At 44.7% G+C, this 576,716-nt stretch overlaps 14 protein-coding genes across 38 annotated transcripts; 12 read left to right on the top strand and 2 right to left on the bottom strand.

Annotated features, from left to right (window-relative positions):
• Positions 1-10,289: 10,289 nt before the first annotated feature.
• On the top strand, positions 10,290-12,104 carry HOXB13 (homeobox B13; the record flags this gene model as incomplete). Its single annotated transcript, XM_080679355.1, has 2 exons — positions 10,290-10,890; positions 11,851-12,104. The coding sequence occupies 2 exons, from the start codon at positions 10,290-10,292 to the stop codon at positions 12,102-12,104; spliced, it is 855 nt and encodes a 284-aa protein (XP_080535481.1).
• A 52,842-nt stretch (positions 12,105-64,946) lies between these two features.
• HOXB9 (homeobox B9) lies at positions 64,947-69,958 on the top strand (the record flags this gene model as incomplete). Its single annotated transcript, XM_080679114.1, has 2 exons — positions 64,947-65,463; positions 68,050-69,958. 2 exons carry the CDS (start codon positions 64,947-64,949, stop codon positions 68,283-68,285), a joined length of 753 nt encoding a protein of 250 aa, XP_080535240.1. The 3' UTR covers positions 68,286-69,958.
• A 3,642-nt stretch (positions 69,959-73,600) lies between these two features.
• Positions 73,601-78,798, top strand: HOXB8 (homeobox B8). Of its 2 annotated transcripts, none has more exons than XM_080679328.1 (3): positions 73,601-73,659; positions 75,846-76,819; positions 77,651-78,798. In XM_080679328.1, the coding sequence occupies exons 2-3, from the start codon at positions 76,396-76,398 to the stop codon at positions 77,953-77,955; spliced, it is 729 nt and encodes a 242-aa protein (XP_080535454.1). In that variant the 5' UTR covers positions 73,601-73,659; positions 75,846-76,395; the 3' UTR covers positions 77,956-78,798. The 2 variants fall into 2 exon arrangements, with proteins under 2 accessions (XP_080535454.1, XP_080535453.1); XM_080679327.1 differs by having other exon boundaries at positions 77,648-78,792.
• A 1,299-nt stretch (positions 78,799-80,097) lies between these two features.
• On the top strand, positions 80,098-83,561 carry HOXB7 (homeobox B7). The gene is made up of 2 exons (XM_080679222.1): positions 80,098-80,589; positions 82,735-83,561. Exons 1-2 carry the CDS (start codon positions 80,190-80,192, stop codon positions 82,986-82,988), a joined length of 654 nt encoding a protein of 217 aa, XP_080535348.1. The 5' UTR covers positions 80,098-80,189; the 3' UTR covers positions 82,989-83,561.
• A 7,398-nt stretch (positions 83,562-90,959) lies between these two features.
• HOXB6 (homeobox B6) lies at positions 90,960-94,848 on the top strand. 2 transcript variants are annotated; one of them, XR_013961074.1, is made up of 3 exons: positions 92,114-92,941; positions 93,939-94,259; positions 94,356-94,848. XR_013961074.1 is itself a non-coding variant. In XM_080677759.1 (2 exons), exons 1-2 carry the CDS (start codon positions 92,527-92,529, stop codon positions 94,196-94,198), a joined length of 675 nt encoding a protein of 224 aa, XP_080533885.1. In that variant the 5' UTR covers positions 90,960-92,526; the 3' UTR covers positions 94,199-94,848. The 2 variants fall into 2 exon arrangements, 1 of the variants encoding a protein (XP_080533885.1); XM_080677759.1 differs by having other exon boundaries at positions 90,960-92,941; positions 93,939-94,848.
• A 1,916-nt stretch (positions 94,849-96,764) lies between these two features.
• On the top strand, positions 96,765-99,346 carry HOXB5 (homeobox B5). Its single transcript, XM_080677757.1, has 2 exons — positions 96,765-97,422; positions 98,108-99,346. The coding sequence occupies exons 1-2, from the start codon at positions 96,861-96,863 to the stop codon at positions 98,353-98,355; spliced, it is 810 nt and encodes a 269-aa protein (XP_080533883.1). The 5' UTR covers positions 96,765-96,860; the 3' UTR covers positions 98,356-99,346.
• A 12,920-nt stretch (positions 99,347-112,266) lies between these two features.
• On the top strand, positions 112,267-115,149 carry HOXB4 (homeobox B4). The gene is made up of 2 exons (XM_080677758.1): positions 112,267-112,785; positions 113,637-115,149. Exons 1-2 carry the CDS (start codon positions 112,338-112,340, stop codon positions 113,933-113,935), a joined length of 747 nt encoding a protein of 248 aa, XP_080533884.1. The 5' UTR covers positions 112,267-112,337; the 3' UTR covers positions 113,936-115,149.
• Positions 115,150-116,673: 1,524 nt separating this feature from the next.
• HOXB3 (homeobox B3) lies at positions 116,674-141,285 on the top strand. Of its 6 annotated transcripts, none has more exons than XM_080681087.1 (4): positions 116,674-116,827; positions 134,496-134,583; positions 137,507-138,105; positions 138,953-141,285. In XM_080681087.1, exons 3-4 carry the CDS (start codon positions 137,658-137,660, stop codon positions 139,804-139,806), a joined length of 1,302 nt encoding a protein of 433 aa, XP_080537213.1. In that variant the 5' UTR covers positions 116,674-116,827; positions 134,496-134,583; positions 137,507-137,657; the 3' UTR covers positions 139,807-141,285. The 6 variants fall into 6 exon arrangements, with proteins under 6 accessions (XP_080537213.1, XP_080537216.1, XP_080537217.1 ...); XM_080681090.1 differs by lacking the exon at positions 116,674-116,827 and adding an exon at positions 121,538-121,637; XM_080681091.1 differs by lacking the exon at positions 116,674-116,827 and adding an exon at positions 126,122-126,377 and having other exon boundaries at positions 137,656-138,105.
• A 3,689-nt stretch (positions 141,286-144,974) lies between these two features.
• On the top strand, positions 144,975-147,440 carry HOXB2 (homeobox B2; the record flags this gene model as incomplete). 2 transcript variants are annotated; one of them, XM_080681084.1, is made up of 2 exons in its annotated part: positions 144,975-145,602; positions 146,345-147,440. In XM_080681084.1, the coding sequence occupies 2 exons, from the start codon at positions 145,221-145,223 to the stop codon at positions 147,028-147,030; spliced, it is 1,068 nt and encodes a 355-aa protein (XP_080537210.1). In that variant the 3' UTR covers positions 147,031-147,440. The 2 variants fall into 2 exon arrangements, with proteins under 2 accessions (XP_080537210.1, XP_080537211.1); XM_080681085.1 differs by having other exon boundaries at positions 145,221-145,602; positions 146,348-147,434.
• An 8,847-nt stretch (positions 147,441-156,287) lies between these two features.
• HOXB1 (homeobox B1) lies at positions 156,288-157,768 on the top strand (the record flags this gene model as incomplete). Its single annotated transcript, XM_080678772.1, has 2 exons — positions 156,288-156,947; positions 157,440-157,768. Exons 1-2 carry the CDS (start codon positions 156,380-156,382, stop codon positions 157,766-157,768), a joined length of 897 nt encoding a protein of 298 aa, XP_080534898.1. The 5' UTR covers positions 156,288-156,379.
• A 79,776-nt stretch (positions 157,769-237,544) lies between these two features.
• Positions 237,545-504,503, top strand: SKAP1 (src kinase associated phosphoprotein 1). 5 transcript variants are annotated; one of them, XM_080682150.1, is made up of 13 exons: positions 237,853-237,993; positions 254,796-254,901; positions 282,269-282,294; positions 305,017-305,133; positions 455,867-455,944; positions 457,010-457,093; positions 459,770-459,894; positions 462,204-462,267; positions 464,372-464,566; positions 473,467-473,517; positions 481,100-481,200; positions 501,441-501,549; positions 504,116-504,503. In XM_080682150.1, the coding sequence occupies exons 1-12, from the start codon at positions 237,945-237,947 to the stop codon at positions 501,540-501,542; spliced, it is 1,098 nt and encodes a 365-aa protein (XP_080538276.1). In that variant the 5' UTR covers positions 237,853-237,944; the 3' UTR covers positions 501,543-501,549; positions 504,116-504,503. The 5 variants fall into 5 exon arrangements, with proteins under 5 accessions (XP_080538278.1, XP_080538280.1, XP_080538277.1 ...); XM_080682152.1 differs by lacking the exons at positions 237,853-237,993; positions 282,269-282,294 and adding an exon at positions 237,545-237,639; XM_080682154.1 differs by lacking the exons at positions 237,853-237,993; positions 459,770-459,894 and adding an exon at positions 237,545-237,639.
• An 11,306-nt stretch (positions 504,504-515,809) lies between these two features.
• SNX11 (sorting nexin 11) lies at positions 515,810-525,632 on the bottom strand. 3 transcript variants are annotated; one of them, XM_080682147.1, is made up of 7 exons: positions 525,309-525,632; positions 521,377-521,431; positions 520,839-520,925; positions 520,431-520,531; positions 518,654-518,749; positions 517,985-518,197; positions 515,810-517,320 (listed from the first exon to the last, which is right to left on the bottom strand). In XM_080682147.1, exons 2-7 carry the CDS (start codon positions 521,398-521,400, stop codon positions 517,047-517,049), a joined length of 795 nt encoding a protein of 264 aa, XP_080538273.1. In that variant the 5' UTR covers positions 521,401-521,431; positions 525,309-525,632; the 3' UTR covers positions 515,810-517,046. The 3 variants fall into 3 exon arrangements, with proteins under 3 accessions (XP_080538273.1, XP_080538274.1, XP_080538275.1); XM_080682148.1 differs by having other exon boundaries at positions 524,971-525,384; XM_080682149.1 differs by having other exon boundaries at positions 521,377-521,401; positions 525,309-525,381.
• Positions 525,633-531,760: 6,128 nt separating this feature from the next.
• CBX1 (chromobox 1) lies at positions 531,761-550,607 on the top strand. Of its 2 annotated transcripts, XM_080678833.1 has the most exons (6): positions 531,767-531,982; positions 543,874-544,050; positions 544,551-544,728; positions 546,436-546,530; positions 546,621-546,706; positions 549,081-549,218. In XM_080678833.1, exons 2-5 carry the CDS (start codon positions 543,911-543,913, stop codon positions 546,697-546,699), a joined length of 492 nt encoding a protein of 163 aa, XP_080534959.1. In that variant the 5' UTR covers positions 531,767-531,982; positions 543,874-543,910; the 3' UTR covers positions 546,700-546,706; positions 549,081-549,218. The 2 variants fall into 2 exon arrangements, with proteins under 2 accessions (XP_080534958.1, XP_080534959.1); XM_080678832.1 differs by lacking the exon at positions 546,621-546,706 and having other exon boundaries at positions 531,761-531,982; positions 549,081-550,607.
• Positions 550,608-556,613: 6,006 nt separating this feature from the next.
• Positions 556,614-569,293, bottom strand: NFE2L1 (NFE2 like bZIP transcription factor 1). Of its 10 annotated transcripts, none has more exons than XM_080678821.1 (6): positions 569,141-569,286; positions 566,673-567,679; positions 561,438-561,653; positions 560,959-561,048; positions 560,576-560,734; positions 556,614-559,609 (listed from the first exon to the last, which is right to left on the bottom strand). In XM_080678821.1, exons 2-6 carry the CDS (start codon positions 567,180-567,182, stop codon positions 558,338-558,340), a joined length of 2,247 nt encoding a protein of 748 aa, XP_080534947.1. In that variant the 5' UTR covers positions 567,183-567,679; positions 569,141-569,286; the 3' UTR covers positions 556,614-558,337. The 10 variants fall into 10 exon arrangements, with proteins under 10 accessions (XP_080534947.1, XP_080534950.1, XP_080534949.1 ...); XM_080678824.1 differs by having other exon boundaries at positions 561,438-561,620; positions 569,141-569,275; XM_080678823.1 differs by lacking the exon at positions 569,141-569,286 and adding an exon at positions 568,736-568,890.
• Between the last annotated feature and the right edge of the window lie 7,423 nt (positions 569,294-576,716).

Here is a 576,716-nt window from a genome sequence, read left to right as displayed (position 1 = left end):
GGGAGTGGGCGTGACAATCGCCCTCTACCGGATTCCATTGAGCAGATTAAATGAAAGGCACATACCTACAGGTTCCTGGCACAGCCATTACGATGATGAGGACTCTGAATGGGCCGCCCCGACAACCCCCGGGATGTAATGTAAGAGTCTGGGCGCCAGGTGCTGGGCAAAGTGGCGTCCAGGGAGCGCCCGCCCGGGTGTTAACTGGGTCCGCAGGAGGGAGGGTGCCTCTCGGGTGTTAACTGGGTCCGCAGGAGGGAGGGTGCCTCTCGGGTGTTAACTGGGTCCGCAGGAGGGAGGGTGCCTCTCGGGTGTTAACTGGGTCCGCAGGAGGGAGGGTGCCTCTCGCAGACGCACTAAACGGGATTTGGTCCAGCAGGCACACCCGCCTTGCGGTGGGACCTCCGCCTCAAGGTGAGGGGTCCCTGCAGGGTAGGGTGCACCTGCTGGCCTAGAGGGGGTCTCTGGGTGTGTGGAGGAAGGTCTGGGAGGAAGCTCCAGCACTCTCCAGCTGCGCTGCAGTTAGAGAACTCACCTGCCCCCAAGGACAGACCGCTTTGCCATCCAAGAGCCGCGGTAAACCTCGCGGGGTGCAGAGTCTACGGTCGCATTACTGACAAATCTGCCCGGCCTTCCTTACACATGCGGAAGGAAGGGAAGTAAAGCTTTTGGACACAAGGGGGAAGGTCCTTAGGCCGCCCCTCATCTAGATGGAGAGTTGCTGTGGTCTCCATAGTTCCTATGAATTCTCCTACCCTGGACGGGCCGCCTAGCCGGCCGAACATGCACGGATCTAGGGCCACGAAGGGCCTTGGGGTGAGGGGCTGGTCCAGGGTCCACGTGCAGATGGTCTGAGCAGAGGACAAATGAAGCAGAATCTGAAGGTAGCCCTAACCTGTTTGGCTCAGTGGATAGAGCGTCGGCCTGCGGACTCAAGGGTCCCAGGTTCGATTCCAGTCAAAGGCATGTACCTTGGTTGCGGGCACATCCCAAGTAGGGGGTGTGCAGGAGGCAGCTGATTGATGTTTCTCTCTCATTGATGTTTCTAACTCTCTCTCCCTCTCCCTTCCCCTCTGTAAAAAATCAATAAAATATATTTTTAAAAAAAATAATCTGAAGGTAGAGTGGTGTGGAGGATTCCAAGTCAGAGAGCATCCCAACCCTTTCTGCACCATCTCCAAACACACACACACACACACACACACACACACACACGCCCCTGAGATATGGCTGGGCCTGTGCCAGATCCCAGGGTTATTGAGAGGTTGGAGGGGACAGAGAGATGGAGTCTGCTTCCCACGGCTCTTCCCAGGCCTCCATGCTGTGGAAAGTTTCCAGTTTCCAGGCTGACTTTAGGGATAAGAAACTGGGAGCACTGGCCTGGTACAGTGGAGCTGGAACAGCTAGACCAACGGTGTCTGGGAGGGGGTGCCGTTGTGACCAAGCTTTGGCCCTGTAGGACCTGGTAGACATGGAGCTGAACGTGAGGAGCTTCTACACACTCATGTCCCAATCTGTCTGACTTTTGGGAATCCCCTGGGAAGGACAGAGCATCCCTGGAAGGCCCAACATCGCATCCAGCTGCCATGGTGTCTACATGTTGTGTGCTTCACCCCTCCTCCTGTCCCACTATGGCATTTTGGAACTGCCTGGAACCACAGAACTGACCACTGGTTTCTGGATGCCAGTTCATTCTGACTTGGACAAAACAGCTTATTTCCCTAGATATCTGCCACCCAGCCACTCGAGCACATAGCTGATTAGAAGGGAATGATCTGTAAGGACCCTCCCAACCCCAAACACCAGTTGATTGGCTTGCATAACTGGGGAATTTGGGGCTTCCTATTCTTCAAAAGAAGGGAGAAAGGGGGAGCCCCACAGATCCCCTCAATCAGAGACAGCACTGCTCTAATTAATTATTTCATTGGAGAATTTTTTTTTTTATTCTTCTAAGCTTCTAGATTCTTAGCCCCTGGTGTTAGTAGCCTCCAAGATGGGAATCTCTTCTCAAGCCCTATCACAATGATATAAGCCACACAAAGGGACAGCAAAGATCTTAATGTATTTGGGGAAAGAGTTCTGGCACCCAGGCCCAGTAACAGCTACAATCTCCTCTAGTCATGGATAAAGCTACAGACTCTCTGGAGATTACTTAAAAATTTATTTTCTGGGTGATTTTCTGGTTTAAAGTGAAGGGCATTCTTAGGAAATCTCTGAAGGATGCTGGATGGGAAGAAGTACTAGTTTAAACTCAGGCAGTCCAGAGCCAACACAGAGTATGAGCCCAGAGCTCTGCTCCAAATCTCACTTTGATAAAAGGGTTCCATGTGTATGGCTCACTATCAGCTCTGGACATTTAGGGTCAGTGTAGACAGACTGCAGACAATCAGTCAGACTCCTCCCGTCTCATAAGGTGTTGGATCTGGGGTAAATGGCTGGTCCAGAACCTTATGCTAAGATAGACTTCCCTCCAGGTCAGAGTCCTCAGGTAGTAACCGGGAACAGCCTGGCTCATCTCAGGCTAGAGCTGAAATTCAGAAAGGCACCCACAGATGGATCTCGTGTGTGTGAGACGTCTGCCTTTCTCCTCTCCCAACTTTGTTCCTTGGAACAGATAACTTAGTGGGAAGAGAAGGGAAAACCTTTCGCTGTGGGAGTGGGGAAGAGACAGAGAAGGGAGAGATGGTCAAGTTCTGGGCCAGTGGAATGGTCTCAGGCTTCTCAGCAAGGGAAATGGGGGAATCAGAGCAAGAGATCAAACCTCGCAAAGTGTACTTTCCTCCAAGCCTCCAAGCTCCACTTCAGGCCAATTAGGTGGGTTTGGGACTCAGGGGACCAGGGCCTTGGCACCAACATTCCTCTTTATTTAAAGAGTAAAAACTCAGTCTTTGTCCCTAGTAACATCTATACAAAGAACAGCCCTAAGAATAGTCAGTATTTATCCTGATAATTATCACCCACCTCTACATTCCCTGAGGGGGTGTGTAATAAGGTGGAGATGGGAGCGGTGGTTGTAAGCAACTTGAATTGCTTTCTTGAACTTGTAGGTAGTTTTTTTCATATATTCCTCATTTCTGAGTGCCAGCCAGGATCTCGGGGGCTGGAACAAAGGAAGCTGAGTCTCCCAGGACCCTGGAAGCTGCTACAAACAACAAAGACCTTGGTTATGGGTTCCATTTAAGAATCCCATCCCCGCCCTGGCTGGTTTGGTTCGGTGGATAGAGCTTCAGCCTAGGGACTGAAGGGTCCCAGGTTTGATTCCGGTCAAGGGCACATGCCTCGGTTGTGGGCAGCCAGTCAATGATTCTCTTATCATTGATGTTTCTACCTCTTGCTCTCTCCCTTCCCTTCCTCTCTGAAATCAATAAAAATATTAAAATAAAATAAAAGAATCCCACCCCTGTTACTCCATTTCCAAGTTTATGTGGGTGGGTGGGGGGAGAGCTGGAAGGTTCCTCATGGAATTATGGAGTGAGAACGGACCTCTTTAATGGGTACTTTGGAGTTCATGCCCTGGAGCTGATGGTTCAACGGAGCCATGATGGTTGCCTCACAGATGCCAGGTGAAGGGGCTGGGCTCCCTCGAGGCCCTAATAACTGTGCCACACCCTAAGTCTACGTGGAACACTCAATGGTGAGCTTAGTGGTCTCCTTGTGGCTCCTTCTGCAGTCTTCCTCCACTCTGACACCCTCAGCCTCTAGTAACATCCCTGCCTCTGCCTGCTTGCCTCCCTTCTGCCCAAAGTGAGTGCTGAGGAGGACTTAAAGGGCAGCTGGCCCAGCCTGCCCTCCTTACACAGTGCAGACAGGAAAACGGAGGTCAGAGAGGAGAAATGACTTTGCTCATCACACTGAGCTGAACAAAACCTTGCCTAAGACGTGGGCTCTACAGTGCAGCCCTCTAGCTCAGAATTCCTCATGGTTGGGGCACAGTCCAGGCCTCCCCAGCAAAGCCCAGGGTCAGAAGAGGAGCCAGGGGACTCAGGGGGACTTCCAACTCTGACAGCTACACACGTGGCATGCAAGGAACAGCCCCCTGGCCTGCCCAGAGCTGCAAGACCAGAGACCAGGGGCCTTGGTGTCTGTTCAGTGACCCTCAATTTTGTCTCCCCTTCCCCACTCCCTCCCTCTGATCAGGACCCCACTCACAGTTGGTGGTCTTGGCTAAGGCTCTTGCTGTTTCTAGGCATTTCATAGTGAGGGAACAGTGTGGTTGGAGGTAGGTAGCCTCTCCCCTTAGCAGACCATCTTTTCATTGCTTCATGGATACACTTGTACCATGATGGAGTCCGCGGTTGATCAGTTCTAACCTCATAGCTGGCTCCCTCAAATCTCAGCCTCAGAAGCGCTTGGATTTGTCCTGAGAGGGTCCTAATGCCAAGGATGTTGCAGGGCTGCCCAGATGGGGAGAGCCGAAGGCGATAGTGGCCTCCTCCTACCAGCCAGGCCTTCACTGTCTGGTTCTTGTAGCTCTGGGACCCCTCCTTCATTTTGTCCAAAAGCTTTCCCTCTACAGCCAGGAGAGGCCCTGTCTGACTTCACTTCAGGGCCCTGGCGCCTCTCATCCCCAACTGGGCCTCGCAGTTCTAGTCACCAGCAGGAGCTCGGAGGGTGGCAACACCGATGGAGACCTGCCCGCAAGGCTGCCCCCTGCCCAGGCAGACAGCTGCCCCGCAAGCCCTTCCCAGACTTCGGAGAACAATGGCAAGTGGAGAGGGCTGGAAGGAAAACTGAGGGTGTATGTGTGTGTTGAGGGAAAGGGGGTAGAAAAAGTGAAACGGAGATAAGGGAGAAAGAAATAGATGTAAATTAAAGAAATAAATGCAGGGGGAAGAGAGAAAAGCGGGGAGGAAGGGAAAATTGAAAACGAAAGGAAGAAAAATGAGAGGACGAGAAGCAAACGAAGGAAAAATAGTGTAAGTGAAAGGGAATGAGAAAGGAACCAAAGGGGGCTAGAGGAACGGGGCGGGAGGGGAGAGAAAGTAAGCAATAAATCCGGAAAGAAACAAAACAAGGAAGGACCCACAAGAAGCAAGAGAAGGAAGACGGGAGGGAAGAAAGGCAGGAAGAAAAAATACAAATATAAGAAGGAAAAGAAAGATAGCAAGAGACTGAAGACAGACAGGATAGAAGAACAGACGAGAGAAAGAAAGAGCGCACCCAATGAGGCCAAGTTCATAAAAGGCAGAGCAGGAAGGAAGCGATCCCAGCCGTTGGGCCAGGCCCGGTGCAGTCTGGCGGACATCGGAGCCCCGACTTTTCCAGAAAAAGCAGCAGCGCCACAGCAAATAAATTCTCATTCTTCATCACCACCAACCCGAGCGCCTCGGGGGTCGCGACCACGCACAGTTGCACGTGGGAGAATGAAGTAACCGGGTGCAATCTTTGCTTTACAAAGAAGTAAAACAGAATTTAACAAATGCCGCAACTGGGCGGTGGGCGCCTCTCGCCCCCTCCCTTTGGTTGCGGGCCGGAGCCCGGGCGGGGGCGGGAGCTGACACCGAGGTGCCAAGTCCCCGTGGCCAGAACCCCCCGGGGGCGCGGCGGCCGCGCTCAAAGGCCCAGCAGTAAAGGTCACAGGCGGTCTGTGGGGCCGCGCTGAATGGGCTCCCGGTGATAAACAGACTCTTAACTTTCAACTTGGCCTTGACCTTCCTGGAGGTGTCTGGCCGGTATGTAAAGGAGCAGATGAGGCTTTCAGCGCGTTTGGCTGGGTCGCTAAAGGGGGCTGGGAAGGGGGAGGCTCAGGGTCTGGGAGGGTCTGCCTGGAGGCTCCCAGCAGGACACAAAGGATTCTGTGGGGCTGGGGGAAGGGCTGACTCAGCCTGGGCTGGCGGGGCGGTCAGACGCCTGGCTTATCCTGAGACCTCAGCCTTAACCTCCTGTAGAGCCCTAGGGAGGTTTGGGGGGTGTGGATCTGAACCTCAGTTTCTCCATGTGGGAACCTCAGGCTGACTCAGGGCCTAGAGAGGCAAAGACAAAGTGACCCATATTTTTTGGGACAGTCGTCCTTTAATTTTAAAATAAAAACAGGTGTCTTGTAGTTCATTAGAAATAGATACGCATGCAGAAACACAAATGTAACTTAGACTTACTCAATTTATAAAATGCTTTCATATGCAAAATCTCAATTTAATCTGCCCAGCATTCCTGTGAGGTAGGGATTATTGTGCCCAGGAGGAGACAGATACTTTTTACAGATGAGACCGAATCCTACTTTATCTGACTCAGGTTGAGGTCTAGGATATGTCACGGACAGCTGCCTATACGTATGCCTTACTGGAAATGGGAGCACGTGTTCATAGATATGACATTCAGAGCTGTTCCCTGGGACCTAGTAGTTGCTAAATAAATGGTAGAGCAAAACAAAACCAAAGCCAACAAACCCCATCATTTTTATTTGTATGGAAATGGATCTGTTTGACCGCCGGTGAGCTGGTATTCCACAACGACGCAGAACTCTGTGAGCCTCGCTGCTTATTTTCATAGACACGAATAAGGAAACCATGTATTCAAAAGGCACAGCGGCGAGCCATGTAGTTATGAGTCTTTAAGTCTTTGTACTTACAAAACAGATAAAACTGATAGTGCAGAAATACCCAGTTACAGCTTGAATTTTCACCAAGTGAACACCCCATGTAACCGATTGTGCAGATTGAAAATGAGAAAGCTTCCTTCTGGCACCTCCCACTCAGGAGCCCCTCTCTCCAGCGTCATCTCTTCTAATCTAATTCTGCCTGTTCCTGAACTGCATAGAAATAGTCAGACAAAAGTTAATCTTTTGTGTCTGGCTTCTTTCCCCCACATACCTTTGTGATTATTCATTTTGTGTGTAGCAGTAGTTTTTTATTGCTGTGTAGTACTCTAATTTTTAATTATAGCACAATCTACTTACCCATTCATTATTGATGGACATTCAGCTTGGTTTCTGTTTTTGAGCTACCATGAATAAAGCTGTTTTGGACATTCCAGTACATGGCGTTTGATGGACAGGAACGTTTTCTGTTGGGTATATGTCCAGGAATGACTGTGATTATTTATTTTTTAATTTAGGGATTTATTCATGCTTGTACTACCAAGTAAAAAGCAGTGAAAAAAAAAACTTTGTCTTTAGGTAAAAATCCTGATATTTCTGTCTTTCATAGTGAGACAAGCTAGAAGCTCTGATAAGAAACTGGGAAGCGCCAAAGAGTGTGCTCAAGATTTTCACCATAAGCATCTTTGCCTTCGGCATCTTTGCTGAAAGCATTTTTGCCATAAAAATTTCACCACATAAGTAATTTACCATAAGGCAATTTTGCTGTAAAAAAAAAAGAGAGATAAAATAACTGGTTGACAGTTTGATTTTTTTTTTTGCTTGGTTTTATTTCTCTATTGACAAACCAGTTAACTGCGTTGAAGACAATGTACTTAAGCTAGTTGTTACTTTGGTTTCATTTCTGCATTGACAAAGTTCTCACAGTTACTTCCATTTTTATATTATATATAAAACTTAGCTAGCCCACATAAAGGTCAATACAGTGAGTAGCTATGATGGTGGTCTTAAAATAGTTAGCATTTATTTCTTCCAGAGGACAATAATTTGCCCCAAGAGTTGGTTTCTTATTTTGAAACACACTACAGGCATGTTATTATTGCTCTTTGTTCTATTGCACTTCGCAGATACTGTGTGTTTTACAAACTGAAGGTAAGACTCTCCACCAGCAAAAAGACTAAACTCACTGAAGGCTCAGGTGATGGTCAGTATTTTTTTTCCAGCGGTACAGAATTTTTAAATTAAGCTATGTACTTTTTTTAGACATAATGCTATTGCACACTTACTAGGCTACAGTCATGTAACATAACTTATATGCACTAGGAAACCCCAAAATTCATGTGACTCACTTTTGTGACACTCTTTTTATTGCAGTGGTTTGGAACCGAATCCAAAATATCTCTGAGTAGACCTGTACATTGGGAGGAGAAAAGAGTCTGAGGGCTCTCTTTGAGGGCACCCAGTCGAACCCACAGTTCCCATACAATGAAGACAACTGCTTAGATACAATCCACAAAATAAAATCGGCTATTTGCACAGGATTGCCATGAATCTACACACGTTTGAAATATATGCAAGTGTTTTGTATTTCTCAATAAAGTTTTTTAAAATTTTGTTATGTCTGTTTTTTAACATCCCTCTTTTATTTTTTTGTGTGGTTTAATCTTTTTTAATGGCAAAATTGCCTTACAGCCAAGGAGTTATATGGTGAAAATGTTTGCAGCAAAAATATTTGCGCCAAAGATGTCTACAGGCAAAGATGCTACAGCAAAGGTACCTAGACTTGTTGAAGAGACACCTCCATTTTCTCTAATGTGGTTTTCAAAGGCAATAAAATACAGAAAGAGAGAGAGAGAGAGAGAGAGAGAGAGAGAGAGAGATCTATTTGTTGTCCCACTTGTTGTTTATGCATTCATTGGTTGCTTCTTGTATGTGCCCTAACCAGGGATCAAACCCACAATCTTAGCATATCAGGATGATACTATAACCAACCGAGCTACTTGGCCAGGGCAGCAATATTTGTTATAGGTGATCTATAATTTCCCCTATAGTCCTGCAACTCCAGTTTGCATGGGCCCAGTCTGGAAAGATGGCTCAAGATCAGGTTCAAGTTGGTGAGTGGGCATGACTGAAACCACCGAGAGCTCAGGGTGGTCTGTTCTAAAGAATTGCCATGACCGCTATGCAAAGTGGAATCACTCCTGTCTTCTCCAGAAAAAAAACTGGGGTTCTAGAAAAAGTGGACTTGGACAGATTTGATTTGGGCGGGGTAGTGAAGAAACACAAAACCTCAGATTTGTGAAACAAAGCAGTTTCAGTTTCTTGAATTACACCGCACAATAGGCCCCATCAGAGGGGCCTCCAGCAATTTCTCCAGTGGTTGGGGGCCCCCTCCCCCATCCCTCATCCCCTTTCCATCTAAGAAAATGTAGAGCCTGTAGGGAGTGGACAGGTGCTGGACTTTCTGGCCTCTCAGCCTGAGTGGACGTGTGCCAGAGGCAGGGAGGAGGACTGCAGGCAGAGAGGCATCGGCACACAGGCCAGGCTCCTGTGCTCTTGGGGTCCAGAACCCCACAACTAGTTCATGGCCAGTTAGATAACCAGGCCCGACTTCCTGGAAATCCCTTAGTTCTCCAAGAAGGGGGGAAGGAATGATCTTTTCCCACTGGTATTCCAGGGTTTTATAAGGTCCTCTCCCATCCCCTCCTTCAACGTGTCTCTGTCCCTCTTCGTGCTGCTATCCCTGGGTCTCCTCTTTCTGTCTCTGCCTCTGCCCCTCTCTCTGAATACATGTCACGTGCGCCTTCTCTCCTTACCTCTTTCTCCATCCTTAAATGGAAATCCAGAGCCCCTCTCACGGGCCAGGTCTAGAAGCCCCGTTTGCCCCTAGGCTCCAGATCTCTCATCGCTTTCTCTGGAGCTCTATCCTCCTTCCTCCTTCTCTGCCCCAACCCAATCCCGGAGCCAGCCGAGCTGTGTGGCGCAGTAGCTGGGGTCTCTGGGGAAGGGGCGTCCCAGGCACTTCCCGGGACCAGGAGCCGCTTATAGTGCATCCAGGATGGGAGGGGCATCTGGGGTGAACTGGGATGCTAGCACCCAGGACCCAAAGGAAAGGGCCCCCAGAAATACCCTTTCATTCCCAGTGGCTTGCTTCCGCTGGCCCAGGCGCACGCACTCCCAGGTTCCCCTTGCAGGCCAAGTGGCCTCCCGACTCCACCCCCGACTCCCCTTCCCCCACGAGGGAGACACTTTATAGGGAGAGCTTTATTCTCTCGTTAAACCGGCCAAAGCGCAGGAGACAGAGCCAGGGAGGGAAAGGAGCAACGGAGGAGGGGGGAGCTGCTTGTCCGCTCTTCCTTCGTCTCCCACTTCTCCCCTCCCCCCAGGAAAGCAGCGAAAGGACACCTATCATCTCTCTCACGGGGGGAGAGAGAGAGAGAGAGAGAGAGAGAGAGAGAGAGGAAGAAGAGAGGAGAGGAGAGGGAGAGGAGAGGGAAAGGGGGGAGTTAAAGTATTTTCGCAATTTCTGCCACGAAGATTTTATTAGCTTCTCCCCCAGACGGCGGCCAATCAGCGCGAGTGCCCGGGCACCTGCGTCTCCTGCGTCAGGACGGCCGGGCCGAGCCAGCGCTGGCGCCCTTGGCGCTGGGAGTGATTTAAAACGCTTTGGATTCCCAGGGCCCGGTGGCGAGAGCGAGCTGGGTGCCCCCTGCATCCCCCGCTCTCAGCACCCCATGAGCCGACCCTCGGCCCCATGGAGCCGGGCAATTATGCCACCGTGGATGGGGCCAAGGATCTGGAGGGCTTGCTGGGAGCGGGAGGGAGCCGGAATCTGCTCGCCCACTCCCCGCTGGCCAGCCACCCGGCGGCGCCCACGCTGATGCCAGCTGTCAACTATGCCCCCTTGGACCTGCCAGGCTCTTCGGAACCTCCAAAGCAGTGCCACCCGTGTCCCGGGGCGCCCCAGGGGGCGTCCCCAGCTCCGGTGCCTTACAGCTACTTCGGAGGCGGGTACTACTCCTGCCGACTGACGCGCAGCTCTCTGAAACCCTGCGCCCAGGCCGCCGCGCTGGCCGCCTACCCCGCGGAGCCTCCCGCGGCCGCCGAGGACTACCCCAGCCGCCACGCCGAGTTCGCCTTCTACCCGGGGTACCCGGCACCCTACCAGCCTATGGCCAGTTACCTAGATGTGTCTGTGGTGCAGACGCTGGGCGCCCCCGGGGAGCCGCGCCACGATGCCCTCCTGCCCGTGGACAGTTACCAGCCCTGGGCCCTCCCCGGGGGCTGGAACGGCCAGATGTGTTGCCAGGGAGAACAGAACCCACCGGGGTCCTTCTGGAAGACGGCCTTTGCAGGTAACTTCACTCACGCCTCGGGGTCCCCTTGGCGCCAAGCGTGGGGTTGCAGACCCCGCTGGCACTTGCCTGAGAGGAAGAGGGAGACCTGGGGCTGCGGAGGAGGAGTTTGGTGATCCTCTTGGGCTATTAGGACTCTGAAGGAGGGTCCAGGTAGTCAGAGAGCCTGGGTGGAGGTCCCCCCAGGTCAGTGTGAGGGGCCGGAGCTGGGGACCATCTGCAGCCAGAGGCCACCAGGCCCCTTCACAGAACCCCGGAGGCCTTGCCACAAGCCTCTCACTATATCCCAGTAGTTGGCTGTCTTTGCCGTTGGATGGGGCTTAGCGTGTCCCTACCCAGCAGAGCCCAGTTTAATTCCACAAAAAGGCTAAGTAACTCGCAATTCAGTGAGTGTGGGGGTGGGAAGGGGTGGGAACAGTTATTGGAAATTCTGTAAAGAATACAACCCCTCACTTGCTCTTTGATGAGTTTTTCAGTTTCCAAAGGAAAAGTTAGATTTCCCTCAGTCATAACTTAGGCATGTGCATTGGTGTGTGTGTGTGTGTGTGTGTGTGTGTGTTTTGTGTGTGTGTGTTTGTGTTGAGAATGGGAGCAGAAACGTGTTCCCTTCTGTACAGAATTTGCCTGTAGAATCTATAAGGGTGGCCAAGAGTCTCGAATTCGTGAGGGTGGATGTATATGACTGTGGGCAAAGGTCTGGCTGTATGTAGTGGGTGTATTTGCAGACTCGCTGGTGTGAGGGCAGGGATGGTGAGGGTGGCTTATAGGAGCCTGTTCTTTCCAAGGCTGAGAGGTGATCAGAGAACCAGCCAGAAGCCCAGGTATCCCTGGGTGCTTTGGGGGGGGGTGCACGTGGGACTGTAGGGTGGCCTGCAGGGTGCCTTAGTTTCTGGGGCCTGGGTCTGTGTGTAGGTGGGGATCCGAATGTGTCTTTCTCTTCTTCCCTCTCCCATCGGGCAGACTCAAGCGCTCAGCACCCTCCAGAAGGCTGCACCTTCCACCGAGGCCGCAAGAAGCGCATCCCCTACAGCAAGGGGCAGTTGCGGGAGCTGGAGCGAGAGTATTCAGCTAACAAGTTCATCACCAAGGACAAGAGGCGCAAGATCTCGGTGGCCACCAGCCTCTCAGAGCGCCAGATCACCATATGGTTTCAGAACCGCAGGGTCAAGGAGAAGAAGGTCCTTGCCAAGGTCAAGACCAACACCACTCTGTGAGGAGGGTGCTCGCTGGCTGGGGAGGTGGTGGGGGAAAGTGGGCCGTGTCCTGGGGAGACCAGGAACCTGCCAGGGACAGGCTGGGACCCAGGACTCTGTTGAGGGGTCCCCAGAGGTGACACTTTTTCCAGGCCATGGCTCCTGTGCTGTTTCCCAGGGACAGCCTGCGTACCCCATATGTCCCAGTGAGCCCCGGAGGCCCAAGTTAAAGCCTCATCTGCCAGAGTGACAGGACCCAAAGGACCTGGCCCAGTCATTGGCATTCACCCTGGCAGTGGCGATCAGCACCATGACCGGAACTAGTTGCCATGATAATTAGTCTCATTCTTTCTACTAGAGCTCCGCGGAGCATTACAGAAACCGCTTTCATGGAATGAACTGATCACGAATAAACTTGGAAGAAGATGGTGACCGGGAAGCTTCCTGTGGATCCCCTTCCATTTCCAAAGCCCATCCCTCATCCCAGTGCCAGCAGGGCAGAGGCGATAAGGCAGGGTCACCCCTCTGGCTACACTGCCATTTAGCATTTTTCTAAGATGACAGAAGGATGGACAATGCTGGAGGGCGCCTCTCTCTCCCTCCCTGCCCACCCCATAGGTTGTACTTACTGGGTCCTTGTGTGAAAAGGAAGCCAGCAGGCTGCCCTCCCTGGTCTATCTTCTTCTTCCAGAGAAATGGAGTTTGGGCAAGTGCCTCGATAATTCACCCTTTCTCACTTCTGCCCCCAAACTTTCCTAGTCTTCTCCTAAGGTTCCTGTGGTTCTGACCTAAGCAGGTCATGGCTCATTGGACATTTGGGAGCCGTGTGAAACAGATATCTGTGGTCTTCTAACACTGCCCCTTCCAGGCACAAAGAGTAGAATCCTACCCTACTGGCAAGTATGTCCCAAGCATGCTAGTAGAGCTGGCCAGGAGCGAAAACCCCAGAAAATGGCCCCATTTCCCACCCTTTCTCCTCTGCTTGCCTCCTCATGCCACCCAGAGGAGCTTGGGGCCATCAGCTGGTCAGCTGGGGGATGCACTAGGCCCTTTTGTGGGTGCAAGAACTGAGGTGGGCAAGGTGACAGAAGCCCAAAGATCCAGGCTCATGGTGGGGACACCATGCGGCCTTGGCGACAGTGGGCACAGACTTCCTTTTCTTTTCACTTTTCAGTCCCTGTTTCCTGAACCCCGGGTGGGTGGATGACGGGTTGGTGCCAACTCTGTTTTCCCTGGGCCCTGCAGACAGAGACCCATAGTGCGGAACCCCAGAAACCTGGGGCAGACCGGTTGTTTGGTTGTTTGGGGGGCCAGAAACTCTCCGCCTCTGTGCCAGCTCCCTGATGTCTTGCACCAAGGCACAGGGCCTGGTGGAACTTGCTAGCTTGGCTGCGGCAAAGCCAGCAGGTTCATGCTAGATCTTCCTGCAGCCTGGGCTGGGGGATCTAGGTAGATACCCCCACAGTCCAGCGCGCAGGAGTGAAGTGAAGAGGACCCGTGGGACCCACTTCCAAGCCACCCAGAAGCGCATGAACAGCCAGTGGAGGGCTGCGGCCAGGATCTTGGCAGTTCCCTCTTGGAGCCAGCTTGTAGTTCTCCTGGAAACCTCAGGATGACGGCTGCAGGCTGCAGCCGAGAAATCCGGGTATTTCCACCCTTCAGTCCTGGCTCCTCTCCAGGGAATGAGTTGGGAAGCGACTGGGACGCTTCTAAATCTGTTTACCACAAAGCAACCAGGGCTAAGGAAAGGGCCCCCAGGTGGGCGGTCACCCTCCCTCCTGGGTCTCTTAGAGTGTGCATACTGGGGGGCGGTGTGTGCCAATTTGGTGATTAAAAAAAATCCATCCAAGCCCCGTGGCCCAATTTAAGCTCCTCCGTAAGTAACACTCCGGGCTCAGAGGAGGTTGCTTTCTGCCTCTCTTGTTCCCCTTCAAGTGAAGCCCCAAGCAAGTAGCTTTTAGTATCAGTTTCTCCAGGATAGTGTGTGCAAACCCCTCTCTCGCTGCTCCAGAAATGGAGAGACTTCAGCGCAGACAGGCGTGTGGGTAGGGTGTGGGACAAATGACCGGGAGCGCCATGCTGCGGGTCCCCACGTGCAGAGGGGAAAGGCCACAAGAGGGGTTGCCTAGGTAGAGAGGCCTGAAGGAGACTATGGACTTCCTCCACTTCACTATCAGGGACTTGAAATTTCTGGGTTCCTCTATTATTCTCTGGAAACAATTTCGGAACGAACAAAAGAGTTGAGATTTTAGATTTATTTCGCTACTAATGCGAGTTTGGACGATTACAAAGACAAGGGCGCCCCCTTCCGGCTGAAGCTCGTCATTCCAGGGAAACCCGCGGATCCGCTCCGCTGTAACCCGCAACCGAGCGTCTGGCTTCGCGGTGCCGGGAGCCTCGGGGTTGCCGAGTTCCGGGCTGCGCGTCCTGCAGAGCGCGAGCACCCGGAGTCGCCTGGAATTGGGCCAGGGTATCGACGTGTCTGTCCAGACGCCAAGAGACCCAGGAGGGAAGCCAGGAGGGCAGTACTGGCGATCTCGAAAGGAGAACGAACAGGGCGGTCCGGACTCCGGGAGCAAGGCTGCGGCGCCAGCTACCCTCGGACCGGGTCCTCGTCCCACTGGAAGAGGAGAGTTCTCTTCCTCGCCAGAACAGTTCTCCGCGGACCGCCCACTGTTTTTCTGAGGGATTTATTTGTATGGACCCTGAGCAAAAAGAAAAGAAAAAAAATTGTTTTAAGTGTTGTTTTGTATTAAACCTTCTTTTTAAAAATCACCCATCACCAGCTTTACTTCTGAGGCGAATTATAACTGCCCGCCAACAAGACCGACCGTTTAAAAATCTCTAATTCGTGTCTAAATTGCAACAAAATTCACCCATCTATATTAACTTGCCTGCAGCTTTGCTTTTAATTGGGACCCTTTTAAGCTGTAAGAGAGAGGGTGTTGCTAAAATTATACAGACGAAAGCCTGTAAACCCAACGTGTACCAATAGGTAAATTCAGACAACCATCTCAAGGCCAAATACACGCACAGGTGCACACACACACACACACTCTCCGGAAAACCCACCCGGCGTCTTCTCACCGACAAGCGGTCATTTCACTCGGCGCTGCGCTCCCCGCCCTCCCGCTCCCTCGGAGTCAACCCGCTGGGCCTCGGCAAACGTGGGAACAGGGTCGTGGCTCGCGCGTGCGTGGCTCCGGGAGCGTGGTCACTCCGACCTGCAAACCAGGTGGATTTTATTAGGCTCCCAGAGGCCGAATTAGGGGGTCAGAGGGACAAGGTGCGCAGGCGCGTCCTCGGGAAGCGTTTGTTTTTGGAATGTCGGTGCCCGCAGCGGCCCCGCGGAGTGCGCCCCTGAGGCTCCAGGCCCGGGAGCCTGTGCTCACCCTGGCAAACGCGCCGGGCCTGGCCGCCCTGGAACTCGCGAGGCCGAGGCGGCCGTGGTTCTATCTGCACCGCCGCCCCCCACCCCGCCGCACTGGTCACCCAGACTCTGAACCAGGGCCAGAAGCCCTTCCAGCGGAAGGAAAAAGGCCCCGATCGAGCCCCCCAGTTCTCTGGCTGGCGCCGGCTCCCTCCTCCAAGGCGAAGCAAACTGCCTTCCTCTCCTCCCCTTCATTAAAGTTTTATTCAAGGTCCTAAGTGCTGCACGTTAATTAGGTTTTCTTGAGTGGGGGTTGGGGTGGGGGGGTTCCTTGTGCCCTCGCCCCAAGAGTGACAATCCTGAATGAAATGAATGAATCGGTTACCATCAACTTGAAATAAAGCGCAGAGGCGACTCCTGCGGAGGGGGCTAAAGGAGGTTCCCTTGTTTTGGAAAGAGATGTGTATCATATCCCCACCCACCCGAACTGGGAAAGGGGGAGAAGGCACCAGAGCGCCCTCAGCCTCTCACCCCGTGGGACCCCCGCGGCCGCTGAGCCAGGGCCTGCAGATTTTAAAACATCCAAAGGGGATGCCAACCTTTCTTCCTCTCTCGGCTACTAGTTGTTTCTGCGTAGAAAGAGGGTGGGGTGGTCGGAGCAAAGGGAGAAAAAACGAGTTCCACCGCTGCCCCCTCCCCTCCATTGCCCCCCCTAAATGAGAGACGGACAGGGGGCAACAAGAGTTCAATCGTCCCCAGAAGGACGGAAAGGGAAAGGCGGCGTCTAGCCGGCGCCCAGAGGGGAGGGGAGGGTCAGGGACATTGCCATTGAACTTGAAGCTTCAGGCCCCCACCCCACTCCGCTAAAAGCTTTATAGGAAGAGGGAAGGTGGTGAGGGAAGGAGGGGGGCGCACCTCTGGCCTTGGGAAGGAGGGAGGAGGCCAAGCGGCCAGAGTGACAGGGAGACAGACGCAGAGGTCGGCCGAGAGCCTCGGTCTGCCCTGGAGGGGGGACACTGCAGTCTTCCCCCGGCTCGCAGGCTCCCTGACCTCGAGGTGGGGAGCCGCGGACTAGGGCGCCCTCTCGCTCAGCCTCTCCTCAGACTGCCGTGACGGGGTGGGGGTGGGGGGCACCCAGAGCTGCGTTCCTGTTCTTCCTCCTCCAGCTTAAGGCGCGCGAGCAGAGCCCTACGCCACGTGGAGGCTGAACCCCAGGCCAGCCGCGCGGGGCTCAGGGTCTGAGGCAAACTGAATTCGGTCCTGGCCTTTGCAGGGAGAACAAGAGTGCTATGCGCCCATTTCTCAGACCAGAGACCGGCCGGTTCACTACCTCCAAGAGTGCTTTACTCCCTAACAAGGTAAACTGCCTGATCCGTAGACCACGGCCCCTGGAGGGGTCCCCTTAGGAATCTGGGGGCCTCAGCTCTCTGGTAGGCCAGGAAAGGCGGTAGTCAGGCTCTCCCAGCGGGGGGCCCTTCTTGTTGGTTCCTGGAGAGGCGAGGCAGGCGCCAGGGCGGAGACAAAGAAAGCGCTTCGCAGCACGCGGGCCGGCGCGGCCTCGGCAGGGAGAGCAGGCGCAGCGCCAGGCCCCCACATAACTTTGTCTCCCACTTGGTGGAGTCCTGGCGCAGACACAATTAATATCGTTTGTTATTGTTATTATTCTTATTTAAAGGTATAACAATACAAGTCACTCACTTTGAAAACTGGGTGAAAATGAACTGAAATGATAATGATTTATAACTCACCCTTAAATAAAAAAGGCTCTGGCCCTTGAAGAAATCAGTGCAACTCAATCTCCGAGTCCCTACATTCTTTCCCCCATTCCTGTGCCCCCTTCAGAAGCTTGGGGAGGGCCAGGATCTGAGGAGCAACTGGTACATGTGCACAGCGGGTCAGAGCCTGGCACAGAAGTAGTGTGGGGCCACATGCCCACGTCCTTAGCCACTGGCACTGCTAACTCGTTGGTCTTGGGATGGCAAGGTATTCTACAGACACTCTTAGGGCTCACCTAACCCTCCCCTCCACTCAGCTCCTGCCCACGCCCTCTCTGAGTTACTGCCTCAGATTGACAAAACCTGTAACTGAGTGAGCACGTTACAGAATTAAAAAAAAAAAAATGAGACTAAGTTACTGGAGTGGTATCAAGAGACAGTGGCAGAGCCAGCCCCCAAAGCAGGAGTGTGTAAGGGTTTAGCAGCTCCTGGGTCTACACTAAGGGAAGAGAATAGGACCCACAGCCTCTTCCCTACCCCCAACATAGTCTCCTCACAAGATCCCCCCAGACGCTGACAAACACCTGTTTCCAGCTGGAGCCAGCCCCGGATGTCACACACGTGCAAACTCCCTGGGCTGATTTACATTTACGTAAGTGCCACGCGGGATTAAACACAAGTGCAACGTTAGTTCAATCCGCTACTCAACGTTGCATGCAAAACCTTCCCTTGGGGGTGGGAGACTGCAGGAGAGACAGTGGAAATACCATCTCCCTTTCCATCCAGCCCTGCCTCTCCTCCTACCTAGAGCTTGGGGTCTGCTGCTTCCTCAGATGTGACCTGAGGCTGGTGGGCTATATTCCTTCAACTCTGATATTGTGAGGTGGAGCTAAAGGGGAACCGGGAGTGAGAAAGATTCCCCCCCCACACACACACCCAAGGCTGGACAGGCTTCCCAGAAAAGACTTTGTTGAAGAAGGACTTAGAAAGATGCTTAGACCATCTAATGAGGGTGGGGATGGGGAGGGGGCAGGGAAACGCAGATCCTAGAGGAAGAACGTCTGGCCTCCGGCTCTGGCTGGGCCAGGGAAGAAGGCAGGGGCGTCTCACCGAGTCCTGAACACCTGGAGAATGTGGCTCTGAGAACAGACATCCTCTTGCCCATTCAGACTATGATCGCCCCCCTCCCACCCAGGTGGGCATGCACCGGATGTTGGTGCGGGAGCTAAGGGCCGCACACCGCAGGACACAGGCTGGGTGGGGACAGGGAGACAGGATCCTGGGAGGGCAGGATCCGTGCACCCCGCTCCTGCAGACCCTGGGCTCCCTGAGCCTAGGTGGCCTCAGCCTGTCGCCCTCGCCTTAGACCTGAGCCGGGCCTTTGTCTGGTTGATTTTTGTTGGTCGCTGCCCTTCCCCCTCCAGGCAGGGTTTTGTCGTTGAACTTGTCAGGCCATAAACATTCCTTCACCTTTCGGGGAACTGGACGGGGACGCAGAGGGGGTGGAAGGCAAGGGCGCGGAGGAGGGTGGTGGAAAGAGCCGGAACGCGAGAGGCAGGGCCTCTCCCGAGCCGGCTTGCATTGCGGTATCAACGAGCTTCGGATCCCCGCCTCCCGCGGAGAACTCTCCAGGTTTGCATTAAAAAAAAACCCAAAAACCCGATTTTTGAGGCCGTACGGCAAAGGTGGACCAATATTTTAGTCAGGATCAACATAATGTAACTTTTCACTTTCGCTCATTAGTAATTAATCTTTTCATACCTTATCGTTAAGGCACTACACATTCCCTATTTAAAAAAAAAAAAAAGACCAAATGCATGAATAGCAAACAAATAACAGCTAAAGCAGATGAAGATGCAGTAAATGATCCCGAGGCCGCCGCCTCTATTTTAAAAGCGCCCCTCGCGACGCAGTGGGGTGGTGAGGGTCTGGGGCGCGGGGGGTGGGGGGGCGAGGGCGGGCTGGAGGGGTCGATGGGGGAAGGGAAAGGGACTTATGTAATATTTTCAACAATAAAGATTTTTAAAAATTTTAAATAAAAGCGCCCCTCCCTCGGCGGAATAATCCCAGCGGGCGGCGGAAATCCCTCGGAGCCCCGGAAAGTTAGACGGGGTGAACCGCACCTCCTCCCCGCCGCGCCTTCCCCGGCCGAGGAAGTCGGGGCTTGAGCTGGAGCCGCCAGCCCGGGAACCTGGCGCGTCCCCGCCAGCGACTGGCCCACGCGGCCGCTGAGACGGTATTGATGTTTTTGTTTTCTCTTCCTTTAAGAATTTGGGATCCTGGAGCGAGGGCGCATCCAAGACTCGATCCGGGGTCTTCTCCTGGCTCTTTAGAGTCCAGGCTCGGGGCACCGGCCGCACGGGGCGGGCGGGGAGACGCGGAGACTTTGCAGCGTCCGGGGCGGGGCAGGGCCGGGCCGGGTCGGCGCGGCAGCCTCGGCTCCAGCGAACAGCCCGGGCGGGCGGCTCGGCGACCGGCTGCTGCACCCACCCCGGCCCGCGAGCCTCCTCCTCTGGGGCCGGGTAAAATGCCCAGAGGCAGGTCCGTAGGGGCGAACTGGCGTAGAGGCCGGAGAGAGCTGTCAGGACAACGCTCTCCAGGTTCTACCTGCTCCCGTCCCCCAATTTGGCTGTTACCTGCTGCAGGGTTTGGACCAAAGGGGTATGTTGTCTTACCCAGCCTTGATCCCCAGGCCTCCCGGGCCCTGGAAAGGACCCAGCCTGTGTGTGTGGGGGGCGGGGGGGGGAGGGGAGGGGGGAGTGTGGGCGCCTAGGTCAAGTTCACGAAACGGCACGCATCTTTTAGGGCAAATGAGGCCACTTTTTTTCATTCGGACCAGGAGGGTCCTAAGCAATAGGGACTGTGTGTTTTTTTTTGTTGTTGTTTGGGGGGGGGGGGGAGGACAGAAACTGCAAGAAGGTTTTCGATTTTAGTTTGCGGGTCCATTATTACTACAGCCCCGCGCTCCCCTCCACTCAGCTCTGTAGAGAACAAATACTTCCGTCGGAAAAGAAAGGAGAAGGTTTCCCAGAAATGGTCTTAAGTGTTGGGTCGTTTTGCGTTCGTTAAGCCCTGGCGTTTGTGAAAGTTAAGGGCTGTATTCGTGTTTCTGTGGAATCTGAATCAGAGTAAAAGAGGCCACATCTACACCGCTACCCAAAAGCTTCAGAATAAGCACATTGAAATAATTACCCCCAACATTCCTAATCTTAAAAAAGAAAACGCAAAACGCCACAAGAAACGTATCCAGATCACAGAAAATAGAACGGGGGGCTTTAAACACATGCATAGTGTTAAAACTTTCATTAAACAACCTTCTTTCCATTTTTCCATTCTTTATTCCAATGCTCATGTTTTACAATTTGCAACCATTGTTACCAGTTACTTTGGTCTCTCCCCTCTCCAACTTAGTTTTTTATGCGTTCTATTCTGGGTTTAAAGCACTATGCGTTTACTATGCCATAAGCAATTTCTCAAGTTACTGCAGTCTTCTAAACGCCATTTAAAAAGGCATAATATGCAACAAAACGAGTTGTAATTTAGAAAACCAGCGCCCTTATGTTGGTCAGATAGGCTAACCCACATTTAAAAAGAAAACGTTTTTCTGCCTGATTAGAAAAGTAACACATTCTCATTGTGATGAATTGCAAAAATATTTTAAAACATTGTAAAGAGGAAAATGAAAGCTACCCCACATCCTACCATGCAAAATTGACCAAGGCTAATCTTAGGTTGTATTTTCTTCCGTTGTTTTCATTGCACAGTGTATAACTTTGAAATTGAGATTTGGCATGAGCATTTTTGTCTTTTGCCTTAAAAAAAAATATCCTCACCCAAGGATAGGTTTATTGGTTTTAGAAAGAGGACAGGGGAGAGAGAGAAACTTTGATGTGAGAGAGAAACATCAGAGAAATATCTTCCCTCCCAGAGGCACCCCGACTGAGGATCAAACCTGCGATATAGCGATGGGCCCTGACCAGGAATCGATCCTGCGACCTATTGGTGTTCAGGATGAGGCTCCAGTCAACCGAGCCACAAGGGCTGTCTTTTGCCTTTTACTTTAATATTGGATTATGAACACTTCTGTGTCATTAAATATTCTTCCAAAGCACAACTTTAATGCTTGCGTAGTATCCAGTCCTCCAGGTGTGCCATCATTTGGAAAAACATTGCTCTAATATTTTGATTATTTCCATGTTTACTTTTAAAAATAATTCATAAGTAAGAGAATATTGCTATGCCACTGTGTGTTTGATAGGAAGGTGAGAGTTGAATCTCCCTAGAATAGAATGCTTCGATTTTTTTTATTGTCTAAAGTTTTACATATGTCTCCTTTCCCCCCAATTGACCCCCCCTCCAGCCATTCCCACCCCGGGCAAGCCCCCACTGCCCCAGTGTCTGTGTCCATTGGTTACGCTAATATGCATGCATACAAGTCCTCTGGTTGATCGCTAACCCCCTCCTCCCCTGCCATTTGTCTCTGGATCTAGTCTTGTTCGTCAAATTATGTTGATCATTATATCCCACATATGAGTGAGATCACGTGATATTTACCTTTCTCCGACTGGCTTATTTCACTTAGCAAAATGCTCTCCAGTTCCATCCATGCTGTTGCAAATGGTAAAAGTGCCTCTCTCTCTTTTTTTTTTAATAGCGGCATAGTATTCGAATGCTTTGATTTTTTAAGGTTAAAAAATTCCCCTTCCCAGGTATTGATTGCGAGGGAACAAAAGGGGACCTTCTAGGGTGCTTGAAATGTTCTATGTTTTGATGTGAACATTTTAAGTTGAGCATTTAAGATTTGTGCACTTTCTTTTGCAAATTTTAACACTCCCACAGGCCTACATCTGTTTACATAGAAAAAGAACAAGGCAGAAAAAAAGGTGGAGGACTTGAGGAAGGGGTGGGGACGACCCAAACTGGATTGGTTCACTCCCTGTTAGGATATTATCTTTGGTTCATAGAGACCAAAAGTAAATATTTGACAGCTAGTAATGTGTGTGTGTGTGTGTGGGGGGGGGGAATGGGAGGGGAGCCTGTCCCTTCTCTTCCCAACCCAGTGCTAACCCTGGCTAAGTAAAGAAGGTCCTTCTAGCCCTAGCCAGTTTGGCTCAGTAAATAGAGCATCGGCTTGTGGACTGAAGGGTCCCAGGTTTGATTCCTTTTTAAGAATATATTTTTTAAAAAAGGTTTTTCTATTGTAGTTATATTCATGTGGCTTTGAATTTTCCTAGTGAGTAGAAGATGAATAAAAAAGGGTAGCTGAGGTTTACAAAGAGTTAAAATTAACATATAAATAGCTTAACTTATCTAACAGTTCATGTGAAATAGAAGTGGGGTGCTTTATACATGATGTAAATTTTTTTTTAATTTCAGAAAAAGATTCATTTTGGATTCATTTTGTAATATTTTTAATTTTATTTTTAATATATTTTTATTGATTTCAGAGAGGAAGGGAGAGTGAGAGAAAGAAACATCAATGATGAGAAAGAATCACTGATTGCCTGTCTTCAGCACATTCCCTATTGGGGATTGAGCCTGCATCCCGGGCATGTGCCCTGACCCGGAATCGAACAGTGATCTCCAGGTTGACGCTCAACCATGGAGCCATGCCAGCCGGGCTTGAATTTCATTTCTACAATGAACTTATTTTGAAGTCTTAATGATCTGGATCCTTGGGACAGCAGAAATGTGAATTTGCTGATAGCAGAGCATTAAAACTCAAGGCTCCGATTCTCCCTGCAGTCTCCCTCTACCGATCCAGTCCTGGGACAGAAGTATTTGCAAATTATTTCTGTGTGGATCTGACCAAACTCCCCCAAATGCAAGAGCACTGAGTCAGGGCAAAGAAGAGCTATGACTGAGGTCAATAGTCAGCATTAGCATGGTCCGATGGCCCTGGGGTTAGTGCTAGAAGATGGAAGTGATCCTCCCGAGTCCTGACTTGGAAACTGAGATATGACTCAGGAAATTTATTGTCCTGTGGTCCTTTAACAAGATGTGATCGATCTTTTCAGGCAGAACGTCCATTATTGGTGACAGGTGCCTGGAGCCAGTTTATTAAAAACCATCATTTCAACTCCCCAAGTGAAGGTGCCACAGTGTGTTGGAAAAGAATGCTAATTTCTGGCTTTATATCATAATCTGGGACATGGAGAGAGCATTATGAGGCATTTTAATGTTCAAGAGGAAGGAAACTCGGTGCTATTTCGGTAGCTCTACTCTAAGTCCAGGGAGTATTAGGATCTGCCTTTGTTTCCCAGGTCACACTCCCCATCCCAGCAGGTTAACACAGCTCATAGGCTTTCTGCTGCCTCAGGCTGGCCCTGGCCTGGCTGGAGACAGAGCTTACCTGGATGCTCAGCAGCTGTGGTGGACTAGAACGGGCACTGGACTTGGAGTCGGTGGGTTAGCTTCAAGTCCCAGCTGTGGCATGAATCATGTGCTTTTATCTGTCCAAGTACCTGTGTACATTCACATCTCTCCTGATCCTGACCATTGACCCCAGTCATCCGAGGATATGTTTTTATTGATTTGAGAGAGAGAGAGAAACTACGATCGGTTGCCTCCCAACTGGGGATCAAACCTGCAACCTACGTATGTGCCCTCGCCAGGAATCGAACCCATAACCTTTTGGTGTACTGGACAATGCTCCAGCCAACTGAGCCACGGCTACATTCACATCTTTTATCTCACATGGTTCAGTGAGGTCCTGGGAGCAGGAAAAGAATCTGCCCATTTTATGGAGAGGGTAAGTGAATACCCTGGAAGCAGCACCTGGTTGTCGTTTTTGGAGATGAGAGCAGCTTCTTCTCATTGGCGTTTGTCACTAACTCCTCCTGGTGCAGCTTTAAGAGGAGGCCTATTTGGGTGGGGAGGGGGAGATAACGCATGGAAATCTCTCAGGGTTGAGCCTGTTTTATGTCCCCACAGAGCTGCTCTGCCAACCTCTATTCTTCCAGGTGATCTTCCTGGTTGAATTAGCCATGAACTTCCTGTGTTATGCAGGCCTGGATGTACCCAGGCCAAATAAAAGGGAAATCTAAGGAAATGGCCTGAATAGTCAGATCAAGAATTAGCCACAGGATTGAACCAAGCACAACTGCTTTACAGCCCAGCCTGTTAGTAGATATCTCATCTAAAATGCTTGGCGTGGGGGCATGGGGATTGGGGAACTGATTGCTCAGACATGATGGTGGCAGAAGTGAGGTTGAAGAGTCATTTCAGCTGATCATAGCAAAATATTCATAGTTTTTGAGTTTATTTTTTTAATATGTTTTTATTGAAACCCACGCATGTGCACTGACAGGGAATTGAATCAGGGAACTCTTGGTTCACAGATCAATGCTCAACCACTGAGCCACACCAACCAGGCAATAGTTTTCTGAGTTGAGATGTCTATCTTAATATGTACTTTACATAGTTGTAAAATATGTATTTTACATGGAATCTCAGATGTTTCACAATATATGTGGCCGATTTCACGTACTTTTGTGGTCTATGTCACTTAAGTTACCCTAGAAATCTTTGTCCCTCCAGGAATGTGGGGGGCACACATTATGTCCTTGACCTTCCACCTGAAGACTATTTCCTTTAGTCTCCTCTGCCCTTGATTAACATATTCAGACAAACAAAATGAACTAATGTAAATTCCCCATTGTTTTAACATCTCAGTGGCCTGTAGGAAAAATATCTTTGTGCCTACTTAAATTTTTCATCTGGATGTTTGGTGCCATGTTGTATGAGGCATGGGAGATCTGAAAAGTTGGTGTCAATTGTGGAGAGTGGCTACAGCGTTTGGACAGGTTCAAGCCTGGGACTAATGAGAGGGCACGATCCTCTCATGGCAAAGCCACATGCAAGTTCCAGCACAAATATAACCAGGGCTGTAGTTATAAGCTTGACCTATGGTCGAACCTGTGGTCCAATGTGGCTGAGTGGTATGAGCTGCGGGAGGTGCAGCAAGTAAACAAAGCTTGATCAGGTGCGTGTAATTGAGTAGATTCTACCCCCCTCCCCCCAGAATGTTGTAAATATCTTGACCACGCCCTTACTTTGCCTCGTGGAATCTGGCTATAAAATAAAGACTTGGGTTGCAGGCAGTGGCACTGTCTCCCCATCAGAGAGCAGCGTCCCACCTAGACCCAGCCTTATTCTCTTGTCTGTCTTTTCTCAATCCTTCACTGCCCCCTCGCAGGTTCCCCCATGGCTGTGCGGCTTGGCACAGTCAGGGACCTTTGTGGAGCATGTGTGGAGGTGACAACTAAAATGACAGTGGCCTTCTTCCCAGCGTGTCCGGAGATGGAGCTTACTAGTACTTGGCCTTGGAGGCGGAACTACTTCCTGGGCCTTGGAACTGAGGATCCCCCGTGTCCTTTCCTGATGCTGCTTTCCTGGGCAGTAGGCCATGGCTCTACTGCAGGGTTCCCCATTCACGTGCAAGCAATGCAGCTCTTTTAACCCAGGGGTGAGTGACTGGGACTGATTGTTTTGTTGCAGAGATGATTTGGATGATGGAGGCAAGCCCTTACCCAGTAAAAACATTTCATTTGCACCTGAGAAGGTGTCCTTGGAAGCATCTCAACCTGCTCCATGTACTGTTTTCACTCTGAATGTTTCATGGCCCAGGATCATTTTGGGCATAGCTCTTGGGCGGAAGCGTGACTCTGGGCTGAGAGGTCTGCCTCCGAGTTGCCAAGGGGGGTTGTCTAGTGGTTGGGCTGAGGTGGGTCATCCCTGCCGCCTCGGTTTAGTATGGAGGCTGCTGAGGTTTGCTCTGCAGCTTATACCACACCTCAGTCCATATCTTCTGTAAAAGCAGGAAACTGCAAAGCTGCAAGAGAATCTGAGGAGAAAGCCAAGTGGGAATGAGATTCCCTCCCACCCCCCGACCCCCTAGTCTTGAACCTCCATCAGAGAACTGAGTTAGCTAATGATACACCACCCAGTCCCAATTACCTGCAAGAGAATTTCCTGCCCTGGGCTTCTCTGGGCTAATCTTATGTTCCACACTGTTGATGTCATCACTTTCCCCTCTCATCTGGACTCTGGTGTGGTCCTCATTCCATTTGTTGTTCCACATTCCACTTATTTATGCATCCATTGGTTAATTCTTATATGTGCCCTGACCAGGGATTGAACCCGCAACCGTGACATATCGTGACGATGCTCTAACTAACTGGGCTACCTGGCCAGAGCTCAAACCACTTTGAAAGTAAAACTATAAATCATTTTCATAATAAAGTAAAAGTTTGACATGTGGTTGCCTTTCATTGGTAACGGAGAGATAAGATTTTAATGCTATCTTACAGCACTTAATGAAATGCCTATCATTCCATGCCATCCTCCTTCTCTTCTCAGTCCTTCAAGTCACTTCTTTACTCCAAACTCTTCAGCATTCCCTTCTCTAAGTCCATCTGAACAAGGCCTAAACTCTGCATTATGTCCCTCCAAAGGCCATATAAGGTCAAATTCCTATTCACATTTGCAGCCTTAACAATTCACACAGTATAGTCCTTAAACTCTGTGGCTTTTTAAAAACCACACTATAAGTAAATCGGGAGCAATGAGAGCATAGAAGAGGGAGGAGACTACATGAATCCTGATGAGGGTGAAGCTGACCTGAACTCTGAGAAGTGGGTAGGATTCCGAACACAGAGTTGGGATGGAGGGGATTCCATGTGCTCAAAGATCTAGAGGTGGGAACGTTCTGGCACATAGAAGGAAGTAAAAGGTTGATGGGGTGGGAGAGGATATGAGAGGGGAGGTAATGTGTGCATAGGAAGCATACAGAATGTGGGGTGTACATCCCGGCTTCAAGTCCTGACTCTACCCCCTAGGTTCTTCATCTGTTAAATGGAGATTAAGATTATTATCTCCCCGCATTGTGAGAAGGATTGCATGAGGCAACATTAGTGAAAACTCTTAACAGAGTAGTAGTTATTTGTGGATGAGCCTGTCAGGCTCTTTCACTAGGACTGGAAGATCCTTGAATATGTTACATTCACCTGTGTACGTCCCACAGTGCCCAGCACAGTGTTCCGCACATGGTCATCATTCAATAAACATTTATTAATAAAGTTAATAGTTTTGTTTTATTAATAAGAAGTGGTTTCATTGTTAAGTGAAAAAAATATCCAATAGGATTATAGTAGTTACCTTTTGTTTAAAAAGGGGGAGGGGAGCCCTGGCTGGTGTGGCTCAGTTGGTTGAGCATCATCTCATGCACCGAGAGGTTACTGGTTTGATACCCAGTCAGGGCACATGCCCAGGTTTCTGGCTCGATACCCAGTAGGGGGCGTGCAGGAGGCAGCCTATCAATATTTCTCTCCCTGTCCCTTCCTCTCCTCTCTCTCTAAAATCAGTTAATAAAATGAAACATTAAAAATTAATACAATGGGGGAAATAAGAATATATTATCACAGTAATTTTCATTTGCATAAAGAATCTGGGAGGACATATCAGAGACTAATCACAAGGGTTTCCTCTAAGGCAGGGGTCCTCAAACTTTTTAAACAGGGGGCCAGTTCACTGTCCCTCAGACCGTTGGAGGGCCGGACTATAGTTTTAAAAAAAAAAACTATGAACAAATTCCTATGCGCACTGCGGGCCCGGGACGAGTCGGCTGCTAAGCAGGACAGGCAGCGGCACCCGGCGGGCCAGATAAATGTCGGGCCGCAGTTTGAGGACCCCTGCGAGTCTAAGGGGATGGGGTGTTGGTGAGAAGGGGAGAGATGCAGACAGTGTGGGAGGGGTATTTTCCACTTTATACATATATTTTAACCATGTGAGTATATTTCTTTTAAAAAAAATAAAGTTGCTGAAGTGGGTTTAGCCACCAGGGACTAGTACTAATGGTGTCCCTGAACTTGTGAGGTGACAACAGCCACAAACTGTCATCAGCCCACCAACTCTGTGGCAGGTGGCAGGGCTGTCCCTGCAGATGGTGATAAAACTCTACTTGATATATGGAAGGCCAGGGGCTGGGGCGGGCGGGCGGGAAATAGAAAAAGGGATTTTTCACTTTTCTTTTTAATCAAGTAAATGGCAGCTCTTTTTGTTATATATAAAATTTTTTTAAAAATGAAAAACTAGAAAAATATAGAAATTTTTTGCAGGAAAAATTTAACTGGCCACTAACAATACAAATTTAAGGACCAAAGCCTCATCTCTCAGAGAATCAGCTCTGAGAAGAAACTGTTTCGGAGATCATATAAAAAAGAATGGGGAGAGAGAAAGAAATTAGGGAAAATTATGGAGGAAATAAAGAAAATCATACTTTAAAAGATTAAAAAAGAAAAGGTGAGAATGAAAAAGGGAAAGAGCGAGACAGAGAGAAGCAGAGAAAGTGCCTGGGACAGGCATGGAATGTAACTCCAAAACCAGGCTGCCAAAGGGCTCACACACCAGCGCAGGAGTCCTCAAACTACGGCCCGCGGGCCACATGCGGCCCGCCGAGGACATTTATCCGGCCCGCTGGGTGCCACTGCCTGTCCTGCTTAGCAGCCGAGTCGTCCCGGGCCCGCAGTGCGCATAGGAATTTGTTCATAGGGGTTTTTTTAAAACTATAGTCCAGCCCTCCAACGGTCTGAGGGACAGTGAACTGGCCCCCTGTTTAAAAAGTTTGAGGACCCCTGCACCAGGGTATACCAGCCCATGCTGCCAGGGGCCTGCTAGACTCTGAGGTGAGGAGGCTCCATGTTCCTGGAGCAGAGTTTCATCAAAGGTTTGGTCCCAGCTGCCCTTCAGGTGTGTGTAGGCCCTTCCCAGTCCCACCTCTGAATTCCCCAGGGCAGGTAACCCTACTGGCCTGACTTGGGCAGTCTCTGGGCATAGTGTCATCCAGCCGGAACGTATCTGTCCTGCTCTTGGCAGTGGGCGCCGTTGCCAGGGACAGTCTAGCCTCCACTTCCTTAACCACTGGAGAGGTGGGTCTGGTGTAGCCTTGGCTCCAGGACCCCCCTTCCTAGGTGGGAAGGAGTTAAAGTTGGTGGTAGAAGAACTTTGACCTTGAGTTTAGCTGTGTCCCCATGACTTGGGCCAGAGATGAGGGGATGATGTCCAGTTCCAGCCAGAATGAGGCTCTCTCTTCCCCGCTCTGGACTGCTTCCACGTCATTGGTAGAATACCTACAAAGGAGAGGAATTCACTAGTACCTTGTTCAAGGAGAGAGGGAGAATAGCATGCTGATGTTTTTCCAGGGTGTTTTCCCTAATCAAAACCAGCTGATGAGGAGGGCCTATTCTGTTACCAGCCACCTGGGTTACCAACCGCCTGATTTCTATCCCTGTCTTTGACACATTTCTCCCATTTAGCGTCCTGTCCCCCGGCTTCAGTCCTCTGTCTCTGTTCTTGCCTGTGGAGAGATCTAAACTTCTGAGACCATATCCACCCTAGACCTCTGGGAGGCTGACACACACATGTCTCCTCTGAAATCCCTCTCCAGCGCCTGGCCTGGATTTCCTGCAGCCCCTGGGACCTCCTGCTACGCTTCTTGGCTACACTTCTTGCTCTCCTGTGAGGTCTGCTAGGGAGGTACTCCACTCTGAGGAAGGAAGGATTCTGAGTAATCAGTATAATTTTTCCTTGGAGATAACCAATCTGCCTGTGTAGACCCAGCTACCAAGGGCACTGTTGTTTCTGGATATGAGCTTCATTTGCTGTGGTGCAGCGTGAAGGGGGGCTGGGGGGAGGATGTGGGAGCTGTGAAGAGGAAGCAGGCACCAGGAGCCAGAGAGGCTAGGCAACAGACTCACTGCGTGAAGTTTCTATCTCCTCTCTAGGCCTCTGACCAGTTAGACTCAACATCTGGATATACACTGAGAAAAGGGGGAAAAAAAACAACCCTAGTTCACAACCTAGACATTTGGTTTGCATGCCACTGAACATCTGGACACTGGAAAATATCTGGTTTGGGAACTATAATTTTAGTTTCCTTTCAAATTTTGGAACCTATGGTCATATTTGATGGCCATAAGACCTTAAACAAACACGTCTTTCACTCTTGCACATCTTGAAGAGATCTCTGTGTGCACAACATCATAGATAACTCACCCTTTTCAAGGCTTCACAGAGGGCAAAGGAAAAATACACAGAGTCCAAGAGATCCAGATAACTGAGTGTGGTTGGGGAAGTCTGTGTAGACATGACTCTATTTACATCATAGAACACAGGAATCTCTGGAGAGCTTTATTCCCATCCTCTCCCCCCGCCCCCACCACTCAGGATGTGTGCTGGAGCACATCCTCCTTTGTCCATCAGCAAATGAAACCCCAGACGGACTGGTGCTTGGATACCATGGCAGTGACGCGGCCCAAGCTCATCAATTTTATAAGCTCCGCTTTATTGGTCATTTAATAACCAGCTGAGGAGCCAGTCAGGAAACAAGGCCTTCTTTTTCCAGGAAACTACTTGTCTTGGCTTTGGAATAGCTTTCCCAGCCACCTCTGGGCTGAAGAAGAACACAATCATAAACTCTTTGTGCCAAAATCTCCAGTTCTGCCACATCAGCATGATTTGTCTCCCGCTCTGGGAGGGTCCAGGCTGCCGTGGGGGTGGACCCTGTCCACATGGCCCTGGGAGACTTGAGCCTGGTAGAGAGATGCTGAGGGGGGTCATATTCTGATTGTAAGCCAGCTGAATGGCCCTGCAGAGGTGACAGCATGCCTGAGACTGTTCAGTTTCCTCTCCTGCTTCATCTCAGAATCTCAGAAGAACCAGCGACATTGTAATTCTTTCCCTCATTTTGCAGAGGAGAAGGCTGAGGCTCAGAGAAGTGACCGAACTTGCCTAAAGTGATGTAGCTATTTAGTACTAGAGCTGGGGTCTGAACTCAGACTGTCTGATCCGAAGCCTTGTGCTCTCCGCTCTAACCCAAGGCACATAGTATCCACTGCAGAGACAAAACCAGCCCTTATGAAGCAGTAGTTGACAGCGGAAAGGTGGGCAGAGCTTGCAAAATGAAGCTAGTTGGAGCAGTCATGGAAGGCTTCCGGGAAAAGGGGCTACATGAGCCTTGAAGAAAGGGCAGGATATGGTGCAAGGAGGAAGGAGAAGGCATTGCAGCCAGTGAACAGCATGGGCAGGGAATGCAGAACTGGGTTTGGATGGCTCATGGCCCAACAAGGGGAGTTGCTTAATTATTGGTATTCTGATTTTAAATAATAGCCAGATGGGAGAGGGCTCTTAAAACCCCCACGAAAGTGCCCCATTAGAAAGAGCTACTCTTGAGACATTGCCCATACCAAGAGAGCTCCAACAGTTGATTAAAACTGTACTGGTCACATAAGGTTTTTCTGCCTCTGTCTTTCCTTGCCCTTTCTCATTCCAACACTGATGAGGGCAGTACAGGAGTAAGGTGGGGAAATAGTAAAAAAGCTAAGACCCCTTTTTATACCATAGGTGGGCCCCAAAGTAGGCCTAGGCGTTGGGAGGCAAAATTTATATTGGACAAAAGTTTAGCGTATTGATGTTAATCTGAACACACACACACACATGTTTATAACTGGAATTGACTGAAAAAGCTGTGAATCCGCCTGACATTTCATCCACAAGAAAAATGAGGCCCAGATGAGATTGAAAGACAGACATGAGAAAGAATAAAATGGCTCTCTGCTTGCTCCCTCTAGAGTTTGGCTTGTTTAAAAACAAGAAAGCGAAGAATTCCACTCCTGAGAAAATGGAGGAGCTGTACTTTTCCCCATCCCTCCCACTAAGTGTAACCAGAACCTAGGCATTAGCGGTAAGACAACAGCAGGAAGACTTGAAAGGTGGAGAGAAGGCAGGCTGGCCACAGACCTCGGTGATGACACAGCGGGGAGTTCACTCAGTTTGCTTTTTGTTCATGTATCCCAGGCTTGGAACAGCAACCCAGAAAAGCCAGTGGGTGCAGACAAAGCCCCAACAAAAAGCCTGCTCTCACTAGCCCAAGGACCAGGAGAGGGACAGCCCAACAAGACAGGAAACCGGTGTGGCTCAGTGGATAGAGCATCAGCCTGTGGACTGAAGGGTCCCGGGTTCGATTCCAGTCAAGGGCATGTACCTTGGTTGCGGGCACATCCCCAGTAGAAGGTGTGCAGGAGGCAGCTGATCGATGTTTCTCTCTCATTGATGTTTCTATCTACCCCTCTCCCTTCCTCTCTGTAAAAAATCAGTGAAATATATTTTTTTAAAAAAAAAGACAGGAAACTTTTAGAAAATAACCACTCTACTCCAGCCAAACCCCTCGGGACAAACTGCGGCCCCATCCATGTTAGCAAAGGTTGAGTGAGGAGCCTGGACTTCCACTCTTCCGAGGGTGAGGCTGTAACTAGGCCCCCTTAACATGCCCACTGGGGTGCTATCAGTAAAGGCCAAGTAGGGATCAGGGATTTTCATTCCTGCGGCTAATGACATCCCTGAACCCCTCCACCTGGCAGTAATAAGCTGCTCTTCCTCTCCCCACTACAGTGCTATCAGAGGAGGCCCAGTGGGGTGGCAGGGCTTTCCCCATTACCCAGTGATAACAAGGACACAGTAATAAAGAATAACCCCCTTTTGGGTATCAAGAGAGATCAAGTGAAAAACCTGGACTTTTACCTCCACCTGGAAATAAGCAGGGATGCCCACCTTTCTTTCCCTAAGCAGCGTGGGTGAAAACCAGCTAAGACAGAAGGATTAAATCAGAGTCTCCCAATTTGAAAATATTTAGGTATCAATTAAAAATCAGTCATCACCCCATATAGGTAGCAGTTAACCCCCTAATGGATGAGGTTTTCTAATGACACTTCCCAACAAAAGGGAGGGGGAGAAAATGGAAGTTGGTGACAGACTCTACCAAAAGTTCAGGGGAGAGCAGCAGCAGCAGCAGCAGCAGCAGACCTCCCAACTGGAATAGAAGGGATGTCCCGAGAAGTAGGGAGAAAACCAGGAGAGCGCCGCCCCCATTCAGAGTTTAAAAAGCAAACAAACCGAGAGGCCAAGCCCAGAAGTTGGCTGATTCGGGACTCAAATCCAGGCCTCTGTTCTTGGCACCGCACCACTGCCCAAACCAAACCAGACCCAGGCATTTCGGTTACTCCGTGGTGGTGGTTTAAAAATGGGCTTTCAGGGGGACAGTTCGTGTAGACAGCCTGTTTCACGTCCCAGTGTTCCTCTTGAGCCTGTGCCTGGCTTTGGACTAAAGCTGCCTTTGCTCTGCTCTCCTGCTGTTGCCTCCTATTGGTCAATATTCACACGTCTGGCTAGGACAGGGGTCCTCAAACTACGGCCCGCGGGCCACATGCGGCCCGCCGAGGACATTTATCCGGCCCGCCAGGTGCCGCTGCCTGTCCTGCTTAGCAGCTGACTCGTCCCGGGCCTGCAGTGCGCATAGGAATTTGTTCATAGTGGGGTTTTTTTAAACTATAGTCCAGCCCTCCAACGGTCTGAGGGACAGTGAACTGGCCCCCTGTTTACAAAGTTTGAGGACCCCTGGTAGGACTTGGTATTTTAGGCCTCCTCCTTGATCAGCATCACAAGCATCAGGGTCCTCCAGATGCTTTGGACAGGACTAATGGATTATTGAGGCAGGGTGAGGATGGAGATGAGGCTGAGAGTCTTGGAAGCCCTGGGGCCACATGGGAGAGAGAGCACTGTAGGACATTTGGAGCCACATGCCCACAGCATTTTCCCAGACTTCCGTTTTATCGCATCTGTCATTTCCCCACATTTTATTCTCAATGGCACTGGTCACAAAAATGAGTCATTAAGCTGGTTTACTTAATTTATCTTGTGAACATACTAATAAAAAGACTGTTATCAAATCCCCTTGACTTAGGTAATGGAAAGTTGGTAGGAGTTTCAGGAGATCCAATAACCCTTTTAATTAAATTAGATAATGGCCATTAGAGCTAGTAATTAGTGTCGCTTGCCTGGTAATGGAATGGTTGAAATGAAAAATGGCTCTATATTAGGATGTGTCTGGGAATGAATTTAAGAGGTGTATAAATTTATAGACTCTGCCATATTTACTGTGCATCAGGAACTACGTTGAGCAACAGGCTCAGAGCCGTGGGCAAGACGGATGAGGGCCCTACCCTTCTGGAGCTTGTATTCCAGTGGCTGGTTTCACAAGCCCACCGACAGGGGACGTTTCTAACAATTGAAAAATGCCTTCCCCTACTTCTCTTCTTAGTAGGAGAAAGCACCCACCAGGATCCAGGCCAAAGTGTCAGGGAGAATAATCATAAAAATGTCACATTGCCGAAACCGGTTTGGCTCAGTGGATAGAGCGTCAGCCTGCGGACTGAAGGGTCCCGGGTTCAATTCCGGTCAAGGGCATGTACCTTGGTTGCGGGCACATCCCCAGTGGGAAGTGTGCAGGAGGCAGCTGATCGATGTTTCTCTCTCATCAATGTTTCTAGCTCTCTATCCCTCTCCCTTCCTCTCTGTAAAATATCAATAAAATATATTAAAAATTTTTTTCACATTTTAATTCTTACTATAGCGCTGCAAAGCAGGGTAATATGGTGGAAAGGGCCAGTCCTGGGTTCAGATGCCGACTCTGCCACCTCCTGCAGCTAATTCTCTCTGAGCCACAGTGTCCTCAAATTAAGCCCTGAGATGATAATATACAGAGCACATGGCATATAAATCTTGGGCGCATGGCATAAGAGCTATTCTTTTTTTATTATTTAAATTCTTTATTGTTTAAAGTATTACATGAGTCTCCTTTCCCCCCTATTGACCTCCTCCGGCTGCTCCCACCCCCCCCCCAGCACATGCCCTCACCCCCCTACTGTCTGTGTCCATCGGTTATGCTCATATGCATGCATACAAGTCCTTTGGTTGATCTCTTACCCCCTCACCCCCCACCTTCTATCATAGGTTGGACAGTCTGTGCAATGCTTCTATGACTCTGGTTCTATTTTTGTTCATCAGTTTATGTTGTTCACTATAATCCACAAATGAGTGAGATCATGTGGTATTTATCTTTCTCTGGCTGGCTTATTTCGCTTAGCATAATGGCTCTCCAGTTCCAGCCATGCTGTTGCAAATGGTAAGAATTCCTTTTTTACCGCAGCATAGTATTCCATTGTGTAGATGTACCACAGTTTTCTAATCCACTCATCTGCTGATGGGCACTTAGGCTGTTTCCAAATCTCAGCTACTGTAAATTGTGCTGCTATGAACATAGGGGTTCGTATATCCTTTCTGATTTGTGTTTGTTTTCTTGGGATATATTCCTAGAAGTGCGATTACTGGGTCAAATGGAAGTTCCAATTTTAATTTTTATTGTCATTAGCTCATTTTTGAAGACAAGAAACTTGACACAGAGAGGCAAAGTGGTTTGCCCAAAGTCACACAGCTGGTAATTGACAGAGCAGGAACCTGACTCCAAGCCCCACCCCCTTTCCAATTTGGCACCACTGTGTAGCATGAAGCCAAGAAGTAATTATCCATCGATGGAGTGACTTATGCTTATGGAGGGGTGCAGGCATCTTTACTTGGGAGGGACAGCCCGGGAAAGCCAGGAAAGATGTGGGGTCTCGCTAGGTGAGAACACAGATAATGGTGGGTGAACAAGTCCAGACAGATAGGGGCAAAACCCAGCTGGAGGAACCCGATGCAGCAGCTGGCTGCTGCCCGCTCACGTGCGGCCGAACACTGACCCCTGCCGGCCGCCTGAGTGGCTGAGGCACCCTGCCCCGGCTGGAGCTCGCTGCACAGGCAGAAGCCCTGGGGACCACGCCCCCTCTCCCGTAACAAGGCAGAGGTCTGGAGAAGTGGCCGCATCTCGAGACCTCTGTGCCCACCTGGGCCACCTAGGGTGAAGTCGCATCTCCCCTCTCACTCACTCAGCTTTTGACCAGAAGGGGCCAGAGCTGAGGATTTTGCCTGCAGTGTTCTCCCACCCTGGGCGTCTCCTGGGTCTCCCCTTGTCGCGCAACCTCTCACCCTGTTTGGGGACCTAAGCACTGCCAGCCTCACCCCGCTTAGGATGCCACCCACCTGGGAGCTGAACCTGACTTTGCGTGGAGCATCTTAACCAATTCTGGACCAAAAGCCACTTGATCTCCGGCCGAGGGGACACTGTGGCAGATGCCACTAAATGCAGCTGCATCTGGTTCCTCCTCCTGGCATCCACGGCCCTGGATCTAGAGGGGTTAATCCTGCCAGCCACTCACCACTCTTTAGGCCGATAAGCACCAGGTTTGGGGTTTGGGCTTCTCCCTACTTCATCTCATCCCCTTCCTCCCTGCTGTCCACCTTCCTTGGCCAGAACTGCTAAAAAATGAGTTAAAAGTTAGTATTTCAGCTTTCGGTTCCAACGTGGCCCTGCACCTTCTTTGCTCTCTGCAAAATGAACGGAGTTAAATACTCTGAGAACCTAAGTGAACAGCATATCTTAATATACCCATGCATTTCTTAATCTCAGAGGATCCCTTGGGGTAGCAATCTGCAGGAGACCTTTTTTGCAATTTAGCCAAACATCAGACACAGCCAGGGAGCAAGCTGGAGATGTGACATATGTCTTGCACAATCATTAGAAGCTGGTGAAACGACAGAGGACACGCCCAGTAGCATCTGGAGGGAGGGCTGGGGCGGAGTGGAGCGGAGGGGGTTCTCTAGCCTTGTGTGCAGGGCTTTGCATTTTACTCTATGACCTGGATGAAAACAAAGGAGACGGGTCTGTTAGCAATTCCACTGTATTGATTTAGGAGGCAGGATTTGAAAAAATGTCAATGAGCTAGGATTACCATTAGAAAGGAGGGAGAGGTTTCCCATGTAGGGATTGGTGTCAAGTCCTTTTTCTTATTCTCCTCAAATCAAGAGTCCTCATCTGGCCCTGGCTGGTTTGGCTCAATGGATAGAGCGTCAGTCTGCAAACCAAAGGGTCCCAGGTTCGATTCCAGCCAAGGGCACATGCCTGGGTTGCGGGCTCAATCCCCAGTGGGGGGCATGCAGGAGGCAGCCAATCAATGATTTTCTCTCATTATTGATGTTTCTCTCTCTCCCTCTCCCTTCCTCTCTAAAAATCAATAAAATATATTTAAAAAAAAGAGTCCTCATCTGGAAGGGAAGAGCTCTGACTCAACTAAGATTTCCTTGAAAAAGGAGGGAGGGCAGGGGGGTAAGTTGGCCGAGTTGGCCTTGCACTGGGGCTGAGAGAGCCTGCAGCCCAGTTGTCTGCAGGTGAAGGTAGCTGAGCCTGATGAATAGGCCACACTCACATTTAGAGCGTAAAGAACTTTCCAGTGCATCTTTCGTCATCTGAACTCCACTCTGACCGAGGCAGGCCAGGCAGCTCTTGCCCTCCTCATTTTCGATAAGGAACTTGGAACTTGAAGCTCAGAGAAGTAAAGAGTATAGCTTGCCCAGCTGGTGTGGCTCAGTGGTTGAGCATCGACCTATGAACCAAGAGGTGATGGTTCGATTCCCAGTCAGGGCACATGCCTGGGTTGTGGGCTCCATCCCCAGTGTGGGGCACGCGGGAGGCAACCAACCAATGATTCTCTCTCATCATTAATGTTTCTGTCTCTCTTCCTCTCCCATCAGACTATCTCCTTTTTATTATCAATTAGATCTCCACTCAAATGTCCCCTCTGAGTGGTCTTCCCTGACCTTTCTAGTATTGTCTCCATCCCCAGCGATATACCTCCCCCTGTGGCACCATCACCTGAACAGGTCTTGTTTATTTGTGCCCATGTGTTTACTGTCTGTCTCCCCTCAAGAATGCCAGGCATTTCTCGTTTCCCCCGGTGTCCTAGGGCCTAGAATAAGACCTAGCATTACATCAGGTGCTCCATTAAAATGTTTGACTGAATGAATGAACTGGAACAGTGGTTCTCAAATCTGGCCCACAGACTCTTTGGGGGCTCTAGACTTTTCCAGGGGGTCTGTGAAATCAAGCACTAAGTTATAATGTGTCTTTTTCACTGCATTGACATTGGCACAGTTTACAATGATGGGACAAGAGCAGTGGTGGATAAAGCTGCTGTGGCACCAAATGGAACTAGTAGTCATTGCATTCTTCACCACCATGCACTGACAGTTTCCCTTAAGAATGTCCTTGATGCCTGGCCGGCGTGATTCAGTGGGTGAGCGTTGACCTATGAACCTGGAGGTCACAGTTCGATTCCCAGTCAGGGCTCATGCCAGGGTGTGGGCTCAATCCCCAGTGGGGGGCATGCAGGAGGCAACTGATCAATGATTTTCTCTCATCATTGTTGCTTTTATCTCTCTCTCCCTCTCCCTTTCTCTCTGAAATTAATAAAAAAATATTTTTAAATGCTGCTATGATGGATGAGTAAGACACTGCCCAAGTTTTCTGGAAGGTCACAGCCCAGCTGAAAGTCAATTGGTGAAAGTTGGGGGGAGCCAGATTTCTGCTAGATCAGCCACTTGCTGTTCCCTCCTAATTCTCTCAAAATCCTTAGTTTCGGAACCAACGCAGCAGCTTACTGCACTTTAAATCAAGGGAAGGTTTCAGAACAAGCAGTCCAGACTCCCTGGCAGAGTTCTCTGCACCTGGAAACATGTGGCTTTCTGAGCACGGAGCTCCCTCTAGTGTCTGTTCACAGTACGGCAGGTCCAAAGAGTAACTGCAAAGATGCCTACTGATGGCTAAGAGTTTCTTCCCTTAGGTGAGCGCTGCTTATGGCTAAGCTACTTCAGGTCTCTGCTGCAAGAGACAACACTGCCCGTTTACAAAGAAATAAATAACATAGTTGCCAACATTTCTGAGCACTTACTCTATCCCAGGCCCTATATTAATTACCTTACCTTGCTTACCCAAGAGGCAAACACTATTATTATTGTTGTTGTTGTTATTATTATTTTTATTTCCAGTATACAGGTGAAGAAACGCAGGCAGGTGAGACAGCCAACTAGAGGCAGAGCCAGGATTCAATCCAAGTGGTCAGACTCCATAACTATGCTATTATTATTATTATCATCATTATTATTATTGGCTTATTGTCAAGGAGAAGCACTAGCCACAGGCAATACCAAGACAATTCTAGTGAAATTTCTCCTGTTTACTTGTGAGAATTTTAATTTATGTAACTCTGGAAGATTTATGTTGAAATATCAAGGATGGGATGAGAATGAGCCTTTCTTTGGTTTATAATGAAAGGGATATAAAGAATCTAAACTGGAGTTTTCAAACTGAGGTTGTAACTCATTGATGAGCTGTATAAAACTTGATATGCCATAGATCAGAAAACACTAGAATGTACTGTCATGACCCAGTATTCTCCCCCTGACATGAGTATGAATATATATGGGACTGATAAAACACATTGGAAAACTTCCGATCCAGCTGTGTTCCTGTGCACCCACAACGAACAGTCAAGCCATTTCAGTCCAGGTGAAGCTTCCTTTTGTGTTCTGAGACCCCAATAATCTGACATCACAACCTCTTTCCCCTCTTCTTGGTCATTAGTTTTCTTTGAGTGACCCACACTGCCAAAAATGTCATCTTGGATCTAAATTAATTTCTCCATGCCATAGTCCCCCCCCCCTCTTCTGTTATGGAAATGAAGAACTGAGCTCTTTTATCCTTTTATGATAGGACCTGTGTTAAAAATAGCAAGTTTATTTTTAAAATCTAATTTGGTATCCAGTAACTATTTTTTCTCTAAACTGTAGGAGTTGGAGTTAGCCTCCTCTGTGATGGTACATTGAAAGAGAGACATCAACTAGTCCTGATTTGTATTTATATTTTAGAGAAGATAAGAAATTTGTCCCAGTTCATATAGTTAATAAGAGGAAGACCTGGGATTAGAACACAGGACAGTCTGACTCCAGGACAGCAAGCTTTCAACCACTATGTTATGCAAAAGAATCAGAGCTGAGAGTACACAGACAGTGTCTGGGATGCTGATGAACTGGGTCGAGCAAGAGTGTGTGCTGAGTTGTATTGTAAGAGCTGCTACGTTATAGAGATACTTGTCTTCCAGCGTGTTGGAGGCCCGTGACAATGGGCTGGGTGATGCTTGGTGTTTGTGCCCTGATCTGTGACACGGAGGCTATATGTGTTGCCGTGTGAAACACGCAGAGGTTTCAGAACAACTCTGAGATGTTTATTATTCACATAACAGATGAAGAAACTGAGGTTCAGGTTGGTCCACAGAGAGTAAATAGCTGAGATGTAAATCGGGTAATAAAAAGTATAACAGTATTTGAAGGCTTACTACATGACAGGAACTATGTAATGATATTTCCATATGTTATCTTATGTAACTGTCTCAAGGAATTATCTGAATTTGAAAGCGAAGGAAACTGGGGTTCAGAGCAGTTGATTCAGATGCCTGAGGTTACACAGTGAGTGCAGAGCCATAAGTCAAACTTTGGTCTCCCTGACTCTAAAGACCTTTCTTTTCACCACTCTAAGATAATACCAGAGAATGTCTGACCTTCTCCTGAGTCACAGAAACAAAGTAAATTATAAATAAATAAATATAGATAGATAGATGGGTAGATAGATAGATAGCGAGGCTGGCGTGGCTCAGTGGTTGAGTGTTGACCTATGAACCAGGAGGTCACGGTTTGATTCCCTGTCAGGACACATGCCGGGGTTGCGGGCTGGAACCTCAATGTGGGGTGTGCAAGAGGCAGCGAATCAATGATTCTCTCTCATCATTAATGTTTCTATCTCTCTCTCCTCCATTCCTCTCTGAAATCAATAAAAATATATTTTTTGAAAAAGGGAAAAAACCTCAAAACCATAAAAGAGTCAAAGTGGTAAAGTGGTATGGTGGTTAGTACTCAATAAATATCGGCTATTATTTATTCCAGTTTTCTATTGCTGCATAACAACTCACCCACAAGCTTGGCATGGCCATAGACCTCCTTGCTAAAATGAACATGATATCTACAGGACAGATCAAAACTTGATCTAGTAGCGTATACCACCTGAAGGAGGGGGTAGCCTCCCCTGCCCTCAGTTCCTGGCCAAATAACCACAATACTGAAGGAGGTCCTTTCTCTCCCAGCCCCCTTGGCTACTTGGGGAGCCCCTTGGAATCAACTGAGTGAACAGCAAAAGGGATTCATATATTTTAAGAATGGCAGTACAACCATCATATCTGATAAGCCTTGCTTTCTATCTGTGCCTCTCACCCCTTAAGAGACATCTCTGATAAAGGACAGTTCTCAAGGGCCCACACCATTAGCCAAATGTCAACAGTCATCTTAGCAATAGAGGATGCCTTGACCAACAATTGGCATCATCCGCACATTTTTTTTTCAGACCTTCAGGCCATTGCCAGTGACCTAGCTGTCTGGTCCAACAGTGAGGACAATAACAACAGCTCTTTATTCAAAGTCACCCCCTTTGGGGTAAAGAACTATTGGAATGTTCTTGTTTCACAGATGCCCGAAAATAAAAATCAAGGTCAGACATCTCTTTGCACATACTAAAGCCTCAATACACTATCCTCTTCAGAGTTCCAGACATTGAGAGTGACCAGGGCATTCATTTCTAAAAATACATAACACAGAGTCCTTGAACAAGGCATTCAATAGAATTGTCACCTCCATTACTGGCTTCAGGCTGTAGACCTCATAAAACATCATAATGGCTTATGTAGAAAAGTTCAAATTTAATTAAATGAAATGACACATTTTAGCTAGTCAAACATCAGGGGTGAATTGTAATAGAGTCCATGTTTGTTAATGGGCTTGATCATCTTTTCATATGATTATTGGCTCATAATGTAGGCAATAAAAGAATTCTCAATAAATTTAAAAGGATTGATGTTATACAAAGTATGTTTTCTGACCAAAGCAGAATTAAAGCCAAAATCTATAACAGATTTGACAAATCATTAAAACTTGTGAAAATTAACATACTGAGCCTGTATCTTTTTAAAAGTATGTTTGTGTTGTTGACAGTATTACAGATGTCCCCCATTTTCTCCCCTTTTGCTCCCTCTACCAAGCCCCTCCTTCCTGCCCCCCCCCCCGACCTTTACCTCGCTAGTGTCTGTGCTGATGGGCTATGCATATACATATATAAATTCTTCAGTTTACCTCTTCCTGTCCCCCTCCCCTCCCCTCTGAGATATATCAGTCTGTTCTATGCCTCCATGACTCTGGACTTACTTTGTTGGTCAATTTATTTTGTTCATTAGATTCTACAAATAAGTGAGATCATATGGTATTTGTCTTTCTGTGCCTGGCTTATTTCACTTAGCACCATAATCTCCAGGTCCATCCATAGTATCTCAAAGGGTAAACGAACCTTCTTTTTTATAGCTGCATAGTATTCCATTGTATACATGTACCATAGCTTTTTTTTTTTTTTAACCATCTATTGATCGACACTTGGGCTATTTTCAGATCTTAGCTATGTAAATAACACTGCTATGAACATAGGCATGCATATATTCTTTTTGATTGGTGTTTTATGATTCTTAGGATATATTCCCAGAAGTGGGATTGCTGGGTCAAACAGCAGTTCCATTTTTAATTTTTTGAAAAAACTCCATGTTGTTTTCCCTGAGTTTATATCTTAAGAAGTTAGGCCCTGGCCGGTTTGGCTCAGTGGATAGAGTGTTGGCCTGCGGAATGAAGGGTCCCAGGTTCGATTCTGGTCAAGGGCACATGCCCAGGTTGCGGGCTTGATCCCCAGTGGGGGGCATGCAGGAGGCAGCCAATCAATGATTCTTTCTCATCGTTGATGTTTCTGACTCTATCTCCCTCTCCCTTCCTCTCTGAAATCAATATATATATATACATATATATATATGTTAGGAAAAAAGTAAAAGAGTAAATTATACTTAGAGTAAACTGAAGGAAGGAAATAATAAATATAAAAGTTGAAATCAATTAAATAGAAAATGTATAAACAATAAAAAAATCAGTGAAACAAACACTAAAAAACAAAGATCAATAAAACCTTATAAGGCAAAAAGGGTTTTGCAAATGTGATCAAGGACATTGAGATGGGGAGATTATCTTAGATTATTCAGGAAGGACCAATCTAATCACATGGGTCTTTAAAATTAGAGAAACTTTCCTGGCTGAACCAGAGAGATGAAACCGAAGAAGAAAAGGAAATTGGCCGTGGCTGGTGTTTCTCAGTGGTTATATTAGCCCATGCACAGAATGGTCTCAGGTTCAATTCCCAAAGGCACATGGATTCGCTCCCACCCCTAGTCTGGGTATGTGAGGGAGGCAACCAATTGATGTGTCTCTCTCACATCGATACTTCTCTCTCTCCCCCTTCCACTCTCTCTGAAAAGCAATGGAAAAAATATTCTCATGTGAGGATTAACAAAAAAAAAAAAAAGGAAATTTGAAGCCTGAGAGGTACTTTAATGGCCACTGATGGCTTTGAAGATGAGGAAGTGAGGCAGGATAATAAGAAGTCAGGAAAATTCCCTGGCAAGTGGAATGGGGAAACTGAGACAGATGGCTGATTCACATTGGTTATTGATTAGGAGGAGTTATAAGGGAGACTTCTGGTAGGCTAGAAATATGGCTGGAAATAGCTTGATGTTATACATGTGTATCTATGCAAAAATACATTAAGTCATACACTTAATATTAACACCCTTTGCTGTGTTTATATTATCCATCAATAAAATGGAAAGAAAATAGAAAAATAGGTTCAACCATGGAAATACAACTTAACTTTACCATATTTCTACCTTCAGATTTAAGTGGCTATAGAATAAAATCACCATCTGGATGCTTTTTTCCCCTCCTGGCAGTACAGGCTCACCATAACCTGCAAACCAGATCAGGATGCAAAGACAAACCATCACCCAGCCCGCTCCTCCTCAGAGGAAATAAACGGAGACCAGAAGAGGTGCGGGCTGGAGTTCCACAATGAGTTAGTGGCAGAACCAGCCTAGAACTCAGATCTCAGACACACCCCATTCTACTCCTGGGCAACTGTTTGCAAGAAAGGGCTGGGTAGGGTGGGTACGGGTGGGTCGCCAGGCCAGTCCATGCTGGCAGAGGAGGAAGAGGTCAGGTCTCAGGCCAGGCAGGCAGCGCAACTCCTGGAGACCAGCCAGCTTGGAGTCAGGGAGGCTGGAACTCCAACAATCGGTGGCAGTGTCGCTGATTGTAAGTAAGTTGGAACCTCTATTTGGGTCCCAGAGAGAAATAAAGAGAAGAGCCCGCGGTTTCAAGATGACACTCAAGGAACCCCAAGGGCCAAAAACAAACAAACAAACAAACAAACAAACAAACCGAAAAACAACCGCCATGGGGACCTAGGGGCTCGGATGGAAAGTGAAACTTGCAAGCTCTTCCTTTGACCTTGGCCAAGGTCGGTCCCTCTGGACTCACTGCTCTGTCATTCAGTGGAGGATGATCCCATTTAAGGCCCAGGGAACAGAAGAAAGGAACAGGTTGAAGGGCGGTCCTCAGCCTGGTGCTGTCCCCCGGCAGGACGGAGCCCCAGACAAGGGGGCGGCAGGGAGGGCGTGCAGGAAGTCTCTTCGTTGCAGCATCAAACAGGAGACTGGCTACAACAGGGCGAGGAACCTGAAGGGTGGGGGTGGTGGGGGTGGGGCGGGGGAGCACAGAGACGGAGGAGGGTCCCCGGCTCTCCCCCTCCAGGCTCTGTGTTCTCCATGGGGATCGGTGGCCTCCAGCGGAGGGTCTATGCGCCCCCTCCCCTTCCCAGACTCCACCCGCCTCGCCCCTCTCACATTTCCAACTCCCAAGGACAACTTGTCGCTGGCTTCCGAAGCTGGGGCTTCTTCCTGTCCCCCAGACTCTGCTTTCCTTTTGTCTGTTTCTGCATTTGACGGTTTCTGAGATTGACTTCTCTCTCTCTCTCTCTCTCTCTCTCTCTCTCTCACACACACACACACACACACACACACGCATACACACGCATACACACGCATACACACGCATACACGCATGCATACACACCCTCTCTCTGCCGGCCATCTCGTCGCCTTTCCTCCGAGGCGCTAGCCTTTCACAGCGCGCCAGGCCCGTTCCTGGAATCTTTACGCAGCGATCGGATGGCGCCCCAGGGAGGGGGCAGGTGAGATTCGCAGGAGCCCCGCCCGGGACGCCGAGAAAGGTGGCGCCAGCGCCAATCCGCCGCTGGGGGCCCTGTCCTCGCCCTGCCCCACCCCCCCACACCTCCTGTTCTCTGGCGCCAGTGGGACGGAGGACGCAGGAGTCCCTTTGCGCCCCCAGCGCCTGGCTGCGCCCCTGACCTAGACGCTGCGCCCAGAGGCCTCAAGGGGATCGGGCCGGCGACCTGGAGCCGCCCAGTCCTCAGGCTCCCCAGTGGCGGTCACTTTGGTCCCTGGACTGTGTGGCGCCTAAAGGCCCGAGTTCCTGCAGCCTGTGAGGACGCGCTCGGAAGACCTGGCGGTTGGGAAGGTAGGTGAGGCACTCCCCGCCCTTTCTCTCGCTGCTGGGGACCGCGACCATGCGGATCAGAGCGCGGGCGGGAAAGACCCCCTCCTGGACTGGGCAATCCCCGGCCGCGCATTGAGGACTGATGGCCGCGGCGGGCGTGAGCTATGGGACCACAGTTAACCTTGATCTCCGACCGATCCCATCTCCCTGGGGCGCCCGTGCTCTCCCGCCCCATTCTCCTTCTCCAAGCCAGGGTGTGTAAGGGACAGAGGGTCGCCTCCCATCCCTCCCCCACGACTTGGGCTCCCCAGAGCCGGTGTTGAATGTGCAGCCTCAGCCCCGTCTCCACGCACAACCCGGAATTCCAATGAAGGCAGCAGGAGAGACAGGGATCTGCTACCCTGAGCAGCCTCGTGGGTAGGGGTCGCTTAGAAAGGGCTGTTACTCTTTCTCTGTGGAAACTAGGAATTGGTCTGGAACTCTGGATCCATACAGGAGCCCCAGATCCCCACGGTGTGGAATCACCCATCTCTCTAGCAGCCCCTCCTGAAAGGGATGGGGGAAGTGCTAGGGGAAGCCTCTTGTTTTCCACCACCTTTCACTGAGGGAGGAGACCTGGGCCTCCTTGCCTTCTGGGCGGTGCTGGGGCTCGGTGGCCTCCTGTCTGGAAGAGCCGTATCTGAATCTGCAGGGATGCCAGGCACCGCCATCTTGCTTGAAACTCATACTCACAAAAATCGAGCGAGTGCTTTTTTGTTGTAAGAGGGCCGATGTTTGTAGGAGGAGGCAGGAGGCAGGGAAAAGTTCCCCATCTGTATGGACGGGGCCAATACAAAATGGGATGGATTTTGAAAAGGCATGCGTGTATAGGAGCCTGCAGGGAAGGGTACTGTGGTCACTTAGGAATGAGTGACCCTCAGGAGTCAGCCAGGAACCCTGTATCAGGGCAGCGGTGCCTCTCGGAATATTAAGCATCGTGTAGAGATTGAGGATTTGTACAAACATGTAAAGGATTCATGGAATTATGTGCTCCCGATTCTGCTCAATAATAAAGGTAGCAGGTGGGAAATTCATATCGTCACCTATATGCCCTCATTCCAAAGTACAACAGTGCACAATATAGTTCCCATATTACACATGTCAAATGTGGAAGCATACAGCATAGAATTGCACTTTCTAGAATCAAGAGAAGCATAAAGATACGTAAGTGGAAGTTTGCATTTGTCAGTGTGCGTCCCTGATCCTTGCAGAAGAGAGTCAGGGCTTTTCCTGATATAATCTTCCTTCCAAATCCCCCTTTTTATAGAGCGAGACAGAGAGGCCTCCTCACTCCCCCAGCTCAGGAGGGGGGAAGCCTTCTTCCACTCCCAACCACATTGCCCTGGGCTTCCCAAGAGGCAAGTTGCCCACCCCCTGTCAGGGCTTAGACCCACCACCCCAACACACACATACACACTGCACCTACACACGCATACTGCCCTAGAACAAATGTGAGAAAAGGCTTTCCTAGCCCCAGGCCAGGCACTGTGGGAGACCTCAGAGGCCCTTAAGAGAGTCCCTCACTCGTTCACACTGCAAATTGGACACCCAGTCCCCCACCTCTACCCCCAGCAGATGGCTGGCAGTTCTGCCTTATCACCCCTCAGAAAGCACTGATCCTATGACAAGAGCATCTGTTAGGCCGGGAACTTAGTCTCCAACCCACCCTGCCTCCAACTTCTCTTCCTGGCCTGATTCAAACCAACAGCAGGCTGCAAGTGCTGCTGGATGAGAGCGTTTGATTATTTTGATCTAGTGGAGTTTTCTCTTGTTTTCTCCTCCCTCATTGCTCTCTTGCTCTTGGGTTTTGACTTCTGTTTTGAGCATAGAAAGACAGAAAATCCCAACTTCTCTGGGCTTGGAGAGAAGGGATAGAGAAAGGAAGGAATAGTTGACCCACCCAGGAAGCGCCCAGAACTGTGATTGCAAACATGAAGTCATCATAGTAGACCCTTCCCTCCAAGGCTGAGAGGCCATGAAGTTCCACAATCACCCCCTAACCCCCACCCACAATCAACGGTAGCATCTTCTCTGAGAGGCACTAAGAATGTGGGGCTTCTGCGGTTTTCAAAAATAGGAAGAGGAAAAAAATTCCTGAGGTTATTCAGGTGGCCGGATGAGGAGGGAGTCTGCAGTTTGCCCGGGAGGCCTGGGCTCACAGAAAAAATGAAATCCTCGGGGCTGACGGCATTGGGGCAAGTCCTGCTTACTGAGCCTTGGGTGCGGGCAGGCTTGGCCCTGACCTGGGCTCCACAGGGGAGCTGGGCTGTTCCCCAGGAGGAGGTGAGATCAGGGGACTGGAGGTCCAGGTCCCTCTCCTGCCTGGATGCCTCCTGGGCCCCAGAACCTATTCCGAGACAAAAGCAGGAATAGCTGAAAGAAAAAACAATCCTGAAAACATCCAGATGTGTCAGCTGCTTAGACGCCCAGAGCCATGCTGAAAGCAGTGGGGATAAGTGTGTCTCCTTGACCCTAACTCACCTGTTTGGATGAGGTCGGCTCGAGGTTCAGATCTTGGCCTCTGGAGCACAGTGTCTATGGAGCTAGTTTATAGGGTTTGGGGCTTCTTACCTCCTTTCCCGGTGGCGCCCCTTGCTTCCTTCCCCTTCCAGAGCTTCTCAGAAGGTGACCAGGGCTTTCAGTAGAGCCATGGATCCCACAGTTTCCGAGGGTTTAGACCCCTGAGGCAGCAGGTTAAAAACTTCTCTTTGGATTGATCAGCGGAGTTCATGTCTGGAAAGTGCTGAGAACAAATACGAATGCTCATGTGGCTCTCCACTTTCTGCTCTTGAGCTGATGCCCGGTGCTTACCGGGTCCACCGCCTGTGAAAGCACCCGGTGGAGGTGTTCCTATCCGCCCCCCAACTGTCTGGAAAGCAAAGGGCAAAAGACACCCGGACCTGCAAGGTGGTCACAAATCTCAAGCCTTTTCCTCGGGACGATGCCTGAATGGACACCCTCACGCAGCTCCTTCTCCATCCTTCCCCATCCCTCTCCTCAGCCCCTTACAGCACTAACAGCCTTTACCACAGGTAAAGCGCCCCTATCCCCATCCCATCGCCCCTCTTGGGGTGGCCTTGTTGCCCCCTTCTGAGCCCTCCCTTTTGAAGTCTTCCTGGGCTAGTGTTCCAGGCTGAATCGGAGGCAAGGGCTTAGTTTGGAATAAACTGGGTGTAAAATAATAATGATGAGAAAAATAACCATGAACTCCAGAGCCTTCTCCATCCTGCGAAGTTTCTCCTTAAACTAGGGCCGAGGCCGGTGCCATGGCCCAGCCCTCAAGGACTGACCCGAATGCCCCCAACTCTGTTAGAGGGAGAGAAGCCAATATCCGGAGACCCCATCCTTGAACACATTGGAAGAGAGAGGATCCCCATGTCTAGCTAGTAAACTTCTTACCTCTTCCGCAGTCTGTCCCTCCTCGCCCCGGGACTGGTCTCCTGGGCTGGGTGGGCCCCAGGGAGGGAACGAGGCTACTCCTGGGCGCTGAGACTCTCCGCCTGGCCGCTCCGACGGCTCCGGCTCCGGGAGAGAGCGCGTCACTGCGTCGCTGCCGTGGGTCCAGGGTGCCTGGGGATTGGGGTGATTGGAGAAGTCGTGGTGAGGGGGTTTGAGACCGCTGCGTCCTTCAGTCCCCAACTCTGCCCGCTTTTAGCAATGCGCCCCACGTCCCAAGTCCTGTCTAGGGTGCCCTAGCGCGGGGCCAGCGCTGTGGTCCCCCACGGCCGCACCCCGAAGTGCTTTGCCGAGGATCAGCACCTTTGCCGCCCGGCTGGCCGCAGAGTGAAGCTCCCTGGGCAAGCCGCTGGCCTGCACCGCGACTGTCCCCCGCTGCGGCAGGAGGACAGGAAGATCACGGGCAGGGCGGCGGCTGAGTCGGAGCCTCAGAGTTGGGGGCACCTCGGGACTGCACGTCTCCAGCCCCATCTGCCTCCCGCTCAGCCGCATTAGAAAGGGGGGTTTGACATCGAGCTGCAGTGTCCGGAGCGACAATCACGCGGCGAAGGGAGGTCGCAGTGAACACAGGTGTCCCTTCCTACGCTGTCCTTGCAAGCGCTGCTGTCTAAGGAGGAATGGGCTGGGCTGGGCGCTCTGTCCAGCCACCAGCGTAAGGAGAGGCTGAGCCAGCGCCTTGCCCCAAGCGGATCCTGGGTCCTCCGTGGTGCGGGGACCACGCAGGCTGGGCGGGGGAGGGGGTGGGGGCTTTCCCAGTGAGTAGCTTCTCCCCGCGGTCGCCCCCGAGGAGAGTGGGTCCTGGTCTCTGGGCCTCGGCTCTCCCTCCAGGCGGGCCCCGGCGCCAGCACCACTGGCCCCATTTCCCGGCTCTGGATTTCCCTCCCAGGTGCGCCTTTCCTCGCCACAAGCCGGCCCGCTCCCCCGCGGAGAGGCACCCCTGTCCTCCTGTACCCACTAATTAATCAGAGAGCCCTGGGGAGGCCGAAGAGCTGTAAATGGGAGGTTTAGAGCGAGGGGGCGCTGATGAGGCCAGTAATCTCCCGGTAAAGACACGAGCCCGAGGCGCCCTTCTCAGCACGCGGGTTTTGGCCGCTCCGCCTGCCCACCCACCCAGCGAGCTCCAGCGCCCGCCTCCTGTCGGGCTGTTTCACTTCGCGCTGTCGTTCCCCTTCCCTCTGGCAGCCTTGAAGGACCCCGGGTTTGCTTCTGTCTGCCAGCCCAGGTGTCTCTTGCGCCCTTTTCCGTGCCCAACCCCGACCAAGAGAACTTGCAGGTCGGGGCGAGAGGTCTTGGCTGGCGGCCTGGCTCCCGGATCTCAGACGCAGCACCGCAGGCTGGGCTGGAGCTGCGAGAGCTAGAGATCTGGGGAAATATATGCCCACCCCCACCCCCTAGAGCGAGGACCTTTGCAGGAAAAACAGACCCTGAAACTTTTGGTTCTCTTCGGGGTGGACCAGCACAGGACAAGGCGGCAAGTGGCAGGAGTGATCCAGGCCCCAGGGGAGAAAAGTTCTGTTTTATTTTTGTTAGAGACATAGAGGCTTTGTACGCGCCTTCTTTGTGTGGACAAGGGGGACAAGGTAGGGCCTTCTGAGCCGCCTTGTCCCTCCCTTCCTGGCGTCCTCAGCACAGTGGACCCTGGGAAGGCCTGGTGAGAGGATCACCCAACTCTGTTATACACACAATTGTTAGTCCTCTCTTTTCATTGCGGGAGACCCAAGTCTATTTTATTGCCTCTCTCTGCATCCCATTTGTGATATCTGTATGTGAATGGTGAGTGAACGGTTCTTAACATTTGTGGGGGGGTGTCACTCATTGATCCTTTAAATCTGATGAAAGTTATTGATTCCTACCTCCCCAGAAAAAAAAAATGCACTTATGTAGTACTCACCAAATCCCACAATTTCAGAGGGTTTCAGACCCTTGGACCCCAGGTTAAGATCTCCTATTTGGATTGATCCAAGAAGCTGGTATCTGGAAAATGCAGAGACCAAATATGGTTCTTTAATGTAGGTCTTCAACCACCACCACCCCCCGCCCCCCCCCCCGCCCCCGCAACCTTCTGTGTCTGATATCTTGGTGTTTGCCAGGTCAACCTTCACCTTTAAAAGTACTCCTCTCCCCACCACTACTAGTGGGGTCTGGTTTCCCTGTGGGGGTCAGTCTTTCCTCCCTTCCCAGGACAAGGGGGCTCAAGCAAGTGGGAAAAGCTTCGCTGGGGAAAAGTGATTTGGGGATGGGACCATCTGCTGGAGGGAAGTTGGGCTTGGGCAGCCTCCCAGGGAGTAAAAAAAACACTGAAACTCCTGGGAAGGGAAGGCTCTCTAGAGACAACCCCCTAGATAATTTTGTCTGTGAGTCAAATAAGGGGGACCAGGCAATAGAATGTTCTCATCTACCTGTTTAGTTTCCACAGAGATTCTGGGCTTGGCCAAGGTTAGAGGCTGCGGGATACCAAACTCCGGGCTGAAAGGGAAAAGATTTGTTCCGAAACATTTGTGTAACTTGTTTGTGGGAGCCAAAAAAACAGGTGGCCCCTGACAAAGCAGGGGGAAGGGATGGAGGTTGAGTGGGAGTGGGAGTAGGAGTGGGAGTGGGTGGGAGGTTTAGGAACCTCCTACTCCCACCCAGCCCACTGTTTGGCTCACGTAGATGTAGTTCTTCCTCCCCAGCCAGTACTAGGAAAAGCTCCTGACCTTCTGCCCACAGTCCTGTGAACTGACCAAGCTAGGTCTTTCAGAAGAAAAGTCAGGTTTCCTTGGGGCCCATGATATGAATAAACTTCCTTCTTTTAGGACTATATTCAGACAAATGAAGGGAACTGGAAATTATCTGGTTTATTGTATCCTCCCCCTACACACACAGACATTCACATGCCAAACCCAATCCCGTCTGGCTGGTCCTTAATCGCCTACACCTCTCAGGCAAGTGTGACTTGGGGCAGGAAAGACCCACACCCATTTCTGCCTGCCCCTCTCTGAGCTGGCTCAGCCTCCACCTACCAGCCCAGTAGTTCTGGGCTGTAACAAGAAGCCAATGATTGGTTGGCTAATAGTATTCAGAATCCTGCCTGGAAAAAAGAAAAGAAAAGAAAAAAAAACAACACAATTTTCTGCTTGGGACAACTTAAACTGAATAATTCTGGCTGTGAACACCTTGCCTAAATGCTTTTAATCAGAGCAGAACTATATGTCTATTTGTTCCCTACTTTCCTAATTAAAAAAGTTAATTGGTGTTCTCAGGAACTTCCCATTGAGGGTCAGAAGCCTCTCTTTGCCCCTCCCACCGCAAGGCCATCCCCACCGTGGAGTTGGCCTCTTTCTGACAGACAGTGGGAGGGGGTGCCCTCAGACCCTCTGGCTCCACCCTTGCACCAGGACTTTGGCCCTGAAAAGGCAATGCTGCCATGGCCAGAAGTTCTTGCCCAGCAGGGTCGCCCACCGCCCCCCCCCCAGGGTTCCTGGACTCCTTTCCGGGGAGCAGACACCTCTCCCTGGCTGCAAGTCAGCACTCTGACCACTGGTGGGGTGCAGCTCCGGCTGGAGCCCTGGAGCTTAGCCCGCTGCTGGGCACACAGTAGGCACTCCACTCGGGAAATGTTGTTGAATGTGGAATGAAAGTTCCCACCGGGCAAAGGTCAAAAACGTGTTTGGGGAGTCTCTGAGGCTGATGCACTGAGAGCTCCACGGCCTCCGGGCTGCCCAGGAAATGAGCAAAACCTCGATGTTTTAATTCCAGCTCCCGGGGGGGCCCCTGTTTCTTTTCTACTCATTCTCTAAGGCGGGATCTTGCTCCTCTGGCAAAGGGAAAAGGCTCATTGAGAATCTCCATGAGAATATGCTGCCACTCCCCACACCTTTCCCCCACCAGATCCAGATATTTCAGGCTAAAGGAAGTTTGAACCTGAAATGAGCCAGATAATTGCCCCAATTCTCTGTTCCTCATTGAAGAGGGAGTTACAGGCCAAGGGGTTCAAGTGGCCTCGCTTTTATGGACATTGCTCTAAGTCAAAAGAATTCATTATACATATACAGGCTGAGAGGCACACACTCCAATCTAGACTGGTTCTCTGGGAACAAAGCAGGCTTCTTCCTCTCCCCCTCTGCCTCCTCCTCTACCTCTTTCTCTCTCTTCCTCCCTCTCCCCCCTCCTCCTCCTTTTCGTTATTAATAGTTACTATTTACTAAATGCTCCCTGTTTACCTGGCATTGTGCTAAACCCTAGACACATCATATATTAATTAATCCTTACAAGGATCCTAAGAGTTAAGATAGCCAGATTTTGCAGATGCAGAAGCTAACTTATTTTTCCAGGCATGAAGCTCATGTGTGTGTGTGTGTGTGTGTGTGTGTGTGTGTGTGTGTGTGATAATGTTGCTGTGATACTGGCAGATTTGAATGCTCAAGAGGTATAACATGGAATGGAATGGGAATAAAATAGACAATGAAAAGCTCTTAAAGTTTTTGAAATATGGAATGTTTTAATAGAATACAGAGAGTTTCTCCTGTCTTAAAGTGAACAAAGAAATGATGCAATTAACTGGCTAATTCTGAGCCCCAAATGTTTTCCCTTGAAATGGGCGGATAATGAGGCTGACAGAATGTTCCCATTTGGATTTGCCTGATGTTGTTCCGTGTTTCCCTCCCAACTTGTGAGGCATATAGATGCGCGCACACACACACATTCACCCACACAGGAATGCTGACACACACAGACCTAGCTCTATCCTGCCTGCAGTCTTTTATGACTCAGCCCTGGGAATGAAAATAGGGTTTGAGCAGAATACCATGCCCAAGGCTCCCGATGTGCACTCAGCAATCAGGCACCCCACCCGGGACAGCCCCTGCCAGGCTGGGAAGGACATCTCTCCAAGGCCCCAGCCCTGGGCAGGCCCTGCACCCTCGTCTACCATGGTAGGCAAGTGCCCTTTGCTGGCCCTCTATCCCTTTCCTCCCCTTCTTCCCCTGCAGACTATTCTCCTCTGGGACCACTGTCCTGAGAAGAACTTTGGAGAAACGTCTGGAAGAGGGCTGTGAGGTATAAAAAGGCATCTCTGCCTTAGGGGAAGGGAGAGAGGCACCCCCATTTTTCCTACCCCACTCTTCTCAGATTCTGGATGTTTCTGAGCTCAGAGTCAGAGGGGCTGAATGCAGAACAAGGCTTCTTTTTCCCTACCCCACCCTATCACTCGGCCTCCATTTGAGTCAAGGCAGTGACCCCACTGTCTGCCCTAAATGACCTTCTCTTTTTGGTTTATGGGACAGTCTTGTATTCAACACCTTCTCTTAGTCACCAGAGCCTCTTCTATAAAGCATTCAAACTTCACAACAACCCCTTTAAAGGTCTTTTTCATCTGGGCCTTTGAGGGCCTCAGGCGCTTGCCCGCAATCAAACACAGCCAGGGAGGTTATAAGCTGGCCGTGTCCTGGAAGGGAGGGGGCCGTACTTGTCTTGGCTCCCAATCCTAGCTGAGCTGCTCCTATAGTGGCTTCCGATTCCCTTATATGCTCCCCCAAATCTCAGACCCAGAAACCCCTTAACTTCCAACATAGACATCCGACAAAGGCTGCCTTTCTGGAAATGAATTTTGCTTACAAAAAAGACATTGTTGCTAAGGTCCTCAGAGTTTGGGGGTGAGAACATTCCATTCGAGGAGAGGACACATCCTCCAGTTCTGCTTCACCACTTGTAATAGCTGCTCTGATCTTGGCCAACCACTTCATTTCTTGGGGCCTCCGTGTTTTCTTTTGTAGTTAGGGAAGGGGGATGTTGAAGATTCTGGCGCTGCCCTTGAGCTGGCTACTGTGGGGATCAAAGGAGATTTGGTCTGTGGAAGGCTCCCTAAAGGATGGGGGTAAGGGGTAGGGAGAGGATGGAGTGATTCCTTTCCCAGCCTTCACCGGTTTAATGGTGTTTCTTTCGCTTGGCAGAGGTCGCCAAAGGCGCCATACCAGCGGCCAGCTCCAGGCCAGCGAGTCTGCAGGAACCAGACCCTTCACCCTTCACCTGGCTTGGGACCCGGAGCTGCAGGAAGATCTTTCTAGTTCAGCGTAGACTCAACGCCAGGGCGCCGCCTAGAGGTCAGCCGCTGCCTCAGCGTCACCCGCCAGCGACCATGGAGCTACTCCAGCCTCGGTCAGAAATTGGGGGGTAGAGGGGGAATCCAGCTCGTCGAGTCTCAGGGATGTGGCTTCTGGCACCTCTGACTTCTCTGAGACACCCCCCAGCCCCCACCAACGAACCCTAAGCAGGGATCAGGAAGGCCCAGAAATATTTATTCTTGTGACTCTTACTAAATGGAAGGGAGTGTCCATTTCCGTTTCTTTGAGGATCCTGTGTTTTGCACTCTGTGTCTATATTGCCTCCTCTCACCATCCAAATTGCCCAGCCCCCTCCCGTTATGCCAAACTCTGCTTTATCTTCACGGAGGGAGGGAGTAGGGAACCCTCACCCCTAAATCTGACAGCGTGGTTACCTTCATTTTCAATTCTCTGAATATTTGAAGATCGACGTGCTTTTGGAAAAGCAGTCAGAAAACTTTTGAGGGTGAAAAACACACACCATTGTCTAAGTGGCCTTTACTCGCCGCCGACTGGCCATCAGCTCACCTAGTGTATGAATGACAGTCTGGAGGGTGCTTGTGGGCACTGGCGCCCCTGTCGGTGGCTGTCTGTACTGACCATTTGAAAGTTGACTCCTTCGGAATGAGAAGGCTGGCTGACGCCTCTGGGAACGGGTTTGAGCTGTTGTTCCACCACATGCAGCGAGCTTCCTTTTTAAAACTGGGATCCATGGCCTGGGTCCTGAGAATGGGTGTAGGAGGAAGCCACAGAGCCCCTGAAAAGTGTATGCAAAACTTATATGTCCTTCGAAGGCCGTGGCCTCTTCAGATTTTCTAGGGTCTAGGACTAAAATAGTTCAATCCCCTTTCCTCGGCCCAGGGAGCCACTGACCTCCCCCTTTCCCCCCACCATACACACTGCAGGCCCTGGGGTGGGTCAGGGCCTGGGTAATAACAGTCTTGAATGGTGTAGAAACTGCTGGTCCCTCAGTTCTGCCCTCTGCCCATCACTAACAGTTCCCAGAGGCAAATCCTGAGAGGAGGGGTGAGTGCCAGTAGCTGCCATCACAGTATTTTTAATAAAAATATAGCATGATAAAGTGCAAAGTGAGGGAGTTCGGGCAAATAATGAGGGGAGCTGGAGGGGCCTCTTCACACATATCCTAGAATGTTGGGATGGAAACAGGCTACTTCTTGTCCTTCAGCTGTTAATTACTTCCCCTCTTCCTCCTTCTTGGTGCAAGGAAGGGCCCCTTGACTGCATCAGAGGTAGCCTTTCAGAAAATTCAGGAACTGTAGACCACAGCCTAGTATTTTTCTGCCCATTCCACTTTTTAACCATTGAGAAAGAAAGCCCCAGCTATTCTCAGGCACCTGTTTGCTGTGTGTGTGCTTTAAGGAGGGGGCACGGAAGGCCACACCTGAGTGTGTGTGGCGGTGGGGCGGGGGAGGGGAGGAAGGTGCCTTCCGGGCACCAAATCCCCACCTGAGTCTGCAGCTGGGTCCCACTCTTGTACCCAAGCCCAACCTGAGCCTGAGCTCCCGTGCCTCTGAGACCTGCCCCGTGGGTGTTTCGCGGGTGAATGACTGTGAGGTTTGCTCAGATTCCTTCGCTCTGCCACCCAGCAGCGCCCCTAACCAGCCCCTCCGCAGACGAGTGAGCAGGAAACCAGTAACTTTGCTCCCAGTTATCTGGAGCCCAAGGCGCACAGGGGTTTTTCCTAGTTGTGGTGTCCGATGGCCTAACAGCGATTCCAAGTGCAGACTCCACAAAGGGTTATAAAAACCAAACCGGAGTAGAAAAGAACCATGGCGCTCTGGAGAGGGTCCTGGGCCGCCAGGTAGCGGCTGCTTTTGTTTGATCTGAGGCTTTTTGAGAGCCGGGGAGAGGAGCCGCGCACTACTCAGCGTGGCGGGCCCTCCACTTCCCCAAGACCAGACCATCGGGTTCCTCCAGCAGCCCCTGCCCACGCAGGCCCCGACCCCTCTCCTCTTCTCGCAAGTACCTGGCAACATACGGGCAGGCGGGGCAGGACCAAGGTCTGGCCGCTGGAGGCGGAAAGAGAAACACAAAAAACCCGCTTTCGGCGGACAGATGCAAAGAACGGAGGTCCAGGGCATAGCTGGCAGAGCCGGGGCCTTAGCTTAGAAGGGCCGGCCGCCTAACTGCGTTGGTGAAGATCCGGGAGTCCCATTCGGGCCGGTGAGCCCAAGCAGTGACGTGCGCGGGGCCCGGGACTGTCGTGCGGGCGGTGCATCCCGTCCGGGCCGCCTGGGCCACCGCGCCCGCCGGCGGGGACAGGGACAGCGCGGCGGCTCCTCCGAGCGCAGGGCCCGCCTGGCAAAGCCCAGGGACCGGGGCTGCCTCTCTCGACGCAAAGTCTGCTGCAGCCGGTGGGGGGAAAAAAGGGGGGGACCGAGGCGGGGGATTTTGCGGCTCGTAAATTTGTTTCCCCTGCCTGTTAACCCGCCCCCGGCCGTCTGTCTTTTCAGGACGCGAGGGGATGTAAACCGTTTGAAGTTCATCAACACGGTGAAGTTTTATTGTATTTCCGGTCCCCAAGATTTATACCCGGGAGGGGGAGTGGGCGGCCAGGCAGACTTCTTCGCTCCCTAGGACTTCCCCGCCGGACACGTGGCCGCTCGGACACTCACCTCCCGGGCGAGGGCGGGAGGGAGCCGGGCGGGACAGGACTCGCATCCGCCGCACCTTCCCGCAGCCGCTCGGGTCCAGCACCTCCGCCTCCGCCGCCGCCCAGGTAAGTCCGACGCCACGGCCAGCTCGGCCGCCAACCGCGTGTGGGAGAGTTTGCGTGAGCACCTGTGAGGACGCGGGTGTCTGGAGAGGTAGAGGTGGCGGTTAGCGGGCATCGGTGGGGGCCTGGAAGCCAAGGGCCCAGGCTGAAGGTCGGGAAGAAAGAAGCAAATCTGTTCTCCGAGTTCGCAGCCTCCCTCCCGGTTTCATTTGTGAATTCGGAATAGATTGTCTTACCTGGGACAGCTCCGCCTCTGCGGGGCCAGGGGCCTGGGACCTTCCCAGCAGCGTGACTTCCCAGCGACTGATCAGGTCAGCAGCCGGCCTTCCCTTCCAGTCGGTTCTTCTGTTTGCTGATAACTTTCTCGCACTCTCGCCCACCGTTATTTCTCAGCACTCCTCTCCACTCTCCTGGCTGCATCCCAGCCCTGAAACTGGGGCTTGGTGTCCGGCTTGAGGATTTGGCTTCTCAGAGCTACCCTGGGCGACCCTGGAATAGAGCCTCACCTTGGTAACAGTTTGAAGTTGAGAAATCTTTTTATCTGCGGAGACCTCCGGCTGCATAAACAGAGGTTGATAAGCCAAGCAGGAATATCAACCCATCCAGGAGGCCCTGTCCAGGTCTGGGCTTGGGCCCAGGGCCCCTCCGGCCAGGGCTCCTGAAAGACAGCAAAAGTTCCTGGAATCTGAGCTGCCAGGACGAGCGAGCTCCAGAATGGTTTTGCCTGGAGTCCTGCCTCCAGTTCTTTGGATATGTTGTTTAATGGCAACTGTGTTCTGTGAGGGAAGAGGTGGAGGAAAGTGAATGAAGTTAGCTGGCCAGCCGCCGTTTTGGCCCACAAAATGGCTGCAGGGCCCTGCCCCCAGTGAGCCCTTGACCCCCGGAGCCTGAACTGGAACTGCTGGGTGAATTAGGTAGTTTCATGTTGTTGGGCCTGGATTTCTGAACACAACGACATTAAACCACCCGACTCACGGCAGTTACTGCTCCTCGCTTAGCTGCAGGAGTAGGGGCGTGGGGAGTGAGGCAGAGTCAGGACTATGCAAAGCAGTGAAGCGGTCTGAGGTCCCTCAACCGGGAGCAGCCAGGATGTTCCACAGAGAAGAGATCCCAGAAGTTCTAGAGTGTCTCCCCACTTCTGCATTTTTAAAATGTGTGTTGGGAGGGACAGGAAGAATGGGGAGCACTCCACTCTCCCAAGGGCACATTGCTGAGCTGTTCTGCAGAGCCCAGCGGTGGTAGTTGGGGCTTTGAGCTTCCCTCCGTGGGGTCTTGGGCTCCTGTCTGCCTTCAGATTTTCCAATAAAAGTTTCCCCAACTTGGCAAATGCTAGCTTTCAAGAGACACAGGGAGTCACTGAGGTCTTGGTAACCCCTTGAGGGGCAGGGCTCCAGGCAGCGTTAGGTCCTTGAAGACCGTATAGTCCATCCCGAAAGGGAAACATCAGGATCCTTTGCAATTTCAGCCTCTGGGCCTCCAGGCTCCTTCCTAGAGCCCCCTAGTGGGACAGGGTGGGTTAAAAATCCCACAGTTGGCTCCTGCCCTACAGAGAGGCCAAGGCTTCCTCATAGACCCTTGGTCTGGGCTGCAGGTTTTACCTAGATCTTGAGGGCCAACTCCTGGGACAGGGGTCTGACTTGTAGGCTAGTGGGGAGCTCAGACTTGGACAGTTCCTTCAGACTGATAGAGTGACCGGTGATGGAGCAGGGGGTGGGGCAGGGGCAAAGCTGTGATACCCTCTTTGACCCCAGCCCGCTCCAGGCTCCTGGCTCTCTGCCCAGGGAAGGAATAACTAGAAGTGCTGGCGGAAGGCAGGCGTGGGACGGTCCAAAGCATAAGCTAACTTTTGTTCCCAAACTCCCCCCCGCCCCCCTTGAGGCAGAGGAAATGTAGAAAGGGGCCCAACCGGATGGGGCTCCGTGGCGCCAGGCTGACTTGGATGGCAAAGGAGGGGCTCTCTGAACAACAGGCCTCTGCTAGGGTGGAGGGGCCCTAGGAGACCCACCCCCGACCCAGAGGAAATGCAACCTTCAACGTGCTGACCTGGTGAGCAAGGGCCCAGTCTGCGGCCCCCTGACATTTCCTTGTCCTCGGTCTGGGTGAAGATGGTCTGGAGCGTCCTGTTGCCTTACCTTGCTTCTCCCTGGGGCTCTCCCAAACCTGCCCAGCCACTCGGAGCCTCACTGTCTTCCATCCCTGGCGTCCCTTGCTCACCCCCTCCCAGGAACAGTGCTGTAAAAAGAAAAAAAGGGGGATGTTAGAGAGAAAGGAGGAAATAAAGTCTTTGGAAAGCAGAGAGTTTTACAACAGCCACAGGTTTTATGGAAGCAATTTCGTAATAACCTTCTACCTGCTCAGCTCCTTTCTGTCCCGCCTGCTGCCCACCCCGTTTGGCCTCCTGGATGCTCCCTCCCAAAGAGTCAGCCACCACCACCACCCCCCCACCTTCCAGATCCCTGATGGCTGTGAGTTGGTAAGAGGAGATTCCAGAGATCTGCCTGGGCCGCTGACCTCTCAGTCCTTCCTTTCACCTCTGACGCTTGGGGAGGGAGGTTGAGCAGAAGATTTCGTTGCTTTTCAATGAAAATCCTCACTCGCAGGGCGTGGAAGCACTGAGGTTTGAACTCCCGTGCAGAGTCGATATGACTCATTTTGGAGGCCGTTTTGTATAAAGGGTGAGGGTTCTGGGGTCCTTGATTTCTCCACCCCCTGGAACGAAGTGTCTCCACATCTCCTTTCCCAAAGGGGGACTGGACTCTGATTGTGGGTCAGAAGAAAGATCTCAGGGTGCTTGGGGACAGAGACTCAGGGACTTTTCTGATTTCATTGAACTCAGCAGTGTTTTGGTGTGACCGCCACAGTTACCTGAGAGCTTTCACATTAAACTCGGCGCTACCTACTGGTCCAGTGCACACTTGTGTGGAACATACTCATGCACAACTAATAGTGTCTTCATCTGGTGCCCATCACCACCATGAAATAAGGATCACGCGACGCACACTGCCCCTGCAGCTTTGGGAAAGACACGCAGTAAAGGATTTCATGGTCGGACAAAAAAGTCACAAAATTCCATGACCTCCCTGAACCAGTTTGAGGCATTTCCTTCACCTTCCAGAGAAATATTTTAGAAGGAAGTTGTAAAAGAATCCAGATTTAAGTCACATGCATTTGTTGGAGAATACGGACGGTATATATTGTGCCTGAATATCAAGTCAACAGGCAGATTTTCAATGGAAGCTTCCGAATCAACTAATGTTTTATAGCTACAATTCAAGTACACAAATACTCAAGTTTTTGCCCTTTTCATAGGGGTGTGATGGTTATAAAAACGTACACAAAAGCTTTTGGATCATAGATCTTCTTATATGAGTAGAGCTGTAAATCGACATCACAGGCGTTATTCACACATCCACATACATACCACTAGATCTTACATACAAATGCTTAAGCAATCCAGTATTATGGTTGGGCAGATTTACTCATTACATATTCTATATGCAGCATAGAGTACAGTATATTTGCACACTAGGTTCAATATTGATTTGAAATATACATACAGGATATACACATCTATTCAAACACAGCATGCATAAATTTCAGCTTAGCTTATCGATTAAAAACAATCTTTCCCCCTTTATTATTTTTGTTTTTACTTTCTTCTTCCTCCTCCTCCTCCTCTTCTTCTTCTTTTTGGTTTATTTCCCCCTGTTTAAAATTTTCTCTTACTGACGAGGACCCTTCTAAAAGCCACCCCTCCAGCTAGGCACTCACCAGCTGGTCCAGGCCAGGCTTGGCCTCTGCGCTTCCCACCTCGGCCTCACTCATCTGCGCTCAGGGCCCCAGTGTGACCAGGGCCGCAGCTTGTCCCTGCCTGCTCTTCCTGGAGCCACCAGATACCAGCCCAGCCTGTGCTCAGGCGCGCTCCTGTGCAGGGAATGGCAAGAGGCTTGGAGGGAAAGCAGGGTTTCCCTTCTTCCTCTTTAGGATTGGGGGTGGGGTGGGGTCCAGTTTGCTCTCTCAGGACAAGGTGACCCTCACTCAAGGAACCCCTCTATTAGGCATCTTTAGAAACTGGGCATCACTGGCTGAAATCCTGTTTGCCTCCCTCGGTCAGGGTAGGTACCATTGTCTGGGTGAGAAAATAAGGGTTTTGTGGTTTTTTGGAAGCGTGGCGGGGGGGGGGGGGGAAAGGCCTTCAGAACACCCAAACAAGGGGCTCCCTCTCAGCCAACCCTTTCCTCATTTGTCTGAACTGGACTTGAGTTTCAATTTGGAGCAACAGTGTTTTCTAGAAAGCCTACCTGGGTGGGGCTCAGTGCTTGGTTGCACCAGAGTCCCCACCTGGAGGGAGCTGAGCTGAGGGGGCTAGTTCATTCTTTTCCTTTCAGAGTCCCCTCTCTGAGGAGACTGAGACCCTCAAAGCCTGTCATCTTGACATCGTTCCCATTTCCCAGCTTCTTTGTGAGCTAAGGCTAAGTTCTGGTGGCAGGAAAGAGCCTGGGTCCCCTCCTTTTTCAGCACCCAGGAACCAGGGTGAGGGGCAGCTCCTCAGACAGACAGCAGCCCACAGCCTAGCCCCTGTCTGCTGGGACACTGCACCCTGGTAGGGCACAACCCAGGAGCCCAAACACTCTTCCTCCTCTAACTTCTCCCCTAAACTAAGTGGCCCTCTTGACTTCTCTCTTGCAAAGGACAAACCCCGAGTGGGGAATGGCAACTGGAAGGGCTGCAGGCAGAGTTCAGCGCCTGCACAGCCTGAGTCTTAAGAACAGGCCAGTGCTGTGACTTTTCCATAAATAAGTAAAAAAAAAGTCTCTGCCCAGCGTTCAAATGTCCTTTTGGACCCTAATTTATATGCTACAGAAAGCCATGTCCGAAGCCCACCATGCTTCATAGCACCATTATTTATGGCAGGAGAGACTTTTCCCCTGAAGAATATATTTATTACAGGTGAAGCCAACAGTGGACTCCATACAGCTGGCAAATTCAGGACAGGTGCTGCGCCTTAACTGTGATTCATCCACTCTGCGCGCCCAGCTTCTCGCTGGCCAGTCCAGGTAGCTCTCTCGACTTCCCCAAGCGCCCAGCCGCTACTTAGAAGAACTGGCATCGGGGTTTATTATTATTATTATTTTGTCTCCGCCGCACTTGGGCCCCCTGGAAAAAGCAGATCTTCCTGCTGTTGGTTTCGGATATGCCTGGCTGTCACCCTCGGAGAGCTGGGGTGGGAGAGGAGGGGGGCGGCTGGGTGCCCGCATTGATCTTTAAAAAATCATTTTGAAATCGCCATAATGTGAAGAAATATGGCGCTTTGCCCTCGTATTTCACATGTAATGACACGAGATGGCTTCATTTGGAAGGAAAAGCTGGCGGGAGGGTGTGTGCGCGCGCGGAGGTGATCTGCAGCCTTCTGCACAGCAGAGGGGTCCATGGGCAAAAATGATAAAACCTCAAATTAGAATCGCCCTATTTGTTAAAGTAATGGGGCTGGGGGCGGCCTATTTCATCAGGGCCCGGGGGTGGAGAATGCCGAGAAAATCAGCCCCAGCCAGCCTGCCCCTAAACCCAACCGGAGGAGAGGAGGGCGAGGGGAAGAGCAGAGAATCCTCTGTCCGGGGCTGCCCGCCCTGAGTGCTCGCAGGCCACTGCACCCCGGCAGAAGCGGGAAGAGCAAGGGCTGGGAGGTGAGCTGGAAGGGAAATCCCAGCTCAGGGCCCCACGAATTGATTCCAACAAAACAGGGGATTTGGAAACTCCAGCGAGAGAAGGCGGCGGGTGGGCGGGAGACTGACCCCACAGGCTCTCTGCCTGTGCTGGTTGGTGCCCAACACTAGTGTTTGGAGATCTTTCTGGACGACAGTGAGGGGTGAGAGGAGTGGGACAGGGGAGCCTTGAGAGGCTCCATCCTCCCTGGGTGGCAGGGGAGATAGCTGGACCCCTTCCCACACCTCTGCTCCCTGACACCTTAGGGAAGTCCCCTTAATCCTTTGTCACATCCAGCTCTCCCATCTGGGCAGTTTTAAGGGCCTGGCCTGTTATTCGGTGGAGGGAAGGAGAAATGGCTGTGCCCACGCGCCCCCCCCCCACCCCATACTTCCCTCTGGCCAGGGCCAAAGAGAGGTCCAAGAAGTGTGAAGGAGCTTTGGCTAGTTGTATTAAACTGTTCCAGAGGCTCAACTTCCCAGGGCCTGATGAATCCCTTTAAACTCATGCAGGTTCTAATTTTAGGACAGCTAAATTTTAGGACAGGATTTTTGGACACTCACCCCCTTATATTCCCCTCTCTCGGCTACTGAGGGGTCAGGAGAAACTCCCAGGGCAGTAACCTTCCTCAGATAGTCACAGAGAGCCCCCTCCAAAGAGGACACCGTCTTTAAAACCCCCAACTCCTCTCCCCACCACCTCCAATGAATTGCTGCTGCGCAGTTGTTTAATAAACATCTTGTGACAAGAAGACAGAAAAGAGGAAAGGAGGGCCCGAGGGATGGAGTGAAGGTGTGTGTATTGGGGCGGGGAGGGGGGTGGTGAACACTTCCTCGTTCATTACGCCGTGGGCCCTCTGGCTGCTCCCAAGCTGGGGCTCTGTCCCTCCCACTGTCCTGCTCTCCCTCTCTCCCTCCCCGACCCGCCTGGGGAGAGGGCTCCGCAGCCCGCGTCCCTCCAGAGGCAGCCCGCTGCTTTCCCTCCGCCTCTCCTCCGCCCCCGCCACCCCCCCCCATCGAGAACTCCACCCCCCTTCTTGCAAAAGGCGGAGGGACCGGGCGGCCGGCTGCTCTAGCTGAGGTTACGTGGCCGCCGGAGCCCTGACGTGATAGCACATTGCATCAGCATAAAACAATCCATCCTCGATATGGAATGCGGTGCGGACGGCTGACAGAGCGAGCGCAGCCCCCTCGCCGGATTGATTTATGTCGGAGCTGACGCTTTATCAGGCAGTCGGAAAAACTTTGACCAATCATTTTGCAAGGAGCGCTGAGCCGGGCTGCTCCACTGTACTTTGTTGGCTGAGAAGTTGAGCAGGGGGTGGGGGTGGGAGGGTGGGGGGCTGGGGGGGTCGTGTCCGAAAGCCCTCACCCCGGTCTGGGTGCCACCTCTCCCTGCTTGGGCGCCGCCGCGCGAGCGCTTCCCTTCCCCCTGCTAGCGCCCGGATAATGTCTGAGAATGTCCATTTCTGGGACGCTTAGCAGCTATTATGTCGACTCGATCATAAGTCACGAGAGTGAGGACGCGCCTCCAGCCAAGTTTCCTTCCGGCCAGTACGCGAGCCCCCGGCAGCCGGGCCACTCGGAGCACCTGGAGTTCCCCTCCTGCAGCTTCCAGCCCAAAGCGCCGGTGTTCGGCGCGTCCTGGGCGCCCCTGAGCCCGCACGCGTCCGGGAGCCTGCCGTCCGTCTATCACCCCTACATCCAGCCCCAGGGCGTCCCGCCGGCCGAGAGCAGGTACCTCCGCACCTGGCTGGAGCCCGCGCCGCGCGGCGAGGCGGCTCCGGGGCAGGGCCCGGCGGCGGTGAAGGCGGAGCCGCTGCTGGGCGCGCCGGGGGAGCTGCTCAAACAGGGCACGCCCGAGTACAGTTTGGAAACTTCGGCGGGCAGGGAGGCCGTCCTGTCTAATCAAAGACCCGGCTACGGGGACAATAAAATTTGCGAAGGAAGCGAGGACAAAGAGAGGCCGGATCAAAGTAAGTTATAAAAAGTGAGGAAATACCCAGGCCGAAGGCCAGGCGAGGGGGAGGGGAGAGGCAATAAACTGCGGACAATGTGAAGGGAAACCGCGGCGCAGCCGGAGAGCGAGCGGGGGAGGAGGGAAGAGGGCGGAAGGAAGGAAGGAAGCCAGCCGGGTGTCCCCGAGGAGAGCCCGAGGCCGCGGGTGGAGCGACGCCCCCACTGCGCAAAGTCCTGGAGGAAACTGGGGAGCAGGGACCAGCTCGCTGCTCTCTCGGCCTCCCTTCCCCCACTTTCCCGGAGGCCCGGCGGAGAGTTCGGGGGGAGGCTGGGGACGGCGGGCCCGGCGAGGAGCTGGCAGGGCCGGCGGCAGCCCGCAAGGCGGAGTGCCCGCGCGGGCAGGGAGGGAGCGCACGCGGCTGCTCCGGCCCGCGCGGCTGGCAGAGCTCCCCGCGCCACGCGCACACCGTAAAAGCGGGCCAAGGGGAAGTGGGAGGGGGCTCATTAGGGTTTTATTTGCGATGCAACAGCTTGGCGGAGGATTGAGCCTCGCAGATTTTGAGCAGGAGCGGCTCAGGGTCCGCAGCCGGCGCTGGGAGGGGCGGGGAAGCCCAGGACCCGGGACTGAGCCCCTCCCCGGGTGCGACGGCCCCTCCCCGGCAGCCTTCCCTCCGGCCGCCTCCTCCTCTCCTCCGCTTCCTCTCCTGGGTTGCGGCTTCCTTTTCCTCGGCCTCCCGCTGCTCCCAGGGCTTCCTAGCCCCAGCCCGCGCTGTCCGCCTGGCGGGGAGTCGGGAATCGCTTCCGAACTTCGGGACGGACCGCCAGAGTGGAAGAGGAGAGCCCGAAGGGACCCCCGGGGAGAGGAAGGGTGGGGGAAGAGAGGCTTACGGGGGGCGCAGAACTTTACCCTCTGACGGCAGTCTCTCTTCACCTCCCACTCCTCCATAAGCACCCCCTCCAGGAACCGAGTCTGGCAATTTCCCGGAGGTGCTGCTGACTGAGGGTGGGGCGGTGGTAGGGAGGGTCCTATTTTTTGTCTTTAAGGTTGAGAAGAGCAAATGGGTTGGGGACTCAGCCCCAACCAACAACCCTCAGGCTGGTGGGGACCAGTCCTCACCCCTTCCTCTTTTTGGAGAGTGGGGGTCAGATGCTTACCCTCTGCTTGCTTTGCCAGATTTCCCACCAACGGGGTGAAGCACAGGCCCTTTGGGGTGTTCCTACGGCCCCACTCCCCTGAGGGCCCTGTGGGGTCCCACCTGCCAGGTTGAATCACAAGAGCTGGCATTTGGGTAACACGGGCTCTTCCCAAACTCTCCCTGCTCACACCCAAATGGAACCCCCCACCCCCAAGCCCCCCAAACTCTGCCTGGAAAACCCATTATTGCAAGGCAGCAGTTTGGCTAGGATCAATTATGAACATTTTTTCCTCTTTCATATTTAATGTGAATGTAGGTCCTATCACAGGCAATCACATTAAGGAAATAGCGCTGCAAATTGGTAAGACATGGTACTTAGTGTAGGATGGACCAGATTATTTTAAAAAATATTTCGTGCTTTTTTTTTTTTATTTGGGGAGAAGGAATCTAGTAGAGGGTGGCTATTATTTTTAATAGCTCTGCTTTCTTTGGCAACTTTTCTGAGTTCCAGGATAGGGAGAGAGACAGTAAGGAGAAGAGAAGCCTGTAAATATTTCTATCCCCCCCCCCACTCAATTACCCTTTCCTCTGTTCCCCTTCACCACATGGAGCCAGTTGGAGTGAAGTGTGCTGTGAAGAGCTCTCTGTTACCCCACCGTGTCCTTATCCCTGGCTCCCCACCTTGGGACTGGAGCAATCTTGCTTCCCAGTTTCCCTGAACTTGCTTTCACCGAACTGCGAGCTGAGCAGGAGCGGAAAAGGAGAGACTATTGCAACCATAAGTTATCTGGGAGCCCCTGGCGCTCCCTCGTCCACAGACTGGAGCTGATAAATGGTTGCAATTGGGTTGCTTGTGAATTGGAGTGTGCCGGATGTTTGCATCTCTAAGTGCGGACACATATTTGTGGTGTGTGTGTGTGTCTATGGGGGGGGGTATCTACATGGACATTACATGCCTGCTACCATGTGGCCAAGAGACTAGAACTTGTGACCAAGGCACGGTGTGCTGGGACTGGGCTGGCGGGCCAAGAGGTCTCTTGTCTGTGGTTGAACAGAAGCTGCTCTCCCCCAGTCCAACCCTCTCACCTCCCAGACCTAGAGCGAGGACCTTCAGATCAGCCACCCCTAGTTAGACCGGTGGTGCAGGGGGGAGGGGGGGTCACCATGCTGGGCTCTGACTTGGTCCTTACCTGTTTGGACCCAAGTGTAGAAAGAGGACCCCAGGTGGGCAAAGCTTTGACAATGCTGGGCAGCCTGGCATCTGGTTGGCTCCCTCCTATCCAAGTAACTTCCACCTAGAGATGTCCATAGCTACTCCTGACCCATGGCTGGGCCCCTTTCTGGGAACTTGAAGGCCCAGGTGCCCCTTTCTCCAATGCCAGATGGGGAGTAGAGTGCCCTCTTGGAAGGAGAACGCTTTATCCCCCCCCCTTCCTTTCTTTGATTCTATCGCTGCTTCTCTTTCAGCCAACCCTTCTGCCAACTGGCTGCACGCTCGCTCTTCCCGGAAAAAGCGCTGTCCCTACACCAAATACCAGACGCTGGAGCTAGAGAAGGAGTTTCTGTTCAATATGTACCTCACCAGGGACCGTAGGCACGAAGTGGCCAGACTCCTCAATCTGAGTGAGAGACAAGTCAAAATCTGGTTTCAGAACCGGCGGATGAAAATGAAGAAAATGAATAAGGAACAGGGCAAAGAGTAAAGATTCCCCCTCCCCTTCCCACTCCTTCCCCATCTCAAGCTTATTTATAAGTGGTGGCTGCAAAGCCAGTGCTGTCTGGGATGTATTCAAGTGGATGGGGAAGGGAGTCTTGCTCTTCAAAGTCCTTTCCCACAATTCTAGAGCCTCCTTTCCTCCGCTCTCACCAGCCCTCTTCTCCCTAGACCTCAGGAGAAAGTTTTGTTAATTTAGAAGGTAGATGTAGTTGGTTCTTAAGAAGGGAATGGGCCACAAGGAAAGAGAGACCCTAGTTGAACCCCTAGCAACGCCCCCCCCCCCCAGTTTTTCTGGGAAGCCCCAGCCCCTCACTTCCAGCCTGCCTGTTTCCCTCTCCACCTATCCCAGTGCCATCCAGGGACACTCCAACTGCACACAGCCCAGCAGATGCCCTCATACGTGAAGCCTGGGGCCCACAGTCGTGACAGGGAGAGCTCACAGCCAACACTCAAAGGAAGTAACCTCCCAAGTGCAGACCATGGGGCACCGCAGATCTGTTGGAACAGCCAGTACCCCATCAGGCAGATTCTACCCCTGATGCAAATACAGAGCAAGATGTCTAGAGACACACTCCTGAACGAGGCATTGCTGCCCAAGGGGCTGACTATCACCATGCCACCCCCACAGAACCCCCAACTCTACCCCGCCGGGCCCAAGGGCAAAGGGGATAAACTCAGCCCCCACCCTGGTGGGCTAGAGGGGGTAAGGGAAGGCAGCGGTAGTCTTAGGAGGGTATCTTAGGTTTTCTGAAGGCATTCCACACATTTTGTTGCAGGAAATGTTTAATTCTGCATGTTGTTTTCCTCTCCTTCCAACAAAAGGAGGTCAAATCGTGGGTCGTAAGCCTTGACAATGTTGTCCATCCGTTCATCTGTGTCCCGCTTGTCTGAGACTGTAGCTCCTCTTGCTCTCCACCGGCCCTGCATCCTTCCGCATCCCCCCAGCTCCGACATCAACTCTGGTTGGCCAAATCCACCTTGCACCAGCGAGTCAAGCCGCCCCTTGTAGGAAACCCTCCGCCCTCCATCCCTCTAGGTCAACCCTGCCTTAGGCTGGAAAGCCAGGGCAGAGAGTCCCGTGGAGAATTGATTGAGAATCGATTCCTGAGCGCCCTTCCGGGATAAGTTGCGGCGGACAAGGCGGAGCAAAGGCTCCCGCGCGGGGCCCGGGGCGCATTCCTCCCCATCCTGCCCAGGTCCCGACCCACTCGGAGGAGTCGCGGGAATTGGCGGCTGCCCGCCCTGGCGCAGAGGGAGACCGGCCCCCCGCGCCTATCTGCGATCTGCTGCGGGCCTGGATGGCGACCTGCACGGCCGCTTCACGCACGCTTCTGGGGATCAGTCCCGCGTGCAAAGGAAAAGGCGGAATGGCACCTAAGCTTCAGGCCGAAGCTTCTTCCTCTCTCCTTCCCTTCCGCCCCGCCCGCCCCCACCTCTTCAATCCCTTCAATTCCATGGACTCTTGCTTCTGCGTCTCCCGCCCTTGCAAGGGGACATTCCAGTAGAACTTTTTTTGCTTTGTCAGTGGCTGTGAAATTGTGCTGTGTTTTGTGATTTCTTTGGGGGTGATTGTCTCGCCTGTTTTCAGTTGTCTCTTCTATGGGAGGGTGGTGGGTGGGAGTGGGGAGGGTAAGGGGCCTAGAGCTCTGATTGTTTTGGAAGAAAAAAAAAAAGAAAAAAGAACAAAAAATATATATCACTAGAAAATAAATCTCTTCTTGTGTCTTATTCTGCGTCGGCTCGTCTCACCTGGCCAGGACTAGAGATTCTAGTTCCAGGAGGGTGGCTTGGGAAAAAGGCAGTTTCTCCTTAGACCTTGCAGAACAGGCTCCTGGTGGAGCTGAGAGCTGGTCAGCACCCAAGGGCCCAAGACCACCGCTTCCATTGAGCAAGAGCCTTCCCACAGGAGAGCTGGGTGATGGGAGGGGAGGAAAGGGAAGAGCATCGGTTTGGAGAGGGGTCTGGTCTTGCTTCCTCCAAAGTTGTACCAGGGACCTCCCCCAAATTCCAGAGCCAGAGGGAGGGCAAGGCCCGGCCCTGTGGCTCCTTGAAGCAGCTCCGCTCTCAGCTGCCTGAGGATGTCACCATGGTTTGGTCCCTTTAAAATCTCATGCCAGTAAGGAAGGCAGTAACTTCCTTCTGCCGTTCCCTGCAGCCGGAGGAACTGGTTAGGCAGAGGCCTCCGGAAGGCTGAGCCCTCCTTTCTTCCATTCAAGAGGATCAAACCCCTTAGGGCTCGCGGTTCCCTCCTGCAATTTGAGGCTCCAATTTGAGCCAAAGGTAGCTCCCTTGGTATAAAGCGGGTGGCGGTTGGTAGGGGCGGCGACCTGGGCAGGCAGCTCCCAACGGCAAGGAGAGAGGATAGGATGTGGAACAGAATTGTCTCAGGAGAGAGAAAAAAAAATGCCCTTTCCAATCAGACCTCAGGAGTAAGTTCTGTCCCTTTCTGTCCCTCTCAGACGGTGGTGTCCCCACTGGCGCCCCTTGGAAGACTGCTATTCTCGGGGCGGTCCTGTCCTTCGCATCCAGGCGTTGGGACTGGGCTTGTCCTGGGCTGGCGCTGGGGAACCCGCCTCCCCGGGAGCCTTCCACCTGGTCACCGCAGCCCGCGGCGGCCTGCGAGGACCCTAAGGGTTCGGGGTAGAGGTGGGGACAAAGCTTAACCTGAGTGAAAGGATCCTGAACTGAAAAGGCCAGGCCTACCCCTCTCCAGCGAACAAAGGGGTGCACTAATCAGAAAGCCAGCCGGAGGCAGGAGGAAACGGAGCTCCTGCACGCGGTGGGAGGGCCTGGCACCCGCCTCATCCAAGGGTTCCATTCGGGTTAGAAAATGAATCTTGCTTTAGGGTTTGTGTAGACTCGGCTCCCTCCTCCTCCTGGTCTCCCCGCAGCCAGCCGGGGCTGAGAGCGAGCCGAGAAGGCCGGGTGCCGCCCAGAGGAAACGCCAGAAGCCGAGGGGCGCGGCGGGGTCGGGGGCGAAGGCGCCGGGCGAAGCCTCCAGCGGCCTTTGCGTCCTCCGCGGTGCTGGCTTCTTTAAAGACAGACAAAGGCGAGGATGCGGAGGCCGGGAAGCCGGAGATGGGGGATCTGTTGCCATAAAAGAAAGCGAGAGATTCGGAGAGGAAGAGCGCGGAGAGTGCCAGACAGAGAAGCCGGGAGAGGAATTCAATGCCGTGTGCGCAGCCATAAAAGAATATGACCGCTATAAAAGTTTATAGCGTATAAATTTCTGAAGGTTAAGAAACTAAACAGCAGCAAAGCAAACAGTGAGCGGAAACTTTCCGGAGCTGAGAGAGCCGCAGCTGGGCCTGGGCCCTGGGCCTGGCGGGGGGCGGGGGGACCGGCTCCCAAGCCCCCACCTTCCCCGCCCAGTACCGGGTTTGAGGTTTCCGGGGGCCCCAAGGGGCAAAGAGGGGAGAAGAGGGAAGGGAGAGGGAAAAACACTTTGTTGTCACCAATGCTTTAGAGAATGCAATTGGAACTCTTGTCTTTGTTCTTCACCCCCCCCCCCACGCTCCAGAATCGGACGTCATAAAGAAGCCCCCTGCGCGGACACACACACACACACACACACACACACACACACACACACGCCCGCCCGGCGGGGCCAGACGTCTGGGCGCGGGCAGCCTCTTGATCCTTTTACAGTCCCATTCCACCCTCTCAGGCCTCCTCTCCCCCCCACAAAAAGCCCAATTGTTTCTTCTCAGAATTTGAAACAATCGTGTTGGGTTTGAAAAGTGCTCGACTCGTTTACGGGCTATAAACGGCTCACCGCTCGGCGGTCTCCACCAGAATTTCGGGTCTTGAAATGGGGGATTGGTGTCAGCCGTGGCTTTTCTTTTTTCTTCCCCACCTCCTCACCCTGGGTTTTGGTTTGTTTGTTTTTTTAGCTTATCTGCACAATTCGATGAACCATTTTCTGATTTCCGATCTCTTTTTCTCTCCCCCTTTTCTGCCAATAACGAAAGTTTCTCCTGGCTTCTCGCCGCGGGTGGCTGGCTCGCAGAGAAACTGGCCGAGCCGGTGGCGACGGCGCCTTTTCTCGGGATGGCCGCTAGATGGCAGCCTTGCTCCATGTGAAAATCCCCGGTGCGGCGGCTGCGGGCGCTGGCGGCTGCACTTCGCACCTTTGGTGGGCCCTGAATCTACGAACTGAGCGCTGCAAAAAGTCATGAATAATTTGTGCGTAATAAAAATATAGGGTTCATTATGGCCATTTCCCCCATTTTATAGATTTCAGATGTACTGATGTTGCCCCCCCCCCCCTTCAAATGGTCAATTTTATGCATTTCCCCCAGGAGGAGGGCTCGGTGCTTCTCATTCCCCCAGTTTCTGTTCTGTGGGGCAACAAACGTAAATAGAACGGGGAATAGTAATGGTGGTGGTGGTAGTAGTAGTAATAATAATAATAATAGGAATAATGGGTCTAAATAAAAGAGAATTGGTTCGGGAAAATGAGAGTTTTCCGGGGAGGGGAGCAACAGGAATGTCTGCGAATGCGGGTGAGCAAGTCAGGTGAGAGGGGAGAACCGGCAGAAGAAGGTCAGATGGAGAGGAAGCTGCGGGAAATCTGCTGCCAGATCCGCAGGAGAGGGACCTGGGTGAGCTAGCCCGGGAGGTGGGGGGGTAGGGGATAGGGGGGACAGTTTTTTGGGGGAAATGGATTCGTGTCTCTGGTGGGATTGGAGGTGCCTATAGCCGGCGAGGTGGGTTCCGCATGGACTGAGGCTCCAAGAGCCTTTGTAAGTGTCGGGGTCCGGGCTGGGCGCGCGCCGGGTCAACCCGGGAGCGGGGCAGGGGTTCCCCGGAACGGCGAGGTGCGGAAGGCTGCCTTGTTTCGCCCAGAAAACGTGCGCGTTTTGCAGAAACGGAGCAGCTCGGTTTAACCCGGGGTCCGTGCTTTCCAGGTGCGAGCTCGGGCTCGGGCTCGGGGCGCAAACGTGGGGGGCACGGGTCCTTTCGCAATTTAGCAGCTGGAGGCCTGGGCTCCGGCTGTTTCTCATTCTGAGACCCATGCACTGTCTGCCCCTAGACTCTTCGATTCCAAATCTCCTATTTCCTCCGGACCCAGCCCGATCCGCGCCCCTCATTGGGACCAACCTGCGCGAGAAATAGACCCCCTCCCTCCTTAAAATGAGCCCTCTCCTCCCCCAGGAGCGGTGCGAAGAGGCGAGCGGAGTTTCTCAACTTGGGTTTCTCTAATAAATCTGCGCTCCGTTGGGTGTTTATAAATTATCTCCTCGCTCTTTCTTGTTGCGTTTTTTTCTTCTTATAACAGAAACATTTTCCTTCCATCAGGAATTTCTGGCACGGTGTAGGGATGATTTAGAACAAGTCATTGAATTTCTACCTCACCGGTGAGTCCTCAAATCCTGACGATAAAATCCGCCCCCCAACCCCCGTATTTGATAAAAATGTTGCTTCGGCAACAACTTAACTCTCTCTCGCTTCCACTGCCTCGCGCCCTCTTCGTCTAGGGTTGAAGATCCAGCACTTTCCCTTCCTCTTCTCCTTTCTCTCTCCCTGTTAGCCCCTCTCCCATTCTCCAGATTCACCTTTGAAGGGCCAAGGGGCCCCTATGGTCACTTCCCCTTAGAAAGGCGAAGGTTTGATTTTTACAAAGGTTGGGGTGAATGGATCCCCGGAATACATAGCAAACCACTCTCCTAAATAAACAACGAATGGAATGTATTTGTAAAACCTCCACTTTTGTTGCTAGAAAATGTCTCTTCTCTCTCTCTCTCTCTCCCTTCCTTCTTTCTTCCCTTCCCTTGGCCAGTGAGCCCCTCCCGGAGCCCATTGGTTCAGACCCTCAGACCAGGGCCACCACCATCACCAGGCCTGGCAGGCCAGGACAGGCCACCCGCTTAAGGGTATGGCACCAAGTCCGTTCGGATCTGCCGTCCATATTTCAGGCCCCAGGTCCTCAGGTCTGGAGGGAAAGCCAAGCCCAATTAAAGGCTCCCCAAGGGGGAGGAGAGAAAATGGGGGACTCGGTGGCCTTGCCACATCTAAAGCCCCTCTACTCCAAGGTCAGTTCAGGCAGTGACAGTGGCTCACAGGAAGCTGAAAGCTAAAAGGTGCCCCCTTCATACACACCCTCTGCAGCCAAGGCCTAGGGCCGAGGAGGGCACACGGCAGTGGCATCAAGGCCATGTGCCAGGGCCTGGTGCCCAGCAGTGGCTCCAGTGCCCTTTGCTCCCTTTGATGTGCTGATGGGCTTGGCGATGCCCTGTCCCCCAAGGATGCTGGGAAGGTTGGGAGGCAGCTGGGCTTGGTTACTGGGTCCCCAGGCCTGCGTGCAGGAGTGAGACAGCCCAGCTGGGTGTCATCCTGCTGGTGGCATCAGGCTCCTCTCCCATCACACGAAGTTGGCCCCCCAAAGCCCTGACTGGGCCCAAGTGTCTTCGAGAGACCTCCTCCCCATTCCAGACCCCCCCCCCCCCCCCCGCATCAGGCTGTGTGAAAACTGCAGAATCCTAGTTGTAGGGGAAACTTTGCTCTGTGCCCATTAACCAGAAAGTTTCTTCTTCCTGTCCCGGTCCCTCCTCATACCCTCCCAGACCCCTTCTCCAAAGAAAAGCCTTGCTGGTTTATTGAATAGGGAAACGTTGGAGTGGTCTGGGGGTGGCAGAGGGGGAGGGTGGTCAGGGGGCTCCAGAGAAGGGGTGGGGACAGGTGCTCTCCACAGCTGAAGGAGGCAAAAAAATCTCGGAAAAGCCACCGTTTGCACCGAAAAAACCCATAATCATTTTCATTTTGGCTTTGCCACCCCCACCGAGCTGCAGCCGTGCAGCGGGCGATGGGAGCTGCAGTTTTATAGCTGTAGAGGAAAGAACTCGTAAAATGCTAACAGCTTTTATGCGCTGCGGCATAAACAACAACAGACTCCGGCTTTATTGCGTTTTATAGTTTGTTAAAGAGTTTACAGGCGTTTTTCTGGGGGGGCCAGTTACCCAGCCAATTCCCTTCACACGTCAGTTAAACCTTTATCAATAATAAGGAAATTGATCATTAAAGCTTTAAAAATGACTACCTCGTTTGTTGGAAAATATGTTTAGGAGAGGAAGCTGTATGATTTGATAACTTGTATTAAAATACCAATTACATTTATCGGACCTTTTAAAACTCAGCGCAATTAAGCCGTGTTCTTTTACATTTTTCCGAAGCGACCCTGACATTTAAAAAGACTCCAACTGCCTCGTTAAAAATCACGAAATTAACAGCGTGCCTGCGTCTGGCGCGTTGGGTCTCTGTGTGTGCGCGGTTGTGTAGGGTTTTTTTATTTTATTTTCGTGACTCCCCCACATCAGTCTTTGGGGGTGGTCTGCGAAGGTATTTGATTTGTTGTGAGGGGAGAGATATCTCATTAATGTAGGTAGTTAAACAGATTTAATCCGTATTCATTCTCTCTCCCCCCCTCTCCCTCTCCCCCTCTCCCCCTCCCTCTCCCCCCCTCTCTCTCTGGGTGTTTTTTTTTTTCTTCCCCTCCTTCCCCCCCCCCCCCGCGCTCTCCTCACTCCCTGGCGCTCGCTCGCTCTAGCTCTCTCGCTCGCTCGCTCTCTCGCTCTCACCCTCGTTCTGCGTTCTGTCCGGGAGGAGTACGGAGAAGCCAATAGGATGCGGGGTCTCTAATGGATGCAAATGATCATGAAAAGACAGTGCAAAATATGAAACAACTCATTTGCAGGGAAGTAAATCACCGAAAACTGTTTATGAACTGGCATCCTTTCTTCGAAATGTAAAGCGAGGACCTCTTTAAGTGGCGGTATATTTTTGTTTGGGGGGTGGGGGGTGGGGGGAGGGCGAGCGAGCCGGCTGCCATGCGAGCGTAGACTTTTGGAGGATTCGCTGTCCTTTTCTATTCCTGGAAATCACAAAAAGTGTGGTGGCTTCGAGATCTTCGTCGCCTTTTTCTTTCTTTTCTTTTTCCCCCTCCTCCCTTTCCCTCTCCTTTCCTGGCGAGGGTGACTAGGAGCCGGCGAATCCGCGTTTTTTTCTCTCTCTCTCCCTCCCTCTCCCCCTCCCCACCCCCTCCCCAACAGCCCCCAACTACAGCCGCCGCCGCCGCCGCCGCCTCAAAATTCAATAAAATGAGCTCTTATTTCGTCAACTCACTGTTCTCCAAATACAAAACTGGGGAGTCCCTGCGCCCCAATTATTATGACTGCGGCTTCGCCCAGGACCTGGGCGGCCGACCCACCGTGGTGTACGGTCCCAGCAGCGGCGGCAGCTTCCAGCACCCGTCGCAGATCCAGGAGTTCTACCATGGGCCGTCGTCGCTGTCCACCGCGCCCTACCAGCAGAACCCGTGCGCCGTGGCGTGCCACGGGGACCCCGGCAACTTCTACGGCTACGACCCGCTGCAGCGGCAGAGCCTGTTCGGGGCGCAGGATCCAGACCTGGTGCAGTACGCAGACTGCAAGCTCGCGGCCGCCAGCGGCCTGGGCGAGGAGGCCGAGGGCTCCGAGCAGAGCCCGTCGCCCACCCAGCTCTTCCCCTGGATGCGCCCGCAAGGTGAGCTCGAGGCCGGGCCGGCGCGGGGGGCGCGAGCCCAGAGGGCCCGAGGCCGGGCAGGGGGCTGGGCAGGCCGGGGGTGTTCCCTCCGCTCCTGGGAGACGCGCTTGCTGCCTTCAGATGGTCCCCCGCTTCTTTCCTTCCTTCCTTCCTTCCTCTTTCCTTCTCTCTCTGTCTTTTTCTTTTTCCTTTTTTTTTTTTTTTGTTTCCCTTGAAGGAGGGTCGCTAAGAGACATTTCCTGAATCCATAAACCCCTCACCCCGCCTGACTTTTCTTCTCCCCCTTCCTTCTCCCCTTTTACTGTTTTATGGGGGGTAGTGGAGAGAGGGTGGTGGGAGTGGGGGCGCTCAACTTTTGCACTTCTCAATTGCTTTATAGTTTAATTACCCTGAAGAAACTTTTCTTCTGGGGCAAAGGCTCTGGGGGCTTTTCAAGGTGGGTCCATTCGTCCCCATCCTGGCATTTTTATTCTTATTCCCCCACCCCCCCCCCTTCACATCCTTCCTTCTAAAGTTTATGGCACTTTTAATAGATTTGAACCACCCCCACCTCACTCTCTGGTGCTTGTTACCAGGGGAGGTGGCTCCCCCCTTTCTGGCTCCCTTAAATTCAGTGGTGTCTGATCCCCCTCACCCCCCACCCCACCCCCCACCTCCAGCTGACCGCGGCCTCCTAGCGCCCCCTCCCCCGCGCGGGGTAGAAGGTCCCCTGCCCTTACTTATTATACTGGTCTCCGAGGCTGGTTCACGAATCTTCCAACCTTCCCCGTCTCTGTCCCCTCCCCCACCCTCCCCTTCCCCCTGTCTCGCCCTTTCCCCCATTCCCAGCAGCCGCCGGACGCAGGCGAGGCCGACAGACCTACAGCCGCTACCAGACCCTGGAGCTGGAGAAGGAGTTCCTATTTAATCCCTATCTGACTCGCAAGCGGCGGATCGAGGTATCGCATGCGCTGGGACTGACAGAAAGACAGGTCAAAATCTGGTTCCAGAACCGGAGGATGAAGTGGAAAAAAGAAAACAACAAAGACAAGTTCCCCAGCAGCAAATGTGAGCAGGAGGAGCTGGAGAAGCAGAAGCTGGAGCGGGCCCCGGAGGCGGCGGAGGAGGGCGACGCGCAGAAGGCCGACAAGAAGTAGGCTCCAACTGGGACTGCCAGGGCCGCGGCCGCCCTCCGTCCGCCGGTCTCCCGACCGCGCCGCCATCGCCCGCCCGCCCGCGCCCGCCCGAGAGCTCTGGTCCCGCGAGCGGGGCCCGGAGCCTGGCCTCCCACCGCAGCGTCCCCACCGCGCCAGTCCCCGCTAGTGGTAGTATCTCGTAATAGCTTCTGTGTGTGAGCTACCGTGGATTTCCTTCCCTTCTATGGGGGCCGGGGGGAAGACAAGGATTGTAAGCAAGGACTCCCTCGCCCAGCGAGGGTGAGCGGTTGCTGCTTGGCTGAGCCCCCCTCCCCGCGCCCCCCTCCCGTGTAAAAAGCCTCCTTGTGCAATGGTCCCTTTTCCTTTGAACGTGCTTCCTTGTAATGACCGAGGTACCGATTTCTGCTAAGTTCTCCCAACAACATGAAACTGCCTATTCACGCCGTAATTCTTTCTGTCTCCCCTCCCACTCTCTCTTTCTCTCTCTTTCTCTCTCTCTTTGCCCCCCCTTCTTCCTCATTTCCTCCTCCCACCTCCTCTGTCCCCGCAGCCCTACCTAGCTCGCTGGCTTTCTCTCTTTGCTTCTCTCTTTCCTCCCCCTTCTTTGATTTGACAATTTCGTCTTAAGTGTTTCTCAAAAGAGGTTACTTTAGTTAGCATGCGCGCTGTGGGCAATTGTTAAAAGTGTTCTTAGGTTTACTGTGAAGAGAATGTATCCTGTATCCGTGAATTGCTTTATTGGGGAGGGAGGGAGGGCTAATTATATATTTTGTTGTTCCTCTATACTTTGTTCTGTTGTCTGCGCCTGAAAAGGGCGGAAGAGTTACAATAAAGTTTACAAGCAAGAACCCGAGACTGGCCGGGCCTCGCTCCTCATTTGCTCCAGGCGCCTTGCAGAGCTGGGGGGAGCGGGTCCCCGGGCTCCTGCGCCCGCCAGGCCAGGACGTGCAGAGGAGGGGGCGGGGGCTGGAGGCAGGTGGTGCGAGTCCCTCGACCCAGGGGCGCAGGGGGTGAGGGAGGCGGCTGCTGCGTGATTGGAGGAGAGAGGAACGAGGGAGGGGAGCCAAGAGACCACCCCCACCCTTTGCGTTCCGAGACGGCGTGGCCCTGGAGACCCCAGCCCTGGCCAAGCAGGAGAGATGCGCCCGGGCTGGTGGCTGTATGCTCACCACCTTCTCCTTTGTTTCTGGGTGCCCTCTTGTGTGTGTGTAGGGGAGGGGGCGGAGGAGGAGTGCAGGGCTACTGAACAAGCTTATATATTTTTATTTTTCCGGACTCTGATGGGGGGGAACAGGAGGAGAGGTGAGATGCTCTTGCCTGCCTCTCCCTCGCTGGGACTTGGCCCCCGAGGCCCAGCTCCGAGGTCTGGGCTCGCCGCCTTCCTTCCTTCGCTGCCTCTGCTTCTCCGGCAGCCGCTCGACGGAGGCATCCGCCTCCCGGAACCAGAAGAGGAGTGTACCGGGCCGCCCTCCTCCGTTCCTTTCTCTTCCCACCCACCCCACCCCCTTCCTTTTTAAAAAACATTTTTAAATTTTCAAACCTTTTTTTTTTTTTAAGCCACCAGAAAACGCAGCATCCAACACCCGTGGGCTGGATCCGGCGCCTCCAGGAACACCCACGAAGTCTGGCTCCTTCCCTGCCCTATGGGGCGCCGAGAGAGCCTGACGCCAGGCTCCCCTCGCTCCTCACTCAGGAGGACCGGGCTGAGCCCCCCGCAAAGGCGCAGCCAGGCCGACCCGGTCCGGATTAATAAAGACCTGACTTGCCCACACCCACCCGCCCCGTGGCGTGCAATCCCTGCATTTGTTTCTCGCTGGGTAGCGGCCTGGGAGGGAAGGGTGGGGGGCGACGACACGGGTGGCTCAGAGGTTATTTATTTCCCCGGCCACTCAACGCCTTTCTCCCCGGACCTCGCCGGCAAGCGGCCTCCAGCCCACGGGGGTCGACAGCGGCCCTGAGCCCCCAGCCCCAACCCACAGAGCTTGTCTTCCCCATTCATTATTGATCATATTTTATAAATCCAACGCCACACAATTTTTTCCACATTACCGGAGCCGTGGGGAGGCGGCCCGGCCATTGGCGGAGGGGACGTCACGTGGGCGGGGTCACGTGGCCCGGAGAGGAAAAAGGGGGTCCTTTTTGGTGTAAATCTGGACTCTAATTCTGTAATATATCAAGGAATCTCGTAAAACCGACACTAAAACGTCCCTGCCTACAAATCATCCGGCCAAATTATGAGTTCATTGTATTATGCGAACGCTTTATTTTCTAAATATCCAGCCGCAAGTTCGGTTTTCGCCACCGGAGCCTTCCCCGAACAAACTTCTTGTGCGTTTGCTTCCAATCCCCAGCGCCCGGGCTATGGAGCGGGGTCGAGCGCCTCCTTTGCCGCCTCGATGCAGGGCTTGTACCCCGGCGGGGGGGGCATGGCGGGCCAGAGTGCAGCCGGCGTCTACGCGGCCGGCTACGGGCTCGAGCCGGGTTCCTTCAACATGCACTGCGCACCCTTTGAGCAGAACCTCTCCGGGGTGTGTCCCGGCGAACCCGCCAAGGCGGCGGGCGCCAAGGAGCAGAGGGACTCGGACTTGGCGGCAGAGAGTAACTTCCGGATCTACCCCTGGATGCGAAGCTCAGGTAACGCCACGCACCGAGCCATCCCGAGCCGCAGTGGCCTGGGCACCTTCCCCGGAAGGCGCCCCCTTCCCGGCCAAGTGCCCCTTTCCGCGTCCACAGTGCTCCCCCGGCTGGAGGTGGGCCCTGGGGACGCGGCACCCCCTTGGCCGCGACCCGGCGCGCCGCCTCCACCCCTTTTTTGCTTGGTGCTCTCAGGCTCGCTCTGCTTCCCGGCGGCTCTCTCTCCGCCAACAGCACAGCGCTCGGATCCCCCAGCTCGCCCCCCACCCTTCCTCTCAGCCTTTTAGCTTTAAATATTTATCAGCCGCGCCCGCAAAGGCCGGAGAAGAGGCCGTTTGTCTTGCGGAGGAAGGCGAGGGTTTGCAGAGAATAGCCATTAGGGTTCTCCCCCCCTCCCCGCCCCCTTTCCCCCGCTGGGGATCTCAGCTCTGGGTGTGTCCCCCAGTCTCAGCTTGGATAAGGTCTAAGGGAGGGGGCTGCAGCGATGAGCAAGTCTCCCCTCCCCCTTCCTTCCCAGCCAACCCTGCTCCCCCATTATTCCCTTCTGGACAATTAGAGGTGGGCTCTAGAGGCCTGGCGGGAGGAAGGGGTATGAGAGATTAGGATCCGGCCTGGGACACAGAGCCAGAGAGGCAGGTGGAGAGAGGGGGCAGGCTGAGGCCAAGAGAGATGAGGCTCCTGACCCCCCAGTGAACTTGGGAAGGGGGAGGCAGGAGAGAGAGAGAAAGGGGCAGAGGCCTCATGGGAGTAAAACGGGCTTATTCAGGTGCCCTTCCTAGGGCTCCCAAGCCCCCCTGGAGAACTGGCCAACAAGTCTGCAGGTATTATTCCAGAAGGGTGCCTGTCCTCTTGGGGGAGGCACCAGGACTTTACAGAGCCAAATCGAGAGTTAGAAAGTACAGGCCACTAAGCGTCCAGGTGCTCCATGGAGTTCCCTGACAAGCCTTTTCCAGACATTCTTCCTAGTGCTGCCCTGGACTCAGCGGTCAACCCCAAGGTCCAGAAGGCCCAACACTTGTGGTCAGATGCTCCCAATCCAGCCAGGGTTGAGGGCCAGGAGAAGACCAGCTCCTACCCCATCAGTATTGGTGGTCACGCTCCCCATTACCTGCTCCATCATTCAACTGCCTTTCCAGTTGATTTATCAAAGTCCCAATTTTTCTGCTCGTAAACATTTCAGCTGGGCTTTTATCTGACTTGAAATTAGGGCCCCTCGTCTCTCCTCCCACCAGCTTCTTCCCTGGAGGGCTGGCACCAGCACCTCCCCCAGTTTCAACCTCCCCCAAGCCTCCTCAGGGTTTGGGGCCTAACCTGGGATGCTCTCCTCTGCCCCTCAGCCCCCATCATCCAAATACTTTATGTTCTTCTACCCCCAACCCAGGCTGCTGTCTGTACTCTCCCCCTGTGCTTTCCTGAAGGCCCCAGGATTGCTTTGGAGAGCTAGGCTGTCCGGCAGGTGAGCAGGCAGGACAGCCTGTCCCTGTAAGAGCCTCTGCCACTCACTGGAAAACAGTCATCAGAGGGCAGCTGCTCTCAGACTAACTCCATGCTCCAAGGAAATCTGTAAATTCTTACCAACTCCTCATGCCACAAGGCGGGGGGTGGGTGGAGGGGGGTAGGGAAGGAGGGGAAGGACTGGACATATGAGGGTTCTTTGTCTCCTGTTCTTTTTGGGAAAAGCACTCAGGCCAGGCCTAGGGCTTTCTATCAGGGTCACTCACATGGTTTCCATTGCCCCCTACCCCAAAGACCATCAGAGCCAGCGTCCAAGGGCTTGAGGCCCCTAGTCCTGAGGGTGGTGGAAAGATTAAGGTCCCTTCATCCCACATACACCCCTTAGGCGCTGGGCCTTTAACAGGCCCCAGTTTAGACGTTGGGTTCAGAAGCCCCGGGCTGGAAGATTTCTTAGCTGGAAAATGGGAATATTTGCCTGCAAAGGCCTGTAGAAATGTCTGCACACGGAGGAAGAGGGTGGGCATAGGCTGGGGGATGGAAAGCGAAAATTTGGTTTAATGGGAAAATGGGCTCTTCCAACCACTGACTCCAAATCACACACAAGATCTAAGAGGGAGATGGGCATTCTCCTGACTTCCCCCCCCCCCCCCCCCCCGCACGCACTGATTTTTCTCTAAACACTGTGCGCAGGGGCCGACCGCAAGCGAGGCCGCCAGACCTACACCCGCTACCAGACCCTGGAGCTGGAGAAGGAGTTTCACTACAATCGCTACCTGACTCGGCGGAGGCGCATCGAGATCGCGCACGCGCTCTGTCTCACGGAAAGACAGATCAAGATCTGGTTCCAGAACCGCCGCATGAAGTGGAAAAAGGAGAACAAGACCGCGGGCCCCGGAGCCACTGAGCAGGACAAGGCTGAGGCTGAGGAGGACGAGGAAGAGTGAGGGATGGAGAACGGGTAGAGGAAGAGAGAGATGAGGAAGGGAGAGAGGGAGAAGCCCAGCTTTGGGAACTGAACCAGGAAACTCAGATCAAATAGGGGAGGAAACCCTATTTCAATGGAAAACAGTTAAAAAAAATTTTTAAGGAGAGAAGGTGAAATTTTGGTTTCTTAACACTGAAAACAAAAAACTACCTATAGAAAAGTCCGCCGGGTCTGTTTTGTACAGTATGGGAAGGACGTCATCTACCTGTTCTACAGCTTTCTGGAATTTGCCTCCCCTTTTCTATGTCGCTATTGTAAGGTCTTTGTAAAATGTTGCTGTTTTGTAAGCCCCCTTCTTTGACGCTGTCTTTTGTGGTCTGTGGGTCTGGACTAACGTGTTGTTCTCCCGCCCTCATGAGCCCACCTTCCCAGTAGAGGCACTGACGGGGCCTTAGGGAGCCCCAAGGACCTACTGACTAGCTCCATTGTCCTCTGTGCACCTGCCCTGCCCCACGCTCCTTGCTCCCGCCAGCCCTGTGATCCTCTTTACAGTCGATGTGTATCTGAAGAATGGAGAAATAAAACACAATTTAAAAACAAACGGATGCTCTATTTTCTGTGTCTCCCTAAGGCAGGGAGGGGGTCGGGGTGAGCCATGCATCCCAGCACCCCTCTGCTGTAACGTCTGATGCTGGCCCATTTCTTTCTGTGCTGGGGTCTGCTCTTTTCCCTGGTGACTCAGCTCTGGGGGGCTGCCAGCTAGCGAACTCCAACATCATACACACATGCCCTTTACATTTTTTACACACGGTGACACACACAAATGCACACCATCCTATATTTATAGGCGGACATCACATATAAAGAAATATATATTGTCATATAAGGTCACAAAGAAACACTCATCTTTATATATTCACAAATGCACGTACAGGCATCCTCACATCCCAACTTCATGCCCAGATACATGCATTCATGTTCACACACACTCACAAGTAAACACAGATTCACACTCACTCCCAGACACATTTGTACATGCCAGTGTACATTCACACATTGGCTTATAAACACACAGATCCACATTTGCCACCCACCTCCCCTCAAGTAAACAGATCCCGGAGCCCACATGCTCAATCACCCACAATCACAAAACAAACCTAACTAAGCCCTCACAGTCCCACACACTTCCTCCTCCAGGCCTTCCCACCAGGCCGAGGGCTGGGCAGTGCCGCCAGGGCTCCAGCTGACTTGCAAAGTGCTGGGCCCCGAGCGCCCGACGGGCGGAAGGAAAGGGAAAATGACCACCCAGTTCCACTGCGATTCTTGGGATTCCTGGGCGGCGGCGTTGGGCTGAGGCCAGACCAGAAGCAGGAATCCGGGGAGGCCTCCAACGCCAGGCGCTGCCAGCTCACTCGGCAGATATTTTCTGCAAGATCTATTCGGCTATTTTATTTCCATCCATTGTAACTTCCATGGACTTTCATTTATATGTTCTAAATTAACACAGTGACCCAGATAAAACGTTAAAAAGGGGGCTGGGGGGCCGAGTGGAGAGAATGAGAGCCTGGGCAGCGCGAATTTACCGGCTGGTGTGGCCGCATCCCCGCGCCCCGAGCCTGCGGCGCCACCCGCCTCTTCGCCGCCGGCTTCTTCGGCGCCTTTCGGCTCGCTTTTGGCGCCGCCAGCAACCTGCAGTCTCCTCCGGAGCTCAGAGAAAGAGAGAGAAAAGAGAAACATTTGCGGGGAAGTTATTTCGTTTCCAGAATTGGGGCGCTAGTAGCTTAATTCAAAATATCGGAGGATTTTAGGGGGGGCTGAGAAACAGGAGGTGGATTGTGTTGTTCTTGGGGTTGCTTTTGCTCCAAAAACCTTACTCCCTAATTGAGGGACAAAGCCTCAGAGGCTGGCATCTCCGAAGCTAGACGTGCGGCACCGAGTTTTAGTATGTATTCGATGATAAAGCCTGGATTTTTATTTCAATGGAAAGAGCAGCAGTCGGCAGACTGAAGGAAGAGGATGGGAAGGGAAGGACGTTTTAAAATCTGTTTGATTGGAATTTGTAAGTAAAAGGCCCCCTAAACCTGCAATTCCCCCCATTAATGACCGCAGAATCCCCTGGAGAGCACATGGAGTTGTCACTGGGAACCTGGGCGTGTGGGCATTTGGGTGGGAGAGGCAGGGATCCCGCTTTAGCCTCCTCCAATTCGTGGGGTGCAAAGGCGAGAATCTGGTTGCTACGCGGCCGCCTAGCCCTCCATCAGGGCCACCTTTCCTCCCTGGGGGAAAACTAGGTCCCAGGGGATCTAGGGCCCCCACACCCACAATGCTGCAAGCCTCACAGATGGGGGTCCCGCCATTAATATAGCTAGGAATGAGGGGGGCGTTCAGAGAAGCAGAGGGGGGCACGGAAGCTTTCATTTTGCCTCGATGCAATTGGCAACTCAGAACACCAGCTGCTGCTCCCGACTAACCCCAAAATTGCCTCGGAACAGTCCCCGTGTGGAGTATTTGGGGTGAGTTTTTACTAGGAGAGGGGGCAGAGCTCCTGTGAGAATAGGGAGGTTCCAAAAAGAACCCCCTTCCCAGCTGGACCCTTGTGGCTTCTCGACCTGATTGCCTGCACCCCAAATATCACCCCTTCTTAGGGTGGGGTTTCCCCAAAAAAGCGAGAAGGAGAAGAAAAGAAGATGGCGACTGAGAAAAGGGTTGCTGGTGGAGCAGCCATGAAGAAATGCAATAAATTCCTTGTTGTTTTATGAAAATTTACAACTTTGTGATAGAAGTTTATGAGTGGTTGAATCCAGCGATTGGCCGGCGCCGGTCATGTGGCCGGGCGATCGTGAACATGAACTTTTTATCATTTCCCTGGTGGTTATAATGCAGCATTCTTTTGGACACCACACCTAGGTCGGAGCACTGTCGTCCTTCAGGGCTCCAGCCTCTTGATATTTTTATACTTCAGTATCAGTTCGATCAAGCAAAAGAGAGAGGGAGAGAGAGGACGAGAGAGGGGGAGAGGAAAGAAGAGAGAGAGGGGGGAAGGAAGGGTGGGAATTACACAAAAGAGAGAACCTAAAATAATTTTAATTCCTAAGTTAATTTCCTTGCTGATCTGGGATTTTAGTCATCATGGAGGGTAAATGGACAATCTGCCCAGGACTGCAGGCTGATACCATTTTTCAAAGCCAGAACTTACTCCATTTTCTATGCCAATATCAGAAAAACGAAACACCCTCTCTCCCAAGTCAGAGAAGGGGAAGCGACGGCTCTCAGGTTGGGACAATATTATCTGGAAGATGAAGAAGAAACCGAACGCTCTTTTTTCCCCCTCCTTCCTCCCCACCCCTTTCAATCGGAGGACAGAAACCTCAAGGTCTGCAAAGGTAAGGGAGATTCTACAATTCTCTTCTTGTTCTTTTGCCTCGATTTTGTAGGTGGGGCTTGGGTTTGTCTCCCCCCTCCCCTGTCCAAGATGGGGCTGAACCCCACCTCTGGGTGCTGCAGGGAGAAGCTTCCCAGGAAATTCGGCAGTAGAGAGAGGGGTGGCTGCTTCCTGGAGGAGGAACGAAGGCAGGGGAGATGGGAGGAGGAACCGAAAGGGGCCACAGAGGCGAGCTCTAAGTCGCCTTTTTAAGCTGGGAGGAGAAGCTCCAGCGAGGGGGCTGCGAAAGGGAGGATGGGGGTGTTTGGGCTTCAGGGCACTCGAAGAAGCCGGTTGCTACAGCCTCTGTGGGTTTGTGCCTCCACCCCCTCCCACCATCCCTCCCTCGTTCTGGCCTCCCCCCAATTGCCCCTATGCTGTTCTCTTGCCCGGTTCGGGTGTGGGCAGTTTCCCGGCAGCATTGGCACGAGGGGCGGTGGCGCTGAGGGACGTCCTGGTCTCTGGAGGGCCTGGAATCTCCGCAGAGGCCATGGAGGGCAAGGAGGCGGCTAAAGAGAGACAGAAAGAACAATTTACGGAGAAACACGCTCATTATCTCTCTTTGGAAACATTTCTGAAATTAAAGGGCTGCAAGTGGAGGCACCTAAATGGAGGTACTCCCCTCCCCCCAGCCGGCCTCAGCATGCCCAGGTCTCTGGCCACTCCCGAAGGAGGGAGCCTTGCTGTGCAGGGAGACAATTTTGTGGTTTTTAACGCGGTAGGTTACAATGTGTTGGTTTCTGTGCGACGCTGATGCTATATTACTTGTGTTTTGTTGGTTGGGGGGGTGTGAATTTCGGTGGAGGAGAAAATTGCCATTTGCATAACTGATGTTGAAACATTTCAAACTTTCCTGCATCTAAACCTGGTGATTGTGAAGAAGCTGTTCAGTGTGTTGTTGTTTAAGGCTTGTAAATAAAAACAACAAAAAGGAGAAGAAAATAAAAAAGAAAACCCACGTAGGGGGGCCTAATGGTGTCCCGGGCTAGAGAGCTGCCTGGCGCTGAGCTCACACAGCTAGTGCTGTCCCTGGGGCGCGAGGTTTCATTCCCCAGCCAGGCCTCCTGGGGGTGAAGGGGAAGCTTTGGGCTGGAGAGGGAGATTCCTAAAGTAGCTGGTGGGGGTGGAAGACGGTGCAAGTCTCTGGGTGTGGACTTAAAATAGAGTAAGAGAGCTTCTGAGGAAGCTGCACGCCAAGAGATAAGCGACTTTGGAGAGATTGATTCAGTTTGGTTTGCACGGTTAGGTGATTGCTTCTCTCTTCTTAAAGACCAGAGGCCGAGCGTTTAGCCTCAGGCCCCTGGTTGCCTACGGAGGTTGTGTACGGGGGATACCGGCCCCCTTGGTCCTGAGCTGAGAGAGAGGGACTCAGCCACTTGTGGCGAGGGAGGGGTCCCTGGAGGCCCAGGTATGGATGCCCTCCCAGCAGGCCGGGATTGGGTGTCTGGAGGGACCCCGCGCTGCGCATAGCCAGAGAAGTTCTCGGCTATCACCCACGGCACTTGGAGCCTATTCTCAAAAGGAAAATCCCCCAAACCCACCCAGACGAAAGGTCTTTTTCTCCTGTAGTCTCGGCGGGGTATAAATCATCCCTTAGTTTGCTGTGATCCAAATTATGCGGTTTGCTGCCATCTACCGTCCGTTCGGAGACATGCGGCTTCGGCGCCGCAAGCCCCGCGACGCTGCCTGTATCGCGCCCGACGCCTGGAGCCCGGTCTGGCGGGATTTGGCTTAGGTTTGGCGGGATTCGGGGACTTCGGGACCCAGATTGCCACTTCCCGTTGGATGCCGGTTCCCGCCCGCCCGAGTGTGGATTAGAGAACAAGTGTCCTGTCCCCGTCGCCCGCCCCATCCTGGCTCCGAACCTTGTGGCTGGCTGGGGAAGCGGCTTTTTCTCAGAATCTATTCTAGGGCATATTTAAAGGGACTGATACTGCCTTCCGCGGGCGGGGGGCCCTGAGCCGGAGAGCCCCCCATCCACCCACCGCGGGCGCTAGAGGGGATCCTCCGGGCCTCTCGGGAGATCCGAGGCCAAGGCTGTTCAAGGTTTATTTGGTTTTCTTTTTTGGCCAAGGGAGGGGCCAGCAGAGGAGGCGCCGGCCCGGCAGTTCCACTCGGTTGTCAAAAGACAACCGGGTCTGTGTTCTCCCGGTTGGCTGGTGGGTCTTGCCAGCTCCTTGGCTGGTGAATCGGTGATGAAGGAATTGAGCCTAATTTTCTGGAAACTGTCGGTGTCTGCAAGTGAGTGTGGGCCCCCTCCCTCATTCTCAATCGTTTCAAGCGAAATAATCGACAAAGATGCTTTGGGGGGGGTGGGGAAATTGGGAGTGGGAGTAAAGATCAATCATTGAGGAACCAAACCATTGTGATTTTCGTTCCTGCCGGACCCCTCACACCCGCTTTCCCAGAAGGGGTGGCGAGGGCGGGGGTCCGCGCCGCTGCCGCCTCGTTTGAATATTGGCCCCAGTCTCTCGGGTTACTGATTAGCTCGGGCTTTCAAGCCTCAGGAGGAAGCTCTGGCCATCCCTTTCAAGGTGCTGTGGCCCCGGCTCCTGGGCGGGGGCTCCAGGAAATTGCCTGCGGTGCCGGGCAGGCCGAGGTGTTACTAGGGTCTGGCCTGGAGCTGGAGGGGCTGCCGACCTGGAGGGGCCCGGCGGGGCTGAGGGCAAACGCCAGGGCTACCGCCCCCCCCCCCTGCGCCCTCGGCGCCTCGGGAGTCTGGGCCGCAGGGGCAGCCCCTTCAGGTTTTCCGCTGCGGGAGAGATTTTCCTGCGGCTGGAAGGCCCGGCCCAGTGCGGGAGGCCCCGAGGGAGCGCGCCCGCCGGTATGGGCCCCTCGGGGATTTTTCTTGTGGGCAATCCAAAGGTCAGGTAGGGAGGAGAAGGTGGCTGGTACAGAGGGCTGAAACACTTCAGGGCTCCTAGAGTGCTGGTGGACCTGGGGGTGGGGGGAGCGGGAACTGAGCAACGAAGCCCTCCCCACCCCCAGATCAGAGACAAGGTGGTTCATTTGCATATGAAAATGAGGTCCTTGCCCCGAGCTCTGGACCGGCCCATTTTAAGGCCCTGTTCCATCTAAACAGCAAAGGTTGGGAGCCATCGCATTGCTTCCTCTGGGAACATTTATGCTTCCCAAACCCAGAGAATCACAGAATTGGGTAGTTATGTTTCAATTTGCCACACCCTGGCCAGAGTTACAAGTGGGGTGGGGGAAGGTGCCCACAACCCAAAGAGCTGGGGCGGGGGTGCGCTTTGTAGCTGAGAGGAAAGGGGAAGCCTGGACAATGTCTCAATCCCCCCTCCCCTCCACACACATACAGGCGGATACCCCTCCCTGAGGTTGCTGGAACAGGAGAATTTCCCTCCTGAGCTGAACACAACTGAAGCATTTCCCTGGAAGCTGGAATGTGTGCGTCCACAGGGCTGCAGATTGGAAGCACAGAAAACTACAATTATAAACCCTGCCTGTGAGGTTTCTGTGCAATCCTTCTGTTGTGTACTCAAGACTTGGTACACATTTCTATCCACCTCTCCATACGCATGCTTCCTGGTTGAAGCAGGGAGAGCCCCCCCTCCCCTAGCCGGGCAGCCGGCTGTGCCCACTGCTGTGTATTTACATATTCCCCCTTGGAGACAGACAGATGGGACAGTGGACTGAACCACAGACAGATTCGTAGAGATCTGGCTCCAGAAACCAGGCGGCCTCTGGCCCAGCTCTGCCTGCCTGCTCTTTCTCCCAAACAAACGGATCAGAGGAATAAACGCTCATAAATACCTCTGGGTTTAGATAAGAGCGATGAGGCGCTATTTCCTTTCATGCTGTACTACAGGCGCCCAGGCCCTGCCTTTTCGGCTCCATCTCACGACAGGCAACCTGCAGAGGTGAGGTTAATTTGGGGCTGTGACTCAAAGGATAAGGGGGTTATTTTCCTGCTTCTATCACAGGGGAATCTTACTTTGTCCAGACTCCACAGGCAAGCCTACATCATCCAGTTCCAGGATAGGGACACAGTGGCCAGAGAGGGGACAGGGAGGGCTGAAACCCAAGGCCCAGCTTCAGTGGCAGGGAGGAGGGAGGTGCACACAGCCACTCTTCCACCTAGCTCCTCGCCCAAATGTTCCACGTGCCTCTGTGGGAATGGGCCCAATCACAGCTAGATTGGGACATTTATGGGCCTGATCACAGCTAGATTGGAAACATTTATGATGCTCCATCCTTAGAGGGCTTGAGTTTGTTTTTCTTAAATCTTGATAAAACGACTGCAGAGTCAGGCTAGGAAGGGATCACCACTTGGCCATGAAGGTGCAACCTGGATGTTGTCCTGAGTTCAGGAAGCCTTGTAGGCCATTTTGCAACCAAACAGGTCCCCACCCTGAGTCACCAACCTCAGCCCTCTACCGTTTTCCCTAGTGTCTTGTCCCATCTTTAGTGGGCAGAGCTGGCCCATAGAAAGGGGTCCAAAAAGCAAGGTAGAGAGGAGGCGAAGCCTGGCCCCTTCATCAGATTTTGTCCCACACCCTGGCCCGTTCCCAGCTCCAGGGCTGAAGGTGGCCGCCCTTTATATCCTCTATGTGAATATGAGAATTGTGAAAACTAATTGTGGCTGTCTTCCAGCCTGGCGTCAATGCTCATTTTCTTTAGACGAGAGAGCAAGAGACATACACTCTCACACACTCAAACTGGTACTGCAGCAAAGCTGGTGCTACAAAAATGAGATGGGGGGGTGGGGGGAGGGATTGTAGAGATGCTGAGAGAGACAGAGGGTGGTGAGCATCTGGAGAGGAGATGTGGGCTGATAGTTCTAAGCTGCCTGCTGAGACCCAAACACTCTTCCCTCCTTATAAAACTAAACCAAAATTAAGTCTTGGGAAAGAATTTTAAAAAGAACTGCCAGAGACTTGGAAAAGGTGTGAGGACCCCTGTCTTTCTTGGTGGTCTCTAATCGCCTCAAATACCAGGAGGGTTTGAGGACCCCAAATTAAAGGAGGACCAATTTCTTTCCTATACCCTCTTTCTGAGACAACCTTGATTCCTAAGAATCTGTAGCCCAGGATATTCTTATGTCTTTGTGGCGGCGGGGGCGGGGGGGCGGGTGAAGGTTGCAGGCAGGATAAGTAATCAGACAAACCTAGGCTGGGGGGGTGCCCCTCACACCTCCTCTCTTTATCCCTAAGCGGAGAGGGCTAGACCCTCTCCCCATTGCCCCTTCCTGTGCCAAGAGCAAGCGGTGCAAACTAGAACCAGGCATGATGTCTAGGGTAGCAGCCATAGTGGTCCAGGAGCCTCCTAACCTAGCCGCAGAGCCAGAGGAGAAGGTTGGGCTCAGACCCTCCTTCCATTTACCGAGGCGGGCTCTGGCCTGCCCCTCAGACCATGAGAGTTGTGGAGAAGCAGGAATAATCCCAGGCTTGGAAGAGACAGAGCAGATCTGAGAAACAAGGGGCGGGGGGCCTTCAAAACCTGGGAAGGAGATGGTTTCTTTTTCGCCTCTCTCTTTCTGAAAGGATGCTAGTTAGCGGAGAACTCTTCTCCCCTTCGACCCACACAAAAACCCTAGGAATAAACCGCCTCTGATGCTCTCCTGGCTAGGTTGAGATTTGAGATTCAGGGATGGCTGCCCACCCTTCCCTTGAGGGAATGGGGCTCAAGCAACGCAGGGGTTAACTTTTCTGAAAACACAATTAACTTTTTCCTATCCTGCGTGGGGAGGGAGGGATATATTTATTTAATCACTGGGGGATGAGGTGGTCTCAACCAAAGCTCCCTCCTCCCGCACAGACGTCTCTCTTGCACATCCTACGTAGATGGAACAGAACGCGTAGTGTTGTTGGGGGGGAGAGAGAGAGAAAGGAGAAGGAGAAGAAGGAGGAAAAAAAAAGGTTGATAGGTTTGTGCGCGGGTCCCTCGCGCGGGCTGCGCTCCTCCTGGGTGCTATTTGACAATTCCTGCCTCTGCCATTGGTCAGTGTTGGATCAGATGGTTGTATTTCCTTCTGGCCCTCACTGGCACCTCGCCATCCCCCCTCAGCTAAAACCCAATCTCAGATATACTACTAATAGGCGCGGCGCTCGGACTATAAAACACAACAAATCATAAACCCGGCGGAGCAGCAGCGGCCGCGCGCGCCTCCCTCCCAATGAGTTCCTATTTCGTGAACTCCACCTTCCCCGTCACTCTGGCCAGCGGGCAGGAGTCCTTCCTGGGCCAGCTGCCGCTCTACTCCTCCGGCTATGCGGACCCGCTGCGGCACTACCCCGCGCCCTACGGGCCCGGGCCCGGCCAGGACAAGGGCTTTGCTGCCTCCTCCTATTACCCGCCGGCGGGAGGCGGCTATGGCCGAGCGGCGCCCTGCGACTACGGCCCGGCACCGGCCTTCTACCGCGAGAAGGAGTCGGCCTGCGCGCTCTCCGGAGCGGACGAGCCGCCCCCCTTCCACCCCGAGCCGCGGAAGTCCGACTGCGCGCAGGACAAGAGCGTGTTTGGCGAACCCGAGGAGCAGAAGTGCTCCACGCCCGTCTATCCTTGGATGCAGCGGATGAATTCGTGCAACAGTGAGTGAGACTCCACCGTGGCCGTGATCCCTGCGGGCACCCACCGGGGAGACAGAACTAGTGAGCCCCCTTCCCCCCCATTCTCTCACTGGGTGCAGGCTGGGCATGTCAGTGAGGATCGAAGGGAAGTCTGGGCGCCTTTACAGGGTCCCCTGCTCTGCCATCTCACCCTCAGGAGTTAGAAAGTTTGCAAAGTCCCAGCCGCACTCTGAGCCAGGGAAGCGAGTGGGCTCTCTGGGGGCAAGGCCAATCCGGGGTTGCGGGTCAGGGGTCGCAGCCACGGGCTTGGCTTTCCCTTGGGCCCCAAGTCCTGGTCGGTCCCCCACCCCAAGACTGTTCCACTAAAAACCGAGTGCGTCACGGGAAGGGGGGCGGTGTGACGCTAGCAAGGGAGAGCGGAGTCTGTCCCGGACTGTTTCCCTGGGGGGTGGGGGGCTGGGGAAAGATGAGGCACCAGGAAAGGGGCGGTCGTCAGAGGAAGGGGGGAGAATAAGGGGATGCAAAAGAGTGGGAGCAGACGGAGGGGGTGAGTGGGAGAGGCAGGCGCCTGGGTCTCAGGGTGGATTATTTGTCGGCCTTAAGTCCCAAATTGATGTCCATTAGCGGGACAAGAAAGTGAGGAGCCGTTAATGCCCACTGTGGATCGATCCACGTCATTACGGATTAAGGGCTGGAATCTATCACCGGGGGTGGGGGAGCCAGATGTAGGAAAAGAAACGACGCAGCTAGGAAGAGACACACCTGGGCGCCGCTTCTCCAGCCCCTCCCCCTCGGCTCAGGTGGGATTTTTAAACTGCTCCTCCCATCCCCCCACGGAAAGGCTGGAAGGGAGGCGCAGGCCCAGGAGGCCCGGAGGGAATCTGGAGGGGGCGCTGCAGGGACCCGGAGAGTGAAGGGCATCCCGGGACAGGCTGGAGTCCATGTGTGAGGGTCGAGTGGGAAAGGGGGCTCTGGCCCCGGTGACCCCAGGCCTCAGCATCTCCTCTCTGCCTCACAGGTTCCTCCTTTGGGCCCAGCGGCCGGCGCGGCCGCCAGACCTACACGCGCTACCAGACCCTGGAGCTGGAGAAGGAGTTTCACTACAATCGCTACCTGACGCGGCGGCGGCGCATCGAGATCGCGCACGCCCTGTGCCTGACCGAGCGGCAGATCAAGATCTGGTTCCAGAACCGGCGCATGAAGTGGAAAAAGGAGAGCAAACTGCTCAGTGCGTCTCAGCTCAGTGCGGAGGAGGAGGAAGAAAAACCAGCGGAGTGAAGGCGCTGGAAAGGCTGGGGGGCGAAGGCAGAGGCCTGTGGGCAGCCGAGGGCATTGGAGAGCTGGAGAAGGCTCTGCGGGCGGGGGAGCCGGGGGACCCGCTCTCCAGCACGAGTCGGGCGGGGCCCAGGGCTCCCCGGGTCGCCCCCGCCCGCAGAGCTCTCGCGGGTGCGGGAAGGCTGTGCAGCCTGAGCCCACCCGGCACCCCTCGCGCCCCCTCTCTCCCCGAGGCACCCGCCTCAGCCTGCCCAGGCTCCCTCCCCCCGCCCCGTGAGAACTGAGGACCGGACTCACTCGATGTTTCCTGGAAGCAGAGCAAAACACGCTTGTCCGTGTCGCATCTCATTTCGTCCCCGTCCCCCGTGCACGGTTCAATGGTAGCTTCGCAGCCCTCCCAGCGGGGGCCTCGAAGACTCCCTGACCCCAGACCTCTGGCCCATTCCCTCCCCGAAGCCACTGGAAGGAGCACATACTACCTAGAAGTGAGAAGAGGAGCCTGAGAAGAAAACAAAGTTCTATTTTATTAATTTTCTATGTGTTGTGTTTGTAGTCTTGTCTTAGCTCTGGACTGAAATACTTCCGTAATAATATTAATATTATTATTAATGATGATGATGATGATGATGATAATAATAATAAAGACATAAAAACTCGCCGCTTGGTCACCTCTGCTCTTCCCGGCCACGCCCCTACCCCCGCGGCTACCCCGCGGTCCCTGGGCCGGAAACGCCGCGGCTCGGGCTGGAGCGCCGTGGGCCCCGGGCCCGGCTGGACTCGGAAGTTACAGTTGAGATAAAGGCTGGCGCCGGCCCTCTCAGCCCCCAGCGCTCCGAACCCCCTCTCTCGGTGCGCACTTGGGGGACCCAGAAGGGCCGGTTCCCTCGTGTTCTGTAGCATCCCCTCGCTTGCCTGTGGCAGGAGGGACGCCACCCAGGCCCCCTGGCCCGGGCTCCTGTAGAGACTGAGCCAGGAGGGTCTCTCGCGCCTGAGCAGCGCTTTTTGGTCCTCCGGGGCCGTGGCCTTTGGCCTGCCCACATGGCCTGATCTCTGCTGGCCTTGGCCCTGGGCTCTTGGCTTGTGGCTCCGGAGACCGCATCAGGGTCGTGCGGTGTCTCTCCCCCCGCAGCTGAAAGCTCCAGGCGCCCTTTCCTGCCTTAAGTAGGAGTTCAGGGACAAGTAGGGGAATGCGAAGCCACGGGCAGGCCAGGCGCCGGCGGAAGGCCACGACTCTCTCCTCCTTGGGAAACCTGAGCAAGCAGGAGGCCAGGTTGGGGGCAGTCTGGTCTCATTCAATCTACCCAAAACGACCCACTCTCTCTTACCCCCACCCGCGCCCAGGCGGCAAGCTGTGGACGCTGTGTTCCTTTCTTCCTCCTCCCTCTCCCTCCCTTTTTTATTTTTAAAGAAAATAGCCTATCGGTGGAAAGGGCCCAGCTGCGGCTGTCTCTGGCCGCCCAGCGTGCTCAGCAAGGCGCCGCTGGTCCCTGGAACCCCTTCCCGGGGAAGGCGTGGGCCGCGGGGCACATTCAGAAAGGACCCAGACGCGAGCGAGGGGCCTCCAAATGCAATAGCAGGCATCCGGTGCGGAGGTGAAAGGCTCCTGCCTTGGTCCCCAACTCCGAAAACCTCCTTTCCACCCAGACCCCAGACGCCCGGTGCCGTCACCGGCTCCGTTTCTCCCTACAACTAGGCCATTTGCCTCAGCCAGGCTCCTCCTGGGGACCCTGTCCGGCTCTGCCATCCCCCAGGCTGGGCTGAGGGTGGGAAGGAGGTCGAGAAGAGGATGGATTCCCAACTTCTAAGGGACGCGGGAGAAGCGAAAGTTTTTCCTTCCAGCACTCGGCCCGGCCCTGCCTGCTCGGCCTGAGCGCTGTGGCCGGGCCACTGCAGCCCCGTAGGAAGCAGACCAGGCCGGGCTGGCGTGTGAGGGTGTGGGTCTTTCGTGTCAATAATTGTCTTTCACACCGATCTTCCAACCCTCTCTCCTATTTCCGCGCCCTACTCGGAGACTTGCAAAAAACCAGAGAGTAAGGGAAAAGCAACTCAATGTCTGATCATCTCCTCCAGAGTTAAAATAATAATGACAGAGCGAAGAACACACATAGAGAGAAATAGCCACACTCCCAAGAAAGTGAGTAAAGACTCAAAAGGGTCCCTCCTCTCAAAGACCCAACCCTGTGGGTGACCCTAGGCCGGGTTTCTTTCTCGCTTGGCGTTCGCGGGGAGCCAGCAGGGAGGCAGCCAGCCTACGCCGCCATGGCGGTCTGCGGCCGGCGCTCCCGCCGATTGCCGGGAGGTGGCGCGCTCTGCTCAGAGGCCGCTGCCAACCTTCTCCCTGCTTCTCCCCCTTCTCCTTGTTTCCCCCTCTCTCGGAGGCTCGCATTGAATCGGCCCTAACGATTCTCGGATCGTCATTATTTGTAACCATAGAGCATGAATTACCTCTTGAGGTCATCAGTGAGAATTTACGACTGGTCAACAAAAGCACGTGATTCCCTAACGCCCCCCCATCCCCCTTCCAACCCCCCCCCCCCATATTTGGCCGCATACATAGCAAAACGAAGTACAGTGCATCGCTATAATTCATTAATACATCATAAATCGTGAAGCACAGGGTTATAACGACCACGATCCACAAATCAAGCCCTCCAAAATCACCCAAATGAGCTCGTACTTTGTAAACTCCTTCTCGGGGCGCTATCCAAATGGCCCGGACTATCAGTTGCTAAATTATGGCAGTGGCAGCTCTCTGAGCGGCTCTTACAGGGATCCCGCTGCCATGCATACCGGCTCTTACGGCTACAATTACAATGGGATGGACCTCAGCGTCAACCGCTCCTCGGCCTCCTCCAGCCACTTTGGGGCGGTGGGCGAGGGCTCGCGCGCCTTCCCCACGCCCGCCCAGGAGCCCCGCTTCAGGCCAGCGGCGTCGAGCTGCTCCCTGTCCTCGCCTGAGTCCCTGCCCTGCACCAACGGCGACAGCCACGGCGCCAAGCCCTCTGCCTCGTCCCCCTCCGACCAGGCGACCCCGGCCAGCTCCAGCGCCAATTTCACCGAAATAGACGAGGCCAGCGCGTCCTCGGAGCCAGAGGAAGCGGCGAGCCAGCTAAACAGCCCGAGCCTAGCCCGGGCGCAGCCAGAGCCCATGGCCACCTCCACAGCCGCGCCCGAGGGGCAGACTCCGCAGATATTTCCCTGGATGAGGAAGCTTCACATCAGCCATGGTAATTCTGGCTCTCTCCTCTTTTTTTGTCTTCTCGGCGTTCCTTCTCTGCGTTTGGGGTTGGGGGGGGGGGGGAGGCGAGGAGAGGTTGGCTTTCCTCAAATATAGATTTATTTTTTTTCAGGGGGGGCAGAAGTCTCTAAGAGAGTTCTCACAGCTCCGGGGACAGAGCCAAAGAAGGTGTTTAGCTGGGGGGGTTGGGGAGGAGTATTTGCAATAATTTGTTCCCAGGCTCGGCTTGGGTTTTATTCGCCCAGCTGTACTAGCTTTGGGATGAAGGATGGGGTTTCTGGAAGGTGGGGAAGGGTCCTGCTTGCTACCGAAATGTTGAGGCTGCCACTGGCAGAGGAGGGGCGAGTAGTCCAGGAGCTTTTCCAGGGCAAAAGTGCAGCCGCTCTCCTCCCTCCCGGGGCCAGCGGGCCGCCTGAGCCCAGCCAAGGGTGAGGCGCAGGGAGGGAGCCAGAGACAAAGCCGGGCGCTTCGCTGCCCGCGGAAGTGGGGGCTGCAGGAGAAGAGGGTGCAGAAAGCGAGCTTGGATTCGGGGCCTCTGGAGTGGGGAGGATTGGAGCTGCAGTGAGCTGGTGGCCGGGGACGCCTGGGTCCTGCTCCACGCCCCCCTCCCACCCAGGGCCCCCCTCCCTTAACTGGAGTAACGTGGCCTCGCGGCTCTCCTCTGTCTGCTCCAGATATGACCGGGCCTGACGGCAAGAGGGCCCGGACCGCCTACACCCGCTACCAGACCCTGGAGCTGGAGAAGGAGTTCCACTTCAACCGCTACCTGACCCGGCGGCGGCGCATCGAGATCGCCCACGCGCTCTGCCTGTCCGAACGCCAGATCAAGATCTGGTTCCAGAACCGCCGCATGAAGTGGAAGAAAGATAACAAACTGAAAAGTATGAGCCTGGCCACAGCCGGCAGCGCCTTCCAGCCCTGAGTCCTCTGGGAGCAGCCCTGGGCGGCCCGAGAGCCCTGGCCGTCCCCAGCCCCGGCCCCTCCGAGCCTCCCCGCGCTGCCGCCGCCGCCCGCTGGGGACTGGATCCCATGCGCCTGCCTCGCCCCAGCCTCGTGTTACCATTTTTCGTTTGGTCTTAGATCTTCCTGTGGCTCCCTCTCTCCTGGACTGATGGATCTTGTTATTATTGTTAATAATAATAATGATAATGATAATTATTATTTCCCCTCCATGCTCCTTGCTCTCCTCCGCGCCCCCCAAATCCACCAGTGTTTCTGAATGTTCGTGTCTGTGGTTGCAGTCCTTCCCCCAGGAAGAAAAGAAACTCGCATGTGTAATGTGAACTTTCCCCTCCCCATCTTGTTCTTCTAACTTATTTATAAAAGGATGATGGCTGTATTTTGAGTTTCAGCTTGAAACTTCTCTAAGGGGCAGCAGTGGAGGTTGGGGTGGTTCCGCAGTGCCGGGCCCAGCTGAGCTGGCCTCGGAGATGGAGTCCATGACTGTGTTTCTTTCCGCCCTCCTCTTCCTCCTCCCTCTCCACTCCCCAGGCCCAAGTCGCTTGGTGGCTTGGTCCTGGGGTGGGACGGGGCCAGGGAGGACCAAAGCGGTGATGTTGAGAAGAGGGAAGGTATATAGTGAGATCTGAGTTCCTGCCGCCTGGGTAGGCCCCACAGGCCTGATCTGGGAGTGTACGGAAACAAAAAGAATCCTCAGTGTAAAATGTCTTGTGTATTCCTCTGTGAATCCATGGGTCTGGTGTAGAGAGGCCCAAAGCTTGTAAATATGGGGATACTCTGGGTAGACCCATCTCCTTCCCCCCTATCCATTTTGCTTCCAAGACTATTTGTAGTGAGCGAGTGGATGCTGTGCTCCGTGTGAAATCTGTCTTTGCCGGGCCTGTCTCAGTGATTCGCTTTTGGTATTTGTTTGTAGCTTTCCTTAACGTCAAATAAATGTTTCCCCTACTCCACTGCCCTTCCACTTGTCTTTTCTCTGAGGGGCCTGCCTCTCCCATCACTGGGCACACCCTAGACCATTCTTGATAGGTCTGGGGAGCAGGGAACGGAAAACAGGGTGCTCGCCAGCAGCCCCTCTCGAGTACCTAAGCCCCTGGCTTGCTCAGCAGTGCTTGGGCCAGAGGACAGGCCTGCACACCTGGGGACTGAGGCCCAGAAACCCCACCTGGGGCTGGGGCGAGGAAAAGCTGAGCTGGACTTCACGCTGGCCTTCCACCACTGGTCAGAAAAGCCCCTGGAAACCTCTTCAGGGAATGTAATTGGGGCCTAAGTTCTGAGCAGGAGGCTCCTGGCCAGTTGGGAGTGGTACTGGGGTACCCAGCTCCCCTGTCCCCTGCTCCAAATCCCAATTCAGTTCTGCCACCCACTAAGGCAAAAAAAAAAAAAAAAAAAAATCTGCTGGATTTCAAAGGTTTCCCTCACCCTCAATCTTCTCTGCACTTATCAAGGGCTCTCTCTCTCTCTCCAGGAGCCTAACTGACCTTTCCTCTTGATTAGGAGTTGGGGGGTCCCTCCTGGAAGACCCCTGGTTCCCCCTCCAGTCAGACTGGCCCAGGGCCAGGGCCCAGTCCTCCTCCATCCAAGTCAGCCTCCACCCTGAGCGCAAGAGTCAAGTCTGAACACTTACCCGCACATCCCTTCCAGCTTGGCCCAACTTCTTACTGGACTTGTGGGGGAGGGGAAGCTGGTGAGGAGGCAGCAGAGGGTCTTGGAGGCTCTACTGGGCCCTCTTTCCCCCTCACCCCTTGACTTTGTCCCCCTTTGTCCATAGCAAACTATCCCAAAAGTCGCTATGACATTTAGATGTCAAATGGATAGGGGTTTTATCTCGAAGTTAGATCGTAAAAATCGCGGAGAAGTCAGACAGATACCCCTCACTGGCTCGAGAAAGTCACGTGAGGTCCATAAAGTTAGTTTTATGGTTTTGGGGAGTTGACACCGCACGGTATATTTCACATTCTCCAGAATGTTAAGTGACACTTTAACTGCTCGCCGTGGTGGGGAAGGGGGCAGAGGTAGGTGAGGGCTCTCCCAGCCCAGAAGGCAGTGGCGGCAGCGGAGGCCCAGCACTCCCGCAGTAAGTGGCTCCCAGCTTTTGCTTTTTCCCCTTGCAATTTTTGGGGCTTGAAACTGGGGAAGGAAATCTTGCCTCCGGCAGGGCTATAGGATAAGTGGGCGAAATTTGGTCTGCTTTTTGCACCAAGATCTGACAAACTGGGTGTCTGAATGGGGGGGGGGCACTCAGTTCAATAAGGCCTCAGTGGTTGGGGTGCCTGGCTTTTATTTGCAATAGTGTCTGACTCTTTGTGGGGGGAAAGGGTCTGTGTGGGTTCCTTCCTTCAGTGTCCTTGGGAATTAGGTGGTAAGAAGGAGGGGTGTGTACTACTGAAAGAAGGGCCCCTTGTGGGGGCCAATTCACTGCTGGATCTTCAGACAGACGTCTCCCACCCCCAGGAAAGAAACTTGATGACATTCATTTGTTAGGGGTGTGTTGGGGGTGCGCCGCTAGGCACTTTTATCTGGATACATCTGAACTGAGAAGAAGCACTCAGAAGGCTAATGCAGCTGCCTTGTACTGGAATATTCTTTGGTTTTCAGATCTTTGAACCTCATGAAAGGGGTACCTCTGATTCTCTACAGCCTCATCAGGATTATCCAAGATGGGGAGCATAGCGCTTCTGCACCCCACTTCAGCCTGTTGGTCCCAAGACTACCCTTCTGCTTGGCTCTAAGTAGGGTCCTGAGATCAGCGTGGGGCGCGGACAGAGCAGCAGTGGGCTGAAGGGGAGAGCTTCTCCCCTTGCCTAGAGGGGTTAGAGGCTTAAGTAGGTCCCTGAAAAGCCTTCCATAAATAAAACTGGCTCCAGAAAGTAGACCCAACTGTCGGGAGGGATAAAAGGGACTCAGGAGCTGGGAGAGAAAATCGGAAAGGTGCTTTCTTTCCCGTCCTCTCCTTTTCTCTTCTCTCTCTACCAGATCCTTAAATGCCCTTTTGTTTTGTGGCACCACACACCAAAGGGGTTTCATTATTTGACCCTCAGGAGCCTGTTATTTCCAAGGATAAGTCACCCTTCTAAAAACCAGAGGCCTCTTCTCCACCAAATTGACCCCCTAATTTTGGGACTTATTGGGTCAACCACCCTGTGACTCCAGCTTTTGCCAGCCTGCCAGCTCTTGCTTCCGCTTACCAATTCCTGGGGATAGTGCCTGGAATTGGACATGTGGCACCTTAAGACGCTTCTGGTCTTTGGGACAAGGAGAGGGTCACAAGATTCCCTCCATTTCCCCTAAAAGGACCTTCCCCCTCTCTCCCTCTGTCCTCTCCCACAGCCACCTTCTGCTTCCTGAGCTCTTCAATCCCTGCACAGGCCTGACTTACAGGAGAGCCTTCACAGGCTCTGAGAGCAGAAAGGACAGAGAGCTTGGGGTCCTCACCCTGATCTGAAGACACATCTCCCCAAGAATGATGGGGCATTTGTCTACTTTGGGAGGGAGGCTCTTCTCCCAACAGATTCCCAGCACCAAATCAAATACTAATAACTGTCGGTCATAGCTTCCGCAGGCTTCCACTTTGGATAAGGCAGATGGGTTGAGTGAGGTGCAGAGGAAGCTGCATCAGGGGCAGAATCCCACCTGGGGCCTCCTGGGGGGCTCTATCCTATTGTGAGCCTGCCCCCCTCTCTCAGAAACTCCAGACCACCAGGCCTGCGTCCCTGAAGATTTTTTGGCCCTCTCCCACGTCAGTTCTGCAAATTCTGATAAAGAGTGTAGGACCTAGGGCCCAGGGACATCTGCTGGGCATATCTAGACAGATTTTCCGGAGTGGTAAAGAGCAGCCCGGAGCAGGCGGATTGCCCATTTCCGCCGCGGAGGCCAAGAACGCTTGGAAGGTCTTGTGCTCTAAGCGGGTCCTGGAGAAGGCGCTCTCTCGCTGGGCTTTCCGCTTCTCCACTTGCGTAACCGTCTCTGGATAACAGTCTTTCTTGAACCCCAACAAGGACCTGTTTGGGGAGGAGACGAGAGGTGAGGAGGGGTCTCTGGTGCAAAGGAGCTCTGTCCTCTGCCCCAGACCCCCACCCTTCCCTCCCACCTTCCTCAAGACATCCTCCAGGTCTCTCTGGGACTTTCCACTCCCGCCTCTCCTACCAGCGGCAGAGGCTTCCTCTCCATTCAGGCCTCAACCTTCTGAGCCGCCGGCTGGTGCCATCTGGCCAGATCCTTGCGCCCAGCCTCCCAGCCAACAGCGCACCCTCACCTCCCGGCAGGGCCCAGGAGGCAGCAGCAGGACTTTGAGGCTAAAGTTTCCCTTTCCCCCTTGGAGGCCAGCCTGACCATCACTCAGTAGACAATTGGATTGTTTTGTTTTATTTGGTTGTGTTTTTTTTTTGTTTGTTTGTTTTGTGTTGTTTCTCCTTGGCCACAGGGGTGGGAGGAAGTATAAAGAAGTGTAAACAGGAAAGCCAGCCAGGCCTGGAGTTCCGAGGGCCCATATTTCATTGGCTTCCTCTCCATAACTGCAGCCGGGACACTTAACCCTTCCCTGGCTGTGAGAAGGTATTCACTGGGGGCTGGTGAGGCAGGGTGTGGGGAGGAGAGCCAAGTTGGAAGTTCCTTTCTGGCCCTGATCCCTTTATCCCTGGGGTCTGGGTGCTGGGGTGGAAGGCTGAGGATTCAGAGCAAGGGAGAAGTCAGGCAGACAGCACTGTACCATCGCCCAAACCCAGTCCCTGCGGGGACAGAGGCTCATGCATTTCACAGCCTGGGGCCAACCTGGGCCAACCAAGGAGGACAGGGCTGACAAGAACCCCTCCCTTCGGATAGGGGAGAGTCCACTGGTCACTCTCTTCATTTTGGGAGATTCTAGGAGTAATCAGATTTCAGGCTGGGCTCTGCCCACAGCGGGATTTATCGATTACTGCAGCACTGTTACACATCCATATTAATTAACCCGGACACCGCCTAGAAACCAAGGAGGGGGAGGGGAGAAATAGGGGCTCCTTAAGGAGTAGGGACAAATCTCTCTAAGTGTCCCTGGGGCGCAGATTGGAGAGTCATTCCCCACAAGAATCATATGGCCTTCCCCAGCTCAGTCCCTGCACTTCTCAGCAGGTATAAGTGAGACTTACTCTCTACAGTCGGACCTCACACCAAATCTCCTGGGGCGGGGGTGGTGGAGGGGGGGAGGAATTAAATACCTACCCTCAGGCCCGACGGACTTTTCCCAGTCAGACTTAGGGTGTCCCAGCCCTCAGATGGCCAGGTTTTTTGATACTTGTTCCCTGCTTGACCTTTATAGAGGGGTTCGTGCCCCTCCCCACCTTTTTTTTCAACTTCCCCAAGGTAGAAGCTTTTTCTGGTCTGGAAGCTTGTTTTGTTTTAGTGTTTGGCAGTGGTGGTAGTGATGGCCTATCCCCTCCTCCTGCCCCTCCCTCCAAAAAGTGATTAAAATCTGTTAAAGGATTTAATTAAGAGAGTGAAATGAAAATGAAGGAGGCGCAAATGAGTTGGGGGAGAAAACCCACACCAAAGCTATTCTCAACGATTAAATCGCCATTTTAACAATATAATGGAGTTTGCATCCTGAAAGGGGAAATCAACGCTCATATCTCATCAATAATTCATAGAGTTCGGGATCACGCAGAGGTCAGCAGACAGGGCCAGAGCGCCGGCCTATTTGGGGCTGCCAGCCGCTGCCGCATACATTATTCGCCGGGTGCCAACCGCTACCTCCACCGCTCAGGCCCGGGCAGGGCCATGCCGACAGGTTTAGGCGGATTTTGCGTTCTTTCATTTTGAGGAATTTACTGAGACCCACATTTCGGGCTCCAAGAGGAAATGGGATTTAGGAGACTGGAAAGGATTGAACCTCAGGCAGTTGGGGATCTGTCCGACTCCCAATAGGACCACCTTCCCAAACTTTAATCTCTCTTCCCCTTATTTCTCCTCCTTTCCTCTGTTTCAGGCATCCTCCTCCCTTTCTCTTCCCTCCTTAACTTTCCTCTTCGAGAGGAAAACACACTCTCTGCAGCACCTTCTAGCTTTTCCTGCTCGGAAACGCTCGCTTCCAGGCTGCCGCCGGCCGTGCTCTGGCCTTGCTCTCTGAGTGGATTGGGGCTGATCCCCCAAGGCTGTGGCCTTGGCTGCCGCCTGGAGCTCGAGCTCGGAGGCCCCACCTTGGTGACAGGCATCCCTGAACCTCAGAACCCTGTGGGCTAGAGATAGATGCATCTGGGGAGAAACGGTGCCTAGCCAAGAGATGATCCAGGTCAGGTGGACAGGAGGGAATTCATCCTGGAAAGCAACATCTAGGGGAGACGTGGAGGGAGAGTCCGAGCAAGTGGGAACATCTCATCTAGGGGACGTGGAGGCAGCAGGGAGGATAATTCCTATCTGGCAGGTTTTCTGCAGGCTTGTTCCATTTTTATTTTTCTCTCTGAGTGTGTTTCTCTAACTCACTCTCTTTTTTTCTATTTTCCGACTCTCAACGGCCCCTAGGGAAAGAGGAATGAAACCCTTCCTTGGGAGAGATGAGGAGGAGCCTGGGAGGAAATATTTGCGCGCAGGGGAAACCCAAAGAGCACAGGTTGTCTGCGCGGCCGCTGCGCTGGCCGAGAGGCACAGGCTGTAACGTCCCCGAGCTGCCAGTAGAGTCCGCCTTAGACCAAGTTCACAGCCAGGCTGGGGCCGCGGAGGCGCCAGCGAGCGGCGGCCGCGCAAGGTGACCCGGAGCCCGCTGGGCCTCGCATGGCCCGGATTCTGAGCTCTCTCTTTCTCTCTAGCCCTGTGGGGACTATCGCCTCCTCCGCTCCCAAGGAGCTCTTGCTCCAGAAATACCCTTCCTTAGGTCAGACCATTCTACCGCTCCCCAAACGTCTCTTTGCCAGCAGTTGCCCCCACTCTGGGGGACAGGAGTGGGGAGAAGTGGGTCATCAAAAGCTCTTCCAGGCATCCTAACAAGAGGCCGGTGAAAATGCGGGAAGGGGGGGGGGGTCAATGCGGGAAGGGCGTTGGCATCTTTTCCCTAGATGTTATTTAATAATCAAAAGACTCCTCTTCCCCAGGTCTAAGGCCCCTAGTGTGTGTGGTGGGGGGGAAATAGGGGGAGGGGCAGGGAAGGCGGTTTGCGCTAGGGTTCCTGCAGCCAGCGAAGCAGAATGAGACCCTGGGCGGTGAGGCCAGTGTTATTGCCGGAGGGGTCGGAAAGTTGGAGGGTCAAAAGTTTACAGCTTGCGTGAGCAGGCGGCGGTGGCGTCTAGCGGCGGGGGCGGGGTGGGAGAGGGGAGGAGGCTGTGTGTGAAGAGAGAAGAAAGCAAGCAAGGGATGCTGGAGGTAAGGAAGGCTTGTGGGCTGTGGGGTGGGGGGAGTGGAAGAGCAGAGTTGGGGAGGGAGGAGAGGCAGATGTTTGGGGGAGGAGAAACTGAGGGAGGATGAAACAGTTCTCACAACAAACAAACAACAACAACAAAACCCCCAACACCAGGCGCTAGTGGAGTGGGGAGCTGTACAAAAGAGAGCGCTGGGGGTATGGCGAATCCTCGGCGCAATTTTCTCTTCCAAAGATAACCTTTGAGTCACCATATAAAATTTAATTATAACCTACTTAGAAGCACACATTTTAAAAATCCAATTACCTACACGTCCTTGCAGGAGGTTTGGTGGGGCCAAGAAAGGCTTCCAAGGTGAAGGCCTGAGCCCCAAGATCAGTCCTACGAAGCTTACCCTAAAGGGGCCAAACAGCTGGTCCCCCAAACCCCTCTTTCTCCTGGCAGCCTGTTCTTCAGGCAGGGTTCGACCCTCAGGCGGGGTACAAACCGCTGAAATGCATGACCATGGGCCAAGACGGGAAGATTTCTAAACTCCCATTCCTCTCTCAAATTGCTTGATTTTTAAGAACCTGGATACTGAAAGCAGCTTAGCTTGTTAATGCTTTCACTCTCCCAAACCTCCACTTGCATGTTCATCCAGATCCTCTCTTCCTATTTGGAGGAGGGAAGGGAAATGAGAAGGAAAAATACTGAATGGTCTCACAGAGAGCTTTTTAAGTGGAGTTGAAACAGGCGACCTGAAATGAACCTTGAATTGATGCATTAAGCTTATCTCATAAGTAAAATGCTTAGAGACTTTGTAATTATGACACCAGGGTATATGTCTATTTTGGGTCTTTAAATGACTGTTTGTTGCTTTATGAGATGTCATCATATTCTCTTCTAAGCATTCGATACAGGAGGTGCACTGTGGGTGTTTGTCCTGCCAGAATAGAGATAACCTAAGAGTTCTCATAAAGATGCCTTTTGAAATATGACAGAGAATGGTTGAATGTCAAATTTCAAATAGGTTTGACCCCAATTTATTTATTTATTTATATTTATTATTATTTTTTTTTACTAAACCAGCTGGGTATGGGTCCCTGTTTCTACTCAGCCTTTAGGCAAGTTTCTCTAGTGAGTCAAGCCAGGAAGGAATTCCTGGGGTCTAGAGGCGGTATAGGTAAAAGCCTGAACTGGAGGATCTGTCTTCTGTCCCCCCTTAGTCTCTTTCTCCTCCATCCCAGGACATAATGTTAGCAAATTCATGGTCCTGTGGGATAGACTGGAGCAGCACAAAGTCCTGGGCCAGAGGGGGCCTCAGGATGGGGAAGGAGAATCCGCTGCCATCCCAGGCCAAGCTGGGTACCTTGGGACTCTCTCCCCACCTCCCTGTACTAGGGGGATACCAGTTCACTCCTCCTAGACTTGAACTGGATGGAAGGGGAGTCACCTGATCTGCCTTTATGGGTCCCTCAGAGGCTGCAGAAAGAGGAAATGTGTTGGTGGCAGTCCACCAGATTCTGATCCTACAGGGACAAACCAAAGACAATCTGAATATTTCTGACACCTCTTTGATTTGCCCCTGAACCTCCTCGTGGTGGGGGTAGGGGTAGGCAAAGGAGTTACTGTATAGATAAGTGGTTTTAAACAAAAACTGCAGGCTGGGAGGGTATTGCTTTGTTTTCAAGGGAGAATTCGAGTCTCTGAAAGCCAAGTCCTCAGCTTGGACCAGTGCATTTCTAGCTGTCTTCCCCAAATTTACTGACCTATGGACCAGATCAACCCCCCCCCCCAGGTGGAGGGGTCATTCCTGGGGCTCTGGGGCCTCCAAAGTTTTGGCGGAAATGGGGGCTATTTCTGACATTGGGGGGTAGAATAAAGTAGATGGAGTATGCATTATGGTTGAGACACTGGCCTGCCAAATCCAGCCATTTATCGGGGAGGCTGTAAGGAAGGGGGCTCTCTGGCCTGCTCTCCGGAACACAGATCCCCAAGGCCACATTTCCACGTCTCCAGGTGCCAGCTCCTTCACAGGCCGCACAGGGAACCCCCACAGAATCCTACCCTCTTCCTCTTTGCTGGGAACCAGAGCTGACAAAAACACAGGAATGACAGAATATTAAAGTGGAGGCCGGGCAGGCTGAGTCCTATCCAAATGGGACCTTTGTGAGATGGGGGTTACGTGGAAGTGAAGGGAAAGTTCTGGCAAAAAGTGAGCTGGAGAGGATGAACTGAACCAAAATTCTGCTCTGTCATTTTTCGCCCAAGTAATGACGGGCACAAAATTCAGGATGACCTAGCGAACTTCACCACTGTATTGTAGTAACTGCTTGTTCATGGGGGAGGCCTGGAGAGGGGTGAACCGCAGGTCACGGCGTCTAAAAATTATTAAAATGTTCGAGAGCCTCGTGACGCGCCTAGTTGTTTAACAAAGACTGCCAAAGTATGAGATTAATACGAAAACTTGCGCTTCAAAAACACACCAAAAAAAAAAAAAAAGTCTTGTTCCGGCCTCCAAGCGGGCCTAGAGCTCTTGTGCCGGCAGCCGCGGTTCGGTTTTCTGGACACACACGGGTGGACAAGAGCGAACTCGGCCGTTGCGGCGCCGATCCCGGGCGGGTCGGTGGCCGGGAGGTTGGGGAGCCGCCCTGTGAGTACCCTGCCCGCTCCCGCCCTGGGCCTTCCACTCGGCGCGGCTGTCAGTGCGACCGGCGGACCGGCTGGAGCTTGCCTCCTGGGCCCTTTGGTTTCCTTCCCTCGCTCGGTCTGTCCCTCCCACCCTGCCGACAAAAGGTAGATGATTTCTCGCTGGCTGGGCACGATCCGGACGACGGAGGGACGCTGAGCAGCGAAAGGTCACTCTAGCAACCTGTGGCTGCCGGGAGAAGGCGGCCCCGCCAGCCGCCGGAGCTCAGGGGAGGTGGCTCGAACGCGCGGAGCTCTGTCCCTTTCTTATTCTTATTATTATGCGTATTGATGTTAGGATTCTTCCGGGAATGGAGGACAGAGGCAGACTCCTGTTCTGGTGAAACCCATCATGGGAATCGCTGATAAACCTTATCCTCTACCCATCGGGGCCGGACTGGGCTGGGGTGGGGGGTACGACACTTGGGTGGGATGGGTGGCATGGGCAGGGGGGCGGCTCCCAGCGCGCAGAGGAGAAAATTTCCGTGCTGTGTACCTAGGATCAGCCATACACAGCCCCTCGGTGGTTCTGTCTCCCATCCCTCTCTCCCGGGCTGTTCGGGGCACCTGGGCCACATCCCTTGCGAAGTGTAGAGCAGCAGAGATGCCCGGTGACCAGCTCAGTGGCCCTCCCATGATTTTGAAAAGCCACGGGTTGGACGCATTTCAGAGAGCTGGGGAGCTGAGGAGGAGGTATGGGGTGGGGGAAGGGCCCAAACAGTTGGAATGGGTTGTGCAGCTCCTAAGTGACCTTTGACAAGTCTTGGAAAGGTGCTTGCTTGATGCCGGGGGGCCTGGTGGAGGTCCTACTTAGACTTCAGTCGCCCTGGGTGCCCAGATGGGGGTCTGAGATTAAGATAACTACTGTAGAATTGTGTGTGTGTGTGTGTGTGTGTGTGTGTGTGTGTGTGTGATTTTTCAAATATATGTGAGTCCAGCCTGGCTGGGAGGGTGTTGGTGGTAGAGAGCAGGCCTGGAGGCCAACATGAGCAATCTAGATTTGGGACAGAAAAGAGAGTCTCTGGACCTAGTTGCAGGCAAATGGGAGCTCTCTTCTTAGCCACCTGCAAGGGTCCCAGGAGTGGGATGGGCAGAGACTTCTGGAGTGTGGGGGGTTAGAGGATCTTTTTTTTGTGTTACTGCAGTATTTGTTAATGAAACTGATATTATTCTGACTAGGGATACAAAATTTTTCAGACCCAGGGAGATGGGTAGGGAGCCTGGGTGGGGAGGCTCCGGCACTCTTTGCCTTACAATGGGGAGGCTGCCAGCTTTCGCAGTCTAGGACTCAGTTCCCTCCGGCTCAGCCCCCTGTCTTCCAGTTTAGTACATTTCCTGGTTGCTGGAAGCCTTAGGAAATTCGTTTGGAAACCCCAGATACCCCAGGTTTCCCAGATCCCCTTTTGGGTCCCACTGTCAGCAGCCCTAGCAGGTGGCAGAGTGAGCAAGTTGAGAGAGAGAGAGAGAAAGAGAGAGAGAGAGAGAGAGAGAGAGAGAGAGAGAGAGAGAGAGAGGGAGAGGACGCCTGCCTGGGGCTAGGGAGGTGAGGAAACGGGGTTCCTCCTCACACTACAGGGATTATCCTCCATTTCTGGCCCCAGGAGGTTTGGGAGGTTGGGAGGGGCCGGAATATCATCTGGCTGCATTTTTATGGTTCTCCATCGCCCTTCATTCGGAAATGAAACGCCTTTGATCTTTTTCTCAGGTTGTAAACGGAATTGCCCGTCGTTAAATACCCAGGGCCCCATCTGCTTGGTCTCCCAGCATTTTCCTTTACTGCTGTTTCTCCCTCATTTTACCATTGAATTTTTCCAAAAGGACTTTATGACACCCCCTTCACACCCAGCCGCCTTTCCCCCCTCCCTTCGCTAAGAGGCGCCTTGAAAAATATATAGATATTCGTTTGATCGCAAACTAAAGGCTGCAAGGGTCACTGGAGGAGCCCATTGGGGTTTTGTTTTTCTTTTTAAAAAGTCCTGGGGGGATGGGAGGGGCGGGCGGGCACCCAGAAGGGCCGGATTCTGACTTGCCGCAGCCTCAGGATGACCCTTCCTCCTTTTGTGTTTAGCTAATGTTTACATCTCATAATTCATGCCCCACCGCGGAGAGTTGCGCAGCGCTGCGATGTTTGCGTCTCTTTGCCAGACTCGCTGCTTCTAGTTCTCCCTAAAAGAAGAGGAAGAGAATGGAAAACCTTGTAATTCCAAGGATGGATCCGCAGTCTCTTTTCCTGTTCCTAGAACTCAAAATCAGAACAGAACGAAATAAATCCAAAGCGTTCAAACCACACCCCAAACGAAGAACACTCGGAAAGTAGGAGAACTGGAAAATTTCTGGGCCAAGAAGATCTCTCTGTCTTCTGTATATACCCTGTAGATCCGAATTTGTGTAAGAAATTTTGTGGTCACAAATTCGTATCTAGGGGAATATGTAGTTGACATAAACACTCCGCTCATTTTTCCCCCCTGAAGAATTTTTTTTTTTTTTCTAAATGAGGACCATGCGGTGACTGGCCATACGAAGACTCCTTCCTTCTTTCTTCTTCCCTCTTTTCCTCCGGAAACTGGTTAGAGAAACCATCTACCTGAAATCTCCCCATGTCTGTCCCTGGGAGCCTTGGTCCCCTGTCACTTCTCTCGATAGGTTAATGTTGGTGGTGTTTTTTCATTTTATCCTCTCCCTCGAGCCCACCTATTCTCTCTTCTGGGTTCAGGGAGGTTTGACTGAAAATCTGGGGGGAAATGACTGTTGTCTTCAGTGTGCAAAGGCAAAGGAAATTCGCTTTTCAAACGGATGTTGATGTCGCCTTTCCGTTTGCGTTGAGAACAAGATGCCCTGGAAATACCTGATTACCAAGGGGTGTTATTGTGTGTGTGTGTGTGTGTGTGTGTGTGTGTGTCACCTCCAGGGCACCTCTCCCCTGCATCACAGGGATGAGAGATTTGTGCTCACTGAGGAGGCTGTGGCATTAGTGGCAATTACCACGTCTCCACCCCGCGGTTAGTATTGCTCCGATGGTTCTGGAATTAGCAAATTGCTATTCGGTGTGCTCTCAAAAGTTGCAGGTTTTTAAGCCACTGCTCATGTTCAGTGTGGGAAACCAAGTTGTTTCTCCCGTGTCGGGTAAGGAGAGGAGTGGACAGGAGAGGGGAACAGACAGACGGACTGACAAAGCCAAATAGCGCAGCTAAATGCGATTTGGAAGGCGAGGTCTCCCCGAATTAGTGCATGAATTTTCTATCGATCCGCCCGCGGTTCCATTCATCTCTGACAAGCCCCTCCGTGCACCCGCCTGCTTGCTCCCCACGCCTCCCCTCTCATTCCCTCCCCCGCCCCATGCAGCTGCCAGAGAAAAGCTCCACGCTCAGTGCCCCTCGCCCCCGAGTGGGTTCCCCTCTCCGGGCAAAGACCCCCGTCCTCCTCTCACTTCACCCCCCACGCAGACGCAGGGTGCACGGGCCTCCTTCCCTCGGGAGGAAGGCAAGGGGCCCACGAAGGCAGAGAATGCGGGCTGAGGCGAGGCAGGACCCGAGGGGCTACACGGGGAGCCCCAACTTCCGAGGGTATCTAGGGGTTGCGCTCTGCCCAGGGCCCCACGAGGCCCTCCGTTGGCAACCCGCGCTCTCTCTCCCTCGATCTCGGAGGCGGCCAGTGGCGCCGGCGGTCGCCCCGCAGGAGCCCTGTGTAAATGCCGGTGCCGGCTGGGTGTCGGTGGGTGGGTGGGGAGGGGGTGCAGAAGAAGGGGAAATAAACCTCTTTGGCTGGAGTAGGGTCCGGGTGAGCAGATTTCCTTATCCGGGAATCGCAGGCGGGGCGGTCATTGGCTCCCAGGATCACGTGGGGCCCTAACTTTGTTCACTTGACAGTAAGTAGGAGGGCTTTCGGAAACAGGAAAACGAGTCAGGGGTCGGAATAAATTTTAGTATATTTTGTGGGCAATTCCCAGAAATTAATGGCTATGAGTTCTTTTTTGATCAACTCAAACTATGTCGACCCCAAGTTCCCTCCGTGCGAGGAATATTCACAGAGCGATTACCTACCCAGCGACCACTCGCCGGGGTACTACGCCGGCGGCCAGAGGCGAGAGAGCAGCTTCCCGCCGGAGGCGGGCTTCGGGCGGCGCGCGGCGTGCACCGTGCAGCGCTACGCGGCCTGCCGGGACCCCGGGCCCCCGCCGCCTCCGCCGCCGCCCCCGCCGCCCCCCGGGCTGTCCCCTCGGGCTCCCGCGCCACCACCCTCCGGGGCCCTCCTCCCGGAGCCCAGCCAGCGCTGCGAGGCGGTCAGCAGCAGCCCCCCGCCGCCTCCCTGCGCGCAGAACCCCCTGCACCCCAGCCCGTCCCACTCCGCGTGCAAAGAGCCCGTCGTCTACCCCTGGATGCGCAAAGTTCACGTGAGCACGGGTGAGTGCGTGGGCACCCCTTCCCCCTCCCACCCCCGGCGCTTTACACCAAAGGGACCTCGGAGGCATGGGGGGGCGGGGGAAAGCTGGGGGAAGCCAATTGTCCCCGCTATAAACTCGCCACGGCCGAGATTTACGGTCGCCTGTTTTCAGAGCCACATAATTACATCCCCCATAAATTTTTATGGCCTGGTGGGCCCCGCGCCTTTGAAGTCGGCTCCCCATTCTCTTTTGCCATTCTCACCAGCGACTTTCTCGCCAGGGACGTGTAGTCTCAGTGAGGCTGGAAGTTGGGGAGGGGGGTGGGAGGTTGGAGAGAAGGAGGAGGAGGTAATCTGTATTTAAGCAGAGCGTTGAGTCAACTCCCACTATTTATTTTTCCCCTTTCTTTCCTCTAGCCCGGCTCCTTGGCTCCAGAAGTGGGCAAAAGTTTTTATTGGGGGCAGGCACTGCTTGGAATCTGAGCAGAGAGGGTGGGAACTGACAGGAGAAAGGTTTAGGGAAGCCCCCTCCCCTTTCACCCCTCATTCTCCCACCCCGGGCCTCAGGCCAAGGCGGGAGAGGAAGGATGAAAACCTTGTGAAGATTTCCTCACTCTGAGCCCCCCCCCCACCACACACACACCCAAACAACATGGAGATAACCTTCCAAAACTCTGAGGTCTCTTTTTCTTCCAGCAGCCCTGCTTTCTTCCCTTTCTCCCCCCACCCCGCCCTCAGGAGCTGGAAGAGGTGGCGGGAGAGGGAGGGAGGGAGGGAGGGAGATAGTGTGATCGCTGGAAGAAAGTGCTCTCCCTCCTCCCTTTTGGGGCAGTAAAACTTTCTCTTTCTCCTTCTCTCTGTGTGTGTCCAGTAAACCCCAATTACGCCGGCGGGGAGCCCAAGCGCTCTCGCACCGCCTACACTCGCCAGCAGGTCCTGGAGCTGGAGAAGGAGTTCCACTACAACCGCTACCTGACGCGGCGCCGGAGGGTGGAGATCGCCCACGCGCTCTGCCTCTCCGAGCGCCAGATCAAGATCTGGTTCCAGAACCGGCGCATGAAGTGGAAAAAAGACCACAAGTTGCCCAACACCAAGATCCGCTCGGGTGGCGCCGCAGGCGCAGCCGGAGGGCCCCCAGGCCGGCCCAACGGAGGTCCCCCCGCGCTCTAGTGCTCTCTTCGCGGGGGAGCCACGGACCTGGGGCGGGGGAGGGTGGCGAGCGCCGGGAATACCGGGGAGAGAGGCGGGAGGAGACCCTGGGGCCGGGGCCTGGGCCTGGAAAAGCCTGCCTACCTCCCCCGCCCCCCTCTATCTATTTACACGAATAAACGCAGAGAAGGGGTAGGGGAAGCTTTATTTATAGAAACCACAATGGGGAGCCGGTCGAGGCCCCCCAGAAGCAAAGCTCAAGTCTCTTGCTTTCTTTCTTTAAAAAAAAAAAAAAATAAGAGGAGAAGAAGAAGGAAGAAAGAAAGGACAGAAAGAGAAATAGGAGGAGGCTGCACGCCTCGTTTTCAGCTGTGGCGAAGATGGATCCACGTTTCATCTTTAATCACGCCAGGCCCGGGCCCATCTGTCTTGTTTACTCTGCCGCGGAGAGGACGGGCCTCGGCGGCGACCATTACCTCGACACTCGGCTAACAAATGAGGCCGGCCCGCCGCCGCCGCGGCCTCTGCTGCTGCCGCTGCCGGAACCCGGCCCGGATTCTCTTTCTTTGTCCCCCATTCCTGACACCCAGCGAAAGCACCCTCTGATTGCCAGAGAGCGCGGTGTGTTGGCCACGGTAACAAACACACACATGACACCTCCTCCCCGTCCATCCATGCCCCTTCGCGGGGACACTGACTGCACCCCCTTCCACTGCGGGGCTGGAAAGGGGAGGCAGCAGGAAGGGGGCCATTGGAGGCTCCGGCGGCCTTGGCAACGCAGGAGCGGGCAGGGAAATGGAGTCCAAGGAGGAAAAAAAAGGAAAGAAAGAGACCCGCAGACCCCGGAGGGCCTTCCTTGGGAAGGTCAAGCTGTTCCTGGCAGGGTGAGGGCCGGTTGAGTTGTGAGCGCACCCCTCTGGCCCATCTAGAGGTGACCTGCTCTCCTAGACTGAAACTGAATGTGAAACTAGGAAATACAATGTTGCGCCCCTCCCGGGAGGTGATGTTCCAGAGACCTCTCCCCTAGTTGATCCTTGTTGCATTGGTGATGATGATTAATAATTAATTATTATTATTTTATGTTATGTGTGTCCTTTCTCCTCTTCTCTTCCTGACATTCCAAACTAGGCCCCCTTCCTAGTTCTGGGGCTGCCTGAGTCTAGAACCCTTCGTTGGAGTGAAAATGTGTGTCCTGTACAGAGTGACAATAGAAATAAATGTTTGGTTTCTTGTGACCAGCACAGCGTGTTTTTGTTTAAGCCTTGATCTAAAGATATGGACAAATGCCCCCTAGCCTCTATCGGAAGCACCTCAGTCCATTTGGATTCCTCTTGTATGTGGCTGAGGATTTTTTTTTTCCCCCAAAGGGTCCGATGGGAATTTCTATCTTCAAGGACTCCAAACGGTGGTAGCTGGTTTGTTTTCTTTTTGGGGTGGCTGTGTTCTTTAAATTTTCCCCCTCCAGTCCAAAAAAAATGGGTAGAAAGGACTAGGAGGGCTGACTCCAATCCCTAATGGGGACGGGCGGGGGGGGGGTGTTTCATTGTAGGACACAAGAGGCTTAAGTATGGCAAAGCCTCTCATATCATGATTTATTTGTCATAAGCAAATAAAATGCGGTTAAGCTGTCTCCTTCTAGACAGACGGCTCTTTGCTTATTAAAGTTCCGAGGGAGGATTCCGTGAGGCCGGCCTCTTTTCTCCTGCATAAGAAGGTATCGTTTTCCTCGGAGGTGTTTAAGGCTTTAATGAGTCTAATTTTTTGCACAGATGTTTCTGGGTGTTTGCCGGTTTTCAGAGTATTTTTATATTACAAAGGAGCTAGCCGGTGCCATAGCTCAAACTCTGACAAGCAAATAGATAATCAAGAAGACAAATGGCCTCTTTTGTGAAGCCCTGCTCCTGTATTAATTTTCATTTTCTTTCTCATAGAAAGTATCGAAAGTACGACTGGGGACCAAATCGCTTTCTGTCTCGGAGGTCCCAGTCACCCCTAGAATGGAGTGGGGGAAGGGAATGCAGGTGACCCTCAGAAGTTCTGTTAAGCTTGGGCCGCTTTTGTGCAGTGCCCAAGAGGAGTTCGAAGGTCTGGGGGCTCCAGCCTGAGATGCCTGGTCCTGTGGTGGCCCAGGGTGTATAGACACTGCCTCCAGAGAGCTCCGGGGCTCCGGAGAGCATATGCAATTCAAAGTGGATGGTTTCTTTGGTCCCCTCTCCCTTTAGAAAATAAAAATAGCCAATTCCACCCACACATTTCATTGTTATTTGTTTATTGTATCCCCCTGGTTTGCAGCACCCGGGAGTTTGAGGCTGGGTAGGGCCAAGGGACAGAGGGGCTGGTGTCCCTAGCACTGAGAAAGGGTTGAGCTGCCGGTTTAAATGCTGCGGTAGACTTGTAAAAAAATCGCCCAGACCTGGAGCATGAGAGCGGCCAGCTTTGTTGGGTCAATTTTGGTATGATGTTTAGCTACCAGAAGATGCGACTGCCCTTAGCAGAGGGAGAAAATTGTTCTTAAAAAGCATATGCCCCCCTCCCCAGGAATGCCTCTATAGAACCAAATCAAAGCTACTCCTTGGAAGGTATGAATAGAATAAAAAAAGATTTCTATGGAGCTTAAAGTTCACAGCCATTCTGTGTAGACAAGAGCTAAGAAAAATGTGAGAATTATACAGAAAACCATTAATCACTTCTTTTCTTTAAATACGTATCCTCTCTCCTTTGTTATTATTCAACAGCAAATCTCCGCAGACCGGCTGTTGGGGGGAAAAAGTGTTAGCCGCCTCTCCCAGATCTGCAAGGGGGAAAAATTTTGGAACCGTAAAGTTGAAAACTTTTTTCTCTCAGTTTGGAAGAAGCCCTTCGCCATGAATGGGATTCGAGGAGTTCGGGCCAGAGGAGGCGAGAGGCGAAAAGGTAACAAAGCCCCCGCCTGGGCTGGCATTTAAAAAAAAAAATCGTTTTATGAGCTTTTTTTTTTTTTTTTTTTTTTTTGACAAGGGAAAGAAGAAACCCCTATCTTGGTGGGGTTTTTATGGTGACTCTGGTCAGGTTTGGGGCCTTTTATGATGACTGATGCTTGGGTCAGATGGGCGAGAGAGGCCTGACACCTGGAGAATGTTTGAACTGCTGGGGACTGAGTGTCAGGGTCCCTGAAGAACCCCAGAGAAGGTTGTTTGTGAGGCAGCGCAGAGTGCTTTCCTGGTTTGGGGGAAATGCAGGTGGGCCCGTGGCACCCAAGCATATGTGCATGTGTGTGTGTGTAGCGCTGCGCACATGTGGCCGGTTGTTCTGCGACTGTTTGTCTACACTGAGGGCTTGTGTCCCATGTATCTGTTTACAGTGAGATGTCACGCCGCCCCTGGAAAAACGGAATGCATTTCTTGGATGGAATGCCCCAGCCTTGGAGCAGGGTCTAGGGTGGATGTCTTCCTTTTTTCCCTTTTTGTGGCAAGCTTGGGATTCTAGACAAATATTCCCAATTCTCTGGGGCAGGAAACTGCTCCGTTCACAGGCAAGGTTCTTGCCGCTGGAATCTTCCTCGTTAGTGCTGTCCCCCTCCCTTTTTCCTGGAGGCTCAGTGTTCGGTTTGGTTTCCTTTTGCTCTCTTAGTTTGGGGGCTGTGTCCCTCCCCCGCCTCCTGCCCCAACCTGGGGCCCTGCTTCTGAGGGTGAGTGAGCCAGCGGGCTCGGCCTCAGACCTGAATGTGCTGGCCCTTTTTCCCTGGGGCTCACTGCGAGTTTGGAGGCAGGAGGTTGGCAGGAGAGAGAGTTCATGGAAAGGCCACGTTTTCTAGGCGATTAGCTCAGTATTAGAACCACAAAATGACCTCGGAAGCCCCTTGACCTCTCTGAGACTGGACATTGTGCTGGCTCCTGCGTCCTGCCCAGGAGGGAAAGTCACACCTCCGCTGGGAGCCGTCCCGGGGCTGCTGTGTGCCCATGTCCACCCCCCTCTAATCCCCAACCCCTACTTTGCTGTTTTGGAATTTCTGGATTGGATTGTTTTTCTATTACTGCGTATTGGGGAGACAAGGAATAAAATCGTTAGCTTGGGTACAGCCAGCGGAGGGAGGGGGTGCTGGTCTGTCTCGCTGTGCCCAGGGCTCCCTCCTTCAGCCAGGCTCCCACCTCTGTCCCCATGGCCAGGTTACCCCTCCTGTCCTGTTTTGCTTGGAGGGAGCTGAGGGGGCACAGACAAAGGGAAGTGGTAGGAGAGGCCCACAAGGCTTCAGGGGGCTAGGGGGACAAGCCTCTGGGTCCGAAGGAGAGAGAGGGCTCACCACCTGAGCAGTTCCTTGGGGATTACTGTGTCTCAGAGTCTGATATCCCAATCCACAGCCCCTCAACCCATTTCCCCCCCTGAAGTTCCTTTGTCTGGGAAGCTATTCCTAGAATCACTTTCACTCCCTTCCCCTGATCCCCAATTTCACTTCAGCTGCTCCCAGAGCCCATGGAATACCTCTCCACCAAAGGCACAAGAGAGCTGGGAGAAGGGCCAGTGCAGACAGGTCTGGCCATCTCCAGGGAGAGCTCTGCCATGTTAACCAAAGCTTCCAGCAACTTTTAATTTTCAGAGCTGGGTGGAGGTTTTCTAAGAGCCTTCCCAAATCTGTATTCTGCTTGCTGTATCTTAAAAATCCCCATGAGCAGCCATCCTCTCAGGAGGAGATGGGACACTCCAGCTGGGAAGAGGAGATGTTCCTTTGGGGTTAAGACTAGCAGAGACTGAACTTTGTTGGGATGTGTTTGGCGTTGGTCTGCGTGTTGTAAATTGTCTGTTGGAACTTGGGGACTTGGTCTTAGGCAAGAAATAACTGGAGTTGGTTGGTATCCTCTTTGTCCCTGGGTGGCATAATAAATGCAGGGGGTGGAAGCCTGGGGAAGGAAAGGGAGTGAGCAGAAAGGGGAGCTGGGCTGCCCCTGGGCTGAGAAGAGCTGGGGCTTCAGGGAGGTGCACCCATTACTTATAAGGGCAGATCACCAATTGTGGGAGCTCTATAGGCCCAGGGGCTTTACCAGCTTCTCTCTGGCAATGTGAGGATTAGGAGTTCACCAATGGGAAGGAGGAGGAAAACAATGGAAAGGGAGGGTTGGGGTTCACGCGAGGATTTCATCCTACAGGTGGGAATGTGGAGATCTCCCTTTCCCTCATTTCCAGACCCCAACTTGAGCGATGCCTAGGGCTCCCCGGCCCTTTTGGGCTCACCTTCTACAGTTCTGGTGGCTGCCTCTAGTCCTCCTCCTCTTTGACCTCTCTTCCCTCCAGGTCCCTGGTCCTCCCCATCTTTCTCTTCCTTCCACCGCCTGGACAAACTGGGGCAGCCCCAGGCCCCGTGGTGGGTCTCCCTGGGAAGCGGCCAGGGAATGGGGTCTGGTTAGAAAACCAAGTGGGGAAGTTTCCCAGCGTGAGTTGAGCGCTGACGGATTTGTGATCAGCCATAAAACCGGCGCGTTCAGATTCGTAAATCAATCTCGCCTTTCTCACAGTATAAACGTTCGCTTTATCGGCAGCAAGAAAGCGCTGGGCGCTCGGCTGGCTCTTGGCGCTTGTTTATTTGAACACGGACATTCCCAGGATCCGAAGAGTGTGGGCATTTTAACAGAACCTGCCCGCATGCCTTCTTGTCAGTTTGCTGTTCTTTTCCTTGTCCTTAAGAAAAAATTTTCTCCGTTTCAGAGATTGCCGCCTTCCCATGCTCCAGCATGTTGTGCCTTCTCTCTTGCTTGCTCATATTTTTCTTTTAGACTTTAGGGGGGCGTTTTCTTTGGGGGACCATTTTAGCGGATCTGTGGTCAGGACCTTGCAGGGAGTTGCACGGGCTGATTCAATACTAGTCTGTGTTTTGTATCCAGACAATCAAAGCCGACCACCCCCCTACAGAGTCTGAGCCTGGCCTGGGCCTGCCGGCGCCCCACCAGTGCATCAGGAGCAAGATTCTGAGGAGGCCAGGCCAGCCCAGTACCTTCTGCAGGGGCCTCGGTGCTGCTACAGCTGGACCTTACCGACACCCACTCATGGGTGGATGTTCCTTTGGGGGTTACTAAACCATCTAGGTTCTCGGCTTTCTCCCCATTGAGTTGCTTTTGGTTCAGAACCCTCCAAGCAAATCAAAAGGGGAAGCCCCGAGCCTCCCTACCCTAAAGCGCATTTGTTCTTCCCCTGTCCCGCCTGCCCTCGGCGGCTGTGGCCTGGCTTGGCTGCCCCCAGAGCTGCTGAAGATAAGGCTGGGAATGTGCAGCGAGGGGCTTCGTCAGGAATGTCTTTTCCACTCCCCTTTGCACCCTCACCTCAGCCCATAGCCAAAGACTCTGATTCTGGTGGTAACTGGTCTGCTCATTGTGGGGTTGAGCTGTGTGGGAAGGTTTGGGGATGTTTTGTTTTATTTATCTCCGAGATGAAGGTTCCTCTCTCTAGGCCTAGGGAATGGCTTTCTCCTATCATCCTGGGTGTTCAACCCTTTAGTATGCAACACCCCCCATCTTTTTCCTATTGACCTGTCTCCATTGTCTGTCGATTGGAAGCTCAGGGTACTAACACCTGGGAAATAGGGACCCGGGGCTGCCAGGCCGACTTTGACTTCAAAGCCTCTTTCTTTCTTTCCCCTGCCCGCCTCCTCCCCCCCTTCAGTTAGAATCTCCAGCTGTCTTCAGTGGAGTTGGGGGTAAGGGGACTGAGACAGGGTGTGACAGAGGTAGAGAGAGGCTGAGAGTCCACTTCTTTTGTTAGAAACTTTAGTCTGGTCTTTGTCTCTGGACGTGCTCTCAGATCAGTCAGTAGGATTCGATTCCCTATAATAGTAACACCACAAACGAAAGAAGTCCCGGTTGCGGTCATTCTCAACTTTGGAAGTCCCAGAGCCTCCTGTTCATCCAGTCCCTTTTTGCCTCTTCAAAAGGTACCACAAGCGATCAAAAAGAGAATGAAAGCCACAAGCCCCATTCTTTATACATAGCTAATGTGGCCTTATGAAGTGTATCTTTTGGAGATGGTCCCTTTAGAAATTTTGCTGATTATTTAGGAAGAGGGGGGTGGGTCCCACGAAAATCAGTATCCTAAGAGTGAGGGAAAGCAGGGAGTTGGGGGGGGGGAATCTTAACCTTAAAGGGTGCAGGGAGAAGAATTGGAAGCTGAGAAATCCAGGGGCTTGGAGAAGGGCTCTCGCCCACCCCACCCCCACCCCAGACGCCCCTGCAGACTATTTCTGCACCTCCACGAACTAAGCAGAAGCAGGAGGAGAAGAGAGAGGAGAGGTGGGCTGTAGGTAAGTGTGTCCGGGTGGAGGTGGATAGGGAGCTGTAGATCTAGCAGGCATAGATGTGAATCTGGAAGAGAGAAGGAGAACTCGATACTATTCCATTGGTGGGTTGTTGGGAGGGGGGACGTATTTTGCAGGAAAATTTCTCCTCCTGAAGGGGAAGGTCATAGTGGTCCTTTGAGCCTGAAATCGAAAGACCCCCTTCCCCCCGGTCACGTGATTCATTAAATAATTAATGCCGAGGTTGCAGAATAGATATGTATTCGTCAGGAAAATCGCAGGCTTCGTCTCCCTGTTTCTGACGTGCAATTCAACTGTCCTTTGAAAAACAAGCCTGTACCCTGAGAAAAAAAAAAGAGAGAGGGGGAGAGAGAGAGAGAGAGAGAAAGAGAGAGAGAGAGAGAGAAAGAGAGGGAGGCAGCAATAAAACAGCCCCGCAGCCGGAGCCACACCACGGGCTGGGGTATTGTAAGTAGAAGGGATTTCTCACTACCTACCATGTCTTATATGTCCATGTAAATTTATTGTTTGTTATTAATGTTATTGTCGTAAACTGTGACAAATAGCCATCTTCATTTCCTGCCATTTCTCTTCACACGGCGCTCTGTGTGTTTATACCCATTGAGGCATTGCATAGAGATTTTAGGAATATTCCTCTCCTCTCTCTCTCTCCCTCTCCTCCAACCCTTTTCTTGATTTATAGCAATATGGGTGTCAGCTTCTCGGGGCCGGCATGCCAGCCATTGTGTGTGTGTGTGTGTGTGTGTGTGTGTGTGTGCTTGCGTCTGCGTGTGTTTGTGAGCGAGTTGTGTTGTTTATGGCCATGTCTTCGATAAATCATTTCTCACGGAAAATGATGTGGAAGCTGGGCTATTTCTGCGGCCGGGAGAGAGTCGCTTTCTCGGAGGCACTTCCTTCCTCTCTGCTCTGCTCCCAGGAGTTGGTTATTTCAGATGATCTACAGTAATATATCAGCAGTTAATATGAAAGCTCTATAGCTGGAGGTCTTAAATTACAGCATCCGTGATTATCAATTAAGGCGAGATTTGTATAAATTTGGTAAACCAGAAATGCCTCATTGGCATATAAACCCAGTCAAAGACCATGACCTAATATAAAAATTCTATTTGTGAGCCTGAATGAGCCAACATTCCTGCAGCAGCAGACACAGCTTCATTTTTCAGCGGTTCCCCACCAGAGTTTGGCTGCTCCAATTCCAGCCACTGGGAAAGAACCCAACTCTGAAGGCAGAAGGAGCCTGGGGGCAAGAGAGGTGGAGGCCGAGGAAGAAGTGACTGGAGTTGAAGGCAAAGATTTTTGTTGTCGATGGGGACCAAATCCAAGTCCCATGCAATTGGAAGTGGGGGGGGGGGGGGGCTGAAGAGATTCAGCTATAGCATTAAAGTTTAACCTATAGGACTGATGTGTATGACAGGGTATTTAGGGTGGAGAATGAGCTGCCCAAATTGGGGGAGACAATGGAGGCAGAGGGTGAAGGGCATGGAGAAAAGCTGAAAGCCCTGGCTCCCCACCCTCCTGGCTAACAAAACAAGGAAATGAATTCACACCCCAGTAGCCTTCCTTCGACCTCCTGAAACAAAGAAAGTTTCCTCAGCAGCCAGGGACTGCGTGTGTGTGGGGCTAAAGCAGGGAGAAGTTCTCCAAGTTTTTCTAGTGAAGAAATGTTCCGGGAATCAGGTGGTCCCAGAAGTTGAAGTGTGTTCCTCTCCCTAAGCCCCGTTTCAAAGAGGAAGCAAACGGTACAGATTGGGAGGGGGAGAGCTAGGGTTTCATATGGGGGTCTCAGTCCCTCCCCATCAGGGAACAGTCTGCTGGCCAAGAGAACATTAGTGGTGGCTTCTGGGGACATGCTATGCTGTACCCCAAAGTTGTGATAGATGAGGGGCAGAGGGTACAGCCTTTGCCAAGTCTGGTCGGGGCTACTGGCTTTTTCCTCCCTGGCTGGAGCTGGGCCAACTGACTTTATAGCTACTATTATCTGTGATATTTAACTCTGCCTGCTAGTGTAAACCTTCGGGTAGGGAAATTAGAGCGACTCTGCACCCAGGTGTTAATTATTTATGGCTAAGCCTCTCCAAGTGGCCGCTTAGGCCGCAGTGGAGCATCTAGGAGCTCGCTCCCACGCTCTACTCCAAGTGGGCGCTGAGCCCTGTCCTTGTTAACAGGCAGATTTGTAGGAGGGTGGTGGGTGAAGCCTCCCAATTTGGGAGTCTGGGTTGACAAGGGTTTAGGGAGAAAGAGAAGGAGCGGAACAAGACCCCAGGCTAGGATGGGTGGGGGCATTACCTGGCCTGGATAAAAGGAAGGTGGAGTCTGGATTCAAGGGCTGGAGATCTTGGGGAGGGTTGAAGGGTTGGGGGGCAGCAGCAAAGAGATCTGAGGGATAGGGGGCTCCGAGCCTTTCAGGCCCTCTATCCTTCAATGTTAGAGAATTCTGCCCCCCCTCATCAGTGTGGGAGGTGACAAGGTGGGTGTAGATGGGAGTTCACCCCGAAACTAGTGCTCCAGAATGTAGGTCAAAGTCTTGGAATCCCTGAGAGAGCGAGGCCGGATTGCCTCTTCCTTGGAGAGGAAGAGGGATGTCAAGGAGAAGGGAGAGAGTAGAGTTGTGTTTATTAGCTTCTGAATTTCGTCTGCTTTGGAGGCTGGGGAACAAAAGGGTGGAGGCTGGAGGATTTGCTTTTGGGGACAGGCCATAGCTACTGGGAAGAGGTGGGGGCCAGTGCCACAGGCTCCTGCCCCCGTGTTGCCAACTCCACCCCTTACCTTGCCCCCTCTGCTGCCTTTGCTTGTGCTTATGACATGGAGGTCTGCTCCCCCCTCTCTTTTCCTCTCCATTCTTTCAGCCCCCTTCAGGTCTTTGTCTCTTCTGGCCCTGGGGATACCCCCTCCCTCTCCCTTTCCCCAACTCTCACACAGACTCTTCCCCAGGAGACAAAAGCCGGGAGACCATCCCTTTCCACCAGCATCTTTCAGTCGCTGGCCCCTGGTTAAATCTCCCTCTGTGAGGCCTGATGCCCTCCACCCAGGCACATAGGCCTACCCCCCAAATCATCAAGTTTGAAAAGACTTTGTTGGTTAAAAAAAAAAAGATACATTTGATTCATTTAACCATGAAGCACGCTGCCTCGTGCCAGTTCTATGCACACACACACTCCGTTTGCTTTTGTGCGTGCTGTTCAGGGGATGGGGTATGATGCATTTGATGGAAGGGGGTTTTAGGAAAGTGCTGATTCTGTGTTCCCCCCAGACTCTGCTGGTGTCCACGTTCTCTGTATAATTATCATGTTCTCCCCGGGCCTTTGAGAAGCTGGGCTGCCACTGCTTAATGACCAGAGGAGTTGGATAGAAAGATGAGGAGGGAGGATGAGGGGAAAAGAGGGGGCCCCAGAGAGAGAATGGGCAGAAGAATCCCTTTCCGAGGGGGGAAGACAAGGCAGAACGCAAGGAGAGGATGACAGGGAGAGTGGAGACAAAGGCCAGTCTGAGAGGCAGGAGGCTGTCCTGGAAGGAGAACTCCACAACTTGGATGAACACACACACACACACACACACACACACACACACACACACACACAGATGCACGCACTCTCCTCCCTCTCCTCCGAGCTAAGTGAGAAGAAGGGAAGTGAAAAGGAAACCACTTCCCTTGCCCCCTTCTCTGGAGGAGAGAATGTCTCCTAGACAAAAGGGTAGGTTTTCCCTGCAGGTGAGAGGGCCCCCGAGGCCCGGGGCTCCACCCTGCCCCCAGGAGAGGGGCAGCCTAAGAAGGCAGCCCAGAAATGGTTTCTGGAGATGCTCCTAGTCCTTCCGACGACTCAATTCCAGTTTACTTCAGACACACTGAGAGGCAGAGCGTGAGAAGACAAAGGGGCTGTGAGAGAGGGACAGAGGCAACAGACATGATTAGAAAATGGGGGTGCAGGGCAGAGAGAGACAGAGAGAGAGAGCACCAGTGAGCCCAAACCCCTTAAACCCCTTAGGGGGCAGGCACAGAGGGGAGAGGGTTGTGGGGTCTGGAAGCTTTTCTAGACTCCCTGCTTTCCTTCCAGACAGCTGCCCAAAGCCGAGACCATCCCAGGAGCATCTGCCTCTAGAGTAGGCCCTCTGGGCTGCTACCTCCAGTGGGAGGCAGCTGGCAGCGACTGAAGTTTCAGGAAATGGCCAAGATGCCTTGGGCACTTCAGTCTCACTTCTGCCACCATCATGAGTAACGTAATGGTTGGACTGGCCCCGAAACAGAATTCCACCACGAGGAATTCTCTCACACCCGGCCCGGGGCTCCTTGTTGGGCTGCTCTTTCCCCTCCTAGGTGCGGTCTGGGTCTGGGTCTGTTCCTCCCCTTAGGGAAGGGGAGAGGTGGATCTTCCAGCTGCCTCAGAACTTTCCCTTTCACCTCCAATCTACATCCCCTCGCAGGGATCTCCAGCCTGAACAAACGGATGCTACCTTCACTGATCTCTTCCCTCCCCCCGCCCCCATCTTTCAGGAAAGAAAAGGGAAAAGGGAACGAAAGTTCCTACCCGCCTAAGCAGCCTGTAAAGACTCCGGGGGAACTGGAAAATGCAACCCTTTTCGCCTCTCCAGTCCCTCTTCCCCCCCCTCGCCGCTGCTCTGCTCCCTCCATGGGGCACCCCCATCCCCGTCCAGTCCTGCCCAGAACTCTCTCCCTTCCCCTCCCTTCTCCGCCGGGCCGGACATATGGAACCCATTTCGCTGGTGACATTGAAGAGCCGCCCGTGCGCCCGCCTTCCCTTCCGCCATGGCGCCCCCGGCGCTCCCGCGCCTCGCCGTGCCCCCCGTCAGTCGCGGCTCCCCTTCCTGGCCACTTGGCCGGCTCTCCGAGCCCCGAGCCCAGCGCGGTGCCCGGCCGGCCCGGCGGAGGGGGACCCCCGGCTTCTCCAGAGAGGGGCGCCTCGAGTGCAGCCCCGCGCGCCCCGCCGCCGCCCCGCGGCCTCGAAGGCCGAACAAAGCCGGGGGCGGGGGCGGGGGCGGGGTGCGGGCCGCGCTTCCGGGCCTCTCCCCGCGTCCGCCCGCCCGTCCCAGGGCCGCCCGGGGTTGAATGACCGGGATGCGGCCGGCCGAGCCCCAGCTGGGGCCGAGGGACCCGAGCCTGGCCGGTGGCTCCCGCGCGCGCCCCGCGCCCGGCGGCCTGGCACGGCCTGCGCCCTAGCGGGAGACGCACAGGTAAGTGTGGGTGCGGAGTCCGTGCCCGGGGCGGGGCGGGGCGGGGCGGGGTGGAGAGCCCGTCCTGGCCTCTCTCCTGGGTCGGCACAGAGGCTGCATCCAAACCGTGGGAGACAAAGATGAGGGCAACTTAAGAGGCGGGTAGGGGCTGCGGGGGTCGAGGGGACCCTGCGTGCAGGGCAGAGTGGAGGAATGTGGGTGTGCATGTGGTGTGTGGACAGGAACGGGGTTCGGGGGTGGGGGAGCTCTCCCTCGCAGGAAGGGTGTTCGAGGCTGTGGAGGGCTTTGCAGGGCTGCGAGGGGCATCTGCTGGGGAGGGGGGCAAACGCGCCTGGGCCCGGCTCCGGCTCGCACAGCCCAGCTGCCACCTCGGCCAAGCCTTTTAGCACCTTGCGGGCTATTTGAAGCTGCGACTACAAGGGGTTGCGCTGAGGCCGGGTGTTAAACTGAGAAGGTAGGAGAGGGGGTGATTTATGGCTGCAGAGAAGCTGTGTTTACTCCCTGCCTGCTCTGGAAACCAAACACCAAACGAGAGCAGAGGCGGGGGCAGCCCCTCTCCTTGGAGCGGGAGGCGATGCCAGGCTGATGCTCTGGGATTTATTTTCTCAGATGTGGGGAGATTGTGGGAACTCCCTCTGAGGCACAGAAGGTGGTGGGTCTGTGTGAGCTATAAGGAGAGTGTGCACCCAGGCACACGTGGAGGTGTGTTCGTGTATGTGTCAGTTCTCGGGATGGGGTTTGTTGGGCACAGCCTGGCTTTGTGAGTGGGCACCCAGGGAGCTGGGGGGGGAGGCCGGGTGTTCTCGGGTCCTGGTCCCCTGGGATGGGGCAGCTCCGCACACACTTGGCTGCTCCGTCCCCTCGCCATGGGGCACTGTCTGGTTCCGCCTGGGTGTTCTTCCTCCCGCGGCCACATGCAGCAGAGTCCACTTGGCCTGGCCCCTGGCCCTCTGTGTCATCTGCCCACACGCCACCTGATAGTCACTTTGAACCTTTAACTTTGCTGTGGGAGACTGAGGAACTAGTGAGCATAGCTGGGTGAGAAGGGGGGGCAGAGAGCAGGAGAAGGCCTGGGGTAGTAGGGGAGATCAGTGGTTTGAAGCTGGGCCTTGGCAGGCTTGGGTTCCACCATTACTGCTCAAATTCCCCTGAAGTTGCTGCTTGGGGGAGGGGGGGGGGCAAGGGAGCACAAAGGGGAACAGAGCAGGATGGTGGGGGTGGGGAGAAATATATTTTTGACCCCCAGATCGTTATTTCCGCAGGCCAACTGGTGGCTCTTGCGTTTCTGTCCAGACGCCCCAGCTTTGCCTGGAAATTGTTTCGCATTAAATTTTCTCAGCCGCAGAATTATCTTTCCTCGCCTCCAGCTAAACTTGCATTTTTCCACCAGACACTTGGGTCCTGCACCAATGAAATCTGAGAGGAAGCGGCTGGGCCCTAAGTGGCCGTAATTTAATTGATTTTATCATAAATCATCAACTTGATGAAGAACCCGAGGTTTCAGTGAAGTAAATTGATATTAATGGGAGTTTCTTGAAATGCAAACTCGCTGTATTGCTGGATTGTTGGGGCATCTTGAGCTGGGGAGGTGGATTACTTGTATCCCAAGAGCAGGGGGCCTGGACCTGGAGCCCAGCACAGCTTTAGGGGGTAGGGAAAGCAAGCTGCAGAGGGCAGCTGCAGGCAGACTGATTTCTAGGCGGGGGGGGGGGGGGGGGGGGCAGGTAGGGAACAGAACTTTGTGGGGAGGGAGCAGAGTCTGACTGGGGGAATCCTGCTGACCATCTTGGGAATGCTGGTCTCCAATTGGGGGGAGGCAGTTGAGAAGCTGGGCTGGTAGGTGTGTGGGCAGAGTTGGGGGTCGGGTGAGAAGGCCAGGCTGGTACAATGGGTGCATTGAATTTTGGTTAAAAATTGCCAGATCGAAGCCTTCCTCCTCTAATTATACAAATTAATTATTTACTGCTAAGGTTCCTGTGTTCAAAATCAGCACTTTTGAGTTGGTGATGAAGGTGGAGAACAACCCCCCCACATAAACACACACAAGCGGGAAAGCAGTAAAAGTCTGTGGGGCAAGAAGGACCGAGATGGAGTTGGTGTTTGGTGGTAGAGGTGTAAGCTTTTAAATCCCCAAAGGAAATATTCTGCCTTATTGTCATTGTCTGAACTTAGTCTATTGTCACTGCTTGGTGTTGTTGCTCACTTTTACATCAGCACACAGAGAAGCACAAACTCTCAGTCCAAAAAGGGCCCTTGGGTCATTTAGCCCACTCCTCCCCTCCACACATCTGCTCTGGCTTTACAGAAGGGTATACTGAGGCCCAAGGAGTTCTCTGCTTCAGCTCATACAGGCAATCTGGAACACCTAGAATTTAAGCCTCCTGACTTCCCCAAGGATGACTTGTCACTTAAGACAAGTCACTTCCCTGGTCTCAGTTTCTGGATCTGTAACAATGACAGGAGCGGACAGGATGGTCCCCAAGTTTTCCCAGTTCTGACCTTGAGTAACTCTCTAGTGCTTGGGAACATCTCCCTTGCATACAAAAGTTACTGCATGCTTATCTGCAATATACAGGGGTTCGTGCCCATCCAGAGCAGTGGATGGTGACTCAGACTGGCTCTAGGAAATCTACTGGAATCTGGACCATTCCTCCTCCTGAAGATTAGAGGAGAATTCTGCTCAGGTCTCGGAGAGCAATGGGAATAGAAGGCAGTGGAGAGGGGCTTGCTAGCTGGATTGGGCTGGAATTGGCATTTGGAGGGGGCGCTAAGGAAGGTGGGCTCAACCTCACAGAGCAAGGCACTCTTCCCCGAGGTGCCCAGCTGGGGCTGGAGTTGTTCAGAATGCAGTTCTTGAAGTCCCTTCTACCCCAGCCAGGGACTGAATTGTGGTTTTAGAATTTAGATTCTATGATGGCAGGTTACCCCACCTCCCCCAGCTTCACCCTGATCCCTAGGTCCTCAGACCCTCTCTTCCTAGGAGAGGGCAAACGTGGTGCCATAGCACTATACCAGATCTTCTGCCAGGGCGGCCAGGATAGGCCTGCAAGGTGGGGGACCCTCTCCCACCAATTCTCGCTCTCATTTTCCATCTCTTTCCCCAAACTGGGAGAAAATAACATTCAAGAAGGGTGGGAGTTTCTCAGAAGTTTAATGGTTATGAGAAGAGAGATTTCTTGTAGGAGTGGAGATATGAGGAGGCCAGACAGACTGGGGGGGGGGGGAGCTCCCCAGACTGCCTTGGGAAGTGTGATCAGGGATATGAGTTGTGCTGGAGGAAGTGGGGAGAGATGGGAAACAACCTCATCTTAGTTCTGGAAATCAGAGTCTCAGGCCAGATATATATATATATATATAGAGAGAGAGAGAGAGAGAGAGAAGAGCGAAGAGCTGGCAGGTCCAGACTCTGGCCCTATCTCATTCGACTTCGGAGTTTTATATTTGGAGGCAATTCGGAAGGCCTTCAGCTGATTGGTCATTAATCCGGTGAGTTATTGTCTGTTAAACAGAGGTCACTGGGAGAGAGACATCCAATCTGTCAGGGGAGACCTGCGCAGTCACTCTCAGCGGCTGGGCCCCTGTTCCTCCCTTGCCTGCGTCTCCCTCCCTTCCCCAGCACCCCACCCCCTGCCCAGCTGTCCCAGATCCGACTCTCTCCCTGGTGCCTTCTCTACTTTGTCCACCTTTTTCTCTTCATGTGCGGGTGTGGGTTAGCTAGGCCAGGACCAGGTTTCTAGATGAGGCGGGACCCCTGATTCAGCATGGGCTCATATGCCAGCAAGGCGCCCGCCTGCCGGTAACTCCCAACTGGGCCCAGGCGGCCCCATCCGCTGCTCCTCAGCGCTTTCAGGCGGCCTCCATGGTCACCGAGGAGTCTTTGCAAATTCTCTTGGTTGCCCTGTTTTCTCCTGCTTCCCTTTTCACACTGTCACTTGGGGTTGTGGGGAGAGTACAGCTTGGATTTTTCTTCAACCCTAGTGGCCTTTTTATTCTTTCGATCCCCGTTTCTGCTGAGCCAGTTCTATGCCCGGTCTACACCGGTCTCTGCTGAGGCGCCAAATCTGCGTTGTGGCTGCCCCTTTGTTCCCTCCTGCTCCAGGCATCTTGGGGTGGGAGGAAGGCAGGTTGGAGGATCCAGATACCAGGCGTGGTCTTTAGTAGCAATTTCCATTTTACAATCCCAGCTTTAAAATTGTTATGAATATTTAGATGGAGATTTGGGTGTGTGTGTGTGAACTTTACAAGACTCTGCCGCTGCAACAAAGTTGGGCAATGAAGCTAGAGGAGTGTGGGTCTGGGAACCCAGGTAGGACCAGAAAGAAACAGATCCCTAGATGCCTCGTTTGGCTTGCAGGTCCGAGTGCCTCCACAATCGGCCTGCGGCGGTCGGAATTTGGGGCAGGCTGAGCTGGGGGCAGAATCCTTGGTCACCCCAAGGCTGACAATCAGAAATCGATTTTAACCGGGCCAGCCAATTTGTGCTTTTTGAGAGGGGAATTTTCGTTTGCTCTTTGATTTTTTGTATATGGTGGTGGTGGGGGGAGAAACGGACATGCTCCCCCAAAGGCCTGGAAGGCTGGACCGCCAGGGATTTCTCAAGGGTGTTTAAAGTGCTCCGTGTCCCCTGGTACTGGGTACAGATTAGGAGTGGGGGAGGGGAGTGCCAGTGCCAGGAGAGCACTCTAGCTTTTCGGAAACTGAAGCAGAGAGAAAAGAATGTCTATGAAGGGGGACATTTTCTCTAATTTTCACCTTTATTGTTAAGTTTTGCCTTTAATTATTAGATTACACTAAGGTCTCTGTGTCTTGATCTTTCTCTCCATTTTTTTTTCAATTTCTCTCTCTCTCAACACACACATACACACACAGTTAAGTTGTTAAGTTTCCCTGCCTTGAGTCCAGGAAGAAATTGTTTCCTCTCCTCTCTGTAGTCTAACCCTGAATCAGGACTCCCCTGGCATCGCTGAAGCCCTCTCCCCTCCTCTTCTCCAGACCCCAACGTCTCCCCTCAGACCCCTCTGGTGTCTCCCCCCCCAAGGTCCCTGCCCACACTCCTCACTGCCTTCCCTTTGTCCCTTGAAGTTTGAAAGGTCCCAATCCTGCATCAACACCTCCAACGAGATGGGAGCCTTCAGGGCCGCCTGTTCTACCATCCACACCCCCCACCCTCCCAGTCCCAATCTGGGGCAACCGGCTAGCCAGAAATCTCCAAGAAAGGAAGAAAAAAGGCAAGAAAGAAATCAAAATGGGATCTAATTGCCTCCCATACATTTCAAATGGGCTCTGCTTTTTAAGAAGTCCCACTTCATCTCCTACCGCATTTGGGGGTGCATGTCTTCTGAACTTTTTCTCCAGGTTAGTTTTCTTGCTCCCCAGTTCTTCTTTTTGCTCCCACCCCACTACACCCCATTTCTTTGAGTAGCTAGAGGCACCACCGTGAGTTGAGGCTCCAGGAGGGGATAGTCCACTGCTGTCCCTGGAAAGCGCCTCCACCCCCAGCTCAGCTCCAGGCCCGATCAGCCTGCAGCCCGGGCCTGCAGGCCGGCAGCTGGTGGGGTGCCCTCCAGGCTCTCTTTTTACTCCTTGATGCAAAGCTTTGGAGCCACAAACAACCAGGTTTTCTCTTCTCTCAATTTCATGATGATCTTCTCTAGCAACAGCTTGGAGAGATGGAGGGTCTGAGATGCATTCTTGGCTTTTTAATTTTGGGGAGTGAGAGAAAAGACCCAAAGGTGCTGGTTCCCTTAAGCCTCTGGAAGCCTCCCTGGGCTGAGTCCCTGACCCACCAGACCCAAAGCTACAGAGTCCCACTCGGCAGGTCTCTAACCAGGGACTAGAGATCTCAGGACAGATTCCTTGCAGCCACACACTCATGCAGCCATAATCACTCTCTTTGAGGGTCATGGCTTGAGCCCCAACATTGGGCCTGGCTTGGGCATTTTCTTTTCTTGATACTATTGATGAACACAGGAAAAATGGCTCCCACCCTCTATCCTCATCTACCCTTTCTCTCAGCCACCATCTCTCTAGGAGGCCGTAGGATCCTTGGGAATATCATAGTGAAAGCTCTCATGCGGTTCAGGGTAGGGAGGCCATGGGTATCCCATTCCTTAATTCAGCAGGGCCCCAGGAAACCTACTGCTGCAACCCAGAAAGTCTGACTTAGGGGGCCTGGAAGAAGTGGGGGACCAGAGGAGCCCAGGAACCATTTCCTATGGGAATAGAGTATTTTTCTCAGCCCAAAGCAGAGCTTGTGAGGATATGAGGGACGCTTTGCCAGACACAACCACCCTCTCCTGGAAGGAAGACAATAGAATAGCTGGAAACAATCTCTCACCTTTGTTCTCCCAGTCCCATCTCTCCTTGGTGCATCCAGATGGGAGAAGGCAAAAGCCAAATATTCTAACCAGGAGCTCACAGGGTAGTGACTGGTTCTATCCACGAAAAGTTAAGAGAATAAGTTTTCCAAGCTGCCTTTGTAGGAAAAAAAGAGACCGTTTGCCTCCTATTTTACCCCCTAAACCCAGAGTCAGCAGTTAGGCAGAGCTGCAAACACTCCTGCTTTTGGGAATGTCCTGGTGCGCTTTTTGTCTTTTTCCTCCACCAACATGACTCTTCCCCACCCCCGAGCCAAATCTGCAGACACCTACATTCTTGGCCCCTGTCTTCCTCCTACAGGCCTCCCCGCCCTTCTCAAACACACCCTAAGAAAAGTTTAGCTTTTATCATCTTCCTTACTTCTGCCAAGAATCATCATCTTGCAGAGCTAAGAGAACAGGTTTGTTCTGAATAATAATAATGATCACAGCAACAACAACTATCCTCTGCCTCTCCTGCCAGCTCACTTAAAATTAAGCCATTTTGCTAGTTCTTCTCATCTTCTTAGAAGTACAAATATCCTTATCACCTCTTAGCCCCTTCTGCCCATCCAGAGGTGAGAATCCCAACAGAAACTTCTCTGGGAAGTTCTTACAGACTACGGCCAGCCCGTCTTGAGCTGAAGCTAAACACAGGGTCCTCCTTTTGTCACCATCTCATCAGCCCCCCTCGCCCTGCAAGATGGTCTGGGTTTTTAAAATAATCACTCACCGCTTGTTGTCTGTTCTCAAAAAAAAAGGGGGGGGAGGGGGCTGTTTAAAAAAAATCTGGCCTCCCCCCCACTACCAGTTGGAGACTGGGTCTGGAAATTTGTGGGGAGAGAGGAAGAATAGAGTGGGTGTGGGGAGAAAAGCAGCAGACCGGGAGACTCAGAGGGAGGGAGCCGGAGCCAGAGGGCGGAAGACCCAGCCACCAGTCCCAGAGGAGTGAAACTACTTAAAAAAAAAAAAAGTCCTAGTGTTCCACTGCAAATGAATACAGAGGGGCGCCAAGCACCCCACCCCCAGGGCGGACGGTGCCTTTGACTAGGCCTCCCAACAGCTACTTCTCAATTAGCATAATGGTTTACTACGGGGTGGTAAGAGCTGGGAACACCAACTGGCTTCGCCTAGCCTTGGCTCCCCCTGCCTCGCCTGCCAAAATCTCCATTTAACAATGTACCTGTTCTTACAAAATGAAAAGACAAAAAAAAAAAAATCCAAAACCTCTACCTTCTTTCCTTACTCACCCTTTTTTGGGGGGTGGGGGTGGGGTGGGGTGTAAAAAATCCCCTCTCCCCCAATACCACCATCACCTTCCCTCCTTATCAGGCATCTAAGCTTGCTAAAGGGGGAGAGGTGGGGTGTGTGTGAGTGTGTGTGTGTGTGTGTGTGTGTGTGTGTGTGTATGTGTCTGTGTGGTTTTTTTTTTTCCCTGTGCAAAAGCAGAGGCCATTGTTACGGAGAGTAGGGCGTACCAGTCTTATAGGGCAACCACACTGTGGCGACTTGGCCGTGGCGGAGCCCGGAGCTGGATTGTCGGCGAGCCCAGCAGCCCAAGCACCTTTCGGTCTTCTCTTTTTTCCCCGCTCCCCCACCCCCTCCCTCCTGCGCACCCCCGCTCCTAAGCCGAGTGAATTGAAGCGGACGCCGCGCGGCACCTCCGGCCGGTCTGCCCCTCGGGCTCCCCAGCCGGGGTGGCTATTGGGGAGGGGGGGCGACGCAGCTTTAAACAGTGGTCTTTTTTTCCTTTGCCTTCAAGGAGGGGAGATTTCTCGCCTGCCGCTCGCGCTGGGGCTCGATGTGAATATATATTATGTCTGCCTGTTCTCCCCTCGTCGGTGGCTAAGGTAAGCTGGACTAAAATAGGCTATCAGTTTGTGAATGGCGGAGAGTATGTCTCAATGATTTATGGCCCATATGACTCCAATCTCGGTTCAAGAAGAGTTCACAAGCTTTAAGCTTCCTTCCACGCAGCGACTGACTCTCTCTCTCTCTCTCTCTCTCTCTCTCTCTCCCTCCCTCCCTTCCTCCCTCCCTCTCTCTCTCTCTCCTTCTCTCCCTCCCTCTCTCCCTCTCTCTTCCTGCTTCTCTCCTTTTCTCTTCGTTTCTTTTAGCAACCAGGTCCTGGGCAGAATTTTTTCTCCCGCTGATGAGAAGAGCCTAACCTTTCTCTTCCTCCCCTGTTTTATTTTTCCTCCCATTCATTTATTTTTTAAGTCCTGGAAGGTGGCCTATCCCCTCTCCCCGGGCTTCCCCCCCGCTATTGTGACTCCCGGCTCTTCCAGCGGTGTGCCCTGCAAGGTGGGGTTCTGGGGGTGGCTCACTCCAGCGAGACCCTGGGGGGAAGCCAGGAGCCACCGGCTCCCTCCCGAGAAGCCATATGGAGTCTGGATTTTTCCAACATGGAGGCAAGGGAAATAGACATGTTTGGCTGGGTAGAGCTGCTCCCCACCCCCACTTCTCCTGGATCCCCAGATCTCGGATGCCCTAGGCACCTTCCCCTCTCCTCACTGTCCCGGCAGCCAGGCCTCGGCGCCCTCCAGCCCGGCCCGGCCAAGTCCCGGAGCGGAGTTGCTAACGCGCCTTTTAATCCGGTTACCTCCCGCGCCCAAACTTGCTGTCGCCCGTAGGGCTCGGCTCGCAGCCCGGAGCGCTTGGAACCTGCCACCGCTAACCGGGTCGGCGTCCCGAACGCTTTCTCGTCGCCTCCGTGGGCCAGCGTAGCTAGTGGCCAGCCTCCGCGGCAGCAGCGGCCCAGACAGCCCGGCGGCGGCGGCGGCGGCGGCGGCGGCCGGGGGCTAAGCCCCTCCGCAACCCTTCCGGGCCCTTTCTCCCCGGCGGCGGCGGCGGAGTCTCCATTCTTTCCTACCACGCGCCAGGCTCCTCCGCTTCCCACACTCTCCTGGCCTCGGTCCTGCAATGGTTTGCGGGTTTATTGCAGGGGGAGCGACAGAAATTTCGGCCTCAGGCGTCTAGTCAAATTATGGTTTTATTATCACCCTCCTCCTCATCATCATCATTACTGCTGTAACAATCATTTAGACCTAAATAAAGCCGGGGCCCAGCCAGCCAACCCCCTCCAACGTTTTTATTTTATTCTTCTATCTATTAATAACAAACTCAACTGATGCCTGTTAATTAATTCCCCCTTCAGCCAGGGCTGCTCCGGAGCTAATTTTGGTTAAATCATCAGAGACTAATGGTAATAATAATAAAGGGGCTGGGTCAGCCTGGTCAATTGAACTCCAGTTTTCCTGAAAGGACCTGCTGCTCTGCAGACCCATGTGTATTTTCCAGGAACAAATTCTTCCCAGAAACCAATCGGAACTTAGGGCCACCCCGGCTTTCTTTTGAGTATAAATCTGTGCGATTAAGAAGGGGATTTATGGGTGGGAGGGACTTCCTTCACCTACACTCCTTTTCTTTTCTTTTCCTATTTTTAGTTTTCTTTGGAGTTTGCCAGCTGGGCCGAATGAGATTTAAGTATTCCAAACTCACATGTCAGAAGAGAGGGTCAGTCTGGAGGTTTTATGAAAAAGTGATGGTGAGGCATTGGGGAAGACAGATGAGGGGGTGGGGTGAAGTCAGAAGTTTCAGAAGAAATATACAAAATCCTATGACAGCTTGAACCTTTATTTTCCCGGCACACTTTAAAAAGGCTGCATGAAAACAAAATGATTTTATTAAAAAAATGTTGCCCCAGAGAACTTTAGTCCTCAGGGGCACCCAGTTTCCAGTCCAGAGAATAATATTGTTCAAATTGCGTTGTTGACTTTTTTTTCCTAGGGAATTTTTTTTCTCTTTTAGAAAGTCTTTTCCCATCTCTTGGTAGAAAAGTCCTGCAGTTATCCAGTTTCTTTCTTCTTTTCTTCGTTGGAAGCAGTCAGAGGAAACAAACTGTCAAGAAAAGGGTGGGAAAAATTAAGTCCCGTGAAAAAAATGAAGGAGGGAGGAGATCTGGGCCAAATGGTCACAGCACCAACCAGCCCGGCCGGAGAATTGAAACAATCCTGCTCCATTTGGGGGCCCCATGGGGGCGGCTGGCCAGGGTCCCAGACTTGGCTGGGCAAAGACTTAGACTGGAGGTGGTGATACCTGGAGCAGGGACACGCAGGGACGCGGGAAAGGCCCAGTTCCTCTGGTTCAGGAGGTTGAAAGTCTTCAGGAAGTTTCTAGGTCAGGCCGTTGTTATTGTCTTTGTGAGAGGAGAGGATCCCTTACACAAGAAGGTTCTCTGCTCACCATGCTTCTTCCTTCTGTCTCTTTCGGAGCTGTTTTTCCTCCAGATGAGCCTCTGCGTGGGTGAGAGGGAGGCAGAGGCAGGAGGCAGGAGGCCTCAGCTCAGAGAAGGGTATTGCTGATGCTTTTAGAGTCTCCCAGTCTCCCCCCTCTTGAGCCACCCTCTCCAGAGTTGGGGTGGAGGAGACAGGGGGAGGAAGGAGGAGAGGTTAGAGGCTAGTGTGCTGGCAGGAGAGAAAGCAGTGACTTTTGCAGTAAGTAATAAGATTCTATACCTAGCCAGACCCCCAAAGGAGTACAGTCCTAATTTTTAAGTGGAAATGAAAACCGGTGGGCTTTTACTTTAAAATTAAAGCGTTGAAATAAGAAAAACCCATTGCCGGCCAGGAAGTGGCCTCAGCATCTGCTGTGAAGATGTTGGGGTTGGGGAGAAGAAAAATCCCTATTGATGTCAGTTCCCTTTTCAGTTCCTAAGATGGATTCGAGCCCCAGTCCTCTTCTCCCCCTTGTGTCTCTTCTCTCACCCCGCAGGTCAGCGGCTCCGAACAGACCCCGGGAGGAGGGGGGCAGAAAGGGGAGGGGGGGTCCGGCGCCTCACGTGACCCCCAGGGGTGCCAATGTCCGGTCGTGAGGGTATCAGGCCCTTGCAAGTTGCCACCCACTGCCCGGGTTTCGCCCAGCGATGCAGAAAGCCACCTACTACGACAACGCCTCGGCTGCACTCTTCGGAGGCTACTCCTCGTACCCCGGCAGTAATGGCTTCGGCTACGATGGTGCCCCCCAACCCCCCTTCCAGGCCGCCACGCACCTGGAGGGTGACTACCAGCGCTCGGCGTGCTCGCTGCAATCCCTGGGCAACGCCGCCCCGCATGCTAAGAGCAAGGAGCTCAACGGCAGCTGCATGAGGCCGGGCCTGGCCCCCGAGCCCCTGCCCGCCCCGCCCGGCTCACCCCCGCCCAGCGCCGCACCTACCAGTACCACTAGCAACAGCAGCAATGGGGGCGGGTCCGGCAAAAGCGGCCCCCCCAAATGCGGTCCCGGCTCCAACTCCACCCTCACCAAACAGATATTCCCCTGGATGAAAGAGTCGAGGCAAACGTCCAAGCTGAAAAACAGCTCCCCCGGCACAGGTACCAGCTCTCTGCCTTCCTCACCGTGCGCTTTTGTCCGGGCCAGGAATGTCACTGTTATTCTAGCACCCAGCCCCTAGGCGCCCAGGCGGCGGCCTGGGAACAATATCAGGTGGAGGTGGCAGCGGGGCAGCTCCCTGACCTCCCACCACCTGATGACCCCTGACCCCACTAACACCCTCTCCCTCCGGCCACCCTCCACCCCAGTCCGAGAGCTCCAGAAGGCCGGGCGCTGGGCCTCAGCCCTTCGAAGGCCGCGGAGCCACCAGACATTCTGCCAGTAGACGCAGAGCCGTCCACGATTGATTATTATTAAGTATGATTACTGTGGGTATTAATCACAATCTCTCGGGCGGCCCGGGGTCCCGGCCTCCAGGCACGGGGCACCCTCTTCGCGCCACACTCCGGTGTCCTGCCCACGGATGTCCTGATTCCTCAGGGGTCTCCCTCGGCCACCCATCCTGGTCACAGACAGGAGCAGGAAAGGGGGGAGTGTCTTCCCAGACCTGGAATTGAGGATGGGGGAGAACGCGTGCGAGAGAAAATCCAGCCCTAAATAAATGGCCATGTGGCTCTGTCTGCGTGACATGATCAAATTTTCATAAGCTGGGGCAGCGAGAGGAGAACAGGTCTCTTAATAAATGCCACTATTATAGAGTGTCCGCTAATGCGACGGGCGTTGGGGGTGGGGGGGAGCAAGGAGGAGGCGGGGACGGGAAGGGGAGGCGGCGGGGGATCCGAGTCCAGGCCTGGATTTATTAAGAAACGATGCATTCAATTTCGGCGTGTTCAGTAATTATCTTTTATTTCATTTTCTCCCCTTCCCACCCCTCCCCCTCGGATCCAGCGGAGGGCTGCGGTGGTGGCGGCGGCAGCGGCGGCGGCGGAGGCGGAGGAGGTAGTGGCGGCAGCGGCGGGGGCGGCAGCGGCGGGGGAGGGGACAAGAGCCCCCCGGGATCGGCGGCGTCCAAGCGGGCGCGGACGGCATACACGAGCGCGCAGCTGGTGGAGCTGGAAAAGGAGTTCCACTTCAACCGCTACCTGTGCCGGCCGCGCCGCGTGGAGATGGCCAACCTGCTGAACCTCAGCGAGCGGCAGATCAAGATCTGGTTCCAGAACCGGCGCATGAAGTACAAGAAGGACCAGAAGGCCAAGGGCCTGGCCTCGTCGTCGGGGGGCCCCTCCCCCGCCGGCAGTCCCCCGCAGCCCATGCAGTCCACCGCCGGCTTCATGAACGCCTTACACTCCATGACCCCCAGCTACGAGAGCCCGTCCCCTCCCACCTTCGGCAAAGCCCATCAGAATGCCTACGCGCTGTCCTCCAACTACCAGCCCTCTCTCAAAGGCTGCGTCGCCCCACAGAAATACCCCCCCACGCCGGCGCCCGATTACGAGCCCCACGTTCTCCAAGCCAACGGGGGCGCCTACGGGACGCCCACCATGCAGGGTAGCCCGGTGTACGTAGGCGGGGGCGGCTACGTGGATCCGCTGCCGCCCCCTGCCGGCCCCTCCCTCTACAGCCTCAACCACCTTTCCCACCACCCCTCGGGGAACCTGGACTACAACGGGGCGCCCCCTATGGCCCCCAGCCAGCACCACGGACCCTGCGACCCCCACCCCACCTACACAGACCTCTCCTCTCACCATGCGCCTCCTCCTCAGGGTAGAATCCAAGAAGCGCCCAAGTTAACACACCTGTGATGGGAGAGGGAGGGCGGAGGGATGAGGTCAAGGGGTGGGGGAGAGCCTGGAGCGGTAGCCTGGAGGTCTGAAGGAAGAGGCAGGGACTTGGCAACCAGGCTTCCTGTGAAGGACGGGCCTGGAGTTCCTTCCCTCCTTGGCCCGAGAGGTTGCTTTTTGAAGATCCTCCAGCCCTTGTTCCATCTGTCTGCCTACCCACTGAAAAGGGACCCCCAGCAGATTGGAGGTGACATACCCTAGGCCTCTGGCAATATGCAGTTGGTACTGCAGGCTTGGGAGTGGGCTAGAGGGAGGAGACAGGGCAACAAGGTAGAGAAGCACATTTTAAAAACACAGACAAGATGGCTAGGCCATCACCAACCAACCAACTTACCTTCAGTCTCTGTGGGTAATTCCCCCAAATCTTGATTTTTTTCCCCCCTTGCCATTCTCCTTTAAAAAGAATTAGAAAACATTTCAAAACCAGGGGCACCAAGCACGAACCCCTCCCACCTCCCTGAAGTCTCAAATGTCCTCCCATCTCTTTGAGGTTAATTGGGCACTCCCTTCTAGCACCATATTTTTCTGCTCTAGGACATTAATATCTATACCCCGACCCCATCAATTACAGTTTTCAGAGGGCTCAGGGATGGTGAGAGATCTTGAAAGTCAAAGCTGTCTATATTATAAATATATATATTTTTTTCTTTTATGGGAAAGCTGGGAGGTGAGGGCAGGCAAATTGTCAGGACCGAGGGTTTGCCCATTCTACTGCCTCCCACCCATCTCAGCTCCAGGTCCATCCCGCTCCTTCCACAAAAAGCAATCGGAGACACGAGGTTCTTCTACACTTTTTCTTCTGTTGCTCTCTTGACTTAACGTGAAAACAGGGTATATTTTAACAAACTGTCTGTCCCAGGCAGGGGCTGCAGCTGGGCCTGTGTGCCTTGCTCAACCCCCTGACAGGACACTTTCGTTGCACTTAGAGTTTACATTTTAATGGATATAAAAACAACTGTGAGAGATGCCTGGGCCTGCAGGAGTCCAGCATCGCTCAAAAAGTGTGTGTTCTAGTGAACATTTTCATATATATTTATTGGTCACAGCCTGTTAAAATATTTTCTTTTTTGTATTATTTATCCCCTTACATTATGTATTTATATGAGGGAAAAAGGAAAAAAAAACTGTACTTTTTTTTTTTTTTTTTAGTATTTACTTGTTATAAAGGACGTGTTTCCTGTCATGTAAAACCAGCTATTTTAGTTATTATTGTACTCTAGAAAAGAGCTGTAGATTTATGTTAAACTCGTACTTATGAGCAATTGTAATTAGTTCTAAAAGGCATGAACTCAGCTCCTAATTGTCACTGTATAGTCCTGAATTTGTAGAATTAGAGTTAATTCCCTCTTGGAACTTTGTTTGTTCTTCCGTAGTTACTTTTTTCCTTACTTAAAAGGGTTGTCTGTCAAACAATTCTTGAATAAACTTTCTGTTATCAATTTTATCTTGTCCTGGTGGTCCAATTTAGATAGCAGAGGGAGGCTGCTGACGGCCAAATTTTCCCCAAGGGAATAAGGACACCGGAGACCCTATCTTGGCCTTTTTGTCCACTGCTCAGGCGCCGACCTCCCCTTGCTGTATCTCATGTTTATATAGCTTTTCTCATAGGAGCCTGGGACATCCTGCCAACTCCTTGAGCTAAGATTTAAGAAACAAGTTGGGAGGAAGGAGGACTCTTGGGTGCTCTCTCTAGGTCTTTCTGTTTGGCTTCTTTGCCTCTCCATTTTTCTCACTCATTGACCTTTTGTCTTTTTGCTCCTTCGGCTTACAACTTCCTTGGCCAGCCCCTGCCTCTACCCCCACGCCCCCATAACAACAACAACAACAACAACAACAATCTGCAGATTACTGCTCCTTCCAAGCAACCTAAACTTCACAGTTCTCTTCCGGAGCTACAAAGAAGTCGTCACGTGACCCGAAGCCCAACCACCATTGGGTCTAAAATGAAAACAAAGGAAAATGATTAATCTAAAAAAAAAAAAAAATCTGAGGCCTGGACTTCTAAGGTCAAACCTTAAAACTAAAGTGAAATTAAATTACTAAATAAAACCGGGGGCGGAGGGAAAGGAGGCGACTTGATTTCCCTAGCCAGGCAGCCAGGGAACGGGGAGAGGAGGAGGGTGGGAGAAGCTGTTGGATCTAAGCGTAAATAAAATAGTCCCCGGGCTAATGTGCGGCTGTTTCCACGATCCTTGGGAAAACTTCATTTCTTAGTCGTGGTTCCATAAAAGTTTTATCACATTGGAGCGAGGATAGAGAGGGTCTGTCAAAGATGAAATGTCACCGCTGCGTCGCTGGAGTCGATAAGAGCGAGGAGACAGGGCGGCTGAAATATGGAGCTAATTCGTTGAAAGGGAAGCGATGGCTGCTTGCTGAAGAGTTGCATAATTCTAATTGTAAGCGATGCGCAGGCATTGCTTAATTAGGAGCATATATTTGGTAGAAGTGATGGGGGGGGGGTTGTCGGTGAGAATCTTTGCAGGCCCTCAGCCTTAAAGAGAGGGCTGATTTTCATTTTTATGTTGCATCCTGGCAGTCCAAGGTTAGTAATTACAGTCTTTATGCAACAATAAATAACAATAAAAAAAGCAACCTGAGTTCTACCCCCTCCCACCCCCCGCCCCCAGTAGGATTTTAACTGGACTCGGCTCATCCAAGCAGCAAGCAATTTAGCATTGGGTCAGGCTATAATTTAAAGGCATAAGAGCGTGCAAAGTTTGATTGGGATCAAATAACGCTCAAGGGTTTTTCTTCCTCTCTTTTCCTCTTCCCTGAATAACATTTTCTGAATGATGTAACTAGATGAAGCGCCATGTTTGGCTCTGGGGGTGCAGCGGATTGATTATTTAGCAGGAGAGAGGTAGGCCAAGAACGAGATTTTAGCTCGAGTTTGAAAACCAGAGCTTTGGCTTAAAGCTGGTTGGCAAACAAGAAAAATAAGGCGGGCTTAGCTTGGTGTCCCCCACCTTTTTTTTTTTTTTTTTTTTTTTTCTTTTCTGCGAGATTCCAGCGCTAGCTCAGCAGGCAAAGTCATGGCGAAAATATCTGTGCTGTAAGATTCACAGCACAACAGGGGGCGGGGGAGCCGTGTCTCCGGGAAGGAGGGCTCTCTTGGCCCCTTTTAACACCCAAGTTTTCTGCTCTTCTCTAATCTGGCAGTAAAACCTGTCAGCAGGGTTAGGGGGAGCCGTATTTCCTGCAGGGACAGGCTTGGCCGGCTGGTGCCGGCAGAAGCCCTCGACCCTGCAGCCAGCTCCAGAGCCCGTGAAAATACTTTCAGGGCTTCTCAAGGGGGTGGCTGAGAGAGAGCGTCCCCATCCACACCTCCCCATGGTAAATTGTGCTTTCTTTGGAGCTGAGCTGGACATAACCGTCTCTGGCCAGTTTGTCCAGTTCGTAGCAGTTCTCTTTGAGCCCTCCAGAGCTTGCCAGACCGGCCACCCCCTGTCCCCGCAGCTCCCACCTCCAACTGGCTCTCCTCCAGCCCCAACCTTCGATTCAGACATCTCGGTCTTTTTTAAATACTCACCACAACCCACGCGGATGAATACTCACCGCCACCCACGCGGAGGTTTGCATTGACAGAAAGTTTCTAGTTCCAGCTCCCGGCTGAGTTGCCATTTCTCTGCTAACCAGCCTTCTCCTCCTTGCTGGGCAGCTGGGAGCCAGGAGGGGGAGGGGAGGCCAGAGCCGTGGGAGTTCTCCAGACAAACTTTCCACCCAACTCAGCGCCCTACCCTCTGTCCCCATTTCCCATCTGTTTCCCCATCTCCCAGAATCACCTTTCTCTTGTGCTAACACCACCCACCCCCAGGCCTTTTAAAGGGATGGGGAATTTCGGCTGTTCCCTCTGCTTTCCCAAAGAGCCAAATTCTTTGATGCCATCCGAGGGAGCTGTCAGGGGGCTAAGATTGATCGCCTCATCTCCTCTCCGTCCCTCTGACCCACTTATTTAAAAATCTTCCCCCAGATCGACTTTTCATTTTCTGCTTTGAGATTTGGTTTACCACCAATTGCTTGGAACCCTAAGTCTTGTGCCTCCTCTCTGCAGTAAATTACAGCACGCCCTGAAGTTCCGACTATCTGGATCCTTTTAAAATAAATAAAAAACAAAAATTCCCTCCGGGGCCAGGAAAGGAATATCATCTCAGTGGCCATTATTCCCACCCCCTCCATGTTCAGGGAATTCTTTCTTGACAGTGATTTTTTTTTTTTAAAACTAGCACAATGATAAAAATAGGAGGGGGCATCTCTTTGTCCTAGGGGAGAAAATCCCCCCCCCCCAACTTTGAGAATGTTTCAAGTTAAATAAATGGGTGGCCACCTTGGTTCTTGTTCATGTTCCTGGGTATAGATACAGATACAGGCTTGAGGCTTGAGTGGTGCTATGCATTTTAGACCCCGGCCCTTGAGGGGGCGTGCCATAGAGGAGTGCAGATGCCTCCAGGTGAGGAAGGCAGGTGAGGTGGGTGGACATAGGGGCAGGGGCAATGCTGCAAACACTGGGCAGAAGGGGGACTGAGACCACACAGCTGTGGAGGCCAGAGGCCCAAAAGGGCCTCTCACCATCTATTTCACTCCTCTGTGTCAGCCTGGGAGTGCCTGTCGATTTCCTGAGATTTATCTGTTGCTTTTGGAGGGTGGGATGGGGATAGTGGTGCTGATGATTGTAAATCTCTTCTCTTCCCTATTGCACCTTAACACCGACTTGTCCCCAAGGCTGGCGGGAAAGCCTCTTTCTACTACCTCTTCCTGTCACATTGAGATCCTCACTCAACCTTCCTTTTTGGGGGATGGGGGAAGATGCTGCTGGCCATGTACATAAAGCAATTAACTCTATTAAAATATTTCGAAAAGAGGAAAATCTATCCCTTAGATACTCTTGTTTTCCAGGCTTCTGGAAGATTTTAATTCTCTGAAGGAGATGAGGGAAATGTTCTCTCTCTCTCTCTCTCTCTCTCTCTCTCTCTCTCTTAAGAAAGGGAGGCATTGGGGAGAGGGAGTGAAGGACTGGGGGGCTCATGGTGTCCAGGTCGGGGGTCCTCTAGAGTTTTTGAATCAATTAAAGCAAATAATGCTCTCTGTTTTCCACCAGGCCCAGACCAGCGATTGGCCGAGTCTGGTCCCGTGACCACGAATTCCCTGCAATTTCGCCAGAGTCCTGGGTTTAATAGAGAGAGTCCCCATACGCTTGTATTTATCAGCAATATACAATTATAAAGGCCCAAAATTTAAAAAAAGAGAGAGACAGCAAAATCCCTCCCTCCCAAAATCGTTCCATCACATAAACCTGGGGGGGGCAGGAGGGGGGGTCCCTTCCGATCCTCCCTCCTGACGCCCCCCCCAGCAGGCCCCCTCCCCCACCATTGAAAGCCATGAATTTTGAATTTGAGAGGGAGATTGGGTTTATAAACAGCCAGCCATCGCTCGCCGAGTGTCTGACTTCCTTTCCCGCTGTCTTGGAGACATTTCAAACTTCATCAATCAAGGAGTCGACATTAATTCCTCCTCCTCCTCCTTTCGAGCAAACCTTCCCCAGCCTCCAGCTCGGCGCCTCCACCCTTCAGAGACCCGGGAGCCAAAAGCGAGCCGAAGATGGGCCCGCTCAGCCGCCGCCGCCGCCGCTCCCCGCCGCCCCCCTGGCCCCCGAGTTCCCCTGGATGAAAGAGAAGAAATCCGCCAAGAAACCCAGCCAATTTGCCACGTCTCCTCCGGCCGCCTCCTCGGTCCCAGCCTCCGGGGTCGGCTCGCCCACAGGTCAGTAAAAGGGGTAGTAGGGGTGGGGTGAAGGGCAGCTAGAAGACAGGGGGAGAAAGAGCGATGGGGGAGGAAGAAAAGGTGGCAAGCCTGTTGGGGTTCCTTGCCCCGTTGATTTCAGTGACAAGGCAGCAGAACAGACCGCTGGGGTTCAGGCCTGGCCGCTGCCAGATTCCGTCCCTCCCGCCTCCCGCCCCCCCAGCAGATTTTGGAAGCTAGTTGGGGAAGAGCTTTTTCTCTGCTAGAAGGGAATTCCATTGCCCTTTATCTGTGAGGAGGGATGAATGTGTGTTGTTGTTGGGGCTGAATCTGAGGACAGGAAAAGATTCGGTCCCATTTCCCCCAGCTCTGACACAGGAGGGGGAATCGAGGAGCTAGGGAGGAAAGGAGGTGAGGAACCATCTTTCTTTATACACCCCCTCCCTGGGTGGTGTCTGAATTAAGGGGTCCACTCGGAGGACCTGGGGGAGGCTCTGAGGTTCCAGGGGCAAAGGGGAGCCGGTTCTAACCCCTGCATGGCCCGTGGGCGGCTCTCTGAATGCTTTGCCCTGACCTGGGCCGGCTGTGCAGGCGAGAGGGACGGGGAAGAAGGGAAAAGCAATGAGAGCGAGCCGCTTTGGTGGGCGGGAAGGAAGGGGTGCAGCTGCTACTGTTTTCGGCGGATGGAACAGTCTTTTATTTCAGCTGAACTGAGGTTGGGAGGAGGATGCGGACCGCTCTGATGCTCCGTCTGCTTTCCCAGCAGATGGCCCGGGGCTGGCGGAGGCGGCCGGCGGCGGGGCGCGCAGGCTGCGCACGGCTTACACCAACACGCAGCTGCTGGAGCTGGAGAAGGAGTTCCACTTTAACAAGTACCTGTGCCGGCCGCGCCGCGTTGAGATCGCGGCCTTATTGGACCTCACCGAGAGACAGGTCAAAGTGTGGTTCCAGAACCGGCGCATGAAGCACAAGCGGCAGACGCAGCACCGAGAGCCGCCCGACGGGGAGCCAGCCTGCCCGGGCTCTCTAGAGGACACTGGCGAGCCCGCCCCGGAACCTGTGGCCAGCCCCGGCCGCCTCTCCGCCTCGCGGGTGGCGCGGGAAGCCTGCTCTCACGCGTCCGAGGTCGCCCCAGGCCCCCTGGGCGCTCCGTGCGCCCCGCCTTTGACCTCTCGCCCGGAGGGCGCGGGGACGCCGAGCCCCGACTGCGCCTTGCGCGGGCCCCGCGGGCTGGAACCGGAGCTGTTGCCCGAGGAGGCCTTCCCTGAGCGGCAGGATTCGCCTTTCTTGCCCGACCTCAACTTCTTCGCGGCCGACTCCTGTCTCCAGCTGTCCGGAGGCCTCTCCCCCAGCCTGCAGGGCTCGCTCGACAGCCCTGTTCCCCTTTCCGAGGAAGACCTGGACTTCTTCACCAGCACCCTCTGTGCCATCGACCTGCAGTTCCCCTAACCGTCTCCTCCTCCCGGCCTTTCTGCCCGCCCCCCCGCCTCCCAGGAGCCCCCAACCCCCAAGTGGTTTAGATTTCTTTATGTATTTTGCTAAAATTCAGGTATTATTGAATTAGCGTTTAACCCACTTCCTTTCTTCTCTCTCTAAAATATTGGATACTCGGGTGTCTTTTTGAAACCACAGAAAAATTCCGTTTGGTAGACTTTTTCCAACGAAATCTCAGGAATAATGACACTGTAGGGGTGGGGGTGGGGGGCTTTTCTTTAAAAAGAACTAGAAGAGCCTATTTTCCACTTTTTTTTTAAGTTTTAGACCGTAGATTATTTATTAAAACTCTTTAATAATAGGAAAAGGGGAAAGTATTTATTGTACATTATTTTCATAGATTAAATAAATGTCTTTATTATACGAAAACGAGTGTTTGTGTTGGGACGCAGCCCCTTCCCCCGAAGCCCTTAGGCCGGTCTGACGCCCTGGGTTCCCCCCGGGCTTGGTCTGGTCCCGGGCGGGCTAAGTCCGGGTGGTACAAAAACGGCCCCACTCGGCCCCCGCTTCTCCTCCCGCAGCTCCGAGCCTGGAGGGAGGTTTGCTGGAAGCTGGGTCACCTCGCCACCGCCCCACCGATAGCCTTTGGCCCCGCGCGCGTGTTCCCGGCCTCCGCGTAGAAAGGTGGGCGGGTGCAGGGAGAGGGGTGCTGCCCACAGGAGAGGGTCCGGGGAGAGGAGGCCTCGGACACGCGGTGGGAGCCTGGGCCGAGGGCCGCAGAGAGGACATGGAATTGGGAGGGGTCCCGGGGTCTCCGGGCTCCAAGCTGCCGCGCTCCAAACGGCTTTCCCCGGCGCGCAGGACGCCTGGGGACGCGAGGCCTGGAGGCTCGGCCCGGCGAAGGCGTGGAGCGGGCTTCGGGCTTTTCTCGGGAAGCAGATCCCCGTGCCCCGTGCCCCGTGAGGATAAAGGGCCTCCACGTGGGAGGGAAGGAAGGAAGGAGGCCGCGGGAGAAACGCAGCGGGGCCGGCACCGATGCTCTTCGTCCCGCAGTCGCTCTGGGGCTGGGACAGCGTCCGGGAGGCGGCGGGCCGACCGGCCCAGGGAGCCCGGGCAGCGCCGGCAGGCGCTTGGCCTGCAGGGAGGGAAGGAAGAGCGAGGAGTGCGGGAGGGAGACGGGGAAGCAAGGATGATGCTCAAAATGGCGCTGGGGCCGGGCGGTGGGGAGGCGAGGGAAGAGCCGCCATGACGGCTCTTTCTCCTTTCTGGACCGTTCAGACACCAGTGCAGAAAGGGAGCCAGGGCGTCTCCTTCCAGTTTTGGTTTTATTTTTAAAAAATGAGCCCAGTGGATGCCGAGGACGCGAGATGGATGGGGAGTCCGCGTGGGGATGAGAAGCGGAGCGGAGGGGAGGGGAGGGGGCGCGCCGGGTCTGCAGGCCCGGGTCCGCCTGGGCGACTCAGGCTTTTGATCCTTCGCTCTGGGATTGCAGCCTGCCCAGAGCTTTCTCCAAATGCAGACCTACCTGTCTTTGCCAACAACTTCATTTGCCATCTCCACACTAGCTCCTATCCCCCACCTCCCAGGCCTGGCCACTTGCACACCCCGTAAGCGGGAAGCCGGGATCGATCTTCCCCATCTGCCTTCTGCTTTCTTCCGGGGAACGTGGAGATTTAAAGGGCCCTGGAAAGCAATCCATCCTCCTTAGGTTTATTTAATATTTCTCGGGCCCAGAAATAGACACCGCAGAGCTACCTCCCTAGCAGATGCTGCCAGTATCTAAAATCAGTTTATTTCTTGGGCCTCCAAGACGTGCCCCTGGACCAACAGGCCGAGGACTTGCAGTCCCGGGCACCAACAGGCAACAACTGTCAGGAGAAGCCAGAAGCCAGCATAGGTCATGACATATAGGACCAGACAGGCCTCTGAATATTTTTTTTTTCAAACTGGACCCTCAGTGTGGGAAGTACACACATCTTATTCAGCTGAAATTTAATCCCTTAAACTGTCTTAATATAGAATCCGCCTTCTGCATTAAATAATCTTATGTCATGTTAAATTGCACTCATTTCTTTCACAAATAAATTAACATAGAACAATTAGATGTGTTATAACAATATCGTGTATCTTATTAGTTTATTTTTCCTCATAAAATATATAGGTATGAAATAAATTCAATATATTAAAGTAATAATACACAGCTTATTGGCTCGTGTGTTTATTTTCCTCATAAATAAGTGAGTATACAATATATTAAAACCACACTATATATTTTATTGGGCTATGTGTTTATTTCCCTACAAAATATGCCCATAGGCAGTGTTTAACATCTTAAAAATCACAGCACATAGCCATTTCCACACTAGCAAAATGAAACAGACATTTCAGCTGGGGCTTTGATTTCTATGTACAGCCAAACTGGATAATTTGGTCTAATTAAAAATGCTCTTTCAGCTATCACAGGTTGTTACAAAGATCAAGAAGGATCAGAAGGATCTTGCTAATTGCTCACCTTCCAGCTTTCTTTGGTCAAAAAGAGAGCACCCTTCATCAATGCCAAAAAAGGCAGGATCTGCTCTGCTGGAGAGAATTCACATCTTGGGATCAGGGCTTGGTGTGCAATACTCAGGGGCCTCTGAGGCTCTGGTTCTGTAAGAGTCTTGCTGCTCTGTGGCCCAGCAGCATCAGCCCTCCCCGTGAGCTAGTTAGAAATGCAGAATCTTAGGCCCCACTCCAAAGAGAATCAAAAACTCCATTTCACAGATCCCCAAGTAATTTATATGCACAGTAAAGTTTGAGAAGTACAGCTAGATCATAGTGCTACCTTGCTCCCTGCCTTCCTCCAATGCTTAAGAATTTTTGACCCACTTTACCTGGCTATTGCCTTCCAAGCTTCCCCAACCCAAATCTCAGCTCCTGCCTGAGGCTGCATCAGACCAGATTCCTTCCTGCCAAAGTGAGTGTGGAGCCAGGAGGATCCAGCCAAAGGCTCAATCTACCAGTCTAGTTCTAGGTACTTAGTGAGTCCTGGGGGTGAAAAGCAGTCAATCCAAGGAAATTGGGAGTTTTAGTATTTCCCTTGGTTGATTATTAGGGAGCAGTTGGACCTCTTTTTACAGGCAACACACAAATATTTCTCTCTCTCTCTCTCTCTCTCTCTCTCTCTCTCTCTCTCTCTCTCTCTCTCTCCTTATACTCACAAAACTCACCATTTCTGATGCTACCACAGCAGAACAAAGAGGCAATGCATTTTCAGAAGGAAATGACTCCTGCTTTCAATCTCCCCACCCAAATTCAAATTCAAAGGAATGCCTGGCAATTTGGGATTCATAAAGAAGGGGGACTCAAGATACCTGTGTTCCAAGTTAGCTCTTCTTCCTTGTCTCATCTCTGGGGTCATCCTCTTTAGTCTGAGTTTCCTGGTTGGCTATGGAGATGGAAGGAGAAGAGGAGGGGTTCCCAGATAAGGCAGTAGACTCCCCAGTGATGGCAGGTTAAAGGACAGTGGCAGTGCCAAGTGGCTGTACTCTCTTATCTCGTCCTGGTTAGGCCAGGACCCAACGTGAGTGGTCTTGTAGCACAAACTGGACATAAATTGACTGTGGTTGGAATGGGAATATTTCAATGCCATCCCAAAAGCTGCTTGTCAGTCTGCCTTGCTTTTGATGAGTCATTCTTTTAAGAAGAATGGCTCATTAATATTATAGTGAAAGCAAAGGGCCATTAGATTGAGGAATTATTTGCAATCACGATAGCACTGAGTCATTTAAAAAATGTAACTTATGCCTGGACAAGTCCCGTCTCCTTTCTAGACCTCAGTTTCTGTAAAATAAATGGAAGAACTAAATGCCTCTAATGTCCTGTACATTATGTGCCAAAAGTATATTCGTTAGTCTTCACAAACAATACATTAAATATTTATTGTAGCTGGTGCTGTGTGCTTTTAAATGGAGGTGGTGACAATTGCCCACCTCCCAAGTGTCCAGTGGAGCCATTTTAACAAATTTTAATTTGTATCTTTACACCAAAGTTGTGCCATAGTCATTATTTAAATGTGTAAGGAGAGAAATCTTTTCAACAGGCATGTAATTGGATGCAGTGCTGTGTGCCAGATGCCAGGTAGTCAATAAGTATGAATATTAAGAAGTGTCCTAGCCGTTTTCTGCTGGCTTTCATCCGCTGCCACCTTCCCCAACACTTGGTTATGTTTACCCTGGTTTGAAAAAGAGTAGGATGTTTTATACCACAAGAGGCAGGCACCACACTTCTTCTTTGACATGGTGTACTCGACTTTAAAAGTCCCCCTCCTCAGATTTCATCTGCTTGCTGGAGCATCAGAGCATTGGTACAAATGCTGGATCTCCCTAAATAGCCCCGCTGAATTGGCCTGCCCACCTTTCCCCCAAGTCTCTGACAAGCACTCAGTGGCCCCATGGTGCATCTTCTTGAAATGTGTTCTAGTCAAATACATTTCCTCAGTTTGCAGAAAGTAGGGCCCCATGTCCTCATCCTCTTTCCCTGCTCCCCCCCCCCCTCATCTATTTCCTCTGTAATGTCACCTCTCTCTCCCTCAGCCTGCCCAGCCACTCCAGCCTTACTTGCCTCCTCTCTCATCCACAAACAGCCAAGGACATTAGTGCTACGGACTGAGCCCTGTGCCTGGAGAGTTCTTCCCAGGAAATTCACACACTCCTTTCCACCTACAAGTCTTTGCTCCAATATTGGTATGGCCCCAATCCTCCAATGACTCTCCAGCTCAGCTCTGTTCTTCTGTCCCCCACCGGGCATCCTCTCTCCAGACTGAATGGTGAGGCAGATATTTAGTGCCTGAAGGACATCTAACAAACTGCTTCCTCCTCGAATGAAGAGTCAACAGTGAAAGAATCCTCCTAAAACCTTCTCTGACCGCCGCAGAAAAATCACAGTCTGGACAGTCATTCATTTACAAATTCAGTTTGATCAGAACTTGCGGAAGTTTCCAAAGTGGATATTTTGGCCACAACTACCACACTTGGATAAACCCAAACCAGTAGGAAATTATGTCAGTTCTTCTTCCTGTCACTCGAATCTTTCCTTTTAGAAAGATCCCAACTCTCTGACTTACATTTTGACCCAGATGAAAGTTTGCATCCTGCTGATCTATCTAGATTCTAGAAGTGAGGTCTAACCTCCCAGGAAGGACAGTTTCTAATGAATCCCTCAAGGAAGAGAGACAATGTCCTCCTTAGAAAACTTTCCCCAAATATTGGTAAGATCAGGAAGTTCTTGTTAATATCCAACTTCAAACCTTTCTGCTGCAATTTTAATGATTTGGGTTCTTTATAGATTATATAATATTGGGTTACAATTATCAGAAAACTCTTCAACTTAGAAAAAAAAAATCCCCTGTCTAAACAGAGCCAACCGTCGCAATTCTCAGTGAAATTTGCATATGATAAAGTACATATTGTATAATATATGATGATATGTTACATGAAAATATAGCACATATGCTATTTTCCTATCACATATTTCCATATTTTAATATGCTAGTTTTATTAAAAAACAGAAGACTGACTCATACTATTTCAGAATGTGCATGTAATGTTAATATCATACCTCTATAGAGTTCTCTATGGCTTATATTTTCTTGTTTACTTTAATATTACTAACAATGCAGTGAAATAAGTACTATTAAACCCATTCTTCTTCTCTGAGGCTGAGACTCAGAAACCAGAAAACTTGTCCAGGGTCATAATGCTAAGAACTGGTCAAGCAAGAATTTGAACCCAAGTATTCTGGCCCCCAAACTAGTAGTATTTGAATTACAATATGCACCACCTATAGTCTCTGGTTCTTAACCAGATTTGTGACAATTTAATTAGCTTGCATTAAAACAAATACCACTGAGTTTAAAACCATCCTGCCCACAAACAGGAGAAATAAGCCTATAGTCCTGGTTTTCGGCCTCTGTCTGATCTTTCACAGAGAAAAAGTTATAACCCTGAATATCTTTTTAATTCTTAAGTTCCAAGCTTTGATCTTGAGCTTGGCTTCAAGATCTGGGCTGAGGAGAGCAGGCAGAGAGACACTTAAATACCTAAGGAAAGAACTGTTCGAATTGCTCCTGCCAATCCCCAGCTAAAACAGCTTCCTCCACAGAAAAGGCCAGAATCAAGTGTAAACTTCTAACACATCCTCCTTCTGATTAGAATTGTTCCCATGTCTGCATACTCAGTGTGCTAAGGACTAGCACCTCTCAAACATAATTTCAGTTCTAAGCATTCCTATGTTCTCCTTGCTCTCCTATACGTCCTATCTAAGTAGATGATATAAATGAGGAAATCAACTTTATTTCACTTGGGTGTTGGGACCATCATACCTTCTCTGGTGAAGTTCATTTGGTCAACCAGAAAACCCTATAGCCCACACGTTACTCCAGATGTGGATTACTTGTCCTTGTTTGTTTTGGTTTGCCCTCAGCTGTGGGATTAGTAGGGAATCCAGGCTCCACAGACTTTCTCCTCAGGTCAGATGGTGAATCTTCTTTCTAGGAGGAAGAGAATTGGGAACCTAGAGAGCCAAGTTGATTTTTCTCCCAGTTCTTTCTGCTGGGCCTGGGAGAGCCAGCAGGGATTTTGGGAAAAGTTTAAATCTTTCTGCTGCATGAGAGAGGAAGCAAGACTCAGGGATGAAGTGGAGATTATAGTGACTTTGGGGAGCTGAGGGTAAAGCAATCACTGACAGCATAACTTGAGGCACTTTTGCCCCACCCCCTTTTCTTTTTGTCACTAATAATGGACTGCTGGAGACTTCAGCTGTTAATCGGGAGACTGCATTTCCCTAGCTCCCACACAGATTTCTGCTGTTTTATTAAACTGATTGGAATTTACTTCCTCCTTAAGACCTCAGATTGTTCCCATAATTAAGAGAGCAAGGAATGAGGTGAGGAGGTTCTCTCTGGGTTGAGGGAAAAGTGGAAAGAGAAGGGTGAGGTCTCTCAGAGGCAGGGCAGCCAGACCTAGCTCAGATTTAGGCCTAACTCAAATATAGGCCTAGCTCAGATTTGGGGTTAAAAGAGAAACCCTAGTTTCCTATACCCTTCTTCTTCAAAGGCCCCTGTGGAGAACATCTTAAAGTCAGAGGAAAAAGCTGGGAACATCTACAAACCCAAAAAGTTTCTGGGAAATAGAAATATGCTTACCCTTACCTCAACACCCTTTTCTCTTCAATCTCCCTGCAGGCCACCCCTGCCTCCCATCTCAGTTCTCCTTTCCTTTGTCTGCCCTCATCCCTTTGGCAGTGAACATTATCTCACCCTCTCCTATTGTATCTCTTAAAGAAGTAACCAGCTGTCCCCCCTCCCCCAACTTGTCCTGGTCCTAAGCAGGGGTCCGAAGTAACATGTGAGGAGGGAAAGGGGCAGGGTCCTGTGAAATGCTTTGAGGTCTTTCTTGGTTGGGGGCTAAGCAAGGCTTACAGTTACTAAGAGAAGAGAAAGGCCGTGTGATTCTGGGGACAAAAATAGAAAGCTGGAGAGGTGACTGTAGAGGAAAGGCAAAATGATGGGGAATGGGAAACAGAAAAATGGAGACACAGAGACTGAAGGATAACTTTGGGGTTTGTTGCAGCGTGGGGAGCGCTCACCCTGCCCTTTTTGTGGGTGGGGAAACCTGAGTAGTTTTGAGGTTTCTCTCGGGACCTGTCCCACCTGCTTCTCTTCCTTTCCTGAGCTCAATTGTTTACAAAGATCCCTCCCTGAACTCTTGCCCTCCTGGACTTGCCCTAGCACCAGCCCCAGGCCTCCAGCCAGGCAGACACCCTGACAGGTTACAAATGAGCGTGGGTGTTGGATTGCACCAAGCTCTTGTCCTCAGAGTCTGGAGGAGGAGAATCAATGGGCTCTACCTAAGAGCTTCTCTTCCAGTCCCAGCCCAGTCTGAAGAGAGTGAAGGAGGCACTTCCTGTTCTCCTCTCCTCCCCCATTCCTGACCCAACAGTCAAACAAGAGCAGAAAGGGCTGAGAGTCCACTCCTGAGCCTCAGGACCTCCACACTGAATCTCCTATTCTCTGAGCAAACTCCCTTGATCTAGTCTAGAAAATTCATTGAAAATTTGAGTAATCTTTAAGATGTATTTGGTATTGAGCTTATGGATTTGAGGCTTGGGATTCTTTTGGGAGGTGGGGAGAAGAAATGGAGGGTGGTGAAGGAGACAGGGGTAGGAGGGAACTAAATAATTCAGGATCCACACTAGTTTTAAATGCTTCAGAAAAAAAGAATAACATTTCCCTCCTCTTCACCTGTAAACATCACCCAGCTCGGAGCTCGTTATGGCTCTCTGGAGAGATACAGGGAGTTATCTGAGTTTGAGTGAGCGAGCCAGCTACAGCTATGGATGGCTAGAGAGAGGATAAATACATCTTGAGAGATGAGTTGATGGATAGGTAGGGAACAAATATAAATATGGAGAGAGATGGACGAACAGAGAGATGGATTGAGACAGAGGGAATATAAAGAGAGGCTGAGGGAGAAAAATGGATGCGTGAATGAGGAGAGAGCATTTATGTGGAGAGATGGAGAGAGAAATGGGGGCATTTCTCATCCTCCAGCCACATTTCTGCCCTGTTTTTCTCCCTGAAATGCCAGTTTCCCACCCTTCATATAATGAATTCAACCTCTAGATTCTAGACCCTGCCTCACACCCTTAGGTGTTTTTGCACCCTCTTCCTTCACAGTCTCACAGTCATCCATTTGGCCCAAGATAACATACCTCACCGGCTGTCCTAGCCCATCACCCCTAGACAAATTGGGAGAAAGGAACTGGGAGTGGGAGCTCTGGGCCACGTAAGGAGGCTGGATTCCCTACCTCCCCATCTACAGCCTTGGGGGGAAGGCTCCTTTGGGGTGTGGGAAGAGTGAGGGGCAGCTGGGTTGAATTTGTCCAAATCTAATAACCCAGGAGCCTATTGAAGGTCTTGGGGGTTGGGAGGGGAGGAAAGTCTTCAATATTCCTCTAACTTCCCCCCCCCCCCTCTGGTCCCTTCTTTCCAAAAGTCTTTGAAGAAAGATGTTTTTGACGCTTCCACGTCGCTCTCAGATGGATGGGCTGCGGGTGATTGAAGTGTCTTTGTCATGCTAATGATTGGGGGGTGATGGATGGGCGCTGGGGCTGCCAAACTCTGGCCCACTGCGCCCATTGGCCTGGGAGAGATCACATGCGCCCCTCCACCCCCACTCTCTACCCCCTTCCTGGGGGAGCGCTGGCCCAGGAGAGCTGGCCCAGGCCATGGATGCAAGCTTCAGCGCTGTGACATACTGCCGAAAGGTTGTAGGGCAAGAGGGTGTCTCCCCAAAACGGGCCGACCCTCCTGCGGCCTCCACGCATGGACTATAATAGGATGAACTCTTTCTTAGAGTACCCACTCTGTAACCGGGGACCCAGCGCCTACAGCGCCCCTACTTCCTTTCCCCCCAGCTCGGCTCCCGATGTTGACAGCTACGCAAGCGAGACCCGCTATGGTGGGGGGCTGCCCAGCCCCGAGCTTCAGCAGAATTCAGGTTATCCCGTCCAGCAGCCGCCTTCGGCACTGGGGGTGCCCTTCCCCAGCTCCGCGACCTCGGGGTACCCCCCGGAAACTTGCAGCCCCAGCTATGGGCCTTCTCAGTACTACCCTCTGGGCCAACCAGAAGGAGATGGAGGTTATTTTCATCCTTCGAGCTATGGGGCCCAGTTAGGGGGCTTGTCCGACGGCTATGGGACCGGTGGAGCTGGCCCCGGGCCATACCCGCCGCCACAGCCCCCTTATGGGACGGAGCAGAGAGGGAGCTTTGCACCGGCCTATGCTGATCTCCTCTCCGAGGACAAGGAATCGCCCTGCACGTCAGAACCCAGCGCCCCCACTGCCCGGACGTTCGACTGGATGAAGGTTAAGAGGAACCCACCCAAGACAGGTAGGGCTCAGGCGTGGCCACCCTCTCTCCGGGGTCCCAAAGCGGCTCCGCTGCTCCTGCACCGAGGTGTCCTGAGCCCAGGCTGGGTTCCTTGCTCTGAGACGCTCTGATAGAGGCAGGTAAGAGCACTCCGCCTGTCTCAGGCCGGGTGGGGACCCCACTGAGTGAGTGCGGGTCTACCCTTCAGAGTAAGTCTCCATCCTCACCCCAACTTCCTGATCTGTGTGCCTAGCACAGCCCTGGACCTGGCGCGCCTAATGGGCGGGGGTGGGGTGAGGTGGGGGGAGCGGGGTGGGGTGGAGGGGGATGGAAGTGTGGGGCAGGTTGCTCTAGATTTGGAGAACACCTTGAGGGTGGGGTGTGCCTGGTGATCCACGAGAACGTTGAGAGCAGAAGTTGGACAGAATGGTGAAAGGGGTGCAGAGTGGCCCGGGAGGAGGGGGCGAGGAGAAAGGTGAGCTAACTGACCTGCCTTCTCCGCCCCGCCCCTAGCAAAGGTGTCGGAGCTGGGCCTGGGCGCTTCCGGCGGCCTCCGAACCAACTTCACTACGCGGCAGCTGACCGAGCTGGAGAAGGAGTTCCATTTCAACAAGTACCTGAGCCGGGCCCGGAGGGTGGAGATCGCCGCCACCCTGGAGCTCAACGAGACGCAGGTCAAGATCTGGTTCCAGAACCGGCGCATGAAGCAGAAGAAGCGCGAGCGGGAGGGAGGCCGGCTGCCCCCAGCCCCTCTAGGCTGTTCCAAGGAGGCCACGGGAGACGCCTCCGACCAGTCCACGTGCACCTCCCCGGAGGCCTCGCCCAGCTCCGTCACCTCCTGAACTAAACCTCCCAACCGACGGGGTCCCCAGCGCCGCCATCCAGCCCTCGCTTCCGCCTCCGCTGTCCCTAACCCGGGCCTGGGCCTTACGGATGGGAGATTTTCACCACGGCCGGCCCGGGGGCGCCAGTTTGGAGCTGCCTTAGGGGGCAGTAGGGAAACACTTTCCTCTGGTCTGGGTGGGATGCTGATGGCTGGGGACCCTGTGCAAGCAGAGGCGTGGGAGACCTCTAACCTGCTAAATGTGCAGGGAAGGGCTTCCTGTCGCCTTTGGTCTGGGGATCAGCCCAGGTGGGGTGGGAGCAAGCGGAATCTCCTGAATTCTGCTTGCCCTTACAACTTCGGTTTGCTCAGTTCAGTGCCTTTGAGCTGCGAGGACTGTCCTCTTGCACGCACCCTGTCCTAACTCCCCCTTCTAGGCCCGGGACGGAGAGAAGGCCTAGGAGTTTCTCGTGTGGGACGTGTTTGGGTGCGGGCCTATCACCAATGCTTCCTCTCTCCAGTCACCACAGCCCTTACAATAGCACCAGCTGCCTTGTGACAGACCAAAAAGCACCCCCCCCCCCATCTAACCCTATTACCCACCCCCCAACATTTGTATTGCACTAATGCAGCCTCCAGAGGTTGTTTCCTGAGACCTGACTCCTCTCCCCAGCGATCTCATCTCTAAGCCACCAAAGTGTTTTGGAACTTGGTTCTGCTGAGACTTATGGAATGTTGTGCGAGGCCTGCCCCCAGCAAGTCTCCACCAGGAAGGCGCAGGCACGCCCCCACTTGTTCCTCCCCTATTTATTGCCTTCTGGAAACCCAGGACCCTCATCCCCATCTCCACCTCTGCCCCCCACTCGCCGGGGGAGAACAGGGAGGCCCAGGAGCAGTGACAGCTTCTAGCAGCTGCAGGCATTTCTCTGAACCTTGGAGACAGTGGAGGCACCACCCGAGTTTCTGGAAACCTGAGCCCCAAGCAAGCTGGGTTCTCTCTGTACCTCCAACTACCTCATTGCAATAAAGTCTGTGTTTTCCCTTCTTCCTGACTGCTTCTGCTCCTCCACCTCAGGGTAGAGAAGGCTTTCTGCTCCAAGGATCCTGAGGAGAGGGGAAGACAGAGTTGGCCAAGGCCGGCTGGGCTGGAAAGAACCGGGTGGATCTAAAGCAGAACCCAGCCCCAGGTCTCCAGGTCTGACAGATGTCAGTCCCCGGGTCATTGGAAGAAGCAAGACAGAGATGGAGGAAAAAGGCATGGGGAGGAAATAGTTGGGAGAAAATCCTGAGAGGAAAGGAGAGCTCTTTGGAGAAAACAGAAAAGGGTATAAAAAGAGTAGGATGTGTGGGGGAAGGCAAAGGCAACCCCCCTCTCCCACACCACCACCCCACAAGGCAAGGCCTGGCATAGAGAGAGAGTCAGAGGATGGGTCGCCCCCAACCCAGCTCTCCCCCACCCAGCCAGGACATCCGTCCAGACATTGGAAGCCAGAGAGGCTAGGACACTCAGCCACAGCTGGCCCACCTCCAAAGTGCCAGCCGCCAGCTCAGTGCCATCCTCCCAGGTTTGAAGGTGAACTCCCCGGATCTTTGGTGCTGGGCCACAGGAAGAAGGCGGCCTCAACAAGGGCCAGGGGGTGAGGGAGAAGGGGAAGGTGGCCCCAAGGGGGCAAGTTGGAGGACCAGGGGGCTGGGGGTGGGCGGAGGAGGCCGAGGTAGGTCCGGATCTGGTGCTGACCTTTTTACCTCCAAGCGCCTTTGGGCTTTCCAAACAAGCCAACAGAGCACCCGCGGGGACAGCTATTGTCTCCAGGGCGGTCCCACCCACAAAACCTTGGTCTGCTGGGGGGAGGGTGGTGGGGAGGCCGGGGCTCAGGAAGCTCCGCGATGGTCAACAAACCTCCATCTCTCACTGGCTCCTCAGTGCACTGAGATGACCCGGGCCTGCGGGCTCTGGGCGCCAGAGACCCACTTTATTGATGCCGGTTCCCCAGGGAGCCCAAATGCCCCCGAGCCAGGACAGCTGGTGGAGGCGGCAGTGGAACCAAGTGTTGGGGGGGGCACTTATCCACCCCATCTATTTAATTTTTGACTATTCAAAGGAAGAGAGGCAGCAAAGAGAACTAACCACTAAGAGGACCAAGAGCATGTATATGAAACGCCCACCATTTGCTTCCTAATGAAATCGGTGCCATTCTAGGAGAGGCAATGTTAGCAGGAATGGCACAGCCCAGCTGCAGAGGGAGAGAAGTGTGTTGCAAGAAGAAGTCTAGCTTTCCCAGAGGCTCCTGTCTTGTCCTCCGTCTTAAAAAAAAATAATCTATTAACTGCTTTTCTGTATTTGATTGAAATTGCCATCAAGATTGGCTTCCCCAAAGGGATCACCTTGACAGAGGGGACAGAGCAAATGTCTGTGGAAACAAACTCCCCCTGCTTGGAGCCGGTCAGTGTAAGCCAGTAGAGCCTTCTGGTTGGGGTAATTGTGGATCCTACAACTTTGGATCAGTGGGCAGGAAAGCAGGGAGGAGCAGTGGTTAGAGCAGGGCCACAAGGATGGTGGATCTGGGCCTCAGGCTGGTCCTGGGGGAGGGGGACATGATGGAAGGGACAGGAGGAAAGGGAAGGCTGCCCATTTGATTTTGGGTCATGGCACAAGGAACCATCAGATCCCCCCAGGGAAGGGTGAGGGTGCAAATCAATTCTCTGTTAACAGAGGCACAGACTCAAAATAATCCCCGATAAATATGAGCCTCCTACCTCCTTAGATGCAAAGCTCCTGACCCCGTCCCACTTTGCTCTCTCCTAAACTCCCACTTTGAATGTAAGGCCCCAGCTGGGTTTACACAGGAGGCGTTTATTTGGAGAAAGAAAAGATCACTGTGTATTTCCCCAGCATAAAGGACAAAGGAGAACATGGTCAAACAAATAAACAAAAACACATTTTGCTGCAGTTAAGTTGATGGTCTTTGTTAAACTTTCCCGTCCGAGACTCCTCCATGCCTTTCAGACTGGTGGGTTTTTCACAGCCCTTGAAGGGGGGAAGGGAGTCATATTCACCAGGGCATCTGAACGTGCATTTCTGCAAAAATTGAAAGCGCTCCCTCCACTCTTACACCTTCATTTTCTAGATTTCAAAAAAAAAATCTCCTGTTTTGAAAGTAAAAATCTTGAGAGGTTTTTTTTCTTTCTTGCTTCTTCAGAAACCTTGACAAGGTTTCTGAGGAGCATCTCCTGGCCCCTCTCCTGAGGGTGGGGGGACAGTCAAGCCTCCACTCCACCCAACCCTCTGCACCATCTGTTTCTCAGCCCCAAGTGTGAACTTTTCCTCTTTCATTTGCCTTTTTCTTTAGCATTTGTTCTCCCAATGCGAGGTCCTTTGATCTTCTGGACAAGAGACAAGAAAAAGAGAATTAAAAACCCCTGAAGTCCTCCTTACTTTTAATGTGGGTTTCTTTGTTATGAACATTCTTTGCACCAATACCACTGGGCTGCTGGGAGGGATTTAGTGGGATGGGGAGTGGAAGAGGGTGCAGGGGGGAAGGCTGGGGACACCTCTGGGTGATGGCCGAGGAGTTGGGGAGATGTCCAGGATACTTGGATTCAAATCCTTCCAGCGCTGCCTCTCAAGCCTGGAGCCCTTGAGCAGGGTGCCTAATTCCCTGTGAAGATCATAATAGTATATATTTCATAATTGGGATTAAATAACTTAATATGTGTAAAATGCTTGGAGCAGTCCCTAATAAATACATGTGAGCTATAATAAGAATAATAGGCCCTAACTGGTTTGGCTCAGTGGATAGAGCGTCGGCCTGCAGACTCAGGGTCCCAGGTTCGATTCCAGTCAAGGGCATGTACCTTGGTTGCGGGCACATCCCCAGTAGGGAGTGTGCAGGAGGCAGCTGATAGACGTTTCTCTCTCATCGATGTTTCTAACTCTCTATCCCTCTCTCTTCCTCTCTGTAAAAAATCAATAAAATATATATTTTTAAAAAAGAATAATAGTAATTATAATTATTACTCAAAGGGACACGTCCTCTCCCTTTTCTATAGTCCGTTATCTATTCCAGAGCACTTCTTGATCCTTTGAGATGTGCACACACTCTCACATCTTGTTTGACCCCAGGTTAGGAGTAAGGAACTAGAGACAGGTTATAAAGCTAAGGACAGGTAAAAGGGATTCCTTCTTAGCAGCTGAGAACCTCTCGATTGGGTCGAGACCCTTCCTTTCCTTCAGGTCTCAGCCTACTCACTTGAGAAAGAGGAGAGTTATCCTGAGCCTCCCACACTCTTTCCCTCCCTTCTCCACTGAGAGGATGGGTAAGAACTCTTGAAGGCAGACACTTTGAGGTCCTGATTTAGAGTGGTGGAGGGCAAGGGTTCTGAAGTATAACTTCGTTATCATCGTGGTCCCCCTCTTATTAGCTGGGTGAGCTTACACCAGTTATACAATTTCCCTGTGCTCCCGTTTCTTCAGATGTAAAATGAAGGGTATTGAAGAACAAATGAGATGTATCAGAAACACTTAGAATGCTGTCTGGCAGTGTTCAGTAGAAATGTTCTGTTTTCTATATTCACACAAGACATTTTTCCTACTACTTTTTCATACCGGGTTGTTTTTGGCATGATGGAAGCAGATATCCTTCAACCTCGTTCCTCCTGCACTGCACCCACAGACCCACCTGGTATCAGAACCATGAAACCTGCTGCTAGGGAATAAATTATGAACGAAAGGGTTCCAGGTGGCCCCACAGAATACTGGTTTACAGTAAGTAGTGTATCATAATGAGACATGCTCTTGGCAGGACAGCCTATTGCATAACTCTGGCAGCACATTCTCATGTAGGGCATGAGATTGGCACCCCCTGCAGGTGTGCCAGGTTTTTTTCTGACGGCTTAGTCCCGGCTCTAAGGACTTCCTTGCATGACTTCTTTGCATGAGTCAACCACAGATGCTTCAGCTTTGGCTTTATATAATCAGAGCGAGTCTTGGGCAGGACAGGAGTTGGAGATGCAAACTATTTAATGTCCATTTCTGGAAGAACAGAGAGGCTCAAGCAGCTGTAGACTTCAGCTCAAAGATAGACCTCTTGGTCCTTGTCCACTATGGTTTGCTTCATCAAAAAATAAATGGATCAGGTACTCCAGAGAAGAAAGAACTTTACGGGAGGTTCCCAGAATGTTCTCGACCAGGGGCCTCTCTGTGTGTCCTCTCTGGGCCCTGCTTTCCCAGTTTTTTGGTTTTTTTAAATATATTTTATTGATTTTTTACAGAGAGAAAGGGAGAGGGATAAAGAGGTAGAAACATCGATGAGAGAGAAACATCGATCAGCTGCCTCCTGCACACCCCCTACTGGGGATATGCCCGCAACCAAGGTACATGCCCTTGACCGGAATCGAACCTGGGACCCCTCAGTCCACAGGCCGACTCTCTATCCACTGAGCCAAACCGGTTTCGGCTGCTTTCCCAGTTTTTAATACAAGTTGAACTGTACCACTGCAGCTTGACTCATTCTTTCCTCTGAGGACAGAAGAAGACATAGGTAAGAAGGAATGCTAAACTTGGTCTAGGATGGAGGTGCAGGTGCGGGGAAGAAGCATCCAGTTGCATATAGTCTACTGGCCTAGTTAGAGCTAATTAAATTCAGTGTCACCCTAACTCCCACCCCACCTCTAGTCCATTTCCTTCAAGCTCTGGAGCTCACTGGCCTGGGTCCAGATGATTCGGAGCCCTGCAGTCCTTTCTGCCTAAAGGGGAACCTAGGAGGGAGGGAGTCCTACAAAACAGGTACCCTCTGCTCCTCTGAGGCCTGAAGCTCCCTTCAGCTTACTCTGGCCTGACAGCTCCATTTCAACCCCCACCTTGGAGATGAGGCGGCTCAATATTTATTCAGCCAGAGAGGTTTGCCTAGAAGCCTTGCTTCCTCCTTAGCCTGTTCCTGCTGGCTCTGCTCTGCCTCCCCCACCCCCTTCCTTTCCTGGTTCATGGAGAGTTCAGCCCTGCAATGGCTTGCCAGCTCCCACCCCCTAGCCCTGGCTAGCAGTCTGTCCAGAGGATTGCTGAGGCCAGTGGGGCGGGGGGGAAGGGTCTTGGTCATGGGGTCATGCCCTGGTCTCTCCACTCTTGCTAGACCAGCAGCCTGGGCCTCCCAGAGGAGAGAAGATTCAGAAAACGATTGTCTTTTTGGGGAAGGGGTGCATGGAGATAGGCTAAAATGGTATTGTTGGGTTGGGGAATGACCCAGGACTGTGAAGGGCCATGTATCCATCTGCATGTTATTAGTATTAGAGATTATGTTGGTAAACTTGTAATAGTTTGGACTCTTTCCAAAGACACCAAGAGTTAATACAGTAAGGAAGTGACACCCGTGTTTCCAGCAACCATATGTGAAAACAGTCTCTCGCCTCCTAACATTCTAGAATGGAAGGTCCATGAAGGCTGAGATTTTTGTCTGTTTTGTTCATTGCTTAATTTCCAATGCCTTGAACAATGCCTGGCACATAGTAGATGCTTAGTAAATACTGGTCGGAAAAATGAGTGTTGGAACAAAATTCTTCTGTCCAGACACCCCCAAAATGGTGCTCCAAAATGATGAGGGCCTCAGATGTTCAATTAGCCCACGGGTGTTACCATAGGCAATGTATTGATATTAATATAAAGATGATGGAAGTAGGGTTAGAGATGGGAGGGAGTTTGGGAGGCATTTTCTTCTTCTCCTCCCTCCCTTGGTTAAAAGTATCTGTCTCAGGCAGTGATAGCTTCAGGGCCAGTGTGCTCCCAGGGTGGCCCACAGTTTCTGTTTGTTTGTTTTGTTTGGGCTTCCTTTAACAAGTGTAAACTCAAGAAAAGACTCAACTTTGGGAATGTAAAGGGTTTGAAGGCCCAGCTGGAGCTTTAGATTGATAGAAAGGCTGGTAGAAAAGGGACAGAGAAGCCATCCTTCTGCAGGGAGATCCAGGCGAGGTGCTCCTGTCACAGACAAGCCTTCTCCATCCCCCAGCTGACCCCCCGCAGAGTCAAGTGTCCTTTATATGCGAATAGACCAAAGTTTCCTTTCATCTTAAAAAAAATATATATTTGGGATGTCTTCCCCTTCTAGGGCCAATAAAGTGAATGCAGGCAGGGTAGTGCAGTGCATGGATTTGTTTGGGTCTAAAGGGGGACAGTAAGGAGCATTACTTTCAATGCTAATGGAACTCAAGGCAAGGAAGGCCACCCCTTGTAAGTGTCAGAGCCCTGATGAATATCACCCAGTCTGGCCTGGCCAGTTACCATCAGTGGAAATTGTTGGGAATTGATGACATCCTGATGCTTATTCCTACTACCATAGATCTACACACATGGATCCTGAGCCCAGAAACAGAAACCTAACTTAAAGCAGGAAAAGGAAAGGGAGACTGTTAAGGAAAAGGGAAAGTTACCTTTCTAGTCTTCCCTACACTTCATCGTGGGGTTAAAGTTCTAGATCACCCCACCCAAAGAACCAAGTTGGGGGAGGGAATTCTTCAGCAGCAACCTGAAGGAAAGCAAAGGTTGGAGGGTCCTGGGCATGGCTCTAACAATTTTGGCCAGAGTTCTTTGATTCTCCATTTTCGTCCAGCCTGCAGCGTCTGCTAGACAGTATTGTTTTTTCTGGATGGGGAGTCTGAACAGATGAAATCTGGACAATCAGCTGTTTAGGGGGAAAAAAACACTTTTGAGGTGTAGGTAAGGAAACATAGGCTGGCAGTTTGCAGAGAGCTATTCCACATTCTTTTCCAGTCCCGAATTTCCTCCTCCTCCCATCCCCTCTCCCAGTTCCTCCAATGTCTGTCCTATTCAGACTCAGTCATTTTCTGGAACTCAATTTTTAATTCCCACCTGTGGGGCTCAGTAGGAGAGACCCTCCCCAGGGAGCCGAAGCTAGAAAGACTCAGAGGAAGACAGGAAGCCAATGTCTTCCCTGGAGGATGGGTGGGATGGGGTGGGGGCAAGTCCCGAATCCAGCATGGGGTCTCCATTCAGCAATTCAAATTCAGTAATTTGGGTGCATGGAAATGGGGAATTGCAGAGATGCCTTTGAAAGGGTCAGCAGGCCTGCAGGCTCCCACCTACAGTGCAAACATTTCAAACCCATTGAAATCCACACCTTGACATATTCCCGCAGACATGCTGGCCTCCCTTACAATAATTACAGACCTATCTGAAAACAAGCATTGTTACTTGTGACCCCGACCAAAAACACAGCTTTGCAGACGGGGCTGCAACAGCTCCATAAAGCAAGCCAGGTTACCTGCGTGCAAAGTCTCTCTTTCTCTTCCACTCTTTCGAGTTTCTTTTGGCTGTAAGTAGTGCAAAACAAAACTTCCGAGCAGTGTGGAGTGGAAAATAGAAGAGTTCTCCACACAGACATAAAAAGTAAGAGGGCCTTTTGTTAAAAATCCTTCAATCTAATCTATTTCTATAGAATTCCCAGAATGAAAAGGAAAGGAGTTGAGAAATGAATCAGCTCTCCATGTTTGGTGGTATGTGGCTAAGCACTCACAAGGAAAGCAAAAATTAAGACCAATCAAACTAAACAAACAAAAAATTCCAAACATAACTAATCTACATTTTCTTCACAGAATACCAAAGATCTGGGAAGCTGGCTTTCCTGGTTTTCATTTGGGTGTTTGGATTCAGAGTTTGGTGTGCTTTACCTGAATCGTTCTACCTTGAGTAGGGAAAAGAAAAAGAGCTTGTATTTATCCTTACAATTTAATGATGAAGAACCATGGGGCAGATACAAACATTTAAAAAAATCACCCAGTTAATGTCTAATACCAGTCCCAACTTTGGGTTCTTTACATCCTCACCTAGTTTTGAAAGACGTCAAGCTTTCAAATGTGCATTAAATGAATCTACCAAAAATAGTCTGAGTGTCTTCCCAAATCCTCCCTTTCTGAAAAACTCTATTTCGCTAGAAAAAGAAATCTGTTTTTAAAAATTCCTCTTTTTGAATAAGAAGAGTTTATCAGCAATAGATAGAGGTCTTTTTTTTTTTTTTTCTTTCTTTCTCTTTATTCTTTCTAAGTGAAAGGGATATAGAAGACTGGAAAATATGCAAAGCAATATTTTTAAAAATATATATTTTTATTGATTTCAGAGAGGAAGGGAGAGGGAGAGCGAGAGAGAAACATCAGTGATGAGAGAGAATCATCTATCGGCCACCTCCTGCAAGCCTCCTACTGGGGATAGAGTCTGCAACCCTTGCATGTGCCCTTGACCAGAATGGAACCTGGACCCTTCAGTCTGCATGTCGATGCTCTATCCAGTAAGCCAAACCGGCTAGGGCTCAAAGCAAATTTTGCTTTATTCTTCCTCTCTCTTCTTCCAGCTCTCTTGTACACAAATCTCTGTGGGGAGTGGGGAAGCAGGATCCTAGGATGGAAGTGAATTGAATCTGTACATAAACCTCTTGCTCTTAAGTCTTCTGCATCGGCCAGGAGCTTATAATGTCAGATTCCTCCCTTGGAAAACAAGAAAGGACCTGATTCCCTCTCCGTCCCAACCCCCACAGATATTTTAAGTTTAGTTTTCAATTTAATTTTTGCTGACAAGTGTAAATATTTGCTCTGTTGCTGAGACATAGTTCAGATTCTTCTCTTGGGTCAGGGAAAGCCTGGAGCAGCACTCTTCCATCCTCTTCCCTCCGCTGAGTTAGGGACCAAGATGCAGACAGTTTTCCTGAAGTCACACAGGGTCTCACTCAGCCCTTTCCTGCTTCAGCCTTGAACCGGGAGTGGTTTCCTGAGCCACAGGGTCCACCCTTCAGTGGGTTCTGAAAACGGTGATTAGGAGAGAAGAGAGAAAAGCTCACAAATCGTTGACAGGTCTGAATAGTAGGTCTTTCTATAGTAGGTGTACCTGAAGAGAAAGGACTCTCTCTCCCTGCACCCCCCCCCCCCGCCCCCCTGCCCCCATGCACACCATGACCCTGCAAGCTTAAAGGAATTTTGTTAAAGGAGAGGAGGGGTAAGTTACTCTGCTTCCAGCAACAGGGAGAGGTGTTTTTCTCCTGGCCTTCGGCAGATGTGGAAAGAAATGCCTGCCCAGTAATGAGATACCAATCCAACTTTCAGATCCACGTTGCATTTGGATATTTTGATGACCATCTAGCTGCTTCTTAGCTCATAGAGGTGAGGAATCTGCATTGCTGAACTCTATTCTATTCCTTCCTTCCTTTCCCCATGCAACTCCTGAAAATAGCCCCAAAGCATTTTATTTCTCCTTCAGGTAAGTGAATTTCCCTAGACATATCAGTGCTGAAGCTGACTATTACTGGGAATTTCTTGCTTTTCTCAACCTCACCAAGTGCACATCTGAGATGGACTTAGAGGATGAGGGTGGGGCAAATCAAAGCAACATAATGATTAAAAGCTTGGAGATGGAAAGCATGTAAAGACCTTGTCCTTTCTACCCTCACCCAATCTTTACTACAACATCCTAGGCTCAGACACCCCTAGCAATAGGGGATCACTATTTGGAAGAGTCTTCCAATGTTGGGCTTCTCTAAATGATAGAAAATACTCCTCCAAATATTTGAAGACAATTGTCCTATGTGGCCCTTCTCTAGAATAATACACATTCAAATTCCTCAATTTGTTTCTTAGGACCCGATTTCCAGATCTTTCCTCATTCTGTATTCCTTCCTTAGTTAATATTTTCCATAATATTAAGTGTCTAGAACTAAACAGAAAACACAAAGTGTAATTGGATCAGTTCAAAGTAGAGTGGAAGTGACCTTTATGTGAGCACTATATTTCTGTTGATACAGGCAGGATAGCTTGGGCAGGGAAGAACAGAGGGCAGATTAGTGTTTGGTGATAAGGGAAGGGATCCTTTTTCTCTTGCAAATTGTGTCCATCCATCCATTTGACCTCTAGTGTTGCATCAGTCACTGATACCATAAGCCACGCAAATCTCCAGGCTCAGGGAGAGAGCTACCAGATTGGCAGTTAAATGTGGGGAGCAAACATTTGCTGAGCAGTTTGTGTAATTTGTGAGAAGGGAAAGGGGCATTCGAGTAGAAAGACAATGTGAACAGGTGAGAAGGAGAGGCCTGTTATCTCAAGGGAAGGAAGTACAGATGATTTTGGCTTAGGCAGCTACTCCAGTTCTGCTCCTTATCATTGCTGCCCGAGTAACTGCTTCTTTCACAGGCCTTTACCCTGACCTTCCTTCTTAGTGGCAGCTGTTCTCATTTTTGTTACCACTGTTGTTGTCATTGACATTTATATAGCACTTTGCTATTAGTTCTTACTTTTCATCATCTCTCTGGAAGGTTAGTATGATCACTACTCCTTATATGAGGAGCCCGAGGCTCAGAGAAAATAACTAATGCGGCCAAGATCACATATCTGAAAAGCAACATGTCATTTCCTTTTTCTGCCTCTGGCCCTCAAGAATTGATACATAAGTCCACATATTTGAAATATGCAATGCATTTTAGATGATGGCCTCTCTCCCACCTCATCCTACCCCCAATTCCACCCTCGCTATCAGACCACCAGTCATTGTTCAGGGTCTGAGGTCACTGTCTTTTTCCTTTCGGAGGAGAAAATCAAACAGACTACCCAAACATTTAAGATAACCAGGTTCAACTAAGGAATATCCCTCTCTATGCAACCCTTAAAGGTTGATATTTCCTGAAAATAGAGTCTAAGTCAGATATTGGTTGACTTGCAGATTCTGTGAAACACTCTAATGGTCCAGGGTTTGGTCACGATGAAAGGTTTTGCTTTAGGGATCTTCCATGTGGGGTGGTCTTCTCCAAGTTTGGAAAGATGTAAACACTTTGAACATGACTGATCTTGAAGTTGAAGGGTTCAGGTTTGGTATATCACAGCAAGCCTGGGGAAACGGGAAGGAGGGTGTTAAAGTGAGTTTGGGAAGGGTTCTCATTGAGGACACACATTTCCAACTTCTTCTGATGGGTATCCGGATGCCACGACTCCCCAGGTACTGGGAGTCATAAAACAGGGAAAGATAAAAAGTAAAAGCTTTCCACATAGTTCAGGTGTCTGCTCTAATATGAATCAGCTTCCCTTCATATTCTTCTCATCACTTTGTTAAAGATCCTGGTCATGGACAATGTATAGGTCAAAGCTTAAAGACTTTGAGGAACAAGCAGATCAAAGCCCAAATCTCCAATCTCTTCCACCTGTGAGCCTCCCAGCACTGGTCTGCAGAGCCAGGCACAAGGCAGATGGAAGGCAGAAACCTGGAGGCCAGGAGCAGCTTCCCATTCCATAACTCAGCTGGTTCCTGGAGACCTGGAGTGTGGTCCTGACAGTATAATTAACATGATAGGAGACAGGAAGAGGAAAACGGAGGGACCCAGAGCCAGATTAGGGGCAGTAGATCACCTGGGTCTGGCATCTACTCTCCTGCTTCATGCAAATGTTGCTTTAGCCCAAGGAAGCCACATTCTGGGACTGGCTTGCTGTTTATTTAAAAATACACAGACTTTGCAACCCATCTGGAAAGCTCTGAAGGGGCTCCTGATAGGGGCATCTGATCATATTCCAGCAGCAGGGCAGCAAATCGAGAACATGCAGAAACATAAAAAAACAACAACAAAAAAGCCCTTCCTTGATCAGATGTAAAGAATTTGCCAAGTCTGCAGATAAGGAGATCACTAGAGAGAGTGCCGGTGTGAGTCCCTCAGAGAAAGCTTATTTATTTTCTTCTTTCCCTTACCTTCTGCTCTCTAGATGAGCAAGGCATGCACAGCAAGGGGGAGGTGGGTGAGCACTGGTTGTGAGGGCATGCAGCCCAAGTCACCAGGTGCTCCAAATGAGCAGTGTAAGGAGAAGCTCGCCTTTCCTTATCGGTTCTGGAACTCAAGGCACCAAGACGCAGAGGCTGCCGAGGTAAAAGGCTATCGCCGAGCAAATACCCGAATGGGAGAGACGTATTTGAGAAAGAACAGATAACATTTTCAACATATTTAGAGATCCTAGCCCTCATCCAACTTCGGTTTCCCTTTACCTGAGCTTTTAGTGGTAAGAAGTGTCAAACAGATTAAATAGTTTATGGGAAGGCAGGAGCCAGGCATCTTACCAGTCTTTTTCTCATGTGCTGGAGCCGGCTTGCTAAAATAATGGGTCTTGGTAATTTTACAAGCGAAGGGTCCCCAAGCGTGCCATATTTCAATTACTCTGCACATAGCCACTCAGTCCCTCCCCTGCCAATGGAATAGCAACTTTTTTGCTGAGAATCAGTTAAAATTATTAAATAGTAGTGAGAATGTGTGGGGGTATTAAATTTCTTTGTATAAAGTTAAGGCTTATGAGTGTCTTCCACTCTCACTTTCATCCCTCCCATCATCAGCCTTGCTTGTTAGCTAAAGAAATGGAGGACAAAGGAATTGCAATTAATTGGAGACAATATTAGAGGAACCAAGAGAGCTCCACACAAGACATGCTTGCAGAGAGCGTCCTGATGGGAGATCCAACACAAGACCATCAAAAGGCAGAATGAGCCCTGACGGGTTTGGCTCAGTGGATAAAGCATCGGCCTGCGGACTGAAGGGTCCCAGGTTCGATTCCGGTCAAGGGCATGTACCTTGGTTGCTGGCACATTCCCAGTAGGGGGTGTGCAGGAGGCAGCTGATCGATGTTTCCCTCTCATTGATGTTTCTAACTCTCTATCCCTCTCGATGTTTCTAATTCTCTATCCCTCTCCCTTCCTCTCTGTAAAAAATCAATAAAATATACTCAAAACAAAACGAATGGTAGAATGAGTAGATGAAGTGTATTTTGAGGAATCAAACATCTGAAATGTACAACCAAAAAGAGACCAATTCCAGGTTGCTATATCTGCAAATCCTCTTAAATATAAGCATAACTGGAAGGAGAGAAAACACTAAAAACCAATTTACTAAAAACTTACAGTGAGGTCACCAGCTTAAAGAAGGAAAAGATATTGGGTCTTAAGAAGGGGGCTGTAGACGTGGGAAGAAGAGAAAAAGGAGGTTGCATGCTTAAGCCTCTCTTTCTCTCTTCCTCCCTCTTCCTCCTCTTAGAGTTGTGACACATTATTGGCTTTTCATATTTCCTTGAGATCCAACCTTACTTGGTTACTCATCCCTCCAAAACATGGCACTCTTTCTATCTTGACTTCTAATAAGCTCTTCCATTTCTCTGAATGATTTTCTACTCATTCTATGTCTGGAAAAAATTGTTATTTACTTTCCAAGATGCAGCTCAGATGTCACTTCTTCAAGGAATCCTTTTTGCCATCCCTGGCGACACCGTGAATCTCTGTCCTTGATTGCTTTGCCCTTGCCTCATTAATATCCCACTGCTGGGCACTTATCTCACTGCTGTTATCATTGTTTATATGTCTATTCATTTTTGTATCCTTAGTACCTAGGGAAAATATATCTTGTAAATATAAATGATGTATTGGAAAGATAAATGAATGAATATAAGAGTAAAGATGAGACAGATCCAACAGTATGCAAAGATGGTGTAATAGTAACAGCTGACAGATAAGGCAAATTTACTTAGTTTTTCGTTTTCTCTCTTCTCCTATCACATAAAGATATTTAAGATTTAAATAACATAATAAGGAGGGTATTTGTCTTGCTAACTCAATCTATTGCATTGCATTCACTTCCAGGTGCCATATTTTAAGAGCATCTTAGACTCTCTGCATTGGAAGGGACCACAAAGATTATTTGGCCCAATCTCCTTTTCGTGACAATGTTTTCACCAAGTGGTTGTCTAGCCTTTGATTGATACCCACCCATCATTGGAGACAGGGAGATGGTCAGTGTTTTCTTCAAACCACTTTGACTGCTTTTCCTTATTTAAGATGAGATTTGTTTTACTGAAGCTTTTACCCTTTGCTCCTATTCTTTCAGCTATCAGAAGATAGTAACAATGCTTTCCCACCCCAGTCTTTCCCATTCCAAGTAAAACAACCCCTTATCCTTCAGCTGCTCATTATATGATACTAGAGGCCTGGTGCATGAAATTTGTGCATGGGTGTGTGTGTCCCTCAGCCCAGCCTGCACCCTCTCCAATCTGGGACCCCTCGAGGGATCGGGCCTAAACGGGCAGTTGGATATCCCTCTCACAATCCAGGACTGCTGGCTCCCAACTGCTCGCCTGCCTGCCTTCCTGATTGTCCCTAACCACTTCTGCCTGCCAGCCTGATCACCTCCTAACCACTCTCCTGACAGCCTGATTGATGCCTAACTGCTCCCCTATCAGCCTGATTGTCCCTAACTGCCCTCCCTTGCAGGCCTGGTCACCCCTAACTGCCCTCCCCTGCAGGCCTGGTCCCCCCAGTGCCCTCCCCTGCAGGCCTGGTCCCCTCCAACTGCTCTCCCCTGCAGGCCTGGGTCCCTCCCCCCCCCAACTGCCTTCCCTTGTAGGCCTGGTCCCTCCCAACTGCCCTCCCCTGCTGGCCATCTTGTGGTGGCCATCTTGTGTCCACATGGGGGCAGGATCTTTGACCACATAGGGGCAGCCATCTTGTGTGCTGGATTGATGGCCAATTTGCATATTACTCTTTTATTAGATAGGATGACGATATCATGAAGAAACCAGAGGAATATTCTCTGAGAACACCCAGATTAACTCCTACATGGTGTTACCACCAGTAGAGAGTCAATTAGGACTTCTTCTTTCTTCTAGTCCTGTACCTCTCACTAAGTGGTCCCAGGCCTGGCACTAGCAGCAGTCAGCCTTGGTTCCCAGGTTGGCCTTGCCTGGGCACCTCCAAGCCCAGCAGAAGTAGCAGCTATCTGCAGATCACTTTATATCTTATGCTGGTTTGCCCCAGGCAGAACAGGTGGTGGCTGACCTTGGCCTGTGCCTCTTGGGAGGCCTCAGAGCCAGCACACGAGGTGGACAGCTTCAGATTGTGTTGAAGCACCACCCAACCACCTTCACAAGCAACATACTCAAGAGGTTTACTCAGCAGGCACCAGAGCCCCACTGGAGTAAATCCTGCTCTGTGGAGTGGGCCCCCGCACAGCTGATCCTCCATGGTGGTCAGTGGTCACAGTCAGTCCTTGCAGCTAATCAGCCTGGGGGTAAATCCCTCCCATTGATGTGCCATCAGCAATCAAAGCTCAACTGCAACAGGAGGGTGTACACAGCCCACATGGAGGGGCACACCTGGAGTGTCTAGCTTGAGTGAACAGAGAAGCTTTTCTTTGTTGGGAAATTTGTTTTTTTTTATATATTTTATTGATTTTCTTACAGAGAGGAAGGGAGAGGGATAGAGAGTTAGAAACATCGATGAGAGAGAAACATCAATCAGCTGCCTCCTGCACCCCCCCCCCCCTCACTGGGGATGTGCCCACAACCAAGGTACATGCCCTTGACCGTAATCGAACCTGGGACCCTTGAGTCCGCAGGCTGACGCTCTATCCACTCAGCCAAACCGGTTAGGGCTGTTGGGAAATTTTTGATTACTGAGTCACTCCCTTTACTTGTTAATCATCTGTTTAGATTTTCTATTTCTTCTTCTTCTTCTTTTTTTTTTTTTAGATTTTCTATTTCTTCATGAATAGTCTTGGTAGGTTGTATGTTTCTAGTAATTTATACATTTCTTCCAGGTTATTCAATTTGTTGGCATATAATTGTTAATACCGTGTTTCCCCGAAAATAAGACAGTGTCTTATATTAATTTTTGCCCCCAAAGACACGCTAGGTCTTATTTTCAGGGGATGTCTTATTTTTCCATGAAGAAGAATACGGTACACATTTATGGTTAAATGAAAATAAAGGAAATTTATTACCTGTATACGGTACGGTAGTACAGTAGTTGTCAACACAAACCAGACAAACTGTGAATCCTACAGTATCAAGAATTTACTCATTTATTCAATGACAATCATGTCATCATCTTCTGGAACATCATCATAACAATCCAATTCCTGAATTTCCTGGTGAATTTCTTGTGACTCCATTTCTTTCAGAATCAGTGGACCAAATCTCTCATGTTTAGCAATAGCACTGTCTTTAAATGAGTACTTCTTGTCAAGGTAGTCTGCTCGCAGTGCATTTGCAATGCAACTGTCAGTGATTTTCTCCCATGAATTCTTCACCCAAGTCACAACTTCTTGAAGTTTAGGTTTCACAAAGTTTCCACGCTGATTTCTCTCCATTCTATTTTCAATGTAGTCATTAATTTCCATGCGCAAATTGTCTTTGAATGGCTTGTTTATTGCAATATCAAGAGTCTGGAGATAGGCCGTCATTCCTGCGGGAATCATTATCTGATCTATTTTTTTGTGTGTGAAGAAATGTCTTCATGTCTTTAGCGTGGTGAGTGCTGGCTGCATCCCAGACTAGCAGACCTTTTTGGCTCCCTCGCATAACAAGCGGCAGCATTAAATCGACCCACTTCCTTATAACTGCTTGTGTGGCCCAGGCTTTTTCAGTTTCAAGAATAAAAACGCCCAAAACACATTCAATCTTTTTCTTCTTGCCCTCAGAAATGACTAAAGGTGGGATTTTAGTGCCATCCAGACGAATTGCCAAAATACAGGAAACACGTGCACTTTCATAAGTAGTGGAGGGAATGTACGCTAAGGAGGCACCCCGCTGTTCAATTGTTGTTTGAGATGATTGGCCCATAAACACTGCAGTTTCATCCATAGCAATCATGTTGGAAAGATTGTATTTAGAGAAGTCAGCATCATCAATAAAGGACTTGAATGCAAGTGCTCGCTTAATAACTTGAGCATCTTCCAACCTAAACAATGTTGTAGATCTTCTTAAAGACAGTTCACTTCGCTGAAGGAAATTATCCAGCCTGTGTTGTGATGCTTTGAAGTCTTCGGGGGCTATGTCAAACTGTGGTGCCATTGCAAGGGCAAATTCTTGAATCTGAGCCCTATTCACAACCAAAGCCTTTGCTCTCCTGTCAACAACCCATTCACAGATCAGGTCTTCCAGCTTGGAAAATAATGGTTGCTGACCTGATCCACACTTGCGCTTTTTAGCATTTCCCTTGTCCACTTGTTCAATGAGGTTACCATACTCTGCTCGCCATTTTCAGACCAATCGGATACTCAACATCTTCTCTTTGCAGAAAGCAGTAAGATTTTGGCCCCAAGAGTCTTCCACGATTCCTTTCTTGTACTCCACGGAGTAGCTTTTTCTTTTTGCGCTCATTTCTAGGGGTAAAAAAAAAGGAATTGGGGTATCAAGGTGGGGGGAGGGGGATCACTCAAAATGACACAGGGGGGATCAGAGGGGGGAATCAAAATGGCACAGGAGAATCAGAGGGGGGATTACCATTTTAGTAACCCCTTTTGATCCTTCTGTGTCATTTTGATTGCCCCCTGTGATCCTCCTGTGTCATTTTAAGTGATCCCTCTCCCCCCACCCCTGTGCCACTAAACACCTTCACCAGACATCCCCCCTACCCCTTTATCAGACATTTACCCCCTGGGGCCTGCCTGGGGACTGTCACTGGGCTTGCTGGGGCCTGGATATGGGCTGGAGCAGGGTCTGCCACTGACTGAGAACCTTCAGTCATCATGAAGGCGGCCGCGAGCATCAGGTAGTGTCACCAGAGACAGACCAGCACTCACCACCTTCGCCGCGTCCCGTCCGCTCTAATCCTCCTGTTCTTCTACACGCATCTGCGAAAGTCTCCTCCTCTCTCCCGCCCCGCGCTCACCGCTCACTCCGACCTCCGCTCCGCCTCCACACAGCAGTGACATTAGGACTCCGCATAACGTCACTGGTCGCTAGACGCCAGTCGGGGCGGCCCGGGCGGCCCTGGCGGCCCTGGCGGCCCTAGCGACCAGTTTACGGTAAATTAATTTTCATTCTGAGACAGAGCCTGGGTGCCCTTATTTTCGGGGGATGCCTTATATTTCACTCAGAAGGAAACCTGTAAGTAGGTCTTATTTTCGGAGGATGTCTTATTTTTGGGGAAACACGGTAATAGTCTCATATGATCCTTTGTATTTCAGTGGTATTATATTATCTTACTTAATCCTCTCAACAGTAGGTGAGGTATATATATTTAATCTCCATTTTACAGAACAAAGAAAGTGAACCTCAGAGTGGTTAAATGACTTTCCTAAGGTTACACAGCTAGTAATTGGTGGAGCCAGGACTTGAACCCAAGTCTTTTCACTCCCAGTTCATTGTTCTTTCCCTGTATAGGGTAATGAGAAAGTAACTGGAAGTGCTGAGCATAGAGAAGAAAAGACTAAAGGCAGACATTATAGATATTTTCAAAGATCGCAAAGAATGTCACATGGGGTTTTTGAAAAGGCTTCCGTTCATACTATTTCCCTTCTATAAAGGAAATTAGGAAAGGAATAGGAGAAACTTTTTAATAATAAAGGCTGTTCAAAATTGAACTGGGCTTCCTAACCAACTCCCTATTACTCAAAGTGTTAAAGCATCAGTATATGACTATCAGTATATTGCATGACTGTCTTAACCACAACCACCACCAAACATGGGCACCACCACTTTGTAGAGAAGTGGATCATGTCTTGCTTTTAAAAGCAAGTACAGAAAACAACTCTGAAGTAGAAGAAATAAAGGCTGGTTCCCTTCAGGAAGTATGCTCCTTCCAAGATGCTTAAGCTTGCAATGCTAAAAAGCCCTCATTCCAATTGGAACCAGGAAGTCAAGATCTTCAAAACTCAAAAGGCGTGACCAAATGGGGATAAGGAGATTGGTTACATTAAGGACAAGGCGGAGGGGACTGCTGAGCAAGACTTTCCATCTGTAGGCCAAATCCTTTTCCTGGAAGCACTTTGAAAATTTGGCTTTCTATTCTTTCTGGGAAAAGGGAGAAGTCAGGAACTTTGAGAGTCAGGATGGGAAATTGTTGAGACATAACCCAGTTGTCAAATGTCCTTCCTACTTCTCTGTCAAGGTTCCTAGGAGATCAGGCGTCCTGACTGCTCAGTGAAGCACCGAGCTCCTGGGAGGAGCGGGTATTGTAAGAATATCGATGTCTGCACATTCAGGATTTAATAATCCAGACGCATATTGTCCTCACCCTTCTGTGAACCCCGACCTTCTTTTCAAGTCCCTGGCCTCCATGTTCATTAAAAAGTCTGCTCATCAGTGACCTGGGCCCCAGTGTAGCTGACACTGCCTCTGTCCTTTCATTTCTGCTCTGGCCCTGACGTGCTCCAGGGATGCAAAACAGCCAGGGCTCAGTGGTGAGAAAATAACTTGCTGGAGAAATCTGTCTACAGCAAGGATTTCAGTGTGGAGCTAGGAGATGGGAAAAGGACAGCCGGAAATAAGAGGTTTTGCCCTGCTGAGCAGAAAAAAATATTGTTTTCATGGGCCACAAGGAGGCAGAGGTTGAGCCAAGGATGAAATTCTGAAATTCTCTTTCAAGGCAAGAAAAACAAGAGAAAGAGCATCTCTGCAGCGACAGCCAAAGTAGCTTTAGGGCCAACCTTTGGGTCAGGTATGCCCTCTGGTTTCCTCTCACAGCTTTAAATTCTGGATCTAAGACCGATCTCCAACTGATTTTTGAAAGGGTGATTTGGGTTATATTCTTGACAGCTTCTTTTTCAAAATGTAATTTTGAGGTCTTGCCCACTGTCTCTGTAATTCTCACTCTGAACCTTAACAGAGATATAGCGCTGGAGATTTTTGACATGATTTGACATTTTCCAGGCTTTGACATTGAACAAGGACATGAGTTATGACAAATGATTCTCTTGGTCCAACAGGATATACACACTGAGGGGCTTCTGTGAAAGTGGGGCTGAGATGCACTGAGTAATCCACTATCTCTGGCTTAGGTGCCTCAGTGATAGCATTTGTAATGTGACCAGGTAGACTCAGAGGTGCAACCTAAGATTGAAGAGCAGGTTTTTCGTAGGCATGACCTAGCACTTAACAACAACCTGAATAAATGTTTGTTGAGCACATACTTTGTGCCACACATAGTGACAGATGGGGCAATAGCAATCGATGTTTGCATAGCACTTCCTTTTATAAGGCCCTTTCACAGACATCTCCTTTCCTCTACATAAGAGCTCTGTGAAATATGTATGGCAAGTTATTATTATTTTCAAGTTTATTTTACAGATGAATAAACTGAGAATCAAATGAATTAAGTGACCTCCCTAAAGTCATACAGCTAATCAAGGGTGGAACATGTTTTCAGACTTAAACTCCCACATTCCCTCTCCTATAACAAAATAACCTACACCTGTGGCCAGAATAGCTAGCTTAAAACAGACTATTTCTAGCCGAAACCGGTTTGGCTCAGTGGATAGAGTGTCGGCCTGCGGACTGAAAGGTCCCAGGTTCGATTCCGGTCAAGGGCACGTACCTTGGTTGCGGGCACATCCCCAGTGGGAGGTGTGCAGGAGGCAGCTGATCAATGTTTCTCTCTCATCGGTGTTTCTAACTCTCTATCCTTCTCCCTTCCTCTCTGTGAAATATCAATAAAATATATTTTTAAAAAAACCCCCCCAAAAAAACCCCAGACTATTTCTTGTAGGTGGGTATGGATAAGATTGGCCTTTATTGTTAGTTGCTGCAGTTGGGGATATGAGAGTCCATTATATTCATATATATTAGTTTATATATGTTTGAAACTTTATATAATAAAAAGTTTAAATAAAAAAAGAATAAACCTGTGCTCTGTGCTCAAATTCTGCATCTTTGAAACTCTTCTTAGATAAATCTCATTTTCCTGTCTTCTCTTCTCTTAATGGCTGCCATTTATTGAGTGTTTATTGTATCCAGCAGGTACTCTGATAAGTGCTATCTTTATGTCTCACTATTTAATCCTCACAACCTCCCCATGAGTAGGAACTACTATCCTTGTTTTTCAGATGAGGAATCTGAAGCTTAGAGAGGTCACATAACTTGCCCAAGATCAGACCTTTAGTAGATATCAGAGCAGAGACTTGAACTCGGGTCTGTCCAGAGTTCAATTCCTATTTCCTAGCTTACAACCAGAGGGGGCCATCCTTCTCTTGGAGGCAATGCTATCTGAAATGTGCTTTCATTCTCACCAGCTTATAAGAAACTCCGAACATGGAACTGGAGACGTTCTTATCCCACCGCTGGAAAAAATAGGACTTGTAAACAGAAAAGCTCTTCCATTTGGCCAGGCCTGTCTGTCCTCACCTCCCTGAGGGGATTCAAGCACTTAACTTTGTTTTGTAATCTCAGGTGCATGAAGCTGGCATCCATTACCATCTAAGCACAGGGGTCATGGTTTCAGTTCCTGCCAGTGAAATTTCTATCAAAGAAGTGGGAAAGCAGGTAGAGCGGAGTGGGGACGGGGACAATTGCCTTCAAAAGAGATTTAGGTTCCATGTCTCTGTGGATTCATGGAACTAACCTTTGGCAGGCAAAGTCTTTCCCGTCATTGGACTGGCCAAGGTTAAAGGACACCAGAACCAGCATAGCAGGGATGGCTCCACCTCAAGCCTTGCCTGATTTCAGCCAAATCTTGAGCTCTGGCTAGTCCTCTCTCCTCTCTAGTGGCAACCTTCCTGTACTAGTGGGAAGAGCCTTGGGCTGTTATCTGGTGTGGTATCAAATATTTAGCTGGAGAACTTTCAGAGCGCTTCAGGGACGCAGGGAACTGTTTAGATATCAGATTCTCTCCTGCCAGGTCAAGCGAACCCTCTGTTGACGAATGGCTGTGTTTCCTCAAGCATCTTTCCCAGCAGCTAGTTATCTTGTGTGCCCTTTAACTTGCTGTCCAGCTGAGAGGCCCCAGGCCTGCAGAAGCTGTTCTTCTAATCCCCATCTCAGGCTCAAACTGCTGCAGTGGGCGATGGAAGATTGTTTACAAAAGATGAAGGCTCGCTGCCTTGCACCTGGTTTCTGTCTGGCCCACGCTGACAGGGATGAAGGATCCTTCATTTATCTCAGTTTCTCTTCTCAGGCAGCTCCCGCTGTCATGGCAAGCTTGGGCCGGTGTTTCATTCCCTGATAAGCAGCTTTCTGAGGAGCTGGGGAGAGCCACTTACAGGCCTACATTCCTCTCTGAAGTCCCCCACCCCGGCCATGGGGAAGCAGGGCTGAATGGGGTAGGGGCTGCTGAGGGTTTATAGAGAAGGTCAAGTGGGCCTTGATTCCAGCTATCTGATGGTCAGGGCATTTTGCTCTTTCTCTAGTTACAGATTTTGGACATAGGTAGCCAAATAACCCATCCGCCCTTTTTGCCTGCTGGAGAGTGAGAGAGAAAGGGCACCTGCTGGCAAACAACATCAGGAACAACCTTGTCTTGTGAAGAATGGGGACAGTGTAGAGAAAGGTCCACGGAGACAGACATCACATTCTAGAAAGAGCGAGTTGGTGTGCAGAGTGTGAAAACCCGTCCCTAAAAGCTCCTGAAGATAAAGAGATGGTTCGTGATAATAACTAACATTTACCGGGTATTTACCATGTGCCCAAGCGCTGTGCTAAGCACTTGATCTCATTTAATCCCCAAACATAAATACTCTTATTATATCCATTTAATATATGAGGAAACAGAGGCTTAGAGAGATTACGTAGACAGCCAATTTGAAGAAGAGCTGAGATTTAAACAAAGGATAGCTCTGCTCCAGGGCCCCAAGCCCAGAGACACATTGTGGGTAGCCAAGTCTGAAGGTACAGAGTTACGTGGCTACTGATGTGTGTTTAGGAACATTGGTGTCTGGTTTTACTTGGTGACAAGCTTAGTACTTGAACCTGGAGTGAGGAAGCAATTGTAGGTGGTGAATTAGGGAAAGCAGATAGCAAGGGTAAGTGTGAATTGGCTTCTCAATGAAGCTGAATTTGGGGAGGGGCAGGAGACCTCTGGCCCCCAAGAGCCTTTGGGGTTTTGAAGAGGCTGATTTCCATGAACACAACTGCTTTCCTCTGACTTGGATAAACCCACTTGCTGCCTTCCACCTTCCTGGGAAAAGTCAGTAACGCGTTGGAAATAATATGTAATAGTAGATCTAACAGTGGTATTTTCTGGGTAAAGCAGAAAGTTAATAATCTCAGTTTTTGGAATCTACTCCAAATAGTTGAATAAAGCACTGACCCTCTAGGAAGGTATCTCCCTTCTTCCTGGGTGACTTGGACAAACCACCACCCTCCTCTGCATTGGAGGCATTGGATTGGTCCACAGACAGGAAGCCCCCGCAGACACACCTGTTGTGCTGATGATCCTCGAGAACCAGGCCAAACAGTGTGGATGGTGCAATTACTCTATGTCCCTGGCTATCAGACAATCCTGTTGAGGAGTCTGGAGCATTTTCACTTTCAAAACTGGTGGTAATATTGGCAGCTGAGTGGAGAAGAAGGACTGAGGCCCTTACCCCAGGCTTCAGTCCCAGGAGGGCTGGTCCAGGACCCAGGAGCTCTGTGCTCCATTTTGATTGCACCACTGAGTTGCTGTGGACATTAAGAAGAGACTTAACAATCCCTGGACCTCCTCTTCCAGAACAAGGAATTTTGTCTCATTTCTGGACATTAGAATATGACAAAGACAAACAGGACCGCTCAAAATATCACCTACAGCCCTAACCGGTTTGGCTCAGTGGATAGAGCGTCGGCCTGCAGACTGAAAGGTCCCATGTTCGATTCCGGTCAAGGGCATGTACCTTGGTTGTGGGCACATCCCCAGTAGGAGGTGTGCAGGAGGCAGCTGATCGATGTTTCTCTCTCATCGATGTTTCTAACTCTCTATCCCTCTCTCTTCCTCTCTGTAAAAAATCAATAAAATACATTTAAAAAAAAATATCACCTACATTCAAGACAAGGTGGCTTTATTAAAGGTAAGTCCATGTCGTTGTTCTCCCTCACCTCTGCCTGCTGAGGTCTGGGCTGCTTCTTTATTGGAGCAGCCCAATCAACTCCCAGGACCTCACTGTCTGGGGGCAGAAAGTATTGGCAGAAGACCTTCAAGCTTCATTCCTACAATTGCAGCTCCTATCTGACCCCTTGAGGACAGACAGTTGGAGACAAGGGAAGATTGAGGTGGGGGAGGGAGGGGACGCTCTGTTTCACACTCTTCCAACCTGATGCCACGGTGAGGACCGGGATGGTGACAGGCCCTGGACTCAGTGTTCAGAGCAGCTGAGTCTTGTGGACAAGAAGCAGATAAACTGCACCAGGCCTCTTAATGAACCCAGCGCCAGCTTCAGATAAACTGTCGCCACTTACTCCTCCTGGCCCTCCCTTCTCCAGGAAAGGAGCAACAGGCTTGGAGCAGGCCCTGGGCCAGTGACTGTTGCTCTCCAGGGAAGTTCCAGGTGGAGCAGACTCTCAGAAACTCTGATTAGAACCTTGCTTGAGTCCCCTTTGCTCCAGCTGAATCCAACTCTCCAGGCCCGAATAGAAGCAGGAAACTAGCAGCTGTCAGAAAAATACAGATAAAAACCACTGGGGGAATGTTAACTTAAAAAAACGTGTTCCCTGGTACCTCAGAGTGTGACTGTATTTGTAGATAGTTCCCTTAAAGAGGCAATTAAGGTAAATGAGGCCATAAGGGTGGGCCCTAATCCAATATAGCCAGTGCTCTTATATGAAGAGGAGATTAGGGCACAGACATGCTCCGAGGGAAGACCTTATGAAGTCACAAGGAGATAACAGCCATCTATAAGCTAAGGAGAGAGGCCTTAGAAGAAACCAACCCTGCCAATACCTTGACGTTGGACTTCTAGTTTCCAGAATTGTTAGAAAAAAAATCCTATTGTTGAAGCAAAAAAATAAAAAATAAAAAATAAATGCATTTGCTTTCTTGCTTTTTACCACTTCTCTTCCCACACAAGAAGTATGTACATTATAAGCCAGTACATTCTGTTCAGAGATGTTGAAAGCCTCATCCCAGATCAGCAGGGCAGTGGCAAAGATAAGACTAAAATCTGGGAGTATTGCCTCCCACCAGGAATATTTCATTATAATATTTCCCCTCCTATTTATCTCAATAATTGCCTCAATTTTATGCTTTGTTTTGGCCCTTGGAGACCTGACCATGCAGGTTCTAAGAAATGGATCATCTCTTTGTAGGTAATTGGGACAAGCAGATTCAAGCTCATTTCTTCCAGGTTGCACACTGCTAGGATAACCCCATGAGCTCATAAGAGTTATACAAAGGTTAACTAAATATTAATGTGTGAACAAGTGGTCATTCTTAGAAAAATTAAGAAGCCTTTTCTGAAGGCATCTGAAAGAGAGGTATATGTTTCTCATTGGGGCAATGTCAAAAAAGTATTCGAACACTAGGATAAGGGCCAAGCCCAGGACTGGGGAGAATATGTTGACACAAATCTCAAGCATATCTATTCCAACAGTTTTAAGATTCTATGGGAATTTGGCAGAAGACAGTTATAATGTGAAGGATATGATCTAGCAAAATCAAGGACCTTCTGATTTTTATCTCAACGTTTTACAAACAGGGTAAATATTTTTAATTGAAGGATATAGGAAAATTCCAATTTTTTCTTTTTGACCTAGCTGCTGAGTTTGGATGGATTGGTATTATTCTCTAATGGTTTCAGTTAAGTGAGCAAAACATACCATAAATTTCTCCTGTTGCCCACACAGTGGCTACTTATCATAGCTCTGATCACTTAGTAGGGCTCTATTGAATTCTGAATGAGTTTTGGATGTTTCCTTAGCTGGTGATGCTCATTGGTATTATCATCCTTTCTATTTGACTAGTAAACAATCCATAGCCTTCCACTCAAAGTGTGATCCATGGACCAGCCTCAGCAGCATCACTTGGAAGCTTGTTAGAGGTTCAGAATCTCAGGCCCACCCATATCTATTAACTCAGAGTCTTCAATTTAGCAATATCTCCACATGATTTATATGCACATTATAATTTGAAGAGCACTTGTTCATATTACATCATATCATTTCATCTTATTTCATTTCTCTTCTATCTATGAGGTAGGCAGAGCAATTACCTCCATTTCATATCAATGGAAACTGAGACTCAGAGGTCAAGCAATTTGCCCATGCTCACACAGCTAAATGGAGGAGTTGGAATTTGAACCCAGGTCTTTTGACTCTAGATCCTAAACTCCGTCTACTATGCCATGATTCAGAAGGAGAGACAAACTGCTGACTCAGTGCAATGAGTTATCCAGCCACTTCATCTCTTTGTGTTTCTGACTGTTTTTCTTGTGTGTAACATGGTCTCTGAAAGAATGTGATGATGACTTTGGTTCTCCCTTCAGTCCTTTTCTCTCCAGCCACCTAACAGCATCACTAACCCTGGCCAACTGCTTCACACGTACAGGCTGTTAGCAATAATTGCCAGCACCTGTCACAGTGCGTGGCATTTAGTAGGCACTCAACAAATGTTTGTTGAGCCAAATAGAATTACCTAGCGTTAGCGTGAGCTCTCAGCTGTTGATTACCAAGGTGCATTGGTGAAGGAGTGCTTTGGGTCATTGTGACTCATCTCTCAAGGTATAGAGAAACATTCAAATCACAGGTCTTCCTGACAAGGATTAGGAACACCATCTTCTTAACCTGAAAGGCAGATTTAAAAAGCAAATTCCATTGTCTGTGTCTGTCTCCTGAGTAGGACCCGAGCCAGGAGCTGCCTGGAGCTGGTGAGTGTGGAATTTACATGCTTACATTGGAAAACAGACTCTGCTGCATTTTCTTGACTGGAAGTATGGAGTGTGGGAAAAGTCAAGAGCACTGACTAAGCCAAGTTTGAAGCCAGGGGTCAGCAAAAGGAGATTACTGGATGACTGTACTGGGATCTGCCTATAAAAATTGGCTAAAACTTGAGGCTTTCTCTAAGATTGTTGATAACGGGAGAAACCAGGCAGGGAATTTCAATGCATCTAAACAGACACAGAGCTGTGTAGGAAACGCCGAGGTTTCATTGCTTGTTTCCCCAAGAGAGCAGAATTGAAGCAAAGCTCTGAGAAGGGTTGAATTGTTATTCAGTAAGAAGTTTTCTGATGATCTGGGCTATGAAGATGAATCCCAGTAGTAAATTTGGCAGCATTTTAGCATCCCTTACCAAAATATAAACAAAAGGAATACACTGTCTTTTACAAGGCACTTCTCACGCCTCACTATCCCTGAGGAGGGCCCGTATTTGTGGTTCATCTACCTGAGTAGGGGTAGGGCTGGTTGTTCTGTTTTAACCATATGCTCTCATCCAGCCCTCTTGGTGTCTGGTGAAATCTGTGAGCCATAAGATAGACAAACTTATAACTCTGTCTTCCTCTGTGTGTCAGATCCTAAACTATAGAGTGAGTGAGCCCCAGATGCAAAAGATGCAGTGTGGCCTTTGATCATCTAAAGATTAAAGAGGCTTGGTTCATCCTCATTCAACTTCGTTAGTAGCCAGCACAGTGACTCTTTTGCTTCCACTTAACAAACTGGGGAGGTAGAGATTAGAAGAAAGTCCTCCCTTTGCCCCTCCCTACCTGCTCCATTTGTTTTGGCCAGGAAATCTGGGATTTTCTAAGAGCCAGATCAGAAAGAAAGACAGCCAGCTCCAAAGTAGATCTATTTCCATCGTTACCTCCTTTAATTTAATTGTTATGCCTGTCTCAGAGCTTCCTTGGGGTAAGATTTCTTTCCCTTCCTGTCATCCTCTTCACTGAAATCTACTACTCCAGGCTGTTTGCTGGTTGATTCCCTTATCTAACAAGCATGGATGTGTAGAGCACTGGGTAGTCATGGGAGAGAATCTACTTCTTCCTCTTTGTCCCTCCCCAGGTGCCCCCTACTCAGACTTCTGTCACAGCACTTACAGCATTTTATTGCATTTATTTGATATGTTTTCATGTAACTCCACTTAAAAGACAATGAACATCTTGAGAGAAGGAGTATTTGTTTCTATCTTAAGCATTTAGCCAAGGTGTCTGGCACATGGGAAATACTCAGTATAGAGTTGATTAAATGGAATGAACAAGGAGGGTTGAAAGGATAAAGATGAGTCAGTCAGAGAGATCCAGGTCTCAGAACGAAAAACAGCAGATTTCAGTTCTTCTGAGTAGCCTGGGCCTGGGGTAAACTTCCAAAATGATTCCAGATTTGGAGATTTGACCTCTTCAATCTTGACATTGCTATAGCCTCGGTGTGGTCACTGTGTCGTTGATAGTGTCATGAAGATATTTGTCAGGATTGAGGACAGCTGCTAATATATCATCATTTTGAATGTCACAGAGAACATTTATCAGTAACAGAGCATTGCTTAGACACTGTTGCAACAATACATTTTATTAATTGATTTCTAAAATTATCGATATACATATTAGTGTTCATATTTTATGTGAAAATTTTTTTTATCCTCACCCAAGGAATGAGGATATATATATATATATATTTTTTTTTAGCGTTGAAGTGGAGGGAGAAACATCCATGTGGCACATTGATTGGTTGCCTCCCACACGAGCAGAGATCGGACCTGTAACCCAGTTACATGCCCTTGATTGGGAATCAAACTCAAGATTCTCTGGTGCACAGCCCTGTGCTCTACCCACTGAGCCACACTGACCAGGGCTCTTGTGTGCATTTTTTTTTTTTAAATATATTTTATTGATATTTCACAGAGAGGAAGGGAGAGGGATAGAGAGCTAGAAACATCGATGAGAGAGAAACATCGATCAGCTGCCTCCTGCACACCTCCCACTGGGGATGTGCCCGCAACCAAGGTACATGCCCTTGACCGGAATCGAACCTGGGACCTTTCAGTCCGCAGGCCGACGCTCCATCCACTGAGCCAAACCGGTTTCGGCATCTTGTGTGCATTTTTAATAGAAATAAAAAATGTCAAAGGTGAAAAGACTGTAGGAGGAAGTTCACCCCCTTCTTTTTACAAATGAGGAATTGAAGCTCAGAGACTGGGCAAGAACACATCACTAGCGAACAGAAGAGCTGGGATTAGAACCAAAGCCTTCCCACCCACAATAAAATGCTTTGAAACTATGGAGAAGATGGCAGTGGCTGTGCAAGAGTTGCTTCTCTCTTATTAGGGAACCTGAGCATTTTCTTCTATTTCCTTCCAGCTGAAACATACACAGCTGTTTCTCTCTCTCTCTCTCTCCCTTTCTCTCTCTCTCCCTCTCTCATTTTTTCTGTCTTACTCTCCGTCCCTTCCTATTGCCAATATTTACTGAGCACTTACTATGTTCCAGGCACTTTGGTATGCATTTTCTCACCTAATTTTCACTATAACCCTGTGAGGCATGCCTAATAACAACAACAATTATTCTTCCCATTTTACAGAAGAGGCACAGGGAGCTAAACAACCTGCCTGGTTGAAATTCAAATTCAACATGTCTCACCGCAGAGTCCGTGTTCTTAGTCATCGCTTTGTAGCTTTTCTCATAGTTTTACACAGATTTAAGCAAACCACACTATGGAGAAATGAGCTCTTTTGCTGTAAAAGGAGCCATTTTTTGTCAAGTACTAGGTACCAGGCTCCACTCCATTTTGTACACATCAGCCACTGTAGCTGTTTACCTATAATTTGTTTTTTTTTAAAAAATATATTTTATTGATTTTTTACAGAGGAAGGGAGAGGGATAGACAGTCAGAAACATCGATGAGAGAGTAACATCGATTAGCTGCCTCCTGCACACCCCCCACTGGGGATGTGCCCGCAACCAAGGTACGTGCCCTTGACCAGAATCGAACCTGGGACCTTTCAGTCTGCAGGCCGACGCTCTATCCACTGAGCCAAACCGGCCAGGGCCTATAATTTGTTTTTAATGCTCATCTCTTCCACCAGAATGGAAGGAGAAGGGGTTGCGTCTTTCATTTTTTAACATTTCCAGTACCTGGCACAGTGCCTGGCACGGAGAAGGTGCCTAATAAATGAACAGATGAGCCCGGTCTGGGTGGCTCAGTGGGATGGGGAGTCAGCCCGTACACCAACGCGTTTCAGGTTTGATCCTCAGTAAGGACTCATTCAGGAGGCAGCCAATCGGTGTTTCTTACATGGATGTTTCTCTCTCTCCCTCTCTCCCTTCCTCTTTCTCTAAAATCAATAGACATACCCTCAGGTGAGGATTTAAAAAAAAAAAAAAAAAAAGAATAGATGAATGCAACTCTGACAGAGCGCACAGGATACAAACACTGGCATAAACACTCAGAGCCCTGAGCGGGGGCACTGGATCCACTACCTCTGCTCTTGGTGCCTGGTGTCCTTCTGGGAGAAAGAACATGCCCTTCAAAACAGAAATGCCAGCGGATAAGCCTCCAATCTCTGAAGCCTAGTGTCTGGCCCAGCCGTGGGCAAACTACGGCCCGCGCGGGCCGGATCCGGCTGTTCTATCCGGTTCTCTTGCTCTCCCCTCCGCTCCTTTACTTTGAATTTATATTAGTTCACACAAACACTCCATCCATGCTTTTGTTCCGGCCCTCCGGTCCAGTTTAAGAACCCATTGTGGCCCTCGAGTCAAAAAGTGTGCCCACCCCTGGTCTGGCCCATTTACTCCTTTGCTGGGTGCCTTCCGGTTGTCCATGTGGGGCGCTGGCCGTGCAGATGGTATCTACAGAACCAGGGGCTATCTGCCTGGCATCGGTAGGTACAGTGTTCCGCATGGGAAGATGGCTTTGTTCTCTGGTCTGCTACAGGTAAGAGGGGGGGGGGGACAGGCAGCGGGGGGCACGCCTCCTCCCTTCGGCAGTACTTCGATGTTGGTAGCCAGGAATCCCTTTCTCTCCCTGATGGCTGGACCCCCCCCCCCCCCCCCCAAAGCCACGAATGACTTAGGTTCGGCAGCCTGGGCCTCATAGGAAGGTTACTGAGGCTCTTGGGCTCCTGCAGATTAACCTGCTGTTTTTAAACAAGGCCCATTTCCCCCAATCCATGTTTCCAAGCTGGGAGCAGCATCCTGATACCTAACCAGAGACCCTGTAGGCCTGCTTTGACTTGAAACCTCTGCATAGGAAGGTGGCTGCTTCCCACCCTGTTCACCTCCCTGGGGAGCCATCACCTCTGCATGCTGCTTGCGTGCTTCTAGTCAAAGCTGGGTGGGATCAGTGTTGGACTCCCCACATCCTGCTCCCTCTTCCTGCTGAGGGAGCTGGCCTGGCCCGGGGAGGCAGGGTGGGTGGCCATCCAGGTCTTTGCGCTTCCTAGTGTCCAGGGGGTTCCAAGCTCCCCTTGGGAGACGGCCTGCTGTTCACAACCCCTCCCCAGAAATGTGCTCTCCAATGGGAAAAGATATGGAACCTTCCACCAGGAGCCCCCAGGAGAGGCGCAGTCATAGGCGGGTGGGGGGAAGTCAAGTCCCCTGGACTATAAATACATCTCACACGTCTTCTGTAAATCTCCAGATGTGTCAGGAAGGCACAAAGAAGCGAGCTTGAATTAGAGGCGATTAGAGACCATATTCTCCCAGAGCAGGGCAAGCCTGCCCGTCAGCGGAGCCCCGTGCGGCCCCAGGGACCACCTCCCGAGGAAGCCGCATTTCCCCACAGCTTTCCCCGCTGCCCCTGCCCCATTCCGGGGCCCTGGAGCTTTGGGAAGGACAGACAACGGCGTTTCCCCTTTGCTCTTCTGCCCTCGAGGAGAAGAGCGCTCTGGCCGTCCGGGTGTGCCCTGGTCCCTGGGACTGGGGGGTGCGAGGAGGAACCGAGATGTGGCGGCCGCAAACTGCCCGGTCGGCGGGTGATTTATGAAGTGCTGAAAAGCATCTTCGAAGCTGTCATTTATCTTACAGCTCTCAGCCTAAATAAACACAGAACCCGCCTAATTATAGTTACAGTGGAAACACAACACCCAAACCTCCTCGGCATCGCTGCCAGCCCATCTCCTGGCCGGCCCCGCCCCGGCTGCCGCGCCGCGTCAGCCCACAGCTGCACCCTAGTGGCTGCCTCTGCACCGAGCGCCCCCCCCCCCCCTCCACCCTTCCAGCTTGGCCGGCCTGGCCCCCCTGCTCTTCTGGCGCCCCTCATCCCCCCGCCCCGCCCTCCCATTTCTCTCTTTCTCACGCTCACTCATGAACAAAAACGACTGCACATCCCTGAAAAGAATTTGCCAAGAGCGAAGGTACCATGTCCATCTTGCCAGGGAAAGGCACCTGCCGGACCCATCCAGTTGCAGCAGGGGCTGGAGAGGACCCTTGGCCTGGATGCTCCTACTCTTTCCCTGTCCTGGCAACTTCCTAGGGTTGTGGCCACTTGGTCTAGCCTGCCCAGGGGACTCCTGCAAGGTCAAGGGAACTCTCTGTGGTTGACCACATCAGGAAAGGCAGCGGGGCCGGGAGGATCTTGGGCAGAGAAAGGAGGAAATTCTTTTTGTTTCTTGGTGATTTTGTGTCCTTCAAGGAGGAGGGGAAGCCTCCTTCTGCTTGATTCTTCTCTCTTTATCCATGTCCCCAGACTTGAATTAGGAACCCTCTTCCCCTTTAGCACGTGGGAGGGCCCCTGCCTTTGGAGACTCTTCTGTCCTGGATGTCACAGCAGAGAGGCAGATGCTTCAACAGCAATCAGGACAGTGATATTACCCGGTGGTTCTGGATGAACATCATTGGGGGCACCCTCTCCCACTTGGTCTTTGTCCTGGGGAGGTGGGGGCTTAGGGTCAGGGCTGTGTTGGGCATAGCATAAGAATAACAACCAAAGGCAGTCAGCCCCATGACTGATGGAATCATAGTCCCTTCAAACCTGCTGAAACCAGTTCCCTAAAAATGGGAATTTCAGGGCCCAAGGGGCCATTCAGGATGTCATCCACGTGGTGTTAACTTACACGCTAGCATATACATTTCACTAGACATATAACTCACCTCTAATTTACTGCTGTCTTTCTGTGTATGCAGGGTCCTGTTCTCGCACACAAATTTGGGGATCTGATAACAAAGTAAAGGAAGGACTGCTCAAGGGCAGGTGTAATCTGAGCAGGCCCCTGGAGGGCCATGGGCCCCCTGGAGGATGTGGGCTTTGCAAAAGGGTCTACATAAAGGGCTGCCTCTTACCAGGGAATGGAAAGAAGTCTTTGAGGAAAGAGGAACCTGGAGTGAGTGAGCACATAAAACAGAACAGGAAGAGGAAGTAACTCTTCTTGCTCACGAAGCGCACAAACCTGGGAATTTTTAATCCTGAATTTGCTTCCTCACTCAGTGCTGGCCGGTTCTGTCAGATGGTTATGGAATGTAGCCTCCCCTGCTCTATTTCCAGTGTTGAAACCAGAGCAGCCAATACCCTGACCCACATAACTTGGAGGGGCTTCGGCAGCTGGATTCAGGAGCGAGGCTCTGGATTCAAGCTTTCTGAGGGCATCAGAAGCCTCTCTGCCAATGTGTGGGTTTCTCCCCTTCCCAAAGAGCAGGAGCCCTTTGGAGCCCCGCCCCGCCCCCCCCCCAGTCTAGTTGGCTCAGCTAACTCTCAGAGTCCAGCTCGAAGGAGAAAGTCAGGGCCCTTTCCACAGCACGCAGAGGAGTGTAACAAAAGAGAGATCCTTTTTTTTTTTTTTTTTTTACTAGTTATACCACTGCTTATCCATTAAAGTGAGATAAAAATACCCGTTCCCTGCCTAGCTCCCAGAGCGCCAATTCCAATGAATGAGGATGTAAAAGCTCACGGTAAGGAAATCTCTCCCCAGGTAGTTCCAGATGAAAGAGCAGCTCTTTAGCACTTCCAGCGAGTTAGACAATGAGGCCTCTCCTTAGAGCCGGCTGGAGTAATCTCGGCATTTTTTATTTTTAGTAATAATAAGGGGGCATCAAGCCTCAGAACAGGTGAATGATGTTCCTGAAGTCACACAGTAAATCACTCTTGAAGACTTGATTCTTTTTTTTTTTTTTCAACCCCTCCCTTTTATCCTCTCCCCCACCCACCCCCACCCCCCTTGAAGACTCGATTCTTTATGGGACACAATAATTTGAAGAATATTTGGCTTGCATTAACTCTTTGAAGGCCAAGACAGAAGAAACGCACATTTTAAAATGGCTTACTTACAAGTTTAAAAAACTATATTTTTACTAGGAAGAAGAGAAAAACTCCTATGGTTTGTTTTGCTGAGTTCCCCCCGCCCCTTTTTTTGGGGGGTGTGTGTGTCTGCCATTCTTTTCCCATTCCCATTTTTCTCCCCTTGCCTCAATTCTCCCTTTCCTCCCCTCCTTCTCAACAGTCCAGTCAGCAGTTTTTGTCCCCAGGATGCTTTGCTTTTTTTGATGCCAGCCCTTTCCTGCCAGCCGCCAAGGCCTCCCCTCCCTCCCCACTTCCTCAGCTGATCCTGTGCAGAAGCCGATAGCTTATCTCCACGCAGCAAGGAGAAAGTGAGATAGTGGGCTCAGATGCCAGCAACCCAGAGCATCTTGGGAAACCGCTTGCTGTTGTGAACAGTCCTGCCCCCCCACTCCATCCCCACCCCCAAGCAGAGATCACCCACAGATACTCCTCTGCTCTCTTTCTGATCTAGTCAGATTAGGGCAGACAAAAGAAAAGGCTCTGGGCAGCAGAGGGTGCATCGTGTCATGCCATATGTTGAACTTCAAAGGGAGTTCAAGTCCTGGTTTTTTGTCTGCTGTGCTGTGCAACATCAGAAAAGTCACTCAGTCTCTCTGGTCTCCAGTTTCTGCAGTCAAGTAAGATCCAATTACAGGGGTTTTAGGTAGTCAATCTCAGGTTGAGAGCACTGGCAGGTCCTTTCTGAGGAGTGGAGAGTAATTGCCATTTCCAGTCACTTCAGATGGGACATGCCCTCACAATTTTCCATTTCTTTCTCCTGTCACTCATTCTGTACCCCAGTGACCTGACAGGAAAATTTTGTCCCAGGCAGGGATTATCTCACCTGGAGTGCTCTCAGTTTCAATTCTGTGAAACCGCAGGGATTGGAAGTATATTACTCATCAGTTCTTAATCTAATAAATATGCAAAGTTTTCCTGTACTAGAAAAATATTTTCCATTCCTGCAAGGCAGTAAAGCATAGAGAAATTCCTTCTTCTTTTGCCTCGGTCTAAGTCAGTAGATCTCAAACGGGAGTGCTTTTTCCTACCCCTCACCCACCCCTGCTCAACACAGATCTTTGGTGTTGTTTGAAGACGTTTTCAGTTGTCATTACTGGGTGACGGTTGCTACTGGCTCCTGGAGGCCAGAGATGCTGCTAAATATCCTACAACGCACAGGACAGCCCCCGCTACCCGAATCAAGTCATTATCTGTCTCAGAATGTAAATGTTGAGAAATCCCCATCTAAGTCATCATTAAGCAAGGTCCCCAATGGCGTTTTGGAGCTCACAGAACATGGAGGTGATTTGCCCTGAGAGGGCTTCCGTATAATCAGGAAACAGTGCCTCTGGCTGAGGAGTCAACCTGTCTGAGAGGAGAAACATCACTTTTAACTCCATGCTTGGGGAGTTTAAAGACAAATCATATAGATGTGTGATATATTAAACCAACGTTTATCCATCCAGCATGTGTTTATTGAGCTCCTACCAGATCCAGGGCCTATGCAAGGTGCTACGAATGACCTAAATGAGTTCTCAATCCATGTGCCCGGAGGGAGTTTCTCTTTCTTTCAGTCGTGTTTCCGGTCATCACTCTGGGCAGGTTTGACCAATATCCTTGTAAATGGGAAGGAAATTCCAAAGAAAAGGCCGTATAGAGAGGTTCTGGGGAGCTGAGGGGTTATGCTGGGTATATTGGGGGCAGTGCTTAGAAAAGTAGAAGCGAAACTTGTGGGAAGAAAATAAGAGCTGGGCCCTTTGCAGCGGCTCACAACCAAGGACGGAGATCACCCCCGGCAGCACCAAGTATTACAATGGCAGCGACGTGGAAAGGGTCAACCGTGTGAAGCAGGCAAAGTTTACTTTGCAGGTCTGAGTTTTCTTCTTCTGCAGCCGGCGCAGGGCTGAGTCAGGAGACCCGAGTTCCAGTTTCTGCTGCTAGCTTGCCTTGTGACACTGGAAAAGATGTCTTCTCTCTCTGGGCCTTGGTCTCCTCATCTGAAACTTGAGCGTTTAGTTCCAAGGGATGTGTCAGACTCCCCTTCCGGCGCGGACCCTGTAGGAGCTTTGAACCTTGGGACCTCTTCGTTCCAGTGCCTCATAAGGGACCTGCTGTGTGGTTTCTCACTCCCTCTGTGTCAGCGGAACTGCTCTGTGCAGGTTCTGATGCAGTCATTCACACAGAAGCACCTTTTCTCCCAAGGGTATTGGCATTTCTGTTGGAATCCAGATGAGAGGGAATGAACCTCTAACTCGAGGGTTCTTTTGGTTGGAAGAGCAAGGCGCTTTTGGAAGGGGGAAGGTGGAGGTGGTGTCAGCACGGAGGAACCTACCCAAGCTGCCAACGGGCAAGGGGCCCAGCCCTTGGGTGGAGATCTTGGCATACCTCTCCAAGTGTGGCACAGCCAGGAACCCACCACGCAGGCAGCGCTTCCTTGTCCAGAGACTCTGCAGGGATGCTGGCAGCGCCTCTGTCTCTGGAGAACTGCATTCCAGCTCAGATACCAATGAGGTCATCGAGACCCCTGTCTGAGCTGGAATTTGGCAACAGGGCCCCCAGGGCAGCTGTCTGTGGTTTCTCTTTTCCTCTGAAGGAAAGTCTGAGCAGATGATCTCCTGGGTGCTGCCTGTTTCCATGTGAGAGAGAAGCAGGATGTGGCTTCTGATCCAGTGGAATGGGAGGGGGGTTGGCAGGGAGAGTCCGGGGGGACACATAAGTGACATATTTTGCGAGATGAAAGATCCCAACTTCTTTCAATAACTTCCTCAAGTCTGCTTTTGTTCTTGAGAACATTTCTCCCCTAATATTTATTCATGAAGAGTTTTGTTTTTGGAGACTTTGAGGAGCAGCTGCTTTGGGTCTGAGGGAATTCACTCCACTGTGAAGGCAGCTTTTCATCTACTCAGTGCAGCCAGGCGCCTCATCAAGAAACATCAGCTCCTTGGGGTGGAGGGGCCTCCAATTCCAGCAGGATTCACTGCAGTTGTGGAGGGCTTGCAGTGTCCTCAGCCCCTGGCCAGGCAGCCCGGGGGCCTGGGGACAGGGCAAGGGCAGCTTCGGGGACACAGGGGAAGCCACATGACAGGACAGGCATCCCTGCCTGGGGACCTCATGGAGCCTGTTTGGCCAACAAAAGGACTATACTGGAGGCTCCGAGAACTAGGAGTTCCAGACGGTCTTCATCTTTCAAAGGCTTATGTCTGATGGAAGAAACCAGGGAGGTCTACCCACCTGAAAACACAGCCAATGTAACATGCGTAAGTGCCCAGCGGGGAGGGCCAGGCTTGTTCAGCAGTGCAGGGGGAAGACAATTAGAAAAAGATGTGCCCAGAGCGGTTTTGATTGAGGAAGTCAGGAATTCTAGAATATCAAAGTTGGGTCCAACCCTCTTGTTTTCCAGATGGAGAAATCGTGAGAAGTGACTTATCTAAAGTCTGCATTAAAGATGAGATTCAAATATAGGTCTTCTGGCCCCAGCCCAGGGCTCTTTCCTCTACAATTGATCTCTAAATGTCTGGTTTGTCCCACATTCTAGGACTCCATGACTCATTAACTTCCCAACCAGCTCTTCCTCGTGCACACCCCCCTTTTTTTTGTGCTGGGTTCCCGCTCACCCCTCACGGGTTCACTGCTTTCTTTGTTGGTGCCCATCTGAGCAAACTCTGCTCTGTCATGAGCCTCTGCAATGGTCATGGAGTTGTGGACAAAAGGCTCCAGATTCCACATGAGTAAGGAGAGTCCTGGGAATATTTTTGTCTAAAAAGGGGACACTGACCTTCTATAAGGAGAGATGTAGGGAAATCAGGACTCCTGTTTTGTTCTTCCTGAGACTCTGGACCAGTTCCTCTCACGGTCCACTGTCAGTTCTTCAACCTGACACCAAGCCCCCTTCTCCAGGGTTTCTAGCTTGACTACCTGGTCACATTCTCTCCACCTCCCACCCCATCCCATTCAAGGACTGCAGCTTTTAACAGTGTTTTTGCATTGAGCACTCAGACATTTGGGTTAATTCTCTTCATTCCACCTGTGCAACTGGCTCTACTTCCCCTTCTTAAGCCCTGAACACACTCCTGATGTCATTCCAAATTCTAAAATAACGTTGAGGATTCTTGGATATCTGCACTAAATCTGGAGAAATGGGAAATAATAGTAATCGAGATCACAGGCAGGGTAATGGAATAAAAATCGATTATGAATCAAGCCATCTGGCTAAGCTTTTCTGCTGCCTTGCTGTGTGGTTTCGGGTAAATCCTTAACATCTCTGTACCTTAGTGCCTTATTTATCAAGTGAAAAAATACTTTCTGACTTATTGGCTTTTATGATATGTTAAAAATCAAGTGGAAGAACAGATTTACACTTTTTCTTAATTTAAAAGAATATTGAAAAAAAAAGAATATTGCAACTAAATAGCATCATTTTTAGGATTTCCCCCCCAAATCTCATTTTATATATATAGATAAAATATACATTTAAAAAATCATCTTCCTTCACCGAACCTCTGAGATACTTTGGTCAGCAGCTGACTGCTAAACCGAGTCTGAATTTCATCTCCTTTAATGTCTTCTTTCCTGGGGAGAGGGCGCTGATGAGTAGTGCCATAACAGAGGACAGGAGCTGTAATGGAGGGCCCACATAATCCAGAAGAGTCTCAGCAACCTCATGCTGAGTGTGAAGAAAAAACAACAAGGGAAGGAGCAGTAGGACAGGGTTCTGGTTCACTCGTCTCATCCTAACAACCCTCACCCACTTGGATGTTGTTAGGATTGCGTTCAGCTTGGGTTTGACTTATAATTAGAGTCTAGGTGAGGATCAAGGTTTGAGTTGGGGTTTCAGTTAGGTTTACATTCTGAGTTTAGATTCAGGTTTAGGTTATAGTTCATTTAGAGTTAGGGTTGGGAAATTAGATTTAAATTCAAATTTAAAGTTAGAGTTCGTATTAATTTAATTTAGAATTGAGGTTAGGTTAAGGTTAGGGCAGTGTTTCTCCATCTTGGCACACTGACCTTTGAGCCTGGATAATTCTGTGGCGGGGGGCTGTCCTGTACTTTTTAGAATATTTAGCAACCCCGGCCTCTACCCACCAGATTCTAATAGCATCTGCTCCTATCCCCATTGTAGGAACCCAAACTATTTCCTGACGTTGTTAAATGATGCCTGGAATGGGTGTGTGTGTGTGTGTGTGTGTGTGTGTGTGTGTGTGGATTTCCCCTGGTTGAGAACCACTGAGTTAAGATAAGGATTAGGGTTAATGTTAGCACTATGTTAGAGTTAGGATTTGGTCCTGGGGTCAAGTTATGTTTAGATTTTGAGTTGGGTTTGAAAAACAAGGTTTTTTAGATAAGGTTTAGAGTTAGGGTTAGGAAGTTATTTAGGATTAGAAGTGAGGTTAAGGCTCAGGTCAGATTTAGTTTAGATTTAAAGTGTGTACACTGGTTATGTTTAAGTTAGCACCTTGCAGAGACAAAGGTATTATAGAAATATTATATAATGGGTTTTGTGTCACTCCATTAGCATTATTGGGAAGTGGTTGTAGTACTTAGGGCACAGACTACAAGGAAAAACCCTCATACTGGGAAGCTTCCCATAGAACCCTGCTGAGTCTGTAGAAAGTGACTTTATTATGGCCTTCAAGTCTAATGAGGTGATTATTTGGGGTTGCTCCTTATCGCTCTGTGTGACTGCAGGAGACTGGCTTTTGTGTACACATGTACTGGCATACACACTGTTTGTGCCAAATGCATATTTATATCACGTTGCATATCTTATTTGCATACTACCGTCACAGAGACACTCGTGCCTAAGGTTAGGAAATCATTGCATACTGAGAGCTCCCCCGCTGTCAAATTGCTGCAGGTACAAGGAAGCCAATCTGGAGGCAGGAGTTCCTAGGAACAGTACAGCAAGATGCCTCAAGGACCCCAGCTATGGGAAGACCTTAGAGCTGGAAGTCAGGACACCAATCCATTTCTCACCTTTATTGTTCTACTGTGAGTGGAATTGCAGGTAAGTTCATCTCCCTACCTTAGTTTTCCCATCTGTAAAATAACCAGAAAAAAACTTACACGAAGCCCTCCATCCATCCTCAACTGCATTGGGGGATGAAGTTAATTTCAACAAGCTCTTGAAGTGTTTGGAAAGGAAGATGCTGTGTCAACCCAGAAGATTTTTATCATTCTGTTTCCAGAAGAAAAGTGTGTACAGAGCTTCTAGCTCAGCATCTGAGTGGTGGCTGGAGCCTGCCAGGGCCTCCATCTGCCCATGTCAGAGAATACAGGGGAATGGTGGTGCCAGAGGCAGATGCAACGGAGAGGGAACTATGCCTCACCAGCTTGTCAACATGTCATTAGGGTGTTCCTGTGGGAGCCAAGAGCAGAGTCAGGAGGCAGGAGATGTGGGAGGGAGGGCGGGGGAGGGGCGAGGAAGAGAGAGAAATGGAAGAGATGAAAGAGTCCATGCCAGTACCGCATTCATCCCTGTCATGAGGAGAGCTCTATCAAACCAAGGCCAGGCCTATAAATCAGGCCATAATTAGTTGCAAAGAGAAAGCTTTAACATCCTCATCAAATTGATTAATACATCTTACAGCTCAGGACAGGCTGGCCCCGCTTTGGAGGAACTGCAAGCTCGCCCAGCTGGGTGGGAATGGAGTGGGGAGAAGAGACAGCTCTAGCGGTGGCAGCACAGAGTCAGGTGAAGCCTTCCCCTTTTGAAGACGGCTTGACAGGTGGCAGGCAAGGCCAGTTCTTAGTCCAGGAGAGCATCATGGGCCTGGATGTTCAAGTGAATGTCCTGGTTTTGCCAGGAATTAGCCCTGACACCTCTGGCAAGTTATTTTTTTTTTTTCTTCTAGGTCTCAGTTTCACCATCTGAAAAAGGCACATGTTGGACCCAGAGGAACTTTGAGTAGTTCTAGTTCAGAAATTAAATATCTATGAGCCCAATGGACAAAGACATTTGCAAATCATGGCCAATGAAGACCTAACTGTAGGTTCAGTTTCTAGGATATTCAATGAGAGGTCAGGAGTTTGGAAAAAGCTGACATTTGGTCTGCCTCAGGCTTGAGACTACCAAGCATTGAGACACAAATTTTCTAAGAAGCAAATACCCTTCATCTTTCAAGGCAGCATAGAGAGAAAATATATAGATCAACTTGGGTTCCCATCCTGGCTCAACCCGTTATTAGCTATATATTTAGGAAAAGTTACTTAACCTCTTCAGCTTCCTCCTCTGTGAGATGGGGATAATAATGTCCACCTTGCTGGGTCATTATGAGTAGATAAGGTAAATTATATGTATATATAACATACTCAGCTAAGAGCCTGACACACAGTGAGTGGTCATCAGGTAATTATTAGTATTATTATTGTTCAGATGACTCTTGATGTCTTAGTAATGGCATCTAAATCACACAGACTCTACAAAACTAAAGTCAGTAAAAAAATAAAGCTCTGGACTGGGTAGGTGGGTCAGTTGGTTGGAGTGTTGTCCCATACACCAAAAAGTTGCAGGTCTAATTCCCAGGCCAGGGCACATGCCTGGATTTCAGGTTTGATCCCGGGTTGAGGTGCATAGGGGAGGAGGGAATGGCTGATCGATATTTCGCTTCCACATTGATGTTTCTCTCTCTTTCCCTCTTCCTTCTTCTCTCTCTAAAAATCAATAGAAGCATATCCTCAGGTGGGGATTTTTTAAAAAAGTAAAGCTCTGATTCCCACAGGATATAACATGAATAGGCAGCATTTTTGTGTACATATGTAAAAAGCATTGGACTTGAAGTTGTAAGATGTGGGTTCTGATCCCACCTTCGCAACTTATGAATTGTTTGGCATTGTACAAGATTCTTTACTTTTCTGAGCCTTGCTTTCCTGAATCAGGAATGTTTTTAGCATCTAATCGGATACTCCTTTAAATGATCCTTGTAAAAGATAAATCATTACTCAAATGTAAAGCATTTTATAAGCAATGTTCTGAGTATCAGTCACTCTTGCCTGCTGCCAACTACTCTGGAGTTCTCTGGAAGAACAAATGAAATAGGGCCTTTTCAAGCCCCTGGGACATGCTCCATTGCTTGAAGGGATCCTTTGTCCTTATATTTTCTATGAATCACACTTTTCTTGTTTCTAGCTTTAACAAAAACTCTGACCTAATTGCTTATAAAAAACTAGAGGCCCGATGCATGAAATTTGTGCAAGAGTAGGCCTTCCTTCCCCTGGCTGTTGGCACCGGCTTCCCTCGTAGCCCCGGCTTCGTCCGGGAGGACGGAAGGATGTCCAGAAGGACATTGGTCTAATAGCATATTATGCTTTTATTAATATAGATGAAGATCCTCTATTTGGTGGTTTGGGGCCACATGCAGGTTGGTGTAGTGATATCTTAAAATCCATTCTTTCTTTCTTTTATGATAATTGAACTGTTGGGCATATGGCTACTCACATAAACATTTCCCAGCCCCCTCTTGTAGCTAGGATGGCCATGTGAATAAGTTCTGAGTAATAGACTATCCCTCTCCCTTCCTCTCTGTAAAATACCAATAAAATATATTTAAAAAAAAAAAAAAGAAAGAAAGAAGCCGAAACCGGTTTGGCTCAGTGGATAGAGCGTCAGCCTGCGGACTGAAAGGTCCCAGGTTCGATTCCGGTCAAGGGCATGTACCTTAGTTGCGGGCACATCCCCAGTAGGAGGTGTGTAGGAGGCAGCTGATCGATGTTTCTCTCTCATCGATGTTTCTAACTCTCTATCCCTCTCCCTTCCTCTCTGTAAAATACCAATAAAATATATTAAAAAAAAAAAGTTCTGAGTAATAGAATGTAAGCAGAAGGGACGTGGGCCACTTATGGGCTGGGACCTTAAGAAATGGATGTGACTCTTCTACACTTTTTATTATTCCTGGGATCCAGAATGTGAGTATGCTCTCAGTCTAGCTTGGATCAGGCAGACAAAGGCCACCATAGGGGATTATGGAAAAGCAAGACAGAAGGAACCTGGGTCCCTGAATGACAGCATGGAGGAAAGCCTCCTGCCAACCTGGAACTCAGGCTGTTCTATCAGAGAAAAACAAATTTCTATCTTTTGGACCAGTGCATTTGAGGAATCTTTATTATAAGAATTTAATCTTTATCACAACTAATTATTTATTTGCATTGCATGTCCCCCAGGAATCCAGACATTTTCTTACCTGTCCCACTATCTCTAGGCACCACAGCAGCAAACCTGCAAAACACTTTCCATTTTTAAAGATACATTAGGAGATTCCCCTGCTTTTGTTGTATTTGAAAGCTGGGTCTGCATCTAATTCAGAGTCATCTCCTGCTAATAATTTTGTTCAGAAGCTCTCTATCCATCTGTATTCAAAACTACCCCCATAAAAATAATCAGTTCCATTTTCTTGTTCTATCCTGCCATAAAAATAACTTACTCTATTACTGGAAAGCAGCTGCAATTGGAAGACCAAAGGGAGCGAAGATGGAGCAGAAAATACAACTGTAGGTGGAGGTTGCCTGGATCCATAGGAATCTGAACTCTGATCCTGGGCCAGGTGAAGAAGCAGGAAGGGCTCAGTGACCACAGACCTGGAGAAATGGAACAGAGGTGCCCAAATGACTCATCACGAGCCTCTGATAGAGGAATTGACGTTTTCAAAGTCTGCATACTGCTTTCTTATGCCTGTAATTCACAAGAAGACTTGACCCTCATTGGTCAATCCATTGGCTTCCTCATCAGTTTGCCATCATCAGTCAAGATTTTTACAAAGCCTGTGACATTTAGAAAGCCTCCTTCCTGACACCCACCCCTTCCCTTTTGGAATGTGGTCCTGGATGGACTCAGAATTGCTCTTTAAAATGTTTTAACTAAGCTGATGGTTTGGGACGTGAGAACTGAATACTCCCTTTCAAAAGTCAAGAACTATGTGAATCTAGCAGACATGGGATTGCAGGGAAGAAGAGAAAATGAAGGAAGAACATCATGCCAAACAGCGACAGGTGGAGGCCAGAGTGGGTAAGAGGGCTGGCCTCACTTTGTCACACCGCTGGCCTGAATCATGGGGCAGAGCCAGAACGGAAGTGCCAGTTGCAAATGCTCCCACCTCATCTCACAGCTCACCAAATATTACGGCCTCACACATAAAAACCAGAGTGTTAAGCTGCCAGGGGTGTTAAACTCAAGGAGCTGTGACCAGAAACAGGTGAGCACTGGGGATAGGAGTGGGGAGGTGGTTGAGGTAGGCCAGCAACTCCCATTAGGCCCTGTGGCTCTCAGTCAGCCACTGAAACAAAGTAGAAAACTTAGTTCTTGCCCCGAAACCCACCTCTGCCTCCTGCCTCTCCACAGTGAGCGCGTTTAGAGGAGTCCTGAGCCTCCTTAGCAGGAGCAGGGCCACCTCTAAGCAGAAAATAATTGCTTTCAAGCCATATAAATCAATGAAAATTAGTGGGAGCCGAGGTAAAAATCCATCCTCTGCCACTTGGATGTTTGAGCCAAGGTTCTTCTCAGTGATTTAGAGCTGTATAATTAGAGTGATCCAATCTCTCGCTTTCCCCCCATCCTCCCTTCCCTTTCCTGATAAAGTCCATGAGGCAAATTCCCTCTAGTGGCTAGCTCCTCTGTTCAGAAGCAGGTGTGTGCACCTGTCAGCACAGCACCATGATGGATCTCTGTGCTATCGTGGTTTCCCTCCTCCCTGCCTCCTCCCTAATGAACAGTCCACCCCAGGCTAGGTATGAGTTGTGGGTGGGGAGCCCACATTCTGAAGAATGTTGCAGAAGTAGAGATTTGTGACTGCTTGACCCCAAAGGAAATTTGGCATCATCCTAGAGGTGGGGGAGGGTGTGCTGGAGTAATCAGAACCCTTGACCTCTGACCTCTGAACTGGGGAGAAGATTGATAATGGCATGAAGTTTTCACAGCCCCAAGGCCTCTGCCAGATGAAGAACATAATCCAGCAGTTGATGGAAGTACGATCCAGAGAGGTTGGGTGCCTGGATTTACCTCAGAAAACCGGGACACAGAGGGACAGCAGAGTATGGGAAATGAAGGTGGAATTTAGAGTCAAGAGAGACTCTAAATCCCATCTCTATCACTTAACACCTAGTTGAACTTGAGCCAGTTTCTTAAACTCTTTGAGCCTAAGTTTCACATCTTTAAATTGAATATAACGTTATTATCTCACAGAGCTGTCCAGAAGACTACGCGAAGTAATCAATGTAACATTCCTGGCAATAGAGCCTAGAACAGGGTATGTATTGATCAGTGGATGTTCTAAAAATACTGAGACCTACCGTGCTCAGTACAGTTGTTGTGTTGTGTAATATAAACTCTTCATCCTCTGCCCCTATGAAATCACTGTTTTTGGTGTACCAACCACATGCATCTAGTGATTTACACACATTCATTCACTGGTTTTTCTGTAACCTTCCACAGATGAAGAAATGGAGGCTCAGAAAACTTGAACAACTTGCTCAAGGTCACACAAGTGGTCTCTGGTAGTGAAGGGATTTGCATGTGTCTAGTTCTGGGTTCTGGGTTCTGTACTATGTTGCCCCTTTGGGCCTCAGTTTTCTGAGGTTAAAACAGTCACTTAGCCTCTCTGGCCCCCAGTTTTTCTATCTTTAAGAAGGAGTGTCTCTATTGTTTCTCTCCTTGATCACACAAATACTTGATAGATAGTAGAGGTACTTCGAGATTTTTTTAAACAAACAACCCTATTGTACCATTAAAAGTACGCTATTATTAATCCCACACCTCACATGCTAAAAGGCCTGTTTAATTCATCCTGCTCTAAGGAGCCAAAGAAAACATTTTCCCCTCTGTTTAATTTACTTTTAATCAAATGCCAAGTTTGTTCCACTTTGCTTTCTCTCCACAGAAACCAGGCATATGGATCCCCCCCCTAAAAGTAAACAAGTCAAAATACCATGACCATCTCAAAAGATCCCTTTCTTCCCATACATCTCTCCAGCCAGACTAACCCCGTGGTGTTTAACAAACAGTTCTCCAGAAGAAAAATTCTGTTCTGTTATGTAGCATTTGCCAGTTTCCTTGGTGTAAATATTCCCACCACGCCTGATTTCAGACTATCATTATAATATAATTGCATGCAAAATTAGGAAGCCATTATATTGTATTTCCACCAACAGATATAAATAACCCCCAAAAGTTAGATTATAGTAAGATTTAGCAAAGCAATTAGGAAGGGGATGTTTTTAGGATTTATTATTTTTGTCTTAAATGTAATTTATTTAATTGTAACTTTATATAATTCTAGGTTTCTTTTTTAAACAAATGTTTTGCAAAACTCTTGAAAAGTTTAAAATTAGTGCTCACATCCCTGGCAGGGTAGCTCAGTTGGTTAGAGCGTTGTTCCACTATCAAGCTTGTGGGTTCAATCTCCAGGCAGAGCACATAAAAGAAGCAACCAATGAGCCCTAGCCCGTGTGGCTCACTGGTTAGAGTGTTGGCCCGCGTACTGAAGGGTTCCAAGTTCCATTCCAGCAAGGGCACATACCTGGGTTTCAGGTTCACTCCCCGCCCCTGGTCAGGGTGCGTGCAGGAGGCAACCAGTCGATGTGTCTCGCTTCCACTCTCTGAAAAGCAATGGAAAAGATATCCTCAGGTGAGGGAATTTTTTTTTTTAATAAAAAGAAGCAACCAATGAATGCATAAGTAAGTAGAATAACAAACTGAGAGAGAAACCAAGATGGTGGCATAGGTAAGCACCTAAACTGCTGCCTCGCACAACAATTTCAAAACTACAACTAAAAGACAGAACGCACACCATCCAGAACCACAGGAAAGCTGGCTGAGTGAAAATTCTACAACTAGAAGGAAAGAGAAAAGCTCACAGAGAATTGGAGGTATGGCAAAGGGTCTTTGTGTGCGCAGAGAGGAAGGGCGGCTGAGAGCCTGGCTGACTTTCTCTGGCGGAAGGGGGAAGGAAGCCCCCGACCGCACTGAACCCCAGTTCTGACTGCACTGAACCCCAGTTCTGGGCAAGCCCCTGGGGACCCACGCTCTTACGGGGGGAGTCTGGACTCTCGGGCGGAGACTCAGGAGCCAGGGAAGGCAGAGGTCTGAAGGCACGCGCGTGCCAGTGCACACAAAGGCTGCGGAGGTTGCCACAGGCTTTCCCTAGTGGAAGGGAGTCGGAGGCTCCTGACTGCACTGAGCCCCAGTTCTGACTGCACTGGACCCCAGTTCCAGGCGAGCCCCTGGGGACCCATGCTCTTGTGGGGGGAGTCTGGACTCTCGGGCGGAGACTCGGGAGCCGGGGAAGGCGGAGGACTGAAGGTGCGCACGTGCGAGCAAGGACAAGGCTGACGGGAAGCCAAGACTGAGACTCCACCCCATCCAAGCTGAGCACAGAGGCTTTTGCAATTTGGCAAGTCTAATCCTATAAGGCTGTCTCCAGCACCGAACTTCTCCCAGCATAGACACAGCTGATCCTTACAGCCAACTGGCCTGGAGGTCAATTCTTCCCAGTGATACCAACAACAATCAAGACTTAACTACAACAAGGCTGTACACACAGTCCACAAAGGGGTGCACCAAGAGTGTCCACCTCAGGTTAACTGGGGAGGCCGACCCACTGGGCCATATAGGAAACCTAGCACACAAAGCTACTCTACCAACTCAGGGAAGCAGTGAAAAATGGGGAGACGAAGAAACAGATCACAAACGAAAGAAATGGAGGAAAACAAATGACTGGATATAGAATTCAAAACCATGGTTATAAGGCTTTTCAAGAATATCCTAGAAAAGGCCGATAAATATAACGAGACCCTCGAAGATATGAAAAAGGACCAACTAGAAATTAAACATACACTGACTGAAATAAAAAATATTATACAGAGACCCAAAAACAGGCTAGAGGAACACAAAAATCAAGTCAAAGAATTGAAATACAAAGAAGCAAAAAACACTCAACCGAAAAAGCAAAAAGCAAAAAAAAATATCCAAAAAGTTGAAGATAGTGTAAGAAGACTCTGGGACAACTTCAAGCATACCAACATCAGAATTATGGGGGTGCCAGAAGAAGAGAGAGAGCAAGATACTGAAAACCTATTTGAGGAAATAATGACCGAAAACTTCCCCCACCTGGTGAAAGAAATAGACTTACAAGTCCAGGAAGCGCACAGAACCCCAAACAAAAGGAATCCAAAGAGGACCACACCAAGACACATCATAATTAAAATGCCAAGAGAAAAAGACAAAGAGAGAATCTTAAAAGCAGCAAGAGAAAAACAGTTAGTTACCTACAAGGGAGCACCCATACGACTGTCAGCTGATTTCTCAACAGAAACTATGCAGGCCAGACAGGAGTGGCAAGAAATTTTCAATGTGATGAATAGCAAGAACCTACAACCAAGATTACTCTACCCAGCAAAGCTATCATTCAGAATTGAAGGGCAGATAAAGAGCTTCACGGATAAGAAAAAGCTAAAGGAGTTAATCACCACCAAACCAGTATTATATGAAATGCTGAAAGGTATTCTTAAAGAAGAGGAAGAAGAAAAAAGTAAAGATAAAAATTATGAACAACAAATACATATATATCAACAAGTGAACCTAAAAATCAAGTGAATTAAAAACCTGAGCAACAGAATAATCTAGTGAATGTAATAGAATCAGGGGCATAGAAAGGGAGTGGACTGATAATTCTCAGGGGGAAAGGGGTATGGCGGGTTCATGAAGAGACTGGATAAAAATCATACACCTATGGATGAGGACAGTGGGGGGGAGGTAAGGGCAGAAGGTGGGGTGGGAACCTGGTGGAGGGGAGCTATGGGGGGAAAAAGGAGAAACAATTGTAATAATCTGAATAAAGATTTATTAAAATAAAATAAAAAAAGATTAAAAAAAAATAACAAACTGACATTTCTCTCTCTCTCTCTGGTCAATGGGGAAAAAATGAGACATATGTACAACTATTTGTAATACTTTAAATAATAAAAAATAAATTAAAAATTAAAACAATAAAAAAGAAAGAAATTCAATTGGGAATCCTATATAAAAAAAAAAAATCAGTGCTCACAGGACAGAATGAAGCAGCTCCAGTCCACCCCTTTGTGACCCACATGTGCACAGGAAGACAGGCAGTCTGTAGCACAGAAGCCGAGCCATACTGGAGAAAATGCCAAGTGCTCCTGTGATATATTTTCCTATTCCAGAAACAAGAATCTCACAATAGTATGCTGGGTTGACAATGGTTATTTCAACCTCAAAGATTCTTAAGTTGGAAGTGCTCATCTAGTCCTATTCCCTGACCATGAGCAAGAACTCCTGAGTCTTTTCTCCAGGACCCCATATTGATTTGGGTTCTGGTGGGGAAAAAGATGGAGCACTCGAACAAGGTTTGTGTGAGAAGAGTTGAATAAAGGCATACTGGTATTCACAAAGCTATGGGCAGGGTTCAGAGAAATCCACAAGGACTGGTGAAATTAGCCAGAGTGGGGAACCATTGGCTCTCTAGGCCAGAAGGGTTAGGGAAGAAGTATCCCCCAGAATCTAGAGAGAGCTGTTGAGAGGGCACCCCATAGGAGCTGCGGCCTTTAGGTGAAGAACATAGTCACTGTCAACCTGAGGTCCAAATGGCAAAACCCCAGTCGCACGTTCTTTCTGCCTTCAGTCTTCTCCAGTGACTTGCTGCATGACATAAATGTGTCCTCCTATTACCCTTAAAAAAAAAAAAACAACTTCAGGTAAAGTCACTGTTTCTTGAGCATTGACCATTGATTGAACCTAACCAGAAGTCAGAGGACAAGGGAGCCTGTTGAAGCAATTCATAAAGGTCACTTCCCAGCACCTATATCAAGAGCAGGGGAGGAGAAGGATGGAGAGCGGATTTGGAAGGGCAGAGAGAGAGATCATCCAGCACAGGTGGATCAGTGGCTCATTGCAAGAAGTCATTCCCATCCTATCATTCTAGGCTCATGCTTCTACAACTTAATGAGCATACTAGTACTAACCATACAGGAATTACAATGCAATTTCTGACTCAGTATGTGTGAGGTGAGGCCTAAGATCCCAGGTGATGCTGATGCTGCTGACCTGTGGACCACCTTCTGGGTAAGAGGATCTTAGGCCATACCCACCTCAACGCCCCCAAGCTTGTCTAGTTAGGGGAAAATCAGAGTTAAAAAAAAAACCCTTATTCCTTCCCTTCTCACTTCTTACCTCCCCCTTATTCCCTTCTCCCAAAATATCCTTCTTGGCAACCCAACTATCTAGCAACATCCCAGAATTATGTTCTCTCTCCTCCCCCTCTCCCAAGGCCATGCAGAAAGAGGTGTTTGCAGACCTCCAGCATTGAAGGCAGACCCCTCCCCTGGAGGAAACCATTGGGGAATATTCCTAATTTCCCACAACCTCCCCTGTCTACTTCTTTCTCTCCTTGTTCTCACCCTTACAGCAGGAGGAAGCAGCTGCAGGCTCAGCCCCTGGACACTTGGTCCAATTTCCTGTATATGAAAGGTTGACTCTAGGAATATCTTCTTTAATTTCAGACATAATGCAGATGTGTGTGCTAGTGGGTATAAATATATGAAATAAGTGCATTGGGGTGGGCGAGGAATATAAAGCTGTAGGATGGATCAAGATGGCTTAACATAATTCCTTCTCCTCAGATCTTGGATAAATTTGAAAGAGAAACAATGCAACAACAAAGGTAATTAGACCTACTGCCTTTCTTTTTTTTTAAAAAAAAATATTTTATTGATTTTTTACAGAGAGGAAGGGAGAGGGAGAAAGAGTTAGAAACATCAATCAGCTGCCTCCTGCACACCCCCTACTGGGGATGTGCCTGCAACCAAGGTACATGCCTCTGACCGGAATGGAACCTGGGACCCTTGAGTCCGCAGGCCGACGCTCTATCCACTGAGCCAAACCGGTTAGGGCCCTACTGCCTTTCAAGATGTTCCTCATTACCTATATTCACTCACTACAATTTCCACATCGGATAATTTCCATGTGTGGATCAAGTGAGACTTTCCCAGGGATGGCCTGTTAGTAAGAGCAGCCACAGATATCCAGACCCAACTAATAAAAGACTCCCCAAGGAACATGTGCCCAACAGCCTGTGGATAGTTCTGCTTGCTCTTTTTTCCCCAAGAGAAAGCAGAAGAGGAAACAGTTCCAGATTCCTGTCTAGTGAACACACTGTCCCATAACACTCACCGCACCATTACTTGGTTGTCACTGTCATAAAAACATTGGACACCAGAGAATAATTGACAATTTATAAGGAACTATTCAAAGACAGTATCCCATTTAATTTTTACAACAAACCTATGAGATAAGGTGAGGCGGTTTACCACCATTGTCCAAACAAGAGCTGAGTTTTGAAGAAATGAAATAATTTACCTAAGGCCACAAGACTCTCAGGTAGTGGAGCCGGGACTGCAATTCAGGTTTCCCAACTCCTAATGCAGTACCTTTCCTTAAGTTGCTTTCATTTTCATGCACTTCCGGGTCTATGGTAGGCAATAGTTTGGTATTTAGTTCCCTTACTGATGTATGTAAGTTCCCTGACACCCTGAGCTTTGTCTCTCCTCCTTACTAATATTTCTTCAATACCTACAACAATGCCTGATACCGAGTATGTGCTTAATACAATTGTGTTGAATGAGTGAATAAATGAAATAGGTTATAACGTTGGTTTTTGGAATTACTCCCAATAGTTACACAGTAGGAGAGGAAATGTTAATGACAGGACAAATGACTAATATCCAGTGGGTGTGACTGTCTCCCAGGAAGTCATGTGCCCTGGAAGGTAAGATATTGTGAAGAAAAGGGTCCTTGCTATGGCTTCCAAAATTCCAAGAACTGACTCTTTATTCTTAGCATTTCTCATTACCTGCACATGCCCCTCTCTCACCCTCAGGGGTAAGACATTTGCCCTTTACACAGACGGCCCAGAAGTCTGGGCCTGCATCTTTTTGATTTAGGAACGAGGCACTATGGAGGCTCCTAATAATGCTTTGCATCTCCATGTGCTCCCACTGCCACCAGAAGTAATAAAATGGTTTGTTTCTCTTGGCAGCCTCCACCCAACAGTCCCCCATGTGTGTGTTGCTTTCTTCAATTTTCCCCTCTACAAAATCTGGTCATGTTTAATAACAATAAATCAGAGGAGAGATTGCAGCCCGGAAGAGAAGTCTGGGGCAGCCGGGGTTTCCACATCTGGGGCCCATTCGGGTTGAAGCGATGACAATTCCTAATAAATGTTAATGGAGAACCTCCTCAGATTCATACACTCCAGCCATAATTTAGCCTGTCTCCATGCCAGATGACCTTTTGAACATCCAGAATACACCCATCATAGCACCAGCTACAGCGCTGGATCGCTTCCTGCACATGAAGTGGAAAAAAACAAGGCTTGTTGTTATTGATTACATTTCTCCAGTTTCCCTTTCTTGTATTTCTCTTCAAAGGCTCACAAAGCCCTGGGGCCCCCCGCCACCCAGGTGGTTAGAGGCAAGGGAGTCAGGTTAAAGGATGTTCCCCTTTACTCCTAAAGGAGGCGTCACAAAGTCTCACAGCCAACACCGTTCCGACAAGAGACAGGGCTGGACATGGAAATCCTCCCACGCCCCTCTTTTTTGGGGCTCCTGAAACCCTTTGCTGATCCTGTTGGCTCTTTCCCCTTCACCAGACACTCTTTCCCCTCCTGCCCCTTCTAACTAGGCTGGCTTCAGTCTTTGGCTTTTTTCTTCCTATACCAGTCACCACCATGAGTCCACTATCTATGTGCAGTTTTCCAGTTCTGATCTCTCTCTCAAGATGCAGTCCTGCCCACGGGTGTGGCTCAGTAGATGAACGTCGACCTATGAACCACGAGGTCACAGTTCAATACCTGATCAGGGCACGTGCCTGGGTAAGGGGCTTGATCCCCAGTGGGGGGCATGCAGGAGGCAGCTGATCAATGATTCCCTCTCATCATTGATGTTTCTATCTCTCTCTCCCTCTCCCTTCCTCTCTGAAATCAATTTAAAAAATATATTCTAAGATGCAGTCCTGAATTTATAACTGGGAGCTGGGTGTTTTTACTTGATAGCCAGTCATTGTCTAAGATTCTATTTGTCTAGATTAACTTGTCATCTTACCAAAACACAGTTGGCCTTGTCCAGATTTCCATGTTTCTGTTAATGGAAATGGGGGCACTTGTATTTTTTCAGCTATCCAGCTATAAAATCACGGCGGTATCTTAGACACTCACTCTGTGCTGCCCCTGTTTCATATCAGGTGATAGGGTTATTGAATTTTCCATCCCAATCTCATTTCTTTTAACTTCCGCTGTCACCTCACACTTTGGGCCCTTATCACCTCCCTTTGAAATTGCCTCCTAACTGGTCTCTCTCTGCTAAACCATCCCTGGACCTGGCAATTAGACACATCATCCCAAGATGCTGTCTTGACCATGTCCTTCCCCAGATCAAAATTCCTCAGTGGCTCCCCATTGACTTATTATTATTTTTGTTATTATTCAAAGTTTCCCTAATTAGGTTCCTATTGAACCATCTAAGATGACATAATGTTGGAGCCAGATTTTTAGATTGTAAATTCCATGCTTTTTTTTTCACTCTTTGTCCCTTATGTGGTCTAGTGACATGCCTTATTAGAATTTATTTATTTATTCAACAAATATTTTTTTAGTTACTGTTACATGTCAGAGTCTGCTGAGTATTGGAGGCCAGCAGCAAACATGGGAAGCACTGATTCTGACCATATAGAGACACTTTCTAGTGGGGAAGACAAATAAAAAAAAGCAAACAGGCAGCCTGTACCTGGGTTCCAGGTTTGATCCCTGGCCCTGGTTGGGGCTTGTGCAGGAGGCAACCAATCGACGAGTCTCTCCCACACCAATGTTTCTCTCTCTCTCTCTCTCTCTCTCCCTCTCTCCTTTAGACTCTCTCTCAAAATCAATGGAAAGATATTCTGGGGTGAGGATTAACAAAGGAAAATAAAATAAAATAGGCAAATGAATAAAATAATCGCAAACTGCAATAAATGCTAAGAAAGAGTTGAGAGTGAATAAAGGAATTCTACAATATTTTAATCAGGTCTCCAAATTCTTATCTCTCCCATCGCTACCTCTGGTTCCTGAAGGATACAGCTACTGCTAGGGGACCTGCCCTCTAATAGCTCCAACAAGGACAAGCATACGTAATACTTTGTAAAACAAATATGATTTGTTATGTATGCTTTGTACATCTCTATTTTGTTAGCCATTTAGATATTAAACAAATCAAGCAACATTTTTTTGGACATTTAGAATCAAGGACATAATCTAGTGACCCCTCGCTTAGACTACAGATGTCATAATGTTGGAGCCAGATATTTAGATTCCATGTTCCCCCTCCCCCCCCCCCCAACTGTTTGTCCCTTATATGGTCTAGTGACATGCCTTATTAGAATTTATTTATTTAACAAGTATTTTTTTTGAGAGACACATTGACTGGATCTTTACCTTAATGTATGAGGAATTCAGGTTAGACACAGTGAAGAATTTCCTTCCAAAACTGCAGTGGAACAGGTGCCTGAGGGAGTGTATCAGTTACATTGACTACAATAGTGCTGTATAACAAATTATCTAAAATCTCAGAGGTTACAACACTTATTTCTTGCTCACAGGTTTGCAGACTGGCTGTAGCGCCTCTGTTCCAGGTTGTGAATCTTGTGCAGGTTTACTCCATGTACCTTCTTATTCGGGGACCCAGGCCAAAGTGACAGGGACATCCTCTTCTCATGGCCAACAGTAGCAATGGAAGACGCCAAGCCAAACTAAGCAAGTAGGGTTAAAACCTCTGCTTACTTTCCATTGGCCAAATCAAGTCACATGGCTAAACCCATCATCAGTGGAGTGGGGAAATTTTCTCCCTCCACAGAGGGGCATGGAGGAGACTGAATATCTGCTGAACAACAATACACTGAGCAACAATATACACCGCAAGGAGGCTATGGAGTTTCCTTCACAAGTGGCCTTTACAAATAGAAGAGATTGTTATCTATCTGGGTTCCTCTGCGTCCCATATTACCTGAACTATAGCAAAGGAGGACAAGAAGACATGATTTCTTAAAAATGCTATTTTGGTACAAGGGCAATGTAATTCATGTTTGATATCCGGTTGCTACGGAAGTCCCTTTTTCTTTTCCACCAGAGCTGTGCCAAGGGGGTGATTTGCAGCCCAAGTCTTAATACCAGAATCTGTATACAAGTGACAGTCACACAGCAAAAATAAATACAGAAGAGCTTCTGATACCATCAGGGAACAGTATTCCTGCCGTTGGGCCAGCTTTGTCTGCCGCCTCAGTACACTTAACTCCGGAATGAAATTGGAGAGGTAACTGATGGTCAGAGGGGACGGGGAGGTTTCCATTTGTAACTGAGACGGAGAGCTCAGCAGAAGATGAGGCAAGAACGATTTTACCGCAGCTAGATAAATTCAGCTTATAAACATTTATACACTGTGTTAAACCAGTAATGGTTCTAATATTTGAACTTATTCAAATGTAAAGACACAGGCACGATTATGAACCCACACCTCAGCAGATCTCACTCCAAGGTCTCATATTCTGTACCCCTTTCACCCTTGATAATAACCTTTCTCTCTCTTTTTATTCCAGGGTGCTTCTTCTCCTTCTTCTCCCCTCTCAAGATCTGCCACCAGAAACTTTGTAGATGCTACTTAAAGTATAGTCCCAAGGGCATCAGCAGCTGCTTCACCTGAGAACTTGTTAGAAATGCAAATGATTGGGTCCCTTCCCCAGACTTGCTGAGTCAGAATCTCTGGTGATGGGGTAGGAAGGGATTGCCCCGTGAAAATTGTATTTAATAAGTTCTTTAGGCAATAACTTAAGCACACACACTGAAGTTTTGAGAACCAAGGTAGTTCTGACTTGGTAGGTTTGTAGGTCAATCATCTGCATATTGTTAGAACTGCAAATTTTAACAATATACAGATGACACTGAGGCTGCCGTCTTGTTGACTATACTTTGAATAGCACTGCTAAAGAACTCAATCACATACACATGAAATGATGGTCAACAGTAAAAGCCTTACCGGTCATGAGTGGATAAGATCCAAGTCTTAGTGAAAGAAAAGAGTCACTAATAGTGGGGTTTCAGATAAGAGCCCCCAGGTTAAAACAAACAAACAAACATACCATGTTTTGGTCAGAGCATGTCAAAGCATGTTTTGGAGCCTCTGAAGTCATATTGTATATGATTGACTTTCTACTATGCATAGAGTCGGTCTTGGCTATGGATGATTAAAGAGGGAGTATCATATGGGGGCAAAGCACAGGACTGGGAGTCAGGAAACCTGGGTTCTAGTGCTTGTCCTGTCACTGAATATAACCACGGTTGGGTCCCTTACCTCTCTGATTCTCATCTACAGATTGAAGAAGATGAGAGCTACACAATTTCTATTATCCCTACCCCTCCCACTTTTTTTAAAAAAATATATTTTATTGATTTTTTACAGAGAGGAAGGGAGAGGGATAGAGAGTTAGAAACATCGATGAGAGAGAGACATCGATCAGCTGCCTCCTGCACACCCCCCACCGGGGATGTGCCCGCAACCAAGGTACATGCCCTTGATTGGAATAGAACCCGGGACCCCCCAGTCTGCAGGCCGACGCTCTATCCACTGAGCCAAACCGGTTTCGGCCCACTTTTTTTTTTTTTTTAATTGATTTTAGAGAGAGAGTGAGAAACATCAATGTGAGAAATCTGACTAGGGACCTGGGTCCTGGGCAACCTGGGCATGTGATCTGTCCAGGAATCAAATAGGCGATCTTTTGGTGCACAGGAGGACGCTCAACCAACTGAGCCACACCAGCCAGGGCCCTCTAGCCCACTTTTTATTGAACAAGATCATCATGGCCTTGTCCACAGTTTTCTCTCCAAGTGAGTAAAGGAGTCTCAAAAATATGGGAACCCCAAGGTGCAGAATAAGGGTCCATTGAATTAAATACTTGGCCCTGAGTTACACTGGAATCATGAGTGGAGTTGGGACTGACTCTGACCATTTCACCACATGCGTCTTAGCGTGATGCTGTTCAGCATCCAGGCTCTGAGCCAGACTTTCAGGATTGGGATCCTGGCTTCCCACTCCTTAACCGTGTGACTGAGCAAGTTACTCTTGTGGAGCTGCAGTTCTCTGTTCTATAGAATGGGGGTGACAGTAACGCCTACCTCATAGACTTGTGACATTTAAAAGAGTTCATACACATCAAGCACTTAGGACAGTGTCTGACACAAGAAAAGCATTTGATAAACCGCAGGGACTATGGTGACGAGGAGAAGCGATGCCCAGTCAGTCCCTGCCACAAAGCCCTTGAATTCTTGAGACCAGATTGCAGGGCTTCTTCTCTCCTGTAGGTGGCACTTCCTCTCGTTGAGCACGCTATCTGAGTCCAGGAGCGCTTGACTGAGCAAGTTAAAAGAAAGAAGTTTCTGTACATCTCTGCTCTGTTTAGGATTGGTAGAGCAGGGTCTTCTACAGTCTCCTGAGACCCGTGCCCAGGACAGCCGGGTTTGGGGATCCCGACTTCCTTCCTGGAATGACTCCGCCACCCACTCCCATCAAAAGCCGCTCTCTAACCCCAGAAGCCGCACCTCCCGTGAGGATGCATGCAATTTTACAGGCCATGTCCTGGGAGGATTTAACTCCCAGCACCTGAGCTAGGGAGTTCAGTGGGAGTTTCTTTCCTGCTCGGTTAAAATGACAAATTGGTACATGAGCGCTTAATGAAAGATGCTGGAAACGTCCGTGGAGATCAGAAAAATCGCCTCTGCGAGCTGACAGCCAGGCCATCTGCATTCCCGCATTCCTATTAATTCCTTAACAATAAACGACAGGAGCGCCTAGAGGGTTAACAGCTTAATTTAATCTCTGAGATTCCTTCCCGGAGCATTGAGAATTAGATAGGCATTTACAAAACGTTATCTGCACACCTGATTTTCCCCCACTTGATGTGTCTGCTGGACGGTCACACCCATTCCTGCTGCATCTTGTGTGGAGGCTCTGTCCCTCTGGCCAAAGACAGCGTACTCTCCACCTGGCACCCTTGGTTTGCTTGAACCACATGATTGAACTCCAAGTGTCACAAGATTTGGCTTCTTATCAGTTGCCCCCCAAAACTGGTTTACGTGATTTCCCCAGGACCTTTTAGGGACAAAATCCCCCAATAGAAAGGGGGTGGCCCTGTTGGGAGTGAATTTCCTTCCCTGGCAGGAAGCAATGCAAAAATGGAGGTGGTAGCAGCAACCGCCTTGGGGAGCTATGGGGTCAGGCTTTGAGAGTCTCTGGCAGACCGTGAACTATGAATCAGAGATGGCCACTTCTAATGTTTGTTCTCGCATTTTGTGGGTAAGGAAACTGAGACCTGGAAATATTGAATAGTTTGTTTAGGGCCAACTATCCAGGTAATGTCAAAGCTTTAAAGTAGGATTCAAGTCTCCTTACTCCTGGACAAATGTTTGTTCAATGAGAGGCGTGGCAAATAGACTTCATCTTACATGGTTGGTAACTCTCATGACTGGTTAGTAGGGGTTGCCCAGAGCCCTGTGGACTTTTTAGGCTGTGTCCAAGATGACCAGGGAAGGCCTTGGTAACAGTTTGGAGATGCTTTCTGGGGACAGAGAGGAGGCAAAGGTGCCAGGTATTTTCTATTCCATTTACTATTAAAATGGAAATACTGTCTGGAAGAAGTATAGCCATTACCTGTCATTAATACCTTGGCTAGAATGCACGTCAGATTAGTGTGCAGCCTGGCTGGTATGGCTCAGTGGTTGAGTGTCAGTTGACCTATGTACCAGGAGGTCACGGTTCTATTCTGATCAGGACACATTCCCCAGATTGAGGGCTTAGTCACCATTAGGGGGCATGCAGGAGGCAGCTGATCATTGAGTTTCTCCCTCTCCCTTCCTCTCTGAAATCAATAAAGAAATATTTTTAAAAAAGATTAGTTTGCAGACCCATGAGGGAATGAGAGTTTTGACCAGGATAGGGACCTAGGAAAGTACAAAGGGCCTCACTCTGGAGGGTGAAATATTTGGGGGCTCAGTGCAGACAGGGTTAGAAAGAAGACACTGGATATCTAGCAAGAGGAACACTGAGGGGCCGAGGAAAGGGGAAGAAGTGAGTGACCCTGAAGAGATTTTTGCACAGTTCTCCCTTGGCTTAAACTCTGCATAATATGATCTTTACCAGCCACACTGCTTGATGCTCAGTTTCTCCAACTGTAAAGTAAAGAGTTGGACTAGATCAGACCACATCCTCCTACCTAGGCAGGAAGTGTAAAAGAAGATCAAGATCATTTAGATGTGTTTTGTTAACTTGTGATGTGACAGAGTCTTCCTGAACAGCAGTGTCCTGTCATCTGGGATCTGATTCCCCCACCCTATCTCGCTAACTGACCTCACAGCATTAGACCTTCATCGTACTCTTGAACAAGGGAGACCACCCACTTTCTGGCTTCTGTGCCTTCATCTCAGACCATGGGTGTTTGTCTGTCCATGACATCTGCAGAGCTTTGTAGTGGCCCCTATTTCCCTGAAAAACAAACTTGATTCCGCTGCCAAGAGTGTGGGGAGAAAAGAAAGGCATGTCCACACACTAAATAAAGCTGATATCTAGAGAACAAACTGAACACGTAAGCACTGAGGTGATGCCCAGTCGGTCCATCAGCTGGGTTAGTCAGATCAGGGCCAGCTCCTGGCAAAATTAGACATTTTGAGAATTGTCTTTGGTTAATGGGTTAATATCCTTAGTGTTGAACAAATCTCTAAGAAGAAAAAAAAAGTTAAGACAAATACCCCCAAAGGAAAGCAGGTAAGGAGTAGAACTAGTAATTTATAAAAGAAGTAAACGAAAGGCCAATAGATGCATTTTTAAGAGTTTATCTTTAATAATTAAATAAATATAACTTAAAGCAAGATACCAATTCTATCAACTTGATAAAGGTTTAAGAAGGTTCTAAAAAATATAATACCTAATGTACTAAATAAGATCAATTAGCACTTGTATCTGTTCCTATAGGTTTTGGTGTTTTTTGTTGTTATTTGTTTGTTTGTTTGTTTATTTTGTTTTGTTTTAGAACTGCAGAAGTTGGAAAGCTAAATACTTTCCAGCTAGGATTCTAGCTGTGAATTGGGTTCCACTAATTAATGCATTTTTCTGAGGTTTGGATGATGCTCTCTGTGGCTGTCCAGAAGCCTTAGCTAGCATTCCTTTGTGCTAGATTCTTTAGGTTACTAAACACTGTGGCAAATAACTAACATGTATATGGTGTTTTATAAATAAACTAGAGGCCCGGTGCACAGATTCGTGCACTCGTGGGGTCCCTTGGCCTGGCCTGCACCCTCTCGTAATCCGGGACCCCTTGGGGGAAGTTGGACTGTGGTTTTGGCCCAATCCCTGCAGGCCAGGCCGAGGAACCCCACAGGTGCAAGTGCACCAGGCCTCTAGTATGCATATAAAATCCTTGGTTAATCTCTTCCCACCCTCCCCTCTCCCCTCTTCCCTCTGAGATTCATCAGTCTGTTCCATGTTTCCATGCCTGTGCATTGAGTGTCTGCCCCCCTGGTGGTCAGTGTGCATCATAGCTACTGGTCGAACGGTTGCTTAGGCTTTTATATATATAGGCTATAAAGCAAGGAAATGTAGATTAACTCAAGGAAATAAAGTATTTAGTTCCATTTCTGGCTTTGCTTTCATGGTCTTAAATAGGCACTTACCTCTCTGGGACTCAGTTTCTCCATCTGTGCAGAGAAAGGGACTTATTAGATGACTCCTGCCATCACCGACAGCCTAGTCCCATACCAATCAAACACAGGGCTGGGTCCTTTCTCCTTGGGAGACTCTGACATGCAGGTGACCCTAATCTGACTTGAAGATCAGTGGGAGAATAAATCAAAGTTTGTTTGATTTGAGGTAGATCAGCGTTTATTTCTTTGGCCAACTCATTTGGCCAGGGTAGAGACCACACATACTCTTAGCTTTAGTATCTATGTGCTTTGCCATCTTAGTTCTGACTCTTCTACACAAGGAAGATGGATGACATGGTTTTAGGAGTTCTTATGTAGGTGTTCTTAAAACCCTCCTGCTGACTATTTTCCAACTCCCACCCTCCCAGAATGCTGGCAAAGTTGCAATCACCATTAGAAATGGCTCCTAATATTAGGTCAAGGAATTGTTCCTAGTGAAAGCAAAAACGCATTATTAAAAGAAGCCAGACATTAACATATCAACCCCAGCTAACCTCATTAGCACTTATTACACGTGAGGTTAGCTAACCAGTTATCCGTTTGGAAGGCAGAGAGCAGGTCTGGAAGAGAATGCTTTTCTTCCTGGTGTGAAGAAAGAGCTGCTGATACAGGAAGAGCGGGGGTGAACAAACTGCAGTTACCTTGATTTTTATCTAGGGCCAGCCTTGATAAGGGAAGTGCAAACCTTCTTTGTGATTGGATAACTAGGCCAAATGAGTTTATAGAAGAATCAGAGGCAGAGCTCCATTTGACTTCTTCCGTGGTTGGAGGGCAAGCTGCCTGCCCAGCATCTGCAAGTTGCCAGTAGCAACATGGAGTAGAGCTTGTGGTGGCTGAGAGCATGGGGTTTGCTTCATACTTCCTGGGTTGAACCCTGCCTGGCCCTGTGACCTTAAGCAAAATACTTACCATCCTTGGTTTCAGTTTTCTTGTTTGTAAAATGGGGATAAAATAATACCCATCTCATGGAGTTGGGAGGATTAAATGAAATAGTGCATGGAAAGCAGCAACGGTGGCAATTTCCATATATTTTCTGAGAAGTGTTCCATGAAACAGAAATTACCTAATTCAATGGTGGAGCCCCGGAAGTCCAGCTCTAGGTCAGTGTCTTTGGTCTTACTGATGAAACCAATACCTTCTCCATGTATCTCAGGGATCTTGCAGATCTTTTTTATAACCCTTTGCCTGCCTCATGTTCCCATCCAATTCTTTCGTAATTAGGTGCCTCACGTTCAGAAAACTCAGGACAGGAAAACCTGAGTCTGTTAAATAGATACGTCTAGAGTTCATTATTCATATTACAAAATAATTATTTGTTTTACAGGAGCATTAACCTTGACGAAATTAATTTCCCATGTACAAAACTGAATGCAGAATATAAAAACTTATTTTACATACATCTTAAACAATAAAATTGTGAAAACTTAAAGGTGGAACGGGCCTTAGAAATCATCTAAGCCAGTGGTTTTTAAACTTTTATTGTTGCAGCTCTATTTCTTTTTTTTTTTTTTTAATATATTTTATTGATTTTTTACAGAGAGGAAGGGAGAAGGATAGAGAGTTAGAAACACTGATGAGAGAGAAACATCGATCAGCCGCCTCCCGCACACCCCCCACTGGGGATGTGCCCACAACCAAGGTACATGCCCTTGATCGGAATCGAACCCGGGACCCTTCAGTCCACAGGCTGACGCTCTATCCACTGAGCCAAACCGGTTTCGGCTCAGCTCTATTTCTTTAGAAGTCTTTCTTAGCTTTCTTAGATACATGATACAAAGGAACACAGCTACTCTGATTAAGCCAGGGATGGAAAGGTGGCAGCAATCACTCCCTCACTCTTGCCCAATCCATAAAGCCGATTCAGAACCCCTCTGAGGAACCTTAGGGCTTCTAGAAACATAAATTTGAGTTTCACTGATCTACCTGAATGATCTCACTTTGCACATTCCTTTTGCAAAACGAGGTACTCCTGTATTTCTATTTAACCGTCTTATTTTATTTTTAAAATTACAGGTTTCTTGAGGGCAAGAACCTTTTTATTTATATAAAATATTCTTAATGTGCTGCTCTACATGTAAGTTAAGGATTTAGGGTCTGTTTTAAGTCTTCCTGTTAGTGCCAGAAATGACCAGACTATTACTATATCTAAACATCCTTTATTGAATCTTTGAAAATTGACTTCATAAAACCATCAAATTTTCAGCTCGAAGGGACCTTAGAGAACATGTACTTTAACAAGTTCATTTTCCAGATGTGGAAGCTGGGCCCCAGATAAGTGATTTGGTTGATGTCATGTTGTAAGTTAATAGCAGGGCTGGGACGAGAGTGCTGGATGTCTGATTCTTGGGTTAAAGCTATTTCAACTTATAACAAGAGGCTGCCTTTATTCTACTAGAAAGCTATAGATTTGTATTCCTGAAGACATACTTAAGCTTCCTACAAATCTTCTTTCTTTTCCCAATAATTAACCCAGAGAACTATCTTTATAATCTATGGCCTATGTTTCACTAGACAATTCTTTTAAATTATAAAAGTAAAAAAGTACTGACCTAAAGAGATGTCCAAGATATAGTAAATGAAAATGTAACTATTATATGTGGGATCAGATCCCATTTTGTTTAAAGCGTGGGTTATTTCTCTAAGGTTTAGCTGGATATATTCTTCAACGATCCCTCTTGACACAAGTATCTAATGATATCCACACCTGTTAATTTATAGAAGTTGACATTGATGCATGACTATAACAACCATAAAAGTTTGTATTTGTTTTATCTTATTGTTATTACTTCTGCACGGTGTTGTATATTACATATGCATGATAGTTTATGTACCCTATCCTCTATTGGCAACATGTAACTTACAGGCAATTTTTCAACAAGCTGCAGGGAAATGCCTCACACATACATCCTTTTGCACATATGTGAGCATTTTTATAGGATAGATTCCTAGAAGTGGAATTGGTGGATCCAATTTTAAGATACTGTATGGCATTTATTCTCATATATCCTTCTTGTTGTTGCTGAGACTAACATGAATAAACCTCAGCATTCGTACATAACTTTGTAGTTAATAGCACATACATGAAACTACTGGAACTTTTTAACAGCTGAGTGGGTTTATAGATGGGGAAAGTGAGGTTTGGATAAGTTAAGTAATTTGCCCAAGTCCTATAGCTAGGGAAGATAGAACTAGACTTGAAAACTAGGCCTTCTTACTTCAGGTGTAGGGCCAAACGTTCCCAATGAAAACAACATAAATAAACCATTAGGATGAAAACAGGAATGTCAACTCACTCTCTTGCTGTGTCCTAACATGGCCAAGAAGGAAAGATCTCATGTCTTTTCCTCTTATAAGGGCATTCATCTCATGAAGAAGGCCCCACCCTCATGACCTAGTCTGGCCATCATTACCCCCCAAACACCCTGCCTCCAAATACAACCACGTTGGGATTAGGGTTTCGACATATGCATTTGGTGGGACACAAACATTCTGTGAAGCTAAACTGCACCGAGAGGTCTCTGATGAAGACTTAGGGCGCCTTCTTGTAGCACCTCCTTCCGCAGCCACCCAATCCTTCTCAACCGGAGATTCTCTTGGGAGAGAAGCTGATGTGGGCCGATGCAGAGCTGGCAAAGGTCTGGCTTGTCACCCCCCCCCCCCCGCCATGGGCCACTGGCTGGGAGGGGGCCTCGGTAAACTTTCGGGCTGCGGTACCCTTGGCTCAGTCTCGTCTTCTGAGACCCCCGACTCCCAGCTGCGAATGATGCTAGCAGGGCCCCGAGAGATTGATTTGGTGACCTTTCTGGTTGCGGACTCCAAGCAGGAGGAGGGAACAAATCAGCTTCGAAGCGGTTAATTTTACTGGCTCCTAAATTGATAAGGGGGGGCCCGGGGCGGGGGCGGGGGCGGGGGCGGGGGGGGGAACACGTCAGTCTGAAATGAACTCGCCTTGTTCAAAGGGGTTCGAAGACAGCGGAACTCAATCAGCAGCGGGCCGCGTGGTTCAAGGCTGCAATTCATCCCGCCGCGCCTCTGAAAAATGGGAGGTGACAGTTCATTTTGCCAGTGACAGTCTGTCGGTCTCGCTCGCTGCTCCCCCAGTCGATTGCCTGGCGGAGGTGAAGTGCAGCTCGGAGACACCAGCGTTTGGTATTCCACTCAGCCGAGCAGGATGGTCCTAGGACCCAACGTGTGCACACCTTACTCGCCCCCCACGGCTCGTCTTCTCCCCATTCCCTGAGACCTGACACGCTCCTGTATGATGATGAGTCCCTGGAACCATCTCCCCACTTCCTGTGCCTTAGCTCTCCTTCCAGCTCCCACTTCCGGTGCCCTGGGCTCCCTCCTCTTTCTGGGACCTTGTGGAACAAAGCCGTCCAGCTCAGGAGGCTCCCAGCCCCACAGAGGACCGTGGACATGGATGCAGAGAAGTCAGGGCAGTCAACAGCAGGCCCAAAAGGAACAACGGACACAACCAGCCAGACCGCAGTTTCAGTTTTTGAAGAATCCCCTGAACAGGGCAGAGAGAGAGGAAGGAGAAAGGGAGGTGACCCTGTGCATGCAGGCACTTAATCCTGACCGCCACCTTCCCAGAGCTTTCTACTTCGCTTTAAAAAAAAAAAAGGAACTCGCCCTAGCTGGTTTGGCTCAGTGGATAGAGCGTCAGCCTGCGGACTGAAAGGTCCCAGGTTCGATTCCGGTCAAGGCCATGTACCTTGGTTGCGGGCACATCTCCAGTAGAAGGTGTGCAGGAGGCAGCTGATCGATGTTTCTCTCTCATCGATGTTTCTAACTCTCTATCCCTCTCCCTTCCTCTCTGTAAAAAATCAATAAAAAAAAAAAAAATATATATATATATATATATATATATATATATATATATATATATATATATAAAGGAACTCATGTATGTTCCTCATTTGATAACTGTACTGGACCTTATTTAAGGGAATGTCCTCATTCTTAAATACTACTGAAGTGTTTAGGGAAAAAGGATCATGATGTTTGTAACTTACTCTCAAACGATTCAAGAAAAAAATATGTAAATTTATGTAAGTAGAAAATAATAAAGCAAAGGTGGCAGAAGTTCATAATGGGTGAATCTAGGTAAGTTTGCAATGATTTCAAAATAAAAAATATTAGAAAAACCCCGATAGACTTGCCTTGCAACATTTCCTTAGTAAGTGTTTGTTGAGGACTTGCTGTCCCCAGGCATGGTAGGTGCTGGGGATACAGTGGTGAACAAGGGAGGAAAGGTCTGAACCCTCAGGAGCTTGCAGTTGGGAGAGAAGACAGGTGATAGATAAATAATTACAGATAGGTCCTAAATGCTACAGGAATGTGTGAGAGGGAAACTAGCCAGCCTAGGAAGCCAACAATGATGACCAGAAGAAATTATGTCTAAAGTGAGGCTTGAAGCATGAAGCTGAATGAAGTGTAGGGGGGAGAGTGTTGCAGAGAGAGGGAACAGCACATGTGAAAAAATGAAAGTGGGAGAGGGTGTGACTCATTTGAGAAATTGAAAGAAGTCTGAAACTGAAGATGATAGAGTACAGCAGCCCCCCTTACCTGCAGGGAATATATTCTAAAACCACAGTGGATGCCTGAAACAATGGATAGTACTAAGCCTTATATATACTATGTGTTTTCCTGTACAAACGTATGATAAAATTTAAATTGTAAGTAAGTCACAGTAAGAAACTAACAATAGCCGGAACCGGTTTGGCTCAGTGGATAGAGCGTCGGCCTGTGGACTGAAGGGTCCCGGGTTCGATTCCGGTCAAGGGCATGTACCTTGGTTGCGGGCACATCCCCAGTGGGAGGTGTGCAGGAGGCAGCTGATCGATGTTTCTCTCTCATCGATGTTTCTAGCTCTCTATCCCTCTCCCTCTCTGTAAAAATATCAATAAAATATATTAAAAAAAAAAGAAACTAACAATAATAATTAATAATAAAATAGAACAGTTAGCTTGGCTGGCGTGGCTCAATGGTTGAGCATCAACCTATGAACCAGACGGTCACAGGTTCAATCCTTGGTCAGGGCAAATGCCTGGGTTTGATCCCCAGTAGGAGGCAGCTAATCAATGATCCTCTCTCATCACTGATGTTTCTATCTCTCTTTCCCTCTCCCTTCCTCTTTAAAATCAATAAAATTATATTTTAAAATAAAGCAATTAAAACTATACTGCAATAAAAGTTATGTAAATGTGGTTTCTCTCTTTCTTGGTAAATTAGCATGAATTACTTTTTCCTTCTTCACAGAGTTCCTAGGGAAGAAATTGTGAAATAGACTGTCAAACTACAGCGGGAAGGCAGGGGAGGTTGGGGGGGGGGCCTGTAAGAGATCAACCGAAGGACTTGTACGCATGCATATAAGCATAACTAATGGATATAAGACAATGCCGGGGCGGGGGGGGGGGGCAGGTAAAGGCATGTACTGGGGGGAAGGGGAGGCCGGGGGGGAGGTCAATGGGGGAAAAAAAAAAGGAGACATATGTACTACTATTTGTAATACTTCAAACAATTAAAAAAAATAAAAATAAAAATAAAAAGTTTCTTGCCTTCAGATCCCATTTGTTCTCCACATTTCTTTGTTACACAGTCATTCAAATTGGCGTTAATATTCACCCAGGCCTGAATTCTCTTGGGTAAATTTCAGTGTCTTAAACATTTCCTGCTTTCATGTCCTATCAAAATTTACCTGCCCATGTCCTCCATCAGCCCCTCAGGACAGCTACTAATCTGATAAACTGATGTGTATTAATGGGATAAAGAGTGGGAATGTAGCAACATGTTAGCCTGCCAGGTAATCCATATCTTATTTATTTATGCATTTTTATTATCTGACACTGTTCCTGGCACATACCCGGTATGCAGTTCATGTCTGCTGAAATGAAATTGATTGAGTGTGCTTCTTTTCACTCAGACATGCTGGAGGCAATACCTTACTCAAAGTTAAGGCCCTTATGCCAAAATTGTAAGCATTGTAGCACTTCAGAAGGAAAAAAGATATTTGGGAGCAGATGGCCTTGTAACATTCCTCAAACCACATCCTGAGGTCAGTTGCCCATCCGGGTTCTGTTTAGGGTAGACCTTGAGGTCCACATGAAACATTAACTGAGCATTTAGTTGGGAGCCTCTGTTTTGGCACTAAACATCTTTGGGTGCTCAGTCAATCTGAAACATTAAATAGGCAAGTATTTTGGTCTCTAAAGAGTATCACACTGTAATTTGGCATGAAGATGGTATTACTGTCGCATTGTAGGTCATGTGTTGGGGTCCAATCACGAGGATGAGAATAGTCAACATATACCAGGTCATATGTTTCCTGAGAGCAGCTCTATTGCCTCTTCATGTCTGTGTTCTAGTGTTTTGAACATAGTAGGTGCTTAATAAATGTTGAATTAATAGACAAAAGAAAGAATCCACGCTGGTGTTCCTGGTTCCCTTTGTGACTGAAGGAACACCCAAGGCCATTTTGTAGTTAAGGTTAATAGAAGTTCAAAGGAACGAAATGGTTTTGTTTCCTTTTCTTGTGAAACCGAGGACTGAACCCATAATCTTGACTCTAAACAATATGACTGCCCTGCCTTGAGTTATCCTATTAGCTGGAATATTAACATCTTAGACTGACATGAGTAAAACAGAACAGGTCTCCTCCTCTTCTTTTTTTTTTTTTTTTAATGACTTTATTTCTTTTTTTTTTATTGTTTAAAGTATTACATATAGTAGTACATATATTTCCTTTCCCCCCTCCTGCCCCCCCCCCCCCCAATCTTCTTCCTTCTTGAAACACTAGGCATTTTGCTGCATGTGTCAATTCTGGTCTAAAATCCACAATAAGCCCTGGGAGTTGAACATGCCTTTGGTGTTTGCCACATTGATGATCTAAGCTTGAACAAAGGGGAATGAGCTACTTATAAGATGTACATTATCACTTGTGTAATCCAACACTGTAAAAAGATACTGGGAAAAGGCTGGGAAGTCTTTGTGTTTAGAGATCATGGAATTCTGGATGTTAAAAAGGAAAGAGAAGCAAATTACCTGTCCTAGATGGTTTAGTTACTAGAAGACATGATGCCAAACTAGATATCCTCTTGGCGTTCCTATAAACTCCATTATTCTTTGATTTCATGATTCGATGTTGGACACCAACCAGTAAACAACCTGACCAATCAGATCTTTGCTCCCCTCAGTGAGCTGAGAGAAATAGCGTGGACTGAGTGGGAACAGTTGTGTGGAAGCCCACAGTCTTGTCACTTAACTATCATATTGTCTTCTCCAGAATCTTGCCCCATCTTCCCTCCTCTAGTATCAGCTAACACAGGAAATGGTGATGCTATTTATCTGTAGATTCAGCCAAATCACCATTTCCTGATTGTAATGTTCAATAACCACTTTTGAATCCTCCCCCACTTCCTCTCTGATTCAGTTTGAAGTTCAAAAGCATCCAGGAGGTAAATTAGTACTCAGCTAAGCAGAGTGGAGCCCTGACACCCTTGTGGTTCGGCCGTTAATTTTCTGAAACTCAGGCACATCACTTCTCCGGTCTGGGCCCCTGTAAGTTATATGGTTTCAAAAGTCCCTCCCAGTTCTGAAAATTTGAAATTCTTTGATGGGATTTCGAAAGGAGAATCTATTGGCCAGCTCTCTTTGGGAAGGAAAATGTGTCATACAGCCCTATGAATCTCTTCTTAGTCCAGACCTTGTTATTTCTTCCAGAGCACTATATTGGAACAATGAAAGAAATCAGAGAGGCAGTGTGACTGGTAACTGAAGTCTGCCAGCATCTCATGTGAATTGGCAAATGGGATCAGAGGATGCCAGCTTTGAAATGGCCAGAACTGCTTTTTGCTGAGGCTGACTAGAATTCAAGGAAAGAGGCTATGGGTTTCTCCTTTGACATTGCAACATTTCATTTTCTTTAAAAAAAAAATTTCAATTATAATTATATAATACATACAATATTACACTAGTTTCAGGTGTACAACATAGTTACTAGACATTTACATAACTTACAAAGTAATCAGATAAGCCTAGTACCCATCTAACACCATGCCTAGTTATTACAATATTATTGATGTGGTGCATATATACAATGGAATATTACTCAGCCATAAAAAACGAAGGAAATTTTGCCATTTGTGAAAACATGGATGGACCTAGAGGGTATTATGCTAAGTGAAATAAGTCAGGAAGAGAAAGGCAAATATCCCATGATTTCATTTATATGTGGAATCTAAAAAACAAAATAAGTGAACAAATAAAACAGAAACAAACTCATAGATACAGAGAACAAATCAATGATTGCCAGATGTGAAGGATTAATGGAGGATAGATGAGAAAGGTGAAGGGATTACGAATTCCCAGTTATAAAAAGTGTCACGGGGACATTGCTACTTTTCTCTCTGAACTTCTGTTTCCCATCAGTTTAGTGCAAAACTCTGGTCTCCTACCCTGGGCCAGCTCAGAAAAAATGGCATCCTGGTTTTGTTTCTAATTCAGGAGTTAGGTGAGGAAGTCCTGCTGAGGCCCTCAGAGGCACTCTGTTGACACAGATGGAATCAGGGTTAGATGCCCTAGTGACTACCACTGATTACATGAAAACTCACTTCCTAGGACGGGACTCCACTGGGGGTTAAGAATGACTGGGTACCATCTTCTCCCGGGAACTCTGGAAGCCCTTAGCCTTCTCTTCCCCAGGCATTTCCTTCCTTGGTGGAGGATGTTGAAACGTGGCAGTTAAATGACTTGCCCAAGGTCACACTGTTGGTGGCAGAGCAGAGAGCAAAACCTCAGCCCGTATACTGAGTGCTTAGTCTGGCTTTCATTGGATCATGCCACAGCTGTTCCCTGTATAAGGGACAATTGTACCTCCTGAGAATGATGGGCAGGAATGCCAGGTATTGATATGACTGCTGTTCCAGTCCCCAGTGACCTTTTATATCCCGAAGCCTGCTCAGTCGGTGGAGGAAGCAGCTCTGGGGCAGAGGGGGTTGCCATATGCAGAGCTGCCCTGGCGAAGATAACAGGTTGTCAGTCAGCCTAGGAAGCCTATGTATGGCCTGGACCACAGAGCTTCCACTGAAGGAGAAATTAAACCTGTCTCACATACCAATCCCAGTGCTCTGATTACATTTACAGAGGTCATGGCCTGCATTCTGTCACCATGGAAACCTCTCATGCTGCCAGGGTGTTGTCTGTGTGTGTGGTTGATATTTAAAGGCAAAGTCACAAGCCCTGTTGCTGAACTATCAGCTGCCAGGGGCAATCGCTCTCCTTCACCAGCCTGCATCCTGGTGCTTCATCCCAGAGATAAGAGGAAGGGAAGAGATGGAGAAAAGGTCCTGCCTGTCTCTAACAGGCAGGCCCTTTTAGTAGATCCAGGTTCGTAGGGAGAAGGGCTCTGGGATGGAGGTGCTAAGATAGCAGATGTGGGGGAAGCAAAAAGCACCCCAATTTTGTCAAAATACAAGCATCTTCTTACAAGTATATGAGCCTGGCATTACGTGGAGGCCTTCTTTCTCTGATATTTTCTCCAACTCGTGAGCACATTTCAGAGTGGCCAGATGGAGCAGGAGTAACCCCCTCTACCTGAGTGTCTTTGGTGGTTTCGATTTTGCACATCTGGTAGCTGTGTGAATTGTGCTGATAACAATGGGGTTTATGAAGGATCCCTGCTTCTTCCAAAGACCCCACAGCATTGTCCTGGAAAAAGCTACCAGGGGAGTGACTTATCAGGAGTCCCAGGTGTTGAAGAGGTAAATAACACCTGATTCAACAGAGTAAGAAAAGAACACAAGTGCTGACTCGGCTTGTGACCATCAATTTTTTTCTTTTTTCTCAAGACAATTATTTCCACACCATTGAATGGAGTGTAGATAACATGGGCACCTTAATAGTCTGGGAGCAGAGGCTATTTAGAGGAGATTTTAAGCACTGTGAGCATAAAATGAACATGAATATCCTGCAATATGCATCTTACAACTTGTCATTAAGTGGATGGCCTCAATGATGTGAAGCAACAGGCTTTGATTGGAATATTGAGCTCTGAAAAGGAAAATTCTGCATCAATAGTTCTATGATGTGGAATATCACATATAACTCAATAAAACGTGTCATTGTGTTGATAGTGTATATGCTAAAAAGTACAGCAGCCGATAATAAAGGCTTGAATCTCTACAAGGCACTTTCCTTTAAGAATTTACAGCCATTCCCTGAAGCTTCTCAATGTCCTTGCGGGTGGAACATGGTACATCCTGAGATTACAATTGGGAAATAGAGTGGATATATTTGATTTCGTTTCTAATCCCTCAAAATATGGAAACCTCTTTATTTTCTCCTTAGGTTTTATTTCTATTTCTTCATGTCTTCAATTTTTCATCTGTTTCTCATTCACATTTTTTTTTTCCTTCTCTCTTGCTTGCTTTATCCCTAGGCCATCACTCCTTCCCATTACCTCCCTTCCCCCACCACTGCTTTCTGCAGAGTTTAGCCCTGCTGGCAGCCCTCCAGACTAAAGAGGCTACTGACTCCTGGGATATAATCTACTTTCTGATTGGCTCTTTCTGGAGTCTGTGTTTATAGTGGAAACTTGGTTTCTGCCACAATGAGTGAAAAGCGGAGTTAATATCTTATGCCTTCCAGATGAGTGTTTTCCCCATGTGGTTTGGAGAATACTGCAAATATTCCAGAATAGATAGGGCAGGGAGGAAGTCTTTGGAGGTGGGCAGGGAGGATCTGTGGGCTGATTCTCCCAATTTGTTAGAGCCTGGTGCCAAGGAAGCCAAGGCCACTCCTTCTATCTCTTTTAAGGCAAGTGACCTTCATAAAAGGAAAAATTCTCGTCCTTGGAGACCAATGACACCCATATCTCGGCCAGTCACTCTCAGATATATCTTTAGTGAGCAAGGAGAACGAAGGGAAAGATTACGAATGACTCAGTATATATAGTTATTGAACACTTCCCAGATGCTAGTTGTCCCGGGGAACGCAGAAATAATAATAATGGCTAACAGTTATGAAGCACCTACTATGCTGCAGGCAGTTAGAAACATGATATATATTCGCTCTGTGAATTTTCCCAATAACCTTGAAAACAGTTAGTATTGCCATTTTACAGATGAAGAAATTGAGGCACGGAGACAATAAGTCACCCACTTTCCGGCATTGCAATAACCAGCCATTGCTGGTGTTATTTCTGAATCCAGGTAGTGCTTCTGTTGGTATTTGTGAACATTGGTGACTACATCAGTGCCTCTTAGTGTGAGTATACCTCCAAAGCACGCGCGTGTGCGTGTGTGTGTGTGTGTGTGTGTATGCCAGGCAGGACAGAGCTTTCTACCAGATTCTAAATAACAGCTCCTTCTCTCACCTTGAATTCCCTTGCCCTAAGACCTGTAGTGAGGGGGGTGAGGAGGAAAGGCAGAAATAAAGGAAGGGGCTTAGGGAACTTAAACTTTTACCGTTTGAAAAAACAAATGAAAAGAAACCAGTGAAATCCAGTCCCTTAGAAAATTCTCTATTATTTACTTTAATCTCCTTAGTCACCTCAAAAGAAATGGCTACTCCTTCTATTTAGTTTTCCAAAGTTGTCATGTTCGTAAATATTAGCCTATAAAATTTACCTTGGCCCCACCTGCCTCTTGTGCAGATTAACCTCATAGACTGCCCCACGTCTCACTCAGAGTACACAGCCTCCTCTGGCTACAGCTGGCACATTCTTCATGCCACCCACCCTCCTCCTCTTCAGATTCCCAAGAGAACCAATCAAAGACAGAGAATGTCAGAGTCAGCAACCTCTGTGGTCTTTAGGGCTTCTGCTGGGCTCAGCAGTACCCATGGGGGATGTCTAATGTGGTCTCAGGAATAGGCAAAGAAGATTTTTTAAAAATGTGATGGGAGAATATAGGGGGAAAAACAAGGGTATTGATAGAAAGATAAGATAAAGAACAAAGAAAGACATGTTATGATTTAGAATTCAGGGTCCTCAAACTTTTTAAACAGGGGGCCAGTTCACTGTCCCTCAGACCGTTGGAGGGCCGGACTATAGTTTAAAAAAACAACTATGAACAAATTCCTATGCGCACTGTGGGCCCGGGACGAGTCGGCTGCTAAGCAGGACAGGCAGCGACACCCGGCGGGCCAGATAAATGTCCTCGGCGGGCCGCATGTGGCCCGCGGGCCGTAGTTTGAGGACCCCTGAAGAGGGCCCAGCAATGATCACTTCACAGAGTTGCTCAGTGACTCCTGGGCTGTAATTACCCATCTCTGATGTTCAGCTCCCTAAGAGCTTTGGACCAGTGTTAGAACACCAGGATTCTAATGCCAGTGCAGCCCCCGATGAGCTGGGTGGCCCTGGGCAGAGCACTGGGTCTGTTCCTCATCTTAAATTTGATCACCTTGAAGATTCTTTGGAGTTTTAATAGTTCCTTGTTCTGTTCTGAGCCTGTGCCTTGTTGAGAACTTGCTTTTGGGAATGTTCCTTGATAGGATGAGAGAACCTGCTTGTTTTGTTGTGTTAGTGCAGAGGATCTAGGAGTGTGACTGGAAGGGGAGACCACCAGAGTTCATTTGTGTAAATACTCAAATAATAGGACCCTCCTAAGTCAAAAGGTTAGCTCCGTGGTCGGCGAACTGCGGCTCGCGAGCCACATGTGGCTCTTTGGCCCCTTGAGTGTGGCTCTTCCACAAAATACCACGGCCTGGGCGAGTCTATTTTGAAGAAGTGTCGTTAGAAGAAGTTTAAGTTTAAAAAATTTGGCTCTCCAAAGAAATTTCAATCGTTGTACTGTTGATATTGGGCTCTGTGGACTAATGAGTTTGCCGACCACTGGGTTAGCTAATTAGTCAGAGCAAGGAAGCTGTGGAACTCTGCATTGTAAGGCCACTGAAGTGATGGGCCCAAGTGAACGTCTTGTATCTGTCTCCTCTGCCTCGGGGTGGCATGAGGCTTGGTTTCTGGGACCTTGCAAAGCGTGCAGTAGGCCTGGATTTTGGCACTGGCAGGACGCATCCTCTCTCCTTCCATAGCCCTTAATGAAGTGTGCAGCCCTTGTCCTCATTAGGCCTCAGCATCGTCAATAAAAGAGTCAATAAACCTGGTTGATGGGGTTGGGACTGAGGGGCTGAGATGCAGTGGCCGCAGATCCACAGGGCAGATGTCAGCTCTGCTGTGTGTCATGACCCAGCATCCAGGGATCAATAGTCAGCTCGGAATAAAGCCCCAAAGCCTGCCCTCTGAAGTCTCCTCTCTAGACCCATTTTGCCCAGGGCGGAGCAATGCCAGCCGGTCCCTGCTTTGCTTGCAGTTGTTCCTACCCCATGCCATTCGGGGTGCCAGATGCTTCTGTTTCTTCCTGATTAAGCCCTCTGGACACCCCAATGGATGCATATTTAGTGAGCGCCCACCTGGCATGAGAACATGTAGATGGCAACTCTAAGCAGCCCAGAGGCTGGTGTAGGCCCTGTTTTCGGTGTCTTCTGTCTGCTGACAGGATGCGAGGGGCCCTGGTGGACCAGGCAGTATATTTTCTGCATGTTGTGCTGCCAGACCTCATTCCTGCCTGCTCTGCATCTCTTTAGATACCCTTATCTTATCTAATTACAAGGAATTTCTGATTAATTTTGTGGCCTCTGCTCCAAAGGCCCTCTTATCTGAGAGGGCTTTGTATTTTAACCTTGTCATTCTTTTGTTGTTTGTCTTTAAAGGCCAGACGGCTAAGAGGGGGATGCTAAGATCTTGCTGGAATTGGGACTTGGGGGGAGGGGAAGGAAGGGAAAGCAGACAGACCTGGGATTTGTGTATGCTGCTCCATCCCCCTGCCTGTGTGTGGAGACAGCTGGCTGCTTACTTTCATGACAGCCACATGGTACCCAGCCACACAGAACAGGACCCGGGCAGGAACTCGTCTGCTGCCAACCTCTCCAGATCCCTTTGATATTTCCGACAGAGCAGTAAAGGACTCTTGACTATCACATTTTGCCTTGCCTCTCTCCACCTCCTCTAAGACTCCTCTGTGTAGTTTCCATGGCTACCCCCAATCAGATTTGGCTTCCTGCGAAATTGGATTTCAAAGAAGGACAAGGCTTCAAAGGAATTTGTCCATTTAACAGAATGTCATTAGGAGTGAGGCTGACTGCTGAACCAGGGTCCTCAGATGATTAAGGAGGGGCTGCGCTCATGTGTGGAGGCAGGTTTCTGTCTGCCAAGAGGAGCCTTGATGCAACATGACAATGCCGTATTGGAATCTGCCAGTCACCCACGGCACCCTCTCCAACCCTGCACCTCCCTCTCCCCCTGTCTCTCTAAAACCCCGCACGGACGTGGAATAGCTGCTCCCTGAGTTTCTGCTGCATCCCTCCGTATAAGTAAGCTATGACAGGTAGGGAGGCCTGAGAGGATGTGCAATTACCTGGGTTTATTGCTCCTTATCAAACAACTCATTAACTTGTAGCCTATATTAGCATCTGAAACAGATCCTTGAAGAAGAGGGGGTGGTTGTCAAATTTCCTTCCACTGCTGAGAGGGAAAGCAAGGTCAAGTGCTGGGGTTACATACAGGAGGGACTTTGTTTCCTTTGCGTTTGTTTTTTTTTAAAGAACGGTTTTAAATTTAGAGAAAAATTGCAATCATCATATAGAAAGTTCCAATATATCCTCCCTTGCTTTTTTAAAAAATGTATTTTATTGATTTTTTACAGAGAGGAAGGGAGAGGGATAGAGAGTTAGAAACATCAATGAGAGAGAAACATCGATCAGCTGCCTCCTGCACACCCCCTACTGGGGATGTGCCCGCAACCAAGGTACATGCCCTTGACCGGAATCGAACCCGGGACCCTTGAGTCCGCAGGCCGATGCTCCATGCACCAAGCCAAACCAGTTAGGGCCTCCCTTGCTTTTTAACACGTCAGAAGTACTCAAAAAATGATTCAGAGCAGCTACAGTTTTGTTTTTTTTAAATATATTTTATTGATTTTTTACAGAGATGAAAGGAGAGGGATAGAGAGTTAGAAACATCGATGAGAGAGAAACATCAATCAGCTGCCTCCTGCACACCTCCCACTGGGGATGTGCCCACAACCAAGGTACATGCCCTTGACCGGAATCGAACCCGGGACCCTTGAGTCCGCAGGCCGACGCTCTATCCACCGAGCCAAACCGGTTAGGGCCTCCCTTGCTTTTTAACACGTCAGAAGTACTCAAAATGATTCAGAGCAGCTACAGTTTTATGGAAGGAGCAATGAGTGTGGTGAACATGTCCCACCAGGAGCCTGGTATTATTCACTTGAAGCCTGGAGGAGGCGGCATGTTAACTTTCCCAGGGCAAAAAGGAACCAGATTCCCCAGAGACCCCTGCCAGCTTTCCCCCCCACACACACCCCAATTTGCTGCAACTTGCCAGTGGGTCATGTGATCCTGAAATCAAGGTACCATTTCTCTTCAGAAAGCAGGGCATAGGCCTGTAAACCTGCTCAAAGCTACTGCATCCCTTAAAGCAGGGGTGGGGAACCTTTTTTTCTGCCAAGGGCCATTTGGATACGTATACTATCATTCGCTTAATATAATTCACTTAATATAAAGGTATGTTGCTATGCAAAAAGCTCCTAGATTTATTGAATTTCGAGTCCCATCTGCAGTTGCCTTGGCAGGGCCAGACCAAATGTCCCCCCCACCCCCACCCCGCCTCCTGCCTTAAAGGATCAAGTCCCCAAATCCCGAGACTGTCTCTGGAGAGGAAACCATGCCAGGAGGCAGGCATGTTACCATGAGTCCTTCTGGACAATTTCTCCATGCTGCTCCTGTTCCCATTTCATGGTTTCGTCTACCGGTGTCTTCCCTGAGGCTGCTGTAAACACCCATTCACCCATCTGTTTCCTGTGTCCTCTCTTACTATTCTCAGCCCCTCCCACGTATTCAGTAGCAGAACCTGAGAACAGAAAGCCCATTTTTCACAAAGAAGGAACAGGGTAGAGGTGGAGTGAGATGTGAGAGCTCACACACTACACAGGGGCCCAGCTTAGGGCACTCCCCAGCTCGAAATTGGTCAGTGGCTCCCCAGTGCCACTCAATTGAGCTCAAAACCCTCATTCTGACTTTCAAGTCCCTTCACAATAGAGCTTCCATTTTCCTTCACAACCATCATTTTTGTATACCACCCGGCCAAAGAGGGCTGTGAACTGTTCCCCAGCAGGAGGCTTTCCCATCTTTGCTTGCTCGGGGTCTTCCACCTGGAAAGCCCCTTCTGCCTCTTCAAAGTCTGGGTGTTCAGAGTCCATCTCAAATGCCACCTGAAGCATGAAACACACATATGTGGCACTTCCCTCCTTCTCTTATAGTCTTCTCCCTCCTTTTAACACCCATTGCACTTTATTTATTTTTTATTTTTTAAAAAAATATATTTTATTGATTTTTTACAGAGAAGATGGGAGAGGGATAAAGAGTTAGAAACATTGATGAGAGAGAAACATCGATCAGCTGCCTCTTGCACACCCCCTACTGGGGATGTGCCCGCAACCAAGGTACATGCCCTTGACCGGAATCGAACCCGGGACCCTTGAGTCCGCAGGCCAAGCCTCTATCCACTGAGCCAAACCGGTCAGGGCCCCATTGCACTTTAAACTTTCCTCATGGCACTTGGTCTATTGCACTTAACAATAACAACAACCCCTCTTTCTTTTGAGATATTGCATAGTCACAGAAGTTATGAGAAATCAGACAGAGCTATCCTGTCTACCAGTTGTCCCCAGGGGTAACACGCAATATTACAGTGCGTGTCACCCCAGGACATTGACACCTACTGTGCTGTGAATGTCAGCTCCTGGAGGGACAAGGCTGGGTTCCCTTCGCCCTCCTCCGCTTTCTCCCTGGGACAACCCTTCCTTTCCTCACATCCTTTCAGCCTTAGGGAGGAAGGGGCACTGTAGCTCCCTGGGTGCATCGCTTTGATGCTCCCAAATGTTGGTGGCTTTGGATTATTCACTGGGAATTTACAGTCATTCCCTTTCCACATCCTGGCTTACCTGGAAGAGCGAACGTTCTGCGCTCTTCTGGGTGTGCACATGGGCACTGGCTTGGGAACTGCCTGCTCCTAGGCTTGGCGGGGACCAGTCTCGTCCTCAGATTCTGCCCTCCTGCTCGGTCCCGCCCCCTCACCCCGCCCCATTCCTGGCAACACTGTGGTTTTCACATCCTCGCCCTTGAAGTCAACTGTCCAGCGCTTAGGATGCCAAGTCTCCAAGAGGCGAGGTTCCTTGGAGTCGCGGTTAGCCTTTTGTTGGGGTGGGGTTGGGGGGGGGGGGCTAAAGGACACAGCCTGGGCCCTGCCGGGTAAGGCGCCCTCCACGTTTCTCCTTCAGGGCGCAGGTGGGAGGGCGCGTGCACTGCGCACAGGTGTTTCCCCGCGGCCCCCGGCACCGCCCCCCACCTCCGCTGCGCGCGCCGCTTCCTGAGCGCGGCCCCGCCCTGCGGCTCCGCCCGCAGCGACGGCGTGGGCCTCGGGGTGCAGGTGCCTCCGCCCGCCGCCTCCCCGCGCGCCCGCCCCGCTCCAGGCCTCCACCGCCCGGCCAAATGCAGGCCGCCGTCGTCCTCCCCGAGGAGATCCGCTGGCTCCTGGCAGGTAACGCCCTGGCCCTCGGGCAAGTCCCTCCAGTGCTGAGCTGAAGGCACCAGATGCCAGCGTCTCCCAAGGCCGGGCTTTCTTTTCAGCTGCATCGCCCATCACCTCCTAGAACCTCTAGGCTTCTAGAGTCTTCCACCCTGCAAAGCACGGGGCTCGTGCTTCCACCCCAGCGGCGCTTTCATATTCCCCTCAGTCCCACCTTCTCCTTCTTCTTCTTTTTTTTTTCTCAGGGTGTCGCTACCCCTCCACTTCACCTCCAGCGTCTGACAAACTTCAGGCCAGGTTCCTGCCGCCACACACACAGACACACACACACACACACCCTGGCCACCTGGCCTGGTCTCCAGCCTGTCCCTTTCTGCTCAGGACTCCTTCAGGTCGGAAGGTTTGTGTCCTCCTCCCTCCCCAGCCCAGGTCACTGTCATCTCTCACAGAAAACCCGCACCCCCCAGCTCAGAGCTCCTTGAGGCTCCCAAGGGGGCTGCGCCGGGCTCATGGGATCCTGTGGCCCAGGTGTGCGGGTTAATGTGAGTTTTGTCAGCGCACAAACACCTGGCCTCCCTTCACCAGCCTGCAGACTTCTGGGGTCTCAGGGTTCACCCAGGTTTGCTGACCCTCGCTCAGTGATACATGACTTCCTGTTCTAGAAGTGCTCGCCTGTGGTGTGTTCACCTGCAAACTCGAGGGCTAAGCGGTCCTTTGAAGAAGAGTTCAGGCCATGGCCACTAGCACTCAACACATCCTTCCAGCACTCCAAAGAGACTTTTTGCTAATGGGCAGTATCATCTGCTCAGTTCACACTTTTTCTGGTGAAAGCAACATGCTTTCCTGTAACTGACCTTCCTGAAAAATAGGCCTGGAATCTGCGCTGGCATAAGGGTCCCAGGAGGAAACTGCTCAGAATTAAGCCTTTTGGCATCTCAGTGACGTTTTTGACACATATTTAACAGATGGCCTGCTTTGGGCAGGTCATACTTTTGGCAAGCAGTAGTCCCCCCCCCCCCCCCCCCCCCGTTTCTCTCGATTTAATTGGTTTTATATCTCCATTACCTTGTTATCTTGGTATAAATGCCTCCTAATCAAATATTTGGCAAGTCCTTTTGGTCTCTGTAGCACTGTTTCCATTCTGGATTGTTTCTGTGTAAAAGCTGTCAACTAGGTATTTCTCCTGAGGCGATCTTTCCAAAACCTATGACCTGAATAAATGTAAAACTTCAGAGTAGAAAAGTGTTTGCAGGGTGAAGGAGCATCATCGGGGTGTCTAGGAAGAAGCCATCCAGCCTTCCCTTTGGCTTACTATTAGATGTGTAAAGAAAGGCTGTAAGTAGCTGATTTCCAGGAGAGAAAGAACTGTTGGCAAACTTTAGTTCTGCCCTTGCATTTAAATTTAAAGATACAAAGTGATTCCTTTTACTGGTATCTGTCATTTGATGAGAGGAAACCTCTTCTACAAGCTTGTTAAAATGTATTTCCATTTTGTGTGCAGCCTCGGTAGAAAATGCCTTTTTATTTTCAGAGACGTGCAGTGAAATCCACTCCTTCAGCATTTTTGATGTGCAGTTCTTTATTGTTCAAAACTGACACTTTGTAAACAACTCATTTCTGCACCTGCCACCTTCCTTTAGCTTAGATTATTTTCTTGTTAGCTGACTGTTTTTAATTGAAGTCTTCAGATCGCCTTCTAAAGCAGAACCTTTGCTGACAAGTAGAGCAGGGTATGAATGGAGATTAATTGCAATTAGAGTCTGAATCTGAAGTAGAGAAAACACTGCAAAGGTGGGATTCAACCAGTAATTCTATTGAAAAATGTTTAAAGAATATGTTCATGGAATCATAGCAACATATTGGTTATAGGTTTTGTTTTTTATGAAATACTGTCTCTGGTATAGATCCAACAGAATTACTCATTATACTACAAAATTCAGGGGTCCTCAACTACGGCCCACGGGCCACATGCGGCCCGCTGAGGACATTTATCCGGCCCGCCGGGTGCCGCTGCCTGTCCTGCTTAGCAGCCGACTCGTCCCGGGCCCGCAGTGCGCATAGGAATTTGTTCATAGTTTTTTTTTTTTTAAACTATAGTCCGGCCCTCCAACGGTCTGAGGGACAGTGAACTGGCCCCCTGTTTAAAAAGTTTGAGGACCCCTGCTACAAATAATTTGTGTGTATTAGAAACCCTAATGGCTATCAATTCAGCATATGCTGCTGTTGACTTGCTCCCCCCCACCCCCTCACACACACTTTTTGAAGTTGACTATTGACATTTAGATCTTGATCTCTATATGGTCACTCAGTGGAGGGAGTCACAGGGTGAGGGCTGCCAGGTTAGTGCTGCCACATGGCTGTGGGGGTGGAGTTTCCACTTTCATAAACCAAGGCATAAGCGTTTGCACAGTGATTTAATGCTGAGCATCATAGCCATAACTTAAGCATTTATTTATTTATAACTACATGGGCATACATGATAGGCGTGTTTTGACATAATGTGTATACCTTTACAAAATAAAATATGCAAAGCATTGTGAAAGGTTATGCCAAAATTATACACAATGAAGAAGGGAGCAGAAATTCTGAAAGACTAAAATTAATTTTCTTTGAGGGTAAAATTTTAAACATTTGAAAATGTTTCATTCAACCCAGAAACTACTCTTTTAGGGGTCTGTGTTACTGAAATTAAAAGGCATGAAGTATATATAAGAATACATCCTAGCCCAGCCGGTGTGGCTCAGGGGTTGAGCACTGACCCATGGACCAGGAGATCTCGATTCAATTCCAGGTCAGGGCATATGCCTGAGTTGGAGGCTAGATCCCCAGTGTGGGGCATCCAGGAAGCAGCTGATCAATGGATTCTCTCTCATCATTGATGTTTCTATCCCTCTCTCCCTCTACTTCCTCTCTCTGAAATCAATAAAAACATTTTTTTTTTTAAAAAGAATACATCCTAAATGTCCATGAGTTGGGGAATGTGGGGAGATTATATAAATAAATTACTCATCTTATGGAATATTTTACAGCCATTAAAATGGATGTGATGTGTATATATATGTTTGGAAAGTATCCATAACAGATTTTTAAGACTAAAAAGCAAGGTGTACAAAATACTCCTCCCCCCCAAAAAAAACAGAACACCCACAACCTTTATGTTACATATGTTTGTGCAAGCCTAGGAAGCAGTAAGGAAGCATCTCCACCTAACTGTTAACATTGGTTTCCTTGGGAGGGGTGGGAGAGAGCGGGATTATTAATTATACTTCATACATCTTCCAATTGTTTGAACTGTGACAATGACCATGTATTGCTTTTGTAATCAGGAGAAAGCAGCCAGTAAGGTTATTTAAAAGAAAAAGTAACAAACAAAAGACAAATAGAAGCTTAGAGAGATCAGAGTGCTAAGGGGCCATTAACCAAGATTGTGATTATATTTTTCTCTTCCTAGCCCTTTGGGTGTGTGGAATTTTTCTTGGATTTTTGGTAAATGTTAAAGCAGGGGGAGGCTTCTAGACTAACTCAGGAAACAGCTTCCTCAGATAGACTCTGTCAAGCTCTCACATAGAAATAGTAGCTAGTCTCTATCAGCAAATAAGTATCTTATAGATAAACGACACGAAGGCCGGTACTGCATTATTGAAAGCGAAGGAAATATTCAGGGCTGTTTTCAAATAATCAGGCTTCAGACACAGAGGTTATCTTTTTGTTTTTGTTTTGTGATAACCATGCTGAAAACAAAAACAATGGGGTGCTGGCAGTTTGCATAATCTTTGTTCCACAGATATAAACATAATCAGTTTCTTGCTTGTCTTTCTAGCCTGGCTTTCGAAGTCAGAAGCACAAGAGGCAAGTATGAAGGACAGAGAGTAAATATTTATTTGGTTCACAGTGTGTTTTGTGTGATGGAATGGGACCTACTGACTTTACCCTAATAGCTAACAGGGCCCAACCACCTACAAAGTACCTAAATCCTGCTTGTAATATGAACTAAAGCCAAAATAACATCCACAACCTGGCTGCATTTAGTAGCAATTGCTGTGTTAATGCTGATTCTGACATGCCTATGGTTACTTATTTTTAAACTTCCTTGGAAAGAATAATCATTTCCTTCCAGATTGTTCTCCAGATTTGTATTGGTCGATGCAGCCAACCATAAAATCCTATTAACATAGTAAAACCCCAGCTCTGTGGAACTCACAGGCTTGACTTGCTCTGGATAACTGAGGATGTTCTCTTTAAGCTCTCTAACTTTTTTATTATAAACATTTGTGATCATTTTTTCTGTATTGCATTAGCAACTTTTCTCACTTCCTCAACCAACTAGTCTGCGTTCAGAACACTTTAACTCAGAGTTGTTATCGTGAATTATCATACTTTCAGAAATATGTTGAGATGCTCACGGACGTTTCTGCCATAATTACACCTGGATTGCTTTGTGAATGTCTATGTCTGTTTTTTATTTTTATCATTTTGCACTGCTCTCACTGTATCTCTGTTCCTAATGCTACTGGAAGATTAGATAACCAAGTTTGTTGGAATTGAGATATGGGTAAAAGAAGGTATGTCTTGATGAACACAGGCCTTTGTGACTTGTATTTTGGCTGCTTACAGTATGTTTTGCTTGATTAAAAAAAAGATCTTTATTGTTGAAAGTATTATATATCTCTCTCTTTTTGTCCCCCATTGACCCCCTCTAGCCCACCCCCAACTCCCCGCCCCAGGCTCTCTCTGTTCTGGGTTGTGTAGACCTAAATTAGTGGTTCCTAATTGGGGTAATTTTGTTTCTCAGGGGACTTTTGGCAGTACACGAAGACATTTTTCATTGTCACAACTGGGAAAGGTGCTTCTGGCATCTTGTGGGTAGAGGCCATGGATGCTGCCAAACTTCCTACAGTGCATAGAACAGTCCCCACAGCAAAGAATTATCCAGCCCAAAATGTCGGTTGTGCCAAGGTTGAAAAACTAGCCTAGACATATTCTTGTCCTCGAATTCCACAAAAGCCTGCCCACATGAAGTCCCTGTGAGTGTAGAAAGACATCACTAGAGATTTAGGGGGTACAGGATGTGTGAGGAGGGGTTTATATTGCTACGATGCAAATGATTTCAATTTGAATATTAGACCCTCCTCTTCCTCAATGCCCTTTTGCCACACCAGTCATCAGAGAGTACCCTCTGATCCTTCACCTAGTATGGTTCCCAGCCTTATACTTTCTCACTGGCACTTTTTTCCTTTATCCTATCTGGAGCAAAGTTTTAAAAAATACTTTGTTTCATTGCCACGTGAAAAGGCAATGAATCTATATGTTTAGTTGTTTAGATTCCCACCAACACCCACACACAGAGAAACGAGTTACCTTTCCAAACAACGACTGTTCTCTCCCTAAGAGGAATTCTAGTGCCAGCTATTAAGATAATAACATTTTTACCTCATTACATAAGTGTAATATTTAACCAATTTTTAATCATTTTAAATATAGGAAAAATAAGTTAAGTTTTACCGTCATCTGAGAATCTTGACATAACTATGGCAGATCTAATTTTTTCACATTATAAACCATTACACCCTACAGAAACCCTATAATTTCTGCTACATTTATTCATATTTATTTCCCCTGTGTTTCCAAGTTCATTGCTTGCTTTTCCGGTTTGTCAGTGCTGCATTATAGGTTAGGTGATTATAACAGATGGCTTTTCTGGTTTGGAGTCTTTGAGTTCCACTGTTTAATTTTACTATTCAGCTTTTCATGGAAGATAGGACAGATGTGGGCTCAGGAACAGAGTGGTCTTAGCATCCAGAGAGCAAGCTTTCCTGAAGGCTGATGGCTTTGATAAAATCGTTTACGAATTACTTAAATTCTTCTTCTAACATTGTTGACATTCTAATACTAGTTTGTTATAGATAAGTAAAAATTTTTATTCACCTAATAGGAGATTTACTAAAAGTAACCAGTGGCACATATTTATATTTAGTTGAACCAATACTGTGAATTAGAATTAAGGTACTCATAATCCAGTATGAAAAGTATGCCAGGGTACTTAGCTACAGAAAATATCTGTTAACTGCATTGTAATACTAGTAGTAAAAAGGGTAAAACTGATACACAGAACAACATGGATAACTCTTTAAAAAAACATTATGTTGAGAACAGATAAAAAAGAGATCATACTGATTGTATGAAGTTCCAGAACTGGAAAGGAAAGTTTCTTGGATTGTAGTAATGTCTATGTCTTGATCTGGTTGGTAGTCACACAGGTATACTAGGTGTACCGGTTAATAATGCGGATTTTTTTCAATAGATGGAGTTACACATATGTTGATATATATGCGATTTGAAATGTATGCTATTTTGTTGTATTGACAACAAGCTTCAAAACTTGATATGTCAAATTTACTGAAGGTGTTAACATCATAGATACTTTTACGCTCAAAAAAGTCAAATTTCATGCCAAAAAAAGAGCATTTGCAGGAAGTTTTAATTCATTAATTTATTTTGAAGAAAAGTGCTGCTGAATACTTCAGGAAGCTTATGGTGAACATGCTCCATCTCAAGATACTTGTGAACGCTGGTTTAAATGCTTTAAAAGTGATGATTTCGATGTTAAAGACAAAGAACGTCCAGGTAAACCAAAAAAGTCTGAAGACCAACAATTACAAGCATTATTGGATGAAGATGCGTGTCAAACTCAAAAACAACTTTCAGAAAGATTAAACGTTGCTCAGCAAACAATTTCTGATCGTTTACAAGCAATGGGAAAGATTTTAAAGGAAGGAAAATGGGTGCCAATTCAACTGAACGAAAGACAAATGGAAAACTGAAAAGTCATTAGTAAAATGTTGCTTCGACATCACAAAAGAAAGTCATTTTTGCATCGAATTGTGACTAGTGATGAAAAGTGGATTTATTTTGAGAATCCCAAATGCACAAATCATAGGTTGATCCAGGTCAACCATCAACATCTACTGCAAGACTAAATTGCTTCGGAAAGAAGACAATGCTCTGCATTTGGTGGGATCAAGAAGGTGTGGTGTATTATGAGCTTCTAAAACCAGGTGAAACGGTTAATACTGATTGCTACCGACATCAAATAATTAATTTGGACCAGGCTTTGATCGTGAAATGACCAGAATGTGCCAGAAGATACGGCAAAGTAATTTTGCTTCATGATGACACATCATCAAACACTTCAAAACCAGTTAAAGACGCATTAAAAGATCTTGCCTGGGAAGCTGCTGTATTCACCAGACCTTGCTCCTTCAGATGACCACTTGTTCCAATCGATGGCACATGCACTTTCTGAGCAGTACTTCAAAATGTATAAGAAGTGGAAAATTGGGTCTCTGAATGGTTTGCCTCAAAACAAGAAAAGTTCTATTGGGACGGTATTCACAAATTACCTGAAAAAATGGGGGAAATGTGTAGCTAGCGATGGACATTACTTTGAATAAAGCACTTTTGATGTTTCTCTTGAAATTATCGTGTTTTCTTTGATTACAAAATCCACCATTATCAACCAGTACACCTAGTAAGTAATATTCTGTTGTCTTAATATCCCACTGTTTATTTATCCATTCTTCTGCTGGTGGACATCGAATTTTTCAGTTTGGGGTTATCACGAATGCAGCTGCTATGAGCAAGCATTCTTGTATAACATGCTTTGTGAACATGCGCACTCATTTCTCTTGGATAAATATCTAGGAGTAGAATTACTGGGTCATAGGAAAGGCATGTGGTTAATTTTATTAGAAACTCTAAACAGGTTTCCAAAGTGATTCTACTTATTTTACACTTCCACCAGCAGTGTACAAGAGTTCTCATTGCTCCATACCCTCACCAGCACTTGGTATTGTAGTCTTTTTATTTTTATACATTCTGGTGGATGTTATGGTCCATATATTTAATTTAATTTACTAGAGGCCTGGTGCATGAATTTGTGCATGGGTAGGGTCCACCTGGCCAGCCCCTATTGGGGCAAATCGGCTGGGCCGGCCAGGGGAGGGGCCTCAGATGCCCCCAATCAGGGTGGGGGTGCTGATCAGGGGCGGGGCTGGCCAGGGGGAGGGGCCATCCCTGTCCCCTGGTCAAACTCCCGGTTGAACTTCTGGTCAAGGGGACAATTTACATATTAGCCTTTTATTATATAGGATTATTATTATCATTTTTAATCCTCACCCAATGATATTTTCCCATTACATTTAGATAGAGAAACATCAATGTGAGATATTGTGCAATTATTCTACAATGAAAATATATTCATGAGTTATTTTTGTGATTGGAAATAAAATACATGGCCCTGGCTGGTGTTGCTCAGTGGTTAGAACATCAGCCCATGTACTAAAGGGTCTTAGGTTTGATTGCCGGTTCAGGGCACATACCTGGGTTGCAGGTTTGTTTCCTGCCCTGGTTGGAGTGCATATAGGAGGCAACCAATCTATGTGATGTTTAATTTAATGTTCAGAATACTCAGATATCTAGAATAAAATGTGGTTTTCTATTAGTATTTCCATGGTGGAGATTATTGTGGTTTACTGGACATGTCACGGGGGGTAGGCACAGTCTGTTACTAGAAAGGATGCCTTACTGTTAGCAGGTCACTCATGGAAGTCTTCAGGATTATGCCAACAGATCTTTACTACCTGCCTGCCATCCTCAATCCAAACAGAAGGCCCTGGGAGTCCCTCCTCTCTTACACCTCCCTCTCTTCTTCTCCATAATCTCAACAAACCTTTTCTACCCCTCCCTCCCCACAGGGGACCATCTCCAGCCTGGAGGGGTGATGTTTGGTCTTTAAGGCTTTCACTCCTTCAGAGTGTTCAGAATGAAGTATCATTGAAAATTTAAGCAAAGATGAGGCTGAAGTAGATTTTCTTCTTCTTCTTCCTTCTTCCTTCTTCTTCCTTCTTCTTCCTTCTTCTTCCTTCTTCTTCCTTCTTCTTCCTTCTTCCTTCTTCCTTCTTCCTTCTTCTTCTTCTTCCTTCTTCTTCTTCTTTCTTCTTCTTCTTCTTCTTCTCCTTCTCCTTCTTCTTCTTCTTCTTCTTCTTCCTTCTCCTTCTCCTTCTCCTTCTCCTTCTCCTTCTCCTTCTCCTTCTCCTTCTCCTTCTCCTTCTCCTTCTCCTTCTCCTTCTCCTTCTCCTTCTCCTTCTCCTTCTCCTTCTCCTTCTCCTTCTCCTCCTCCTCCTCCTCCTCCTCCTCCTCCTCCTCCTCCTCCTCCTCCTCCTCCTCCTCCTCCTCCTCCCCCTCCCCCTCCCCCTCCCCCTCCCCTCCCCCTCCCCTCCCCCTCCCCTCCCCCTCCCCTCCCCCTCCCCCTCCCCCTCCCCTTCCCCCTCCCCCTCCCCCTCCCCTTCCCCCTCCCCCTCCCCCTCCCCTTCCCCCTCCCCCTCCCCCTCCCCCCTCCTCCTCCTTTTCCCGATATTTATTTAGGTGTTTTCTTATAGAATAATGTTTTTATGGGAAAAAGCATCATGTTTTCAAAGTTGATTCCCACCTTGTGAGTGTTGTACCTGAAGGAGGGGACTGTAAATGTAATATTTTGATGGGGGATGGTCATCCAATTTGGGATTATAGGAATTCTTTCTGACCTGCAACCTGGGTCACTCCATGGGAGCCCACCCTTTCTCTACCTGTTTCCTAACTCCAAGCTCTAATGGTATTTGTGACTGGGGAGTGACTCCAATGGGCAGGGCCAGGAAAGGAGTGAGGAGCTGGGTGTGAGCCAGGTTGGGGTTCTAAGGACTAGGGAAGAGAGCATTTAAAGGTCCAGAATGAGAGCAAGAACGTGGCCTCACTGAGGTGGGAGGTGAGAACCAGAGGAAGGACCCAGAGGATAGAATTTCCTCTCCTTAGCTCCTTCTCTTCCTCTCTTGCCTTCTCACCTTCAACTCCCTCTGCCATTGAAAGTAGGGCTGCCAACAGGCCTAGAGGTGCTGTGATAAGAGGAGGGGGTGAGGAATGATGGCAGAAGCCAGCAGAGGATTGTTGAAGTAAAATGACAATAAAATCAGCAGCAATGAGAAAATGGATATTTCTCTGCTCATGCCCAACCAGGACAACCATTTACACTTAGAGAATATTTTAAAATACTTGGGGACTTCTTCTTACTAAAGAGAGGATTTGAAATACTGCCAGAGACTGGGTGGAGGGGCAAAGGCAGGGAAAATGGGGGACATCTATAATACTGTCAATAATTTTAAAAAAGCATTATCACTTTTTTCCTTTTCTTCTTAATTCCTTCAAAAGATAACTGGCAGTTTAAAGCAAAGATAAACACTGCATCGTATAGTTATAACATAGATACATGTAAAATATATCACAAAAATAGAAGAGAGGATGGAGGAAGGGGAGTAAATGAAACCCTTTTAGTGATAGATACTCTGAATAGACTGTGATAAGTTAAGGAGCACACTGTAATCACTGGAGAAACCCTAACAAAGAAAATAAAGAAGTACATTTTTAAAAATAAAGAAATTAAAATACTAAAAAGCATTTGATTTTTTTTAACATTTTAAAAAATATATTTTATTGATTTTTTTACAGAGAGGAAGGGAGAGGGATAGAGAGTTAGAAACATCGATGAGAAACATCGATCAGCCGCCTCCTGCACACCCCCTACTGGGGATGTGGCCACAATCAAGGTACATGCCTCTGACCGGAATCGCACTCGGAACCCTTCAGTCTGCAGGCCGATGCTCTATCCACTGAGCCAAACCAGCCAGGGCCAGCATTTGATTTTTTTAAAAGGCAAGTGTACCAAGAAAATGTGACATTGGAAAACAAATAGTTAAATGGAAGACACTAAATCCATCCATAACAATAGTTATGTTCTATGTAAATGAACTAAACACTCCAATTATAAAGCAGAGAATGTATGACTAATAAAAATGCAAAACCCCATTATATGCTGTCTACAAGAGACATCCTATATAATAAAAGGCTAATATGCAAATTGACCGGAATAACCGGTCACTATGACGCGCACTGACCACAACGGAACAGAGGCTCAATGCAGGAGCTGCCTCCTGGTGGTCAGTGCACTTCCACAGGGGGAGCGCAGCTCAGCCAGAAGCCGGGCTCACAGATGGTGAGTGCAGCAGCAGTGGCGGGAGCTTAGGCCTGCCCCCGGGGGCTCCCAGACTGCAAAGAGGGTGCAGGCCGGGCTGAGGGACCCCCTGAGTGCATGAATTTTGTGCACCAGGCCTCCAGCACTTCCATAAAAAAAACAAATAGGATGAAAATAAAATAATGGATATTATATAATATGCAAACAGTAAGCATGAGGAAGTTGGAATGGCTATCTAATGTCAGACAAAGTAGACTTCAAGACAGGGAGTATTACCAGAGATAAAGAGGGATATTTTATAATGATGAAAGGGCCAAGTCATAAGGAAGATAGAACAATCATAAATGTGTATGCACATAATAACAGAGCTTCAAAATAGTTGAAACAAAGTCCAACAGAACTAAAGTGATAACAAAGGCATATTCACAATTATAGTGGGGGATGTTACCACCCTCCCTCAGAAGCTAATAGAACAACTAGACAAATAATCATTAAGGAGACAGAGGACCTGAAAAACTCTATCAACCACTTTGACCTAATTCAGATCCATGGAATGATATGTCCACCCACTATAGAATACATATTTTTTAAGTGTACAAGGAATGTTCACCAAGATAGACCTTATTCTAGGCCATAAACTAAGTCTTAATAAATGCCAAAAATCTAAAACCTTTCAGAGTATGTTCCCTGACCACAAAAGAATTGTTAGAAATCAATAATAAGGAGATATCTACAATTTGAAATAACAAACCAAAGAAGAAATATTCTTCTTTGAACAAACTGAATATTTCAAGTTGAATGATTATAAAGCATACCCAAATTTGAAGGATTTGTAGATTTCCTTGCTTAAGGGAAATGTGTAGTTTTAAATGCTCATGTTAGAGAAATAAGGTTTAAAATCAATGATCTAAGTTTCACCTTAAGAAACTAGAAAAAGAAAATCAAATTAAATCCCAAGTCAAAAAAAGAAAATAATAAAGATAAGAGCAAAAATCAGTTGAATGGAAAGCAGAAAAAACACTGGTTGGTTCTTTTAAAAGACCAATAAATTTGATAAGCCCCTAACAGATTTATCAAGATTCATGAAAGGAAAAAATAGAAAACACAAATTACCAATATCAGGAATGAAGAAGGGATATTATTAAAAATCTCACAGAAGTTAAAAGAATAAGGGAATAGTAACATCTTTTTGCCAATAAATTTAATAACTTAGATTAAACCAATAAATCCCTTGAAAAGCACAACTCACCAAAATATACACAAAATAAAATACAAAATCCAAATACTCCTATGTCTATAAAAGAAATAAAATATATAGTTTTAAAAAACGTTTCTAGAAAGAGAAGTCAGGCCCCAATGATTTCACAAGTAAATTCTATTAAACATTTAAGGTAGAAGTAATACAATTCTTACACAAACTATCACAGAAAATAGAATAGAGCAGACACTTTCCAATTTATTTTATGAAGCCAATATAACCTGATATTGGAACTTTATATTAAGGGAAGAAAATTTACAGACCAATACATAATACATTTGCCCTTCAGTTTAAAAGATGATGCTATCCACAGTGAATGTGATCCAAAAGTACAGCTCAGAACACACTACTCACCACTGTACAGGGAAGAAACTTTGAAAGGCCCCTCAATAGATCACCTTCCTTTTTTAACAAAGCTCACCACTCTATCTGATGGGTTTTCTATATAAGTGACCAACCTCTTTAGAACAAAATGTTTTCTAATATAAACATCATGTCATGTCACCTCAGGAGACCTTGGGTTACCTACGAGGTAGATACTACTCTTTCATTTTCTGGATGAGAAAACTAAAATTAAGAAACTTGCTCCCAGCTTACACACTTAGCAAGTGGTGCAGCCAAGATATGGATCCAGGTAATCTTACTCCAGAGTGTGAGCTCTTAATCATTACCCTGTACTCTTCCTCCCAATATATTAATATAGTAAACATAAATTCAGGTAGTAAATTATGGTGCAAATGTTTCTGGTAGATTGAGAGGGGAAAGGTAGAAAATGTATTTCTCAGACTTACAAACACAAACATATTTTACCTTCTAATAATAAAAAAAAAGGTATTACTGCTCATTGTAGAAAATTTGCAAAATACAGAAACTAATATGAGGAAGAAAATTATAATTACTTACAATCCCACCACTCTTTCAGTTTTTATTCTCTAACATGACCTTTTATCTTCATTTACAAAAATTAGATACCAAATGTTCTGAGGTTTTCCACTTAATATTGGTTATACCATAGATCCATATAATGAATATATAGCCATTTAAAAATAATATTCATGAAGAAAATTTAAGGAATTCAAAAACCTTCACAGTATATTTTTAATACAATACTAAAGAAAAAGGAAGAGGAGAAGAAGAAAGAGGAGAAACGAAGTTGGAGAACTCAACTTCAAGACTTACTATAGCCTTGGCTGGTGTGGCCCAGTTGGTTGGAGCATTGTCCTGTATACCAAAAGGTTGCAGGTTCGATTCTTGGTCAGGGCATGTACCTGGGTTGTGGGTTCAGTCCCCGGTTGGGGAACATGTGGAGGGCAACCCATCAGTTGTCTCTCTCACATCAATGTCTCTCTCTCTCTCTGTCTCTCTTCCCTCTTCCTCCCCATCTCCCTCTCCCTCCTCCCTCCTTTCCACTCTTTCTCTCGAAAAAAAATCAATGTATTCTCAGGTGAGGATTAAAAAAAAAAAAGAATGGCACAAGCAAGGGAACTTCATGTACAAAGGTCTTGAGGTGACAGATCTCAGAGAGACTGAAAGAATTTCAACTTGGAGGCAGAACATAAAAGTTAGGGGCAAGAGGGAGAGTGGTGAAAGATTATTCTGGAAGGCTGCCTTGTAGCAATATACAGTATTTTGTACTAAAAGTAATAAACAATGATTTTAAGTAAAAGGTAAGCACAGCTCTGGCAAAGATGCATCTTCCTATTATAATTCACAGCTAAATCTATGTCCTAAAACATAGATTCCTCAGCTTCCAGGCAGCTTATTTATTCCAGCAAACAATCATGGAATAAAAAAAGTAGGAAAGGAAGACAGAAGGCGAAGGGAGCAGAGAGTATGTGGAACACTAGGCATGATCTGACCTTCACACCCCTGGGAAATAGCACTGCAGGATGGGAGGCTGGCTGAAAAGATTCTGACTTAGCAGGACGCACCCAAGATCACCAGGCTTTGCAGACTGGTGAAAGTCTCTGACATACTCCCAAATCTCTGACCCTGTCCATTTGCAAGGCTATTTTGTTTATTTGGAGAATGATGTCTTATGGGTCACATTTTTCAAGTTTGCCTCCATCTATTTTCTAAGTAATGCTCCTAATACACCGAAAGGAAAAAAGTTGTTGGTGTTCCCTAATAGTTGCAAATGTTTTTTGTTGATATATGTTTCTACAGCTCAAAAGTTTGCTTTAATCAACCTTCTATATGGAGGCAGGATGAATGGCCAGTGCTGCTGAAAACAGATCCATCAACCAAACACCAATCAAAGTATTCCTAGAGGGGATATTTTGTGAAAGTATTTGAACTACTAAAGCAGAACTCACATTTCTAAGAGAAGGATGGCACAAATTTCTGTCTATACTGGCGTATACATTTAAGATTTTTGTCTGTATGCAAAAGGATTGGCACAGGCTAAAATGATAGTATACAGATGTCCCCCATTTTCCCTGCCTTTGCCCCCCTCCACCCAGTCCCTGGCCTTCACCACACTATTGTCTATGTCAAGGGGCTATGATATCTCTCTATATAAAAGCCTAAGCGACTGTTACGACCCAACAACCCAACGACCCAACGACCAAAAGACCAGTCACTGTGACGTACACTGACCACCAGGGGGCAGACATTCAACGAGGAGATGCCCCCTGGTGATCAGTGTGCTCCCACAGCCAACCTCCTGCGGCCCCCCCTCCCCCAGCCGGCCAACCTCCTGTGGCCCCTCCCTCTGGCCACCTGGCCCCAATCCACCTGATTGGGGGTGGGGCCAACTGGGCTGGCCAGGCCAAGGGACCCCACCCATGCGTGAATTCGTGCACCAGGCCTCTAGTATGCATATAAATTCTTTGGTTAATCTCTTCCCATTCCCTTCACTCCCCTTGCCTCTGAGATCTGTCAGTCTGTTCCATGCACCCAGAAGGTTTTCTATATAGATACAAGATCATAAAATCCGAAAGTAGAGATAGTTTTACTTCTTCCTATATAATCTAGACTTTCATTTTCTTGCATAATTTCCCTGGCTAGCACCAGTACAATTTTTAGTATAAATGGTGAGAGCAGACATTCTTGTCTTGTTCCTGACCTTGGGAACAGGGAGAAAGTATTCAGCCTTTTACTATTAATTATGATATTAGCTGTGGGGTTTTTGTAGATGCTCTTTATCAGGTTGAGAAAGTTTTCTTCTATTCCTAGTTTGTTGAGTGATATTTTTTATCATGAAGAGCTATTGAAATTTGTCCAGTTTTTTTTCTTTATCTGTTGAGCTGATCATGTGATTTTTTTTTCTGTTAATATGGTGTGTTACATTAATTAAATTTTGGGTACCCTTTATTTTTACCTTTTAATTCAATTTACTGTTTCCTCATTCTTTAGCCTTCATAGGACCTTGGAAGAACCTGCTAAATGACATATACAATAGATGTGATGCAGGGTATAGAAGTTGATGGTGGTCCTCTATGAAAATTTTAATTTTCAGAACTTTATACCTCATCAAAAATGTTGGTGATGGCTACCTAGAATTTTTTGTTTGGTAATTTTTAATGGTATGAATGTAAAACAGACTTTTAAGGGTGCTTATTATACAGTGGCCCAACTGTATAAATTCTAACATTATTTTGATAGCATATATGGTACCATTTCATATTACAGGCACTATTTTTGGAGGTGGAAAATTTTAGCTATATTATTTATATGCTTTTTCAGGGATGATAACCATTTTATGTATAATGAAGTGTGTAGCTAGTATTTCTGACAATTGTAATCATTATCAGTGTATTTTGTCTTTGAAAATTTATAGGTCCCCCCCCCCCAATTTCTTTCAACATAACATGATTTGTTTCATATTATATCTTTCTGCCATGTTCCTATTTTATAATGTATGCTCACATTAATTGCCGTTTCCTTCTCTTAGACACATTTTTCTTTTCCATGTGGGTTCCTTCACTGGGTTGCAATGTCATTTTCATTGATGATGCATCTGCTAATTAATTTTTCTTCTTTGAATGCCTGCCCTTTTGTTCTTGATTTTGCAGTTCTGCTCTGTTTTTCTATTTCAGCTTTATTTATTGGTATTTCTTTATAGCTTCTATTGGTCTGTGACCTTCCATGAATTATTTGTAATATTTAGATGTTTATGAAAATGACAGTTCATCCTCTGCCAATGATAATTACTACTTAAATATTCCTTTAAAATAGCTTAGAAAAAAGTTTTTTCTTGTTGTTAATATATGCATTAACTTTCTAAATTTATAGCAATGTCTTGGATTATCAAAAGGTGTCACTTATAGGCATATATAAAGTCTTATTTGTTTTTTATTCTGGTAAACTCTACATAACAAAATTTACCATTTTAACCATTATTAAGTGTACAGGTCTGTGGCATTTTAAGCGCATTCACATTGTTCTGCAACTTTAAAGTTTTTAAAGAGAAAATAATATCCATTTCTAAACTCTTCAAATTTTCCTCTTTTTCCTTTGGTACTTTTTAGTTGATCTACTTTCCTCTTCTTTTAGATGCTGAGGAGTTTCTGGCGGAAGATTTGAGGAATGAGAACCTCAGTGCTGTTGCAAGGGACCACAGAGATCATATTCTTCGGGGTTTTCAGCAAATCAAAACTAGGTTTGTATATATGGTTCCATTCTTCTTCTTCGTAAGTTTAAAACAGTATATAATCAGTAAAATCTACTTTAGTAGTGTATAAATTAACAAGATAAGACATACCTATCATAGTTCTTTATACTTGATAGAGGCTTAGTGAATATTATTTTTTTGTGTGTGTACATTTATTTTATTTTATTTAAATGCAAGGTAAGTTAACCATTCACATGAAGCTTAATAAATATTTACTGAATTGAATTGGAGCTAGGCAGGTATAATTAGTATAGCTTACCAAAATAGAAATAGTTTGATAATTATGTGTCTTAAGATAATAATCCTGCTTTTAGCTTTAGATTATATTGGTGTTTACTGAACACTTTTGCAAAATGTGTGACAAGCTAAACATTTGTGCTTGTCCACGTTACTAAAGGGAAGATGTTAGGCAGCGTCATATAATTAATTTTCACTGTGATTTTTAGTCCTGATTTTACTTCCACGTCTCCTTCTCCAAAAAAAACAAACAAACAAAAAACGTAAACCCAGACTTATCTAGTTGATTCTTTGACTATATTGGAATGTTTCAGTCTCAGACAGGATTGGGATATCATGCTCATTAGGATTTTTTAATAAGAGGCTCACACCTAATTTGTGCCTTTTAGAATGTGAGCACCTGACAGATGCATACACCTGTGTGGGGAGGAAGAAATAAAAACTTCCCTTTACACTATACTTCTCACCCAGGTCTTACTTGAAATGTGGTAACTGAAAGAGAGCTGGGGATAAGTGAGCATTACTTGAAGCCTTTTCCAACCTGGCGGCAATGTGGTTCAGAATGTTTGATCTGAGTACTCTGAGAAAGGGCAGAGCATCTGCAGGGTTATAATTGGGAGTTAATTTGTGTGGCTGACCGATCTTAGCATGTACTTTAGAAACCTCACTGAAACTCCTGAGAAGCAGGGAGTTTTATCCTTTCAAAGGGCACAGCCAGAATCTATTCCCTCCAGGAATGTGAGAGAACCTCACAAGATGCCCTGCTGGATCTTAATCGATCTTTCCTGCTGGCTAATTAAGCATCACTTTTACTCAGCGGCTGGGGACTGTGTAATTATCAGCCTGGGTTGCCCTGAATAATTGAAACTAACAGAATGCAGAAGATGGGAGCTTTTGGCAAAAGTGAAAATATTATAATATTTGGTAGGCTGGAAGAGTGTTTAAAACAAACTCTCCCATAGTGTTCCTTTATTAGTAGACTAGAAGCCTGGTGCACGAAATTCATGCATGGGTGGGGTCCCTAGGCCTGGCCAGCGATCAGGGCCCATCAGAGTCAGGCCAAGGCCGGAGAGGAGGCGACGGTCACCAGGCCAGGAATGGACACCGGACACTGACTCTGCCATCATTGGCACCCCACCACCTCGCAGTTCCCTACTCCTCCGCTCCCTCCTCCTTTGCTCACCGCCACACTGCCACTGCAGTGGGCAGGCGGCGGGCCTATCAGGGCACGGGAGGTTGGTCACTGGCTCCATGGAGGGTGCTGGCCCTCAGCCCCCCTGGGAAAGGGGCCACGTCAGCCGCCACCCACCCCCAGTTCCCCAACCCAGCCTGGGGCCTGGCCCCAATCGGGTGATCGGGGCCTGCTGGCTGCGGGGAGAGAATGCAGGAGTTTGGTTGGCTGGGGAGGTTGGCTGTGGAAGTGCACTGACCACCAGGGGGCAGCTCCTGTGTTGAGCATCTGCCCCCTGGTGGTCAGTGCGCGTCATTGAGACCAGTCGTTCTGGTCATTCTGGTTGGTCTGGTCGGTCTGGTCGCTTAGGCTTTTATATATATACTAGAGGCCCGGTGCATGAAATTTCGTGCACGGGGTGGGGTGTGTGTCCCTCAGCCCAGCCTGCACCCTCTCCAATCTGGGACCCCTTGAGGGATGTCTGACTGCCCCTGGTGGGATCGGGCCTAAACGGGCAGTCAGACATCCCTCTCACGACCCAGGACTGCTGGCTCCCAATTGCTCGCCTGCCTGCCTTCCTGATTGCCCCTAACTGCTTCTGCTTGCCAGCCTGATCACCCCCTAACCACTCCCCTGCCAGCCTGATTGATGCCTAGCTTTTCCCCTGCCAGCCTGATTGCCCCTAACTGCCCTATCCTGCAGGCTTGGTCACCCCTAACTGCCCTCCCCTGCAGGCCTGGGTCCCCCCCAACTGCCCTCCCCTGCAGGCCCGGTTGCCCCCAACTTCCCTCCTCTGCCCTCCTGGTCACCCCTAACTGCCCTCCCCTGCAGGCTTGATCGCCCCCAACTGCCCTCCCTTGCAGGCCTGGTCCCTCCCAACTGCCCTCCCCTGCTGTCCATCTTATGGCGGCCATATTGTGTCTACATGGGGCAGCCATCTTGTGTGTTGGAGTGACAGTCAATTTGCATATTACTCTTTTATTAGATAGATAGATAAGCCCAGGCTTAGTTGTGAACTTGAAGGCTTAGTTAGTAACCCATAGAATTTTTTATTTTTTAATAATACAAAGTTGACCTTTGCATGATAAGGATAGCAGGAGGAATCAAGGTGGGATTATCTTCTTAAAAATATTTTTTCTGTTTCTATTTGGGGTGGAATTATTTTAAATTATATTATAGGGAGAATGATGCACAAAATATAATTGTGTATGTGGAGGTACAATTGGTGTAAATCTGTAACAGGGAATGCAAAGCAATTTTATTTCATCTGTAGGGACAAATATGCAATAAGTAGGAATTCTCCTTTTCCATATTTGTACCACGGCATTTGGAAAGGGCTAAATTTCAATCTGAAATTGGTAACAAAAGGTGATTTTTTGTGGTGACTCATTGTTATCAGTTGCATATTGCTTCTTAGTCCTCTTTTTATTTTTTTAAATTAAAATTTAGTTCTTCAGTCTCAGTAGACACATTTTTTAAAAATGTATTTTATTGATTTTTTACAGAGAGGAAGGGAGAGGGATAGAGAGTTAGAAACATCAATGAGAAAGAAACATTGATCAGCCACCTCCTGCACACCTCCCACTGGGGATGTGCCCGCAACCAAGGTGCATGCCCTTGACCGGAATCGAACCTGGGACCTTTCAGTCCGCAGGCTGATGCTCTATCCACTGAGCCAAATTGGCTAGGGCTCTTAGTTCTCTTTTTAAATGCAGACACCCACACATTCACACATAGAAGCTGTATTTGTTATGGGGTAAAGAGGCTTCCTTGTTCTCAAAGAACATACTGTGTGGTTTGTGGGATAGACATTCAGGAAATAATCAACAGGAGCTTTAGGAAACATCTGCATTGTTGATGGGAGCTTTCTGTTCATTGATTTGTTGCAAGAAAGATGACACTTTATTTAGAATTTCATACTTATCAGATCACGGAGGAAATGAGGAGCCAGAAATTAGATACTGTACAAGAAAATGGAAAATGAAGCTTTCCTTTGGCACGCTGTTTAAAGTTGCCTTATAGCCACCCATTCAGTCATTATCCTGTTAATGTAACCCTTGTTTTACTGAATCCTCTTCTTCAGCCATATTGCCTTTATAGTCCCTGTTTTGCATTGATATGTATTAATACCAGTTGGTTTGAAAGCACTAAAAGCTTGTACCATGCCAGCCACATTTACTTTTGTTGTGTGACCCCCAAAAGCTGGGCGTGAAAAGAAATTTGGAAGTCATCAAACTTGAGATTTAAATGCTGAATAACGTGAAAAGAATTATTGAAAATCATTAAAAAAGTTTTATCTTTGCCATATCAAAGCAATAATATTTCAGGGGTTTTGTGTTTCTCCAAGTGGTCATTTGTCTTTCAGTACTAGTAGCTTAGTTATCCTCCCCTCTCCCAGACTTAAAAGCAAAAAATAAAATCATATCTGTATCTTTACCTACATATGAGTCTTTGGGCTTAAAGGTGTTACCAATGAAGGATAATGTTTTCCATGGAAGACAAAATAAAAAACGGATGGCAATCTGTGATTCCAAGGAAATGAAGCCCTGTTGTGGTATTTGATATCCTGAGCTGTGATGTTTATTGCTCTCCTTCAAACTGCCTCCTCATTTAAACCTTCTCCCTAAAAACTAACGGCTTTCACATTCCTAGTCCAAGTTTTCATTGAGCTCTTTAGAGAATGATTAGGATGAAAGCCAGGCAAAGGCTCCTCCTGTTTTATTACAGTGGTCACTGCAGGATCAGCACCAGATGTGAGACACCTGGAACGAAGCAGCCATAATCTACACTCACATGCTTGATGGTGTTCTTATGCATTTGGAGAAACAGTCGAGCATTTCTTAAGTTTGATTCAGGGGGAGCCATCTGACAGCAAAAATACTTTCAGAGAAGGGATGAAGAAAACAGAATATTTTTATTACTGAGGTAGGGATAGATTCTCGCTCAATGGCCTATATTGGGATAAGTAGTCCTTTATGCTCACTGTTGGAAGTGAAAGCCAGAGCCAGTGGAAACAAACTGGAGTATTATTTCCTTTTGTGAAACTTAAAGGAGTTCCAAAGAGAGACAGGTAGATTGATGATAGCATATTGGAAAGGAAAGAAATAAAAAAATAACTTTATGTAACAGGATTATGGCACCAAACCCAAGACATTTAAAGCACAGGTTGAAGAGTATCTTGAACATGTCTCATTGTGGGTGGTTAGTATATAGCTCTGCATGAAACATTATACACTAGTACAAATATTATAAAAGTAATTCTAGTTTTCTTTGGGAACTCCAAGTTGTTTTTTTTTCAGATTAACATGGATTTAGCTTTAAAACAGGACTTAGTTTAAGAATATATAATTCAGATGTCTTTGTATTATAGGAAGGAAGCCAAGGAGTTAGTCTGATACAAGTCTTGGGAACAAGACTTTCTAAGTAGTGTAAGTACTGTAAAACATCATTACCATTAATTACATAGAGAGTTTTACTTTTCCTAAGTGCTGGTTATTGAGCTTAAAAACCCCAAAACAAAATGGAGTGTGCTTATCAAGAGAAGGAATGTATAATGCGCTGTTCATACATTTGTGTTACTCCAAAGTTTAGATATTTGGTTATAACATCTCTTCCTATTGTTCATTTTGCTACGTGTACTGGAGTTTCAGTGCCAACACAGAAAAAGAAAAAAAGAGTAGGAGGTAATTGTACAATTCATCTAAGTTTAAAGAGCTCTGAAAAGGCTCAGAAGTCATCACATAACTTGACCACATCTTGACAGTTAAAAATCCATTTCTTCCTTTTGTAGTCCTATCCCTTCTTCCTGTCCTTAACCCAAGGAAGAAGACAAAAACCTGCAACCACTTCCGGGCTCTCAAGTGGTCAATTTTATGTCAAATCCCTGAGTAGTTTTCTGTTATCCACTGGGTGTGTGTTGAGATTTGCAATTGTGTTCAAGATTTTTGGAGATGTATTTATCTGGGAGCAAGGGGTTGTATTTATTTCTTTTTTAATCTGAAAATGCTCTGCAGGTGAGGCTGATACTGATATTGACTGCTGTTGGTCTCTTGGTTTGACCTGGAAAGGATGATCTTACTATGTTCTTTGATAGCAAGTCTCCTGTCCTTTCAAAGCAGCCTTGAAATGTACAACTCTCCTTTTAAATTTATGATTATTATTTTGTTTATTCTTTCACTCATGTGGGTCTCTTGAATTGGGTACCAGTTCCAAGATTAAATTGATTCTTTTTTTTTCTTTTACACTGGCCTCTTGTGGTGGTATTAATGGGCAGAAGCTTCTCCCTTTGGGTATCCTATAAAATAAATTCTTTTTGTAAGTAACTGTTTATAAAGATAGTTCCGTATTTATTATGCTAAGTGATAGGTGGATTAAAAAAAAAAAGTCTGGATGAATAAATTTGTTCCTTTCAAAACTTTTTGTTAAAAATTCTCAGTGTTGAGCTCTTTAAAGAGAATATGCTCTATCAAGAGTGCAAAGAATTTTGAAATGTGACACAGGAGACAGGCAGGTGACTGAGCTTGCCCCCTTTAGGTTGGACTAACCTGTTAGAATAATAAGCTGAACACTGCTCTTCAGCCATATAGTTAGGTCACTGAAATTTGCCGAACTCCTGATGGAATTCTAGTTGTCATTATCACATGGGCACATTCCTCTTATCTACTCAATGTGAATTTGTCTTGGAAGGTCTCAGGAAATCCTGTGTCAGTTTTTTTAATGCATGAAGCTTTTCTACCTGTCTATAAATGGAGGCTCTTATTTCATACATTGTGTGGAAAGATAATTTATATAAAATGACTGTCTTTATTTTACTACCATTTGCTTTGGCCTTGATTTTCAGTCTCATGTGATCTGGAGCTAGTTTTTTGTCCCAGCGGTGTACTGTAGAAAGCCAACAACAACAACAACAATGCTTCTCTGTGTTAATCTATTTGTGGATCTCCAGGAACCTGTGGCGCAGGGTCTTCTGATTGTGGTTTGCTCTAATTTGCTTGTTTTCTCTTATTTCTGATACAGACCCATCCTGTCTCCACTTCCTGTGTTACAGTGAAACTGGAGCAAAGAGGAGAGAAATGCAAGAGTTGGGTCAGCTGTCAGGAGCCCAATTCTTTGTTCTGATGTTATTTCTGTAACACTGGCTGGTTCCATTGAATATTTCCCTAACGATGATCTTACATTTTCTTTTTAAGTTGTCTTCCCCAAAAAATGTTTGGAATTATTTTCACACATCCTCCCTCCCCACCCCCAGATGTTACAAAAATGCAAACATGACCAACCATACCTCGAAACCTTGATTTGATTTCTTTAATGGTATCACTATGCTTTTTTTTAAAATTTGGAAAATGATGCAGGAAATTTCATTTCCTTGGGACTTTATTTTATTTTATGATTCTGTTGAAAATGAGTTGGGTGTAAAACAGGTTTTTATAATCACACCATGTGAATCATTTCTTCTTTGGAAGCCGGATCTTCTCTCCCACTGTGCAGCCTCAACCAGTCTCCCTGAAGTGCAGTGCTAGCAGGGTTGATAATGAAATGCAGTCCTACTTATCACGCTCAGCAAAGAGCTCAGAGGAGACAGAAAAAATCAATCCCATAGGAACTTCTCCAGCGCTGGATACCCATATTTAACCCCCATGCATTTAAAATGGAAATGAGATATCTTAGGGTTTCAGTTTTTGATTTACACAAGATGTCACCGCCTCCTTGGCAATTGGAATATTTTATGGACCAACCGCTGACCCGTTTGGGAAGATCTCAGCCTATCGCCCCAGGTCCAGTTTAGTTTCTTCATATTTCCTTCAGAACTCCCAGCAGTGTTTTGCTGTAGTTTTGATTCTTTAGGCTTCAAAGGATGCCCCTTCCAAGGCCAATTTTCCAAAAGAAAAAAATTAGTGTAGGCCAGTGGTCGGCAAACTGTGGCTCGCGAGCCACATGCGGCTCTTTGGCCCCTTGAGTGTGGCTCTTCCACAAAATACCACGGCCTGGGCGAGTCTATTTTGAAGAAGTGGCGTTAGAAGAAGTTTAAGTTTAAAAAATTTGGCTCTCCAAAGAAATTTCCATCGTTGTACTGTTGATATTTGGCTCTGTTGACTAATGAGTTTGCCGACCACTGGGGTAGGGGAACAAACAGTTTATAAAGGAAAGGGCAGCTATTCCTGTGGCAGCTCTTACTATAGTTGCTAATAAGGAGTTTACAAACCAGGAATACCGGGGCTTTGTAAAGCCGAGAAAACCGCAATCTGATCCTATTGCTTTGTTACTAAATTCCCACTTGAAGTGACTCAGTCTCCAATAGTCCAACTTCCAATTATTTTATTATAGACACATAGTGGCTTATGTAAGATGCATGGTCATTAAATGTTCATACTCAAGCTTCCTCAAATTTGTGAGCCTTTTTGAGGTTCTCATTATAATTTACAGAAAATTGTATACCCACATAATCTCCAATTAGCTATTTCCTTACGTTATATTAGTGAGTGTCTCATTTGTGAATTCTGCCGTAACCACAAAGTCCACTCTGCAGTTTGGTAATTGAGGCCTTCCACCATGTCTACCAAATGCCTTTGTTCCTTTGTTAATGAGAGAACTGAGATATAAGAAATTACTCAAAGTAACAGAATTAATAAAAGATTAGGATTTAGAATGTGGAACTTTCAATTGATTGCTTAATTTGCTTAGCGAAGCCATGGGGGGAAAAAAAAAAGAATTGGCATCTTTCAAAAGGTTATTGGTTTAAAAGAACTGTAGCTAAATATTGAAGTTTAGTTAATTATATATGCATGCTGGAATGCTTAGGGTTGGAGTGTACTGATGTCTGCAATTTATTTTGGAATGCATCAAAAAATAAAATGGTTGGATAAATATGTAACAAAGCAAATATAGCAAAATGTGAATCAGAGTCTAGGTTGTATTCTTTTTTTTACCTTTTATGCAAATTTGAAAATTTTCATAATGCTATAAGGTTGCAAAAACATTATTTGTTTCACTTGTCAGTTCAGAAACCATAGACTTCATTCACTGTGGTTTCAGAAAACCATAGACTTCCTCAATTTGGAAATGTAGTAAACATTTGTGATTATTTTAGGATGATAATTTTCTAGGAATAACATTATTTTTGGACGAGTGTGGACTAAGGGGTAATCTTCCAGTTTGTTATTTCTGACATAGCTAACTTTAAGTAGCCAACTTTTATACTTCTTTAAAACTTCCAGGCCAGCAATTATTGAGAGCTGAAATTTAATTCAAACATTCTGCCCAGGAGATCCTGAAATTTTGATTTTTTTTTAAAAGGAAAGGCAATTTCTGACTTTCCTCATAAATTTGATAAGAGGAAAGCTAATATGAGATTGGTACTCCAGTAGGAAATGGAACTCAATTTTACATTTTTTAAATCATTTTATGGTATTAAAAATGACAGAGGTTAGAAACAAAGCTCTTATTCTTTTATTGAACTAGAATTGAAAGTGGCAGAAAATCATTTTGGCCCTAGTGCAGTAAATGTTATCACTAAAACATGTTCAGGGGATATTAGGATAGTCTCTCAAGCACCGGAGACAAAAGTTCACAGAACAAGAACTGATTTTTCTGTCCTTATCTTGAAGTTATTAGATGTCCAGGAGATGAAAGTATCTTAGCTCTAAGAGGACAGGGATGGAGTATGTGTTGAAAATGATAATGTCTCCATTCTGGAGAGAGGTGAAATGGAGAAAATATGGTGGAATGGCAGAGTTCACAGGGACTGGAGGGCTGTCCCCTGAACCAGCCCCCATGGGGGTGAGGAATCCAGAACCAGAGAAAATTAAGACTTGTGCAAAATGGTGAGCTGACGATGAAAATGGTAAGAAAGCAAGCGATACTATTCATGAAAAGAACTGTTTGAAGATTTCGTTTAACCAGGAAATTAAACTGGAACTGTCAGCAGCTACTTTATTTGGAGAATCTGGTAGGAAAGAAATTTTAAGTCCATTTGGGAAAAACCAATCATTTTTGAGCGTGCGATTATTCTTTAGAACTTTGTGTGAATGGAGCAGGTTGGTAGGCATATGTTTGCTGATCCTATAATGATTAAAATTCAGAATAAGTAAGACACTTGTGAAATTGAGTTTTCAGGTTCCAGCGAGTGTTCTATACTGCCATATGGCATAACTAGAATTAATTGCTGTTCCCAGTCTCTTATTCTTTTACTGAATAGCTAGGTGCCCTGTTTGAAATATTAGAGGTTCCACAGAAGTATTTAATCACATGAGGTAGATGCTTGATGTGTTCATGAGAGCAGTGTGTGTAGCTAGAAGAAAAAACCCTCCCCCTTTTTTGAGGTTTTTCTACCCCTCCACCTTTTTTTTATTAGAAAAATGAATGGATAGGAGGGTTAGCAAGGAAAAGAGGAAAGATTCTCAGGATTTTACAGGCCAGTGCAATAGAAAAGGTAAAGCAAAGGAATCTTTTGGGCTAGAGTCTTTAGCTCCTTGATACTTCAAGTGTGGCCATGGACCAGCGATACCAACATCACCTGGAAACTTGTGAGAAATGTGGACTCTCAGGCTTCATTGAATCAGACCTACTGAATCAAAATCTGCATTTTAATAAGATCCCAACATTATTCCATATGAGCATTATTAACATTTGAGAAGACTGCTTGTAACATATACTTTAAAAAAAATCCTCACCTGAGGATATATATATATATATATATATTAGATAGAGTGGAATGGGGCGGGGGAGGGAGAGGGAGAGAGAGAGAGAAAGAAACATCAATGTAAGAGAGACACATCGAGTTGTTGCCTCCTGCATGTGCCCCAACCAAGGGGATCAAGCTTGCAACCCAGGTACGTGCCCTTGACCAGGAATTGAACCTGCAACCCTTCAGTGTAGGCTGATTCTCTAACACATACTTTTAAGTTCATTTAAATTCAGTTTCTCAGAACTGAATACATATCTCTGAAGATTATAAACTCCTCAAAGGCATGGATCGTCTTATATTCATTAAAGAAAAAGTCTAGCATGGTGCTGCCATGTGGTATGAGCTCGATAATGTGAGTTGAGTGAAAGGACTGTTACAAATGTGTTTTTAGGTCCTAGGCTAAAACTTAAAAGAAGAGACCCTCTTTATTAGGAAATTTACTGTTCTGTAGCCAGCCCCACATATTCTTTTCCAGAAATAGTATTTTTTTTTTTTTTTTTTTTTACTGAACATTAGAGGGGCCAGAGCCATCTGTAAAGATGGTGTCCATTTCTTCAGATGTCTCCTATGATAACATTTCTCTCATTTTGTGATAAAAGGTTACAAGACTGCAGACCATGTATTAGAATTCTGTTAGAGTATGGATGCCAGTCATTCCAGCCATTTTTGCTCCTCATCCTCAGCCCTCTATCTTTGGTCATCATCCTTCCTATTCAGCTTCGTACTTCCTTGTCTCCACCATCTCTCATCTTTCCCGATGACCTCTCTTCTAATCCTTTCCCCTATGTTCCCTAGAATCGATGTGCTATTATAATCAAATTTTACTGTATCCTCAACCTCTTTCTCCCTCTCTGCCTAAGTAAAACATAGCTCTTTTGCAGGATACTGTTTTGCTTGAAGTAATCTTGAATAGAATTTGCTCATTTCCCAGAAGTGCCGTTGGCACTCTTCAAGCTCCTTGCTGCCACTTTTAGACTTCTGCTATTCAATCTTGTCCAAAACCTCTCCCCTGTTGAGATTTGTCCATGTGGCTTTTCCATTCTCTGTCCCTCTGTCATCTTTTGAGTTCAGAGTCCCTCCTCACACTGTCTGAGGACTGAAGCACTGACTTGCAATTGTCATCTTCATTCCACTATTACCACGGCCCCCAGACATCCTGTCTTTCTTAAATTTAGCTTTTCCTTCTCTATTACATCTCTCCATTCATCATATAAATATGCTCAGATGTCTTCTCACATTAATAAAAACATTACATCCTACACAGCGATTCCCTCTAGCTACTATCCTGTCTCTGCGCCCGCCTCCCCCAGGATTTTTACCAGTTTGCTTTTAATGTTGCAAAGAATCCAGGACAAAAAGGATTAGACCTAGAAATGGCCATTGCCTATTGGAACTTAGCGCTTAATGGAAGATTTAAATTCTTAGACTTACGGAAAATTTTTTTGTTGGAACATTATAAACAAGCAATACCAAAAAAAAAAAAAATAGTTGGAATCTTCTTTTAGACTTCAGTACAGTGACTGCAGATGACATGTCTAATTACGATGAAGCAGGAGCATGGCCTGTTCTTTCTTCTTTCTTTCTTTCTTCCTTTTTATTTTTTTTTAACAGACAAACTTTTTTAAAAATATATTTTTATTGATTTCAGAGAGGAAGGAAGAGGAAAAGAGAGATAGAAACATCAATGACGAGAGAGAATCATTGATTGGCTGCCTCCTGCATGCCCCCCACTGGGGATCGAGCCCACAACCCGGGCATGTACCCTTGACTGGAATCGAACTTGGGACCCTTCAGTCTGCAGGCTGACGCTCTATCCACTGAGCCAAACCGGCTAGGGCCAGACAAACTTCTTGAAATAAAAGCCTAGACTAGCCATTTCTATTTTCCTCTTCTGTGTTTACTCCTCGGTTGCCTATAATCCCAGCTCTGTTTCTAGCAAGTAACTCTCTCATTGCCACATGCAGGTAACACTGTTCAGTCTTTGTCTTTTTTGGTCTCTCTGCAGCCTGTGACACTGTTAATAGCTCCCCTTTCCTCAAAAAGTTAAAAAAACAACAAAACCTCTCCCTGTTAATTCCCATGATAATAGTTTCTCCTAATTTTTCTCCTTCTTTTAAGTAACTGTCTGCATTTATACTCCTTTTTTTTTTTTAAGGCTCTTTCTTGACCTCATTTTTCTGCCCTGCCCTCTTCACTATTGTCCCTCAGTCTTGCCTCTTTTCTCACCACATTCCTCTTAAGCAAATGCGTGCATGTCCATAACTCAACAACTTCCTCTATACATGGATGACTCCCAATCCTACCACTCAACTGTAGTTCTCTCTCCAAGGCACCAGACAGCATATGGATAGCTAATCTGGGTGTCTTACAGATACCTCAGACTTCACCAAGCTGGGGCAGACCCTGCTGCATGCCTACCCAGCAGCCAGCCTCTATTCTTCCTTGACCATGGAACCCCGCCAGCGTAGCGATGAACCGTGATCTGAAATCCACTATGCTTTACCGGTGGTTAGGTGAGGGTTTACATAAGATGTAGTTTTGGCCAAAGAAATGAAAGGAGACTTCAGATAGCCTTTCACAGGCTTATGCTTGGGAGACAGCAATATGTTGAAATGCAGTAGCCACCTTAAGAGTACTCTGCTGTAAAGTGTTAGAGCAGAAATATGGGAAGAGGCTAGGCCCTTTATGTCATTGGTGGGCCCCAGCATCAACCCTGGAATCATCTGTTGAAGAAAAAAAATTAACTTCTCCTTGTTTAAGCTTTTCTCAGTTAGGTTTCCTGTTCCTTGTAGCCAGAAATATCTTAACTTACTGAGTATTCAGAGATGAATGCATTATTTTATATTATGCTCTCTCCTACAGTCCATATGCTTTTCCTAGGTCCACTCTCCCAAGGCAGAGTCCTGGGAGTCATTCCTGACACCTCTCTTCACTCCCCAAACCATCATCAAGCCTGTTGATTCTTCATCCTCAGTTTGTCTTTTCCTTTCTGATCCTTTTGTCACCAACTAAACTTTAGCCTTCATAAAGTCTTTCTCAGAGCATTGTAAAATTCTCTTTTCTGGTTCTCTGCCTCAAGTTTCTCCATTTCAGCTTATTCTGCTCCTTCATTTTGTTGAAAGGGTAAACTTCTTTTTTAAAAAAGATAGTTTAATCATTCACCCTATAGAAGATTTATTGATATAGAACAATAAGATATGCTATAAGTTTTAAAAAATGGTTAAATACTATATAATAAAAGAGTAATATGCAAATTAACCATCACTCTGCTACACTCACAAGCCACACCCACCCGCCAATCAGGAGCAAGTATGCAAATTAACCCAACCAAGATGGCTGTGAATAGGAGGCTTGGGTTGCCCCCGGTGATGGAGGAAGCCAAGCTTTCCGAACACCCTGGCCAGCCCAGGCCTCCACTCAAGGCTACGAAGTTTCAATTATAGAAGATAACTAAATCCCAACAAAAATGGCTGTGGCCATGGAGCAAGCAGGAGTCTTGGCTCCACTCAAAGCTTCAAAGTTTCAATTATAGAAGATAAGTAAATACCAGATACCAGGGCCTCCACTTGGGTCGCCAGGGGGGGTGGCCAGCCTGCAAACCACCACAGGCCCCTTGCCCAGGCCGCCCCACGCCCCAAGGGAACCCCCACCTTGATCCGGGACACACTTCAGGGCAAACCAGCTGGCCCCCACCCATGCACCAGGCTTCTATCCTATCTAATAAAAGAGTAATATGCAGATTGACCATCACTCCAACACACAAGATGGCTGCCCCCATGTGGTCAAAGATGGCTGCCCCCATGTGGACACAAGATGGCCACCACAAGATGGCCAGCAGGGGAGGGCAGTCTCTAGCAAGTAGAGTTTGAGTGATTTTTTAATTTCTTCTTTTTGTTTATTTGTATTTTCCAACTCTCTACAGTGAATGTGTATTTAATTATAAGTCACAGATATCAGAGCCTTTCCTGTTTTAAAAAGGGGCAGGGATGGCCCTGGCTGGGTAGCTCAGTTGATTAGAGCAGCATCCCAGTGTGTCAAGGTTGTGGGTTTGATCCCCAGTTAGGGGACGTACAACAATCAAACAATGAATGCATGAATAAGCGGAACAACAAGAATCGCTGTCTCTCTCTCTCTCTCCCTCCCTCCCTCCGTTCCTCTCTCCCTCTCTTCCTTTTTCTCTCTTTCTAAAATAAATCAATTAAAAAATGTTTTTAAGGGTCAGGGATTTTAGAGCCAAGATGATTTGTTTTCTAGGTGGGAAAGGAGTTGGGATTTAGGGGAAAAGAGATATGGAAAGAAGGCTTAGGTTTTAATTGGGTCACTTCTGTGCAAAAAAACCCAGCTGTATTTGGAGGTATTTTACGAAACACACACATACTATATACACACACATGAAAATAAAATTGTTTTGAGCCATATGAAATACAGCAGTCCTCAAAATAATTTATGATGATTTTTCTAAAATATATATTTTTTTTAGATAAAGGAAGTTTATTCTCAAGGTCTGCATTAGATGAGGTATCACTGACTGGAAACAACTTCCATTTCTTAGATATTTTCCCTTTGAGCTGCACTGAACTGACACAGAATGAATCCTTCATTAGAAAAGGATTATCAACACTCTTGCTCCATGGCCACAGTGTGTAGATAATGTTAGTAAAGCATTTGTAATTGTGGGATTAGTTTTCCAAAGTGATGGTGTTAGAGAAAACCATTCACTTCCTCCTTCTCAAAACATCAGTTAGCTTAATTGATTTTTATGTTGGTCATAAAAAGAAATGGAATCAACTAAAAGCAGGGGGAGGACTACAAACCAGAAGCAGTTAATTTACTTAACAACTGTATTGGCTGTTCACTCCACGTTGAGCACAATGCCACGATCAAGACACTCTAACCACTTAGCTACACCAGTCAGGGCTGGGATGGGTTTTTGGTGAGATACATTGGATACAAAAATAGCAGGTACAGAGATCCAAAGGAGATAAAGCTTAGTCATGTTTGGGAACCAAAGGGTGATTCTGTTTATAGGTATATAGTTGAAAAGATAGGATAGAACTAAATCATGGAAATAAGTTTTGACTGGATTTGGGGAGGAGGGATAGGTAATTTGGGAGAGTAAAGCATGGAGCAGGGATGGGTAAGCTAATGTGTTAGTAGGGAGCTATGGATAACGTAAGTACTTGAAACTTGGGCTGAGGCCATTGGGAGGCAAGTGATGGTTTTAAAGGGAGAGAGGGTAAGAATGTCAAAGGTTTCTCTCTTCCCTAAGCCCACAGAAGAAAGACAAATCACTTCTCCTTCCCATTATCTTTTGCTTTGAGGAGGCCAAACTCATGTTTATAACCTTGCTTCTGCAGCTGGCTTTGGTTTGTTGTGGGCTTAATAAACCTTTGTGGACAGCCAGGTAACCTAATCACTTCTCAGAACTTAATGTCTATAGGAAAATACATTCTAAAGATCTGACTTTATGCTTCAACTTTTGAAATGTGATTGGTTTATAAATTAAAGATTGTATTTACTATACTTCAAATCTGTTGACAAGATTTAATGGGTTTTTAACACTGGCTCAGAAAAGTCACCAATATCCATTACTTTGTTTTATTACAAAAAAAGTGTATTCCAAGGTCCCAAAAACTAGAAATGGGACACAGTCTATACTTGAACTGGGAGCTGCCTCTCTAGAATTCTCCTAACAGGGAAACTGTTGGTAAAATACCCATATCCTTTATAGTATTTTCCAAACTTGCCCCATCATGTGACTTACCTGGGATCTTGTTAAAAACCCAGATTTCTAGGTCCCTATCCTGGAGGTGCTAATTTAGTAGGTCTGAGTGGACCCTGAGAATTCACGTTTTAAAATTTTTTTAATTGATTTCTAGAAAGAGGGGGAGAGAGAGAGAAAAATAGAAACATTGATGAGAGAGAAACATCATTCGGCTGCCTCCTGCACACCCCCTACTGGGGATGGAGCCCGCAACCCAGTCATGTGCCCTGACCAGGAATCAAAACAGTGACCTCTTGGTTCATGGGTCGATGCTCAACCACCAAGCCACACCTGCCAGGAGAGAATTCATGTTTTAATAAGAACTCCAGGAGATTCTTAAAATCAGACAAGTATATGTAAAAATCTTTATCAGAAGACCTTCTTATGGGGCAGGGGGCAAGGAGGGTAAGAAGCTACTTTGATTTTCAACTGAGTTTTTAACAGTAAAGGGGACGGAAGAAGGGCTTGAGTAGGAAGTGTGAGTGAAAGCTGTTGGTTTGGGTGGTGAGGTCTCCCCAGTGTGATTGGGGATAATTGCCAGGAACATTTTACTGGCAAGTAGCTGACAACATTTCAACCTAATGAGCTTCTGGAGTGCAGGATGGGGATATGGTCCATAGCAAATGGTCTTGGTCCTTCTCTTGGCCTGATGTTTGCCTGCTGTCTTGTTCGAGTCCCTGTGGCCAGGCAACATGTAGAGACATTTCTGATGCTGGAAAATCCCTTGAAGTGGGACATAACCTGAAGCCCTGGTCCTACAATGAGTCAGGTAAGTCCTAGGATTGGCCTGTTGATTGTAGTTGAACTGCAGTCCTAGTTACTAGCCTTTCGATGAAATTCAGTTCCATTTTTATAATTTGAATAATTGGGTACCTCCATGTAAAGGTTGCATGATGACTACTGTAGGTATTGTACAACAAAATAAATGGGAAAGAATGATATTTTCGTATCTAGTCTTGTACAATTAGGAAAAAAGTCAAGTTGAGGGCTAAACTGTGAAATAATTTAAAAATGATTTCTGACTTTGTATACATCTCAGTTCTTAACTGGAAGAAAGTATACACATAAAGGTAGGAGGTTGTTGTTGTTGTTTTTTTTTTTAATTTCAATAATCCATTGTAGCTCTTAGAGTGGTTACCAGTAGAAGCCTACTTTCGGTATTCTGTTTTTATATATCTATTCAGATTTTGGTGTAGTATGAATGAATGAAATAATATTATGTCTTTAATTAGGATTCTGTTGTTATTTTTTCAATTAATCGATGTCAGTAGCTTTAGCATTTGTATTAAATCATTTTCTTCATGAAAGCTTTTAATGAGGAAACAAATTGATTGTATTTATATATTGGATTCTTGCCACTGCGATGTGTATTCAGTCGTGTATTTTTGAAGTAAATTTTTGCCGGTCATTTTGTGGCTAGTCTTTGAAGCCATACTTTGGGGCAGGGTGGGTGAGGGGGGATAATTCTTCATTGGGATGAAGTTTTTAATTCAACAAAGCTTTCTTATTTTTATTTTTCTCTACTTGCTTTTTTTCTTCTTTTCCTTTGATTTTTTTCTTTTTCCCCCATTTGCCTTTGTGTGAGTAACTTGGAGGAAAATGAAGGTATTTCTCTTTGGGATAAAATCCATACCCCATGGCATTGCTGGGAGAGCCTTGCCTTCTGCCTGTCTTTTCAGCCTCAACTCCTACCCCTCCCTGAAATGTACCCTCATGCTGAACTCAGCCAGCCCTTCTGTTTCTCACCGTCAGTTACTTATTTAGCAAGCATTTATTGAGCGTAAGCTCTGTGCCACTGGCCCTTGAGGACTCAGTCACATAGAGAGACAAGAACACTGTAGTACCATATTACAGGTGTGGCTGAGAGGTGTGTACAAATGTGCTGTGGGAGCACCTAAAACTGGAGAGTGAACTGAGCCTCAAAGGACCATGAAGGGTTCCCTAAGAGAATTCAGGGCACCAAGGGAAAAGTGTGCTGGCAGATAGAGCAGTGACTTGTAACAGCAGGAGGGTGAGCAGAGCAGAGGAGGACCTAAGGGCTGGGGTTCAAGCAGGAGAATAAGAAGACAAGGTTTGTACCTTAGGCCATTAGAATAATGATGGTACTAATGACATAACAATGGACATTTATTGAAGGCCTGCGGGTGCCAGACCTAGTGCTCAGTTCTTGCATTATCTCAGTTAGTCCTCCCAAGAACCATGAGAGGCAGGTATGATTATTATTTCTGTTTTAAAGATGAGGAAACGAGGTGCAGCTAACTTCTCACAGCTAAAAGATGGAGGGTCTGAGACTCCAACACAGACCTGGCTGCAAAGACTTTGCTCTTCAAGGTCACTTCCACTTCCTTCTCCATAATCACTGAGGAGAATGGGTTAGAGAGGAGCAAAATGACAGGCAGACCAATTAGGAGGTTACATTGATCTAGGTGAGGCATTCTGAGGGCTTGAATGAATTCAGTGGCTGTAGAGAAGGGAGGAGATAAAAAGTATTAAGGGAGTAGAATCTACAGATCTTGGTGATTGGGTGTACGTAGAAACAGAAAAAAGAGGTAAAAGGATTATTGGTAAGTTTCAGTTGGGTGTATGAAGATGTCAACCACTGAAACAAGGAACATGAGGGTAGGGAAGGTTTGTGACTTGTGGGACAAAGGATAGTCTTGAGAGAAAAGAGTAGAATAATAATATCTCGTGTTTTTGATATTTTAATTAGTTGTTAAAAGTATTTTTGTTCAGACACCATAGTCAAGTCTTTGGCCATTTGTTTCTTCCCTGGCCAGCGTGAGCTCCATGACATGAACCTCCTGTCTTCTCTCTCTTGTCCTTTCATCCCACAAGCCTAGAAAAATCCTAACTTTGGATCAATTCAACTGTCCACCTTTTATGCTCTTATACCTAATCAGTGCTGGAGCAAAATTATACAATTGGATTGCCACCACCATAAATCTTAATTGCCAACCTCAATGGAACCCTTCATAATGCCTCAAGGTTATATTATATGCCCCATATCAGCAGGTTTTCCAATTTTCCTCAATCTTTATTTCCCCTCAAGTCCATAACTGTCTTTATCATATCACTTTGCATTCTTACATGACAGCATAGCCTACTTCACAAGATAAAACAGAGGGTTTCAGGTTGGACCCCACTCAGAATCCAGCCCTGTTCCCTCCTGAAACATGTCTGCTTTGGGCCTCTGCCACCTGCTCTGATGATCTAGGTCCCCTCTGCATCCTGAGCCTGGTCTCTCTATGACCCCCCAACCCTGCTCCTGCTAGGCATCTTTTACCTTCTGATCCCAGATCCACCCTCAGCAATCCTTATCTGCAGGCAGTGAGACAGGTTCTGGCATTAGCCAGACCTGGGTTCTTCTAGCCCCAATTTTTACCTTGTGCATGTTTTGGGCCAATCACATCACAGCACAATTTGAAAATTCCAGCCAAACTGGCTCACAGTTCAGGCTTTCTGTGCTTTCAGTCCCTCACAGAAATATCTGGCAAAGTATGAAGATTTGTTAATGTTTGAGAGAATGAATGCAGTCTTCCTAACTTGAGATATAGAGGTATGTTGGCATGTTAATGTTGAGAAATCCACCCTGCCTAAGAACCAGTCCAGCTTAATGTTTGTTTGTTTTTTGTTTGTTTGTATTTTTGGTCTGTAACATTTGCTCTCAGGTGAATAATGTGATCATGTTAATAACACAGAAAATATCAAAAGAATTTTTAAATGAATATCACATTTTCAAACCTGCCTCTGTTTCTGCACAAGATAAATTGTGGTAGCTCCACAGTGTGGACTTTTAAACTTCAATGGTGCAATCAGATAATCTCTTCATTTTTCTCATCTGTAAAGTGCGGGGCTGTATTAAATGTCCTTCAGTGACCTTCCAACTGTAAAATCCAGTGAGTATATGGCCACACTCACAGAACCATACAATTATCTGTTATTCGCTAATCAGATAATTAGGAGGTCTCTGTGGTCCAAGAGTAGCTATTAACCTGAAGCAAGCAAAAAATAAAATAAAACTGGGTTCTAAGCATTAATGGTGACAAAATGACAGGGCAAGAGCCAAAGATAATGCAGCTTAAAATATGGTAACCGGCTGGAGTTCTCTGTAGGTGAGTGTGGCTTTGTTTTCTCCAACAAACAAGTTCGGAAACAAAAGATATCTCTGACTTCTGTCTTAATGCTCCATTCCCAACCTGCCTCCAAGTCTGTTATCAAATCTCTTGTTTCTCTTGCTCTTCAGGAGCTTCCTAAACTACCTCTGGCTTCTCTCCCTCCCAGTCAGGCTGCACATTTCTGCTAGATTTTATCACAACAGACATCATTCCTTACCCATAAAAACAAGCAAACAAACCAATCAACCCTTCAGTTGCTCCCTTTTATCTACAGAAAGAAAGAAAAAAAAAATCTAAACTCTGGCCTGACATGTAAGGTCCTTTATTTTACCACAGTGAACCTGGCTGGCATTTTAAAAATAGTTCATTGAGTTATATTTGCTACAGGGAGTATGAGTATTGTGTAGACATAGAACCAAAATTTGCAGTCCCCAACGCTAGAGCGTAGAGGAAGGAATATTAGAATGTTGGTTTCCAGTGTTGAGTGAAAGAGCATAATCACTGACTAATCAAGAAGAACTACCCACCCAGCTAGAGTGAGTGGTTCAGTGTTGAGTGGTGATTCTATGAACCAGGAGGTCATGGTTCGATTCCCGGTCAGGGCACATGCCTGGGTTGTGGGCTCAGGAGGCAGCTGATTGATGATTCTCTCATCATTGATGTTCCTACCTCTCTCTCCCTCTCCTTTCCTCTCTAAAATCAATAAAAATAGACTTTCAAAAAAGGAGAGCCCCCAGATTTCTTACTGTTAGCATCAGAGTGGATGTTCAATTGATGATAGCAGGAATTTTTATGTAGTTAAAGTGTTATAAAAGATTCTAGGGGGAAATAGGGTTTTATTTACTTTTAAATTTTATTACTTTTTTCAGTGTCTTGGAATAGACTTCAAAAAAAATTTTAGTCATGGGTAATACTGTCAACATCAGATAATATTGCTTGTTTAGCATTTAGTAAAAGATTAATTGTGACTTCTAGTTTGTAAGTAAGAGAACATTATGTTGCCTTCTGGAGTAGGTTTTTAAAATGTGTGGCTATAGACTCAAGACTACAGAAAGGTTACATTTCAAAAAAAGAACACAGAAGCTTTTTTTTGACAGGTTCTTCTATTACTTTAGTTAAATGCGTATTGTCTATTGTTACCATAGTGTTTGTTATTTACTACCTTAGATTGGCATCTCTTCATGTGTAAATATCTCATAATTTAGACTAGATTGTAAGCTTCTTGTAGGCAGGCACCAGATCTTCTCACTTTTTTTTTTTTTTTTTTTTTTAGATCTTTTCACTTTTGATAAATTAAAGGAACTGGAGCTAGAGGGGCACCAGCTCCCCTACAGGGACCTTTCCTATTCCTTCCCGACTGTTTCTAAGGCTGGGATCCCAACCCCTGGGTCCCAGGCCTCTGATGCCTCCACCAGAGTCTTCCACCAGATGGTGCTCTTTTCCCATTTCTGTTCTTTTTTTTAAAAAATATATTTTATTGATATTTTACAGAGAGGAAGGAAGAGGGACAGAGAGCCAGAAACATCGATGAGAGAGAAACATCGATCAGCTGCCTCCTGCACACCTCCCGCTGGGGATGTGCCTGCAACCAATGTACATGCCCTTGACCGGAATCGAACCCGGGACCCTTCAGTCCGCAGGCCGACGCTCTATCCACTGAGCCAAACCGGTTTCGGCTCCCATTTCTGTTCTTGAGTGTCATTGGCCATATCACCCTTGCCACTTGCCCAGGCCTTCTGCGAGGAAGGATGGAACACTGGTAGAAAGACGATTTGAAATCAGGTAAATCTTCTCAAGTGAGAAAATAGACTACAGGAAATATCTATAGTGTACAGACGATTAGCATTGTTCAGAAAGCCCATTTCCTTGGACATAAATCAGTCTCTACCATATGGCTTGCTGCTTAAGATCAATTGCAAGAGTTGTCATGCTCTCATCAATTTGCCATTGAAGCACTACTCAGCCAGGTGTCCATTTGAGTTCTAAGATTCCATTTCTAATGCCAGAATAATATTCAGTATTAGTCTTTGCAGTCTGTTTGGAAACAGCCATTACCAGAGAATAGAGATGGTCAAGAGGGAAATAGAAGATGTCTCTGAACATTGAGTATTGCAGACTGCCTATCCATTTAGAAGGCACCACTGTTTTGGTACAAAAACTGAACTTTAAATTTAGACATCCTTAAGACAGCAAGAAGAGATTTGATTTTGTCTACCAGGTAGCAGGGAATATCTGATGAATTTTAAATTTACATAAGTCACAGATAAAATAACCCTTTTAATACCTTAATTGCAAAAATTTTTCATCTAGATGTTCTAGATTTATAACATTACAGATGTTGGCCTTTCTAGGGATCTAGTGTTATGATGCCATTACAACCTTATTCATCTAACCCAGAGGGTCTTCTCATTTTGGAGGGAGAGAGTTATTGATATATTTCAGAAATCTAATGAACTTTTTGGACTCTTTTTCAAGGGAAAAGAAAACACATATTACTTTTCACTTATAATTTTAGGGAGTAAGAGAACATAATGTTTATTTCCCAAAGCTCAACTATGGACTGACTTCAAGTTAAAGACCTCTGATCTATGTACTCTCTGAGAATAGGTTGTCTGACAGAACAATTATACTTTCTCTTAATACTTTTTTAAAAAAAAATGTTACAGCCAATTGAAAAATAGTTAATATGGAATTTAAGAGCTTGTGCTCTGGAAGCAAGTCGACCTGAGTTCAAATCTTGGTTCTGCCACTTAATAGCTACATGATTTTTGGTCAGGTTGCTTGACCTTCTTGAGTCTCAGTTTTCTTATCTATAAAATGGGGATAACAATAGTATTGACCTCATAGGGTTGTGATGAAAATTAAATAAAATAATACATGTAATATATGCATATATATCTCAATGTTTATATTAAATAATGAATATGCTAATTTTTAATTTACAGTTAGGAAATAGAATTATTTTTCTTCCTAGATATTTCCAGTATGAGGATAGTTACAGTTGTTAGTTTTATCTCCTTAATTTATTATTAGAGTGCCTATTTTGGAACTAGTTGCTAGGATTGGTAACTTGTTTGCCTTATTTACTAGCTGTGTGATTATGGGCAAGTTATCTCACCTCTTGATGCCTCAGTTTCCTCATTTAGAAAACGAACATAATAATAGGGTTAGAGTTGAGGGGGGAGTGAGTTAATATAAGAGAACTGCTTAGAACAGTGTCCAACAATGTGTTCAAAATATCTTAACATTGTTATTATTATGATACAGTGGGTTCAACTTATTTGTTGTACCTTTCCTTAAACTAAAGTTCAATTAAAGGGGATTGAAGGAAGGGTGAAAAGATGAAGGGGATTGAAAAATACAAACTTCCAGTTGTAAAATAAATAAGTCATAGGAATGTAATGTACAGTATAAGAAATATAGTCAGTAATATCATAATAACTTTGTAAGGTGACAGATGGTTACTCTACTTATCATGGTAACACTTCATAAGGTACATATATAAATATTAAATAATTATGTTGTACACCTGAAACTACTATAATATTGTGTCAACTATACTTTAATAATAAAAGTAAATCAATAATGTTCAATTGAAACCTCTTTAATTTAAAACATGTATTACAAACTTTGCCTTGCACGTAATGTTTAACCCTAAATGTTCAAGACTATTTTGTAGAGTAAACTTAATGTTGTGGATTTTTATTTTCATTTTCATTTTTGGAAGCACAAGAAAAAATGTATTTGTTTTGATTGAATGTGAAAATAATAATCATCAATATGGTTTCAGCATTTTCTCTCTGCTCATTCTGTACTCATCTTTTTCTAGTTTCAAATCTTATTTGCATGGACCTGATAATGTTGAATATGACTATTGTAGAGGAGTGATAGCTTCCCTTTCACACTGAAGCCAAAGCTTCAAAGAGAAGATTAAAGAAGTATTTGTTATCTATATGCACAGGCCTGATATGAAATTCTCAGAGGCTTTTAGGATAAACACAACTGTGTGCGTGTTTGTATGCATTTCTTTCATATATTTCTAATGTGGTCTTTGCATTTGGGTTCAAAATTTTTAGTTTCAGAGTTGTTGGGGTCTCTGGCTAAGGGATAATTGTTTTCAAAGTGAAGGATAAGAATTAGAGGATTTGGGCAGGATTTGACTAAATGCCACCTAAAGAGTATAGAATTCTCTAGTGTGGAATCATCTTTCCAGAGAACGTGATGAAGGCAATCCATAGGATATGTTTAACAAGACAAGATCAAGACCTTAAGTGTGTCCAGCAGAGAATAATCCATGGCTCCTCCAGTGAGGGATGAGGTTGCTCACCATTTGGCCTTGCCTTTTAGAAGTACCCTCTCTGAACTGTGTGTGTGTGTGTGTGTGTGTGTGTATGTGTGTGTGTGTGTGTGTGTTAATAGATTTTCTTTAGGATCGTTACTAATCAATACTTAGAGTAAGAAGAGAGGGAAAAAAGGTAGGGTAACAGGATAATTTTATAACTTCTGAAAAATGAGGGAACTAACATTCCACTTCATGTCATCTCATTTCAGTTCTACATATGATTTTTATTGACAGAAATATTTAATTACAGTATTATCAAAAATAAAGCAGATTCTGCTTTTTAGCATCAAGGTAAACCTACTGTATTTGATACTGTTAAATCTAATCTTTTTTAAAATATAATCAGCCTTCTTAAGTCACAGCTATTGACAGAAGCACCACTCTTAGTATATGTGAACCTAAAACAGTGGTCGGCAAACTGCGGCTCGTGAGCCACATGCGGCTCTTTGGCCCCTTGAGTGTGGCTCTTCCACAAAATACCACGGCCTGGGCGAGTCTATTTTGAAGAAGTGGCGTTAGAAGAAGTTTAAGTTTAAAAAATTTGGCTCTCAAAAGAAATTTCAATCGTTGTATTGTTGATATTTGGCTCTGTTGACTAACGAGTTTGCCGACCGCTGACCTAAAACATCTTCCTAACTAACAAGAGAAATCAGAAGGCCAGGGGCACATTATGTAGGTAGAGGAGGGGACTGAAAATATGAGTGTGAGTTGGAGTGGGGCTTATGGAGGACAGAGGACAAAAGAAGAGGCTGAAATCATCAAAAACATATTTTACTTAACCATTTGCCAAAAGTTGGTCTTTTAATTGCTGTTGCATGGCTAGGACTTTTTGTGGGTAATACCTGAGAACATTGGTTAGCAAAGTTCCTACTGTTGTCATTAACATTTTGGAGAGAGGAGTACACACACACACACACACACACACACACACTTGCATATGCTCGCACCCTAGTTTATATTGAATTAGAGGTTGGTTAACGATTGGAATCAGGGGCTTGGGAGGTGCCCCAAAAGAAGATGGAAAATAGTAGGGGAAGATGGCAAATTGCTCAGGCCTTTCATAATTAGCTTGATTAGCTGTATTTTACCGAAAGGCGTTTTATGGAAAACTCTTCACAGTGGCCAGCAGGTGCAGTGTGGAGCTGCATTGTCTGCTGGGTGGAGATTAACCCATCGTGCCAGTTCCTGTTTGCATGTCCCTACATCCACATGGGTGCCTTCCCAGATGTTACAGCTTTACATTTTCCACCCCTTTCCTCTCTTATTCCCTCTTTTCTTTTCCACTGCAGCTGTCAAAGCTGTCTTTAACTTTCCCTGCCATCTAACCCAAGCATCTTACATTTCCCTTCACCTGATTGCCAGTCCAGAACTGTTCTGGGAAAGGAAAGGAAAAAGAAAAGCCAATATGAGGTTTCTTCTCCATCTTCTCTTTGTCATCTGATAATTTCCCACGGATTCATTACTGGATTATGGCAACATCCGCCCCACTGGTTTCCTTCCTCTCCATTTTCTGAATTTTTATCTTATTAATAAATAACCTAGATACTCACTGGGCTAATGTTTCTCCCTAAAGTGGTCACACATTATTTTAGTCATGTATGTACTGGAAGATACACAATCATCACCTCTGCCATTCTGTTAGTCTTTTTTTTTTTTGGTGGGGGGGGGGCCAGTAATGGATTCTTTTAAGAATTCGATAAAACTGTGACTCTAGCCAAGGGGAGGAAATGCTCATATGCACATATAACTCTTGGGAGGTCAAGATGAAGTTAAGAAATACTCACTCTACTTAGTGGTATGGGAGGGTCACTATGTCCACAGCAAGAAATAACATGTGGTGATTGTAAGCGAGATTGGACTATGTTGAGAAATGAGTGGGAGGTGAGGAAATAAAGAGATAAACTATAGACAAACTTTTGAAAATTTCACTGTGATGTGAGGGAAAAGAGGACAGCCAAGATGGGGGGATATTAAGAGGGTGAGGGAAGGTTTGCTTTATTTTTATATTAACATAAATGCTGATGGAAAGTGCCAAGTTGAGAGGAAGAGGTTGATTATATACAAGAGAAAATCAATATAGAAATAATGTAAACTTCCTGTGAAGGCAGGAGGAAATGGGATCCAAAATACAATAGACTTTTGTGGGTAGCCACCATATATAACATTGTTTTTAAGGGAGGAGAAGCTATTTAGATTCCAAATAAGTGACTTAAAAATGATCCTACCACTGCTGTTTCATTAGTTTTAAGGCTTTAAGGGTTGTCAGTTTTGCCAATCACTTCCCAAAATAAAGAAGGAGATGGCAGGCTTCAAGAGCCTCAAACTTGGCTCAGATACTAAAATGTTCGATGACCTTGTCAGTTGCTCATGCTTGACCTATAAAATTTAAGAATAATTTAGGGCCAGAAGTATTTGAGAATGTGTCGGGGGGATGTGTTGGAGGTGCCACTGGCATTTGATGTCCAGGACCAGTGATGCTGGTTGTCCTATAATACACGAGACCGGTTGTCACAAACAAAGAATTGTCCTGCTCCAAGCTGTAAGCTCCTATGAGAAACCCTGGTCCATGGCTAACAAACCTCTTAGGACAGTGGTCGGCAAACTCATTAGTCAACAGAGCCAAATATCAACAGTACAACGATGGAAATTTCTTTGGAGAGCCAAATTTTTTAAACTTAAACTTCTTCTAACGCCACTTCTTCAAAATAGACTCGCCCAGGCCATGGTATTTTGTGGAAGAGCCACACTCAAGGGGCCAAAGAGCCGCATGTGGCTCGCGAGCCACGGTTTGCCAACCACTGTCTTAGGACATTTCCACACTGTGGTCAAAATTATCTCAGGAGTTACAGTGAGGTAAATGCCGCTTTCAAGCCTTTGAGAATCTTTTAAGTCCCTTTGGTTCTTGTCAAAGTGGGTAGTGGCTTTGGCTAGTTACTGACTATTTAGCAAGCTTTTTGGACCGGAGGCTGTAGCTACCATATGCCAACCCAGATTGAGAAACACAGGTTTGACTCAGCTGCATTCTCTTTCTTGTTTTTTTCAGGTACTATTGGGATTTTCAGACCCAAGGTGAGTACTCTGACCAGTTATGGTTTTACCCTAAGAATGTGGAGACGGTATTGTTTACGTCTGTCTCTTCTAAAAAGCTTCTCCGCAGAGTGGCATGAGCCATTTCTGAGAAAGTTAGTGGAGTGTTTAATTAACCTTCATCCTGCTGGGCCCCCTGCCCTGCTTTTTAGCCACAAGAGTCTTTGACGCTTCATCCTTCTGAGTGGATTGGTGCTAGATTATTTCATAGAACTAAAGCTACAATATGCTATTATTTCTTGAGCTTTGTTAGAGACCAACAGGATCCACTAGCATTCAAATGAAATGGTAGCCAAGTCCATCATAAAAACCTTGGGAGGGCTCCAACTCAGCTAATCCTTCATTTGCTCCAGAAATAAATTCCAGTATGTTACCTCCTCGATCACAGGGCTCTTCCTGCCTGTCTGGCAGAAGAGAAATGTCAGAAATGGAGCAGTGTTGAAATTCCCACTAGAACAGTGTTATCACATTTTAATATGAGCCTCACTGCAGCCTCGGAGCTTCTAATTACTTTCAAACCATTGTTTTCCTGCCTTTGCTTGATGAACCCAGCAGCTGGCATGATTCTAAAAAGTACAACAGACAGCTGTGTGCAAGATTAAAAAAAAAAAAAAAAAAAGACAGGATTGGAACACATTTTTAAAAGGTTCAAAATTAGAATATTTTTTTTCTGAATTCAAACAGTTTGAGGGGATGTCTTTAAAGTATATGCTTTCCTTCTTTTCAGTACTCTGGTTGAGAATGTCAGAAACATCCTTGTGAATGTTAATTATCTTATCTTATTAGAAGTAGAGATTTTTATTTTCTCAGATAATCATAGAAAATAATAGATCAAATTTGCAACTACTTTATGAACTATTTTGCCCTATAACTTTTTGACCAATTGTAAACTTTCCCTGTACTTCTTATTCTTTTACTGTCACTGTATCGGGTCTCAGTGAACAGTAATGCCTTAAAGAAATTTAAGTTGTACATGATGATACTAGTTTTATTAAAATTTTAATTTTCCTAGCTCATACTTTGTTTTCATGTATTTCAAGTTTTTTTAAAGCCAACTTTAACAAATGAAAATATTATATTTTTTATCTTGAAATTCTTAACTTTATTTTTTTCTTTTTTAAATTTCTTTATTGATTAAGGTGTTACATATGTGTCTTTATTCACCCATTACCTTCCCATCCCCCCCACTAATGACCTCACCCCCCTGTTGTCTGTGTCTATTCGTTAGGCTTATATTTTTAAAGCTTCTTGATTCTTGTAACAAAGTCATACATGATGTATGGTTATATGATGTGTGGTTACTATATATCTCACTGTCCTAAAACATTTATGGCAAAAACATAGGTTGAGAATAGAAAATTATATGTAATCTGTAGCAGTTTGCTTTGTAATATGTGAATATGCTATTCAGGGAATGGCCTTATAGTTCGGGGTTTAACAGATGTTAACCAAAATCCACAGGGGCTAGAACCTGAATGTGAACTGGCAGAAATGAATGGAACTGCAAGGGTAGAATTAATTACCTAAAGGAGAAATAAAGAATTAGTGTCAGAGATGTGGTATAATAATATGTTGAGAAGAAAAAATAATTTTGGAACTTAACACAAGAGACTATCTGGAGCTAAAAAGACAATGGGCACATCTTACCAGATGCTAATAATAGTGGCATTGCAATCATCTTCCAGCACAGGGCCACTTCTACACAGCCTTTCTCTCTTATTGAAAAGAGTTTATTTAGAACAGAAAACTATTTACCTCTTTTTTTTTCCTCTAGTGTTTTTTATTTTAATTTTTAAAAAATAAATCTTTATTGTTCAGATTATTACAATTGTTCCTCTTTTTCTCCCCCATAGCTCCCCTCCACCCGGTTCCCACCCCACCCTGTGCCCTTACTCTTCCACCACCGTCTTCATCCATAGGTGTACGATTTTTGTCCAGTCTCTTCCCGCACCCCCACACCCCTTTCCCCCCAGGGATTATCAGTCCATTCCCTTTCTATGCCCCTGATCCTGTTATATTCACCAGTTTATTCTGTTCATGAGATTTTTTATTCACTTAATTTTTAGATTCACTTGTTGATAGATAAGTATTTGTTGTTCATAATTTTTATCTTTACCTTTTTCTTCTTCTTCCTCTTCCTAAAGAGTACCTTTCAGCATTTCATATAATACTGGTTTGGCGGTGATGAACTCCTTTAGCTTTTTCTTATCCGTGAAGCTCTTTATCTGACCTTCAATTCTGAATGATAGCTTTGCTGGGTAGAGTAATCTTGGTTGTAGGTTCTTGCTGTTCATCACTTTGAATATTTCTTGCCACTCCCATCTGGCCTGCATAGTTTCTATTGAGAAATCAGCTGACAGTCGTATGGGTGCTCCCTTGTAGGTAATTAACTGTTTTTCTCTTACTGCTTTTAAGATTCTCTCCTTGTCTTTTGCTCTTGGCATTTTAATTATGATGTGTCTTGGTGTGGTCCTCTTTGGATTCCTTTTGTTTGGGGTTCTCTGCGCTTCCTGGACTTGTAGTCTATTTCTTTCACCAGGTGGGGGAAGTTTTCTGTCATTATTTCTTCTAATAGGTTTTCAGTATTTTGCTCTCTCTCTTCTTCTGGCACCCCCATAATTCTGATGTTGGTACGCTTGAAGTTGTCCCAGAGGCTCCTTACACTATCTTCATATTTTTGAATTCTTTTTTCTTTTCCAGTTGGGTGTTTTTTGCTTCTTCATATTTCAAATCTTTGACTTGATTCTTGCAATCCTCTAGTCTGCTGTTGGATCTCTGTATATTATTCTTTATTTCAATCAGTGTATACTTAATTTCTAGTTGGTCCTTTTTCATATCCTTGGGGGTCTCACTAAACTTACTGGCGGTTTCTAGAAGATTCTTGAAAAACCTTTTAATCGTGGTTTTGAACTCTATATCCAGTAGTTTGCTTTCCTCCATTTCTGTCATTTGTGACCTGTTTCTTTGTCTCCACATTTTGGCTGCTTCCCTTTGTTGATAGAGTGGCTTTGTGTGCTAGGTGTCCTATAGGGCCCAGTGGCTCAGCCTCCCCAGTTACCTGAGGTGGACACTCTTGGTGCACCCCTTTGTGGGCTGTATGTGCAGTCTTTTTTTTTTTTTTAATATATTTTATTGATATTTTACAGAGAGGAAGGGAGAGGGATAGAGAGCTAGAAACATTGATGAGAGAGAGACATCGATCAGCTGCCTCCTGCACACCTCCCACTGGGGATGTGCCCGCAACCAAGGTACATGCCCTTGACCGGAATCGAACCCGGGACCCTTCAGTCCGCAGGCTGACGCTCTATCCACTGAGCCAAACCGGTTTTGGCTGTATGTGCAGTCTTGTTGTAGTTAAGCCTTGATTGTTGTTGGTATCACTGGGAGGAATTGACCTCTAGGCCAGTTGGCTGTGAGGATCAGCTGCGTCCACGATGGGAGAACTTCTGTGCTGGAGACACCCTTATGGGGCAAGACTTGCTTCAGTGGGGCTTTGGTGCTCACTGAGTCTGCCCCTTGAGTGTGTCCCTTATGGATCTGAGGAGTTGTAATCTGGATGGTCCCACTCTGACCACTGGGAGATCCAAGGAGGTGCAAATTTAGCCTCTGCCTGAGGCCACCTAGCAGGAGTTACGGAGAGATCTGCAGATTCCTCTTCTTTGTTTGGGGTTTGGAGGTGCCCAGATGAGGCCCAGCTGTGAAGCAGTGCAAGCTGCTGTGGGGCCTTGGGCCTTCTTTTGGTGGCTCTGGGGCTCTCTGACCCAGCTGTAGTTTGTTAGGTAATTTTAGGTTGCAAAGAGCCAGGCCATTCATATGCAAAAGCCTCTGCGCACAGCTTGTGTGGGGCGGGGTCTCAAGGCTGAGCAAACAGCTATGGCTGATCCTCAGCCCTGCCCTAAGAGGCCCCTGGGTCTCAGTGTCCCGCGGTAATCACTGCAAGCACCTCCGAGAGAAAGCCGCCCTTGAGTTCTGCCCAAAGTCAGACAGTCCACTTTCTCCCTGTATGAGTCTGGGTCCCCAGAATCTCGCCCGGAACTGGAGTTCAGAGCAGTCGGGAGCTTGTGTCTCCCTCCCGATTAAAAAAGACAACAGCGTCCTCAGTTGCCAGCCCTTTCCGCGCATGCCTCTGTCCCTCTGCTCTTTACTTCCTCAGCTCCTCTGAGTCTCAGTGTGCTTTTCTCTTTCCTTCTAGTTGTAGAATTTCCACTCAGCCAGCCTTCCTATGGTTCTGGATGATGTCCGTTCTGTCTTTTAGTTGTGGTTTTGAAGTGGTTGTGCGAGGCAGCAATTTCAGGTGTCATCTTGGTTTCTCCCAAAACTATTTACCTCTTGACAGTGGCTGAATATATGTAGCAACGTCTTTGCTCATTTGGAAGTACCAGTAAATGTAAAGAAAGATCAAGTAGCAAAACCCATTGTCGTGTGTTTTGCCCCCAGCCTTGCTCTTCCCCGGAAGACATACTTTCGGAGCAGGGGAAGGAGAATATCTTTTACCTTGAAGCCCTTTTGGTCAAGTCTTAGTTCACTGTGTGCTTCAGAAACTGGTAGAGTGGGTGGGTACAGGTCTGTATGAGGTTGTATAGGTCAATTTAGGATTACACAAAGAAAAGGAATATGTAAAAAATAGACCAGCTAGCGGAAGACGTTTTAAAGCCCTGGGAGACTAGGTAGTATTGAGAAGGGAGTAAGAAAGGACAGAAATGATAGCCCCACACTTTTCTAGCATTTCTATCTATGGCAGGATCTTCTGTGTAGGAATGTGATGGGGTGAATTTTATGAACTCTGCACACAAAATACACCTGTGTGTTCTTCAGGATATTTGGACCTAAACCAGAGTCTGGTGCCTGGAAGAAAAATGGTCCTTAATTAGAAAAGATCCCTTATTTATAAAGCCCTTTAGTAGCACATATTTAAACACATGTTTATGGTGATGATTCGGTACAATGTGCTGAAAGAGTAACCTTCAAAGAAAGATGCTTGACCAGACATGGAGAAAGATTGCAAGCAAAGTTTTTTTTATCAATCCCAGGTTTTCTATTCAATCCCAGGGTTAATGTGCTGGAGGAGTAACCATGGAATAGTATTAGGGAGAGTCTTATCCCTGTTTTGGAAAAGAAACATGCTTGGCAGAAAGAGCATGAAGGTTGAGGCTTGACAGACCTGGGTTCAAAGCCCAACTGTACTATTTAGCTAAAGGTCATTTGACCTTAGCAAGTTGCTAAATTTCTCTGACCCTCAGCTTTCTTATCTATAAAGCAGGGATTGGACCAGACACTGTGCTAAGTCCTTTACATGCATCATCTTATTTAACCCTCAGAACATCCCCATGAAATAGGTGCTATTAATATACCCATCTACACATTTGGAAAACTGAGGCACAGAGAGGTTAAGAGACTTGTTCAAGATGGTTCCTCTCAAGGATTCCAACTTGGTCAGTCTGATTCTATAGCATACATTTAAATATATAGAAAGCATGTATTGAGATATAATTATATACCATAAAATTCACCCTTTTAAAGTATACATCAGTGGTTTTTACTTTTTTATTTTTTAATGTATTTTTATTGATTTCCGAGAGGAAGGGAGAAGGAGAGAGCGATAGAAACATCAGTGATGAGTGAGAATCATTGATTGGCTGCCTCCTGCATGCCCCCTACTGGGGATTGAGCCTACAACCTGGGCATGTGCCCTTGACTGGAATCGAACCTGGGACCCTTCAGTCCGCAGGCTGACACTCTATCCACTGAGCCAAACCGGCTAGGGCAACACCAGTGGTTTTTAATATAGTCACTGAGTTTATGTAACCATTACCACTATTAATTTTAGAACATTTTCATCACCCTAATAAGAAACCTGTGCTGATTAGTAGTTCCAGAACCCCTGCTCTCCATGGCGATATTTTATTGGCTCATTGAAGGGTTGTTATGAGGACTAATTGTAATATGTGTAAGCCCTAAGCACGGTACCTACACATACTAAACAGTAAGAAAATGTAGTTTGAATGTATGATAGTATTAATGGTAATTCTTTCCCCCTCATATTTCCACCCAAATTTTCTTATTGGTCCACTGTCAACTTCCTGAATTATGTTCATTAAAAAAGAATGAAACATAGAGGAAATAAAATATAACCCAAATAGTTATTACTTTAATGTAGAAGGGACATGAATGAAAGAGCTCTTTTAATGAGCTCAAATATGATTGGAGAACATGGGAAAACCTTATTTTTATTTTTAAAAATATTGTTATTGATTTTTAGAGAGAGAGGAAGGGGGCAGAGAGAGAAAAAAATAAAACATCGATGCGAGAGCAGAACATCGATCGGCTGCCTCCTGCATGCCCCACACTGGGGATCGAGCCTGCGACCCAAGCAAGTGCCCTGACCGAGAATCGAACCAGCAACCATTCAGTGTATGGGATGACACCCAACCAACTGAGCCCCACTGGCCAGGGCACCTTACTTTTAATAAGACATAGATTCCCTTGGTATTTCAAGTCGTGCTTACTTTAAGAACTTTCCATCCACTTAATTTTTCACTTACAGTTGCAAAGAAAACTCATTGGAATCTTTGCCGTGGAACTTTTACCACTAATCAGACATCTAAAAAAAAAAGGATTGATCAGATGTCTAAACAATAATATTAGTTTTTCCCTTTACATATGACAACAATATCATTTTATTGCTTGAGAAAACTGATTTACTTCATTTAGTTTACTTTCCCCTTTTGTAAAATAAGTTAATTATTGCCAGTTGTAATTTAAACTTCATTGCAATAAAACCATCTTCACACGTATCAGAAAAATGGCCACCATGGACCCAGAGTCTAAAACAAATGACACAATATTTAAATAAAAGTTTTAAGAACACTGAAAATGTAGTAAATGTGTATAACAAAATCCTATTTTGTCGGTCCAGTGATCACTCATACTACATTTGTGATAGTGGTAAATATGGGGCAGGGAAATTTCTTGCCAACTTGAAGATTCTGCATGAATAGCATAGCGGGTTTCTGAGAAAGTTATTCAGTATATTTAAATATGAAAAATTTTCATTCTGTGACCATTAAAAATCTATATTGAAATGGCAAGCCTATATCTCTTGTCAAAGCAAATTTATCTCTAACAATATAGCTTGCCAAAAGCAAATAGTGCACAGTGGAATAAGGTAAGTATTATTATAAAGCCACATTAACTATAGATTAAAAGAGATATGTCACTATAAAAAGTGATATCTATCAGATAATTCGAAATTTTAACACTGACTGGATATTTTATATTATTAAAGAGGAGGTGGAGGAAGGGTTAGGGGCAATAAATGGTGATGGAAGGAGACTTGATTTGGGGTGGGGAACACACAAAACAGGGGTACAGATGATGTGTTATGGAATTGTGCACCTGAAACCTGTATAATTTTGTAAAGCAGCGTCACCCCAATAAATTCAATAAAAAGAAAAAAATTTTAAAAAGAAACCACTGTTAATTTTTTAGGTGTGACAATGCTTTATGCGTATGTTTTTAAAAAGAGTCCTTATCTTAAAAGAGGTTTGCTGTGATATTTAAAGATAAAGTGGTACTTGGCTGACATATTATTCAAAATAACTCAGGAGGGGAGAGAAATTTTGAGGTGGAGTTGTAGATAAAACAAGTTGGATCATAAATTGACTCTTGTTGAAGCTGGAGGATGTGTACATGGGAGCTTATTACACAGTTTTGTCTACTTTTGTACAAATTTAAAATTATCCATAATGCAGAGATAAAAGCAAAAAGAAATCCAGGTTGAGATTAATAAAAAAGTGCCATTATTCTTTTATTGCTATTGTGAGACCTCATACATTAATGCATAAGATACTTTATGTATCTCGAACACAAAATACATAAAGTAGTTAGCAGTTTTTTTTAAAAAAACTGTTGTTTCAAGTTTAATGTTTTGTGATGAAAGAGCATGAATTTGAATCCTGACTCCTATACTTAACAAGCTGTATGAGCAAGTGACATATCTCCTCATTTACAAAATCTTGCTAATGATATCTACTTCACAGTTACTATGTATGAGTTGTAATGAGGTTTTTAAAAATTAACTTAAATTCTTTATTGTTTTAAGTATTACATAAGTCTCCTTTTCCCCCCATTGACCTCTCCTAGCCGCCCCCAACCCCAGCACATGCCCCCGTCTTTGTCCATTGGTTGTGCTCATATGCATGCATACAAGCCCTTTGGTTGATCTCTTACCCGCTCACCCCCTGCCTTCCCTCACAGGTTGGACAGTCTATTCAATGCTTCTATGACTTTGGTTCTATTTTTGTTCATCAGTTTATGTTGTTCATTATAATCCACAAATGAGTGAGATCATGTGATATTTATCTTTCTCTGACTGGCTTATTTCGCTTAGCATAATGCTGTCCAGTTCCATCCATGCTGTTGCAAATGGGAGGAATGCCTTCTTTTTTACAGCAGCATAGTATTCCATTGTGTAGCCATACCACAGTTTTCTAATCCACTCATCTGCTGATGGGCACTTAAGCTGTTTCCGAATCTTAGCTATTGCAAATTGGGCTGCTATGAACATAGGGATACATATATCCTTTCTGATGGGTGTTTCTGTTTTCTTGGGGTATATTTCTAGAATTGGGATTACTGGGTCAAATGGAAGTTCCATTTTTAATTGTTTGAGGAAACTCCATACTGTTCTCCACAGTGGCTGCACCAGTCTGCATTCCCACCAGCAGTGCTACAAGAGGGTTCCTTTTTCTCCACATCCTCGCCAGCACTTGTCATTTGTTGATTTGTTGATGATAGCCATTCTGACAGGTGTGACATGGTATTTTTGTTTTGATTTGCATCTCTCGAATGATTAGTGACTTTGAGCATGTTTTCATATGTCTCATGGCCTTCTGTATGTCTTCTTTCGAAAAGTGTCTAGGTCCTTTGCCCATTTTTTGTTTGGGTTGTTTATCTTCCTTTTGTTAAGTTGTATGAGTTCCCTGTAAATTTTGGAGATTAAACCCTTATCGGAGATAACATTGGCAAATATGTTCTCCCATGCAGTGGGCTTTCTTGTTTTTTTGTTGTAGTTGTTGGTCTCTTTTGCTGTGCAGAAGCTTTTTATTTTGCTATAGTCCCATTTGTTTATTTTCTCCTTAGTGTCCATTGCCCTAGGAGCCGTATCAGTAAAGATATTGCTGTGACAAATGTCTGCTACTTTATGCCTATGGCTTCTTCTAAGATTTTTATGGTTTTCCATCTTACGTTTAAGTCTTTTATCCATTTTGAATTTATTTTTTGTGTATGGTGTAAGTTCGTGGTCTAGTTTCATTTTTTTTTTGCATGTATCTGTTCAATTTTCCCAACACCATTTATTGAATTGAGAGACAAGAATCACATAATCTTATCAATTGATACAGAAAAGGCATTTGACAAAATCCAACACCCTTTCCTGATAAAAACTCTCAGCAAAGTGGGAATAGAGAGATCATGCCTCAACATAATAAAAGCTTTATATGACAAACCTACAGCCAATATTATACTCAATGGGCAAAAACTAAAACCATTTCCCCTAAGAACAGGAAGAAGACAGGGATACCCACTTTCACCACTCCTGTTCAACATAGTGCTGGAAGTGCTAGCCATAGCGATCAGACAAGAAGAAGAAATAAAAGGCATCCAGATTGGAAAAGAAGAAGTACAATTGTCATTATTTGCAGATGACATGATATTGTAAAACCCTAAGGACTCCATAAATAAAACAAAAACTACTAGAATTAGTAAATGAATTCGGCAATGTAGCAGGATACAAAATTAGCACCCAGAAATCTATGGCTTTTTTATATACCAATAATTAACTCACAAAAAGAGAAACTAAAAAAACAATCCCATTTACCATTGCAACAAAAAAAAATTTAGATATCTAGGAATAAATTTAACCAAGGAGGTAAAGGACCTGTACTCAGAAAATTACAGGATGCTGAAAAAAAAAAAAAAAAAGATAGAGGAAGACATAAACAAATGGAAGAATATATCGTGTTCATGGATTGGTAGAATTAACATCATTAAAATGTCCATAATACCCAAAGCAATCTATAGACTCAGTGCAATCCCCATTGAAAAACCAATGGCATACTTCAAAGACCTAGAACAAATTCTCCAAAATTTTATCTGGAATAAACACACACACACACACACAAAACAAATAGCTGCAGCAATCTTGAGAAAGAAGAAAAGTTGGAGGGATCACAATACCAGATATCAAGCTATACTACAAAGCCACTGTTCTCAAAACTGCCTGGTACTGGCACAAGAACAGACATATAGACCAATGGAACAGAACAGAGAACCCAGAAATCGACCCAAGCAATTATGCTCAATTAATATTTGACAGAGGAGGCAAGAGCATACAATGGAGTCAAGACAGTCTCTTCAATAAATGGTGTAATGAGTTTTAATGAGATGAACGCACAAGGAGGGCTTGCCACGTGGTTAGCACTTACTAAAGTGTTAGCACGTATTATTATTTTATTTTTCTTAGAATTTTAAAAAAATATATTTTTATTGATTTCAGAGAAGAAGTGAGAGGGAGAGAGAGATAGAAACATCAATGATGAGAGAGAATCATTGATAGGCTGCCTACTGCATGCCCCACATTGGGGATCGAGCCCACAACCCAGGCATGTACTCTGAGCGGGAATCGAACCGTGATCTCCTGGTTCATAGGTTGACGCTCAATCACTGAACCACACTGGCTGGGCTAGCAAGTATCATTTTTATGTTTCAAAGTAGAGCTGGGCAAGTAAATCCATGTATGGAACTTAGACAATATATATTTCACAGATCCTATATAATAAAAGGCTAATATGCAAATTGTCCCCTTGAGCAGGAGTTCAACCAGGAGTTCGACCAGGGGGTGGGGCCAGCTGGCCAACCGCCGGCAGCCCCTTCCCCCAGCTGGCCCCGCCTCTGACCGCCCCCTCCTACCCTGATTGGGGGTGGGGCCAGCCTGCCAACCATCTGCAGCCTCTCCCCTCAGCCGGCCCAGCCTGATCGGCCCCAATTGGGTCGGGCCAGCAGGACCCCACTTGTGCACGAATTCATGCAGCGGGCCTCTAGTCTTTTCATAAAATGTATTCATTTCAGCTGAACCTTGAGGTAGCACCATGTAAGTCACTATGTACATATTTGTGAGGTTTGCATTTACAGGATGTATATGCAGAATTATTGGTAGGCCCTTCAGAGTTTAGATTTATGAGCTTGTTGCTCTGTAATGTCTGAGACATGTTGAATTGAAGCATGGATGTCACTTAACTTCTCATCTCTTACTATCACATACTTGGAGCATGTAGTTATGACAACTACAAGAAGCAAACCATTAAAGCAGCAAAGAAACACCATCTTTGCACTAAAAAGGAGAGAGAAGGGTTTCCCTTTGAAGTTGACGAGAAGTGTTTTTGAATTAATGGAGTGTACAGTGATTTTACTAAGTTTATTTATGAAAATACTCTTTGCATTTATGCCAAAAGGTTTTAGCACAGTTGTAAGTAGGATTTATACAAAGAAACACAGCTCAAATTTATGACGTGTTTGCAAATGTAAGAAAAAGTCCGAATTTACAATATTTGTAATTTATTGTTAAGTATCTTTCTATCACTATTCCTGGAATGCTAATATTTTATAAACACAAGTGTTGGTTATGAACCTAGCATATCCTAACCTATGCTACTTTTTAAAAAGAAATCTTCCAGAATGCTTTCTGTGTCTTTTTTTTTTTTTTTTTTTTTTTTTTTTTTTTATAAATATATTTTATTGATATTTTACAGAGAGGAAGGGAGAGGGATAGAGAGCTAGAAACATCGATGAGAGAGAAACATCGATCAGCTGCCTCCTGCACACCCCCCACTGGGGATGTGCCCGCAACCACAGTACATGCCCTTGACCGGAATCGAACCTGGGACCCCTGAGTCCGCAGGCCGACGCTCTATCCACTGAGCCAAACCGGTTTCGGCAACTTTCTGTGTCTTTTGGGGACTTAACAGGGGGAAATGTACACAGGACAAATACTCCTGCCCTTGGCTTTAGCCCAACCTTTTAGCATCAACAATCTTGACAGCTGCTTTTGTGACTTGACTTCCTTTAGGCCTTTCCCCCTTTCTTTATTTGTTCCATTTTATACAAATTAATCTGTAGAAAGTGAATGTACACACAAATTGTTTTTGAAGTTAATTATGGACTTTAATACCTTTTCAAATATTTTACTTCCTCTACATCTACTGGTTGGGTTTTTTTAAATTGTTGACAGTATTACAGATGTTCCCTATTTTCTCACCCTTTGCCCCCCTTCACCCAACATGTTTTTAAGTTAATATACTTTTGCAACTACTGTCAAAGACAGGTTTTAAAATCAAAAGACTCATTTTTTTATTCTTTTTAACATTAAAATTTTCTACAATTTTTATGTCCTTTGTAAATGTCCTAACGTGAAGTAGATTATATTGAGAAATAAGAAAAAGAACTGCCCTTCATGGGGGTGAAAGAAGAAATTATTGGAATCAGATGCTTCTGTCTTCTGTATTCCCTACACAATATATTATGTATAAGGATGTTTATTATACGTTGTTTGGAATAGCAAAGACTCCTAAATGTGCAGCAGTAGAGGACTAGTTAAATAAATTACGTTACAACCATTAATGGAACGCTGCATAGTGTTTAGAAGAACATAACACATATATATTTGTAACATGGAAAGCTGTCTCCAAGTCATATTGCTAAGTGAAAAGAGCAATTTGGACAAACATTGTATAGTGTGTGTGTGTGCGTGCCTGCTTGCTTTTATTTGTGTATGGAATAATTTTGGAATATATTAACAGTGGTAACCTCTGTTGATAGGTTACCAGTATGAATGCAAGAGAGAATCTTTATCATTTATATCCTTTGGTACTACTTGAATTTTTACCATATGCACATATTTTGTGCTAAAATGAGATAAATCTATATGTGCTGATATAGAGCAACCTTAAAGATAAATGATTAGGAGAAAAAGCCGGCGACAGAACAGGACAAAGGCTACTATTTGTTGTTTTTGTTTTGTAAAAAAAAGACATACCACACAGACCATTAGATAGAAAGTTCAGCCGAAACTGGTTTGGCTCAGTGGATAGAGCGTCGGCCTGCGGACTGAAGGGTCCATGGTTCGATTCCGGTCAAGTGCATGTACCTTGGTTGCGGGCACATCCCCAGTGGGAGGTGTGCAGGAGGCAGCTGATCGATGTTTCTCTCTCATCGATGTTTCTAGCTCTCTATCCCTCTCCCTTCCTCTCTGTAAAAATATCAATAAAATATATTAAAAAAAAAAAAAAGAAAGTTCATAGAACACCCAAGAAACATCACAATGGTTGCCTCTGGAGAGAAGAACCAAGAGAAGGAAGGGAAGATGAGATTTCATTATATGTCTTTTACTAACATTTGAAAGTCTTGCTCTAGGCATGCTTAACTAATGAAGAAGCTTACAAAAAACCTTGATTTGACACAAGAGTGAGCTCTTTTTCAGTAGAATCATGATTTGATCATTTTATATTTATTCAAAAATCTTTCCTCCTTTATTTATTTATTAATTTTTACATATGAATTTTTGGGCAAGACCCTGATGATGGTATAAACTAGCAGCAATCTCTGTTGCTTAGTCTTTGAGAATCAGCAGTATATAGGTATGTTGTCTTGACATATCTCTTAAAAGTGAATTTTAAAATAAAATAGTATCATATAATGCTCATGGTAACTGATTAAAAAAATACCTTTTTTCACCCTCAGTATTTTTTTTCCTTATGTGATATCTAAATGTTCACAGAAAATCAGATTCTTGTCTTGATGTAGATGGCAAACAAAAATCAAGTAATTGATAAATTAATGTCTGCTTTAAATGTCTTTGATAAGTTTTGGGAAATTTTGTTGGGGAAAAAAAATAAAGAAGTATTTCTCTTAGATAATATTATCCCTAGAGCAACACAGAAAATCAGTTAAGGAGTACAGTTTCTGAACATAAAATTTTGGCATAAGAATTTATCTCAGGAATTCTGCCTCTAATGAATTTTCATGTTCTGGACACAAAATGTTGAGAAAAAATGTGTGTCTAGTTTAAATACATTTTTTTTTTCTGCTTACATTGTTTTTTTCATGTAGGTTAAGCCCTTGAAAGCCAGTGAATTTGTTTGATATTTGGAGGCTAAATAATGTGATGGTTGAGCCCAGTATTTATAATGCATTAATTTTTCACTATGCTGCCCATCACCACACACTTCTCTCAGAAACTTGTTTACTGGTTATTGGGTACCAGGATGGCCGAAGGATCACTGAAACAGGAAAGGAATGACTTAGTTATGGAGAAGGGGACTTATATATGATGTGTAAAATAAAGCTTCCAGCTACCGCTGACTCTTGTGAGGCAAATAGTGGAAACTTTGAACCTATCTGTCCTTGTCAGCTGATGTGTATTTAACACACACTTCCCAGCCTGAAAAGTTCTTGATCACAATTCATCTCTAAAAGATACTTTCCCAAATTGAATAGACACTGTCTGTGATCACCATGAATTCATGTTGGTATCTTGTTGGAGCTGGCAGCCCGAAGTGACAAATCCTATCCGATATAATAAAAGGCTAATATGCAAATCAACCGAACGGCCAAACGACCGGTCGCTATGACACTCACTGACCACCGAGGGAAGATGCTCAATGCAGGAGCTGCCCTCTTGTGGTCAGTGTGCTCCCACAGGGGGAGTGCCGCTCAGCCAGAAGCCAGGCTCACGGCTGGCGAGCACAGTGGCATGGCGGAAGCCTCTCCTGCCTCTGCGACAGCACTCAGGATGTCCGACGGCTGGCGTAGGCCCGCTTCCTATGGGCCCAAGCCGTTAGTTGGACATCCCCCGAGGGCTCCCGGACTGCGCGAGGGTGCAGGCTAGGTTGAGGGACACCCCCCCGCCCCGAGTGCACGAATTTCGTGCACCAGGCCTCTAGTTGATAAATAAAATACACTTGTATTGATTAAAATAATAATAATAATAAAAGGTATTTCCCAAAACTTAAAAGGGGATATCACTTGCCCTCCAGGTTTGTGCATTTTACTTGTGTTAGTGATACCCCAATAGAAAAGGAAAAATAAATTTTAAAAACAAGGGGATACTCTTCTGTTCCAAAAGGGACCAAACACTGAACAGAATGTAGATAGTGAGAAGTTTTGCTTGTTGATATTGTTGTTACCTACATGTGGTTACACACATGTTATTTTTATACATGAACAGGAGTCCTTGGTTAAGGTGGGATTGGGGTATGGAGAGGCTGAATCTTGTCACCCTTTGCCATTATACCCTTAGTGATCTTGGAGGTCTGTATTACTCACAAAGAAAACTCTCCTTTTATGCAGTATGTTAAAAGGTGTTTTACATTTTCCAGGTCTGCTCATCTAACCTGTAAATCATTCTTTATTATATGTTGTGTTATTTTTACTCCTTGGGTGTGTGGAAAATTGTTCTTATATCTACTCATAGCCTGTACATCATGTAGTCCCATTCTTCTTTAGCAGAAGATATTGGAATCCAAGTGGCCTTACAGTTTTTCTTAAAAAGAAGTAATGTTGGTACAAATGATCCTAGAATGCATCAGGACTATAAGTGGATGCCACAGTCTTACTACAACTTGTCATTTGGGAAAAAGAAAAGGAAGAGAAAAGAGAGCAAGATGAACCAATAGTAATAAAATCACTACATTTATGTGGGATTGTATATTTTTCAACCTATTTTCCTACTGTGAGACTTAAAGCATGATAGTGCTGGAAAGGAAATAACATTCTTCAACTACACCAGGTCAAAACTATATTTGGGTGTGGAACATGTTGGTTCATTTTATGTGAAGCAAGGCCAAAATACCTAGGATCCAATAAAATCAAACAGGAGATGCAGGAAAATATTAATATAGTTATCTGACTAAACCCAAAGTAGTTGTATTAAATTCTGTAAGCATGAAATTCATGCCCGAAAGTGGTATTTAAAAAAAAATCACTGCAACAATACTACTGCAGTAAGTTTGAACCTTTGAATAGGGCTAACTCCCTCTTGAACAAATCATTGACCACGTTCAGCTTTGTCTATCAGTACCACGCCTAATATGATTACTAGTATTACTACTACTTATAATAATTTATACTTTTGATTATAGATTTACTTTCCTGAAGTAAGAAAATAATAATTTATAGCACATGCCACAAATCCAAGTCATTCAGTATGCTTTGCCCTTGAGTAATGACCGTAATTTATAAAGCATGCAGATTTGGAGACTGTACAGCTCAGTGGGTTAGAACAAGAGGTTTGAAATCAGACAAGGTAGGGTCAACGTCTGGCTCTGCCACTTATGAGTCACTTATGTGACTTTGGGTAGGCTATTGAATATCTGTGTCTCATTTTCTTTTTCTGCAGCTTTGAGATAATAGTATATCACCGGATTATTTTGAGAATTAGATGAGATAATACATGAAAAGTCTTGACCCAGAGCCTGTAGCCAGTAGGAGCTGCTTCATAGCAAAAAATAAAACACTAAGAATATAGAGGTCCAAGGAAAACAGAACCAGGTAATGATTGCCTGGTTGTTACATGATAAATGCATTCATTGTACAGTATATTCATCCACATACTAGCAAATACCTATGTTTACATGTTTTGAATTCTGTCAAATGCCATTATTACTGAAAATATACTAACTCAGCAGGTTCCATTTTAGCAGCAGTTGAACAATAACGGTGGTAGATGGAATGTGTTAGTGTAAAGCCAGAATGATTGCTGACAGGCTGTAATTTGCTTTATGAAGTGTGTGTTGTCACATATACAATTATCTGGTTTGTATTTGTTGCTGCCAGCCCTCCAGTTCGTTAATGTCCAGGAGTTATGCCTTTATGTGAAACCTAAGAAGGGTTAAAAAAAATCTCAGCTTTTTTAGGGGGGCGAGGGAGAGCAGAAGGGTTTGTTCCCATGGTGGCTACCTTTTTTTTTTTTTTTTTTTTTTTTTTCTGTTTTCTTTTTTAAGAACTAGGATGATGCTATACACTGCAGCCCACCCTACTGGTCAAAAGGAAAAACTGCATTATAAAGGACCATTTTCTTGAAGGAGAGAGGGGAGAAAAGAACTTTTCAATTGGCTCCCACAGGCATCTTCCTGAACAACCCACCTCGGACAGCTGTAGCTCATTTTGGAAATATTATTAAGCATGCTGCCCTTTTGGTTATTGGATTCACCGGTGTTGTAGTGATTGTGCTATAAGTGTCTACTCACTTTGGTTCCATTTCTGATCATTCAGATTGTGCTTCTCTCTGCACATGGCATCCCGAAAGCTTCTTAAGAGGTTTGTTATTCTTAGCATGATTCTATCATTAGTAAACAGTATTCTGTGTTAAAAACTTAGTTTTAGGCTCAATATATTTCTTGTCCATTCAAGACTCGTTGGAGCAACTGATAAAAAGAATGATAAATGGAAACTTTCTTTACCTGGCCCATCATTTGTTCTGTAGATTTAATGGCATTCAGTACTATTACACTCACTGCTAGGGCCTTGGCGGGGGCGGGGGGGGGGGGGGCGGAAGAATATTTATACATTGAGTTATGGTTACATGTAGGAGAAAAAAAGAGGGATGGGCAGGAAGTCAGACTGTATAGAACAGAGAAGAATTTGAGACCTTCACTACATATGGATTAATCACAAGAACTAACCACGCAAATCCAAATGGGTATTTAGAAACCAGTGAAGCCTCTAAGATGTTCTGTGGAGGAACACCATATATTTTCTAATGCATGAGTATGTGCAAAAGGGTATGTAATTTATAATGGAAGTGTTGACAGAACTTTAGCTTTGGTGTTGCAAATGTGCTCCATAATATATTTACATGTGAGTAACGTTTCACACATATGGACACATGTGTACCCAACGTATTTTTTTAGTTGGTGTTATATCCAATAATTTAGGTAAATGGTTGCAATAAGGAATAATAAGCTGCAGTTTTGCTAATCTTACCATAGTTCAGCTTTGGGAACTGCATTACTATTAAATTGGTCAATGAAAATTTGGCAATATTAATGCTATCAAGCATGAAAACTAACTGGATTTGGATCAAGGACCTTTATTTATAGCATTTTACGTAGGACTGATTAGTTTAAAGGCAGAGCTGTATGTCTCATGGGTTTTTAAATATTAAATAGAGTCAGAAGTCATGTGTTCCCTTCCAACAGCAACAATAAAAAAAAACAAAAAATTGCAGATAATTTTACATTAATTTCAATTTCCTTATATTACCCAAAGATGCTTGATGAAGTAATAGCAAACCCTATAAAGTTTTTAACCACACTGTATAAACAGTTGGTTGCAGATGTGAAAAAGCCTTAATAATACAGCTCACAGTTAATTAGAAGAGAAGTAAAAGATGATGACTTTATACTTACATGAAAAAATCATTGAGCCTTTACATATTGAATAAGCAAACATGTTTATGTTTTATTTGTTATTCTCATGTTATTTTTTATGCTCATACTACTTTCTTTCTTTTTTCATTTCCTTCTCATTTCTTTGGTAAAATTGTCATTATGGCCTGTTTTTGTCCCTAAATAGTACCTGTAAGTTTAGGATCAGATGGGTTTGTTGTGAGTCAAAATAGTTACAAGGGGAACATCATCATGGTTCATTTTCCTCCCTGTTTTATTTGGAATTGAATTAGGAAATGAAAGGTTTTAGCAGTTTAATTCACTTCTCCATAAAGTTTATGGAGCAGCAACAGCTGGTTGAATCCATGGCAGAAAAATCCAACTTCTAGTGTCCAAGCTATTGTTTTAGAATTAAGTGGGGGTGGGGAGGGAGAAACTCATTAACTGTTAATGAAAACACAGGGGAAAAAACAAATAGCACAGAAACCCTAGCAAATAATTACCTTACACCTAACACAAAGCTACTTTATCTTTCTGCTCCAATCCCTAAGAAATTCCCAACTTATCACTCTGTAGAGCATGAATGAAATTGAGTTTGACTCTCAGGAAAGAACAATAGAGAATGTCCCCCTTATAGGCCCCTCAGCACAATACTCAGTGGAGAAGCTGACATTGAATGTACTAAGGAGTGTATCTAGCGCCCAATTCTTATGACACTTAGGATGAAGGAGCAAATTATCAGCTAATAGCAGGTGAACCCTTGATATAGTTCCCCCAGATCTTGTTTAGAAATACAAAGAGAAGGGACCGGAGGTAGTGGATGTGATGAATGGAGATACTGTGTGTTAGAATATATATGTCTGTATAGAAATACATTGATTCTGAGTGAGTTGCAATGGGAAAGTGTGTCTCTAGTGGCAAGGGTTCTTGCTTGTGAGAAAGCCACTCTAAGCAGATGGAGTTTTGAGCCCTAATTGGAGAGCTGCTGGAGTGGAAATGTCTGTCACTATAGTTTGTGATCATTTATGTCTGATCCCACTGGACTATCGTAGTGGCCACTTGGAACTGCGACTCTCAGAGCTATAGATGAATCCAGAGATCACTTGCGGTTATGTTTTAACAAAAAATGATGTTATAAACGTAAACAAATCCAAAATGACCACAGTAATTGCTGGTTCTTCTATAAAACTTTTCACCCATGCATCTTGAGTAGTTGTAATCATTTTAATTACATGGGAGTGTCTATTTATATGGTGTTAAAGGCCTTTTTCGGTGTACGCCCAAGGGAGTTGGGCCACTTGATATAACACTAAAAACACTTACAGCAACATTTCCATCATCAGGAACTCATTATGCTTGGATGTAAAAACATATTTTCAAATATTTCCCCCACTGCGACCATTTTTAATACTGACCTCAGCTCTGTTTTCCTTGCGTTGTGTACCTTTGTTGTTATATGCTTTATGGAGGCATGGTCTTGTATTTGGCTGTTAAAAGCCTACCTTGGGGAACCATGTTCAGAAACCATAGGAGTCATGTGGAAGTGACGTTTCCATCTGAAGTTGGTGGATCAGATGCCAAATCCAGGCAGGTATTTGGGTAAGACTTTAAAGCTCTCCCTGACAGCGTGGCTCAGTGGTTAAGCATAGACCTATGAACCAGGAGGTCACAGTTCAGTTCCTGTTGGGCACGGGCCCAGGTTGTAGCAGCTCAATCCACAGTGTGGGGCGTGCAGGGGGTGGCCAGTCAGCGATTCTCTCTCATCGATGTTTCTATCTCTCTTTCCCTCTTCCTTCCTCTCTGAAAGCAATAAAAATATATTTTTTAAAAAAATGGAAGCTCTAAATGCAATTGGAGTAGATCCTGGAACAGAAAAAGGACATTAATGGGAAAACTGGGGAAATCCAAATAAGGTCTGTGGTTAACTGATGTACCAATGCTAAATTCTTGGCTTTGACAGATATACCCTAGTTACATACTTAGTTGACATTCGGGGAAACTGGATGAGGGGTATACCGGAATTCTCTTTACTATCTTTGAAATACTTATAATAAATCTAAATTATTTCAAAATAAAAAGTTCATTAAAAAGCAACAAAGCAAAGCAAACCCCTACCTGATGTGCTTATTTAAAAGAAAAATAAAACCTGGGATGCTAGAATGTATAAGAGAGTAGATTTGTCAAATTTCTGAAGCAAGCAGAAAACTGTGTCTAGAATGTTAGTTGATAAATAATGTTCAGTATATCCTACAAATGTTAAATGTTGCATGGCAGCCCAAATGATTTATTTTTTTAAAAATTGAATTTGGTTTGGCTCAGAATTTTTAAATTGCTTTAACTTCACAGCTCACTTTCAGGTCACCTGCCAGGCAGTCTATTTAGGTCGTGTTGATAATATAATTTCAGTGAATTTGCAGTGATGCAAAGTTTGCGTAGTTTAATCCTCAGTCCACTATTTGAGATTGAGATTTTTTCTGGTTATGATGGAAGTTTTATAGTGATACTTTAAGCATAATCATAAGCTTTCTATCCTGCTCAGTAACCTAATAAAGGAGAGCATTTCTTGTGGCTCTGGCCAGTGACTGTTATATGAAATGTTGTTTGTTTTTCTTTTTAATTTTCTTCTCCACAATAAACTCCACAGTTTATTTCTGAAGTACTATATCTGCCAGGTGTTCTGCTCAGTTATGAATATCTACCTTGAGCATAGAAGCGTCTAGATATGATCATCTAATTTATGGAAGGAGAAGGCTACAGCCATCCTTTAAAAAAAAAAAAAGAATAGTTTATTGATTTTTAGAGAGAAAGGAAGGGAGAGGGAGAGAGAAGCATCCATGAAAAAGCACAACATCGATAGGCGGCCTCCTGCACGCCCCCATACCAGAGATCGGGCCTGCACCCCGGGCATATGCCCTTGACAGGAAACTGAACCGGCAACTTCCAGGTGCAAGGGATGCCTCACCAACTGGGCCATACCGGCCAGGCTGCTATTCTTTGGTGGTTGTTGTTGTTGTTGAATTTATTGGGGTGACACTGGGTAATAAAACTATACAGGTTTCAAGCGTACAACTCAAATAAAACATCATCTACATACTGTATCGTGTGCTCAGCCATTCTCTTTCTATCATTTTATATCCTCCCCATCCTTCTAGTTTAATTGTAGGAAATAAACCTTTAAAGTGAAGCAATACAGATTCTATGTAGGTTGTTTGGTTTCACTGCTCCCTCGTTGAAATCCAGGGCCAAAACTCTACAGTGTTTGCTGAGATTAGCACTGGTGATTTCCTCTGGAAATTAGTATTTGAAATAATATTAAATTCGGTTGAAAATCCCCTTTTCATGTTTGTGAAATGAACTGAGCAGCTGTTGGTGTCCTTTTATCAGCAGACTGTACCTCTGTTTAGGGGATTTTAAGGAAAGCCATTTGCAACGCAGAGCCTTTTCTTCCGGTTCCTGAATGAGCTAACGTCTTCCGCCTGAACCTTTTAAAGTATCATAATAGCATGGGCCACTTCTACAAAATATAATCCAATGTATGTTGAAAACACCCAGAAGAGATTAGCATTGTTTTAATTGCATAATTCAGTATTGTATATACATTACCTTTCATCAAAGCCATTTTGCAGAACAAATATTACCTTCTTAGGGCTTTTAGAATTCCTAAGAGGTTGGCTGCATAGGCTGTAAACTAGAATTATAAAGAGAGAACTTTCTTAAGATTGCAAAACAAGTAGTGATTGAAATTGGAATAGAATCCGGCAAAGGCCAGGTTCTCCATATTTTTACTTCTCTTATTTTTCAGAACAGGAAAGCATATTGGCCTTGCTCCATTATATTATGCATGGAAGGTTAACCCTTTGTGTAATTTAGTCTATTTCATTTGGAAATATAAAGAGAAAGAGGCATTCATGATCAAGGTCATAATTAATGGAGATATAGTATCTATGGATACATATTTATATTGCTGTATTTTCATTTTAAGCGTGGTGGAGAAGCTTTCCTCTGGGGACAAGAGGTCTCCCCACTCTAAGCTAACAGCTACTAAGCTCTAGTTAGAGAGTAGTTGAATGGAAAACTTCCCATCCAGGTAAGTTGGTTTTTGAACTTATTTATCTGTTTCTCATATGTTAATGGATAGTGGCCATGTCCATCAAGATATAGCTTTTGCTGTATCTTTTTATGTGAATACCAGAAGAAATATACAAAGACCTTTATAAAGATGCCCAAAGTATGACCTTGCTTTGTTTTCTTTTTTGTCCCTCAGGGGAAGACCAAGCTGAAAACTACCTTGGACAGGACAGCTCCGATGATAATCACAGTGGAATTCATGGCCCTTCTCTCACCTCAGATGCACCCTTTTTGCCAGATTATCAGGATGAGGGTGAGTGTCATTTTTCTGGATTTTGGCTCATCATACTTTGTTACTTTTTATCCTGGTGTCTTTGCCCTTTGTCATTTGACTCAAGCAGCCTTTGGTGTGGGTTCTCTGAATTGGTAATCACTCGTTTGCAAAGAACTATTTGTTTCATTGTGGTGCTGGGCCTCCTGGTAATTCAATACTTCTGAAGTTAATGTATTTAGAAAAACACTAATTCCATATTGAAGCAGGAAGACATCATTATTGATCTTTTTATAAGAACTGTAGCTCAAAAGCTAAGAGGGCATTTTAAGATTGCTGGGCCCAATTTACCATTCTCTCAGATTTTTTAGCTTCATAGAGTTGCATGAGAATTAGAGCTTTCATTTAATGGTTATTGGATTATTGATTTATTGTTGATTATTTGAAATTTTAAGCTCATCATATTATAATAAGATATCCTTTTTACCCATTCTTTCCACATGCCCAGCCATATTGGTGTTGTTCAAGGGGAAGCCACATGAAACACAATGCAAATCTTCCTGGAGCATCAATTTTACTTGGAGATTTAGGAAAGGGAGGATTTAAATAATTCAACTGTTATGAATATTATTTTTACATTAAAACACATTGCTGTGTAATAGAGTCAGATGCAAAATGTAGATGAATTTTTAAGATACATGAATATAAAAATTCGGCTTGGTGGCTGCCAGTTTCTGGCTCAGACTCAGATATCCCAAGGGTGGGGGTTCACTGTGCCTCTCTGGCGTCTGGCCACTTGAACAGAAGGTTTGATCATCACTGATGCACACGGTTATCTTATCAACATCTCTCTTGTGCCTTTCCAGTGGAGGGAAAAGGTAGAGATGCTGCTAAACTGAATATTAAATTGGAAGCTTACTACTCACTTAGGAGTTGGGAGTAAAGTTGGTAAATTATTCCTTATTTCTCTTTATTAGTCCGCAATCTTTCAATTTATTTTTCTTCCAAATTTCCCTACGACTTTGGCATTTTCCAAGAGTTCTTAATCTCTATATTCCCTTCTATTTTCAATTTATCCATAAATTCTTACTTCATTTAGCTCGTTTGGTGATTCATATTTTCTCCTTTACATTGACCTGATAACCTCCAGTATGGGATTCAATCACACAGAAACATTTTATTTTGTTTGAGCTTTGTAAACTAGCACAATTAGTAATATGCACATTTTAGAAATTGGGCCTTGTAAGGTGAGATGTGTATATTGGTTCAGGTATGACACTAAAAACATTGTTTGGATTGAGAGCTTAATAATTACATTAGTAGCTGATTAATAATTGAAGAAAATTAACAGTGCAAAACATTTAAAAAAAAACCTGTCATTTGTTTTTGATTAATCTAATGCTTGACAGAATTAGAACAATAGTACCTCATTAATCCATAAGTCACTTATTTGGTATTCCCAATTTCCCCAAACACAGCTGAAAACACAACAAGTAAGCCCCTAAGTAGAAAGAGATGTTCCTGGGTCCTGTGTTAACACTTACGTACCTTATATGTGAGAGAGCCCCCGAGGCCTTCACTGATTTCTCAGCCCACAGTGAGTGAAGCATCAAATTAGAAGAAGGGGTCCTGTCGAGACATCAATTGAGGTATAATCAAATAACACTGAGGTAAGAAACAGAAAAACAATTAAAAATTTATATAGAAAACAAAATTTATAATTAAAACAAAATTTATATGGAAACTTTAAAAAAGCTGTCTGGGGACATATTGTATTACAGAGAGAAACAGCTCAAACTCTCTAATAGCTCAGTACCTTAATAAAGTGAAACTTTTTAGCTAGCATTTATTGAGCCTTGTATCTATGTTCTAAGCACTTTGAGTATATCATTATTTAATCCTCAGAACAGCCCTAAGAGGTAGATATTAGGATTTATCTTTATTTTACAGATAAGGAAGTTGGTACCAAGGGAAGTTAACTTGTTTAAGATCACACAGCTAGTAAGTAGTAGTGCCAGAATTTATACTTACGAAGTCTGGTTCTAGAATCTCTGTTCTTAACCACTCTATTATCCTTACTATTATCCTCATCTAACTTATCCAAAAAGATGGATTCATGTTCCAGAAATTTTGGTTAAGACTATACAGATACACATGGCATGTTTGGAAATATTTTCATTAAAAATAGTTGAAATTTAAAAAAAATTTAGTGTTGCCAGACAACAGTGTGGTGGTTGCCAGAGGGAAGGGGGTGTTGGGGTGAGGAGGGGACCTAATATATGATGATGGAAGATGGTTTGACTTTGGGTGAGGGGCATACAGTACAATATACATATATGGTTTCATAGAAATGTACATTTGAAACCTATATCATCCTATTAGCTAATGTCACCCAAATAAATTTAATAAAACTTAAAAAAAAATCATGTTGACATTTTTCTATTATCTGGAAAGCTCCAAAGAGGAGAATTCTGTTCTATAGTGGTTTCCCATAACAGAGGAGTTAACTATGTTAGTAATATTAAATTCTTAATATATTTTTATTTTTAATTCTGTGCATAAAAGTTAAAAGAATTCCCAAAGAGGCAGAGTCAATGGTAGAGGTAAGAATAGGTCTGTTTAAATGTGTTAAAAATTTAATTGTAGGATGGTGAGATAATGTTTAAATATGAGTTTCTGTAAGGCATTGATTCTAGTACATGCCTGAGTACTTGATAAATAATGAACACAATACATGTTTGTTTCCTTCCCCTGGAAAAATAAAAGTGTATACATTTTCTGTGAAATTTAAGAGAAGGTTAGAAAGATGTTAAAGTTTTAAGTAAACGTATCCTGCTTAACTAGATTTTACCATTATAGAGAACAGTAACGCTTGACACACTACTTATTCATTATTTTTACAAACACTTATTTAGAGATTATAAGGTAATATCAAGTCAATATGCTAAGTTGTAAGTGAAATATGCAGCTAAAAAATCAGACACAGTCCCTCTCCTCATGGCGCTTACCATCTCATTGGGAAAACACACTATTAATAAGTAGACCAGCTCTAGCCGGTTTGGCTCAGTGGATAGAGCGTCGGCCTGCAGACTGAAGAGTCCCAGGTTCAATTCCGGTCAAGGGCATGTACCTTGGTTGTGGGCACATCCCCAGTAGGAGGTGTTCAGGAGGCAGCTGATTGATGTTTCTCTCTCATCGATGTTTCTAACTCTCTATCCCTCTCCCTTCCTCTCTGTAAAAAAAAAAATCAATAAAATATATTTTAAAAAAATAAGTAGACCAGCAAATATAAAGTCAGTGTCTTCAGTTGCTGGTGAGATAGTTAAGGGCATCCTTTTAAAAAAAAGATACTTTACCTTTCTTTGTAGTGCCATTATCTTAGGCTTTTGGAATCTTATCTTTATTAGATAATGAAAGGTCACTGTTAAAATAATTCATTTTTGTTGCTTTCCACCTCCAACTAGTGTCCTAAAGGTACAATTATAAAAGGACACATGGTCTGACCCATCCACCCATAGCTTCAGTGATGAGAAGCAATAAGCATGGTGCGTGTCATGTTTGGGACATGCTTTTGTGAGAACTACAAAGAGATCTGGAAGAATATAGAAACCTGGCCAGGTGCACAGCAAAAAAAATGAAAACCAGGGTTACAGGCTAAACCATGCATAAAAATGAGAGCATGTTGCCACCTCCTCACAATTCCTTCTTCTTTTCCTTTGTAAATGCCCTCAAACAAGCGCATAGCCCCACCATTAGAAATGAAAACTTGCTAACAAGTAATAACATTTAGATTTCTAAACCTAGGGAGTCACACTTTCTACCATATTGAAGGGGAAAAAATTAGTATGAAATGCGGAATACAATAACTTTACAAGTGTCAGCCAGCTATGAAGCCCATTGCTTTCATGGTCCAAAATATACCATGGATTTTAGTGTGTCTGTAAACTTACTTTATTAGTATAATGAACAACCCCTATGTACATACATTTTTTAAAAGATGGATTGGGGAAAGAAATTATTCTATAGGGTATAGTGACTCCTTCTGGAAGAAAAAGAAAAACATTTTATAAGAGATGAAGCTTAAAATCCTATATAATAAAAGCCTAATATGCTAAGTGTCTGACTGTTCATTCGACCATTCAGCCAGTCGCTATGATGCGCACTGACCACCAGGGCATAGATGCTCTGACCAGTAGGTTAGCTTGCTGCTGGGGTCCAGCCGATTGGGACTGGGCCACACGGGCCAGACACACCAATAGGGTTCCTCAGTCCGGCCTGTGGGGATGGGGCCGAAACTGGCTCTCCGACATCTTCCGAGGGGTCCCGGATTGCGAAAGGGTGCAGGCCAGGCCGAGGGACCCCACCAGTGCACAAACCAGTGCACTGGGCCTCTAGTATATAATAGTATATTATTTATTATGTACTATGTATTATTACATTCTAATTAAGGTAAAGGGAATGAATGGATATGGGACAGATATATCTGAAAAGAAGTGGGAAAGAATGTTTTTAGAGTTTATTTTTACATCAGGAAGTTGAAGGTTTAGGGAAGGTTGTTATTCTCTAGCAAAATGAAACATAGATTTGGAAACGTAAAGACCTATAACCATCTTTGGAAAAGAGTAATAATGACTAAGTGAAGAGCGTGGAATTGATCAATTTATTGTATGCTACTTGATTTAAAAGAAATTTCAGACCTGCTATAGCACCAATAGTGGTCATCTTCAACTCCATGCCTTTTCTGAAAGGTCCATTAAAAAGCATATAGAATATTTGAAAATAAAGAGAATAGTTTTTTTTTACAGCTTTATCCGCCCCCCACCCCCGCTTTTTCCCACACTTCCCTGCTTTCATTTGATTCTGAAATAGAAGTTGGTTTTGGATTTAATATTATTAATAACAGTAGACTAACTCTTGTTGATTGTTGTGTGTTTTATTTCTATAATAATAATAGGAAGAAGATATTTTAATATCTTTCCTAATAGGAGGAAGAATATATTTTAAACAAAACTATTTTAATATTGTGAAATAAAAATGAAGGTTTAAGTGGTTGATTAGATTTTTGTAGCTAGAATTCAAGTATGTCTTGAATTTCATTTTACCAAAGTTGGAGTCATGAAATCTGGGAGTTGGAATGAGTGTCATCTAGCAACAAGAACCATGTATTGAGCGCTTACTATTCAGTACAAAATGCTTTATATGGATTATCTTATTTAATTCTCAAACGATCTGAGAGTTAGTCCCATTTTACAGGTAAAGAAATTGAGGTTTAAAGAAATTCAGTGAGTTGGTAAAAAGGATGATGTCTAAAACAGGGGGCCTAGGGTAGGGATTGAATTTCAATAAATTCCACTGCTTTAAGAAGAGCTCTGATTAGCTGGATATTTGCCCTCGGAAACATCCATTCTTATGGGCTTTACATCTCATTACCCTATTGCTTTTATTCCATTGAATATAATGTTCATTTTAAAAATAAATATAATCAAAGCTAAAAATTATCCTCTAAATACTACTTTAACTGTATCATACAAAATTTGATATACACTACTTTCATTATAATTCCATACTAGGTATTTTGTTATTTCTTTTATTATATCCTTTAAAAAATTTTTTAAGGTATATTTTTATTGATTTCAGAGAGTAAGGGAGAGGGAGAGAGAGATAGAAACATCAATGATGAGAGAGAATCATTGATCAGCTGCCTCCTGCATGCCCCATGTTGGGGATCAAGCCCACAACCTGGGCATATGACCAGGAATTGAATTGTGACGTCCTGGTTCATAGGTTGATGCTCATCCACTGAGCCACGCCAGCTGCGCTATGATATCCTTTTTAACCTACATGCTATCTAGAAGCATTTTTGCATGTGTGTGTATTTTTCCTGGTTTTTGTTTTGTTTTCATTTCTAGGGATTTTTAAACCTGCTTTTTAATATTGACTTCTAATTTTATTACATTACTGTCTAAGAACATAGTTTATATTACTTATATTCTTTGCATTTTATTGAGACACCTTTTGTGGCCTAGTAATGATCAGTGTATGCTTATGGGCTGTGTGTATTCCCAGAGTATTTATTGAATACACTCTTATTATTTTTAGACTTGTAAATATTATTCTTCAGGTCTTTTATATCTTAGCTTTTCTTTTATCTGCTGAAAGGATTGAGTTAAAATCTCCAATTACAGTGGTGGATTTATCAATTTTTTCATGTTTTGTTTTACATTTTCAAGGTCGTGTTATTAGATACTCATAAAGAGCTCTAATTGTTTTTTTAAGGTTTCCTCTTACTGAGCTGGAATCCTATACCTAGAGTTTCCACTTATTAAGCAAGTTGTGCTAGCTAAGTCTACTCATAGCACCCCCTGATAGACTTGATACTCAAGGAGTATAAAAGATGTTTGTTTACAAGCCAGTTTGAGACACCCGTTGCTGTGAGTCATATAAGGCGTGATTTTAGTGTATAAATTACATTGCTTCACAGAGTAAATAAACTGCGTTTCTTACAGTGTTTACTGAGGTATATGAATTAATGATGCCGTGATTAGTGGTGAGTGACCTCACTGATCAGGTAAAACTCAGGCCGAATCCCGCGGACAACTTCGGAGAAGCATGCGTGTATTTTAGGGCTGCTTCATGTGGAACGTTAAAGGTACCTATTGCAGGCTCCACCACTGGTTCCCTAGTACGTGAAAAGAGTTAATGGCCTAAAAGCAGCAAGCGATTTGCTTCCTTCTCACTGAGAGAGCCAAGTGCATTACTTTCTGTGTGTGTGTGTGTGTATGTGTGTTTTAATGACATAAATTATGAGAACATACTTAAAGTTTTTAGTTCCTTTTTGTTCTGTGATACAAAGATAATGAAAGTGACTCAAGATAGTCTCTGTCCATATATAAATATATAAATAAACATATGTGCATACATCCATACATCCAATAAGCATTTATCTCATTTTCTATTTATCCTTTAGACAGTTGCTTTCATCTTTGTTTGCCCACAGGTATATTTTTCTTTAACAAAAGCACATGAGTCCCGTCAACCCTAATGGAATTTATGTGTGTTTAGAGTGCACACTGTGGAAAAACACAAAACTTGTTTCCCTGTCTGTGCTTTGGGGGCCAAAGAACGAATTCTGCTGTAAAACACATACTTTCATGAGCGTGGTGAATTTCTGAACAGGTTTCTGTTGGCTTCAGGTGAGTCCACCAGATTTCAGGTCATTGTTAGAAATTAAGGGCTCCGTGTTGAGTTAACTGTGATAAGGGTTAGTAACCTGTCACTCAGGATTGCAGTGGCCTCCTTCATGAAGATGAATGTCTTATTAGATCGAAGACATCATGTCGTTTATATAATCTGTTATAAATCACAGATGAAGATGACAAACTGGGTTTCAAAGTTAACAGTAATTTATATAACTTAAACAAATGATTACCATGGATTATACATGTTTTGTGAAGAATAAAAAAACAATAACAATTATCTGTCTGTGACCTACCCATTTTTCATTCTTCAGCCCAGCATGTTGGGCTGTTGGTTCATGTTTAAACTCTAACCTTCCATCCAGTGCCCAGTAAAACACTCTTCACATATGTTGATGGCTGGATAGCTTCCATAACGCCTCTTTCACTAAGACAAATTCTTTGCAAATTTAACACAAGTTTGTACATATATTCATGGTCTTTCAGAGCTGTAAGAGACTTGGTAATCACCTAATCTGATCTCTGTTTTACCAAAGAGGAAACTAAATTTTATTTTCTTTTTCCTTTTTATTGAATTTATAGGAGTGACACTGGTTAACAAAATTATACAGGTTATTCAGGTGCACAATTCTACAACACATCATTTGTACACCGTATTGTGTGTTTACCACCACAAGTCAAGTATCCATCACTATTTATCCCCCCTATACCTCTTCTCCCTCCCCATCCCCCCACCCCCTAGCAGTCAACACACTGTTGTCCATGTCCATGAGTTTTTTCGAGAAAACAAAATTTTATTTTTTTCTCACAAGAAGTTAGGGGCCGGGCAAAAGAGAAAACTAAATTTTGGAGGCTAAGTGCCTAGGTCCTATGGCAGGCGATGTTTGTTTCCCCACCTGCATGACCTCAGCATGCTTTTCAGTGCAGACCCAGACAGTTTTGCAGGAGGCCTAATCATGGCTCTGAATCTATTCCTTGAAAGTTTTTGTCAAGTTCTTCAAACATGTGTGTCTCTTTGGCCTGTGTATGTTCTTAGCCTCTTCCCAGAATAATTTGGGAACAATACATTTTATTAAGAATTTCAAAGGGCTCCATAAATGCTAACAATTACAATCATGAATAACATAAAATTAGCCCCTGAATCGATTTGACATAGGACTAATAGTTACCTTTTTTGCCTGCTATGGATTTTAATACACTGCCAATGAAGAGTTTGTTACTGAATAACTTTATTGAATGCCCTTTAGTTAATCATGAGTTTAGAGGCTGTTTCAAGGATACAAAGAGAAATAAAGTATGACTCCTTTCCTTAGTGAACAATTAATCTAGTGAGTTAATAATCTTAGTATGAAGGTTAGACACTTCCACAACAAAGTACCTGGTACATAATCAAGTGCTGATTATTAGGGACAGAGTTTTCAGAAAAAAAAACACACACACTTGCCGAAACCGGTTTGGCTCAGTGGATAGAGCGTCGGCCTGCAGACTGAAGGGTCCCGGGTTCGATTCCGGTCAAGGGCATGTACCTTCGCTGCGGGCACATCCCCAGTGGGGGGTGTGCAGGAGGCAGCTGATCGATGTTTCTCTCTCATCGATGTTTCTAGCTTTCTATCCCTCTCCCTTCCTCTCTGTAAAAATATCAATAAAATATATTAAACACACACACACACACACACACACACACACACACACACACACTTGGTTGGACTTGTAGTAGTTTGGAAGGAAGTCAAGATAATATTTGACCTGTGCTATGGCCAAAGTGTTTTTAGAAGTCTTCCAGACTAGGCATATGAGCAAAAAGTCCATTCTGTGAAAGGTCAAATGTTTATTGAGCTTCCACTATAATTAGCAGTGAAATAACAGTGGCTGTTTTCAAGTGCAAACAGTTGGTTTTTAAGTGAGTGACTTGGCCGATGAGATTAAGCTTTTTCCTACTGCCTCAAGTATTCTCTCTGTTTCTCCCCAAATTCTAAACTGGTCAACAAGTTTAATGGTAATATGAACATTCTAGTATGTGATTTTTGGACGTGTTGGTGTGGTCAGTACAGGGGTGGTGAAATGATATGCAGTGTTTTGTTTGCTAAGGTAATCTATCTATCTGATTGGTATATAAATAAGTCAGAGGTGGGGTGAGGTTATACCAGTATATCTTGGTTTATTAGAAAATCTTACATACTGTGTTCTTAGAAGCTATACATGCATTATAATTAAACATGGCACCTGCCTAATAGATGAACACCGAATTACCTAAGGGTTAGCTGCCTTACCTGCGGCAATCATGTCTAAAGTTCTGGATTCCTCGTGATAATTTTAACCACCAGACCATCCTTCCTCAAGCTTCAAATCTGTTGACCACTTTTACTTCAAAGTTCAATATTCACTTAAACATGAAATAATTTTGTTTAAGAATTTTCAGGCCAGCCCTTGCACAGAAAGGTTGCCGGTTCAGATTCCAGGTCAGGGCACATGCCTGGGTTGTGGGCTCAACCCCCAGTAGGGGACATGCAGGAAGCAGCAGATCTATGTTTTGCTCTCACATCAATGTTTCTCTCTCTCTCTTCTCCCTTTCTCTATCTCTAAATATCAATAAAAATATTTTTAAAGAATTTTCAGGCCAAATATATAGATACGTATACTTAATCTATATAAATATAAATATATATTTACACTTACTATATATGTTGCTTTCAACTCTCCATGCTTTGGTGATCTTTTTTTTTTTTTTTTTTTCACTAGCCATAAATTCTTTCTGCCCTGTCATAGAACTCTGACTTTTCAAAAAGAAGGTAAATATTAATAATACTGTTTAAAATAATGCTGAAGCACCTACTAATCTGGAATATTATGGGCTACTAGGGAGATATTGTTGAATTCACAAACCGTATTACACTTATGGTCTAGACTGCCTTTCTGACTTTGAGTGACAGCCTGTTTATCCTGGGTCCTAAGTAGCTTAAACCCAAATACATAGTCTAGTGGGAAAGAAAGATTATACAGAGTGGTTTCTCTGGCTTGTAAAATTGCAATTTCTAAGGGAATTGTTCCTTGATGGAAAGTTTTCACTATAGGAGCCTTATCCAATTTGCAAACACTGTTAGGATATAGCTTATATGGTTCAGTATATTTTAATAGAATGCTCCAAAAGATAAACATAATTGTCATGGTTAACTTTAAAATTGTGTTATTTCATAATAATACTCCAGGTTTTGTTTTAATCAACAAAACATAGGGTTAACTGGGTTCATGAGCTCTCCTCTCTATAAACGATCATTATCATCACTGAAAGACATTTATGAATGCCTAAGAACATAGTTGGGCCTCGAGATTGTCACAGCTTAGGGAAAAAAATCACTTGAGTTATCTAATCTAGCTCTTCTAATGAATTCCCATCATTCTCACTAATATCTCATTTAATTAATTATCAAATATAGCGATTGTGCTTTGTATCCTTCCTTTGCAGGACATCTTTCCCGCCCAACTATTATTACTAATTTATTCTTCATGTCTAATCTAAACTTTTCCTTCCTTAGCTTCAGGCCATTGCTCTTTTCTATACCATCTTCTGAGACTGAATAATTCCCCTAATTCATTTATATTGTTACCTTTAGAAGGTATTTAAAGACTGTGAACATTTATCCCCAGAGTCTTTCACTTTTTCAAACTACATAAATTTCAGTTCCCTTAATCCTTACCTCACTCTGCCCCTGTCATATTGTCCAATCCTTGGGTATTTTATAACACTCCTTGATATTTTCCATTCCAAGAGAGAGCTGCCTTTTGGGAGGGAAATGCAAAAACATAAAATCTCATATAATAAACCACTAGAAGATGCCTCAGTGTTTATTTGATGTTGGCATTGGTGATCATCTGGTGGGCATGCCAGTGTAGTGCTTGCTTTGGCATATGTTGGGATATATGTGTGTTTTAAAGCCTTAATGTATTATGGCCTGTTGTAATTGAATGCCTATAAAGTAGCAGTTAAGAGGGTTTTATAGACCTTAGAAGAGATCAGAATTCTCTAGCCCCCTCTTGTGGTAAAAGTAAATACTACTCTTGGGCTTTTCTAGATTTTTAGCTGAAGAGGAAGGTTAAGATATCCAAGTTCTCAACATGTGACCATAGGAAGTGAATCCAAGAATTTAACAATTATATGTTTATATTTCTAAGTGTATACACCCTCAGGTATGAGAAGTTCCTGTTCTTTTATATTCTTAATGCTCTAAAACCGAAAAGATATTACTTCCTTACAACCATCATTTCAGTATATTCTTATTACACAAATCAGGAGGAAAAATAAAATAAAACCATAACCTTGAGGTTTTTCTATTCCTAAATAGGTAAATAAGGGATGCTTGGATAGGAATATTAAACCAAAATTACAGGTACTTTTTTCTTTGCCATTATAAATGGATATTTTAGCATTTCTGACAGATGTAAACATATTCTATATCTCCAATAACACATTAATTTTACCAGTTTTATAATTTATTATTGTAGAATTCCTTCTATGGTGAATGCATTTCAGATATTCATAATCATTTAGTAAGTAGCAAATAGCTGAAGGGAAGACTAAACTGACATGCAAATAAGTTAGTGTGTAAGGCTTATGGGAAAATTTTCTACAGGTAGCACAAAATTATGTTTGCTTTTCTAGGAGACCACTAAAAGTAACACTTCTGTGTTGGAATAGTTGGTCTGTAGAAAAGAACCAGTGAAAAGTTGCTATTAATATGCCTCACATGATAATTCAGGAAGAGATTAAAATTAGACATTTTCCCTAAGTAGTTATTTTTTTTAAAGCTACCAAGAAAAACTTAAATAATGGTTATGTAGATTGCCTTTATGCTCAAGTCACATTCTAATGAAAATATGAGGTCCTATTTGGCAGTTCTGAGAACTCTAGAAATAAATTTGAGATCATGCTCTTTACTTTTACAGTTTAAATTCAGTATTGTTTTGTATTAGTGGCAGTTGTACAGCATAGTGGTTAGTCAGGCAGATACTTTACAAAGTGTTCCTCCCAATATTTCCCGTACCCACCTGGCACCATACATAGTTATTACGTTTTTCCAAAAGGGAATATTGAAAATTATACTGATTGAGGAACTGCACGTGAAGGATGGCACAGACATAGCAGAACAAAATGAAAAGGGGTTGGGCACAGGTGAAATGAGTGAGAATATTGTAATGATTTAAATATTAAATACAAAACTGCTAATTTTGACTGAATCTCTTTTTCTCTCCCACTTGAAGAGGTGATAATTGTGTGTTTTTTTTTAAATGGGGAAATGAATTCCATTTATGTGCTTTTCCCTTAAGATGTGTGAATAAAATTTTAATCTCAGCCATTTATTAATTTTTAGTATTGATATTCCTCTGAACATATGAAGACAAAAATTAACAAGTCTAAAGGTGAAACCTCTTAGTAACAAAGCATTTATAGATCTTTGTAGGAATAGCCTCATTTTTATACTTTTTAAAAAGCAATAGTTAGACATAATGTTTTCAGTATTTATCTGTAATCAGTTTAGGTGGTCTTACACACCCTGATTTTCCTGATCTATGTCACGTTTCTCAGGAAAATACTGGATCTGATTTTTCTTTCATTGTAAAGGCTGCACTTTTCATGAGACAGACTAAATTGTGGACTTTCATAAAAATTTGGAACATTCTCAAATGAGTAAAGAGCAAAAAATGGCCCTTAGTTATTATACCTGTGTTGTTTATATTTCAGTCAGTTAGATCAGCCAAAAAATTACAACTGCTGTTGGATACACTATTCTTTGACTATTGATTTTAAACTAGGTATATGTATTTGCACAAAACTCTCTGAAATACAGCTTTCTTACTTACAGATATGTCTTTTTGTGGCTATTGTAAAAAGATTCATTTTGGAATAATTTATTAACCCGTTTATTAATCAGTTTAAGCGTTTGTATTCTTTATTTTAGCATTAACATTAGGGAAATTATAATAACCAATTTCTTGGATGATTATAGTTAATAACAGTAAAATATAGAAACTGTAAAGTTTGGCTTTTGTAGCTCTAAGGAGCTATCAGAGGGTCATGTGGGAGTGTCATGGGTTGTTGTCAAAGTATAGGGTAGAAGAGGTTTTCCTGGGAAACTACATTCTTATTAAATGTCTTATTGTAAATATCTTCTTTAGCATATCACTGCATCTGGAAGTAAGGCGGATTACTTCTTTCTTCCTTGCTTTCTCACTCTGTATGTGTAAATGCCTTCAGCTATAAAGCAAGCATCTTTCTGAATTTTCCTAAGGAACAGCAGAACAATTCAGGGAGCTCTTCACGTGGAATCTTTTGCATGTTTGCTTCTTCAAAAAGAACACATTTCTTTTAATATGATAGTGTTGTTTTTTAAGTGTTTCCCCTTAATTTGGAATTCATTAAAATTCCCTTTTCATTTAAGAGGAGACACATTAAAAAGGAGCCAGACAGGAAAAACTTTTTACTGCTTTATTGACTTGTTCAGAGCCTGCTTTTCTAAAAAGCAGCTACTCAACCGCTTTTATATTTGTTCCATGGGTAAGTTATCAAACTGTACTATAATCTAATTCCAAACATATTAACTTTTTTAAAGGTGTGTTTCATTTAGTGTTAAGAGGCAATACACATAGCTTGTCTTACCAGTGGAAAGACATTTTTCAGCTATAGTAAGTTTAAGCTTTATCTAATTGAGGGAGGAAAATATACACATGAATGACTTTGTGTATTTGGTCCAAAAAATTGGAACAAATGTTGGGAAAGTTGATATCAGTTCCAGTTCAGTTAGGAAATCTAGATTATTCCATTAAATAGACTGAGCAAAAATACACGGGAACTAACTTGTGGAGGTACATACGTTTATAAACCTTTAGGCTGTTTACTTTTGTGTCCTTCCTTCAGCGTTTTTGTTGTTTCTTATATTCTTTTTGTTTGTTTGTTTTAAGAATTTTGTTAAGGAGAAATTACTGAAATTGCACAAGTGATGATTTGGTAAATCCTAAAAGTTGAGTTAGTAATTAGGGCACATTTTACAGCTCATTTATGATTGGTACAGTGTGATATACTATGTATAGCAGTTATGACTATTACAGTATGAATCACTGTACAGAACTTGCCAAGACCCTGGTCTAGCACTGTAGAGGCCAGACCTCGGTAGAAAGTTTCACAACGCTAAGTTTACTTTTCCTATACAGAGTAGGCAAAAATTGAGTTCTATCTGATTTAGTTATAATGTTCTTTAAACTCTTACCCAAGTTATCACTCACAGTAATTCGAACATACTCTGTTTTTCAGTCCAAGTGATATAAGAGCATGCTGGGTATGATTTTCAATACATGGCAAAGGTGTAAAATTAAGAAAAGATTTCTATGAAATTTTTCGCACACTCTGCTAAATGAATTATTGAAATTCCAATAAAGAAAAATTTTAAAAACCTAAAAAGCCGTATGGGTTTTATTTTCCCCTCAATCCTTTCAGCTCTCATAAATGTCTCCATGAAAGCTATCTGCAGGGTTAGAAAAGAATATATCCTTTAATATTTACCCGATCAGGAAGATTTTTTAAATGAGGCATCTCAATGTGAGGTATTGACTAAAGTGGGCTGGCAGGTTTACTGGCCTGGCAGATACAGCTGGTTTGCAGTAAATCCATGTGGCAAAAAACCCCTGAGAAGTTTTTGATTAAGGAACTTTTACTATCCTTTTAAAATGAAATATGCTGGTCATTTTTTAAATGATAAAAGCAGATATTTTATGTTGTTGTCTGAGTCAGATTCTGAAATATATTTTAATGAGTTTGTTGTAGAAAAGTTCCTGGATTTCTAAGATGCTAACTTAAATTATCAGTCTGTAGTCCAGCACATCCAGAAAACATGTAAAAAGAAATGATAAAAAATAAGCCTATTCAGCAAAAATAAGAATAAAGTTTTATATCTAAAGCCAGAAAACCTGCATTCAGAGAAGAATTAATATTTTTTATAAATGTTATTAGTTATTTAAAGCTGTCATAATAAACTTCTGAATATTATAATTAAAGAAAAAACATTTTTAAATTAACAAATATAATCTTAAAATATTTGTAGCTTTTAAAAAACAAAAGTTATGCCTTATAGATTACATTTCTACTTAGAGCTAGTAAGAGAAATGATTAATTTAAAGCAAGGTGAAGAGACTCAAAATGCTAAACAATTTTATTAGGAATATGAATTTAGAGACAATGTTTTGTCTAGAACTTCACAATTAAAGTTTATATAATTTATTGAGAATAAAAATTTGAAGAGAGTGCCTGTCCTTCAAAAAGCCACATGCCCTGTGAGCGTGTTATCTCTCTCCTTAGATGTTTCATTAACTAGTCCTTCTTGGCTTTTGCATAAAAGCTAGCATTTAACCCAACTGGGTTTTTAGAAGTCTTATATGATTGAGTATTTTAAACTTTTTTGATTTAATGAGGTAAGAGCAGAGGGGGAGAGAGAGGGGGGAGAGAGAGAGAGAGAGAGAGAGAGAGAGAGAGAGAGAGAGAGAGAGAGAGAGAGAGAGTTCTCAAATCGATTTCTGGTTGCTGTTGAAGAAGAGCTATGTGTCTATATTCCCTCCCAAATTAAACTTTTTTTTTTTTTTAATCCTCAACACCACAGTAACAAAAACTGCTCCTTCACTCACTGGGACCCTGTGTTCAACTCCACAATTTCAGGAGAAGCAGCTAAAACAATCGGCCTCATTCTTCACCTAGATAATGCCCTCTCTGCAGCTAATAGCTCCTTGTTCATCAAGGAAACGAATGTGCTCAGAGGTGACATGCTCTTCACCCACTGCTCTTTGTTCTAGGGTCCCTCAGACTGATTATATCAGCCTCAGCACTGACAAATATCCCCCCAAACTTTAACACTATGTTAAATTGAGTTATGAGGTTTTAAGGTTACACTCCTCTGGCTAAAGGTTGATTGTCTCTGAGAGATAAAGGAATCGTGCTTCACGAGAACAGAATCCTTGCCATGGGATAATCCTGGTTATTGAACTCATAGCTCTCTTTATCTGGTTACTTGGTCACCTCTCTCTCTCTCTCTCTCCCCCCCCCCCCCCCTCTCTCTCTCTCTCTCTCTTTCTCTCTGTCTGGATACTAAATTGGTGAATCACCACTCTCCACTTCCTCCCCCAAGGATATTTTAGAAAGACCCACAACATTCTAACAGTTGAAGGAACAAGACAACTCAAACAAAGAGAACAACTCCTTGAGATGTCACTTAGGGAGTACCAACTACTAGATGCAAGACAGTCTCGGTTCTTGTTTGCCCTTCTCCTGGCTACATGAATGTGTAAGAGGGTCTGAGGATGCAAAATACTTCCCTTCCCCTCCCCACAGCCCTCCAGTTTCTCATGCATCCATTTTATCGCTGTTTTTAAGTAGAAAAAAAATGTTTTTGGATTATATTCCGAAGGCGGAAATTTCAGACTTGCTGTACGGACAAAGTTTTAAGCTGCAGCCTTGGTGACAGTGATGAGACAGTTCTGTATGCCAATCTTTGCCATTCCAACCCAGCACACCATTCCATTAATGCTTTTATAATAGTAAAAACTACTGTGTAATGGTAAATTAAACCCTGATTTCCCCCCTACATCATATAAATTTAAGAGAACTATTATGAGTGGAATTGATAATACCATAGAGAAAAACTTTAGGTTAGCTGCATTCTAGGAATACCAGAGGAAGCCATCTTTAGGGAGAAGTGTTTAAACAATGTGTAACACCATCCTACAAAAGATTTACTATACTGTCCTTCATTACCAACAGCAACAATCACTTAGCATCTAACTATGCTGAATACATGGCACTCTATAAGGTTAATTAATAGTGCCTGCTTTCCATAATAAATTTATGGAATGCCTACCATATGCCAGCCATAGTGTTTTACATACATTATCCATAATTACCATTACCACTGTGCAGTGCAGGTATTATTATTCCCATACAGAGGAAGAAACTGAGCATCAGAGAGGTTAATTTGCCCAAGGTCCTCAGCTAATAAAGAGGCAGAGGAGGATTGGAACAAGTTTCTATACATCAAAAGCCCATAATCTTCCCAAAATGCCACATAGTCTCAGAGAAAAGGAAGTAACCTTTGTTGCTACTCCCCCAGAGTACCTGTGTACACTGCTAAAAGCAAAGATTGGAGACTCCAGCGTTACTCGGGAAAGCAGTAGTGTGTTAATAATGGCTACCACTCATTGAGCACCTACCCTCTGGCAGCCACTGTGCCAGGCACTTACACAATTCCATGTAGTCACTGTTCAAGACTAATATTCAAAAGCTAAAGGATGGCTAATGTCAAAGCTCATATCTCTTCCACTACACCCCACTGTCTTCCAAGACGGCGTAGAAGAGGGCGGGAAAAGGGCTCTCACACGGTGCTGCCCAACAGAACTTTCTGCAATGATGAAGATGTTCTAGAATAATGACACTGCTCAGTAGAATAGCCTCTACCATTTGGAGCTACTAGGCACTTGAATATGTGGCTAGCAAGATATTTTAATTTAAATATATATTTACTTTGGGTGGTGGGCACACAGTGTAATATGCAGATCATGTATCATAGAAATGTAGACTTGAAACCTAAATGATCCTATCAACCAATGTCACCCCAATAAATTTAAAAAATAAAGTATATGACTGTAAAATCTATAGCCACATGTAGCTAATCGCTACCATACTAGGAAGTGCAGCTCTAGAAAAATGACAACTTCTTAACTAGTCAAGACAACCTGGAAATAGTGTCTCAAAAGCTTTTTTTTAAAAAAATTTTTTTTTTTTATTTCAGAGAGGAAGAGAGAGATAGAGAGAGATAGAAACATCAATGATGAGAGAGAATCACTGATCGGCTGCCTCCTACATGGCCCTACTGGGGATCAAGCCTGTAACCCAGGCATGTACACTAACCAGAAATCAAACTCTGACCTCCTGGTTCATAGGTGAATGCTCAACCACTGAGCCACACCGGTCGGGCTCAAACACTCCTTGATAGATGTGTAGGATAGAAGTTAGGTGGGCAAGGGATAGAAGAAAGAATGGCTCAGGCACAGATTATGGCTGAGGAAAAGGTCAGAAATGTGAGGTAGGTGAAGCAGCAGAGGGCCCTCAACTAAATTTATGTGAGAAGTCCGGAGAAAACAGGATGTGGAGGGGAGTGCTTTGAAGAAGAGCATTAGAATCCATAGTTAATGGATTTGCACAGATTGAAAGGTAAATAAAAACCAGCATTTTTTTCCAGTGTTCACCTGCTGTAAATCATTTTTTGACATTTTGATGAGTAGCTTTAGTGTGAGTTGTTTAAATGGTACTGTGATGTTTGTGTATGGTAGAAGCTTATAAGGCTCTCATCCCACAGAACTCACAGAGCTCCTGAGTCATAGGGCAGTAAGTTTCTCGGGTGGGGCTGGAAGACTGTCATTATTCCTTTACAAGTATTCGCTACGTCATATAGGTCATCTCCTTGTTTCGAATCAGTGCCATATCTAACCTTTCTCAAGAAATTAATTCCCCAAACATTAAAATATTTTTTCATTATAAAAGTATTTAAGCCCCTGTTAATAATTAATGCTGTCACTAATTTATACACGTCCATAGCACTTTACAGTTAAAAAAAAATCTTGTTTGAATGCAACAACCCATTTGACCCTCACAGCTATCTTGTGAGGTTAGTGGTAGGTATTCTTGTCTGATCGGTGAGGAAACTGAGCCCGAGATTTATCTGGGATCACACATCTTGCATGTAGTAGAGTTGGATCCCAGATAGAAGGTGGGCCGTTGCAGGGTCTGAGTTCTCTGACCATACTCTCACCAGAGTGGGTTTTCAGCCTTCAGCTCGCTCTGCAGTATCTCAGTGAGCTGCAATCCTTTCATGTGTGGGTTTCCATTTTTCAAAGTAGGAAACTGAGACACAAAAACCTCAAACATGAGTCATCAAGCCTTTGGGTCTGACTACAAATTTGCAAGAAAAACGGGACAGAAAAACATGTCCAACTGTCTTGTGAGTATGTGATTACCAAAATGTGGACAGTGGGAAACTACCAACGGAACATCCCATGTTTTTCAACAGATAAATTATAAGGAAAAATAAGGGATGAAGAGCATCATTGTAGATTAAAAGAGATTTATAAGACAACAGTGTTTACATGGGCAATATTTTTTAAAAGAAAATAAAAAATTAAGATGCAGATATATTAGAATCCAAATCTGAAAACCACGATTTATTTTCTTGCCTATCACTTAGTTTCTTGACTTACATTGAAAGAGTGTTCCATTAGTTAATATTTAGCAATTACTTTGGAAGATACATATTTAAATTGTTTTTAAAATAAACAACAGTTGCTCTTTTGTGTGTTGACCCTAGTGGTTCATTCTGAAGAGCCATAAACCCTTTGCCCATTCAGTTTTCTTATCGCACATTTTGTGATCATCCCTTAAAATGGTTCTTTGGAAAGAAAATATTTTGGATTGAAGAGCCTTATAATAAGATCCTAGAATTCTGTAAATCTTGATAATGCTCAAGTTTATGGTCATTGGTACAAGGATAAACCTAGGGAAAAAAACAGTGAGGAGAAATTATTGGATATGTTATTAATGTCCTGCTCTGGATTCTGATCTACAATCAATATAAGCATGAAAACAAACATTAAAAAAAGAAAAATTTTGGACATAAAATGAATGCACATATACTGTGAACTATACTGTCCGAGTGTTTGAATTTGGTTTAGATAAACCATTTAAAACAAAATCAGTTCTTAACTCACAGGGGTGCTGAGTTTGCAGGGGATGGGGCGCGGAATTTTTCAATGAGAGATGGCAACCTTACAGATGCTATTTCCAATCAATTCCAAAGCTCCAGGAGATTGAAGAGCCTGAACCATTTGACCTGTAGAGTTTCCCATAGGCTGTGATAGTTCCTTTTGTTTTTATCCTGTTTTCCTAGCTTTGAAACAAATGAATTTATCAAAGTTTCAAGAATAATATGGGACAGGAAGATTCTGACAGGCATCCTAATTAGTCTGGCCCATGCTAAAATAAACAAATGTATTTCCCTCCATTATCGGGACAGTTCTAGCAAGAGCAAGATGTATGTACAAAGATCTTTTGGGTTGTTTATAATAAAAGTGGAATTATTGATGCTTTACACCCTTGGAAGGATTTCAAAGTGTTATAACATCAATACAACATAACTCTTTAAGTTTCCCCCATTCTACTTGGTTGGAACTTGTAGACCTGGGTTGTTTGCATAAAAAGATGGGGTGCATATGTGTATTTTTGACAATGCAAAGTGTGTTTGTGTGCATTGATGAACAATTTCCCCTTTAAAATGAACGTTATTTATAATTAAGAGTTTCTTGCTTATAAATACTTGTGTAGAGCTTTTTTGGTCAAGAATTCTGAAATAAAAGGTCTAAGTTTGGAAATATATACTTTGTTTTCCCTTCCATAAAGATTCCTCTGCCTATGAACACTTCCCACTAGATTAAACTTTTAAAATCTTGGACGTTTCCTGTTTTTCTTTAACACCTATGGATTCTTGTATAGCACATTGTATCAAGAATTGAAATCTGAGCCCTGGCTGGTGTTCCCAGTGGTTAGAGCATTGACCTTGCACCGAAGGGTCTTGGATTCAAGTCCCAGTCAAGGGCACGTACTTGGGTTGTAGGTTCAATCCCCAGCCCTGGCCAGGGTGCAGGTGACAACCAATCAATTTGTCTCTCTCACATCAATGCTTCTCTCTTCCTCCCTCCCTGTCTCCCTCCCTCCCTCCCTCCCTCCCTTCTACTCTCTCTAAAAACCAATGGAAAAAATATCCTCAGGTAAGAATTAACAACAACAACAAAGAATTGAAATCTGAAAACAAGCTTGCAGCATTTTCTGTAGGAAAACATGGGAAGTTCTGACATTAATCATACATTCACCCAGCAAATATTTGTTGGTGCCTAGAGTGTGTCAGACACCGACAGACACTGGGACTATAGCAATGAATAATATAACCCTGTCTCTAAGAAGCATATAGACTAGTTGGAAAGACAACATTTGAACGAGCGATTTGACTACGGTGTAGTAAGCACTAAAAATGAGGAACATAAATTGTATTATGAGAGCACATTGTAGGAAATAATAAGTACACCTGGAAAGGAAACTGGAGGTCAAGGAAGGCCTCTCAGAGGAGGTGATAATTTTAATTATGTCCTAAAAGATCAGCAGGAATTTATCAGGCTGACAAGTGTTGGGTAGCAATAAGTGAAAATAATCAGTGTCGGGCAAAAGAGCAGGAAGTGGCCACAACTGCAGGTGGGTCTATTGCGAGGTACTGTTTTCTCAGAGAGAAATTGGGGGAAAATATAACAAAAACCTTAGTTATAAATGCCCTTTGACTTAGCAATTCAACTTTAAATGTACTTAAGAAAATTAATATACATAATGATGTTTCAGGATATATACTGCAGACTTGTTTATAAAAGCACAAAATTAGAAACAAGCTAAATATCTAAGCTACTACCATACAATGGATATATGCAACCATTAAAAGTGATGTTTGTAGGAGAATATTTTGTGATTATGGAAAGATGTTCATATCTTATTACATGAAAATATAAGCAAATATAGTAAGCTCCCAGTTTTGAAATATATGTATATGTGTACATAGAAAGACTATAAGGTTCTTCACCAAAATTTTGGGCATGCTTTTATTTCTGAATTTTATATAGTGAAATGTGTTTGTTTTATAAAAATAAACAGTGAAAGTTCTTTTTCAAAAATCTTGAAAGTGTGCAGAGCTGTAGGCCCAGAAGTTTCCCTGCTAAGAATTTATTCTAAGGAAATAAGCCAATGTCGCTCCTAGGACATTAAGTCATTGAGAGCAACCTAAATGTCTAATTACATGGAATTGGTTTAATAAATTGCGGCATACCATATGATGAGCTGCAGTACAACCATTAAAAATCATGTTGTCAAGTAGTGTAGTCCTTATTGTCATGAGAAAATGTCCCTGATCTATTAAAGGAAAAAAGGCAGAGTACAAAAACACTATGGAAAGGCATATACCAAAATGTTAATAGTGGTTTTTTTCTGGGTTATGGGATTATGTGTTTTTTTCTTTCTTTGTGCTTTTCTGTATTTCCTAACTTTGCTGGTTTAAGCATGTTACTTTTTTAAATGAAAGGTGTTTTTTTTTGTTTTTTGTTTTCATGAGTGTGCTCTTAGTTGTGAGATTAAATAAGTATCAACTAACAGCTGAGGATAGATACATGAGAGTCCACAGTGACATGAGCACACAGCACACATAGCCTTTGTTTGTAAAGGGGTGGATGTCCTATAAAACATGCCAACCAGACCTGTTTCTCCCTCTTCATCATCATCTTCTATGAAGGGAGTGATAACGCCTCATTCAGCTTCAGATTGTTCTTCTCTTTCCAGCCTCCAGCATCTGGCCTGGTGCTTTTCGGATAGGAATACTTAATAAATGCTTGTTAAACTATTTTTAAAATAAATACATTTAAAAATGTCACAGTGCTCTCCATCATAATGCCTTCGAATTTGTGCCCCGTTTGTCCAGAGCAGGCCATTAGGCAAATGTCTTCAAGGACATCCTGGTCTAAAAATCGCTTTCTAATTATCTAAGTGAGAAATTTCTCTTTGGTTTTAATTGTTGAATGTCCATAATGCATTAAGTATAATTTGGATTCTGTGAGTAACGTTTCTTGTATATTTTCCCTGTACTAAACAAAACATTAGCTACCACTTAGCTACACTGGGAGCTCATCTGCCATTTCTCTACCCAGTGATTGATGCAGTCTTGTGAGGTTTTTCTGCAATTTGTTCACATTAACTTGTCTTTTTTTCCCCCTTTAACTTGGTTTTACTGGTATCTGAAAACATAGTGATTTCACTGTCTCCCCTCTTCTGAGTTGTCACAGGCTCTCTTCATTGTGTATCAGTATCCATTTCACTTTATTTCTTACATATAGAACCCCGATTTTGTTCACAATGGCCATGTGTCCAGCTAAAAACACATGCCTCCTCAGACAAACCTGCAATAAGGTAGCTACATAGTTCTGGCCATCAAGGGGTGAGGTGAAATCATTAGAGAGAGTACACCTTCCAAAATAAAAAAGCTGAGAAAGCCCTTTATCCCTGTTGTTTCCACCTTTCCTTCTGCACCTTTACCGTCTTCCTGCCTGGAATACAGACCTGTTGCCTTGAGATATAACAGCCATTTGCTCAAAGATATTGTGACTTGCCCTGACTATAGCCAATAAGTAGCAAAGTGAGAAGAATGTAATAGAAAATATCCAGGCCACTCTTTCTCTTATACTTAGGGTGTAGTTATTAGTAAACTTCCTGTTATTAATGAACATTTCAAGTGAAAGAAGTCTAAATAAATATGCATATACAAATATACCTAACTCAGCAAACATATGAGTGCCTTCTTGTGCAAGCTTTATGCCAAGAAATAAAGGAGAGAGCAAGACTCACCCTGCCCTCGAGAAGCTTACAAATAGACTTATGTGCAATTGCAATGAAAGTAGAATATGGTAATTATGTAATGTGCTAAGAGAACAGAAGAGTATAAGTTTTATCTTGTGTGGGAAATTCTACAGAAACGTCAAGAAGGTAGTGGACCTTGAAGTGCAGCCAACAGTTAAAAATGAAGAAAAGGTAATTCCAGGCAGCTATGAAAACAATTAATCATGGATGGACATGATCAGACCTATGTTTTGGGAGGAAGAGAACAGTAGAGACAAGGCAAGGAGGCTCTTGCCATGGTGTTGGTGAGCAATGGTCAGGACCTTGTCATCTCATTGGCAGAGGGGGAGAGGAGAGGGATGGGTTAGAGAGAGCACTTTACCTTTAAAAATGGTGAAACGGAAGGATGAACTGACGCCAAAGATCATTGTGGAATATTGTTCCTTGAAAATCTTTTAAATTTGGATGACTAGCCATCTGTCTTGAACGAGTTACATATTTATATCTAGGAATGTAAGGAATTGCCCAAAATGATTTCTTGAAGGACCATTCTCTGCTCTTGGGTAAATGGAAAACGTGTACAAACGAGATAGCTCCTTCTACAGTCTGGTTAGATTATTGATTATCTAAGTCCCTTGCTTTTATTTCTATTCATTCTGTTTAGACTGCTAACTATTTTAGTGATTAGTATGACATTCTTAAAAAAAAAAAAAAACTGGAAAAATTCTAAGACCTCACATGCTAAGGTATTCATTATCTGGATGCCTGCCATTGGCTCGCGTAGCCTAGGCTTAAATACACAGATTTCCACTAGAAGTAGAAAACATTAGACTTGTAATGAGTTCAGTAATCACTGCCTTCTACTCCTCCCTGGCCAGCATGATAACAGTTGAATGAGTTTTTAAGTATCTATGAATTGTATTTATTATTGCTCTTCCCCCCAACTTTATTGAGGAATAATTGACAAATATAATTGCATATATTTTGAAGTGTACAGTTTGATGATTTCATATGCATATACATTGTGGAACGTTTACCAAGATCAAGATAATTAACACATTCATCATCTCACTTAACTATCTCTCTCGTGAGTGTGTGTGTGTGTGTGTGGTGAGAATGCCTTGCTCTCAGCAACTTTCAAGTATACGATACCATGTTTTATTATTGCTCTTTTAACTCCCATTATTATTGATAAGAAGAAATGCTTTTTCTTTTGCTAAAGTTCTCACTCATTTTGTTTCTGTGTTTCTTTTGCCTTAAAAAGATTTTAAAGAAAGGCATACTTTCTTTTCTATACTACGGTAACTGCTACTATTTTTAGGAGTTACAAAGTTCAGCCCAAATAATTTATTTTTATTTAACATTTATAAGTGTGTGCTAGGGACTGTGAATTTCTACCATGTTCTGGGTTTTTATAGTAACTTTAATTCCAGAACAATAAAAGAAAATTTTACTTTTGAAGGACATACTTGTCTAAAAATATCAGTTTAAGGGAGTATTATTGATTTATTTAGCTCTCAGAATTGATTTAGAGGCTTTTTAAGGTATGCAGAGAGATTATTCAGTTCATGCTTAAGGCCAAGTTTCTCCTGATGACATCGTCTTAAATTATTACTTGGTTATTTGTGGTTCGTGAGAGACTATTTCCTGTTATAATCTACATCATTGATAGGAAACTCATTCGTTTTTCCTTTTGGCTTGATTTTTTGTTCCTGGGTTATCTTGTATGCCTTTGTATCTCTTATCTCATGAAACATCCAATAATTCTGCTCCTCCGTTTTTTCACAGTTGATTACTAGAAGACCTTGGGTGATTTGTCCATTTGGTAGATAGTTTTTATATAAAGCACACTTTATTTATTTTTAAATATATTTTATTATTTTACAGAGAGGAGGGGAGAGGAATAGAGCGTTAGAAATATCAATGAGAAACATCTATCAGTTGCCTCCTGCACGCCCCCTACTGGGGATTGAGCCTGCAACCGAATTACATACCCTTGACCAGAATTGAACCTGGGACCCTTCAGTCTGCGGGCTGACACTCTATCCACTGAGCCAAACCAGTTAGGGCTATATAAAGCACACTTTAGATACTTAGCAATAAGCTTTGTCATCAAGGCTTCAGATCTTCAAATTTTTATTGAAAGAGAAGAACCATCTCAAAAACAATATTTGGAATTTTAATATAACTATTCTGATCAAGTTGTGAAGCATCATCATTGACCATCATGATCTGCTGAAGTTTCTTAAGTCCAGAATACACTGACAGAGAAAATTATTGGCTTCTCTGAGTTTGTCATTATTTGCCCAGATGGGAAAAGGTGTCACCCATTCTTTCATATTAACTTAAATATTATTCTAGGTCTCACTCTTAAATTGTCTGCTCCAGGGATGTGGAAAGGGTATGGCAGGTGAAGATCTTTCTCAAAGAGGATTCCTCTGGAGGTGAGAGGACCTTGGGATTTATGGCGGTAGTGCTTCTGTAATGGACATTTAAACCTACAGGGGACTGGAAATTCCTGATACACAGCTCTAGTTTCACACTCCTGATTGCCTGCCTGCCTTTTGCCATTCTAGTCTGTTTCTTTTATTTTTCTCACTCTGTCAGAGAACCATCAACAACAAAGTCCAATGATACATTTGTCCAAGGTAATTTCTATTAAAAAGTTATTCCTGCCTTTCTGTTATTGATGGTCTTATGCAAACATTAAAGGTTTGTGTCTTCTTTTTGGTTCCCCTCCAAGATAAGCATTTATATTAAATTGGGAATACTCAAGTCTTTGAAACATTGAAGGTAATAATAGAAAACTTTCATTTTTAAGAAAGCAAACATTTTTAAAACATCAATTAGTAGTACCCATATAACCCTTTGTATTATATTTACCTAATTCCAAACCCCTGAGAACCTAATACTGATAGTGGTGACAGCAAATTGTGAAAGTAGCTTAATGTGTCACAAAAGCCACGTGAATGAAGATAGCAGCAGCCTTGATGTAATTTTAAGTGGGACCTCTTAAGTGGGCCACCCAGCATGAAATCAAAGTGAGCCAGCCTCCTGCTTTGGGTAGAAGATAATTGCCATCCGAGGTCAAAAAGAAATGATGTTCTTGATATAGAATTGCACCATTAGGTGTCTTATTGGATTTGGGCTGGTGAGAGTAGAGCTCTCTTCGGAAACATCTGTTCACTGTCAGGGCAGCATGGCAAAGAAAGATGAACCAGTGAGCTGTTTCAATATGGCAATCCCTGCGTACGAATATGGAAACACAAACGCCTTCCTAGGGCATTGTGAAGTATGGCGCTGTATATGAAATCTAAAAATCACTGTTTTTGCTAGTGTGTCATATTGCAAGCTCATTTGCCCTCTCTGTTGCCATGAGATCTCTACAGCACCATGCCTTTTAAAACTTTCTTTTTTATTGGCACTTGTATTTTGGAGTATTTTTCTCCCAGACCTGTTGATTGCAATTTTTTCTTGATTGAATTCCGTTTTGTTTCATCCTTGAGGTACTTCAGATTCTATTTCTACTCTATGCTTTGAATTCTTCTCTGTATTTGTAGATTTCTATGATACCTTCTAAGTTAATGTTTTATGAGAGCTTAATATTTGTTCTGGTCTTGGTCATTAATAAGCATAAAACACACTTAGCATCCTGAGAAACCCAACTAGATTCTTATTTAATTGTTATAATATAATTATTATATTACATGGCTCTCCTTTCAAGCCATAGGAAGACATATATTACATAATAATATATTACATATAATTATAATAATTATAATTATTATAATTATTAAAAATTTAAAAATAGTCCTAGCCGGTTTGGCTCAGTGGATAGAGTGTCGGCCTGTGGACTGAAGGGTCCCAGGTTCGATTCCAGTCAAGGGCATGTACCTTGGTTGCGGGCACATCCCCAGTAGGGGGTGTGCAGGAGGCAGCTGATTGATGTTTCTCTCTCATTGATGTTTCTAACTCTCTATCCCTCCCCCTTCCTCTCTGTAAAAAATCAATAAAATATATATATTTTTAAATTTAAAAATACCAGAAGTTATTTCAATGCCTTTAATTTATATATAATGGTACTAAGATGCAGAAGTATTAAGTCACTTGTTTATTACCATCTGTTTGCAAGTTTTATCTAATTTTTGGTACATGAAAATTATTCATGTCCAATTATATTTGAGTTTCTTTCAAAAGGAGATTTTTATGGGCATTTTATATGTCCAGCCTATTGTCCTAAGTATAGAATTATACTTTGCTTAGTCTGAATCTTTGAGCACTTTAATGTTATCATCCTTAAAATTATTCCTATTAGGTAACTTGATTTCTTAATTTTATTCAATACAGTATATGTGTTAAGCATTATTATTTTAAGTGTCATATTTGTTATATTTCTACTTCTGTTTGGAAATTGACCTCTGGGAAAAAAAATGAAGGTCACCTAGTAACTTAAGTTTAGTTACTATTTGTGTTCATCATTATTTCATCAACATTGGGGTAGTGTTTTCCTCCATTATCATGCAAGGAATTGGTGATTTTTCATAGATTCATTTTCAGTGTGAGTCTTTTTTCTTTATTCAGCCTTGTCAACAGATGAATGCCCATGAACATCCATCTGAGTGTAGAGTCGAGGGTTATCATTCAGGGTGGCTCCAAGGGGTTGGCACCCTTCACTCCTGCATGAGCAGCTGAACCTCAATTTGTCATGGCAGGATGTGACTGTCAGCTCCACCCATAATCCAGTGCTCGGCACCTGCTACATGTTGGAGGTGGTGAGGGGTAAAATAAAGGGTTAGCTAGGGGTTTTTCTAACAAAGGCTACTAGTGCAAGAAGATCGGTATGCAAATAAGCATGGTAAAAAAGAAACAGTAATAGGTACAATAAGAAAGATATATTTTAGTGTTAGGGAAATTGAGAAAAGAGAAAGCTGATTTTTAGTAAATAGTGTAACTGATAGTTCATTTAGGTGTGGTGGCTTCTGTTATGTGAACACATCTCTTAAAGTTCATTTTAAAACGAACAGCAGTGGAATGTCTGTTTGCTTGACTATTTTTCATTCATTCATCATTGAGTACCTACTGTGTGCCAGATCTTAGACTAGGTTGTTGAGGACACAGAGATGAAACTGACAAAATCTCTAGCCAGATGGAGCTTCTATTTTACTGGGGGAGATATATAGTACAATCCCAGGTCATGGTAAATAAACTGAAACAACACAAAACATAAAAAGACTGGAGGACACAGAGATAGAAAATAACTAAGATCCCTAACCTGGTTTGGTTCATAGGATAGAGCGTCAGCCTGCAGACGGAAAGGTCCTGGGTTTGATTCCCATCAAGGGCACATGCCTCGGGTGTAGGCTCCTCCCCTGCCCAGGCCCTGGTCTGGGTGCATGCAGGAGGCAACCAATCAATGCATTTCTTTCACATCGATATTTCTCTCTGTCTTTCCCTCTCTCTTCCACTCTCTATAAAAATCAATGGAAAAATATCCTTGGGTGAGGATAAAGAAAAAGAGAGAGAGGAAGGAAGGGAGGGAAAGAAGAAGGGAGCGAGGGAGGGAGGGAAGAAGGGAAGGAAGGAAGGAAGGAAGGAAGGAAGGAAGGAAGGGAGGGAGGGAGGGAGGGAGGGAGGGAGGGAGGGAGGGAGGGAGGGAGGGAGGGAGGGAGGGAGGGAAGAGGGGAAGGAAGGAAAGAAAGGGAGGGAGAGAGGGAAGAGGGGAAGGAAGGAAAGGAGGGAGGGAGGAAGGAAGGGAGGGAGGGAGGGAAGGAAGGGAGGGGAGAGAGGGAAGGGAGAGAGGGAGGGAGGGAAGGGAGAGAGGGAGGGAGGGAGGAAGGAAGGGAGCGAGGGAGGGAGGGAGGAAGGAAGGGAGGGAAGGAAGGGAGGAAGGGATGAAGGGAGGAAGGAAGGGATGAAGGGAGGAAGGAAGGGACTAAGAAAGGGTGGCAGTAGGACTCTTTGAGACAGAATGCCCAGGGGAGGCCTTTGGACAGAGACCTGAATGAAGTGAGAACACAAGCCGTGCAGCAATGTGAAGTGGAAGCGTTCCAGGCAGAAGGAAGAGCAGAGGCCATGGCCTTGAGGTAGAAACGATCTCAGAGATTTTACAGGGTAGTTAGGAAACCTGTCCGGCTAGCGCTAAATGAGTGAGGCAGAGCAAGGAAATGAGGCTGAAGAGGCAGAAAGGAGTCAATCCTGGAGGGCCTTGTGAGCTCTAGGAGGTATTTGGGTTTTATTTTACACATCATGGCAATCAGTAAATTTTAACAAGAGATTAGAATGATACAATTCATATTTCTAAAAGATTTCTCTAATTACTCTGTAGAATTTATTATAAGGGGCATAGGAGTGGAGGAGAGGAGAGACCAGAGTGAGATATACTACCGTAGATGATCCACAATAGATGGGAAGAAAGTATTAGAGAGAGAGAGAGAGAGAGAGAGAGAGAGAGAGAGTGTGTGTGTGTGTGTGTGTGTGTGTGTGTGTGTGTGTGTAGAAAATTAAGCTCTTCTAATATTCACGGATTAATAGTAGCATATGTATATAATCTATAAATTAATATACATATATTTTGTGTCTAATAGAAATTTACAACTGGGGCAATCGATTTTCGAAAGTTTGAAAACCACTGTTCTAAGTGAGAGATGATGGTGACGGTTAGTTGCCTTCCAACATCTTTCCTTTGGAAATTGTAATGATCATTTTTTGTGCTTTTATTCCTTTCCTTATCACTACGTAGCAGTGTTTCTTCTTGCCATAAAAATGAGCACGCACAGGCAAGCACACATGCACATTTGCATATAATTTCAGGGTGTTCAGATACCACATTAAGAATCTCAACTGTAGGGGGTCATTTCACAGTAACCCCCACCCCATTTGTCCTTTTTTTTCTGAACACTCTGCACTAGCATTTCTATCCCTGTTTGTGCCAATTCTAAACTTATTATATGAGTGCATATTTTTAATTTACTTTTCAAGCCCAGAATTCTGACCTGCAAATGAGCACAGTTCCCTTTCATTATATTTTGCTATCCATCTATTTTGACAGTGAACTATCTTGAGGTTCAGAATAATGCCAAATCCATGATTTCTGTCACAGAATAGGTACCCCATTTTTCTCTGTTTCCTGGAGTGTTGCCTGGTATACCAATATTAATGTATATTGGTAAAGGTCCTTACGATAGCCAAACAAAAATTAGAGGCAATGTTTTCCTAAATAAAGGATGTGACTTTGCCTTCATCAGGGAGGTTTTGTGACATTCTTCTATATTTCTTTGGTCATGCCTCAGGCCCTTGACAAAAGCGGGAGTAGAAATCAGGCATTTTTCAAAATTCTTCAGAGTTCTTTATAAGTTGTACTTTTATACGTGAAGGAAGGTAGCATATTTGACCTGTTCCCTTTAGAAAATACCTAATGGCCCAGCATCGTGGGAACCTTCCAGTTTATTCTGCAATGTCCGTGCAACCCTGGCTACACTATAAAATGTTAATCTTTTAAAGATTTGCCTCAGTGCACACTGTACTAATTTCCTACTCAGAAAGTTTGCCCACATACTTTTTTTTTCTTTTCTTTCCTGTTTGCTTAGGCCTTTGGGTTAAAGTATAATGAAAACTAATTGCTGAGAATAAAACTCAGGATGCTGGTCCACCATGGTGGTCAGATGAAGGATTGCTTTGGTATTGTTTAATGATTGTAAGAGAGGACACAGGTAGCTCCACAAAAAGGAACAGGCGATTTGGCTTCATAGGTGTGTTCTTTCCAAGCCTTTTGTCCCCTCCCACCTGTAATGCCTGTTAACGTTTGGAGTGATGTGATGCAAACATGACATAAAGGAAAATTGACTGTCATTCCATTTCTGAGAGAACAGGATGCCCTGGAATATAAACTATGACATAGAAAAGTGAAAATAATCTCTTCTTGGTTTATTTTTTGCTGCTTAACTTTTTTGCAATTCATCTTTATTTTTCAATTGTCTAAGATAAGATACTGAAAACTCTGCAGTCTCAGTTTATTCCTTTAAAAATTGTAACTTGTGGTAGAGAGAAATACAATTCATTTTTAAAGTAAATATAGTTTCTAGCAACTCTAGTTTTGTTGTTAAAGCACTTATTTAACTTTTAAGAATGTATTTCATAATTTAAGCTTTTTAATTAAAGTATTTCGGATTTGTTGCAGTAAACTTAGCAGACCTCCCCCCTACATACACACACACACACACACACACACACACACACACACACACACACACACATTTTCTTTAAAAAAAAAACACCACAAACAAGTCCCCCATAGTTTAAATTGATTATACTGACTCTATTGACATTGCTTGTGTCTGCTCTATAACCCGAAGTTTGTAAATTATTAGGAGAAAGTCTGAATCATAATAGATTAATGCTGAGAAGTCAGATAATTTCAGAACCTTGTGGGAACTTTCTAGTTTCCACTCCTTTGTCTCCTCAGAAGACTTTTTCATGAAAGAGAGGGATTAGTGACAACTTTCTAATGCAGAGTTAGTCTTTAGTTTTTTGTTTAAAAATGACACTTTGAACATGTAGTGCATCATGCATTTAAAGGTCTGTTGCCAAGCAGCTTGAAACCTAGGGGGCATTGTTGAATTTGAAGGAATGGTGGGTTCAGGGAAGGGGCCAAAAGAAAACTTGAGAAAAATAGAGTAAGACTAAAAGTGTTTTATGATAATTAGAATAAAAATTGGATATCAGGACTTCACGGGTCAGCTTCTGTTCACACATTTAGCTTTCACCTTGCAAAGAAAGGGATGTATCAGGTAATTAGGTCAAATCAATGATTATATATCTTTAACTCAAGTGGAAGGGACTATAATTGTGATGAAATTTGTCTGAAGGGGAACGCATGGGGAATCTTGTCAAAGGTCATGAGTTCAAAGGGGAAATTAAGTTCAAGGTTCGGTTCCTGTTCACACACCCCCCACCCCCCCAAATACTGCATAACAAGAAACCAAGCTACCAGTATTTCTATAAACAAATTATTTTATTATTTTTGAAATAAGCAGAATCTTTCTCATTCATAACCCTTCAGGGATATAGAATTAAAGCAGTTACACCTCCTTAATGGGGTATTTTCTCCTGACATGGACAGAAAGAAAAACTCTAGCATTATATTTCCTGTTTGTTGGTTTCTTCTGCTTTGTGGCTGATCACACACAGGGCACCCAGCTGCGTGGGGTGCAAATGAAGAGCCCATCTCCAAGAGATCACATGGCCATGTCTCCCCTGATGTAAATTCTTTACTTACTTACAAGATAAGAATAAAATATTTTAAGGTTAGAGGTAATAGGAAGACATCGAAGAAAGTTGTTTGGGCTGTCTCTCTTTCTCTCTCTCTCCCCCTCTCCCTCTCTCTCTCTCTTCCTGAATTCAATTTCCCCTTAAACTTGACAAAGTGGAACCAAAATTCACCCTTGTCTTGGTCATTCTTCTGAAACAAAGGGTCTATTCTCCCTTTTAGTGCATGGAGAACTTCCATTAAGGTTGACCGTAAACTCTTGCATGGGATGAAAAAAGAAAAAGCCCTCAAATCTTTTCTTTACGCCGGTATTATTTTTAAAGGGCAGACAATAAGAACATAGTTTCACATAGTGGTAAAAAAAAAAAACACAAAAAAAAACTCTGGCTGAGGAGACCTGGCCTTTAAAACCCAATGGCCTTTAAATATTCTGGATTCCATGTTACTTCAATACATTAAATTCTGTAAGATTGTTTTAAGAAAGAGAAATATATGCAAGACAAAAAGTATATAATTAGATCCAATCAAGAAAGTCCTTGCAGACATTTAAAAATATTTTTTTCACCCAGTTGGGTATTACCTTTACAGTTTATAAAGTGACACCATTACTGACTGAAAACCAAGAAGCAGAGCTCGTAAAAGAAAAACTAGTCAGTCTGTTTGATCTCCTCTACAGTGGAGGTATGTGTGTGGACCTGCACTCACACAGGCACTGGGGCTCACACAAACTAGGCCAGTGGTCGGCAAACTCCTGAGTCAACAGAGCCAAATATCAACAGGACAACAATGGAAATCTCTTTTGAGAGCCAAATTTTTAAAACTTAAACTTCTTCTAACACCACTTCTTCAAAATAGACTTGCCCAGGCCGTGGTATTTTGTGGAAGAGCCACACTCAAGGGGCCAAAGAGCTGCATGTGGCTCGCGAGCCGCAGTTTGCCGACCACGGGACTAGGCTAATCACTGAAATAGTATTTTAATATTAAATGTGATTCATGTAACAGAAGGCAGAAATAGTTCAATCATAAACACAATAACCAAATCTCAGATGTTTATTTCCTCCTTAGAAAATTTTTCATAAAAGTAGATTCTTGCCATAAAATGGGAAAAGAAGGCATTTGATGAAAACCTTACCCATATTTTTGCTAATGAATTTCCTTGTATTTATCATGTTCAGTGCTTCGGTGGACTTACTATCATGGGGTTACTTCTTAAATAATTCAGTATTTTTGTGTCAGAATGTATGGGATTTCTGTCTGTAAACTCTAAGATACTTGCTAGATTTTAACAAAAAAATAATCTCTGACGCAGATCATGATTGATAAACTGTTTTGGGATAAACTATTTTGGAATAAACAGGCCTGTGAGTGAAGAAGAGACAGGTGCCTCGCTTGAATGAATGGGTTTGGAAGGGATGGATAAAAGACTAAACTCTAGCAACTAAAATTTTCACCCTGGTGAAATGTAGAAGTTCAAGGAACAACATTGGCATGATATTAATGACCTTTGAGGGCGTATAGAGTTCAGAGTTCATTTTCTATTTACAACATCTCTTGCTGCTCCACCTCTTACCCTTCCCTCTTACAAAACAAAAACAAAAACAAAACAAAACACACACACACACACAATTATTTAGGACATTGGGACATTCAGCCAGGCTAATTTTTATACAAAAATAGAAACAGTGGGAAATACAGCAGTTAAGTAATGGGTGAAACTAAGGGTGCCCAAAGTGGGGAGAGGGTATCTCCTGAGCAGTTCAAAGTTCATTCTTTGTTCACATATAATGAAAAGTCTTCAGTTATCAGGTATTTAAACCCAAATCAGCAGTTCCATATCCGTAACCTGAGCTGAGTGTTCCTCCATCTAATGGCCATGCTGCTGTCGTTCGCAGTGAGTTGGGTGACATTCGATTTGTACTCGGAGACGGGAACAGATGGGCTTTCATTGTGAGGCTCCGCCTGTATGCAAATGTGAACCGAGTTTCACCCGATCCCGGGGCCTGACCTGACCGTGCACATGCATTTACTCAACGTGGCTCAGCCTGGGGGGGCAGCGAAGGGGGAATAAAAAATGGCAATCGGATAGTACCAGCGGCAGGTCAAGTTTACCATCCGTCTTTCAGCGGGACTGAGATGGCAACACAGTTATTTAGTTTCAGTGTTGATGTGCGTTGCAATAAACTCCATCATTTCACCTGTTTATGAACCCAGCCTCGTATGAGATCTCTGTGAAATCAAACAAAGCTGGCAATCACCTCTCTTGTTTCCAGCAGAATGGGAGATTATGGACTTTTTTTTTTTTTTTTAAGCATCTTTATTTTTCCCCAGCCTCACAATTATAAATCAACATTTTTCCCCAGCCCTTTTTATTTCTTACATTGAATTTATTAATTTCGTATTTAGAGGGGGAACAAAATACATTTTCCCCAAATGCTTTTTGTTTCAAATTAAGAAATATGATCGTTAATGTCAGAATAAACAACCAGCATTTTAGATGTCAATTAACTGTTTTGCATGTACACAGCAATGTACAGTGCCTAATAAATCTTACAATTAAATGTGCAGCCCTTCATTAGAGTGAAAATATGAACAGCTGTAATCATACACATGCTATTGACAGAGAAAAATTTGGTTTCATTTGTAATTTTTCACACTGGGAAAGAATGAGAGATGGATTGAAACACAACTGTTTCTGTAACTGTGGGCTTTTTCTTCACATGTATAGAAGGACAGCCAACCAGCATCTCTGACTTCAGGGTCTAACAGTAGTGATTTGCCTCAATTTTCTTCTCTCATGAAAGTAAATTTCTCTTGGGAAACATATAAGCCTTTGGCTAGAAAACCCATAGGACAGACACCCCCAAACTGTAACAAAAAAAAAAACAACAACAAGGAAACAAATTGATGCATTTCTCCAGTACATCTGTTCTTTAAGGGGTTCTATTAAGTGATGTCTGAAACTTGGCATAAAAGAAATAGTGGCTAAGAATATAGTGAGAGTTGATGCATGCAGCAAAACTGCTTCTGGCAACAAAAGACACCACTTCTGGTAACACATATATATTGCTCAGAATGCAAACGTGGTGTTTTGACGTTGTATTGGTGCATGTTTCAGAAAAACCAAGGCAGGCTTCCCTCAAAATGGTGCCGAATTGTCTGCATAAGGATTCTCTTCCACCTCACCTTATTCCAACCCTCACTCAAAGGTGCAAGGCCAACATATCAGGACAGCATTTCCAAGCAGTTCTAAAGAGTTAGGTTTGAAATAATTTCAAATAGAACTAAATGGTCAGGACTAGGACTAGCATTTGTCTACAAGGCACTGGGTAGTAGCTGACAGAGATAATAAAGAATAAAAGGTTGCATGACAGTAGAGCAGTATTTAAAAATGTTGTACTCCTTTCCTTGAGTATTGAAATTGATTTCCTTATCTCACCTGGTCTCTAAATATGTATTTCCATCTATTTGGAATATATGTGGACGGTATATATGGACATATGTGTATATATACATACTGACAAGTACATATGTATTTACATCTATATATACAAATCCTTTCTTATACAAATAAGGATTTATGTGAATGCAGGATTTTATGTCCACATAAACTTTTGCTCATTGTTGAATTATTGTAGGCCACCTTAAATCAAGGATATAATTTATGCCCTTAGAAAATTTGTTTGAGAATTGTCAGGACGGTGCTTACCAGGGAATTAAAAAATGTTTATTTACTTTAGAAGCAAGCAATTCGTATGTTCTAAGTTTAACAAGAAGCTTAACAAAGTTGTATTCTGGCATGAGTTAGATCCTGAAGACTTTTTTATATCCTCAGCCACTATTTCATTTTAGTGAAAAATTGAAAAGTAAAACATTTACAACAATATTGTAACCAAGTTATTAAAACCACTACATGTGGTTGTTTTAGTAAAACGATGCATTTACTAAAGGACTATCTAAAACAAGCTTGAGATTTTGAAATCAACAGTTTCTTTATTAAGTAATAGTATGAATTGGGAAGAAATGCTTACATGCTTTTTAAAGTTCTTGAGGAGGAAAAAGCCCAGACATGATCAGTTACCTCTATCAGAGCATTTAGGTATCTAGAAAAATGATACTCTTCATGTCTTTATAAAATCCATGAAAGTTCTCCCTTCCCTCTCCCCAAATGATTGTGGCACAAAGTACTTGCAAACAAGTAGGTACTGAGCTCCAAATAATAATAATAATAATAATAATAATAATAATAATAATAATAATAATAATAGCAGGCATTTATATGGCTCTTATTATGTACCAAGGGGTCTTGCAAGGTTTTTACATATATTAACGCATTTAATTCTGACAAAAATTCCATAAGGAATATGAAACTCCATTTTACAGATGAGGAAAATGAAACTTGCCCAAATAGCTTCTCCCTGGAACAGAAAATGGAAAAAGTGAGAAAGTAAGACTCAGACTTTTGGAAAGAACTTCCATGTAATCAGACGAGTGATTTGTCTCTCTATGCCTCTTTCATCTGTAGGAAATTGTGATGTTTTCTATAAAAATTACATTTGTGAAATATATCCTGTTTCTTAAGCAGCAGTAAGTAAATATGTAATATTTTTAGTCCTTTTAAAGCTTTGCAGTACTTGAGGTCACTGTTCTTCATCTATGACATGGTGCGGGACTTCTAAGAAAGTACTGCAAAGTCCTCATGAAAACTTCCTTGTGGGGAAGTTACCAGAACCGTAAAATCCAAACCCCTTTCTAACTCCAAATGTGAGTTCCAGTTTGCTGAGAATATGTTGTATGCTTTTCCCAAAATTTGCCCTTGTCTCGCCTGTGACTCTGCTCTGGCAACAAAAGTCGGTTCCTGGAGAGTGGTTCATTACATTTCCCCTTTCGCTCTAAGGTTAGTCAGTTGAACCCTTGGAAGGGTGAGTAAAGAGAAATTAGGCAGGACACAAAGGTCTTTTGCTTTCTCCTCTTTCTAAAGACCAATTTGCATTTTATCTTATTGTACCAGGGTCTGGGTGGTGATCCATTCAATTCACAATAAAAATATAGTATTTATGGGTCATAATTAGCCTCTGACTCCTAGTCCGTTGGCAGCACTCTTTTGGTTCATGAGAAGGGGTCGGGGGAGCCACCTTGTGGCTGGAAGATGATTCAGCAGCTTCTAGGACCTAGTTCTGTTTGAGTCGAAAGGAAAGAAGATGAGGGTAGAAGCCAGAGGTAAATCAGAAATATCAATCACTAAATATTTGTGGAAAGTAGTAAGGGATATAAATAGAATGTATAACTACAATAACACTGAAGCTGTAGTTGTAAATATACATTATCCTCTTTAATGTGACATAGAGTAGATTGAGAACCGAGAAATTATTAAGATCCCCACCAAAAAAAAAAAAAAAAAGCAAGAAAGAATGAAAACATTTAAGTTAAAATTATGTTCATTTTGTAATTCAATAAAGAAATCCCAGAGACATATTTTTAAATTTAATGTTGTTTTCTAAAGCACAGCAAAAGCCCCACAGACATCTGTTTGCATACATTGTGTGTCAGGCAACATCAGATTTGAATGGAATTTATCTAAATTTTATATGCATGGCTTGATGTAAATTGAAATAAATTGTACAGCATACTCTGCGTGGACATATTGGTTTTTCCATCGCTGCTTGAACTTTTAACCCCGGGGCCTGAGCCGGTCACACGTTGACCTGTCTGAACTCTGCTGGTAGATCCAAGTGTGGAAGGCTGACCTTGCCTCCATGGCAACCATAAAGTAGGGTCCATGACTCTTCTCTCTCTTTCTCTCTCTTTTCTCCACACTCCAAATAAAACAAAACAAATTAGTATATTCTCAAACAGCCAGTGAGTGTAATCTTGGAATAGTTTTGCCAAAATGCATTTTGCCTCTAACCCAAGCTCTAAGCAAAGCTTTTGCAGCTTGCTTGTCAGATGTTAATGAATGTTTGAAATGAATGCCTTTATAAAATTAATGGAAAAGACCCCTTCCTGAGACACATTCAGTTTGCTTGTCTACTATTATAGTAAAATATACTTCACATACTCATATATTAAATAATGTTGCTATAGGTATGTTACACATGCAGATAAAAATTATACTTGTGTGGAATTGCAACATAATTCTTTATAGGTGGATTTAAAAAAAATACTTAGATTAGGTTTTTCCAATGCCCACAGTATCCACATCAGATTTAACATTTTCCAATGTCATAGAGCTAATGTATCTGAAAGGAGTAAGCATTATGGATCTAGAGTTAATCTCTCTATTGTGGATTATAGTCATCTTAATTAAGGTACTTTTATGTTTCTGATTTGTCTTAATTTGGATGATTGATCTTTAAATCCATGTACTAACAAATTATTATTTCACTATCTTAGTGGTAGTTTAAAGGTGTTATTTATTCATCTCTAAAGTTAAAATTATGTTCATGGGATGTATTTGTAGTCATTCATTTATTAATGCAAGAAGCATTTGCTGAATGCCTACCATGTATGTAACTTCAACTAAATACTATGGTGATAAAAAAAGAAGTGTATGCCTGGTCTTAAGGAATCCCAGTTTTGCTGCAAGGAGGTTATTACATAGAAAGAGAAAAACTGGAGAACAATTAGACAGCAGTGACAAATGTATATTGTTCAAAATTGTATACCAACTGACAAGGAAACAGGGCATAATGAAGTGACCATTTGGGAGTGGATTTAATGGAGAAAGGCCTCTTACGAAGAAAGTCTCTAAAAAGGTGGTTGTCCAGGGCTAGTAAACAAACATTCTGCTAAGTTTAAGAGGTTTCATAGAATAAGCAAAACCTGGAATAGTGTTAGTGTTGTGCAAGAGTTGATAAGGAGAAAAATAACAAGTGAAAATGGCCTATATTATACCAGGTATAACAAATATCCTTGAATGCTCATAGATTAATCTGCTATCCTTCAGATCCTGGGGTTCATATGCATGCCTCAATTATTTGTTTCTGAAGTTGTGCAGTAAATATATATATATCTATATATGTGTGTGTGTGTATGTGTATATATATATATATATATATATATATATATATTTTAAACAGACTTGTCAGTTTTGATTTGCAAGGAACTTCTAGTGTCCTTTTTAGAAAGTATAAAGAAAATCTTAATTTTTAAAAGTTTGAGGTAGAGACCTGAAAATAGCAAATGTTTTACAAGTTGCCTCTGGACAACTACAGGTAACAGGATTGATAGGAGACCAGTCTGATGAAACCGAAGTCCTCATTTAGAGTGGCCTTGGGGTAGTTTAAAAACAACAACCAAAATATCACAGGAATGTTTTTCTTTGTCAGGCAATATAAAATATAAGAAAGACAATATAGTGTAGGCAAGGAGAACCAGGAAATTCTCCCAGTTTGCCTCTAGCAAATTCCTTGACCCTCTGAAGTCACATTATCTTGGTGGGCCACAGTTTTCTCATGTATAATAATAAAAATATCTAACAGATACCAAGTTCTTGCTTTATACCAGGCTCTAGTGTTCCAAGCACTTTCACTCATTCTCACAACAATCCATCAGGTCAGTATTATTGTCCTCAGTTTACAGATCAGAAAACAGAGGCACACTATTTTTCCCAGGATCATACTCAAGTAGTCTAGCTTTCATCCACTGCACCAGGGGTCAGCAAACTTTTTCTAAAAGGGACCAAATAGTATGTCTCTTAGGATTTTTGGACCTTGCAGTCTCGAGGTGATGACTGTGCTAATATACTGCAAATAGATAAACTACACTAATAAAAGAGTAAGATGCAAATTGTCCATACCTTTGAGACACCCACCAGCCAATCAGGAGTGACTATGCAAATTAACCCAAAGATGGTGGGTTAATTTGCATACACAGGCGCTGAGCGGCGGGGGTGGGGTGGGACACTTGCGTTGTTGCCATGGCGATGACACAGGCATTCCACACTGCCTCAGCCGCTCTGGGCCTCTGGGCAGTGTTGGAAGGCGGAAAGGCGGCTCCGGGCCAGAGCTAAAAGGCGGCTCCGGCTGGAGCGAAGGCAGTGCCAGCAGCCAGGGGAAGGAAGGCCCATTCTTGCACAAATCTTCGTGCATCAGGCCTCTAGTATGTAAATAAACAAATGTGACTGTGTTCCATTAAAACTTCTTTTATAGTCACTGAAATTAGAATTCCATATAATTTTCATGTGTCATGAAATATTATTTTAATTTTTTTCTCCAGTCATTTAATAATGTAAAAAGAAAAACAACTGTAAGCTCACAGGCCCTGGAAAACATGGTGGGTTGGTTTGGGCCTATGGGTCATAGTTGCCAGCCTCTACACTAACTTTACTGCCTTTGAGTTGGACTAGATGATCTCTACAATTACCGCTATTCAAAAACTATTCAGTGACTTTCTTTTAGAAAAATATATTTTTATTGATTTCAGAGAAGAAGGGAGAGGGAGAAAGAGATAGAAACATCAATGATGAGCAAGAATCATTGGTTGGCTGCCTCCTGCATGACCCCTACTGGGGATTGAGCACAAAACCTGGGCATGTGCCCTGACTGGGAATCGAACCACAACTTCCTGGTCCATAGGTCAACACTCAACCACTGAACCAGCCTGGCCAGGCTATTCAATGACTTTCTAGCTAGTAGGATAACCATTCTGAATTCAATATATGTAATTAAAAAATTGAAAGCTGCCTTGGAAAATGAAGCCTGCCCATTTGTTTTATTTGGGAAAGACTGTATCTAAACTATCTCAGAAGAATGAATTATCTTTGTTTAATTGATATTTTAAGAAAGAATGTTTTTGTTAATGGCTGTTGTTATCAGGATTGTAGTCTGACATCTAGCTTGAGTCCCTTATGATGCAGTGGAAACCCACTTGCTCTGCTTTTTAGATAAAATGATAAGTTTGTCTCTGTCTTGTCCACAATTCTATACTATCACAACTTCCACATCACCTTCTGCAGCTGAAGGTAAGAACCTGCCATCATTTCCCCAGATGTTTACCCTTTGCTCATGTAGATTGTTCTTTATTGTCCTAGCTATTATTCAAAGGAATCCTTTCCAAAATGTCTTATCCTATATAATAAAAGGCTAATATGCAAATTGTCCCCTCGACTGGGAGTTTGACCAGGGGGGCAGGGCTGGCCCGCCACCCACCTGCGGCCCCTCCCCCTGGCTGGCCCCACTCCTGACTGGCTCTCCCCACCCTGATCAGAGTGGGCCGGCCAGAGCGCACTTGAGCACGAATTCATGCACTGGGCCTCTAGTATGATAGAATTAGGAACTGGACACATTAGAGGCCTCTTTTCCTAGTCTGTATGTAAAATTTTGATTTTTCTATAAATTTCAGGATTTTTAAATAAATCCTGATAACAAAAATTTCTATAAATTTCATTAGTACCTAAAATATGTGTTTTGCAGGGGTCCATAGGCTTAACTCAAAACTGCTTTAGTTCTATGACACTTGGGTATTATGATAGATGTAGTGAATCATCTCTCCCTTTAAAACCAAGTAATATAGCTAATTGTGAATTTAAAACTTTTACTTTTTCTTTTAGCTCTTAAAACTCTCAGCCATGCCGAAACCGGTTTGGCTCAGTGGATAGAGCGTCGGCCTGTGGACTGAAGGGTCCCAGGTTCGATTCCGGTCAAGGGCATGTACCTTGGTTGCGGGCACATCTCCAGTGGGAGGTGTGCAGGAGGCAGCTGATCGATGTTTCTCTCTCATCGATGTTTCTAGCTCTCTATTCCCTCTCCCTTCCTCTCTGTAAAATATCAATAAAATATTAAAAAAAAAAAACCTCTCAGCCATTCCAGAGTTTACTTCTGTTTCCTTAGTGTCTGTTGAGGTGATGTGATAAAAAAATATAATGTCTCTCATATATCATGATGTTCGTACATATCATCCTCAGTTACAGCATTAGCCTTCAAACTCCTACATAGTCTACTGAGCTATATGCCTTATAGCTTCCCAAACATTCACAATTTATTTCATAGATGGCAAAAAAATATCCCTTATTATCTAATAACCTTCTGTATGTCCTAGGTATGATAAATATAGAGGGCTGCATTTCATTCTCAGGAATGGCCATTGGAATCAAATTTTCAAAGGTTTTTCCCAAGCCTGTGTCTTTTTTTTCTTCAGAAAACTAATATTAGAACATATAGTCTTTTGATATAAGATGGTTCTATAGCCACAAAATTAGAAGTACATGAAGGAAAGTAGTCTGCTTCCTTTATGTGTGTTCCATAAGATCTTGGAGTACTCACTCAACAGCTTTGCTCATAGAGCTGTAGTGAGACCAGATGAATAAAGAGCTCTTTTAGAGTAAAATGCTCATCTATTTATATTTCTAAGACTCTAGAATATTATTTTACAGATTACATGGGCATTAATGTAAAGGCTATTTACAGGGTATTTGAAGGGGATGAGATAAAATATGATTTTATCTAGGGAAACATCTAGGGAAAAGCCTTAAAAAGGGAAAACAGTAGCATAACAAGGAGATTCCCCTTAAACAGTGTCACAGGACAGTGGCACCAGATCACCCACCACCTGGTAACTTTTTAGCATAAACAAAAGACAAATTTGAAGTTACTAGCTATAGTGAGATTCTCTCATATTTCTTTGCCCTTACTATATTTTGCTTGTATAAAAAGAGTTTATTGCCATTAAAGATCTTTATTTTGAGAATAATCTGTTCACTGAGTAGGCTAGTCAATTTTTTTGTACTTTTTTATTTTGTTCGCATTTAAATAATCTTTAAAAACTTCAAATACAGCCCAGATGTGATAGCTAAGTGGATTGGGCATCGTCCCATGGACCAAGAGATCCCAGGTTCGATTCCCAGTCAGGGTACAAGCCGGGTTGCAGGCTCGATCCCCAGTAGGGAATGTGCAGGAGTCAGACAATGAATCTCTCTCATCATTGATGTTTCTATCTCTCTCTCCCTCCCCATTCCTCTCTGAAGTCAATATATATAAAAGAACAAAAAAGAACCTACTACCTATGTTTTAAAAAAAAACCTAAACCTTCAAATACATTTTTTAAGTTTTAAAATCTTAAAATATAGAATTGCCCAAAACAGAGTTCACACTCTTTTTTTTAATCCCTGAGATTTGACTTCTTCAAGTCACTGCCAACATTATATTAGAATTCCATGTTTACAAATCTGTCCCCACTGGACTTTGGCTCCTAGAAGGCCTAGCACAATGCTTCTCACAGGGTAAATGCTCCCAGAGTGTTTATTGATCTGAACTGTTGAACCAAATAGTGACAAAGACGGTAGATTTTGACTGAGCATTAGAATGCCCCAGAGAAACTCATGGCTCTTTACATTTTTAGGTGGGTAGGACCACCCTAAAGGAATGCTGCAAGTAAACAACTGTAACAAGCCAATATTGCTGGTTTTCTTGGGCATTTCACATTGCTTGCAATAAGCTGGATAGCAATATAGGGTAGAGAAGTGGCAGGGTAACCTCAGTATGAAGTTGTGTGACACTTGAGCTGTTCCTCACTGCTCCTAAAGTTTCTCAGTGAAATGGAGTTTATGAGAGATGGGAGAAAGGACCTCCACTTCCTGTTAGTGAAATTCCATATATATACATATATATACATATATACATATATACATATATATATATATATATATATATTTATATATATGGCTCCAAGGAAAATATAGAAATAAAAACAGTGTCCCTATATCCCATTGATTATCCTTATGCATCTGAATCTGAAGTAAGAATATGTGCTCTTGTACCCAATGCAAAAAAGCGTATTTATTAAAGACTAGAGGCCCGATACACTAATTCGTACATGGGTGGGATCCGGCCAGCCTGCCCCAATGGGGGCCAATCAGGCTGGGCTGATGTGGGGGAGGGGCACAGGAGGTTGGCTGGCTGGCCCTAACCCTGATCGGTGTGTCGGGGGGGCCGATCGGAGCCCCAATCGAGCTGGTGGGCCCCCACAGTACGCATCATAGCGACTGGTCGTTCCGGTTGTCCATTGTTCTGGTCGCTTGGCTTTTATATATATAGATATCATATCAATATTTTAGTAGTGATTGGCTCAATTCCTGGTTATATATTAGTGTATATTGTGTCTCAGCCACCTATAGAACTTTCTGGGAAAATGGGCAGGAAGTGTAGATTATTGAATAATATCAGGTATTATTACATTTTAGTGGTTTGTGTTTGGGTCAATAGGAGCCACTTAATAAGTTTGGCAAGTCAGCATGTCTCACATTCCTCATTTTTAAATTGTTGATCACTACCATTGATCACCATGATGTACATTTCATGTTCAGTATATATTGTTGGTTTTGTATATTTTAGCAATAAGATAAAATAATTTTCACCATACTTCATGGTAAATGAGAATTTAAAAATAATTTTGTTTTCAAATAATGTGATATTTCCTAATTCTCTAAACCCATTAGAAAAAGCATCTCAGATCGTTGTTAGGTTTCTAACATGGTGGAAGGAGATCAGGAGTCATGTGGATTATGAGGAAGGTTGAAGAAATTCAGATTCAATTAAAATACTCATGGATTCTCTACCATATGGAAGGCATAATACTAGGTACTGAAGGATCATAAAGATGAATAATTGACAATGGCCCCTTTGTGTTTACAAGTTTTTAGATATGGACGTTGGAGGCAAGGATGGGAATAGAGGGAAACAAAACAAGAAGTGCTTTACTAATCTTTCAAGGAGCAGTTCAGTAGACTGGTGGAAGTAGAAGCCTGATTTTAGGCTATGGGTATGTACCACTTTTAAAAAGTTGGTTGATGAAAAGAAGGAGAGGGATAAGTGGTTAGTAGGGAAGAGGAATTTCTTTGCTTATTTTGTTTTAGGAAAAAGCAAATCTGAGCAGATTTTCCAGCAGATGAAAAGGAATCAATCTAAAAAGAGAAGATATGGATCGAATCAAGTCCTAGAAAGGGTAGAAGTGGATCAGATAATACTATTCAAGAATTAGTCTTAGCTAAAAGGCAAGGCACTTACTCTTTAAGGATAGAAAGTTAAAGAATGGAAAGGGGTAAAGATGCAGAGTTATTTGTACTTGAAGGGAGAGGAGTGCAAAGCCATTTGCTGAGAGTAAAGAATATGGAGTAGGGATTGGACCAGGACATGGGGAAAATGGGGAGTGGAAGTATAGGGAGGACTATAGAAATATAATAGAATCATGAAAAGAATAACTGCTAAATAGTAGTTAATATACAGCATGAACCATCTCAATCCATTAAACAAATATTAAACATTAAATGGAGAATTCATGGAGGAATATAATGGTAAAAGCTCCTAATCCAACTTCATTTTCAGGCTCCGCCGTCATCGCTTTCTCTTGGTGTAATGTGAGCCATAGCCTTTAGTCCATGGAAAATCACATATGATTTCTTGCTGAGTTGCCCTGAATCTTGGCTTACCTGTATGATCCCTGTTGACACCAAGACCCAGTCCTGAAAAGATTCCACATTCACAGAAGCACATTAAGAGTAAGCATTTCATTCCCCCAAAATACCTGAAGTATCATTTATAAGACAACTCTCCCCTCCTCAAAATCCCCACAACTCCCCGGAGCCTCTTGCTGTCCTAGCCCAGAACTCTCCCAAACGTACCGTTCTGCCCTGTCTCTCCTGATCCTCAGCAGTACAGAGTGGAGAGAGAGTGCTTCTTTGCTCTCTGTCCTCTACTGTTTTACCTGCGTGACCTCCGTCCTTTTGAACTCCCATCTCATTCTCCTCAGTCTCCCCAGACTGTACCACAAAAGGCTACAACACTCGTCTGAGGGTGGCAGAACTGAACCAGTGAAATCAGGACCTCTTGAGCACACAGTGGGGATACTAATAGGCAAGGAACACTCATCATTGAGAACTGTTGTCTGGTTACACTGCAGCTTCCTGATCTTGCCTATGATCTCAAATATGAGTCATCGTTCTGAACCTACCTTTCCTCTTACCTTTTACATTTGAAACTCTGCCCTAAACTTTGGCCTCACGGGATTATTCATCATTCCCCAAACCCAGCTCTGTGTCTTCCACCTGGAATGCCTTTCCCACCCTCTCCAGCCACCCACATTTCACTAAATCCTTCAAACTCTTCTCAACATGGCTTCCTAGGTGTCCCAAGTTAGCCTCAACAGCTCCCTGTCTTGCAGTTTACTTGACCAATAACTCTAGTATAGCTGTTGCCACCACTTGCCTTGCATTATATTCCTTACAAGTGCTGGCTTCTCTGACAGACTGCGAGCTCCCAGAGGGCAGGGGTTGTGTCTTAATTATCTTTATATTTCTTACAGATTTCAACACATATTAGACATTCAATAAGTGTTAGTGAAACTGAACCCCTCTCCCAAAAATGTGGTCATGTGGTCCAGTCCCAAATTTTATATATATATATATATATATATATATATATATATATATATATATGAATGAATTTGTCATATCCTAAAAACCATCAGAGAACCTTGAGATAATAGCAGTCTCTTGTTCTATAGTGTTTCTTAACATGTCACAGAGTGACAACCTCCCTCTCTCCTCCTTCCCTGATATCTGGAGGTTTCCTTCCCTTAGACAACAGCAGTCCTGAGGGTAGAAAACACTGTACCAGATAAATCCAAGGTAAGTGTTTACTTCGTTCAATATAGCTTATGAGTACAAAGGCAAATGCTGGACAGTACATTGACACTACAAAGATAAATTACAGAGACAGGAACTTTAGAAAAGGGAAAAGAGGCAGTCAACGAGGACCTGCTCACTTGTGTATGTTACAACTCAGGGAAGAGAAAATGGCAGAAAACCCAAGTCCACCTAAGAGTTTATTTCCCTTTGACTACTGAAATAGGTTTATGCTTAGTTGTCAACAACCTATAATCACCCACATGAAATGAAAATGTTCATATTTATATGGTCCTTTTTATCCAGAGAATCCAAAGATACTTTATAAATTATAAAAATGAATGTACCTGATGCAATGTCCCTGATATTCTCCATATACAAAATTCAGTTCCTGAGGGCCAAAATCTCCCCTACCCACACCACACCACTGAATATTTAACATTTTTATCAAATCACTTTTTGTTGTCTTTAAAATATCTTCTATTTCAAAAAGTCTACAATTCACCCTGTTTGTCTTCTAACCAATGCTGCATCTCTCCTACCCACCACCCTTCCCCCACTAACATGGAAAGTGAATTCAATTAGATTTAAGACAAAGAGTAATTGCATTGGAAAACAGAAAAAATATCTCATCCAAGAGTGGTTAAGCTCTTTACCTTATAGAGGGAGTTTTAACTCTTTCAGCAAAAGAGGATCCAGTGTAATAAATTAATACAGAGATTGGCTAAATCAAAGTATAATATCTTGCTTGAATCTAATTCCCCAGTCATCAGTCAGCTCTGCTTCAAGAGAACAAGGTATTTATTTTAAGGTCTGTAAGAAATGTAAAGACTAAGTCAATAAAGGGTTTTAATTTTTTGAAACTATTCTTACTTATACAGTAAGTATCTTAAAGTCTGAAACTCAGACTAAACTCTTAGATTGTGGAAAGTGAATCTAACCATCTACTTTCCTAGAATTATTTTGTGCTTTTGGTATCTGGATTTTGATAGCCCCTTCCACAAACTCAATCAGAATTAGTCCAAGCAGAGTCTGAGTCATTCTCCTTTGCCAACAGCTTCTTACTCATTGCTTGTCCGTGCTCATCCTGGAACTTTGCAGAAAGATAATAGAGCAGCGTAATGTGACAGGTTCTTTAGAGGACGTCCTAGAACTTCAGATGACCAATTAGGTAGGGATGACTGATATACAGGACTTTCATTTGCAATACTCTATTTTTGAGGTGGGAAGGATTGTCAATTGCAGAGGAAACTTACTACTAAAAGATAAATATGGGAATATCTGAGACAATCTGGAGTAAAAAGACAGGTCAGATGTATATTTGGCTGCAGTCAGCCCTATGGAGGTTGCTCAAGGCTGCAGTATAGCAAACAGTAGAAGAGATCTTTCTAGGGCAAGGAATGAATCAGGTGCCTTGAACTAAGAAATCTCCCTTCTTGGACTTTTCCCCACCTGTATTATTCAGGCATTTCATACATATCAACGTGGATTGATTTAAATAAGACTGCAAAAATTTCTGCAGCTGGCCCTGTTTTAATTACCTTAGTTAAACTGTCTTAGTAATGGTGAAGTTCTATAGGTCCAATCCACATATTTCTGTTTGTCCTCTTTAAGAACCTATAAAATAGGTACTATACCTTTTTTATGTCACATTTAGAAAAACTCTAGCAGCACAAGGCTCGGACTAGGCTTTGACCTGCATTTCTCTTGGTGGCATGTACTTTTCTCTAAAGCAGCTATGTTTTTGAATGTTGATGAGACCCTACTTTTAGTTGCTTGATAGGGTGTGGTGGGTCTGATTTTAAAAGTTAGAGCAAGGGAATAAAAGTTGAACACTTGTCTTAAAAGTTTTGTTCTACCTGTCTTACCATATGACCTTGTTTTTCCCCACTCCTAACTAGGGACAATAATATCTGTAATTATGTATGAAGTAATGTATATTGTTCTTGGAGAGCTGCTGGTGAAGGACACTGTGTCAATTAATCCCAGTGTTAATATATCTATGTTTTAACCCATATCTTAAGAACTCTGTTGTACATAAGACAATTTTATTTATGACATGTCCTTAGTTTGTTACACGCAACAAAATTGTCACGATAAATACTTTAAAATAATTATACACGTTAACCAGGGGTTAGAGAGACTGATGTATCTATTTGGAGTGGGATGAAGAATAAAATACAGCCTCCATCTATTTGAGTCATGGAATCGGATAAGTCCAGAAGTTCTTAAGTAAAATGTTTTTAGTCAACTACAGGGTGGGTCACATCAAAAGAAGCATCTGTCATGAAGTAATACAAGGATTATTTTTAAATCTGGAAATAAGTGAGTTAAGAAAATTAAGAGCTCTTCTAACTCCTGAGACAGAGTGGTCCTTTCAAGTTTGATGGAGGTAGTTTTCAGGACAATCTAAGAGAGAGGTTACAGTTCAATTTCCACTAGCAGGACTTCAGAAAAGGCAAAAAGAAAAATGGCTTCAGTTTCTGAAGCTTCTGTGCTTTTGAAAAAAAATAATTAAAGCTGCCCAGCTGGTGTGGCTCAGTGGTTGAGCATCAACCTATGAACCAGGAGGTCACGGTTCGGTTCCTGATCAGGGTTGTGAGCTCCATCCCCAGTGTGGGGAGTGCCAGAGGCAGCCAATCAGTGATTCTCTCTCATCATTGATGTTTCTATCACTCCCTCCCTCTCTCTTTCTCTCTGAAATCAATAAAAATATATTTTAAAAATAATAATAATTAAAGCTGATAAAAATGCAAATGATTACTTACATTCTGAATATTTTATGATAGTAGTGTATTTTTTTTCTCCCCCAAATCTAAAAATTTATCATTTTTTCCAAAGACTATAATGGAGAGAACACCAGCTAACCAAGATACAGGGAATGTGTGGCAGTGTGTACTGACTACTCACGTAAATCTTTTTTCACAGCAGGGTTTGGACAGAAACTCACTACTTAATCGAACAGTTCAAACGCCACCGAGTAGGAAATTTTAGTTAGAGCAGAATATTAGCAAACTTAAAGTATCCAAACTGATATGTATTCTGGCAACATATGCAGTATTTTCAAATATCAAAAAAAATTTAAAGAAATCTTTTGTGCTCTTATGCCAGTTGTGGGTATTGGGACTTTGAAGTATTCCTTTTATACTGTAGCTGTTGTTGTATGTTTTTTTTAAACAACAACAATAATCTTGCTTTATTTTCCTTTTTATTTTTGAGCTGTTTGCAACCCCCTTTTGAATAGCGAGAAACAATGCAATTAATTTTCTCCAGCGCAATCATGCATAGATTTAATAAGCATCCGAAGGTAGGATCCATCTGCAAAGTATGCGTTGCATGTTAAATTACTTCTCTTCTGTGGATTTTTTTTCTTTCCAAACCTTAATTAATTGAAGAAAAAAATGTTTATTAAAGTGGGAACAGGCTGGGCTCTGGCTCTCCGCCTCTGGTTCAAAAGTTCATACAATTCCCTGAAGGCTCATCTGAATGTGTGTGTCTCCCTCTCACAATCCTTCTTTCTCGGTCTCTATTGTAGGGATGAATGCCTAGAAAAGGTGTATTATTTTGTTCCCAGGATCAATTTTAATAACCTTAACTTGAGTAAACTAACTTTTGTGTGTGTATAGATTTGCCTACATTATGTGTTTATATAAATAGTCCATATACACAGACACACAAATGTGTTATTTACCCATTTTCCTGTTGGCTTAAAATAAAAAAATTTGATATATTTTCAGTGGCATCTTTAAACAGGATGTAGGTGGAGAGCAGGAAGTATAATTCTACAGGTGGATCTCAGACAGGAAATTAGAGAAATTATGTCTGAACATAAGCTACGTCTTTATGGATAAATTTAGACCAGAAGAAAAATATTAAATCTATCCCAAGTAGAAAAATGTCTACCCGTAAACAGAGAAATAGAAAAAATAAATAAGAGGATGTGACTCACTCCTGTGAGGTGCTTTGGAGACAGAAGATATTGCCTGACCTGAAGTAAGCTTTATATGAGCTAGGTGAAAAACAGCATGTTTGTTGTAAAATGAAAATATTATCTGAAAGATGAACTCAGAATTTTTTCAATTTTTTTTTTAAACTTTACAGTAAGATTTGTTTTCTCCTTTAACACGAGGGAGGTTTGCACAGTCACTTCTAGATTTTGGAGTATGTGAAGCCAGAAAGCAGTGGTGAACTTGACTGTGATCTCACCTGATGGAAGTCTACTTCCCTTTGCCCGGTTGCTCCTTGTGCAGCACAGTATTCACATAGGAGCTTAGTGGAGGGCTTTCCACAGGTTGTTTCATTTTCTCTGTGGACTCTTACACAGGGCACCTCAAGTCACTGGTCTGTTAGTCATTTTAATTTGTTTTTAAGTAGACATTTAAATAGGGAAAGCAAAGCACTATGGAAAGCTATTTTAGTTTGGCATAGATGCAGCCTCGTCACGTTGGCGCTTTTATTATGCACATGTCTACCATCCCATGCTCTTGCTGAGTGTCACATGAGCCATGCGGACATTCCTAGAAGAAATTTTGGTGAATCAGCATTCCATATTTTTCTCTCAAAGGCCTTGTTGCTACTGCACATTGACATGCACACATTTGGGCCACATTTGCGAACGTGTAAAATAAATTACATGGAGGTGATGCTGAAATATGATCACTAACAGTTACAATTGTTGTCTTGGAAACTTAAAGATTGTCATCTACCATGTAGGGCATCTACTTATGTGTATACCATTTCACAACCTCCCCATACCCAAAATTCTATGACTTTCGGGAAAATCTCGCCATTGCTTTCTAAACAGGTTTTGGTTTAGGCTTCTGTGAAAATCCTGAATTGAATATCTGTGGGTTTCACAAAGTACATGCATGTAAATAACATACCTTTGAAAGGAGGATGTGTGGGCCCTTTCTCCTATATGCTTATGTCTCTGTTGTCGTAGATTGGCGTCCTTTGTGAGCTATTCAGTGACATTTCAGAACCATTTCCCTCTGCAGAAAACCCGCAGTTGTGTTTCTTTAGCTGACACTGTGGCACTTGGCACTTGAAATTGCTAGTTAGAAAAAAAAATTGTTGAGGCCGGTGGCTGTAATCAGCGTTGTTGCTGTCTGTTTCCTCAGACTAATAGCAGAGCGATCCGAGTCTGAGAGTTCAAACAGAGGTTATCTTTCCCAGGTAGCATCTCGTCCAACGAGAATTTGATTTTTTTCTATAGGACTTTACTCCATTAGATTAATGAAATTTCAATGAGAGCCTGGCGCCCCCTGAAGCTTTGTTAAGAAAACAAATGGTGATTCTGTAGGTGTGACAGCTTGCTTGGAGAGTTACGAGAAGGTGAATACATCCCCACAATCCAGGCAGCCTGGAACACATTGATCTCTATTTAAAGCACCAATCGGATTTTTGTTAATTATAAATGATTGATCTGCAGTTTTTTCCTCTCTCTCCTCTTATATGTGAGGGTGCCCCTCCTTTCCCCACTTCTAACTTCTTTGCATGCTGAGTGCAGAGCTTTTTGTTTAAAGGGGCAATCATAGAGAGCAAATTATAGCAGGACCCAGCAGCAATGCTATTGTGAATGTCATTGTCACAGCCTTCACCGTGCGCCCGATTGAGGTGCGCCCTGAAGTAGATTTCAGACAGACTCGATGTTCCCTCTTTATTGGGCTCATTCCTAAAATAAAGAATTATTTCAATGAAAGTAAAGCCATTAGAATCATTAGAATAGTATACAGACACTATCATGATTATGTTTTAAAACCTCAATTGTGAGCCCTGTAAGCTAAATCCCCAGTATTAACTCTGAACCACAGTGCATACCTTGTACGCACCAGGACATAATGTGTGACCAACCAACCTCGTGTGTTGACAACAGGGTGAGTGAAGGAAATATCTCTGACCTTAAATCTCCATTTATAGGCATTTAGGTGATTAATCCACCTTTTATCATCTCTGTGGAGTGTTGTTTTTTTAATCATGTTTAGAAGCAATACTGCACTCAAAAACTGACACGTATATTATTCCTGATAATTGGTCTCCACCTAGTTCTGAAGAGCACAGAAACATGTCCCCCGCGTTTTTTGTGAAACAATCTTTAGTGAACATATCTGAGCATTAAATGTTTACTTACTGAATACAAAAGCACATAGTTGCTTCTTTGTTATTTATAACATTACAATACATAAAAAATATAATTTACACAGCTCTTAGGAAACATATTTGTAAAAAATTACAGTTTCAGGAGTACAGGACTTAGTAGATTACATTGAAAACTACATTGCTTTCACACTTCTAACGCAAATGTAGCCTTTATGAATGTGCATTTGTTAAGTTTGAGCCCTTAGTTAAGTTTTCGGACATATCTTTTCAAGTTAGAATCATGAATTTGCCCGGGTGTTTTGTTGTTTTTTAATTGTCTATATAATCCATGCAAAACACAGGACACTTTCCTAGGCCAAGAATCTTAACGTAGTTTATAGTTTCCAGTGACGCTCTTCTGCAAAATCTTTTAGATCTGAAGAAGTATTGCCTCATTTCTTCAAAAATACTGAAACTTGTTCAACTTCCTTAGGAGTTGCTGTATCACTAATTATATATTATAAACTCTCACTAACATAAGAGCAATTCTATCTTTAAAACAGCAGTATAAAATGGACAAGAACCTCAGATATAACAGACCATAATCTCTCCACACGCCAAATTCTGTAATTTTTGGAAGGAGCTCACTCTTGCTTTCTAAACAGTATTATGGACTTTATAATACCCAAATACGAAGTTCTGACAGAACTTACCGATGAGGTCATTGTTTAATGGTCCTCTAAGTACTCTCAGGAAAAATAGATTTAAAGTGTGATTTTTGCCATGTGCTGTTTGTTCTCAGCATTTTAAAATATTTTTCTTCTCTTTATAACTGCTTATTATTTTTATTATAATATTTTTAAATTAGCAAAAGTTATAAGGCAATTTATAAATACTTATAACTGACTTTTGAAATCAGATTTTGCATTAGCCAAAAAAAAAAGCAATATGACTTTTTTACAAATATTAACACATTTGAACAGTTGTTGATGTCGATGTCTAAATAATAAGTGACCAATGGCAACATTAAGAAATGGGTGATCATGGTAAATTCACCAAGTTGTTTTCATAACATGTTTCCAAAGGGCTGATTTTTAAATGTTTTTATTTTATTCCTGTTGGTTGTTGTGGGTTTTTAAAAATAGGCTAACTAATGATTTTCATTAGTGTATCTGTAATTTATGTGCTCTTAGTAGGTTCTACCAAGGTTAAATAATTTAAGGAAATAAACCCTTATCTGATATAAGATAGCTAATGAAGTATATTAGATACTTGCCCTATTGCTATATGAAATGGATCTCCAAAGCTAACAACAGCTTTCTGCGGGAACACAAATCTCTATATAAATATCCAAATGTAGCAAGATGTTGCAAATTTTTAAAGATATGCCATAAAAATAGATTAACGCTAGCTTGCAGTCCTGTTCAACTGAATTACAAAGGGATATCATGGGATTGCCAGTGACATCCACATAAATAAAAAATCAATTCTTAATGATGAGGCAGACTTCTTTTAGCGCATTACCCAGGTTAAATGGGAGCACACAAAGACATCAACTCCTATAAGACTAGTGGAATCGTTGTATATTAATATGATTTAGGGAGCTACACACCTCGATGGAATAATTGTTATTATATCTATAGAGCCAGATGGCACTAGGTGTAAACAGCCATGGAGCACCTCAAACACAAGTGTGGCAGGTGATCGTTAAGGTGTTCTTGCATCCTGCTCACTCATCTTATCATTGGAATCTGCATTACTGTTTGCAAACTGCAAAATGGTTTAATTGCTAGTACGCAAATTTTTCAGAATGGTTCTGTTGTTCAATAGGAATATACAATATAGAGTGTCCTTCGCAGGAGAATAGATGAGGTAGAATAAATGAGAATTGATGAGGCAGCTACCTGGATTTGTGTGGTTAGTACTGGATTTTTTACAAGAAAGAGACAGGGGAGTCATTTTTATTTTCTAGCATCAGTGGCAACAACAAAAAAAATGGTGTTTTCTGAAATTTTAAAAAATGAATTCACAAATTTTCAGTGAAGTAAGCTCTAGTAATTACTGTTATCAAAATAATCCTATAAAGGAGACCAAAAGTTACAAAATTGTGTGCTCCCAATATAAGAGAAACCCAAGTTCTGAGAAATATATTTAATTTCTTGTAAAATATCTTCCCTTTTTTTTTGAAGACTTAAATTGATTTCTGCTAACTCTATCCAATTGGAGAAAACTCATCCATTTATTCAACAGATATTTATTGGGCACCTACTATGGGCCAAGTACTGTTCTAGGCCCTGGGGATACATCCATGTAAAAACCCTGCCCTCATGGAGTTTACATTCCTGGGAAGGCGGCAACACATGATATATGTATATATATAGTAACAGGGGTCCTCAAACTTTGTAAACAGGGGGCCAGTTCACTGTCCCTCAGACCGTTGGAGGGCCGGACTATAGTTTAAAAAAAACACTATGAACAAATTCCTATGCGCACTGCGGGCCTGGGATGAGTCGGCTGCTAAGCAGGACAGGCAGCGGCACCCGGCGGGCCGGGTAAATGTCCTCGGCGGGCCGCATGTGGCCCGCGGGCCGTAGTTTGAGGACGCCTGGATATGATATAAGAAGATATGGGATAAAGTGTGCTAAGATAGAGTGTACAAGTGTAAGATTTGCTTTTTCCCTTAAAACATAAAAGAGACAACCTAGGAATAATAAAAGAGGTTGTGAAAGTTCTTATTTATTAACTTCATTGATCATATGAAATTTCTAGTGAGTTAACTGATAAGGTATCTGTTGTTTCATCCTCAACTCAGTGGCCAGTGTTAGAGTTAGAATGAGTTCATGTAAGCTTAGATTTTCTTGGCTTAAATTAAATTTAATAGTGTTCCATAAATTTTTTATTATTTGGTTGCTTTCCTTTGGCCAGGTAGCTCAGTTGGTTAGAACATCGTCCCGATATGCCAAGGTTGTGGGTTCAGTCTATAGTCAGGGCACATACAAGAAGCAACCAATAAATGCATAAATAAGTGGAACAAAAAAATCAGTATTCTCTCTCTCTCTCTCTCTCTCTCTCTCTCTCTCTCTCTCTCTCTTCTCTCTCTCTCCCCCTCCCTGTTTCTCAAATCAATCAATAACAAACATTTTAAGCATATTATCTTTAATTATAACTAATTCCTAAATTGTCCCTTGCTCTACCTTATATAATCTATGTTATAAATATCAAGGACATAAAACTACCCTTGTATTGGGTTATTTATCATAGTATATTTAGTGGATTTAGATTTCCAAACATGTAAAACAGATTTTCCAAATGTCTAAAATATAGGAAGTTCCTCAAAATTTTGGGATCTCATAAAATAATCCTTTTGTCCCCTAATATCAAAAGCATCTCAATCCAGAGATTATATTTCTCACCCTACTCCATGGTGCTATTGACTAATTAACTCCCGGATTTTAAACCAATGTTCAGTTCTTCACCAGAAGTAGTTTATCATGTAACTGCAGCTACTCTTTGGATGAAACACAGTACATGCTGTGAAATTTTTCTTTAGTTTTGGCGAAAAGGTCCAATTCATTTTGTAATATGGTCTTCATTCAGGTTTATTTTTTATTAAATATTAAGAATAAAAATATATATGCTTATTGCTGCATTTAAGAATTACTGAAAGGATGTGTTCCAAAGTGCTAATGGCTACAGGCTATAACCTAATATTAGGGATAGTATTTACTCTTTCTTTGTACTCTTCTTTATTTTAATTTTCTTCGACAATGAGCTTGTATTTTTTTTGTAATGAAGAAAACTCTCTCAATATTATATTTAGAGACTAAAAATTGATTTCTTTACTTGACACAAACCTCACAGCTGGCAAGTGTATGCAGGTCAGTTCTGCAAATAGAAAGTTGTAGAAGTCAGCAAGCATCAAGATTTAGACAGTGCCGCGAAATTACTAATCTAAGCTATCTCTACTCATTGTACTTGAAAAGTGCTGCCATCAAATTTTGCACGGCACTTTTATTTTATTCCCAATTTTTGAAAAATAGTAAGCTGCTATATGTCTATAGCAACATGCCAGATATACTAAATTTCATGAGGAAACATGTTTTTAATTTCAAGCCTTTGAATGTGCTGTTTCTCATAAGGATGAGTTTTTATGAATGTATAAGAAAAAAAGAAGCTTGGAAACTTTATTTCTTTTAGCAGTCAACAATATGTAGCCTATCAGAATGCTTGAATGGATAAACATCCCTACTGTTTTAATTTTGAATATAGATTGTTTCGTGCTGATGGGAAGCATTGTTAATTTTAATAAAATTAACTTTATATTGTTATTTCACCACTTTATAATAATTTTACATGGCACCCCGGGGATGCCTCTGTTTTACATTATCAGGTATCACATTTGCCATTTGGTTGGTATAGCTGCGTTCAGCTTCCCTTCTCTCTTCAGTTGCCTGAAGCCATACTATTCACGTTACATTACAAGGAGCTATATTGCTATACGCTGCACAAGTTTACATACGTTTATTTTATATGTATATATCATTTTTGCATTTTCTTAAAATCACTGTTTTGTGCTATTTACCTGCATTCCTGTTACTTGCCTTTAGGTAGACACAGTTATAACAAGTTGGCTAGGATACCTTAGCAATCTGCATCAAGTACTAACATATATATTTTCAATCTAGTAGTCAGTCATGATTTTGATACAACCTTAGAGAGTGCTTCATTGTTTTTGATAAGCGTTATAATTTGATAAACGCTTTAAAAATAACTTTTTAAATGGAGTTATTGCTTAAGGGGAAATTATTGATGACTTTCATAACTCACCGTATGTCGGACAGATCACTGAGAGATAATCAATCAAAACACTTCTTCATTAAATGCTACCACTTGGCTTATAGTCTCCCAGGAATTCATAGAAATCAGATAGACTAGCAAATAATCTGTAAGAGAATTGAGTATTTGTCAAATTAAAGACCACTGTTACTAAATACACAGTAATTAAAGATATACCAAGTTCCTCCTGAGTCCGTTCATGTTTTTACTTTTTACATTTTTTAAAACATAAGTTTATGGCTTAGCTTTAAAGTTTAAGTTTTCTCTTACTTAGAATTGTTCTGTTACATGTTTTTATCATGCGGCTAGTAAGGTGTAGAGTGTGTTAAAACATTTTGGTTGTGTCAAATATTTATTGTGGACAGTTCAGAATATGCATTTTAAAGTAGACTTTCTTTTCCACTTGAGTTTGTGTATATATGTTGATATGCAAGCTGGTCCCTTGTCTGAGATCCTATATACAGCTGGCTGGTATTTGATTGATAGGCTAATGATTCCTATAATCAGAGGCTCATTTACCCAACTGATAACTGATTTTAAAAATAGAATAATCAATTTAGCTCTGCTTTAGTAGTTGGTAGACAGAACTACATATATTGAGTACTGAGATATTTCTATGAAAGTGTGCTGTATATTGGTATTTTTGTTTTTTAGAAAATATTTCATTTTTTCTTCTCATACCAAAAATTTCTGTGGCTCATAGGAACTGTCTCTGCTTTGAATTATACCATTATTCCATATTAGTAGTAGTAATCATATATCTCTTTCACACTTTGAATTTTATATTTTGTGTACTCTCTTTTAGTTAGAATCTTCAAATAAATTATTACAGCTGTACTTCTGTTTCTACACAATAACTGCAACTACCCTCTCATTCTCTTAAAGTGTAAGTTGCTTATTGAATATCTATTTTTCATTTTCTCTTATTATTGTGAAATTTGTAGGTTTGGGGAACATTGGCAGTGGAAGTGCGGAACCAGGTGGTATGAGCCACCCCTGTGTTGTAGCTGTGACACTGGTATGACTTACAAAGTGACTTTGATGAAATAATTAAAATTATCTAGCAAATTAGGATGAGCGTTATGAAGAGAAATTATAAGAAAGGGGTAGGGCAATTATTAAACTGATTTCAAGCCCAAAAGAACTCTTGCTCTTGTAGAAGTGTGTGTTTATTATGGGGATGTTGTAGATGTTGGCTTTAGATAGTGTGTGCTTTTTGAACGCTTATGTGGCTATCCATTCAGTAAGTCCTAGTTGGCTGTTTGCCTCTGGGCTGAATTCATAGACTTTTTCTTTGTTTTTCCAGTTCAAATATTTAGAGCTCCTACATGTGCCATTTGAAAAGTAGTACTTATGCCATTGCAATGGCAATATGGCGGAGAACTTCCTTGTAAAAATTTAGCAGAATGTGGAGAGAATTTGGGGGTAAAAATTGTTTGCCTAACCACCCCCCCCCCCATTCTGAGCCAGAATTGGAGGCAAATGACCCACAATGTGTACAAAAATTCAATGACTATTAATATATTTCTGAATTTTTACAGGGAAACTTATTTGAAAAAGATTTTACGAAGTCTCTGAATGTGGGTAATTTGAATAATGTTTATAAATATTTTACCTGCCTTGAATACATGATTAGTTTTGTCCAATAACAATTTCAGAGCAGCTAATGTGGCAATATAAATATGAATATTTAGGGAGGCATTTTCTCTTTATATTGTAAATATGTGATTAGTAATGATTTCTTTTACAGAAGGCTTTTTATGGCACATTGCTTTATAAAGGAAACAAAGTTAAGTCTGAAGAATTACATAATGAAATCTGTTCAAGTATAATTATAAAAGTGAAAATGTATAATTTATGCTTTCATAACACCTTTCATTGCAGGTTATGAAAATAAGTCTTGTGATGTATTCCAAGCTTTAAATTTCTTACATGCCTCCCTATATAATTGAAATAACTTCCCTACAATGGTCTAACAGTAGTCCTACATTCAAAAATACCTAAAATTTAGCATCATGTAACAAATTCTCTCCATGAGATGAATGATGCCTTATGTGTCTTTCTTATTGTTTGTTTATGTATTCCCTTCTTCTACCGAGCATTTGAAGTTAGCCTCCCCCACCTATTAAAAGACTTTTATCCAAGCTAAGTAACTACAATCAAAAATTAAAATTGCAAACATTTGTTGAGAGTGCTGTGTTAGGCATTGTACTCTCTGCTTTCCATATAATATCTCATTTTAACTCTCATACTAATTCTATAATCTAGATATTATTATCCTCGTTTCATAGATGAGGAAACTAAGAATCAGAAAGGTTAAGTAACTTTCCCAAAACTCAACTGTGGCACAGCAAGAACGTTAACTTACACCTGATTCCAAAAGCAGATGTCTGAGAAAACGAGGAACAGAATAAGGAACGATGTTCTGAATTCCTGTGTTCTATTCTCACTATACAATTGCTCTTAATGGCTTTTATGATTTCAGGTGGAGAAAAGGATGAACAATAAAATTATAGAACTTGTGTAAGGCCAAAGGATCAAAAAGGGCTGATGGGAAATACTGGCATCTGGGCTCCCTTTTTCTCTCTAGACCCAGCATGACCAGCGAAAGGCGTTGGTATTCTGTAAAAAAATATAGGTGTTTCATGTAGTCCCATTTATTGGTTTTTGCTTTTATTGCTTGTGCTTTGAGTGTCATATCCCAAAAAAATTGTTGCCAAGATCAACATTAAGGAGATTTTTCCCTATGTTTTCTTCTAGGAGTTTTATGGTTTCAGGTCATATGTTTAAGTCTTTAATTCATTTAGACTTCATCTGAAAACCATATATCTGATAAGGGGTTAATATCCAAAATATATAAAGAACTCATACTACTCAATAACAGCTATAAACTACCCAATTTAAAAATGGACAAAGGAACCGAATAGACATTTTTCCAAAGAAGACATACAGATGGCCAACAGGCACAGGAGAAAATGCACAGCATCACTACCATCAGGGAAATGTAAGTCAAAACCACAATGAGGCCTCAGCTGGTGTGCTCAGCAGTTAGAACCTCAGCCCACAGACTGGAGAGTTGTGGTTTCAATTCCCAGTCAAGGGCACATGCCTGGGTTGTGCGTTTTCTCCCCACCCCTAGTTGGGGCATGTGTAGGAGGCAACCAGTCAATGTGGCCCTCTCACATCGATATTTCTCTCTCTTCCCCTCCCTACCTCCTTTCACTCTCTCTGAAGAAGCAATGAAAAAAATATCCTCAGGTAAGAATTAACAACAATGAAAAAAAACACAATGAGCTATCACCTCACACTTGTTAGAATGGCTATCATAAAAAAAAGAAAGAAAGAAAGAAAGTAAGTAAGTAAGTGCTGGCAAGGATGTGGAGAAAAGGGAACCCTGGTGCACTGTTGCTGGGAATTTACATTGGTATAGGCACTATGGAAAACAGTATAGAGGTTCCGCCAAAAATTTAAAAATAGAACTACCATAGCATTCAGTGATCCCACTTCTGGATATATATCCAAAGGAAATGAAAACATTACCTTGAAGATATATCTGCACTCATGTTTATTACAGCATTATTCACAATCGCCAAGATATGGAAATAACCTAAGTGTTCATAATGGATAAATGGGTAAAAGATTTTTCACGCACACACAGAGGAATATTATTCAGCCATGTGAAAGAAGGAAAGCCTGCCATCTGAGACAACATGAATGAAACTTGTGGGCTTTATGCTAAGTGAAATATGTCAGATTAGGACAAATACTTATATATATATAATACTTATATATACTAAAATGTCCAATTCGTAGAAACAGAGTAGAATGGTGGTTACCAGGGGCTGTGGGATAGAAGAAATGGGGAGATGTTAGTCAAAGGGTACAAACTTCCAGTTAGAAGATGACTACTCGGTTGCGGGGATCTAAGGCACAGCATTGTGATTGTAGTTAACAGTGCCATATCATGTACTTGAAAGTTGCTAAGAAAGTAGAGCTTACGTTCTCACAACAAGGGAGAAATGGTAATTATGTGATGTGATGGGGGTGTTAGCAAAAGCTACGGAGGTAATCATTTTGCAATATATGCATATCAAATCAACATATTGTATACTTTAAATTTACACAACTTATATGTCAATTATATATCAATACATCTGGAAGAGAAAAAGGACAATAGTAGAAATGTCTTCTGATCCTCTCCTAAAATCAGCTCTCCCTTCTTATTCACTGCTCATTCAGAAATAGCGCAAATACTTTATTTATTTATTTATTTATTTATTTATTTATTTATTTATTGTTAATCCTCACCCGAGGATATTTTTCCCATTGATTTTTAGAGAGAGTAGAAGGAAGGGGGAATGAGGGAGTGAGAGAGAGAAAAACATCAGTGTGAGAGACACATTGATTGCTTGCCTCTCGCACATGCCCTGACCAGGGCTGGGGATCAAACCTGCAACCCAGGTGCTTTCCCTTGACCAGAAATCGAACTTACGACCCTCCAGTGCACAGGGCAACACTCTAACCACTGAGCCATACCAGGCAGGACGGAAATAGCTCAAATATTTTGCTGTTTCTTTCCTCATCTATAATAACACCTGACCATTGAGAAAATACCCCAAAAGAATATTTAGAGATGGCTGAGGAGATTTGGAGAACTTACAGAGTGAAAATACCAAAGGCATTTTGACAAATGGCCTTCTCTCTTGGTCAGGAGAGGCCTCAGGCTCACTGTGAGAGAACTCCCCATTTAATTGCTTTGTAGGCTAATCCATACCTTCATGTCTTTCAATATGACTTCCATAAATCTCAAGCAACTAAGAATTTCACAGTGTACTGCCTGGCATCCGATGCTGAAAACTTCAGATCTGGTAACCTGATCAGAGTTTAATGACTGCCGTGGGAGAATTCTGTTAAATCGTGAACAAAACCCAAATGCTTTCAGTCTTATCATGTCTGTCTGGGCCAGATTCTTTGGCAGCCCATGAAAGCCAGGTTTGCCCAGACTTGGCTAAAGTTTAATTTTCTGTAAGATTTCTAAGCTTCTAGGACTGCTGAAATATGTCCTGTAGTGTAAGGTAGAATGACATTATCACAGAATATCTGAATCCCTCCGTTACTTATAGAAAAGGGACAGATCAAATAGACGTGTATTTCCCCCCACAATGTGCCAGTTGTGTTTTTCAGAAGCTATTTCTGAACGTGGTGATAGAGCACATCTGAACATAGAAGTCACCTGTGTCTTCACACCTAAGCCTCCTTTACAGATCACCATCTTCAGAGCGGGCAGAGCACACCATAGGCTCACCTGCCTCTGAGTACACTGAAAGGAACGCCATTTCATAAATAACCTATGCCAGGACGGCAAACCATTTTTCTGCATGTTCTGACAGCTACGCATGAGTGGTCTGTTTCAATGTTTCAAACTCACCATAAAATTTCCATTTAATATAGAATGTCTTGAAAGAAACTGATCTTTACAAATTACTACTTATCGTTATTAGCAGTTCTATTTGTAACCCACTTTTAAAAAAAACGTTATAAAAGGATCTCCTCAGTAAAATCATAACAATAATAAATGTTTGTCATAAATGGTGTAGGGTTGCCCTGTCAACAGGTGGGTAGCTCCCCCTAGGAGAAGGGACCATGTGGGATTTGGCTAAGTAGAAGCAGGAACCAGAAGAAGAGGTAAAGGAAGATTTCAGGATGTGAAACGGAGGAAGCAGCTGGTTTTCCTGTGAACTGAGTTTAAGCGAGGCAAATAATTTCAAAGTTACATCCAAAGCATTCAGCCCAAGAGGGCTAGGCAGGGAATGGCATCAAAGTAGACTGAGTGATCAGGGCATTCAAAGAATGACAGGGGAGAGTCTGGACATTCATCGAGCGTTTATGTGGGACAGGAGGAAAGTGGAGTCTAGTCTCAGAGAAGCCGGCTGGCTGGAGTCCCCCTTCCACCCTTGCTGGAGTCAAGCCCATGGGAAACTAACTAGATACAAGGAACCCAGATAGGAGGGCCAGTTAGGCAAACTGAGAGCACATTGTTCTCCTGACACCTAAGTGACTACCCCACCCTGGGGGAAATGATGGGGAGCAGCAGTTTATAACCAGCCCTTAACTTGTAACTGTGGATGAGTGTTCAAGAACCAATGAGACTCCACCCCTGTCTTCCCCCACATTTCAGTTAGGGTGAAATATCATCAGTCAGCCAAGTCAGCAAACACTCGATCTCCTCTGTGTGGTTCTTATTGGCCCAAGCCTGTTGCATCTGTAGATGGGAGAGGTTATGATAAGCATCTTTAGTCAAGCTGGATTTGAAAGGGTTAAACAACGTACAGAGCACAAGGGAACTGTGAGTTGAGCCCAAGCAATCTGACTCCAGAGCTAATCTTGCTTTAACCACTCTGTTATGCTGCCTTAGTCGCCTGCTCTTTTTTTTTTTAATATATTTTATTGATTTATTACAGAGAGGAAGGGAGAGGGATAGAGAATTGGAAACATCGATGAGAGAGAAACATTGATCAGCTGCCTCCTGCACACCCGCCACTGGGCACGTGCCCGCAACCAAGGTACATGCCCCTGACTGGAATCGAACCTGGGACCCTTCAGTCCGCAGGCTGATGCTCTATCCACTGAGCCAAACAGATCTTCCCTTAGGGACCTTTCTCCAGTTCTCTATCGTATTCCACCCTAATCACAACTTTTCCCTGTATTCTCTCAGCAGTTACATATTTTTGTCTAAAGACTCTAAACTTTTTATTTTTCACTGTTGTTAAGGCTGCTTTGAGTGATTCTCAAATTGCTTAAGATATGTAATTATTTTGATGACCTTGACAAAATTGCGAGCTCCCAAATGGCCTCGGCTGTGTTTCTTGACCTAGTTCACTTATTGGCTGGAGCTACAAATAGAAGAAGCATGACAACCCTGCTGGCTCTTAAGGGTCTACTAATGATTGTTAGAGAATCCAGGAAAGATTACCCCAGCAAGGTCCTCAGACCAAGAATCCCAAATATTTGATGACTTGAACAACTTATTACATTTCATAATTAGCAATGGAATTCTAGGTGGCAAGGGAAGCGCATTTGCTCCTGAACATCCTACCGGGAACTCGGATCAGGAGTCTCTTGACATTGTAATTATCTATATTTTAGAAACAGCCAATGTGTCTAGGCCAGAATTTTATTGGTATTTCTGTGTTTGAATAATTATTAGATCATATTATGTCCCTAAAATAGGAGCTTGACTCTCCCAAACATCTTGTTAACTAAAAATTTCATTAGTTTATGGCTATTTCAGAGATCTTAAAGTACTTGCTCTTTTTTGGCCAAATTAAGAAAATAATTACAAGGAATTACAAAATTGCTAAGGGTGGATGGTGTTTTATAGTTATTGTTTCCTCAAATGAGTGGATTTGCATTCAGCAGAGGAGCACAAAAATTGAGCAGTTTTTCTTACAGAAAAATAAAAGCAGTTTATGGGTATGGGTGGTTACACTGTGGTTTTGTAATATGCTAGTATTGTGGGGAGCTGATGAAGGATTTAAAGGACCTCTGTAATATTTTAACCACTTTTTTTAAAATAAAAAATTATTTCAAAGTTAAAAAGGTTTGTTTTTTTTTTTAAGAAAGAAAGACATAACTTGGGTGGAGGTGAGGAGTGAATAGGAGATAGATGAGACAGGATTGGCCAAGAGATGATAATTATTGAAGCTGGGTGATAGGTACAGGAGGTTTATTATACTATTTTCTCTATACTTGTACATGTTTTAAATGTTTAATAATTTTAATCTAATAAAATAAATAAGAAAATATAAAGAGGAATTATGCAGTTTGACTTGGGGGGAAAAAAGTAAGAATTTTCTAAATGATAGTTGTTAGTTGAGACAAAGTTGTATTACTTTGGATTCTTATCCTTTGGTGCACAAAAAATAAAGTATGTGCTTCTGTAATTTTTTAAATTCTAGAATATATATTCTTCATTATACTTGGCTATTATTCTTCAGATTTTTTTATTATTACAGTGCTAAAATATATTCCTATGATAAACTAGAAAATTTTTTAAAGTTGTCTTACCTATCCATAGACTAGCAATATTTATTTTATAAGTTTGGCTTTTATTATTGTTTTTCTAAACAATATGAATGTAAAATCACATCATTGGCAGATATTTCCCATTGTTTTTACAATAAATGTATGCTGTTCCAAAGATAATAAATTATATTGGGTCAGTACTGATGGGTAAGAAGTTTTAAGTACCATGTTAGAAATTAAACCATGGACCACTAAATGGTTGCCAGAATGTTGATTTCTTATTTTCTAAGTCCTCCCTTTAAAGATATCTGAATTAGAGGGTTCCCTTATAAATGAATTTCCTTAATTAATTTGGATATACAAAGGACTTTCTCTAAAGCACAATTTTTTATATTTTTTAAATATATTTTTATTGATTTCAGAGAGTAAGGAAGAAGGAGAAATAGAATCATCAATGATGAGAGAAAACCATTGATCGGTTGCCTCCTGCACACCCCCTACTGGGGATCAAGCCCGTAACCCGGTCATGTGCCCTGACCTCGAATCGCACCGTGACCTCTTGGTTCGTAGTTTGACACTCAAACACTGAGCCACACTGGCTGGACTCAAACACAATTTTTAAGGCATGCTGCTTCTGCCCACCAGCTAAATGTGTGGTGTTTGGTGTGGGATCAGGCAATCTCCACTTGAAGAGCAATACAGGCACCAGGAGAAATCAAAAGAACACAAAAAAGGGGTGCCATGATGATGGCAAAGAGCTTAATGGTTCACTGGGCACCACTGGCGTGGAACGCTTAAAAAATGTGAACTGTATATCTAGACTGCCTAGGTCTGAACACAGGTTCTGGTTTGAGTGTGTATAGCAGCTTCCTTCACAATATTCCCAAACTGAAAATAACCCAAGTACTCATCACCTAGTAAGTGGATGAAAAAAATTGGTATATCCACATAATGAAATACTGTTCAGCAATGTAAGTGATAAACTACTGATACATATAACAACATGGATGAATCTCAAATGTTTTATGCTAATTGAAGGAAGCCAGACATAAAAGATTAGGTACCATATTATTTCATTTATAGAACATAGTTTTAAAAACTATACACAAAAATATAGATCAATGATTGCCAGGGGTGGGAGGGAGTGGATGGACTGCAGAGAGGCACATGGGAATTTTTTGGAGTGATGGAAATATTCTCTATCTTGATTTGGTAATGATTATACAATTACATATATGTAGCCATTGTACATATTTATATGTTTGTCAGATATACAGGATGGGGTAGCAGTATGTTTATGGTTGTTCATATGGAAAATAATACAATCATTAATAAATAATAATACAAGAGTAAACTCTGTGTTTTGCATACTCACAACTCTTTTGCCCCAGCCTGTATAAACACGTGGCAAAGAGCTCATATATCACTTGATTCTAGAAGGACATCTGACCTAGAGCAATAGCAATAGGCTTGTTCATGGAAGCCAGACAAATAAAAAAGGGTTCTAGAAAATGTATTTTATATATTTGATTTTGAACATTTTTGAGATATAATTTACATAAAATAAAATTCTTTATACGTTTGGATGAATTTTGACAACTAGATATATGCAGGGGTAGGCAAAGGTAGGTTTACAGTTGTGAGTACATGAAACAGTTTATTCTTGTATTATTATTTATTAATTATTGTATTATTTTCCATATTAACAGCTGTAAACGCACTTTTGCCAACCCCTGTATATTCTCTTATCTATTTACTCTCTTCTGCTAAAACCATATAACAGGGTTTTTATCCAGGCAGATAAAGATAGCAAAAGGGACCCTGGGTTAAATATTGGCCCTAGAAGACAAGCTTTTAGAAGGAACTGTAAAAAGGAGACATATGTACTACTATTTGTAATACTTCAAACAATTAAAAAAATAAAAATTAAAAAAAATTAAAAAAAAAAAGAAGGAACTGTAAGTGCAGGAGAGAAGGATTCAGAGGAAGTGGAGCTGGCCAAGGCTACAAAGAGAGGAAGATCCCAGAACAGTGTTGCCTGGCCCTAGCAAAGGAGGAGGGGGGAGGTGACCCTGTGGGGAAAAGGGAAGCTAGGAGAGTGAGATGAAATGTACCTCTTTAGGTATCACGGCTCTCCAATTAACATGTTTACACATTCATGACACCCAAGTGGCTTCAATTTCTCGGCAGTGGAATTTCTCACATAATTAAGCTTTTAGAAAAAAATTCCTTTTTTTGCCATTAAAAGAAAACCTGACAAATGGGCCACATGTATCATTTGGACACAGGTCACATTACCCAGATAATGAACTCATTCATGTAAAATTTCCAGTAGATTTTTAACATGCAAAAGTCCTTCTCATATGTTATCCTGCATTGATCCGATTGGAGCTGTTAGTGTCTAGTGGATCAATGACCAGCAAACTAAAAAGTCACTTAGTGACTATGACACCCATGGCAGTGTTAGAATCTATTGTGTCAGGAATTCTTGTTTTATTAACTCTGTAATTACCTGTTCAGCTGAACCGGTGAATTTTATTACACATTTTCTTTCACCTGAACAAGACCTTTGCACTTCTACCAGTGCCCTGAGGATTCTCCCTTTTTTTCCCCCCTTGCTCACTGTCTTTCTCCAGTGCCCTGTGGCTTCACCGCCATCTGTTTAGGCAGGTATGTGTGTGGAAAGCAAGGCTTTACAAAGACCACTGCCTTGCTTTGGAAGCTAAGTGGCCTCGCCCTCCAGCAAGGTTGCCTCAGTTGAGATACACTTGGGTGTCAGGAAAAGGAAAGTCAGAACTGCAACTCCGCTTCCTATGTATTGGTGCTTTCTTTAAACAAAGGATTATACACTGAGTGGCCAGATTATTATGATCTCTGAGTACATAATAATCTGGCCACTCAGTGTATATCCTATATAATAAAAGGCTAATATGCAAATTGTCCCCTCGACCAGGAGTTCGACCAGCAAGCAGGCTGGCCAACCGCCCATGTCCCCTCCTCCTGGTCAGACTGGCCAGACCCCACCCATGCACGAATTCATGCTGCACTGGGCCTCTAATATATATATACTGAGTGGCCAGATTATTATGCGTTCAGAGATCATAATAATCTGGCCATTCAGTGTAATTCTGCATGGCATGGGAGTTAACAGCAAAGATTTTGAAGACAGATATGGGGCTGACTCCTGGCTCTGACAGTTGACAAGTTGTGTAAACAGTTTCAGCCTCAGTTGCCCTTGTGTGTTGAGGGGAGAATAGAAATAGCTTCTCCCTCCTAGTAACACATGGATGTCTCACCAGAACCTCAGACTCAACTTTTCTCCTCTGCCCCAAACCCGTACCTCTTCTACTTTGTCCTGGTAAATGGTGCAATCTTCTTTGACCAGCTCTCTCGCTCACCCCACCCAAACATCCAGCACTCACCAAATCCTATCAGCTCTGCCTGTTAAATGTTTTTCTTGATACATCCATTACTCTATCCCCATCAGCTCTGCCCAGCCCAAGCCACTGCTATTTCTCATCTGAACTACTGATCATCCAACTGCATTCCCCAAATTCACTCTTAGCTTCTTGTAATATAATCCCCATGCTGCCATCAGGCAATGATTTCTCCCTTATCTTTAGAATCAGAGTCAATATCACTAATACATCCAAAAGACTTTGCATGATTTCATCCTTTTCTCTTCCCTCATGTCACTCCTTTGGCTACTGTTGTACTAGGGTTTATACATAAAATTTATGTTTTCATTTATTCACTCATTCAATTAACATTTATTGAGCAGGTATTGTGTGTGAGGCACAGTGCAAGTGCTGAGAATACAAAATGAAGGGATCTGGTCTCTGCCTAGGGTGAGCTCAATGTCTAATGGAGGATAAAGATACAAGAAAGTGATTTAAAATGGTAAAATGTATTGTAATAGAGCCGAAAGGAGAGAGTGATTAGCATTGTGTTTGGCATGTCAGAGAAAGCTTTGTAATGACAGTGACTATACTATATCTGGAAGGATAAATAGGAGTATGTGTGGCTTTGAGTTAGATTCTTATGCTAGAAAACATCTTAGGAACATAATACAAACCCAAAGCATAACTCTCCTTTAGAGAATGTAGATGGTGCTTAATAGTTTCCCACAGCATTTAGGTTACGGATATAAACACCACTACCTATTGATAATTTCTCTTATCACAAATAAAGCTGATGAAACATCCTTTTTTTTCCCATGAGAAGTACTTTTCTGTCACCTTTGTTAAAATCTGACTACTTGTTTTGAGTGGCCAATCTAAATCCCCAAATTCCCATTTTCTTGAAACATATCCAAGGAACAGGGGAAAAATCGAAAAAGCTTTTGATTGTAGAATATGGTCAAAATCAACCAAAAGGAAATCAATTCAACACCTTCAGACTTTGAGTCTTTTAAACTGGCTTCTTAACAAAATGCTCCATATACTCATCATGTAAATCAGACCTTCTTTAATATTTAATTTCAGTACATAGCAATTAGACTATTCACAAATGACAGAAGGTTTGTCACTTTAAGGTTTTGTGGCCTGCCTAAAGAACACATTAGGTATGAAATATCTAGTTTTCTAGAAATGCAACTTTAATACTCAGCTATTACTGAATGTCCACTTGATAAATTTAACTCAATAAGAGTTTCCTTTAAAATTTAGTCTTCTGATTGTATTTTATTTTCCAAACTTTTGGATAATCATAATCATTTTCTTAATTAAAATTAGAAAAAATTATTATGCAGTTGAGATAATTTCCATAATGTGAAAGAGAAACTTAGATTTCCTTTTATGCTTATGATGTTTATTGACCATATTATTTAGCAGACATTTCGTAGAAGCATTTTTACCATAAGGAAACTGATTCATAACCACAGACACTATATCCATTGTTAGAGATAATATCTTCTGTCTAAAGTCTGTCACATAAAGATCTCAATGTACTTACTGCATAAGATATTTTAGAGTTCTTAGTTTTAAGCCCAGTGTCTAAGATACAGAGAAATGCATGCAACTAGCTCACTCTGTGCTTCTGAAAGAAACATTGATCAATTAAGCAAAATTGAATTGCTTGTAAGACCTCTGAAAGTACTGATGACACCTTAGTTGTGAAGAGCAATGGGAACATTACTCTCCTCTTCCTTCGGCTAAAGAATAAGAAATAAGAAAGAAAAGTTACCTGACCCAGTGTGAAGTTGACCTAGAACTCTATAAGACTGTTTCATTTGAAATGATTAGAAAAGTACGGTGTATGGAACAAAGGAAATTAAGCTGAAAAACGTAAACCATAAGTTAAGAGACCTCATCATTATAGCAACATCACCTCTTCTCCTTCCTAATTCTTCCTTAAAATGTGCTTACTGATGTAGACTCTAAATATATAAAGATGAATAAGATCCAATCCCTGCCTTCAAGGAACTAATAATCCAATGGAAAACAGATGTGTACAGCTCACCCTAATCATTGAGATTTATTGTGTTTTCAGAAAAGTTCTAAGTGGAGGAAGAACAAAATAAATTAATTCTGCCCAAGGGAATCAGGGAAGACTTCATAGAGGAGGTGATATTTAGCTGACTCTTGAAGGATGAGTAAGCTTTAACCAAATAAAGAAGGAAAGTAGGGTTACCATAGAAAGATAAATATCAGGAAAACAAAGGCAAGTTGTAAGAAAATACTTAGTATGTTTGAGAATACATAGAGAGAACGGCTGGGAAGGTATATTAGGGTTAGTTGTGAAAAATATGAATATTCCTCCTGTGTTGATCCACTTCCATCACCTCCTGTTGATAGTTTAAACTTTATTTTGTAAAACATTGGGGACCAACCAACTTGAATATTTTGTGGTAGGCATTTTTCATTGTTTGGCCATCTGTAATCAACTCCTTTTCTCCCTATAAACTCTCTGATCCCTTGTTGTGTGATCTTCTATCATGTATGCTGTTAGTAAGAGGCAGTGGTCCCCTTCCACTACCAGATCCTTCTTCAACCAAACTCAGTGCTGTCAGGGTCCAATCACAGGATTTGGATACTCTCTCCTTGAAGACTGAATCTTGATCAAGTGATACACATATGCAGCAGCAGCATCTATAGGTGCATTGCAGGATGTTTGTTGTGGTTCCTGTCCCAGGGCCCTCGGGAAGTTCCCTTAACTCCAACCTTGAGACGGTTTCTGCCTTGCAGCTAAGAATCCTGACAGAATAATGTCCAAAAACAAATTCATCATTCAAGTTCAATGGTTACCCACTTAAAATTTATAACTACAGATTCAGAACTTTAAATGAAAGAATTTTCAGAGATGGGGAAGACCCATTCTATGAAAGCTGAGAATTAAAGCCCAGGAGATACATCACCCAGGGAAAGACTACAGAGGAAGAAAACAAGAGGACCAGAATAATACGCTGGGAAGTGCCAACATAGGAAGAAGCAGACAGAGGAGCTAGCAAGGAGGCCCTAAAACAATATCAGAAAGGTAGAAGAAGACACAGGGAGGAAATATATCACATACTACAGAGAGATCAAACAGAATAAGTACTGAGAAGTCATTGGGGTTTGGCAATTAGCGGGTCGCTGGGTGCTTTGAAAGAACAGATTTAGAGTAGCCTTGCAGGTGGGAGCCACAATCCTATGGTTAGGAAAATAATGGAGGACAAGCAGACGAAGCAGTATAGTGAAGTGAAAAGGGATGAAGCAGCAGCCAGGGGATTTAGGGCTTTAAAAGAAGGCTTTTTCTCGAGATGAAAATGAAGCATTTTCTAGCAGAAAATCTGGTGGAAGAGGAGGTTGAAAATGTTAGATAGTGGAGCATTATTTTGGATTAAAAAGAAGACAATAGAAATTGTAGCAAGGTTGGCTTTAGAAGGGGGTAGACTAGAGCCTCTTTCTATTTGAAGACCAGACTGAAAGAGGTAAAATGAAGATTAAAATCACCTTGGTTTTCATTAAACATGGAGATTCCTTGGGCCTACCCTAGACTTTGTGAGTCAGAATATTAGAGGGAAGGGCCCTAATATGCATTATTAACAAGCTACAGGTGACAGTTATACACACTAAAATTTAAGAATCACTAATAGAGATAATACAGAAGAGGACATGGAGGTCAAGCTAAAGAGTGTTAAGAGTTTGGCACCATCACTGTGGGAAACCAGAAGGAGAATCCAGCAAAAATAAATTAAAGGGTTCCTAAAGAACAGTAAGAACTTAACTGAGGTTGAGATCATTAACAAATTTATTTATCATACACTAATTTGTTATGTCTAAAAGGAGTTTATTCTGTTACATTGATCTGAGTATTTTGTACCAATACAATGACTTACTATAGCTATACAATGTTTTAAACTTGTTAGTGTCAACCATTGCTTTCCTTTTTCAAAATTTCAAAATGCTATTTTCTCCTTTTTATTTTTTTTCTATAAATTTTAGAATTGTTTTTTTCAAGTGCCTTTAAATATTATTGTGATTTTAGTCAGTATTATAGCATAACACTTAAAACTTGGCTTTAATCTATCCACAGTGTTACCAACTAATTATTTTGTCTCCCAAGTATTTTCCACCGAAGCTACATATAGGCAGTGGCAGCAAGAGATATACTTTATATGTGGTAACTGAGGGCTCTGTAAGTCAGGGATTGTCTGTATTCATGTGAAGTCCATAAATTAGAAAACTGTGCCATTTAGGGCTTTGCACTGGTAAGCTCAGTGTGTGGTACAGGTTTTGTTGTGTGTGTTTTTTTACGTAGTCCTTTGTCATCTTATTATTTCAATCTGCCTTTCTGAGTGTTAGCTGCTAATTGTTAAGTAATCCAGCTCTGATATACTTTGCATCCCCTTTCCATTCTTTTTTTTTTTTTAATATATTTTATTGATTTTTTACAGAGATGAAGGGAGAGGGATAGAGAGCTAGAAACATCAATGAGAGAGAAACATCGATCAGCTGCCTCCTGCACACCTCCCACTGGGGATGTGCCCGCAACCAAGGTACATGCCCTTGACCGGAATTGAACCCGGGACCCTTCAGTCCGCAGGCTGACGCTCTATCCACTGAGCCAAACCGGTTTCGGCCCCTTCCCATTCTTATAATTAGCTTATTATATTAGGTTGGAGACCTCTTCAAGTCTTCTTTTTTTGAAACTCTAGAGAGAAATGTTTATCTTTCAAGTATTTTATAAGATTCATTTTGTAAAGTATTCCAAACCCTGAAATGATTATTACATTAACTACCTGTGTGATCTCAGGGAAGGCATTTAAATTCTCTGATCTTAAGTTTTCTCATCTATGAAATGGGCATAATACACACATGATGTGTTGATGTAAAGGTACTCATAAACAGCCCCTATGTAATCACTCAAGAAATTATGTGCCTTTCCATCTCTCCCTTCACTCCGTATACCTATTGATAACTGTTTGGTCAGTCCTCTCTGCCTTTGGCTTCATGATTACCCTTCCTAAGGGAGTTCCTAAACTTTTCCCATAGAAATTCTGTCACTTGCTGGCTTTACTTAAGACCAAATGGGCTAGGAATAGAAATGGAGCAAATGATTTTGTAAGCAATTATAAAGTTAATTGATGTTAAATTAATCACAATTCATTTTAATTGATTTTTTATTGATTAAGGTATTACATATGTGTCCATATCCCCCATTGGCCCCCCACCCCACTCCCATACATGCCCTCACCCCCCTGCTGTCTCTGTCCATTGTTTATGCTTATATACATGCATACAAGTCTTTTGGTTGATCTCTCCTCCTTTCCCCCACCCTCCTCTACTTTCCCTCTGAGGTTTGAGCATCTGATCGATGCTTCTCTGTCTCTGAATCTGTTTTTGTTCATCAGTTTATGTTGTTCATTATAATCCGCAAATGAGTGAGATCATGTGATATTTATCTTTCTCTGACTGACTTATTTCACTAGCATAATGCTCTCCATGTCCATCCATGCTGTTGCAAATGGTAGGAATTCCTTCTTTTTTACAGCAGCATAGTATTCCATTGTGTAGATTTACCACAGTTTTCTAACCCACTCATCTGCTGATGGGCACTTAGGCTGTTTCCAAATCTTAGCTATTGTAAATTGTGCTGCTATGAACATAGGGGTGCATATATCCTTTCTGATTGGTGATTCTAGTTTCTTGGGATATATTCCTAGGAGTGGGATCACTGGGTCAAATGGGAGTTCCATTTTTAACGTTTTGAGGAAACTCCATACTGTTCTCCACAGTGGCTGCACCAGTCTGCATTCCCACCAGCAGTGCACGAGGGTTCCTTTTTCTCCGCATCCTCGCCAGCACTTGTCGTTTGTTGATTTGTTGATGATAGCCATTCTGACAGGTGTGAGATGGTACCTCAATGTCGTTTTGATTTGCATCTCTCGGATGATTAGTGACTTTGAGCATGTTTTCATATGTCTCTTGGCCTTCCTTATGTCCTCTTTCGAAAAGTATCTATTTAGGTCACAGACCTAGAATGAACTCTCCAAAAATTCATCTGGAATAAAAAAAGACCCCGAATAGCCGCAGCAATCCTGAGAAAGAAGAATAAAGTAGGAGGGATCTCAATACCAGATTTCAAGCTGTATTACAAAGCCACTGTTCTCAAAACTGCCTGGTACTGGCACAAGAACAGACATATAGATCAATGGAATAGAATAGAGAATCCAGATATCGACCCAAACCACTGTGCTCAATTAATGTTTGACAAAGGAGGCATGAACATACAATGGAGTCCAGACAATCTCTTCAATAAATGGTGTTGAGAAAATTGGACAGATACATGCAAAAAAAATGAAACTAGACCACCAACTTACACCACACACAAAAATAAACTCAAAATGGATAAAGGACTTAAATGTAAGACGGGAAACCATAAAAATATTAGAGGCAGCAAAATCTCAGACATATGCCCAAGCAGCAAAATCTCAGACATATGCCCAAGCAATATCTTCACCGATACAGCTCCTAGGGCAATGGAAACTAAAGAGAAAATAAACAAATGGGACTCCATCAAAATAAAAAGCTTCTGCACAGCAAAGGAAACCATTCACAAAACAACAAGAAAGCCCACTGCATGGGAGAACATATTTGCCAATGTTATCTCCGATAAGGGTTTAATCTCCAACATTTACAGGGAACTCATACAACTTAACAAAAGGAAGATAAACAACCCAAACAAAAAATGGGCAACGGACCTAAATAGATATTTTCTGAAATCATAATTCATTTTAATAATAGAAAATGGAGCTCAGTATTCATACCCTTCCATTAGAAAAGTAAGTGATGTTTGGAAAAACATCATCTTCTAGAATATTAATGATTAATATAGGTCAGTAAATTTGGTGTCGATCTTAAGGACTTATATACAAAGTGTGTATTAGAACCAGGTGGTCAGTCTAAGTGTAAATGCTGATCATGTCACCTTCGAGCCAAAATTGTTGATTAAATGGGTATGTTTAACATTGAAGTGTGTGTGTGTTTCATTAAAATTGATTTTAGCTGAAACCGGTTTGGCTCAGTGGATAGAGCATCGGCCTGCGGACTGAAAGGTCCCGGGTTCGATTCCGGTCAAGGGCATATACCTGGGTTGCGGGCACATCCTCAGTGGGAGGTGTGCAGGAGGCAGCTGATCAATGTTTCTCTCTCATCAATGTTTCTAGCTCTCTATCCCTCTCCCTTCCTCTCTGTGAAATATTAATAAAATATATATTTTTAAAAAATTGATTTTAGAAGAATTCTCGAACTACTGTTCCTAGGTTCAATGGTATTTTCTGCCTGTAAAAATGAAGTAAAATTGAGGTATAGTTTAGGTTAAATTGTGTATGTTGAGAAGTATCTACTTTTGTTTTTTCTCTCTAAGGCCTAATAACTTATATATCTACTCATGTCTTAATTTCATTTTTTTAATTTTCTTTAATTTTCTTTATTGATTAAGGTATTACATATGTGTCCTTATCCCCTCATTGGCCCCCCACCCCCCTGCTCATGCCCTCACCCCCCTGGTGTCTGTGTCCATTGGTGATGCTTATATGCATGCATACAAGTACTTTGGTTGAATTTCATTTTATACTAGGAAAGGCTTATTAGTGTTCATAATTCAGAAGTTGAAATTTTATCTGAAGAAGATCCTAGATACTGTGGGAGCATTCAGAGCCCTGAGAACAGGGAGGGATGTGGAAAACAGATTTGAAAAAAATAAGATTTTGATTGCTATCCATCACCTTTTTTATGCTAAGATAATATTCAGTGTGCTAATTCTATCATTTGCTCTGCTCTATTAGGGCTTTCCTTAGAGCAGTGAAAGCATATATGTTTAGTCTTAGTCCTATTCACAGAAAGAAAGAAAATTTCATGTATATTTGAACATTTCCACTTTTTCCACCTAAGAATTCTCACTAGTAATTATATTTTGAATTTTTTTAAAAAAAAAAAAAGGAAGAAAATTTTAAAAAATAGAATTTTTAAAATTTAGTTGATTTTCGGCTACAGACCTGATTCTTGCAATAACAGTTTCAAAACCGTATCCATTGATGTACACAGCATAATTAGTATCTTACAGGCAACAACCATCCATCTGTTCCGATAGCCGGCAACTACCTTTAGTAATAAAGAAACTCCTTTCTGACACAAATGCTCTCTGCCTTTGAGAGCCAAATAGAAAGATGCAGCACAGTGTTTGCATCAATCGATCATTTACATTAAGACCTATCTGATTGTATCTTATAAAATGTATTATCTTGGTAAATCACTTGAAAAGACTGAGTTGGTTTTTAGGTTTGTTTCTCTTTCCGATTGTCTCTAAAATATCTCCAGCTCACTCACAGGTTAATAATCGCACGATGATGTCAGGCAAATCAAGTGCTGACAAGGAAATGGGAGCCCTGTTCAAGAGAGAGATGAGTAAATATCCCAAGAGAGGAATCAAACAGCAAGCAGTCATTTTTCATAAAGAGAAAAATCACTAAACTAAAGAAAAGAGGTTTTAAAAAAATAAGCTTAACTGAAAACTTGAACAATCTAAAAAGATGTACAGATGGGAAGATTCTAATGGAAGAGGCATCTGGGAGTATGGCCAGCAGTGTGTCCCACCTGCCACAGGAGTTTGCCTTTGGGCGGATGCAACACCCTCATTTGAAAAAAAAAAAAAAAAAAAAGTGAAATCGTTACAGTCCAGGTGAGTTAGACACACCTCTAGCCAGGGTGCTGTTCCTAAGTTATTCACACTGTTGCTGATGGCAACAACACTATAAAACAATAAAAAGTGAGAACAGTGTGCTGATTTTTTTTCACTACCGTGTCAATATGCTTAAAAAATAATTTGAGGGGTTTTTTTGTGTGTGTGTGCGTTTTCTAAATACAGAGTAACCACACACCACGGTTTCATAGGTTTATTGCTAATAAAAGGCTCGCAATTTGTTAGAAGCAAACTTCATTTTAGAGTCTTCGGGGCTTGAATACGAACTAACTTTCCAAATTAAAACTGGATCCAGGTACTTTTTCTCTTTAACAGATTGGGATCCATTAAATCCCACCACACACAAATCCTTTTTTTTTTTTTTTCCAAGTGTGTATTGTTTCAAATAGCTGCAGAGGAGAGCAGCTTTACCCATCACTCACTGGCGCTGTGATTCACCCCAATAGAGTCGTGTTTTTAGCAAGGTTCCTGTGGGAGACCTGTTTGTGAAAGTGGCATTTGTGATTCAGACTTCAGCTCCCCATGCCAGCTTCGGAAAGTCAAACAGATGTTTCCTCGTTTACTGCAGCATAGCTCATCACTTATCCCAAGAGGAAAATTAGAAGAGGCTGGGGACAAGCACAATTCTGTCAGCCAAGCCACAGGAAAATGGAGATAGAAAGAGGGTGTGTGTGTGTGTGTGTGTGTGTGTGTGTTCTATATCTGAATAAATACGAGTTTAAACTTTGCTTTATTTAAAGATAGAAATAGTCATCTATAGAAAAATTTACCCTCCACCTAAATTTCCTGTTTTACTCTCTTTTCTCTCCTTCCTTCCTCGCAAAGTTCAGTATTTTTGGTGAATCTTCTGGGAGTACAATCTTTGTGCTTTTCAGTTTTGCTTTGAATTAGTAGGTTGTTTAAGAGCAAAGCTTAGCTCCTTGTTTGTCTTGCAAAAATAGTAAGACCAAAAGTTATTTCTTATTCACACACACATCAAAACATACATACCAAAAAAAAACATCTAAAATGTATTTTAAATCTCAATACCACAATGATGTGGCCTGGGAATTATACTCCTTAAGTGAATTACCGAAAAACTGGGTAATATATAGTGGAAAACAATTTTGCATAAACTCTTAACTAACATTAGGAGGGATACAGAAAGATGTTTTCATTTCTGATCTGAAATTTTTTTTTAAATAGTATTGCTGGTTTTCAAGCTAGAAATCACATTACTTTAGAAAATACAAAAAATCAGTTTTAAGCATTCCCATGTTTTTGTTTTGGACATATGTGAGGCATAAACCTCCCTAATTCTATTCCAGAGTCAGATTTGTAAGTTGGATCTTTGGAAAAATAGCCTGATGTCTCTTTGCTTGGGATGAATTCCTCTAGCCCCAGGCCTTAGACCAGTAGAAGGGTCACAGCTGGTTTAGAAGGTTCTCCATGGATGTACATCTCTGTCTCCCTTTCAGATGCTTTCGTTTGCTCTCTTCTCTTGCTCTGTGCGAACGCAGAGTGCTGTCTGTGTTTCAGGAAAAGAATGTGTGTTAAAAGAACTAATGGTCCGACTGTCCATCAGACTGGGCAGCAATGGAGGTCATCTGGCGGTCAAAACCAAATAATTTCAGCCTGGTCCTAAAGCCCCTGAAGCTGTTGACTTGATGACTGGAGTTCACTGCCTCTTGTTGCTTCTGTATCCTCTGAAACCTGGGAGTTTTCGTTTTGGAGACAAGAACAGGCATATTTTCTCCCTAGCAACTGTGTGTACACAGTGCCTGCCATTCAGCATTGCTCAGGTTAGCTGGGCTGAAGTATACAGTCAGTGCTCCTTCTTGATACAGGCCTGCCCTGAATAGACAATAGGCCAGATTTTAAACCTGGACGCTCCCAAAATATTGGAAGAATCTAAATATTTGTGCTTGTTTGAAGTACATTGTTATTTAGAAAGTCTAAATGTTTAAAAATAAAAAATACATATATTTTCTCTTTTATAAAGAGATCTGGTATTCTGAACTTTCTACAGGCACATATTTTAAGGTAACTTCTAAGTTTCTACATTCATATGGAATAGATGGGAGTGGAAGTGGCTGCAGAGTACGGACAACTCAATTAAAAATGTTTTTAAGTCCATAATCCATAAATCTGAACCAGATATTGGTTATATTCACAGCCCTTTCGTATTTCTTGTACCCTGTTTGTGAATACCACCACCTGCTGGTAGTTAATGACAAGATCTTACTTTGTTGAAGGGTCAATCTAAAAGTCAATAGTAAATAAAATTTAAATGTTTTAAGTAGGTAAGTTTTTGAAATATAAATCTATTTACTGTGTTAGTTTGAAACATCCTAGCCACAATTAGTTTACCAAAACTTTTTAAAAGGCATTAGGGGAAAAAAATTGTACATGGAATATTGTTTTGAAATGAAAGTGTTCTTTAATTTTACTTCATACCAATTGTTTTTACCTTTTCACTTCAGATTCTTTTTCTTTGTCCACTACATTTCAAAGTGATGTTAGAAGCCAAATCATCCAGTTTGAATTTCATTTCTTCTACTTCTTTTGTCTGCCCACTTTCTAAAAGAAGTGTTTGTTTGCAATGGGGAGGAGGAGGGACAGGAAAGCACGGAAAATCCACAGGCTGAATAATTAAGTACCATCTTCTGAAGATTATGTCTGTGACTGAGAGATTTGCCACCCTTATTTTGGCATTGACTCATAAATATATGTTCACAAAATCTGGGTATGTTTTTTGGGGAGGAGGGGTTAAAACAGGCTAAGAAATTCTAAATACACAATAGAATAGGAAAATGAAATTTTCATGCAATAGTATTATGATATACTTGTTTCTTTTATTCCTCAAACCAAAACATACTATAATACTTATAATAAAATAAAATACAATGTCACTGTTGCCAATACAGTGAATAGCAAAGTTTTATGGATTAGGATAATCCAAAACTACAGTATTCCAACAACAACAAAAAAACATGTGCTGTTTTTATTCTGAAGCTGCCATTCTTAAATATGTATCCTGGTCCAATTTTAATATATGCCTTTAGCAAGGTCACTTTATGATCTCTTTGTATCTAGTAAGACTACTAGAAATGTACTGGTTTGGAGCCAACTTCAAACAAAGGTTCCTTCTTCTTAAAAGTCTTTTTCTATCCTCCTGGTTGAGGGCTGTCCTGAAGGTAGATGTTTCTCGGCGACCCCCCCCCCCAGGTGAGAGGCCCTGACACCTCTGCTAGTCCCTCCACCTTCTGCACATACAGCACACTCCTAATATGGTTAGTTGTTTGGAGCATGAATGTCTCAGTATGTTCAGTATTTCAGTCAATTAGAAGTTGTAAGTCTCTGGCAGCAAGAAATGAAGCCTTACCAAAACTTGGTTATACTTACATAGCCTGGCACTGAGTTTTATGCGCTACCTGGAGAAAAATGAAATTGATCCAACGCCTTTCTGAGAGAGAGAGAGAGAGAGAGAGAGAGAGAGAGAGAGAGAGAGAGAGAGGAAAAATGCCTTCCAAAGATTTTACTCTCAGGGGAGTTTTTACAGAATTTTTTCAATATTCTTCCATTGTGTATGAGATTTTTCCCCCCACCATAAGACAAAAGTAACCCCTAATGTCACAAGGAGGAAGGAACAGAAGAGTGGAGAAGGACCATACCAAATCTCTTTTGATAATGGAAAATCTAAGTAGCAAACCCTATTAATTCAGTTTAAGAACTTCTCCCTTAATCTGAGAATTCTGGGCTCAGGCTGACCCTTGCGTTTATACTTTTTACATTTCCCTCCACCCCAGGCTTCTGAGGACTGCTGCAAGATCCCACTTCTGTCCCCTGCTGCTTACATTTAAAAGGTCACCCAAGCAGTGACGCAAGGTTTTCTGCAGGCTCCACCCATCACCGTGAGCACAGCCTCCACCAGTATCCTCAACTGTAAAGCACCCCCTACTGTTCCGGTGATGCCAGTGCACGAATGATTCTCAGGCCTGTGCTTCTAGGACTCGCCTGCATAGGCCTACGGAGAGGGTTTAGTTTGGTGCCACATTTCTTCTTACAGCTTTATCAGGGTCTGTGCAGGGCAAGCTACCCTTCTCTTGATCAGTAGAACACAGAATTCTCACTCTGCACACCTTTGAAACAAGTCATATTTTGAGAGATGATTTTACATAATCCTTTCAACTAATTCAGATAAACACGTGAAGCATTGTCCCCTTGGAGAGCGCGACACCAGCCTTTTCCAATAATTGTCAAGGAATGGCTCCTGAGACGTCCAAACTTGGGGTCATCCAAACCCAAACACAGATATCATAATGCTAATACTAGAATGTGATGATGACTGTAATAGAAGTGTGTTTCTTTTAATTCTGTAGGAAAGGGAGAGTTTAATTCCACACGGGGGTTCTGAAAGGCATTTTGGAGTAGGTGGGTTTCGAATTGAATCCTAGAAGTTGAATAGAAGAATGTTCCAGGCAAAGGGAACAGTAGTATTGCGAATGTGACATTTGTTTTCACCAGGTCTTTGGTTTCCCTTGACTTCTTGGTTGCCTTTGTTGTTAACTGCATGGCTAACCAATTACAGCCAGGAGAAAAGCTGGTTTGAGATAACCATGTGTAAAAAAGCTTTGATCTGGACACTTGTTTTCTTTTCTTTTCACCTGGTGATTCTGATATGGATTACATCATTAACTCTTTTTTCCTCTTATAATCCATTTACCTGTCTTTCATCTATATTCACACACACACACACACACACACACACACACACACACACACACAGTTTATTCTTGGGCACATTCCAGTTTCTAATATGATCTCCACAAGTCAAATCAATTAGTTAAATTGATAATACAACTTAATGACCCTGCTTATCTTTGCAGGTAAACTTGAGAACAGAATGAATCTAACTGCCAACTCATTAACCTTGAAAGACAATTCAGGTGGTTTTATTCTAATGTTTCTAGTGTTTGTTTAGAGTTGAGCACACTTTAAATATGTCTGCATTGTTTAATAGCCTCTTGTTGTACACAGTTTTTTGATGGGCTCAATTGATAGTCTTCATTAAAGACCAGATCTTAATGAACTCATTCACATTCCTCTTGATTTACATTCAAAGAGGAGATTTCTTAATAGCTTCTTAAAATGCTGACTTACTAGTTTTAAATTTATGTATTTCATGCTGGCATACTCAGAGTTTCTTGTCTACATCAGATTCCTAGGTTCTTACTCTGAGCTTTGTGGGAAACCATTATCCAACCCTTCTCTCTTTCCATTTCTCTCTAATTTTGTCATCCATGCTGCTCACTCTCCATGCTATAGATGTCTTCATTAAGGGATTGGTAGGCTTTTGGTCCCTAAAGACAAATATTTTGTTATTTCTTAATAGTGATCTGCTATGGGAGGTTACATTTCAGGACACTGTTTATTTTAGTATGTTTGTAACTTGTTTTTAAGGAGGTTTTTTTCCTCCTTTTACATTTCCAACTGAGAGAAATCCTCCAGAAATGTCTCCACTGCCACCTACTTGCAGTTTGGAAATTTACATGCACCTGGCTTTTCAAATAAAGCTGATTTTTTTTTCCCCCTGCAAGGCAAGATTACTGTTGAGAATACTGTAGGTGGCATTGTGGATTCTCATGTTTTTAAAGGCATGGGTTCTGTGAAATTGCTAGAAAAATACCTCCATTATAGGATTTTTACTAACATTCGTGGAAATGACTTTTTCTTTAAGTGTGGTATGTCTTGTCCTATGATAATTATATTGCTACAAATTATACAGGTAACAGTCTAAGTGAAAATACCATTTAGAAATGCTTTATTCACATTTATATTAGGTTTATGTTGCTATAGTCATAATCCTTAATAACTTTTTATAAGGCATGTTATATAATGCATTTGTGATTATGCTGTGGAAGCTGTTACCTAGCATATTGTAAAGACAGACATTTTAAAAAACAATGCATGCTCCTATTTAATGGAGAGAGATGAGTTATCAGACACTGTGTACTTGTAATTTCATAAATAATAATAAGGTATGCGTAAATGGCTCTTTAATGCCCAGTGTTATTATGTAGAGAAGAAAGTGAACTATTCCAATATAATAATAGGTATGAGAATTTTGAGTTATTTTTTCTTCTCATCATAGCAGTGACCACTCTTTGCCTAATGATTTCATTTTATTGCAAATCCTCTGGATGGAAGCTTAAAGATTTGACATTGTTATGCGCTTTTTAAATACAGCTTATTCTCCCTTTTATTCAGCCTACTAAAAGTATATTGCCCTGTCTTAGCATATTTAACTGGAAACCCTAGCTTGAGTCATTTTGCAACAGGCTCTATAGAGTCTTCCTTTTTTTTTTTTTTTTAATTATGGCCATCCAAGCAGCTGCCTAAAATTTTAATTATATCCCAAACTTCACTACCTCATTTTTCTCAATTTTCATACTCGATAACTAGACTCAATTTTTAAGAACATTTTGGAAAGTGTTAGTTAATTATTCTTAATCTGCAAAATCATTTGGATCGTATTGTATATGTATTCATCTTCATAGGAGGACATATATGATTTGTGATGAGAAATACTGTATTATTTCTCATGAATACAGAGCTGACAGTTCAGAGTATAGGGCTGGTCTTTTTCTGAAACCATTCAGTACTATCTAATTTCCCATCTATACAGTTTGTCCCTAAGTGACATTTTAAAAGCAGCTGTAACTTTATGGTTGTTTATGTTCAGTGACTAGAATGGTTGTTGAAGAGAAGTAAAACAAATCTTTGCTGTGTGTTCCCTGGCTGGTACATAAGCAGTATTGTGCTTGTACTTTTAAACAACTTCTACTGTAATTTGTTTTCATTTGTATGCTGCTCACCCTTTTTAAGATTTTTTAAAAATATCATCTAGAGAAACTGCAAGTCATTCAAGTTTCCTTAACAGCCCCAGTAATGTATATAAATTTTGTTAGTATGCAGTGCATTTCAGAATGGAGTGGCATTAAAACTCCTTTGGTGCAAAGTCATGCTTTAAGGAAGGGCTCCAGATCTGAAGATAAATGGTGTGCTTGGTGAACCCACTTCATTTGAAAGTGTCTGGAATATAATTTGTCTTATAAAGGCAATCCTTTCACATAGCATAGAAACCAGGTAGATTCTTGTTAAACATGTGGAAATCTGTGCAGTAAGATTAAATAAAGCTTTATATTTTCTCCTTGATGAATGCAATAGAACAACATATTGAGATTTTGTGTATGGTTGTTCTTCGAGTAAACAGAGAGCTTTGAAATTTCAGTATCAAAAGCATGGTCAGAGGATGTCCTGGTGGGATTGCTGACCATTTATTCTGCAAGAGCATCACTGCAAGTGGCCAGGAATCGCGACTGTCCTCGTGTAGGATGAAGAAGCACTAGCATGTCATACTGACAGAGCTTTTTGCTGGCAATGGTGTGAATAGACAGGCAGGCCAAAGGTGACTACTGTCCTCAGCAAATTTCTAGTGTTGGGTCACTTTTCTCATGCATGTGGCCCACGCCCAAAGCAGCTCCCTTTGGGAGCAGATCAGCCTTTTGCATACGTTCAGGAGATATATAGACAGCTGCAGAGGTTCCAACTGTCAGCTTCTTTTCTGCTTCAAGAAACGAAGAAGCTCCATATACTACAGTTATATTTTAAAAGACGGTAATAAGTTACAGTTATGGGTCATGGTAGTTTTTTTCTGTAGTGTTATTACCATTATTATCTTCTACAGCAGTAAAAATTGATTGTTCAGATGAGCGGTGTGAGAGACCCTCAAATTCAGGCAGCAGGACTAAATCTCCCTTCTAGATAGAAAAAAAAAAAAGATAGGAAGAGCAAAGAAAAGAGAATACTAACCTACTCCTCCTCTTCCCCAATATCCATGGTGGACCACAAATATATCCCTCTAAGGGAAACTACGTGTGAAAGTTGTAAATCTTAAGTTTGTGACCATCTGTCACCTATTTTGTTAATCTTTAGTCATAATGTACTGTTATAATTATGATAGCTCCTTACATAGCTCCACATGTAGGATTTGTGCTTGTCATAAAATGGCTAAATATTATTTGGTTACATATTTGTAAATGCAGATGAATGTGAACAGGCAAACATTCTTGAGCCCCGGAATACATTAACAGAGACTATGATACAACTAGTGGTTAAAACAAGGAATATTAAGTCAGGAATCCTGGAGTTGCATGACCTGCCGCAAGCTACAGTATTTTCCAGACTCATTAGACAGTGAGACTTGTTTTAAAATGTTTTAAGATGCAGATTTTAAAATACAGCAATATAGTTTTTAAACTACAATATGCTAGGCTTTCATAGTTATTAGTGGTAGTTTTAAAAATTGAGACTGTCAAAATAACATTCTGTGGGTTGTTGTTTTTTCCTCATCTCTTTATTGCATATCAGTTCCTTAGGATCATCCCTGTGCTTAATCAAGTAAACTTATAAACACTTAATAAAACCATTTTCACTTTAGAGGATATTTTGAATCCTTCTAAAATCACAAGACTGCCAGCAGTATTTGGACCAAGTGTTTATGATCTTGGCTCTATTCCATCTTGAGATGTGGCTACTCTCCCCTCCATATTGAGATATATTTCACAATCATTAATAATGCATCAACCACATACCATTTCTAGAAGTATTTTTTATTTATAGCTTGGCTCCTTCCTTCCCCACCTCCAGTGGCCAGAGGAGCCCTCAGAGCCTCCTGCCCATTTTTATCCTCCCTCCCTCATATCATGGGCATTGTCCTTTGGAAGACTTTCTGAGCAGTGATGAATAGATTGGTCCTTCTGCCCCACGAATCATAGTGTCTCCAAAGAATACAGGGGAATCTCTCTTCGTGATGCTTTGAGAACACTGTCTCCTCACAGCTCTCCTGGAAAGTAGGAGGACTGGGATGCTGATGGAGGTTTAGTCTCTTCCTTCATCATCAATGCTAAAGTATAATTGTGTGATGCCACCGACTGAAAGAAACATACACTGTGATGGGACCCTGAAAATATTTTTATGTCCTTTTTATGTGCACACTTGATAATAATTTTTTTTATTTTTTTTTTTTGCTAAGTGTTTTCATCTTTATTTCATTCTCATTGATAATCACTTTCAACTGTGAATGTTCCTCTTATCATTTTCCTCATTTTCATCATGTAATATCAGACCATTAATATTATTTATATGAGATTAATTTCCTTGGATTGTTCTCTTGTCTTCTATTCTTTGGACCTTCTTCACTTAATTCCATGTGTGAACTCCTAACACACACATGCATTCACACACACAAATTTTGGTAAACTGAAGGATACACGTGGGTATGAAGAAAGTGACAAATGCATAGGGGTAACAAGTAAGGAGAAAACCATGCTAAGGCTGGCTATTTTATAACCCTATTTATATTGATTTAAAAATGCATTCCTTGCAGAAGCCTTTTTCTTTTGCTCTTTTGCCTGCTAAACCGAAAAGAAGGAGAAACCAATGAGAGTCATAGTGTTAAGCAGAGAGCAGACGGTAGCGATTTAGTAAATATTGCGGTGTCAGTTTTATTTCATTTATACAATTTATTTCATTGAGAAATATTGGATAAAATAGATTTCCAAAACAAACGTTATGACTTATATTCTCTTAGGGTGAACCGACTGCATTTCTCATAAGCTGAGGCTGCAGATCTCTTCAAAGGAAAATTATGAGGGCTGATGTTACAAACCTCCTAGGTAGCTCTTAGGGTATAGATTTTGAGGTCGGGGGACTAGAATGTTTGAATAATGTGGAATAGTTGTATAGCAAAAACTGTAATCTCTGGCCACATTTTGCTTAAGTTAGGGAAATTTTTAACATTCAACTTTTTGACTGGAAGAGTAGTCTTTTTGCCAGATTACATAATTATCAATTCTAGGGGAATTGTTTTGAATTTAATAATTACACAATGCTTCATAGGAAGGTCATGATTTTTTTAACCTATTACTGTACTCCTCATTCTAATGTGCAGTACATCTGTATTTACATAATGATTGCTAAAAAATGAAAAGGAATCTCTTTTATGTGGCCAAGAAATTAAAAAAGAGTTTGCCTATAAGTAGTGAAGCGAAATGGGAGACCCAGAAAGTAGTGCAGGTCACCTCTAATGAGTGCAGACAGATGACTGCCGTCTCCACTGTTAGACATAATTCTGATTTAAGATCCAGTCATTTTGTCTGGCTTTAATTTTAATTATATTCTGTTAATTAAAAAAAAAAGATAAGCCCAAGAAGAGGTTTTCGACTCTTTTCCTCTTCATTTCTTCACCAAGGATGAAGCTTATCGCCATCCATCTCACACGAGGGCCCACTGCTGTGATGACGTTCAGCATTTCAAAGGGGAGTACAAGCCCATCCCAGGGAGGAGCTTCTGTTTCATATTGATGTGTAGAGAAATTCAATGAAAGGAAAGAAGAAATCTCAACAGCTTACCCAGAGAAAAGATAAAAACAAAAAACCTCAAACTCTAAGAAAACCCAGGCCTCTTGGAGTCTTACCTCAGTGATGTTTGAATTGTATTTGCTTGCAGTATTGAAGTTCACATCCATTGCTTTGGATTCCTAGAATGTGATGGCATTTTTAGAGGTATATGAGGACCCTTGTCACTTTAAAGAGGTATAATACCAATGTTAAGTAAATCTACTTTTCTTCTGAGAAAACGTATGGCAGAAACTTGCATATTTCGTGGGCACCCTTGCATTTAGTAGGCACTCAATAAATATGAAAGAACGAGTGAATTGTTCTATGAGCTGTTGTCTAACTTCTCTAAAATAGCATGGCGATAATGTACTGAAGTGTGGATACAACTAGGTCTCGCTTTTCTCTTCAATCAGACATGTATGCATTTAGAGGGAAATGAAGCCATTGCTCATGTACACTTGGGGTTTATACTCTATTCATGCACACATGGTGCTAATACTGTGTATCAAGAAGCTAGTGTTCATTTCTCAAAATGTTTACACTTATGTGGAAGGCATGAATTAGGGAGTTCAATCAATATGTTCAGTAGCAGAAAATGGCAATTAATAATGTGCAAATTTCACATATTCCATTGTAGCCTTGTGATTAGGAGTGAAAGTTGTTTTATGCGTTGTGACTCATGAACTGAAGGGGGGAAGAGAAAAGAAAACACTCCCTGAAAGAAGTTTTCTCTTACCAAAAGTTTTCCTAGTGTTATTTTTATAGCCGAGTGAGAGAGAATTTACAGGGAGCTGAAATCATTGAAGCTAATTAGTTGAATGGCCCTATTATTTATCCAGGGACACGTAGTACAATAATTGCTATTGCAGGTTTGAAGCATCTCAGGGATATTAATTCCAGAGCTTTCATGTCATCTCAGTACAGTAAAACTTCCTAATGGCACCCTGAAGGTGCATAATCTCATTTTAAAACTACTTTTTCTTATTTTTTTCTGAAGGAACTGGCAGAATCTCCTTCCATAAAAGCTGAAAAAGGGGAAGAACTCATAATATTTTCCTCATAAGAAAGCAATTATATTTTCTTCTTCTTTTTTCTTTTCTTTTTTTTTTTTTTTTTACTGTGTGACCTTTCCTACCTTCTGATGAGGGGTTTGCTATGGCACTTTATCAAAAGTTTATCTGAACTCTGCTCCTGTGCCTCCTCTTCGTGGCAGCTGAGGCATCTCTTGATCTCTCTGGAGAGATGGGGAAAGTGTGAGGCAGAATAGCCCTGGTCCCTTTCACAATCATTTAGAAGAAGAGGACCCATTACAGGACACTCAGGTAGAAAGAGTTGAGTCCAGCACCTATGCCTAAGACAAGTCTCCTATAGCCATCCTAACCTATCCCTAAACTGGTTCCCCTTGGAGAAAACAACCACCATAATATGATCTCTACAAAACCACATCAAGAAATGCCACTTGTGTAATTTTAGAGGAAAATGAAGCCATTGCTCATGAAACCGCTAGCACCATCTTGAGTCAGGCATTGTGTGGGTTGTTTGGCAAACATCCCACACTCATCTCAGGAAATCACCTCAGTTCTTACATTTATCTTTCCTTCCTCCTTCTCCCTCCCCTTTCTATTGCATTCTTGGCCTTGACACAGCTTGAAGACCCAAGTTCTGACCCAGAAAAAAAGATAGTTCAGTCTTTAAAGTTTCAGACTTAGATACATACGAGTCTCATTGGACTCAGGAGCTCAGTGGGACTTGCAGGAACCATTTCACCCATGTCTCAGCCTCAGGCCTCTCTCTTTCTACTCTGACCTTGCAAATCGCCAGAGAGGTAAAGATTCGGAGCCTTCGATTTATTTCAAATGGCTTACAACCAGAAATTTACCATGTATGCTTCATGTTGCAGTTCTTTAAGTGCGGAGTGACCAGAGGACCACAGTGATATGTCCTCACTGGGGACCAGACTGATGCCGCTCAATCTGTGGTCTTAAAACCTAAGCAACAATTTATATCCAGTTTTCAAGAAAAGCAAACACAATTCTTACCATGCCATTAAACTGGAGAGAAGGTGTATAGTATCTACTCCAGCAATAAAGCAGCGGAGACCTCCAGGGAAGCTGATGCAATTAGGGAAACTTGACTTAAGTACAGTATATAGATCAAAGTTCCTCTCTTATTGGCTGCGGTTGTAAGTGGCTGGGTCTGTACACACACGAATGCGCGCCCATGCACACACATACTCTCTTAGAGCTTTGGCCATTTTTTTTTATCGTGATATTCTAATTGTATTGTTAAGGTTTCCTTGAATTCCTTTAAACGCAATGTAAACTTATTTGAATAGCAGCTCTAGTCATTAAGGTCTTAAGTAGAACACAACACTAAAATGGTACTGCTCCATCCTTGTTGTCTTTCTCTTAGAGTTCATTTTAAAGATTGGTAGATTTTCCCAGGAGTCAGGGGCTGCCTTTTCAGACATACTTGTAAATACTACAGGCAAAGTAACAACTAGTTCATGGCTTCTATCAATCCGGGACGAAACAGTGTATACCAGAAAAGCCGATAGAGCTGCCATGGGACCCCTGCTCTTGCTAAAAACAGTGCTGCTGCTTATATGATTTTTGGTCTCAAGAAGTGCTGCTGAGTGAGAAAACCAGGATTAAACTCAAAGATCCCGTCTTCCTGCCCTATATCAACCAAACTAACGACACCACTCATGCACGTGTTCCCCTGCTTATTTCTCTCTCTCTCTCTCTCTCTCTCTCTCTCTCTCTGTTTCTCTCTCTCTTCCATCCTCTCTTATATATATTATTTACTCAAGAGTCTGTACCAACCCTTTGGGGGCTGTTAGAATCTATTTTATAGTTTGTTGGTCACTGACCTGATAAGTCATAATGGTTCAGAAAGAATCATCACAATTTTATCAGGTAAGGGCAGCTGCGGCACAGGCATAGTAAATTCTGGGGCTTAAAACCTGTGCAGTTCTTTCTTTCCCCAGAAGAAATGTTAAATAAATCCATTATGCATGCAGTGAAAGACTCTTCAGCCCTATGTAGAATTTAGCCATGGTGCGTTGGGAGGAAAAAGAATACCAAGTGTTCAGGAAAAGAATAAAAAAGAGAATTTTGAAATTTGACACAATCCTATCCATATTTGACTTTGAAACCCTCTTAACTTTTCCTTACACCAGTTTAGAATTGCAAAAAAAACAACGGGAGCGGGGGAGAGATTCTTGTGTGTGTTTTGTGTGTGTGACAGGAGGTGGGTGGTGATACAATGGAATTTCTATTACTTAATATCCTTTAGAAAATCCAAGTACGTAGAAAATTTTATGTTTTAATCAATTTTATAGCTAGTATGCCTCCGAAAGCTAGTTTTGTTTTTTTGAAACCCAAGAAAAATCTGAATTAAATAAATGTCTTAAATCACTAGAATGCTCATATCTTTTGCCCCAAGATGAACTTTTAAAAGTCATTAAAGATAAATAAAAATTCATTTCCAGGCAAAGCTGCTCAGTATTAAGGTTCTTCTTCTTCTTTTTTTGTTTTCTTCTTTTTCCTCCTCTTGTCCCTTCCAAGTTATAAACTTGTGACAGCAAGGTTTTGCATAAAAAATGCTGACAGACCCTTAACTATAACAATGTGGATGGTGCTACTTTCCCTTTGATTTAACTTGCTTTCAATGAAAAGAATGTGAAATGGAAGAGGGTGTGCGTTTGGAGGTGATTCCATACACTTGGTTTTAACCAACAGGCTTTGTAAGTGTTCATTAAGAAACTCCACTAGGCATGTTTCCTGCTGCAGAATAGACTTTAACGGAAGAAATAAAGCTGTGAAGATTCCGTTTTCACTTTGTTTCTCGTAAAGACAGTCAGGATCCAACATAAACAACAATTTACACCCAGCATTTATTCTGGAAATTACAGTATCGTGCAGTTAACGCACACAGATAAATAATGTTTTATGGGATTCTGTGGAGTCCTTTCAGGATAGCGGATGTTTAACCGAATTAAAGGATTTTGAGAACTCAAAGCTCTCATTTTAAGCAGGTTTAAACAGTTCATATTACAAAACACCAGCACAGAGGAGCTGGTCCAAATATATTTTTAATGCACAGTTATTTTATTTTCATGATTTCCCATTTTGGTTTTATTACCATTTGGCACCTTCCGTTTATACTAAGTTACTTGTCTCCCAAGCCATTTCCCTCAGGACTTTGCTTGCTTTATGGTGACATTTTTTAATCCACTTTTTAATCCCCTATATATCTGCAGGTGTGGAAATATCAGAAATGGAACTATAATTCCTGCTGGATGGAGTAATATAACAGAGATAATTATAAAAATAAAGAATGGTGATTTTTAAATAATAATACCAAGAAACTATATTTTTTTAAAAAAGGAAAGAATTGCATATTTAGGCTAATTTCTGACTTTTCTGTTAGTCAGAAGGGGCAGTTGTTGTTTTTTAAATCTCTCTTTCTGAGGCAGAAAGAAAAAAGATATCAGCCTTAAAATAATAATAAGTTATAACAGTTTGAAGTCATTTTCATATAAAATATATTAGAAAATTGTAGTCAAGGAATGTTTATGGGAAAAGGTAGGAGTTGTTTAAATGGCAGCATCGGAGAAAGGTGAGCGGCTGTGGGTAGGAAGCTCCAGGTAGAAAGCTACAGCTCTAAATAGCAGGCTTTAGAAAATGCTCCTCAGGTCCTCCCTTACCCTTCAGAGCTGCAACAAATCTATGTCATTTTCAGAAGATTGCTCCCTTTCCATGTTATTAGGTCTACCTTGCCTCCCTTCTCCCTCGCTTATGGGGCCTCTGTGCTCTCCCAGATAAGCAATATATGTCAACGGTTATCAGGGAGCCATAATTTTTAGTAAAATTCAAATTGTGATTTTTAAATTTTAGTAAACTCCTGGTTTTTTAAAAGATAACCTCAGGAAATAATTATTAAGTTTTAATATTCTTGTTTCGCTCATCTATTTTATACAAGGTACGATTTTCAATTCTATTTTTATTACAGCATTAGTTTAGCTATGGTTAAGGTTAAGTTGGCATTTCTATTCTAAATCATCTTTTTAGGCTTTTGAAACTTGACCTTTTAAATTCTAATGGGACCAAAGCTGAGAGAGCTAGACCAAGTGAATGCAATTAAATATACATAAAGCCATTAAAAATCTGCTATGGGGGTCTGCCCAATAGTCTATTAGAACTATTTTGAATTGACAGCTACAGTCTATTGGAGGATCTGAGTATTTCCCTACTGTAATTAAATTACCTAAATGTGGGGTATGTTGAGGCATAATGAAGTTACGGGATCTTTTTTAAAGGCCCTCTTAGCCCTTTCCATGGATAGAAATTCAACTTCTCTTCAACTTAAAATCTCACCACCTCCAAGCAGTCCTTCCTGATCACTCCAATTGAAGGCGTTTCTCCCTTCTCTGACTGAGAACACATGCATCACTTATTCTAAATTTGTCTTTACTGCCTTATCATTGCCATGAGCTCCCTGGGGGAAAAGGATTCTATCTTAAACTTCTTATCACCTGCAATTCTTTTTTATTTTTAATATATTTTATTGATTTCAGAGAGGAAGGGAAAGTGAGAGAGAGAGAGAGACAGAAACATCAATGAGGAGAGAGAATCATTGATTGGCTGCCTCCTGCACATCCCCCACTGGGGATCGAGCCTGCAACCCGGGTTTGTGCCCTGACAGGGAATCAAACCGTGACCTCCTGGTTAATAGATCGATGCTCAACCACTGAGCCAAGCCGGCCAGGCTCACCTGCAGTTCTTGATACATACCCTATACAGAGAACACACTCACTAATTTTTTGGTGAAGGATTGACATAACTAAAAACTTGGACCACTTGTTCCTTGTAGACCATCCTTCTTGGAAGAATAAATTAGTAAAAATACAGCTAATTAGTTATACCCTGGGAGGTCTGTTCATTGGCCTCTTTTATCATTATGACCTGTTTGCCTTAATAGAAATAGTATTGCTGATCATTCATTCATTTATTTATTCAACTATTTTTTACTGAAAGCTTACAATAAAAGAACAAGGTAGACAAGGTTCCTATCCCCGTGGGGTTTATATCCTATTGGGAAACAGCAATAATGAAGTAAATCAATAAATAAAATAATTACAGATTGTGATTAGTGTCATAAAGAAAATAAAGAGGGTATTGTAATAGAGATATGCCTTTCCTCCTATGGGGAAGTTCATGAAAAGAGATTCCAGAAATAAAGTAGAACAAGTTTGCAAAATTGATGGATGTCTGTTAGACACCACACATACATCTATGGTATCTGGTTAGCACTTGACACATCCCTCCTAAGGTTGTTGGGGTGGGGAGGGAGGATGGAAAGAGATCTATAAAAGCACTTGGAAAAATAAAAACAGTTCATGTATTGTGGTTAGTACTGTCCCCAGCTGAAAAAGTGCATATATTATAGTTTTTAGTCAAACTTTAATAAGGAAGGCAGAGGTTACCCTTAAATCACTTAGTAAAGAAAATGAGTGACAGAGGTAAACAGATTAGCAATATTGGGATTAGTGTGCAAATTGGAGGTGCACTAAAGAGACAACCTAAGACATGCTACCTGATACCAGCAGCTTCCTCTGATAACTACACCCTCTGCCTCCCTGTACCTTTCTTTTCTTTTTTTTTTTCTTTTTTCTTTTTTTTCTTGGTGCCGTTTGCCTTCCTTGTCACATATGTGCTTTCGTGGTGCTTAGTTAATAGCTCTCTAGTGGTATTGTGCATAGTTCTTCCCAATATTGTGTGGCCAATTGGGAGGGAGGGTTTGGTCTCCTACTTCTTTGGTAAAGGACTGGTCCAAGATTTCCGGTGTACACTTAATAGTAAAATGCACACCAGGGCCCGGAAACTTTTGTGAAGCAAGTGAATTAGTGCATCCGTATAAAGTATAATGATGCTTAATTTCTATTAACTTTTCTGCAAACATGGATGTATTTCTTTATTGTGCCCTGGAATTGATAGATTTGGTTTAAAAAGAACTTTGAGAGGATGAAAGATAGGAGACAATGCGATGGGAAGGCTTTTTTAACTCCTTCCTTTTTAACATTCATTCATATGTTAATTCAAATATGTTCTAAGTGCCTCCTGGTTATAGGCTCTGTTCTAAGCCCTCTTGGGGATAGAAATGGAGGTGTCAAAGGTGAATGAGGCAATGCCGGGAGGTAAGATATGTACGCAGCCATGTACACAGTATCCAAAAGCAATTCAAGATGCTATGTGGTAAGTGCTGTAGGTACTCTAGCAACTCCAAGAAGGCCAGTCAGGTTCAGCTGAGAGTGATGAGGAGGACCAAGAGGTTCAGCAGTTTGCCCTCAGAGATCTCTGCACAGTTAGGAAGCCAGGCTGTAGTCTGAGCTATAGCTTGGTGTCTTTGGGCAAATCACTTAACCCTGCCAGCCTTAGTAAAAGAGAGTAGACCTTTTGGTCTCTAAAGCTCTTCCAGCTCCAAAACTCCATAATTTGTGAAGTAGCTACATTTGAGTCAGGCCTTGGAGGATGGATAGAAAAATAAAATAAAGCCTAATTGTTTGAACGAGAGAATCTCGGCGATGCTATGATTTCAACAAGTAGAGGTGGGAGATTTGGGAGGATAAAAGTGGGAATGGTAGATTCCAGAGTGAAGGGACTACATCTACAAAGGCGTAGATGTGGGAAAATGCAGATGTGCTCAGGAAGCACCGAGCAGTGCAGTCTAACAGGGATTATTAATTGCAGACGGATGATGAGAGAGAGAACTGTAAAGGTAAGTCAGCCTAACTTAGGAAAAACTTTGCATGCCAGTCTGAGGCCTCATATTCAGCTTAGTTGAAGCTATTTAAGAATGTCATTGATATCCTTTTCCAGTGACCCCACTTCTAGGAATAGATCCTAAGAACCCAAAGCACCAACCAGAAAGAATGTATGCACCCCTATGTTCATATCAGCACAATGTACAATAGCTAAGATCTAGAAATAGCCCAAGTGCCCATCGGTAGATGAGTGGATAAAAAAGCTGTGGTACATTTATACCATGGAATACTATGCAGCAGTAAAAAAAAAAAAAAAAGAGGAAGAAGAAGACTCTCTTACTCTTTGAGACAGTATGGAGGACCTGGAGAGTATCAAGCTAAGTGAAATAAATCAGTCAGAGAAAGACAAGTATCACATGATCACACTCATATGTGGAATCTAAGTAACAAAATAAACTGATGAACAGAGTGGATCCAGAGACTCAAAGCATAGAACAGAGTGCAGAATCTCAGAGGGAAGGTGGGGCTGGCAGGGCGGGGGGGGGGGGGGGGGGGGTGTCAGTTGGTGGGCGGTAATCAACCGAAGACATTGTGTGCATATATGCATAACCCATGGACACAGACAATAGGGTGCTGAAGGCCTGGGGGAGGCCGGGGGCGGGGGAGGGGGGCGGGGAACTGGAGGGGCAGAGGTGGTCTGGACGGGGTCAATGGGGGAAAAAGGGGACATATGTAATACTTTCAACAATAATGAATTATTTTTAAAAAAATGAAAAGAAAAAAAAAAGAATGCCACTGATATCCTTTGCTTTAGATGCCATCCAGATTACTATATTACCTAAGCCTTCCATTTTGTATGCATGCAACCTAATACTAAGTCCCTCCAATGTCCCAGGCTCTATTCTAAGTGATTTATGTAGGTTAATTTATTTTATCTTCATAATACCCAATGAGAAAAGGAATATGAGGAAAAATAATTTGGATACAATGAAGGGAAAAGATGCACTGAAATGGAATAAAAAAGGAAAGTTATGAAATCCTATGGATAAGAAATTAGATGCACATAAAATATGACTTTAAAATAGATTTTAGTGAAAATAAAGCAATGATTTAAAAAGGGATTGTGCCAGGCTGGTGTGGCTCAGTGATTGAGCATTGACCTATGAACCCAGAGGTCACTGTTCACTTCTCAGTCACGGCACATGCCCGGGTTGTGGGCTTGATGTTTCTATCTCTCTCCCTCTCCCTCTCCCTTTCTCTCTGAAATAAATAAAAGTATATTTTTAATAAATAAAATTAAAAAGGGACTGTTAATTGTATCCATTTTATAGGTTTGAGTCAGACCTTGAAGGATGGGTGAGAAAACTGAGGCACAGAGAGGCTGAGTAACTTTCCTAAGGTTACACAGCTGGTGAAGTGTCAGGGCTGGAAGTCAACCCATTTGCTTGAACTACTATAGAAAAGTTATTAGCACTACCTTCATTTTTCTCTAAGTTACACAGTATGTAAAAGCACATGTAAAAATCAAAAGATTGAGTAATATAAGCCAGTACAGAGCACCCATTCTCAAAGCATAATGAATGCACTTTTACCCAACTCCAGTCTGAGTAAGCAACAACTTATAATCAACAGCAGCCTGACACTATCATTATTAAGAAGACTTACTTATTTTATCAGAATGTGTTCATAAAAAATGTTGGTTTTGAAAAATCAGAGTGTGGGTTGTGTTTATAAAGACAGCAATCATTTTTGAAAAGCACAAATATCCCAGAATTCAAGAGGGCAGTTGCTCCAGCCAAGTTGAGGAAGAAGATAACCCACTATCTTCCAGGTTCCTACCATTTTAGATTCCACAACTTTGGAACTGCCAGGAGTCCCTCAGGCAAATGGTTCCCCCAGCATCAAACTGCTCCCCATGAAGAAAAGACAGTCAGGAAGTCACGCCTCCTTCGTGTGCCCAAATTCTGTTAAGTAAAGGGTGTGCATTCTTCCTCCAGTCTCTGGCTAAGCAAGGACTTTGTATTGAGTCACCACTCCCGGAAATCTTCTCTTCTCCTCATGTATAGTTATGGTCCACTTTCCAGAACCAAGAACAAGTGGAAAGAACCCATTCAGCATTTTGGAGGTTCTAAAAGAAAACACAAAGCCATTGTCCCTCTTCAGTTCTTTTGTTTGTAACAAGTATAATGTTTAACTAACTCCCGGAGCCATTTTTCCCTGTGAAAGCATCTTCTAAATGGATCTTCATGCTTTTTGTGGGCGGTCTGGTCATTTCTTAGTCTGACCAAAACCCCTTCTTTGAGGTTCCCAAGCTTCCTTGACTGTACTATGACTGTGTACCATCAGCAAAGTTTTCAGTTTTCTCCCCTCACTTACTTCTAAATGTTTGTTGAAATGAACCCTTAACAGGAAGTAAACTTGCCTGGCATGGCCCAGCTGTGCATGAGGCTTGAGTGAGAGGTATTTATGACCTGACAGGAAGATAAAGATAAAGATAAAGATGAAGCTGACTCGTGGCTGTTAGCAAGGGGAGAAGGAAATGTTTATGACCCCATCTGCTGGCTTTTCAATAGGATGGAACTGCCTTTATGGCGTCAATCTCCCCTGTGACTTCCTTCCATTTGGGGAGCAATATCTTATTTCAAGATGTTCCCACAGAACACACTGTTGTCCCCTTTGTTTAGGGATGCGGGAGGAAGGAAGGACTTTGTTACTGGAATGTGGGGATGAGTAGTATTTATGGTTATGACTCGAGCTAGAGAAAAGGCTTCATTGGAGTTGATTGTATAGGTCCAGAAAGCTGCCATGCATTCTGCTACTTCCTTAAATGTTACACACACTGAAAGCAGCACCATATTAGCTCTCATCATTATCAGGCATTAAGGCTAACCATTTTCTAACACTATTATAACAAGAATTACTGTAGCTTGATTTCCTTGCCCACTAGGGGGAAAAATGACTTTTATTTTGTTAGTTCTTTGTTTCTTTTGTTTAACTTCTTTAATTTTCCTCTCCTCAATGTCTTTTCTTTCTTCTTCTTGGAGGAGACACTTAACCAACAGGTGCAATGTCTGCTCAGTTCAAAAATCTGTGTACATGTAACAAAAGCAGCCTGAAATGATTCCTTTCTTAAAACTAGCCCATGTGAAGAGAACCTGCAGATGGATTGATATTCCTTGGTGAGATAACACATTTTAAAGTGCTAAGCCCTAGCTGGTTTGGCTCCGTGGATAGAACCTCGGCCTGTGGACTGAAGAGTCCCCGGTTCAGTTCGGGTCAGGGCATGCACCTCGGTTGCAGGCTCAACCCAAGAGGCAACCAATCGATGAGTCTCTCTCACATCGATGTTTCTCTCTGTGTGTCTCTCCCCCTCCCTTCCACTCTCTCTAAAAATCAATGGGAAAATATCCTTGGGTGAGGATTAACAAAACATAAAAAAGTAAAGTACTAAAAATATGGGAAGAGGTTTACAATACCGTATCTTGTGTATCCCTGAAACCAGTGTTTTTATATATATTGATGGTATTCATTTTACTGCAAAATAAGTAGTTATTCCTCCGTTTTATTTGTACTTCCCTCAGGCCCATTAGTACAGATTAAATTTTATATTAAATTGCTCAAATAATTAGCACAATATATGTAAATCAGGAGCTTTAACTTCATTGGCACTATTTGTGTAGATATATGTGACCATATTCAACAGAGCAACAACAAGGTTTCTTTTCTTTTTAATGCTAAGATCCTATTTCTAAAAGATGAATTGTTTACCAAATTACATATACATAAAGCTCAAAATTACAAAAGGAATGACTTTGTTATTGCCATTTGGTTTGTCTGATTTAAAGAACAAAGGGAAAATTTTTGTTTGAGGGTAAATCGCCCAATTATGGGCTTATATATCTCCTTAAGGTCCTATCTTCATTTTCACTGGTGGTGAAGAGTAGGGAACAATATGGCTTACTTAAGCATTTTCCTCTAGAGAAATCCCATGGTAATATTTTTTTAAATAGGAGAGTCCTGTAGTTAAGTTGGGCAAATTAGTTATAATCTTTGTAAGTGATTACCTAAAAACTGGAAGGTAATACTGTGTGACAAGTTACATTTTACATCGTAGCCCAGGTATAGCCAATTCACAACGTGGAAATATTCTGGGGGCAATGTCCCTTCAAGGGTTTAGAGCTATCACTGAAATAAATCTCATATAAACACTGAATATCATAATGCCAAGATTTGATCCTTGATTTTTAAGCAAGGTCCTCCAAAAAAATACTCTACCATTCCTTCTATAATACAGATCCCAGTCTTGGCATGTTCAATAGACCAGCAAGTCCAATCCCAACCACGTTTATTCAGTGTGATCTCAACAATAATGTGATCGGCCTGTTAGAGAAGGTCTTATCACACCTGCAATTTTCTGGGATCTTCTTTTGCGTTACAGGTTACCAGGCGGCATTCTTTTTAATAAAGGTTCAAACCATACCATCAAATGGTTCAAACCACATAACCTCCTGTCTTAGGAGTTAAACCAGCTTCCTAACCCTCCCTTGCAGTGGTTAATTCCACTGAGAAGCTTTCTATCAGCAATAATAGCTTCAAGGTAGGAAATAAAAAATGGAGAGTGTTTAAATTGTTAATGGGTTTCATGTTCTTGTCACTGTTGAGGGTTTGTTCCCTTTTATAAACTCATAGTTTTTGGTTGACATTGCTTTTATGCGAGCCATCAGCCAGTTGGTGATGGTGTTGCTGTGTTAGACCATTACTGCCGGATTGTATTTGCAGTAAAGAAGGAGAATGGAGGCTGTAAATCTGCAACTGGAGATTTAGGGCTCTGTTACTCTGCAGTTTAGGCCCATGTGCTGGGGAGTCCATTCTCCTCCGGCAGAATTATACCCTCCATACATGCCTTCCCGGGCACTGATCGACGATGTTCATTCCCTGGGCTACCAAGGCACTTAATACGGCTAATTCAGTTAAAGAAGCCTGAGGGGTGAGGTGGATGAGCCTCTCTTCCTGCTGGAAGCCAGATGCTGGGCAGGTTAGCAGTACTGCTTCATCCTTTCCCCCATGCGAGCTGCAAGGACAAGCCACTGCTGCAAACACAGAGAAAAAATTTTTTAAAAAAAATGATTCTAATGTTGTTGGACTCGGTTCTCCTTCAAACAGGAAATGCTGCCTTGCCCAACCTCATTAACCCCTTTAGTACTATTAATCCCATTGTCAGCAATATTCAGGAAACACATTCTTTCAGAATTCAGGATGTGTCAGAGGCCTGGATATCTTGACATCATTTTACAAAGCTAATACCAGAGAATGGAAAGCAAGAGAGTCAGTGTTTTGGGGGACAGGTAACTAAAAAGTTTTTTAAAAAATTCCCACCCTCATCCAGCCAGTTGGTTTTGAATATAGGCCATTTGGAAGATAGTATCCGTTACTGCTGGATTCAGAAATATTTCAAAAAGATGTCAATATCAAATATATTTAGAATGGCCTTATTAATCATGTGTCATTTGTATTAGTAGATATTTTATAGTAAAAAGAATATTGGAATATGTCTTTGGCTGGCAAAAGTCACAACCATGATTTTAGATGTGTTTTGTTTTGCTTTGTTCAGCCTTCCCCAGAGAGGAAGAATGTTAAATATAGACTTATCCCCATGCTCCCTCTGAGGCATATGGGTCTGCTTTCTGTGTCAGCTGTGGCACAAATGTGCATGATTTAACCATACAACTATTGAACCAGCATCGGCCTATTAAGACTTCAGATGATCTGTTCATGAGCTGTCAGCCCAAATTGAGCTTGAAGCCTGCTGTAAAAGATCTAATTTTCATAATTATCCAGAACCTTCACACCCTCCTTCCCTTCAGTACCACCCACCTCCACACATGCACACGGAGGAGTAAACACTTACATACGGACACAGAGGCACAGAGCAGCACTGTCCCTGGAGATTCATCAGGCCCCTTGCCCGAAAACGCACCGAGTTCATCCAGGGGTCAGGCCCGGCTTTGACTTCCTGTTTGAGGAGCCCCATGTGTGGTGTTCCAGCATCGCTAGAGGCTAGTGATAACTAAGTAACCTTTCACACTATAGCCTCCCACCCAGAAACCAGGTCCCTTAGGGTCCTGGACCTGGAGTGATTAGGGCACAACAAATACCTTTTTAATATATAAGGTGGAACTAATGCCTGTAGAAATAGCACTTCACTGTCTCGTGGCTTTACATGTATATAAAGAGGACAGAGCTGTTGTCTTTGAGGATGAAGAGTTTTAAAGGCAACCTGATTTAGTCTCCGTATACACTGGGGACTTTGATCATTTAGTGCTTGCTTAAGGCTACCTTTGAGCTTTACCTGACCCTCATCTCCAAAGGAAATCATCGCGCCCTGTATGGAGTTCAGCTGGTAATGTCCCTCTGGGTAGCCTGGCCTGAGATGTGGGTCAGTGGAAGCAGGCAGCACATTCAGGTTTAACCCTTTGCAACACTGGAGATAAATAGTACACGCTTCAAGGATTCGGTCACTCTGATGTGGCTCCAATAATTCCACTGGAACTGCACTGCACAATAAACCATTTGATTTCTGGACATATATTGCCCATGTGTTAAGGGTGGACTGGCAGCAAGCACTTTACTAGGTTTTGCTCATACAACCTCAGGTTTTTTTGAGGCAGCTGAGGCTTAAATTCCTTTTCTTAACATGGGACAACTGTATTTTCACACTGGTTGTCAATTGTCTTTGCCCTCAGAGGGCATTGGCTGCAACTCAGGGCTCTACGGTTAGAATAAAGGGAATTATTTCCTGTCTTCACAGCCTTTTGCCTTTTTTTTTTTTTTTTATCGTGAATGGAGACTGAGTACATTATTCAAACCTTGTCTTTCCCCTGAAGTCCGTTGTTTACAGAGAGGCATTTGGGTCCCTGGGGCTCACTCCCATAAAACCTTATTATCATATATTTCAAGGCATAAACTTCAGTTGTCAGCTCGGGAGCACCGTTTTTAAAGCCCTGGCTGCTCTTGTTTTTCTTCTGCTTCACTCTGGTTTATTTTTCTTTCAGCTTCGGCTTTTTTTCCCCCTCTGCCTCGTCTCCAGCAATGCTCAGTTCCAAGCTGGCTCGCTCCTTATCCCACTAATTAGACAAGAAGTCCAGAGAGGCCATTATTAGATTCTGAGAACCTTTATCAGAGCCCATTATAGCCTAAACACTGCGCAAACATTTTGCTAACGGAACCCATGAAAATTTCAGCTGATCCGTCCTTGGTCTTCAGGATCTACCTTCTTTGCACCTACAGAGTTATGTTACTGATAATAGAGATTCTTATCAGCTTATTGTTCTTTGTGTTAATTTTCCTACAGGCAGCGATTCATATTCTCTCTCTCTCTCTCTCTCTCTCTTTCTCTCTCTCTCTCTCTCTCACTCACTCATTACTGGTGGTGCAGGTGCAGGTGCAGGTGGAGGAGGTCTAAGAAGCCTGATTTTTTTCTGGGTGGGGTATGTGTGAGTGTGTATAAATGTCATATGTATTCATGTCACCAGTGAGTAGGATTCATGGTTGCCTGTTTTTCTCTCATTTTCTTTACGGGGCCAGGGATGATTTGTATGGGCCAATGGTCTTCCTTTTCTTTCAATGGAAGAATAATCCTGCATTATAATATAGCAACTGCAAAAGAAAGCTCTTTTTCTATTTCATTCTTTTCTTTCTTAATTCACTGTCTAGTGGGTTTCTGATTGACTCACAGACCAATTAAAGTAAAATTTAATGGAAGAATAGATTAACTCCCTGAGGTTTCCCTACCATCCATCACATTTTTATAGCAGGAGCTGTGAGGAAGCTCATAACTTCATGCTGTGAATGTGATAATAAAGAGGGCACGGAGAGGATTCCGATTTACTGCTGGGCTCATGTTCGCCAGGACAGAATTTACTGCCCAATCCCCTTCCCCTTTTTATTCAGGAGGAGGTCACTGGATCTGCCCTCAGCCCGGGTCTGAGATACTGAAGGGCAGATTGTCAGGTCGAGATTCTTTCCCTTTAATTGGGGTGGCGTGAGCAGGGAATGTGAATTTCATTGTCCGGAGATGGATATTGTGTTAAATTCATCTCTGTCTTTAGGAAGCTGCTGTCACCACGAGTGATCATATTTTTAAAGGATGTGTTTGATTTGTTACTATTTACTCTCATAGAAATTTAAAAATAATATCAGGTATATCTATTTCTGAGCCACTAAGTCATTGCCTTTTTTTTTTTAATCTACAGGCTTTTCTGGGTAACTAAGGATACCTCTCTCTACATTTTTTATAGTTGACATTAATACTATCTTCTTCTGGGTATCTTTCATTTGAAGACCTCAACGCACTTTGTAATCATTGTTTTAGTCTTTCTGATAGGTCCAAAATAACCTATTAGCCTTCCAAGCATTTTGCCAGTTCACTAACATTTCTCTGATTCAACTTAATGACGTGTGATAGTGTTCACCAGGTAATAGTCCTCATGTGGTGAAGCCCCGCACCTGTGCCTAAGATGAATTTTATACAGTTACTAAAATGTTTACTTCGTGTGGCAAAATCTATTTTTAGGCCTTGGGTAGTAAACCTATGTCAAGTTTCATGATTATACATATTACATAATTTTTTCAGAAGCTTGTTGACATGGACTAAAAATTTTAAAATCATGTTCATCTGATTGTCCTTAAAATCAAAATGTGTTTGAACTGAATTCATTACCTGACTCTTCCCTCATTATCAACTCACTCCTCTTCCTGTATACAAATTCTTATACAAGAGGATCCACCCTTCAAATTGTTATAGTTTGGAAATTTGGGCATCATCTTATATTCATTCTCTCTCTTTCTCTCTCTCTCTCTCTCTCTCTCTCTCTCTCTCTCTTTCTCTCTCTCTCCTGCACATGGCCCACTGACTCTACCTCCTTAGTGTCTCTTAAAACCATCCCTTCTCTTCATTCATTCTCTTGCCTTAGTCTTAGTTTTCTTTGTTGGACCATTATGGTCATCTTCCAGCTGATTAAAAAAAACAACACTTGGGCCCTAACCAGTTTGGCTCAGTGGATAGAGCCTCGGCCTGCGGACTCAAGGGTCCCAGGTTCGATTCCGGTCAAGGGCATGTACCTTGGTTGCGGGCACATACCCAGTAGGGAGTGTGCAGGAGGCAGCTGATCGATGTTTCTCTCTCATCGATGTTTCTAACTCTCTATCCCTCTCCCTTTCTCTCTGTAAAAAATCAATAAAATATATTTTTTTAAAAAACATTTGGTAGTTCTTATTTTTCTTGTTTTACTACAGTTCTGAAACTTTATAATGTTCTCTTATTATATTTGGGAGCCTGAAGTGGTTAAGGCACAACAAATATCTTTTTAATATAGAAGATGAACTAATACTAGTTAAGTAGATGGTCTCTGGAATCAGAAAGAGCTGGATTTGAAATCCAGCTTCATGATTTAATCGATACATAATCATGGGCAAGTTGCTTATCCTCACTGAATTCAAGTTCCTTTATCTGTAAAATATAGTAATAGTACTTACCTCTTAATGTTGGTTTGAATATTGCATGATGTATGTGTATAAAGTGTCTCCCACATAGTAAGCACTTGACAGTGTTAAGTATTATTATTTGACCACCTGGCCTCATCTCCTACCACTCCTCTATGAGCACCCTATGTCTACAGATACACTAAAGTGTATTCAGGTGGTTCCTGGTGGTTCCTGGACCAAACATAGTTCCCTGTTTGTCCCTCCTCCCATTGTCAAACATCTTCCATGGTCCCATAACATTTTGTAGATTGCCAAAATCACACTCCATGCTTGTTGTATTCTTTAATCTCAATAAGTGATTAAATACCTTAATATTATAGAGAAATTGATATTGGGACTTTATTGCTTTTTACTCATTGATTCAATGAATATGTACTTAGAATCACTATGTGCATAAACCTATGCATATGGTATATTCCAATAACAGTAATGCAACATCCAAGGTTTGGGAAGAGTTAATTACTCTCTTCTGTGATTCTTTGGAATCTGGTAGAAGCATTAATACAAATGACAATCTGTATTCTAATTATTAGGTTACATTCTGACTCCTTCCTCCCCAGACTGAGTTCCTTGAGGGCAATTATCTTACTCCTTTTTGTCTTTCCAGAACCTAAAGCTTTGAGGGTGCTCAGTGTAGCTTTAAAGAGCTTGATTGAACCTTGCTAACTCTATGGATGACTGTATTGTCCCTGACTTTGAAAGAATACCATCATCCCATGCCATTGTAACTGCTATTAAAAGGCTGAACATCGTTTCTGGTGGGTCCACATGAATTTTATCCTTCAAATTGTGTGTGAAGCTCCATCCAAAAGCTTGGGATGGTTTCTCTCTTAAATCAATGAATCATCCTAAGCCATTAAAAAAAAATGTGTGGCCCCTTGAGCTACATACCAGACTATTGTAATAAACTCAGATCTTCTTGTATGTTCTGGTGTGTTTTGACTATAGTATTATAATGAACTAGAGGTCCAGTGCATGAAATTTGTGCACTTGGCGGGGGTGGGGGGGCGTCCCCTCAGCCCAGCCTGCACCCTCTCGCAGTCCAGGAGCCCTCGGGGGATGTCCGACTGACGAGCAGGCCTCAGCCATCAGTCAGACATCCTTAGCATCCTTAGCGCTGCCATGGAGCGGGGAGAGGCTCTTGCCACAGCACTGCACTCACCAGCATTGAGCGTCTGCCTCCTGGTGGTCAGTGCATGTCATAGCGACTGGTCGTTCCACCGTTCAGTCTATTTGCATATTAGGCTTTTATTATATAGGATAAAGCAAGGGCAAGAACTATGATTTCTGGTCCAAGTACATGTGAGACTTGTCTCTGGGTAACGTTATTTTGGGGAGTTAAATATCATCTTACATTTGCAATTATGTTCTCAAATTTGGGAGGTGAATATCAACATTCCTAGCTACTAAAAGCTGTGATTTATGGGCAATTAAATATCTCTCTGATCATGCTTATCCCAATTTAACACATTGTCCAGTAGCATCTTGGGTATTCAGCTGTTGTTACTTTAGCATTCTGCATTCCAGAGTTTTGTTGTAGTTGATTTTGCTCTAGAGTTTGCTACTAAGTAAAATCTCTGAGCAACATTGATGAACTCACTAGAAAAATAAAAGCTAACTTTTGAGACTCTGTTCAAACTTCATATGGCAAGTCAGGACAGTCTGTTACTTTATAAACCTACAACTGTCATGATGCTTAATACTCCATGGTCACATATTCTGTGACACTACTCAAGAATATACATTTTTGTTAACTTTTCAATTTCTTTTGTAGATCAATGCCACCTCCTTAGCTTCATCTCTCTTTGCTGCTCATTGCCCCTTTTATATATCAGCAATACCAGATAGACCCCACTTTTTACATCTTTTTTTCTTTCCAAATATTATTACTCCTTTATTCTTAGAGAATTCCTGTTCATCCTTCTAAACCCAACTCTGTCTTTGTCTCCTCTGTGACGCCTTCACACACACACACACACACACACACACACACAGAAAGAGAGAGAGAGAAAGAGAGAGAGAGAGAGGAAATATTTCTTGAGCTCTTGTTAGGATACTCATGCCAGGAACTATGTTTGATACTTTTACAAGTCTTAAGCCTCACAAAGTATTTCAAAAAGGCATTATCCCTGTTCTCAAAAACTAAACCGAGGCTAAAAAGTTACAATATTTTCCCCAAAGCTTTATGGCAAGCAACTGAAAGATCTAGGATTTAAACCAAGGCCAGCATGATATCAAAATTGATAACATATTCTGCCGTATCACACCACTACTCTTCTCCTTAATCTGTTTTGTATTAATGCATATGTCTATAATTTTGCTTTTTATTCATCATGTCTATTGTGTTATTCATTTGCCTATCTTTCCTACCATAAAAATAACTCCTTGGAAGTTAAATTTATTTCTTATTTATCTTGGTACCTCCCCTCCCCGCTTTCCAGGGCTCTCAGAACATTACCTAACACATAACAGAAGCTGTATAAGGTTTACAGGGTTGTAGTGGATCACATTACAATTGAGTTGCACTAAGCAACATATTTAGCTTAAATCTCAAAAGGTTGCATTTCTGATGATGTCTTGGTGACATGTCGCCTCTTAGCAATTGTAGTTATCTTAGCAATTGTCCATGTGTAACCCTGTACCAACTTCATCCTGAACATCTTCCCGTGAATGTGACTAAAGAACATAGTCATTAGCATATATAAGTTCCTAGAGAACTGCCTTCTATCTCATATATTTACTGTAGTCAGTGGAGTATACTCAGTCTTTTAGGAATAATTAAAATAGTCTGTAGTTCTAATTAAAGTAGTCTGGATATTTTTAAGAAACCTATATATAAGAACAAGCTGAGTGCTGACATCAAGTTAATTGTGTTATTTTTAGTGGAGCTATCATTGGAGACAGCAATATGGCACCCAATGCCTTTTTAATCCTCATATCTGGATGTATAATGTAAAATAACCAGCATTTTAAGCTCTTAAGAGAAAAGGCATTAAAGCATAAATAAATAAAAGTGTTATGAAAACTCAGAAAATTATCTAAATGCACTTGAATTAGAAGTCATATAGTTATTAAATTGCTAGCTCTGGAGATCAATGCCCTTAAGACCTTTCACTGCCAAAAACAAACAGCCCAACAACTTGGAACTCTTGTCATATAAGGATAATGGGGGGAGCCAGATAGGAAAGCGGGGCTTAAATTTGATAGAATTATATCTGATCTGTTTAAATTACAAACTGTTTTTGTTTTTACCAGAAGTCCCCTTCTTTCTAGTCCCTTTCTCCAAAACTTGGCTGGACAGGGAAGACACAGACCCGCAAAACCACACACCCTAGCTTTGCAGTTCTTTCATTTTCTTCCACATGAAGAGCCATCACTGCTTCCTCTTAATAGCCTCCTTCCTCTTAATTCCAATTTAACACTGAACCCCATTAGGAAGCAGCGCAATTTAATTTTCTGTAGTTGAAATGGCGTTTCTTTTCAATGGACTGTCCATTGCTGGTGGCCTCCCCAGATGGTGACACCTCCTAGCCACAACTGCTGCAGACTTCCCAGTGGAGGTGGAGCCTTTCTTCCATGAAATTTACTCAGGAAGCAGTCACCAAACTGAGCTTCTCTAGCCCTCGTCTCTTCCTGTTTCCCAGGATCGAGAATGGCAAACACGCGTCTCTTGACAATAAGGCACAATGACAAGCACAAGGACACAGTCACAGGGTGGGTATCCGCTAGGAAATCTGGCTCTGGATCACCTGTGAACCTGAGAAAAGGAAAATCGGGGAGTGAATTTACTTGGAAGTAACAAAAGCTGTTGGTTGGGTTTTGTAAGCGGAAGTTGTGGAGTTAATCATTATTCTGCGGAATCCTGAATGATGTTGCTTGTAGCTTTCCTATGCAGGCAGTGTCCCCAGGGAGTCCTACTAACGGTCTTTTGTCAGGCACTATCAGCAGTATTGAGCCAACCTGAGCACCCTATTATTAATCCTTTTCTCCTAGTGACATGACAGCGATCGATGTCTGAACAAGCTATTGAAACTGTAGCAATCAAGTGGACTCCAGTTAATCCAGTGGGATGCTTACTCAGAGCCTATGGGAAGGGCAGGGAATTTTTTTCTAACCTTGTGCTATTTCCATATCCATATCCTCTATGCTGCTTTCATTTGGGTAACAGTTGACATTTACCCAGGCCTGTAAAATACACAGGGAACCCTTGCCGATGACAAATACATTCACAGCACCTTTACAGCCATCTGCTACTTCTGTAAATACATAAATGTATGATCGTTATATAAATATTTGTGCCTATGTAAATATAAAGCAAGGGCGATGAAACATTTTATGGAAAAGTCCTCACCTGGTGATGTTTATGGTCTCATAGAAATCTACCAGCAATTACAAAGACCAGTGTATACAACACACGATGATCAGATTTCCTGTCTCCTACTTCAGATAGAAGAGTCTACAATGGTGATGCCCCAGCAGGCCGTGCTTACCGATTCCTGGGTTCCATTCCCACAGGTTTCAATTCAGTTCTGGGGGGATGCCCAGGAATCTACAGTCTATGTTCCAAGGTGATTGGCCTAAAATGGGAGCTTTGAGGCTATATTCCATCATGCTTTAGGGTTTCCTAAGAGCACCTAAGTGGTATATAGAAGGGACAAGAGGGGAAAAGGCCAGGAAGGACATATCTGTTCTCAGCTTTGCTAGCAAGAGCATCGCTTGTAGCAACTCACCTCGGCTTCTTGATTCCGTTCCTCTGGCTGTAAAATCCATATCAGTAATGTATTGCTTTATTTATTCTACAGGGATATTTTGAGAAGAATGATAGGAGAGGGTAGAGAAAATAAGGAATTATAGAGGATAAAGCCAACTTCCCAATCAGTGTAGAATTCTGTTAACATGAGGTCATATAGTCACTGCTTAACTGTACAGTGAGGTGGGGCTTCCTTCTGTGGCCACCCTTTCTCCTCAGGGCTGGAGATGGGTACTGACCCTCCGTCTTATTTGCTTCTGCTCACAGGTCCTAGTATTCCCACTATTCCCGGTTTCTGTGGGATAGTCCCTCAAATATTTGGGGATTGTTATGTCTCAGGCTAAAATTTCTTGCTTTCTTAGACTATTCCTCAATTAATTCACTTTCTGAAATTCTCTTGTCTATGTAAAGCATTTATGTAGTACCCTTCCTCAAACGATGCCAGTTGTTCATTTGCTTTTTCTCTCTGCACCTGGGTTTTCCTGCTTTCACTCAGCCATCTTTCTGCAGCGTGCTGGGTTTTGGGGGTAGGGGGGTGGGGTAGAGTGCATGCTTTACCACAGTTATTGCAATAAGCCCCACTGCATTATTAGTTGTCTGTCGAATAATGGTGTAAAACTGGTCTGAGAGAACACTTACTGTGCAAGATGCCTCTCAAGCGTGGCTGCATGGTCGAATCATTTAGGAGAGTTTGTTTTTAAATGTATATTTCTAATTGCCTCAACCAGAAATGCATTCTGAGAACAGGGGTGAGGCTCTGGAAAGTGTATCTTTAAGGTGCACCTGATCTGAAAACCACTGTGCACACTAACTTAAGAACCTAAACGGTGTAGAGTCCTAAACCCTACCTGCATCTATCTTTTAACTGGTGTGAGACCTGTGTATGTTACTTAAAATGCCAATGCCTTCTTTCCTCATCATCTACATCACATCTGCATCCTACATCATGAGGATTACAGGAGATAAGATTTATAAGACGCTTGGTTGTCATCAAGGACTACACTTTTTTATACAAGTGTATTTTTTATATTTTGTTTATTGAGTTTTAGAGAGAGAAACATCGGTTTGTTGTCCCACTTATTTTTGCACTTATTGGTTGATTCTTGTATGGGCCCTGACTGGGGATCAAACCTGCAACCTTGGCATATCGGAATGACGCTCTAACCAACTGAGCTATCTGGCCAGGGCCTATATACGTGTATTTTATACGAGGACAGTCAAGTGAATATTTTACTATGTCTCTATCCGATTCCATTTTGATATATCTTTGTCTGATAAAGATTTTGGATCTTAAAGTTCTCTGTGTATGTTGATTCATTCATAGAACAAATTTAAGAGATAATTATTTATCTTGTTTGTATATATGTGTGTTTGTTTCGAGTAGTCAATCAGCAAATCATTCTTTGGCTGGGCGTAATCTTGTCTGTCCCCATCCAGTAGTTCCAGAAGAATCTGTAGAAAGAGACCTTCCAATTTAACACAAAACAAAATTTGGCTAATGCCCCAACCTGGCATGGACGTGACTAGACATCATGGAAGGCTCCCAGGCAGACAGCAAGTTCTAAGAAACAGGTTTCAACAAGAAAATTGCCTGGTTTATTAATTTTAATTTAATGAAGCTTGTTCCTGTAAAAAAAAATGCAGGGCAGATATTCCAGGAAATCAGCATCTTTTTTTAGCCCTAGAGCAGACAGCCCAGTAGTGGCCACAGCTAGACAAGTGTGCCTGACCTACATTCCAACCCAAAGGGGCATTGTTGAAAAGTGAGAAGGACTTTTGAGTTCAGGGTCTGAGCCTGGAGGGTCTGCCCTTCCTACAGAGACAGGCAGCAAGGAGGCAAATTTCGAAACAAAGTTTTGTGACGTGTTCATTTTCCACTACAAACTGGACAGAGCCCAAGACTCATTTCTCAGAGTTCTCTATCCAAGCACAAGATGAGGAATGGTCATTAGCGCTTGGTTTGGAATAGCCCAGAGGTGAAAGAGTTGCTATTGGATTTCATTAATCTGAAGAATAGTGTTTAGGTTAAAATGTCTTCTGGTGTTTAATTGGGGAGGGTAATACTGGTGTTCAGCAACAGGCAAAATACATACTCAAGATTAAGGGGGGGAGGGGACAAGTCATGGTGATGTGCTGAACCTCTGAGTAAAAAAACTGAATGTTTGATGACAACACCAACAAAGTTTATTTTTGCCTACTGAGTTGATCCTTCCAGACATCTGATGGCCATCATTCTCTTCGTTTCCAAACTTTCATAATAAAAAACAAAATAAAATAAAATTTTCATATTAAAACTTCAGAACTCCCAAACTGAAAAGAGTAGTCCTACTTTCCACATGCTTATCGGGAGCCTACAACAGGCCTGGAAAAAACAAACGTTTTTTGTTGCCATTAGGAATCCCACCACACTAGTCTCCCCTTCAGTCCAGATCTGTGGTGCCTAGTTCTCTCTTCAATTTCCTAAAATGCCTAAAACCTGGCCTCAAACCCCAGCCAATAAGCCAAAAGCCATGACTATGAACTCTGAAGTTCACTAGCTGTGTAACCCAGACCGGTTTCTTAATCTCTCTGTGCCTCGGTTTCTTCCTCTGTCAAGTGGGAGAGTATCTGCCTCCTATGGTTGTTATAAGAACTGAATGAGTTGACACATGTAAATCACTTAGTACAACAGCTGCCACATAAGTGGAGTCTCATAAATGTTAGCCAGGCTATTTACTCAGTTCTTGCACAGTACCTAGTTCGAGGCTTAAATTATGCCTACCTTTGTGTACATATTGGATATGATTTGAGAATCTAACACAGTCCTGCAGCAGTATCTGAATGATGCTCCCAACGCAGAAACCAACCTATAGAAGCATCTGTTACTAGCTCCAGCCAGATGTCAGAAAACATTTAGGGCTATTGAAGTGGCAGTGCTCTCTATGGGAGGTTTATTAACAACACAAATGTTCTATATCCTGTCCTTGAGCAAGACACAATACACCAGTGAAAAAATTTTAAAGTAATTTGTAGACAGACTTTTCCTTCGTGAGTTAGGAAGATTTCTCCCCTTTCCTTCCCTTCCCTTCCCTTCCCTTCCCTTCCCTTCCCTTCCCTTCCCTTCCCTTCCCTTCCCTTCCCTTCCCTTCCCTTCCCTTCCCTTCCCTTCCCTTCCCTTCCCTTCCCTTCTCTTCCCTTCTTTTTTCTTCCTCCTGCTCTCTCTCTCTCTCTCTCTCTCTCTCTCTCTCTCTCTCTCTCTCACACACACACACACACATACACACTACTTATATGATGATGGTTCCAACAATTTTAATGATATTGAATCATATCAATGTTTCTATACACATACTCCTAAAACTTAATTCTAGATATTAAATATGGATCATAATATCTTTGCTACTCATTAATGCTAAGATGTACATAGAAATATACTTTGAAATTATTGACAGAATTTAACTCCAGTATTTTTATTTATTTAACCAACATTTGTATAGTGCTTACTTACTGTGTATCAGGCACAGTTCTAAACACTTTTCAAACAGCAACTCATTCTATCCTTGTAACAACTTTTATGAGGTAGATGTTATTATTACCCCATCTTACAGATGAGAAAACCAAGGCACAGACAGAAATTTGCTCAAGTATCACAGCTAGTAAGTGGTGGAACCCGGATTCAGGACAGACCATTTGGTTCCAGAGTCCATGGTCTTTACCATTACTCTACTGACCAGTAAACTTCACTTCCTTTAGTCCTCAAAACAAAACAAAACAAAACAAATACATTTCTCTTTGAGGCTATGTTAGTGAGTCTCCTCTCACTTGACGTAAATTTTCAAAGTGCCAGTAGCCCCTGCATTATATAAAATTCTAAAATTATTAACATAGAGTGTTAATACTCAATCAGCATTTATTAGTGATGATGATGATGATGATGATGATGATGATGATACATAAAATTTAGGTTTTAAAATGTTTTCCAGTCCCTCTCCCTATTGAACTGAAGCCCAGATGGCAGTGGTCTAGGTAGAAACAAAGGAGGATCTGAGAATCTTAGAACTGGGAAGGAGCCATGTACTCACGAGGCCCAGCCCACCCATTTTACAGATCAAAATGTAGATAGTTCAAATGACTTGCCCATTGTTGTGGAACCACTTAGTAGCAATGCTGGTACTAGAGCACGGGACAAAGAACGAGTAGGGGTGGTTGAGGGAAAAGGTCCTGGAAACGGTCTCAATTTCTCCCAAGTCAGGGCTCTTTCAGTTATACCATGTTCCCGCTCCATGTACAAAAACTGAAGGAAGACTTGAGAGATCACACCAATCTTGGAAGTCAGAGGAGGGGAAATTCAGAATCCAAGTTATTAATTAGGGTTTGAAGAATTAGCCTGTGCCAAAATTCAAAGCAAGGTCAATAGCCAAAACTAGAGAGGCAAGCCAAGTCCAGGCCAAGAGGAAGATACATTGAAGGTAAGGCCAGCCAGGTAGCTCAAATTCAGGCAAACAAAAGGTGAAGGGTTAGGAAGAAGCCATTAGAATTGGAATAACCTGCCCATTTCAAAACCCAGATGCTTAAGAAGGTCTCAAACTTGAGGGAGGATGCACTGTTACCCTAAATGGTACATCCCTTTTGAATGATTGGCATCAAATTTACCATTCATATTATTCAAATTTTTTCAACAAGGTCAGAAACACCAGAATTGAATTTAATGTCAATTATTAAAAAACTAGATGAGATTATGGGTTGCTACAACTCATCTAAGAGCTCTGTGCACAGTAAGCTTCTCAGTATCTTAATTTATCTGCCAGTGAAGACTGGAGGACTAAGCCAATACAGCTGGGAATTGAACCTGTGGTTCCAGGAAGTCTAGATATTTCAAACCTCATACTGAGTCCATTAAGATATCCCCTCCAAGAACATAATGTAGTTAAAGTAGACTTAGGTATCTTTAGTACAGAGAGTGGATTTTATTTCCACTCTGGGAATTTCTGATCCATAGTAGGGAGCGATATAGATGAAACTTACCTACAGTCGTGCCTATGGAATAATGCGTGTATGTCAACATACACTGTCACTTTTCTGATTTACGGTAAGAAGAGGAAAGCCATCTTGAAGGAAGAATAGATTATGAATGCATTTGCTAAATGGGGGCTTCATACATATCCCCCTTTTCTTATTCTTCCTAAAGACTCACTCTTGCCTCTATCGATAAAATAGAAGAAATTATACTTACCTAGACAATTTGAAGAGGGACCAGAGATTTCACACATCTGTCAGGTGGGTCAGTTTATTTGGGGGACATTAGGGAAACATCCTGTACCATTACAGGCTGTCAGCCACAGAGAATGTTTACTAATAAGCCGAGCCATTAGGTTGGGTCGATGATGGATGGTCTGTGTTCCCCTGCCCTGGCCTGGCATGTGCTGTGATACTCACTGACCAGCAGCAGCTGTTGTACTAGCTGCCTTGTTAAGGGTCTCGCCAAGTGACATCAGCTATACATCACACTGGCTGATACCTTTGATTATTTGGACAGCTCCTGGCATGATGAATCGTTGGGATTGATCTGTCTTTTCTCGCACGTCCTAGTCAGTGTTCTTTAACCATCTCTCTCAACTCTTCATTCTTAGGTTAAGGGCCCTTATTACTGTTCTCTCAGATGTATGCACCTTCTACCCTCTCCAGCTTAAACGACTTGCTCATGTGAGTCTTCATCATGAGCAACTGGGATGAGGCTGAAGAAAATGAGTGCATCGTCGTCAGAACAGGCAGGCACTCAGTCACTCCCTTGCGACCAGAAAAAAACAAGGAGAAAAAGCTCCTTACCGTGGGCATCAAAGACTCAGCAGCTTTCATTCCTGAGGTCATGGGCCTTCCACATACTCCATGTGGTACAAGTTAAATTTGGATGGTGTGGGTCACCTGAACAATGCCTTCTATTTATAAGACCCCTTTCTTCCCAGGAGTACAAATCATTTTGCACACCGTATCTCAAGCATCACCATATTTATGTAAAAGAAATGTTATCACCTTCATTTCACAGACGAAGAAAAACTGAGCACAGAAAAGCTGCATACCCCAATCTATCTGGTAAATGAATGGCAAAAATCAATATTAGGACCTAAAATCTCTGACTCCCTGCTATAGTAAATCCTTTAGTTTGTTGATTTATAAAATGTTTATGAAGCACCTACTGGATGTGCCAAGAACTAAGAATTCGGAGAGCCTCTGTGTAGCAGCCCTTAACTCATTCAGTCCCATTTAACTTGAACTGTTAGTGAGGGGAAAGTATATGGAAATATACTATTTTATTTTAGAGAATTTACGTCCAAGTACTATTCCAGCTTACCAGGATTCAGCCAGACGCCATAATAGACTGCTCTCCCATTTAAATTATAAATTCCTAAGTGGTAGAGACAATGTTCCCTATAGTTATTTTCAAAACTACTGATATTGAGTAGATTCAAATATGGATACATAAAAGCAGTAATTCTCAATGTGTTTTAATAGACTTGGCAAAACCTCATTAAATATGTTTAATTCCTTTACATAAACAATTCTACCAACATAAATTATGGCCGTTTTATGTGTTGCAATATAAACTTTCAACATCTCCTTTCTCTCCCAAACAAGACCACTGAACTAAGCACAATCAATACAATCTCCAAAATTTTTTTAATATATTAATTTACAAATTTTGTCTTGTTTTATTTTGTTTGGGGCTAGATATAAAAAAAGTGATAAAAATAACACAAGCTATAAGAGAAAATTATGGGAAATTTTTCAATTTGAAAACATTTTCTATCCATTAACTATATATAGAAAAGCCATATTGTTCCAGAAAGAATCAAAGGCAAGGACTAATTTACTTATTAAGAATTATTATTCTGCAGAGGAACACTTTGTAAAGTATATGATTATCTAACTAATATGCTGTACACCAGGAACTAATACAAAATAATACTGAATATAAACTGTAGTTGAAATTTTTTTTTAATTTAAAAAGAAAGGAATTATTATTCTGTTTGAAAAACTGAATAGTTCAGTCAATGGGAGAATAATTGTAGAACAACTATATATAAATCACCTCCATTGCTAGAAAACACTGGTTTTATCATGTCTTTTCCTGACTGAAAACTCCCAAGGACTCTGTATAACTGAAAGGAAAACTAAATTATTGGAACCTCTTAGCTTGACCTTTGAAGCCTTTCATTGCTCATCCTAAACTCATGGAGTAAATGCCAAGTTTACTTTATAGAATGCACAACACCTGTACATCCAAGAAAAGCTCTAGGCTTCATTCGAGTTCCTGTTGGCCAAGGACATGTCATACTCCGCATGGGCTTCCAAGCCCTTGCTCATGCTGTTTCCCTGTCCAGAAAGTTCATCGTCCTTCCCTCCCGGGGCAGTCCCCACCGTCCAGCTCAAGGTTCCCTTCTCCACAGTCTGTGAGCACCACCTTCTCTGAACTTGAAATGTTTATTTTAGTACTGAGTCGTATACTTTCTTATGTTATTAACAATTTCAGATACACAGATTACCACACAGTGCCAGCTGCTCTTCTTCTCCATCTCTAGCATAGCACTTGTACGCATAGAACAAATATTTGCGATAGTTCTTCTAGACTTGATTTGTGGAAATTTGCAGAAATTTATGTCTTAGACTGATTTCAAAGTTCTAGGCCTGGCTTCTATAGATATAGATGCACACAGGACATTTGGCCCACACTTCAGTTTTCAGCACCTCGTAGGTACATGCCGAAACGACATTGCCACACACGGTGCAGTATATAATGTAGATTAACAGTAACTAGGAAAGTGTCCAGAAGATAAGGGACTGGTCATGTAATTCAGAGAACTGCAGTGTTGCATATAACAGTACCCATGTTCTGGTTATGCCAGAAAGCCACTCGGGAGAAGTTCAAAACCTGATATTGGAAGGACCTTACATTTCCACATACTGTGATTATTTATCTTGCATAGGTCTTCATGACACACAAATCTATTTCTGATTCTTTAGACCTTAGTTGCTGTAACTCAGTTTCCATTTACCAACCAAGAATCAGCAATTTTTAGAATGCCAATATTTCCAAAACCACATGGGAATTGAGCTAAAAACCTAATAGCGCTTTAACATGGAAGAGCTTGATTTCAAACCAAGCACCTTTTGAGAGGAAGCATTAAAAATATTCTTTGATATGCATCTCCTATTTTAGCTAAGTAGATTTCTCAGCCGCCGACCCTCCAACCCCGCCAAAATATACAAAGGCAGTTAATTACTTCCATGGAATATGGTTTTTCTTGGTGGCAGAAAGAGTATGGGAATATGAAGGAAGATAATCAATGGGAAGAAAACTTTAGAAAACTATAAATGATAGCTAAAACTATTACTGACTTGCATTTGTTTGAGAAAACGTTTTTATCACATTTGCTAAGGGTTTCCTCTAGACCCGGGGTCGGCAAACTGCGGCTCGCGAGCCACATGCGGCTCTTTGGCCCCTTGAGTGTGGCTCTTCCACAAAATATCACGGCCTGGGTGAGTCTATTTTGAAGAAGTGGCATTAGAAGAAGTTTAAGTTTAAAAAATTTGGTTCTCAAAAGAAACTTCCATTGTTGTACTGTTGATATTTTGGCCCTGTTGACTAATGAGTTTGCCGACCACTGCTCTAGACTCATCTCCTTTTAGCTCAGCTTCACTCCCTAAGGGCCCTTTTGTGAGTCCCTCTACTTCTCAAACACCACAGGTGCCTGTAGCAACTTAATTCCTGAGCCAGTGTTGAGTACCAGGTTACCATTTAAGTGGATGTTTTTAACATCATTGTTGCAGTGGGTGGGTTTATTATAATAATTCTTTATATTTACAAACCTATTTTATCAGAAAATCACTACAATTTATAGATGTTAGTCAATTGGGCTTTCTTCTTCCTTTACCATTAGGAGAAGAAGGCCACAGAGATTTACAGAGAGAGAAACTGAGTTACGGATGTTTCACTATCAATAAGTGAGCTAAAACTTTTAGTGCTCTCTGTAAATATTATTAACAATAATACAGTGGAGCTAATATTTTTAACACCTACTCTTACCAGGCATTTTACTAAGCTCTGTGAAGAGTAGCTTTTTAAACTATTCTACCATTCCACTGTTGAACTGAAGAATATTGCTCAAAAGACATCTCAAGGGATCTTGTGACCAGCCCACCTGCTATCAGGGGTGGGCAAACTTTTTGACTCGAGGGCCACAATGGGTTCTTAAACTGGACCGGAGGGCCGAAACAAAAGCATGGATGGAGTGTTTGTGTGAACTAATATAAATTCAAAGTAAAGGAGCAGAGGGGAGAGCAAGAGAACCGGATAGAACAGCCGGAACCGGCCCGCGGGCCGTAGTTTGCCCACGGCTGTAGATGGTTTTCTTTGCTTTGCTTAAAGATATCCAGCAATTCTGATTCCTCAATTATTTAACTTCCTGGTCCAGAAATTCTTCTAATGTCCAGCTGAAACGATTCCTGTTTTAATTTAAGCCAATTTCCTCCTGCTGCACAGAGTAACAGGTTAACACCCTCCTTATAAAACATGCACTATACAACACTTGATGGTATAAGCCTAGTCACCACTCAGCCTTAAGAGCTCCAGACTAAAAAACACAATTTGTTAGCCATGTCTATGTATTTCTCTAAAACTTTTTTTTAATAACTGTGCAGTTAATTTCAATCAAGGAGAAACTCCCTTTGTTTCTTAGTATTTCAAAAGTTGACCAAGGCATTAAATAAAACTGACATCTTTGTTCATTTTCTTATTACAATATATCATCCTATATAATAAAAGGCTAATATGCAAATTGACCGAATGGCAGAATGACCGGTCGCTATGACACACACTGACCACCAGGGGACAGACACTCAATGCAGGAGCTGCCCACTGATGGTCAGTGAGCTACCACAGGAGGAGTGCTGCTCAGCCAGAAGCCAGGCTTATGGCTGGTGAGCACAGCAGCGGTGGCAGGAGCCTCTCCCACCTCTGCAGCAGCGCTAAGGACTTCTCGGGGGATGTCCGACTGCCAGCTTAGGCCTGTTCTCCACAGGGAGTGGGCCTATGCCGGCAGTCAGACATCCCCCGGGGGGTCCCAGACTGCGAGAGGGCACAGGCCGGGCTGAGGGGACCACCCCCTCCCAGTGCACAAATGTCATGCATGGGCCTGTAGTATATACAGAAAAAAAAAAAAATGCCCAAGTCATAAGCATAGAACTCAATGATTTTTTAAACACAGTGAGCACACTCATGTAATCTCCACCCAAATCAAGATATAGATCGTTACCAGCACCCCAAAAGCTTCTCTCTGTACCCCTTCCCAATTGTTCTCTCCCCAGAAGTAATTACTATTCTGACTTCTATCACCAGATTAATTTTGCCTATATTTGTACTTCATATTAGCAGAGTCATACAATATATACTCTTGTGTGTCTGGATTCTTTCATTCAGTATTATATTTGTGAGAATCACCCATGTTTTTGCATGTAACAGTAGTTCTTTCATTACTGTATAGTATTTAATTTATTCATTTATCTTACTTTATTGTAAGCAGACATTTGGGTTGTTTCTACTTTGAAGATAGTACGAATAATGCTTCTGTAAACATTGCTGTACTTGTCCTTTGGTGCAAATTATGTTGACGTTTCTGTTGGGTATATACCTAGGAGAGGAATTGCTGGGTCAGAGGGCTCAGCTCTAATAGATTCCGCCAAGTAGTTTTTCAAAACGTTTGTACCAATTTACGCTCCCACCAACAGTATGTGAAGATTTCAGTTGCTCCCCACCTCCCTGACACTTGCTATTGTCAGTTTTTCTTAATTTTAGCAATTCTTGCGGGTAAGAATTGCTGCCCAGATGGATTAGGTCTCTCTGAGAACATCCTTTTTTCCTACTGCTGTTGTTCTTTGGCCATTGGATCACAGGAATGTCCACAAGGTGTGGAGCAGCCTTCATTTGCATGACTTTGGACTGTTATCTGTGGCTGTTGGAGATTGTAGCAAGAGCAGGCTGGGACGTACTGCGTGCAGCCATGATAACCTTTTCTTGTTTATTAAGGCCCCACTTAGCTCTTCATGGGGCTGCAGCAGACAACTTAGAAACACAGGTCATGACTCTGAGGCTATGTGATATTAATCTCATCAATAACAATCCAAAGGGAAAAAGGCAGAATTTAAATAACTGGGTTATGAGACCAACCCATGAAAGTGCAAAAGTTAGGTTAAGAGCAGCTATACTTGCGTTTTCAACATACATATGACTGACACGATCCTGTTCTCCATAGTATATATTCAGAGTTTTAAATTTTATGCTGAAATCTAGAGAGGGGAAGGTTAATTGTCTTGAAGTGTTTTGAAAAGACTCATCAGTGAACAGTCATGGCAGAAGCATTTAGACAGAATTGGTACAGTGCTTAAAGCTGGACAAATAAGAGTTTTTAAAAGCTTTGTGAATAATAACTCCTCTCCTTTTGTTAGCAAGAAATTCAAGTTCAGTGACCAGTTTTTTGCCAGTGAGAAGTGAATAGTACAGCTAACTTTAAAATCAAATGCCAAACTCCACATACTTCCCACCTTGGTTTCATTTAGTTTCTTAACAATGGAACAAATCCTATATCATAAAAGGGTAATATGCAAATCGAGCAAATGGCAGAACCACCAGTCACTATGACGCGCACTGACCACCAGGGGGCAGACGCTCAACACAGGAGCTGCCCCCTGGTGGTCAGTGCACTCCCACAAGGGGCACGCAGTCAGCCACAAGTTGGGCTGACAGCTGGCGGGTGCAGCAGTGGTGGTGGAAGCCGCTCCCACCCCTGCAGCAGCTCTAAGGATGTCCCACTGACAGCTTAGGCCTGCTCCTCGCAGGGAACAGGCCTAAGCCATCAGTCAGACATCCCCCAAGGGCTCACGCTCTGCTAAAGGGTGCAGGCCAGGCTGAGAGACCCCCCTCCCCCGCTCAGGGCACGGGGCCTCTAGTTTTTCAATAAAAACAGAGGTGCAAAGGCTAGCCAAATAACTTGATTAATATTGAGGGGATTCTTAGCTATTGGAAATCTGTGTGTTCTGCCCAAAATTTGGAAACAAGGAACCCTTTACTGATAATTCTGGAAACTCAGAAATTAAACATATGCTGTTAGACAAATACAAATCAGAAATTGGCTTATTATCTTTTTTTCCAAAAGGTTGACTTTTTCTCAATCTGCTTTTCTCTAGTTTCTACCGTAAGATGTATGTATATACATTCCTTTCTGCTTTATGTTCTGATTTCACTTGGCTACCCCCTCGTGAGAGGTTTTTTAAAATCTGTAACCCCCCCCCCAAAATATTGGATTATTATGGAAACAAGGTGCAGTATTTCAAGCATCATGCCACAATAAAAGTAACAGGATAATGATTTTCTTTCTCAGTTCAGATACCAGAGGCCCAAGTATTGATTGCCTTTTCTTTGGCCTCCTGTCCTCTGATGAAACTACACTTTTGACACAGAGTCACAAGAAAATGTGCCCTTTCCAGTCTGAGATCTCTGTAGATGTCATTCACACAGACATTGTTTTACAATCCTGTGTTTCAACAGAGTCGCACAGAAGCCCTTCACTGAGTGGAGGGAGAGAGCAAGCAAGGTTTCTATTTAGAATTCACTGGAACAAGCAAGTTCCATTATTTGGCTAAGGGCAAGTAGCATTCTAAAAATAAGACTCCTTTTCATAGCAACTACAAAATTACTATTATTGGAACTGACTGAATGATAAGGACTTAGATACTGGGAGGCTTCACGAAATGTTGTTGGGGATATTGATGTTGGGTTTGGCGGGCAACGGGAGGTCATAAAATCACTGTGAGTGTTCGTGTTTATGGATGAGAAGGATTGGTTGGTAGCCCGAGCTGAAGGCAGGCTGGAGACCCCGAAATGATGGTCAGTTTCCTGCTCGACGCTTCCTCCTGACCTGTACCACTCTTGCTGTCTCAGCTCCATGTCCCTGATTCCAGCTGCCAGCAAATGATTTGTGGTTTTGTTTAAGGATAACTATCGGTGTTAGCCTTGCTTGAGGCCACCAAACTCATTTCACTTGTGCCCTGCACCAAATTTGATCCCAAAGGTAGACAGCATGTGTATTAACACAAAGTGACACTTATTACCTACACCCTCTTCTGTGAAATCAGTTCATCTAAAACCACCTCATACGAAAGACCCGCAGACACAAGCCACGCACAAAGCACTCGCTGATGCCGTGATAAATGTAACCAGCGCACCTATGGCTTTGCAGGCACTCCCACGCCGTGACCCGCCGTGTCACACAAAGTAGCTTTTTTATTTATTTCTAATAGCTTTCCAATCAGTCAGCACCGGAGTCCTTTTTCTAACCTCAGATCATGTTCTAATAATCAGTTTTGGTGCTTTTATTGGCCTCCAAGGTAGTGAGCTGTTAAAACCTTTCTTTAACAAGTTTCCCTTTGATGAGGGAGGTTTCAGTGGGCTCCACCTCGCTTTTACCTTTGCCTAACCTTTTCTAGACAGACACAGAATCATGGGGCACAGACCCTCGCGGCAGCATCTGACCCTGACATTAAACTCACTTGGACGTAGCATCACCTAAGCCTCCTAAAAATTCCTAGTCGTATTAGGTCGGAAGAGGGAGCATGGCGTCTATAATGATAACTGAACGCTATTGCATTTTGTGAAAAATTAAAATGGCCTGGTAGTATGAGGGATAGCATCCTTCCCACTACTAGTTGGTTTTCTTATCTTTTGAAGATTAAATGCAGGGAAGAGAATCAACTACTTTATTTGCATACTCCATTTTGTTTATGTGTGTTTCCGTTTCTACCTCCCTGGCCCAATTTATGTCCCAGAGGGATGAAGCTAGCCAACTGCAGCTTTTATCTAGGACTTCTGCAGCCAGTCCCATCAGAGAGCAGTCCTACCAGATCCATTCAGAAACTCTCCTGTCCGTGCTTGCATCAACCTGTGTGGAAGGCAAAGTCCTTGGGAAACCACTGGGAGGACAGATCTTTTCTGTGTGCTTCCTACCTGTTTTCTATTGAGTGCCCCTCCAGGAAAGGTAACTGATTTAGAGGCTCTGAAAATGGTTTTGGAGAGACTAGAAAGGGGAAAAAATGAGATCAATGTGAAGAAGTCAATAGCACCCACCCTTCTCAAACTTGGCAGACACATTTAAGTTCTGAAGTATTTCAGCCCTGGCCAGTGTGAGTCAGTGTGTATAGAATGTCAGCCTGCAGACAAAAGGGCCCCGGGGTTCAATTCTGGTCAAGGGCGTGGACCTCGGTTCCAGGCTCGATCCCTGGCCCTGGTAGGGGCATGTGTGAGAGACACCCAATCGATGTGTCTCTCTCACATAGATATTTCTCTCTCTCCCCCCTCCCTTCCACTCTCTCTAAAAATCAATGGGAAAATCTCCATGGGTGAGGATTCACAGAAATGTGTTAGATGTTCTTTCTATTTTATACGCAAGGAAGATAAGGAGTGGCTTTACTGTGAACACACAATATATCAGTGGGAGATGGTCAAGGTAGAATCTAACTTGCAAACTCTCTATTTTAGGAGTTTTTTTCCCATCATGTTGTATTGCTTCCTATAACTCAACAAAATCAAGTTGTTGCTGGCACCATTTTCTTCAGCGTGCCAAAGGCGGAACTGGTCCCTTGTTGAGAACTGTTAAGAGTTACCCAGCCATTGAGAGGCTGCCAGAATCCGGACTGCCGAGGAAAACGCGTGCCTGATGTGTCGCTCGGCTCCCCTCGGCCGGTTTCCTCTCTGTGGCAGTGATGTGAACCCAACCACTCCAAATAAGGCCCTTTCAGAAAAGAGGGCATCCCGGGTCCTTAGGACATCCTTCAGATAAGGCAGAGGCCAGAGATGGACTCCACAAAGCAATATTGTGGGAGCCAATTGTTTCAGTTCGGAGACACAGACCTGGGAGTGTAGGACTATGTGGGGGACTGTAGTTAGGCTCAGGGGGGTCCCCTGAAAGGTGAGCAGGCCCTGTGGGTACTCCTCTTGTCCACAGTGGGAGGAAAGAATAAGTGTCTCAAATCAGAATCAGGGGAAGCTGATGGGCTGGGGCCACCTTTATCTAAATCCTGATCTCATACTGCTTCCCTGTGGAGAAGTCTCAGAACTGCAGCTTCCCTCCACAGGGCCCTGCCTCTCACACCCACCCAGTGTGGTCTCTGGCCTAGACTTGGTATCATCTGAGAACAGTAAAAAAATAATAGAAATTAAAATAAAAAAAAAATTGCTGTTAAGAATCTCAGCAAAAAGAATGGAAAAGCCAGAGGGAGTGGTCATGTCCTGAATCCAGATGTCTATCTGGCTGCAGGCCCGCTTCCGCACCCTTCCCTTTTTACACACTTTTTCCAAAGCTTCCATCTGCCCAATGGTATTCTTCGTCTCTGCTTTCACAGAGCCATGTTCAGACTTGCACCCTTGGAAATTCAAATCAATGGGTAAAACTGCCTAAATTGTCTCTGAATCCTTCCCCCTCCCCCCACAAGAGCTAAATCACAACTCTCTGGCCAACAGAGAGGTTCCCACACTCATCTTTTTATGATTGTCATCACAACTTCCTGCTCATCTTCAGTATGCACCAAAGGGTATTTTGGTGGGAGACACAGGCATGAACAAGGATGCTGTTACCCCCCAGCCATCCTTCTCTGTAGAGCATTAGAGCATTAAAGCACAGTTTTTGTATAGATCTATCGCTAACTGCTTCCTTATGATATAAAAACAGCATTGGAGGAACAGTATCATTAGAGTGGCTGTCCCATTTCCCCATTTCTTTACATTTTAGGAATGAGGGGAAAGCTCAGCCATTCTTTTTTTTTTTTTTTTTAAATATATTTTATTGATATTTTACAGAGAGGAAGGGAGAGGGATAGAGAGCTAGAAACATCGATGAGAGAGAAACATCGATCAGCTGCCTCCTGCACACCTCCCACTGAGGATGTGCCCGCAACCAAGGTACATGCCCTTGACCAGAATCGAACCCGGGACCCTTCAGTCCGCAGGCCAACGCTCTATCCACTGAGCCAAACCGGTTTCGGCCTCAGCCATTCTTAATTAAACAGTCAGAAGCAAATGGAAAGCAATAACGGTTAAATCTTGACACTTTCTAGGGGAAGTGAAAAAAAGGGGAATAAATCCTCTGGGCTGGCCAGGGGTATTTTCCAGGGAATATCTGAGTGAGAAAGTAGAAAGGAAGTTGGCGATGTAATTCACATTCCACAGAGAACCTGTGACCCTTTCTCTTCCTCTCCTCTCCACCCCTGAGGAAGGCTCCAGGGTGGAAGCTGTAGGTTGAAGAGGACAAGCCATCAGCAGAGGGTAACTGATGACGAGAAATAACAATATTTGGATTAGCTATAATACCAAGCCAGTGATATTTACAAATTATGAAACTGCCATCCTCACATCAAACACTTTTTCTTCTATGAAATGTTAAGCTGTGCTTTCAGTTGGTTTCAAACTGTCAGGTCCATTATTTGATGTTCCTCTCTGTTTGTTTATCTTAATTAAGATGTTGAATCAATCATTTTTACTTTCTCTCCTCAAGAGCAGCAGCCGGCTCCGAGTCGGATGAGGGCCGGCCACCCTTGAGTGCGGTGCAGGTGCTGGGCTCATTTGTTCACCGAGGGATTAAAAAAAAAAAAAAATTGTTCTCCAGGTTGTGTGGACAGACTGACGGATTTTGTACAGGGCGTCGGAGTGGGGGAAGGAGTTCTTCCGGTGGTGAGAAATGACATTTCTATCTAGAACAAGGAAAGGCCGTAGCGAATCTTATTCCTGTATGGCAGATGATTTTCTTCTCCATCGTGACAGCTCACCATGGGGTGGGCAGCACTGACGTGGGGTTAAAAATGGGAGACAGACTGTGGTGCCCTGGATCAAATATGAAGCAGGAAATGAAAGACTCTGAATATGACAGTTGTGTTCTTGCCACCCTAGCTTTCTCTTCCCATTTCTGATGTCACAGTTCAGTTTCCATACTTTTGGATCATAGTCTCCTAAAAGTAGGATGGCTGATGGTTGGTGGGACCAGTTCATATCCAAATTACTTTGTGTTCCTTTTTGTATAGAGATAAGGGTCTGTACAGGATTTTCCCAACAGAACAGACACCTCTTTCCTACTCGGTCCCCCTTCTGAGAAGCATGCGTTCCTTCAGAGCAGCCAGCCAGGGACAGAGAAGAAATCACCTAGGCATGGAACAGAATTTTACTCTGCGTACCAATTGGTCTGTCTATGCATAAAACCTGTGACCTTGGTCTTGTTAGTACTGACATATCTGTAACCTTAGAGTTATACACTTGGAAGAGTCAGGAGAAAGTACACCTTTTCATTGATCAGAATCTGTTCTTAAGCACAGCTAAGCAGAATTTGTGTGAAATAAGGATTAGCATTTCTCCTAGTTAGCACTGTCAGTACGAGCAGCTAGTATGGAAATCCATGGTCTAGTATCTGTTCACTCCCGACAGATACGGAAGTTGACTCTAGGGGCTCGGGCAAGAAGGCTCGAGTTCCAGCCCTTCATTAAGGCAAGAGGTGGAATTGTGGAATCACATAATTCCGGGAGGAAGCAAGCTTTCAAAAGAGAAACCAAGCACTTCATTTATTTAAGGCCTCTGTTATGACTCCTGGGCCACAGATAACTACTTTCAACAAATTCTCACTCTTCATTAGTGGAAAACACGTTGCTCTAATCACCACCAATTACCCAACACCTGGAATTAAGCAGTCTTCTCTTACCACGCTCATTTGCTCTCTTTCCGGGGGGATTCTAGGTTCATAAGGTGACTGCCAGCACTTGTGTAGCTGTGTGCACAACTCCTGGTGTGGCTGAGACAGCTAGCTCGTCCCTGGTATGCGGTCTCCCTCTTCTGCATTTCTAGATGGCCTCAGGGCTGCCAGAACAACTCCCGGCCTCCTTACCTCCCTGCCAACTACATTTGACCGTGCGACTTCACTTCTAGGGTCACACACCAGTGTCCTTAAGCTGCTGGGAGGAGCGTCGTGCTCTCTTCCCTGCCCCTTGTCACCGTCCTGCTGGCTGCAGCTGGAGCCAGCATGGACATGAGGAAGAAACCACCTGCTAGGTTGCCTAGGACCAAACCAGAGAGGGTCGGACCTGCATTGCCACCATGTGCCCACCATCCAGATGTCATTGCTGACATGAACACATGAGGAACTGTTGGACATTGAAACGGGGACTCAGAACTGTTGGACATGGAAATGGGGACTCAAACATTTTTTGTTATTATAGGTTTATTTCTAGTCTGCAGAGGCAAGATTTTTTAAAGGAAAGAAATGGGGGGGAAAATAGATACAGAGGCAAAGAAGCATTGAACAGACTGTCAAACTACAGCGGGAAGGCAGGGGAGGTTGCGGGGGTGGGGAGGTTTGCTGTAAGAGATCAACCGAAAGACTTGTACGCATGCATATAAGCATAACCAATGGATACAAGACACTGGGTGGTGGGGGAGCAGGTAAAGGCATGTACTGGGGGGAAGGGGAGGCCGGGGGGAGGTCAATGGGGAAAAAAAAAGGAGACATATGTACTACTATTTGTAATACTTCAAACAATAAAAAAAATAAAAATTAAAATAAAAGAAAGAAAGAAACCACCTGCTAAAGGTGGTGGAGGCAAGAGAGGAGCCTGAGCATGTGGCGTGTCCTGCCATCTCCAGGCTGCCTCCCTCCAGTCCCATTACACATGAGAGAGAAATTCTCTTCTGTTTCGTTAAGGCCTCTGTTATTTGGGGTTTTCACTTGCCCTGGCCGAACTAACCCTGACTCACCTGATAAGGACTCCCTTAGAAGGGAAAGCCAAGGACAAGCTGAGCAGGATTAAGTCTTAGGGCGGGAGGCGGTGACTATAAAGAAAGGGATGGGCCCTGGCCAGTATTCTCAGTGGTTAGAGCATCAGCCTTGCAGATTGAAGGGTCTTAGGTTCAATTCTCAGTCAAGGGTATGTACCTGGGCTGTGGGTTCGCTCCCTGCCCCCGGTCCCCTGGTTGGGGTGCATGCAGGAGGTAAGCAGTCGATGTGGCTCTCTCACATCAATGTTTCTCTCTCTCTCTCTCTCTCTCTCTCTCTCTCTCTCTCTCTCTCTCTCCCCGCCCTCTCCCCCCTCCTTCCCTTTCTCCCTCTCTTCCACTCTCTCTGAAGAGGCAATGGGAAAAATTCCCTCAGGTGAGGATTAACAAAACAAAAAAAGAAAAGAAAAAAAGAATTGGATGGGAAAAGGTACTATAGTATTGAAAAGCCTTACAACATTTGAAATGATGAAATAAACCTATGTTAAGTGAACATAGACAATAGTTCCCCTGGCATTCTTTAAATGGTGTTATACAGAAGGTCCTAACTTCCATAGATTCATGTTGTTTCTCCGAATCTTGGTCATAATCCTCCCAAGCAGTTTGTCAAAACTGTGATGCAGACAGGTTGTCTTGGTTTTTTTCCAGGTCACCTTTGGTAACTTTGTCTTCAAGGCCCCTCTCTTACCTCTCACCACCTATGCTGGTGCTCAGCGTCCAGCCCCTCCCCCCACCTGGAGGCCCACCTCTCCAAAGCCCACCAGCAAGCCATCAGGTTGAGAAGAACCTTACGTTCAAATTCACGCTGAGGTGCTGGGATTTCCAACCCTAGCTGAAGCACCCACAGAGCTTTGTAAAAGTAAATGTCTCAGCTCTACTCCCCGATGCTCCTGATTCAGCCTATCTAGGGTGCAGACCAGGTATCTACATTTTCTGGGTGATCCTGATGTGCAGCCAGAACTAAGAACCACTGCTCTAGTTGCTAGTGGCGGGTGGCTCAGTGCAGTATCGTCAACCATGCACACCTCACGGGTAAGAGTCACTGCTGGACGAGCTTCTGTCGGTTATCTCCGTTCAGTGGCCTGCGGCTTGGTTACAAATGGCTGTGCCTTCTCCCTGGAAGAGCTTGAACTTTGGGCCTCCCTCTCCCAACGGTCTGTGATGCACCAGTTTGTTACCACTCTGTGGATGAGAATGCCTCACTTTCATGGACTACCTCTCCCAAAAGGCATCTGTAATTCAACAGGAAATAATGCTCTCATTTAAGGGAATGGGCTCCTCCCAATGATGGTCTTCCAGGAATGAAGGAAGTCAGTTGAGAAGATATCGTGGACGAAGGACCCTTTCCAGTTCCCTTAAACACACACTATTTAAGCAGCACCAATTCTACTTGGTTTTAGAAGGTTAGGCTTGTAGAGGGTGGGGGTAGGGGGAGAGACACAAACGTATGCCCTCATTTTTTCTCATATGCTATTTGCAATCTCTCATCAGTCCACACTTTCTCTTGCCCCTAGAGAAGCAATGTCATGCATCCCTAATTCAACCATAGTTAGATGGCAAGAGAGCTTGTGTTGAAAGAGCACATTACACTATTCTAAATATCTTTTCATGCCTGGAATATGATCTTAGAACACAAAGCAGAGGGTCAGTTAGAGATCAGTGCTCTGTTATAAGCACAGAAACAGGCAGGCTAATCAATATTCTTACATCTGGCTATCTTTGACAAACCTAGCATATAATTAAGAGTCTACAATGTCTTAGGTAATCCTTAATATTTCACTGGCTTTTCTTCTCAATTTTTTAAGCTGTTTCTTCTTATTTTTATCCTCTCATTCCAGGTTCTATAAAACCTACCTTGTTAGGGCTATTATAAAAGTCGAACAAAAATGTTTAAAGCTCTATACAAATGTAGAGTAACATTTCTATAATAGGGAATATATTCTTTGTGTAGCAGCAGTACTTCAAATCTTTGGTGGAAAGAGGAAGGGAAAGGATTGAGCGGTGCCAAGAGATTGATGCTAAGGATTGGCATGGGGATTCTTTTTATTTTTTTTTAAATATATTTTATTGATATTTTACAGAGAGGAAGGGAGAGGGAATAGAGAGCTAGAAACATCAATGAGAGAGAAACATCGATCAGCTGCCTCCTGCACACCTCCCACTGGGGATGTGCCCGCAACCAAGGTACATGCCCTTGACCGGAATCGAACCCGGGACCCTTCAGTCTGCAGGCTGACGCTCTATCCACTGAGCCAAACCGGTTTCGGCAGCATGGGGATTCTTTACTTCGGTTCCTGCCTAGTCCACTTACTAACTGGGAGACTTGAGCAAGTCACTTTAATTCTCCATCAAGAAAAAAAAATGATCATTTTCTTACTACGGATAATTTTCTTGCTATAGAGGTAGTGGTCAGGATTAATGAATCGAAGTGTATAAGAAGATTTAATAGTCCATAGGTTTAAAAAAAAATCCTGCAGAGAGAATCTGGAAGGTTCCGATACAGCCCAAAATCACAATGATGAACTAGAAATGGAACCCTGGCATCTAGGCACTTGATCCTCAGTTCTAATTATTGGCGCACTTCCTCTGCTAAGTAGGATAAAAGGAAGAGTTTTGTTTTGCAAAACCACCTTAAACCGTCTATGGAGATTTTTTTTTAACCATTGCAGATTTATTACCCTGGAAATGGGATTTGTAATGGGGGGTGTCCTCACACCATTGTTGGCCTTAACTGTGCTCCGGGGAACAGACAGAGAAACCACTGAAATATTAACAGGACAGTGCCACCTCCTTTAATTGTTTATTTTCTTTCCAAAGTGACAAGGAGTTGTTGGAGTTTCATACTTCATTTTATATACAAATTGAGGTCCTGGGGGAGAGTATCCTTCATGTGAACAGCTCTCCCGGTTACAGGAGAAAACTGAGTAACAGTAAAACCCTCAGGGACATCACTTAATATTTCCAGCATTTCACATGAGCTTCCGACACTCCGGTCTTCAAGGGGGGAAACTGATTTATACCTTCAGTCGTTAGACAATGTAAAGGTGAGGTCAGGCATAGGCATCCTTCATCCCTTCTCCCTGTGCTCACGGGTCCCTTGGGCAAGGTGGAATCAAAGCATTTCAAATGGTAGAGGTCACAGGAGTGACACCATAAGAGGGAAGAGAGCATAGCCTCCTTCCTCTACCATTGGGCCTGACACCCATATATCTTCATATTGCCGTGGCTTCCACGTGAAAAATTACATGCAGTTGGTTTTACTTTTCCTTCCCTTCCTATTCCTAAAACATGATTCCCACCCCCGATCTAAGATGTAATTTATGTCAAGAATAATGATTATGTGTTTCTGATTATTTTTTAAAAAGGCGAAACCTTTAACATAAATGCAGGACAACAGGTGTCTTGTTTTATGGCCTTGTACCTTTCCAACCCTATAAATTAAAATCACGTCTGCGCGCTCTGTGTCTTTGCACTGATCCGAAGTCGTCTTTCTAGGACATCCTAGGAATTCTGTGCCCCTCCTCCGGCACAATGCTTCCTACACGGTAGGCGCCAAATAAATTTTTCCTGAAAGGACTTTATCTGCAGGTACTTGATCCAATTCTGGTCATGCTCCATGCTATAATACTATTTTGTAAATTGCAACCCAAGTTTATACCCTGGGCTTCTGACCACAAATTTCATAATGAGATTGTTACATACCCTTTGTTACTTGTGAAATAAAACAGATCTCCCTGTTTTTGTGGGTCCCCTTGCAATGTAGGAAGAGCTTAAGCAGGATTAAACCTATGGTATAACAAAATACAACATTGCAAATGAATTTCAAAATTGCACAAAGACTGCAGATTATTAAAATGTTCTTAAAAACAACACCTAACTCAAATATGGCTTTGTGTAAGTGTTTTTAATAAAATAGTTTCTCTTTATTCTACACTGACTTCACCTTTCTTTTCTGGATTCCTTTGCTTTAAACCCTTCACATCAAGTTTAAGAATTTTGTATGTTTAGCCATTCAGAATGGACATCATTTTATAAATATGGACACATATGGCTTTGTCGTAAAAATAGTTCTAAAATGACACTTTTCCACTTTCTAATTGTTTTTTATTTTTGTCAAAATAATGTAGATAATTAGTTTTTAAAAGTCAAGTAGTAATGTTCTGGCCAGTGATCTCAGTGGTATCAGCCCATGCACCGAAGGGTCAAGGGTTCAATTTCCAGTCAAGGACACGTACCTAGGTTGCAGGTTTGATCCCTGACCCAGGTTGGGGTTCGTGCAGGAGGCAATCAATTGATGTGTCACTCTTACATTGATGTTTCTCTGTCTCTCTATCTCCCTCTATCCTTCCCTCCCACTCTCTCTAAAAATCAATGGAAAAAAAAATATTCTCAGGTGAGGATTGAGGATTAGCACACACTCACCAAAAAAAAAAATATATATATAACATTACAAGCAGTCATCACTTCCCAATATCAGAGTACTGCTCTCCCGGGGCAACCCCTTTCAATTCTTTCATCAATTCTGGTGTGTACTTCCACATTTCTAAATAATATTATTACACAGATATTTTTTATTTGTCAATTTCAGACATTATCTATTGATTTCATATAATGGCAGAGGAGAATTTAAAACTCCTATCTCATCCCGACCCTCCCTTCTCCCTTCATCTTCCCAACTTAATTATATCATAATTTTTAGTTAGTTTCATTTTAGGGTTTACATGATTTTAACTATGTAAACTGTATTTACTGCCAACCCTCAGAAACTTCGGTAATTAAATTTTATTTCCTGTTTTTTCTGGAGTTGGCAAATGCCGTGGCTTTTCCATTTGATTAGTTTTCTAAGTCACCATCTCTAATTCTTCCCAAACTTTTCAACAGGATTGTAACATTCGTCTCCCTGACTACTATTTGCCACGTGGTCAAACACAACAGAGGATCTAGCAGTTCATTTTGTTTTTGGAACAGCTCTCCTGGAGACCTCTGTCCGCCTCCCCACCCTGGGCTGGCTGCTCTGGAGGCCAGCTGACACGCTGGACTTCCCTTCATCTTTCTCTTGTCAGAGTCACACCTAGATCCAATGTCACCTTCTCTCTTGGTGGCCCCATTTTGGTGGAGCACATTCCCTGGTGGTACCCTGAGAAGGGCTGCCTAGGAGGTAAACTTCTTGGGACTGTACATGTCTGAACATCTCTGTATTCTACCGTCACACTTGATGGATAGTTTGGGTGTAAAAAAATTGTAATGGAAATCATTTCCCCTTAGAATTTGGAAAGTTTTGCTTCATTGGCTTCCAGCTTTTTTTAATTTATTTTTGTTAATCCTCACCCAAAGATATTTTTCCCATTGATTTTCAGGGAGAGTGGAAAGTAGGGGGAGAGACACAGAGAGAGAAACATCAATGTGAGAGAGACACATCAACTGGTTGCCTCCCGCACGCCCCCGAATGGGGCAGGGGATCAAGCCTGCAACCGAGGTACGTGCCCTTGACCAGAACCGAACCTGGGATCCTTCAGTCCTCAGGCCGACGCTCTATCCACTGAGTCAAACCAACGAGGGCCCTTCCAGCTTCTTGATGCTTTGTGTATGACCCAATCTTTCCTTCTGATTCAGAAGCTTTTATGAGCTTCTCACTATCCATTGTGTTCTGAAATTTCATAGTGATTATTACAAAGGTGTGAGTCACTTTTCATTCATGTGCTGGGTGTATAGAGAGCCTTTTCAATCAGAAGACTCATATCCCTCATTTTGAGAAAGTGTACTGGTTTTTTTGCTTTTTGTTTTTTTGTTAATACTCACCCAAGGATATTGTTTCCATTGATTTTGAGAGAGAGAGGAAGGAAAGGAGGGAGGGAAGGGGAGAGAGAGAGAGAGAGAAACATCAATGTGAGACAGACACATCGACTGGTTGCCTCCCACACGCACCTCAACCAGGACCAGGGATCAAACCTGCAACCCAGGTACTTGCCCTTAACAGGGAGTCAAACCCGCAACCCTTCAGTCCTCAGGCCAGTGCTCTAACCACTGAGAACACTGGCCAGAGCAAGAAATTGTAGTTCCTTGCATCATTTCCTACCCTTTATTCTCTATGTTCCAATTTTTTGTTGTTGTTGTTGATTTCAGAGAGGAAGGGAGAGAGAAAGAGAGAGAGAAATATCAATGATGAGAATCATTGATCAGCTGCCTCCTGCACGCCCCCTACTGAGGATCAAGCCCATAACCTGGCAAGTGCCCTGACCAGGAATCAAACCATGACCTCCTGGTTCATAGGTCAGTGCTCAACCACTGAGCCACACCAGTGAGACTATGTTCCAATATTTTTATCTTTTCTGTTTTGTTTTCTTTTTCCTGATCTTTTTGTCTTATTTCTTTAAGATTGCCTCCCCTCATCTTCCAACTCATCTGTTGATTTTGTTTTTAATTTTGGCTACTATCAATTTCATTTCCGTCTTTTCTTGTTCTCTGATTGTTCCTTTATAATTATCCTATTTCGTGGACATGGTGTCTTCTCATCCCTCTGGAGATATAATGATGATTTGTTTGTTTGTGTTTGTTTGTTTGTTTGTTTTAGTTTTTTATTTTATTTTCTGCTCCCTAAATTAACTGTTTCCCCTGACTTCCTTTTTGTATGTTTAGGTCTTTGTCTTTCATCTTGGAAGCTTTTCTGCAAATGTCTGGTGATCCCTAGGCCCTGCTTATATTAAAAGCAAGGCACTAAAATGCAGATTGAAACTTCCGGGTGCCAAGGTGGAGCACATCAACTCCTGGGCTTCACTTTGAGAAGCCTAAAGTTATGAGTGATGGGGGGACCCAACCATTTTGCTTGGTTTCTACCAAAAATTAGAATCTGTAAGTCTTTTCTCTGAGGCCATTCATTTTTTCCAGAAAAGGATCCATGAATCTCCTGGTGGTGCCATTATACACGACCACTGAGGTCCTTATAACGGAGCAGCAAGGAGGCGAGGGGCCTCAGTGTTCAGGACATAGGCTACTATTTAAATCACCTCTTTCAGGATGCTTCTCACTATGCACTGGACTGTGCGCCCCAAGATTTGGGACCTCCCTGGTTTAGTTTCCCGGCATAAATTAAACCCCCTGTAGCAGGGTTAGAGAAAGATTGTTACCTAGCTATAGGGGAAGAAGTAATATTATTCTGAACTAGAGTCAGAAAACTATTTCTCTTCTCCACTCTGCAACCAATTAGTCACATTACCTTGGGTGATGTTACATAATGACACCACTGAGTGAGTCACATAATGACATCATTGGGTGAGTCACATAGTCTAGCTGGTTGGGCTTTAGTTTCCCCAGCAGTAAAATGAGTTGCAGGGTCTTGCTTCGAGCCCTGTAACCTCTCCAGCTAAGAGTACTTCATTAAGGCACCTTACGGAGACGCTAAAATAAGGGATGAAATAATACTTAGAAGGATTTCCTTGACGAGTATTGCTAACTTCTTCAATTATGTCACCTTTTAGCAGTTGCTCCCACATATGGAAATTTTAACTGTGGGGAGGCAGGACAGGCAGCTCAGACTCTGCACCAGAGCTTCTCTCCTTTCACATGTTCTGCGCAGTTTGGCCCCTGAGTGACCCAGCAGGTAGAGTTAAACATTCCTGTGAACCTCAGACTGGAGGGTCACCCAGGTACCTACCTCTTCTCTGACAATGCCAAGGATCAGATGCCACTTCAGGGTTGACATCCTGGACAGCTCTCAGGCTCCATCCGGCAGGACTGGGACCTAGATCCACGAAATTTGGACTGAGAAATCTAGAATTAAAACATTCTTCAGCTTGAGTTTACATTATGGTTATGACTATAACATTATTCGTTAGGAAACAATGTTTGTATGGTATGGTTTAGCCAAAAAAAAAAAAAAAGGACTGAATTTGGAACTTTAAAAAAAACAAAACTGAGTTTATGTCTGAGTCCTTTTTTCCCAGCTATATGAGAAAGTCCCTTTCCCTGGCTGAGCCTCAGTTCCCACTTCCGAAGGCCAGACTGTTGAGGGCTTTGTGTCTGTATCAGAATCAAGGAGGTGCCATAAAGGAAAGCATCTTACAAACACTAAGTGAAGTGCTACCCGGCTATAAAGTGTTCCTATTATCGTTGTTACTATTCTAACTGTTTGGTCAGGGAAGCCTGTATTTCGTGCTGCCTCTCCCGTCTGCTTTGTAACACGCAGGCAGTTCCACAAAGAGAGTTGGCTTTCCAAAGAGACTTATGTTCTTTTTTTTTTTTTTTTTTTTCCTGTAAAACAAATGAATCCGGAACCAGTCTACCTTAGCCATCCAATATGTGCCGTCTCTTTTGTTCATGAACAACCTAAAGGTAATAGACTGGTGTGCCCCTATGACAGAGAAAAATGTTGGAAGGAAATGGGTTTCCATCCCAGGCTTCTAAGCTTCTATGCCAAACAATAACAAGGGAAAAATTATTCAGCTAAACATACCTGACGTGCATTGGCGTCCAATATGCCACCCTCCTTGCCAGGCGTTATTACTTTACACCTGCCACTGGGAAGGGCTGCTCAGAAGAGCTACTCTGCCTTTTATCAGACAATACATTTTAGGGACTTTAAATAAACGTATATAGAAATACAGAGCGGCATGTCTTCTAAACTTTGCTATTTCATCTGTCTGTACCAAGCACCGTGAAGCAAAATGGATGTGCTTTCAGCGTTCTACAGCCCTGGAAAATGAGCCAGTCCACTTAACAATAAATGGTGGTTGGTTCAAACACACATGACTGGTCTAGTGAAGAAGGAAAGAAAGTTGAGCGTAATGAAGTCCAGTGTCTGTGTCCCTGTGCTTGGACAGGAAAGGACGAGTGTTTTATAACTGTTTATTGGAGTTAATGGTAATAAATTCCTCACTTGTGATACATTAACTTTAATGTTTTCATTACGTGGTGATTTAGGTTTTCCCTTTTCACATTGTAAATCATGTCGTCCCAGTAGCACAGCAGGTCGGGTGCCTGCCGTAACGTTCAGAATGCTCAATGGGGAAAAGGATGCTCTCTCTCTGTCTCTCTCTCTGTCTCTCTCTCTCTCTCTCTTGCTCTCGCTCTCGCTCTTGAGCACTGTGTGACAAAAGATACTTTGCCTCATCCGATTTGCTACTTTCTAAGTCAGCAATAAAGACAGACAGACAGATGCATCTGACAGCAGCCTAGCAGAATGTGACAGGGCCTAGTTCAGATCCTAGGCATGGACGGTCTCCATAGTAACTTTCCAACTGTATTTGGTACTGAAGTTTTGTTTTTTTCTTTTTCTTCTTTTTTTGGGTGGTTTGTGTGTGTGTGTGTTTTCCATTTGCTGAGTGTGAGTCCTTGGTTAATGAGCTGTGCAAATAGATATTGAGATTTAGTGTTTTTATTTTGCAATTACAGACTCGATTTGGTTGGAAACTTTTGGGTCTAGATACATCACCCTCATTTTCCCCTCTCTAATTTTTTTCCTTGCCAAGTTTGACTTACTTCAGACTTGAGTTTTGTCAAATGAAACAGAAGAATCAAGTAAGATTTTGAATCTCAAATACCCTAAGGTTCCTTATCAGAGCCTTCATTTTTCTGTCTCCGATTCCATACTGCTGCACAGAGACACCCAGGGAGCTGGCTAGGAGGGAGGTCTGGTTTGGGAGTGGCACTTGGTCCAGTAGATGATACATGCCAGGTCAAAACCACATTGCTAAGGTCATTGCATCCCCATCAAGTTCTTCCTGATGGGGTATGAGAGTTCTCATTAGATTACCCACCCTGAAAGAGCCCCAGAGAATCACGATAATTAGTTCCCATCTTCTTCTTTATTTTCTGCTTTGTTTGCGTTAACTGTTTTTGTTTTGTTTTGTTTTTTATGCAGTGCTCTGATGATATCTGAATGTCTTTAACTGGAGAGACAGGGAGGAGATAGAATTATTATCATTCTCTATCTCCTTGAAATCTTTTGGTTTGGAGAGTAACTAAAATAGAGACTCCAGGATTCTAGTACACTAATCCCCACATAAGCTTCACCAGCAACGCTGTTAAGTGCTCAGACACACGTAGGATGTTTGCATACAGGATGCAAACAAATGTACCTGTGGGGGCTCAAAGAGAAATAAAAGAACAAAGCTGGGGCAACACTCTAAGAAGAGATCAAGTTCCCAGCCACTCAAGGTCTGTAGCTCAGAAATTGCTATCAACAGCTGTTTTCTGAAGAGTACTCGGTTATTCGTTTAAGTTGTTGGAGTTGGGGCTCAGCCCTTTGTCCATTTATGGGTTCCCCCGAACCCCCTCCTCTGATGCTTTCCTGAAGATAGATAAGATCTGAGGTGAATAGAATTGGTGTCTCACTGAGGCTGTGAAATAGGCTCAGAAATTTAGTTCTCTGCAATTGGGGCTCATAGTATTTTTTTCCTAAAATTTTCCCCAAAATCCTCCTTGCCCTCCTCCTATTATTCTCAGAACTGTTATTCATCCTGACTTCTGCACTCCCCACATCCTCCTTGCTCTCTTGTCTAACGCTTCCTTTCTTTCCCTTTTTTAATTTCTTATTTCACATTACCAACCTTAAGATTAAAAGAGTGAATATACAGCAGAACAGAAATTGCTGTTTGTGGCTTGGGTAAAAATGATTTATCTAACAAATATTCACTCCCATATTGCCTTCTTAGATCACAAGTCCCATTAGGCTAGAAGTGGTTTCAGCTCAGTTTAACAAACATTTATTGGGCACCTACTGTGCGTACTGTGCCTTTAGGGATAAAGAAACAGGTATACGGTCCAGGCCTGTTTGGCTCAATGGCTAGAGCGTCAGCCTGCGGACCAAAGGGTCCTGGATTCGATTCTGGCCAAGGGCATGTTCCTCAGCTGCAGGCTCCTCCCTGGCCCAGGCCCTGGTCAGGGCTGGTGCAGGAGGCAACCAATTGATGCCTCTCACATCGATGTTTCTCTCTATCTTTCCCTCTCTCTCCCACTCTCCCTAAACATCCATGGAAAAAATATCCTCAGTTGAGGAGTAACAAAAATAATAAGAGTGAATAAGTAAAGAAACAGGTATATGAATAATGAATTGCACTGCCTCTAATAAACTGGTGTGCCCCTATGAAAGGGACCAGATTTCCCAGTGGCAGCTATTCTTTAGGCTTCAAGAAATTAACTCATTAGCACCAAACTCCTTAGAGTTTATACTATGTATATTTTAGGGAAGGATTCTTATTCTAAAAGTGAATTATCCAAAATCTCCACACCTTCAACTAATCAAAAGACACCACTGAGTCATGATACCATGATTGAGAATCAATGATTATTATACTGAATTAGTTATTCTTTACAATGAACTATTCACACACACCAGATGCTATTCTTACCGTTTATTAAGGTGCTAGAAGTACTGTTGTAGAAGCTATCGTGCCTGGAGTTGGAAAGACTTTTTTCTAATCCTTTCATTTCTTATAAGTAAAAATCCCACTGAAAGTGAAAATCGTGGAGACTTTCACACCACAATCCCGTTCACTTAGTGTGGTTCCTCCATGAATATTCATGGTTTCAGTATGTTGCCTTGCAGCTTGGCATTACTGATTGAGTGTTTTATGAAAAGAATCCAACGTGGGTATTTGACTTAACTTTTTTCTTTCTTTTTTAACCAATGCATCTTCCTGAAAGAGTAAGCAAATCAGGTCCAGGATGCCTGGGTGAGCCCTCCGCTGGAACAGGGCTTCGTTTTTCTAGATCTCACTCTCGTGTCGGAAGAGGTTTTATGAACTTTGGTGTCCAGGCAGCATTTTTTAGAGAGCTCCGGGTTGCTTCCGCTTGTATTTTCTTTGCCCTGTATATCCTTTGGTTATGGTATCATTCTTTTATTTTGCTCTGTGTATCTGTTGACCTCTTGCACTTCACACAGCCTTGCCCTAGAAAGCAATTCCACAGATAAATCAGCCAGCACATTAAAAAGGAAATAAGAAATACAAGATCTTGCCGAAACCGGTTTGGCTCAGTGGATAGAGCGTCGGCCTGCGGACTGAAGGGTCCCGGGTTCGATTCCGGTCAAGGGCATGTACCTTGGTTGCGGGCACATCCCCAGTGGGGGGTGTGCAGGAGGCAGCTGATCAATGTTTCTCTCTCATCGATGTTTCTAGCTCTCTATCCCTCTCCCTTCCTCTCTGTAAAATGTCAATAAAATATTTTTTTTTTAAAAAAGAAAAGAAATACAAGATCTTAAAAGTAATTTTTGACATCAAGTATGACAATAACCATACATTGGTCTGTTTCTTTTTCCAAATTTAAGTGGGGTCTCTTTTGTGGGAGAGCGAGGTGGGAAGACCCTGTCTTTCCTCAGCCTTTTCTGAGTGGGTCCCTTCAAATGAAGCTCAGGGTGGTGGAAGGAGCAATGGCTTTTGTAGCCAAGCAACCTTCAGCAAGTCCCTCAGTTTCACTAAACTTTCGTTTCCCAGTCTGTACGGTGGAGCTGATAGTGTATTCATGGGGTTAGCATGGAGCTCAGATGAGACGTTAAACTGTGGATTAAAAACTTGTTCTTTATTTTTTACCGTTGTTATTAAGATATGCTAGTTATCATCATTTTGTTCAATTATCTGTTGTGTTTTTTTTTCTTCGTACTACTGGCCTAGAATCTGTCATGTATTTTCTTTATCTTCAATATAACATGATTTCTCCCACAGATTTTTTTTTTTTTACACTGTCTGGTCTGTTACCTGGATTAAAAAATTGGAGGGGCAATAAGAGTCCATCAAGACCCCCTGAATGCTGTCTCCTGCGTTGGTTTGCTACCTACAAATTATTATTTCTACCATTCGCAGATGTCCGTCAGGTTAGCCCCAATTGCGCTTGTTTCGTTTCCTACCTTCTTAGGTCACCGCTTGTCACAGAACGTGATGAAGCGCATTCTGTTCGCTCCTTTCCTTTCATCTGCTGTTCAAGATATTTCTCCAAGAAATTAAAGCTGAGTGGTTTCTATATCTTTGGAACTTTTAGATCCTAAGTCTAGTATTAGTGATTTAGAATTTTTCACCTTACGTGTGTCCGTCTAAATCCCTTAATAAGTGAAGCAAAATGACAGAAAAGTGTAAGAAGTGTGAACTCGGCTATCAGATGGAACCACGGATGTGAAAGAACCATTATCAGCCTGTCCCACGGGACTAATAGCAGAAGAGTCCTTGAAACCAACTTCCCACTTGCATCAAGCTCAGATGAACACTGCTTGACAGACACCTCAAGCTGCCATTTTTTTTTTTAATTTTATTGATTTTTTTTACAGAGAGGAAGGGGGAGGGATAGAGAAATAGAAACATCGATGAGAGAGAAACACCGATCAGCTGCCTCCTGCACACCTCCTACTGGGGATGTGCCCGCAACCAAGGTACATGCCCTTGACCGGAATCGAACCCCGGACCCTTCAGTCCGCAGGCCGACGCTCTACCACTGAGCCAAACCGGTCAGGGCTCAAGCTGTCATTTATTGACTGATTCCTGAAAAATTGAGGAAAAGGGCAAAAAGTAACCCAGAAATGCAAGAAGCTAAGGAAAAGCAGTAATGAACTTATTAAAGAAGGCCACCGAAACGAAACACAAGGAAGAGGGTTTAATGAACAGATTTAGGGTCCACAAACAGGAGAATACTGTCCACGCACCCCACCTGCCTGTTCCCCTTTTTGTGCCTTTGAAACACTGTGAAGTGTTTGTCAGTTGTCTGCAGGGCATACACACCAGCAATCTGCAAGTGAAGTGGAATTGCAAATGGAACTTAACCGTTCCCAGCCTTCAAATATTAGATTTTCTCCAACCTCATCCACCCAGCTCCCCGGGTCCTTTATCAGGATACCTGAATGAAGGCCCCTTGGTAAACTTCATCCTGCCTGAAATTCACCCCCTGGAAGCTATCACTCTACAGGCTGGATGGAGTTAGTTTGGTCCCTTTTTCAAACAATTGAGAAGAACTTGAATTAAAAGGAAAGGGGAGGATGGGAGAAGTCCATCATTTAAGGTGGGGACTTGCATAAAATATTTTTCTTTTTTTTTAATTACCGATTTTCATTTCAGTTGAGTTAGCAAGAGACCAAACCAGCGACCTATAATGACGTCCGCAAGCACCTGGCTTGTTCTGCAGGCGCTGCAGCCTTTTCCCAGGGGAAATGGTGTGGCCTCCTGTACGATTAGCCTTGTGCTGTGGTGTTGCCAACTGATTTCTCCAATTCTCTTTTCTCAGTGGGCTAGAACGCAGCTGGTTAAATAGGCCGTGACTCACATAAGCTCCCGTGTCTTTTTTATTGACTGTTTTATGGAAATGTATCACACTCCAAAGGGTCCCCATTGTTGTTGCTGTGAGCAGCTGACTGAGGAGTCACGTTTAGCACTGAGAGATGGAATCCTACTCTGTCGTTTTTTTTTGTGTGTGTGTTTTTTTTAAATATATTTTATTGATTTTCTACAGAGAGGAAGGAAGAGGGATAGAGAGTTAGAAACATCGATGAGAGAGAAACATCGATCAGCTGCCTCCTGCACACCTCCTACTGGGGATGTGCCCGCAACCAAGTTACGTGCCCTTGACCGGAATCGAACCTGGGACCTTTCAGTCCGCAGGCTGACGCTCTATCCACTGAGCCAAACCGGTCTTGGCAACTCTGTCGTTTTTTTATTGCAGAGTTGGGGATGGGTGGGATACAGGGTTTAAAGGAATCTGGGTGAGGAGAGAAGGATGTCTGAGAATTTCTTTTATCTTTAACTGCCATGAAAGTTGGGTGGCCATCACTTCTGGGTAACACACTTCTCTGTTGATCTTATCTTTATGGCCCCACAGCATTCAGCTAAGTGAATCTTTTCTTTCTATAGGCTAGTCTGACAGTTTTAGTTAAGTGTAGTGGTAGAGAGAGATTATGACACTAATGTAATTCTGTTTTGTGCTGATATAATGTGATACACCCTAAGGTTTATCCAAGAGGGCCATTCATTCCCAATAAATCTAAATCATTTCTTATCTTTTTTCAGGTAATGAAACCCCCCTCCCCCCCAAAAAAAAACACCTCAATTTTTTTAAAATTGCATATTTAAATATAAATGTTTCTGCCTTAAAATAGCAATTGTTTGTGGCTTCTTCCTATTTTTATTATCTTCCTGCAAGGCATTTAGGTACTTGTATTCTGCATTAAGTAACTCTGTAGATCTGTTCACTTGCCGGTAGGTGTCAATTCGGACCTACAAGACGCCTCCTGTCTCATCACCCCAGGACTACGGCTAACGTGTGCACCCTCAGGATAATCAGTTCTCGACCAGTAGGACCCCGAACTGACACCAAAAGAGGAGACAGCTTGATTGCCACAGTGGTACCCCACTTTGGTTGTCTGGATTTATCTGATAAGTCATGGAGCTGATGAAATAGAGCTCACAGTCAACTTTACATCGAGAACAACTCTGTTATTGTACAGTGCCCTGCAGATAGAAAATGATCAAAAGAATAGAGATTGGTCTTGTTTGATTTCCTCATTTTTTTTCCATAACCATTCCAAACGTCACCTGTAATCCCGTGGCTCCCACTTCCCACAAGAGAAACCAGGCAAGAGAGTTCATCAATACCGATTCCCTCTAGTCAGAAAGCAGCCTAACACGTCTTACAAAACACTGCAATTTCCAGCTCTGTTACTCTTCAGGATCTTGTTGGTAAATGACCAAGAAAGGAAATTCAGCAACTCATTCAGTGCCCGATTTTAGAACGCCAGGTGTGACGTTGGGGAGAGAAGGTGGTGACGGTGCTGTCTCTAGTCTCCCAGAATTGGTGACTTGAAGTCCAAGCATCTCTGCTGCATTATGTCTTTGTTTTCTTGGTGGCGGCATTCTTGGGTTTCGGTTGGTGGGGAGAGAAAAGCCTCATGCTGATAATGTACTGAAAGTAAATGAAATTAAATAAGCGCTCATCACTACTTCCTTCCCCCCTGGGTAATTCAATTCAAGCTCTCTCTCTGATGGCAACTCACAGGACTGTCTCTGTCACCCCGCTGGGGTCTGGAGTCTTAACATCTAAATAAAAGTTTCACTCAAGCATTTTTTATGCTCCTGCCAGCAGGATCAGTGAGCTGGTGTGGGCACATTAATGTAATATTCATACTCACAGCCTCTCCCTGCACACAAGGCAATGTCTTCCCATTTTCATAATTATAGATGTTCCATAAAACGGCATTTAGATTTGCATTTTTAAAAGGAGGTTTGGTGTCTAATAGAACATTTAACATGTCTTTTATGATTCAGACTCTCCGCATCTTTAACAGGTAGCTGTGTCTCTTAAGTTTAATAAGATCTTAAGAGAGAAAAAAAAAAAAAAACGGTAGGGGGAACCCCATGGGAAAAAGAGATGGATACTTCAAGCTTAGGCGACCCGGTTTTCCTTATCTCCCGTGTTTTTGCATTTAATTTTTAGGTCTCTAGGAGCAATTTTTTTACTGCACTGCCAAGAGGATGGGCTCTGCTTCCAAGGGCCTTCTCAGCCGTACTGTTCCTCACCCCATCCTCAGTAGAGTCTGTTTCTGTTTTCTGGGAAAGCATTTTCAAAGAGATAATAGCATTTTCAGAGCGGTGGGAGAAATGAAAGGGTCCTAGGCAAACGAACTTGCCTTTGGTGCTCTTAATCTCATGTGTGCACCCTGAGACTCCTCTGGCAGGATTCATAGCAGCCACAGAGTGTGCTGGCTGTAAAACACCCAAATCCCAACAGTCCATGATCAAGGAAGTTGACAATATGGATAAGTAGGCATTTCGACACACTGAGAAAGAAAAGAGAGAAGCTCTTCTGGTTCATGTGTTTAAAACTAAGCTTGGAACGGCTTAGAAGCAAGTGGTAATTTTAGTTACTTTTTACATTGTCGTAAAATGTTATTTTTATAGACAAAACGTATGTAAAGCACTGAGCAAAGTAGCTATCACTGAATAAAAGTTAGTTATGGTAGGAGATATTTTTTTAAAAATCGTGTAATCGAAAACAAGTATTCCACCCAACAGTCTCAAGATATTGCAGAGGCTGTGCCTTATTTTGCTTTGTGTTTTGTTTGCTTTCTAAATATTTTTTAAATAAATCTTTATTGTTCAGATTATTACAATTGTTCCTCTTTTTTCCCCACCATAGCTCCCCTCCACCCGGTTCCCACCCCACGCCATGCCCTTACCGCCACCCCCACTGTCCTCATCCATAGGTGTATGATTTTTGTCCAGTCTCTTCCCGCACACCCCTTTCCCCCAAAGGATTATCAGTCCACTCCCTTTCTATGCCCCTGATTCTATTATATTCACCAGTTTATTCTGTTCATCAGGTTTTTTATTCACTTGATTTTTAGATTCACTTGTTGATAGATATGTATTTGTTGTTCGTAATTTTTATCTTTACCTTTTTCTTCTTCCTCTTCTTAAAGAATACCTTTCAGCATTTCATATAATACTGGTTTGGTGGCGATGAACTCCTTTAGCTTTTTCTTATCTGTGAAGCTCTTTATCTGACCTTCAATTCTGAATGATAGCTTTGCTGGGTAGAGTAATCTTGGTTGTAGGTTCTTGCTATTCATCACTGAATATTTCTTGCCACTCCCATCTGGCCTGCATAGTTTCTGTTGAGAAATCTGCTGACAATCGTATGGGTACTCCCTTGTAGGTAACTGTTTTTCTCTTGCTGCTTTTAAGATTCTCTCTTTGTCTTTTGCTCTTGGCATTTTAATTATAATGTGTCTTGGTGTGGTCCTCTTTGGATTCCTTTTGTTTGGGGTTCTGTGCGCTTCCTGGACTTGTAAGTCTAGTTCTTTCACCAGGTGGGGGAAGTTTTCTGTCATTATTTCTTCAAATAGGTTTTCAATATCTTGCTCTCTCTCTTCTTCTGGCACCCCCATAATTCGGATGTTGGTACACTTGAAGTTGTCCCAAAGGCTCCTGTCTTCATATTTTTGGATTCTTTTTTCTTTTTGCTTTTCCGGTTGGGTGTTTTTTGCTTCTTTGTATTTCAAGTCTTTAACTTGATTCTTGTGATCCTCTAGTCTGCTGTTGGATCTCTGTATATTATTCTTTATTTCAGTCAGTGTATGCTTAATTTCTAGTTGGTCCTTTTTCATATCCTTGAGGGTCTCATTAAATTTATTGGTGGTTTCTAGAAAATTCTTGAAAAACCTTATAGCCATGGTTTTGAACTCTATATCCAGTTGTTTGCTTTCCTCCATTTCTTTCATTTGTGATCTGTTTCTTTGTCTCCGCATTTTGGCTGCTTCCCTGTGTTGATAAAGCGGCTTTGTGTGCTAGGTGTCCTATATGGCCCAGTGGCTCAGCCTTCCCAATTACCTGAGGTGGACACTCTTGGTGCACCCCTTTGTGGGCTATGTGCACAGTCCTGTTGTAGTTAAGCCTTGATTGTTGTTGGTATCACTGGGAGGAATTGACCTCCAGGCCAATTGACTGTGAGGACCAGCTGTGTCTACGATGGGAGAACTTCTGTCCTGGAGACACCCTTATGAGGCAAGACTTGCTTCAGTGGGGCTTTGGTGCTCACTGAGTCTGCCCCCTGAGTGTGTCCCTTATAGATCTAAGGAGTTGTAATCTGGATGGTCCCACTCTGACCACTGGGTACACTGGCTCTTATAAGTACCACGCGCTAACTGATTGTGCCACTGGAGCTTACACTGGCTCTTGAATCTCCAAGGAGGTGCTAATTTAGCCTCTGCCTGAGGGCACCCAGCAGGAGCTACGGAGAGATCTGCAGATTCCTCTTCTTTGTTTGGGGCTTGGAGGTGCCCAGATGAGTCCCAGCTGTGAAGCAGTGCAAGCTGCTGTGAGGCCTTGGGCCTTCTTTTGGTGGCTCTGGGTCTCTCTGACCCAGCTGCAGTTTGTTAGGTAATTTTTTTAAAATATATATTTTATTGATTTTTTACAGAGAGGAAGGGGGAGGAATAGAGAGTTAGAAACATCGATGAGAGAGAAACATCGATCACCTGCCTCCTGCACACTCCCTACTTGGTATGTGCCTGCAACCAAGGTACATGCCCTTGACCAGAATCGAACATGGGACCCTTGAGTCCGCAGGCCAAAGCTCTATCCACTGAGCCAAACCGGTTAGGGCGGTAATTTTAGATTTCAACCGCTGAGTCACACCAGCTGGGCTGTTAATTTTAGATTTCAAAGGACCAGGCCATGCATATGCAAAAGCCTCTGCGACAGTTTGGGTGGGGCAGGGTCTCAGGGTGGAGCAAACAGCAATGGCTTCCCGTCAGCCCTGCCCTAAGAGGCCCCTGGGTCTCAGTGTCCCATGGTAATTACTGCAAGCACCTCTGAGAGAAAGCCGCCCTCAAGTTCCGCCCACTGCCAGACAGTCCAGTTTCACCCTGTATGAGTCTGGGTCCCAGAGTCTCGCCCGGAACTGGAGTTCAGAGCAGTCGGGAGCTTGTGTCTCCCTCCCGCTTGAAAAAGCCACCTGTGTACTCAGTTGCCAGCCCTTCCCGCACGCACCTCCGTACCTCTGCACTTTACTTCCGCAGCTCCTCTGAGTCTCAGTGTGCTTTTCTCTTTCCTTCTAGTTGTAGAATTTCCACTCAGCCAGCCTTCCTGTGGTTCTGGATGATGTCCGTTTTATCTTTTAGTTGTAGTTTTGAAGTGGTTGTGCGAGGCAGCAAGTTCAGGTATTTACCTATGCCGCCATCTTGGTTTCTCTGCTTTTTAAATATTTTAAGGCAAATGAAAAAAGATTTGGGTTTGGGGACTAAAAGAATACATATTAGGACTACACTAACCCACTCCCTTTATTTCTCCTAATTAAGAAATATAGAATTATATATTTTTAAAGTTTTGGAGGGTTTTTGTTGTTGTTTTTCTTTTTTTTTTTTATCCTCACCCAAGGATATGTTTATTGATTTTAGAGAGAGAGGAAGGGAGAGAGAAAGAGAGAAACATCATCAGTTGCCTCTTGTACACACCCCAACTAGGGATGGAACTGACAACCTAGTAAGTGCCTGCAACTAACTGAACCATCCATCCAGGGCTCATTTAATTTTTTGAGGAGTAAATTTCTTCCTCTTTGTCTCTGTTCTTTGCCCCTCCCTTCTATAAAATAAGTATAAACTCCGATGGTGGAAGATGGATTAGGATCTTGACTTTTCAATAAATTTGTACCTAACCAGGCTAATTGAAAGCCAAGAATTTTCGCAGCATGCAATTAAAGGCTGTTGTCAGTTCCCTTCTGGATCTTCTCTTCATAAAAGCTTCCACCATTCTTAGACTCCTTCCCATACTTTGACAAAACCAGGATTTGGCAGTCATTGCCAAGTTCAGCTTGCATAACCCTTCTTTGTGTGAACTTAATAAAATGTATGTTCACTAAGGTGGCTGTTTGCTTTTAAAAAAAAAAAGAAAGAATGTGTGTTTATTGCTGCTTAGGAGGTTATTCATTTGACTGTTGATCATCTCAATGTGGATTATCCAATGTGGAGCTTATATCCACAGCACATTCTTCATTCTCTGGAGTCCTTTTCTGGCCAATCAAAACATATTTAGGCTACCTCCCCTTGCACAAACTAATATGTGTTTAGATCATTTTAAGTGATTTTAGCCTTAGATATACTTAGGAAGAAAGAAAATTTACTTTTTCCCCCAATCATCTAGAAGTTGTTTTATTTTATGCTGTGTTTAAGCAGTTGTTCTTCTGTACCCCTTCATTAATGTAGACTATTGAAAGTAGCCTAAATAAATGAAAATTCTGTCAGGTTTCAATAAAGCATTTTACTGTTGTTCCTTTTAGGAATGGAAGACTTCCCAAGAGGAGCTCAAGAGCTTGATAGCATCATCAAGCAAGGATACTTGGAGAAGAAAAGTAAAGGTAATGACCAGACCCATAGATCTCAGAACATTCCAGGAAGGGAAGGGAACTGAGGAAAAAGAGGGCTAACACAGCAGGTGTCTTCTCCAGACCCAAAACAGTGTTAAGTAGGTGGAAGGCAAAAGGAAGGGAAGGAAAGAAATCTGTTTTGTAGGCTAAACGGAGATGGCCCAAAATCCTCAGCAGGTTATGAGCTTCATCAGGATAGGGACTGGATCTACCTTGCTCACCTGGTATCCAATAGATGCTCAATAAATACTTGTTGAATGAACAAATGAATGCTATTCTTGTTCTCATCTCTCCATGTACTCCCATGAAGAATGAAACTATGTTGCCTAGAGTATAATTTTTTAATAAATCTTTTTATTGCTTTCAGAGAGGAAAGGAGAGGGAGAGGGAGATAGAAACATCAATGATGGGAGAGAATCACTGATGGGCTGCCTCCTACACACCACACATTGGGGATCGAGCCCGAAACACGGACATGTGCCCTGACAGGGAATCAAACCGTGACCTCCTGGTTCATAGGTCAATGCTCAACCACTGAGCCAAGCCAGCTGGGCTAGAGTTATAATTTTTATATCATATGTGAAGCAGCCACTTGTAAGTGTCAGAGGGGCCCAACTCTCAACCTATCACTTGTTTGATTAGAATAGGTACTACTAGGGCCAGAGTCCCAGGTTTAAATTGGCCTCGTACGAAGAAAGCCTTTCTTGTGCCCAGGGCCTAGAGCATCGTTTTGGTTTGCTAAAAGGCAACACATAAAGATATCATGGAGAATTTGAAAAGTACAGGATAAGATTTGAAGCTGAAATAAAGGAAGATAGGCAGCTGTAAGGGGTCAGAGCAGGCAAACCCTGTTTAGAACTTGGACCTCTGACTGAGCAAGTCCTCTGGACCCTGAGTCAATATGGGATAACCTGTGGGAGTGAAAGGGAGGGTTTTACAGTCCATTAACCTGGGAAATAAAACAATAACACGCTGGACTGTGTGTGGTTAGATTTTACGGACTCTTTGGTGATTGTCGTTACCTGAATTTATGTCCCTTACTGCTGTTCCATTTAGATCCTAGTTTCTTTGGATCAGAGTGGCAGAAGAGATGGTGTGTTGTCAGCAGAGGCCTCTTCTGCTACTATGCTAATGAGAAAAGTAAGTGTTCCTCATTTGCACAGCAGCATCTCACTCCTGGATGCAAACACTCCGTAAATTCTCAAGCACTTGGATCTCAAGATAGCAATCCTTAACTAACACCCATAAAGGGACCTGCTTGGGAAAGAAACAGGCTTGAATAAATAATACCTTGCCTATCACCAAACACTCAGATGCCAATTTAGAATTTATGTCCCCATAAACACTAGGATATTGTGGTCAGCATGTCGAAGGCTTATCTTTTATTATGACTAATAACATTGTCAAGGTAGAACACTTTGGCATTTAAAAAAAAAAAAGAACCTCAAACTCTTAATAACGTAATTAAATTTTGAAAATAAATTAACTCTGAGAAAGATTTAAACAGCTGACCAATGGCCCAGAAATAGAACCTTCAAGTCCAAACTCTCTAAGAACATGTTTCAAACTTGATTCTACTGACTCCTGGGAAGTAATCCAGTGGACACCCCTGGAGCCATGGAGTGTTGAGACCCAAATGGTTGCTGTGCCCAAGAGACACCCTTCAAGCAGATGGCAGCCATAGCAAAGTGTTGACTCAGGCCAGAGCAGCTTCTTAATCAGCCACCACTGACTCAATCAAGCACAACACTCAGAAGCTATCCCTAGAACTCCCATCCATGCTTAACACAGTTGCTTAATTCATGAGAAGGAATAGAAAATATAAGCACAAATTGGAGGCAGCTACAAATCTACACAAGCTAAAAATTACCATTTTAGGTGAATGCAAACTTTCAAATAGGCTATCCTCCTGCAGAGTCAGGCTGTCCCAGGAGTAATTCTACAAAGCAAGAGGGAGATTAAGTAAAGCAAAACATCAATTCTTTTGGGAGGAGGAGGCGGATTTCCTTCTGCTCTGTTGCCTTGGTACAGAGGCCAATGATCCAGAGTAAATTCTTTCTTTTCCTTCTGATCATTTTCTGTTTCTCCACTCCTCCTTCTTTCCCAGGCTTATTCCTCTCCCAATGCCTGGATATCCAGTCTAAGAAATACTCAGATTTTACCCCATTGCCTTTGAACTTCCTGCACCTTTGGCAGTAAGGTAGCAGAAAGGACTGCAGCTAAATGACTTGGAATCTTTAAGATTTGCCCTTGGGCTTTGAGGCAATCGTCTCACCCCGCCTCTCTGCCCACTACTACCAGTATCACTGACCTTCATCTTGGGTTCACCATCTCGGATTTTTCAGAGCCTTTCCACCTAGGGGTAAAGAGTGAAGCCCCGCTTAGAAATGATAGCAGCATACCTCAAAGTAACAAGTTCCCTACCCAAACTCCAGCCCACTCTCAAATCCAGCGACCACAATTTCTCCCCTGAATTCTTGGCTTACAAGGCAGCCAGGTGTGTTTTTCTTATTTTAAACCTTCAAACTAAGACAACATTTAGGTCTTTGTAAAAATGTTCATCATTTCCCTTGCATTTAAATAAGCGGTTGGCACATCTGAATAGAAAACCAAGTATCATGTTCATTTATTCAAAATTCTTTACACTCAAGGTGAGAGGGAGAACAAGAGCGAGAGACTAGGAGACTTTTATTGACCATTTTGCTGTCAGGGTGAAATAAAATCTGGTGACCGAAGAAACAACAAAACATTTTAGTGGCCAGTTAGAACAAGGAGAGATACTTTAACAAAAAAGATTCTGGTGTCAAAAAGCACTGCTGCATGGCTCCCTTCTCGCCAGTTACTTCGTATTGTGCCCAAGACATTTTCTTAGTAAATACAGAGCGTTGGCATATTTTTTTTTTAGCTCAACCAGGGAAGGACAGAATCTCTTTTCTTTTCTTTTAATTATTGTCAGTCCACTGCCATCCTCCTCCTCATCATCATCCAAATGCCCTTATTAGGCAATTCATTCCACATGATACAGAACTCAAAGCATCACCCAGATACGGAAGTGCCTGTCCTGTATGCATTCTTCCTGAACACACCACGAGGACACAGAATTCTTGGAAACCACTTCTTCCTTTCCTGTATCTATTTTTTTTTAAAGGGAGTGACAGGCAGGGTACTGTCTCCTTTCTTTCACGTAGGGTCCTTTGCCTTTTATCTCCTTTCTCAACATCTGATGATACTCAACATTACTCAGCTACTTCCCAATTTGACCTCTTGGGAGGAGGATAAAATACTGAGTTTTAATTACTTAGAGTCTAGCATAAATCCCCATCCACCCAGTAGGAGGGGGAGAACAGTTTAGCCCACAGGCTGCATAGGGCATAGGAGGAGATCCTGGAAACTTATAATGCCCCCTGCACTGCTATCCCTCCCCTCAAATGTGAGCTCTGTTGGACCTGATAATAATATTTCATTTCTATAACAGCCTTCAAGAGCCTCACGTTTACAGCCACGCTCTCCCGGCTGTAATAATTCCTTCTTCCTGTTATTATAGATCTCTTAACATTCTAATAAATTCTCTGTCTCCGTTGCACTCCTTTGGCAAAATAACCTTTCCTGTAGCATTTCCCTAGCTTGGCAGTGATGTCTGCCTTGCTGTCGCAGTAGCCTCTTCTTAAGCTTCCCCTAAAAAACCTTTCCTTGACTCTTGTGGTTCCTCAGGGATGTAACAGCAGTTTCTGTGCTTTTATGTTACATACCAGAGAAGATGCCTTCCCTTGGCAGTTGCGTCTCTCTAGGGGTACAAGGAGCTTTCCTGTCTTGCAGGCAAGCAGCCCAAAGGGACCTTTCTCATTAAGGGCTACAGCGTACGGATGGCCCCCTACCTGCGAAAAGACTCCAAGAAAGAATCCTGCTTTGAACTGACCTCCCAGGATAGGCGCAGCTATGAGGTAGGATGAGCCAAGGAGATGGTGGTCCTCCTCAGGGTTGCAGTTTCCTTCCATGTTGCATGTGAGCCGTGATTGCTATGCTGGGCTTCATCCTTTCTCTGTTACCTGCTCATTTTCTACTAAGACCTTCTTTCTTGACAGGTCCACAACTTGGCTATGTTACGCCCTCCCTTCTCCTGTCGGCTGCCACTCTCATCCTAGATACTGCCTCTGCCTGGCTTCTATCTCTTCATCCCTCCTCCTCTTGGTCTTACTCCATAGGTGAGAGTCTTGTCATCTATTGCAGCACACAATCTAATTCCTTATTCAGAGCCTCTAATTTCATGGCTTTAATTCCCATTCTGTTTTTCAACTGATTATCTTCACTTTTTTTCCATGAAATCCAGAAAAAGAAAAATCTGACTGTCGGGTGAAAACTACTTTATTTTCCCATATTCATCTTGCTATCCAAAATAATCTTCCTGTGTGTAGAAGCACTGCATATCTTTGGACGATTCCTAAGATATTGGTGACAATGATTACTGAATAGTAATAGTGATAACTGAGGGAGTAGACCTAGGTGGGGGTAAGAAAGATTTATTCTTCACTGTATTCATTTTTAATATATTTTGATATAATATATAATATAATATGTAATGCATTTATAACCTATTACAAAATTTTTAAAGCAATAAAAAATGTCTGACTATGAGAATATAGTGATTTTCAACAAAAATATATTTGTGTGTATGTATATACATATTGTTTCATGCTTATTGGTCATTTTTATCTTATCACAATTTTATGACAACAATTTAGAAAACCTTTAGCTAACTTGTGAGAAAGAGAAAAACCATGCTAAGGTTAATATTAACCACTTATGAAACCCTTTGACTCCAAGTTTTTGTCTACATGCATCCTTTTATGTTTCTACAGTATCTTAACCCTTATTTTGTTAAATGACTTAGGTCTTCATTATATAATTTCAAATATTTTTAATTTAAACTTTTCTATAGAATCATTTGTAGATATATATAACACAGAAGTATGCACTGGGTATGTTTCTAAGTTATTTTTGTTATTCAGCTCTGATGGTGCCTTATCCAGATAAAAATTTATATGACAAATCTAAATCCATTTCCCTAAGACATTTTTTATACAAATGTGTTTTTAAGAAACCAAGAATGACAATGTCTATTAATAAGTATTAAGCAGGAATGTAGGTTTCGTATACAGTACATGTCTTTGTCTTCCCCTAATGGCCAGATAATAAAAATGTTTTCAGGAACATTCATTTTGAGTTGATTCATTTAAAATAAAAAATTACTAAGGGTTGATGCCTGACTGGCCTGTTTTGTGAATCAGAATGCAGAGTTTGTTTACTTCTTCCTTTCTTTGGCCCATTGAATCCAAGTCATTATCATGGTCTGTGGATTCTTCTTCTACAATACCCTTTGGATCTTTTCCTTCTTATTTATTCCCACCGCCATCACAATAGTTAAGTACTTATCACTTCACCCAGAGGATTAAATAGTCTTCTAGTTGGTCTTCCATCTCCAATTTCTCCCTATTTCAACCCCATATGGTTTCTATACACAACTAGTGAATCTCCCATTTCTTTTGCTAGAATTTACAGTGGCTTCCTATTGCCTACATTATAAGTCTGCACTCCTAGTTTCATCAATTCTTCTCTGGCCCTCAACCCTTTAGCTTCATCGGTGATTGTTCTCCAGTCAAGTTTATCTGCCTGCCTTCCCCATACACGATGGTCTCATTCCTAATCTTTTGCACATGGTTTTCCCTTCCTAAACTGTCCAACTCCTTCCACCAGTTTTCAACAACTCCTTTTAAAATCCAAACAGGACAGTATTACTTCAACAAGCTTCTCTGCTTACCCTGTCTTCTCTCAACATCCAGCTGTTATCAAATGCTCCTACTTCATAATGTTTCCATTTCAAGGGTGTATGTCGTCTCCATAACTGATGCATTATTCTTTGAGGTCAGAAATTTTGGGTTGCTTTTTTTCTGTAAACTTTTATCAAATAAATGTCTGATGAATGAATAGGTAATCAAATGAATGCACATGGACATGAATTCTGGACTCAAATAGCTGTCAACATTGAATATACAAAATTGCTAAAGGGAAAAATCACTTTGAGTATTTTGGTCTTTTTTCAAAATATTAAGCAAGCAGAAAATCCTAAGCTTTCAGCATGACTCTGAAACGTGACTCACAAGTTCCCCCGCTCCTCCCCATCCCGTGAACCTCCCAATAGGATTCATGGAAATTTTAGTGAAGGTGATAAATTAACTCACTAATTTTTCTCTAGTTTACAGCTACTAATCCTGCTGAAGCCAGAGACTGGGTGGACCAAATAAGTTTCTTATTAAAGGGTAAGTAACATTAGTATAGAAACAATCCTTGAGTGGGTTTTGCAGTTGAAGTTCTATGGCATAAATATAATCCACAGGCTTCAATATGTGTTTCTTTCTACCTGTTCCCCCTTTTACCCTCCCTACCACATCCTTTATATTATAGTAACAAATTGAGCCCCATATAAATTAGAAGATAAAGAAACCTGGAGATGACCGCTGATATCTTTCTAGCTCATCCACCTACCTATAGACCAGTCTGTAATATTCATAATCACTAGAAAAGGAGATTTTGATAACCAGCTCAGCTCAATTTCGTGTTTCATGGTATCAAACTTAAGTCATCTAGATACGATTTAGATCCAAAATCTTCTTGTTTTGGTATTAGCAGGAAGTAAAAACCTAAACTCAACTAGGTGGCCTTCAACAACATTGGATATTAAAAACAAATTGCTACTCCCAACCCACAATGAAATGCTCCTTGCTTTATGATTAGAAGAGTCCTGCCTGAAGATGTTAAATGACTGCTCTTAGAGTACCCTCTGCTGGTCAGCCTGCAGGCACAGCGATGACTGTGGCCCAGGAAGCCTTGTCTGGGAGTGGCCTGGCAGGTAGAAGTAGCCAACCTTCAGATGACCCTCCTAATGGTGTACATCATGGCAGGACCCTGACTCCACAGAAAGACAGAAACATCAACTTCGTATGTGGCCCACAACCTAGGGAGAAGTACGTCAACCTAAAAGCATCAAGCCTTCCATCTCCGTTTTTTTTAATCTGCTATAAGATTTTATTGTTGATAAAAAGAAGGAAGCACCAGAGCTTTAATTACAAGAATTGCCTATTTTACTCAGTTTATGCTTTTTCTATCACAAAAACAAACTATTGCCTCTACCAAGAGCATCACGTATAATAGACTGGAACTAGGCAAACATGAACATTGATGGCGAGACTACAGGGTACACTCTCATCTAGGTGCCTTAGATTTATGCATGTAATATACCCCTAAGTGTGTAAACCTCAATAAAACTCAAAGCAGCTTTATGGAGCTGTACCCTGTGGTACTTTCGGAATTCCACATTGAAGAAATTATTCATTCCATTTTATTTTAAAACAAACAAAATAATAACATATGGTTTAAGCCACAAATGTGCCTTTGATCCCTTCCTCATATGAGGTGGCACCAGAATTCAGATGGAAATTGTTTCAGAATCTTTATTAAAAGCCTCATCAAGCCAAACAGTTTTATTGTGTTTTGAAATGAACATCGGATGTCTCTCCATCCTTCCCTTCCCTAGAGTACCCCGCCTGCACTTGCCCATCCTGCAGAGGTCCCTCAGCAGGGCTTCATGGAGCACTCTGTACTGCACAGCAGAGAATGAACCTTCCCAGTTCCCTATTAAAATAAAAAACCAATCTCCCTCCCCTGCCCCGGGCTCCCCAGTGCTGTAATGGCTCAACATCTTCTATGCAGTGACCCACTTTAAGGTCAGCCAGACGGTGCTGTTGCAAACGGACGTGGTAACCAGTCACTAAGCCATTCCATTTGGTCTTGTATTGCTGTTATATTTTTTTCCATATCCCTCTTTCTCTTCCTCTTCCACTTTTGCCTTTCTCTATTAGCAAACTTGTCTGAAATTCTGCAGTGAGATCATGGGGGAGATGAGCTTCTGACACGACAGCTCAGATACTCTACGGAAGCCACCATCGCTCCCACCGCTCTGTGCACCCTGGAGATCCACAGGCCATCACTCACCCTCCCAGTTTTCTACTTGACGAGCAGTGCGTGGCATGCTGGCATTCCCTCTTCTGGCCTATTTTCTTCCCTTTACCTCGTGCGCTCATTCGCACACCCGTACTTTCCCGGGCTGCTTCATCCTGATCAAGTTTTATTGCAAGGAAGGATTTATGTTGATGGTTTAAACCTGATGCAATGTTAGTCTGGCCTTTTCTGTAGATGTCCTGCCACCAAGGCCCACATCAGAAATAATAGCACTTAACCTAGCATTTCATTTTCTTTCGACATGTTTTATTCTCAATCCTCCTCCTCCTTCTCCCTCTTTCCTCCCCTGCCTTATTCTTTTCTTTTTCTCCCCATCTTGATTCATTCTCATCTCTACTTTGGCAGATCTGAGTTCCTTAACCATTCCATGTGAAGAGGAGGAAGAGGAGGAGGAAGAGGAGGAGATGTACGATGATATTGATGGCCTTGACTCCCAAAATTCTGGTTCCCAGCGCAGACCCATTATCTTGCCTGGGAGTCTAGGACTAAAACAGCCCTCAGAGGAGAAAGAAGAAGAAGATATTTACGAAGTCTTACCAGGTGAGAAACTTCATCTTCTAATTATCTTCCTCGAGCTTCAGAAACTCTTGACCTGGTAGAAGAATCTAACTCTGGAAACTCCAGAGGAAGCCAAATCTCTAAAGGAGAGCATGTAGGGAAGCTTCAGTGATTAGAAGCTCTCCCTCGCCCTGGGAGCAAGATGCATTGACCAGGGAGGGTCTTTCATCTGAACCACATGAAGTAATTCATTACATATGTCAACAAAGTGGAAGAGTTAAGAGTATTTATGTTGGTTTTCATTGGTGTACTGTGAGTTTGGGGGTGGATCATCAAAACTCTCTAGTTTCAACTTCTTTTCTGTGAGAATAATGGAAAGTTGCCTCAAAGTGATGGATAGAGTAAACGTCTGAAGGCATAGAGATAAATGCTGACAAACCTTTTCTGTACCCCAGTAAAGCCCTGATGGAGCACAACTCCTTATTCCTTAGTTCAGATTTAACATGAGTCCAATTGTGTCTCTCACAAATAACCCTAACGTGTTCCCCCCGCCCACCATTACAGCAAGTCTACTGTACATATTTCTTCCTTGCCAAAGGCATGATAACTGGCATCTCAAAAAATGTACAGTCATCACTACTTCTGCAGAGCCCCTTCTTGTGGGGATAACAGCAGCTGTTGAACAGTGCGGAGCACAGTGGGGGTCAGACTGCAGAAAACCGAAGCCTGAGCCTTTTAATTGTGAGGTAGTTAGGCCTGCAGGAATGCTGAATCTTCAAGTCCATTCAGAAAGATGGCTCCTGTGGAAATTTGCCAGGCTCTGCTGAGAATTTCAAGTTAAGCCTGAATTTATAACAATTTAAACTTCAATCCCAGATAAACTTAGGAAATAAGGTGAGTCTAACACTGGATCCCCTGAAGACAGGGCTGGTTGCTAAAAAGCACCGAGCAAGCAACTTGTGTTTCAGAGCTTCCTAAGAAGAGGGTCTAACCCTGTCAGTGCTGCATTTGTCTCTCCCCTGGGGGAGAAGCCACGTCATTGCTTCCTGAGTCAAGGATCAGGGCTGTAGCCACACATTTTTTCCCTGCTGGGACCTCACCCACCCACCCACCCACCCATCCGCCAGCCACCAAGCAAAGTCTCCTTCTTCTCCTAGCACTTCCAGCCTCTGCCAGTCCCAACTTCCCCAGCCCTTTTGTTGTGTTTTATTATGCAAATGATATCTTGGTTGAGGTCGAGCCATTTCTTGTGTCTGAAGTTAAAAAAAAAAAATGATAATTTCCTCAGCAAGTCATCGTCGTTAATGAAGTTTTACAAAAACAGATACAACCAAAGGAAAATAAAATTTCACAGGTGATAAATTTTTCCAATTTCCCTGGCAGAATTCGATAGGATTGTTAAATTAAGAGTGAAGGTGTCTGTTAGAAAGCAACGAGCAGTGATGGGTAATTTTATAGAGTGGAAAATTGAATCAAATTGCTACATTAAAACACAGCTCCTCTGAGAATCTTCCCTTTCACAGTCTGCTCCATCGCAACAGCAGGGTGCAGAAATGGATCTAATTCACAACGCTCCCTAAAAGGAGATGTACTCCCCAACTTGGCCAGAGTCTTCCTAGTGAGCTCATTTTCCACTCACTCCTGCCCAGGCTTGGGGAAATATCCGGGTGACACTCTACTTTGGGTTACAGCTATGGAAGAGTGCTCTGAGAAAACCTCCCTGAATCACTCAGCCTTCGGGGAGCAAAGAAGGGCCTTTTCATGCACCACGTTTAGTTCTCAAAGGAGCCAGGTAGGAGGGGGCTGATGTTCAGAGTGGGGGAGCAAAGAGGAGTTAAGGGACAGAAACCTCAGAAAATAAGATGAGTTTTGGATCATCACCTTACCCCAGGTGGGTCAGTGAATGTATGATTGACTTCTTAATCATCATCCTTCCCCTGCCTTTGAAATTCCTACCCTTCGCCAGTGTGGCACTGCCCAGGCTACCAGGGCCTTCCCCAAAAAACTGCACCAGTCTGGATGTTGGCGTGGACTCCAAGGGCATGGAACCTGGTCTGCTTGCTCAAGAAAAGCCACTCACCCTCTGCTCACAACTGTCTCTCGGGAGTGAGGACAACTGCACTGTAGGAGAGCCAGGGTCTCTTTCTGTGGGTGAGGAAAACTCCAGCACGGCCAAGGGTGAACCTGAGGAGGGGCAGTGAAGGATTAAAGGAGACAGACAAAGAGAATACATCTGGGGCTTGGTAGATCTCCCGTGCCTGGATGAGGACACAGAAGACCCAGCCTGCAAGCCGATGCTTTATTTTATAATCTGATTAAAACAAGGGTAGATTAACGTGTATACAAATGTTCTTGTTTTGGCAACACGTGCTGCACCTCCCACAGCCCATTAGCTACTTAGGAAGGAATTAGGGAGGGCTACAAGGTCAGCCTTAATTATGCTAGGAGAGCTCTGCCCTCCAGGCTGGGACTTGTTTATGGCCCTGCCACAGGTCAGCCCGAGGCTTGACCCTAGCCGCTCCCTACAAACTTGTTTATAAGTTTCCAAAGGACAGTGCTATACGCAACGAACAGGTTCTTTCCCAAAAGCCTCTTTCTATCCAACACAGTTTTCAGAGATAGCATTAGAGGTGAAAATATATTGGCATCTACACTAATAAAAGAGTAAGATGCAAATTGACCGTACCTTCGTGACACCCACCAGCCAATCAGGAGTGAGTATGCAAATTAACCCAACAAAGATCTTGGGTTAATTTGCATACGCAGGTGCCGCTCGGCCCCAGCCGCTCTGGGCCTCTGGGCAGTGTGGGAAGGTGGAAAGGTGGCTCCGGGCTGGAGTGAAAAGGCCGCTCCAGCCGGAGCAAAGGCGGTGCCGGCAGCCAGGGGAAGGAAGGCCCATTCTTGCACGAATCTTCATGCATCGGGCCTCTAGTTTACTTTAATAGGAATATTTCCGCCATAAGTCTCCATCTACCCCACTCAGATTGTTGCTTCTGAAATTGCTGTTAGTTTTGCATGTGCCACACTACCAGTCCTAGAGGAACTGAGAGGGGATGTGAGGGGCCCAACATTGTCTCCCCTCTGCTGGCATCTCTCAAGACCACCTACCAAGCAGCAGCATGTGAGAGACAGCATAGTATCTCAGACAAAAGTACTGGCTCTAAGTCAGGTTGGACCTGCTCTGCCACCTGCTAGCTGCGAGGCCTTAAGCAAGCTATTTGCCCTTTCCCTTTGTGACTTTCCCATGTGTAGAATGGGGATAGCAATAGTAGCTATCAAAGAAGGATGCCATGAGAAGTCTAGAATCAATGCACTGAGAGCAGAGCCCTGGCATACAGTGAGCACTCAGTAAATGCTGCCTATTGTTAATTGGGTGGTGTTTACTAGTAAATAGGAAGTGTTTCTTCCTTGAAGAGTTGGAGGATGGCTAGTTCCCCACCACCAACTACCAGACCTGAGACAGTCCCGTTGGACATTTTCAGCGCTAGGTAGGAAGCAGGTGAAACTGAAAATCCTGAGCAGATGGAATGTGGCGCACACCTTCTGCTCAGGCCCATTTTTATTGTGAGGACAGCCGACAGTAACGTTGGATTGTGCTAACATTGCATACCATCAACAGTCAGATGGCTTGGACAGCTTACATTTGTTTCATTATAATAAGTCAGTGAGCTTTGTGGAGACTATTTAGCATTGATGGTTCTGTCTCCCTCCTCTTTGGGATGGGGCCTTACACAAGCCTCATGGTCTCTATGTTGGAGGCCTTGTAAGTGAGATCTCCCTCAGTGGGCTGGATTTCCAGGTAGAAAAAAGTGCCTGTAACATATACCAAGGCAATACAAAAATACGTTTTCCTAATCAAAATAACATGTAGGTCCTCCAGTGAAATGCACTACATCACACTAATCGTGGGATAATTAGCATTTGCTACATGGTATGCTACCTCCTTCCCATGAGAGAAAACCAGAGCACTAGAGGTTTTCAGCCAATACCACAGAAATGTTCATCCTGGATCATATGGTTTCCAGGTTGGTATCCGGTGGGATTTCTGAACATCCATGTTGAGCATATGGGGGCCCTTGATTTTTAAGATCTCATTTGCAGTCGATTAAACTGCAGGGAACTACCACAAAGAAATGCTAAAGCAATATGTGGGAAATGGCTTGCTTTTTCTGAGCCCTCTCTCACCCCTCCCTGAAATTATTTTACAGGCTAGCACAGGCCCAGTTTCCTGATTCAAGATTCCATAAAAGGACAACTTTTATCAGGTTTCTCTCTGTCTGGGGCCTCAATACCAGAATCCAGCAAGGCGCCTGAGACCATTGAAGAGCTATAATAACGAGGGCCTTGCCGCAGCTGCAGTGGCAACAGAATCCGGCCGTGTTCTCTAGAGAGATTTCAGGAGAGCAAACAGAGAGACAAAGAGCCTTCCCTGGGAATTTCTGTGCACATTCCAATGCTGCCTGCACCGCCCCGGAGGGTTATTATAGACTCAGAAACCGGATTGCATTAGAATAAAGCATATAACTGGGTTTGGGTGGGTTCTTTTTTTTTTAATTTGACTCTAATGGAAACAGGCATTCTGTGGAATTATTTTTCCCTCTGTACAGTTGTCCAAACCCACAGGAAGGGGAAAGAGTGATCATAGGAGGTCTAAAGAAAGAAAGAGGCAGACACCAAAAATACAAAGATTATGAAGAAAGCGAATTCCAATTTCATAGAAAAGCAGTACTGCATGGGGGGGAACGTCCAAGAAGAGTCAGCACCAGCATCAAGCTCCCTCTGAGCTCCCTGGCCTCTTCTCTGTCACTTCCAAGCACACTGGGTCCTAGCCACACAGTGCTGATTGGCCAGCACCAAAACCAGAATCATGCTGTTTTCTTTTTTTTTAATATATTTTATTGATATTTTACAGAGAGGAAGGGAGAGGGATAGAGAGCTAGAAACATCGATCAGCTGCCTCCTGCACACCTCCCACTGGGGATGTGCCCGCAACCAAGGTACATGCCCTTGACCGGAATCGAACCCGGGACCCCTCAGTCCGCAGGCTGACGCTCTATCCACTGAGCCAAACCGGTTTCGGCCAGAATCATGCTGTTTTCTTCTCGCTAGACTAACCCCCCTGATCTCAGCTGATGAAATCCTACACAATGTGCTCAAATGTGTCTCCTCGGTGACCCAGCTGGAATTGAGTTCTGTTTTAGCCCTTAACGCAGGGATTTGTATTCAGGTCTTTCTTCCCCCAATTAGTAGGTGCTCAATTATTATTTGTGAAATTAAGTTCAAAGCATTCCAAGTATTGCAGTTAGCAGAAAATTGAGTTTAATATCTTATCCATCGAGACCATAACACAGAGATGGGATGCAAATATTTTAAGATAACCGTTGCGATTACCAAACACACACCAGAGAATTAAATGGGTTATTAGCATCTCGCTCGCATTTTCCACGTTGTCTAAAGAGGTACAGTCGCATCCACGGGTTTATAACATAGATGTGCGTGCTGTGGAGTGGTTCCTGTTTCTGCTTTTCCGCGCGTTCCCTTTGCATTTCGAGTCTGGCTGCATTTCTGTTGCATCTGTCACCAGAGCACCTTGACATCTGGATGCACCTTGATAGTGTTGGCATTTTTTAAGCTTCGGCCACTTTGCTTTGTTTGGGGAAAATGACCTCCCTCTTTCTGACCCAGTCATTTTTTGAATGTTTTTCCCTCTGCATTGGTTTGGCCAGTGTCAGAGCAGCACTTCCGAGAGGAGCCAGGTGTCATGGGAAGCTGGCTCCTCTCCGGGCCTCCCAAGTGGAGCCGGTGTCCTGTTCCTTTCAGCCTCTCATTAGCGTTCCTGACATGGTGCCAAGAGTGTTGATTGAAATCAACTCTCTGGATGCTGGTGCTCATTTGTGATGCCCCATGGTTCTCTTACACGTTCACACAGTTAACAGAATCTTCCTCAACTGTTTTCCCAATTGAGATGAGATATTTGGGAATCAAGTAGAGCATTTAATGTAATAAGTGGACAATAATCTTTGGAGGTTAATTTGTTTAAAACCTATGTAAGATTGGGGTCCCATATGCCCTGTTAAGAGCAAGGACCATTATAATCTACCACTGTTTAAAGTTGAGCTAGCACATAAATTTTAATTCTCTCTTAAATGAAGATGTATTTCAGTAGATGTAATGCTAAAATGCCTAATAGTATTCTTCTAAAGAAGTACAATAAGCTCTTTAGCCTCAAAAAAATTTTTAATACTATCTTTAAAATTAAAACCTCACCTTACAGGTGAATAAAAATGAGAAATTGGGCTGTTTAACCCACCCTCTTCTGTGAGCATATAATCCTGCTGCCATATAATCGGTTTTCTTGGTTTTGGAGTTCGAAATGTAGCAATTTGGTTTCGTCAAAGGATGTGAGATGAAATGTATGCCTCTCTGTTTATATGTGCCCTCTAAAGCTGGGAAGGTGCTAAGAGGTGGGACCTTCACTACCAGCTATGGAGGGCACTTTCCTTCACTGTAGGATGGGACCCCCATACTCGCTTTAAAAGCCACAGAGACACAGCACCCAGCTTCTCACATCAACAGCTGGGCTTCTTGACTTGAGCCCACTTTCAGCCACCTGGGAAGGACAATGTTAGATAGGACAGATGTGGGGATGGGAGCTGCCCTGTTCACACCCATCACCGCAGAGCTTAGCGCTGGTGGGGAATGATATGTCAGATCTATGGCCAGCATCCTGCTTTCTTTCTCGGTGACTCCACAGGCACAATGGGAATCAGAGTATTTGGTCTGGAATTGAACCGCACAGAACAGATTTTTATTTTTCCCATTCTTGTTTCATGACTAGATTAAGTGCTGTTGCCTGAAAGGATAAAGGAATCAAATTTTAGTTTTCATTTTTATCATTGCAAATACATTTACATTCTCCTATTTTACAAATGCAAAGAGCAGGCAAGCCACTTTCAATAATTTATTTTAAAATCAATGCTAATGAGGTTATGTCTCGTCAGTGGCCGAGTTTTACAATAAAGTCTGATTTATTTAGAAAAGATCTTCGGTGTAGCTTCCCATCTAATGGTGGTGGGAAGGAGGTGGAGTAGCAGGCACGGTGACCCTCCAACTTCGGATCCAATTTGTAATTCACAGCGGAGATCTGACCCAATTTACATTGATTAGAATTGGGAGGAAGAGACATCTGCGCACAGAGAGCAGAGGTAGTATAAACGCTCTCTGCAAAAGTGCCTGAGCACAGCAGATTATTGAGCTTTGTGACTGAGTTGCCTGAGAGCAGCAAAAGAGCTGTTCTCTTTCCAAATTATTGTGTCTCTCTGAAACCGAGGGTGTACCAGCGCTTCTCCTAAGCGTTGTTTTCAATCCTGTGAAATTCGTCCCATGTCCAAAAGCAAGAGCATCACAGCAGAGAAGGAAGGAAGTGGGCAAGTAATAAGAAGACAGTGTGCAAAGAAGGATGTTTAACGTGACTTATTTTGTCATGATCTGTTTCTGCTATTTGGTTTCACTCTTCCAATATCTCACATCTTTATTCCTAATGGCGGGGTGTGGGGAGCACGACAGGTGGCACTAGGAAATTCTCCGCTGCTCGGTCATACATGGAGATAAGAGGAATTGAGTCAAAGTATCTTGTAGGGTAAATAAATAAATATATATATATAAATATATATATAAATAAATTATATAAATATATATATATAATTTTTTTTTACCTTGATAACAGGTAACTTATTTCTCCAGAGTATCAATCTCTTCCTTTTTTATTTTTGCCAGGAAATTATATCATTTTGCATGTGAAATCAATTATTTCTTTAATGGTCTAAAATATGTTTATGCTATTTCTCCTTACTTATGAGCTTAGAGTTTATTTCCCACAGTCTGACATATCAGAATTCATATTGCCCTATAAACCTTACATTTTTAAAAAGCCATCTCCTCAAAAGTTCCATTCAGTGGCATAACTATGAAGAAGCAAGAGAGGTAAGTGCCCAAGGCCCAGAAGGAGAAAGGAAAGGAAATGTAGACAGAAGGAACTTAAGTGTTCAGCCCTCAAAATGTTACTTATTGTGCCCCATTCAGTGTGAGTGCGTGCGTGTGTGTGTGTGTGTGTGTGTGTGTGTGTGTGTGTGTAAGGACTCAAGCTTTCTTTATAAAGGCCCAATGTTAGCAGGCAGCATGAAGTCTGAGATGAAACAGGTTAACGAGAATAAGAAACACAGGCCATTCGTGTTGTGACTTTGACCATGGAAACACTTGACTGCACTTAGACAATAGCACTGACTTAGAACCCATGGTGTACCTGTAGCAATTAATTAAAAGACCATTCCAACTGCCCTCAGGAGCTTACACTCTAGTGAACAGGCAGGCTGAATAACACCAGTAAAAAGATAACGACAAGCCCCAACTACGAGGATCATAAATTTATGTACCTGATCAGCTTTTGTTACAGTTGAACAAAGCCTGATACATGAAGGACTAATGAATCGCGGAGGTTTTAAACACGTGCTCAGCTTCACATGCTTGTGTGTGGGCATGCCCCCCCACACACACACACACACATACACCCTAAGTCTGGACAGTCACATGGAGATACTACATTTTGAAGAGCATTCCAGAAGGGGAGAAGAAATGGGATTTTAGGAAAAGGCACCTAAAGAATCCAGTGGATTGCAAGCTCCCCGAGGGCAGGGACCTGCCGGGCTTGTCCAGTTCCTAGCGCAGTGCCTTGCATGTAGTAAGCACTTTAAAATGTTTGTGAATGAATGAACAGGTTGGGAAGAAGGAGAGGGCCCGTTTGAAGGTATGAGGAGATTAAAAAAAAAAAAAGAACTTGGTAATTATTTCCTTAAGGAAGAGAACGTGATGAGTTCAGAGGTATAAAAAAAAACACAAGACTATTGACCATTAACTGCTAATGCTGACAATGTGTGTCCCCTCAGATGAAGAGCTCGATCTAGAAGAGGATGAGAGTGGCACTGGACAAAAAAGAGGTACGAGAGCTTCATACATGTATAGACCCTGGGTAGGACACTGGGGCTTCCGGCCGGAGAAAGCACCTTCCTTATATTCCAGGACCCACTAATTAAGAAGATACTGGTGTATCGACTTCAAAAGGCCCAAATAAGATGACTGGAGAGGGAAATATCTTACCTCTAAAAGCCGCCACCCCATTCATTTTAATTAATGTTCCCAGAACAGTTAGGATTTATCCTAGAGAAGCAGGAAGCCAAGCCAGAGATTTATTTTTTCCTATCAGTATTTCTGAAATCAGTACAGGGGAAATAGAATTGCCTCATCTCAAAGAGATCGGAGGATTGAGAATGGAAAGAATGGAAATGTCCCCTCTCCGAGAGGCCCGGAGATTGCAAGTTCAGAGGGGAATGGAAATGTGTCAGACCTGAAAAGTGAACGTGAGCTGAAGGATAGAATTGCTTGGTGATGCTGACTCCTGATGGCCCAGTTAGATTCCAGGCACATTTGGAAATGAATATGTAACAGGTTTGTTGAATACAAAATTACATCTTATTCATCTCGGACTGTTAACCATGCTTCAGGCTGTTAGTGAGCCCATCCTTTCTAAGGTCAGGTGCCCCTCTAAAGCCTCCTTAAGTGGACCGCAGACCTATTCTGTCATTGTCAGTAAAGGGATGTGTGTTGCAAGGGCCACCTCAAGGACATTTCATTCCACCAGCCAAGCCTACATTGTGGCTGATGTTTTTTCTTAGAGATTCTATGAGGCTTAAGCCTAGGAATTATTTTCCTCTTCCCTTCCCTGCTCCCTCTCCAATTCTCTGTTCCAATGTTGTTCTCTTTCTCTTCTCTCTGCCTTTCCTTGTGCCTTTTCTTCTCTTCTTCATCCATTCAGCAAAACCCCTTTCCTTGGTTCATTCCCTACAGAAAGCGAACGTGAAACAGGTTTAGTGAAGGACCCAACTTCATCAATACCCAACTTCTCCCAAGGGGGAGAAGAGACAGCGAATAGTCATGGGCCAAAGCAGGAGAGAAAGAAAGAACAGAGGCGAGTATGATGCAGGAGTGTTAGTGTAGCTTCAAGTAAGTACCTCATAACACGTGACTTGGTCCATCCTGAAACCCATCCCGCTACTGTTTTCACTTGCCGTACAGACTTCCAACAGAAAATCTGTTTCCTGACCAACCCATGCCCCATGTATGCCTGTTCTCCTCTAATTTCCATCACCGGAGCAGGAAGGAAACACTTCATGTGGACAGCGAGGGTGGGATAACTGGAAGCTTCCTATGACCAACTTGATAGTAAACTTCATTCAGGAAGCAGCAGGCTTCTGGCAAAAGTCTAAAAATTCTGTTTCAGACTCCTCCTTCATCTCACTTCCTCCTTCTGCCTCTCTTTATAAGGTTCTATTTGGGCGGGGGTGGAGAGTGTGAGGGAGATTTCTTTCCTAACTGTTTCAGCAGCTATAATTCAAGTAGGGTTTTAAACCCTTTTGTTCTTTTTTTTTTTAATATATTTTATTGATTTTTTTACAGAGAGGAAGGGAAAGGCATAGAGAGTTAGAAACATCGATGAGAGAGAAACATCGATCAGCTGCCTCCTGCACACCCCCAACTGGGGATGTGCCTGCAACCAAGGTACATGCCCTTGACCGGAATCGAACCCGGGACCCTTCAGTCCGCAGGCCGACGCTCTATCCACTGAGCCAAACCGGTTAGGGCAAAACCCTTTTGTTCTTCATGCTTCCTGCCTCCAAAATAGGTGTTGTTAATGTATAGTGAGCTCTAAATATGTTTCTATGGTTTATACTGCCCACCAGTTATGATGATTGGTGACTTAGTGATTAAAAAAACAGAGGAGGACTTTTCGCTCTCTCTGCAGAATCTGAGGCAGGAATTTTTATTATTTGTGTTTACTTATTTATTTATTAAATTTATATAGTGCCTTTTCTCCCAAGGAGTTATAGCAACAGCAATACATATGTAACATCCAAATGTCATCGCTTCGTGTTGTAACAGTTAAATATGAAGGTCCGGAGGAAGGGTAGGCAGCCCCACTGGAAGCCTGTAAAACAGAGGTCCTCAAACTTTTTAAACAGGGGGCCAGTTCACTGTCCCTCAGACCGTTGAGGGCCGGACTATAGTTTAAAAAAAAACTATGAACAAATTCCTATGCGCACTGCGGGCCAGGGACGAGTCGGCTGCTAAGCAGGACAGGCAGCGGCACCCGGCGGGCCGGATAAATGTCCTCGGCGGGCCGCATGTGGCCCGCGGGCCGTAGTTTGAGGACCCCTGCAAAAGGCACGGAACTCTATGACAATGTGAATTCCTATGTAATAGACAAGCTACACAAGTTTGGCTCACTCAGTTTTACATGCTACACAAGTTTGGCTCAATTCGTTTTTTCTCAGGTAACACATGCCTTTTGAGGGGGAAAAAAAAAAGTCTTTTCTCCTAGAAGATACTGTGGTTAGCAGGGTAAAATCCGTTTTCTCTACCATTCCAGGGATACTCCTTTCACCCCCCGCCCCCCCCCCCCCAAATGCTGCGCTTTCCCCTAATGGAATGGCTAACATTTTTAAAGCCCAACTAGATCGTATCAGAAGAGGAGGGGAAAAGGAATTCAGTTTATCCTTATTGGGTGTTAATGACCCTGTAAGATGTAATTTCTTTTATTTTATTCTGTTACCTAGAAAATCTATCACAGCCTTGTAGTATTGATTGTCCAATCTATAAAGAGCTTGGTTTACAGCATGACTGTTAGTAACAGGGTTATTTTAATGAGTGACTCTTCAACACCTCAGATGTTCACTGAATTCTAACCCATCAGCCTAACAGGCTAACACTAAGTGTCTTCGGTGATGAGTTTATCTCCCTTTCCTATCATGAGAAGGCAATGTCCAGGTAACCAAAAATAAAGCTCATTCTGTGTTGTTTATATGAAAACTACTGGCCATTTGCTTGGGTATGACATGTCAAATAAAAAGCAGGGATGGAGCCCTAGCCAATTTGGCTCAGTGGTCAGCCTACAGACCAGAGGGTCCCGGGTTCAATTCCGGTCAAGGGCACATACCTTGGTTGCAGGCTCCTCCCCAGCCTGGGCCCTGGTCTGGGCTCGTGCAGGAGGCAACCAATTGATGTGTTTCTCCCACATCGTTGTTTCTCTCGGTCTTACCCTCTCTTTTTCACTCTCCCTAAAAGTCAATGGAAAAATATCCTCAGGTGAGGATTAACAAAAATCTATATATATAAAAGCCTAATATGCAAATTGTTCCCTTAGGAGTTTGACCAGGAGACTGGGAGTTCAATCTCTTGCTATGACATATGCTGACCATGAGGGGGCAGTGCAGAATGAAGGAAGGCCCTGGCCAGCAGACAACAGCCTTGGAAGGAAGGCTCTGGCCAGCAGCTGGAAGGCCCCAATTGGCCCTGATCACTGGCCAGGCCTAGGGACCCTACCCATGCATGAATTTCGTGCACCAGGCCTCTAGTAATAATAATAAATAATAATAATAAATAAAAAGCAGAGACGCCGACACAAATCATCCTTAGATGCATCAAACCTCTGACCAAGGGAGATATTGAAATAGTTTATTTTCACTCTGAAATTGTGGGCGAACTCAGCCAAAGAGGAGCCCATGTTTAGTAGTTTCTGCAGCATAGAAAAATGGTCACCGATGAGCATTTCATCCCTGAGGCATTCTGTCCACTTTGGTGCCCGCCAATGGGGTGAACTATTACACAAAAGAAACAGAAGGAAGCCACAAAGGTATTTGCAACTCTTACTTTTTGAAACTTATTTCCCAAGACCAAACATGAGTTAATTATCAGCCAGCTACAATTCTGGCCCAATAAAAGGAGCACGGGAGATGAGAATCTAGATCTGTGAGTGTTCTCACTTCAAGATCATAGTTATAACATTAAGGATCATAACTTCAAAAGTCGAGATTAAAGAGCTATAAAACCAAGCAAATGGTATTGGTCAGTTGCTCTTCCTGTTCTGATGTCATAGTCAATGAGCGTGGCACATCTTTTCATGCGTTTCCTTCTGATAGTTAATATGGAATCAGACTGAGACTAATTTCATGGACAGAACATAGTGGCCTTTTCAAGTCCTTTCCAACGGGCCACTGCTTTGGCCTTCTTTGTCCAAGTCTTACCAACCCAGGCTCTAGCAAGGACTGGCTTTACGTGTCTTCTCCTTCTCGTTCTCTTTTCTGTAATTTGTTACGTAGTTGTACCTAATGCCAAGCCTTGTTGGCACAGTCCTTTTGCTCATCAAGAAAATGTAGACACACGCTGACCTGCCTTGAGCCCCTTTCTCTTGGTCACAGGTTGAGTTCTGGAACTACCCAATGTCCCCCAAACAAAAGCCCAAGGTAACATATGAACTCTGGAAGGAACCTAGTCACGTTCTGTTGTCCCTAAGGAAGGCTTGAGGCAGAAAGGTGTCCTGGTCCTTTCACGTCAGAACTCTCCACATCATAGAGGCTCATTTCCGTTACCTGAGAACTTACTATCACTAGTTAGAAAGAACTTGGTGTGAATGACAAATGCTTTGCAGTAAATACCTAGAAAAGGGAGAAAAACAGTGTTTTTTTAACTCGGTCTGTTGCTCTTTTTTCTATGACATTTTGTTTACTGGAGCTTAGCTTCTCTTACATGAGATAAAGAAAATAAGATGCTGCCACGCCCCCCCCTTTTTTTTTCTCTAGTAAAATTCTTCAGCTCTGCTGGCAATTTAAAAGCCGTGATCATACCCATTAGCTTCTCCATCATTGTAATTGTTAATTGTTATAACTGTTTTAGTTATTAGTGTTGTCATTATTGCTCTAGGTCCTCTGTCTGTTTTATGCTGAATATATTAGTGCTTTGCTTTTGAATTACCAGGCTTTATTTAGTGCAGAGTTACTTTTTTTTTTTTTTTTTTTTTTTTAGAGAGGTATTGAGAAATACTGGCATTAAGCTTTATTCTTTTGTTTTTCATTCCAAATGGACAGACTGGAAAAAAAAATAATTAGATGGAATAATGTCCTCAAAATGAGAATGAGGATGTTTTGAATTAATTAAGTGGTCAGAATGCTGCACCATTTCTGATCTCAGAGTGCTGCCTCCCCGGCTGGATGGTAGGCCTGAGGGCCAGGACCAAATGTGGCCAATGTGGAATTCCCAGCATCGAGCATAGTCCCTAGCACTTAGTAGGTGCTGTGTACATGGTTGTTGAATGCTGAGGGATGAATGCAGTGAAGTTGTGTACACTCTTATGCATGAGTGCAAACCACACGTATGTTATACAGGGAGTTTGCAACAGTAAGTCCAATCTTGTCCAGTTAAGGTGTTCCTCCTCCCTGATTTCCTTAATGCCAGAATCTTCCTGTCCAAATAGCACGGCTAACCTTCTCCTCGTGGTTAGCCTTTCATTCTGCTTATTTTTCAGAACTTTTTTTTTTTTTTTTTTGGTCATGGTTCTGATGATTCCAGTTCTTGGACGAGGCTGACCTATCTCCTGGATTCCTGAGCTCTATCTTCTTTTGGCCTTCAGCTTATAAAGAACTGAAGGCATTTCCTATCTTTTTTTTTTCTTAGAAGATTTTCCTTTTCCTCCTAACTTCTTCCTTTCTCTGATCTATTATGCTTTTAGAATAAGTCTTTTTTCAGGTGTTCTCCCCAGATGCCTTATATCCTCAATATCAAATCTTCTTCTTTTTTTTTTTTTTTTTTTTACATTTATACCCAAAAGGCACTCATGGTCTTAGGCACTATCCCACATCCAGGCATGTGGGGAGCAATACCCTGCAATGACCATCCGCTAGGCCAGAAAAAGCCAAGATAATGTTGTCAGTCTTACCATTTGGATATATCATTGTTTCAAAAATCTACTTTTATAAATTTTCTCTACCATGTTATACTGATGTCAGTATACTTTTTATCCCTAAATTTAGTCAAACTCTCTGGATGATTAATCAACTCCATTCCAACAGCTTTCACTTTTCAGGGACTGACATTTCTCTATTGTTTCATGCACTGATATCCAAGAAATATATACCTTGTCCTTTCAATAGTTAGCATTTTTATCCCAAAGTATCGTTTCTTCCAAAAATATTCCTAACTGTGGCAGAATATTTCCAGCGTAGTTGTCTTGTTTGCTGCCCTCTGTTGTCCACTGCATACACAAGCCATTTTCTGTGTAAAGAACACATGCCTGAGTTTCTGTATGGTTAACATTTTTACTTCTGTTTGTAATATCTGAGTCTTAACTAAATAGCTCTGAACCACCTCTGTTTTTGTGTGCTTTAAGCTTCCTACTAAAGTTCTTTTCCAGAGACATATATAGGGATATTGTTCCCCTGTGCCTTTATTTTTTGAATTGCTCATAAGTTAATAACAAGCAGAAAAAAAAGGAAATATAGCCAGGGCCTCTGTCCCCCCACGGCCCCACATCTATTCCCACCCTCAGCGACTAGCACCATTACTCCTCAAGGGAGGGTCAAGGCAAATGAAGGGAAAGATGGAAACTGGTAAAAGAGGGTCCCCAAAAATCACTTACATTTTAATTAAAACCCAGGACTCCTGACTCCCAGTGATGGGAATTTCACCTTGGGTAGGTACTTTGCTTAACGCTCTCATACATAGCATCCTAAGGAACGGGGAGCATTGCCACAGTATCCCTGGTCTAGTGGGTATTAGCTCTCCTGCCATTCAAATCCCCAGATCCTCTCCCACTTTGTACTCTAGTGTTTAACCTTTCCGGGTAGAAGAAGATCAATACAAATTCTTCATTGTTAAGAATCGATGGCTGTCCTGTGGCATCACTGCCATCTAGTCTTGCTGAGAAGCTCAGTAAATCTCTCCAGCTGCTTCTAAAGCTTGGTTTGTCGTCTTGAGTTGCTTTCATTTTTAATGCAGATCACTTTGGTTTCTGTTCCCCTGAGGGCTTGCAGATAAATCTTGGCAGACATGTTCAGGATCTACAAATGAGATGCTGGAAAAGGGCCAGCCCACCCAGAATTTAGTTGTAATGGATGAGACACCCCCTTGGTTCCACTTAAAGACTGAGCTATTTGTTTCCGTATTTATTGGTGATTGCCTCATATAGTACCTGGGTGGGAAGTGTCCAGGATGAAGTTCCTCTGTAACAGAGAAGGCCAACATGTGAGACTGTGATGCAGACACATGCTGGTTGACTCAGCCTCTCTTGTAAATAGGAAGTCAGAGACTTACCCCATTCCTTCAAATGCATAATGAAGAGAAGCACTGATGGTGTAGACGCCCTGGATCAAGAAAGTCTAGCAGGAAATCTCTTTGTGCTGCTTACGTACAAGCCAAGTGAAAAATTACCTGCCTGGTTTTCTTTTTGTTAATAAATGAATATATTTATCATATTATTGAACAGCATCCGACTAAGGGTGACCTGTAAATATTTAATGTTAGTTAATGATCTCCCTCTCCCACAGTCCTGTGCTCATGCTGAGTATTTAGCTGTATCTCATCCCAGCCACCCTGAATCTTAGGTTTCCGAGGGGCAATATAGAATCCTGGTTTCCATTTGCAGCAAAAATGTGGGCTCTATGGTTAACTTTGATTTCTCCTCTCTTTGATCAGTGGACTATGCCAGTTATTACCAGGGCTTATGGGATTGCCATGGTGACCAGCCAGACGAACTGTCCTTCCAGCGGGGTGACCTCATCCGCATTCTGAGCAAGGTAAAGACATAGAGGGTGGGGCTTGGATCAAAAGTTTATTTTTTCACTCTTGATGATGTAGTCACCATAACCAGAATTATTCCATGTCATACACTTCTCTTGTGTGTATTACATGGCTGCCTCACACATAAATTCCCATTGATTTATAATTCTTAGGGAAAATTTTAATTGAAAATTCAGACCCAGAAACCAATTTTCAAGTTTAAAAATACAACAACATAAACATAATACTAAAACGATGCCAATCAAAATTTGATCTTTTTAGGGTCTTGTGGTATTTAAAAGGTCATCAGTGTGTACATAATTTATTATCATATAATACTCTTAAAAACATTCTGGCTAGATCAGATGCCTTGTTTCATTTATAGATAAACAAGACTGTAATATAATTATGTATGGAGGGAGGAGTCAGAGCTAGCTAGCTCAATTGGTTTGAGCAAGTGCTGATAAGACCAAGATAGTGACTCAAACCCCACAAGGGCCAGCTAACTTTATTCTCTTCCTCAGTCACAAAGGTAACCCCTAGCCCCAGCTAATCATCTCACAAATAGTGTTGCTGATCATAAAAGAATTGGGGGAGAAAAAAGGACAGATTATTATAGATCCATCACCTATGTGAAAAAGATTCAGAACTGATGGGCTACAGAGGAATCAGTAGCATTATCTTTGTAATGAAATAGTACACATTCTGTATAAGTGGACTAAGGAACTGGGTCCCTGAAAAAAAAAAAACTTATTAAAAAGTTCTTTCTCTTGCCCTGGCTAGTGTGGTTCAGTTGGTTGGAGTATCATCCTGTACACCAAAAGGTGGTGGGTCTGATTCAGAGCACATACCCAGGTTGTGGGTTTAATCCCCAGTCGATGTTTCTCTCTCTCAAATCAATAATTTTTAAATGTTTGTTGTTGTTTTTTATAAAGTTCTCTCTCTCTCTCTCTCTCTTTTCCCTCTTTCTCTCTCTCTCTCTCTCTCTCTCTCTCTCTCTCTCTCTCTCTCTCTCTGTCAATCAAGATCTACAAACACATTTTTGAAATAGGCACAATTTGCTCTTTAATTGATGAGTATGTGGACTCCATAAAGCAATATTGAAAACCCACTGTGTCACTAACCCATCATTTGCTGTTTGTCTAAAGGTTTGTCTCAATTTAAATATACCACAAGCTCCTTAGGAAATACCAGGGCTGACCCAAGATACCTTTCAGTGGTTCCCACGAGTCCCCTCGGACCCAGGACCAAATTCAGACCTCACTCTTTTCAAGAGAGTAGGAGGCCTGCAAGAGCCCTGCTGAGTGAGATCACAATCTTCTAGCAATTTCTTCCAGAGTCCTAATTCACCACCACCCTAGTGCCATTCCCGTGCAGCTCTAATACACCAAGAATAAATTGGAAGCAAAGAAGGGAGTGGACATTGGCCTGATTGGTATTTCAAATGCCCGAAAGCGAGGTTTGCGTGTAATAGAATTTGTGTACATTACCACGCTGGCATTATAGGGGTAATCGAGTTATCCACTCAGGTGTGACCAGGCCTCTGTTTGCCCAGAGCCTGCAGGTGAACAAATTAACTGTTTACATTGTCTGAGGTGCCTGCAGCAGGAGGTGGGAGAACAGAGCCAGACTGTCTGTTGGCCTTCTCTCCCGGTCATGATTATTTTGTTTGTTTTGCATGTCTTTTGCCTTTGTTAATGGCTTCTCACTGGGGGTCCCTTTCCTCCATTTAGAAGTGGCTGTGTGGTGACTTGCCCAGCAGTAAGGAACTGTCTGTAGTTACCATGGCTGTTGTGTTTTTAAGAGGTATCAAAGAACCTGGGAACCTCCCCCACCTGTGTTTCTTTTTAACCAATCTTCCTTCCCTTCCTTCATTAATAAAAGCTAATCCTAGCTCATAAAGAGGAAATATGCTAATTGACCATCACTCCATCACAAAGATGGCTGCACCCACAGCTGAGGCCAAGTTCCCATAAGAAGCCTTAACGAGCAGGGACCAGGGACCTGAGGCTACGCCTTCCCCCCCCCACCCCCATGGGGCTTGACAGGGGACCTCAGGCCGCACCCTCCCGCCCTGGCGTCAGGCTGGGGGACCTCAGGCCACACCCCAGCCCCAGTGCCAGGCCAGGGAACCTGAGGCCATGCCCCCTGCCTGGCGGGGCTTGATGGGGGACCTCAAGGTGCGCTTCCCGTCCTGATGCTGGGCTAGGGGACCTCAGGCTGCTCCCCCCGCCCCAGCACCAGGCCGGGGGACCTCAGACCGCACCCCCCGCCCCAGCACCGGGCCAGGGGACCTGAGGCTGCGCCCCCCTGCCTGGCTGGGCTTGACAGGAGACCTCAGGCCATGCCCCCCACCCAGTGGAGCTTGATGGGGGACTTCAAGTTGCACCCCCATGGTGGGTCCGAGGAACTCAGGCTGTGCCCCTGCCCAGCGGGGCTTGACGGGGGACCTGAGGCTGCACCCCCCTCCCAGTGCTGGGCCAGGGGACCTAAGGCTGTGCCCCTCTGCCTGGCAGGGCTTGATGGGGGACCTCAGGCCATGCCCCCCACCTAACGGGGCTTGACAGGGGACCTCAGGCCATGCCCCCCGTCCTGGCGCCAGGCCAGGGGACCTGAGGCTATGTCCCCGTCCCGGCAGGGCTTGACAAGGGTGGGACTGGCTGGGTTTGGATCTAGCCCAGCCGTGGGCAAACTACGGCCCGCGGGCCGGATCCGGCTGTTCTATCCGGTTCTCTTGCTCTCCCCTCCGCTCCTTTACTTTAAATTTATATTAGTTCACACAAACACTCCATCCATGCTTTTGTTCCGGCCCTCCGGTCCAGTTTAAGAACCCATTGTGGCCCTCGAGTCAAAAAGTTTGCCCACCCCTGAAATGGGGGGGCCAGCCAGGTCTGGGTCTTACTCGATTTTGAGGTGCATGTGGGTGGGCAGGGACTTGACTCTGGGTCCCGTGGTGTGCCCCAGACTCTGACAGAAGGAAGGTTTTCATATACATTTTACTAATTCTCTTTCATCTCTTACATTTCTATTATAGAGAAAGGGCAAATAGCAATATTAAATTATTTCCTCTAATTAATCCCCTTTTAAATGTGCACGAATTTCGTGCACCGGGTCACTAGTATATCATAATTTAATTCGGTCAGAATACCTTGCTGCCCTGGTTCTCTCAGGCTTCCTTCTCCATCTCTGGAAGGTCATGAGTCCATTTCATCCCTTACCATTGTAGTAGCACATTTCTTTCCCCAAAAGCCACACCACCTGCCTCCCTTCTATCTCCATGTTGCTAATTTCTACACAGCAGAGGAGGAAATGAGAAACTAGAAGCTCAACTGAAGTTTCCCTCATAAAGCTTCATTCCCGTTAACATTGGCTTGGGGAGCCTTTCGGATTGAATTTACCTTTATTATATTACCTAACTCAATAAGAGTCCTTGGACAGGAAGGCACCTTAAAAGGCCACCCAATCCATTCCCTTGCCTCTTAAGAAACCCAAATAAACAGATTCAGACAGATAGAAAAGGAGATTCCACTACCATTCCCAATTGTCTGTCTACTCAGGTGTTTGGTAATTCCTTATCTCTGGAATTTTCTTCCATATGGATCCTAAACTCATTCCACTTTAGCCCTAGCTGGCTTCCTTTGTTGCAGTCAGTTACAATCTGCAGCCTGGAGGAACAAAATTGACCCAAGCTGAGGTTAGTCCAGAAAAAACAGTTCTAGAAATCTCCCTTTTACTTTCTCTCCGGCCAGTAGAACCTGTGTCAGGCAGGAAAGGCCAGCTGTTTAGAACCTGAATACGTCTATTTCCCTGAGAAATACAAGACAAGAAAGACTCAACCGGGTGCAGCTTAGCTAACCTAGACCAGTTTCCTTAGCTGTAAAATGAGGGCGTTCTAAGGTTCCTTCCACCTCAAACATTACCTGACACTGCAAAACTACTAAAGAAATTCCACACCCAAAAAATGCATTTATTCAGATTAAGGGAACAAATATTTCCAGTTATGAGCTCTTTTGTTTTTGGTCATCATAAATGTATCTGGTTCCCCACCCCCTCTCATTATATGATAAAAGAAATATTTTGAAGGGGATGGGTGGATAACAGAAATGGCCCCAGGACAGGGAAGTGAGTTGGAAGTGAGAGGGGTGGGGTGTGGGGGAGGGAGAGAGATACGGCTTTATTCTTAGGGTCATGCTGCCCCCTACTGTTTCTTAATAATTGCCCACATATGACCCAACCTTGAATCCTAGAATCCCAGGGCCGGGAGGTTGTTAGGACCGAGCCTTAGGTCAGGAAGGATCCAAAAAATTGTTTACTCTTTAAAAAAAGAAAAAAAATCCAGAGAGGATGACTGACTGGGTAAGAAAGATGTACCCCATAGATAACCAAATGCCCAGTCACCTGTTCTATTCTTAGGGAAGCAAGTCGGTAGCAGATGGGTTACTTGCGTGACCTTGAGCAAAGTCACTTAATCCGGTTACTCCTCAGTCTCCCCGTCTGTAAAATTTGGGCTGATTTCTATTCATAGGGTATTGTGATGCTTACATTAGAGGATTTGTGTAAAGAAGTGCCTGGCATCTAGGAAATGGTAACTATCAACCCCCCTTTTCCACTAACAAACTTTTTGGGTCAATATTGGATACAAACTAGCAGTTCAATAAACTATTGGTGAATTGAGAGAGGAAAAAAGGTAGCCTGTCCTGCCAAGGTCTCTCCATGGAGATGCTCAAAAGCACAAAAGGTTCTCACTTAGAAATAAAAAAAAGTGAAGAGGCCTACATGGAAATCCACCGTGTAATTTCTGGTCTGAGATTTATCGCTGACAAAATGGCTCAAACTTCTCCTTTGAGGAGAGGCCAGAGCCATGCGTCCCAGCTCTGAAACAGTGACCAGTGGCATCGTCAGCAGGACTCCCGCTGACCCACCCCGACACATCCATACCGTCCTCAGCCCCATGCCGTTTCGTGCCCACTTAATTCACTGAGTTCCAATCTGGGCCTTAAAATATATTAACGGGAGATTTGAATAACAAAGCAGATCTGTGCACCCAGCGATGATGATGTTCCCTCATTCCTTTTGGACCCAGTTAGTTCTGAAGAGCTCTTTCTGACGACGCAGGGACGGAGCTCAGCCTCCACCCAGTGCAGGGGCGCAGCTCAGGCCACAGCGGGGTGTCTAGCGCTCTCCAGTGCCTCCAGATTGTGTGGCGCTTGTGCAGGTTCCCTCAAACGTAACCGATGGCTCCTGAGAGCGTGCCTCTCGTAAATTACTTCCCACGATGCCTGCGACCATGGCAGAATTCAAGTTTGAATAGAGCAGGAAAAAGGTGTTTGAAAGGCCTGTTCACTCAGCTGCATTTTAATTTCCTTTTCAATCTTGTCCCAATTAATTTCACAGAATTAATCTCACAGAAGCAACTCGGCAGCATTGAGGCTGCGGTTTTAGTGTGGCGGTCGCTCTGCCTGAACATGAAATAGGAGCTAATATAAAAATCCATCTGCTGTGTTTGAAATACATGCCGGCTGCTGCTCAGTCCTGTCTGACATTCCAAACATCAACAGCGGGGAAAAGTGATTTGGGGGTTAGTGGCCATCAGTACTTGGCAGGGGTTCAACAACAGGTGTACTCCGAAAATCCATTCAGCCTGGGCACCAGGCATGACAGGGCAGGTGCTGAATCACCCTCCGTGCAGTAACGCTGTGTGCTGGCGTAGTTTCTCTTCTGTGGGAATCGCAAGGCCCTTCTGTGGACCAGCCCTGCTATGGAGATGTATTGTAAGTGGGGGGAGGGGAGGTAAGAAGCCTCTGTTTGGGTAAGACAAGTCACAGGTCCAGCTTTCAGGGACGTGACTCTGTCTTCCTGGCTCCAAGGTCTCTCACCATGTACCCTTTTTCTAAGAAATAAAAATGCTTGTTCCACTATGCCAGATAACGTACATGCCCATTTAAAAACTAAGCCTCTTTTTCCGGAAGTCGTAGATAGTGGTGACATGAGCTGTCCAGCAGATAAGGCTGCATTAAAGAGAGAACGAGAGAGAAACTCCTTCTCAATTGACTAGAAAGGACAGGAGGTCCCAGAATGATGTCTTGCATTTAAGGTAAACCAAGTCAGCAGGCTGCATCTCTTGGGCTTACGTTGTGGGCCTCATGAGTTGGCCTTAGGCTCCTCCCACGATTTGTCCAGCTACTTATTCCCATGGAAATCAGCCTTGCAGCAACAGGTTGGGCACCACATAAGGTTTATATTTACACGGCAGCTTAGCTGGGGTGGAAAGACACTCCTGTGGCCCAAACACACCCACTTTGGTTGTCTTCTCTGCTGGTGCAGTTGATATGGAAACAGGGGCTCTCGTAGGCAAGGCCAAGCTTCACATCTAACACAGGATGCTGTGAGATGGCCATGGGCTTTATGTGGACGAGGGTGGACTGATTGTGTCACCCTGAGTGACATTTAGCTTCCAGCACTGGGTTGGAGCTACTTAAACTCGGGCCGGATCCTAGCTCCAGCCCAGCTTCTAGTGATCCGAATGCAGCAGGCCTGTTCCCGGCACACCTGGTCTCTGGTAACAAAACTCCCTGTCTGTGATAATGGGATTTTGAAAGCCTAGTGTTCTCCACCTACTCCCTCAAAGGACTGCTTACAGAGTGCAGATAGGCCTTTTCCCTCCCTTGACCTCCAGCCCCTCCAAAAGAGATTTGTATGTTGTAAAAATTATCTGCACACAGCAATACTTCCTCTTTAAGTGTGCTTAGTTGAATGTGACAAGAACCCTCATAAAAACAGATAAGTTAATTCCTTCAATTGCTTTAAATGAAGGGGTGCGTGGGTGTGTTTTTGTTTTGTTTTGTTTTGTTTTTAATTTCAGGGCTCTAAGGGAAAGGAGGTGTTTGGTGACATCTAGTGTCCATTTAGGACTTCCTCAGGCACCATTAGCCTCTGCTTGGCAGAGTGGGGGATGGGTGAGGTTATTTGGGAGGTAATCCGTGGGTAGTAAGTAGGGAGAATATAGGCCTGGGGGCTGGCTGCCCAAACAGTGTGATGAAACTGATCAATGCTTGTCAAAGAGCTATTATTCACCTCTGACCTAACCAAAGGGGGCGGGTAAGGGGGATACCATCGGAAAATATCTGTTCTTATTTATGATGATAAGAAAGAGAAGCAGAAGCTGTCCCCACCACCCCATTTCATGTTAACAAGCAGGTCAACACTGTGCTGTGATGACGAAGATGATGATGATGATGGTGTTTTCTCTCATTAATAACCCCTATGGGAGGCTATAGAGTTAGGAGGATGGGAATGGGATTTGGGGTCAGCTGGAAGGCAACGGTCATACACCGGTCAAATTCAGTAGAGGCCATTCCTTTCCCCCAGACAGGAACCAATCGTCTAGAACAAACCCTGGCAGCCTCATTCCTTCCAGGTAATTTTTATAAATGAGGGGACACCCATTCCAAGAGAGGACAAAAGGGAGAGGGTGTGTGTGTGTGTGTGTGTGTGTGTGTGTGTGTGCAGATGCATGCATATAAACCTGCTAATAAGAGTCCAAACTGCATATCAACTGTATCCTCCAAACCTGCCCATTTATTATAAAACCCATTTATTTTTTTAAAAAAAGAATAAAATTGGCATTTTGCACTTTAATCTCCTTACTCCTAAACTGTCATCCTGGATGGGACCTTTCACTTTCTACACACACACACACACACACACACACACACACACACACTCACCCTCACACACCTTTCAGTCAGGTGGAAAGTCCTAGATCAAATAATTAACTGAGGCCCCGACAGAAATGTTTACCTAGAACCATATAAGCCATGGCAGGTTTAGGTTAATGCTCAGAATAGCCCGATGCTTTACAAACTCCAGTGTAAAAAAAATTCCAGCCATTTATTTTGCAGTGAATTTATAACAAGTGCTGTTAAAGTCTTCGTCTTTTGACAGAGGTAATAATAAATTCACTGTTAAAGACGGTAGTTTAATTCCTTATACCTCCAATACTGCACAGAATAAACCATATTCATCACTGAGTAATTTTTTACCACATAAATCTTTAAAACTAACTGGTGAAGGCTGTTGAGGCTGAAATATTGTGAATTTATTAGATATGCCCATGTAGTATTGGATTCAGAGGTTTCCATTCGAATATATTATGGGGAAAATTTGTGTCTTTAACGGTGACATTCCCTCCATTTCCCACAGCCAGTATTATAACAAGCAGCTCCTCCAGAGTCAACTGCACGTTTATTAGACAGAGATTTAGTAATAAACTCCTCACTAATCTGCCAGAGAGGCTGCATGACATTTCGGTGAGATTCTCTATTTAAAAGAAGTCACAAAAGCTTTGTTTCTGTGTAATTATTTTCTCAAAAGGAACTCAGCCTCCCCAAACCTCTGTCTGCCAGTGTTTCTTGGTAGTGTATGCATTCAGCTCTCCAACCAAACTAGCAAAATATTGAAGCAAATTATAACCTCATTGCAAATGAGGTTATAGGATTAGCAATGAGGGGTTTGGGGTAATTGGTGAGAACACAGAAAAGCTGGAATTAGCAGACATTGCCAGACGTATGGCATTTAAGGCTAATAAAAAGAGTATATTGCTTATCAAACGAGAAATGAGACAATGGTTTCAGAAAACTTGTTCTTTAAAATCTTTCATCCTGACATATGACACAGTAATGATACAATTACATGCTCAGAGTTGAACAAAAATCTTTTTACGCCACCATATTAATTTTGAGTGAAAATCTGTGCCTGTTAGATGATAATATTCTGAACCTTTCTCGTGATTTGCTAGTGACGTGACATTTAAACTAACCAACTGATTATATCAAATTGTAACACCCTCTCCAGCTTCATTAAGGAAACATTAATATTGCTAGAATGAAAAATATATTTTCTTTTAGATGCAGAAATGTGCATCATCTTTTTAGCAAAGAGCTTCAGCGGTTTCTCTCTTCCCACTAATATTTTGTATTTGGGGTAGGGTTCCAGATACAAAAAAACTTCCAAGGAGCACTGAACTTGAAGATTTTTTAAAAAAATAAAATACAATAGGTTTCTAACTGTTAAACAAAGGAGAAAAATCTCCTGGCAATGCAAGACTGCAGCCCTTCAGAATAATTATGAAAAGACAGACCCGGCTAGAAAGATAAGCATAATACCAGCAATTAATATTCAGCATTCACATTATAGTCAAGAGGCTGTGTTTTTCTTTGTGATGTGGCTCCTAAGCTAGGAGTGTTGGGAGCCAGACTCAGCTCTGTCTTCTTTTTGTGCATGAGGATTAAGGAGAGAAAAAAAAAACAGCAACAACAATCCTGCTCCATCTGTAAATGAACAAACATCTTGATTTTATAGCTATTTGCTCTGTAAAACTGAGGAATGAAACAAAAATTACTGGATGCCTAAGTAACACTTTAATTCTGAATTCATTTACGCGGTAGCTATGTAGTTGTCACAAACCATAATGCAGTATTTAATTAAAATAACAGAAGTGCATCTAGACATGTCCTGGGGTAGCTATCACCAAATTATAGTCTATGCCACCCGTATTTTATTTATGAAACGGCAGATTCTAAGGTGCAAATAGGCTGATTCAAAAGCATAAACGTTTTAAACCTGCATCTTTAGAAAGCCTTTTTTTTTTTTTCCCTGCTGCGTCTTTAAATTTTTTTCCTTCTTTTTTCAGTGGGATTGTTTGGATGTCCATAAATATCTCTCTTTCTAACTCTCGCTTTTCAACTATTGACCTCCTGAGTCTTCTAACTGTGAAATCCCCCGTCTGTTGTCATGGAAAGACACCTCACAAGCCACTGCAAGCATGGCACGTCTTAACGGAACCTGGGAGTGGGTTCCGAGAGGATAGGGAAAAAAGCAAACCCTTTCCCGGCTCGGCGTGCTTGTTCCCATACAATCTTCCTTACACTTTTTCCCACCCATAAATACCAGCTGCAGCTTACAGGCTGGCTTGCTCTACTTTGTGGGTGTTCGCATGCAGACATACTGCTCTTTTTCATAAACGCATAGCATCTATCTTACACGCACCCACCATCTATCTCCTCGTTCACATTGGCTGTCCCATCCAGCTCCTTGTCTGCAGAATTATGTTCAGCAAGGTCCCGGTTTATAGGAAATAAATAATGAAAATGGAATGGACTGCGAAAGATAATCGAAACATTCAAATTGTTATTTTTCACTGTACTTTCCGCAAACAGAGCATCTATAAACACCTAGCAAAGGTGCTGGCTGGTTCCTAAAGAGCAACACCTTATGGAACATTCTGACCCAGTGGGTGTCTATACGGTATCTTTCCTGTTCTGTCTCTCTTGCTTTTAGATATTCCAAGATCGTGCCATTTTTAAATGGTAAATGACGTGGTGTTATTTTCATTCTTTCTGCTTAATATTCATCCTGTCTATAATGATGTTCCTGTCATCGTTGATCCTCTATAAAATAATCCTAAGAATTATAAAATAGAAACAAAATTGCAATCACCGTTTTAAAGAAAATAGCCCCTGCAATTATTGTATAAAGATATTCCAATAATAGTATCATTTCATCACAGCCTGATCCTACAGCTAGGTTCTTTTGGAGAAAGGGTTTCTTATACACACTTGTAATTATTTTAGCCCCTTTCACAGGTCACATAGAAAGTTAATTTCAATCGCTGCTAATTTCCGTCCAACAAGAGGACGGTACTTTAAACCACCCAAAATAATTGGATTCAAAACAAATTTAGGAAATTGAGTGTGTTAGAAAGCAAATAAAAATATCCTTTTGGTAAGAAGGAGGATGAAAGTAGTAAAAATGGCTTTTTTTTTTCTCCCTTCTTTCCCCTTCACAACTTTGCCATTAAAGTTGCACCTACAGCTAGAAGTTTGTCCGTGAAAAATGGTCATTTTGTTTCTCTGCTCAAAGAATGTTATTAAAATGCTAATTTAAAAGAAAAAGGAGTTAAATATCTAGCGATGGTGCATTCTAATTGCAACCATAATGAGCTCTCTAAATGTGCGTGCCCCTGACACACACAGAGCATAAACAGCAGTAAACAGATCATTAGTACCCGCGTTCATTTATTCTGGCGACCTTACCATGACCCCACCGAGGGTAGGGTGAAAAGCAGGTGGATCTGGCTGTGACACCCCCTAGAGGGATCCAGGAAATGAAGCTATAAGCGGTTGTCATGGAAACGCCTATGTGTGCAGATGATGTAACACACCGACAGGCTGTAGGGCTCCGCAACTGGGACGTTGCCTTTCCCTCGCCGGAACAATCTGTGAGGATTAAATTATTCATTTCTTTAATTCACAAAGCAAAAGGAATCCTAATTTTCTTGATGTGCAACTCTCTTCCATTTGTCTAAGGTCTGGAACATGGTGACTTGTCGTCTCCTCGTTCTCCGAAACCTACTCCAAGCTTCCTTCGTATAGTCTAAAACCCCAAATCACAGAATCTGGCAAAATCAAGCGGGGGAAAGGTAGCAGAAATCTGACACTCAACATCTGTACTTAAAGAGAGAAAAACCTAAGATTTTTAAGCTAAAATAAACAACACAGTGTCCCTTTCTGATGCGGGTATGTTGGCCTGAGACTAAATGTGTACCTGTCCTGAACAAGATGGCTTTGTTCAGAGTAGGGCAGGGTCAAACCTATACCCGATGCAGACAGCGTAAAGCAGAGAGGCACCAGCCCCAAATGAACACATCACCCCAGCAAGGTGCAAGAAAAAGAGATAAGAGGAAACGAGCATCTGCTCACCCCTCCCATGTCCAATTGAGGGAATCGAGATTAATAAAAATAATTCTTTGGAGAATGATTCCACTCTATCCTACCCTGTTTTGCACCAAACAACCTCAATAACCTTACGGCAACAGTAGAATAACTTTTCTTCTTTTTTTAAAGGAAGCCGAAAAGACCATCTCTGGAAATTATTTTAAAATAAAAAATATCCCGGCCTGTGCCTCCTCCCCAGCCCCCTCCCCAATGCACTTTAGATGAACCTGTGATATTGTAGCAATGGCCCTTGAAGTGCAGTGGGGAGGTGATTTAGGAGAATATTAAAGGCAATGTGGAGATTCAAGGCGCCTCTCTCAGGGAGAGCTGGAGAAATACGCAGCACAGATGGGCCGAGCAGATTAAACATTTCCGTCACATTGTTTCCAAATTGTGTTGTGGTGCCTGAGGCTGGTACTGCGGTCAGAGCAAAACAGAGCGGTTCAGAGCTGCGAGCTGCAGTTTATGGAATACATATTAATACTCAGGTCTCACATGGTATCACAATTCCATCAGCTCCAAGATGGTGCTGTCTCTATTGTTCCTCAATTCTGCACTTGGCACCTCGTTTTCTCTCAACTGCAAAGTGTTTACCTTCCCTTTATCTTTTCTCTGTTCTTTAGGCCAAGTTCAAGCTATGTGTTTCTTTCTTGCTTCTCTTTCCTTGCGGCCCTGTTCCACCTTCCCCCTTCCCTTCACAGCTTATGATTTTTCTGCCATGCACACTATGAGTTTTGCACCCAGTTCCATCACCAACAATGTCCAGTTTGTACACAGGTCCTGCCCACCTCCCTGGCCTTGACTTGGTCATTATCCACTCCTACCCATCGCAGGACGTAAGCTTCAGACTTGAAGTTGAATGTCCCCTTGCTCTGGAGTGCTCTCAGTCCTTCCATCCAGCTGACACATTCCTCTTCTCCTCAGAACACTTAGCTAGGGAGCGAGTTTTGTAGAATTGTTGCTCTGTACCGCGCCCCCCCCCCCCCCAATTGCTCTCACTGACCACCCAACCTTTCCATGTTCCCTTTCTTACACTCACATACCTTTCCCGCACTACCCCGCATCCAGGCCCATCGACCTCCCGGATAGCAAATTCTCTGAAATGTAACAATACACTCGGTCAATTGAGGCAAATTTCATGATTCATTTTTATTATTCATAGACCAAAACTGAATAATGGAGGAAAGAGAACATGATGGCCAACAACTTAAAACACGGTGTGAAACAGTCTGGAGAGGCCGCCAAGGTTTCAGCCAAGCGCTGAGCTCTGAGCTTTTCACAGGTTTCAACACCACTAACCCACTGTCCACCCAACTGACCACTTCCTTTCTCCTTCTGCAAAACCTCTTCATAAAACCACTTGTGCTGAAAAGCAGGCACCTGTTTGTCTCTGGTGAGCAATTCCTGTCCCCAGTCTGGTTTTCCTCAGCAGTAGGAAGGGTGCTGAGTGAGAGCCCTCCATTTATTTAATAATTTACGATATCCTCAGAAAGCATTCAATTTCCAAAGCTGGATTTTAAGACTAGAGAAATTGTGGGCCAATCCAGAGTAGAAATAGGATATTTTCGGCTGACCCTGGAATATTACAATCTACTCCACCTAGGAATTCAAATTCCCCATCTTTACTAATGATAATGTATGATGCACAAGCACTAATAGAGAAATAAGCCATCATAAACAAATAATTCTGTGACCGGCCTTTCCCATACATTTATCAAGCATTTATTGATCTTTCATGTTAGGGGCTGATTGATTGTTCTCTTGAAGAGGGATTCTGTTGTTTACAAGCACAGATATAGTGAATGTGGGGTTAAACGAACAGAAGTATGAGACATTTTTCTGGGAATCCTGTTCCACAGAGGCTTCTCTGAAGCCCGAGTCAATGTGAAAAGAGAACATTTCTATTAGGGACATTCTCAGGGGAACTGGCAGCGGCCAGCAGCTTGTTCCCAAAGCCGTCGTGTGCATCTGAATGGAAGCTGTGGGAAGACACCACAACGTCTAAGTCACAGGAAAGAGGTAGTGCCTTAGAAAGGATACGCAAGCTTGGTCAGCATTTGAAGAAGAGACAGACTCTGCAGCTGGAGGGCTGAAGCGTAGGAAACCCAGCAGCAGGAACAAGGATTCTTGATTTCCTTTCATTGTGTTTTTTCAGTGAAGATGGCCACACTGGGCCAAAGGGCAGATCCAGGCCATAAAGACCATCACATTTTCCCCCTAGAGCAGCGGTCGCCAACCTTTCAGACCTCACGGACCAGCAGTGGTCCGAGGACCACCGGTTGGCGACCGCTGCCCTAGAGCACTGGTTTATAAACAGGTTTACAAATCCTTTGAGAATCTGATCAAAGCTCTGGGCGGCACCCCAGGGACAAGACACGGGTACACATGCACACAAAACTTTACACCAGTTTCAAGGCGTTCAGAGATTCCTTCACGTCCATCCATGGACAGGCCAGGGGTTCGCAGACTCCAGCTTAAGAATCTCTGTCCTAGAGGATGGAGATTTCCTATTGCTGGAACAGCCTTAGGAGTCACTGAGCCTAGAAATTGAATTCTCATTCCAAGACAGGATGGTCATTTCAGGTCATGTCTGTGCTCCTCCAGGGGAGCCATGGAAGAGCTTATACAAATAGGAACCAGCAGGGAGGAGAGAAATTAAAATGGAGCAATCATGGAGTAGGGGTATTTAATCTCTTTTAAGGCTTATGATAGGCGCCTGCTGGTTTTCCCCCTGATATCCCCTGACACCTACTGACAGGGTATTTGCAGCCCCACACAGGGACTCGGGGCCCTGTGACAGGAGGAGCACCGAGGAGGTCCGTGATAGTCTTGAAACCATAAACAGCGATAGGAAACCACTGGAGGCAGAGTCAAGCTGCGAGGCGTGCCTGTGGTTGGTGGCCATACTGCTTTTTGTTTATAGAATTTGCTGTTCTTTTTATGGCAGGTTTGGTAGGGTTCTTTTTTCCTTGTCGACGGAGATGAACAGCATAAATCCATTTATGGCAGTGTGCAATCCCCATAAACACATCTGATGGTTGCTGTGGGTGAGTGCTGTGTCGATTTCAGGTTCACTCGATGCTCTGCTCACCCAGGCCGGTAGCTTCTCCAACCAGACAATGGACTCCAAGTAGCCAACCCTTCTTTTTTAAGACTCCTTCATTTGGGGGGGTTCAGTGAGGTGAGGCAGAGTTGATGTTGAGGGGAACAGATGTTTAATCGAGCCTAGAGATACTTATGATGAGAACAAACCACACATTGTACTGTTTTCAAGTGAAAGTCTTCTTAAAAGACTGTGGCAAGAAGCAAGCACTGAGCCCTAACTGGTTTGGCTCAGTGGATAGAGCGTCAGCCTGCAGACTGAAGGGTCCCAGGTTCGATTCCAGTCAGGGGCATGTACCTTGGTTGCGGGAACATCCCCAGTGGGGGGTGTGCAGGAGGCAGCTGATGGGTGTTTCTTTCTCTCATCTGATGTTTCTAACTCTATCCCTCCTACTTCCTCTCTGTAAAAAATCAATAAAATATATTTAAAAAAAGAAGCAGCAGCACTGATGCGAAGGATTTTTTAAATAGCTTTTTATATTCTTATCTAAAGCATCTTCAATTAACAGTTTTGTATAATTAACATCTTAGCTCTACCATACACAGTGTACCAGTATATAGAGTTACAGCATGGGGAGCCTTTGTAATTCTGATTCCCTGACATTGTCACTTGTAGGTATGTATCCCCATACTGAGTATTTGAGATCTTCCAGGAATGTCTCCACATTTTTTTTTTTTTTTTGGTCTTTCCAAACATCTGGGCAAAGAAGTCAAACTTTATTTAAAATGTTGATCCCAAGAATTCAGGCCTCTCTGCCATACCAAAACTAATCCAAGAATCAGCAACTTAATAAAAATGCAGTAAATTAACACCTCTAGACAAGAGCAGAGTTCATTCAGAGCTGGGGTCTGCCTGGCTGAGCCAGTTCTCTCTCCATTTTAATAGTTTAATAAAAATTAGCATAATTAACGAACATCTGTATGATCCAGAGTGGTGCAATTTGGCACTTGGAAACGAGGGCTTAAACATGATTGCTGTGAGTTTAATGTTGTTTTAATTCTTTTTGGCACTGTGCAGTGAAATAAACGTTTGGTGGTGATAGTTCTCGGCCGGATCTCATTTGCATTTTTCTCCCTTTGATTATGAGCAATTGTGGACTCCCCAGCAATTCATCAAAGTAGAAATTATTTTAAAATACCTCGTGGTGTTTAGACTGGGCTGGAGCAAAGCATGGGGGTTGGGGGGGCAGTGAGAGAGAAGGCCAGAAATGTTCCATTCATGCTTTAAACATCTCAGCCCTGCAGCCCTTTTTGGGTATCCAGCCAAGGGATGAAATCTGGAAAAGACAGATCTCAAGACCTGTAGGTGCTTTGATTAAGCTCGTAGGCTCCCACAGCAGGATACATATGGTCTCTGAGACTATGCCATTCTCCTTACACTTCTGCCTGCTTTTTTGTGTTGAAGGGCAGAGAGTCGATTTCACTCATTTCAGTTCTCACCACTGTGGTGAGGCTGCCACATCTGTGGTCGACAGGGTCGGTGTTCCCCTCGAGCAAGAGCACAGTGACCGGGAGCCTCGTCTTGGCAGGTGTCCTGCCGTGCCTCATCTGCTTCCTCATTGCACCCTCTTCGAGTTGACCGTGCACCTTCCCAAGGCCTGGTCCTCCTCCTGGCATTAGGCTAAAGGGGGATGTCAGAGTCAGGAGTCGTGAAGAGTCCCCAGGGAGAGAAAGTCCTCTCTGAGCCCCTCAGGTGCATCTGGTAGGCAGAAGGCAACTCTTCACACATGTCCTAGCAAGCTGACTGTGATCAAAAGACTGTCAGACATCATGTCCTCCCCGCCTGTGAGATAATAGAAGAACTAAAGCTAGAGTTTTTGTGAGTTCCAATGAGAGAAGACAACAGAGGATGTGTTTCCCCTTCGCAACAAGGCCCTATAGACATGGCCATTGCAGTGACATGCTAACACAAGGCAATACTACAAGGAAACTTAGGTTAGAAACTGCCCTAAGTGCCCTAACTGGTTTGGCTCAGTGGATAGAGCGTCGGCCTGTGGACTGAAGGGTCCAGGTTCGATTCTGGTCAAGGGCATGTACCTGGGTTGCGGGCACATCCCCAGTAGGGGGCGTGCAGGAGGCAGCTGATCGATGTCTCTCTCTCATCGATGTTTCTAACTCTCTATCCCTCTCTCTTTCTCTCTGTAAAACATCAATAAAATATATTTAAAAAAAAAAAAAAAAGAAGAAAGAAACTGCCCTAAGTGTTGAGAGGTGGACAGGAACATAACTTGTACTGATAGGAGCTTTAAAATGTTCTAACAGCACAGGCTAAGGAATTCTGAGTAATTTCCCATAAGGCAGTGCAGACTGTAGAGGAGTTGGCCTTGGGGAGGAAGGGAATAAGGTCTGGTGGGGAGAGGCAGTAGACACATTCATTTATTTCAGACTCATTTTTAAAGATAATTCTCTGTTCCTTTTAGGGTCAACTCAATGGTCTCACTTCTTATGCCATTTGAGTCTGTCTTCATGGTACTTAGGGAGCCATTTGGGAAAATGTCCCCAAAGGCAGTTGCTCTCTTCCTGCCACAACCAGTTCAATCACCAGGAGAATATTTTGTAGTTAGCTATAACTAAATCTGCTCAACTGAGAGTACAAATCCCCACTGCTCCCCTCATTTCTTCATAACCTCATTTAACACGTATTTTTTGGGCCCCATTCTGTGCTGGGTACCACACTGAGTGCTGGGAACACAACAGCAAACAAAACCAACAAGGTCCCAGCTCTCACAAAACTCTCCACCTAATGATTGCCCCTGAGACTAAAGCAGACCGATACAAGACAGCGCCATGAGCTCATTTCCAGGGAAGCATAGCGCACAGCCCTATGGACCCCATGGCTGGAGCCCCCACCCAGTCAGAGAGGGGCAAGAAGAGGATTCTAGAGAATCTGGAAAGACTCAGGAATTGAGATCTGAGAGCTGCTTAGGAGTGAGCCCATGAAAGGGAGGAGGGAAGTAGAGGCTAACCGGCAGAGGAAAGGCTCCAGGATGAGAGAGGCTCTAGCCATGGGAGCAGCTGAGACCAGTTGTTTGACTAAGGGTCCACTAGACTTAGGGGGTGAGTGAAAGTGCTAGGCAGTGATCAGGAACAGGTCATGCAGGGCTTTGTCCACCTTGTTAACAAGTTGGCAATAAATAGGCAGTGGGAACCCACTTAAAGGTTTCGAGCAGAGCAGTGACATTTTAGAAGGATTCTGGCTGCAGAACGAAGACTAGATTGGAGGAGAATGAGAATGGAGATACAGAAACCAGTTTGGAGGTTATTTCTGTAGTCCTCATGAGAGACGACTGTGACATGACTCTAGAACAGGGGTGGGCAAACTTTTTGACTCGAGGGCCACAATGGGTTCTTAAACTGGACTGGAGGGCCGGAACAAAAGCATGGATGGAGTGTTTGTGTGAACTAATATAAATTCTAAGTAAAGGAGCGGAGGGGAGAGCAAGAGAACCAGATAGAACAGCCGGATCCGGCCCACGGGCCATAGTTTGCCCAAGGCTGCTCTAGAATATTGTCAGTGGGAATGGAGAGAAGTGGGTGGATTCCAGTAACATTTTGGAAAGAGAATTGACAGGACTCAAGGGCTGATTGGAAAAGGAGGGTGAAATTGGAAATGACTCTCGGGTTTCTGGCTTGAGTAACTGAATTCATAGTGGTGCCATTTACTGAGATAGAGGAAACAGGAGGGATAGAAAGTTTGGGAGTGGGAATGGAAATAGAAGCAGAGTGATGGGTCAAATTTAGTTTGAGCAGCTTGACATACACTTGGGTATTGGGAATCCATCATTTAGATCTGGCTGGAGACTGATTTTTAAAGATAATTCTCTCTTCCTTTTAGGGTCAACTCAGTGGTCTCACTTCTTATGCCATTTGAGTCTGTCCTCATGGTACTTAGGGAGCCATTTGGGAAAAATGTCTCCAAAGGCAGTTGCTCTCTTCCTGCCACAACCAGTTCAATCACCAGGAGAATATTTGGTAGTTAGCTGTAACTAAATCTGCTCAACTGAGAGTACACATCCCCACTGCTCCTTTCATTCCTTCATAACCTCATTTAACACGTATTTTTTTTGGCCCCATTCTGGTTGTGAACCATTTACACAGATATTAGAGCTAAACCAGAGGTGTAGAAGATGGCTCAAGGAAAGTGCATCAAGTCAGAAGGCAGGACAGAACCCTGGAAAACCACCACATTAACCTCAACCGGGCATGTGCCCTGACCCGGGGACCTCTTGGTTCCCAGGTTGATGCTCAACCACTTAGCCTGCCTATAATTATTAATGTACCTGTCAACCTCCCACCTCTAATGTTTAGAGCACCTACTACGTATCAGTTACTTGGAATTGTTTTCACTTCTGTGGCATCACTTATATCCCCACCACATAGGGGAGGGGTGATAGTCTCCCTACTCTTACAGAAGAGGAAGTTAAAGCTAGGAGAACTTAAGGTCACATGACTACTAAGTGACCAAGTGGGGATTAGATCCCAGTCTGTCTGACTCCAAAGCCCATTACTCTCTGCTATAAGCTCCCAGGGAGCAAGCAGTGTTCTGATTCATCATTATACATCTCATGGGAACTCAAACAGCACTTTGCACATAGAAGATGCTTGGTAAATATTGATTTGAACTATGACCTGACTCCCTGAATATTTTTAGTGTTCTGGCATTTTAGGATGCGCTCAACTTTCTCTGAAGAAGCCATTCAACTACGGAGAAAAGAAAAAGAAAGAAAGAAAGAAAGAAAGAAAGAAAGAAAGAAAGAAAGAAAGAAAGAAAGAAAGAAAGAAAGAAAGAAAGAAAGAAAGAAAGAAAGAAAGAAAGAAAGAAAGAAAGGAGGGAGGGAGGGAGGGGAGGGAGGGAGGGAGGGAGGGAGGAAGGAAGGAAGGAAGGAAGGAAGGAAGGAAGGAAGGAAGGAAGGAAGGAAGGAAGGAAGGAAGGAAGATGCTCTTTACGTTGATCAAGGCATCAAATGTGCTAAGTTTACAATGTAGACAGGAAGCCCTGGCTGGTTTGGCTCAGTGGATAGAGCGTCGGCCTGCGGGCTGCAGGGTCCCAGGTTCGATTCCAGTCAAGGGCATGTACCTTGGTTGCGGGCACAGCCCCAGCTGATCGATGTTTCTCTCTCATCGATGTTTCTAACTCTCTATCCCTCTCCCTTCCTCTCTGTAAAAAATCAATAAAATATATTTTTAAAAAAACAAAACAATGTAGACAGGAAGATGGCAAAATGAAAAGTTTGCTTTCCTCCTCTAGATGACTTTTTTTTAATTTAATAATCCCATCAAGGGTCTTAACCACCCCACAGAATCTCCCATGCAATCACCATAAGAGATTACCAGAAGCATGGCCAAATTCCAATTGAAACCATTCTCTTCTCATTTTTCAGGAGTATAACATGTATGGCTGGTGGGTAGGAGAACTAAACAGCCTCATTGGGATTGTTCCAAAGGAGTACCTCACAACTGCCTTTGAAGTAGAAGGAAGATGAAGCCCAGGTATCCACACCATTGCCAATGAATGTGTTGGCCATGCCTTTGTTTCTCTGTGAAGGATGAGAGTTGCCAGTGAAGTAGTTTTTCTTCCTTTCCAAAGGTGATGCTAATAATTCACCACGGAAAGATGATGATTCTGGAATTGTTTTTCCTAAATTAGGGGACTGTGTCAGTTATGATTAAGTTCAACTACATGTGACAGAAAACTCAAAATAACTGATTTAATTAAATAGAAATTTATTTTTCTCTTCTGTAAAAACCTGGAGGTAAGTAATACAAGGTATCTAAGTCCCAGGTACCTTGCTTTTTTGTTGTTGTTTTGTTTTGTTTTGGTTGTGTGGCCAACATTCCTAAGGTTACCTCATGGTCCAAGATGGGTGTTCCAGCTCCAACTATCATGCCTGTATCCTACCCAGCAGGAAACATAAAATGAAAGGGCACACCTTCTCCTTTTAAGGACACTTCACAGATGTTGCACATACCACTTCTGCTTACATTCCTTTGGCCAGAACTTAGACATACAGACAGAAAGACAAAGCTGCAAAAAAAGCTTTATTGTATCTAGCTTAAAAGTGGAAGATGGGTTCATTAATAAAATAAAAAGGGGAGAATGGATATTGGGGACAACTAGGAATCTGTGCCATAAGCATGGGTCTATATCCCAGCTTGCAAATCCAGGCATGGCACCATTTCCCCCAAATGCCCATGTATTACAATACAATTGGCCAAAATTAGGAGCCCAGTAGGAGGATTCTTAGAGAACATAAATTAACTTTTAGGTAATAAAGAATATGGCTTGCATTTTACGAGCAAGAACCACGTCGTATTTTAAAACAGTTGGGTAAGTGCATGCTTTGGGTAAGGTAATATTGCAATTGCTTTGGCGTGGAATGGGTTTTATTTAGAACTAGGATGGTGATAGAGGGCACCCAAAGCTAGCATGATGGCACGAGCTCCATCTTCCGGCCTGAAATGGGAGCCGATTTTATTGCTGGGGGTGAGGGATGACATGTGTGACAGTAATACAAACTGTCCTTGGAATCTTCCAGACCAGGCCCATTCTAGTGTGCAGTGGATTCTTTTAGGGAAATACATAAGGATAGATCTTACTTTCAGATGCCCTTGCACAACCTAAAGCACCAGCTCAGACCTGTCGCACAGGTTGGACTTTATGACTTTCCCAATGAGGGCCCCATTTCCTGGCCATGAATGTAGAAGGGTTGGAATTTTTCTCTCAAATCTAAACAGATTCACAGGTTTGACTGACTGATTTAATGACAAAGTTGTTTATCTCCTCATTCTCTTTGACCCAACAATTCCACATCTAGGAGTTTATCCTACAGCTACACTTGCACACATGCAAAATGTTAGTCAGCCTCACCGGTTTGGCTCAGTGGATAGAGCGTCGGCCTGCGGACTGAAGGGTCCCAGGTTCGATTCCGGTCAAGGGCATGTACCTTGGTTGTGGGCACATCCCCAGTAGGGGGCGTGCAGGAGGCAGCTGATCGATGTTTCTCTCTCATCGATGTTTCTAACTCTCTATCCCTCTCCCTTCCTCTCTGTAAAAAACTAATAAAATACATTTTTAAAAAAAAACAACTTAAGGATCTTTGATTTTAAAAAAGAAAAAAAATGTTAGTCACACAAGGTTTTTTTTTTTTAAATATATTTTATTGATTTTTTACAGAGAGGAAGGAAGAAGGATAGTTAGTCAGAAACATCGATGAGAGAGAAACATCGATCAGCTGCCTCTTGCACACCCCCTACTGGGGATGTGCCCGCAACCAAGGTACATGCCCTTGACCAGAATCGAACCCGGGACCTTTCAGTCCGCAGGCCGACGCTCTATCCACTGAGCCAAACCGGTTTTGGCCAAGGTTATTTGTTTGTAATAACAAACCATTGGAAATAACCTAAATGTTCAATAGAGAACTAGCCAAATAACTGTAGTACATTCATAGAATTGAATACTATGCAACAGGAAAAAAGAAAAAAGAAGCTCTCTGCATTGGTATGGAATACATTATAAGATACGTTGGTAAATTAAAAAAAAAAAAAGTAGCAAAGAAAGGTAGGCCTAACTTACTCCACTCATGTAAAAAGGAAGTTTCCAATTGCTTATAAATGTACTAGAGGCCCGGTGCACAAAATTCATGCACAGGTAGGGTCCCTAGGCCTGGCTGGTGATCAGGGCTGATCTATGGGGCGACCAGCAGGGTGATTGGGGCCCCCCGCTCGCACCCGCCTTGGCCTGGCACCGCCCACTTGCCAGCCCCACCCCCCACCGCAGTCGGGACCTGCATTGAGCACCTGCCCCCTAGTGGTCATTATGTGTCATAACAACCAGTCTTTCCGCTGGTCATTCTGCCATTTGGTCTATTTGCATATTAGGGTTTTATATAGATAGATGAGATGCTCTGGAAGGAAAAAGAAAATGCTAACGCTGGTTGCCTCCCAGGACAGAGAAGCTATATGACTGTGAGACAGGGAGACACTTTTTACTCTGTGCCCTTTTATACGTCCTATATTTTAAACCAGACATGCAAATGTATGTTTTTTCCTCCTGTAGGACACATATCCTTCTCTCTAGCCTGCCTTTATGAAGAAACTGATCATCAAGAGCTCCCACTTCCCACCTCTGCTACCCCACCAACACCACGGACTCTTCTCTTTACTGAAGAGACCCACGTCTCTGACACCTGTTAGTAACTGTAAACCATCAATAGCACAAGTGGGAAGAGGCATATTCAGCAGACCTGTTACTACACCTGCCTTGTCACAGCTCATTCCATCTCTAAACATGCCCGCACAGCCACTTCTGCCCTTTCCACAGGCTTGTCACCGAGAAGGTGAGAGAAGGAAACCTCCTGTCAAAGGCTTTTCCTTTGGAGAAGGGAGTCTCTGGTTGTTTTGTCTGATTTGAAAATCACAAATAAATGTCTTATTTGGTTCCTGGCCATGTGTGATGGTGCTGAGTTTCTTTTGTAATGGCATCAAAATGCTGGTTCTGGGCATTCTCGCCAGCTCCATACAAAGTAGGAAGGGATAGCCAGAGAGAAAACAAAAGCCCAGAGAGAGAAGGGGACTTGCAGTTTTCTTTTGGGGTAGGAGCATCTCTGGAACCTAGGCCTGCCTGCTTGGCCTCTCAGACGTCCTTTGGTTACCTCCTTGGTTATTTTTATGTGCTGAATCTCTCTGAAATGAGACAGAGCTAGAAGAAAGTCCTTGAAGTCAGCACATTGGAGAGTTCCCTTTCCCCCTCAGTTAACTACTCAACCGAGTCCTGTATGGTAGCAAGTCCTAGACAGGGACCAAGCAAGAACTCTGTAGAGGGCTTGTGTATACACAGTCCTGTTCCTTTTTCTGTTGCCTGTACCTAGCACTCAGGTTTATCTGTACCTTGAAGAGGCAGCAAGACAGAATTATTAAGAACATAAACTCTGGAACCGGACAGCCTGGGAATAAACCCCAGTTCCCCATTTACTACATATGTTCCCCAAAGCAAGTTACTTGACCTTTTATGCTTCAATTTCCTCACCTGAGAGGTATACTCCATCTCACTAGGTCATTAGGACGATTAAAAGAAAAACACATGCTAATGTACGTAAAACAATGATGGGCACATAGTAACTCCTCAATAGGGATTAGCAGTTATTATTGCCTATCTACACAAGAAATTTTGGAAAATGAGCAGCCAAATAAATTTTCTTTTGTGTAAATTATAGCATAGGGAATACAGTCAATAACATCATAATAACTATATATGGGGCAAGTGGATACTTAAAACTATGGGGTGGGGGGCCACTCTGTAAAGTATATGATTGTCTAACCACTATGCTGTACATCTGAAGCTAATACAGAATAATATTGAATGTCAATTGTAATTGAAAAATAAAAAGGGAAAAAATAAAATTTATCTCTGAAACTGCCTATTCAGAGCAGTCCTGGATTGGTAGTAGCCTTCCTCACCTCTGTAACAACTATATCATAGCCCTGCAGAAAGACATTCATTTCACACCATCAAAAGAGAGAAACTGGGGAGCAAACAGGAACGTTGTCAGTGGATTCCATGTTTCTCAAAAGATCCTATGCCAGCTCTTCATTTCCAGATTTTCTGACCCAGGAGTAAAAAGCAATGAAGCTTTTTGTGTATGTACTGTAAAAAGAGGTAAGAAAAGGGGAGGACTTAGGTCTGGGAGAAAAATAGAAAAGAGATAAAGGGCAATACTGAACTGTCCATAAGGTGCCCTCCATTTTACACAGGGTGCTAAAGGAGAAGGGACCACTAGGTGGCAGCATATGAGCAGATGAACCGAAGAGAACCAATGGCCTCCAGCTTTGGGAACTTTTGCACCAATCCCAACATACAGGTAAGGACAATGGGCATTGTTCTAAAATGTTTAACAGAGGGAGCAAACAGGAACCCCTCTATGTCCCTGATTGTTCCCTCCCTGGAGAACCCCTAAGGACCCAAGTCTGGAAGGCTGGGGGGCTGTGAGGCTGAGGAGAGAATACCATTGTGGCACTGCTCTGACTGAGCAGGTATCTGGGGCAAGGGCAGGAGGAGGATGGAAAAGGGGCAAGGTCAAGGTTAACTTCACTCTCTGCACAGTTCAAGGCTCTCTCAATAGCATAGTCATTGGCTTCCAGCATTTAAAACAAAATCCCCGTAGTGCAATAGTCCCTTCTATATCTGTAGACCTGAGGAAACAACCAATGGCCAAACTGCAAAGGTCTCTAGGCACCCTGTCAACTGCAAGGTGGACACCACGCTTAGACCGCTGACCCTTCTAGCTGTAAGCCCCAAGTGGAAAAAGAAATTAGATTGGCCCTGGACGATGTTAACAAATAGACTGATTGGAAACCTGGTCCATAGACATCTGGCTATCTCTGCCATTGTTACATACAGCAAAAGATGGTGCACGTTCAATGTGTTGATGAGACTATCTACGGGGTTGAAGGGCATTATCTGTTAGGATAAAGTTCTAAAGGACACCTTTGGGAAACAACGGATTCCCACGGTCTTCCTGGAGATCATCCTCACCTCAAAAAACTGCTCTCCACTCAGTATAACAACCACTGTTTTAGCCAATAGCCTCAGAAAGCAACTGGCTAATAAGATTACCACTTCTCTGACACCACTAACCAAATCCCCACCTTACTGCCTGTGACTAACTGGATAACTGGGGGGTATTAGACCACTTAACTAACCACATTAAATGTAGAACAGGTTCTTTTTTTTCTTTTTTTTAAGAATGGGTTCTTTTTTTAAAATATATTTTATTGATTTTTTACAGAGAGGAAGGGAGAGGGATAGAGAGCTAGAAACATCGATGAGAGAGAAACATCAATAAACTGCCTCCTGCACACCCCCCACTGGGGATGTGCCCACAACCAAGGTACATGCCCTTGACTGGAATGGAACCCAGGACCCTTCAGTCTGTAGGCCGACGCTCTATCCACTGAGCCAAACCAGTCAGGGCAAAAATGGGTCTTAATAGCCACTAATTGATCTGGCATGTGAAATAGGAGAGGGTTAGAGGTGGGAGACTTTTTTTCTTCCTTGATTTTATGTAAAGGAGGGAAAATAAGAAAGCTCAGATCCTAAATTTAAGAAGCAAATGTGTTATCTGCCTTTTACAGGTAAATAATTTACACAGAACTTACTGACATCCACAGGATAATCTGACCTGGGGCTGGTATAGTTTGGCCTATATTGTCCAAACTAATATCTGAGAATACTAAATACTCTGAAAGCAATCTTTCAGCTACATTTCATTAAAACTACATTTTTCTAGTGTTTTTTTTCCTGTCATCCATATAGCAAAATAGCACAGACACTGTTTTGCAGTTACCTCAATATTAAATTTCCCCACACAACGGCCTGTTATATCTCTTAGAAGTCTGAATTTAATTCAAAACCAACTATATCTTTCCCTCTGGTGAATAAAAATGGGAAAGAGAATTCCTATTAAGTTTCATTTCCTAAACCCAGACAGTTTGATTCCATTTAAAGTGAAAGCAATGCCAAAAGGTAGGGCTGATGAGATGTCCTCCCTCTTGTTTCAGATAGATATTTTTTCTAAACCTAATATGTAAGGAATCGCCTCGATTTCACATTAACTTTTTTTTTTTTTGCACTTTAGCTTGCTCAGTTGAACTACCTTATTTGTAACCAGTTAGTCTTGCCAAGTGGCAAAATGAGGAACTGAAAGGTGGTGACTTCAACAAAAATCACACAAAATCTGCTGTAGACAAGGAAATGAAAGACTCTTTAAATTCTCAGTCTGCTGCGTTGCTTATTGAATCACTCACAACCTATTGCAGTTACACACCTCCAGTGACACATTTTCAAAACCCACATTCCATGCCAGTGACTTGCAACACCATAAAGCAGTGATGTCAATGCAAAAAGCAAGATGTGGGGTGGAGGGGACACACTCATGCCTTTAAAAAGCAGCCTGAAAAAAAAATGAAGTTGAAGCAAAGCTAGCATGAAAAAAAAGAAAAAAGAAAGAAACCAAAGTATGTTATTTTCTGTTCTTCCTTGCATGTTAAGAACAAACACTCAGATGTCAGGGACAGAGGTGCTTTAATCTTTGGCCAAAAAGCTCTCCCCGCAAGTCTCCCCACCAGGAGTGGCGCTGATTTGCTAATTCCCAGAACACCAGCAAAATCGGTGGGGCTGACTTGAGAAAAAGCAGCCACTACACAGAGGATTATCCCTGCTATACAGCTCAGTGACTCAAACTAATTTTCTAGTTTGTGAATTACCATAGTCCCTTGTACCTCCCTCCCTTCCCCTCCTGTCCAGTCATTTCATTTCCCATTTGAATTGACAGAAATTGGGTAGAGAGTTTGAAACCTACAACTAAAAAGAGACTTTTCTTCTTCGAGGGATTTGAATTATTCTCCCTGTTTCCCTATCAAAAACTAACTGTTCAGAAAACATGGTGGGTTTTTTCCTTTCTTTTTTCATTAGTATAAATCAATGGCCATTCTTTTGCAACCTTTGGAATTCAATTAATACATTTTAAGATGTAGCCCATTTTATGCAAAAATCTCATATATATATATATATATATATATATATATATATATATATATATTCCCCAAAAAAACTATCATATTAGAGCAGTGGTTCTCAACCTTTTTAAATGCCTCGACCCTTTAATACAGTTCCTCATGTTGTGGTGACCCCCAACCATAAAATTATTTTTTTTTAATATATTTTATTGATATTTTACAGAGAGGAAGGGAGAGGGATAGAGAGCTAGAAACATCGATGAGAGAGAAACATCGATCAGCTGCCTCCTGCACACCTCCCACTGGGGATGTGCCCACAACCAATGTACGTGCCCTTGACCGGAATCGAACCCGGGACCCTTGAGTCCTCAGGCCGACGCTCTATCCACTGAGCCAAACCGGTTTTGGCCATAAAATTATTTTTGTTGCTACTTCATAACTGTAATTTTGCTACTGTTATGAATCGTAATGTAAATATCTGTGTTTTCCGATGGTCTTAGGCGACCCTGCTAGCGGTTCTCAACCTGTGGATCGCGACCCACAGGTTGAGAACCGCTGCTGTAGAGCCTAAGACCATCGGAAAACAGATATTTACATTACGATTCATTAACAGTAGCAAAATTACAGTTATGAAGTAGCAACGAATATAATTTTATGGCTCTGACCGGTTTGGCTCAGTGGATAGAGCATCGGCCTGCGGACTCAAGGGTCCCAGGTTCAATTCCAGTCAAGGGCATGTACCTTGGTTGCGGGCATGTACCTTGGTTGCGGGCACATCCCCAGTAGGGGGTGTGCAGGAGGCAGCTGATCGATGTTTCTCTCTCATCGATGTTTCTAACTCTCTACCCTCTCCCTTCTTCTCTGTAAAAAATCAATAAAATATATTTTTTTTAAAAAGAAAATAATTTTATGGTTGGGGGTCACCACAACATGAGGAACTGTATTAAAGGGTGGAGGCATTAAAAAGGTTGAGAACCACTGTATTAGAGGAAACTGAGGTACAATTGGTAGGATGACCATATAATTTAGTTTCCAAGCAGACAGAGACTGAAAGGGGGAGTTAGTCATAATGACTCCAAGAGCACAGTTGTAAACCAGGATGAGGGATCACCCTAAAAATAAGGCAAAAAGAGTTGACCCGTCACCAGGGGAGTGGGTGGTAGCTAGATCCTGGTACGATGTCCCTTCCTTCTAATAAAGTCCTCTCCGCTGCAGGCCTGGTATCTAGGCAAACCCTGCCAACGGGGCTTTCTTTGCCTGACGCCCAGGCAGTTCTGAGGCCTGGGATCTCAAGCTGCTTGTGGGGCTGGCCGGCTGTCAGCAGCTGTGTGTGTTCAATTCCCTCATGGGGCCCCATCACACCCCACCACCTCTCCACCTGGCAGAGTGCCACTGAGGGAAGGAATTTTTGGCACTGAGCAGTAATATGCCACTTCCTCGCCTCCTGTGATGAGAGTCAGTTCTGAGAGGCTTCTAGTGCTGGTCCTCCACAAGGGCATCTGGTCCCACTGCAGACACTCTTCACCTGATGGTGAGCAGCTGGCCACCTTTTATCCCCCACATCTGATCCTGGAACAGAAAGCACACTTCACACTTTCCTTTCCCCCACGATCAGACACTTACCCAGCACTGTTCTGCCTTGAATCACCCAGGGGGCACACGCACACCACCGACATTTACTGGAAGCCCCTTACAGTAAGCACCCTGGCTGGGCCTGTCGTAATACATCCCCACCTCCGGGAAAGCACCTGGCATCTGGAGATTGGCGATCATTTCTTTTTTAAAATAATTCTTTATTGTTGAAAGTATTACATATGTTCCCTTCCCCCCCCCCTGCCCCCGTCCCCCTCCAGCCTGCCCCCTCCCCAGGCCTTCAGCACCCTATTGTCTGTGTCCATAGGTTATGCATATATGCACACAATGTCTTTGGTTGATTACCGCCCACCCACCCACCCTTCCCAGCCTTCCCTCTGAGATTTGACAGTCTGTTCCATGCTTGGCAATAATTTCTTTTTTAAAAAAAATATATATTTTATTGATTTTTTTTTTTTTAGAGAGAGAGGAAGGAAGAGGACTAGAGATAGAAACATCGATGAGAAGAAACATCATCCATCAGCTGCCTCCTGCATTCCCCTGACAGGGGATCAAGCCTGCAATCTTGGCATGTGCCCCAACCAGATTCGAACCAGTGGCCTCTTGGTACTGAGCTACACCGCCAGGCTTGGCGATTTTTTTTTTAATATATATTTTATTGATATTTTACAGAGAGGAAGGGAGAGGGATAGAGAGGTAGAAACATCAATGAGAGAGAAACATCCATCAGCTGCCTCCTGCACACCTCCCACTGGGGATGTGCCCGCAACCAAGGTACATGCCCTTGACCGGAATCGAACCCGGGACCCTTCAGTGCACAGGCCGACGCTCTATCCACTGAGCCAAACCGGTTTCGGCAGATTATTATTATTATTATTTTTTTTAACATTTCCAAGGCAATGCAGTGGAAGTTTGGGGGACAGAGAGGGCAAAACTTGGAGCTTATTGCTTCACTCTGTTAGTGCAGGGTTCGTTCGACCTGGCACAATTGACATTTTGGGCCAGGTAATTTTGTTTTGGGGCCAGGTAATTTTATGTTCAGCAGTATCCCTGGTCTCTAAACACTAGATTCAAGTAATACTCGCCCCCACCCCCCGCCCCGCCCAGTTCTGACAAACAAAAATGTCCCCTGGAAACAAAATCACCCCTGGTTGAGAACCATTGTCTCAGGGCATTTGGGTGTGCTTAGGACCAAGCAGAGAAACTGCCCTGCCTTTCAGAAGTTTGTGCTTGAGCGATAGGCAGCAGCTTACGGCTAGGCCAGGAAGACAGAGTATACAGGCCATGAATTCCTCAGGGTTTAAGAACCACCGTCAAGCTTCTATGCTCCACAAACATCTTTGAGATTTGCTGGCCTGCACCACTGCAGATTTGCACTACAAAAATTATGTTTTCAGATGAATAAGCCCATGCATGCTGATTTAGAGCTGCATTACACCCAATCTCTCAACAGCTCTGTTTACTGTCCATTTCCCTTTCCAGCGGCAGAAATCCCTGAAACTCTTGGTCAGGACCAAGTGGAATGCTGTGTACTACACTTCAGAGCAAGAAACACAGGTTCAGAGAAACAAGCGTGGACGACAGTTGCAGCTCAAGGCGACTGCTCTGCTTCCCTCCGCCTCGCAGAGTGGGCTGGTGCAGTGCTCGCCACAGTCCCCAGGCGGAAGTGAGGAGCGTCAGGAGCATCTCGTGGTTGTGATTTTCCTGGTTCTTCATGTTTAAGGTAAAGTTTTCTCCTACAAATGACTCCCATGAGCTGTCAAGAACCAAAAGAACAACCACAACACAACCAAAACCCATGGCCTTCTCAGGAGGCTAAGAGGAGGGGTCCAGTGCTTTTGTTGTCTGCGCCTGCACAGGCCAGACAGGAGGGCCATCGCTGGCCCTGGTGCCAGCCAGAGCCCTGTCGATGCTGCCTCCCATGGGCCCTGAATCTGAGGCACCTGGAAGGGTTATTAGCAGGATTGGAACTCATCCCTCTGCTGGGACTAGATCATAATTACAGTAATTTTCTAACAGAGCTCAGCAGTAGGACTGTTTAATCAGCATCTGACTCCCTTGTGCTCCCAGCCCTCATCACTCAAGGAGAGGAGTGGGATGGCTCTTAAAGAGACAGTGCTCGCCTTTCAGCATTTGGAACAGATGTGCCCTAATTGGTAGAATATATCTAAGTCTCGTATGGGCAGGTTGCACTGTCTCCAAACCGCCTCGGGCTCTCACTATCCTGGGCCTTCTGCTAGAGGGACTTGGGTGGGGATGTTGGTAGGCCTGGCTTCCCACACCAACATGGCCACCATGGAAGGGACATACACAGGGCTAGAGCACTCGTGGAGAACCTAAACTGCCTCTGCCCTAGCCGGTTTGACTCAGTGGATAAGTGTTGGCCCACGGACTGAAGGGTCCTGGGTTCAATTCCAGTCAAGAACAATGTACCTTGGTTGCAGGCTCGATCCCCAGCCCTAGTCAGGGCTCAAGTGGGAGGCAACCAATTGATGTCTTTCTCACATCGATGTTTCTCTCTCTGTGTCTCACCCCATCCCCTCCACTCTTTCTAAAAGTCAATGGGAAAATATCCTCAGGTGAGGATTAATAAAAAATTTTTAGAAACAAACAAAAAAACTGCCCCTTCCAAACAGATGGCATGAGGAAAAAAGTGACTGGCTGAAAGGACAGGAAGGAGGGACTCGACAGCCACAGATAGTAATTGTGGCTGGTGGCTTCCCATAACCCGAAGATTACAGAAGCATCTCATGTTCCTGCCCTGATTTCAGGGGGGAAAATCCTTAAAGACTTTCAGGTGACCCCTTGATTCTCACTCTGGCTTTACCACCTCTCCCTACTTATTCAGGCCTCCCTTTCCCTGCTATGCAAGCACCTTATTTTTTTCCTCCTTTGCTTGTGGAAGTGGCCCAGGTCCCCCCTTAATGAAAAGTAAAATTATTCGCTCTCTTCATTGAGTCAGGAGCAATGTCCCCTAAAAAGTGTGGCTCTTGTTATTCTTTTGAGTATAAGCTGTCCATACTTATTGTACCTTGAGAGTTGAGGTTCCAGCACTCCAGTTCCAAAGCCAGCCATGACTAAGGCGGAACTGATTTTACCCAAGTTATTTCTCTAATAAGATGTTAGGACTGGCTCCTGCTGCCCTGTGGGAAGCCAGATGCGTGCGTACTTGGGCTTTGCAGCAGTTCCTGAAACAGCTCCTTAGAAGAGCTGAGGCTGGGAGTAGGAGAGAGATAAGATGTGGGTGGGTGGAGGGCTTCCAAATCGGTTAAGGAAGGAAGGTACAGTGGTAAGAACAGGAACAGGGACACTCATCTACAGTTCAAAGGGTTACCTTGAGCTGGGCAACATGCCCTCTACAGAGCCAAGTCCCTGCTGGCAGAGGGCCACCCGGGAAGGGTGGCTTAGGATCAGTGCCCCAGCTCGACTGAGGAAGTCACTATCTCGCACTACAGTGATTATCTGCTTGGCTTTAGCCGAGTCTCAGCTGGCTGCTCACACATAAATCCACAGATGCCACTCCAGCCGACTGAATGCTCCTGCGGCCTCCGAGAGGCAGGCCGGGAGCTGGTGTTTCCATTTCTATCTCCAATCCCACCTTGCATCCTCCAGGCCCGCTGTCCTCCTCACCGGTAGATGTTAAGAATATTCAGCAAGAGCTAAGGCATATAAACAAATTCACAAACTTCATGTCAAAAAGTCACGATCACCTCCCAAGCAAAGCTACCAGGCAGGGTACGAGTTGCCTAGGACTTGATGGTGTGGATCGAGGGCCTTAGCTGTCAGAAAACAGAACCGTGGAGGATTTCTAAGATCAACTGAAAAGAGAAGGGTGGTTTTTTTCTTTTACTAGTGGGGGTTTAAGATAAAATAAAAAAAATCTGGGGGGTAGGGGGAAACACCTTGCCTTACAGAGCTTGGAAAAGACCTCTCACATGAATATATTCTACCATCATCTAAAAACATTTTTAAAAAAAACCATGCTCAGCTCAACTCAAGTTTCCTCAGCTAGAAAATGAGTACAATACTTGCTCTGCCCTCCTCATTGGGCACCAAGGTCAAAAATGATGTATGTGAAACTTACGATTTTCATACAAGAAAATTCCCCTCCCCCTCCCCCCCTCCTACACACATTTCCTTCCACCAAACCCAAGAACTTGGGATCACTCATCCTGAGTAACAGATGACTGGACTTGGGCCATGGAAGTAGCTGATGGAAGAAAGGTGACTACATCAGGCATAGAACCTACCTCAATCTTGAATTCTAACAAAAAAATACTTTCTTAAGCCCTGACCAATTTGGCTCAGTGGATAGAGCATCGGCCTGCAGACTGAAAGGTCCCAGGTTCGATTCCGGTCAAGGGCATGTACCTTGGTTGCAGGCACATCCCCAGTAGGAGGTGTGCAGGAGGCAGCTGATTGATGTTTCTCTCTCATCGGTGTTTCTAACTCTCTATCCCTCTCCCTTCCTCTCTGTAAAAAATCAATAAAATATATTTTTTAAAAAAAATACTTTCTTTCTACAAAACAGCTCAGTAGGCCAGAGGTCACCAGCCATGGGAACTAGCCCTGAGTACACACAGTGACAGAATATACCATGATAAAGGCAAATGGCATTGTCTGGATGAAGAAGGAAATCCATTTTTGCTGTTTTTCTGCTAATTCCAGGCCTGTATTATTAGAAAAAATTTTCTGTTCTTAGCACATCTCCTTCCATGGCCTACTACACTCAACTCTGCACCAGACAGTGAGGGGATGGTGCGTGGCCTTAGATTAACTGAGGTGCTGTTATATACACTGCTGTTAATGGATCATTAAAAAAGCCAGGAATCAGAAAAATTGCATTTGTGTCTTTGAATGGCTCCTGCTGTCCCAGCAGCCTACCCTGCTGGCAGAACTAGCTGCTGTGCACCAACTCCAGACGAGAAGGAGCGAACAGAAGAAGGCTAACCCAGCTTGCTGTTTTTTGGCTGAGTAGGGAATTGACACAGACCACCTCCGGCTCCTGTCTGGAAGTTTTGAGATCAGAGAGCTTCAGGCACAGCTGGGTTCACAGCTGCACCATTTGGAGCATTGGACTCATTAATATTCATGAGTCATCCCCACCAATCAGCAGAACGGATGCCATTAGCTTAGCATCTGTCGGGTTTTTGTGAGGGTTGTGTATGGAGTTTTTTTTCCCCTTTTTAAATGAACTTCTTTTGACATTTTGGATTTGCCTCTGTAGGTTTTCTATACTCGCCTTGCTCTGCTGCATCATATAAAGGAGAGACTCAGGGGAGGTGGGCAGGAAAGAGGGATGAGTCCCAGCCAGGGCTTTGCATCTGCCTGTTGACAAACTTTATTTCTCTTTCAGCACCTGGCACCTCAGACAGGCTTCGAGGATGGAAGCAGCATCAGGTAAATTATACCTAACAAGGTTCATGCCCATACCTGTGAGAAGAGCTGGATCCTGGCTCTTTGGAAGACAATCCTTCCTCCAGTAGTGAACTTGAGCTGCACTCACAATGCAGGAGCTGCAGTGCACAGCTCTGAACCATTATTTCCACGCTGATAAATTCATGATTTATGAAAGTAACTAGTGCCAGCCTTCATTCCCTCCTTCTCTGCTACAGCTTGTTAGACACAAATTGCAGCAACAGTCTTAAATAGTTGAATTTTATTTCAGGCCAAAGCCCTTCAACTCTGAACTAAATGCCATGACAGTCCCACAGCAGAGGCTGGTAAGAGAGCGCACAGAGGGATGGCCAGGAGGGAGGAGTGGGCGAGAGAAGAACCACACACAAACCCAAGTGTAGAGCAATGCCAAATGACAGCGGCATGCATCCCCTACCAGCTCTGACTCTCAGCGGAGAGGAATTATGGCAGCAGGAGGGCAGAATGCCTCATTGTCTGAAGGAAGGCGTGTTGTTCCTCATCTCCATCCCTAGAGCCCTCTCTCCAGAAAGAAACAAAGCCCTTGCGCCCCATTGGACTGAACATATGGCCTCCCTGCAACACAGCAGAGGGACACTGTAGTGGCTGAAGCCCCAGGGGCAGGAAGCTGTTACTAAGGGGGGGAAAGGGGTTTAGAAAAGAAAGGAGCTCATTCTACCCCTGCAGAAAAGATGCTCATGTCTCTGCTTTATAACCAGAAGAGACAGTGGCAGCCCAGGACAGCCTTTTCCAAAACAAAGCTCGCTGAGCTGTTTGCCCTTCCTCGGCTGCAAACAACCACTTCTCTTTTGTGGTGGCCATGACCTATTTTGTGGGTCTCAGGCCCCACACCGACAGGCTGAGGTCTTGGAATATACAGGAAACCCTGGCGACAGGAGTCACAGCACCATTCCATTCAGTGGTATTAGTGGAGGAAAAGCAAGGAGGTGAGAGAATAAATACTCACCACCCTGTCCATGCAAGGAGGTAGGCAAGAGGCCAGCCTCCCGGAATCAAAGTGCTGCAGCAAAGCAGAGCCAGTGCGAATACACCTACACAAGCATTTCTGTTGGGACAATATTCCGTATGGCAGCTTAAAATCCGCCACTTACAGATCCCCCAAACTAGTAACCTGAGGCAGTGCTCATGGGCCCATTAACAAACATCTAAAGAAACTCAGCTCCCAAGAGAGTAAACATGGGACTCTCTTCAAAAGCAACAGCCCCTGGATCGTATCCTTAACTTATAAACATGTGCATACGGTTTATTCCTATGGAGGACGTTTAAGGAGTTGCTGTGACCAACCTCTATGCAACCAACCTGGGCAGAGGCACCTGTAAAACACAAAGCAGCCCAACCTCCCCAACTGCCCTGGGCCCATCCAATCCCACCCAAGTGCCTGCATCTCCTTGCCTGCATCTTCTCTGTCCACTTCAGAGCAGAACCCCCAGAGCTCAGACCAGAGCTCACTTTTCTAAAACTGTTTCTAACTGACTAGGATCCAAAGGTCCAGCATGGTCCCCTCCCAAAGACCTCCTCACAGGCTGAGGAGCACAGGGTCCTTCATCCGGTCTTGCAAAATCACAGCATGATGGTGAGGTAGGGGGAAGGAGAGGGGGGCTTTCCCAGGAAGGAGCCTCAGAGTCAACAACAGGCGCCCACACCTCAAAACGGTCCTTTTCTTCCTCAGGAGGCGGTGAGGGAGAACTCCTCCTGCCCGATCTTGGAAAAAAGCAGCAACTGGAAGAGTGGGAAAGGGAAAAGCAAGGACAGATAAGCAAAATGAGTGGATAAACACAAGTGAAGACAAACAAAAGAATGGCTTATTAGCCATAAAAAGGAATTAAGTACTGATACACACTATAAAATGGATGAACCTTGAAAACATACTAAAGAAAAGGATGTCCAGAATAGGTAAATCCAGAAACACAGAAAGGAGATGAGTAGTTGCCAGGAACTAGGGGTTGGGGAGAATGGGGAGTCATACTAATGGGTACAAGGTTTCTGTTGGGGTGATGAAAATGTTCTAAAATTAGCTATGGTGATTAATAGTTGCACAACTTCGTGAATAAACAAAAACTACTGAATTGTACTAGTACACTAAAATGGTGACATTCATGGGATGTGAACTATTTCTCAATGAAGTTATTTTCAGGGTAGCGGGGAGATAAAGGACGTAAGAAAGCCTTCTCTTTTCCTCCCCAGGTTTCTATAAGAGAGCCTGCTACCCAGGGACGGGTAACACTGTCCCTTGTGCTTGAATAAGAGCACAGGAGGAGAAGAAGGCCTCTTCTGAAAGACTACCAATGCTGGGACTTTACTTTCTCTATCAAATGGACACCTCAGTGACCCAGGTTACAGTAATCCTAGCTCCCAATGTCTCAAAGAAGAGAGCTTTAGTTACCTCTTGGGCTGGTCTCCTTTAGCCAAGTGAGAAGAGCCCTGCCTCTCTTCCTGGGCCCAGCCACAGTTTGACATAGCGTAGCGAAGAATGGCTTCAGACACGGTCGTGCGGCTTTGGCCCTGGACGCACGCTTCTATCTCAGGCACTGAAAGCTGGCTTTGCAGGAAGAGGTGTAACTGGCTGTCTGACAGGAGGACAACACTCTGCAGGACCCTGGGGCAAACACAGGTAGGACAACTCACGGCATCACCCTAAAGCTTTGTTCTCCCCAACCCCATCTTCTTTTTTCTTTTTCTTTTTAATGTCTTTTTATTGATTTCAGAGAGGAAGGGAAAGGGAGAAAGAGATAGAAACACAATGATGACAGAGAATCATTGATCGGCTGCCTCCTGCATGCCCCACCCTGGGGATCAAGCCTGCAACCTGGGCATGTGCCCTGACTGGGAATCGAACCGTGACATCCTGGTTTATAAGTCGACGCTCAACCACTGAGTCACGCCAGCCAGGCCCCAACCCCATCTTCTGTAGGGCTCTAGCTTGAGTGAGCATGAAGAGTACAAGAAAAGGGGCTACCCCAAATGTATGTTCAATGTGCCATCCTGCCTGTCGCCTTCCCCCCTACCTGCCCCTACCTCAGAAGGCAAGGGCTAGCCTGCCACGTTCACTCACTTTTCAAGGAAGTGCTGCAGACCTTGTCGTCGCTTCTCAATGAACTCATCTGAACTGCCAAAGAAAGTTGACTTCCCAGGAAGTTCAGGTACAGGCCTGTGGAGTCACATAATGTAACACACAAGATAAGTGTAACGTGCAAGACAGTCATATCAGCCCTGATCAAGGACATCCCCTAAAAAGAGGCACAAATCAATACAAATAGCTTTTAATAAGGAGGCAAGGGTGGGAAGCTAACAATGACTCACTGCATACCAAGTTTCAAGCACTACGCTAAATATTTTACAGACCTTATCTCACTAATCCTTCCAAACTCCATGAGAAAGATATTAATGTTCTCATTTTACTAGCAAGGAAAAGAATCAGAGCAGCTGAGAAAATTTCCCAGTGCCACACAGTTAATAAGCAGCAGAGCTGGTATTTGAACCAAATCTATAGCTTCAAAACTCCATGCTACTGCCCAGCCTGTGTTGCCCGGTGGTTGAGCGTCGACCCATGAACTAAGAGATCACCTGTTCAATTCCCGGTCAGAGCACATGCCTGGGTTGCAGGCTCAATCCCCATTAGGGGGCGTGTAGGAAGCAGCCAATCTATGCTTCACTCTCCCATCAATGTTTCTCTTTCCCTTCCTTTTCCTTTTTCTAAAAATCAATTAAAAATATTTTAAAATAGTTAAAACAGCCCTCACTGGTTTGGCTCAGTGGATAGAGCATCGGCCCGTGGACTGAAGTTCCCAGGTTCAATTCCAGTCAAGGGCACATACCTTGGTTGCAGGCTCAATCCCTAGCTCGGATCCCCAGCCCCAGTTGGATGCATGCAAGGAGGGAACCAACCCATGTGTCTCTATCACATTGATGTTTTTCTCTCTCTGTCTCTCCACTTCCCTTCCACTCTCTCTAAAAAAATCAATGGGAAAATATCCTTGGGTGAGGATTAACAACAACACCAAAAAACAGCAAGGCTAGAGGTGCCCAACTTTTCAGAGGAATTTCCAACTGGCTTACGAAGGCCTGACCCATGACAATGGCCTCATCAGTCCCACAAGATAATTAACTGGCTAATCATCAACAGGCCATCTGTCACCAGAGCATTCAGTGACCATTCTGTAGTGGAATCACTATTCTAAATTGTCTCCAGTTTTTAGATTTATTTGGGAGGTGTAGGTGAGGAGTGAACAGTACTCTTTCTTAAGGCTCTCAGTCTGGTGTGACTCTGGGAAAAGGTCTTTGCGCATACGCGCATGCGCATACACACACACACACACACACACACACACACACACACACAATCACAATTTTTACAAGTCAAATGGATAGGATCACCACCTGTCAAGTAAATCCAGGTGATAACCAATAATAGGCACATTTAAAATGCTAGCAGAGTGCTCGCTTCAGCAGCACATATACTAAAAAAATTGGAACGATACAGAGAAGATTAGCATGGCCCCTGCGCAAGGATGACACGCAAATTCGTGAAGCGTTCCGTATTTAAAAAAATAAAATGCTAGCAGAACATTTGTTTAGCCCTAGACTAATACATACAAAAAAATAAAAATATTTTTTTACATTTCAAAGGCACTCTTAGATCAAAAAACTAGAAATAAGAACTCTGTTCGTTACTTTTTTTCACTAATTTGAAAACATAATTTAAGAACAGATTTCTCAATTTCCTTAGTGCCTGGTATGCTGCCACATTTTCGTCACTGTAAATTCTAATGCCCAAGTAAGTACCTAGAAAGCCAGTCTCAGACCCAAGAAGGAAGCAAGAGCAGACTCACACTAAACCAGCGTTTCTCTGTAGCTGCTTTCTCAGCCACACGAACTCACGGTAGCGGCGACGCACACAGGATGTCTTGGCAGTGAAGGCCTTGCTGTTGGTCTACAGGAGAAAGTACATGAAAAGGATTTAATGGGAAAAGACCAATATCACACGAACTCCCCATCATCACTCTCACTGAGGATCTAAGCCACTAGGCCACAGTCCTGATCAGGGGCTCCAACTAGAGCAAGATGCCACCAGGCAGCCTGCAATCAACTCTCAGGCATACCCCAAGCCCTTGTTCCTCTCCTCCCTCCTTTTCTTCTGTCTCGGGCCTGTCAAAAACATCCACAAACAAGTTCTGTCTCAGCACTATCCCTCAGCCCTGGCAAATGTTGATCCCAATACAGAAGTTTGATGCACTTACATGGAGGAAGATCTTATAATCTACGTAAGAATTCCAGGAGCCCTCATTCTGCACACGGGGGTCCTGAACACGCACAGTGATCACCTCCTGGAGGCAAGAAATGCTCTTTCAGCTTCAGCTCAATCATACAGTACGGAAGCTTTGACAACTCAGGTTGCCAGATTTTTTCCAAGCAGACAGCACCAACTTTCATTCATTTGTTCATTTATTCATTAAATTCAACAAGTATTTATTGACCCATCATGTGTCAGGCACTTTTCTAAGACACGGAGGGTAGAACATGAACAAGAGACAAACAGTCTTGCCCTCGTGTAGCTTACATTCTAGTACAGTGTAAGAAATGGAAAAGTTAGTCAACATGGAACCTCATTTCCCAGAAATGCCTTTACTACTGATTTCGCTCTCCTGGTTTTATTTTGAGCTCATCAGAACCACGTAGGTATTACTGTCAGAAAGATTCCACGAAGCAATGATTTGCACCTTTTCCCAAATCCCCTCAAACTTTTACCCACCTGTTCTGTGGAGACCACATGCTTACCTCCTGCTCTTGGTTCTCCAACATCCTACATCAAAAGTCCATTGGAAGAAAACATCTGATGAGATACAAATGACAAGGGAACAACCATGGTTAGTGTGCTTCTATTCTTATCACTCTTTTTTTTTTTAAATATATATTTTATTGATTTTTTACAGAGAGGAAGGGAGAGGAATAGAGAGTTAGAAACATCGATGAGAGAGAAACATCGATCAGCTGCCTCCTGCACACCCCCTACTGGGGACATGCCCGTAACCAAGGTACATGCCCTTGATCAGAATTGAACCTGGGACCTTTCAGTCCACAGGCCGACGCTCTATCCACTGAGCCAAACCGGTTTCGGCTATTCTTATCACTCTTGACCAGGGAAAAACCCTGAAACACTTCAATCGACCCTCCTGGGGAAAACCAGGCACCTTTTTTCATTCTTACATACAACTTAAGAGGAAGCAAAAAAATCCCACCACATTAGCTCTATTACAGCTACAAGCCCTGGGGGATTTGCCTCCCTTTTAAAACCATGGCCAAAACCCTTAGGTAGGCCACCTCTAGCCAAAGCATGTTTGGGTCTGTGCAGTGTTCACCTCAAGCAACAAGATTCCATTGTAAACCCTTTCTGCCTGAAGACTGCAGGCAAAGCAGTGTTTCGTGGGGGCACACAGCATAGCTGTGCAAGTGAGCCTAACATCGCCCCCTCCTGGCTGTCCAGAGACAGCCAGACCCCACAAAACAGCAGTCTTTGTCTTGCTAACTACAGTCACCTCCCCAGAGATAAATCAGAGCTAGAAAGCAAACGGGAGCACCAGAATGGGTTGCCCAGTGTTGATCTTCCCTTATCTAATCTGTTCTCCAGAACCCAAGCCAATGGTTCTAATTATTTCCTTGCTGGACATGTACCTCTGCCCAAACACCCCACAGCTGCACAGGTCGACGCAGGATGTTTTCACTCCTTTGTAAAGATTCATTAAAGCCTAAGCTCCGATTTCCCCCAGTGTGGCAGTTTGCGTGTGCAGCGACATCGCCCACTCTGACAAGGGGACCATGAAAGTTGCAGCACAGGGTTACTCAAGTCCAAAGGGGCCCATGATGTCACCTTCTGTTAAAATACAGCACTAATCTTATTACTCCTAGAACCACTCCAACAGCATCCACCCTGGCTGCCACCTGCACCCCCTTCTCCTCTCTTAAGAGCGGAACAATAAGGTTTAATTTCCCTTTTCAATTTACCTTGAAATGAAAACTGACTTCAGCCAATACGTACTGCCAACAAATGATCCCGGCTGGCTCCTGGGAAAACAAGACTATCTCTAAGCTCTCCCTCTCCTCCCCCCATGCCCATTCGCACCCACTCATTTTTACATTCCCACAATTAATTTTAAACACATTCCCTTATTAGTTCTGCCTTACCATTAGAAGAGTGTATAATGAGTTTCCTTCTAGCTTATGTTTTGCTAACACAAGGCAAATGTTTCAGGAGAAGGGAAACTCATTTACACCACAAAATTTGCAGAGCAAACAGCTTTTCCAATTATTTCCAGTATACCAGGTCTCTCCACACACAGACACTGCAGTACTCAGAGACAAAACTGCATGGCATGTGACAAAATTGGGCTACACCACCGAGCCAACTGAAGGTTTTCTGATGGCAATACCATCTTAAACGGTATTCTTGCTGACAATCTGATTTTTCATCTGACGCAGGCACCATTGCAAAGGGGTCCTGAACGGAAAGGTAGGTGATGCTAATGCCACAAAAACTGATGTACAAAATCTCAATGTAAGTAGTCAAATACCTGTGACCAAAAAGGCCAACTCACTGTGAACAATTAATCTCCTCAGATTTAAAAATATTTCTCTCTCTTTTCTTTTCAGGCATTTGGTAAACTGCCAGCATAGGAGCAGAGTTAAAAGATGCTGAAATGTCTTTGCACAAAAGTAACAACAGGAAAGACAATGCCAAGGAAATCATAGCCATCCATAAGCTCAGTGGAGCTCAAACATCTCCTGTGCCTTGAAAGGTTTGCCAAATTAAGGACTATAATTTAGTAACTAAACGGTCATCACTCTTGGACTCAAGAAGAGTTTGCACCACCTCCATGTGCAAGTTCCTCTCCTTTCCTTTGGGGCTAATACCACTTAGAAACAAATGGCTATAAACTGGCTTTAAAAAAAAAAATCCAAAGATGCTGTGTACTTGAATCTAAAATGTGAAGGGCACTAAGAAAGTTGTAACTTTCCTAAAAACACACTGGAACAGCCCGGCTGTGGTGGCTCAGTGGATTGAGCGTCAGTCATTCCATGGACCAAAAGATCCTGGGTTCGATTCCCAGTCAGGGAATCGAATCCTGGGTTGCAGGCTCGATCATGAGGCAACCAATCAATGAGTCTCTCTCATCATTGATATTTCTATCTCTCCCCCCCTCTCCCTTCCTCTCTGAAATCAATAAAAATATTTTTAAAAAAAACACACACTGAAATAAATACAAAAACCTAGACTTCAAGTATTAACTTCTAGCAACTACTCTTCTCCATTAGCTTCCTCCCCATAATGCCACTCCTCAAAAGGAGATGAAGCTCAGTTCTTGGGAGGGGAAAAGGGAAGTGAACTTTAGCTCTATGATCTGGGAGATGGATCCCTGTCACCCAAATAAGAATAGAGTCCGTGATTAAATCAGCTACTTATGCAACTCAGTGCTAACTCCATTTCTTGGGTCCATTCAATCACATCTGAAGTTTCCTTTACTTTCTCCACCTGTACCAGCACCAAGAACTCCAGGGAGAACCCAGCTGTTTGCTGTTTACAAAGTAGATTCTTTGTAAAGCTTTCTAATGTCATAACAATGCAAGGCTTTAGTAAGTTCCACCATTTTCACGCCCATTTAAACTACTTCAAGAGACAGGTTAAAAAACCAATCAGGTGGTAAAAGTATACTGAGCCACGGAGACTTCCATCCCTTCTAACTCATTCTAGAGCCAGCTGGAAACGCAAAAAGCTCTTCTTCCTAAACACCCACAGGTGGTAGAAGAAGCCTCCCCTGCCAGACCAACCTCCTGGGTTCTCAACCAACCAGCTGTGCTCCATTCTTCTGTCCCTCTGTAATCTGCCAATCCTTCCACTGAGGAGGTAAGTCACAAAGACGACCACAATCTAAAATACTTGCCAATACCCATAGTCCTAACCGTCCCCAAACTTGTTTATTCCGGCCACATCTTTCCTCCTCCTCCTCCCCCCCCCCACCCCCGCATTCTTAACCACCTAGGTCACCGTGGTCGGCAAACTGCGGCTCGCGAGCCACATGTGGCTCTTTGGCTCCTTGAGTGTGGCTCTTCCACAAAATACCATGGCCTGGGCAATTCTGTTTTGAAGAAGTGGCGTTAGAAGAAGTTTAAGTTTAAAGAATTTGGCTCTCAAAAGAAATTTCAATCGTTGTACTGTTGATATTTGGCTGACTAATGAGTTTGCCCACCACTGACTAGGAGCAAAGGGCCACATAGTCTTTCTCCTTTGCCTATTAAGCTTGGAGAGTGGGAAGGAAAGATGCTTTATACTTCTTTAAAATTAATAGAAGGCCCTGGCGGGCTAGCTCAGTTGGTTACCTGATATGCCAAGGTTTCGGGTTCCATCCCAGGGTCAGGGCACATACAAGAAACAAGCAGTGAATGTATAAATAAGTAGAACAAAGTGATGTTTCTCTCTTTCTCTAAAATCAATAATAATAACAATAATAATAAATTGAAAAGCTGGGTTTCCTTCCCTGGATCCCGAGCAAGTACCAGCCTTTATTCCAGAAGGTGAGACAGTCCCTAGGAAGTCAGGCGAAGTCACCATCCCAAGCGCCATTACTGACACTTAAACCGCAGCCCTCACCTGAGTAGGACCTGCCTCCCCCCACCCCACCGCCTCCACGCGGCCCGGCCCGCCCACGCCTTCTCACCTGAAAGCAGCACCCACTCGCCACAGCGCCAGCGCCCCACCATATAGCCGGTCTCCGCTTCTCCTTCCGGGTGAGTGCCGGTACCCCAGTGCACGACGGGAGGCAGCGCCCGACACTCCAATCCCCGGTGCCCAGGACGCCCCGCCCCTGAGGCCCGGGCTCTTAGTGGCGATCCCGCTTCCCCGGAGGCGCGCTCGGTTCCACCCAGGCCCTGGCGGCCGGCGGGGACCCCGAACCATTCACTCCGGTGCTGCCGGGTGGACGCCGGTGAGGGGCGACCAAGGGGTTCTGAAGTGCAATCCAGGGCCGTGTCCCGCCCATCGTAATCAGGCCAGCCAATCAGCGGCCAGGGAGCTTCATTAAAGGTCTAAAAAGAGGGTGCCGGGAGCCGGGGGGACGAGAGGAGGATGTCACCGAGCTGTCCGTTCTGCAAGCTGTGGTCTTGAGTGTGGGAGGGTCGGGGAAGAAAGCGCCCCGTTTCCTGGAGCCTCCCAAAGTCCTGAGAGTCCGCAGTTGACTCGGTGGAGTTATCAAGAAGACCGGGACTCAGGTCCGTCAAACCACAGGTTGTCAGTGCGAAAACCCGGACTGAAACGGTTCAGCAACACACGTTTCACTCGCCGAAACGAGCCCAAAGAAGCATGGTGCTGCTAGTTAGCGAGAAAGAACAATCCGTTGAATGTGATGAAGACTTTTTTATGTTGTTGAAATGTTTTTTAACTACCAGTTTAACGATTATGTTAGCAAAGATAATATCAAGGAAAAAGTGAAGGTCACCAAAACAAGCTCTGGAGCTAAGTGCTAGGTACTATACACAGCATCACACTGACCCTGTGGCCTTTAACTGGTGGTCCTAAATCTTTGCAAGTCTTAATTTCCTCATCTCTAAAGTGGAGTAGACATACTTCAGAGCAGCTTTTCTCAAAGTTGTTGATCTCCGGATTCCTTTACATTCTTAAAAATCATTAAAGACCCCAAGGAGCTTTTGTTTATGTGGGATGTTCACCAAGTTAGAAATTAAAACGGAGAAATTTAAAAGCATTTTTTTGGGGTGGTGAACACACAATACAGATGATGTATTATAGAATTGTATACCTGAAACCTATGTAATTTTATTAACAAATGTCACTTCAATACATTTAATAAAAAATTTTAAAACATTTATTAATTAACCTAAACCAATAATAATAAACCATTACATGTAAAGATAATATATTTTATGAACTATAACTACACTTGTTAATAATTATTGAGTAGAGTGACATTGTATTACAATTTTGCAAATTTCTTTAATGTCTGGCTTAATAAAAGACAGCTGAATTCTCTGCTTTCCCATTCTCTGTTGTACTATATTATTTTGGTCTAGGAAATGAAGAAAATCCTGTCTCATGGATTTTTTAGCCTTCTCTGACTATTGTGGATACCTTTCTTTGATACTAGCAAAACTCAACAAATGGTAGTATCTTAAAGGTTGGTTGCAATGGGGTATCTGAAACCATTTGGGAAATACTGGTTTACTGAGTTCTACAGATCTTCCAAATATTGGTGCATTTCATTCAAAATTTTTAAAAATCACATTTATTGAAATTATCAATGATGTCATCAGTTTTGTGAAGCTGTTAATCTCACTTTGGTGAATACCATATTTCCCAACTTATCATTTTGGCATGAAAGCTCAAATACTGAAATAGAAATATTTTCCTTGAATGAAAGCTTATTTCATTCAAATATCCAAGTCTGAATAACCATAGTTTTTCTGTCAGTCATTCTTCTTTTTTTAAATATATTTTATTGATTTTTTACAGAGAGGAAGGGAGAGGAATAGAGAGTTAGAAACATCGATGAGAGAGAAACATGGATCAGCTGCCTCCTGCACACCCTCTTCTGAGGATGTGCCCGCAACCAACGTACATGCCCTTGACCGGAATTGAACCTGGGACCTTTCAGTCCCCAGGCCGACGCTCCATCCACTGAGCCAAACCAGTTAGGGCTGTCAGTCATTCTTTCAAAAAAACTTGTGTTCTATTATAAAGAGCAGCTAGTTCAACTCACACATCTCAAACAATTGCACAACCTTATTTATATATTTCAGTAAGCAGCAGAAGTGCTTTACGTACATCTTCCATTTCATCACAGAGGACATTAAAAAGACATATACTCTAGGAAAGAGATTTCATAAAGTTCATAATTTGTACTATCAAGGGTAATCTTTAAGTGAAAATGGCCTTTTAATTCTTTTTTTTGCATAAGTATAGCAGTGAAGAATGCAATGACTCTGCTATAAGCTGCCTTGATTCATGCTAAGGTACCAGCAGTTTCACCCACTGTTACTTTTGTACCATCAGTGAAAATGTCAACACAATGGAAAAGATCAAGTAATGGCTTAATATTACCAGGAAAATAATTTTGACCATGCAGACTCTCTGGAACTGTCTCTGGCACTCTCAGACTCTATGGACTACACTTGGAGAACCACAGAGTATATCTGCAGTATGTATCCATTCACTCAGCAAATATTTATTGAGCCCTTTCTATGAGCTGAGAACTGTTTTTGGCAGTGAGCCAAACAGAAAAAAATATTCTGACCTCCTGGAGCTTATGTTTGTTATACAAACAAAAAAGAATATAAGGTCTTAGCTTTGCATCACCCACTTGGAATATTAATACATTTATTAAATAATTTGAATGTAATATAGGTTTCAGGATCAGTTGATCCCCTATCTCGAGCTTATTTTGTCAACAACAATTTCCAACACTTGATAATAGGGCCAATCCTTACCATACCAGAAATGCTAGCAAATTATATAAGTACCTCTCCAAGCAATGATCCCTTCCTTCTCTTGAGCAAACTAATCAATGTCAGGGATATGGGTGCATGATTTGAGAAGTGTAGGTTTTAATTACCGTCCATTATTATCTGGCAGTCACGTGAGAAGCAGACTGACCAGGGTGGGGAAGTAAGAGCTCTTAAGTGTATTTGCCTCTTAAAAGAGTGCTTGTTAACCCCAAATGAATAAATCTTTAACAACAGAATTTCAAAGTAGTAATCAAAATGAAACAAAGACTCACACCCATTAGGATGGCTACTATTTAAAAAATTTGAAAGCAACTAGAGAGGAGAAATTGAAACCCTTCTGCACTGTTGGTAGGAATGTAAACTGATGCAGCCGCTGTGGAAAACAGTACGGCAGTTCCTTAAAAAATTAAAAATAGATTTACCATATGAACCAGAAAATCCACTTCTGGGTATGTAACCAAAAGTACTGAAAATGGTATCTCTGGAAGAATATGTGTACACCCACGTTCATAGCAGCATTATTCACAATAGCTAAAATGTGGACGCAACCTAAGTGTCCAACAGTGAAGGAAGGGGTAAGCAAAATGTGACATATACATACAATGCGATATTCTTTCAGCCTTAAGGGAGGAAATTTTAACATATATGACAACATATATCCATAATGTTCTTGAGAACATGATGCTAAGTGAAATAAGCCAATCGCAAAAAGACAAATATTATAATTCCACTTACATTGTTAGGGACAAAAATAGAATATTGGGACTAGCTATGGTTATGGGAAATATTAATCATGCTCTGTTAACCATGATTGCCTAATTCTGGCTAAAGAAAGAACATTCTAACCTGGCTGGGAGTTGTATGCCCCTAGGACCTGGGAGTCAACCTTGGACTGTGGTCCATTCTCATTCAAGAACTGCCTATTATCATGGAAAGATTAACAACCTTATCACCCAAACAATGGAATCCTACCCCAGCCTGCATTGCCTACTTCCCCATGCCTGTTTAATGGGTATAAAGTTTCAATTTTACAAATGAAAAGAGTTACAGAGATGAGTGATGGTGATGGTTGCACAACATTATGAATGTATTTAAGACCACTGAACTGTACACATAAAAGTGGTTGAGATAGCAAATTATATATGTGTGTGTGTGTGTGTGTGTGTGTGTGTGTGTGTGTGTGTTTTAAAATATATTTTATTGATTTCAGAGCTGAAGGGAGAGGAGAGAAAGATAGAAACATCAATGATAAAAGAGAATCATGGTTAGCTGCCTCCTGCATGCCCGACATTGGGGATTGAGCCCAAAACCTGGGCATGTGCCCTGACTGGAAATTGAACCGTAACCCCCTAGTTCATAGGTCAATGTTCACCCACTGAGCTATGCTGGCCTGGCTTAGCTTACTTTGTAAGACTAACTTGGCCTGAGTCTCTTGTTTATGCCTCTGGAAATCATAAGCAAAATTTGAACTGTTTCCCAAGGTTGATATGAGGTAAGCACTGACCAATTCCCTATCATTTAAGAAAATTCTAATATTGTAACTAACAACTGTGAAGAATAGACAGTCATTGCTTTCCCACTCATGTAAAGCTTTACAACAATATACCTCTGAGCCTCATTCCATGTTTTGGTTTGAGTGCTCCCAGTTTACAAACTGTCTTTCCTGTGTGCACAATAAATGTTTACTAATTACTACTTATGATTCATTGGTTTTTCTTTGGCTATTTCTGAACCTTAGACACAATCATGGTTTCTGCCTATTTCTGTTTCTTTTGGGTGACTGGGTGGAGTGCTCATGAAGATAAGGGGATTCTTTGCTAATGCTATCCTTTGGCACAGCTAATAAAAAGGGTAAATTCAAGCCGAAACCGGTTTGGCTCAGTGGATAGAGCGTCGGCCTGCGGACTGGGGGGTCCCGGGTTCAATTCCGGTCAAGGGCATGTACCTTGGTTGCGGGCACATCCCCAGTAGGGGGTGTGCAGGAGGCAGCTGATCGATGTTTCTCTCTCATCGATGTTTCTGGCTCTCTATCCCTCTCCCTTCCTCTCTGTAAAAAATCAATAAAAATATATTTTAAAAAAAGAGGGTAAATTCAAGATGCCATGATGACACCTACCAGAAGGACCTAACATAGTCTAAAGCAAGCATGTCAAACTCTCAGCCTGTGGGCCATATGTGGCCCAATAACGAATATTTTTGTGGTCCAGCCAATATAATGGTATGTAAGAAACGTTTTAATAAAAATTTTGTAACTTAATTTTTACAATATCCTGTTACACATAATCATTTTTTAAATATATTTTATTTTATTAATTTTTTTTACAGAGAGGAAGGGAGAGAGAGTTAAGAAACATCGATGAGAGCCAAAACCGGTTTGGCTCAGTGGATAGAGCGTCAGCCTGCGGACTGAAAGGTCCCAGGTTCGATTCCGGTCAAGGGCATGTAACTTGGTTGCGGGCCCATCCCCAGTAGGAGGTGTGCAAGAGGCAGCTGATCGATGTTTCTCTCTCATTGATGTTTCTGACTATCTATTCCTCTTCCTTCCTCTCTATAAAAAATCAATAAAATATATTTAAAAAAAAGAAAAAGAAAAAGAAACATCGATGAGAGAGAAACATCAATCAGCTGCCTCCTGCACACCCCCCACCGAGGATGTGCGGGCAACCAAGGTACATGCCCTTGACCAGAATCGAACCTGGGACCCCTGAGTCCGCAGGCCGACGCTCCATTCATTGAGCCAAACAGGCCAGCGCTATACATAATTATTAATAACGAACTACAACGTTCACTAATGACTGATTACTATAATCGTGTTGCATTCATTTCCCTTATGGGCCTTACGCGCAGGCGCACCATTTCTCTCCATTAACACTGGCAGTGAATACCAGTATTTTAGCAGCCGATTGCCACGTCAGTAATCTTGGACTGACTTGTTTGGTGTGTGCAACAGGAAATATTTCGTTTTCGGAGAACAAAAAAAAATAGGTTTATTTGCGTTACGCATATTAATTTGTGCAGTTCTTCAGTGTCTGGTAAGTTAATGTTTAAGAAAGAATATTAATTTTTATTTAAATGTTCTATTGTTTTAGGTTAACGATGACTCATTTATTTCAGCCCTTTGTATTCAGCATGTCTCTATCGAAATAAACCTACGTTTCTATGAAAATTGAAGCTTTTGTTTTTTTGCGGCCCACATAAACTTAAACCTTGTTTATTTGGCCCGTGTTAGCCTTTGAGTTTGACATGCTTGGTCTAATGAGTCAGGGAAGACCTCCAAAGGAAAGTAATCAAAGGCTGAGAAGTAGGAGCCTTACAGAAATTTGAGGAGGAAATTAAGGATTTCAGAGATTATTGGAGATTTTGTAAAGTTCTGGTGAGAAACCTGTTAAGATCCAAAAATGTTGAGAATGTGAATTACTCTCCGGAAGTGGTTCATCTTTCGGACCAAGCATCAAGGGACTTGCTTATAAAAGCACGTTCTAACTTTCTAGGTAACAAGTTCTAAACGACACTCCCCCAACACCTGGCGGTTTAAAAACTAAAAGTCCCTGAAATCCTCCTAAACAGTGCGTGGCGGCGTAAGGCGCGCGCAGCCCATTGGATCTTGTAGTCTCGGACAGACTTTGTATCCCATAGAGCAGTGCGGCAGGTCGTCGCGCCTGCGCAGTGCGGGCGGCGGGCAGCGCAGAGTGAGAGGCTCTTTTGTTCGGCTAAGGAGAGGGCCGTTGGCTTGGGCCTGCGGTACGCCGCTTCAGTGAGGGGTCGACCGCGGCCACCCGGCCTGTTGCTTTTCTGGGCGCCACTCCCCCGGGCCCCCGACGTGACGCGCCAGTAGCGCAGCACCGATTCCTCTCGTGCTTTTGGGCGCTGCTCTGAGGTAAGGAGTCCGCTAGAGGCGGGGAAGCGGCGGGGGAAGGGGGGAGGTGCGCGGCGGCGGCGGCGGGAATCCTGGGTGAGGGGCCTCCGGCTCACCGCCGAGCTTGCGAGCTTGGGAGCGCACCCCGCGCCCTTTCCGCGCCGGGTTTTTCGCCGCGCGCTGTGAGTCGGACGGCGAGCGCCCGAGGGATGAAGGGGGCGGGGTGGCGTATTCCGAGGCGGACGTTATAGCCATTCGGCGTGGGCCTAGCTCTTGTGGGTCGCTCTTCGCGACCTGGGTAGACCCAGGCAATGTTACTTGGATTGGGTGGGCGGCTGCAGGATTGTACAGGAGGGGAAAGACTTGATGGAAATTTGGGGACTGTGGGACAAGCCGGGCAGCCTTAATGCCTGGATATGCGTTTGGAGGGCTCACAACTGCGAGACCGAGGTTTAGAAATGTAACCTGAGAACTTGGGGTCTGGTCGGGCCTCCCAGAGGAATTTCGCTTGCAAGTAACTTGGAGTAAGTTGTAAGAGGGTGCTGCGCAGCCCAAGGTGTGGAGGAATGGATAAGCAAAATGTGATATATACAATAAACTGGGAAGGGGGTTAGGAGGAGGAGGAGCCGTTATTTGCCTGCCTTGGCTCTAGAGCGGGAAAAGAGCTGTTGGCGTAGAGGAGGAGGTTTCGAGAGTATTTCTGTAAGGTCTTGAAGATAAAAGGGGAAACCTGGCTGCCCTTCCTTCCTGATGGGTCCAGTGGGGAAGGCTGTAAAAACAATGTGTGAAGAAAGGATGGTACACGCATTCTTTCCTCTTCCAGGTTTTCTGCCACCTTCACTCCGTGACTCATTAGGAAGCTAAAAGTTCAAGTGCCGCTCTTCACTTTGATTCAGAATTAGTTTCTTACGTTTTTATCTGGGATTGTTACTGGTCACAAAGGGCAGTGAAATTGTAGAAATATGTAGATGAGCTAACATTTAAGGGATTACGGTAGATTTTGAGGGATGTGGGGAATTGGGAGACAAAGAGGAAAAGTTCCTTAAACCGTCCCATCCCACCCCCAACCCCAACCCCAACCCCTTGGGCTCTTTGTTTTTTTTTAGACAGCCTTGTTGTTGGAAAATTCGACTACCAAGTGAGCAGTACTTTACCTCCTTCTCTAAGCTTCAAATGAATTTGTATAATATTCAGGCATATATTGGTTTAACTCAATTGAACCGAAGTTTATTATTTTTTTAAATATATTTTTATGTATTTCAGAGAGGAAGGGAGAGAGAGAGAAACATCAATGATGAGAGAGAATCATTGATTGGCTGCCTCCCGCACAGCCCACACTGGGCATGGAGCCCGCAACCTGGGCATGTGCCCTGACGAGGAATCGAACCGTGACCTCCTGGTTTATAGGTTGATGCTGAACACTGAGCCACGCAGCCCGGCATAACCGAAGTTTATTAAAAGATCAGTTACACTAGAACGTCTGGCCCAGAGTAGAGAGCTTCCTCAATTATGTTAAGAATCATGTCAGCAGTTTGAAATAGTTCTAAAAGGCCCATGGTTTTGGAATAGATGCATGAATACAATTGGGAAAGTAGTGCTTTTAGACATTTACGTAGAAGGTGGTATGATTGAAGGACACCTTGTTGGAATCAGTTGCCCCTTAATAAAACATTAGGAGTGTTAAGGATCTTCAGTCATTTCTAACTTTCCCTGTGGTTCTATTTTTTTTCCATTGGATGCTGTAGGCTAAATTAAGTTTTTTTTAGTTGTTGATCATTAAAAATGTAAATAGTGTGTAGCCAGGTGCGTCTAGTTTCTTGATTAAAGAAGACCAAGCAAGGATACCCTAGTCTTCTGTATTTTTGACTACAGGATACTAAAAATTTTCTAACCATACATGGAAAGAAAAGAAACAACCATTATATCTTCCAGTACCCATTTTAGTGAGTAGGAAAATGTTTCTTAGTTCACACCATTTAAGATGGGAATTGATGCATTTTTGATATTTTCTAGTAATTTATATTTCAAAATCTCCCTTTTTCGTATTCTATCTCTGGTGGTATAACAGATTTTGCATTGGACTTGATAGGTTTTTCACTTCATAGGTTATTTCTCTGAAGAGTTTTGCTTTTTTAACTGATTTTTTTAGAGAGAGAAACATTGATTTGTTGTTCTACTTATTTATGCACTCATTGATTCTTGTATGTGCCCTGACCAGGGATCAAACCTACAACCTTGGTGTATCCAGATGATGCTCTAACCAACTGAGCTACCTTCAGGGCTCTCTGAAGAGTTTTTGGAATAAAATGCTAATGGCTAGTTTATGGGCTCGCATAAAATGGGGCCATGCCTCTTGTTCATCCAAGTGTCTGGCACATGGTAAGCAGTTCAGGTTATTGAATGAATGGCTAGGGCCTTGAGATCCTTTCTGAGAATTCCATGTGTTAGTCAGCAAAGTGAATTAATGTGCAATTACATAATCAGTTTGCCTGTCTTCGATCTATGACCTTTGGCAGAGAAAAATTGTTACCTGTCTTAGCGTTGGTTTTTAATATACTCATCTTGGCATTAATTACAGAACAGGTATGCAGATTGTGCAGGTGACAATTTTAAGTACCTTAGGTGAGGAGTAGGAGAAGCCCCAAGTTCTGGGGTTTCAATAGCAAGCTATATAGTTTGAATGTTTTCTATTTTAAAAGTACCTTGAAAAATCTTTTGTGTCCTTTGTATAGTTAAATAAGTAGTCCCAATAGTGATGTGTATTGGAAAATTGAATAGCCTTTCCAGGGTTAATTGGAGAAGTTATTCAGATATAGACAGAATTCAGATGCTGTCTGTATTTGAATTGGATAACTTGTGTGAAATCTTTACTACCTTGAGTTTTTATGACTTGCTGACCAGAGGGGGCAACCTAACTTGTCTATGAAATTGTGCCATTCTCTTTGATAATAACCAACATATTGAGGGCCTAATAGAACTATGGTATTTGAGTGGTTAGTGTCAGTAATCTGGTAAAAAAACAAACAGATTTTTGTTTGTTTTAATTTTTTTTTATTGATTTCAGAGAGGAAGGGAAAGGGAGAGATAGATAGAAAGAATCATTGATTGGCTGCCTCCTGCACGACCCCCACTGGGGACCAAGCCCGAAACCCAGGCATGTGCCCTGACCAGGAATCGAACTCTTGACCTCCTGGTCCATAGGTGGATGCTCAACCACCAAGCCACGCCGGCCAGCCAGAAATCTGGTTTTATTGTGTTAACTGTGAATGCTTTGGTCTCTGCTTTTAATTTCAACTTAGTCATAATTCTGGTGTAGCTTTCTAATAACTTTTGTTTCATCTTAAACAAAAATATTTGCTTCATATATAGCTGTTCTAATATTTACAGATCCCTGTGGCCTCTCAACCCAAATCTATAGTTTCATTCACATCCACATACTGTAAAGGTAAGGTTAGCCAAGTTTCTAATTACATCTCAGATAATATTCTAATTTTATTTACACATTAGTATTTTAGTCCTAGATCCTGTAATTCAAAGGCAGATATTCCTTTAAAAAATGAAATCCTTGTTCACTGGATATGTGGCACAAGTTCTTGTTTTCTGCTCAGTAAAGTTTTCCATCTGGAAAGCATTTGCCTTACAAGCAGTCACAGCTAACAGACTAAAAGCAATTTGGAAACATGAACCAGGAGGACTACAAACTGAATATACTACACATGCCTTCACCTGCCTTTTGATGACTGGTATATAGTTGCTAATGCTCAGCAAAGGTACTTCGTCCTTGTTTTCCATTTAGGGTTGGTAGGTTAGATTTATCTTGCTGATCATTCCCTAAAAAGCTGACAGCTTTGTACTTCTGTTCCCTGATTATCTGAGTCTGAGACATTCATCTTTATTGCCCCTGTAGGGTTTAACACCTTACATGGGGCCAGACCTACCTTTGAGTGTCTTAAGTGATAATAGAAACAGAATGCTTTGGGAAATGCAAGGAAAAGAGAAATAATATTCAACTTGGTTGGGTAGGGAAATATTTAGTTTGGTTTAACTTATAATATTTAGCTTCTTAATAGTGAGCAAGGCCATGCATGGAGAAACGTGCAGGATATGTTCAGGTTATGGTTTTCTGTTTTGTATTGTTCTTTTAATATATTTTTATTGATTTCAGAGAGGAAGGGAGAAACATCAATGTTGAGAGAGAATCATTAATTAGCTGCTTCTTGCATGCCCTACATGAGGATCAAGCCCGCAAACCGGGCATGTACCCTGACCAGGAATCAAACGGTGACCTCTAGGTTCATAGGTTGACGTTCAGCCACTGAGCCACGCCAGCTGGACTGGTTTTCTGTTTTGACAGCAGTGTAGGTTTTGTGAGGGAAACAGTAGTATAGAATGGTAGGAACCAAAGGATGTTAGATGGAGTTTGGACTTTAAGGAGGAAGAGGCTTTGTACACCAGGAATCGAACCGCACCCTCCTGGTTCATAGGCCGACGCCAAACCACTGAACCACACAATTTGGGCTTACCTTTTTATATTTTATCTTTCGGTCCTGGCTTTGTGTCTTACTATTGGGGACTTTGGGAAATTTTCTTTGCTTCAGTAAGCCTTAGCTTCCTCATTTGTGAAACAGACTTAAAAGAGTTGTTAATAAGGATTGAATTAAGTGCTTTTATATTCATTAAGTATTAAGTATTCAGTAAATGTTTAATTATTGTTATGTTATTATCACTTAGCCTTAAGGGATTCGAAAAAGCTGTACTTCTTGGGTGTCCTTATATTCTGCTCACCTGACCAAACAGCTCCATTTGCCTGGGTCTGAGAGGGTTCCTGTGATGTGGAATTTACTTGGTCACCCTATGTTCCACCCAGGTTCTTAGTGAATGCCGATTGATTTGATTTAGTTTTTTAAATAGATAGTATTAAAAGCTAGTAGAGCTGTAGATATAAACTTTTATAGCTATTAATTGACTAGGTCTTAAACCTAAGCTAGAAGGGGAAGGAAAACAAAGAATGGAAAGAGGCTAGATGAAAGAAAGGATGAGGTTGGGGAGTGATGTGCACAATAATGATCACCTGGTCACTGCCTACCACTCCCCTCAGTCTAGCTGGAGCCAAAAGAGCGGAGGGTTCTCTTGCTCTCCCCTCCGCTCCTTTACTTTGAATTTATATTAGTTCACACAAACACTCCATCCATGCTTTTGTTCTGGCCCTCCGGTCCAGTTTAAGAACCCATTGTGGCCCTCGAGTCAAAAAGTTTGCCCACCCCTGGTTCTAATCTGGCCATGTTTGTATTCCTCATAAAGCAAGCTCTATTTACCTTAGGACTGTGAGTCAACTATTCCCTAAACTTGGTGTATTTTTCTGATTTTTGCTGAGTTGTCTCCTTGTCATTTGGTTCTCTGTTTAAATGTTACTTAAAAATATTTTTATAGTATTTTTTACTAATTTTGTTTTAGATGATCTTTTTTTGTTTTTTAATGCGAAATACAATTACTATTTATTTTATTTGTTATTTTAAAAATCTTTATTGTTGAAAGTATTACATTTGTCCCTTTTTTTCTCCCATTGACTCCTCATAGTCCACCATCCTATTATCTGTGTCCATGCGGTCCAAGTTCATAACTTGTATATGCATACAAGTTCTTTGGTTGATCTCTTCCCACTCACCCCGCCTTCCCCCTGAGATTCAAAATTCTGTTCCAGGCTTCTATGTCTCTGGACCTATTTTGTTCAATAGTCTATTATGTTCACTAGATTCCACATATGAGTGAGATCATGTGATACTTGTCTTTCTCTGGCTTATTTCGCTTAGCATAATAATCATAATAATCTCAGGGTCCTTCCATGCTGTCTCAAAGGGTAAGAGATTTTTTTTTTTTTTTTTTTTTTTTTTTGCTGCCTAGTATTCCATGGTGTAAATGTACCGTAGTTTATTCACTCATCTACTGATGGGCACTTGTGCTGTTTTCAGATCTTACCTATTGTAACTTGTGCTGCTATGAACATAGGGGTTCATTCATACATTCTTTCTGATTGGTGTTTCAGTTTTCTTAGGATATATTCCTAGAATTGGTATCACTGGGTCAAAGAGCAATTCCATACTTACTTTTTTGAGGAAACTCCATACTGTTTTCCATAATGGCTGCACCAGTCTGCATTCCCACCAGCAGTGTACTAGGGTTCCCTTTTCTCCACATTCTTGCCAGCACTTGTCATTTGTTGATGGTAGCCATTCTGACAGGTGTGAGATGATACCTCATTGTCATTTTAATTTGCATCTCTCTGATGATCAGTGACTTAGAGCATTTTTTTCATGTCTCTTAGCCATCTGTATGTTCCCTTCGGAGAAGTGTCTATTTAGGTCCTTTGCTCCTTTTTTTTTTAAATTGATTTTTTTTTACAGAGAGGAAGGGAGAGGGATAGAGAGGTAGAAACATCAATGAGAGAGAAACATCAATCAGCTGCCTCCTGCACACCTCCTGCTGGGGATGTGCCTGCAACCAAGGTACATGCCCTTGACTGGAATCGAACCTGGGACCCCTCAGTCCACAGGCCGATGCTCTATCCACTAAGCCAAACAGGTTAGGGGCATCCTTTTTTTTTTTTTTTTTTTTTTTTTTTAATCCTCTCCCAAGGATATTTTTTCATATATCAGAGAGGAAGGGGGAGAGAGAGGGAGGGAGGGAAACAGAAATATTGATGTGAGAGAAACACATTGATTGATTGCCTCCTGCACGTGCCTCAACTAGTTGTTACCACTTTTGTTTCTGGTTTTAATTATTACTTGGGTCCTCTCTGTTTCTTTCTTTTTTTTTTTTTTTTTTAATATATTTTATTGATATTTTACAGAGAGGAAGGGAGAAGGATAGAGAGCTAGAAACATCGATGAGAGAGAAACATCGATCAGCTGCCTCCTGCACACCTCCCACTGGGGATGTGCCCGCAACCAAGGTACATGCCCTTGACCGGAATCGAACCCGGGACCTTTCAGTCCGCAGGCCGACGCTCTATCCACTGAGCCAAACCGGTTTCGGCAATCCTCTCTGTTTCTTGATGAGTCTGGCTGAAGATTCATCAATCTTGTTTATCTTTTCAAAGAACCAGCTTCTTTGTTTCATTGATTTTAGTTTCTGTGTCGTTTATTTCTGCTCTGATCTTTATTATGTCCTTCTTTCTACTTACTCTGGGCTTTTCTTCTTGTTCTCTTTCTAATTCTTTAAATTGTAGGGTTAAATAGTTTATTATTAATTTTTCTTGTTTGTTTGTTTTTGTTTTGTTTTGAGGTACACCTGTAATGAATGCCATGAACTTCCCTCTCAGGAATGCTTTTGCTGTGTCCCAGAGGTTTGGGGTTGTTGTGCGTTCATTTTCATTTGTTTCCAGGAAGTTTCGATTTCTTTCTTGATCTCATTGGTAACCCATTCATTGTTTAATAACATGCTATTTAGCCTCCAGTGTGTCTAAGTGTTTTTACTGTAGTTGATTTCTAATTTCATTCCATTATCTGAGAAGATGCTTGGTACGATTTCAGTTATCTTGAACTTAGTAGAGACTTGTTTTGTGTCCTAACCTCTGGTCTCTCTCTGATAATTACCCATGTGTACTTGAGAAAAATGTATATTTTGCAGCTTTGGGGTGAAATGTTCTATAAATGTCAATTAAATCCATCTGATCCACTGTGTCGTTTTTTTTTTTAATATATTTTTATTGACTTTTTACAGAGAGGAAGGGCGAGGGATAGAGAGTTAGAAACATCGATGAGAGAGAAACATCGATCAGTGCCTCCTGCACGCCCCCTACTAGGGATCGAGCCTGCAACCAAGGTACATGCCCTTGACCAGAATCGAATCTGGGACCTTTCAGTCCATGGCCCAACACGACGCTCTATCCACTGAGCCAAACTGGTCAGGGCAAGTGTGTAATTTTTTAAAAATATATTTTTATTGATTTCAGAGAGGAAGGAAAAGGGAGAGAGAGAAACATCATTGATGAGAAAGAATCATTGATTGGCTGCCTCCTTTACACTTCACACTGGGGATCAAGCCCATAACTCGGGCATGTGACCTGACCAGGAATTGAACCATGACCTCCTGGTTCATAGGTCGATGCTCAACCACTGAGCCATGCTGGCTGGGCTGATTATGGCTCTTTTGATATCATAATTTGGTTGCCAAGATGCTTAATGTGGGTGGCAAATAGTGTTGGTTAAAGGCTCTCCCCCGCCCAGTATGCTGCAACACTGATCTTAGTTACTTTGTAATTTTCTTGCAAGCAGTTCTAATTGAGAACTCTCCTTCAAACTATCTCTGCTGGTGTTTAGAGACTGCCATCTTCAGGGAGAGGAGGTTTCCTTTGAAATAATCCATTTGGAAGCTATACGAGAACAATTGACCTGTCATAATATTTAAGGGGGCTCTTGGCTCTTCTGAAGGTACTAGATTCTATAGGAGGAGTGGGTTGCATTCTAATGAGTTTGAAAACAGCTTATTCAGAAACCTAGAGAACTACCTATAAATAAGGCGGGGGGAACACATTGGGAATCCTGGCTGAGAATCCTCTATGTAAAGAATCCAATTTCTGGCCGAAACCGGTTTGGCTCAGTGGATAGAGCGTCGGCCTGCGGACTGAAAGGTCCCGGGTTCGATTCCAGTCAAGGGCATGTACCTTGGTTGCGGGCACATCCCCAGTGGGAGGTGTGCAGGAGGCAGCTGATCGATGTTTCTCTCTCATCGATGTTTCTAGCTCTCTATCCCTCTCCCTTCCTCTCTGTGAAATACCAATAAAATATATATTTTTTTAAAAAAAAGAATCCAATTTCTGGGAGGTAGATGCTGGGATGAGCCCATTAAGAAAGCTCAAGAGAAAAATGGGAGTCTGTTTTCTGCATTCTTTATTTCTTATATGAATTGTTCTTAGGATAATGATTTGAGTAAAGATGTAAATTTCCCCATTTAGGAAGTTTTCTTTACCTAACCCCCATTTAGGAAGTTTTCTTTACCTAACCTTAAGGATTTTATTCTTATTCTATTCTGTGACTCCTACTCCCTGGGGCCATGCTAATGATAAAGGGAAGAAAGGCTTATAGTAGCTAGAGATGAGCCAGAAGCTGACCTGACCCTGTTGGTTCATAGTAGCAGGATCAGATGGGCAGTATTCAATGCCGTTTATTTTTCTTTTTAAGGATAGATTTCATTTTATCATTTTTCAAAGTAAGTTTATTGGGGTAACATTGGTTAATAACGTTACAATTTTCAGGTGATAGATTATAAATTGACATCTGTATACTTGTGTGCTCCCCACCCTAAATCTAGTTTTCTTGCATTACTATAAGTGAAATGCTGTTACTTTTTGTAAGGCAATTATAGGTGTTAATGTAGATAACATTGAGCCTTAAATAGCTCTGAATTTTGATGCCATAGTAATAGAATACCTTTCCTTTCTTAAATTTAATTACTTAGAAGTGTTATTAGCGGACAGTTACTTTTTTTTTGATCATCTGTAACCCATTGTTTTCCTTCCATCTATTGAGAAAGGTAATGTCTTCCAGTTTTCATGTCCAGATTAATATAGGGAGTTGTCTAGCCCTTTGTTATCTAAAAGTGATTGTCAGTTTATTTTTCTCTGCTCTTTTTAACCAAAGACTGACCATGAATCTTGCTACCCCTTCAATCAACAGTGAAAATAAGCAAGCAAGGAGTAGCACTTGTTCTTGGGGAAAAACATTGCTGCATTTATCCAAAAGGAAAATGGATTTTTCTTTACTCATAAAATAACATTTGTCATATGGCAGTCAGAATTTGGAAACCTGAATCAAGCATCTCCCTTCAAAAGCACAGCCTCTGAATCGGACACAATGAAGCTAGCCAGGAGTTAGCCAAAGATTGCATGAAGTCCAGTGATTAGTCTGTGGAAGACTCCTGGCACTTTCTCTGACGGATGGAGGTTTTGGGGAGTCAAGAAAAGTCAGTCTTCTGTATGTAAATGGAGAGAAAGAGTGTTGAAAAGATAATCTTAGATCTGTGTTCTGAAGGGGGAAGGTACCTTTGGTGTTGCCTTAGGCCACACACACTAAAAGCATCTCAGAAAACATTGTTTAGTGCTGCAAAAGTTCAGAATACCTTTAGTGGGGAGAAGTGTCTACATGTTTTTCTTACTCCACCTTAAGCTTCAGGAAGACAGGGACCATTTCTTACTCTGTTGAATCTCCAGTATCCGGCAGTGTCTAAAATTTTCTAGTAGCCAAACAGATGTTCATAGATGCAGACATGGGAATATCTGAGTGTAAACCTAAGTAAGCGTCTGTAGCTAAGATTCATAATGATGGCCCTAGCTGGTTTGGCTCAGTGGATAAAGCATCGGCCTGTGGACTGAAGGGTCCCAGGTTCGATACCGGTCAAGAGCACATGCCTGAGTCGCAGGCTCGATCCCCACTGGCTCTAGGAGACAGCCTATCAATGATTCTCTCTCATCATTGATATTTCTATTTCTCGCTCCCTCTCCCTTCTCTAAAATCAATAAAAATATATCTATTTAAAAAAATATATCCATAATGATGATACTGAATTTTATGAAAAGTTTGTTAATTTCATATAGTCTATAGATGGACTATTTCTAAAATACTAGTACATTCTTTCTGTACAGGCCAGTTTTAAAGTATTTTGAAGTTTCTACAACCAGTTTAACCAAACCAAATTGGCATTGTCTTAAATTCAAACATGGTAGTAACTTCTTTATTGTTTGGATCATCTGCCATACTCTTGATTGTTTGTATCTCATTCTGGGCAACTGATCCATCAATTTGTAGATTTTGGCCAATTTTGTAGAACAATTTTGTTGTCTTGGTATCTTATGGTGCCACCTACTGACACAAATTGGTAAACATAAGGCTTTAAGCCTACCAGGAGTCAAAGTATTGTATGAAGGACAAAAGAAAAGAGATTTATAGGGGACTAGAATTTTAGCACTGGGAAAAACCCTTAGAAAGGTTACCCAGCCTGATATATTTTAAGAATAAAATCGGGTTCTATTATTTGTGATAACTAAGCTCCCCCCCTCATTTTCCAAAAATTTTCAGCCTTAGAAATAAACTAAATAGAATGAGAAGTTAACAAGAAATTTGTGACATATAAATTAATGGTGGCATTCAGAAAAGACTGCATAAAGAATCTTCTTATTGATTTCAGAGAGGAAGGGAGAGAGATAGAAACATCATCAATGAGAGAGAATCATGGATTGGCTGCCTCCTACAGCCAGTGGGGATTGAGCCTGCAACCCAGGAATGTGCCCTTGACCGGAATCGAACCTGGGACCCTTCGGTCCACAGCCACTGAGCCAAACCAGCTAGGGCTGCATAAAGAATCTTAAGGGGACTTAAAAGAGAGGGTCTTTTAACAGTGCAGAGGAATGGGTTATATACATATACATTTACAAAAGGGAAAATTAACTAGACATTTAATAAATAGGACAAACTGTTTCCCACAGTAAAAATTCAAGTCCGGTACTATAATGAAATGGAAAACAGAATAGGAAAAGTACAGATCAGAGGGTTATATGTATATGTTTGATGTATATACATTATTTTTTGGATTGATTTTCTTTCAATATAATATATTTTAGATATGCTTTATAATAAAAGGGGTATTGGGAACTTTTTAACTTAGAATATGTATAAAAATTTTATGAAGCTATTCAAGAATAAGTTTTGCTGTGAGATTAGTTAGAGCTATTTTATGAACTATCTAGCTGAGTATATTAGCAAATTTCATTATGTATTGAAGATGAATAGACATAGCACTTAAATAAGCAGCACACACTATTAAAGTCATCTATGATGTCCCTGCTTTTCTTAGTATCCATATATTCATCTAACCAACAAGAGTGTGCCCTTACATCCTTTTTATTTCCTTTATTTTAGCAGCGTCACCCTTTATACCAGAAAACTGGCGGGCACTATGGGGAAAAAACAAAACAAGAAGAAAGTGGAGGAGGTGCTAGAAGAGGAGGAAGAGGAATATGTGGTGGAAAAAGTTCTCGACCGTCGAGTGGTAAAAGGCAAAGTGGAGTACCTCCTCAAGTGGAAGGGGTTCTCAGAGTAAGTTTCACTGACCTGGATGAATCCATTCATTTAATCACCAACTATTTCTCAGGAGTCTAGTAATGTCAAGGGCTAGGGTGTTCCAACGGGTGCAGTGTGACTCAGGCCTGGCCTTCATGGCTTATAATTTAACTAGGAAAATGGTCTATATGTATGAAGTGCTATAATACAAGACAGTGATTTCTGAGGAACAATTTTGTGTGTTTAGACTGATACAAATTTGCAAGAGAAAGTAATTTTTTTTTTTAAAGAGGCAAGTTTCTAAACTTTCAATTTGTACTAAACATAAAAAACACACCCCTTCTCTCCCCCCTCCCCCCATCCTTGACCCCAAGAAATTTTAACTTTGCTCAGTTCTTGGTCTTGGACAAAATCTAGCTACTCACTGTTAACTCCTCTTTGCCAAGGACACCCAGCTCTTGTCCTCCTGTGCTTCTCCTTTTTATGAGTATGCTAACTTTAAGTGGAAAGTGACTCACTGTGTCCTTTGATTTCAGTGAGGACAACACGTGGGAGCCAGAAGAGAACTTGGATTGCCCCGATCTCATTGCTGAGTTTTTACAGTCACAGAAAACAGCACATGAGACAGATAAATCAGAAGGAGGCAAGCGCAAAGCTGACTCTGATTCTGAAGATAAGGGAGAGGAGAGCAAACCAAAGAAGAAGAAAGAAGAGGTAAGGGTAGGAGTAAGCATTGTTACTAGCCAGAATTCTTATTGCTGTCAATGAAGCTGAAAGCCAGATAATTTCAGTACTTTTGTTCTGCTGCTTCTTGAATATGAGCAGCTATCTCTCAGTCCTTCTGGAATCTTAGATAGGCTAATGCTTACAGAGTATTTGGGGGCTCACTACTCTCATAAAGCCAGCCACATAATCTACTTTTATTTTATGTGAAGGTTCAGGAACAATTCATTCCTGTAACTGAATAGCATTCAGTGTTTTGTTTTTTTGTTTTTTAATATATTTTTATTGACTTCAGAAGGTGAGTGAGAGAAACATCAACGATGGGAGAGAATCATTGAGCCCCAACCAGTTTGGCTCAGTGGATAGAGCATTGGCCTGTGGACTACAGGGTCCCATTTTCGATTCCGATTGAGGGCATGTACCTTGGTTGTGGGCACATCCCAGTAGGGGGTGTGCAGGAGGCAGCTCATCAATGTTTCTAATTCTATATCCCTTTCCCTTCCTCTCTGTAAAAAAATCAATAAAATTTTTTTTTTTTTTTTTTTTTTTTTTTTAAAGAGAGAGAGAGAATCATTGATTGGCTGCCTCCTGCATGCCCCACACTGGGGATTGAACGTGCAACCCAGGCATGTGCCCTGCCCTGACCAGGAATTGAACCTTGACCTCTTGGTTCATAAGGTCAACACTCAACCACTGAGCCTTGCCGGCCAGGTTGTTTTGTTTTCTTATAAATAGTTTATTGATTTTTAGTGAGAGGAAGGGAGAAGGAGAAGAAACATTGATGTGAGAGCACAACATTGATCAGCTACCTCCTGCACTCCCCCTACCTGAGATCGAGCCCACAACCTGGGCATGTGCCCTTGACCAGGAATCAAATCAGCAACCTCCTGGTACATGGGACAATGCCCAACCAACTGGGCCACACCAGCCAGGGTGCAATCAGTATTTTAATCATTACAGGTTTGAGGTAGCTATTTTAATCCATTCTCAGTACCTTAAAGTAAGTTGTCTTTTTTATATATATATTTATAATAATAAAAGGGTAATATGCTAATTAGACAGAACGACCTTCAGACGACCATGCTATGACCACTGGGGCCTGGCCATCGCCCCATGATTGCCCCGCAGAGGCCCAGGCCACCGGCCGGCGGGGCAATCAATCGAGGGGCGGGGGGGGGAGGGGATCTCCACAATCTCCCCAAAGAGGGAGGCCCAGGCCACTGACAAGCGGGCTGCGGAGGGTGGGCGGGGCCTTTCTCTGCGAGGGAAGCTGGGTGCCAGAGGGAAGCCAGCAGCTGGGGGAAAGGAAGGCCTACTCTTGCATGAATTTCATGCATTGGGCCGAGAGAGAGTGAGAGAGAGAGAGAGAGAGAGAGAGAGAGTGTGTCCCCCACAACCCGGACATGTGCCTTGACCGGGAATTGAACCATGACCTCCTGATTCATAGGTCAACACTTTGTTAACATTTTTTTTTGCTTTGATGTCTGTATCTGTTTTTACATGTGGGGAAACCTCAAACATTTCAGGCCTTGATGGGATAATCATTCAGAACAATTCTGAAAGGCTTGGAACCATGCATGGTATTGGTGAAATATTGGCAAAAGAGTTGGCGTACATGAATTAGAGAAACAGGAGTAACTCCAGTCCGGATAGCAGTCCCACATACTTAAAATTGTTCAATCCCTCTGGTTTTTGCAGCCAGAAAAGCCTCGAGGCTTTGCCCGGGGTTTGGAGCCGGAACGGATTATTGGAGCTACAGACTCCAGTGGAGAGCTCATGTTCCTTATGAAATGGTGAGTCTGCCAGTGGCTCTGTGTGTGTGTGTTTTTTTTTCTCCCATTTGTTCCATGCCAGAGAAAAGAGCTGGATCTTCGAAATTCCAGTCACCCAGGTGTGAAATCTTTAAGATGGCATAGTCCTTCGATAGTGACCCTCGGCCTGACTGTCAACCTGGACTCATGATTTACAGGTAGGGGCCCTTAGGATTTTCAGATCTTTGGCCATTTTTTTAGGAGGTGGAAGAAAATCTAGAGTGGAGAGGGTATGGGGAGGAATCACATTTCACTTTCCTAAGTGAAAGGGAAAAATATGAAATGTGATTGAACCCTTCTCTTCTACCACCTCCTTAATAAAGATTAGGCTGGCCCCAGGCTCAGAAATTCTGTTAACTTCTCTGGGTTAGGGAAGAATTTCTGTAGCTTTTCCTTTGTCCTTAATTGTTAAGATTTTTTCCAATTTGTACAGTTCCAAGATCAGCCAGCAGGGGTCATATACTGAGCACAGAGCATGTCTACATTTTTCTCCATTAAGTGTAAACACCAATGATAGCAATACTCTATGAAACAGCTTAATGGAAACAGTGTCTTGAGAATCTTAAGAACTGTAATTAACCCAAAATTTTGGATAATTTACCTATTCTGTCCAAAAGGAAAGCCTCCTTTTTTTTTTTTAATTGAAAATGCCTATGCTTTTTCCCCCTCAAGTGGATCTCAATCATTGTTTTTAAAATATATATTAGGAGTGAATAATTCTAAGCCTTTGCCTATGAAGACAACATTATAGGTGATTTGTCCTTTTGCCAAACTAGATCCTTCTCTGAAACTCATATCTGTACTAGCTCTTCCTTAGAAGGTGGCCAGAGAGGTCTAAGTTTAACACGGTAGAAAGCCTGTGTCACAGCTAGCTAAACCTGTTTGCTTCCTATGCATTTCCTGGGTATTTACTGAATCTAATCTTTTAGCTGATTTATTGCTAGCCCATTGAAGAAACATTTTCTTTGTGTTTGTTTTTTTATGTGTGGGAGGTGGTTTTTTATGTTGCTTTTTTTTAAGAGTTTATTTTTTAAGGTGCTGCATTTGGAGGGAAACCATTGATTCCAGGAGTTACTCAGTCCGGCTAGAGTACACTTTATCTGCATTTGACCTGAGTTAGAGTAGTATCTTCATGTTGCTTAAGATTACACTCCTTTGGTTGACTCACTGCTGTGTGTAAAGATTATAGCTGACTATAACCCTGTATGTTAAGATTGATTTTGATTATAAAACCAAGATCATTTTGAAGCTATTTTCCTGGGGAGTGGAGATACTTGTCCATTTCCAACAATAGCAAATATTTTTATGAAGTGAAATGATTGAACTTACTTCTGAGGACATTGTTGAACAAGGGGCAGCCTGCTTCAGGTTCCCATACTGTTATACTCCTTTCTCTCCCATTCTCTTGAATCTGTTATTCAGAAACATACCTTACCAGCTTAGTCCTTAATGCTATGGAGCTGTGGAACTTTGTTTTACCCTATTGCTGGGTTTCTGGAACTTTTGAGTGGTGATTCATCAGAGGCCTGCTGCACGGATTCATGCACCAGTTGGGGTCCCTCGGGCTGGCCTGTGGGGATCGGGCTGAAACCACCTCTCCGACATCCCTCAAGGGATCCTGGATTGCGAGAGGGCGCAGGCCAGGGTGAGAGACCCCACCGGTGCATGATCGGGCCTGGGGTTCAGAGAAGGTGTCCAGCCTGTCTCGCCCAGTCCCTATTGGCTAGACCCCAGCAGCAAGCTAACCTACCAGTCAGAGTGTCTGCCCCCTGGTGGTCAGTGCACGACGTAGCGACTGGTCAAACAGTCAGAGGGACATTTAGCATATTAGCCTTTTATATATATAGATATCTACTGCCTGCCCTATACTACTACTTCCATCTGGGACATTCCCAATGACCTGAAGATAGAGTTTACTCCTTTGTCCCTTGGGATAGATGTGATTTTTCACATTTTGAGAACATTTTAATATTCAGAAGAATATAGAGAATTATGTTATAGTCCATTCATTTTCTACCTCCCAATGTTGAAGAACCATTTCAAAGCACCTGGGAGTTCTGGCATATCTGTGAGCATGGCATTTGGTAATGTTAAACGTATAATTATGAGTCAGCAAGAAAGTGTTCACCTGCATTGGCTCTGGCCAATGTGAGATTGGTATTCAGTGTTATACAACATAGTATAAAATCCTATTACAAAGCCAAGATCTCTCCATGGGCCCCTAGCAGTTGGCATATGGCTTTTGGAAGAGTGCGGTAGTCTCTCTTTTCCCTCAGAGAATCTGAGAGTGGTGCTTTTTCTGGCCTTTCCCAGAGGTTCGGATGTGGTAGATTGAGTTAGATCACCTATCTTTTGACAAAGATACCCAAAGGGGATTTTCAACAGGATATGTACAAGAGTGTCACTTAACTAAAAACTGTCAGTAAATGCTGCTTTTGCCATATTAACACCCTTCCCTAGCTTATGCTTCTTACCCAAGTTGAGAGACCACTAACACCTGGTCTCAAAGTCTCTCTGTGCTTTATTCTGCAGGAAAAACTCTGATGAGGCTGACCTGGTCCCAGCCAAGGAAGCCAATGTCAAGTGCCCCCAGGTTGTCATATCCTTCTATGAGGAAAGGCTGACGTGGCATTCCTATCCCTCAGAGGATGATGACAAAAAAGATGACAAGAATTAACTCTCTTGAGTACCAGCCCCTGTCACATCTGACTGTGGGTTTCAAGTGGGGAGGGGAAGGAGTTCTACTTGTCTTGATACCATAGAAGTGGCTTGAGAAGATGTCCTTTGAAGAGCCAGTATAGTTTCTGTGCCCTACAGCAGCCCAAGTGCTTTAAAGCCGTTCCATGCTGTATAGTTTGCACACCCATCCATGTGGAGGGGAAGGAGGATAAGTGTTTCAAGGCAATTCATTCTGCACTTTGCTGAGAAAAGCGAAGGGCCTTCTATGAAGGACAAAACTTGCAGAATGGGTATGTGTGAGAGCAAAAAGATACTGTAGATCTTCAAAGAGCATCTCCACAACCCACAGCCTTCTTCCCAATAGTGTTAACTGCATTTTTACAGCGTAGCATGTGTGTAGTTTTTGGCTATTACTGCTGTATTATTTGGGGGTGGGAGGGATGGGGTAGGAAGGGAGATGAGTAGGATTGTTTTTATTAAAATTTGGGACCTGGTTGCGGAAATGGTGAAACAATGAAAAGAAGAAACTGCAAATGATTTGGTTTTGGTGTCCAGAATATTTTCTTTTTAAAAAATGTAATTGGCAATCTAATTGAGGACTCTGAGAGACTGTTTAAAAGCTGTGAATGCCTGAAACTTACAGGCCAAGGTGTTTCCTGCCTGAGATTAATTCTGTTCCCAACAAAGGACTAAGCCAGTTGATAGTTACCAAAGCTGCCATTTGGGGCGGGGGGTGGGAGGGATGGAAATTAGTTGAGAAGGGAAAGTCTTTTATTGGAGCATATATATAGGCAGATCATTCTGTCTTAGAGGTGCTAATTCTTGAAATTGACAAGACCCTTTCTTTTCTAATTATGAAGCTATAGATATTAGCTTGTCCATCCAAGCTCCTGGCTGAGGTATTTGTGGGGAGGTGAAGAGGATGGTATAGGAGGTGTGAAAGTAAAGAGAGGGGCCCATGTTTTTAGGATGGAAAAACTCTTGGAGCCTCTCTGTTTTTTGAACTTTGAACTCTGAAACCATTGGTGGCAGGGTTCAGTCACTGACAGCACAAGTTCATTGAATCACTTCAAGAGTTGGATTATTTCAAAAGCCCTGGTCTCAGGAGATTAAACTTTCACTTTCATACTGGGGCAGTGGTTCTCTTTAAGACACAAAACAAAAATTCCTTTTTTTATCCCAAGAATTAACTAATACCCAAAATGCTGTCTTTACTCATAAAATCTGTCAGTTATTGACATCATCCAGACCTACATCTAGAACTTCATTGTAAAATCCTTTTAGGCATGTGTTAGATTTCTGTGAAAACGTTGTTTAAATGTAAACTTCATACAACACTGTCAGTTTTTGTTTTAATAAAACTATAGATTTATAATCCTTGATTTGTCTTAAGTCTTGCCAGAAACCCTCCTTGCCTTTTATTACCTTGTAGGTTCAGCCTGTTGGAAACAACTTCCACACCTGGATGGTTTTATTTCTTTAACACTGTAGGCTTGAAAATCTGGCACCTGGCCTGAATCTTTGAGTGGTCTCACTATGTTAATTGAGTAAATATTTATTGAGCATTTATAATTGCTGCAGAGACTGTAAATGTTGTCACATCATTCTGTCTTTCTTATTGCTCAAAGGTTGTTTGTTTGTTTAGCACTCTGTGACCTGATAACACTTCCAAACTATGATATGTTTGGAAACATGAGTTTTTGAGTTAGGTTTGGTTCCTGGTTCATGTATTTTCATAGATTTGTGTGACCTTAGCTAAATTCAACTTTACAGAATTTTCAGGAATTAGCTTTGGATTTGATTACTGAATTAAAATATCATCTATTTTCTTAATGTCGTTTTCTGCCTATAATTCTAGAGCCAAAATGGGACTTGACTCTCGTCGTTTATAAAAAGGGAAAGTGGGATTTCCACTCAGGTGAAATCACTGTAAAATATTCAGCTCTTAGTACAAAGCATTTGTTTCAAGTAAACTGATGTGTAGATACTGTTTTCAAAATGCCTTTTAGGAGTTTGGGGGAATATAAGGAAAATTGAGCTGGGAGGCTTTTTCTTTGCAGAGGTCTGAGGGTGTGTCCTTGTAGCTGGCAGCAGCAGAGCAGTCAGTAACTAAAAAAGAGTTGGGGTAAGATGGGCAGTGTTCTGGTTCTGTTCTGCATTATAAGATGCACTGAAACTAGCCTTCAACGTTCGTTTGTGTCCAGAATGAGCTACTCATCTTTAGCCTTAACCTTTGGAACCTACTTCATTGTTATTTCTGGATTCCTGAACTCTTATAAAACTATATATCATTCTTTCCAGGGAAGACACTAAAATTGATATTACATACAATGAAGATTGAAATGGAGATAGGTATCCACAATTTTGTTATCTTTATCACATTTCTAGATTCAAGCTTTAAGAATAATTTTTTCTCAAGTGATTATTGAAGCCATAAATGCATGCAGAAATGTTAGAAATAAAAATACATAGGCACAACAAATCTTAGAAACAAAGTATTCAGAGAACTTTTCTTCAGGCAGTACAAAATGTGTTTGTTGGATGGCTTCAATGAAATTGCATCATCGTAGACCTCTTGCCAGGACTTGAAGAGGAGATAAGTTATTGCCTTAGTTACTGTTACAAAAGGTGAGCTAGCTTACTAATATGGTGACAGTGTCATTATTGGAGGAGTCCTACACTGGCAGAGCCGGTGAAAGAAAGAAACAGCAACAGCCTTGCTCCTCCACTGTCTTCAGTTGAGTTTCAAGTTGGTACAGTAAATGGCCAGTATACTGACCACATGAGCACTCTTACCAACTGACAGTGCTCAGGAATAATTACTGAAGCTTTTCAGTGTCATTTGAAAGTTCTGACTACCAATTTTAAATAATTTTTAATAGTTGAATTTTTAAGTATTTAATTTCAAATACCAGAACTCATTCAATTTGATTTTAACTCATGGCCATTTGGTGTTTTGGCCATATGTGCTCAGCACATCTTTATAGTCTGTGGCATTGGGAATCTGTGTTACAAAGTAATTACTTCCCTCATACGGAAAGGGAAAATGATAGAGGAAATTGCTATCATTGGGTGGAACTGGAAACTTGAAATGCAAATTTTCTGTAGTGCTCCAGATCCTGAACTATGTATGGAGCTAGGTTCTGTATGAGATCATATTAATCTGATCTGTAAGTTGGATTGTCTCATGAGGATTTTCTCATTTAAAAATTTAGAGCTGATGCCTGGCCAGCATGCCTCAGCAGTGGAGCATTGACCTATGGTCATGGTTCGATTCCCAGTTGGTGCCCATGCCCAGGTTGTGGGCTCGATCCCCAGTGTGGGGCATGCAGGAGGCAGCAGATCAATGATTTTCTTTCATCACTGATGTTTCTTTCACTCTCTTCCCCTCCCTCTCTCTGAAATCAATAAAAATATATTTTAAAAATAAAAATTTAGAGATGATAGGACTGAACTAAGTCCAGGCTCAGTGTGTTTTCCCTCCTAGAATTTGGAATACCAATATCACTACTAGGCCAGCATTCAGCTTACTGAAGGAAGGAGTTTTGGCTTCCCCTTGCCTTGTAGCAATAGGAAGCAATCAAGTTAGAGGCATCCTGGTGTTCTGGTATATGGTTAAGGAAGTTTGATAGAAGAGCTTAAGATCCCCAGACAACTATCAGTCTCTGATCTGCACATCACCCTTGGTTTGAGTGTTCAGCACTGAGGTTTTATCCAAAAGTTACTGCTTTCCTAAACAATGTGTTCAAGTTGCTCATCTCACTTATATGAATGACTTTTAATCGACCTTGGCCTTGGGAGCTTCTTGCTGAATACTGAAAGCAAATGAAATCTGAAATAACCATCCTGTTGGGATGAAAAGCATAGTTGGCCCTGCTCTGTGGTGGCAAGGACAGCAGCACAGTTAATTGACCCTTGAACAACATGGTTGGGGTACTGACACCCCTCCCCGCATAGTTGAAAATCCACATATAACCTCACTCCCCCAAAAGTTAAAATAGCCTACTGTTGACCAGAAGCCTTACCAATAACAGTTGAAAAACACATATTTTGTATGTCATATGTATTATATACTGTATTCTTACAATAAAGAAAATCATAAGAGAACATACATTTACAGTATTTATTGAAAAAAATCCACATATATGTGGACCTGTGCGATTCAAACACATATTGTTCAAGGGTCAACTGTAGTCTGTTTCTAAGGCGCTTTTTTTTTTTTCCTTATTTAGGCCAGTGAGGTGACAGAACTCCAAGGTAAGGTTGAAACAGTAAGTTTACAACATGTGCTGACAATTCAGTTCTATAGTTTTTGTTTATATTAAATAGCTTGTGTTAAAATATTCAGCAGCAGGTCTGACTGCACTATGACCTTGTTGGTTTGCATGGTGGTGATAGTACCAAAGCCATGTTTACCCCCCATGGATTTTTAAATCCTAGTTGACTTTGACCATTCCTGCCCTGTTTACTGTTTGCATGGCCTGTGGTCAGGCTGGGGAACTTTGGGGCCTGGCTCTGGGTCAGGGCAGAGCACCAACTATGGTCTTTCTCCACCTTTCCCCATGTGAACTGAACTAGGTTTTATTTCCTTGGTTGAAATATCATCTGTAATGAAGTAACATATACTGTGCAGTCTCCAGTCTGCAGTTAAAGTTGGACTGGAAAAGAACCAACTTTGAGACTACCATTGGTATTTTTGTGTGATCTAAAAGGAAGACAAGAGTTTCTATCCAACTGTTTCTGAGTACAACTCTTTAGCAAGGTCCCATACTCTTCTCAGGAGACAGCTGGTATACTAGATTCTGTTAATCAGCTAATTTAGGCAGATGTGCATTTTCAAAGAATCCCTGGACAGAAAAGGACTAAAAATCAAATCAGGTGTTAAGTTTCACATGTATTCCCCAGAGTTCCCACATGCTCCACGATGAAGTCAGAACTAGAGACAAGTAAAATGACGAACCCCTCTGTGTGAGAAAGTAAAGGTGAAAGAAGGGTTACTGTTCTTGGTACACCGACAAAATGACAAATAAAAGGTCTGTGGGTCACTATTCACTTTCCAGCTGAATGGGTGGTAAGAAAACAAGGTTCAGTCACTTAGGATAACCTAGCACCTAGGCTTTGCTAGAGAATTTCTACACTTGGCTGGGAAAACAACTTCCAGAGAGGCAGATACCAACCTAGTACCTCAATGGCATATAGATAGCATCAGTAAGAAAACAAACTGGCTGGAGATGCCCTAAAACTACTGATTTAGTCTGAGCTAAAGCTGTTGCTCTGGCCAGGTGATTCAGTTGGGTTGGAGCCTTGTCCACATGCACCAAGGTTGCAGGTTTGATATCTGGTCAGGGCATATGTAGAAAGCAACCAGTGAATGCATAAGTGGGACAATAAATGAATGTTTCTCTTCCTAAAAATCAATTTAAAAAATAAAGCTGTTGCTCTTAAGTTGGTGCCTACTGGATGTGGAAGGAGGCTTGAGGGTAGGGTGTTGGGGTTATTTTTTCTGCAAGGCACTTGTTTTTTCCAGCTATTTGCTAAACCTGAAGAGCAGCAAGGCCTGGTGTAATCTGGGGCTGTGAAAGCAGGGAGTAGGGCAGCCTGAGGAAGATGAGGTTCTTTGGAAAGTACTACCCCGATCACCAGCTGTTTGACTAGATGCTGTTTAGCTTTCCCTGGAGAAGGTGAGGAGTCAGCCATGGAGGGCCAGGTATTGCAGACACTGTCTCTAGATCACTATTTACCCTTTCAGTTTTGTGTGTGTGTTTTTTTTCTCTATTTTTAATGATACTGAAATAGGCCCTGCTTCATTGGTGAAATCTGCAGGGCAGATGTTGAAACAGTGATTCTATTTCCATCTCACATGAATTATGATGTATGGGAAATTGGTTTGAATAAAGCCTGGCACTGCTGAAGTCAAGACAAAGCAAGTTTTCTACCCCTACCCAAGCAGGTCATGCTGAAATTTGGTCTTTAGTTAAGGATTGAGGCCTACTCATATCTCTTTGCCAACCCTAGAATCTCTTCTCACTTCCAGTCTTAAGTGTAGCAGGTCTTTCACAGGCCTTACTTGAGTGAGTCCTATCTTCCTGGCAGAAAAAACCTTGAAGCTGGAACACCCATTCCACCAGCCAGCAGCAAAAGAGGTCAGCCCCACAGCAATGCTGACCAACTTGGCCCGAAGCCCCATCTAATCAACGTGACCCTAGATACAGCTGTAGATCTCCATAAGGGGACATGGGAAAAGGGGGTGACAAAAATACTTTCTCAGACTGGAGGCAACAATAGTAAAGGGAGTGAGAGGAATGTTTCACTTGAAAAACCTTTATATCTCAAGCTAAAAAAGAAGTTGCAAAACAAGATAAAAGTTATAGCCTAATATTGTTAAACCAAAATACATATTTGTTTCTAGAAGGAATGCAAAAATATTACTTTCTGAATTTTACTTGTCAATTTATTCTTCTACATAACAATTTGTATTTTCTTATTAGCAGTGAATTTTTTTAAACTTTGTCTTTTTTTTTTTTTTCACTTTAAGAATCTTGGTTTTATCTGACTGAAAAATATTGCTTAATTCCTAATGCAGGAAGAGCTCTTGTTAATAATGACCAATCCTTTCCAACTAGAGGTTAAGGGGAAAGCCATTGTAAATTGAAACAAGTTTAAGAAATCAATGTTGTTCCTGGAATTCTATTCCATCCCTTAGGATAAACTCTAGCAACATCATTGAAGGACTAGGCTGAGCCAGTTCACACAGTGTTACAGGGAAATTAAAGATCACAGGTTCTGTTACTAGGATCATGGCTTCTGGTCATAAACCTTGTCTTGAACTGCTTCTCAGCCTTTTGGCCAAGATCAAGTGTATATATCTTGTCCAGTAATCTCAGCCTGCCACTGAGTATTCATTACTTGGGCATTTGGCACCTACCTCAAGATGGGCATATGGCAGTTCCAGCTACAACCCAGTACCTTGCAGCATTCAGCACTTCAAAGGCTTGGTATTAAGGCAGAGGTGTGTGTGTGTGTCAGATTCCAGTTACCTCGGCTGGGTCTTTCCGATGCCTCAAAACCTAGGGTCTGGCTTCCTGCTTCTCTAGTTCTGTGGCCATGTTATTTTACACTGAAGCATTTGGCATGCCTTTTGAGAAAAGCCAAAAGGATTCTGAATCCTTTCTCTGAGAGGATTCAGCCGGTAAACCTTGTGAACAGGTACCTAACACCTGCTTGGAAGGGTCATTAATACAGTATTTAAGGCTGTTCTGTTTTTTCTAAGTTACTTATTGTCAACCCACCTTCCCAGGTAAGCTCTGCCTTAGTCACACAATGGCCAGCCCTCCTGAGGCCTATTTACTGTTTAAATTCAAGATAGGGAAAAATTGCACTTGAGAATGAATCATCCATTTTATTTTATTTTGTCATGTGCTCACAACCTCTCCTCTCCCTTCCCTGGCAGATCACAGATAAATTAAAAATAAAATCTACAAGGAAAATAATTTATAAAAGCACTTCCCAGGCTCATGCCTTCTATCCCTACTGCTCAATTAATGTGTTGCCCCTCCCCCAAAGTGGGGAGAACCAGTATTTCCCCTATTCAACTCCTGCTAGTCCAGACTGTACTCCAGAGCCAGATTTGGGGGCGGGGAGGGCAGCAGTAGCACATAGTTAAAAATAAAGACACTGGTCCTGGAACCATATGGCCACCTTGGCACTCCCCCTCTCTGCTTCCCCCAGGCAGTCCCCCAGGAGCCCTTGCTGAGCTCAGGGTGCTGAGAAGTTGCCTATGGCCAAGAGCCTGGGGTAGGGGGAAGATGCTGTAAACCTCCATTCATGCACTTCTAATCCTCCTAGGAAGAAACTCAAAGAAGAAAGCAGACAGAGACCTCAGGACGGAGGAGAAAAATCCCAAATGTTCACACAGTTACACGGAGTCTTTATGGCAAAGAGAACATTTAGCAGCTTTGAATATTGGGGTATCTCCTTTTTACTCAACACAAGCATTCTAGACCCTATAAGTGAAACAGGGCTCAAGCCCTAAAATCAAAGCGCAAGAAACTCTAAGAGGACTAGTATTTTGTTGTTGCTGGGTTTCATTGTTTTGGCTTTTCCAGTGACAAGCCCAGTTGTTGGTGGGAGGTCTGAGGGGTCAACTCCCCAGTGTTGTGCTGAATACTACCTGGCTTCTCCACATCATCCCCCTGCCTCAGAGCAGCCCCCAGAAGGCTGTAGGCCCATCGCTGGGGGCACTGCCAGCACCCAGGTGCAGAAGAGCTCTGGGCAGCTGGTGAGGGGCAGGGAAGAGAACAGCATTTGCATGCAAGCTCTGATGAAGTCATGGGAACCTCAGCTCAGGGGTGACTGGGCACCAAGGGAGGTGTGGCGGGACAGTGAGTGGCATGCTTGGTGTTGGGGCTGCTGCAACATGGGGCCTTGTGACCCTTTCCTATTCACTACCCTTTAATCCTAACCCTCCAAACTAGTGTTGGGTCCCGGTAGCTCCCGTGTTGAAATATTCAAGGAGTTACCTAAGAGCTCCCCTTCATGGATATCAGTGTGGGAGCAGAATGAGTTCACAAAGCCCCTTTCAGAACTCACCTTGTCTGTGTCCACCCCTCCCCTGGAGTGAAGTGGGGTTTACTCACACCAATGACCTAGTCCCACCTAAAACCTGTTGCCTGGGATCCTGGCCAGATTCAATCTTAACCTGCAGTTTTTTCTTCCAGCTTTGATTTTTTCTTTTTGGTTTTTCTTTCCTTCCTTTCTTCCTGGAATGAGACTTTCTACTACTTTTCTCTCCTCTCACAAGTCCCTTCCTTCCACTTTGTCAGCCTCCATCAATGGCATCACCACCCCACCCCTTCCCTCAAAGGAAAGGGGGATGGGTGAAGACCCTGTCCACCCAAACAGTCTGGCAACTTCAACATTCCCCAGTGGGGGAAGCTGAGCCAGACAGCGCCTGTGCTCGCCTCTTCCTGTTCACTGACCCACAGTCATCCCATCTGAGAAGATCTATTGGATAACAAGGCATTCAAGTCCCCCACTGTAGGTCCAGGTCCAGGCCCAGCCCTCCTCCAGTTTCAATCTTGGTGAGTGTCAACCCCCCTTCCTCCCCAGGCTCACTTTCTCCGATCCTTTGGCTTCCTCTCCTGCCGCCGGGCCTGCTGGTCGGCCAGGGTGCGGGGAATGAGGAGGACACTACCATCCCCGGCGTACTGGAGAGCATACTGACTGGGCGAGTAGGGTCGCCCATTCTCATCTCGCAGACGCCCAAACACCTCCTGATACAGGCTCTGAACCTTCTGCTTCATTTGCCGCAGGGACCGGAGGAACTCTACCTTCTCCCGCAGCAGTCGGGCTTTATCACGCTGCAGGTCCTCCACATCCCGCTTCAGGTTCAGGATGGTGTCCAGCTTGCGCTTGCGGCAGTTCTGCGCTGCCATCTTGTTCTTGCCCCGGCGCCGGATATCCCGGATGAGGCTTAGCTGGGCTTCGCTGAGCTGGTATTTGGACAGCAGCTCGTTGAATTCCTCCACAGGCAGGTTGATGATTTTGTCATTGGTGAAGGGGATCTTCATTGCTCGGGCTCGATGCTCATCCCGGCTCATCTGCTTGTCAGAGTCAAGGGCACTGGGTGCCATGTTGTACGTGTGGTTGTGGCCCACATGCTCCAAGTAGGGCAGGCAAGAGAGCTGAGACGGATCCTGGTAGCTCATGCGGCAGAACTTGGAATACTCAGGCTGGTAGCCCACAGCACCCTCCACCTCTTCTAGATCCAGGGTTTCAGAGTCAGAGCTGTAGCCAACAGCACCTTCCTCAGAAAAGGAGGAAGAGGCTGAGGAAGAAGCAGAGGAAGAGGAGGAAGAGGAGGAGGAGCTGCCTTCAGAGCTGCTCAGGGAGGAAGGGCTATGGCTAGAGTCCAAGGAAAGGCCTGAGTCAGAGTCAAATTCCTCTTTAAGCTGGGAGGCCTGCACGGAGTTAAAGCCTTCTTCAATGGCCAGGTCCATGAGGCTGATCTCATCCAGCATGGCTTCATCTAACAGACCCCCCAGTGGGTCAGGCAGCTCAGGGCCTGCCGTGTCATTGGCTGTGCCATTGAGCTGGGGTGGAAAGAAGAGGCCTGACAGGTTGGTGGAGCCAAAGGTGGAGTTGAGGCTGGTGGAATTGCTGGGGACCAGTGGGAGCAGTGTGGAGCTGCTGGCCACAGGCAGGTTCTCCACCTCAGGGCTGAAAAGGGAGAAGTCCTGGCTGCAGCCCCCCAGGGATGCCTGATGCAGGCTGACATTCTGATTGATGGGAGTGTTGGGGGCAAGGCTGTAGTTGGTGCTCAGTGGGTCTCCAGGAGGGTTATTGTACAGGATCTCATTTGTTGATGTGTTCACTTCCATGGCCTGAAAGGGAAGAAGAGTGTCACCTTTTACTCAGTAGACTCCCTCCCAGGTGAAGCTGAGGGCTTATATGAGTAGACACCCAACATAGGCACAACTGCATGGGTATAAAAACAAGAAACTGGAAATCAGAGCCCACGGCATCAGCTCCTGGCCCTAGTTGGTCCACCAGGCCTGGCAAAGATGGGTTCTTCCCTATGGACTCCACTCCAATGCAGGACTGACCATCTCATGTTGGGCCAGACTCCCCTATCTTGAAGAGAGAGTAAGCAAACACCTAACACTGACTACATCTTCATTGTAAAATCAACATTAAAAAAAAAAAGACCAAGCCTTGGAATGAGAAAACTTAGCTGTACCACTTTCATGTGACCATGGATATATCATGTAACCTATCTGAACTTCCATGTCCTCACCTTTAAAATAATAAAGGGCTGCCCTAGCTGGTTTGGTTCCGTGAAAAGAGCATCAGCCTGCGGACTGAAGGGTCTCGGGTTCGATTCCAGTCAAGGGCACATGCCTGATTACAGGCTCCATCCCCAGTAGAGGGCATGCAGGAGGCAGCCGATCAATGACTATCTCTCATCACTGATGTTTCTATCTCTCTCCCCCTCTCCGAAATCAATAAAAATATATTTTAAGAATAAAATAATAAAGGGCTGACTAGATGATTGTGAGGGCCAAGTGAGATAACGGTAACTTATCTGCTTGAAGGAAAGAAAGAAGGCATACCTAGGAAGCAGGCCCACTCTAAAAGGCTCAAGCCCTGGGGTTTTAACCCAAACCCCACTCCTGACTTTACCCCCTATCTCCCCAAGGAGATGCCTAGAGAGTTATCTCTCAGTGTCCTCACTTTCCTATGGATCAGACAGATATGTTACTCTTTCTCTTCCCAGAGGGTTGGAAAAGCAAGTAAGTGCTAAGACACCCTGCACAGAGTCCCATGAGTTTGTGCTCTGATAGTCCTACCTGCATTTCCATGATGGACATGAGATCTTGCCACTGCTGTTCCAAATCAAATGGTGATTCTGTCCCCGTCAGGAGAGGAGACAAGAGGTTGTTCTGAAGACCTGGGGGCTCACTCTCACTAGGCACTGCTTCTGTTAAGCTGGAAATGTCTGCTGGAAACTAGGGCAAAACAGAGAGACTTTAACAAAGAAAAAAGGGAAGACCAGCCTTCTGCTTTCCTCCCAGAGACTACCACCTGAGGTTCTGTTTCTTCCTCTGATTTCACCCCCAGCAGCCAGGACAAGGCCAGCACCAAGAGTTGGCCTTTCAGGCAGCCCCATAGGAACATTGTGTGCAGGCTACCCTGCTGACTTGGTGGGCTCTCTCCCTGAAGTCCTGCTCACCTCGGCATTCTCCCCAAAGGGGCAGGTGGCCTCCAGCAGCCTAAGGCACAATTCCAAGGACAGGGCTGTCTGGTTCTCCCCACCAGGCACCTGTGGCAACAGCAACTGTAAGTCTGACTGATCTGGGCTTTGGCTGCCTGCAGGCTTTCTCAAGGGGACATTGAAGCAAGACCTGTGTGGTTGTAGGCCTACATTCTCCCTCCGTTTCCGGGCTAATGACTGACCCTAAGTCCCAAACTCCAGGAGAGAACAGGGAAGGTAAAAGAGTCCTGATGCAAGTAGGAATCTGCTAGGTGCTTTGCCTCCTGTGCTGTTTGTTACCAAAGCCTAGCCCCTCTACTATTCTGTTCATCCACTCCTCTTTTCTCAGTCCACTCACTGTGAGACCCCAACCCAAAATATACACTCGAGTCCATCCCACCAGACACAACTGCCTTCTCTAAAGAGAAGTCTCCTGGAGTGAGCAGAGGTGGGAGTACCTGGGCAGGGAAGCTCTCCCCAGTTTCTCCATCCACTAGCAGGTTTCGTGCCAGAACTTCTTCTCCCTCTCCTGGCCAGGTGTCCTCCTGCTCCACTCCATCTTGCAGTTCCTTATCCACATCTTGTTCTTTCTGGCGATGGCTATAGTCAAAAATCTCACGCCCAGCCCCCAGGTCAATATCCTGTCGCCAAAGTATGTCAATCAGATCTATGTCCTGAAAGACAGATCACCATGACTTTAGCTCTCGGATCTAGGGGCCCCTTCCTCCCTCTCAGAGGTCCTTCCTAGCATCGCTCCAGTTATTCCCTCCCGGGCTGCAGCTGCCAGCCTCTATCCCCTGCCACTCTGCATCAGCAAGGCTTCATTCATCCATCTCCAGACACCAGCCTCCAGAAAAACCAAAACCTAGCGAAAACCAATAGCATACCATCACCATACCAGTCTGGGGGCTTAGTATCTGCACCAGAAACACACCCCAGTTGAAAGGCAGGGCACCTCATTGCTATGTAAGGAAAGTGGAAGTTAAGAGGCATTTCTCATTTGGGGAATGGGAATCCCTTAAAATACTGTTTGTAGGAAGCTGGCCACAGCAAGCAAGGGCAAATTGTCATGTAGAATTGCTTCGATGGTGGCCAGGCTTGCATCAGCCTATGGTACCATTTCATTTGCATAAAGGGGTGGGGTGGGCTGGGCTGGAGAGGAAAATCCCTGCATTTGCAACCACCTGATGAAACCAATGACAGGCTGTCTCCAGCCATTCCCCCTTCCCTGGCTGAGGCAGGAGTAAGGCTGAACACCCACAACTCTTAAAACCCAGGCTCACCTCAAGATCCATCCCTGCCAGAATCCTCACTCTCCAGCTGATCCCAACAAGCTGCAGCTCCCAGGAGAGCTTCAAGCAGTCAGCTGATCCTCACTGGGCACCCCACCCCTACCAAGGCCAGCCCCATGGTGCCCCCTCTCACACCAGAGCTCTCACACCCTTACCACACCCCAGGACTCACTCCCCATCAGTCAACCCACTCAAGGACATAGCCTCCATCACCACTTGGCCACAGCTGCTGCCTCAGGTACCAAAACACCCCTCCTGCTCTACCCTGGTGGCTCCTGCACCAACTGCGACCCCCACTGCCACCAGCATAGAACCTCAGTAAATAGCTATTGGAGCTTTTCTATACATGACACCTATAGCTAAAGAGACCCTACTGTTGCCTTCCATTCAGGTTAAGCCGGCACTTTTCAGAAAGCAATATTCTTAGATGAGACCCACCTCCCTAGCCCTTATCAGGTATCCTTTCCCACTATAACCCTCCTTGATCCTAAGACCTCCCACCAGGTGTACCTCTCCTTTTGGTCTCCCCACATACACCAACCTGAACAGAAGCCCTGGACCCAGGAGCAGAGTGGGGCTGGGCCACCCGCTGACCAGCCAGCAAAGAGTTAAAGGGCCTGCTCCCTTTGGCAGGGCCCCCACCACTGTGAGAGCTGCGGTCCAGGCGGGTCATGTTCTGCGAGATGAGCCCCAGGGCAGCCGGTTCCGGGAAGCCGGACAGGGGGCTGCAAGGAGCTCTTGGCTTGCAGGGAGCACACCAGGCTGGAAGGGTGGCCCCGTGCTAGCTCCGAGGGGCCTGAGGAGGTGCCCCGCCCGTACAGCTGCCTGGGCGGCCCAGCCCAGCCCTCTTCCTCCATCCTTGAGCAGCCCCCTCCCACCTCACAACCCCAGTTCCACTCAGGCGCCCAGCAGCCCCCACCCTGAGCTCACCGCAGAGGCTGCAGTGAGATGGGACTCCCACCCCATGCTCCGTGCTCAAGCTGCAGAGGAGAGCAAGCTTCCTCCTAGGCCTATCCTCCCACTCCTCCCTCTCTTCCCATCCCCACGCCCCCCAAACTTGTTACCTAGGCTGCAGCAAGGAGCCAATCCCCTCCCCCTCCCACCCGCAGGTCACTGCTGAGGCTGCAGAGAGCCAATCCCCTCCCCCAGGTCAGCAGCTGGGCTGCGGAAAGAGCCAATCCCCTCCCACTGTCGTTACCTAGGCTGCGACGAGAGCCAATCTCCTCCCCCAAGTCTCCGCTGGAGATGCGGAAAGAGCCAATCCCCTCCCACCGCCTGTTACCTAGCTGCAGCCCAGAGCCAATCTCTGCACCAGGGCAGCTGGAGAAGCTGCCGCAAGGAACCAGCCCATCCCTGGGCCGCCTCCTCTCCTCAAGGAGACGCACCCAGGGGCGGGCAGCCCCACCCAGCCCAGAAAGCCAGTGCGGGTGGGGCAGTGAGAGTCCTGGGGGGAAGGGGTGCCACTCCTTCCAGTCGCATCCAGCTTACCCAGCCCACTCAGGACTGGGCAGACACTCCTGAAGCTTCTGCGGGAATTTAAGTTGTTCCCTGGAAATGGAAGTTTTCCCGTTCCTCAGGAGGACTGTGGCCAGTTGTCCTCGAGCCCAAGGATGACAAGCCAGGCTGGGCAGGAACCCAGTGTATCCAGATCCAAAGTGAGCCAGGGGCTTTGTCACTCTACAACAGGCCAGATGAGAGGAAGGGAAAATGCCATTTGCACATGTGCAGCCATGTCACAGTGCCAGCCAGGCCTACCAAGAGGTGGGAGCCATGAGCCTGAAGGCCAACACTGAAGGAGACAAGTGTTCTGCACCGCCCACAATGTTGGGGCCACAAACATGTCCCCCACTCCCTTTACCCTAGCTTTGCTCAAGAGTATTCTCTGCCTGACCCTGGCCCACATCTCTAAAGAGGGAAAGAAACCCCTGACAGAATTGGCATCACAGTTCTGACTCCGACCCTCAGTGCTGCTCCCCTTGAGCTGAAAGTCAGGTCAGGGACAGTATGCTCTCCTTGGTCACAGGCTGCTCCTTGCCTGGGAAGAGCTGTACACAGGCCACCCTCGCCCTAGGCAGAGTGCCAACCTCAAGGGGAATCCTATCCCTGACAAGGGCCTGGGCTATGGCTGTCCATCGAACAGGCCTGGCAGCAGGGGAGCACTGCCACCCAGGGATAATACCAGCTCCAGCAATGCCTGTCACATGCTCTAGACCTGGGTATTTTTATCCCTGAGTTGCTGAGGAAATGTTGTTCTAGACACATAATAATCCTCCCTTCCCCCATACCTAGCCTGGGCCCCTAATGCTGACCCACCACCAACCCCCAAAGGGAGTAGCGAAGGCCTGGTGTCACCGAAAACGTAACCTTCAAGAAGGCCAAGAAATGGAGGAAAGCAGGGTCTAAGTCCCACCCTGTTCCACTCCAACCCAGCCACATTACATCCCAAACATCCCATCCCAAGAGAGCTCCCAGCAGGAACAGGAACGGAGCTCCCCCTGCAGGGTTCCAAAGAGCAAGCCCAGTTACACCCATTCCCTTGGGGAGCTACACTGGGGCAGGAGAGGAAGACTAGGCCGGGAGGCATACTTCTTCAGACCACTGTGCCAAGACTGGAGTCCATTTGAAGTGAATGGGCAGAGAAAGAAGAAGAGAGGTTCAAGTTCCCAATGGCGCTGTAAGAATCTAAGAAAAAATGCAATGCAGTGAAGGCCGAGGGCACAGAGGGGGGTAAGCTAGAAGGGGTCAATGGGGCAAATAAGGGGACATATATAATACTTGAAACAATAAAGTTTTTTTAAATGCACTGAAAGCCCTAGCCTGTGTGGTTCAGTGGACAGAATGTCGGCCCTCGGACTGAAGTATCCCGGGTTTGATTCCGGTCCAGGGCACATACCCTGGTTGCAGGCTCGACCACGGCCCTGGTCAGGGCACATGAAGGAGGTAACCAATCGATGTGTCTCTCTCACATGGATGTTTCTTTCTCTCTGTCTCTTGCCCTCCCTTCCACTCTCCCCACAAATCAATGGAAAAATATCCTCGGGTGAAGATGAACAAAAAATGCACTGAAAGGTAAGGAATGTTCATGTCTCGCATGCTCAGATAATTCTAGTCTCTTTCAAAGTAGATCCAGTATGAGCCAGCTGAACAGTAAAGCAACCTGGCACTACTGACATTTGGGGCCAGATCAGTCTGTCATTTGGGGGACTGTCCTGTGCTTTTTAGGAAGTTTAGCAGCATCCCTGAACTCTCCCCACTAGATGTCAATAGCACCTCAAGTAAGTGTCTCTAGACATTGCCACATGTTCCCTGGGGAGCAAAATCACCCCCAATTTAGGACCTCTGGCCCAGAGGAAGCCACATGCTTTGAGTCACTAACATTCAGAGAACTGAGCTCAAGAACAGGCTCAAGCGCAGGACAGAAGAAAAAACCTGGTCTGACTAGTGGGCAGAAAGAGGCAAGTTCAGCAGGTGTAACACTTTTTACATCCCCTCTCCCCACCCACCACCGCGAACACTCAGGTCTGGAAAACCCAGCCTAGTGCAATCCAGTCTTCTTTTCCTCAGGGGCCTTTTTTCCAAACTCCTTGGGGTTGAGTGGCAAGCCAGGGCAAAACATAGAGCTCAAAGCCATCTTATCATCATGTTGGTGGGACAGGGGCAGTTGTAGCCATTCACATTATTAAAGTCAATTACATCACTTTCTGCCCAGAACAGTATGTCAGCCACATGTCAGGAGCTAAAGATCTGAGAGCTCAAAGCTAGCGGACTCAGGCAGCAGAATGCATTTCCTCTTCTAGCTCCCAGCCTCACCTTCCTATCCCTACAGCGGGCCTTTAGCAAAGATGGGAGCCTTGGTCCTCACTGGACCGAGAATAACTATCTAAATCTACCCCTTGGCTCAGGCCCAGGGCAGTGGACTTATCAGGACCTTAAAACAACAACAGGACTGACCACAAGGGAGAACTTCAGGATATGTATGTGTGTTTTGATGTGGGGGGAGGTACAAGGCAAGAGTCCACAAAATATTTGTGTCTTAGCAACAGATATACACGGCATCAAAGCCCATCACAACATGACTCCCTCCCCCACCCCGGGCCTCCAGGAGTCATGTTGAAATCCAAGCAGTAAACACACTGGCATGTTCTAGGAACCTCCCACTGCCCTGACAGTACATTTAGAGGTGGGTCAATGGTTCAACACAGGAAATGCTCCCAGGCCCCAATCCTAGTCAGACAATTCAGCTCATTCTTATCCAAGAACAATGCCTGAGACCTCCCCCACCCCCAGCCCAACCTCTGGTTCTTTATAGGCGTTAGTACTATAGACCACAGTCCTCCAGGACCAGCCCATCCCCACCCCCAACCCAACCCTTCCCACCCACCCCTCCATGTGGCCACTAACCTCTTTGGTTAAGTCTCCACTGACTGGAGGGGCTACAGCCCCCAAATCCTCCAAATCTTCACTGAATCCCTGCTCCGTTTCGCTTTCTCGCACCCCGTTGTCTGGGCCTGTCACATCTTGGAGGCCACTGGAACTCTCGAGGGCAAGGCCTGAGCTGGGCTGGCTGCCAGAGACAGACCCCTCCGGATCCCGGTGGACCAGCCAGGCATTTACCTCAGTGGTGGGCACCTGGAACCTGTCCAGGGCCCTCACCTGACTGAGGAGCCGCCGGGCAGTGAAGTAATTGTCCAGGTCTATGCTCTTGGGGTGGATACCATAGCCATCCAAGGTATTCCTCAGGTTGTGGAACTGGGTCTGAGTATAGGCAGAACTGGGCCCCAGGATGATCTCCCGGAGTGGGGGGAGCTGTGAGGTCAGGTAAGTATCCACGTCCACCCGCACCCCAATCAAACTCAGCAGAATGGTGAACTGGAGGAGTCCTTCCGTTAAGTATTTCTTCAGAGAAAGCATTGCTGAAGGACCAGAACGTTTATGTTTTTTGGTTTTTAAATCTTCCGAAAGACAAATCAAGGCCACTGCTCTGCTGCTCCAGCCAGCAAGTTACCCCCCACTCAATGCCAAACCCCCACCCCACCCTGGCAGAACACAGGGGCTGAGCTCCCTGATGGCCAAGGCCACACTCCAGACCACATTCACTTTTCCCTTCTCGACACCTCACCTCTGAAAGTACAACAGTTCCTAACCCAGTCCAGGCCCTCAGGGTCCACGTGACTTACTGTCTCCACAGTCCACATACAGTCACTTCCTCACTCACATCAGTTGTCCTCTCTGTAGATTCCACTGCAGGCTATTCTCAGGAACAGCTGATGGGTATTGTTGTTGTTTTTTGTGGGGGTTTTTTTTTTTCTTCCTAAGGTTTATTTTCTTTGGCTGGAGCTACAGGCCTTTAGTCTTGGGTCAGAGTGTCCCGCCTCCTCCACACTTACCAGGAGGGTTTCCAGAGAAACCTGAAATGGGAATCACAGAGCAACAGGGTAAGATTCCATCATTTTCACACCACGATCAAGGCAGAAGGTAGGAAACACATTAAAAGGCCACTTTTACAAGAGGAAAAGTAAGTCAGTTATGATACTCCCTGAACAAAAACCTTTTATAGACACGACTATGAAAGGAAGTATTGCTCACAAAGGATCAAAGGATCCCTGTTTCTGTAGATGAAACTTGCAATGCCCCAAAACATGGCTTGTTATGAATAAGCAGACAATGCCCAGAGCATCCAACATACTTCACATGTTGTCTGATTTACCAACCCTCCCCTCCACCCCACACACACACCACCCAACTTCTATTTTTAGCAGAAGTCCATTTCCTATCTTAAAGGAAAGTTGGGTGCCCATCTCTGGAGAAAACTGCCTACAATCCTTGTCCCTCCCCACTTCTAAAGGGAAGGGAGAGATTATTAATGGATGAGAGTGTAAAAGGACATGAGGAACACGGTCAGGCCACCACTTCACAGAAAAGGATAATGCCTTTTATTTTCTCAACTTTGAAATGATTTCCCTTTCCTATCACTCTCACATTTAAAAAAAGGGGGGGGGGAGGTGAGCTGAGCCAGGATTATTGGGTCCATAATTTGCATAGGCAGGTTTTATTTTCATTCACATGACCTTCTGAGCCAAAACAGAAGGATATGGCAAAGTTCTCAACCCAGATAGCCAAGGGGGGAGGGAGTAAATCTGCCTTTCAGTCTTTGGTCTCTACTTTTGAGCTATTAACCTTTTAAACCAAGACATAACTCTCTTCACTCTATGAGCCACCTACCAACTTAATCCTAAGGGAGAAAAGGGATCTACACCTACACCTACACACACACACACACACACACACACACACCCCTTGCTTGGTTAAGAGTAAACACAATTGCAACCCAGAGTTTCAGCTTACACTGCCCTCCTGTTCTCACGCAATTTATTACTAAAGACCTCTCTAGAGCCAATTAAATTAAAGATCGAGTAAGGCCAGAGGCCTCTGGTGTGAGCCCAGTCCCAACCTGCCCCGGATACCCGAGTCCGGCTGAGACCAAGTCGCCATGCCCGCTCTCGATTCCTCCGTTTCCAGCCTTCTGGGGCAGCAGCGAACAAGTGCTACTTTTCTGGCCTTGACCCACCCTCACGGCCAAACCCCATCGCGCCCTGCGCTATGGCCCCACCCCGCGCCTAAGCCCCGGCCTAACACCACGCCTTCTCGGGCTCTCAGCCCTCCCCAGTCCAACCCACCCGGGAACTGGCTTTCTACACCGACTCGCGGCCCCTCCCTGCCAGGCCCAGGGCTCGACCCCAACACCAACCCGGCTCGGCCGCCCGCTCCCGCCTCCTGCCCCTCAGCTCCACCCCGCCGCCCTTCGGCCCTTAAGTCTCGGCCCCGCGACGCGGCACGCCTCTCGTCAGGGAAAATAAGATGCCGGATACCCGCTGCTGAGCTCGGCGTCCGCCACTGCTGCCACAGCAGGTCCTCAACTCGAATCCCCGCCTTGCCGCAGCTGCCGCTGCCGCCGCCGCCGCCGCCGGCCGGCCTAGAGCTCCCCAGCCTCCGCTTCCCTCCCCGCCTCCTCCTCCCACCTCACTTGCAAGCCCGCCCTCCGCGGCCAACACATTTCTCCAATCAACGAGCCGAGACCGTGGCCATCGCCGGATGTCACGTTGATTGACAGTATAGAAAGCCCAATGGCTGAGTTTCTTCCGCCTCCTTTTCCCGATTTCCCAAGACGGGCATGATTCACGGCCCAATGGACGTGTAAGCCCGCCCCCACGGCGTGGGCCCTCCAATAAGTGGGGCGAAGGCCCCTATCGCCCCCGGCATCCTGGCCCCCTCCGCCACGCGCCGGCCACAGGAGGTAGTACAAGCTGGCTGCGGAGTAAACTGCAGGCTGAGCGCTCCCAGTGCTTTCCTCGGCTGGGGGAGAAGGGCCTAGGACTGGGAGGTAGTATCGCCGCCGAAGCGCGGGATCCCCCCTTTGAGGGTTCCTACGGTGACTTGCAAAAGTCCAGTGAGACCCGAGGCGGGGGGCGGAGGGGGGGGGTTGTGGATGCGGAGTACAAGAGCATGTGTTTCGTGTGGTGGCGACGCTCGTGTCGCCATCTTGGGTGCTGGCAGCGGAAACCGCTTTGCCAGCTTTCGCTTCGTGTGGAGGCACGCCCCTCGCCAGCCTCGGATGGTTGCACCTCTGTCGCAGGCTAGGGCCACATCACGGGAAGAGCCCTGGGACCGGGTGGCCACGACGGTGGAGGGGCGTTGCTGGTGTGAGGGATGTGGGGTAATTAGCGATGTTTGCCAGGATAAAAACTCCCGGAAGCGTGCCCGCCTTCTCTCTGGTCTTCTCCCCGCCCAGCCTCCCACGGAGCTTAGTATTGCCTCGCAGGAACTTTTCTCAGTTTCTAGTGTTCTCCGGTCTCGTCTAGCCAACATCTGTGTGATTTTTCAAACACTTGTTTGTCCCCAGCATCACTTGGGGAACTGGTTAAGCCTGCCAGTGCCGAGGCCACAGTCGAGGTCCTAATTCACTTTACCCTGCGGTGTCCGTGTGATAACCTGCTTGCTTATTAAAGGACCTGGGTGACTTTTTCTTTCAATCCTCACCCAAGGTTATGTTTTCACTGGTTTTTAGAGAAAGGGGGAGGTAGAGAGAGAGAGAGAAACTTCGAGGTGAGAAATATCAATCCGTTTCCTCCGTTACCAGCCCCTACCTGGATCAAACCTGCAACCTATTGCATGTGCCCTGACCCGAATCAATCCAGCAACCTTTTGGTGCACATGACAACGCTCCAATCCACGGAGCCACACCGCCAGGGCACACCTTGGGTAATTTTAATGCAGCTGGTTGTGGTTGGAAGACCACATTTAGGCAATCACTGAGTTGGAGTTTGTAGGGCATTGTTCCCCAGCTGTGGGACAAAACGGTGTCAACTCAAATTCTTAAGTCCGCCCTGACCGGTTTGGCTCAGTGGATAGAGCGTCGGCCTGCAGACTCAAGGGTCCCAGGTTCGATTCCCGTCAAGGGCATGTACCTTGGTTGCGGGCACATCCCCAGTAGGGGGTGTGCAGGAGGCAGCTGATCGATGTTTCTCTCTCATGGATGTTTCTAACTCTCTATCCCTCTCCCTTCCTCTCTGTAAAAAAAATCAATAAAATATATTTAAAAAAAAATTCTTAAGTCCTAGGAAGATCCTAGTAACCTATTGGTCCTTGTACAACTAAGGAGGAAGCCAACGGATAACTTGTTAAATCAGAGCATCGAGTCCATCACGTGTTTGGTGAGTTAGGAGGCTTAATTTGGGGTGCTTCACAGATTATCAAGCACTTTCACCACATAAAAATATACACCAGCATCCATTCATTGAATCCTCAGTTAGTTACCCATTTCAAATACTGATTCGAAGAGCACATGTTTTAGCCCGGCTGGCATGGCTCAGTGGTTGAGCATTGACCTATGAACCAGGGGGTCACCGTTTCATTCCTGGTACAGGGCACATGTCCGGGTTGCACAGTTGCTAGGGCTCGATCCCCATCCCCAGGGGAGCGTGCAGGAGGCAATCAATGATTCTCTCTCGTTGATATTTCTCTCTCTCCTCTGAAATCAATAAAAATATCTTTTTAAAAAACAAAGAGCCCATGTTTTAGTTCTTCCTTTTACTCTGTGTCTCTGGTAAATGCTAGAATATAAACCTCATGAGGACTACAATTTTGTGCATTAACTGTTGAGTCTTCAAAGCCTAGAACAGTGCCTGGTACTTAGTAGACAATAAATACCTACTGAATAATTCAAGGAGCTCAAGCAGGCAGGCGTGTCATTAGAAGTTTCTGTTGAAAGCAGAAATTAATACTTGAAGGAGATGGGTTTTGAAGGATATGGCATATGGCCAAGGGAATCAGAGACCAGCCCTGAATTAATAAAACAATGAAGGTTAATACTAATGGATAAGAAAGGAGGAGGAAGGAGGTGTGATCATTAATTCTAAGAACATACTAAGGAGGGTGAGAAGAAGTATTTTAAAAATAGAACTAAAAGATGTCAAGGCTAGACTAACGTTATAGGGCTTAAATACTATTTTTTTTTTTTATGACTAAGTGTGGTCATTTGACACAGCAAATATAGAACAACTAGAGGCCCGATGCACAAAATTTGTCCAAGGGGCTTGGCCTTCGAAGCTGCAGTGGCTTGCCTCGGCACCAAGGCCCTGTCCCTTGCAGCCCTGGCTTCGCCCAGAAGGTCATCTGGAAGGTCGTCCGGCTGTCTGGTCTAATTAGCATATTATGCTTTTATTATGATAGATTTTAAACACACACAAAAAAAAAAAAAGGCAAAAAACTCTCCCTGGCCATGTGGCTCAGGTGGTTGGAAGCATTGTCCCATACACCAAATAGTTCTGGGTTCGATTCCCAGTTTCGGGTTCAATCCCCCTGGTTGGGCTGCATACAGGAGGCGACCAACAGACATTTTCTCTCACATCGATGTTTCTCTCTCTCCCTGTTCCTTTCTCTAAAATCAATGGACATACCCTTGGGTGAGGATTTTTAAAAACTGGGCAGTCTTTTATGGGGAGTATTGGACAAGTCCGTTTGTATTTCCCAGGTTTCTTTTAAGCTGTATGGCACAGTACCAGGTGCCTAGAACAAGAAATGAAGTCATATGGTAGATACATAACGAACATGAAATCAAATACGTAAGAAATATTCACTGAAATGAAATGGCAGCTGTTGGGGGGAAGCCCACACGGGGGAGATAACGTGTGATACTGTCACATCACTTTGAAAGCCCAAATTCATTTGGTCACTTTTTAATGACTCCGTTTCTTGAGGTGGCACCTTTACCCATCCTCTCCTCTTCTTTCTCTCTTCTCTGGGGTCCTGGGTGTGGAGGGAGTGGCTGACACTGAGAGAGTGGGGGAGGGGAGGCTCTATGTTCATTCTTAAGAGGAGGAGTGGAGAGGTCTTATGTTTTTGCCTACAATCCCATTCATGTTCTTTTGCCTTCCGACTTCAAGTACTGTGTTGAAAGGTGTATAAAGTTACTTGACTACAGGGGAGAGGGAGGGATTAGGAACTCTGTTACTGGGTTAAAGGAACTACGATTGGTAGTTAGAAAAAGTTTACTGCTTAGCAGTTACACAGAGGTGGGAAGAGAAAGGGAAAGAAAGAATTGCTGGCCCGTAGCAAGGACTGAGGAGAATACTAGATAGATACATAGAGACAATGTCAGCCAGCAGCAAGCTATTAGGCCTGTCGGGGTGTGGACACCCAGGATATTTAATACTCCACGGGAGGGAGTAGAGATGGAAAGACTGTCTTCCACGCTTGTCTAGACTAGAGTTCCAGATCAAGTCTGAGCAGGTGCAAACCTTCCCTGGACCCACTGATTAACCTTGTAAAACCCAGGGTGTGTCCTTCTCCCAGGAAGCTACCCTCCTCCCTTCCCCCGACACCCCCACCCCGTTGCCTGGGACAGCTGTTAATAGGACATTTACTCAAGAAGCAAAAGAAAGATGCCATGCTCATGTGTCATCAGTCCTGATATATCCATTAAATCAGACGGAAAAGACCACTGGAAAAAGTGAGCACATGCGCTTTCTCCCCGAGGGAGAGGCTGGGAGCCTTCACTAAAACCAAGCCTTGCCCTGCCACTCCAGGCTGCTCACGAGAGAAGAGGGGCTGCAGGAAGCCAGGGAGAGGCTTAGTCCTGATACACAGGGATTGGGGGCCATAAAGAGAGACAGATAACTATGAAATCCCCTCTCGTCCTGGTCATCTCTGTTGACCCAGCTTCCTCGATAGCAGTGTTCGGCAAACTCATTAGTCAACAGAGCCAAATATCAACGGTACAACGGTTGAAATTTCTTTTGAGAGCCAAATTTTTTAAACTTAAACTAGATAGGTAGGTACATTGTTATTAACTTCATTAGGGTACTCCTAAGCTGGCCTTTGCTAAAAACGTCCTCAATCTGATTGAGGTACGTTCGCTGAGGTCGACCCCTTCCAACTCTCCCATCCACACTCGTCTTGTATACTTGTTTCGTCTATCTCCTTTCGTTCATCCTCTTTATATGTCCACACCATCTCAACATGCCTTTCTCAGTCCTCAACACTACATCTTCTTTCACTCCACAACGTTCCCCAAAATTAACTTAATAAACTTTACTTAAAGTTTTAAGTCTGAGTTAAACTATAGGTACGTTGAATAAAACTTGATATCATACTTAATAACAGTATTATTTATTGATAAAATTAAATTCCTTACAATATCCATAAAATTAAATCATGACAATGACTGACAAACACTAATGTGAACAATGGCCTTGCATCTCCTTGGAAAGTTTGGGTAAGTCAGGTTTGTATGTTGTTGTTTTTAATTTTAGGTACGATTCCAGGTTCTCATCAATAAGACGACTTCTCAACTTACTCTTGATAAGGTTCATGCTTGAAAATGATTGTTCGCATAAATATGTAGACCCGAATAAGGAAAGAACAGCAAACGCTAGTTTTTTCAGTTGATTATATGAGTCAGGAATACTATTCCAGGTGTTAAAAATCAACATATCTTCCTTCTCCAGGTCTTTCAAAGCAGACCACTTGTGCTGTGAACTAAGTTCACATTTGTTTTTCTCCAATATTTCTATATCAGCACAAAGACGTTCAAATTTCGAGCTCCACAATTCTTTGTTTTTTAAATCCAGCAATTGCATTTCAAAGTCGCCAATGTCAATATTAAAGGGAGAAAAATTTAATTCTGTTACAGTAGCATTAAGAGGTTTTTTAACAAAGGCTAAGGTAGCTTTGCTGTTTCTGAATTCCTGAAACCTGTTGAGAAAAGCTTCCCTCATATTTAAAAGTGTTGTTTTGAAATAGCAAATGTCAATATCAGAATTATTTTCTTGGCGATGTTTCAGCAGGCTTGGAAAGTGGATCAAAGTTTCTCTTTCAAAATCTTGAGCAAAAAGAGATAATTTGTTTTCAAATGAAATAACTTCTTCTAACATCGAAAAACTTGTGTTTCCTTTCCCCTGTAGTTTACGATTAAGCTGATTTAGATGAGACATAACGTCTACCATGAAATAAAATTTTTGGATCCACTGATCATTCGTTAGTTCTGGATAGTGAACACCCTTCTCAAGGAGAAATGCTTTAATTTCTGTTAATAAGGAAGCGAAATGTTTCAAAATGTTTCCTCTTGATAACCAACGTACCTTGTTATGCAGCAGAAGATCTGCATACTCACTCTCCATTTCAACTAAAAATTCTTGAAATTGGCGATGATTAAGAGCTTTAGCTATAATGGAGTTGATAATGTTAATCACCAATTCCATAACTTTGCAAATTTCTTCTGGAAATATCTGCGCACAAAGCGCTTCTTGATGAATGATGCAATGGTAAGTAAGTATCTCGTGATTAATTTTTTTTTTCAAAATATCAACAAACCCGTTTTTTACGCCGGTCATACTTTTTGCCCCGTCTGTTGAAATTGAGACAATTTTATCGAGTGGAATATAATGTTTTTCAATGCACTCAATTACAGCATTTGCTATATCCTCTCCACGTGTTTGACCTTTGAGTGGCAATAATCCTAAAAGTTCTTCTTTAGGACCTGCAGGTGAAATAAATCGTACAAAGAGTGAAACTTGCGCTGTATCATTTATGTCACAAGACTCGTCAACTGCTATTGATAAAGCTGAAGCCAATTTAAGATCCTCGACTTGCTGGTCGGTTATATTCGAAGACATTTTGACAGTTCTATTTTTCACTGTTTTAGCAGACAATGGTAACTCTTTAATTTTTTTTAGAATATCTGCTTTGTTCTTAAAATCCCGAAATAGCTCTTCGGATGCCTTTATAAAACAACTTTTTATGTATTCACCGTCTGTATATGGTTTTCCTCTCTTAGCAATCTCTTGACTAACCACAAAACTTGCAATATTAACATTGTTGGAAGATTGCTTCCAGTAATTAAATACAGAACTTGATTTTTCTTGACTCTTCTGAAGTTCCTCAACTGCTTTCTTCCTTGCATCACCGACAGGATATTTAGTGCTAAATAACACGTGTTTAGTTGTAAAGTGTCTCTCCAAATTTGATTTCTTGTTATGCGCCAATTTTTTCTGACAAATAAGACAGGTCGGAAAGCCATTTAAGTTTTGAATAAACGCGAAAGTCTCGGTCCATTCAACTTTAAATTCACGGTTTTCGTCTTCCGTTTTTCTTTGCTTCTTCTTTGTAGCCATGTCAAACAGGGCACCTAAAAAAGTTTCATTTTATAATAATAAAGCCACCAACACAAAATAATTACAATTCTTAAATTGATGACAAAAATACCTGTAGGATTTGCAGCTGGTTGGAAAAATACAGGTAACTATGCTTCGAGTAGGTACTTTTGTCACCCGCGTGCGACTTGCGGATGCGACTAGCACTAACCACTGCACAATGAGACCGCTGACTGGCGGGCTCACTCAACTCGTGCATGAATCGTGTGCGCCTCCCCCGAGGCCCGCCTGCACCACGTCTCCATTCGCCGGACCGACACCCCCACTTCCTCTAACGCCACTTCTTCAAAATAGACTCGCCCAGGCCGAAAACCGACTTGTGCGCATGGGCCATGAAGTTTCAGTCGCACTGTACGTGCACGCTGCACGTGGTATTTTGTGGGAGAGCCACACTCAAGGGGCCAAAGAGCCACATGTGGCTCACTAGCCGCGGTTTGCCGACCACTGCTCCATAGGAAAAGTTGTTGCTACCACCAGCAGGCACACCCACCCTCCAGTCATCCTACAAGGATGACACCTGCCAGGAACCCCTGGAGGGGGATGTGGGAAGGTGGACTGGTTGGCACTTGGGTTTCTTCTGGAGTAGCAGGGATTGCTCTCTCCCCTCAGGAGAAATGCAGTCTTTCTGCTCTTTGCGTTGCCCATTGTTTTTTCTTTTCCTTAAGAATGTTTTCAGCCCTGGCCGGTTTGGCTCAGTGGAGAGAGCCCGCAAACTGAAGGGTCTCAAGTTTGATTC

The sequence above is a fragment of the Plecotus auritus genome (assembly GCF_963455305.1).
Source record: "Plecotus auritus genome assembly, chromosome: 7".
Taxonomy (NCBI): domain Eukaryota; kingdom Metazoa; phylum Chordata; class Mammalia; order Chiroptera; family Vespertilionidae; genus Plecotus; species Plecotus auritus.
This window is presented reverse-complemented; position numbering and strand designations above follow the sequence as displayed.

Coding starts and splice junctions, on each gene's coding strand:
- HOXB8 (XM_080679327.1), top strand. CDS start 76,396: ATGAGCTCTTATTTCGTCAACTCACTGTTCTCCAAATACAAAACTGGG. Junction 76,820..77,647: donor CCCCTGGATGCGCCCGCAAG/GTGAGCTCGAGG, acceptor CCCCATTCCCAG/CAGCCGCCGGACGCAGGCGA.
- HOXB7 (XM_080679222.1), top strand. CDS start 80,190: ATGAGTTCATTGTATTATGCGAACGCTTTATTTTCTAAATATCCAGCC. Junction 80,590..82,734: donor CCCCTGGATGCGAAGCTCAG/GTAACGCCACGC, acceptor CACTGTGCGCAG/GGGCCGACCGCAAGCGAGGC.
- HOXB6 (XM_080677759.1), top strand. CDS start 92,527: ATGAGTTCCTATTTCGTGAACTCCACCTTCCCCGTCACTCTGGCCAGC. Junction 92,942..93,938: donor GCGGATGAATTCGTGCAACA/GTGAGTGAGACT, acceptor TCTGCCTCACAG/GTTCCTCCTTTGGGCCCAGC.
- HOXB5 (XM_080677757.1), top strand. CDS start 96,861: ATGAGCTCGTACTTTGTAAACTCCTTCTCGGGGCGCTATCCAAATGGC. Junction 97,423..98,107: donor GAAGCTTCACATCAGCCATG/GTAATTCTGGCT, acceptor TGTCTGCTCCAG/ATATGACCGGGCCTGACGGC.
- HOXB4 (XM_080677758.1), top strand. CDS start 112,338: ATGGCTATGAGTTCTTTTTTGATCAACTCAAACTATGTCGACCCCAAG. Junction 112,786..113,636: donor CAAAGTTCACGTGAGCACGG/GTGAGTGCGTGG, acceptor GTGTGTGTCCAG/TAAACCCCAATTACGCCGGC.
- HOXB3 (XM_080681087.1), top strand. CDS start 137,658: ATGCAGAAAGCCACCTACTACGACAACGCCTCGGCTGCACTCTTCGGA. Junction 138,106..138,952: donor AAACAGCTCCCCCGGCACAG/GTACCAGCTCTC, acceptor CCTCGGATCCAG/CGGAGGGCTGCGGTGGTGGC.
- SKAP1 (XM_080682150.1), top strand. CDS start 237,945: ATGCAGGCCGCCGTCGTCCTCCCCGAGGAGATCCGCTGGCTCCTGGCA. Junction 237,994..254,795: donor GATCCGCTGGCTCCTGGCAG/GTAACGCCCTGG, acceptor CTCTTCTTTTAG/ATGCTGAGGAGTTTCTGGCG. Junction 464,567..473,466: donor TATTTACGAAGTCTTACCAG/GTGAGAAACTTC, acceptor GTGTCCCCTCAG/ATGAAGAGCTCGATCTAGAA.
- SNX11 (XM_080682147.1), bottom strand. CDS start 521,400: ATGTTGGAGAACCAAGAGCAGGAG. Junction 520,926..521,376: donor TGGAGAACCAAGAGCAGGAG/GTAAGCATGTGG, acceptor TCTTGCCTCCAG/GAGGTGATCACTGTGCGTGT. Junction 518,750..520,430: donor CAGAGAAACGCTGGTTTAGT/GTGAGTCTGCTC, acceptor GTGACTCCACAG/GCCTGTACCTGAACTTCCTG.
- CBX1 (XM_080678832.1), top strand. CDS start 543,911: ATGGGGAAAAAACAAAACAAGAAGAAAGTGGAGGAGGTGCTAGAAGAG. Junction 544,051..544,550: donor AAGTGGAAGGGGTTCTCAGA/GTAAGTTTCACT, acceptor CTTTGATTTCAG/TGAGGACAACACGTGGGAGC. Junction 546,531..549,080: donor CTCATGTTCCTTATGAAATG/GTGAGTCTGCCA, acceptor TTTATTCTGCAG/GAAAAACTCTGATGAGGCTG.
- NFE2L1 (XM_080678821.1), bottom strand. CDS start 567,182: ATGCTTTCTCTGAAGAAATACTTAACGGAAGGACTCCTCCAGTTCACC. Junction 561,049..561,437: donor GGGAGAGCTTCCCTGCCCAG/GTACTCCCACCT, acceptor CTGTTGCCACAG/GTGCCTGGTGGGGAGAACCA. Junction 560,735..560,958: donor CCTTTGGGGAGAATGCCGAG/GTGAGCAGGACT, acceptor GTTTTGCCCTAG/TTTCCAGCAGACATTTCCAG.